The sequence below is a fragment of the Equus caballus genome, chromosome 6, assembly GCF_041296265.1.
Source record: "Equus caballus isolate H_3958 breed thoroughbred chromosome 6, TB-T2T, whole genome shotgun sequence".
Taxonomy (NCBI): Eukaryota; Metazoa; Chordata; class Mammalia; order Perissodactyla; family Equidae; genus Equus; species Equus caballus.
In genome coordinates this window covers 499,982-1,027,500 of record NC_091689.1, presented here as the reverse complement: position 1 = coordinate 1,027,500, position 527,519 = coordinate 499,982, and the positions used below count along the sequence as shown (strand labels likewise).

The 527,519-nt window shown below is 38.8% G+C and overlaps 4 protein-coding genes, 1 long non-coding RNA gene and 1 pseudogene across 60 annotated transcripts; 3 read left to right on the top strand and 3 right to left on the bottom strand.

The window, feature by feature from the left end:
* The first annotated feature begins 54,048 nt into the window (after positions 1 to 54,048).
* LOC138924521 (small ribosomal subunit protein uS5 pseudogene) lies at positions 54,049 to 55,678 on the top strand (annotated as a pseudogene).
* Positions 55,679 to 57,209: 1,531 nt separating this feature from the next.
* Positions 57,210 to 116,194, top strand: LOC100052267 (acyl-CoA dehydrogenase long chain). The gene is made up of 14 exons (XM_070269221.1): positions 57,210 to 57,296; positions 57,352 to 58,247; positions 58,410 to 58,580; positions 61,998 to 62,138; positions 78,605 to 78,677; positions 83,288 to 83,452; positions 84,296 to 84,483; positions 85,723 to 85,836; positions 97,268 to 97,562; positions 98,268 to 98,392; positions 100,233 to 100,310; positions 105,922 to 108,545; positions 109,741 to 109,855; positions 112,874 to 116,194. Exons 1-6 carry the CDS (start codon positions 57,210 to 57,212, stop codon positions 83,420 to 83,422), a joined length of 1,503 nt encoding a protein of 500 aa, XP_070125322.1. The 3' UTR covers positions 83,423 to 83,452; positions 84,296 to 84,483; positions 85,723 to 85,836; positions 97,268 to 97,562; positions 98,268 to 98,392; positions 100,233 to 100,310; positions 105,922 to 108,545; positions 109,741 to 109,855; positions 112,874 to 116,194.
* Positions 116,195 to 120,402: 4,208 nt separating this feature from the next.
* On the top strand, positions 120,403 to 259,615 carry KANSL1L (KAT8 regulatory NSL complex subunit 1 like). Of its 13 annotated transcripts, none has more exons than XM_023642243.2 (15): positions 120,403 to 120,541; positions 136,917 to 138,024; positions 166,922 to 167,063; positions 176,892 to 177,089; positions 181,274 to 181,395; positions 198,473 to 198,638; positions 237,111 to 237,273; positions 240,496 to 240,603; positions 249,245 to 249,373; positions 251,372 to 251,490; positions 252,295 to 252,419; positions 253,895 to 253,949; positions 255,718 to 255,830; positions 256,921 to 257,086; positions 257,933 to 259,615. In XM_023642243.2, exons 2-15 carry the CDS (start codon positions 136,946 to 136,948, stop codon positions 258,161 to 258,163), a joined length of 2,916 nt encoding a protein of 971 aa, XP_023498011.1. In that variant the 5' UTR covers positions 120,403 to 120,541; positions 136,917 to 136,945; the 3' UTR covers positions 258,164 to 259,615. The 13 variants fall into 13 exon arrangements, with proteins under 13 accessions (XP_023498011.1, XP_023498010.1, XP_023498009.1 ...); XM_023642242.2 differs by having other exon boundaries at positions 198,470 to 198,638; XM_023642241.2 differs by having other exon boundaries at positions 198,434 to 198,638.
* LOC111773819 (uncharacterized) lies at positions 240,695 to 247,105 on the bottom strand. Its single transcript, XR_002808438.2, has 2 exons — positions 245,680 to 247,105; positions 240,695 to 242,415 (listed from the first exon to the last, which is right to left on the bottom strand). It is a non-coding gene; the product is annotated as an uncharacterized lncRNA (long non-coding RNA).
* Positions 259,463 to 275,997, bottom strand: RPE (ribulose-5-phosphate-3-epimerase). Of its 9 annotated transcripts, none has more exons than XM_070270441.1 (7): positions 275,666 to 275,997; positions 275,011 to 275,460; positions 268,929 to 269,008; positions 264,223 to 264,362; positions 263,701 to 263,835; positions 263,057 to 263,143; positions 259,463 to 261,435 (listed from the first exon to the last, which is right to left on the bottom strand). In XM_070270441.1, coding segments are annotated over exons 2-7 (567 nt in total). In that variant the 5' UTR covers positions 275,013 to 275,460; positions 275,666 to 275,997; the 3' UTR covers positions 259,463 to 261,312. The 9 variants fall into 9 exon arrangements, with proteins under 9 accessions (XP_070126542.1, XP_023498020.1, XP_023498019.1 ...); XM_023642252.2 differs by having other exon boundaries at positions 275,000 to 275,460; positions 275,666 to 275,877; XM_023642251.2 differs by having other exon boundaries at positions 259,463 to 261,406; positions 275,000 to 275,460; positions 275,666 to 275,877.
* Positions 275,998 to 276,765: 768 nt separating this feature from the next.
* On the bottom strand, positions 276,766 to 494,910 carry UNC80 (unc-80 homolog, NALCN channel complex subunit). 36 transcript variants are annotated; one of them, XM_023642229.2, is made up of 65 exons: positions 494,777 to 494,910; positions 493,733 to 493,781; positions 490,901 to 491,057; positions 489,435 to 489,736; positions 483,786 to 483,909; positions 481,019 to 481,092; positions 477,682 to 477,821; positions 454,902 to 455,163; positions 453,654 to 453,788; positions 451,393 to 451,609; positions 450,567 to 450,743; positions 449,330 to 449,598; positions 447,907 to 448,275; positions 442,805 to 442,951; positions 438,749 to 438,896; positions 436,546 to 436,694; positions 434,199 to 434,365; positions 433,345 to 433,443; positions 429,389 to 429,603; positions 428,066 to 428,172; positions 426,607 to 426,703; positions 408,543 to 408,715; positions 391,645 to 391,857; positions 387,944 to 388,115; positions 384,991 to 385,124; positions 379,129 to 379,294; positions 373,933 to 374,136; positions 371,687 to 371,787; positions 366,544 to 366,744; positions 359,620 to 359,727; positions 358,307 to 358,445; positions 347,653 to 347,834; positions 347,009 to 347,140; positions 344,411 to 344,597; positions 343,655 to 343,786; positions 341,907 to 342,050; positions 338,592 to 338,692; positions 337,503 to 337,589; positions 334,307 to 334,490; positions 332,652 to 332,746; positions 331,136 to 331,225; positions 330,359 to 330,460; positions 328,060 to 328,240; positions 326,691 to 326,959; positions 325,087 to 325,221; positions 323,404 to 323,542; positions 322,673 to 322,769; positions 316,168 to 316,338; positions 312,811 to 312,903; positions 311,436 to 311,471; positions 310,868 to 311,086; positions 306,344 to 306,544; positions 303,959 to 304,082; positions 302,895 to 303,020; positions 301,519 to 301,642; positions 300,577 to 300,783; positions 297,605 to 297,789; positions 296,600 to 296,765; positions 295,043 to 295,222; positions 292,087 to 292,225; positions 289,856 to 289,912; positions 283,355 to 283,436; positions 282,299 to 282,410; positions 281,482 to 281,681; positions 276,766 to 280,672 (listed from the first exon to the last, which is right to left on the bottom strand). In XM_023642229.2, exons 1-65 carry the CDS (start codon positions 494,866 to 494,868, stop codon positions 280,409 to 280,411), a joined length of 10,050 nt encoding a protein of 3,349 aa, XP_023497997.2. In that variant the 5' UTR covers positions 494,869 to 494,910; the 3' UTR covers positions 276,766 to 280,408. The 36 variants fall into 36 exon arrangements, 34 of the variants coding, with proteins under 34 accessions (XP_023497997.2, XP_023497998.2, XP_023498001.2 ...); XM_023642230.2 differs by having other exon boundaries at positions 343,655 to 343,783; XM_023642233.2 differs by having other exon boundaries at positions 387,980 to 388,115.
* Positions 494,911 to 527,519: the final 32,609 nt, after the last annotated feature.

Genomic DNA, 527,519 nt, shown 5'->3' with positions numbered 1-527,519 from the left:
CTACATCTCTCACTTCTTCCCTTAATCATTCTCCCTCTTTCACATTCTCTTCTTGCCATTCCAGTCCCCTGGCTGCTTCTTGGGCACGGTAAGCAAATAAGGACTTTATACCTGCTATTTTCCCTCCAGGACAGCACTTCCACTTGTTACATTCTTGGCTCATTCCTTTAATTCCCCTGAATCTCTGCTCAGATCAGCTCTATCACGGACACTGACCACCTCTCCTACTTTCTTCTGCTTCATTTACCCCTTTAGACCTTATCATCTTCAGATATACCATCACTGTTTATTTCTTGTCTCAGCACCTCTTTCCCACCCACAGAAAGTAAGCTCCATGAGGTCAGGGACTGTGTTCAGCACCCTGGACAGTGACCAGCATAACATAGGGCCTCTGCTTTGGAAAACACTTATTTGTGATACAAAAATATAATATTTATCCAAATTATTTTTAAAGACGAAGAAATATGTTTTATTGTTGTTTTGAGTTAGGATTTGTTTACATAAAGAGTTTTAAAGGATTTTTAAAAGAATTTTTAAGGATTTAAATAGGTTAAGATTTTTATAAATTGTACTTATGGACAGTTAGGGGAATTTATTTGACCGTTATCTTCAACCCACAGAGTTTAAGGAACGATATTCACATCCCAGGGTTTTTTTTAAAAAATTTATCATGAAACAATTTTAAGCTTACAGAAAAGATGCAACAATAGTACAAAGAACTCTCATGTATCCTTCACTATATTCACAACAATTAACATTTTTCCACATTTACTTCATCATTTCCTCTCATGCACGCACACAAGGGAATAAGTATAGACATAATGCTCCTTCATTCCTAAACACTTCTTAATATCAAGCAATTTCAAATGGAAATAATAAACTAGAAATACTGCTAATTGACCGGCATGGAATATTATAAGCCCAAATGCAATTCTTTCTGACTTTAGGAATAATTAAGATTTTAAAAATAATTCACATACTGAGTTCTTAGTTTCTTCATGAGCAATATATACTCTTTACTTTATTCCTCTCATAAGAGAGTATAGAAAAACCTAACAGTATGAAATAACTTGGTGAGCTTGGGCAATAAAAGGACACGTCCTGTAGAAAAAGTAGCTTAAACTGGAACTATTTGTCTTATGTACTAATATTACCACCAGAAAAAATAAATACAGGTTATATGTAATGGAAGCATTGGGGATGATCGCAAGGCTCTAGGGAAAAACCAATGAGTACAACAAATCCTTAAGTGATTCCCAAGGAGAGGAGAATATGTTGAGTAGAGATGAAGGGGGTCAGAAAGAACTGACCTATTTGAGCTGAGCTATTAAGGGTGGCTTGGTTTCCAATGAATAAACAAAGGAGACAAGGGCACATGTTGCAGAACACATGGCAAGAGCAAAGGCCCAGAGGTAAGAAAGTGAAACGTGCTCAAGAGCAGCAAGACCAGTCAGTTTGGAGCAGGAATGTATATGAAAGATAGCAGCACAAGAGAATGCTGGCAAGAGAGGGCGGGCTTGGTTGGGAAGGACCCTGCATATAAGCCATATTTCAGTGAGTTCTGAACCCACTGAAAGTGTTTGAGCAGAGAAGTGAAATGGAAACCACTGAAGGTATTTAAACAGAAAAGTAAAGTGCTCAGAGTGGGGTTCTGAGGATACTTTTAGGACAAAAAGAAATTGAAAAGCAGATGGGAAAATATCACAGTGATCCAGCTGTACTGGAGCCATTGGGAAGGTAAAATATTAAGGACTTGTTCCATGAATGAGAAGAAATTATTATTTTAACGTTTTAGGCCTAGATATCTGAAAAATGGAAGCAATATTATAATAAATCAGGAACCCCCTTAGAGGGTGATCTTCATGAGAAAGGGGGCCACATCATCTCCATTCACCAACGTATGTGTCCCTGGTGGCTGACGTGGTGCCTGGTGTTCATTCAATCAATATTTGATGAAAAAAATGAACAGATTAATCTAGGAGGATAAATTAAAAGAACACTTTAGGAAAAATCAAATTTTTGAGAACACATAGAGATAATGAGCAACGTGTAGGGATAATAACAATTAGAAATAAAGAACTGAACCTTGGGAGATTGTCAAACCTAACTGATCTAACACTTATTGGATGTTTTTAAAAATACTTAGTACCAGGGATTTAAAAAAAAAAAGAAGGGAAAGATACTGTTCCTACCCTCAAGGTACGAAGGGTTTATTAGAACAGAAATCCATATTTTTGATTGTTTTCTAGATGGAAGTGAAAATTTGATGAGATCTTTAAAGAAGGGAATGCATAGAAGACAAAAGGTAGCAGTTCTGGATCAGAATATTTAAGAGCACCTATTTAATGGGTGAGAAGAAAAAGAACCTAAACAGGAGATAGACAAAAGACTTCTCAGAGAGGCTGGGGGAAAACAGAAGGACAGAGGTCAGCAGAAGGGAAAGTATCAATGCATGTGATACTGTTGAAAAATCAGGTTATTGAAAACTAAGTTATTGGTGAGCCAGAAAATGTTAGGAGTAAAAACAGATGCTAGAATGGAAGAGGGTTAAGAAATGTTTAGGAAACTAAAGACATGGGATGTAAATTTGTTGTTGTTCGTGCCATCCAGTCAATTCTGACTCCTAGTCCCTTGTAGATAGCAGAGCAGAACCCCACCCAATCTTTTTGTGCCATCCCCCCCCGCCAGTGCTATATCAGACAATGTTCCACTTGTTATTCATAGAGTTTTCATGGCCAATTTCTTCAAAAGTGCGTGGCCAAATCCTTCTTCCTAGTCTGCCTTAGTCTAGAAGCTTCACTGAAACCTGTCCACCATGGGTGACCCTGCTGGTATTTGAAATATCAGTGGTAAAACTTTCAGCAACACTCAGCCACCACAGTATGACAACCAACAGACAGGTGATGTGGTTCCCTGACCAGGAAATGAACCTGGCATGTGGCCCTGAATCTTAACCACTAGACCACCAGGGCTGGCTGGAATATAAGTTACCCTTTCAAGAAACTTGGTAATGAAAGGAAAGATATAGGGAAAACAGGACAATTAATTTAAGAATCAAAGGAAAGTGATTGCCTTTTAGGATACTCAAAACTGACATTTTTTTCAGCATAGGAGGAATTAGGTACAGAAAAATCGGCAATCATCCTCCTTTGTCACTACTTCCATACTCTTTACCTATTTCTATATTGTCTAAATCACACCACAATATAATTAGGTCTATATTTCTGTTTCCCCTTGACTGGACTCCTTGAGTATATCATTCACCTTTGAAGTCCTAGTACCTGGCACATAGGAGACACTCAAAAGTTTGAGAGCTTGAACTGAAAACTCAAGACAAGAGAGGATAACTGACTGAGTATGTTCCTGAAGGAAGTAGGAGAGTTTAAGATGGAGGAGAAAGCCTTGGGGAAAAGAAAGGGGGCACGTCTACGTTCAAGACAAGGGGAGAGAACTGAATCTGTGACATATAGGCACATTGGGGAGTAGAGAGGTGGGAAGCTGAGGAAATCCCCTCAGATAAACTGGATCCGGTTAAGGAGAATAGATCTGCTGAAAGGTGTGGGAGGGAAAGCTGAGGAGAATGGAATACATTTGCAAGAGAGCTAGAAAAAATGGGACAAAAATTGCCCAGGGCCAAGCGAGAAATGCTGAATTCATAATACTTATCACAGTTGTTCTCAATCCTGGATGAATATTAGAATCACTTGGGAAACATTTTTTTTTAAATAATTTATGTTCTTGCTCACTGAAATTCTGATTTAAGAGATCTGGAATGAGACGCTGGTTTTGGCATTTTTAAAACCCTCAGGTACTGCTAATGTGCAGCCAGAAATAAAAGCCTCTGGCTCAGTAGAACTTTGTGTTTAAACGGAAAGTACTTAGCATTATTGGTACTGTTTGGATTTCAAAGAGAGAAAAAAATGACAGCAGAAGCTAACATCATGTCTATAAAGACAGTGAATGGGGTAATTCTATGTACTGCAGTTCACTGATTGTCATCTCTGCTTTAACTGCTGTGAAAGAAATGATCAGCTATGGTGCTGGTTTTTCTCTACATGCTCACAGACTTCTGTGAAGGCACGTTATCCTTAATGGTATTTCTCTCTCTCTCCCTCTCTCTCTTTCTCTATCTCTTTATCTCTGTCTTCAGTTAGAGGTTGGAGTCCCTCTGCTGATCTGAATGCAGTCTGTTATTTTACACAAATTACAATGCAAAACTTCATACGTTCCTCCTGAGCACCAGATAGTTCAGGTCCAGCAATGGAAAGATCTCAGTTTATTGATATTTTTACTACCATCACTGACCCAGATAAGATCACTTAACACAGTCTTGCTCTATAAAGCTCTAATCGTATCATCACTGTGTGGAAATGAGCCTGTATTTACTTGACAAACTGATTAGAGGAGATTGAATGCACAGAGTTAAGGATAACATATCTATGGCAAAGAAAGGGAAACCCTCTAAATAAAACACCAGGCTCCACTTAGCTCTGACACAAAGGCAGTGGCCAAGGTCCACTATAAGTAGAAATGTGCTAGCTGTTCCTGGACATTTTTATTTCTCTTTTATTTTGTTGTAAATTACATACTTAACAAGAAACAAAAAAAAATATTCTGACACAGTTCAAGGGTTAGTATTCTTTCAAAAGTACAAAGCAAGTTTTCATCTAAATTTAATTGCAAGAATAATAGCTAACATTTCTTAGCTTCCTATTATATGTCAGACACCAAGCTAAATGCGTCAGTTCATCTAATCCTTAGATCACCACAGGATAACAGCTATTGTTACTCCTATGTTACAGAAGAGGAAATTAAGTTTCAGAAAAACCTGCCCATGACCACAGAGCCTATAAATGGTAAAATCAAAATAGAACCCAAATCTTTCAGCAAGCTCAAGTACTTTATCATGTTATATTAGAAAATTAGGGCTGTAAGCAATTATGGAAAATACATCAGAAATTAGGGCTAAAAGCAATTACGTGCAAGTGTCTTGATTATTCTGGGATGTGGCACCTTCTCCAGACAGTCTTCCCTTTTTTATGTTCCCCAAACTTATTGAAATGAGAGCTTGCCTGGCTGAGAAGGAGTTGTGGATATTCTGTTGCACACAACAAGAGAATGCTGATACTGTGTGGAGTTTTGTTATTAGCTTTATTTTATTTTATTTTATGTGGAAAGTATGTGTTTGAGCCCACTTGCATAACAAGCTATTTGCAGAAATTGGGAGACAAAAGCTTGGAGAACTAGTTAACATGAGTATATTGAAGGACAAAGGCTTCCTTAAACTACATAGAGTGCCTCTAGTGTTGAGATTTATGTTACTCTATTGCCATCTTCTGGTTTTATTCTAAAGCGCATTTTCTAATTGTCAATCTGGTTGTGCAGATAGGTGAGAAATATTTTCATAGTGTTATGTATCACAGAATGTAAACTCTGGAGATTGCAACAGACAGCATAACTTTAGACTACACTCTTCATTTTATACATTAGTTTACTTGTTAACTCACTAATTAATTGATAAATATCAATGAATCTAGGACTGAGCTGAATGCCTCAATAGGACAGCCAAGTTGTGGTTCCTTCCATCAGGAAAAACTCAAGCCTTAAGGAAAGTAAAAGACTTATTCAAAGTCACCCACAGGTTCTACAGATATAAGGCAACCAGAATTTATCATAACAAAGTTATAAGTATCCTTTAATTTCATATAAAGCACCTAATTAGCACTCTGTATAGTCATATAAAGCAATGCAAGAAAACAATGTCTAGCCCTTGTCTACACCCTTCCGCTCTTACATGTCACCATTCTTCCCTTCGAAATTAATGCCCAATGTTACTGAAGCATCATAATCAGCTACACACAAGCTAGAGGATGTTGTCCATTATCATCCTTGAAACACTACAGCTATAATGTGATCCAATAAACACGAATGCATCTATAGGACACGACAAATCTGAAATCAGATGGAATTATCTTAAACTTTTAACGCCTTAGAGGTGACATATCTCTACTGTAGAAGAGGAAGCAAATTAGTAACCCACTAACTTAGGCTAGCTCCAATGCCACTTTGTTAGATCTGCATAGGAGATTTATTTTTAATTACTTAGAAAAATTCGAATATTAGAGTATTTCATATAAAAATTCTAATTTTATATTGTGCTTGAAAAATTGAAAGATCTGAGACAGGGAGAGCATTTCTGCATTGTAACAGCGGGCTAGCCCTGAGTAGAAGCTGTCCCCTTTGGATGGGGCATGGATTCCCAGATTGCCTTAGTCCCCACCACATCTCCCCAGATGATCCGTTTTACATGTAAAATTCTTCTCTCTTTAACGTAATATTAAAACATACATGTACATATAATAAACATAATTCTAGTTTATCCATTTTGACTCTAGTATAATATTCTATTGTAGGAGTATTACTGAATTTATTTATACATTCTTACATTATTTATTCTTTACATTATTACATTATTTATACATTATTCTATACTAATGGATATTTAGAATACTTCTCATTTTTCTACTATTATAAACAATTCTGCAATAAACATTCTTACATGTTTTATATATTCTTATATGTCTTATATGTCATATATATTCTTATAGAGGTCTCTTTCTGGATACGTGTGACTTTTCTATAGAGTAGTGGACCTCAAACTTCAGTGTGCGTCACTGCTACAGGGAGGGCTAGTTAAACACTGTTGATGCCCCTCCCCCGGCGTTCTTTCTAATTCAGTAAGTCGAGGGTGGGGATCTAGAATTTGCATTTCTAACAAGTTCTCAGATGACACTGATGCTGCAGGTATAGGGAACACACTTTGAGGGCCACTCCTGTAGGATCTACACTGGGGAGTGGAATCACCGGCTTACCTGCAAGTTAAAGCATCCTCAGCTTGACTGAGTATTGTCCCATTGCACTCTCAAAGACAGGATCATAACTAACCACCCCACTATAAGTTTTCATAAATTCTCTTTGTTCAACATTTGGTGTTGTCATATTTATAATGTTTGCCGATTTGCAGGGCTTGAACTGGTATCACATTACAGTTTTAATCAGTAGTTTTCTGATTGATGGTGAGCTCAATCATCTTTGCCTATATGTATGGTTGTGTGGTTTTCCCTCTCCTATAAATGGCCTATTCACACTCACTGTCTGTGTTTGGGAGAGTCTGTTCGACATTTTCTTTTTTTTAATGTTAAAATCTCTGCTTCATTGATGTACCATCCAAGCCATCCTCCCCACACCAATTCTCAGTTGTTTTTTTTTTTTAAAGATTGGCACCTGAGCTAACATCTGTTGCCAATCTTTTTTCTTCTTCTTCTCCCCAAAGACCCCCAGTACATAGTTGTATATTCTAGTTGTGAGTCCCTCTGGTTGTGCTGTGTGGGACACCACCTCAGCATGGCCTGAGCAGTGCCATGTCCGTGCCCAGGATCCAAACCAGTGCAAGCTTGGGCCACAGAAGTGGAGCATGTGAACTTAACCACTCACCCACAGGGCTGGCCCCTGTTTGACATTTTCTAATTGATTTGTGGAAGTATTTTTTATATTCTGGATAGCAATTCAGTATGTCTTCTAATATATAGAATTTCTTAACTTTAACAAAATCAAATTTTATCAATCCTTTCCTTTAAAGATTTTTAAAAAATTTTAAGAGAATTTTCTTTAGTTGGAGGCCATACAGATATACTCTTTTCTAAATGTTTTGTAGCTTTTCTTTACACGTGAAATTGGTTTTGAGATGTGGTATGAGCTAAGGATTTGTTTTATTTTTCCATATAGATAAGATATTGTCCCTCCATCATTTATTGAACAATTCACCCATTTTTGTGCTGCTTTTTAATGCCATCTCTGTCATTTATTAAGTTTCCATAAACAGGAAAGTACTTTTTTGACTGTCTAGTTTGTTCTGTTAGCTTATTTGTGTATCTCCTCATTAATAATTCACTTTCTTAATATGGCTTTGTAAGCTTCCTCCTCGTCTTGTCCTTCTTCAGAACTGTCTTGGTTCCTCCTGATCTTTTGCTATTTCATATGTATTATAGGATTTTGCTTTTATAGGAATTTTATTAAATTTATAAAATAATTTCGGGAGAAGAAGCATCTACTCTTCTCTACCAGCAGTAGTAGTCTTGGGTACAGACTGGCAATGAAACTCATTAGAAATAATTGACTTTATCCAGTGCCAAGTTTACTCAGCTTGAAGAAAAAATACACAGCAGCCAACATACAGCCTGCATGACAACAACATAGACAAAGTCTGGTGACTCCCATGGCTGGCTTCTAATTTCCAAAAATCACCACCTGGAACACATGTGGTCATGAACGACAAAAGTGAGTGTGCAAAAACAGCTCAGCCCAGTGACGCCATCCACACTGAGGCCTTCGGGTTTTACACCCTCCAGTCGTGAAGTCTCCTCAGGACCTGGTGACAGGCGTCCACTCTTCAGTGAAGCTGCGTCTCTTCAGCGCTGACTGCTGACCAGTCTCAGGATACTTAATGTTCAGTCTCGACGACGAACACCAGATGCTTGGTCCGCCACGTTCACCGTTTCTAAACGTTACTGACAAATAGGAAAGCAATTGAATTTTTCATATTGATCTCATAGAGTAAACTTCATGAGATCTTATTTCTAGTAATTTGTCACAGGATTCTTTTGGATTTTTACATATAGGTGATCTTTATCTGCTAATAACAAATTTTGTACTTCCCATTCAATCTTGACAACTTTTATTTATTTTTTCAATTTTACTGCTCTAATAACTAGAACTTAATTTTAAATAAAAGCGATATTAGGAAATTAAAGGGAATATTTGTGAGGTTTTGACATTTATTGTAATATTTGTTGCAGATTTTATTGGGTTTAAGATGTTCTACTTCTAGTTTATAAACATTTTTATCACGATTGGGCTTGGACTTTATTAAATAGTCCTTTTATTCTTAATTTTTCCCTTAATCTGCTTTGTTTCATTTTGATATAGCTACAGTAGCTGTCTTCTGCTTCACTTTTACTTAATATATTTTATTGATTTTTTACTTCCAAATTCTGTAGGTTCTTATGTTTTCAGCACATCTGTCATAAACAGTTTATGAAGTTTTTTTTTAGAAGTTTCCTGCTGCTGTTATTTTTGTTAATGGTTTTAATCCAACCAAATTCTCTCTGTCTTTCAGCTGGCGAGCTTAAATCATTTATATTCCATAGGATGTCTTTCATTGATTGTATCTTCTTTCTGTCTGTTCAAAATAGTTTTTCTACTCTTTCTCCAAACCGCTTATTGTTCATATATAGAAAAATTATGCATTTCTGTACACTACTTTTTACCCTGATACCACTATTGTATTGTATAGAATAGTTTCTTTAGTTGATTCTGTTGGCTTACTAGTTATACAATAATATTATCTACAATTAGTCTTTCCCTCCTTTTTAACTTTTGTGTATATACGTCTTTTTCTCTTGAGTCCAGTACAACGTTAAATAATAGCGGTGATAATGAGCAACCTTGTCTTATTCTTTTAAATTCCAGCTGTTTTTGTGGGTGCATATTTGAAACCTAAAGCCAAGTGAGGTCAAGCCAATAGTTACGAATCCTTAGGAGAGCAATTTTCCCATACCCAGAGCCAAAATTGAGATACATAAGCTTCCTCATCACCCCCTTGCCTGTGCTTGTGGGCAGACCTTTTTCTTTTCTGTTGAAAAGTAATTGATGTACAACATTATACTAATTTCACATATATAAAGAATGATTTGATATATGCACATAGTGTGAAATGATCACCACAATTAAGTCCAGTTGACACCTATCACCACACATAGTAACACATTCTTTTTCTCGTGATGAGAACTTTTAAGATCTATTCTTGAGATGTCATCATCATGGCAGCGTGAAAAGATCCTTTTGTCTCTCCCCGTAAATCTAAAGAGAGTAAAACATCCATAACTCAACAAAGGCTACATTGCACAACACACCAAGATGCTGGAAAGAGCCACACGTTGTTATATACAAAGGAGGGTGAACTGGAGCACATGGACAAAGTTAAACAGGGGAACAGCAGAGGCAGAACCCAGAATCCTGGACCCCCACAGGGCTGAGCCAGCCACCCCAGCTCCAGAGAACTCAGCCGGCAGCAGCAGAGGCATGCATGCAACTCCAGCCAGCAGCTGTGGTGGCACCTGTGGCCATGGGAAGTGGAGCAGCAGCAGAGGTGGAGCCCCATGATCCTGGACCCCCAGCCTCACTCAGAGCCTGGTAGCAGTGAGGGAGATGTGCACAGGACTCCTACATCCCAACCTCAGTAGTACCTGTGACCACAAAGTAACAGGCAAAAGCTGAGACAGTGCCTCATATACCAGGCTTCCTCCCTCCCCTCCCCCTCTCCCCACCACTGCAGCAGAGCTTCCAACCCAGGTGATCTTGAATGCTGCTAAGGGGTCAGCCGTCGCTGTGTCCCCAGTGGTAAAGCCGGCAACCACAGTGACACAGCAACAACAACACATCAGTGACCCCCAGAAATGCAGACAGTGACAGTGAGAATACCAGGAGATGCCAAATAGAGGTGGTAGAAGGTGGAACACACAGATCCTCAAATATACCCAGAGGCAGCTCAGGTAAAAGGAACCAAAAACTAGCACTATAGTGCCACACACTGAAAACAAAAGAAAGGCTTCTAATCTCCAAGCAGTTGAAAAGTTTGAATCTAAACAAAGCTATATCTAAATAAAAAACCGTGTTTGCTACAGCAAATGCACTGGCAGAGAAACGACTCAGCAAGCACCACAAAAAGCCATGGTACCGTGGCATTACAGAAAGAAAACAAGTCTCCAGAAACAAAACATAAAGTCATGGAAGATTTTGATCTCACTGAAAAAGAATTCAAAATAGCTGTCATGAAGAAACTCAATGACGGACTGGCCCAGTGGTGCAGGAGTTAAGTTTGCATGTTCCACTTCCGCAGCCCAGGATCCACCAGTTTGGATCCCAGGTGTGGACATACACATCATTTGTCAAGCCATGTTGTGGCAGGCATCCCACAAATAAAGTAGAGGAAGATGGGCACAGATGCTAGCTCAGGGCTAATCTTCCTCAAAAAAAAAGAAAAGAAAAGAAACTCAATGAAATACAAGAAATCTGAGAAAGGCAGTTCAACGAGCTCTGGAATAAAGTCAATGAACAGAAGGAATACTTCACCAAAGAGACTGAAACTCTGAAAAGAACCAAACGGAAATTCTGGGACTGAAGAACTTAGTAAATGAGATGAAGAATGCATTAAAAAGCATTGGAAATGAAGCAGATAATGTGGAAGAGAGAATTAGTGAGCTCAAAGATATAAAACTAGAAATGATCCAGGTAGAAGAGAAGAGAGAACTAAGACTTTTTCAAAAATGTAGAGATTCTATGAGAATTATCCAGCTCCATTAAAAAGGGCAACATAAGGGTAACAGGTATCCCTGAAGGAGAAGAGATGGGGAAAGGAGCAGAGAGCTAATTTAAAGAAATAAAAGCTGAGAACTTCCCAAAACTTGGGAAGGAGCCAGATATAAAAATCCATGAAGCTAACAGAACAGCCAATTATCTAAAAGCAAAAAGACATTCTCCAAAACACATGATAATAAAACTGTCAAAAATCAACAAAAAAGAAAGAATATTAAACATAGCCAGGGAGAAAAAGAAAACAACCTACAAGGGAACCCCCATTAGGCTATCAGCAGATTTCTCAGCAGAAACCCTATGGCCAGGAGAGAGTGGAAAGATGTAGTCAAAATATTTAAATATAAAAACTGTCAGCCAAGAATACTCTATCCTGCAAAGTTATCTTTCAGATATGAAGGAGAAATAAAGGCTTTCCAAGACAAGCAAAAGCTGACGGAGTTCACTGCCACTAGACCAGCCTTATAGGAAACGTTGAAAGGAGCTCTCTTACCTGAAACAAAAATGCAAGGGTACACAAAGCTTTGAGAAAGGTGATAAAAAGACAGACAGAATCAGAAAATTGCAAATCTGTATCAGAACAGGATAGTATACACTTAATTATAACATAAACGTTAGAGGGAAAGGAAGCATTGAAAATAACTATAATCACTTCGATTTGGTAACAAACTCACAATACAAAAAGAGATAATTTGTGACAACAAAAACATAGAAGGGGAAGAGGAAAAGGATGGAACCTATATAAGCAAATGAAGATAAGAGGCTGTCAACAGAAAAAGGACTATTTTATCTATGAGATCTTCTATACAAGCCTCATGGTGACTACAAAAAAATTCATAACAGAATCACAAAAAGTAAAAAAAAGAGGAAACTGAGAAACAAATCACAGAAAACCAGCAAACTGAAATGGCAGACACAACCACAAGGAAAAAGAAACAATGGAAATTAGAGCAACCAGAAAACAAAAGATAAAATGGCAGTATTGTCTTCATATATCAATAATCACCCTAAATGTAAACAGATTGCATTCACCAATCAAAAGACACAGAGTGCCTGGGGGCTGGCCCTGTGGCATAGTGGTTAAGTTCATGTGCTCTGCTTTGTTGGCCTAGGGTTGCAGATTCAGATCCTGGGCATGGACCTACACATCATTCATCAAGCCATGCTGTGGTGGTATCCCATATACAAAGTAGAGGAAGATTGGCATGGATGTCAGCTCAGGGACCATCTTCCTCAAGCCAAAAAAAAAAGAGAGACACAGAGTGTCTGGATGGATTCAAGAACAAGACTCAACAATATGCTGCCTTAAGGAGACCCACCTCAGCTCTCAAGACAAATATAGGCTCAAAGTGAAGGGATAGAAGCTGATACTCCAAGCATATGGCAAACAAAAGAAGGCAGGTGTAGCCATACTTATACCAGACATATATAATGAAAAATCCATTCAGAAGACATAACACCTATTAATATATATTCAACTAACATAGTAGCACCACAGTATATAAAGCAATTATTTAGAAATCTAAAGGGAGAAATTGACAGCAACACAATAATAGTAGGGGATCTCAACATCCCACTTACATCAATGGATAGGTCATCCAGACAGAAAATTACAAGGAAATATTGGCCCTAAATGAAACAATTAGACCAGATGAACTTAATAGATACATACAACATTCCATCCAAAAGCAGTAGAATACATATTCTTCTCAAGTGCACATGCAATATTCTCAAAGATAGACCATATGTTGGAAAACAAAACAAGTCTCAATAAAGTTAAGAAGATTGGAATCATATAAAGCATATTTTCTGACCACAATGGTATGAAACTAGAAACCAACTACAAGAAGAAAGCTGGAATTCACAAGTATGTAAACACTAAACAACATGCTACTGAACAACCATTGGATCAATGAAGAAATCAAAGGAGAAATCAAAAAATATGTGGAAACAAATGAAAATGAAAACACAACATACTAAAATATATGGGATGCAGCAAAAATGGTACTAAGAGGGAAGTTTATAGCAATTCAGGCATACCTTAAGAAATGAGAAAAATCTCAAATAAACAACCTAACATTACATCTACAGGAACTAGAAAAATAAGAACAAATGAAGCCCAAAATCAGTAGAAGGAAGGAAATGATAAAAATAAAAGTGGAAATAAATGAAATAGAGACTAAAAAGACAATTGAAAGGATCAATGACACTAAGAGCTAGTTCTTTGAAAGGATAAATAAAATTGACAAACTTTTAGCTAGACTCACTAAGAAAAAAAGAGAGAAGGCACAAATACATATCAGAAACAAGAGGAGAAATTATAATAGATAACACAGAAATATGAAGAATTATAAGAGAATACTATGAAAAGCTATACACCAAAAAATTGAATAACCTAGAAGAAATAGATAAATTCCTAGAATCATAAAGCCTTCCAAAACTGAATAAAGAAGAAATAGAGAATTTGAATCAACCAATCACTAGTAAGGAGATTGAAATAGTAATCAAAAACCTCCCAAAAAACAAAAGTCTGGGACCAGATGGTTTCTCTGGTGAATTCTACCAAACATTCAAAAAATAGTTAATACCTACCCTTCTTGAACTCTTCCAAAAAATTGAAGAGGATGGGATGCTTTCTAACTCATTTTATAAGGCCAACATTACCCAGATGCCAAAACCAGACAAGGATGATGCAAAAGAAGAAAATTACAGACCAATATCGCTAATTAACATAGATGCAAAAATCCTCAACAAAATATTAGCAAATCAAGTACAAGACATTAAAAGGTTTTAACTGGGATCTATTCCAGGGAGGCAAGGATAGTTCAACATCTGTATATCAATCAACATGATACACCATACTAACAAAATTAAGACTAAAAATCATATTATCATCTCAACAGATGCAGAGAAAGAATTTGACAAGATTCAGCATTGATTTATGATAAAAATTCTCAGTAAAACTGGCATGGAAAGAAACTACCTCAACCCAATAAAGGCCATATATGACAAACCCACAGCTAACATTATACTTAACAGTCACAAACTGAAAGCTATCTAAGAACAGGAACAAGACAAGGATGCCCACTCTCACCACTCTTATTTAACAAAGTATTGGAAGTTCTAGCCAGAACAACTATGCAAGAAAAAAAAACAGAAGGTATCAAAATTGGAAAGGAAGATGTAAAAATGTCACTGTTTGTGGATGATGATTTTATATGTAGAAAACCCTAAAGAACCCACAAAAAAACTATTAGAAATAATAAACAAATACAGTAAAGTTGCAGGGTACAAAATCAACATACAAAAATCAGTTGCATTTTTACACACTAACAATGAACTAGTAGAAATAGAAATCAAGAATACAATCCCATTTACAATCATGATAAAAAGAATAAAATACCTAAGAATAAACTCAATCAAGGAGGTGAAAGACCTGTACACTGAAAACTATAGGACATGGCTGAAAGAAATCAAAGATGATGTAAAGAAATGGAAACATATCTTGTGCTCTTGGATTATAAGAATTAACATAGTTAAAATGTCCATATTTCCTAAAGCAATCTACAGATTCAATGTAATCCCTGTAAAAATCCCCATGACACTTTTCACAGAAATAGAACAATGAATCTTAAAATTTTTGTGGAATGACAAAAGACCCCAAATCAAAGCAATCCTGAGAAAAAAGAACAAAGCTGGACGTATCACACTCCCTGGTTTCAAAATACACTACAAGGCTATAGTAATCAAAACAGCATGGTACTGGCACAAAGACACACATACCAATGGAACAGAATTGGGAGCCCAGAAATAAACCCACACATTTATGGACAGCTAATATTCAACAAAGGAGCCAAGAACACACAATGGAGAAAGAAAAGTCTCTTCAATAAAAGGTGTTGGGAAAACTGGACAGCCACATGCCAAAGAATGAAAGCAGACCAATGTCTTATACCATACACAAAAATTAACTCAAAATAGATTAAAAACTTGAATATAAGACCTGAAACCATAAAACTCATAGAAAAAAACATAGGGAGTACACTCTTTGACATCGGTCTTAGCAGTATCTTTTTGGCTATGTCTCCTCAGGCAAGGGAAACAAATTAAAAAATAAAGAAATGGGACTACATCAAACTAAAAAGCTTCTGCATAGTGAAGGAAACCATTAACAAAATGAAAAGGCAACTTACCGGTTTGGAGAAGATATTTGCAAATTGTATATCTGATAAAGGATTACTATCCAAAATATAGAAAGAACTCATACAACTCAACATTAAGAAGAAAAACAGCTCAATTAAAAAATGGACAGATGATCTGAACAGACATTTTTCCAAAGATATACAGATGGCCAACAGGCACATGAAAGGATGTTCAACATCACAAATTATTAGGGAAATGCAAATCAAAACCACAGTGAGATATCATCTCATGCCTGTCAGAATGGCTATTATTAAAAAGACGAGAAATAACAAGTGTTGGAGAGGATATGGAGAAAAGGGAACCCTTGTACACTGCTGGCAGGAATGTAACTTGGTGCAGCCACTGTGGAAAACAGTATTGGAGATTCCTCAAAAAATTAAAAATAGAACTACCATACAATCCAGCTATTCCACTTCTGGGGATTTATCTAAAGAACACGAAAACACTAATTTGAAAAGACATATGCACACCTAGGCTCATTGCAGAACTATTCACAATATTCAAGACTAGGAAACAATCTAAGTGCCCATCAACAGATGATTGGATACAGAAGATGTGGTACATATATTCAATGGACTACTACTCAGCCATAAAAAAGATGAAATTTGTCATTTGTGACAATATGGATGGAACTTGAGGGTATTATGCTCAGTAAAATAAGTCAGATGGAGAAAGATGAGTACACTATGATTTCACTCACATATGGAAAACTAACAAATACATAGATACAGAGAACAGATTGGTTACTAGGGGGAAAGGGTGAGGCGGGAGAGTGAAAAAGGGAAAGGGGCACAAGCATACAGTGACAGATGGAAACTAGACTTCTGGTAGGGAACATGATGTAGTCTATACAAAAGGCAAAATATAATGATGTACACCTGAAATTTATACAGTGTTATAAATCAATGTTACCTCAATAAAAAAAAATAAAGATCTACTTTCTTAGCAATGGTAGACTTTTCTCTTTGCCTTTTCTCTTAGCTTGTAGCCATTTAAGGGTTCCAATTTAATGCAGGATCTCTGTTTGTGCACTTCACCTTTTGGATAATCACTTAAACTCAAGCCCTTAATTGCAGAGATCAGGGAAAACCCCTTCTTGCCACAAAAGACAACTAAATTTCCAATTCTCACTTACTGTACTCTTTCTTTTACTCTTCATTTTTGACAGTTGAGCTTTCTCTGACTTTCTTATAAACTCAACTATGAATATTAATTTAAATTTTAAAAAGGTAATACATTGTTATAGTAATCAAAATTTTAAGTAAGCCATGAAAATTCTCTCTTTTATGCCAGTCTACCATCCGCTCAGTTCCCAACACTACCCACACCCCCCCAAAAAAAAACTCCACAGGTAACAATGGTTGTTTCTTGTATATCTTTCCAAATTTTCTTTATACTTGTGCAATCAAATATAAAATATATTCTAATTATCTCCCTCTTTTTACTCAAAAGGTAGCATGCCATACACATTATCCTCTTCCTTGCTTTTTTTTCATTTAACAATATATCTTGGAGATCAAAAGATATTTATACATAAATTGCTTCCTCATTTTTATACAGCCATGCCATATTTTATTGTTTGACTGATCATAATTTATCTAGTCAATTCCATATATTTGTAATATTTACATTTTCTTCTATTGCAAACCATGTTGCAAAGAATAATTTATGTCTAGATCATTTACCAGGTATGCAAATATAGCTATAGGATAAGTTCCCAAAAATTGTATTACTGGGTCAAAAGGTATAGGTATTTGTGATTTTGATAATTATTACCAAATTGTCTTCCTTAGGGGTTGTAATAATTTGAACTTCCCACTGTGAAATGTGAAACAAAATGGAGTCACTTATGTCTAAGGGGTTTAAAATGGAGCTGGGAAGCCATTAAGGAACTGGGGCTCATGCACGTCCTCAACAGGCAGGACGTAAACTTTTGAAGTGAGTAAAGACAAAAATTCAGAGACCGCAGCATGAGATCTGCAACTCATCACCTTGACAGAATTTTACCTCCCTCTAACTAGCCTTAGCAATCAATTGGTTAGCCAAGATTAGCTTTCTGCCGCCAACTCCAATTAACATTGTTTGTCATACAAACCTCCCTCTTTTGTCTTTAAAAGCCCCTACCTCGTACTCCCTTGCTGGACACTATTTGGGTTGTTATCCAAATCTGTGCTCCCCACATTGTAATTCTTTGATCCCAAAATAAATGTCTCTCTGTCTCTCATTTTGGCTCTTTATATTTAGGTTAACACCACCGACAGTGTATAATCTGCTTAGTGCTACCAATACTTACTTAGCAAAAGTCCATGGTGGAAAATTGGACAGGAATGATTAGCTCTGAGTCTGGGCTCCTACAAATTCCAATGCTCCATGCTAGCTTATGTATAGCCATTAAAAGCTCATCTGGTGTCTCCTTGTCCTAGTAGAGTTCCTCACCCATGGCAGCCTTGCTCCTCTGCCCACCTGTCTTGCAAGGCAATTGCCTCTAGGGGTGAAAATGGGTGCAGGTCTCTCTGATGTGCCACCCAGATCCCCATCAGATTCATCCCTCTCTGAAGTTCAGTTTACTCAGTCTTCTTTGTGTCCACAGCTCTTCAAAAGCTCTAAAAATAAATAGGACTTCTTTCGTCTGTTTGTTTATTCAGGTTTTCTCACTACAGATGAAGCAAGGGTCTTGCCCTTACGTATCCTACTTGAAAGTTTTCTTGTCTTATTTTGGACAAGAAATGAAATACCTCTAGTGCTTCCCAATAACCATGATACTGGGTTGAGGGCTGAGATAGAATATTTTATGATTTTGAGGAAATATCCATCAGTCTCTATTTTATTGAGAATTCTTTTATTCATCAATGTTTGTTGCACTTTGTCAAATACTTTTTAGTATATACGGAGAAAATAAGAAAATTTTTGGAATATATTAAGCACTCTTACGACTTCATATATTAATAAATTTCATCAATGCTTCATGGATACTCAAAGAATATATTCACCATACTACAAAAGTTAATTTTGCTTTGTAAAGTAATCTTAAAATGTTTTTCAATTAGTATATGAGATAAGCCAACTTAAATATGTGAATCAATTTATCTTATTTTTTTCCAAGTCTTTTACTATGTAGAAGTGATTTTTCTATAAAGTTATTCTGTTACTGAGGAAGTTTTATATTTTTGTTTTAGTGACTATTGTCACAATTACACCATAACATAAAGCCCATTAACCCTCTATCAAGTCCCTCCTACAAATGATGACAAAATTAAAGTGTTTTCTCTACCCTGCCCTAACCTCTCCCCTTCACCATTCAATTTTGGTCAATAATATTATCATTCTAATTGTTTTCCTTTGTACTATTGAATATTGTTCTGCAATCAAAACTGCATGCAGAGCAACACCCATTCATGATAAAAACTCTTCACAAACTACAAGTAGAGGGGAATTTTCTAACTCGATAAAGAACATCTACTAAAAACCTACAGCTAACATCATGCTTAATGAGAAGAAACTCAAATTCTTTTTACTAAGATCAAAACCAAGGCAAGTATGTCTCCTCTTATAAGTCCTTTTCAACATTATACTGGCAGTTCTAGCTAATGCAATAAGACAAGAAAAGGAAATAAAAGGTATATAGATTGGGAAGCAAGAAATAAAACTGTCTTTGTTCACAGACACAAAGATCATCTATATACAATACCCCAGAGAATCAATAACAACAAAAAACCCTCCTGGAATTAATAAGCAATTACAGCAAAATTGCAAATATATGAGGTTAATGTACAAAAATCAACTGCAGTGAACACGTGGAATTTGAAATTAAAAACACAGTACCATTTACTGTAGCACCAAAAATTAAAATACTTAGGTATAAACTTAATGAAATATGTACAAGATACATATGAGGAAAACTGCAAAACTCTAGCAAAAGAAATCAAAGAAGAACCAAATAAATGGAGAGAGAATCCATGCTCATGGATAGAAAGACTCAATATTGTCAAGATGTCAGTTTCTCACAATTTATTCTATAGATTCAATGCAATTCTAATCAAGATCCCAGCAAATTATTTTGTAGATATCAACAAACTGATTCTAAAGCCCACAGCGGAGAAGCCAACACAATATTGAAGAAGAACAAAGTTGGAGTTCTGACACTACCCAACTTCAAGACTCTCTGTAAAGCTACAGTAATCAAGACAGTGTGGTATTGCTGAAAGCATAGACAAATATATCAATGGAACAGAACAGAGAGCTCAGAAACAGACTCACATAAGTATAGCTGACCGATCTTTGACAAATGAACAAAGGCAATACAATGGAGAAAAGATAGTTTTTAAAAATGTGGTAGTGGAGGAGAAGGGGTGGAGCAAAATGGCGGGGTGAGCTGACCCTGGATTCTCTCCCCTCCAAAATACAACAAAGGATTGGAAAAACTGAATTTCAGAGAATAAATCTAATGCCAACACATTAGAGACCTACAATACCAAGAAGGCGGAGAACATAAACCTTGCTGACAGCTGCGGAGGTGCTGGAACAGGTAGGAGAGAACGTCGTTCCCTCCCCTAGAGTCTGTGATCGCTGCTGCGCAGTCTGGGAAGGAGCAGGGGAGGGGCCACGCGACTGGGGAATCATCCAGGACTCCTGCCGCTGGTTCAGTGGAAACCTGCTGATGGGGGAAAGCTTCTGTGCATGGGGTCCCCATAAACCCAGGGCCTCGGGAGACCAGAGAACAGAACTGATCTGAATCCAGATCGGCTTGCGAGAATAGCAGCCCCTCCCTCACGGAAAAGTGCACTGGGCGCCGCCATCTTGCCCAAAGGTGGAGAGCTCAGAACACGCGGCTCTCGACCCCCACCTAGTGGCGACAGGCTGTAACTGCAACTGAATTCTACCACCATGAAAAAAATCGCTCCTCTACCATCCAGCAATTTATAAAAGCCCCAGACCAGAAGGAAAACAATAAAAACATAGAATTAAGTCCTGAGGACTTGGAATTAGGTAAACTAAGTGATAATGAGTTCAGAGCAGCTATAATCAAAAAACTCAATGAGGTAGAGAGAAAGATAGAGAAACAAGCCTATGAGTTCTGGAGTTACTTCACAAAAGAGATTGAAATTATAAAGAAGAATCAAACAGAATTACTAGAGATGAAAAACACAGTGGACCAGATAAAACAGAATACAGATTCCCTGAAAGCCCGTGTAGACACCATAGAAGAGCAAATTAACATAATTCAAGATAGACAGGCTGAGTGGCTCCAGACAGAGGAAGAAAGAGAACTAAGAATTTAAAAAAACGAGGAAAATCTCCGAGAGATAGTGGATTCAATGAGGAGTAAGAACTTAAGGATCATAGGAATTCCTGAGAACGTGGAAAAGGAAAAATGGAGCAGAAAGTGTGCTTAACAAAATTATTGAAGAGAACTTCCCAAATCTAGGGAGTGACAGAGAAATGTGTGTAGAGGAAGCTTTCAGATCTCCTAGATTTGTCAATGTAAAAAGACCTACTGCAAGGCACATAGTAGTACAATTGGCAAGAAGGAAAGATAAAGAAAGAATACTCAGGAAAGTAAGAAAAAAGAAGAGAATAACCTACAAAGGAGCCCCTATCAGACTTCCAGCGGATTTCTCTGCAGAAACCTTACAAGCTAGGAGAGAATGGAGTAACATATTCAAAGCTTTAAAAGATAAAAATCTTCAGCCAAGAATACTCTATCCAGCAAGAATTTCCTTCAGATATGAGGGAGAAATTAAATCTTTTCCAGACAAACAAAAGTTAAGGGAATTTGTAACTAAAAGCCCTCCACTACAAGAAATCCTCAAGAAGGCTCTCATAGATGAAAAAAGAAAAAAGGGAGAAAGGGGTCACAATCCACAGACTAGAGAGACCGATGAATAGAACCAGAACAGAATAGCAAATATTCAACTATAGCATTAGGGTAAAGGTAAGGAAACTACCAAAGCAAGAACGATCTTATCACTCTAACTACAAATTCATAACACGAGTTGGAATAAGAAATGAAAATAATTATTTAGGAGGGGAAGAGCAAAGGGTCTAAATCAGTATTGGCCAAGTAAGTAAGAGACCACCAGAAAACAGACTATATTATACATGTGATTCTAAATACAAACTTCAGGGTAGACACTAAAATAAAATACAGAACAGAGTCACAAATCATAAGTAAGGAAAAATCTAAGAAACCCAGCATAAGAAATTGCAGTATTAAATGGGTAGGCTAAAGCACACAGGAAAAGAAACACAGGAAAACAAGATAATGAGTGACAGATTGACAGCATTAAGTCCACATGCATCAATAATCACTCTCAATGTAAACGGATTGAACTCTCCAATAAAAAGACACAGAATGGCAAAATGGATTAAAGAACAAGATCCAACAATTTGTTGCCTCCAAGAAACACACCTCAACCCCAAGGACAAACACAGGCTCAGGGTGAAGGGATGGAGGACAATACTTCAAGCTAATAGCAGGGGGAAAAAAAGGCAGGTGTTGCAATTCTTATATCAGACAAAGTGGATTTCAAAATAAGACAGGTAAAGAGAGACACAGAGGGACAATATATAATGATCAAAGGGACACTTCATTAAGAAGAAATAATGCTTATAAATATCTATGCACCCAACACAGGAGCACCAAGATTCATAAAGCAACTATTAACAGACCTAAAGGAAGATGTTAAAAGCAACACAATAATAGTAGGGGACCTCAACACCCCACTCACATCAATTGACAGATCATCCAGACAGAAAATCAACAAGGAAATAGTGGAGCTAAATGAAAAACTAAAACAATTGGACTTAATGGACATATATACATCACTTCACCCTAAAATAGCTGAATACACATTCTTCTCAAGTGCACATGGAACATTCTCAAGGATAGACCATATGTTGGGAAACAAGGCAAGCCTCTATAAATTTAAAAAAATTGAAATAATAACAAGCATCTTCTCTGATCATAATGCTATAAGGCTAGAAATTAATTACAAGAAAAAAGCTGAGAAAGGCATAAAGATGTGGAGACTAAACAACACACTACTGAACAAGTAATGGATCATTGAAGAAATTAAAGAAGAAAACAAAAAATACCTGGAAACAAATGAAAATGATAGCATGCCATACCAACTCATATGGGATACAGCAAAAGCTGTATTAAGAGGAAAATTCATCGTAATACAGGCACATCTTAACAAACAAGAAAAATCCCAAATAAGCAATCTTAAACTACACCTAACTGAACTAGAGAAAAAAGAACAAATAAAGCACAAAGTCAGCAGAAGGAGAGAAATAATAAAAATCAGAGCAGAAATAAATACTATTGAAATGAAAAAGGCAGTGGAAAGGATCAATGAAACAAAGAGCTGGTTTTTTGAGAAGATAAATAAAATTGACAAACCCCAAGCCAGACTTACAAAGGAAAAAAGGGAGAAAGCTCAAATAAACAAAATCAGAAATGAAAGAGGAGAAATAACAACAGACTCTGCAGAAATACAACGGATTATAAGAGAATACTATGAAAAACTATATGCCAACAGAATGGATAACCTAGAGGAAATGGATAAATTCTTGGACTCCTACAATCTCCCAAAGCTCACTCAAGAAGAGGCAGACAATTTGAACAGACCAATCACAAGGAAAGAGATTGAAACAGCAATCAAAAACATCCCAAAGAATAAAACCCCAGGACCAGATGGCTTCCCTGGAGAATTCTACCAAACTTTCAGAGAGGATTTAATACCTACCCTTTGCAAGCTATTCCAAAAAATTAGGGAACATGAAACACTTCCTAACACATTCTATGAAGCCAACATCACGCTGATACCAAAACCTGACAAGAACACCACGAAAAAAGAGAACTACAGGCCAATATCACTGATGAACATAGATGCAAAAATTCTAAACAAAATTTTGGCAAGCACAATCCAGCAATTCATCAAAAGGATCATACATCATGATCAAGTGGGATTCATACCAGGGACACAGAGATGGTTCAACATCCACAAATCAATCAACGTGATACACCACATCAACAAACTGAGGAATAAAAACCACATGATCATCTCAATAGATGCAGAGAAGGCATTTGACAAGATCCAACAGCCATTTATGATAAAAACTCTGAACAAAATGGGCATAGAAGGAAACTACCTCAACATAATAAAGGCCATATATGACAAACCCATAGCCAACATCATACTCAATGGGCAAAAACTGAACGCCATCCCCCTGAAAACAAGAACGAGACAAGGATGCCCTCTATCACCACTCTTATTCAACATGGTACTGGAGGTCCTGGCCAGAGCAATCAGGCAAGAAAAAGGAATAAAAGGAATCCAAATAGGGAGGGAAGAAGTGAAACTCTCGCTGTTTGCAGACGACATGATCTTATATGTAGAAAACCCCAAAGAATCCATTGGAAAACTGTTAGAAGTAATCAACAACTACAGCAGAGTTGCAGGGTACAAAATCAATTTGCATAAATCAGTAGCATTTCTATACTCTAATAACCAACTAACAGAAAAAGAACTCAAGAACACAATACCACTCACAATTACAACAAAAAGAATACAATACCTTGGGGTAAATTTAACTAAGGAAGTGAAGAACCTAGATAATGAAAATTACAAGGCCTTCCTGAGAGAATTGGATGACGACATAAGGAGATGGAAAGACATTCCATGTACGTGGATTGGAAGAATAAACACAGTTAAAATGTCTGTTCTACCTAAAGCAATCTACAGATTCAATGCCATCCCAGTCAGAATCCCAATGACATTCTTTACAGAATTAGAATAAAGAATCCTAAAATTCATATGGGGCAACAAAAGACCCTGAATTTCTAAAGCAATCCTGAGAAAAAAGAACAAAACGGGAGGCATCACAATCCCTGACTTCAAAACATACTACAAACCTACAGTAATCAAAACAGCATGGTACTGGTACAAAAACAGGTGCACAGATCAATGGAACAGAATTGAAAGCCCAAAAATAAAACCACACATCTATGGACAGCTTATCTTCGACAAAGGAGCTGAGGGCATACAATGGAGAAAAGAAAGTCTTTTCAACAAATGGTGCTGGGAAAACTGGAAAGCCACATGTAAAAGATTGAAAATTGACCATTCTTTTTCACCATTCACCAAAATAAACTCAAAATGGATCAAAGACCTAAAGGTGAGACCTGAAACCATAAGGCTTCTGGAAGAAAACGTAGGCAGTACACTCTTTGACATCAGTATTAAAAGGATCTTTTCGGACACCATGCCTTCTCAGAGAAGGGAAACAATAGAAAGAATAAACAAATAGGACTTGATCAGACTAAAGAGCTTCTTCAAGGCAAATGAAAACAGGATTGAAACAAAAAACAACCCACTAGCTGGGAAAAAATATTTGCAAGTGATAAATCTGACAAAGGCTTAATATCCATAATATATAAAGAACTCTCACAACTCAACAGCAAAAAATCAAACAACCCAATCAAAAAATGGGCAGGAGACATGAACAGACATTTCTCCAAAGAAGATATACGGATGGCCAATAGGCACATGAAAAGATGCTCATCATCGCTGATCATCCGGGAAATGCAAATCAAAACTACACTAAGATATCACCTTACACCCATTAGAATGACAAAAATATTTAAAACTAATAGTAACAAATGTTGGAGAGGTTGTGGAGAAAAAGGAACCCTCATACACTGCTGGTGGGAATGCAAACTGGTGCAGCCACTACGGAAAACAGTATGGAGATTCCTCAAAAAATTAAAAATAGAACTACCATACGATCCAGCCATCCCACTACTGAGTATTTATTCAAAGAGCTTGAAGTCAGCAATCCCAAAAGTCCTATGTACCCCAATGTTCATTGCAGCATTATTTACAATAGCCAAGACATGGAAGCAACATAAGTGCCCATCAACAGACGAATGGATAAAGAAGATGTAGTACATATATACAATGGAATACTACTCAGCTGCAAAACAGAACAAAATCATTCCATTTGCAATAACATGGATGGACCTTGAGGGATTATGTTAAGTGAAATAAGCCAGCGAGAGAAGGATAATCTGTGTACGACTCCACTCATATGAGGAATTTTAAAATGTGGACTAAGAACAGTTTAGTGGATACCAGGGGAAAGGTGGGGTGGGGGGGTGGGCACAAAGGGTGAAGTGGTGCACCTACAACATGAATGACAAACATTAATGTACAACTGAAATTTCACAAGATTGTAACCTATCATTAACTCAATAAAAAAAAGTAGTAGTGGAACAATTGAATATCCACATTCAAAAAAATGAATCTACACAAAGACTTTGTATCCATCTCAAAATTAATTCAAAATGAATCACAGATCTAAATGTAAAATACAAAACTCCTAGAAGATAAGATAGGAGAAAATCTAGGTGACCTTGACTATGGTGATGACTTTTTAGCTACAACACCAAAGTCATAGTCCATGAAAGAAATAATTGATAAGCTAGACATCATTAAAGTTAAAAGTTTCTACTCTGCAAAAGACACTGTCAAGAGAATGAGAAGACAAGCCACAGACTAGGAGAAAATACTTGCAAAAAACATCCGATAAGGAATTGTTGTCTAGAACATAAAAAGAACCCTTAAAACTCAATAATATGAAAACAAACAGGGCCGGCCCTGTGGCCAAGTGGTTAAGTTCTCACGCTCCACTTCGGCGGCCCAGGGTTTCACAGGTTCGGATCCTGGGCGTGGACATGGCACCTCTCTTCAGACCATGCTGAGGCAGCATCCCACATGCCACAACTAAAAGGACCCACAACTAGAAACATACAACTATGTACCAACGGTGCTTTGGGGAGAAAAAGGAAAAGTAAAATCTTTAAAGTATTTAATAAAAAAGAAAAAAAGAAAGAAAACAAACAAACCAATTTAAAAATAGGCCAAAGACCTAAACAGACATCTAACCATAGAAGACATGCAGATGGAAAATAAACATATGAAAAGGTGCTCAGACTTATATATCACCAGGGAATTGCAAATTAAGTCAATAATGGGATATTACTACATACATATTAGAATGACCAAAATCCAAAACACTGACAACACGAAACGCTGGCGAGGGTGGCACAAAAGAAAGTCTCAATCATTGCTAGTGGGAGTGCAAAATGGTACAGCCACTTTAGAATACAGTTTGATGGTGTCCTACAAAACTAAGCGTTATCTCCCCATATGATCCAGTGATCACATTCCTTGGTATTTACCTAAAGGAGTTGAAAACTCTGTCCACACAAAAACCTGCATGTGGCTGTTTATAGCAGGTTTGCTCATAATTTCCAAAACATGTAAGTAACAGAGATGCCCTTCAGTAGGTGAATGGGTCAATAAATTGTGATACATCCAGACATCCAGGAATATCATTCATCACTAAAAAGAAAAGAACTATCAAGTCATGAAAAGACATGAAGGAACCTTAAATGCATATTGCTAAGTGAAAGAAGCTGATTTGAGAAGACTACATACTGTAAGATTCCAACTATATGACATTCTGGAAAAGGCAAAACCACGTACGCAGTAAAAAGACAAATGGTTGCCAGGGGTTAGGAGGTGGGGAGGAATGAATAGGCAGAGCACAGAGGATTTTTAGGATGGTGAAAATACCCTATATGATACTATAATGACGGATATATGTCATTATATGTCTGTCAAAATCCATAGAATGTATAATACCAAGAAGGAACCCTGACGTACTCTACGGACTTTGGGTGATAATTCTGTGAATCTAAAACTGCTCTAAAAAATAAAGCCCATTTTAAAAATGCAAAACAAAAGCTTCACGCAGGCCTTCTGCCAAGAGCCCAGCTGCCAACCAGTTTCTGCAAACAAGAAATATTGCCTTTGCAATTCGGAGTGAATCCTTCACCTTAGCAAATGTATTTTTACTGGAACTTTCTCAAGTCTGCTGCAACTGGGCTCTCTTTCGATCGTCCATGCTTCTTTTCACTTTTTTCCATAAACTTCTGCCTAATTTCAACCCTGCTCACACCATGTCCCAGATTTTTTTTGCAAAAAAGGAGAAAGCTTTTACATTCAAGGATGAGTTCCTTACTTTCCGTATATTTCTGTGGCTTTTGCCCAAGAGCATCCTGCAGTTGGTGGTTGTAAGCAACGGCTATCTCTTTTGCATTTCAGGTTAAACTTCCCTTTTAGAAATATATTTCTGTAATATATTTCTTAGATCCATCACTACTGAGCCCTCTCACCACTCTATGCACTTTTTTTCACTTCTTTTTTTGAGGTTCCTATTAGAATGCAGATGCCTTATGAAGATTTTGTATTTATGTTAAGGTCTGTGAAATATCCCCATCTCCTAATTTATGAGATAAGTTTGTGAATAGCTGTTTTCCTTGTTTCTCTTGCATGATTTTTATGAGGAGAAAGAGAAAGAAGCTGACATGTACCCAGGTACATACCAAAAGTCTCACTATGGATGCAAAGGATGTTTATTATACTTTATCTAGTATTTCTATGTGCCTTATAATGAGTAATGGATGTGAGTAATGAGTAATGAGTAATGGAAAGAGTAATGGATGCTATGCAATGGCCAGATTCCCATTCAGGATGGAGGCACTCATCCCCCAGGTTCTGGGAGTGTTGGGAGCTGACAGCTTTCATTGCCACCTCCAGTAGCAGTTTACATCCAATACCAGGTCAATGCTGCTCTATAAGCACTTGGCACCCTTGTCTCAACTCAGAACAACTCTAAAGAGTTATCCCCACTCCAGATCTCCCTGTGGGATTAGCTAAAGCCTTTGTTGTAACTCTTACCACCCAACGGGGGTTCATCTGCCTACCGCAAGACATGCCAATAGTTGGGAGGCAAGGAGATAGGAGAGAAAGGGTTTTATTATAGCTTGCCATAAAAGGGGAAGATGGCCAACTAATGTGCAAAAGAACCATCTTACAGGACAAAAATTACAGGCCAGTTATATAGGAGGCTGGTCTCCAGGTAGGGGAGGCTTCTGGTCTTAGTTCCTGACAGTATTTTGTTTTACTGCATGTGCATCAGAGACTGGAACAAGGCCCTATACCCTGATCTTGCAGTTGTCATTGATGGTGGCTACCAGCATAGACTCTCTGACCGGGGGGTCATCACATTCCTAAGGAACTCAAAAGAACAAAGTTATCAACTTATAGCAGATAGGAGGGCCCATAAAATCTACAGAGCATGTCTCTGTTAGTTAATCAGAGGTCATTCAAAGTTACAATATGGTTCTCTTCTACAATGTGGCTTCCTTATGTCAACCTTAATTTGAGCCAGTATCATAACTGCATTACAGTTTAACTCCTACCTCTGCCCAATTTTATTTTCTTCACTCCTCACAGGTATTGATCCTAAAAGCACTCCCCCAAAACTTCTGATATGCTAACCTCCATCTCAAAGTCTTTTCTAAGGCATTCAACCTAAGACCATAGGCTCCAGATGTAGACTGAAGAAGCAAATGAAATGAAATTTTGGACCTGCATCATGTTGACTTGAAAAGCCTCAAAATTAGTTTATTTGGGAATAGCCAAAAGAATTGCAAGTCAGGGTGTGCATACTATGGCAAACCACGGGCAAACCCAACAAATAAGGAAGGGGAGCTGCCTTAGAGAGTAAAATGGGGAGCAGAGAGGGGCTGTTCTAAATGAAAGTCCATTGCGGGAAAGTAACAGTTCTAGGCACCAACAGCTTCTCATTGGCTGAGCTGTGGCATTTCTCATCGGCTGGGCTGTTGCTGGGTGGGGAGAGAAATCTTCCTTAAGTAGTAAAGTAGTTTTACTTCCTGTCAAAGATGCAAGTGTTTGTGTCTTCCTGTTTGGTGTAAATGATGATGTATAATAGGGCATAAGAGCTCCCTCTACAGGTCTTCCTGACTCCAATTTAGTTAAGGTTTCTTTTACTAATTTCCACAATCACATGCCTTCCAACTGGCAGTAAGGATCTCATCACTGGAGGCAGGAGAAGCATGAATATCCCCCGGCATGCTGTAACAATGAAATTGTTTACAATGTCATGGATAGTGAAGTAGGATGGATTGTTGATTTAAAGGGAGTGTACTGAAAGGGACAAAATTTAAGCCATTTGAGAAATTCAGAGGAAATGGTAAATATTAAGCCTATAGACTTAGATGGCTTTGGGGTGTATTAGTTTGCTAAGGCTGCTTTAACAAAGTACCGTAAACAACAGAAATTTGCCATCTCAATTCTGGAGGCTAGAAATCCAAAATCAAGGTATCAGCAGGATTGATTCCTTCTGAGGGCTATGAGAGAGAACTTATCCCATGCTTCTGCCTAGCTTCTGGTGGTTTGCTAGTAATTTTTGGTGTCCCTTGGCTTATAGAAGCCGCACCTTGATCTCTGCTTTCACCTTCATGTGGTGTTCTCCCTGTGAGTGTCTCTGTGTCCAAATTCCCCCTTTTTCAAAGGATACCAGTCATAGTGAATTAGGGTCAACTCTAATGACCTCATCTTAACTAATTACATTGATAATGGCCCTACTTCCAAATAAGGTCATATTCTGAGGTACTGAGATTTAGGACTTCATCATATGTATTGGAGTTGGGGGGACACAATTCATCCCATAAAATGGGTGAGGGATACATGCATTAGAGAAGGACAATGCAAGGATGAGGGCAATTATTTCCCAAATAAGTGATAAATGTATAAACCTTTACATATCTTCAGCAACATGTAAAGAGATTTTCATCTATAGCCAGAGAGAGGAAAGACTGAGGATTAGGCCCAAGGCTTAATTACAAGAGTATTAAAGCACCAGAGAAGGTTGAATTCTCAATCCTGGTAAGTCTGATGGTTTCCCTGATTGGAAAGGCCTGGGACCCTGAAGAATGGAATAAGGACGTTTGTTTTGATGAACTCAGCAATCTTGAATCCCAAATCCTCCTGAATTTTCTGGGTCGACAGAAGTGGCTCACTCTTCTCTGTTAAAAACCAGCACTCTCTAATGACTTGGGATGGTGCAGAGGCCTCTGCTTTGAAAGACAATATGTACCTCCCTCAAGATCTATGCCATCCCTGATACAGACCCTGATAACAGTTTCCCTACATTAAACCCAGCACATATGGGGTTAAAACCAAAACACTCATTCCCTGCTTACTCCCTGGCTTCCTGGCTCCAGAATCCACTATCCTCCATGGAAACAGACACAGCCAAGGACAAGCATCTGGATTCATTATCTCCTCCCTGCAAAGACATATGGGCTGGTGGGAAAGCTGCTGACCAGCAAGGTCACGGGCTCCCTCCTCTCTGCAAGTAGTCTCAAGGCCAAACACAGGCTGGTGGGAAAGCTCTGACCAGCAAGGTCATATGCTCCCCCTCCCCTACCTAAAACCCCAAATAAAAATCCTTCCTTTTAGCTTTTTGGGGAGTTTGGGATTTCAGCATTAGCTGCCCTCTCTCCTTGCTCAGTGCTGTGCAATAATAAATTCCTACTTTCTTCCACTATCCCTGGTGTCAGAGATTGTCTTGCTGTGCAGCAGGTGAGTGAATTCACTTCAGGTTTGATATCATCCCCTCCTTTTGGCCACAATAACAATAACTAGGGTTAAGTCACAACATAATCTGGTGGAGGAAGTGCTAAACCTACTAATATAGGAATGGAATTATACCCCAAAGGAGCTGTAAGACCAAGCCAATATGTACTGATAGGGGTCATGAGAATACATATGAGATTGTACTCTGACTGTGAGGGAACAAGAAGAATAGAATATAAAATTGGATAAGGGAGAGTTTATCAATATGGGAGCACTCTCCCATAATACAAGATTTAATACCCTATAAAGGACACTGGGAAATGGAGATAATACGCTGCTAGGATGTTTCAAGGAAGCTTGGAGAAAGCATTTGCCCACATTAAATGAACTAGAAGTTTCAGACTGATGTGGCAGACAGTGAGAAAAGGGATCAAAAAGCTCACAGAAACTGGCAGGCTAAAGTGGACATATTATGTAAGGCTGGAATACTCAACAGATGAGTATGCTGAAAGACATTTTGTTTACCAAAATGATAAACAATGAGTTTGCAGATGCACATCAGCACATTAAGAAGTTCAATGGTGTCTGTCTACTAGAGGCCAGGATTAACAGCAGGAGATGCTGTTACAGAGTTGGGCTCTTTCACAGGAATGGAGATGACAGGATCCTAGAATAACAAAGGCCAGATGGGATTACTTAAGCATGAGAAGAAAGATGGGCACAAATATTGTCATGAACGACCAGGGAGACCTGACCTACATAGAGCTATGGAGAAGGTTAATAGAACATAACATCCCCAGGAGCATGAAAGATGAGCAGCCAGCAAGTATTGCTCAATCTGAAAAATCTAAATCAAGCAAGGATGATCAGGAGCCTGAGGGCAGCTGCCATAAAATAAAGTCATGATAAACCCTTGCTTAATTTTCAGACAGGAGCTAGTTTTCAGATTCAGTACCCATTAACCGAGGAGAAGCTGGGAAAACAACCCTGAAACACCACACCAAAGCATACAGTAATGGTTCCTCCTCTCTTCTCATAAGCAACTATGGCCATTTGCTCAGATAACTGAGGATTATTGGCATTGATGCCAAGCAACCCAAAGCACTATCATGGCCCCCTGATTAGTGGTGTGCTATAGCAGGACCAGAAAATAAATGGAGAGTCCTAGCCCACATCTGGCTCACAGTGGATCTACTAGGTCCATGGACTCACCCAGTGGCTATTCCTTGAATTCATAATAGAAATGCACACACTTGGGATTTTTCAGAACCCCAACATTTGTTCCTTGGCTTGTGATGTGAGCGCTATTGTAGTGAGTGTATTAGTTTCCTAAGACTGCCTTAACAAAGTACCACAAACTGATTGGCTTAAACAACAGAAATTTATTGTCACACAGGGTTGGTTCCTTCTGCTGGATAGGAGGAAAAGATCTGTTCCAGGGCTCTCTCCTTGGCTTGTAGAGGCTGTTTTCTCCCTGCGTCTCTTTGCATGATATTCCTTCTACATGTGTCTGCCATCTTATAAGGACACCAGTCATAGTGGATTAGGGATCTACCATATTCTTAATTAGATCTGCAGTGATCCTATTAACCCTATTTCCAAATAAGGTGACATTCTGAGATACTACGAGTTAAGACTTCAATATATGGATTTTGCAGGAGAAAGGGACACAATTCAACCTACAATAGTGGGGAAAACCAAATAGAAGCCTATGAAACTGCTGCAGCCAAGATAGTAAATAAAAAAAAATACATCCCAGAGCAATGATTTGTGGTACCTTTAAAGAACTATAGGGTGCAAGAGTGGTGGTTCCAGTCACATCTCCATTTATTGCACCAGTCTGGCCCCTACAAGAGTCAGATGGACGCTAGAGAATGACAGTGAACTACCACAAACTTGGCACATAAGTACCACCAATTGCAGTAGCCTCAGATACATAGTATACAGCCAATGATCTAACAAATATATTGTTCTCCATCCCTAACAAGAAAGATGATTATCAACAGTCTTCATTCTCTTGTAACAAAATAGTACACACTTATGGTCTTACCTGAAGGCTACGTTAAATCTCTGCTTCTCTGTCATAAGAGAGTCTCAAGAGACCCAGATGATCTGGATATTCCACACATCACTTCATTCCACCATAAAAATGACATCACATTAGTCAGTCAGATAGGCAAGAAATGGCAAGTACAACACGCGTTCCAGAGGGTGGAAGATAAACTCTCCAAAGAGACAGCGTATTCCATACTTGGGAATACTGTTCTGACCTCCATAGCAGTGACAAAAAAGCTGGCAACTTTGAGAGAGGCTAGAGAAAGAGGCTCCTCAGCAGGCCACATAGGCCATATGACTTAGCAGATCCAATATTATTAGAAGTTTCAGTTGTAGGAAAGATGTCATGTGGAGTTTATGACAAGCCCCAATGGAGAATACACAGAATATCCCTGGAAGAGTGAATCACCAGGGCATTCCCCACAAACTGTATTCATGCAAATTTCTGTCTCAAAGTCTAAGTTTTCAGATGATCTAATCTCTAGAAGATTCTAAGTACCTCCATCTAAAATTATTCCTTAAATTGTTAACACTTAGACAGTATCTTGAAAAGATATACACTTTACTGGAATGAGACCATCGCCCCACCAGTCAGCCCCAGGTTCAAAGTCAGCAATTACGTTACCATACTGATGCCTGTATGACAATGAAAAAGCTGGACTTCTATAGACCTGACTCACTGGCCTCCAGCTCATCAACTCTCTCCTCACCGTCCCTCCCTGCTTGCTCTCCCTTTTTACCTCCCGGTCCTGCATTAAATCACTGGGGAGTTTATAACACAAGGGAATGATTTCCTTCCTATGTGAAGAGAACACTAATCCCAGTAGCTGTTGTTTAACTAATGTCACATGTTATTTAAAAGAGAAGAATGATTCATTGAAGCAGTCTCACCAACTTAGAATCCACATTAGAGAAAAACTTAACAGTTCAGAGTGGAACTGGCAAGAAATGACAGATTTTTCCACAAACTATTTCATGATTATAAATTGACCATATTCCAAGTAGCTAATGAGCCATATCTTCTATTTTCAATATTCAGGTGAAATATTACCCCCACCTCCAGTCTGTTGATGCTGTGGTCTGAGTGTTTGTGTCCCCCCTCCAAATTTGTATGTTGAAATTCTATGCCCAATGTGATGGTATTAGGAGATGGGGATTTGGGAAGGTGCTTAGGTCGTGAAGGTGGAGCCTTCATGAATTGGATTAATGCCTTTATAAAAGAGGCTCCAAAGAGATCTCTTATCACTTCCATCATGATACAATGAGTGAGGATACAATGAGAAGTCTGCAACCTGGAAGAGAGACATCACCTGACCATGCTGGCAACCTGATCTTGGACTTCCAACCTTCAGAACTGTGAGAAATTATTTTATGTTGTTTATAAGCTACTCAGTCAATGGTATTTTGTTAAGCAGCCTGAATGGACTAAGACAGTTAGTGAGCCCTGTCAAGTCTCTCTCCAAAAATATATATTGAGAACATATTCACTTCCCTCTGTCTCCACTACCACATCTATTTCTGGGTGACCATTATCTCTTACCCAGAAAAGCTCAGTAACCTCCTAACTGGGCTCCATAGAACCACACACTGATCCCTTCTCCACAAATGTAAACAATCATTCTACACTCCTGCTTAAACCACCGCCCCGTCCCCAGGACTTCTGTTTGATGCTAAAATGAAATCCCAAATCTGTATCCTGGTCTCCAGTGCCTGGTATGACCTGGCCCCTGATTGCCACCCCTCCCCACATCTCACACCACTCTCCCACTCACTCACTACATTCCAGTCCAAACACAACAACCTTTCAAGTTGTTCTCCCTCCAGGGTTTGCACCTGCTCTTCTCTCTACCTGGAAGGTAGAGATGATCACAAAATGAAAAACCATCTGCTACTCCATTTTGGAGTTTCATATATCTTTGTACATTAACCAAGAAATAGCACATACATTGGGAATCCACTCCTCAAAACTAACAGGGGGTAGGGGCTGGCCCCGTGGCCGAGTGGTTAAGTTCGCACGCTCCGCTGCAGGCGGCCCAGTGTTTCATTGGTTCGAATCCTGGGCGCGGACATGGCACTGCTCATCAAACCACGCTGAGGCAGCGTCCCACATACCACAACTAGAAGAATCCACAATGAAGAATATACAACTATGTACTGGGGGGTGTTGGGGAGAAAAAGGAAATAATAAAATCTTTAAAAAAAAAAAAACTAACAGGGGGTAAGTAAAAAAGAAAAATTAGGGGAAGTAACGGAGAAGTACTGTCTCTCAGAATCCTAGGGAGCATGTATCTAGCATTGGCTGAGCAAAATGAGGAGGAAGACAATACGCCCCTGCCCCTCCAGCCTCCTATGTTCCCCCTTGTGAGAGCCATGGACAGCACAGAATTCCCTCTGGACTAAAGTGCTGGCCAGTACATGACTGTGCTCCCTTACTTACAAATTCAGCCATTTTAGAGCTGTCATATTTAATGTCACTTTCCTGCTAATATAAAGAATTAGACCATTGGTATAATTGCAATGATTCTAGATGAAGCAGGAAAACTGAATTAGGTATGAATGGGTTTCTTCACAAGCATCCACCCTCCCTAGAAATATGTTTCAGGAAATTGAATTACTTAACCCTAATTATTGGATCTTTATAAGTCTGACAGCTTTCAAAAAGGAATTCTCTAGCTTCATATTCAGAAACAAAATCTGCATTATTTACTTTCTACAGCTCTAATTGTTGCTTTACTCTTGACTAAAGTCAAAAGAAAGACCATGCAAGAGGGGAGCATGAAAACAAGATGACACAGTTTTAGCCTTGCCTGCTCATTATCTGAGTTCCAAATGACCATAAATGAAGCAAGTACCACCAGGATTCCTACTGCATTCTAAATTTTTGGTATATATTAGGATTCTCCAGAGAAACAGAATCAATAGAAAGATAGATAGATAGATAGACAGATAGATAGATAGAGATAGAGAGCAAGAGAGAGAGAGATTTATTATGAGGAATTGGCTCATTTGATTATGGAATGTAAGGAAACAATGGAATATAAGGGAAAGTTACTACGCACCCGCAGTTGATACTCAGTGTTCATTCATTCATGTAGTAAATATTCATTGAACTGTCATCATGTGCAGGACAAATGTGGCAGTGAATGAAACAAGACCATGCTGCACTCATCAAAGTTCTGTTAAAAAAAGGGGTTTTTTGAGGAAGATTAGCCCTGAGCCAATATCTGCCACCAATTCTCCTCTTTTCTGCCAAAGACTGGCCCTGAGCTAATATCTATGCCCATCTTCCTTTTGCTTTATATGTGGGATGCCTGCCACAGCATAGCTTGATGAGCAGTGTGTAGGTCTGCGCCCAGGATCCTAACCGGGGAACCCTGGGCCACCGAAGCGGAACGTGCAAACTTAACAACTATGCCACCAGACTGGCCCCAAAAGATATTTTAAAAGTCTAACGGCTAACATTTTTTTTGCCACTGATAAGGGCAAATCCTATGCTAAATATTTTATTCACATGCATTTCTCATTTACTTCTCAAAAATCTAAATTAATTCCCATATTTTAAAAATTACGTATGAAGGAAATGTGGTTGGCTGAATAATGGCTTCCCAGAGACGTCCCCGTCCTAATCCACAGAACCAGTGAGTGTGTTAATTTACATGGTAAACTGGAACCTTGAGGATATGACTCAATTAAGGATGGTGGATTCTGGGTTCCAGGTGGTCCCAATATAATCACAAGGGTCCTTATAAGAAAGAGGAAGGAATATCAGAGTCATTGGTAGATGTGAAGACAGAAGCAGAGGTGAGAGTGATTTGAGAAGGGACCATGAGCCAAGAAATGCAGGCACTTCTAGAGGATGAACAAGGCAGAAACCATCCTCCCCTAGAGGCTCCAGAAGGAGCACAGCCTGATGAGACTCTTGGTGTTAGCCCAGCGAAACTGACTTCAGACTCTGACCTCTGGAGCTTGACATAGTAAATTTGGGTTGTTTTACAGCACTACATTTGTGGCGACTTGTTATACCAGCAATAGGAAACTAGTACAGGAGGACAGAATTCTTAGGAGGTGAGGGCACTAAAACCACTGGTTCTCAATTAGGGCCCTACCTTCCAGTGATTGATTCATCAAATCTGATGTGGGAGCAGGTTATTTTGAAAATGTTCCTCCAGTGACTCTAACATTCACTCACAGATGAATAAAAGCTTTTGGCAGGGAAATGAGAGATGAGAACTCTCTCCTAAAATGTCATGCAAGAGGTAGAACTTCCAGGCCACAATTACATTTCATTGCATCCTAGTGATTATTTATAACTTTAAGTTGTTAAATCCTTCTACCCACCGAAATTAAACACTGTAACTAAATAGGTTGAGGATAAAGTAAAAATCATAAAAAGTACAATTCTGTACTCACAAAAATACGATTTTGTGAACAGGTTTTTACCTCTTCACAGATTTACCTCCTCATAAATTACAGATGGATATACTTTGCCAATATTCTTTAAGATCTTTCAGCATTTTACCTAATTTTACCTAAAGCTGTCACTTAATCTTTTTGTATATCTTTTGTTTGATATTTCACCATAAAAAACAAAGCCCCCATCTGTATAGGTCCTGCTATACTCTACCTCTGTATATCTCAGAGTCCTTAGGAATCTGTTCATCCTACCCTTAATAGCTCACTTACTCAAGCGTACTCTCTCATCCAATGTCATTGTTTGTTTAGCACATACAAGACTCCCCTCTACACATCCTTTGACTTGTGGAGATACACAGACAAATAAGACACAGTCTCCACCATCAAGAAACCATTTCCTCTCTGCTTTATCACCAATTTGTAAACTCCTTTATAACTGTATCTTTTATATCAGATTATAATTTTTTATGTCTATGTCCCAAGACTTGAGCTCTTGTGGGCAGGGAGCAGGTCAGGTTCATCTCTGTATCTGGGGAATTCCATAAATGTGAGCTTACACATGGTCCTGATGGACTGAATCAACCCAAAATGTGAATAAGGTAAACACACAGAGAATTCACCCTACAGATCGAATTTCTTAAATGAGAACATAGAAAATCACATTATATTGGGAGGATTTTACCAGATGGAGATAGCAGATATGGCATATTCAGGGCTTCATGGTCAGCAACCATTTCCTTTTCCTCCTGAGCACAAAGGAAGACAATATGTTCCAGCCTCCTGAATATAGATGGAGCCAAATGAGGCCACATGGGATCACGTGATGAGTTATGGCCCATGAAATGTGGGTCAAAAGAATGTAGGCTACTTCCAGCCCTGGCCCCTAACATCTGTTGGCCTTCAGAGTTTCAGTTCACTTTTTTCCTCTTTCTCAACAACCCCAGGGGCCATAAGTCAAAGATATTGGTGTTATAAAACAGAAAAAGTCTGGACACCTAAATGTCTGCATGTAGTCAGCCTCCTCCCCCAGCACCATTTTCATTAAGAACCATGATATAAGAAAACAATAAACTTTTACAGCATTGAGACCCTGAAACGTTGAGGTTGTTTATTACAGGGGTTATGCCCTGACTAATACAGACGAGGATGGCTTTCCAGGCAGCAGGAGTCACACAAACAAAAGCAGAAAGGCAGGAAAGCACATCCAATGGCTGGAAAATATAAGAAAGAAAGAGTCAGAAATCCATCCTAATGAAAAACTGAGAGCCAGATGCCAGAAAGGCCTAGATTGATGAACAAATGTGAAAGAAAAGGAACAGCAATAACTTTTTAAAAGTGATGAAATCAAAATAGTATTTTAGGAAGTACAGCTTGGAAGCAATGTGATCTAGATGAAAATTTAAGTTCTTTTGATGGGATAAAATCCCAACTCAAGGCAAGCTATGTGACAGCTCATTGGCTGCCATGTCAGTGAGGAGGACTGGAAACAGACCAGGTGCCTACCAGTAGCCCTCTTTTCACCTCCGATTCCCAGGAATGACATCAGCATCATGGTGGAGTGAGCTTTCCTGGTGATCACTCCCCTCCATGATACAACAAAAGAGACATTCATACTTCAACAGAGGACATCCAGACAACACAAAAGAAGTCTGAGAGACACACACAGCCATACCTTGGAGGGTGGAGAGGCTGGAGCCTTCCTGGGAGGAGGTACAACAGGGTAAGAGAAAATTAGCTCCCTCCCCAAAAGACTGAGATCCAGAATTGCATGCACCCTGCGAGACAGAAGGAAGGTGGAAGGGGGTGCCCATTCTTGGGAACATCAAAGATCCCTAAGGTCCCTCACAGCCTAGGAGAAAGTCTCTTACCAAGGTGAAAGCTAACACAGGGGTTACTTCATGAAACCTACACCCCAAGAGAGCAGATAGCAAGTGCAGAACAAGTAAGCCCATGAGAGCACACAGAAGAAAGTGCTCCTCCCTCCCACCAGCCCAGTACCTTGGATCTCGGTGGAATGGAGAAAGCTCAGAATACGCAGCTCTTGACCCCCACCCAGTGGTGATAGGTAGTAATGGCCATAAATAATACCAGGATGCAGAAGAACAGAGCCACGCCATCTAGAAGTATCAAAAATTATATTAAATCTCCAGACCAGAGAGAAAATGACAAGTATCCAGAAATCAGTCCTGAAGACACAGAAATATGCAATCTAAATGACAGAGAATTCAAAATAGCTATCATCAAAAAACTCAACGAGTTAAAATAGAATGTAGAGAAACAATTCAATGAGTTCAGGAGTCACTTCACAACAGAAATGGATACTATAAAGAAGAAACAATCAGAAACATGGAGATGAAAGACACAATGGATGAAATAAAACAAAATACGGCTTCCCTGAATGCTCAAGCAGACATCATAGAGGAGCAAATCAGCATAATTGAGGATAGACATATTGAAATGCTCCAGATAGAGGAGGAGAGAGAACAAAGGCAAAAAGGAAATGAAGAAAGTCTCTGAGAAATATCTGACTTAATTAGGAAATGCAACATAAGAATTATAGGTATTCAAGAGGGAGAAGAGAAGGAGAATGGAGCAGAAAGCTTGTTCAAAGAAATAATAGCTGAGAACTTCCCAAACCTGGGGAAAAAGATGGAAATCCAAGTGAAAGAGGCTATCAGATCTCCTAAATATGTCAATGTAAAAAGACCTACTGCAAGGCATATAGTAGTGAATCTGGCAAAAGTGTATGACAAAGGAAAAATACTAAGGGCAGCAAGGCAGAAGAAAACAACCTACAAAGGAACCCCTATCATGCTTTCAGTGGATTTCTCTGCAGAAACCTTACAGGCTAGGAGATACTGGAATGACATATTCAAAGCTTTGAAGGACAAAAACTTTCAGCCAAGGACAAAACTTTCTACCCAGCGAAAATATCCTTCATATATGATGGAGAATTAAAAACATTCCCAGATAAACAAAAGCTAAGGGAGTTCATCACAACAAGACCCCTGCCTGCTACAAGAAATCCTCGAGAAGGCCCTCATACCTAAAAAAATGGGGGAGGGGGAGAAAGGGGTTATAAATTACAGAGTAAGGAGATAAATAAGTAGGAAAAAATCAGAAAATTGTAGCTATACATCAGAACAGGTTAGCAAATACTCAAGTATAACATTAAAGTTAAAGGGAAGAAAAACACCAAAAACAAACATAATCTTGTCATTTTAATTACCAACTCACAGCGCAAGATGGAATAACATGCGACAAAACAACTTAGGAGAGGAAGAGGAAAGAGACTGAATTAGTTTAGTCTAAGGAAATAAGAGGCCACCAGAAAATGGATTATTTTACCTATGAGATTTTGAATACAAACCTCATGGTAACCACTAAACAAAAATGCAAAACAGAGACACAAATAATAAATAAGGAGAAAACAAAGAAATCCAACATAGAAAACTACACAACTCAATTGGTAGACCAAAACACACGGGACAAGAAACAAAGGAAATGCAGGAGATAGATCATCAAGACAGAAAATCAATAAGGAAACAGTAGAATTAAATGAAAATGAAAAGCTAGACTAGTTGGACTTAATAGACATATATAGAGCACTCCATCCAAAAACAGCAGAATACACATTCCTCTCAAGTGCACATGGAACATTCTCAAGAATAGACCATATGTTGGGAAACAAGGCGAGCCACAATACGTTTAAGAAGATTGAAATAATAACAAGCATCTTTTCAATCACAATGCTATGAAGCTAGAAATTAATTCTAAGAAAAAAACTGAGAAAGGGACAAAGATGCGGAGATCAAATAACAGGCTATTGAACAACCAACGGATCATTGAAGAAATTAAAGGAGAAATCAAAAGATATCTGGAGATAAATGACAATGAAAACATACCATACTAAGTCATATGGGATGCAGCAAAAGAGATACTAAGAGGGAAATTCATCGCAATACAGGTTCACATTAACGAACAAGGAAAATCCCAAATAAGCAATCTCAAACTACACCTGACTGAATTAGAAAAAGAACAAACAAATCCCAAAATCAGCAGAAGGAAAGAAATGACAAAAATAAGAGCAGAAATACATGCAACCGAAACAAAAAAAGCAGTAGAAAGGATCAACAAAACAAAGAGCTGGTTCTTTGAGATAATAAATAAAATTGACAAACCCCTAGCCACAATTACAAAGAAACAAAGAGAAAGCTCAGATAAATAAAATCAGAAATGAAAGAGGAGAAATAACAACGGATACCACAGAAATACAAAGGATTGTAAGAGAATACTACGAAAAGCTATATGCCAACAAAATGGACAATCCAGAAGAAATGGATAAATTCTTAGACTCTTACAACCTCCCAAAGCTGAATCAAGGAGAAATAGACAATCTGAATAAACCAATCACAAGTAAAGAGATCAAAACAGTAATCAAAAGCATCCCCAAAAATAAAAGCCTAGGATGAGATGGCTTCCCTGGAGAATTCTACCAAACTTTCAGAGAGGTTTTAATACCTATCCTTTTCAAGCTATTACAAAAAATTAGGAAAGATGGAACACTTCCCAACACATTCTACAAGACCAACATAACTCTGATACCAAAGCCTGACAAGGACAAAACAAAAAAGAAAAACTACAGGCCAATATTGCTGATGAACATAAATGCAAAAATCCTCAAAATATTGGCAAGCTGAATACAGCAATACATCAAAAAGATCATACATCATTATCAAGTGGGATTTATACCAGGGACACAGGGATGGTTCAACATCCACAAATCAATCAATGTGATACACCACACTAACAAAATGAGGAATAAAAACCAGATGATCATCTCAATAGATGCAGAGAAAGCACTTGACAAGATGCAAGTCATTTATAACAAAAACTCAACAAAATGAGGATAGAAGGAAATTACCTCAACATAATAAAAGCCCATATATGACAAATACACAGCCAACTTCATACTCAATGGGGAAAAACTGAAAGCCATCCCTCTGAGAACAGGAACAAGACAAGGATGGCCATTCTCACCACTCTTACTCAACATAGTACTGCAGGTTTTGGCCAGAACAATTTGGCAAGAGACAGGAATAAAAGGAATCCAAATAGGGAATGAAGAAGTGAAAATCCTAAAAGTCCATCAGGAAACTACTAGAAATAATTAACAATTACAGTAAAGTTGCAGGGTACAAAATCAACTTACAAAAATCAGTTTCATTTCTATACTCTAACAATGAACTTACAGAAAGAGAACTCAAGAATACAATTGCATTTACAATTGCAACAAAAAGAATAAAATATCTAGGAATAATTTGAACCAAGGAGGTGAAGGACTTATACAATGAAAAATAGTAGATGTTGTTGAAAGAAATAGATGATCACATAATGAAACGGAAAGAGATTCCATGCACATGGATCGAAAGAATAAACATAGTTAAAATGTCCATACTACCCAAGGCAATCTACTGATTCTATGCAATCCCAATCAAAATCCCAATGAAATTCTTCATGGAAATAGAACAAAGAATCCTAAAATCCATATGGGGCAACCAAAGACCCCGAATTGCTAAAGCAATCCTGAGAGAAAAGAACAAAACTGGAAGCATCACAATCCCTGACTTCAAAATGTACTATCAAGCCATAGTAATCAAAACAGCATGGTACTGGTACAAAAACATGCACACAGATCAATGGAACAGAAGTGAAACCCCAGAAATAAAATCGAACATCAACAGACAGCCTATCTTCAACAAAGGTGCCAACAACATACAATGGAGAAAAGATAATCTCTTCAATAAATAGGTGTTGGGAAATCTGGACAAGCACTTGCAAAAGAAGGAAAGTAGACCATTATCTCATGCCATACACAAAAATAAACTCAAAATGGATCAAAGATTTGGAGATAAGTCCTGAAACCATAAAACTCCTGGAAGATAATATAGGTAGTACACTCTTTGACATCGAACGTAAAAAGATCTTTTCAAATACCATGTCTTCTCAGACAAGGGAAACAAAAGAAAAAATAAACAAGTGGGGCTTCATCAGACTAGAGTTTCTGCAAGGCAAAAGAAACTAGGATCAAAACAAAAAGACAACTCACCAATTGGGAGAAACTATTTGCAAATCACATATCTGATAAGGGGTTAATCTCCATGATATATAAGGAACTCACACAAGCGAACAACAAAAAAACAAACAGCCTGATCAAAAAATGGGCAGTGGAAATGAACAGACATTCTTCCAAATTATACAGATGGTCAATAACCATATGAAAATATGTCCAACATCACTAATCATCATGGAAATGCAAATCAAAACTACACTAAGATACCACCTTACACCCATTAAAATGGCTATAATCACAAAGACAAAAAGTAACAAATGTTAGGGAGGGTGTGGAGAAAAGGGAACCCTCATACACTGTTGGTGGGAATGCAAACTGGTGCAGCCACTGTGCAAAAGAGTACAGAGATTCCTCATAAAACTAAAAATAGAAATATCATATGACCCAGCTACTAGTAGATACCCACTACTGGGTATCTACCCAAACAACTTGAAATCAACAATCCAAAGTGACATATGCACCCCTATGTTCATTGCAGCACTATTCACAATAGCCAAGACATGGGAACAATCCAAGTGCCCATTGACCAATGACTGGATAAAGAAGATGTGGTGTATATATACAACGGAACACTACTCAGCCATAAAAAAAGACAAAATCATCACATCTGCAACAACATGGATGGACCTGGAGGGTATTACACTAAGTGAAATAAGCCAGCCTGAGGAAGACAAACACCATATGATTTCACTCATATGTGGAATATAAACAAACACATGGACAAAGAAAACAGTTCAGTGGTTACCAGGGGAAGGGGGGTGGAAGATGGGCACAGGGAGTAAAGGGGAACACTTATACGGTGATGGACAAGAAATAACGTACAACTGAAATTTCACAATGATGTAAACTACTATGAACCCAATAAAAAAAAAATCCCAACTCAAGTTAGATTATCGAAAAAAAGAGTTTTCTGACTCACATAAGTAAAAAGCCAGGTGTAATTGGATCCAGGGTTTCATTAGGACTCAGTCTCCCTCCTTATTACTCAGCTTTCCCCTCTGATGGTTTTATTCTCAAGTCGTGATAATCCCCAGCAATTCCAATCTTGCTTTATATTAAGATCAAGTCCAGTAGAAAGAGATTCTCTTTCCCAAATAAAAGTAGAGTTATTTTATTATATAAAAATAACGCTCTGAAATAATTGCTGTTCTCAAGTTCAGGTCACATGCTCTTGGCTGCAGGAGAAGAGCAATCCTATTATATCCATGACTCATTGCTGCAGCAATGCTGTGTAACAAACAGCCACAGAGCTTCAGAGGCCACAGTGATGAGCATTTACTGCTCACATGCCCGGGGTCTGCTGGGATTGGGCCAGGAAGGCCCTGTCCCTCTCACAGCCTTCCATGGCTTAGCAGGAGCACAAAAAAAGAATCAGAAACACGCAAAGCTTCTTGAGGACTTGATTCACTTTTACGTAATTCTATTGGCCAAAGGAAATCAGACAGGTGGGGAAATAAATTCCAACTTTATAGGAAAACTCCAAAAGGTACATGCTAAAGGGTGTGATATGACAAAGATGAAGAACTGAGACCACTGATGCAACAATCTACCACACCCCTCAAAACCCCATGGGCAGAGTGGGAGAGGGATGGTTCTCCAAGGGAGACGTGAGTGCTGTTACTGGAAAAAGTGGTGAATAGATGCCGGTTGGCAAAGTCACAAGATGGCCACTTGTGGCTGATGGAGCAGAAAGCAGAGTGTCTGAAAACAGATGCAGCACTAGTTTCCTCTGGCTGCTGTAACAAATACTACCAACTGGATGGCTTAAAACGAAAGTTTATTCTCTCACAGATTGGAAGGGCAAAAGTGTGAAATCAAGGTGTCAGTAGGGCAGCGCTCCCCGAAAAGCTCTGGGGAGAATCCATACTTTGCTTCCTCCAGTTTCTGGTGGCTCCTCACACTCCTTGGCTTGGGGCTGAAGATCCAGTGTCTGCTTCTGTCTTCACATGGCCTTCTCCTCTGTGTCTCTTCTCCTTTTCTTACACAGACACTTTTTAAAAACTTTATTTTTCAGAGCAATTTAAGGTTTACAGCAAAATTGAGGGGAAGATGCCAAGACTTCCCATAAACTCCCTGCCCCGACATGTGCATAGCCTCCCCCGTTATCAACATCCTGCACCAGAGGACATTTGACAAACCTACCTTGACACGTTATAATCACTGAAAGTCCATCACTTACTTAGCGTTGACTTTTGGTGTTGTATATTCTATGGGTTTGGACAAATGCATAATGGCATGATGGATATCATCATAGTATCATACAGAGTATTTTCACTGCCCTGAAGATCCTCTGTGCTCCTCTCATCCCTCCTCCTCTCCTCCAACCTCCGGCAACCACTAACCTTTTGCTGCCTCCATAGTTTAGCCGTGTCATGCAGTTGGAACCTTATAGTGTCTACCCTTTGCAGATTGGTTCCTCACTTAGCAATATGCATTTAAGGCTCCTCCATGTCTTTTCATGGCTTGATAGGTCTCTTCTTTTTAGCACTAAACAATATTCCATTGTCTGGTTGTACCACAGTTTATTTATTCATTCACCTACTGCAGGACATCTTGATTGCTTCCAAGTTTTGGAAATTATGAATAAAACTGCTATAAACATTCATGTGCAGGTTGTTGTGTGGACATAAGTTTTTAACTCCTTTGGGTAAATACCAAGGAGTGTGATTGTTCGATCACATGGTAAGAGTATCTTTAGTTTTGTAGGAAACTATCAAACTGTCTTCCAAAGTGGCTGTACCATTTTGCATTCTCACCAGCAATAAATGAGAGTCCCTGTTGTTCCACATCCTCATATCATTTGGTGATATCAGTGTTCTGGATTTTGGCCATTTTAGTAGGTTTGTTGTGGTATCTCACTGTTTTTTGTTTTTGTTTTGTTTTGTTTTTGAGGAAGATTACCCCTGAGCTAACATCTGTGCCCATCTTCCTCTATTTTACATGTGGGACATCTGCCACAGCATGGCTTCACAAGCAGCATGTATGCTCACAACCGGGATCTGAACCGGCAAACCCCGGGCCACCGAAGCGGAGTGTGCAAACTTAACCGGTAAGCCACCAGGCAGGGTCCTCACTGTTATTTTAATATAGGCACTTTTCATTGAGTTTAGTGTCCACCTAGTGAATCCAGAATGATGTCTTCTTGAGATCTTTAACTTAATTCCATCTGCAAAGACTGTTTTCCCAAATAAAGTCACATTCTCAGGTACCAGGGTTAGGACTTGGACATATCTTTTTGGAGGCTACAGTTCAACCCATTACAGATGCTATTAGAAAGGGCCAGTAAAGACAGAATACAAACTAATACAGAGTCTTTGATAGTGAGAATGTAAAGAAAGCAATGTCTGAAAAATGTTAGAAGTAGAATCACTTGTATTTGAGACGGGTGAAGCTTGTCCATTTCCCCAAACTTTGAGGCCAGGTCATAATAAAAGCAAGTCTCAGACCAAAATCTACTGCTTGTACAGACGTTTATTAAACATGTATTTGCGAGCAAGAACAAAACGGTTCACACTGCATGATAAAAAAAAAAAAAAAAACCCAGCTCTTTTTCCTATTAAGTGTTCTAATGACCTTTGTATAAAAGTCCACTTGAAGCTGACTCAAAAATATTCCAGAGGCAGATTCTATTAACATTATAGTTGTCATCAGAAATCCAGTAGATGGACACAAGATCGTTTGAGGATAACACTCATGGTGCTAAGTGTGGGAAGCATTTCTGAAATATTCCAGCTAATCGTATAACTTTAACACCCCTAATTATCCCAGTACTATCTGATTAATGATTATGATGATGAATAAGTCATTAATTTTACCAATGAAAATATATTTCTGATATTCACTTTGCTAATTAGCAAGGCATCTGGGTTTGGTATCCACATCTGGTGAGACAGAGAAGGCAGAAGCACTTGAGGAAACTGAGGCACAGAAAAGAGTAAGTGATTGCCCTAAAGTCACGTAGATAGCAAGGGTCCCAGCTCATTAACTCTGCATCCCACAATGATGAGCCTGGTCTCTTCCTCTTAATCTCTCTGGACTACTTATATTGGTAAATACTCTAGACGCAACTTGACTCTACTGCTTTGAGGCTAGAACTAAAAAGAATAGGTTGTAATTGAAGCTGTAGAAGTGATTAAAGAAAATGTGTGACGCAAGAAACCCATCTCAAACTTTTCCACATTTACTGTCATCTGATGAAAAGAATCCTAAGGGTTGTGTGTGGCCAAAAAGGTTAAGGTCCATTCATAACAGTAGTTACTTTGAGTAAAATACTTGTTTGAAATAAATTACAAGCAATTAGTTCCTAGTTTCATAAATCCTAATATGAGATCATGTTTAGTACCCCCAGATAATACTGATTTTAAATAGGGTGCCAATATTTGCCACTATTGTATTTTTAAGGGACTTTACTGGCCAGCAATTTAAATATATTATTTGTGATCAAAGTTCCTCCATGATCAAATTGTGATCAAATTGTTGTCCATAGTGGGAAGAAAGTTCAAGGAACTTTTAAAAGTTAAAAAAGAAAAAACTCGTAGTTTTCCCAAGTGGAACTCATTTATTAAATTCTTGGGATATTTTTAGCATAGCTCTAATTTTGAAATTAGCGCACCAGGAGAAAGGTGATCTCTAAAGCAAGTTTACACAGTTTGGGAACAGATCAAGGTCAGTCTCTCTCTCGCTCCTTGCTCTCTCTCTAACATCTTTCTATCTATACATCTTATTTAATTGAGCGAACCTTCGAATGTAACAACCTTCAAATTTATGGTTTGCTGTGTAGACACAAAGATACTTTGTCAAATATCCCCAAAAGGCAAATACCTTTAAATTGAGAAAATGGGACACCGTTCATCAACTCCTTGACTGTCAATCTAGGAAGATAATATTGTGCTAGAATTTTCATTAGCTTCAAAGCTGACATACTATGGCATAGATATCTGCATTTCATCCAGAAGCAGCTGGGTGAAAATTCACAATGCAAGCGTCATTTAGTGCCTGTCTCCCTCTGGTAATAAAAGAAAACCACTATCACCCTCTGGCTATTCAAAGAAAACCCCAGGGATTTGTCTCTGCAGTTTCCTCTCTTTAGCAAGGCCTAATAGCTGAGGCAATATCCGCCCTCAATCTGCAGATTCCACCCAGGTGTGACTGAGACCACACCTGCCTGCAGACCTCAGACAACCAGCAAGAGTCCAGGAAGCTGGCACAACCTTGCACAGCTGACACTGACATGGTGCCTCTTCTGGCTTCTGCAAGCTTTGGGGCTCTTCCTTCTCCATGGTCACTGGTAATTAAGTCTACTATGGGATGCCAGGATTTACCTCTTGCATCACAGCAGCAAGCTCCCAGTAACTGTTCTTTATCCATCCTTTCTCTGTGCCAGCAGCTGGCACCAAAGTCCTTCGCATTTATTTCGTTCTTTCTTCTACTATAAGAACCAGGACCCAGGAAGGCCTGGGCCTGGATTTTGAGGGAGGGCTGAGCTGTTTTTTTCACATTTTCCCCAAAGCAATGAAGTCTTCCTCATCCACTCAACGTTTCCAAGCCCCAGCCTCAACCCAGGCCCGCTGTTCTGAAAATTCCACTTTGAAAGAGAGGCAGTTGAATGGTAGGAGGCTTTAGCTAGTCAAAATGTGTGATGGTTAAGAAGAAAATGTTTACTAACCATTTAACCAGGTGGTTTACTAATATTTCATTTAGCTTCACAACAATCCTCTGCAGTGTCCCTCTTTCACAGTTGAGAACTCTGACATCTGGGATAAGCACCTTGCCCAGGGTTCTGCAGATGGTATTCGATAGAGTAGATAGAGCCCACTCAGCCTTCCATAGCATCTCTTTATTTAGTATACTCTCCATCTCTCTCTCCCCACCTCCCTCCGTCTGTCTTCCCCTCTCTGCCCTCCCATCTCCTTTTCAAGATCAAGGTTCAGAATAATTAAAACAGTGAATAATTAGCTCATGAACAGACACAGGACTTATCTCCATTGTACTGTTAGCCCCTGATTTATATTTATTTGTTTACTGTCTGCTTCCACACTCAAGCTCCACAGGGCTAAGAAACATGTTTTATTCAATTTTGACTATAGCACCTGGAAGAGTGTCTGGCATGCAGGCAAGTATAAGACTCCCAACAAATATTTGCTGAATGAATGGATGGATGGACAAGCAGATGAATGGAACAGAAAGTCTAGAAATAGATCCAAATATATAAGGGAATGCAAAGATAGGGGTGGCATTTTAAATCAGTAGAAAAGATGGATTATTCAATAAATGGTGCTGGGAAAAAATGGTGAGTCCTGTGGGGGAGAAAATGTATCATTATCAATAAGTTTCATAGAGATTGAAGATTTATATAAAAAAATGAATCTATAAAAATTCTAATATAAACTGTGGGAGAAATTTCCTGTGGGCGCAGATTGGGGCACTCCTATCTGTTTCCACAAAGCACTGCACTTCTTTGCCAGTTAATAAAATGGCATCACGCTCTGTTGTTGGAAGCGTGTGTATGTTTACGTGTATATGTGTGCCTGGCGTAAGGGGGGTGGGGCCCGGCAGAGAAGTAAACACGGAAGGAGAAAAGTTGATGATTTCTTGAACAGGAGAACAGATGCCTCTTTCTCTTAGAGTGAAAGGAAGAATGGGTGGGCATGCAGACAGATTTGAGGGGACATGGGAAGTTGAAGGAGTTCCCGGCAGACAGAGTAAGTGCAGGATGGTTCATTTAAAATAAACAAATAAATGATGCTCTTGAATTACAAGTGTAATTCATGGTCCACATACTTTCAGTCCAGAAGCTGACACTCAACAATATTAAAACTTGTAACTATAGATTAATTTTATGAAATATTTTCCCTTTGATTAAGATGCCGATCACTCAAGAAGTGTACCCTACAGAAACAATCCTCCCAATTTAGGAAGGGGCTGTAGCAGACACATTCTGTCATGATGTTCAGGTTTCAGTGGAAATTATGTCAAACTTACCTACTCAAATAAAGCTTAAAAAATTGTCGAATTGAGGGGCTGGCCCAGTGGCATAGTGGCTAAGTTCACATGCTCTGCTTCGGCAGCCCAGGATTCGTGGGTTTGGATCCTGGGCATGGAGCTACACACCACTCCTCAGGCCATGCTGTGGTGGTGTCCCACATACAAAATAGAGGAATACTGGCACAGATATTAGCTCAAGGACAATCTTCCTCAAGCAAACAAAGGAAGATTGGCAACAGAGGTTAGCTTAGGGCCAATCTTCCTCACCAAAAAGAGATTATCAAATTGAGACCAGGTCCAGTTACTATGGCAAAGGACCTATATTCTGGGAGAAATCTTACCACGAAGGCTTATCTTACCCTGAACAAAAGTCAACTCTGCAGAAGAATAATTCCACGTTACACAAGCAAACTGGCTTAGCAATCATCCTTCTGACACTGTCCAGGACCCATACAACAGCATTGCACATGCTCAAATTCCTGTAGTCAAAGACTGTAACACACTAAAACTTGTACAAAATTTCTCCACTTGATGAGATCACTTTTGCTTTGCAACAGAGAACATATATACTTCTAATGAGCTCTGTGCAAAATAAAAACAAATAACAGAGCAACCCTAGAAGATGGATTTTGTAATTCTTTTGACATTTGAGCGATAATTTCTTGTTTAACAAGGGGTCTGACTAGTATGTTTATTCTGGGCATGGCCCAGAGGGAAGCAGTGTAGACACAGGTCAGGGTTTGAAGCGTGAGTATTAAACACATCCACTCTTTTTTTTTTTTTTTAAAGATTTTATTTTTTTCCTTTTTCTCCCCAAAGCCCCCAGGTACATAGTTGTATATTCTTCGTTGTGGGTCCTTCTAGTTGTGGCACGTGGGACGCTGCCTCAGCGTGGCTTGATGAGCAGTGCCATGTCCGCGCCCAGGATTCGAACCAACGAAACACTGGGCCGCCTGCCGCGGAGCGCGCAAACTCAACCACTCGGCCACGGGGCCAGCCCCTAAACACATCCACTCTTAATCCTGACAAGCGGAATTTCTATAAAAATCCTGTGGGCTAAAGATACTTGAATTGCTTTTTTTTTTTTAAGAAAATGTTCTAAAACATAAAACAGCAACTACTTTTGAAACTATTGTCTTCTGCAGGGGAAAAATATATATATTTCAGATAAATTTTGAAAAACAAATTCCAGACTCATTTTTCGCAATGTATCATCGAGATATTCTTCAAATCAAATATAAAATAATAAAATAATACTTCCTAGTCACTCAGTTTTTATAAATTTATAAACAGGCAGACACCTAGTGACTCCGGTTAGAGGAGCTGGCATTTTCCTCAGTCTAGGAAAGGACCACGTGGACCACGACATGGACTCACAGGTGTCAGAGCAGAAGCACTGAGCAGCCTCATCCTAAAGCCCCTCCCCTCTAAGAGGCATGGCACACACAGACTCCAGCTTTTACACATACAAGATGTGTATCTTTGTGTAATATCAAATAAGCACTAGAAGAGTCAGAGAGGAAGAGCTATATGCGGGGAGGGGCTGTTGTTTCCTTCTCACACTCCAAGGGTTAAGGAATTTTACATTTCAATTGGAGAACTGGGGTAATTTTTTTTTCTTCTTTGAACTTCGAGTTTTTTTAAAAAGTGTTTTTAGGAGTTGCTCTGCCTTTTTTGTACTCCAAAACACAGATACTTCTCAATGATGACAATAATAATTACCATTTACTGAGTGCTTATTATAATCCTGTCATTGTTCTAACCACTTGATCCCCATTATCTGAAAAGTCCTCCCAACACCCATGATATAGGTACTGTCGTTCTTTGTTTACAGGTGAGTAAGTGGAGGTTCAGAGAATTTATGCTGCACCTGCTAAGTCCATGCCCCTACTAGCTGGCCTGCTGCAGTCAGCCTGTGTACAAAGTGCCCGCAGAAGACTCAGGCAAGCCAGGGCATTTCCCCAGCACCAGGCAGACTCCAGCTGAGCCCTTGGTGCACTTCCCCTTGCTTCTGTTTTAATTATGAAATAATCTCTTAACTTCTTGGTTCCACTTTCCTGAACTTTCCTGCTGTCTGACAGGCGGCCCCGTGACACTGCGTATTTGTCATCACAGCTAAATGAAGTTTAAAGCTTCTGAGGAGCTGGACAGCCCCTCTGTGCCGTCACGGTCTGGAATCTCGCATTCTCCTATGAAGAGTGAACACTTTGCTCCCCCAAAGGTGAAGAAAGTTTAAAGACTCACATTCTCAGCAGTTGCTTCTACCAGACCAGAACATGTAGCCAGAATTATTACTCAGTTTTAGAATCTGGACAAATGAAACTTTCGTACCTTAGCTTGTTGTAGTATTAGCTTTAAAAATCCCTCGTGTTGATTACAAACTGATTACAACACTTTCAAAGTGTTGACTAGTAAAGGGGGCTTTGCCATTCTCTCTCTTTTTCCAAAATTGGGAGAACCAGCAACTGAAAGAAATAAACGGAGTACCCCTTGCTCACCCAGGGATCGGGCCACAACACAAGGATTATCTACAGTGTCCGGTGAAGATATTGGTCTAAATATTGACAACTAGAAGGAGCAGCTGCTGCAAATCCTTTCCAAATGAATGACAGCTGACTCAGTCAGAAGGAAGGGTCAGGTTCCGTGGGTTTTGTTTGTTGCTCTGGCGACTTGGGAAGAGCACAGCAGCTCAGAAGAACTAAGGTAAGGAAGACAGTAATGTAACTATGTACTGGGCTCTGACTGCTGCCAGCCTGGATGCTTTACATATCTTGTCTTGCTTTAGCCACAAAACAATCCTGTGAGGTAGATACTATTAATATCTCCATTTCACAAATAAGGAAACAGAGACATGGAGAGATGAAGTCATTCAGAGCAAGATTTCCCACCTTGAGATGTCCAATCTGTCAAATGCTGTCACTCATGTTTTTCCACTGTGCTGTAAAAATAAAGGGGGGAAAGAAGCAAACCAAGTAGGCCCCCCCACAGTGTCAGCTCCCTACGTGGTACTGTTACCTCGCTCCTTCACTTATCACACCCTGTCTTGTATTTCAAATCATCTTGGGCAGTCTAATTTTCATAACTGTATTTCAAGCTCTTTCAAAGGACAGACTTTATCTCGTACAACATTGTGCCCTCAGCTTTAGGAGGAACTCAATAAGTATTTTTTGAGCAAGAGAATAAATGAATAACTGAATGAATTTCACTCTCCCAGGCTTTGGGGACTCTTTATCTCCTACCACTTCAAATTTAAATTTCTTGGTGTGATATTCAATAATAATAGAAGTACTGGCCAACAATCACTGAATAGTTACAATGCAGCAACCCCTGCGCCACATTCTCTACCAGCACCTGCACCTTAATCCGGACAACGACAATAGACAAGTGGTGAGGAGCAGAGTCGGGAGGCAAACTTAGGTAGTCTCACCCCTAAATCTGTGCACTCAGCCCTGTGTCGCGGGTGCCTCCCAGGCGCTACCTCGCTACTGAACCTGAATTTCTACTTCCTCCCAACATACATCCTCCAGTTAGATTGGCTTTCTTGTTGTCCTTCCTTCCTTCCTTTCTATAAGCCTTTCCTAATTTTGTTCCACGCTCACTTAGTGTCCTGATCTTTCTTTCCCTTCTGCTAACTCCTAAAGATCCAGGTTCAAGGTATATGCACTAACTGGAATGTTCCCTGACAACTCTGACCCTAATAGACATTTCAGTTAGTAAAAGCATGGCTTGTAGAACTCTTGGGTGAAAGACGTGACTTATTCCTGCCAGGAAGATATATAGGGAAAGGGTTCATGAAACATTGGGTGATTTGCCTAAATTATCTGGGTAGTTTGTTTACCCTTTCGTTTCATTTTAGCCCAAATCACTCTGTGCTCAGAAGCATATTTGTTCTTATTTCACAAGAGGAAACGTAGTAACTTTACAACAGAGAAACCTGGTTGACACCATCTTAACCAAATAAAGAAATTAAAATTAAGGTGTTTCAAATTAACCTCACCAAGTATGGGACAAAGCAGCATCAGGGACATTCTGATGCAACATACTGAGAGGGACATCACATTACTTATGTACCAATTCTGTCATGAATTACAAAAAAATCTAATTTTTGTCAAATTGATTATAAAAAGCCATTACTAAAAGTCATCATCGCCTGCAAAGGCTTGTGAGTATGTGAGTGGACGAGAAGAAAATCAGCTAACACTTACAGAGTGTTATATGCGGAGGTGCAGCAACAGCGTCCTGGCCCAGGTCATGGCCATGGTCGGGGCAGAGGTCAAGGTCAAGGAGCTTGCTGAGGCAAGGCCAAGGGGAAGAAGTGGCTCCTCATCACTAAGCTGGGCCCCCTGATCAGGACATGAGACAAAGTTCTTGGAGGAGTTCTATCTCTTCTCCCTGTCAAGGAGTCTGAGCCCATTGACCTTTCTCTGGAGGCAGCTCTCAAAGGCGGGGTTTTGAAGAATAGGCCCCTGCAAAAGCTAACCTGCACTGGCCGGTGGACCAAGTTCAAGGCATTTGTCGCCATCAGGGACTACAACAGCTATGTTGGTCTGGGTGTTAAGTGCTTCAAGGAGGCAGCTGTCGCCAGACACAGGGCCATGGTGCTGGCCTACATTTCCATAGATACAGGGTGGCGAGGCCACTGGGGGATCAAGATTGGCAAGCCCCACATCATCTCTTGCAAGGTAACAGGCCTCTGCGTCTCTGTGCTGGTGTGCCTCATTAATACCCCCAGAAGCACTAGCATCATCTGGGCCCCTGGGCTCATGAAGGTGCTGAGGTTGACCAGTATGGACAACTGCTACGCTGAGGCCAGAGGCTGTGCTGCCACCCTAGGCACTTTGTCAAGGTCACATTTGCTGGCATCTCCAAGATCCACAGGTATCTCATCCCACCACCCCTAGAAAGAGACCGTGTGTGCAAAGTCTCCGTGTCAGAAGTTTACTGACCTTCTAGTAAAGACCCACAGCAGAGTCTCTATGCAGAAGATCCAGGTTCTAGCTGTAGCCACCACATAGTGTTTTTATACAAGAAAAATAAACTGAATTAAGACTGAAAAAAAATCAGTTGTGTTAACTATACAGAATCCTAGACCTCATCATTAGACCTTCTGATTCAGCACGTGCTGCTGCTGAAGTGACCTCAGACACACCCACCACAGAGATAGTGTCTTATCATCATCCTCATTTTTCAAAGGCTCAGGGAGACCACGCAGAGAAGGGTCTCTCATTGCCCCATACTAGCAGGTTACTTGATCAGCTAATTATCATCTTGAAAAACCAAGAGTTTGGTCCCATGAAGCTACTAAATACCCTGGCACAGACTCCTACTGGTCCAGGTAGGTCAGACCGTCAGCCAGCAAGTCCAGAATTCTAGCAAGCCCGCATGGAGCCGTATGCTCCCACTGCCAACTAACATTATTCACATGCTTCTGTTTGGAATGAAACTTTTTTAAGCTTCTTTTTTATTTTCAGCATTGTTTTTAGTTCTGTTGCCACCCAAAATTGGGGTTCTCTGCCCAATGCACATAAACAAGCTAATTAATTATGGCACCAGCCTTTGAGGGCAGAAATCAGCTTTTTATTCTGCCAGATTGATCTCCAGGGTGACATGGGGCGTGTGCCCTCAGATCTGTCTCCCCGATTCAGGATTTGGGAGGAAATTTAAGAGGTTAGGGAGAACAGACTGGCACAGGGAAACACTGGCGGGGCAGATTTTGATTGGTGGGCTTCAGGCATTAATGGCGAGGTTCTGAATATTTATGATAGGGTTCTAAGCACGTGGTGGAGAAAGAATTGTAACACCGGATCTTCCTGAATGTGGCATCCCTCACTTCTGATAAGAGTCCGGCTTTCAAGTTGTAGTCCTGCCCTAGTCCTGTGGGAAGGGCATCTTTGGTTCTGAGGTCATTTCAGGTCAAGATTTCTTCTGAAAGACAATCCTTAATCATTTTTGTTGATCAGGGATGGAGGTCTGTTCAAACTGGCTCTAAATGGGCCCAGGATTACAGTTCTTCATTTCTAACACAAAATGTGTCTTTCTCACTTGCATCATTTCAGGCCCTAGATAACTCTCCTCCAGTTATAACGCCGTCACGTCTGCAGAAGTGCGCTCTGTAGACTTACCGTAAAGCTCAAAAAACCTTCAGACATTTCCTTTCACCAAAACACCAAATCCATGAATTTCAATACCTCAGACTTCATCCGGTTGAAATGTGGATTATAAAACAGTACTTGATGAATGAGGAAACAGGAAATGGCCAGACAATTCAAATGAAGTACTATTAGAGAACTGAAGTTTTAAAATATATTTTAATCTTTTTTTTCCAGGAAGTGGACACCAATTTTTGCGAGACAAGAATGATAACGGCACAGTTCTTTGGCAACAGTGTTCGTGTAGTTGTCTGTGTGAAGTCAAGCAGTTCCCGATTGTTCACCTCACTTTCTCGGGGTTTGTGTTCGGGTCCATTGTGAGGCTCCATGGCTCACAGCCGCTTCTCACCGCGGCTCCGGAAAGAGCTGCTTAGACAAGGAAGACGCTGCGGCAGTCACCGCTCTGCTGGGAGAGTCTCCCGGGCGATAGGACGCCCGCGGGCCGTGTCGCCGCCCACTGTGCGGCTAGGCTCCCGGCGCTGTCGGCGGCCGGACGGAAGGCAGGCAGACAGCTCGGCCGCCCGGCGGGTCACCGAGGAGTCGCGGCCGTCCCGCCCCCGTCAAGGCCGCGCGCCTCCTCCGCGGCTGCCTGCGCCCGCGGGCCGGCGGCCCCCTCCCTCCCCACGGCCTCCCGGGGGCGCGGCGCGCGGCGGGCCCCCTCCCTCCCCACGGCCTCCCGGGACGCGGCGCGCGGCGGGCCCCCTCCCTCCCCACGGCCTCCCGGGGGCGCGGCGCGCGGTGGGCCCCCTCCCTCCCCACGGCCTCCCGGGGGCCGGCGGCTCCCTCCCTCCCCACGGCCTCCCGGGGGCGCGGCGCGCGGCGGGCCCCCTCCCTCCCCACGGCCTCCCGGGGCGCGGCGGCTCCCTCCCTCCCCACGGCCTCCCGGAGGCGCGGCGGGTCCCTCCCTCCCCACGGCCTCCCGGGGGCGCGGCGCGCGGCGGGCCTCCTCCCTCCCCACGGCCTCCCGCGGGCCGGCGGCTCCCTCCCTCCCCACGGCCTCCCGGGGGCGCGGCGCGCGGTGGGCCCCCTCCCTCCCACGGCCTCCCGGGGGCGCGGCGGGCCCCCTCCCTCCCCACGGCCTCCCGGGACGCGGCGCGCGGCGGGCTCCCTCCCTCCCCACGGCCTCCCGGGACGCGGCGCGCTGCGGGCCTGCGGCCTCGGGCTGGACGTGGGAGCCGGGACCGCGTGGCAGGGGAGCCACAGCGTCGCCGCCCGCTCCCTGCGGGCCGGGCCGTCTGTGCAGAGCAGGGCGGCGGCGGGTGCGGCGTGGGGAGCGTGGCATCGGTCGGCTGGAGGCGGAGAGCCGGGAGGGGCTACCGCCGCCCGGTGGACTGGAGGGAGCCCCGGCAGTGCCCAGAGAGGACGGTGAGGACAGGAGAGACCCGTCAGGCAGGCACGTTAACTGGCTGTTCATTGACAAACGCTTGTTGAGGCAAATAACCCATAATCAGTCTATAAATCAAAATTGGGGTGAGTTTATTAGGAGCCAGGTCGAAGGACTATAACCCTGGGTCTGTTTTCCCCAAGGAAGGAAGAGCACCAAATAGTGGGGTGTCCAGCGTGGTTGTATACCGTCTTGGAACAAAGAGCTTTCATCTCTCGTGACAAGAATATCTCCTTTACTACTGTCAGGAGAGGTTTAGCTGCCACAGCAAGTCGGTGGTCAGCAGGTCAGTGGTCACAAGGGGAGCACAGCAGGTCAGTAATTAAGCCTTACTTCCCAGAAAGAGATGCTTATCTTTAAAGAAATGCTGATATGGAGGAAGCTACGTCTCTGTCTTTAAGGGCATCATTCTCATCTTTGGGGCATAGTAAATATTTAAAGCAGGTGTACAGTGCATGCTCAACAGGCCACTTCAGGCCCTTTTGGGAAAACAAGGTCAGGCTGAATTAGATTTAAACCAAATGGCTTCCTCACATGCTCCAGTATATCCTATTGCTTTTCCTTTATTTATCAGGAAGAAAATCTACTCTCATACAGAGAATGTTGGAAAAAGGAAGACCTGAGGGTCCCTCTGAATAGGTCAGGGGCTATAGTTTTATTATAATGGTTCTTAAACTTTAGTGTGCGTGTGAATCACTTAAGGATGTTAAAATACAGATTCTGGTTCAGTAGGTCTGGGGTGAGGGCCGAGATTGGGTATTTATAACCAGTCTCCAAGTATTGCTGGAGGTGCTGGTGGAGACTGTCTCCCTTTTATAATGTAAATGAGACTTAAAAATAATAGTAATAATTAAAACCTAGCCTGTTAGATTAGTAGCAGTTTATTGCCTTAGGAAACAGCAGACAATTTATTCAGGACAGATTTCCTGGTCTGTGTAGAGGAAAAGGGCCAATTTATTCAGTATAGGTTCCTTTGGTCTTTAAAGTAAGAAATGGGTGTTCCAGCAAACTTGCTGTCAAGTGTCCCGATTTTCTTCCCTCTGCATGTTCTCTCTTGAACACCTTTGGCTCACCTGAAAGTCTTTCTAGCACTTCTTTCACTTTCCTGTGTCTTGGTGTATTTTACTTAGAAATATTCTGAAAGTTCCCTTAACATGGCATATAAAATTTTAAGATGCAGGCAGACTTGAATGTAACTTCTGCTCTATTATTTACTATTTTGACAAATGCTTTAGTGTCTTAGAGCCCCAGTTTTCTAGTCTCAGCACACTTTTTTCCCTAAGGAAAAGTCGCAAGTATGGAAAAGCTGTATGGACACATGTGTGCATTATAGTTTTATTTCTGTGAGCAAGAAGTTGGAACCAAACACTTCAGTTATGGGATAAAGTAAATTTTAGTCTGTTTGATGTGACATTGCAGTGGTCTGCAAGGCCCCTGCACGTCCTGGTTTCCTGTTACCTCTGACCGCATCTGCTACTCTTCTCATTGCTCAATTCGCTCCATCCACACTTGGCCTCCTTGCTCTCTCTAGAACACGTCAGATACCATCCTGCATACAGCCTTTGCTCTACTGGTATTCCCATCCTAGAATTCCTTTACTCTGGAAATCTGCTTGGTTAACTCTGTCATCTTTAAGCATTTGTTCAAATCTCATTTTTCTAGCTAACCCACCCTGATTGCACCACTTCGTACTGCAGCCTCTGTCCTCGCCTTGTCCCAGACGTGCGCTCTGATGCCTGCTCTCCTGTTCTTCTCCGTAGCGCATATCCCCTTCTAAGTTATTATATAATGTGCTTCTTTATTTATCATTTGGTATTATTCAGTCTCCCCTTCTGGAATGTCAGCCTGAAGATGGAGATCTTTGTTTTGCTCACTGGTGTATCCCAGGTGACCTGAACAGGGCCTGGTACGTAATAGGCACTCAGAAAGTACTTATTGACTCAGTGAATGAAGAAGCCACTAAAGAGGATGATTTGGATGAAGAGTAGCAACCAGGAAAATGTTTCTGAAGACGAACGGCAGTCCCAGTATAAAAACTGTAGTATTAAATGTTCGCAACTAAAGGTTACCACTTCAGAGACATCTCAGATTGTGTTAAATAAAACTCAACTAAAAGTTGCAAATAAAAAATAAACCTAAAGCCAAATGACACAAAATGTATAATAAGTGTATTAGCTCCAGCTGCCGTAACAAAATGCCATGCACTGTGTGGTTTAAACTACAGAGATGTCTTTCTCATCATTCTAGAGGCTGGATAGTCCAAGATCAAGGTGTGGGCCAGTTCAGTTCCTGGTGAGCTTGCATCCTGGCTTGTAGATGGCTGCCTTCTCCCTGTGTCCTCATGTGGCCTTTCTTTGGTGCTTGTGCACAGAGACATCTCTCTCCTTCTTATGAAGCCACCAATCCTCCCAGATTAGGACCCCACCCTTATGATCCCATTTAACTGTGATTACCTCCTCACAACCCTATCTCCAAGTACAATCACACTGGGAGTTAGAGCTTCAATGTATGAATTTGGGGGACACAATTCAGTCCATAGCATCAAGCAAAAATACATAAACTAGAACAAGATAATCCATTTCAGGGGGAAAAAAAGATTGAAACAACCTAGTTGCTAATAAATAAGGCTAAATCTTCTGGACAAAGACTGAAAAAGAAAAAAAGAGAAAAATAGCATGGTCCAACTAAGGAAGAGAGAAACCCAAACAGGATTTCATGCAAAACAGAAAAACATCCATTGGCAATATTTGAATGTATGATAAAAAGGTTTTGGGTGGTTAACAGAGGGAAAGGGGGGAGGGAGGAGGGCAAGAGGAGTGATTAGACACGTGTGTGGTGATGGATTGTAATTAGTCTTTGGGTGGTGAGCATGATATAATCTACACAGAAATCGAAATATATAACGATGTACACCTGAAATTTATATAATATTATAAACCACTGTTACTGCAGTAAAAAAAAGAATTAAAAAAAAAATTTTTTGGATGTGAGCATGAAAATGTGCAAAGTGGTACACAGATTTGCAAAATCTTTTCAAGAGTACCCCAGGGGGAAAAATCTGAAGAGCATTGAACTAAAGGACTGCATAGCAGTCTCAGTTTAAGCTCAGTGTAGGGGCAGGGGAGGGAAGAGTCAGCTTCTGAAGGTCTTGAATAATTCTCTACTAACGCTTGCAGAGATTGGTGGGCATTCTGATTTTGACTGACAGCCAGCTTGGCTCTGTAATATAGCAAGAACATCAACATGGTTTATATCTTACACACCTGCCATTTGCAACTGTGTGATTCTGGATAGAATATTAATTTGGGGGAGTTTGCATTATCTTAAACATTGTACATGACATGAAAACTTATCAGTATTGTTTGATTGTAATATTTGAACTTTGCATAGTTTAATCCACATCAAGTGACAACACTGTTTTTCCTCAACTCAAACATGTGGTTAGTTCTGGCATGATGTCCTCTTTATGGATTTGGAAGTGAAGAGTGAGTTGAATAAGGGTCAACTGCTTCTTAATCTTATCTAGGTGAGGTACATCCTATCAAAAGTGGTGCCCAAATCTGAACAGGTTTGTCAAATTTCAGGCTCTTTCTGCCTGCCTCTAAAGTGTCTCTGGGGAAAAAAAATCAGGGTTTTTCCATGTTGTTCAGTGACATTAGTTTGGATATGAAGAGTAACAATTCACTTAATTTTCTTAACATATATATATTTTTAAGATGTTCTCATTCCAGAGGGAAGGAATGTCCAGAAACTCCTTCTGCTAAAAAATTAACAGATATAGGAATTAGAAGAATCTTCTCTTCAGAGCATGACATTTTCTGGGAAAGTGTAAGGAAGTTTTTTCAAGAAGAATTGATTCCTCGTCACGCAGAGTAAGTGGACATTTTCCTTTAATATACAGTAGGGGTACTGATATCGAACTTGAAGTGAGTTCGCTCACACATTGTGCAGCAAGCCAATCTCTGACAGCGGGTGTAGTGGAAGAAAGTAGGACTTTATTATTGCACAGCACTGAGCCAGGAGAGAGGGCAGCTAACACTGAAATCCCAAAATTCCCCAAAAAGCTAAAAGGAAGGACTTTTATTTGGGGTTTTAGGTAGGGGAGGGGGAGCATATGACCTTGCTGGTCAGAGCTTTCCCACCAGCCTGTGTTTGGCCTTGAGACACTTGCAGAGAGGAAGGAGCCCATGACCTTGCTGGTCAGCAGCTTTCCCACCAGCCCGTATCTCTTTGCAGGGAAGAAACAGTGAATTCAGGTGCTTGTCCTTGGCTGTGTCTGTCTCCATGGAGGTTAGTGGATTCTGAAGCCAGGAAGCCAAGGAGTAAGCAGGGAATGAGTGCTTTGCTTTTAACTCATATATGCTGGGTTTAATGTAGGGAAACTGATATCAGGGTCAGTATCAGTACAATAAGGGCCATTTCCTAGAATGCTGTGTGTTCTGCAGAAAAGTTACTGTGTTTAGTGTTTTATAAACATTCTTACTGCTCTTCAGTATAATACAGTGATATTAGGGGACTCAAGCTTATTGAAAGTTTCAAAGGTTTATAAGTGAATTTTAAAATAGATAATTCAAAAATAAGAAGGAGATCAAAAGGTACAAACTTCCATTTAAAATAAATAAATCCTGGAGATGTAGTGTACAGCATGGTGACTATAGTTAATTCTGTATTGCATATTTGAATGTTGCTGAGAGTAGATTTTTTTTTTTAAAGATTTTATTTTTTTCCTTGTTTCTCCCCAAAGCCCACCAGTACATAGTTGCATATTCTAGTTGTGGGTCCTTCTATTTGTGGCATGTAGGACACCGCCTCAGCATGGCCTGATGAGTAGTGCCATGTCTGCGCCCAGGATCCGAACCAGTGAAACCCTGGGCCCCCGAAATAGAGTGCGTGAACTTAACCACTCCGCCGCCAGGCCGGCCCAAGAGTAGATCTTAAAAGTCCTCATCACAAGAAAAAAAATTTTCTAACTATATATGGGGATGGATGTTAACTAAACTTATTGTGGGGATCATTTCACAATATATACACATATCAAATCATTGTGTTGTACACCTGAAGCTAATATAATATTATATATCAATTATACCTCAATTAAAAAGAAAGAAAATTTGGAAATTTGCAACTCAATCTAAGAAAGGTATTTTTGAAAGCTCTGGTTAAGTGGCCACAAAATATTGGTCAATTTCATATTCTTTGTTTTCTACTTTATGAATGACTTAAAATGCATAAAAGCTCAAAAAGGCCAGCATAATGCAAATCTTGGTAGGCAATTGGCTACCTCAAAGTATTTTTATTACTGGGCGAGATATTGATTGATTAAGTAATTACTGATTACATACTTTACTGATCCAAAAACTGTGATTTCTATTAAAGTAGGATTTTGCTATGTTTCCAAAATTTACTCAGTGCCAGTACTTTACTACAATTAGAATGGTTTTTTAAAATATTACTTAAAAAGAGCTTTCATAAGTTTTTATTAATACTTTCTTGGTAAGAATAACCAAAACTAGCTAAACTCTGATGCCATACATAACTAATCTTAGGTAAAAAGCAACCAGCTTCTTAAAGACAAAAGAAATGTAGTTTACTTCACTCTAGGAGAATTTTTGTTTATTTCTTTACTGATTTTAAATTTTGTTCCAGAAAAATTGTTGATGAAGACTTGAAGTAAAAATAATAGAAGTTGACAAATTTGAGGTTGACAATAAAATAGTTCCAAAGTTACTTTAGGCAATACACAAAACATACCAAAGCAACACAGGAGTCAAGCTTTCTTTTAAAATTTCCTGAGGTCTCTGTATTTACCTTTAATCAGTATCTTCAAATACCCTATATCTTACTAACCATGTCTAATTACCACTTAAAAAGATAAAACAAAAATTCTCAGATTGTTTACCTGTCTCCAGCTAGCCATTTCTTTCCTCATTTTCATTTTTAAAGGAGAAAAGCAGAGGTTGCACAATCCTACTAAAATATCTAGTTTTTTCAGAAGTTCGTTTGATGGAGCCATGCTGTAAGGTGCTTCTGCTCTTCTGTGGTTTCTACTTAAACTGTGATGAGGTTGCCCATTCTTGTCAGCTGTCATATATGCTCGTCCCATTAGTTCAGCAGTTTAAGGAAACATGCAGAGGGCAGTTGCCTTTACAGGACAGTTTGGGCAAATTCCCACGGCTGTGTGGCACAACTAAGACTACCAGCTGAGAGAACCTACACCCATGAATATCACTGGGTGCGATTTGCAGGTCCAGCAAGTAGTCAAGAGCAGGGGCAGGGAAAGAAAGCGGCAACTATGAAGAGGTTAGGAGGAGAACAAGGAGGAGAAATGGTAAAAGAATCATGCAGGTAGAAGGGTATGGCCAAATGTCAACAATAGTTACCTTAAATTAAGGGAGCATTCCTGCACAAAATCATTCATAAATTCAAATTGTCACCATTTAAATAATACAAAAAAATGTTTTTGTAATTTTACAATGTTTGTTATTTGCAGATGGGAGGAAGCTGGAGAGGTGAGTAGGGAGCTTGGGAAAAGCTAGGACACAAGGCCTGCTCAGTGTCACCATGCAGCCCAGTGAATCGCGATAGCACTGGGAGCCTGGTGCTTGGCAGCTGTGGTCTGTGGGGAGCAGTGAGTGTGGGGACATTTGAAGCTGAGTCTTGTTTGTAAGCACACTGCTCACTGTTCTAAAATCATGAAAACGATGTTTTCTAATCTTCATATAAGATTGGAACTTCACTGTAAGACATGAAAGATTATGCCACCCTGTACTCTTGCACATTTTTGAATGTAGGAAGATAGGAAAATCTCTTTTTAAGTTGTTAAAATAGGTGCTGTTGAAAATTAAAGAGATAGCTTCATTTCTAATTGACCTATTTGGTTATTTTTCCTCCTTTAAAAAGAAATTTGAAAGAGAACAGTAGAGTAGAAAAATATTACTGTCAAATATACCAAAAGTTTTATATATGATAGCAAAGAAAGATTTCACTTGATAAGTGGGCAAAAGATTTGAACCAGTTCATCAAAAAAGAATGCAAATAGACTTTTTTTAGATGAAAAAAGTTCATCCCTACTACCTGGTGGTATCATTGTGGGTATCTACAAAAGTGAGTGAAAATGAAAGATCATAATACCCCGTGCTGACAAGGTTGCTGGGAAAATAACGTACTCATATACTATTTGCAGCATTATAAATTAGAACAGTAAATACTTTGAGGATTAAAAATATGGATACATACAAAATGTGAAAATAGGACTGCTCTTTGATCTAGGATGCCACTTTGGGGAATAATCCCCCAAATTTGGAAGTAATCTAAATATCTGGCAGTGGGAGAATGACTAAGTAAATTATGGTACATAAGCAATTTGTAATATTTTGCAGTTATTTAAGAATATTATTGTGACAACTGTGATTAAAAAAATAAGATTTTTCGTGTCGTATAATTTAAAAAGAAAACAGTTAAGTACAACATTTACACCATGACTGCAGCTGTATTGGAATATATCCTTATGGCAAAGGTAATTTGTCAGAATGAAAATAGTTGCTGTGTTGGGATAATACAGTTGTAGGTGATTAATATTTTTAAATGTTCCATCTTTTAATTCACTAAATAAGTGTTCGTTGAGTTCTGTTAGAGTACTCTTATGTTAGAGCCATAAATTAAAAGAGTAGTAAAAACAAAAGGTTTCGGGGAGACAGGCTATTACCACACAATGTGATAAGATCTTTAATATTTTGTTGTTTTTTTAATTGGAAACCAAAGAGACTAAAAACAGAACAAAATAACTATTTTGTGCTTTAAATTTTCTTCTTTTTTTCATATTCGAGTTGGGCAGGCCCAGGTTTTAGTCTTCATTCGGATATTGTCATGCCCTGTATTGCAAACCACGTCTCGGAAGAACAGATGAAGCATGTACCCCTGGTGATGGCAGGGAGATGCACTGGTGCCGTGGCAGTGAGAGAGCCCAGGCTGGAGGGTAACTCAACGTTCAATTGGTTTTGAGGTCTTGGAAGCAATGCTTTAACAGCAAATATTTTCCCAGTACTTGCTTTATACAAAGCTGAGATATTAACACAATGTAACAAAAATAAATGATAGGATATGGGTTGAATTTTGGGCAGATGAATTTCAGATGTGGTGTGACATTCATATGGAAATGTCCAGCAGTCTGTTAAAAATATGGATTTGGAACTCTGGAGACAGACTGTAGGGGCAAGAGGTTTTAAAAGCCATTCATGTATAAGCAAGAACTGAAGCAACGGGAATGAATATGATCATGTATTCAGTCGTTTGACGGTTCTTAGTAAGTGCCTTCAGTGTACCAGGTATACAGTGGCGAACAAAACAGCTGTGGGCCCTGTACTTATTGAAGAGAATGACAAGAAACAAATGAATATGTTCATAATTATAAATTGTCATAGGTACTGTGAAGGAAACTAAGTGCTATGCCAGAGACTAATGGTACATGTGTGTTTGGTGGGGAAAGAAAAAGCAAATTTAGATAGAAGCACTAGGGAAGACCTCTGAAAAGTGGTGATATTTAAGCTGAGATCTGACAGATGAGAAGGAACCAGTTATGGAAGGATGGGGTGAAGAGCTTCCACACGGTGGGACCTGATCCTCGTGCGGTGAAGTGAAAGGATGGAAAGGAGACCGAGGAGGAGACCTGGGTGTCCTGTTTCATTTGGAGCTGCACAGGATGCAGCAACAGAGACAGAAGGATTGAGTTTGAAGGAAATCTCGACAAGTGCTGTCACGAGCCTGAGGGGAAGTGAGTTTGAAAAGGCGATAGGACAGGAGTGAGAAGTTGGTAATGTGAAGGCCACAGAGAGGTTGAGACTTGAGAAAAGGTCACGGCAGGCCACTGGTGATCCTTTGATCCGGACTTCAGTGGAGAGGAGGAGCGGAAGATGCTTCGGAAGGCAGTGAGATGGTATTGAGAACACAGGCTGATCTTCTCCAGAGTTGGGAGGTGAAAGGCAGTGTAGAGGGGGCGGTAGTTTAACAGGCAAGCGCGGTAAGGAAAATGGTTTAGGTAAAGAGAGCAGTGACCTGCAGGCCAGTGGGGCAGAGGCGGTGCGGAGGAAGGACCTGAGGACGTGGCAGAGGCGGTAATTGAAAGTCCAAGACTTGTTTCTGCAAAGATCAGGCCCTAATGATTTAAGTGTTCTTTTTTGACACTGAAGTTTATTTTTAAATGTCTTAATATTCTATAGTGTCACTTGGCAATATGCTTGAATTGTATTTATCTTTCCCAGATATAAATCTGTAATTACAGGCGAATACTGATACTTAATTTTGCAAAAATATCTGCCTTTGTTTATTTCTGTTGCCTAAAAATGTGACCTGAAAGAAGTAGGAATTTAATCTTCTTCCTTTGCTTTTAAGATAACTCTCTTAAGATAACTGGCTGACTGCCCAATATTCTGATCACATCACATTAGCTCTCTGATCAGCGTGTTCCAGTTCCAACCCACTTCATGTTACCTCTCATCTAGAGGCAACAGAATAAATGAGAGATCTTGATTTATCTCCAACTTCCACTACAGAGGCTTGCTTGATTTTAGCTTATTTAAATTCTCTGTCCTCGTCTGTGGTTAGGAACACGTAATTAAGAAGGACGCTGAGGATGAGGATGGAGAAAAGAGGCGGATTGTTTGGAAGTCTGGTGCGAGTAGTGGAAGGATAGCAGATCAGTCTGATGTTTAGAGAGACCAGCCAAGGGGCCGTGTGGGTAAGAGACAGCGAAAGTGGAGAAAGCCGCCGCGAAGGAGAGGATTAGAGTGTTGAGGGGTAAGGTGAGAAGTCTAGAGAAAGCACGTGGGAGGGAGAGAATACAGAAGAGGGGACTGTCAGAGGTGGCACGGCTGCTCGCTGTGTCCTCGCTTTGATCTGGCTTTCACAGAAGGAGGTTGAGTTCGCTGGAAAAGACCCAGGGCTTCACCGCCCCTTGCCTTCCATATACACAGGAGACTCCTTTATGTACACTTATGTACATTTGCACGATCCTGGAACATTTTATATGCTTTCAAGCTGATTGTCTTATTTGGCCCTCCCAATAACCTGTAGGAAATATAGAGATATTGTGATCCCTATGTAAGGAGAAAACAGAAAATGACAAATAAAATATTTTAACCAAGCTCATAGAGCAGATTGATGCTCTGACACCAGCGGTGTGATCATGGGCACAATCTCTGAGCTTCAGTGTCTGTATCAGTGAAATGGAGAAAATGATGCTTACTTAAATGGGATTATTGGGAGAGTCTGAATTCTTGGCAACACTAACTGGTATATTTTAAAGCCATTTTTATTGTTTCATATTTATCATTCAAAAGTTTTTTTTAAAATCAACAAACTGAGCTAGTCCTTACCTTTGTTACCTTTGATATGTCCTTGTATAGAAGAATTATTTTAATAAACCATATACAGATTTTAGTAAACTGATACTTCATACTGATTTATGATGAAAATTATGATGCTAGAATACAACTAAGGTCAGCCCTGTGGCTGAGTGGTTAAGTTCATGTGCTCCACTTTGGTGGCCTGGGGTTTGCCGGTTCAGATCCTGGGTATGGACCTACACACCACTCATCAAGCCGCACTGAGGCAACATCCCACATAGAACAACTAGGACTTACAACTAGGATATGTAACTATGTACTGGGGCTTCAGAAAAAAAAAAAAAAAGAGGGAGATTGGCAACAGATGTTAGCTCAGGGCCAATCTTCCTCACCAAAAAAATTAAAAAGTGTAAAAAAACAACTCAGATACTTTAAAAAAAAAAAAAAAGAATACAACAGCGTGCAGCTTTAATATGTTCCCTGTAAGCATCCATCCTTTTGCTGAAAACCAGGCTACAGAATGACTCACAGATTTTTGTCATTTAACTTATCCTCTCAAATAGGTGGCCTTGTTTCTAATGTCAGGTGTCCCCAAGACTCCCATCCCAGGGTCTGTGACTTGTCAGGAGGAGTCCCAGGATTCGGCATGTGATCGTACTCACAGCTATAATTTATTACAGTGAAAGGGCACAAAACAAAATCAGTGAAAGGAAGAGCCTCATGGACTGAAATCCACAGAAACCCAGGAGCAGCCTCCAAGAGTCTGCGCCTGATGGAGTCGCACAGCACCGCTCACTTCCTTCAGCGAGTCGTGACAACATGTGCAATGCTGTCTCCCAGGGTGGCTTCTTAGGGACTTAGGGCCCGGGGCTTTGTTGGAGGCTGGCACACGGGCGCCTTCTGCCTAGTGTGTACCGTGAGCTGAGGCTGCCGGAAGGAAAGCAGACGTTCAGCATAAGCCATAGTGTCGGCACAAACAGTTTAGGCACAGCGAGCCACTCTCACCCGTTCTGGGAACGGTGAGAACTCTCCTGAAATCCGAATTCACAGACACCAGCCAGGAGCCAAACTCGGAATCAGGCCTTTCCAAGGATAGCAGCTTGAAGCCTGCTGTATTAACTCTTTTCTGCACACTTGACATTTTTAACAATGTAATTCAACTAATGTTTACTGAGTGGCTGTAATGTGCAAAGCACTGTGCTGGGTGCGGGGCACGTAAACGTGATCTTGATATACACCATCTCCTCAAAAGACTCGAGTCTAATAAATGGGGTGGGTGGGAAAGAGGAGATTTTTTTATTAATAACTGAAATTCAAGGTAAATGCTCTAGGAGAGTGTGTTAGTTTCCTATGGCATCTGTAACAAATTACCCCAAACTCGGTGGCTTAAAACAACGGAAATTTATTCTTTCACAGTTCCGAAGCCCAGAAGTCCAAAATCAATACCAATGGGCCCAAACCAAGGGCCAGACCCCCTCCAGAGGCTCAAGGGGAGAATCCATTCCTTGCCTCTCCCGCCTCCTGCTGGCTGCCAGCATCCCTTGCTGTGTGGCCTCATCACTCCAGTCTCTGCCTCCGTGATCACCTTGCTCCAGCTCTTCTTCGGTCTATGTAATCTCCCTCTGCCTCTCTCTCGTAAGGACATCTGTGGTTGTACTTAGGGCCCATCCAGATAATGCGAGATAATCTCCCCATCTCAAGATCGTCAAATTAATTTCATCTGCAAGACCCTTCTTCCGTATAAGGTCACACTGATGGGTTCCGGGGATTAGCACCTGCTGTCTCTGAGGGTCCTTATTCAGCCTGATACAGAGAGCCGTAAACAGACTGCCATGGGGTACAGAATACAAAGACCTACACGGGAAGAAGAATCAGGAAACTCTCACAGCAGTACATGATGGGGACTATTTATACATGATCTAGTCAATGTAGGATATTTAGGGAAATACGAAGCTACCTAAGTGCTCAACAATAGGAGATTGTTTTTAAAAAGCATGATAAATCCATACAAGGAAATTCTATGCTGCTAATAAAAATTATCTTATAGACTGCAGAGGTGGATTCCAAGATGGCGCCGTGAGTAGTCCTCTTTGTCTCTCGCCCTTCGAGTCTACAATTATTTGGACACTTATCGCTTGACAAAGGATATCCAGACAGCATCTCAGGACGTCTGAGACACCCACGCGACTATACATCGGAAGGCGGACGGACTTTCCTCCGGGAGGATGTGGAAATAGGTGAAAACTCTCCGACCCCGACGGGCAGCCTAGTACCCGCAAGTGGCTTTCTTCCAACGGACGCCCCCAGAGGATCCACACACATCTAGGGCAGGAGCGAGAACACAACAGAGGAGCGACGGTGGAAACAGGTGACCAGAACCCTACTTAAACCCCCTGCAATTACTCCTAAACGCAGAGGGAAACTTTGGAGTTGCACACCTGAGCCCGCGGGGAGAGTCTCTCCCCGCCATTGGCGGGGAGACCCAGCCTGGTGCTCGGGGCGCCCGGAGGGTCCCAGAGAGACGCCCGCCCCGGGGGACTAGGGATTGCCGGAGATCTCGGAGAGGACCGGGGCGGGGGAACTTTCAAAGGCGCATCCGGCGACCCGGTGGGGAAGCGCCGGAGCTCCGCCAGGCAGCAGACAAAACTCTCTGTCTGCCAGTAGCAGAGGGGCCACGCTGAGCACTCAGGGCTCCCGGCAGAGGCCCGGAGAGAAGCCCAGAGGGCGGGGCGACCCCCAGCTGCCATTGCCCGCCCCGGGGGACTAGGGATTGCCGGAGATCTCGGAGAGGACCGGGGCGGGGGAACTTTCAAAGGCGCATCCGGCGACCCGGTGGGGAAGCGCCGGAGCTCCGCCAGGCAGCAGACAAAACTCTCTGTCTGCCGGTAGCAGAGGGGCCACGCTGAGCACTCAGGGCTCCCGGCAGAGGCCCGGAGAGAAGCCCAGAGGGCGGGGCGACCCCCAGCTGCCGTTGCCCGCCCCGCGGGACTAGGGATTGCCGGAGATCTCGGAGAGGACCGGGGCGGGGGAACTTTCAAAGGCGGGTCCGGCGACCCGGAGGGGAAGCGCCGGAGCTCCGCCAGGCAGCAGACAAAACTCTCTGTCTGCCATTAGCAGAGGGGCCACGCCCAGCATTCAGGGCTCCCGGCAGAGGCTCGGACAGAAGCCCAGAGGGCGGGGCGTCCCCCAGCTGCTGTTGCCCGCCCCGTGGGACTAGGGATTGCTGGAGATCTCGGAGAGGACCGGGGCGGGGGAACTTTCAAAGGCGGGTCCGGCGACCCGGAGGGGAAGCGCCGGAGCTCCGCCAGGCAGCAGACAAAACTCTCTGTCTGCCGGTAGCAGAGGGGCCACGCTGAGCATTCAGAGCTCCCGGCAGAGGCCCGGAGAGAAGCCCAGAGGACGGGGCGACCCCCAGCTGCTGTTGCCCACCCGGTGAGGCTAGGGATTGCCGGAGATCTCGGAGAGGACTGGGGCTGGAGAGAGTTCCAGAGACCCAGCTTAGTAGCCTAGGGGGAAACCCTACAGGCTCACAGAAGCCTTAGGGAAAGCCTCTGCACAGCACCAGTAGAAGGCACCCAGCCGCCAGCCACAAGGCTGGAAGACCCCAGGGCAAAAGCAGCATAGCTAGGTGTACTAACCACAGACTGTAGAAGATGCCAATAGCTCTCCTGCGACCCATAGAGGACAAGTGAGATTTGGTGGGTGCCGACAGCAACGGAGCGACAAATATAAGTGATCCCACCCCTGGCCGCTGGAAAAGCCCATAACACCGTTGCAGACCCCAAGGAGAGAGCGCATCTAGGTGGGCAACAACAGTAGGCCCCTGCAGCCTGAAGCCCCCCGTGACGGCCCCCACGGCAGAGGAGGGAATCCAAAGGGCCACTGTGGCTACGAAGAGGGGCCCAGGCCCAGTTAGCAACTACGGACAGGGTTCCTGGTTGGTGAAGTATAAACAGCTGCTCCCCCCACCGCAGCAGCTGAAACAAGTGAAAGGAGCAACTAAACTCTATCTCCATGCGGAGGCACAAATCAACAACATCAAGCAATATGAAAAAATACATTAAATCTCCAGAACAGAAAGAAAGTAACAAATACACAGAAAACAATCCCAAAGAAAATGAGATATATAACCTAAATGATGATGACTTCAAAACAGCCATCATTAAAATACTCACTGAGTTAAGAGAGAATTCTGACCGACAACTCAACGAGTTCAGGAGCTATGTCACAAAAGAGTTTGATACGATAAAGAAGAACCAAACAGAAATATTGGAAATGAAGAACACAATAGAGGAGATTAAGAAAAATCTAGATGCTCTGAACAGTAGGGCCGATAATATGGAGGAAAGAATTAGCAATTTGGAAGATGGCAATATAGAATTGTTGCAGGCAGAGGAGGAGAGAGAAGCAAGACTTAAAAGAAATGAAGAAACTCTCCGAGAATTATCAGACACAATTAGGAGATGCAACGTAAGGATTATAGGTATACCAGAGGGAGAAGAGAAGGAGAAAGGGGCAGAAAACCTATTCAAAGAAATAATGGCTGAGAACTTCCCAAATCTGGTGAGGGAGATGGATCTTCAGGTGACAGAAGCCAATAGATCTCCAAACTTTATCAATGCAAGAAGACCAACTCCACGGCATATAGTAGTGAAGCTAGCAAAAGTCAACGACAAGGAGAAAATATTAAGGACAGCCAGGCAAAAGAAACTAACCTACAAAGGAACCCCCATCAGGCTATCAGCAGATTTCTCAGCAGAAACTTTACAGGCTAGAAGAGAGTGGAATGATATATTCAAAAATCTGAAGGACAAAAACCTACAGCCGAGAATTCTCTACCCAGCGAAAATATCCTTCAAATACGATGGAGAAATAAAAACTTTCCCAGATAAACAAAAATTAAGGGAGTTCATTGCCACAAAACCTCCTCTTCAGGAAATACTCAGGAAAACCCTCATTCCTGAAAAATCCAAAAAAGGAAAGGGGCTACAAAACCAAGAGCAGAGGAGATAAGTAGAAGGACAACAACAGAGAGTAGCAGCTCTACATCAGAACAGATTAAACCATGGGACGAGAAACAAAGGAAACTGAAGAAAACCGGAAAACAAGACACAAAATGGTAGTGGTAGGTCCCCACGTCTCAATAATCACTCTAAATGTAAATGGATTGAACTCCCCAATCAAAAGACACAGAGTGGCAGGATGGATCAAAGAACAAGATCCAACAATATGCTGCCTCCAGGAAACACACCTCAGCCCCAAAGACAAACACAGACTCAGAGTGAAGGGATGGAGAACAATACTCCAAGCTAATAATGAACAAAAGAAAGCAGGTGTCGCTATACTAATATCAGACAAGGTAGATTTCAAAGCAAAACAGATAAAGAAAGACAAAGAGGGACAGTATATAATGATAAAAGGGACTCTCCACCAAGAAGACATAACACTTATAAATATATACGCACCCAACACAGGAGCACCAAAATTTGTAAAGCAACTCTTAATAGAACTAAAAGAAGACATCAACAACAATACAATAATAGTAGGGGACCTCAACACACCATTAACACCAATGGACAGAACATCCAGACAGAAAATCAACAAGGAAATAATAGAATTAAATGAAAAATTAGACCAGATGGACTTAATAGATATATATAGAACACTTCATCCAAAAACAGCAGGCTACACATTCTTCTCAAGTGCACATGGAACATTCTCAAGGATTGACCATATTTTGGGAACCAAAGCAAACATCAATAAATACAAGAGAGTTGAAATAATATCAAGCATCTTTTCTGATCATAACGCTATTAAACTAGAAATCAACTACAAGAAAAAAGCAGAGAAAGGTGCAAAAATGTGGAGACTAAACAACACGCTTCTCAACAAACAATGGATCATTGAAGAAATTAAAGAAGAAATCAAATATTATCTGGAGACAAATGAAAATGAGAACACGACATACCAAATCATTTGGGATGCAGCAAAAGCAGTCCTAAGAGGGAAATTCATCGCAATACAGGCTCACCTCACTAAACAAGAAAAAGCTCACGTAAGCAACCTCAAACGACACCTAACAGAACTAGAAAAAGAAGAACAAACAAGGCCCAGAGTCAGTAGAAGGAGGGAAATAATAAAAATAAGAGCAGAAATAAACGATATTGAAACAAAAAAGACAATAGAAAGGATCAATGAAACAAAGAGTTGGTTCTTCGAAAGAATTAACAAAATTGACAAACCCCTAGCCAGACTCACCAAGAAAAGAAGAGAGAAATCGCAAATTAATAAAATCAGGAATGACAGAGGAGAAATCACAACAGATACCAATGAAATACAAGAGATCATAAGAGAATACTATGAAAAACTATATGCCAACAAATTGAACAACCTGGAAGAAATGGACAAATTCCTAGACTCCTACAATCTCCCCAGACTGAATCAGGAAGAAATGGAGAATCTGAATAGACCAATCACAAGTAAGGAAATAGAAACGGTAATCAAAAACCTCCCCAAAAATAAGAGTCCAGGACCAGACGGCTTCTCTGGAGAATTCTACCAAACATTCAAAGAAGACTTAATACCTATTCTCCTCAAACTGTTCCAGAAAATTGAGAAAGATGGAGAACTCCCTAACACATTCTATGAAGCCAACATCACTCTGATCCCCAAACCTGACAAGGACAACACAAAGAAGGAGAACTACAGGCCGATATCACTGATGAACATAGATGCAAAAATCCTCAACAAAATTTTGGCTAACCGATTACAGCAATACATCAAAAAGATTATACACCATGATCAAGTGGGATTTATACCAGGGACACAGGGATGGTTCAACATCCGCAAGTCAATCAACGTGATACACTACATCAACAAAATGAAAACCAAAAACCACATGATCATCTCAATAGATGCAGAGAAAGCATTCGACAAGATCCAACACCCATTTATGATAAAAACCCTCAGTAAAATGGGTATAGAAGGAAAGTACCTCAACATAATAAAGGCCATATATGATAGACCCACAGCCAACATCATACTCAATGGACAAAAGCTGAAAGCCATCCCTCTGAGGACAGGAACAAGACAAGGGTGCGCACTTTCACCACTCCTATTCAACATAGTTCTGGAGGTGCTGGCCAGAGCAATTCGGCAGGAAAAAGAAATAAAAGGAATCCAAATAGGTAACGAAGAAGTAAAACTCTCGTTGTTTGCAGACGACATGATCTTATACATAGAAAACCCCAAAGAATCCACAGAAAAACTATTAGAAATAATCAACAACTACAGCAAAGTAGCAGGGTATAAAATTAACGTGCATAAATCAGTAGCATTTCTATACACTAACAATAAACTAACAGAAAAAGAACTCAAGAACTCTATCCCATTCACAATCGCAACGAAAAGAATAAAATACCTTGGGATAAACTTAACCAAGGAAGTGAAGGATCTATACAATGAAAACTACAAGACTTTCTTGAAAGAAATAGGCGATGACATAAAGAGATGGAAAAACATTCCTTGCACATGGATTGGAAGAATAAACATAGTTAAAATGTCCATACTACCTAAAGCAATATACAGGTTCAATGCTATCCCAATCAGAATCCCAAGAACATTCTTCACAGAAATTGAACAAACAATCCTAAAATTCATATGGGGCAACAAAAGACCGCGAATTGCTAAAGCAATCCTGAGCAAGAAAAACAAAGCCGGCGGAATCACAATCCCCGATTTCAAAACATACTACAAAGCTACAGTGATCAAAACAGCATGGTACTGGTACCAAAACAGGTCCACAGATCAATGGAACAGAATTGAAAGCCCAGAGATAAAACCACACATCTATGGACAGCTAATCTTCGACAAAGGAGCAGAGGGCCTACAATGGAGAAAAGAAAGTCTCTTCAACAAATGGTGCTGGGAAAACTGGACAGCCACATGCAAAAGATTGAAAATTGACCATTCTTTTTCACCACACACCAAAATAAACTCAAAATGGATCAAAGACCTAAAGATTAGGCCTGAGACAATAAGTCTTTTGGAAGAGAATATAGGCAGTACACTCTTTGACATCAGTTTCAAAAGAATCTTTTCGGACACTGTAACTCCTCAGTTGAGGGAAACAATAGAAAGAATAAACAAATGGGACTTCATCAGACTAAAGAGCTTCTTCAAGGCAAGGGAAAACAGGATTGAAACAAAAAAACAGCTCACTAATTGGGAAAAAATATTTACAAGCCACTTATCCGACAAAGGGTTAATCTCCATAATATACAAAGAACTCACACTGCTTAACAACAAAAAAACAAACAACCCGATCAAAAAATGGGCAGAGGACATGAACAGACATTTCTCAAAAGAAGATATGAATATGGCCAATAGACACATGAAAAGATGTTCATCATCGCTAATCATCAGGGAAATGCAAATCAAAACTACACTAAGATATCACCTTACCCCCGTTAGATTGGCAAAAACATCCAAAACCAAGAACGACAAATGTTGGAGAGGTTGTGGAGAAAGAGGAACCCTCATACACTGTTGGTGGGAATGCAAACTGGTACAGCCACTATGGAAAACAGTATGGAGATTTCTCAAAAAGTTAAAAATAGAAATACCCTATGACCCAGCCATCCCATTACTGGGTATCTATCCTAAGAACCTGATATCAGATATCTCAAGAGTCCGTTGCACCCCTATGTTCATCGCAGCATTATTTACAATAGCCAAGACGTGGAACCAGCCTACATGCCCAGAAACTGATGATTGGATAAAGAAGATGTGGTATATATACACAATGGAATACTACTCAGCCATAAAAAAAGACGAAATTGGCCCATTCACAACAATGTGGATGGACCTCGAGGGCATTATGTTAAGCGAAATAAGTCAGTCAGAGAAAGACGAACTCTATATGACTCCACTCATAGGTGGAAATTAGCATATTGATAAGGAGATCTGATCGGTGGTTACCAGGGAAAAGGGGGGGTGGGGGGAGGGTACGGAGGGGGAAGTGGTGTACCCACAACATGACTAACAAAAATGTACAACTGAAATCTCACAAGGTTGTAATCTATCATAACATTAATAAAAAAAAAAAAAAAATTATCTTATAGAAAAACATTAGATATTAAGAGATCAAAATCATACGTATGGTTCCAATTTTATAAAAATACATATAAGTGTGTATCTGTTTCTATAGAAAAATACTAGAAGGGGCTATCCCCATGGCATAGTGGTCAAGTTCAGCATGTTCCACTTTGGCGGCCCAGGTTCACAGGTTCAGATCCTGGATACGGACCTACACCACTTGTCAGCCATGCTGTGGTGGCAACCCACATATAAAGTAGAGGAGGATTGGCATGGATGTTAGCTCAAGGCGAATCTTCCTCAGCAAAAAGGAAAAGAAAGAAAAATACTTTTTTTTAAATGTTCGTTCCAGGAGGTAAAATCATTTTTCTTCTTTATCTGGAATATTGTCTGTACTTTTAATATTTTAATTATGAATATTTGTTTTATATTTAGAAAAATAGTCTATTCTACTTTTAGAGCAGGCTTGATAGAAGAAGTGGCATTTGAGACATAGTCTTTTAAATCTAAACTTTTGAGCAACAGAGATAGGTGAAGGGGACCAAGGTGACTACAGGCAGGCTAGTATATGCTGGCAAATGACCTCAGGGATATACTAGGCCATGAAATGTCATCTGAGTCCAATTAGGGGGTCTTGAATGCTAGTTGGACCTTGTTATGCTCTATAAAATCTGGTTAGTTTATGTAATGTTAATCAATATACATTTGTATAAGCACTTTAGAATATAATACATCAGACATGATTTTTCAGTGCATTTGTGTAAACATTCCTATATTAGTTAAAGATCTACTTTTACAATGGTGTAACCTGCTTGAATTATCACATTATATATGTACTTACATAACAACATTTGCATAATTCAATTTTTACCAATTAATTAACTTTTCATCCTTTTTTTCAGTTACAGTGATTTGCAAGGAGTAAGAACAAATGCCAGAAAGGATGGAAGTGACTGGCTTGTCAATGGAAGCAAGGTGTGTAATGAGGGGCTTCATCGCCCTTCCCTCCAGTCATGCCATGGGTGACAGCGTCTCAAAGACTCCTCGTCACTGATTCTTTCAGATCTAGGGATTCACGCAGGAACTGAGTTTATTTGAGTTCACACAGGAATTGAGTTGTTTTGCTTTGGAGACAGTAAGAATTTTGCAACATTTCTGTTACATGAGATCTGTTCCTCTTCCATGTTGCATGCTCCCTCACTAATACGGAAAATGTTCTTTTAGCTTCCACACAGCCCTTATCAAACCAGAAAAGGGGAAGGGAAGGCTCACATTGTCCAAATATGGGACAAACAATAGTTAATGGTTAATAAATTTGATGTTGATGAGAAACTGGGGAAAAGACTTTCTCATAAGTATCAAGAAGAGTTTCACAAGATCTTAGGTGAAAAGGATAGTTTTGATAGAATTTGAGAGTCCTTCAGTCCTTCTGAGAGTCACATCAATTAGAAGTCCCCTCCAATTAAGGTTACAGACAGGCTTAGGAAGAAGTATATCCCTTATAGTCTAATATCCAGTGATGGCAGAGGGTTTTTTTAACCTAAAACTGTGTCTGGTATACACTCAGTCAACATTTGTTGTTGACTGAGTGTTAAGTGAGGAAAAGATGTTCATTTTCTACACTAAGGAAGTCTTCCCAAACATGTATTTCAAGACCTGCTGAAGGACTAATTTTTGTTTGTTTTCTTTTAAATTTTTAAAAAATTTTCTAATTAGTTTTACATTAATTCCTTTGCATTTACTAAATCATAAGCTTAAATGTTGTGGCACTGTCAAACTGCTATACAATTTTCTAAACACTCTCAATTTCTGTACTTATGCTGTCAAGGACTAATAGCAGTTTGTGTACTGACGTCAGTCTGAGGAACACATTTTGAGCAGCCCAGTTCTAAAGACCATTCTGTAATCTAGTTTGACAGTTACTAGACAGAAAAACAATATCTGTGGTATCAGACTGATCTGGAAAATGTGCACCCTGTCTCACCCTTTGATGTGCTGATATGCATTATGAACCTCTAAAAGTTGGATACAGTATGTCTTATGCCCTAGGAAATTCTCTTTTTATAGACTACCATAAGTCACTGGTGTTTTTCAAATATGCTTTAAGAAATATTAGTCTAAATTATTCATCCAAAGGATTATAATAAACAAGTGCCAGCTCTGATATATAATCAGTAAACTCTGCACACACAGGGCTTATTATGACAGAAGAGTTGGAAATTTGGTCAAAAGTGAAATGGAAAACATATTCTCCTATGATTTTAGCTTTCTAAGCAGGCCCAATCTGCTAAGTTACAGCTGTCAACTTAAAAAGCAAATTCGCCTCATGTTTTAGCCTCAAAATGACTTTATTCAGGAATAGCCAAAAGAATTGCAATTTAGAATGTGCATGCTATGGTGAACCCAGGCAAATCCAGCAAACAAAGAAGGAAGCTGCTTTTATAGAGAAAAGAGGGAGGGAGGGGCTGCGCTAAATGAAAGTCCATTGGGAGAGAGTAGCAGTTGTGGGGGGGGGCAACAGCTGCTCATTAGCTGAGCTGCAGCATTTCTCATTGGCTGGGTTGTGGCATTTCTCATTGCCTGGGCTGCGACCTTTCTCATTGGCTGGGCTGTTGCTGTGAAGGAGTAAAATCTTCCTTCAGTTGTAAGGTAGTTTTACTTCTTGTCAAAGATGCAAGCATCTGTCTCTTCCTGTTTGGTGTAGTTGACAATGTGTGATAGGGTGGGAGAGCTCTGCTACAGGCTTTTCTGACTCTGATTTAGTTAAGGTTTCTTTTATTAATTTCCACACTGTCTTCTATGGGAACAACCCAGGAAAGTACCACTGGCTCTATTTCAAAAACTCTATTAGAAATAACAAAAAATTTAAAGGAGTAAGTAAGTAAATATAGTGCATAGATAAGATGTACCCATTAAAGCATCGACACAAAGTTTTTAATGGTATAGGAAAATAATTATATTAAGTGAAAAGATCATATTAACATGTAAGTGAAAAATCCATATAGAATGTAAATATAGAATAATTTCAACTTTATTTAAAAAGACCACAAAGGAAGTTCACAATGATATTTGTATGATGGACTCATAGAAGATTTTTTTTTCCTTTTTCTTTATAAGAATATGCTATCTATATAACAGCTACAGTGAGCTTATGTTATAGGCATTCAATACCAAAAAAAAAGAAAGATGGCCCTCTGTATGGATAATCCCAGCTCTATTAAAGTTTTGACTGTTATAATTAGGAAAGAAATCAAGAAAGTCCTCTTACAAAGAGAATTACCTTATAACTTTGTTGGAAAAAGAGATTGATTATGGTGGAAATACTCACATTAGGTCAGGCTATTGCAGAAATCATTCAGAATCTATTAACCTTCTTCTATAATCATGTCCAAGAACAACCGTGGGAGAACTCCATTCAGCCTTACCAAATTGAGATCAGAGTGTTAAAGTGAACAATTTTGGCCCCATAGACCGCTCCTTCCTTCCTTTCCATTCTATTGTTTATTACCTATAGTTAATATATGTCTGAGACCGTGGATTTAGAGCATATGAGTACTAATTCCTGGATGCTGTGTGATTGAAAACAAACAAAAAAACCCCACCATTTCAGGAATTCAACACAGCTACACAAATGGTCATTAACATCTTAGAAAGGAAAGAAATTGGGAGACCTGGAGGGTTTTTGAGCAAGGGAGTGGTATAACGTAGTAACACTGTAGAAAAATATTTTTACCATGATGTGTAGAATTTTTTTGAGGAATTTGTTTTCTCATTTATTCAACAAACATCCTTGAGGCCTCCTATTGCCAAACGCTATTCTAATTACTGAGGGTAGATATGTGGCTCGGAAACAGCTGCTGCCCTCAAGGAGCTCCCGGGACAGAGAGATGCTGAGGGTCTTTTATTATCGTGTCACTTAGAACCAAGCCACCACTACTGCCTTCATTTTTTCTCATGTAGACAACTCTAACATCGTTGGCCCATTTCCCATTATTTGTAAGTGTCAGCATTGTGGATTTTAGAGCATAAATCTTCTCATAAAGGGCATGGGTGTTAGGTGATGAGAGTAACCAACACCATTTTGTACCTCCACTATTTCAAAGGGATAGAGACAAAAATAGATCATTTGAATACAATTTGATAAGTACTAAGATGATGGTAAATTCAGGGGCTATGGGAGCACTTAACCCAGCCTGGGGACTTTGGGAAGACTTTTTGGAAGAGGTGCTGTCTGAACTTCATCCAGGATGAGTAGGACTCATCCTAGCAGAGTTGGAAAAGGGCCTCCCAAGTAGAGGAAACAAGATTTCCAAAGACCCATAAGTAAGGACGACCTTGGAATATGGGGGACAGCAAGTAATTCAGTAGAGCTGATGTGAGAAAGGGGAATGAGGGAAAAGTGGGGCAAGAGGTAGCGGGACTGGTAAGCTAGTGCCAGTTTGTGATGAGTTTTATATGCCGTGCTAAGGTTTAGAATTTATCCCAAAGCCTATGAGGAGCTATTCACAGATTTTAAGATGTGAAAGTGGTGTGATCAGATTGCATTTAGAAAGATCTCTCTGACATCACGATGGATAGTAGAGCTGCAGAAAGATCAGTTGTAGGAACTTAAGTAAGAAACGATGAGGGCCCTAAATAAGATATGGCATGGAAGTGAAAGGAAGTGAATAGATTGAAAAAGTGTTGAAATGCTTAGAGAGAACTAGATGTCAAATTGAATACAAAGCAGTATGATAACACGATTTATTGGCGCCGTTCATTGAGATAGGGAAAATAGGTCAATATTCAGGATTAGATGGAAGTAGAGGTGGGAAGGAATATGTTCTGCCCATGAGTTATCAGTTGGAACGCCCTAGAAGCAGGTTGATAATACAGGTCTGGAAGCTAGCAAGAAATTTGACTTAGATAAAGGTTGGGAGTCATCGGCTTATGGATGGCAAGTAAAGCCATGGAAGTGGTTAAGATGACCAAGGAAAGATGCAGAACGAGAAGATAATTATAATATTTGCTCTCAGTATATTTGTTTTCTGAATAAATACTACCTGATAATCTAATATCTCTTATTTAGTTTGTTGTTTTATCCCTCCTTAATCAGTATCTTCCTTATTTAGGCCATTTGGAAAGAAGTAGGCCGACTATCATGAAAATCAAAACTATGCCTTTTCAAACACTGTCAAATCTGAAAGTACAAAGACTTTAATGGTATAATGCCATTTAGAGCACTATAGATTTAGATTCCTTTTTCTCATCTGCAGCTTCTTTCTAAAATACAGTTCATCATTTTTATAGACAATTTTGTTTTAATTTGAGAGAACATAACATCTGTTAATGATTATTATTATTTACAATATTAATAATGGAAAGAAAATGTATAGGCTTCATCTTTGAAGCATTGGGTATTTCCCCTGCTCTGTAATAACCTCGTGTGTGGATAATGAACTCTGAAAATACTTGGATAGAGGACAGAGGGTGGTACGGAGCACGTCTTTTCTGATTTTGCGTTCTTGAATGTACTTTCCCCCAGTCGTGCCTTGCACATGGCCCTGAGTTACCGTGGAGCATCACAGTATATCGGGGTGTTGCAGGTGTTCATCGCTAATGGGTGGCTCAGTGATGTTGTGATCGTAGTGGCGGTCACAGATCGTGAAGCTCGCTCTCCTGCCCATGGCATTAGCCTTTTTCTGGTGGAAAATGGAATGAAAAGATTTATCAAGGGATGAAAGCTACATAAAATGGGACTAAAAGCCCAGGTAAGTCATAATATAAATCATATTCAGGTAGTAATTCAGCTTACTCAATTATTAATGATAAATGATTATTTATAAACAATTGGGTTTACACAATTATGCCTTATATAGAGAACTACATATGGCCCAATCATATGTTCCTATGCTAAATTCCAAAATACGCTTTTCAGAAATAATAACGGAAATTTACTCCAGCATTTATGCAACTGCATCTCTTTCTGGTGGTGAGTAATGGAAGTGAATTTTGAATATCTGCTTTAGAAAAGGCAAAATTAACTGCATGACAATAGGCCCTCTATTTATTAAACTGATTAAAGAAAATTATGAAATAAGAACAGGAAATATTTTTTCTATTATTTTATAATTATTTTTCAATTACCAAAAATCCCCTACATATTTTGCTTAATGTGCATTAGAAATCCTTAGTCCTCAGTACCTAGAGAACTGGACAATATTGGAACTAGAATGACAGAGTATTGAGTGGGAAAGCCACAAGTTGTGGAATCAGATGGGCCTAGCTTTGAATCCCTAGTTTACCACTTCCTCGTTGTGTTCATTAACCACTCCCACATGGTTTCCAGTTTTTGGGGTTTTTTTTTGTTTTTTTCTTAAATGGAAATAATAGTCACCTCATCGGGTTATTGGGAGATTTAAATGAAATAATTGTGTGATCTCTTAGGGTACTGCAGAGTTATTCTGTGAAGATGTACAGTTGCCAGCTAGTGCCCTATGTGAAGAGAATAAAGGCTTCTTTTAAAGATTGGCCCTGAGCTAACATCTGTTGCCAATCATTTTTTTTCCCCTTCTTCTCCCCAAAGACCCCCAGTACATAGTTGTATATTCTAGTTGCAGGTCCTTCTAGTTCTGCTATGTGGGACACCACCTCAGCATGGCTTGATGAGCAGTGCTAGGTCCAGGATCCAACCCGGTGAAACCCTTGGCCGCTGAAGCAGGGCGCATGAACGTAACCACTCAGCCACGGGGCCGGCCCCAGGAATAAAGGCTTCTATTACCTCATGCAAGAGCTTCCACAGGTCAGAAGTATTAAAGATTTTATCTTTTGATTAGATAATGGACTTGGAATTGAATAACATAGAACTATATAAATCCATGCATACAAAACTTGTGATACAGCCAATCATTTGAGTGTAACTTGAAGTCATAAAAAAAATATATGAGTTGTGTAGGCTAGATAAGCAAATAACTGAACTCAGAGGTACCCAGTCAAAGCTTATAAGTGAGTAGGGAAAAATAGATATTTCAGTTCTGTGATTCTTTCTTGGAATGATTTTAGCTTCTTAACTACGTCAGAGATTCTTAGCTCTTTGTAAGGAAGTATCAGCCAAAACATTTGGCAGGTTTTTTAATAATACTTGGGAATCAAAGGGGAAAGCTGTTAAGTTCACACTGAGAAGTTTTGGCCACACAGGGTCAGTCTTCACATCTGTGTTTTTGGAGTGTGGTTGGTGAGTGATCATTGACCTCACAGGTCAACATAAGAGAGTGCATCTGCCCAGTGACTGCCACAGCATGGGCTAAACATGAAACTGGGGACAAGGGCTAGGAACACTGGCATGGAAATAAAATATGAAAATCACCATCAAGATGGAATTAAACTGACTATGGATACCTTTGCACTAATAGGCAGAATTTAAGCTGTGCACTTTACAATGTTGATTTCCAGAGATATGTTAGGAAATGTGATGTGCAGAGATCAATAACTTTGGAATTTCTTTTCTCATAGATGAGTAAAGAGAAGAGAGAATTAAATAAATTACATAGATATCTATATATAGTACAATCATTCATAAAAATAATGGTTTGCTGGGGCTGGCCCCGTGGCCGAGTGGTTAAGTTCGCGCGCTCCGCTGCAGGCGTCCCAGTGTTTCGTTGGTTCGAATCCTGGGCGCGGACATGGCACTGCTCGTCAGACCACGCTGAGGCAGCGTCCCACATACCACAACTAGAAGAACCCACAACGAGAAATATACAACTATGTACTGGGGGGCTTTGGGGAGAAAAAGGAAAAAATAAAATAAAATCTTAAAAAAATAAATAAATAAAAAATAATGGTTTGCTTTAGAAAGTTATTACAGATATGTTAAAATATTCTTATAAACCTCTATGGGAGTCTTTTCTTATAAAGAATTAAGAAATAAACTAATCTTTAGGAGTTTTATAAAGGTTAGTTATAGAATTTATTATTATTGAAATCAGGTGAAAATCACTTTTGTAATTAGAATAATGTTCAAGACCTAATTTTTGGGTTATAGGAAAGGCTATTGATTGCTGAGTTGGGAATTTCAGCCAGTGAATTCATGTTTGAAGAAACGAGGACCTATGTTAAACAAAGAGAAGCCTTTAGGAAAACAGTTGCACATATACAGGTAAGTTTGTCATCATGGTTTAGTATTAGATGATATCACTTTCCTCATCTGAAATGCATCTAGGCTAAACATAAATATGGAGTAATTTTCCTATACGTGGTGTTAGAATCCATCGGAGTGGATGAGGTCACTGAAGGAGAGAAGGTAGAGAGTAAGACAAGAAGCGAGCCTAGGACAGAGTCCTGAGAAAAATTACAAGATTTAAAGGTAGAATAGGAAAGGAAGAGCTTACAAAGACAACTGAGAATGGACAGTTGGAAAAGAGAAAGCAAATCAGGTAAGTGTTGTCAGAGAAGCCAAGAGAAAGAGGATTTCAAGTAGGAGGGAGTGGGCCACATGCTGCTTAGAGGGAAAATAAGATGAAGGTCAAAGAGTGCCCATTGGGCGTAATGATATGGAGGTTTAATTCATAAGAGCCATTGATGGACTGGTTTGCAGGTGGTGCCAGACCAGAGTGAGTAGAGGAGGAAATGGAAGTGAAGAGGTAAAAATACTGATGGCAGGCAACTCTTTCCTGAATTTGGCCCTGAATGGTGGCTGAGAGAAAGGTTGATGACTGGGACCAAGAAGAGAAAAGGGAGGAGCAAGTAGGGAGGAATTTTGGGGGTCAAGCGAGATATTTAGAGATGGTTAATTTTTTATTATTATTATTAGGATGAGAATGCTGGAGTATATTTTAATACCTAGAGAAAGGATTTAGTAAAGTGGGAAAGATCGTAGATATGGAGAGGATGATTAGCTGCGTATGATCTTTGAGAAAGTGTGAAGGTGGGTGGCAAAGCACATGGAAAGATAGGCCTCCCCACTCGTACAGGACAGGAGAGGTGCTGCCTCCATTGTAGCAGGAGGAAAAGAGGAAAGGATGGGCATGGGTTCAGCTCTGTTGGTAGAAAATGGCAAAAGCTCTCTTCTGAAGACTTCCATTTCCTTCAAGAACAATAGGGAAATTCAGTTCTTGAAAGAGAAGTAGGTGAAGAGGGCGTGTACCTGTCCGAGGAGAGTGAGGAAGGTTTGAAATACCCGTTCAGAGTGAGAGACTGAACTAACTAGAGAAACACAATAAGCCTGCTTGCAGTATCCAGGGCTCAGGTGAGGTTACTGACCATGAATTTATAGTGGTCCCTTCTGTTTTTGTGTGCATCAGTCTTACTAGAAGGGTTTAACTGCCAGGTTCAAGCACAGAGAAGGTGGATGATTGTGTTTAATTAGGGTTGGGTTTTACCAGGAAGTTTAATGTATTTGCAGAAGAACTCAATATGTGGTGGCCATAATCACTAGCAACGCCAATCAATTTTAGACCCTCCAGTTTCTTCTTAAATGAAGGAACAGTTTATACACAATGCAGTCATCAAATTGGTGAAACATTTTACCAGCAAAAACCCTGGAGTTGGAAATCTACTTGAACAGTTTGAAGTGCTCCAGGTACTTTCGCCACAAGCGGCTTTACTGTAGACATGTCTGCCGCAAGCATTTTCGCTGCAAACATTTTTGCCACATAACTAATTGGTTTTAAGGCAATTTTGCTGCAAAAGGTAAAATAAGGAAAAATAAAAGAGGGACATTAAAAAGGACATAATGAAAAATTAATCACAAAACCAAAAAGACTTTATTGTCAAGTACAAAATATTTGAATACATTTAAAATGTGTGTAGATTCACGGCACTACTGCACAAATAACTGACTTTATTTTGCAGGTTATACCTAAGCATTTGTCAGCCAAGTCTTTTGTTCTTAGTATTACACTTTTTTTTTTTTTTTTTTGTGCTTGTGATGCATCTATGCATCTTCTCACTTGGCATCCATTGCACTTTTTCTTCTTCACTAAAATTTCTTCCTTCATTAAGAGAGGCATCAGTTTCCAAATACTAGGATGCATATTTGTAACTGAGCTTTGTATGGCACTGTGAAAAGCCTTCTACTCTGTTTTTGTTCTTGGTATACTGTCACAGTGTCCATTGATAGACATTCCAAAGTTCTATGGGAAATGTGAAGCTAAGATTTATATAATGTTGACCTTAAACAAATAGATAGCCAGTTCTTTCTCCAGCACAAATGGGTTCATTTGGGATCAGCAAAGAATTGCAAGTTGGGGTCTGCAACCATGGTGAGCTATGTGCAAGATCCCAGCAGTAAGGAAGGAGAAACTCTTTTATAGAGGGGAAGAGGAAATTTGGAAGGCGGTTGTAAATGAAGAGTCCATTGGAGGAATTGAGAGTTTGACGTTAAGTGGCTTCTGTTTACTAATTTGACGTTTTCCCCCTTTGATCAAGATCTTTCTCTGAAAGCATCGCTGATCAAGAGTCAGGTTTTTCTGGTTTCAGCAGCTTTTTGTCCCTCAATACCAGGAAGGACTTTTCCTCAGTGATGTCTTACAGGGAAAGTGCACAGATTGGAAACCTATTGAGGTCACTGACCTTCAGGTAACAAAGAGGGGTGGAAGGGAAAGCTCTTAGCTTTTTTCTTTTCTAAAGTCCATATGTTATGAAGGTCATAGGCATTGGAGATTATCAGGAGTGTTATGTCATCATCAAAGGTTTGGCGGACAAACTTCCAACATGCCTGCTCTGGACATCCTGGGAAAGCTGTCTCATCAGAGACATGTAGTCTGTTTCAATTCTGGGGAATCTTTACTTTCAGGTCACCAGCTGACATGCAGGTCCAGTCAGGGTTTGGTGCTTTCTTTAGGTGTGTCATGCGAATCCGAGAGTCAATTCCCTGGAGTTTTGTGGCACAAGGTTAGTTAACAGCACCTAACAGGGGCCTTTCCAGTGAGGTTGAAGAGAGTCCTACTGGAGGTGTCTTTTCCAATAGACAGAATCTCCATGTTGCAAGGTGTGGTGCTTAAGGTCTTCATCTCCCTGGACTGCACTGTGAAAGATTGCTTTCTCAGAACATGGTTATTTTTAATAGAAGCAATCAGGCCTTTGCAATACTAGAGTATATCTCATTTTATCAGCTGTGGGTCAAAAGAGGCAGGAGCCAAGTGCCTTGGGTATCCTGTGACTCTCTCAAAGGGTGAGAGTTTATGAGTTCCAGAGGGGGTGGATCTGAGATCTAGAAGGACCAACTGCAATGCTTTTGGCCAAATTTTGCAATTGAAGATCTCTGCAAATTTTGCCAATTGAGTCCCAATATCATTAGTGCATTCAACTAAACGAGAGGACTGAGGGTGGTAAGCAGAGTGAAAGTGTTGTAAAACCAGCCAAAGAGTGCAGACTTGTTGAAGTCCCAGACTGGTAAAATGGGTTCCTTGATCACCGTGAAGCTCGAGTGGAGTTCCCCAGGTGGGATAGTTCTTCCCAAAAGGACTTTCGCCACAGAAGAGGCAGCAGCCTCTCTGCAAGGGAAGGCTTCAGTCCACTGAGAAAGCACGCAAACTAGGACTAGAGCATATTTGTCTCCATGAGACGGGGAAGCTGTATAAAATCTATTTGCCAAACCTCAGGTGGCCCATTAGGCAGTTTAAAAAGTCCAGGGGCAGTACAAACGGGCTTCCCTGGATTGTAGTTTGGTCGAGTGGGAAACATGAGATAGGCACTTTTTGTGGCCTCATTAATATTTCCCCACCAACATTGATTCATGAATGCTGTCGTTTTGCGAGTAGACCAACAGTTTAATGCATGCACAGTGGTTAGGAGTGGGAATTTGAGAATCTTTGGTAGGACTCAGTTGTTATTTGGTCTGAACCAGACCTCTTTTTATCAAACCAATAATTGTTGAATTTCCAATCTTCTCTTTCCTTTTCTGAGGCCAATTATTTGGCTTCTCTAGCCAGTTTTTCTAAGTTATCATTTGGGGAAATATCCTTTTGGACAATGGCAGAGGCTGTTGTTGGTTCCTTTAAGGGCTGCATTTCTTGAAGAAACATCAGCAAGGTGATTTTCTTTGGCTTCCAGGAAGTCAATTTTAGAATACCCCAAGATCTTAACAATAGCTAAAATGGCAGGTAAAAGTATAGCATCCAAGAATTCCTGAACATAGGCACCATTTTTAATTCCTGAACATAGGCTGATCAATAGACAGGTTCTCTGCACATAGTGGGCCTGTTCCTCAGTGCCAGGAAGGACCTTTCTTGGTTGTTGTGTTCCACAGTGGAGCGAAAGTGCTTAGTGGTTGGAAACCATTTAGGCCTCATTTGAGTAATACGGAAGTTCAGGAGGGAGAAGTCTCAGGAATTTCTTATTTAAAGTCTGTGGTTGGCCAAGGTCATAAGCATCAGAAATCATTTTAAATTGTTGAACTAACATCACTTTATTAGGTACATCATCTTTACAAATGTTCGACAGGTGATAAGTACAGAATTTTGCAATAAGTATACAGAGTAAGATTAAAAGCAATACTATAAGCCCAGTTTGCAGGATGGTTCTAAATCAGGAGCGCAGACCTGACGGTAACCAGCTGACCAAATCAAATACAGTGGATTATTTGGTGAAACTTGTAGCCAATGTGCTTGCTCTCTAATCTTATGTAATTGGGTTTCTATTTCCCCAGAGGCATTTATCCATGTGCAACAGGAGGTGTTCACCACGGCGCAGACACCTCCTTGCTCAGCAAGGAGATAATCGAGGGCTATGTGATTATCCAAAACTACCTTGGCCAGTGAGTTAAGCAACCACTGCTGAGCTGAAATTGCTTTGGCTGTGGAGTCAGCCAACTCATCTAATGTCAGGGAGACATTCCTGATCGTTTGTTCATTGGCACTCACTCCGATCTGCGGGAGGAAAGTATTCCCATGGTGGCAAACCCAGAATCATGCACACCTCCTGGAAGTTCTTGGTGAAAGTGGTTATAGAAGTTTAATGGGACAGACCAGCGAGAGGCCTCTGTTTGGTCATGTAGAGAGAGTAGGACAGTCAATACAGCAAAGGCACACTGTCCTTGTGTTCTCCAGCTGTCAATGCAGTGAGTTTCCCAAGCATAAAGCCCATTACAAAACTTCCACATATGAGAGTATAACCAGGGGCTGTACATAAGGCTTCCACATAAGTGAGGGTATCTATGGACCCATTCATTGGTATAGAGGCTTTAACGTATTCTAAATAAGGCTCACACATTATGTTGTTACATCCAGAGATGTTGCCAAAATATATGGGTATAATCAAGAAATTTACAGACTGCCCAAGTTACATTGGGGGTGCCATCAAATTTTTCATACAACTATTCAGAATATCTTCTCTTTCCCTCCCAAGGCTGGATTAAATTGAAACAAGGTACAGGTTTAGGCAGGCTTATCACTCTGGCTATAAAACTGGACTGTGGAACAACTTAGACAATGGCGTTTGAAATCCCAGTGAAATTCTTAAAGGGTCATTCCTGTCTTGGACTGAGTGAGGTTTCTGATGGCAAATCCAGCAATCAGAGAGGGTTTTTTTTTTGCAGAGGATTGGGAAATGTGGACAAGAGCATTGTCCTTCCAAGAAAGAGAGGGAGAAAATAAAGGAAAAAGCAACAGTGAGAAGAGGGTATCCAGGCCTGGTCCAGTCATCTTGGGAAAGCTGTCTGCCTCAGATGCCAGCTGCTTCTCTTCTTAGCCAATTTGATTTGGCATCTTCAGTGTTTGTGCAGGATCAGATGTCAGGCGCAGTCTTCTTTAGCTGTGAGATGTGTACCCAAGGCTCGAGTCCCTGAAGTTTGGCTGCCCTGTACGTAATGAGGAGGACCTGGTATAGTCCCTTCCAAGGATATTTCAAGGGCAGCAAAATATTGGAAATGTTAGTTTGGAATGTTGTAGTCTGACATTTAAGGAAACTAGAAGAATTTAGGATCTAGTCCAGCTTAGAGGTATATAACAAAACCTTAAAGACAATTAATAGGACTAGGAAGGGGCTGTTCTAAACAGAACTAATTTGGGTTTAGCATTTGAATCCTCAGAGGGTCCGATTTTAAAGGGGCAGGTGTTTGCTGGAGAGGTGACTGGCTGTCTATTTGTTTACGGTCAACACTTTGGTGGCTCATATAGGGATCCAAGACAGACTCCCAATGACTCCGAGGCTGGTGAGGGAGTGCCGTCCCCAAGGAAGGAAGGGCACCAAAGAAGTGGGGTGTACAGGGTAGTTATATTCCATCTTCAAACAAAGAGCATACATCACATCTGACAGGAAAGTCCCTTTGACAATTGTCACAAGATGCTTAGCTGGCACAGCAGATTAGTGGTCTGCAGGTTGGTAGTCACAAGGTGAGTGGTCACAAGGTGAGCACAGCAGGTCAGTAATTAATCCTTAGTTTAGGGAGAGATACTTATCCTTAAATGCGTATTTGGGGGAAGTTGCAGCCCTGTCTTTGAGGGCATCAGTCTCGTCTTTGGGACATAGTAAATATTTAAAGCAGATGTACAATGCGCGCTCAACAGGCCACATCAGGCTCTTTTGGAAAAAAACAAGGTCAGGCTGAATTAGATTTAAACCAAATGGCTTCCTCCTATACTCCAGTATATCCTGTTGCTTTTAATTTATTTATCAGTTCAAATGAACAGCCTGATTTAAAGAGTCAGACCAAAGTGCCACCCAACTACTTGCAGACAAAGAGGGCCTTAACCAGAAAGGGATGAAGCCTTAAAACAGATCTCAAATAAAGCATGGAGAGCCTCAGAGGCACAGAAGGCAGAAGCTCAGATCCAGGAGAAACACTGACCCCAACTCCAGGGCTGGTGAGGAAAGCAGCATGCTCAATGGGCTCCTCTGTGAGTACTGCACCTGTTTGCCACCAGCCTCGGAGTTGTTGGGGGTCTTCCCTGGATCCTGATGTGAGCCACCAAAGTGTTGACCTTAAACAAATAGACAGCCGGTTATTTCTCCAGCAAAAACTGGTTTATTCAGGATCAGCAAAGAATTGCAGTTCAGGCAGTTCAAAACCATAGCAAGAACGTGCAAGTGCCCCAGCAGCAAGGGCTGTTGTAAACAGAGGAATTGAGAGCTGATGTGTAGCAGCTTCTCATTGGCTGAGCTGTGACAGTCTCTCATTGGCTGAGCTTCCTGCCGGTCAGGAAGAGGAAGTCTTTCTTCTTGCTCTCGGGCTCTGCTATCATCCCAGGGCAAGAGAGCTCCCCATTTTGGCCTCGTGACTCCAATTTAATGATATTTCTATTTATTAATTTGACTGTAATATAAAAATGGGAGTACTGTGTCAATGGAGAAATGAAACCAAACTGTCAACCGGTTATTTTGTCTTTTACGCACAATTGCCTTATAGCCAATTAGGTATGCAGGGAAAATGTTTGCAGCGAAAATTCTTGTGGCGAAGATGTCTGCAGCAAAGATGCTTACTGCGAACATGTCGGACATGGTGTTAAGTAGAATGACTTGCCTGAGAGGCTTTGTGAAGGGAAAGGGGGAGATGACACACTTCGGTAGCTTTTCAGGAGCAGCGCTATGGAAATTAAGTTCTGGCGTGGTGTAAATCCTGGCACAGCTGCTTCAGTCTGTGTGGTCTGGGCAGGTTGTGTTCTCTCCCAGAAGTACTTTCCTGTTTGTGAGATGTGACTAACATCAGTAGCTACCTCGTAGAGTTACTCTGAGGATTAGATGAGATAATACACAGAAAGTGCTTAGAATATTGCCTGCTTAGTAAAGTAAGTTCTCATTAAAGTTAACATTATTGTTATTTTTCCCTTACGTAATGCCTTCCTTCATTTTGTTCCACCAAGGGGAGTTTTTATCAACTTCTTCCTCTTGCTCCTAATCTGGATTTGCTCCATGTCATTTTTGGGAACTCTTTGCTACCAAATGTTCTTCAAGTTAACTGTTTCCATTCTGAAAAAACTTCTTTATATCCTAACTTTCTTATTGACATATAGATCTAAAAACAGTTCATCTGAATCTGTAAAAATGAGGCACACAATCAAGAAAACATTTTAAAAAACAGTATGACTTGACTTGCCTGGATTGTAATTTCCTTAAGAGCAAGGGTGTCGTACTTTGTGTTCCCTTTCATTTATGCATGACTGATTTACACATGTCACTGACTTCTCAGGGACTGCCCTCTTCCCCCAGGCATTTAGAAATGTTGGGGGGCGGGGTGCACTGTGACAGGGGTGTAACTGGTATTTCGTGTCCTGGAGGCCAGTGTTGGTTAAATGTCCTGTAATTCAGAGAGATCTTTGTATAGCAACTAATTGTGTCACTCAAAATGCCAGTAGTCTCCCATGGAGAAATACTGACATACACAATTTATTCTTTTTTGTTTCACTGAGCAAATATATATTGATTGCCTTCTAAAGGTTGTGTGCTGAAATGTAATTTGATAGGTCTAACTCTGGAAATACACGCTACAGCCTCCTAACAATATGAAAAGAGTGATACCACTGGTATCACTCTGTGACTTTCCCAACTGTACCCAAAGTGGAATTAGTATCATTTGCTTCTCAAATTAACCACCACCACTTTCACATTAAAAACGTGTATTAAAATGCTCATGCCTTTAGCCCTATTCTGGAAACTAAAAAAAGTGAAACAAATAGACATAATTTATATACCCTTGGAAATCTACTCTTCCTGTGTCTGTGGACTTCATATGAACTTACAGTAAAGATGACTGATATTACCCGTATTGCCTGTATAGCTCAGACTGTTAAATGTGATTTCACATTTAACCATGAAAAAAATAGAAAATTGATATAATGTTTTCCTATAGGAGAAAAAAGTTCTTCTCTTCTAAAATATTTATTTATCTAATATGTGTGTATATGTGTATGTATGTATATATGTATTTTGATAGTAAAAACAGAAGTAGTTTTAATCCTTTTCAAAGCAAGCGTCATTTTATAGTTGCCTTCTTTCAAAGTAGTTTACTAAAATTTCACTAGGTGGCAGTAGCATTCTGCTTCCACAGGTATGTGATTGCTATGAGTAGTAGTGTGTTTTCCAGCTAAATGTATGTTCTGAGATTTCTGAGACATTTCTTCTGATCTTCATGTTTTATCTAAATAGGTATCTTTGAAGAACGTGTTCGTGTTCAGTCTCGGTGTGTACTCAGGAGACAGGAGGCCAGTGCGCACCTGCCCGTCTGTTCTAGAGCTGGGGTCATGTGGCTCCCGTTGCTGAACTGAAGTAGACAACCTTTAAATGTCATGTTATACTTGGCCAAATGTCATCTTATGACCATATAACTATTCAATTTCCTTTCTCTTTGTTATCCTTCAATTTTGAATATTTGGGGCCTTTCTGACCATTTGGATGAGTTTCACAAAATATGCTTTTCTTTTAGAATGGAGACCTACATACTTAAGTAGCAAGAGTTACAAGATTTTCATTTCTTTTCATCCATACTCTCCATAGTTGACGTCAAGTCTTATGATTTTCCATGGAATGAACAATAAAATAGTGAAATTCAGATACTAAATAATGATAATGTCTGGCATTTATTGACGCTTTCTGTGTGCCAGGCATTGTCCCAAATGGATTGTCTCACTTTTTTTTTCCACAACAACTCTGTTGAGTAAGTATTATATTCATCTTCATTGTACAGATAAGAACATTGAGGCATAGAGAGGTTAAATAACTTGACCGAGATTACAAAAATATTTTAATTCTGAGACCTACACTCTTAAGCCATACTTTACTTTTCCAACCCAGAAATTTAGATAGACCTTCTTTTCCTCCAATTCACCCACGGACAATGAAGTGAAAATTCAGTGTTCTTTTCTAATGCAAGCTTTAGGTATTTCCTGTGAGGTATACGCTCTTGATTTTAAGGTAACAAAGTTCTAGGAAAGGAACAGGAGAGGTGAAAAATAACACTTCTGTTCCTACATTCCTCCAGAAGACCTTGAGTGTGGGGTTAATTATAAAATTAGGTAGCAAGCCTAAGTTGTTATATTTTACATCTGGGGCATAATATAGTAGAGCACAACTATTGCTGTTGTGTAAATGGAATACTGGGTTTGACAACCTCTCCAAAGCATCTTCCAGTTCCATAATTCTATGATTCTAAGAATTTTGTCATTCAGAACTCTGAAAGAGACAGCATCTGATCCACTTAGTAATTTCAGGGGAGTGTTTTTTTAATGCCAGCTGCAGTATTATCTATTAGTAACTGTTAATAAATATTAAAAAATGCTGCCTCAAGCATGTCGATCATTCACAAAAAGCTCCTTACTAGTAACATGTGGTACAATTATGAGCCACCATTCATTAGAGAGTAATTTCTGAAAGCATGATGCAGTGTCTGCAGTGAAGAGCAAAGACCAGAGCTGTTTAGTAACTCTGAATTCAATGCCAAGAATGTGTAAATATTTCATCTTTTTATCCCCAGATAGTAAATTATGTACTCTTGGAGGCATTAATTCCTTCAAACCTGTGGACTTCACTGAATGCACTGAAGCAAGAATTCTAAATGAGCATCCTGGTCTGAAATTTAACTTCAGCTTCTAGAAGCTCCCAGCATTCCCACAGAAACAGCTCTCACATGAGAGAATTGGGCTTAGAGATCTTGATTGTCTCACACTGTAAATAGCGCATAAATTCTCAAATGTGCCATCATGGGGGGAGGGGGCAAAAGTATCCTGAGACTTGTCAGATTCCCCTTTATTTTCTAAATGAGGCATCATAGGTAGTGTCATTGCACTAAACCAGGAGCAGGTTTAGAGCTCAGTTTCAGGGATTTTCATGGAATATATACTCATCTGTTTTCAGTGTATAGAGGAGTGTTTCTCTACTCTTTTCATGTCTTGTTCCATCTTTAGATTTGCTGTGAGTAAACTTGGATTGAGGGATGAAAGTGAGAAACTTTGTGCTGACTACAGAGTAAAGATTTGGCCTAATTAGATATAAATGAATAGAAAGGAAGATAGAAAAAGTAAGGGAAAGAATGAGGGGGAAAGAAAAGTTTTGATGTAACTGAACATGTTCTGAATTAGAGGCCAGGGTACAGAGGTGGAAAAAGAGTCACACCAGCCTTCCCTCCGCTTGGTTTAGGATCATTTGATGCCAGTGACATTGTTTCTAGAACAGGGAGGGGTAAAACCGAGGCAGAGGCAGCTGGTTGGATTTTTCACGAGCACAGTAGCTATGCTGACACACCTGTGAGGCATCTGCCCCTCAGAGCTCCTGCTGCACCTGGTACACCCTGGGCTTGCCTGGTCCCGGGTCTCATTAGACCCCTTTTCTACGCTTTTCCAGAAATGGAAATCGCCCAAACTGTCCCCACCACAGTGATGTGGAAAAGTTTGGTTTTGTGGTTTGAGCATTGCTGTAACCAGTAGCAGAGGCAGGGCCAGTATCCTCGGAGAATTTGGTCCCTAAAGCCTCCCTCGAAGAACTCAGTCATAGCTTTGGACTTGCCACTGCATGGATGGGGTGCGTTTCACTTCTCCTTTGAGTTTCACTGTGCCGCCTTTTGTCACTAACTTCAATGCCTTTGATTAGCCACGGTGAAGGTCTCCCTCCTAAATTCCACAGCAGAATGATCAAAACTCTGTTTCCATCTGAATTTCCAGAAGGAAGATACAGCCAGCTGACCATAGCTGGGCCTTGAACCTACAGTGCGGTGTATTTTGGGAGGTTACTCAAGATGGAAAACCAGTATTTCAAATACAAGCCAGTTTCCTGAAGGAGGTTCAAGAATTGGTACCAAAGAGACCAGATGTAAACCCAGAATTCAAGGTGTGAGAGCCAAGAGTCAGGAATGCAAGAAAATTTGATTGAAGTGAGAGCAGTCGAGAACAGTTGAAGATGGTCCGGATAGAATGATGTCCAAGAATACTATTGATTGTCTGTGGCCAGCAGGAGGAGGTATGTAGGTGTGTTAACATTAACAGTTCCAGGCCATTCAGTTCAAATTAGAGACTGTGCTAGACAAGCTATGGAGAGCATAAGAGGGAGGCTGGGGAGAGGTGGAGAGGTTGGGGGAACTTTGATCTTTTGAGTGCTCTGATTCTGTTGTTCTTCCGTTGCATTCCACAGACCTAGATTAAATGCTTTGCAATATAAAATAATGTCTAATAAGACAAATAAAATTTTTGATGTTGTCCCTCCAGTTTATTACTTTATTACTTTGCTCCAAGACAAAGAAGCCGAATAGAGAAACGTGTGTACCTAATTTCATTAATAAAGAAAAATTCTTCATGGATTTAGATTCCAGGGGAAAATCAATGTTTTCAGTAGCTGTACCTAAAGGTCTGTACCACAAGATGGTGCTCATCCATTAAAGTCATGCTGTTTTTCAAGAAGTTGCCCCTCAATGGTCTAAATTTTTTAATCTAAAACATGAGATGTTATTTATGTATTTACTTTTCTTTTAGTACAAGTTTTCTTAACAAGGAAATACAGTGGGTTTTAAATTTAAGCTGTTTAGTTAACATGTGCCTCTTTTATGGAGAGAAAACCTCCAGGAATTCCACTTTTGTTTTGCTCTAAAGATCTTTTATTATATAATTTTTGATATGCTAGTGACTCAAAATGTGCTCATTCTCTTCTTTCATTTCCTTTAAACTCGAGATGGTGCAGCATAAGCCAGCGGAGTTAAAAACTCAAATTCGTGTAACCAGAGCTTTTGTGGACAGCTGTCTCCAGCTGCATGAAGCGGGCCGTCTGGACTCAGCCGCTTCCATGGCAAAATACTGGTATGCGGGCGACAGCGATTGCAATGTGGTGTTTGCACAGGCTGTTAGGGAATTCTTCCAACTTTAGACTCAGGCTGGAGGGTCTCAAAGGAAGAAGCCTATGTAAATGAAAACTAGAAGCGAGAACCAACGTATTTAAAAATGCTGAAAGGTCCTATTAAGCGTATTTATAATGTGCTAAAAATTACTCAAGTTGATATTTAACTTTTAGCTTGCCATTGAAAATAAAATATTAAGAGATTGAAGTAGGATGACTGATTAGTTCATTCAAGTAATAGTTTAATTTCAGCTTATCTGAAGAGCAGCAGTTTAGTGAGACCAAAAAAGAACAGTAAAACTTAGAGACCTGAGATCCTGAGATAGAGTCCCAGTTCTTTCACTAAATAACTGTACTCAAATTTAATTCTCTCTGGGCCAAGATTTTGACATCTGTGAAATGAGTGGATTGGATTGGATTTTTATATTGTGGTGTTTTCCAGATCTAAGAAAAATTTCTAAAGAAGTGGCTGTCCCATAAAAATTGCACACACTCTACTAGGTAAAAAGGAAAAATGTCCTATTAACTTTAGAAAGGCTTTCATTTGCATTAAAGATGATTAGCAATGTTATTAAAGATGAGTTAATTGAAAAAAGACCCCTATAAGGCTTTTGTGTATTTTAAGATACAAGAGCATAGTTTAAATCAGATTCGGGAAGTGGGTTTGGTTTCCTCTGTTTTACAAAAAACAAACATTCTTACATCTCATTAACCCAAAAATAACCTAGAAAAAATTCCTGTCATTATTCATTAACTTGCATTCAGTTCAGTCAGAGGTAGAACAGGGAAATATGCAGAAGAGTGCTTTATGTAATGATTCCAAGATAATAAAATTGCGGGGATGAAATTGGTGTGGAATTACTAGGAACTTAGACTTTTGAGGAAAGCATTTTACATTTACCTTTATAGCAAGTTCTTTGACTAGTTGGAAAAAGTGTAAAAATATTTTAGATAAGATATTTTTGGAAGAATAGATATTTGGACAGCTTTTGACCTCATTCTTCTTTGAAAACACTGGGTTTATAGACATGCTGATATTTCACATTGAAGCAGAGGAAGCGACTAGTTATGGCCCAGTAAATATTTCACTAAAATACTTACCAAACACAAAAATTTATAGAATTCCAACTATTGTTGCCCCCAAGTCTTGTCTGTTAATCATTATATTGTTACTGTATTCTTAGGGATATCCTCACCTGTCCTCTGGCTTAAGTTAAAAATGATTTTAAATAGGAAAATGTGTCTATGCTTTCCTTTGCTTTATGTTTTCCACTATTGAAAAATAAGTTGAAAAGAATTTTGAGCTAAATTCTATTTTTATCTTAAGTTGAATACAATCTCTACCAGTTATCATATGGATTTTAAAGATAATTAAGATTGTTGTGATAAGATCAGAAAAGAGTATTTCTCAAGTATTGCATATTAATACACATATACTTCAGGAGTAATAATTCCTAAATCACCTTTAATAAGTTTACTCTATGATGGCATGTACTTTAAGAATAGTCTTCCTTCTTAGGTTTTCCTTTTTTCTTTCAGTTTATTTCTGAAAACCTTAAAAAAACTTTTTCACAGTTACTGAAATTCAGAATTGCAACCTTCAAGTAGGAAGAGACATCTTGGAAGGAGAAAAAGACATATTACAAAGGCAAAAGGAAATAGGTGGCTGTAAAATTATACAGTTAACTTAGATCATATAGAGAATCTAAATAAGTTAGACCAAATTCAAATTTTTACTATATCCTTTTCAGGCCTAAAGTAGCCAAAACTTAATAATCTAAACTTTCTACATTTTGTTTCCAGCCTCAACAAGAACCCAGCCAGAAATATAGTTGATGAGGAAAGTATTCATTGTGTGAAAACTCTCCTGAGATTTATTTCGTATGTAATTTGTATCAATCTTCTCTGGTTGACTAATATGGCTAACTTTAATTGTTTGATAAATGTATGCATGTAAGCACTCATAAATCATGTTTCCTGATTGTGAAGCACCTCATGAAAATCCATTTTAAACGTTTCTTTCCTGCTTTTTTATTTTGGTCGTCTAGAGCATCTGAGTTACAAAACAGACCAGCTTATGACTGTGTTTAGCTCCACGGAGGCGGGGGGTACATGTGGGAGTTCCCAACCGCAAAGTGAATATGGCTGTGGTATGACACTCTCCTGGATGATGGGAAGAGAAAGGAAAATTTCTTTCCTGTACTTTGTACATTGAGAATAGAGGGAAAAGAGGTGCAAAACCTTTGCATTTTCAACTGACTGCAGAGTGTTTTCAGGCAGATGGCAATAGCTTTATGTTATTGGCTCACCACTACGATTTTGTCATTTTAAGGAAAAGTGAAGAGACCAGTAGCCTAAAGCTTGATGCTTGGCTTTATTGAATCGTTGTACAGAAGGACTAATATCACTTTTTTATAGTTTAATAATATTTTATTTTATTGATTAACCATAATTATACAGGTTATTTATAGTTTTTTACTATGACAACAATGCTACAACACTTTTATACATTGATCTTAGATACATGTGTTTTCGATTACAACAGGACAGAGCCCCAAAAGTAGTACTGCTAGTTGAAAAGTATGCATATTTGAAATATTAATACGTTTCTGGATTATTTCCTCCCGTTTGCAGCAACTCAAATGAACAAAGTCTGAGGATGACTTCTCCTCCTAAGCTATGAATGTTATTGCCTTTTAAAGTTTGTGTTAATCTAATGGGTGAAAAATAGGTTATTATTCTTCCTTTAATTTGCATTGACTATTAATTATTTTATTTTATTTTACTGTGGTAAGAACACTTAACATGAGATCTCCCCTCTTCACACGTTTTTAAGTGTGCTGTCCAGCATTGTTCACCAGGCGCGATACTGTATGCAGATCTGTAGAGCTCATTCATCTTCCTAATTGAAACTTTATGCCTATTTATTAGTGAATCCGCATTTCTCCTCCTCTTAGCCACTGGCAACCACCATTTCTGTTTGAGTCTCTGAATTTGTCTATTTTAGAACGTCATATAGGTGGAATCATGTAGTATTTGTCTTTCTGTGACTGACTTATTTCACTTAGCAGCATGTCCTCAGGTTCAGCCAGCTTGTCACAGACTGCAGAATTTCCCTGTTTTAAGGTTGAATAGGATTCCATTGTATGTATATACTACATTTTCTTTATTCCTTCATCTGTCCATGGACATTGAGGTTGTTTCTGCATCTTGGCCACTGTGATTAATACTGCAATGAACATCTGCCTGCTAATATTGCTTGGAGGTCCTGATTGCAATTCTTTTGTATAAATACGTAAAAGTGGGATTTATGGATCATATGGTAGTTCTGCCTTTTTTTAGGGACCTCCACACTGTTTTCCATAGTGGCTGCACCAAGTTAAGTTCCCTCCCACAGTGTCCAAGCGTCTGATTTCGCCACATCCTGACCAACACTTGCCGTTTGTTTTTTTGTTAATAGCCATCCTGACAGATGTGAAGTGACGTCTCATTGTGGTTCTGATTTGCATTTCCCTGATGATTAGTGACAGGGAGCATTTTTTCATATACCTGTTGGGTATTTAGATGTCTTCTTTGGATATAGCACTTGTTTAAAAGGAAAACACAGAAAAATGGCACTACAGAAAATTTAACCTGCATCTGAAAAGGATCTAAGTTGTCATATTTAAATATTTGATTATTTACTTTGCTCTAAAAAACAAAAGTATTAATTTCTTCCAACTAGAGTTATTTCTTTCAAATTAAAAGAAATTAAATACACACTTTATTATATCACATACAAATCTTCCTGTTATTAGTTTAAAGCAGTCCAAGTTTGTCAATAGGCCGCATCCTCTTCTGTATTTCTCCCTCCATCTCTGTAATTTCTCCTTTCCCTCTTCCCATAGTCTTTTGCCTCAATAACTTCCTCATGGCATTTCTCCTCATCACTCTAGAAAATATATTTTTCCTCTTATTTAACAATATTTTCAGTTTATAAAATTTTCCCAAGGAAGTTTTTGCTTTATAGAGGGAAGTCCAATTTAGTTCTGAATCTGAGAATGAGAATGCTGTGGGCTTCTAAAAACTTTCTAATTTTAATCTAAATACAGAGTATCTAAAGGGAAAAATGATCAAACTAGTATTCAAACTGACTTTCAAATTTATCACTTTGGCAATCATAATTGAAAACATTTGATGCACTTATAGTCCTTAATGAGGAAAATAAACATTTTATTAAAGTTACACTTAGAATAGAAGCTCCAGCATAGATATAATTTACTAGTTTTCTGTAGCCATTGGGCAGCTCAGAAAGCTCAAATCACAGGGTGTATATAATTTATAATCTTTTATAAAAACTCAGCAAGAACTAGGGCTTGTTCCTTCCTTAGGAATGTGTGCATGCAGTAGCTAACTGGCTTCTTTTTTTATCCATCCTTGGACTTGGGTTTTGCTCTATCCTTCCAGAACTGCTTCAAATAGGCCTTAATCAGAAGCAGATTTATTGTTTAGCTTTGTATAGTCATGACACCAGGAGTAAACACTGAGTTACGCCAGCACAAATTAAATCATCACGGGAATTTTGCCTGTGCGTTTTCATGTTTTATTCAGAATATTAATTCATCTCATGCACAATATTCGTAATGCTAAGAAGGTTAAATAATAATGGATGTTTCTATTTTCTACTTCACTGTGCTGTTACAATGGCTGCTGGGAATGTAGCCACGTCGTGGCTCATTGTGCGTCTAGTTTAGTTTGGGTTCTAAGGAAGGCATAGCAGGTGGACAGGGCCCAGGATCAGAGTGCAGCATCAGTCTTGGTCTCTTTTCTCAGAGGCAATTCCTTCAGGTCAGTAACAAGCAAAAATTGTAGCTTGATGGCTTCTTTGAAATCCCTGGCTTCAATTTGAAAGACATGTTTCCTTTCAGAAATAATAATCCCCTTCTTGGCCAGCTTATTAGTTCAAAGATCATATGAACTTTTAAACTAGATGGCTCTCTCTCTCCCCGACGACATCGGGAAGGAACTTTTTATAAGATAATGGAAGAGAGCAGTAGATAATATCAAAAAAGCTAATCCAACAAATTAGGCAGTATGTGGATGCAGTGTACAGACTGATTTGATAGAAAAAAATCATGCTAATTGTGTTTCTCATATCCTCAGATTAAGCTGTATTATTTGTGTGTGTGTATGTGTTGCTGACTCTTGGTTTCACAGATAAAAGTGGTACCTTTTTTGCTTTTCTGTTTTGTTTCATTTTATTTGTTTTCGGGGTTTTTTTGTTTGTTTTTAAAGAGCTGGTCTTGAGCATGTGAGTCTGTTTCTGTCTTACTCAGGCTTGGGACCTCTGAGAAGTGGGGCTTGAGTTTGCCACTTTTCAGGCCTTCTCTGCTGTGCTGGGAAGAGCAGCCAGAGATACAGAGCGTCATCCCTGTGGGGCTAAGCACCCTCCTGCTGCCTTGCTCTGTGCACTTTAGTTGACGACTGAATTTGATTAGTAACCTATAAAAGGTCTACTGATCTCTGTCATTGCCTGCTCCACTGGAACGTCCTTAATGTGAAACACATGCCCTGCCCGGTCCAGCCTGAGCCCGCTGAAGCCGAAGCCAGGTGGGCCCAGTAAATGCAAGCGCTGGATTCTGTAGGCAACAGTGGAATCTCTTCAAAAGAAGAATTATATTTGAAAACACAAAGGTCTCTAGGTTTCATGTTTCATCAGAGAGTAGGTGTTGAGACTTTAAAATTCCTTTGTAATACAGTAATTGAAATAAGTAAATAATTACCCAGTTCTTACTGTTTGCATGGTACCATGATGAATATGGAGAATAATAACCAGAATTGGTCATGTTCCTAGAGAGCGGTCACATTTAATGTCTCAATTAAAAATTATTAAAAAAAAGAACAAACAGATTCTATACTTAAAAAATATGCCTTTGCATTTGTCTGCTAGGAAAGTCTGAAGCTCAATAATGCTTCCCACCCACCTGGGCCAATGACAGTCTTGTGCTGTCATAAGAAAGGTCCTTGCCAACGTGCTGGGACACCCACCTTCTCCCTCCAATGGCCAGTACTCTGTTATGTGACCATGAAATAGCAGCCATTAATTAGTAAATGTATTAACTTCTCTGCCTCTCGGTTCCTTTACCTGCAAAACGGTAATATTTATCCTCCCTAACTCCTGAACTGAGAGGATAAAATGAGGTGAGAAAAGGTAAAAACAACTGTACAGTGTCGTGGTTGCTGTCACCGCCACCAAAAGTGAATTCCTAATAACATTTTTTTGTTTTTTTCTAGCAGTGGACTCAGCCACTCAGTATTTTAACTTCCTATATTACTGGAGTGACTATTAACCATTTCCAAAAAATAAGTTACTTGTTAACTTTGTGGGAAGTAATATTTTCTGAAGCGTCAATTTATACCCGTGATGGCGGCAGTGATGGTGGGAATCTTAAAGAAATGTTATAAAATACGTGCTCTCTTTTTCTTTTGTTTTCTGTAAAACCAGTGGATTTAAACTTTTTGGGGAAACATTAAAGATAACAAGAAATTAAGACATTCCATCCATTTCTAAATCCCAAACAACCTCTTTTTTAGAATGCTATTATATGTGCTGAATTTCACAAAATTAAATCAAATGTAACATATTTATAAAAGTTATTTTGAATTTGTACTCTCTTAAGCAAACTAAAACAAAGCTATGCAGGTAATCAATATCTTAATAGAATTTTATAATTATACCAATCTGGGATGAATGCCATACTGAGAAAAAAGTAATTTATGAAGAAATTTTATTGTTTGGATTTTATTAAATGAATACTTTTGTTACCTGATGAGACAAAATTTATAATTTCTAATATCTTTTATTTATTCATTCAGTCATCTTCTGATTTATCCAGAGCTTATGTGGATGCCTGAGTTTGGCCAATCTCTGGTGGCACCAATGAAATAATGGGGGAACTGATTGCAAGAGAGATTGTGGTGACAGGCAGATGTCTGCCCACATCCTGGAATCCTATTACAACTAATCTGGTTTTAAATCTGCTCAAGATAAAATGCAACCTGGAAAGGGAGCAAACACTAAACATGCTCCCTCTGTAGAGGAAGGAGTCAAATACAAAAAAAGATTAACACAATGGGAGGAGAAATCTTTGAATCCAAAGATTCTAAAATTCTCCAAAATAAGGCTTAACTTTTAATTTTGTATATTACTAAAAAGCAAAGATTTCCTGATTCTAAAAGCCTTAGTGTCTTATTTATCCCTAAAATTCTAAAAAAGCATAATTGCTTAAATCTTGCAGATTTATTTATTATTAATTTATTTAATTTATTATATAATTATAAATAATTAATTTATTAATTTAATTAATTTAATTTAGGATTTATTATTAGGCAGAAATTTTATTATACTGTAAAAACATTAATAATACTTAGAGCTCATTGACTTTGAAAGGGAAAGATAAATATAATTTAGAATGTAAAATAACTTCAGCTATCTTTGCTCCCAATTCCTCAGACATAGTGGTTTCTACTACCCACCCTAAGCCTGTGTTGGTGAGCAGTGGAGCCCTGTCTTCAAACAAAAGCCTGTGCAGAGTCCCTGTGAGATGCTGATGAACGAAGAGCCACTCTAGTGGAAGCGGGAAGCCTTCCTACCTCACTACCTGGGAACCAGCATTTGCCTCCCCCAACTAGAGAACGCGGTTGCTTCTCTATCTACTGACACCTGGGCTTTCAAGAGATTTCCATCCCAGTTTAATTTATAGGAGAACACAGAACAATCCATCATCCTTTAGTTTCAAGATATTGGTAGATTATATAGATATCAAAACAGTAACTTTTATTTTGAAGCAGTGTACTTTTTAAAGTTAATTTAACAAATCTTTATGTCTTCTCTAAGCCACGATGTTGAATATGATGGCAAATGAAACTGGCAGGATCTCTGCCTGCTTAATAAGTGAATAAGCAAATAAGTTGTCATAAAGAAGTAAATAAGATAATTTAAAATCATGATAAGTGCAATAAAAGAAATACAGTGATCATTTAGAATAGGAAAGTGGGAGACAACACTTAATTTGAGACTTAAAAGTAATTGTTATCGTGGGGCCAGCCCCATGGCTGAGTGGTTAAATTTGTGCGCTCCGCTGCGGTGGCCCAGGGTTTCGCAGGTTTGGATCCTGGGTGCGGACATAGCACGGTTCATCAGGCCATGTTGAGGTGGCGTCCCACATGCCACAACTAGGAGGACTTGCAACTAGGAGATACAATTATGGACCAGGGGGGATTTGGGGAAAATAAAGAAGAAGAAGAAAAAAGATTGGCAACAGTTGTTAGTTCAGATGCTAATCTTTAAGGAAAAAAAAAGATTGGCAAGAGTTGTTAGCTCAGGTGCCAATCTTTTTTTAAAAAAAGTAATTGTTAACAAAAAAGATAAACCATTAATTTGTAAACTGCTGCATCATTTCAGGACGTGATTTCTTTGTATATACTGGTGAGACAGTGAATAAAGTCATTTTTAAATGGAAACAGATGTATTCTTGTTCAACTTAGAAAACCTAAACATTGCATTTGGTGTTGTTGATATTAAACATTGGTTTTTTTTCTGAGGAAGACCAGCCCTGAGATAACATCTGTTGCCAATCCTCCTCTTTTTCCTTGAGGAAGATTGTTGCTGAGCCAACATCCATGCCCATCTTCCTCTGTTTTATGTGGGATGCTGCCACAGTGTGGCTTGACAAGCAGTGCTAGGTCCGTGTCAGGTGTCTGAGCCTGGGAACCCCGGGCTGCTGAAGCAGAGCATGTGAACTCAACCCACCGGGCCAGCCCCTTAAACATTGTTTTTTAATGTAATCATTGCAACTGGGTAGAGCAGAAGGAAGAGAAAATACTTAGACACTATTCCTTCCTAGAATTAACACACCTTTGATTTGCTCTTGGGTAGAAGTTTGTATGATTGCCAGCTTGAGTTCTTGCTCATATGTGCTAAATACCATGCAAAATGGGTTAAAATAAATTTTTATTCGATTTTACTGTATTTGCCACTTTCATCTTCCTCCTACTACCTGGTAGCAATACAGGACTAGACCACCTGCCCCCAAGATCCTGTCTGTTTTTTCTCAATCTTAAAGGAAACTAGATTTTAGAAGCACATCTGTAGGACAAAAACTAAATTAACATAGCAGGAAAAGCCTACTGTGTAGTGGTGGACAGACCTGGGTTTGAATGGACTCTATCATTTAGGAGCCATTGGACCGCAGGCAAGTAATTTAACATCTCACAATTCTTTCAGGTGCAAATGACAAAAGAAACCCAATTCACACGATCCTAAGCAAAAGTACTAGCTTCAAAGGATTGTGGAGTAGCTCACATAGTCTAAAGAACTGTGGGAACTAGGGTCTCAAGGGCCTGTGTCTGGGGCTTAGAACTGCCAGCACTTACACTGTATCCAGTTATTTTTACTTTTCTTTGCAAATTGACCCAATGGACACTGCAGAGAAATGCCATTGCAGGGCCTGTAAAGATGACCTTGGGCTGCTCCAGGCCTACATCCTTCAGCACGATGTCATTTTAAGGTAGGGAAAGGTGCTCTGTGATTGACAGTCCCGTCAGGAACACGCGGACGGGGGAAGCAGTTCCTGAAGCAGGCAGTGGAATTGTCAAAAGAAAAGGAAGACAAGTCTGCTGGGTAGACATAAATTCTCCTCAGACACTCACAGAGCTGTTAACAGTCCACAGAGCTAGGAACAGATTCCAGGAATCTTTATATAGCAGAAAGTGAAAGGCTTTCTAAGGTAGGATATTTTCTTAGAATGATCTCTGGGATGTTTTCTGTCTCTCCTAAGCTGGGTGTTTTCTTTGTCTTGCCAACTTCAGTGTGGTTTTGCACCCAAGAAGAAGCATGGGTTGTGTCATAGGCTTAAAGCTGAAAGCAGAAAAGGGAATTCAGAAGGTGTTTCTTAGCCTTCCCTTTGGTTTTATTTCTTAAATAGCTGATCTTTGTGTTTTGCCTGTGTGACTTTGTCCCCTAGGGAGGGGATTTATCATCTATATCTCATGCAGTGCCAAGTGCTCAAGAAACGATGAATAATAATAACGCTCAAAAGAACTGACTGGTCCAACACAGCAAGAAAGCCACACTGTGTAAGTAATTAATGAGAATCAAAAAGCCTGAATAACTTTGGTTTTTGGTGAGATTTTTAGAATCATAATTATTGCTGTAAAATTATTTTTGCCCTTTATTTATTTGATGGTGTCATTAAAAATCACAATATGTAAAGGAAGCTGTTTTGATTTGCTATTTAAAATCTAACTGCAAATCTTTCCTCATCTAGTAACTTTAGTAGTTTATTGCTCAAGGTATAAGATTTCCAGGAGACTGGTGTTTTTCATGTGTCAGTATTATTTTGGGCACACACAGCATTTATTTATTTGGAGTCATTAGAAACATTTGACATTGAGATGGAAAACAACTGTAGGCCTGTGATGTCTACTGCTTTATAATAAATGTTGAAAAGAAGTTCTACTCTACTTTTGAAGTCTCATTTTCCATTTTTAAGAAAAAGTTACAGAAAACTTCAAACATACTCAAAAATAGTGAAGATAGTATAATGAACCTCTAGCGTCAACATTTGCCAATGTATCTCCCCCACTTCTTTTTTCTCAGTTATTTTAAAGCAAATGCCAGACAATTTTATTTCACACATACAGATATATTTCAGAATAGGTATCTGATTTATGAAGATGTTTTTACATAACATCAAGGACATTATCATAATTTTAAAACTGTAATGAGTTCCCAATTAACGTTAAATTTGTCTTGGTTGTATCAAGAATGCCTTTTGTAGTTGGTTTGTCCAAATCAGGATGCAAACAAGGTCCATAAGTTGCTTTTTTTTTGTATTATCTTCTAAGTCTCTCTTTTTTTTAATAATAGTCCACTTTCTCTCTTTTTTTCTTTTTCTTTTTAAATTTTATTTTTTTAATTAACATACAGCAAATTTGCCTGGCTTAGGTATACATACATACAGTTAAATTGCCTTTGTTTTGGTTCTTTGAATTTTTGCATGTATATAGATTCATGCAAACACCACCACAATCAGGACACAGAACAGTTCCATTACCCCAAAAACTACCTCGTGCCCTTTATAGTCACATCCTTTCTGCACCTCTAACCCCTGGCAACCACTGATCTGTTCTCTGTTATTACAGTTTTGTCATTTTGAGACTGTCATATAAATGGATCAAATAGTATGTAACATTTTGAGAATGACTTCTTGGCAAAAATGAATTTAAGATTCATTCATGTTGTGTGAATTAATAGCTCCTTCCTTTTTAGCCCTAATTAGGATTCCACTGTATGGACGGACCACAGTTTGTCTGTTGTTCACCTACTTAAGGACATTTTGGTTGCGGAGATTAAATACCCAGAGAGGAGCTGTTGAGTCATAAAGGTGAATGTATGTTTCACTGTCTGGGAACTGCCATGCTGTTTTGCAGAATGCCTGTACCACTTTGCCTTTCCACCAGCAATGTGAGAGTTCCAGTTGCTCTGCATCTTCTCTAGCACTTGTATTTTTTATTTCAACCATTCTAATAGATGGATAGTGGTATCTCCGTGGCTTTAATTTGCATTTCCCTAATGGCTTATGATATTGAACAGCTTTTCATGTGCTTTTTTGACTTCCACATATCTTCTTTGGTGAATTGTCTGTTCAGATCTTTTGCCCATTTTTCAGTTGGGTTGCTTGTTTTCTTGGTATCCAGCTTTGAGAGTTCTTTATGTATTCTGATATTGTCAAACATAAGGCAAAGCCAGGCTGACACAGATTCAGCTAGTAAAGAAAAATGAGCCCTTTTGGACTCCGTTTATTGCTTACATAGAGAGTGAAAAGACGAGTAGCCAAAGGTGCCAGCTCTCTGTGGCCTTTGCACAGGATGACACTGAAACAAAAGAGGCCAGAGGACTGCGGCAAGAATGAGGGGGCACTCTGTTACTGAGGATTCCATTCCATGATGCTGCTGATCAATTTTATAGCTGCAGGTGTGCCCTAAGGGTAGCGAGGCAGAAAGCCTCGTACCCCATCAGAACACTGCAATGATAGGAAACTGTCTCTTGACAGCCCCCTGGGTAGATAGGGAAACGAATGAGAAATGGCCTGGTAGCAGCATCTTGCAAGTCTCCCGTGTTCAGATATTCCAGGGCAGTCTCAGGGCTTTCTGTCAAGATTCAGCTACCTACGTGGCCTCTGTAGAAATGTGCATGGTCGTCAGACTCGGCTGCTCCCCTGTAGATCCAAGTCCTTAGTTGGATATGTGATTTCTAAATATTTTCTCCCTATCTATAGCTAGTTCTTTCATTCTCTTAATAGTGGGCTTTGTAGAGCAAAGTTTTAATTTTGATGAATTCCAATTTATCATTTTTTTCTTTTATGGATCACACATTTCATATCATATCTAAGAACTCTTTCCTCAAACTCAAGTCATAAAGTTATTCTTCTTTTAAGAATTTTATATTTTACATTGTTCATTTAGATCTATATTCCATTTAGTAATTTTTATAAGGTGTGAGATTATGTCAAGGTGCATTTTTTTGCATATAGGTCTAATTCTTCCAATACCACTTGTTGAAGAGTATCTTTTTTTCATTGAATTGCCTTTTCACTTTTGTCAGATCAATTGACCATATTTGTGTGGGTCTATTTCTGGACTCTGTTCTGTTTCATTAATCTATGTATCTTCCCCTTTGCTTAGTTATAGTAGCTTTATAGAAAGTCTTAAAATCAGATAAGGAGATTCCTCTAGCTTTATTCTTTTTTTCCAAAATTGTTTTGGCTTTTCTAATTTTTTCTCCTTTCCATATAAATTTTCGAATCAACTTGTCTGGATCTACAAAAAAAATCCTGCTGGGGTTTTGATTGGAATTGCAGTAAATATATAAATCACCTTGGAGGGAGTTGCTATTTTTATCATGTTGAATCTTCCAATCCATGAATGGGAATGTCTCAATTTATTTAGATCTTTGATTTATTTCTTCAGCGTTTCATAATTTTTAACATAGAGATCCTATATGTTTTGTTATATTTACCATTAAGTATTTCTTTTTTTTTTTTTGGCAGCTACTGTAAATTGTATTGATGTTTAATTCTGGTTTACAATTGTTTATTGCCAATATAATTGATTGTTGTTTGCTGACCTTGTATCCTGTGGTCTACTAAACACACATAAATTCTGAGAGTTTTTTGTAGATTCCTTGGGATTTTCTAAATAGACAATACTGTCATCCATAAACAGGGACAGTTTTATTTCTTGTTAATCTCTATGTCTTTCATTTCTTTCTTTTTTCTTTTTTTCTCTTTCTTTCCTTCTTTTCTTCTTTCTTTCTTCCTGTCTCTCTCTCCCTCCTTTCCTTCCTTTCTTTCTTTCTCTTATTTTACTTACCAGGACTTCCACTACAATATTCAGTAGGAATGGTGAGAATGGACATCCTTGTTTGTTCCTGATCTTAGAATGGAAGATTTGGGCTTTCACATTAAGTATGATTTTTTAAAGTAGATTTTTAGTAGATGCTCTTGATCAGGTTGAAGAGGTTCCATTCTATTCCTAATCTGATGAGAGTTTCTATCATTAATGGATGTTGAATTCTGTCAAATGCTTTTTTTTCTACATCAATTGATATGATCATGTGGTTTTTCTTCTTTGGATTATTAATATAGTGGATTACACTGATTGAATTTTGAGTATTGAACCAATCTTGCATTCCTGGGCTAAACCCCAGTTGGTTATTGAGTATTATAATTTTTGCATATCATTTGGTTCTATTTGATATAGTTTATTGGTAATTTTTGCATCTATCTTCATGAGGAACATTTGACTGTAATTTTCTTTTCTTGCACTGTCTTTGCCTGGTTTTGTTATCATGGTAATGTTGACCTCATAAAATGAGTTAGGGATTATTTCTCCCTTTTTCCTCCATTCCATTGATTTGTTGGAAAAAACCTGGTTATTTATTTTGTAGATTGTCCACCATTATTGATCTGTCTGATTGATCTCTCATGGTGACTTCTAATTTATTTCTCTATTCCCCTGTGTTTCCTGGAGGCTCATTGTTAGAGCTGGAGGCTTGGTTAGCTTCAGGCCCAAAAAACTCAGTAAGTGGTGCTGTGAATATTCTATTGCATCACACCATGAGACACATAATATCTAATTATTTCACTTTATAATATAATATTAGTTATCCACTGAGATTGATCAGTGGATTCAGATGGTATTAGTCTGATACCTCTATAAAATTCCCCATCAATATTTTACATGGTTTTAACATCCATTCATAATTATTTGCAAGATCTATTATTTCATTAGGAGCTGTAAAAAGATGATTTTCTAATTTTTTAACTCCTTTTGCATGTATTAACTTTCATAAAGAAGAACTTCAACTTTTTGGTTAGTCTGTGTGTCTGTGGGTCTTCTAGGAACCAGAAGTGGAGACACAATTAGAAGTGCAAGACGTTTGCTGAGAGGTAACACCAGTGAAAGATGAAAAGGGAAAGAAGTCATATTGGGCAGGGAGAAAAGAGCCTGAGGCCCTGAAGCAGATCTGACAAAGCCTTGCCCAATCCATTCCAATGAGGAGCCCTGGAGGCAAGACTGTCTGTTAGAGGAGTCCTGCATTTGGCAGAAATGGCCAGCCCCAATTTCCTCTGCCCTGCTCAGTCATTGTCCAAGCCTGCTTGGGAAGAGGTTGGCCTCAGCTCAGAAGCTCATGTGAGTCCTGAAGGTGCTAAGAACTGGAGGCTCAGTTAACTGTGCTCCTTACAACAAAGCGGCAAGTTCTTTCTTGAAGAGAGATCTGGGAGTTGGCACCTCTGTGGCTGCCACACCTTGAAAGAGAATGTGTAAATAAAAGGCAGAATAAATTTTTGATTTTTTTTCCTTTTATCAATTTTTAGAGTAATGAGTGGGTGCCCTAAGAACCTCCCATGATAATGATTTTTTTAAGTATCAATAAGAACTCATGGATTTTGGAAATGTTTATGTATTTTAATTAATTGCAGTCATTATTCTTTTTGATGCATAAATTGTTTCATCTTAGGCCAGTAAGAGTCCCTTCAAGTTTGCTCTTGTATTTTTTTCCTTTTCATTATGGAAAATGTGAAACATATACAAAACTACATGAGAGAATAGTATAATACACCACCATGTTTCGTCACCCAGCTTTGACAGTTATCAACTCATGACTAATCTTTAGTCATCTATATCCATATATACCCCCTACTCTCATGGATTATTTTAAAACAAATACCAGACATCAGGTAATCCTGAATCATTTTGACTTGACCCATTATTTATGACAGTGTCCTTGCTCTCTGATACAACAAAAATTTCCTGTCCTAGAGCTGAAATCAGCCATTTTCCCAAAGATCCTAGTTTATTTTAGTGGGGTTTTCCTAGTTTCAAGCTATTACCAAACTTATTTATTTTACTTTGTTTCATAAAATCCCTCTTGAAATTATTTTGATTACTAAAAATTGTACTTTTCTTTAGCCTTTTCCTTAAATCTAAGCTTACCAGAAGTTTAACATATCCCAAGACAAGTTATGTTCCATTTGACAGTAGAAAATTATGTTAGATAGACTGTTTTCTGTTGCAGGAAACAGATAACCCAAATCAAATTTGGCTTAAAAAATGAAGGAAGAGCTCACAAAACTGGAAAGCTCAGAGATAGGGCAGGCTCAAAGCTGGGTGACTCAACAGCTTAGCTTGGTCACTGAGGACTGGCTTCACCCGTTCTTTACATCTCTGTGTCCTGCCGTTTATAGTGTAGGCCTGGTTTAAAACTGGCTCCTCTAATGGTCATGGGATGGGCTTTCCTGTTCATGTCCAGAGTGAGAGAATGCACTTCTGCCCAGAATTTTGGACAAAGGAACTGCAGCTCACTCTCATGGGTCTAGTTTTAGTCATGTTGTCGACCTCTGAACCAATGATTGTGCCAAGGGAAATGGAATACGTTAGTTGGCTTAAGCCAATTCAGGCACACTTTGGGATATGGCCATAGGAGCAGATTCACTCAAAGCACATGAGATGGGTGGAGGGCTGGATACCAGCGTGAAAATCAGGAAAATGTTAGGAAAGGGAGATTGTGGAATAGAAACCAAATAGGCAACTAACAAATATCTACTATAACAACTACAAACTAGATCCTGGTTGTTAGCATCAGTGCCTGAAGATCATCACATCTCAAATGAGACAGTCTCATTTGTTGTCACATTTAAAATTTCAAAATTAAAATCATTTCAACATGACTTTCATAGTAGAGAGTCTTAATATCCACCCATGCACAGGTCTCCTTTCTGGGCACATGAGAAGTTTATATATCCTGGTTCTCTTGTAATTGGGCAGAGCTGTGTGACTAGTCCTTGTCAATGGATTGTGGATGCAAGTGATGTATGTGTCTTAACCTGTGGCAGCAATTGTAGAGGTGCTGTGGAGGTGACATAAGAACAAAGCATGGAATATAGATGCAACATATGGAAGGCAAGTGTTCAGGAAATTTACCTGGACCTGCAACAGATTTTGTGTGAGATAAACTTCCTTTGTGTTAAGTCACTGTGATTGGGGGTTATTTGTTACTGCATCATAACCTGACCCATCATGACTGATACAGCTTTCATATGTTCTTACATGATATATAACTGAGGAAATAGAACTTGTGTAACATTAATATAGAACACCTTTAGTGACCCCCAAGAAATTGCTATGATGTTCACATTTCATATGAAATGAATCAGACTGTTGGAATAGTTTTTCACTGTAGTGATTTCTGGCCAGTATTTCTGGATATGCCCGTTTAGTGTAAAGACCTATGGGATTAGTGTTCCATAAACAACACTTTTATCATTTCATTTCCTTATGCAAAAATCTTTAATAGTTCCACTATTACCTATGGAATACTTTATATTCCTTACTTAAACTTGCATCACAGCCTTTCATATTTTGGCCCTAACCTACCTTTGCAGACTTGTCCACCATTATTCTCTTTAATTGCATCAATATGTTCAGCATTCTTAACACCCTGTGCACAACACAGAGCCTGAAAAGGGAATGTAGTTCAAAAACTCTCTTGTAGCTGTCTTTTTGTTTGACCTTTCCCCCCGCAAACTAGCTTGCTACATTTAGCTGACTCTGGTTTAGACATTTTGTTTTGGAAACTGGTGGAGACCATTGCCTAACCAACATCTATTCTTTCTTTCTTCCTAAACAATAATCCCTATACTATTGGAGGTGACAATATGTTCAACTTTAGCTGTATTTCCTAGTCCCCCCTGCAACTAGATATATCCATATGGTGAAGCTGTAGAATTGTTGAGAGGGACTTTAGGAGAGGCACCGTGAAGGTCCTGTTTGCCTTCTATCCCTTTCTTATCTGCTGCCTTGAAAGTAGTTATGACGGCTGGAGTTCCAGTAGCCGCCTGGGACCATGAGGTTACTTTGAAAATGGAAGCTAGGGCTGAGAATGGCAGAAGAGAATAATAGAAAGGAGCCTGGATCCCTGGTGACCTTGTGAGCTGTTGTATCAGCTCTGGGCTATCTACCTCCAAACTTTTTTTTTTTTTTTTACCATGTTTCATTGAGTCTTAAGATGCACCTTTATTTATATATCATTAAGAAAAAGCCCACTGCCAATGAAACTGATACAATGCTTTCTTATTGCATTAACACTGAGGTTGTTCCAATTTCAGAAATAAATTGTAAAAAAAAGTCTTAGAATCAATAAAATGTTATAAAAGAAATAATTAACCTTTGCGTTTCTTTTTTTATTTTTTGAGGAAGATTTGCCCTGAGCTAACATCTGCTACCAATCCTCCTCTTCTTTTTCTGAGGGAGACTGGCCTGAGCTAACATCCGTGCCCATCTTCCTCTCCTTTTATATGTGGGACGCCTACCATGGCATCGCTTGACAAGTGGTGCATAGGTCTGCACCCAGGATCTGAACCAGTGAACCCTGGGCCGCCGAAGCAGAACGTGTGAACTTAACCACTGCACCACTGGGCCAGCCCCAACCCTTGTGTTTTTAAGCTATCATTACTTTGGGCTTTTGGATACATTTCACACAGACTATCTGTCTCCTGACTGATACAGACTAGTTTTTAATTTTTCTGCCTGTCTACATTTTGGACTTAAAACTCCTTGAGATTTCTGAGTCAGCTTTCATCAGAGAATCCTTGTTTTAAAAATCGACTTTATTGAAGTATAATTCTCATACATTAAATGTACCTGTTTTAGTATATGTTTTGGTGAGTTTTGACAAATGCATGCACCCATTTAACTTCCACCCTGATCAAGATGTAGAGTATTTCTATCATACCTTATATCCATCCCAGTCAATTCCCCCCACTCCAAGCCTAAGCAACTGCTGATCTGCTTTCTGTCATTATAGGTTAAATTTGTCTTTTCTAGAGCTTTATATAAATGGAATCATACAATATTTACTTTTATGTCTGGCTTCTTTCACTCAGTGTTCTGTTTGAGACTCATCTATGTTGTCTTGTGTATCAATAGTTTGTTTTTACTGCTGAGTAGCATTCCGTTACATGGATGTACCACAATTTACCTTTTCACCAGGTGATTCATCTTAGGGTTATCTCCAGCTTAGGGTATTGTAAATAATGGTGCCATGGATACTTGTATGCACAGGGAGCCATTTTTGATTCCCATATAGCCATGGGCCAGTCCTGACCACTCTTGTATCCTGTCCTGGTTCTAAAATCCTATAGCTCTTGCTACCCACCCCTGCCCTTTGTCTCCTTGTCTGTTGATACAGGCTAGTTTGAGATGCATCTGTCCTGAATAGGAGTTATCACCTTTAGCCCTGCTGCTTCTCCTATTCCACTTCTTAAACATGATCATAAAAAGAAAGAATTAAATATACCAGAATATGACAGTGGAGGACAGTTGCCCTGGGCACAGAAATATAGAGGAATACATGGTACAGGCTTCCAAACCAGCTTTCTATTCTGTGAGAGGTAGTAGGGAAAGAACTCTGGCTTTGGAGCTAGGCAGGTCCATCTTCAAATCCCGGGTTGGTCATTTATTAGTGGGAGAATTCAAATATATTATTTAACTTCATTGAGTTTCATTTTTTTCTACCTGGAAAATGAACAGAACACTCACTTTGAAGAATGTGAGAATTAAATGCATGCATTCATTCAACAAGTAATGTGTTGAAAACCTACGTGTGCCAGTTCTTGTTCTAGGCTTTGGGAATAGAGCTGTGAGCAAAACAGCAAAAGTGCCTGACATCATGGAGCTTACATTCTACCTTGAGAGACAAGACAACAAAAATGAAAATATCAAAATCTATGTTATGTTAGAAGATGGTCAGTGCCATGGACAAAAACAGAGCAGGGAAGGAGGATAGAAAAGGCTGTGCTTGTAACCCCTCCTTGGCCGTGAGCTGCTTGAGACAAGGGTATGATCCTTCTCTTGTATTGCTAGCATTTGTCATAATGTCAGCTGAATATTAAGTGATGCACAGGTTTCCTGAATGCAAGGAGGTACTGAATAAAAACCAGTGCCGAGAAGAGAAGTTTATCTCATGAAATCATTGTAATACTGCTTACCTGGACACTTTTACGTGCTTTCAGGCAGGTAATAATTATGTCAGCAAGAATGCTGCCCTTTCCTTCTCCTTGTTCTTGCTGGTTCTGTAAGTCTCCTAGCTACAGTTATATTTTTTATTGGAAATCAGAAAGCTTTTAATGTACCTTCTGAATATTATATCCTTGAGTTAAAAAAATTAACCACATGCATTTTTCAGACTTTTGCTGAATGAGGAGTGTAGAAAACCATTTGACAAATGGTTCAGTATGTCACTTTTTCTATCAAGGAACTTTGGTATTCTACAGTTTTTGGAAAACTGGCATGCACATGCTGCACATATTAAAATCATGCTTTAGAATAATATTGAATATCAAGGGATGATGTGTTTAATAGGTGGTTAAATGGGGTAAACAAAAACGGTATGCAGTGGCATCTCACACATATAAAATACAGTAGGCCTTACAGATGATTGTGCTTTTCCTCTTTGTGCTTTTCTACATTTTTTACGTCAAACTTGTATTATTAGTCATTTCCTACCCCAGAAATTCCTATCATTTTTCAAGTATCATAAACTGGATATAAAGAAACAAAATTTTATTTGTATGGTGGCTTGATAGACTGAAATATTTAAGTTCTGCAAATTTGGCAATTTGCACAACTGACTATAAGATAAAAGAATTAACCTAGAATATTGGAAACAGCCTACCTCCTAGGGTTGTTTGATGAACAAATTAGATAATGTATGCAAAAATGCCTTCTGAATAATTACTTGTGTAATTACAAAGCTTCATACCTGCATCATCCGCTATAAATTCCATGAGAGCGGGAAATTTGTTTACTGCTATATCTCCAGTACTCATCATACAATATGTGTTCAATAAATATTTGGTATGACTATTTTGTTTTGGTAATTGATAATTATTTCAGAGGAGAAAATTGTATCCTCAAGTGATTTGATGGCACTACGATTCCTTCAAATTAAAATCTGAATTCCTGTTATTCAAGATTTACTCAGTCTAGCTGACAATGTCTTTTCCAGCCCCGTAATGTGATACACACAACTTGTACTCAAACTCAGAGACTCTCCTGAACTATTATTGATGCCTTCTTTCTTTCTCTGCCTAAAGTCTTTTAAAATACCCAGCTCAAATAAAAAAACTTCCTTTGCTTTATTCATTTTTGTATTTCTGTCCCCAGGGACTAGGACAGCCCTTTGACTATGGTAAATATCCATTAAATATTTGTTGATTTATTTTCACAACACATTTGCGTACTATTTTTATTCCAGTTAAGGTAAATCAATTTCCCGAAACTCTTCTCTTACCCCATATGAAGGTGTTATTATTGTTTTGAGCAATTTTTAACAAGTATTCTCTCCTACAAATGCAGCTTGTCATAAAAATTATTGCAGTCATGTCACAATGTACTAGAAAGACGAGCAATGAGCCACTTATTCTCCAATTCCAGTAATCTGTGTCATGTCTTAAGCTTTGTTACAACTCCATCTCCTTGGATTTCACCCGCACCCCCACCCCCACCCATGATCTCATCCAATTAATGAGATTGAAATAATAGCAAATGTCTTTCTGAATCTAAAATTCTAGGGCCCTTCTTCCCCTAAATCATTCCATGTGTAAATTACGTGCTTAGGAAAGCCTGTATTTCAGGAGCTATATTTAGTGCTCAGTTTATTTAAAAAAAAAAAAAAAAAACTGAGTGCGTGGCTGGGGCAAGGCCGGGTGTAGTTCAGCGGCGAGCGGAGCGCCGGGCCAGGTGCAAGAGTCTCGGCGACGTCACGTGTCCCCGGCCAACTATCTTCATATAAAACTCCGCTTATTTGCGCTACTGCGGACCGGAGTCAACTCCAAAGCCACTCAAACCAGCTTTGTACAGGTCTTACATAGTTTGAGCTGCCGGCTTCTGATTTTCACCATAAAACGACCCAGCTGCGTCCAAGGCAGATGTCACCCGCCTTCGGGGGTCTTACAGAATTAGGACTCTGGGTCGGAGCGCAGAGCCCAGGCAGCAGCACACTGCACACACCCCGACTCGGCAGCTCCGACGAGGCTCTCGGCGGCAAGCGGGCGCGGGCGACCTTCCGCTCGCTGTTCTCCCGTCCCGGCGGCACAGCAGCAAAGCAGGGCGGGGAGCCGCGGGCCGCGCGCCGGGGCGGGGACGGTGGCGGCGGAGGCCGCCGCTTCCAGAACGCTCCGCCGCCCCGCAGGCCCCGCCCGCCGGGGCTTCCCCGCCGCCGCGCTCATTTGCATGGCGCGGCCCCGCCCCCGCTGCCATTGGCCGGCGCCGCCCGCCCGCCCGCCGCCCCGCCCGGCCCGCTCCGTCCCCCGGGCCGCGGCGCTGCGGGCAGCGAGAGGACTGTTAAACCGCGGCGGCGGCGGCGGCGGGCGCGGGGCTCGCTCTGAGACAGGCGGCGGCGCCGGGCGGGGAGGCAGGTGGGCGGGCAGCTAGCGACCACCTCAGCGGCGCCCACCACGGCCGGGCCGACGGGGCGGCGGCGGAGGGGAGCCAGGGCGCCCCAGCAGGCGAGTGGCCGGCGGCTCCGCGGCGGGCCGGGCGGTGGGCTCCTCTGCGGGACGGCGGCGGCGCGGGGAGGGGAGCGGAGGCCGCCGGCGACCGGCCGCAGCCGCTGGGCCCGGAGCCCTCGGCGCTGTCGGACTCCGGGTCCCGGCACGGGGTCGCGCCGCAGGGCAGGGGTCGGAAGGCAGCCAAATTTAAACGGCTGAAGCGAACAGCCCTGGCCGGGCGGAGGGGCGGGGCGGGCCGCGGCGCGGTCACGTGGGCGGGAGGGGCTGGGCAGGCCTCCCTTTTGTTTTGGCTGGCGCGTGCGCAGAAGGCGGGACACGTGGTCTGAGCCCGCCTGCCTCGGCGGCCGCGCCTCCAGGCGATGGTGGCGGTGCTGGGCGGGGCGGCCCTGAGGAGCGGCCGCCCGTGTGGGCTGTGCCCTTGTCGTCTTGAGTAGTACTTCGCCGCAGGCTCACGCTGACTTGGCTTTTAGGACCGGATGGGTTGGGGGGATCCAGACTCCTTGGGGAAGGCGTCTCCGGGTCCGGGTGGCGGGGCGCGGAGGGCGCGGGCGGCGCTGCTGGTGTTAGCGGCGGCGCACGGGGCTTCCGGCCGCCGGCCTCGAGGCGCCTGGCGGGGCCGGGCGGGAGCCCGGGAGAGCGCCCTCCTGAGAGGCTGGCGGAGAGGGGGCCGCGCCGCGGGGCACGGGACTGCCGGGGAGCACGGCGTCCGCGGCGGGGGGCTCCCATCCGTGAGCTGGGGCGAAGCCACACAATGGGAGAGTCATGGCCAGGCCGGGCGTGCACGTCCTCCGGGCCCGCGGCCGCTGGCTGCTCTGCCTCCCGGCTCCCAGCCGCGTCCTCAGGTGAGTCGCGGAGGCCGCCCCTTCCGCGCAGCTCCAGCCCGCGATCGCCGTGTCTCCCCCAGCCTTTCTGGGCTCATGTTTTACGTGAAACTTTCCTTAATCCAGGCCAGTCCTAGCACACTGATTTTTTACATATACTTTTTGCGTGTGTGTCGCATGTGCCTTTTCAGATAACAGTTGCTTATCTTGTTAAATAACCTTGTTATAAAATAACTTGGAAAATAAAGATGAGTGGAAAAAAAATCCAAATAATTTGTATTTCTTTCTAAATGTTTTCCTATGCATATTTGTCTTTTTCCTAAGATTGGGATCCTGCGGTATTTTCATTTAACTTTACCTCATAAACATTCCCCTGTCATTAAATAGTCTTTGGAAAAATTACTTTTGGATGCCTAACGTTACATCTGGTAACTCTCATCTTTAGAATTTTTCCTGCTGGCAGATGTTTGAGGCGTTTCTGCTGTTTCGCGAGTGTAAGTTTCACTGCAGAGGTGGCCTTATTCCGTCAAGCTTGGAAAGTGCTTTTCCGGCGCTTTCGTGAGAGGAATGACGAGGTCAGAGTCGGGGCGTTTGGCGCACGTGTTTGTGAGCTTGTGACACCGCGAAAGGAGCATCCCTCCTGTTGTGTCTTGGTTCATCTGGCATTGGCGTTAAGACGGAACCCTTGCTTTCACTGGCATTGAGCTCTGTCGTTCGTGTCTGACGGAGCCGTGTTGTTCTGACTCGCGGTGAGCGCGGGGGGAGAAGGCGCCCTGCGTGGCTGCCGCGCTGCGGGCGCCCGGGGTGGCTGGTGCTGTTGCGGTTTTGCCCTCTGGGAGGTCGGGAGGGTGCCCTGCGTTTCTGTGTGACGCCGGGGTCCGTCGTTGGCAGTGTGCTGCTGTTTGACCCCCTGCTTTGAGCGCGGATCCAAGCGCAGTTGTCTGCTGAGAGGTCGACTCTTCCCGCCGTCCAGCTGCCGCGGCCCTTGTCCAAGAGCGCCAGCCAGTTGTGATGCCATTTAGCACGATAACTTGGACTGTTTCCTTTATTCATTCATCCATCTTGAGTGGAATTCACTTACATTATTCTAGTTTCACTTGCAGCCTTTTCTGTGTTTAAAAAGAAAAAAAAGCCTACGGTCTAAAATTCCCTGCTTCATTATTGAGAGTGTTCGTGCTAGCCCGCTTATTGATGCCTGTAACATCTTTGACTGCCTTTAACCTAATACATAAACCTTATATGTCGTATGTAATTTTTTTCATAATTTTCATTTATTCAATTATTTGTCTCTCCATGTCCTTTTACATTTGTTTATACAGTATTAGATAGTAGTTGAAGGAGGCAGAAAGGTTCAGAATTGTGTTTAGGATTGTTTTTGCCAGTTGGGTTTGCCAAGTTATAAACAGCAAGGAATAGAGCTCCTTGCAACAGAAGTCAAAGCTAATAGGGAATTAGCAAGCCGTTTACTGACTTGAAAGCGTATTGTCTCTTCTGCCTCGGTCCTTAAAGTCTTGACTGCATTACAGGACTATAGTGGAACATTGTACGTAGTGATGACCCTGAGTCATCAATAAAAGCTTACATTACTTTCAGTATGTTTGACTTACAAAGGCGGGGAAAGTGTATCGTTTCCAAAAGGTTTTTTTTTTCCTTTTAAATGTTGTCCTGAAAAGAGACTTCGCTGAACTATGCTCCTTATTCCACGTGGGATAAATAAACAACCAGCCAATGTTAGTAAACATGGTAATATTGTACCAGGCGTGTAGATAGTCCATAATGAAAATCTGAAGACAATTCATAATGAAAGTTTTTAATACTTGATAATATTTTTAGGTTTTTAGAAACACTTTTTATTTTTATGTGGATGTGATATTCTCTAAGTATTACAGAATTGGGAGAAAAATCGTTCATTTATGATACTGAGGCTTTGTTAATATTTTTAGTGAACTTTTTGTTCTTTTCCAGTCCCATGAGAAGAATTCTAAAGCATGTTTTGTAAAGTAATTTTTTTAAAATGTTTTCTTTGCAAAATTTTTTCCTCCGTCTTCTCCCTAAAACCCCCCAGTACGTAGTTGTATATTCTAGTTGTGAGCGCCTCTGGTTGTGCCATGTGGGACACCACCTCAGCATGGCCTGATGAGCAGTGCCATGTCGGTGCCCAGGATCCGAACCAGCGAAACTCTGGGCCACCAAAGCAGAGCGCCCGAACTTAACCACTCGGCCACAGGGCTGGCCCCTAAAGTAATTTTTAAAAATTTTCATTTGGTGGTCAATCATTAACCAGTGTTTAATCACATGAAGTTCACTTGGAACCAGAATGTATAGAGTGAGCAAATGTAATAGTGCACTTCTAATTGTAAATTTCTGAATCCAAGTTTGGTGTACTCAGAAAAAAAATGACTTCATTTATATTCGTATGAATCATGCACTTATAACTGAATAGTAATAATTCTGCTTGAAGTATGATCTGTTTGATGTGCTATGTGGCCACCCAAGTGGTGTTATCTTTAATTAAATTCCTTTAGTCTTCAAAGAGAATTCCTTTTTAGGCATAGTTTTCAAAGTGGAAGAAGTTCTTGCTATAAACACTATTGAATACTAAGTACTGAGCTAACTGTACCCTGGTCGTGCCAGTTACTGCAGTTTTCTGCTATAAATTGAGAAGACCCATAGGGCATTAAGAAATCTTGAAAACACAGCAGTGTATTTCGTATTCATACTTTCTGTAATTCCTATATTTTGGGGGAATAAAATCATACCAGAGTAAACTCTTTTTCAATACTTTTATTGTTTAATTGGATTTTTCCTTTGAGTTAGAAATTAGAAATTTTGAGTGCCCTGTTATTTCAGTAATGTTGGAAAGAGCTTTTCATATTTTGCCAAAAGAATTTGTCTTTCTTTCCTACTCTTTCTCTGGCTTATTATAATGGATTGGCTATCTGAAACACATTTGAGTTGTAAGTGTGAAAGTAGTTTAATGTTTGTTCCTACTTCAGGATTCTCCCCTTTCTCAGAAATGCCATTGGTAGTCTTTTCACTTTATTTTAATTTAAGGATGAATCTGCATTCTTTATAATACTTTTATTCCTAGCTTGTGTTACTGTGTTTAAGATAATTCAGATTATCCAGATTCCAGTTGAAAGAGTAAATTTAATGTTCAGGGGTAGATTTGGATAGGATAGTTTTCATGGATTATATATATTCCTGCTAGAATATAAATCATAGTCAAAATCAGAAGTGGTATTTTAGGGGGATGGAAAATCAGATTTGGTTTTTAATTTTTAATGTTCATTCTCAGGAGGAAGGGTGGTTCTTCTTATCTAGATTGTCTAGATTATAGTTTCAACTCTGAAATAGACCAGATTAGCAAACTTTTGATTTTCTTTAGAATGTATGCCAAAAATTGTTATATATGACCTACATATTAATTTGTAAAGACCTGATTACTAAGTGTTGAGATCAATTCAGTAATTATTGACATCATAATTATCTCAATATGTATATGCAGCTTTTGAGGGATGACATGATACTTACTATATCTCATGATGTCCAAGGGATCAGATTGCATTTAATTAATGTTAAGTTCATAAATATGTATGATTTATAAATCTTAAAGATTAAGTCACTAATGGAAACATTTTGGAGACAACAGGACAACACTTTATTTGTAGTAACATCAGAACAGCTAATTTCTTCCTTAATTCACAATGAACATTCCTTGCGTTAAATTGTAGGCCAAAAGTTAGGATTTATGGTATAGACTTAACCTTACAATCCCCCCATTTTTTTTCTGAATTAATTTGATTTTTATATTACAATAATAAAATTTGTTATAACCAAAAAGAAGGAAAAAACTTTTGATTTTCTGTAGTTTTTAAACGTTTATTATTTAAAGGCATAAACTTTGTCTCATCTCACTGAAATTTTCTTTCTCACTATTTTTTATGAGACTTCAAAGAAAAGTGGATATATATTGAGATCTGAACTGTTCACTGTAGGGTTATTTATTTGGTGGATTATCTGTAACAGTTTTACGACATCTGTGTTTGTTTTTTTGCCACCCCAAACATTTCTGGGCTGCTAAAGTGCTATGGAATTATTATTATTTATTTATTTGGAGTTAAACTGGAATGTAATTTGAAAACCCTGTAGTAAAAACTTTAGTAAAAGTGAAAATCATGCCCAGAAGATAGAATTGATTTTTGAATAATCTACAACTGTTGCCTCTTGACAGATATTCAAAATGATCTCGTTTTCTTTGACAGGGTTGTGATATGGTTGGTTTCTTAACTTGCAGTTTTGCTTGTTAAATCTTGTTAGCTTAATATTTTAGTTTCTGTATGTTGTGGCCAAAAGGAGTTTAGTTTTTTTTCAGTTTTATCTGTTCCGGGTTCTTTGAAGTTCTGTATCATTAGACTAAACTCTTTGAAAGAAGGGACCTACTTTGCTTGATTATCTCGAAATAAGTAATCATCAAAGATGATGCTGGTGCCTGGAGTAAGTAAAGTACAGTATTTCAGCAGCTAGAAAGAAATTTCTTAGATTTAGCTAAGATCCAAATACTTTTTTTACACATAATTATGTGCATAATTAGAAACTGAATAATTAGGAACCAAAGTAATTAGAAACTGAATATTCATAAGAAGATCAAGATGCTTCTTAGCTCTTTGAGGATTTTCGTTTTCCGTATTCTTTCTGTATAACCTAAAATATTATGGGTGCCCCAAAATACTAAACAATATGTTTGGGTAAGAACTTTGGGGACTGAAATATTTTAGTTAATGATTGGTTCTTGTTTACTTATGGGGACCATATACTTTACACTTTCTGCTGTCTAGAACAATAGTCTTTAACCACATGTGACTGTTGAGCACTTGAAATGTGGCTAGTCCAAGTTGAGTTTGTGCTAAATGTAAAATAAACACTGGATTTTGAGACTTAGCACACATACAAAAGAACATAAAATATCTCATGAAGATTTTTATATTGATTACAGGTTGAAGTAATAATATTTTGTACATAATGAGTTCGATGAAATTGAAATTTATTTCATATGTTTCTTTTTAGTTTTTAAAATATGTCTGGTAGCAAATTTAAAATTACACATGTAGCTCACGTCCTATTTCTGTTGGACAGCAGTGTTCTCTACTAACATTTCCTAGCCTTAAGACTCTTCCCAATAAAATATCTCATGAACCTCCTTCCTTGAAAGTTTGAAATAATTTTATTATTTTGGATGGTATTTATTGAAGAGGTGTTTATTAAGGGCCTGCTAAGTGCTGAACAGTATTCTAGGCTACAGCAATGAATGAAAACATTGAAATCCTGCCATCGTGCAGCTTTCATTCTAGTGGGAAGAATATGTGATAAATAATTTTTAGTAAAAATTTTTAAGTGAACTAATTGTAAGTATACCATTAATTATTTATAATTTCATGTAATATAATTTTAATACAGTGCTTCATTTATTGAGTGATAATATGCTATTTAATGTACTTTTGGCATTTCTCTTGTTTGGTGTTCTCTGAACTTCCTGCCTCTGTGGTTTAATGTTTGACATTAACTTGGAGAAATTCTCAGTCATTGCTTCAAATGCTTTTTCTGCTCTTTTCTCTCTTTACCTTCTGGTATTCCTATTGTATGTATGTTAGTACCTTTTATAGTTGGCTCACAGTTTTTGGATATTCTGTTCCATTTTTTTCAGTCTTTTTTCTGTTTGTTTTTCACTTTTGGAAGTTTCTATTGACATATCCTCAAACTCAGAGATTCTTTTCTCAGCCATGTTCAGTCGACTAATGAGCCCATCAAAGGTATTCTCATTTTTGTTACAGTGTTACTGATTTCTGCATTCTTTTTTGATTCTTTCTTAGAATTTTTATCTCTCTGCTTACATTATGTGTCTATTCTTATATGTGGTCTGCTTTTTCTGTTAGACCCTTTAGTAAATTAATCATAATTTGTTGTTGAAGTTCTTTTAGGTTCACAGTCTGAGGATTCCGACATTCCTGCCGTATCTGAGTCTGGTTCTGATGCTTGCTCTGTCTCTTGAAACTGTTCTTTGCCTTTTAGTATGCCTTGTAATTTCTTGTTGAAAGAGGGGACATAATTTGCTTGGTAAAAGGAACTCCGGTAAATAGGCCTTTCGTAAGATGTGGGGGTATGGGAAGCATTCTATAGTCTGATGATTAGGTCTGTCTTTTAGAGAGCCTGCCTGTGCCCCTGGACTGTGAACTTCACAAATGCTTCTCAATTTGTCCCCCCTCTTAGGTGGGACAGGATGACTAGAGGGGGCTGTTTTTGGGTGTTTTCCTTCTCCCACATGGAAGGCTAGTACGGGCTGGAGTTGCATATTCCTTTAACTTTTAAGAAAAAGCAAGACTTTTCAACAGATTTCTCAGAAAACCATGTATCATCTCTCATTTCTTTAACCTCATTTTATTTGGCCTCACTAGCTCTTGATGTCTTCTCTGTATACTGTTAAACACTTTGGTATCTCAGTTCCACTCTCTCTGGAATTTTCTTCTACCTCACTGACTGGACTTTTTAAGTCTCCTTTTAGGGCTCTTTTTCTTTCTTTTTTTTTTTTTTTATTAATGTTATGATAGATTACAACCTTGTGAGATTTCAGTTGTACATTTTTGTTAGTCATGTTGTGGGTACACCACTTCTCCCTCTGTGCCCTCCCCCCACCCCCCCTTTTCCCTGGTAACCACCGATCAGATCTCCTTATCAATATACTAATTTCCACCTATGAGTGGAGTCATATAGAGTTTGTCTTTCTCTGACTGGCTTATTTCGCTTAACATAATACCCTCGAGGTCCATCCACGTTGTTGTGAATGGGCCAATTTTGTCTTATTTTATGGCTGAGTAGTATTCCATTGTGTATATATACCACATCTTCTTTATCCAATCATCAGTTTCTGGGCATGTAGGCTGGTTCCACGTCTTGGCTATTGTAAATAATGCTGCGATGAACATAGGGGTGCAGCGGACTCTTGAGATTTCTGATATCAGGTTCTTAGGATAGATACCCAGTAATGGGATGGCTGGGTCATAGGGTATTTCTATTTTTAACTTTTTGAGAACTCTCCATACTGTTTTCCATAGTGGCTGTACCAGTTTGCATTCCCACCAACAGTGTATGAGGGTTCCTTTTTCTCCACAACCTCTCCAACATTTGTCACTCTTGGTTGTGGATGTTTTTGCCAATCTAACGGGTGTAAGGTGATATCTTAGTGTAGTTTTGATTTGCATTTCCGTGATGATTAGCGATGATGAACATCTTTTCATGTGTCTATTGGCCATATTCATATCTTCTTTTGAGAAATGTCTGTTCACGTCCTCTGTAGGGCTCTTTTTCTTTTGTAACTCCTCCTCCTTTGCCCAAATAAATGTGAGTGATCCTCAGGGCTTGATCCTGGGCTCCCTTCTCTTCTTTGCTTATACTCTCTCCCTCAGTAAATTCTTCTAGACCTTTGGCTTTAAATACTATTTATATGCCAGTGACTCCCCCAAATAACATCTCTAACTGTGACTTCTTGCTTAAACTCTAGGCTTGTTTATCCAACTGCCTCCACTTGGTTGGCTGGCTAGTAGGCACTTCAGACACAACGTATGCCAAACAGAACTTTTTATTTTTCTCTTTCAACTTTCTGTCTCCCAGGTCTGCCCCGTTTCAGACAATAACACCACTGACCACTCAGTTGCTCAAGCAAAACAACGTAGGAGTCATACTTGATTGCTTTCTTGACCTTAACCCCACAAAATCTGTCAAAAGTTTTGTCAGCTCTACCTTGAAACATTCCCTAGATTCGCCATTTTTATTTCTACTGCTTCCTCCCTAGTCCAAGCTGCCAGTACCGTCTCTAGTTTAGATTACTTCAGTAGCTTCCTACTTGGTCTCCATCCTTCCGTTCTTGGAAGCTGTTTCCATTCTTTCTCCAATGCAAATCTTTTCTCTACAAAACAGCCAGAGTCATTTTTAAAAAATGTAAATCAGATCATGTTACTCTCTCATCCATTATCTTCACTGGCTTTCCTTTGACTTACATAAAATGTCCATGGTTTGGACCCCAATTCCATCTCTAATCTTGTATCCTGGTACTCTTTCTCTCTGGCTCATTATGTTCTAGACGTATTTGTCATTTTAGTTCCATAAAGACACCAAATTTATTCCTGCCCTAAAGCTTTGTTAGTTGTCCGTTTTCATTGTAATGCTCTTACCCCAAATCTTGGTTAGATTTTTATTATCATTTCAGGTCTCAGAGCAGATGTCGTCAGCACAGAGGCATTCCTTCATCTACAAATCTAAATTAACTCCTGCCCCAATGTAGTCATGCTCTATTACTTTCTTTTGTTTACTTTTTATGAAAACACTCTGTAACCGTTATTTAGTTGATATTTTCTTATTTGTATATTAATTCTATACTACCATTAGCTAGAATGTAAGCTCTGTGAGAAGGGAAACCTTATTTTTCATGTTCACCACCATCTTTCTAGTGTTTAGGATAGTGTCTGTTACATGTTGCTCAATAAGTATGTGTTAACTGAATTGTTGAATGTTTGGTTTTAGATTGAATATATATCAAATGGAGGTTAAAGTCTTGCTTCTTCCAAAAATAGACAAAACTACATTTATGATTCAGTGTTGGCCATTTCTTCATTTTCTGCTTTAAAAGAAGTCAACTGTTTTATTTCCATAAAAATTTTTGAAACATTTTTAGTTTGTTTTGTTTCTAAAAGATGAAATAGGTTTTCAGCTGCCATTCAGAAGCACTTTAAATAACATGTTGCAGTATGGATACTCTTTATACCCAAATGAAAACCAGATGGCTTTACTTGTAGCTAGATAGTCTGTCTTGGTTTTTAAATTGGCTTCTGAAATACTGGAGGAAGCTGTAAGTGCTATAAAATAATTACGATCATGTGGAATACAGTTTATGGAACTAATGGAGGTATCTTGAAGTAAATTTGCAGTTATTATTTTGCTCTCTCAAATCAGTATTCCTTTCCTTATGCATTCTGCCTCTAACTAGTCCATTATGAATGAAAGTGAAATAAAACACGATTGATAATAATTACAATTTAAAACTATATAAAGGTCAAAACCATTATTGAGAGTTAACCTGAATGGTAAATTCTGGGACTTCCAGGAGTATGTACATCTGATTTGTACCAACTCCTGAACATGTGTCTTCTGCATATATGTCAAAGGCTCCCAAATTGTTATGTTTTAAATTATTTTTAAATATTTATTTTATTTAATATTTATTCTATTTTTGAGAAGGTCCAACTTATCAATTTTTTTGAGTCATATTTTTGGTGTCATATCTAAAAGATCTTTGCCTAACCCACTATCACAAAGATTTTTTTTGCTTCGTTTTTTATAGAAATTTTATGGTTTTAAGTTTTACATTTAGGTCTATCATCCATTCTGATCGGTGTGACCATTTTTATGTATGGTATGTGGCACGGGTTAAGGCTCAGTTTTTTGCATATGGATGTCCTGTTGTTCCAGAATCATTTGTTAAGAAAACTAGTCTTTCTACATTGAATTGCCATTACGGCGTTGTGAGAAGTCAATTGACCATGTTTGTGTGAGTCTGTTTTGGAGCTCTCTATTCTTTACATTGATCTATGTGTCCATTCTTTTAGCAGTGCCGCACTTAGTTGACTATCATAAGTTGATAGGTAGTATGGGTCCTTCAGCTTTCTTCTTTTTTTGTTATTGCTATTTTAGTTCTCTTCTCTTTTCGTATAAATTTTTGAATCAGTTGTTGATATCAGCAAAAAATCCTGCCAAGATTTTGATTGGGATTGTGTTGAATCTATAGATCAAGTTTGAGAAGAATTAACATTGTAATAATATTGAATAATCTAACCCTAACACTCTAAAATCGAGTGAACACAGTTTATCAGTCTATTTATTTAGGTCTTTGATCTTTTTCGTTGGGTTTTTTTTTTCAGGATATAGTTCCTGCACATATTTTTTAGATTTATACCTAGGTATTTCATATTTTTGGAGCTATTGGAATTAATACTGTTTTACAAATTTCTACTTCCAATTTTTTGTTTCTGGTATATGGAAATATAAGTGATTGTTGTTTCTTGACCTTCTGTCTGCCGCCTTAGTAATCATATTAGATCTGTGAGCTTTTTTCCTTCTTTTTTTTTTTTGTGAGGAAGATTGTCCCTGACCTAACATCTATGCCAATCCTCCTCTATTTTGTGTATGGGATGCTGCCACAGCATGATTTGATAAGCAGTGTGTAGGTCCATGCCTGGGATCCGAACCTGCAAACCCCGGGCCGCCGAAGTGGAGTGCACTAACTTAACCACTATGCTACCAGGCCGGCTGACCTAGGAGCCTTTTTTATAGATTTCTTGGGATTTTTCTGTGTAGCAAGTCATATCATCTGTGAACAGACACGGTTTTACTTTTTACTTTCCAATCTGTGTAGTTTTTTATTTCTATTTTCGACTGTTGTACTGGCTAGGACCTTCAGTATGATGATGAATAGGAGTGGTAAAAACAGACATCTTACCTCATTTCCAATCCTAGGGCAGAAGCACTCAGTCTTTCATCATTAATTATAAAGCGATCTCTAGGCTTTTGTATATTTGCTCTTTTTTAGGTTAAACAGTTTCCCTCCTTTTCCTAATTTGCTGAGTTTTTTTTTCTAATCACGAATGGTTACTGGAGTTTGTTGAATGCCTCTTCTTCATCTATTGAGATCATATTTTTTCTGTTTTAGTCGTTTGATATGGTGAATTTCAGTAGTTAACTTTTTAAATGTTGAACCAGTCTTGTGTTTATGCAATAAGCCATACTTGGTTGTGATATATTATCCTTTCTATATGTTGCTGTGTTTGTAACATTAATTTTAAAAATAATAATTGAAATAGGCATTGTTACTACTTATTACTACCTAAATCCTGGTACACCTTTAAAAATCATGACTCACTTGGTTATTAATTCAGTCAGCAAATACCTGACAATTATTGTGTACCAGGCATTGTTTTAAGTGCTGGGGATTAGAACATTGAACAGAATAGAGTTCTGCCCTTTACCTGTATTCCTCCCTAGAATGTAATAAAATGTCAGGTAGTGCTTAGTGCTACGAGAAACAATAAAGCAGTGTGAAGGAGTGGAGATCCGTGATGTGAGGGGCCAAAGCTATTTTCAATATGTTGGTCAAGGCAGGCCTCTGTGATGACTGTAGAGCAGAAAAATGAATGAAGTGAGGGAGCCAGCTATCTTATTTGTGGAAAATTGTTCCAGGCTGAGAGAATTGCAAGCACAAAGTCCCTGAAGCAGGGACTTGCTGGTGTGTGTTAAGAATAGCACAGTGGCCTGTGTTTCTGCCGTGTGGTAACCAGTGGAGACAGTTGTAGAAGGCGAAGTAGTCAGGGACCTGATGATGTAGACCTTTCTCGGCCATGGTACAGATGACTTTGGATCTAAGTTTAACGGCACCCACTTATTTATTCACCAGATATTCATTGAACACCTGCTGTATGTCAGATACTTTTTCGTGTTGTTGATATAGTACACAAAATAGTAAAAAATCCCAGCCTTCATAGGTCCTTAGAAGTGTTAGTGACAAGAGTAGTCATTTACATAATATGGAGGAGGTTGTCCGAAGTGGTCGAGTGTAGAGTAATCAGTTAGGAAACGTTGGTGTACACAATGATTACGTATTTAAATAATTTTAAAAGTTGGAATAAATACACTGTTTTATGCTAAAACTATGAATATAATTAAAACTTTTTTTATTTACAGGAGGCATCTATTTTTATGCGTCTCATTTGGTTGCAAAGTGAAGAGACTTTCAGGCTAGGATTTTTTATAATGATACACTTGGGAATAGAGTGCAGAAGAACTTCATGGAAATCCTAGAATAGGAACTGTGCTATGGCTGGGCCTTCCAGAGACTAGAACCCAAAAGTCTTCATATCCAAGTGTATTAGTTATCTATTGCTGTGTAGCAAACTGCCTTCAAATTTAATGACTTAAAGCATTTCTTTCAGAATTTCTGTGGCTCAGGAATCTAGACGTGGCTTAGCTGAGTGCCTGTGACTCGAGGCTTCTCACACAGCAGCAGTCAGGGTATTGGCTGGGTCTGGAGTCATCTGAAGGGTTGGCTGGGGCTGGAGTCATCTGAAGGGTTGGCTGGGGAAGGATGTGCTTCTCAGACCACTTGCATGGCTTTTGGCAGGCTTTTTTGGTTATTCCTGTCTGTTGGCTGGAGACATTAGTGCTTGGCCATGTGGGTCTTCCCAGCTCATAACATGACCCCTGGCATCCCTGAGTGAGAGAGTGAGATAGGGTGACAAGATGGAAGCTTAGTCTCTGTAACCTGGTCTCGGAAGTGACGTCTCGTCACCTCTGCTGCCTTGTTTGCTAGAAGCAAGACACTAAATCCAATCTCCACTCAGGAGGAGAGGGTTACACGAGGGCATGAAACCCAGGAGGTGGGAATTATTAAGATCCTTTTAGAAGCTACCTGTCATACCAAGTAAGCCCTAGAGATCTCACCAGAGTTTGTGTATGTTTATTCTAGTTCTCTACCATAAATGTGCCTTAGCTACTCTCAATCTCTACATTTCTTTTCCTTCTCTTTTTGCTGCCAACTCTAGTTTGTAACTGTCAATCTGTGTAGCTTTTCTCTACCTCTTATTTTTAGTTTTTCCTTATCTTAATTTATCTAGAGCCTAAGATGAATTCTCCTGCTTCCTGATATTTCACCTTCTGCTCCTGTTGCTAGCCACTTTGATTATCTCATTAGCACCCTGTTCACATTTTTGAGAGGGAGAAAGTGGGTAGGGAGGGGACAGAGTTTAGTATTTTGAATATGACCACCTCATCAGCAAGAACTATGATTAAGGCAGTTTCCCTTAGAGAGCAATGGACTTATCTGAATACTACTGTAGATGTTTATAGATTAGAAGATAATAGTCAATCTGTCAATCAAGTGACAGATTGAATCTTGAAAAAAGAATTCTCGGTGCTACTTTGTTTTATAATTATTTTTCTATTTCTCATAAAAGTAGAGTGTAAAATATATATATGTGTAAATCCCAATAATCTGATTATTTTTGTTTTCCTGGTTTTCTTTTTGGATTTAAGATAAATGAAAATCTGGTTTATAGGATTTATTATTTTTGAGACATTGTATAAAACTGTATACATTTTGAGACATACAGAATTTGGGGAGAGGATTATACAGAAATCGCTAGTTGTTTTTGAGACATTATGCAGTAAAGTGTAAAGAAGGCAAAAATTTGTATTTTTATCACATAGAATTAACAGCAGTTAACATTTGTTCATTTTGCATTAAGTCTTTTCCCCCCAATTAATAAACTTGTAGTTAAAACTCAACTCTTAAAGTGCCAGTCTTAGTTTTGTTTCATGGAATTTACCTGATGCAACTACTGTTACAAATTTGGTGGATATTTTTCTGGTTCATTTTTTACTCTTATTAACATGTAAACACAAATACACATTACTGTGTGTATATATGGTATGGTTTTGTGTTTGTATTTGATTTATATGATACCATGCTATGTATATTCTTAAGTGTTTTTTTTCTAACTTTATACTGTTTCTAGGGTGTGTCCATGTTGATATATAGAGATCTATGTCATTCTTTTTTAACTGCTATATAGTGTTCCATCATATTTTAGTATCCATTCTCTTATTGTTAGATATCTAGGTTGCTTTGAAAGAATGTTTTGCTGTTGTAAACACTGCTCTCTTGTGCACCTGTGACAAACACATTTTCCACATTATTGTCAAATTCTTGAATCAATTTATAGTCCAAAGAGATGTGAGAAATCTTATTTATCTACGTTCCCATGATAAATGATATTTTCAGACTTAAAACAGTATTCTTGAATTTGGTGGTTGGAAAACTGGTCTCTTTATTACTCTACATTTCCTTCATTGCTGTGAGACTGAGTATATATGTTTAATGACCATCTGGATGTCCTCATCTGTGAAGTGCTTGACTGCTGTATCCTTTCCCCATTTGTGTGGGTTCTTTATCTATTCTGGAGTACTCATCCTTTGTCTGTTGTACATGTCGCAGATATTGTCTCCTAGCCCATCACGTTTTTTTAACCCTGTGTATGGTTTTTTTTAATTACATAGAAATTTTTGTGCCTTTTTTTCCTTTTGATCATTCTTGTTTGTCTTTGGAAAGAATCAGCTTTTGGTTTTGTGTTTATAAATAGGAACGAAGGATGTAGAGTTACAGCTAGCACCCGAGGACATACAATATGGGAGTGTGGCCATTTAAATAACTACTAACTGTTATGTGTGTTGAAACAAAAATTTGAAGTACAGTGGTTCCAAAATATCTTCAAAAACTTATAATTGTTAATGATATGAAACTTTTTCACTAAGCATTCAGTCTTCATAGTTTTCAATAGTACTGGATTAACTTTTTCTATGAATCAGAATATACTGTTTTGTACTTTTTCTTTTGGTAAAATACGATGAAATTTGTTTAATTGTGACATTAATCTTTAGTAGTCGTCTGTCACAGTCCCCACTGTTTTCCAGGCAAGGGTAGCAGCTTTTCTAAGGATAACTGATGACTATCTGTTTGTGAGAAGGGAAAAAATGATTACAGATGCTTTTTCAGGAGTAAGTTTTGCGCATTGCAGTTAGGCGAGTTTTCACTATCACATTTGTTTTTTTTTTTTTGAGGAAGATTAGCCCTGAGCTAACTGCTGCCAATCCTCCTCTTTTTGCTGAGGAAGATTGTCCCTGAGCTCACATCCGTGCCCATCTCCCTCTAGTTTATATGTGGGATGCCTACCACAGCATGGCTTACCAAGTGGTGCTGTGTCCACACCAGGGATCCGAACTGGCGAACCCCGGGCCGCCGAAGTGGAATGTGCAAACTTAACTGCTGCGCCACTGGGCCGGCCCCCTCACTATCACATTATTTTTAAGGGCTGTGAAATTATGTCCTTTTTGTTTGTAGTTCAGTTCTCTTACGTTATTTAGCATATTTTCGTTATTTAGCATATTTTAGTTATTGTTATTAATACGGTTCAGATTGTGAAGTTTAAATTGAGATGTGGAGATTTTGAGCAACTTGTTATATTTTATACAGATAAATAATTCTTGCTTTTGGCTGAAAGTATGAGATTGAGTCACATTTTTAAGTATTAGTCCCAGATTCCAGGTTGGAATTTTTTTCTTTTGACTCTCACTAAACATTGTCCAAAAAATTGGAATCTTGAGATGTAATTACATCCAAACATATTTGTCTCACATTTATTGTGCTAGGTTGCGTGCAACTAATTGGAGTATGGAGTATTAGGCTCACAGTTAGAGCAAAGAATAGTTTAGTCCTTGTTGAATTCCTTATGAGCTAGGAAAGAGCAGAGATAATGTTAGGAGTTGGGAAATAAAGGAGGAGTTTGGTTCCATTCACCAGAATGGATCAGAAACATTGAAAATGTTGCCCTTGGAAAAAGTATAAGGATAAAACTTTTTTTCTAGACATTTGATCATTTATTTTTACATTATTTTAGGTTTCCAGTAATTATCTGCAGGATTCGCCATGACCCCAGCTCTGAGGGAGGCAGCAACAAAGGGTATCTACTTTTCATCTTTACCAAGTACCATGGAGTCTGACAAGATGCTATGCGTGGAAAGTCCAAGAACTGTAGATGAAAAGCTAAAGGGAGATGCTTTCTCTCAGATGCTGGGATTTCCAACTCCCGAACCTACCCTTAACACTAATTTTGTGAATTTAAAACATTTTGGCTCTCCTCAGTCTTCAAAACACTATCAGACAGTTCTTTTAATGAGTTCTAATTCTACATTAAATAAACACAATGAGAATTATAAACAAAAGAAATTAGGAGAACCCAACTGCAATAAGCTGAAAAACATACTGTGTAATGGCAGCAACATTCAGCTCAGTAAAATCTGTCATTCTCATTCTGAAGAGTTCATCAAAAAGGAACCTCTGTCAGATACCACAAGCCCGTGCATGACAGATGTACAAATTATTTTGGATTCAAATATAACCAAAGACACTAATGTGCAACTGCAAAACTGTAAATGGTACCAAAAGAATGCACTTTTGGGTAAAGTTACTGATGCTGAGATTCAAAAGGGTTTATTACACTGTGCTCAAAAGAAAATGGGGCCTGGCCACTCAAATGTGCCTGCTAGTTCCTCAGCTGCTGAGAAAGAGGAGGAAGTGAATGCTCGTTTACTTCATTGTGTGAGCAAACAGAAAGTCTTACTTAGCCAGGCTCGAAGAACTCAGAAACATCTGCAGATGCTCCTGGCAAAGCATGTTGTTAAGCACTATGGTCAGCAAATGAAATTTTCCATGAAACATCAACTCCCCAAAATGAAGATCTTTCATGAACCTACCACAGTTTTAGAGAACAGTTTACCTAAATGCACTGAAATTAAGCCAGACGTCAATATATTGACTGCAGAGAATAAATTGTGGAATGATACAAAAAATGGCTTTGCACAGTGTACAGCTGCAGAAATCCAAAGATTTGCACTGTCTGCTACAGGGCTGTTGTCTCATGTTGAAGAGGGTCTGGATTCTGATGCAACTGATAGCAGCTCTGATGACGATTTGGATGAATATACCATTAGGAAAAATGTGGCAGTGTAAGTGCAAAATCATTATTAGACCTTTTACTGTTCTGTATATAGCAACAATTTTGTCTTGATTTCAAGATATGTTGAAAGGAAATAGATTTTCTAAAAACTTAATGCTATAATATTTAAGTTACAAGACTTCGGTGAATTTTTAAAACATTCTATATTTTAAACTACTGTGTGTGAATATATACATACTATTTAAAAATAAGTTACTCAACTGTTCTGTCCAGGAATAATGAAAGCTAATTAGCAGCATTTTTTCTGTTCTTGAATGCAATAGGCTATGGACTAGGCTTAAAATTTTGCTTAAGTGATCTAGCCAATATGTATAGCTAAAACTCAGAAAATTTGAAGTCTTCACATAGGGAGCCCTCATTGGCTTCAGGAGTTTGTCAGTTGAGAGTACATATAAATTGACCTGCTAATTTTTTTTGTTATTGAATGCTTGTTATGTGCTGGACCCTAGAGATTCAGTTGTGGGCCAAATATTCACAGCCTTTACCCTCTCGGGAATCTCCTTCAAACAGGGATATCTAGATATTTAAAAAAGCAAAATAAAAACACAAAGAAAAAGAGTTTTACTTATCAAACCTTGTTAACATTCCAGCTCTATCTGATGGAAGTTTCTGAGATGATGGAAATGTTCTATATCTGTGTTATCCACTAGGCACTACCTCGTGTGGCTGTTGAGCACCTGAAATGTGGCCAGTGCAACTGAGGAACTGAGTTTTTCCTTTGTTTTTCTTTTGTGAGGAGGATTGGCCCTGAGCTGACATCTGTGCCAATCTTCCTCTATTTTTTTTTTCTTTTGAGGAAGATTAGCCCTGAGCTAACATCTCCCACCAATCTTCCTCTTTTTGCTGAGGAAGACTGGCCCTGAGCTAACATCCATGCCCATCTTCCTCTCCTTTATATGTGAGACGCTTACCACAGCATGGCTTGATAAGTGGTGTGTAGATCTGCGCCAGGGATCCGAACTGGTGAACCCTGGGCTGCTGAAGTGGAGCACGAGAACTTAACCACTGTGCCATCATGCTGGACCCAATCTTCCTCTGTTTTATGTGGGATGCCGCCACAGTGTGGCCTGACGAGTGGTGCCAGATCTGCACCCAGGATTTGAACTTGTGAACCCTGGGCTGCTGAAGTGGAGTGCACGAATTTAATCACTATGCCACAGTCTGGCCCCTCAATTTTTATTTAATTTGAATTTTATTTAAATAGCCAGATAAAGCATAGTTTTTAATCTAGCTTTCAGGGTCAGGGAATCTGTTAATATCTCTAAATTGATGCAAACTACTCTGTGTGTGTGTGTGTATGTTTGTATATAGTATTTTGGGAGGAGGAAGTCCATCATTTTTATAAAATTCTCAAAGATGAATGAGAATCATTATAGAATTAGAAACAGCACATTAATTTTTACTAATAAATAGAAGATCAGTATTATATTAATTTTTATAGTGAGGATAAAATGTAAAGCAAAGTGAGCATTCCAGTCTTTGGGTGTTCTGTTATCACTATATTTGAAATATATTTGAATGTGGGAGCTAATAGTTATTGAGCACATATTAGTTTTCTGACTGGCATTGTGCTATTTATTTTACATAAGATATATTATTCAATCCTTTCAACAACTATGGGAGGTAATTGTTGTTATATTTATTTTACTTAAGAAGAAACAGGCTCACCTTGGTTAAGTCACTTGCCCGTGGCCAAAAGGCAAGTAAGTGGTAGACTAGGAATCTTGTCCATGTATGAGACTTTAAACCCACGTTCTTTTTGTTGGGCCATGCAACTTTGTCAGCATTATATCACTGATGCTTGTAACCACAAGAATGATTAAGCACGTGTTCTGAAAGTAGTCCAGAAATTTATCCATTTTTATATTTATAATGCTTTTGAAGTAATTCAGTTTAATAAAATATAGTAGATAAATTTAGTAAATGATTTACTTTTTGTTGAGAAGAGCTGACTGGCAAGTTCACCTCTTTTAAGCTAGAAACAGAAATAAGAAAATCTTGTCTTTCTAGATTATTTTGACTTTCATTAATATTCTGTTTCATTGATCTCCTACAGCACTTAATCTGCCATAACATTTACCATTAAATCATATTTTGTCCTATGTGATTTGCTAATTTATCTATTAGTCTTAATAACTCAACACCTAGTAAGGGTGGAAACCACATTTTATACTTTAAAAAGATCTCTTATATATTAAGCATATAATTACTGATGGCTGAAAACATTTTGTTTTAAGATTTGCATTTACTTCTGGAGTTTAGTGAGAAAACAGTAAGTTCAGACATTTCTATAAAACATACACAGACAGGGAAATTCAAACTTTTGGAAAAAATTTTTATACAAAGCATCAAGCAATATACATATCATCTCTTTTCTTGTTAACTCTACCAGTTTATTGAGGAAAATTGAAGTAAAGTAGCCTGGAAAAAAATTTGGGATCAGGCTTGGAAAGTTTATTTCTCATTCTAGCTTTCTTTCTTCCCGTAATCAACTGGAAGGGCTTCAGGGATGCTAGACATGCATTTTAGGAAAATAATGAATCTAGTAAGTTTAATATTCTTTAAGATAAACTTCTAGCCTCTTGCATTATTGACCATTTAATATTATGATGCCTTGGTTATTAAAGCTCATATCTGTATTTCCACAGATCAAATACACTTTGTTCTAAGATTACACTCATCTGATCAATTCAAATCAATATTACTAAATTTATATAATAACTCTCTAAATTCCTTAATTCATTGAATTATTTGATAACTGTCTGGGTTTTTTTGTTTGTTGCTTTGTATTTAGCTATTTGAACTCTATTTGACATTTCTTGATTTTATATACCTCCCCCAAAATTAGATAGTAAATTTTGAATATTTTTACTAATGCTAATAGATTTTTTGTGGGAAAGATTGTTTCGCAACATTTTATTAATTTTGACATTGAATTTGGAACAAATAACAGCATTAATTATTTGTATCTTTTGATGTGAGTACAAAAATGGTTTTTTAAATTGGAATTAGATCTGTTTCAAGTTGTTAAATTCATTTTATAATTTAAAACATCCTGATGAGTTAATTTTTTCTTTTATTTTTACTTTCTTCTCACATCTCTGAAAGCTCATTTTTCAAACATAGATGAATATTTTTAACGAATAAAGTTCAGAATTAAACATAAAATAGATAAAAAGGGTGCATTTTGTGGATCTAAATTTTGAGGTGAGTACTAACGCATTCTTTTCATTCTCTCTCCTGAATATGAATAGACTTCTCAAATTGTAAGATTCAGTGGCAAATACTAAAGCTGACTTCAGCTTAATTTTAAGGAACTTCCGAACGAGTACTACTTTTTCTCTCATTGTATACCCACTACCTAGCATTGTCTACTTTTTTTTTTTTGGTGAGGAAGATTGGCCTTGAGCTAACATCTGTGCCAGTTTTCCCCTATTTTGTATGTGGGACACCTTCACAGCATGGCTTGATGAACTGTGTATAGGTCCACACCTGGGATCCAAACCTGTGAACCCTGGGCTGCTGAAGCAGAGTGTGCGGACTTAACCACTATGCCACTGGGCTGGCCGCACTGCTGTCTACTTTTTAGTGGCTGTTTGGTATTTGTTGGGTGAATGAATGAATCTTTCTCTATTTGTATATGTAGTTGTGAAGATAAGAAAATTGGGGTTGGGAATCTGAAATTTCTCTCTGTATATTTATCTTTTCTTCTTCCATTTTGTAGTTATCTTTATTTGATTTTTCCCCCCTTTCTTCCTTTGTCTCTGGTATCAAACTGGCCACAAAATATATCTTACACATCTTAGAACCAGCATGAATGTGTGTTCAATGAATGAATGAATGAATGAATGAAATATACCAAAATATGGACATTAAAAAGTAATTATTATAATATTTAACATTTGCAACTTTAAAATTGATAAGTAAAATATGTCTTAAAAATCTTAAATTACATTACTATAAATGTCTTCTATTCTTTTTTTTTTTGTTTTTAGTTTACATCCCTGATAAGAAAACAAATTTATTCAATCTTATCAGGAAATTTAGCTGTGAAGGAATGTAATTGTTTTAGGAAATTGGAAAGCACTCACGTTAGCCATTTCTATTACCATTGTTATTTTAAATATATATTTGACTTGCCCCTTTTCCCTTCCCTCCAAAAATGTAGGCAATAGTTTATTGATAATGACATTACTGATATCTTTTAAAAATAACTTTTGCTTGAGAGACTAGTTTGCATTAGAAAATTTTTTTCAAGTCAGTTTCCTTTGGAAAGGAAAATAAGAGGATTTTATATTTTTTGTAAGTTTGAGATATAATCCTTATACTATAATATGAATGGAATTTCACCCCATTGTTCTGTCCTTTGGTGAAGAAACACAGATTCTGAACTGAGTTGTGTTACAGTCATGGCTTGCTCTGTGACCTTGAGCAAAGGTTAAGGTTATTCTGAACTCTGATTCAGATTCTTCTATTTCGGTCTACTTTAAAGAGTTCTAGAGTTAACCTGGTGAAATATTAAATATAAAGTACATATACATAGTAAGGCACTGATTTCACAGCCAATAAAGAGTGTCTTGTCAAGCAATTTGCTGTTGTGCTAGACTGGAGCTTAATATTCTACGGGAAGCTCGGGGAGCCCGTGTAAGATACGTGTCTGAGTTAACCCATTTGAGAGGTGAGGAAGCTGGAGTATTTGTACGTCAAATCCCATCAGTTACTGGGTGAAGGCTGTTCTTGGTTGTGTTAATTCTCTGGCACTTCTGTTCTGCCACTTGGGTGACAAAGCAGACTAAAGCAACAACAACAGAAAGTCCCCCGGTCAAAGAAATGCAGGTACTGGCAGCTGGAAGACAGTTGTGTGTGCTGAACAGGTAAGTGAGGAGTGTGGGCGGGTCCCTGACAGATGCTGCTACGGTTACGTTACCTCTCATCTTGTGGTGAGGCCATAAGGTTCTAGCATTTGTTTTCCTCTGGGAACTGATAATTAGTTACTTTCTTCCAGGATGCATGTGGGAAAACTCAGAGATTTTGGACACAGACATGTTCTTATCCTCCTAATTTGTAAAAAAGAAAAAAACATGGTGTCTTGTCTTATTTGAGGAAAGCTGCCAGTATCTTCCAAATCACCCAGCTGTCTTGGGTGTTGGGAGAAAAATCCCTTCATTCCGCATGTTAGTCCCCATGTATTCAAATTTTCTTTGAGTTTTTGCTTCAGTATGTAAATTGGCAGTCTTGATAGGGAAATTCTTTTAAACAAAATTAGACAGTCACCAAGAAAGAAGGGAGAATTTTTCCTATTTAGTTATAAGCCGTCAGGTGAATCTTTCCAAACTGAAAGACAAAGGAGAACTAAGTAAGTAGTTTCTTGCAGACGCACAGAAATGAATACTCGTAGTTTTCTTCGTGCTTTCCTATTTTGCTGGTAGAGAGAAAAAAGAGTAAAAAACCAGGTGATAAATTTCCCCTTGAGAAATTGGATAGATAGGAGTATGAACTAACTGTGACATTCTGAGAGTAAAGACTAATAATATTTAATTAGTAAATTACAAATAAGAGTACCTTTAATATTTGTATAATGTGAAGTTGACAAACTGTTTTTGCATTCGTTACCTTTTAAATTGTCTAAATAGATGGGAGAAGTTTGATTTTATTTGTTTTATTTTACTTGTATGGGAAACAGAAAAAGTTGAATGAAAAACAATCCTAGGTAAACTGCAATGATATTCAGTGACGATTTGTGACAGAAGGGTAGTGAAGAGTAGAAATTCAAAATGTAATTGTGGAATGGATTAATAGCTACAAAATGGTAAAGAAATATTTCTATTGTGGCATGTGGATATTGTTGAGGACAGTAATACTTCAGTTAAAATGAGCTCATTGTTTCCTATTATTTTAAAATTTATTTTAGAGCAGTTTTAGGTTCACAGCAAAATTGAGCAGAAAGTACAGAGATTTCCCATATATCCCCTATTCCCCCTAGGCACAACCTCCCCAACTATTGACATCCCCTACTGCAGTGGTACTATTTGTTAGAGTCAGTGAACCTGCGTAGATTCACCATTATCACCCAAAATCCATAGTTTACATTAGAGTTCACTCTTGCTGTTGTACATTCTGTGGATTTGGACAGATGTACAATGACATGTATCCACTGCTGTAGCATCATACAGAATAGTTTCGCTGCCCTGCAAAAGCTGTGCTCTGCCTATGCAACCTTCCCTCCCCGCCGACCCTTGTAAACCACTAATATTTTTACTGTCTCCATAAGTTTTTCCTTTTCAAGAAAGTACTATAGTTGGAATCATATGGTATGTAGCCTTTTCAGATTGGCTTCTTTCGCTTAGTAAGAGGCATTTAAGTTTTTTCCTCGTCTGTTCCTGGCTTAATGGCTCATTTCTTTCTAGCACTGAAAAAATATTCCATTGTCTGGATGTACCACAGTTTATCCATTCACCTGTTGAAAGATGTCTCCATGGATTCCAGGTTTTGATAATTAGGAATAAAACTGCTATAAACATCCACATGCAGGTTTTTGTGTGGACGTAAATTTTCAGTTTATTTGGGTAAATACCAAGGAGTGCAATTGCTGGATTGTATGGTAAGAGTATGTTTAGTTTTGTAAGAAACTGCTAAACCATCTTCCAAAGTGACTATATTGTTTTGCATTCCAACCAACAATGAATGAGAATTCCTGTTTGCTCCACAGCCTTGACAGCATTTGATGTCAGTGTTTTGGATTTTGGCTATTTTAATAGGTGTGTAGTGGTATCTTATTGTTATTTTGATTTGCATTTCCCTAGTGACATATAACGTGAACTATGTGATGTGAAAGATATGAACATCTTTTCATGTGCTTACTTGCTATATGTATCTCTTCTTTGATGAGGTATCCATTCAAGTCTTTTGCCTATTTTTTAATTGGTTTGTTCATTTTCTTACTGTTGAGTTTTAAGAGTTTTTTGTATATTTCGGATAACAATCCTTAATCAGATATATCTTTTGCAAATGTTTTCTCTCAGTCTGTGTCTTGTCATCTCATTCTCTTGACAGTAGCTTTTCAGAGCAGAAGTTTTTAACTAATGAAGTCCAGCTTGTCGATTATTTCTTTCATGGATCTTGCCTTTGGTGTGGTATCTAAAGTAGTGTCACCATATGTAAGGTCACCCAGTTTTCTCCTATGTTATTTTCTAGGAGTTATATAGTTTGTGTTGTACATTTAGGTATATGACCCATTTTGACTTAATTCTTGGGAAGAGTGTGGGGTCTACGTCTAGATTCATTTTTTTGCACGTGGATGTCTAGTTTTTCCAACACCATTTATTGAAAAGACTGTCCTTTCTCCATTGTATTGTCTTTGCTTCTCTGCCAAAGGTTAATTGACCATATTTATGTGAGTTTACTTTTGGGCTCCCTATTCTGTTTCATTGATCTATTTGTCTGTTCTTTTGCCAGTACCACACTTTGTTGATTGCTGTAGCTTTATACTAAGTCTTGAATATGAATAATGTCAGACTTCTGACTTTTTTGTTCTCCTTCAGTATTATGTTGGCTATCCTGGGTCTTTTGCCTCTCCATGTAAACTTTAGAATCAATGTGTTGATATCCACAAAGTAACTTGTTGGGATTTTGATTGGGGTTGCTTTGAATTTGTAGATCAAGTTGAGAAAAACTGACATATTGACAATATTGTGTCTTCTTCTTCATGAACATGGAATATCTCTCTATTTTGTTCTTTGATATCTTTCATCAGATTTTTGGAGTTTTTCTCATATAGATCTTTTACGTCTTTTGTAAAATTTATACCTAAGTGTTTTATTTTGGGGGTGCTAATGTAAATGGTAATGTATTTTTAATTCAGATTCCACTTATTTATTGCTGGTGTATAGGAAAGCAGTTGACTTTTGTATATTAACTTTGTATTCTGCAACCTTGCTATAATCGCTTATTAGTTGCAGGCTTTTTTTGTGATTCTTTTGGATTTTTTCCCATAGATAATCGTGTCATCTGTGAACAAAGTTTTATTTCTTCCTTACAAATTTGTATTTCTTTTATTGTCTTATTGCATTAGCTAAGATTTCCATTACAGTGTAGAAAAGGAAGGTGAGGGGATATCTTTCCTTGTTTCTGATTTTAGCAGGAAAGTTTCTAGTTTCTCACCATTAAGTATGATGTAGCTGAAGGTTTTTGGTAGATGATATTTATCAAGTTGGAGAAATTTCCTCTATTCCTCGTTTACTGAGAGTTTTTATCATGAATAGCTGTTGAATTTTGTGAAATGCTTTTTGTGCCTCTATTTATATAATCATATGATTGATCTTTTTTTTCAACTTCTTTTTGACTTTTTTTTAGATTGGCACCTGAGCTAACGTGTTGCCAATCTTCTTTTTTTTTTTTTCTCTTCTTCTCCCCAAAGCCCCCCAGTACATAGTTGTATATTCTAATTGTAGGTCCTTCCAGTTGTGCTATGTGTGATACTGCCTCAGCATGGCTTGATGAGCAGTGCCATGTCTGTGCCCAGGATCCAAACCAGCAAAACTCCAGGCCACCAAAGCAGAGTGTGCGAACTTAACCAGTTGGCCACGGGGCTGGCCCTTGATCTTTTTTTGATTGAGGTCATAATAGTTTATAGCATTGTGAAATTTCAGTTGTACATTCTTATTTGTCAGTCACCATATAAATATGCCCCTTCACCCTTTTGCCCACCCCGCAACCCCCTTCCCCTCTGGTAACCACTAAGCTGTTCTCTTTGTCCATGTGTTAGTTTATCTTTTACACATGAGTGAAATCATATGGTGTTTGTCTTTCTCTGTCTGATTTATTTCACTTAACATAATACCCTCAAGGTCCATCTATGTTGTTGTGAATGGAACGATTTTGTCTTTTTTTATGGCTGAGTAGTAGTCCATTGTATTTATATACCACATCTTCTTTATCCACTCATCATTTGATGGGCAATTGGGTTGCTTCCACTTCTTGGCTATTGTGAATAATGCTGCAATGAACATAGGGCTGCATAAGTCTCATTGAATTGTTGATTTCAAGTTCTTTGGATAATTATCCAGTAGTGAGATAGCTGGTCATAGGGTATTTCTGTTTTAATTTTTTGAGAAATCTCCATACTGTTTCCCATAGTGGCTGCATCAGTTTGCATTCCCACCAGCATGCATGGTGTATGAGGGTTCCCTTTTCTCCACATTCTTTCCAACATTTGTTATTTTTTGTCTTGGTGATCATAGCTGTTCTAATGGGTGTCGGTTGATGGCTTAGTATAGTTTTTTTTGTCTTGGAAGATTGGCCTGGAACTAACATCTGTTGCTGATCTTCCTCTTTTTTTTTTTCCTCCCCAAAGCCCCAGTACATAGTTGTATGTGCTAATTGTAAGTCCTTCTAGTTCTTCTATGTGGGATGCTGCCACAGCATGGCTTGATGGGCAGGTCCATGCTCAGGATCCGAACCAGCAAACCCCGGGCCGCTGAAGTGGAGTGCATGAACTTAATCACTACGCCACTGGGTCAGCCCCCTTAGTGTAGTTTTGATTTACATTTCTCTGATGATTAGTGATGTTCAGCATCTTTTCATGTGCCTGTTGGCCATCTGTATATCTTCTTTGGAAAAATGTCTGTTCATATCCTCTGCCCATTTTTTGATTGGATTGTTTGTTTTTTGTTGTTCTGTTGTGTGAGTTCTTTATATATTATGGAGATTAACTGCTTGTTGGATATATGATTTGCAAATATTTTCTCTCAGTTGGTGGGTTGTGTTTTTGTTTTGTTCCTGGTTTCCTTTGCCCTGCAGAAGCTCTTTAGTCTGATAAAGTACCAGTGTTTATTTTTTCTTTTATTTCCCTTGCCCGAGTAGACATGGTATTTGAAAAGATCCTTCTAAGACTGATGTCAAAGAGTGTACTGCCTATGTTTTCTTCTAGGAGTTTTATGGTTTCACATCTTACCTTCAAGTGTTTCATCCATTTTGAGTTAATTTTTGTATATAGCGAAAAATAATGGTCTTCTTTCATTCTTATGCATGTGGCTGTCCAGTTTTCCCAGCACCATTTGTTGAAGAGACTCTTTTCTCCATTGTATATTCTTAGCTCCATTGTCAAAGATCGGTTGTCCTTAGATGTGTGGTTTTATTTCTGGGCCTTCAACTCTGTTCCATTGATCTATGTGTCCGTTTTTGTACCAGTACTATGCTGTTTTGATTACTGTAGCTTTGTAGTATATCTTGAAGTCAGGGATTGTGATGCTTCCACCTTTGTTCTTTTTTTTTAAGGATTGCTTTAGCTATTCGGGCTCTCTTCTTGCTCTATATGAATTTTATGATTATTTGTTCTATTTCTGTGAAGAATGTCATTGGGATTGCATTGAATCTGTAGAATGCTTTAGGTAGTATGGACATTTTAACTATGTTTATTTTTCCAACCCTTGTGCCTGGAATCTCTTTCAATTTCTTTATGTCATTATCAGTTTCTTTCAATAATGTCTTATAATTTCGATTGTATAGGTCTTTTATCTCCTTGGTTAAATTTATTCCTAGATGTTTTATTCTTTTTGTTGCAGTTGTAAATGGAATTGAATTCTTGAGTTCTATTTCTGTTAGTTTGTTATTAGAGTATAAAAATGCAACTCATTTTTCTAAGTTAATTTTGTACCCTGCCACTTTCCTGTAGTTGTTGATTATTTCCGATAGTTTTCTGATGGATTCATTACAGTTTTCTATATATAAGATCATGTTGTCTGCAAACCGAGAATTTCATGTCTTCATTGCCTATTGGAATCCCTTTTATTTCTCTTTCTTGCCTAATTGCTCTGGCCAAAACCTCCAGTACTATGTGAATAAGAGTGGTGAGAGTGGGCACCCTTGTCTTGTTCCTGTTGTCTGAGGGATGGCTTTTAGTCTCCCTGTTGAGTATGATGTTGGCTGTGGTTTTGTCATATAGGGCCTTTATTATGTAGAGGTACTTTCCTTCTATCCCCATTTTGAGAGGTTTTATCATAAATGGGTGTTCGAGCCTGTCAAATGCTTTCTCTCCCTCTCTATGGAGATGATCATGTGGTTTTTATTCCTCATTTTGTTAATGTGGTGTATCATGTTGATTGATTTGTGGATGTTGAACCATCCTTGTGTCCCTGGTATAAACCCCACTTGATCATGGTCTGTGATCTTTTTAATGTATTACTGTATTTGGCTTGCCAATATTTTGTTGAGAATTTTTGCATCTACTTTCATCAGCGATGTTCACCTGTGATTTTCCTTCTTTGTGTTGTCCTTGTCTGGCTTTGGTATCGTGGTGATGTTGGCCACATAGAATATGTTAGGAAGTGTTCTGCCTTCCTTAATTTTTCAGAATAGTTTGAGAAGAACAGGTATTAAATCTTTGAATGTTTGGTAGAATTCTCCAGGGAAGCCATCTGGTCCTGCACTTTTATTTTTTGGGAGGTTTTTGATTATTGTTTCAATCTCTTTACTTGTGATTGGTCTATTCAGGTTCTCTGTTTCTTCTTAGTTCAATTTTGAGAGGCTGTATGAGTCTAAGAATTTATCCGCTTCTTCTAGGTTGTCCAGTTTCTTGGCATATAGTTTTTCATAGTATTCTCTTATAATCCTTTGTAGCTCTGTGGTATACATTGTAATTTCTCCTGTTTGCTTTCTAATGTTATCTATTTGAGCCTTCTTTCTTTTTTTTCTTAGTGAGTCTGGCTAAGGGTTTGTCAGTTTAGTTTGTCTTCTCAAAGAACCAGCTCTTTGTTTCATTCATCTTTTCTACTGTTTTTTTTTTTCAGTTTCAATTTCGTTTGTTTCTGCTCAGATTTTTAGTATTTCCCTCTTTCTCCTGACTTTGGGCTTTGTATGTTGTTCTTTTTCTATTTCTGTTAGGTGCAGTTTAAGATTGCATATTTGAGGTTTTTCTTTTTTGTTAAGGTGGGCCTGTATTGCTACGAATTTCCCTTATGACACTTTTGCTGCATCCTATGTGAGTTGGTATGGTATATTTTCATTCTTATTTGTCTCCAGATACATTTTGATTTCTCCTTTAATTTCTTCAGTGATCCATTAGTTATTCAGTAGCATGTTGTGTAGTCTCCACATGTTTGTCGCTTTCCCAGCTTTTTCTTGTAGTTGATTTCTAGTTTCAGAGCAATATGGTCAGTAAATGTACTTGATATGATTTCAATCTTCTTGAATTTATTGAGGCCTGCCTTGTTTCCCGACATATGGTCTCTATGACAGTTTTCTTAGTTTTCTCTTTATTTATTATTTGTGTCTCTGTTCTGATTATTTGTTTAGTGGTTACCATGAAGTTTGTATAAAAAATCTCGTAGATGAGATAGTCCATTTTCTGATAGCCTTTTATTTCCTTAGACTAAACCAATTCTATTCATTTCCTCTTCCCCTTCTGGGTTATTATTGTCACAACTTATTCCATCTTGTGTTGTGAGTTTGTGGTTAAAATGACGAGATTATATTTATTTTTGATGTTTTCCTTCCCTTTATCTTTAATGTCATGATTGTTCTCTAACCTCTTCTGATAGAGAGCTGCAATTTTCTGATTTTATCTATGTATTTATCTCGTTGCTCAGGGCTTTGTAAACCCTTTCTTTTTTTTTCAGGTATGTGGGCCTTCTCCAGCATTTCTTTTAGGAGGGGTCTTGTGGTGATGAACTCCCTTAGCTTTTGTTTATCTGGGAAAGTTTTTATTACTCTGTCATAAATGAAGGATATTTTCACTGGATAGAGTAGTCTTGGCTGAAAGTTTTTGGCTTTCAGAGATTTGAGTATTTCATTCCATTCTCTCCTAGCCTGTAAGTCTTCTGAGAAATCTGCTGAAAGCCTAATAGGGGTTCCTTTGTAAGTTATTTTCTTCTGCCTTGCTGCCATTAATATTTTTTCTTTGTCATTGACTTTTGCCAGATTTACTACTACATGCCTTGGAGAAGGTCTTTTTACATTGATATAGTTTTGTGTTCTATTAGCTTCTTTTGCTTGTATTTCCAACTCCTTCCCCACGTTTTGGACATTCTCAATATTATTTCTTTGAACAAGCTTTCTGCTCCATTCTCTTCTTCTCCTTCTGGAATACCTATAATCCTTGTGTTGCATTTCCCAATTTTGTCAGATATTTCTCAGAGAATTTTCTTCATTTATTTTTAATCTTAGTTCTCTCTCCTCCTCCATCTGAAGCGTTTCTATATTTCTCTCCTCCAGACTGCTGACTCCTCCATAATATCAGCTCTGTTGTTCAGGGAGTCCAGATTTTTCATCTCATCCATTGTGTTTTTCACCCCCAACATTTGATTTGTTTTTCTTTGCAGTTTCAATCTCTTGTGAAGATGTTCCTGATTTCATTGAATTGTCTATATGCATTTTCTTGTAACTCATTGAGTTTTTTTATGATAGCTATTTTGAATTCTCTGTCATATATATATTTCTGTGCCTTCAAGATTGATTTCTGGGCACCTGGCATTCATCTTCTGGTATGGAATACTAAAATATTTTTTCATATTGTTTGATCAGTGAATTTGTGCCTCCATATAGTGATAATATTTGGTTGCAGCTTCCACCTGCTACCACTAGTGGGGGTCCAGAGCTGTGTATTCTGAGCCTGCCATGACCCTGGCTCACTTGCTTCTAGCTGCTGCTTTTCTAACGTATGCTCAGGCTCTCTGGCCAACTAGCTGATCTGGAGCACCAGGCTGGGGGAGGGCCTCTTTCTTTCACCTGAGTGATCCCAGGGGTTTCTTGCTCTGAGCTTGCTAGCTGCTCTCCTGGGGTGCTGGCTTGATGAAGACACCCTGGCAGTAGCTTAGCCACCTCTTTGTGGGGCTTTCCCATGGGCTGTGAGGGAACTTGGAGAGCAAAGGTATTGCCACGGAGGGCAGCTCCTGCCCGCTCTCCTCTCAGAGCTATGTGCAGTCTTGCATCTTGGGTTGCTGCCATTCAGGAGGTAGAGGAGATCCCTTTAACTCCTCCACTTCCTCCAGGGGGTCCATCACCTCCATCTTCAGACATGTGGCTGTGTGGATATCTCAGACGTCTTTTGTGCTATGTGAATGTCCTCTGTTGGTATATGAGTGTCCTTTTGTTGTGTCTTAGTGGGGAGAGTCTAAGAGAAGAGCTCAGTCTGCCATGATGCTGACTTTGGTGATGAGATGCCTGGTGATGTGATGGATTACATTAATTGATTTTTGAATGTTGAACAAACCTTTTATATCTAGGATAAATTCCACTTGTTCATAGTCTATAAATTTTTTTTTTTTAAATATTGGCACCTGAGCTAATAACTGTTGCCAGTCTTGTTCTTTTTCTGCATCTTTGCCCCAAAGCCCCCCAGTATGTAGTTGCATATTTTGGTTGTGTATCCTTCTAGTTGTGGCATGTGGGACGCTGCTTCAACATGGTCTGATGAGCGGTGCCATGTCTGCACCCCAGATCTGAGCTGGCGAAACCCTGGGACACTGAAGCGGAGTGTGCGAATTTAACCACTCAGCCATGGGGCCCGCCCCATACATGTTTTTATACATTGTTGAATTTGATTTGCTAATATTTTGTTGAGGATATTTGCATCTATCTTCAAAGAGATAGTGATCTGTAGTTTTCTTTTCTTGTAATGTCTTTGTCTGGTTTTGGTATTAGGGTGATGCTGGCCTAATAGAGTGAGTTAGGAAGTAATCTATCTGCTTCTATCTTCTGAAATAATCTGTAGTCCATTGGTAAAATTTATTCCTTAAATTTTTGGTAGATTTTACCAGTGAACCCGTTTGGCCCTGGTGCTTTCTGTTTTGGAGAGTTATTACTGATTCAATTTCTTTAATAGATAAAGGCCTATTCAGATTGTCTATTTCTTCTTGTGTGAATTTTGGCAGATTGTGCATTTCAAGGAATTAGCCCATTTCATCTAGGTTATCAAATTTGTGGACTTCAGAGTTGTTCCTCATATTCCTTTATTATACTTTCGGTGTCCGTAAGATCTGTGGTGGCATCTCTTCTTTCATTTTTGATATTAGTAGTTTGTGTCATCTGTTTTTTTCTAGTTAGCCTGGCAAGAGTCTTATAAATTTTACTGATCTTTTCAAAGAACCCCCCCCCCCTTTTTTTTCCCTGAAGATTGGCACCTGAGCTAACATAGGTTGTCAACGTTGTTTTTTTTTTCTTTTCCCTTCTTCTCCCCAAAGTCCCCCAGTACGTAGTTGTATATTCCAGTTGTAGGTTCTTCTGCTTGTACTATGTGGGTTGCCACCTCAGCATGGCCTGATGAGTGGTGCTAGGTCTGTGCCTAGGATCCAAACCGGCGAAACCCTGGGCCGCCAAAGCGGAGTGTGAGAACTTAACCACTCAGCTACGGGGCTGGGCCCAAAGAACCGCTTTTTGGTATTCTTGATTTTCTTGATTTTTCCCAAAGGATTTCAAGTTTATTGATGTCTGCTGTAATTTTTCTTTCTTTCTTTTTTTGTACTTACTTTGGATTTAATTTGCTCCTCTTTTTTTAGTTTCCTAAAGTGGAAGCTTACATGATTGATTTTTAAATCTTTCTTATTTTCTAATCTATGCATTTGGTGCTATAAATTCTGTGCTTTTCCCCGTAAGCACTGTTTTTACTGCGTCCCACTCGTTTTCATGACTTGCATTTGCATTTTCATTTAGTTCATAGTATTTTTAAATTCCTTTTGAGATTTCTTCTTTGTCCCCTGTATTACTTAGAAGTGTGTTGTTTAATCTCCAGGTGTTTTGGAATTTTCTGTTTAATTTTTCTGTTACTGACTCTTAATTTAATTCCATTGTGATCTGAGAACAGACATTATATGATTTCTGTTTTCTTAAACTTGTTCAAAGTGTGTTTTATGGCCCAGAATGTGTTCTCTTTTAGTGACTGTTTCATGTTAGCTTGAGAAGAATGTTTAATCTGCTGTAGTTGGATGAAGTAGGCTATAGGTTAATGGTGATTTTGAGTTCAGCTATGTTCTTGCTGATTTTCTGCCTTCTGGATCCATGCATTTCTGATAGAGGGAATGTTAAAGTCTCCAACTTTAATAGTGGATTCATCTATTTCTCCTTGCAGTTCTGTCATTTTTTGGCTTACATCATTTGATGCTCTTTTGTTAGACACATATACGTTAAGGATTGTCATCTTGTTCTAGTGTTGACCCTTTTATTAATATGTAATAGCCCTCTTTATCCGTGATAACTTTAAAAGCTCTGAAGTCTGCTTTGTCTGAAATTAATATGGCTACTTCTGCTTTTTTTTAATTAGTGTTAGCATGGCGTAACTTTCTCCATCCCTTAACTTTTAATCTGTATGTATCTTTATATTTAAAGTGGATTTCTTATAGACAATTTCTTATAGTTGGGTCTTGTTTGTTGATCCACTCGGACAAACACTCTTTTAATTATGTGTTTAAACCATTGATGTTTAAAGTGATTATTAATGTAGTAGATTAATATCTACCGTATTTGTCATTTTCTTCTGTTTGTTGCCCTTGTTCTTTCCTCCTATTTTTGTCTTCTATACTTTTCCTGCCTTTTGTGGTTCTAATTGAACATATTATATGATTTCATTTCTCTCCTTTCTTAGCATGTCAATTATACTTGTTTTAAAAAACTTTTTTTATTGGTTACCCTAGAGTTTGTGGTATACATTTACAGCTAATCCAAGTTTACTTTCAGATAACACTATACTTCTTCCCAGGTACTGCAAGTACCTTACATTACCAAAATAACCATGATTCTTACCTTCTGTGCCTTGTATCACTTCTGTTATTCATTTCACATGTATACATAAGCATATATAGGTATATATAAGCATGTACACACATACATACATAATCAGTTACATTGTTATTATTATTTTGAACAGTTAAATCCGTTATCTGTTAGCTCCATTTAGAATAAGAAAAATAGAAGTTGTTATTTTACCTTCAGTTATTCCCCAGTGTTCTTCCTCTGTTTATGTAGATCTGAGTTTCTGACCTATATAGCTTTCTTTCTTGCTGAAAAACTTCTTTTAAAAATTTGGCGGCTAGAAGAAAGATGTCAATATAATGTGGAATTTGGCTTGGGTTTTTCCAAACCACTTCAAACACATTACTGCTTTCAAATGATCAGGGGTAAGCTTTTTCACAACTAAAGAGAAAGTCTTAGTGGTATAAGAAAAATGCAGGAAATTCTGTAAAAATACTCTCCTATAGTGCAGTGAGTCGCTGGTTAATTGGCTTAAAATATTGCTATATTATGCCCCTACGTTAAAAGATCTGAGGAAGTTGCAGGTTTCATTGAAGAAGCTATGAAGATAATTCCCTTGTGTTAAAAAGAAACTGATTGATGAAGAAGGCTATCTGAATAGTATTTTAAATTTCTATTAAACTGGTTTCCATTAGAAGTGAATGTCTTCAAGGAGCCACATCAAAGGAAGAAGCACGAGCTCCATGATATGAAGCTGTAAAGGGTGGACTGGCTTGTTCTTAATACAAATGCCAGTGGAAATTTAACTGTACTAATATTTTTATGAGGATTGTTACTGTTTTATTAGAACTCAGATTCAAAATTTTCTTAGATTTTGAGCCATCTGGCTCTGTTTTTTTCATAAGTTCAGTTACTTTTTTTTTTTTTTTTTTAGCAGAACAGGGGTTATTCAGGAATGCATATACGATATTGTAGCAGAAACACTTGTCCTCAGTTCTGGGTTAGTGGTAGTCACCTTTTTGAGTAACAACGGTGGCCGAATCATCCTTTGTCTCATTTCTGTTCAGTACCATCATCGTGACTGGAAGGGCCATCACTTGCCCATTTGTGTGCAGTGGAAAAAAGGGCTCCTCCCTCTGAGCAGAGTTAGATTTGGAGTGCACAACTCCTGCTGGATTTTAGCCCTGCTTGGCCTTTCAGTTGGGCCCTTGCGCAGTGTATAGGTTGGAAACACTGCATGGGGGCTTGGCTTTCTGAACAAAAGAGGCACCACGTACAAACACATACACACACGCAATGCTTATTGAACTGCTGAAGTTCATGACTTCAAACTGTTCCTTTAGCAAATATATTTTGATTAGTTTAAAAATTCATTTATTTCCTTTACTTATATGTCCCTAGTTATCACTGTTTGGTGTTATGCAAGGATTTTAAAAACACAGTTAAGACTATACTTAACAGACCATTAAGTTTCAAGATTCTTTCCATACAAGAGAAAGGTGGTAGTGTTGATAGAATACATAAGTCTGCCTTAATGTCTCCGTTTTTCTTTCTCTCTTCCTTTCTTTGGCTGGGGGCAGGGTGCAGGGATAGATGATAGGAGAACAAGACTGCATTTGCCAATCTGATTTGTGAATTCTTTTAAACTAACACTGAAAATTTCAGATTAGGCACTTGACACACTGGGTTCTGCCAGAGTTCTAGGCAGAATTGCACAATATATTAAGATTATTTTTGTTCCCTTTCATTTCTACTGCCTTTGGGAACAGTCTCAGATTGTCCTTGGACATCCTAAACCTCACCCTTTAACTTGCCAGATTTTCCTAGAGTTCACAACTGTTTTTTTATTTCTTTTTTTTTTTTTTTTTGCTTGTTTGTTTCTTCTGTGTGTGTTTATAACTAGGTAGAATATTAACATTAACTTTTATGGCAATAAGGTTTAATCTTCTTAAAGACAGTAAACATTTTAAATAAACACTTGTTAAGCTAAATGACCCTAATGGCATAAAATATTTTTGAGGGAGGGGTGCATTGCTTAGGGTATGTGCTAAGCTGTCATAACAAGAAGACCTCAACATGAATATGTAGAATTTATTTTTCTCTCATTTAATAGTCAGGCATTAGGTATGCTTCACAATGCTTTGCAAGGACATGTTGGCATTGCTGTCCTCTAGGATGCTGCCCTTGCCTGCATTGTTGAAGCAAATTGACCAGTACTTCATCTGATTTCCACACCCAAGATTCAGATGTTGCACACGTTATTTTGGCTGACATCTAATTGTCAAGGACTTAGTTACATACGCACACATAACTGTAAGTAAGGCTGGGAAATATAATCTCTAGCTCAGCTGCCAGCTAAAAGTCAAGGGGTTATATTTTCAAAAAAGAAAGGAGAATGGATATTGAGGGAAGATAAGCAGTCTGTTCGGTTTGCCTCTTTGGCCACCCGGATACACTTGTACTCCCTTCTTGTAGAGAAAACACATCAGTTCCTCAAGATTACAGCTCAAAGTCACGTTCAATGAATGGGCTAAAGTCCTCTCTGTCAGATCCAGATGTGGTTCCTTATGATATGGTGACTATAAACTAATAGACTAGTTTTGTAACCTTCTTGCCTTCTTGTTTCTTGTATGTATATTGGAGTAGAGACAGGAAAGCTACAATAAAATCTCCCACAGAAAATGGAAGAATGGGATATGCATGATAGCTCCTGGTCCTAACAATAATTAATAAAACTTCTTGCTTGGAAGTGGAGTTAAGGTCTTGGTAAGATCCTAATTCTGCTTTCTGAGTGAAGTTCCTTTGTCTTTTGTCTTCCATAGTCTCTGAATGCTCTTTGGGAATTATTCCTTATCCATTATCCTTTGTGTTATATCTGAAGTGGGTGTTGCAGAGTGTGTCTTTATTGGAGGCTGCACTGCATTCTCACCCTGCTTCCTTTTGGTGCAGATTTGGGCTTCCCAGGTAGAGCGTGTTAGGCTTGTGGCCTTTTTTTTGCTGATAGAGTTCCCTCAAAAATGGAGGTTTCCATTCTGTTTGCCTTGAGTCAGTTTAACCTGAAAATATCACTGCCAAAGACCTCATTTGTTCGTAGTTGTTAAACCTACAGTCTAGTTAATTTAGTGGTTATTTTCCCCAGACCATCCAACTCTCCCTCAATTTAATGACTGCTACCTTGAGGGCACCTGAAACAGTAAATTTGGGTAAGAATTAATCTGATTTTTGCTTCTAGACTGGCTCTCATTGTGTGGCTTAGAACTCTTAAGAGAGATTCTTGGAATACATTTCTTTGTTGTCAGCTGTAGAGAAACAGTTGGCTTTTCTAATCCTTCAAGGCCCTGTATTATTGGATTATCCATTAAGTTAGAAGTGGATTGTAGTCCGAGAGCTTCTCTAAGCAGAGTTATGCTCTCTTTTTTCTCTGCTTGTAAACCGACTAATTCTTGCCTAAATTCATTTATATAAGGCTTAAAAGAGGGAACAGCCAACACATTACAACATTATGACTTCTTCCAGTTGCTTCTGCTAGAACTATAGTCTCGGCAGGCACTTGGGCTGTCTTTTAAATGATCATGTTTTACTAGTACAGTATATACAGTATAGTATAGAAAGGATCCCCAACTATAATGTTTCTTTCCTGTCTGCTTGGTATCCTACCCCTAAGTTAATACCACATGTTTTGGATTTCTCTTATGGCCCACCCTATTGGTCATAACAGTTTTTGTAACATTTAGCATAAAGGCTAATTTGTTGTAAGAAAGAGACTTAAAACTATAGTGGCTCAAAGATGATTTAACTGTTTTTCTTACTGAACGGTTGAGAGGTAGATAGGTGATACAGGATAGATAAATATCTCTGCTTCTTTGAAATAGTCCAAGAATGCCCCAAAAAGGAATCCATGAATCACTTTTAAGATTTTTTTTTTTTAAAGATTCTGGCCCAGTAAGCAACTATAGTTTTTTTAAAAGGCAATGAAATTCTGAGTATGAAATCTTAGAAACAAAATAGAAACTGTTTTAGAGAAAGAGAAAGTGAGGGGTAGATTGCTATCATGCATAGGCACGTGAAAGTTCTTTGGTTTTAGTCATAATGGAGTGGAGTTACTACACTTGCTCTTTGGTTGTAAATAACTAGAAAATAGTAACTGGACAAAGTACATGAAACAGTCACTGTTTTCAGAAAATAGACATAAGGTAATAGAAGGCAGAGATTCAGTGATTCCTGAGAAAAGAGAAAAAGATGAGATGAGCCCTATGATTGCGATTGCTCTTGTTTTCTGCCTGGAGTCACTTTCTGTTATCTGGTGCAGGGAGAGGAAAGCCAAGTAGAGCACAGTAGTCTTGCTTGATTGAGACAAAGATTAAAGTGGGGAGGCTGAGATAGCTGGTATTGGTAGATGAGAAGACAGAAGAGGAGGGACCTATGCATGCAAAGAAAGAGCTACAGATCTTCACATGGTCCTCCTGAGGCCTCTTTGAATGCCAAGCTGTGCATGTGCAGGTGACACTCCATAAGGACGAAGAACTATTAGGAAGCTATAATCTGAGTAATGTCCACTGCTAATACAGGGTTGAGAAATGTTTGAATTCTGAATAAGCAAAGTGGAGAGACTTTGTTGAACATCTGGCGCATTCAGTAGAGACCCCAGAAAGGTCACACTTCCAGATTAAGGCTGAGTTAGCCCTAGTAAGTGGCTACTCCATACTTGCTCTAACAGGTCTTAAACGCAAGCTGAAAAGAATGAAGTTGAACAGCGAGTAATTTAATAATCTGTTAAAACAAAATTTATTACTCTTTAAAGGAAGACCATAAAATCCAAAGATTGAACAACATAGTGTTCATAGTGTCTGTAATAAGTACATATGTGTATATACATACACACATATACACATGTGGACATACATATCCAACTACTAGTCATGCAAAGAAGGAAGATAAAAATCATCAATAGAAATAGACACAGAAATGACAGAGATGATGAGATTAGTTGGCAAAGACTTTAAAATATTGTAAATATGCTCAAGTACTTAAAAAGAAAACACAAACTAACGAGAGAAATTGAAAATACAATAAAAACCGCTGAATTTTCAGGGGAAAAGTACAATATCGAAAGTGAAAACTGCTTCTGCTTAACAAGAGACTAGACATGCAGAAGTAGCCAATAAATTTTAACATACAGCAACAGAAACTATCCAAGATGAAGCTCATAGGATAAAAAGACCAAAAAGAAAATGAACTAACATCATTGACCTAGGGACAAAAAGTTCTAACATATATGTAATTGGAGTTCTAGATATAAAAGGCAGGGGAGACAGAAAAAATATTAGGAATTTTCCAAATTTGCTGAAAACCATAAAACCACGGATCCCAGAAGCTGAAAAATCACAAGCAGCGTAAAATGAAAACCATACCAAGGTGTACTGTACTCAAATCATTAAGTTCTAGTGATAGAGAGAAAATCTTAAAAGCAGTAAAGGGGGGGAGACATTTTATGTAGGGGGGCAAAGATACGAAAAAAGTCATTACTCACTTCCCATCAGAAGGTAAGCAAGCCAGAGAACAATGGAATGATAATTTAAAAGCTGAAAGAAAAGAAAAAAATCAATCCAAAATTATTTTAAAAAACAAAGGCAAAAATAACATTTCCAAGTAAACAAAAGCTGAGAAAATTTGCTTTCAGTATACCTGTAATGTACTACAAGAAATCAGAAATGATCTTCAGACTGAAAGTAAATGATACTGACTGAAAAGTCAGATCTATACAAAGGAAAGAAGAAGTGGTAAGAAATGGCTAATATGTAGGTCTGAAATTGTGGACTTTAAACTGTGCGTTTCTGACTAACTCTTGGATCAAAGGAGAAATCACAGGACAGTTTGTCAAGTGTTTTGAATGGAATGAAAGTGAGAAAACCGTGTATAAAGTTTTGCAGGCTGCAGCTGCTAGAATCCTGAAGTGGTGCTTAGGTGAAAACTTATGGTTATAAATGCTTGTATTAGAAAAGAGGAAAGGTGTAAAGTCTGTGGCCTCAGTCTCCCCCTTAAGAAACTACAAAAACGTGAGCAAATTAGGGGCTGGCCTGGTGGTATAATGGTGAAGTTTGTGCGCTCCACTTCGGTGGCCCAGGGTTCACAGGTTAGGATCCTGGGTCTGGACCTACACACCACACATCAAGCCATCCCACATACAAAATAGAGGAAGACTGGCACAGATGTTAGCTCAGGGACAATCTTCTTCAAGCAAAAAGAGGAAGATTGGCAACAGGTGTTAGCTCAGGGCCAATCTTCCTCACCAAAAAAACAAAACAAAACAACTCAAACCAAGAAGAAGGAAAAAATGATAAAGAGTGAAACCAATGAAATATAAAACACAAAGGCAATAGAATCAGTGAAACCAAAAGCTCGTTCTTTGAAAAGATTAAGTTGACAAACTTCTAGCTAGATTGATCAGGAAAAGAATTATTAATAGCAGGAAATAAAAGCATCACAATAAAAGCATTATAATGCTTATAAATGTTATAGGCATTAATAGAATAATCAGGGAATATGATGAGCAATTTCATGCTAATAAGTTCAGCAACTTAGATGAAATAGACTTAGTGCTTGAAAGACACAAATGACCAAAAGTGACACAAGGAGAAATAAAAAACCTGAAAAACTTTATATTAGAGAAATCAAGATAATAATTAAAAACTTTCTCTCATAGGAAACTCCGGGCCCAGATGGCTTCAGTGGTTAATTTTATTGAAACTTAAGAAATAAACAATAGCAACCCTACACTAACTCCTTCAAAACATAGACAGAGGAGGGAACACTTCTTGACTCATTTTATGAGGCCAGCGCTAGGTTGATTGCAAAATCAGACAAAGACATTACAAGAAAATAGCAGATCAATATCTCCTTTGACTGTAGATGCAAGATATCCCTAGTGAAATAGCAAATAGAGTCTAGCAAAATATAAAAAAGCTAACACATTGTGACCAAAGGGGTTTATACCAGGAAGCAATGTTGATTTAACATTCAAAAATCAAAGAAAAAAGGAGAAAGAACATATGATAATTTCCATAGACACCGAAAAAACACTGCACAAGATTCACACCCACTTGTGATAAAAACTTAGAACAAACCCAGGATAGACTTCTTCAATCTGATAAAGGACATTTACAAAAAATATGTAGCTAACGTTACATTTAATGATGCGAGACTGAATGCGTTCTCCATAAGATCAGAAAGAAGGTAAAGATGTCCACTCACAGGCTTATAATTAACATTATACTGGAATTCCTAGCCAGTGCAGTGAGGTAAGAAAAATAGTTAAAGGCATCCAGATTAAAAATAAATAAATAAAACTTTTTATTTGCAGTTGACATGATAATATACATAGAAAATCCTAAGGATTCTATGAGGAAGCTACTAAAATTCCCAAATGAATTTAACAGGGTCATGTCACCCTACAAAAATGAATTGTATTTTTATATACTAGCATCCAGACAATTTATGGATGTTACATACTAGCATCCAAACAATTTATGGATGCTTTATACTAGCACCCACAAACATGAAACACATAGAGATACATTTTAATAACTGTACAAAACATAGATGAGAAAAATTAACAGTATGTAAATAGAGAAATAATACCTTATACATTGATTGGAAGATTCAGTGTTAAAGTGTTAACTTTCCACCCATAGATCTGTAGGTTCAGTGCAATCCTAATAAAAATGCTGCTACTTTTTTGTCTTTTTTTTTTTTTTTTTGGTAGAGATTGACAAACTAATTCTCAAATCTAAAATGGTCAAAACAATATTGAGAAAGAATAAAGTTGGAGAATTTACACTACTGGATTTTAAGAATTACTCTAAACTGCAATAATAGTGTGGTATTGCGTTAAGGTGTTGACATAGTTAGATATCCTATCTATATGTCAACATATATGTATTCTATATATATGTGTCTATGTATAATAAATACAGTATTTCAAATATATATTCAAAAAGATAATCTTATCTATTCAAGGATAGTTTTTTTTTCTATTAAAGGATAATAGAATCTTTAACAAGTGATCAGGTCTAGATATCTTTCAGAAGAAATTGAATCAGGGCTTTTACTTCACACCATACACAGAAATTAACTTGAATAGGATTATAGATCTAAAAACTAAAACACTAAAACTTCTTGAAATTTTAGAAACGTGAATAAATCTTTATGACTTTGTGTTAGGCAAAGATTTCTTAGGACATAAAAAGAAGTATCCATTAAGGAAAAGTTTGATAAATTGGGCTTCATCAAAATTAGACTCTTGCTGCTCCAAAGACACCATTAGGAAAGTGAAAGGCAAGCTGCAGACTGGGAACTGTAAGTATTTCCAATACATACAGTCTGACGTGGGTCTTGTATCAATAAGAAGATAACCCAATTAAATATGAGCAAAAGATTTGAACAGACACTTCATCAGGGAAGTCATAATCCCCTGAGAAGCATAGGAAGCATATGAAAACGTGCTTTACATCAGGGGTTGAAAACTATGGCACATGGACCAAATCTGGCCCATTGCCTGTTTCTGTAAACAAGGTTTTATTGGAACACGGTCACATCCATTCATTTATGACTGTTCTTTAAAGCGATAATGGCAGAGTTGAGTAGTTATTAAAGAGACCATGTGGCCCACAAAGCCTAAAATATTTACTATCTGCCTCTTTACAGAAAAAGTTTGCCAACCCCTCGTCTAAATGAATCAAATTCTAGGGAAGTATAAGCTCTTCCTAGGTTAGCAAACACTAGTGGAGAAGTTTGGACTAATTTAATGTCTTTTTCCTGGGACAAACCTTATTTTTCTTGAGATTGCCATTTTTCACAATTGGATCTTCTTTTTTGATTTTTTTATCATAGTTAATTCGTTGTTATTAGTAAGCTAACAAAATCTTTACATTAAAGGCAAAAAATTTATACAGGTCCCTCTTTAAGTCTTGGTAACTTAAGATGTAATCTTAGAAAGCTCTGCCTCATTCTGTGGAAATACACATCACAGTCATACAGGGATGTGGATCCGTGATGTTGACAAGAAGGTAGTACCACAGAAACTACTGAAAACCACTTGGTTTACACAGCTGGTACCTGCTTCCTTCAGCAAGTTAAGTGGTGACTGCAAACAAGCAAGGGTGGAGATTGAAGGCATTTGCCAGCTTTCTGGAGACTGACTGGTCTCACTGCCCAGGTTCCACTCATAGGTGCCTCTGCCCTGATCTTTACTGGAAGTAGGAGCCCCACTGTGTGATCAGCATGTGGTGGTCTGTGGTCAGTTCAACACACCGCAGATAGGTGCAGGGAGCCAATGTTCTGAGTGGCCTGGCAGTCCACGCTTATACTCTGGGTATGCCTCGTATTCTTACTGGTTTGTTGTTGCCACAGCTATGTTCTGATTGGTTACACTCTAAGTTAGATAAGCCATTGCATCATTGGTTATGTAAGTTGTTTACATAAAGCATGTTTTGTCTTTGGGCTACAACAGGTGTTAATCTTGTTAGAGTGAGACAGCCATATGCTTATCTGTAAGATGTTTACAACTATAATTATTTTTAGGAAAAACATGTTTTCAGGCAAGGGAGCATTTTTGGTGGAAATGCTTATCACTTTTAAGCATAGCAAACAGATTTTATTCACTCCTATTAAAATGTAGGAAAATTAATTTCACATGTCACAAAGCCCCAGCTTTATTTAGTTTACTTAAATTTAATCTGATATTACTATTTTTCTATGTTAGTATAATTTAATGTAGTGTATGGACATAAGTGATTTTTGTAAACTTAATTTTAGTATCAGAATATTTGAACTAGAAGTACAATGACATGAACTCCATAAAATTTATCTTTTTATTATATTTGACCATTGGCTAATCATCAGTTTGATAACCAAGCAAAATTGCAATGTTATAGGGAAATTTTTCAACTGAAATAAAATTTAATGAAAGAATGTTTAAGATTATCTTTGATTTCCCCATACTTACTCCCATGCTGTACTTCTGCAAATCCTATCAACTCTAAAATGAACCTTGAATCAGTCCTTTTATCTTCATCTCTTCTTTATCTCCCACTCCCTTCCCAGTCCAGGCCATTTTCATCTTTTATTCAGTGTTTTTGTCAGAACAGGCTCTTGTTAGAGTAACAAATTAACCTCCTAATCTCAGTAGTTGAACCCAGCAAAGGATTACAATGTGGTTTGGGCTGTGGTCCTCCTTCGTCTTGGAGCTGTCTTATCTGCACTAGTGGTTTGAACGTTGTCAGGTGGACTGGAGATGACTTGGTCACTTTTGTTCACAGCCCATTGGCCAAAACTAGTCACATGGCTCCAACCTAAGTGCAAGAGAGGCTGAGAAAAGTAGGACAGCACGTGACATATTTGGAGGTCACAATTATCTGTACCACATCCGTGTTATTATAGTTGCATTCTAATTGATTCTCTTATTTCCTCTAATGCCCCCACTACAGTGCTTTTTCTACCTAGTAACCAGAGTGCTTGGAAAAAAATACTTTTGTTACCACCTTGTTAATAATTTCCTTTTTGCATAAAATCCAGCACTTTGCTCTGACTTGTGCAAGTGCTGCGTGATATGGCCCTTACCTTGCTCACTAATTTCGTGATTGGCAGTTAGTGTTATTAAATATTACCTATGAATAGTATATTTTGAATAGGCATTCTCTTTTGTCCATAGTTAAGAAAATATGATTTAAAAGTGTCAAATTTACAAAATCGCAATAATGACTATAAACTGAATAAATAATATACAAGAGAAGTCCTAATTTATATGAAGGTTTCCTCAATCACATTGTATACAATTAGACTAGCCTTTGGGGAATGCTGCTGTAATTTAAAATCCTTTTATAATGAAAAAATTCCGTATAGTAAAGTTACAATAATTGTATTCTGTTTCTCTGACAAAAATGATCTCTTAGAATAAATGTTTTCTCTGGCTAAAGTTATATGAAAGGCATTCCATTATGATTAAATGTGTAAAAATTGATAAACTTTATTTTTTAGAGCATTTTAGGTTCGTAGCAAAATTGAACAAAAAATAGAGTTCCCATATACCTCTGTCCCTACACAATATAACCTCCCCCACTGTCCATATACTGTCCCAGAGTAGTGCATTTGTAACCATCTGTGGACCTGCACTGACACGTCATTACCACTCAAAGTCCACAGTTTACATTAAGGTTCACTCTTGGTGGGTTTTATGGGTTTTGACAATAAATGCAGTTTTTAGGCATTTTTCATGAAGTTTGTGTTTTGCTATTAAATAGTTCTTGCCCCTCAGTTATACCTTCTGTTTCTGTCACGTTTTTCCTTGGCAATCTGAAGCCTAATTAATTATCCCAAACACACATGCACGCACACACACACTCTAATTGTTTTCTAGTTGGAGTGGTTGGAATATTTTCTTCAAGTAATTAATTTATAATCTCACAAAATATAGATTAGAGCAGTGCTCTTGCCAAAAGATAGAGGAGATAGGGTTCAACCCTTATTTTCAAACATGCATGAAGGAAATGCTTGATAAAAATTCTTTGTCATCTCTGGGCTGTGAATTCTGGGAATCAGATTTTTAACCTACTGTTTATCTTAATAAACATCTCAAGTCGTATGTATTTGTTACACTTATTTGAAAAGTAGCAGAGCATTCATATTGTTGATCATTTTTAACAATTTCTTTAAATTTATTTTAAGTATTTAATTAGGTAATAGTGATTCCTGTTATAACAACACAAATTACATATAGTAAAATTGAGTACTCTGGTTTGTAACATGGATTTAAATCTAGCACAGTTCAAATGACTTGTCAGATACTTGACATCTGCTTACGTGAAAAGCTTTGTAACAGTTTACATGGTGTTAATATTTTCGTTCTTGTTTCCTTTCCTTTGCTGGCCCACTCCTATTTCAGCCCTTGAGCATTAATAAAGTATTAAGTAGCAAAGGAGATTATCCTACTACTGGATGTTGAATAAAAACAGGTGTTTGTGGGGCAGAAACATAAAGAAATTAAATCTTTTTCGTTTATAAGAAGTTGATATGCCATTCTTCTTTCATGTAATTAGGTGTTTTGTAAAGGACTTTGGGATTGTATGACAGGAGTCAAGGAAGGTACTAAGCAGTCTCTGAAAACTTGATTGCCTTTGTGCTTTGACTAATGGCGTTTGTCTTGTTCACAGTAACTGTAGTACTGAATGGAAGTGGCTTGTAGACAGAGCAAGAGTTGGCAGCCGATGGACGTGGCTTCAAGCCCAGATTTCCGAACTAGAATACAAAATCCAACAGCTAACGGATGTTCACAGGCAGATTCGTGCCTCCAAGGTATTGTCTGTGTTCTTCTATTTTTAAAAAAGTTATTACTGTTTTAGTTTCTACTCAGCTCTCCACACAAAATAGTTGTGACAAGGCTTTATACGAATGTAGTTAATGTTAAGATTTTTGATATATTAATTGCTGTAAGTTGAAGCTATCTTTGTAATGCCTTTGTATTTATCACGATCATTTTATCATACTTTAGCAGTTCAGAACTTCTTTATTGAATTCCAGTTAATAGAAATGATATATATATCTTTATAAACCCCTACTTTCTTGACATTTATTTTAACATATGTGTGGAATTCTGGGTGTACCTTATTGGGATCTCCTTAGAGTTTTTTTGTTTTGCTTCAATAAAAATTATGAACACATATAAAACTGCTAGAAAGCAATACAGTGAATACCTGTGTACCCACCCCCAAATGTATCGAATGTTAAATTTTTCCTAGTTTGGGTTTAGTTTTTAGAATAATAATAAAGCATGTCCTGTACAGCTGAAGTACTTGTATAGTACTTCACATAATGCTGCAGAAGGTGAAGCTGAGCTGCTGTACTTTATAGAAAGGTGCTGGGCTGACCAGCCACGTGGAAAAGAGGAACTAAATAAAATAAGTAAAATGTATAGAGTATATGTAGCATATCTACATTTTTATACTTCCTGTGTGTTATTTAATTGTGTGAATGAAATGGAATTGTATGAATACAATGGAATGTTCATTTCTTCTCCTATTTTTCTATTGATAGACATGTACATTGTTTCAATTTTTCTGTCAGTAAAAACAGGAATGCAGTGACTATCTTTTACGTGTCTTTTTGTGAAACCGTGGAGAGCTTCTCTTGGGTAAATGGCTAAAATTGGAAATGCTGGATTTCAGGCCTGGCTGTCTCCAGTTTTCTTATACTCACTGATGTGATTGCGTGGTCAGTATGGCAGTGCTCCTGTTTCTCCACATCCTTGCCAACATTTTATATTTTCTGACTTTTTCATTTTTCTAGTATAATGGGTGTGAAATACTATTTTATTACTGTTTTAATTTAATTCTTCCTGAATATAGTGAGATTGGGCTTCAGTGTAATTGACCATCAAATTGTTTTTGTCTAAGAATTAACGTATCTCTTTCACTCTTTTTTTGGGGTGGTGGTAGTGGTGTGTGTGTGAATTCTTTTTAAATTTTGGATACTATTCATAGTCAGTTATAAGTAGTACAAACCTCATGTTGTAGCTTGTCTTTTCATTTTTTAGCATAGCTATTTTTGCACAGAGATTTTAACTTCAATGTAATTATATGGATTAATGTTTTCCTTTATGGGTTGTGTTTTTCTCTGTCTTGTTTACGAAATCCTACCTCTGATACTTAGTTCTGTATTTGTTGTGAGGTGATGACCTAACTTTCTCTTCCATGTGGCTAGTCAGCCCAGCACCTTTTTATAAATTATAGTAGTTCATCTTCACTTTCTGCTTTAGGTATTAAATCTTCTTTGAATGTTTGGTAGAATTCTCCAGAGAACCCATCTGGTCCTGGACTCTTATTTTTGGGGAGGTTTTTGATTACTGTTTCTATTTCTTTACTTGTGATTGGTCTATTCAGATTCTCTATTTCTTCCTGATTCAGTTTGGGGAGGTTGTAAGAGTCTAGGAATTTGTCCATTTCTTCTAGGTTGTTCGATTTATTGGCATATAGTTTTTCATAGTATTCTCTTATGATCCCTTGTATTTCTTTGGTATCCGTTGTGATTTCTCCTCTCTCATTTCTAATTTTATTTATTTGAGATTTCTCTCTTTTTTTCTTAGTCTGGCTAAGGGTTTGTCAATTTTGTTAATTTTTTCAAAGAACCAACTCTTTGTTTCATTGATCCTTTCTACTGTCTTTTTTGTTTCAATATTGTTTATTTCTGCTCTAATTTTATTATTTCCCTCCTTCTACTGACTTTGAGCTTTGTTTGTTCTTCTTTTTCTAATTCTGTTAGGTGTCGTTTGAGGTTGCTTATGTGAGATTTTTCTTGTTTAGTGAGGTGAGCCTGTATTGCAATGAATTTCCCTCTTAGGACTGCTTTTGCTGCTTCCCAAATGTGTTGGTATGGCGTGTTTTCATTTTCATTTGTCTCCAGATAATATTTGATTTCTTCTTTAATTTCTTCAATAATCCATTGTTTGTTCAGTAGCATGTTGTTTAGTTCACTTTCTGCTTTAAAATAACTTTAGTCATGTATTGAGTTTCCACATATGGATGAGTCATTACTGGACTTACTAATCTATATATCTAGCTTGATTATATAGCTTTATAATAAGTTTGCTTTTAATACGAAAGTCCCCCATGTTGTTTTTCAAAAATTTTGTGTCTATTTTCTTAGTCTTTTCATCCCACAACAAATTTTTTATTTCATTGATCTACCTTTTCCCTGTTTTCTAATTCGTTATTTTTTCTTCTTTTATTTTTTGTTTCATTTTCATTGGATTTACCATACCATTACTGCTGTTACTGTTTTAGCTTTTTGATCTTATAACTCTTATTTTCAGTTCATACTCAAGTATCACTTTGAGTATATACCATGTATTTAATTCTTTCATTGTTGTTCTGCTCTTAATATTTTTAGGTTTCCAATGTGATTGTCTTTTTAATCCAAGAGTTATTTAATAGTACATCTCTGTATTTCTGAACTCATGAAACTTTTTTTTTTCTAATTTATCATTTAAGTACATTGTAGTCTGTGAACTAATTAGCTTGTGTGGATTTCATTTTTTGTGATCAACTACTAATCAAATTTTGTAAATGCTCAATATATAATAGAAAAGAATGTATAGTCTTTATTTGTTGATTATAGAATTCTCTGTTTATTAAATTAAACTGGTTAGCTTTGTTGTATATACCTGCTATATCTTTATACATCCAGATCTTTCAATTTCTGATACAGATTTGTTAAAATTTTCCCCCATCATTGTGAATTTTTCAGTTTCTTCTAGAAATTGTGTTAGTTTTTGCTTCTTACATTTTGAAGTAATGCTGTTTGGTAGATGTAAATTTTTGATTATTCTAGGTGTTTCTTTCATAAGGTACATATAGCTAGATTTGAAAAATCCACTCTGATTAGCTTTATTTTTTATTTGCCCTTATTCTACTCTCTTTGTATTTGTGTCTTGTTTTTCACCTCTCTTTTGTTGGATTGGTAGAATTTGTTTTATTTCTTTCTTTTTCCTCTGCTGGTTTTGAAGCTATATATTATAGTTTCATCCTTTGTCATTACTCTTAATTTTTAACATACTTCCTTAACTAGAAGTAATTCTAACAATGACTAAAAGTACTCTATATTTTTGTACTTTTTTTTTAACTTAATACATGGATCTTAATACTTTTTAACTACTCATTGAATATATCTACTCCAATCTAGGTTTTTTTCTTTTTACACTCAATAAATTACATTTCTAACAGATTTCATAAAAAAATGGGCTTACTATTCTTCTGTGTTCTACCTATAAAATTAGGTTGTGGGTTAAGCTTCTGTAACAAAGAAACCCCCAAATATAGTGGCTTTATAAAGGTACATAACGTTTCAAAAGTGGGAGGGGTGAGTACAGGCTGGTGGAGCAACTTGGTTGTACAGGGTCATTCAAGGACTCAGGTTCCTTCTATCTTGATGCTCCACTGTCCTCTAGGATGTGCTGACTGCACTGTTGGACAGGGTGTCGTCATCTCCTCACTCCAGCCCTTGGGAAGTGAGAAGAGAAGTGCAGCAGGGTTTGTCTTTGAGGTGACTTGGAAGTTGCACTATGTTGTCTCACACTCCATTGGCCCAGATTCACCCTCACGGCTACAACTAGACAGAGGGGAATGAAGGCTGAGTAATACAGTCTCTCACTGAGAAGGTGTATGCAGAACTAAAACTCCAGTGGGGCTGGGGTCTTGTTGTAAAAAGGAGAGGAAAATGGATACTGGGAAGTGTTTGCACTCTGCTGTATTACCTTTTCTCTCTTGGTTTACTTCCTGCTGAAGTACATTCTTTAGTAGTTTTGACATTAAACTCCAAACATTTGAACTCTCTGTCTTTGTACGTCTCAAAATACGAACTCTCTTTGTCTTTGTATGTCTCAAAATACCTTTATTTTACCCTCACTCTTCAATGATAATTTTATTTGATATAAAATTCTGATTTGATAGTTTTCTTCCCTTAGTCCTGTAAAGACCCTGTGTCATTGTCGTCTTTGATACTGATGAGCAGTCTACTGTCAATGTAATTGTTTTTCCTGTGTAAGTACTCTGTCTTTTCTATCTGGCAACTTTAAATTTTTCTTGTTTATTTGATATTCTAGATACGTTTTTTCTCTTTTTGAGGAAGATTTTCCCTGAGCTAACATTTGTGCCAGTCTTCGTCTATTTTGTATATGGGAGATCACCACAGCATGGCTTGATGAGTGGTGTGTAGGTCTGTGCCTGGGATCTGAACCTGCAAACCCCAGGCTGCAAACCAGAGCATGTGAACTTAATCACTACACCACCCGTCCAGCCCCTGATGTTCTATATGTTTCTACTAACAGGTGTCTAATTATGGATTTGTCTTTATCTTGTTCTCAGAATACACATTTTTAACTGTACAATTCACTGAATTTTGACAAATACATAGTTGTGTAACCATCAGCACCATCTCCTCTCATAGTCCTTGACCTGCTGTTTCCAGGAAAGGAGAAAAGTGCTTGTTTTATAGGAAATTCGATAAAAATTTGCTTACTTTCTCACGCATTGATTTACAACTTCTATCAGGTATTCATGTTGAGATGTCCTGAAAGAGATGGGAATGTGAGATATTAGAGAAGGCAGGTTTATAAGAAGATGTAGGTTGGGAGTTATTTCAGTAGAAATGGCAGGTAAAGCTATGTTGTTATATTGTAGCAATTTTTAAATAAAATCCATTCACCTCTCTTTCCTTCCTTGTTTTTTTGCCTGCCTGCCTTCTCTCCGTCACTCTTTCTCTTCTTTCCTTTCACACATAGTTATTAGGTACCTAATATGTGCTTAGGGCATACAGTAGTGAACAAAACCTACAGCGTTCTTAAATTTTTAGGGTTTACAGTCTAATGGGGATAAAAGTTAAGCAAATGATTACACTGCTAAATACTGTTTTAATTCCAACCAGGGGAAATTTAAAATGAGATTTTTCTAGCTTAACGATATTTGTTTCCAAAAGATTATAAGCTGTTTGCTTGGAACTCAGAGTATATTTCCCATAGAAGCAATAATATAATGAGTTCTCATGCAATCCCATGAAGTCTTATTTAATCTAAATATTGCTAAATATCTATTTGTAACTTTTTTGTGTGTGGGAAACTGTATCCTACATGGTTAAACTGTGGACATAATGGAGATAATATTGTAGGGTTGATGGTGATTGGTCTGAAAAGAAAAAGCTGAGAAGGGGAGGAATCAGAACCCTTGAACCATGTGGTGAGCCCAACCCCACTGGGGTCTGCACATCAATAAAGATTAGTAAGTTTTAGGCTCTGTCTATCATTAGTTTGTATTCTGCTAGGGGAGATAGACCATTTAAATTGTTAATTGCAGTATAATGTAATATGCACAGTGATATATGTTTTTAATAAGATACAGAAGTGGCATAGTGAGAATACTTAACTCTTAGGGTTAGTTATCAGATGAAACATCAGTAAAGAGGGGATGCCTCAGTATGAGTTTGGAGGATAGATAGTAGTTTGCTTGATGAACTGATAAAACTGGGAAAGGGCATTCCTTAAAGGTTTGAAGGCATGAAACAACATGATCTGTTTTAGGAATGTCAAAGTAGTATGGTATTCAAAGGAGCAGAAAGTATGAGTTGTGCAAGGATGGGAGAGGAAGCTAAGGAGTGATGAATGTTGTTTAATGCCTTATGCAATTTGGTGGTGACATCGTAGGAGGTGAATATAGAAGGATAGACATAAACCTTAGGCTTACCTGTTCTGTCTGTTGGATTTGAGGGAACTATGTTCAAGAATAGTTTCCTGATGGAAGTTTCCTATTCAATAACTGTAGTTCTGTTTCTCATTTTGACTCTCTATTCACCTGGGCCTTCAGCTGTAGTGATTTCCTAATCCTTTCAAGATCACCAGCTAATTTCTCCTCTTTGGCATTTTTTTAAAGGATATATTGCAAGCGTTTTTATAGCAAATAGAGTTCTAAGAACAAGTCAAGTTTAAAATAATTTGGAAATTTCCAAGAAAGTGGGTTCCTAGTTAAATTGATGACTAAGTTTTATATTTGAATCTAGACAGTCTGGTCATATTTCTTTGACTTGAGAAAGGATATTTTAAATTATTCTGTGTGTTCTAAGCAGTACCATATAGTTGTTGTTTAAACATTTTAAAAAGTTTGATTATGTGTCTATGTAACACCTATTGGAATAAATTATTTTAGGGAAAGAAATCTAAATTTCCCAGTAATATATGGCCTTACATTTTTCTTGGTTCAGGCTAGATGCGTATCTGGCCCATTGTTCCCTTAAGAATCATACTATGTTTATTTTATGGGAAACGTCATTACAATTATGCTATCAAAATACAATATTTTCTCTATTTTGGTAGTTTCTCCTTACATTTCTTAAGGACTTAATCTAGATGTTTAATTGCTTATTTACGTGCATTTTAGTTGAGCTGTTATTATACTGAATAGGGAATGGAGCTCTTTCTTTGCTCTTATAGCTTCTTGAGTTATTGTAATTAAAAAATTGAGAAGAGTGGTTAATGTTCTCTTGAGTGAGACAGAACGTTTTATTTAACATGTCATGAAAGGAAAACACCCTTTCTTTTCAATTAAATTAGAGAGAAGGGGAAGGGAAAGAGATTGAGAGATGCTCTTTTGTAAATACCCTGTTTGAATCAGTGCTAGTTTGTGCCACTAGTCAGGAGACACACACTGAGGAGATCTGCTATTCCCTCTGCAAAATTTAGGTCTGTAAATTGTCATTTGCCCCTTCTTTGACACACTCTGGGTGGTCTAAATTTTGCTTAAATTTTTAGGGAGGAGAAAAAAGCAGACATTAGCACATTCCATCCCTTCCTTGTTCTTGCAACAGCCTTGTCATCACTTTACAACTTAGATGTTTCGCCTCTTTTCTCCTTCACCTTTCACTAGGACAACAGCTGCTTCTCGTTCTCAGAAAAAGGTAGAATAGTTTTCCTTGCTTGAGAGGCTGGCTATCCTATGTTAAATGGTTTCTCTTTTAGATTTCTTTTGTTATGTAATAGGGTCTTCCACGTTTTTTAAATGATACATTTTCTGTATTTTAACATTTTCATTTAAATTTGTGCTTAAAATTAGCTTTAGTGACCATATATAGTTAGTAGAGCTGTTGCTGAGGTAGTCGTCGATTTTTTCACACCCCGTCTTCTCTCTGGTGACCCTGGAGAGTTGGGGGGCTGTCTGTGGTTGTCATCAGGAACAGTGTCTTCTCTGGAGCAGCCAGTTCACTTTCGTCTTATGCTAGAGTTTTCACTCGTCTCAGTTGTTGGAACTCATCTTTCTAAAAAATTTTCATATTTCTGTTATTTGCCTTATTTTATCTATCATTAGACTATTCTTTTCCTGATTTTTTAAAAAAATCAGCCTTATTGAGGTGTAATTGACAAACAAAATTGTAAGACATTTAAAGTGTACATCACAGTGACCCAACACATGTATATTCTTCTCCTGACGTTTCAGAGCAGAAATGATCTCTGCAGTGTTTCCAGAGGATTGAATCTGTTTCCTTTTCTTTTCTGGTCTCGGCTATGGCAGAGAAAAATCACTGTGAGAGTTTTGTCCAGGGCAACAGTTTAAGGGAAAAAAAATAGATTATGAAGTTGACTATGAATGTCTCCCTGGTTGAATTTTAAAAATACCATTCTTCATTGAATTAACTGCAGTAGGCTCCCTACTTGTAAAAGGTAGTATTCTGAAGGTTTGGAAATTGGGCTTTTGAAATTCAGAATCAGTCTTCCCGTAGAAACAATATTATAAGTAGGGGTTATGAAACCAGGCTAATTCACAGCAGCCTGGCCCATAATGTAAATTGTAATCAAACCAAAGGGAATTATAGTTATACTGATAGGGTGAGAACTTGTATGTATGCAGATACTTGTGAAAACCTAGTGAGAGACTTGTACAAATTTTGAATGGATGTTTCAGATACTTTCAAGAGCTGTATTGATGGTATATATCTATCAGGTCTAATTTAATTTTTAAAATATCAAGTGAAACAAAAACTTCTTTTAAATACATTTCTTCAGATTTCTTGACAGCCATATTTGTGCATTCTAGGAAAATAGTTATTGAGATGGGATTAACAATTGGCTCCCCTTCTCTTTATAAAAGTTAACAGCACTGTTATAAGTGTAGGTTAAAAAAAATAATTATAGAGGCAGATTGGCATTGATGTTAGCTCAGGGCTAATCTTGCTCAGCAAAAAAATTAATAATTTTTATTATTTATTGCTTTTACTAAGCTCAGTGGTAATATATTACTACAAAATAATAAAGTGTATGTTTAGTATCATACCTGAATATGTTCATTCTAAAGTGATATATCCTCTAAATTATAGTATAAACTAAAATTACTCATATATAACATTATAATTTATAGCACTTTCCATTCTATAAATAGCACTTACACATGATATCAGCTGGCCCACAGCAGTCATTTAATTTGTTCCATCTTGAATACTGTACAGTTAGATTGTTTTAATCTATTTTTTGTTACAAGAATATAATATTTCAGCCACATGGGCGTTTACTATGTTTCGAACTAGCCTATAGGAGCTTACTGGCATTCTGCAAAAAAAAAAAAGTGTGTGTGTGTTTATACACACACACATAACATATATTTTATAATAATATATGTTGTTATATTAATATAATAATATATAATATATATAAATAATAATATATATTATTATTTCCAGGAGGAAGTGTTGTAGAAGGGGTAGGAAGGGAAGAATTTTTGTGGTGAGAACTGACTATGAAACCATTCAGATCATATGTGTGCACTCCTTTTCCACCTTTCTCTCTGTCTTCGTTGTCTCTGAGGGACCCTAAGGGTGAGAACAGTTGGAGTGAAGAAGCTGGGGAGATGGGAGCCAGTTGAGGAATGTGTGTGTGTGTGTGTGTGTGTGTGTGTGAATGGTCAGCAGCTAGATCTCTACTCATTCCTCCAATTACTTTCATTTCAGAAAATACCCCATCCAAGTTGGAAACTTGTGTCTTTGTTAGTAACCTCATCTACCCTGTAAACGACAAGGACTTTGGCCTGGAGGGTACTTGTTCTCAGTGGTGCCGTCTTGCCCATGTTGCTGGCTGGAGCAAGCGGGCTGGGGCTCCGCAGAGGGCTCGGAAAGGCATGGATGTAATATTAGATTGTTGTGTGATGTTGTAAGTTTGGTATTTTACTCTGTGAAACCAGAGGTGCTCAAATAAAAAACTCAAATGGAAATGCTCATGACCAAAATATGGGAAGATTATATCAGAAAGTGTTCCAATTTCAGTCTGAAATGTTCATAGTTTGCATTTAAGCCTTTAACTTTATTCTAAATGTGTCATACTTTTAATGCTAATGACTAAAACAAATACAAAGAAAAGTAACTGTAGCTATATAATTTGTAACAGTATTTTATAAGCCTAATCCATCAGACGTACGTGTTATTTTAGCTGCACGTGTTTTAGATCAGCCAATTTTTTATAGAGTTAAACTGTACTTTCAGTGTATATTTTCTGATTTCTGAGGGATAAGAGGAAGCATGGTTTCAAGTGCACTGTAATATTACAGTTGATTTAGCAGTCACTTTGTTTTCATTTCAACTCTTTAATTGCTCTTTGCCTAGGGGATAGTGATCCTAGAAGAATGTCACCTTCCAAAAGACGTTTTGAAAAAACAAATACAATTTGCAGACCAAGCAGCTTCATTAAACACTACAGGGACTCCCCACATTCCCCAAGAGAGTCAAGATCCTTTACCAGAACAAGATTTTGAAATGTCACCAAGTAGCCCTACACTACTTCTTCGCAACATAGAAAAACAGGTAATATGAAGTAAGAGTAAGATGTGAGTGGCATGAAATGACTTTTTATTTTTTCTGGTGAGGAAGATTGGCCCTGAGCTAACATCCATGGCAATTTTCCTCTATTTTGTATGTGGGACACTGCCACAGAATGGCTTGATGAGTGATGTGTAGGTCCGTGCCTGGGATCTGAAACTGCAAACCCCAGGCCTCTGAAGCAGAGTGTGTGAACTTAACCACTACACCACCACGCTGGCCCCATGACTTTTAATCGATTTTATAAACTATTCAAATAAACATGTGTGTCTGCTTTAGATATTGATTATTAAAGTTGCTTATTTGGCATTAAATACAGTTAAAATATTTAGTATATAACTAATGTCTGTTATAATATTGATTTCATTAAGATTATTTTAATATAATTTGTAAAGTATTGGTACACAGCCATAGGCTTAGAACTCATTTATACCAGGGTTGGAAAACCTTTTTTCTAATAAAATTGTTCATCATTGAACTTTTTTCATGGGGAAAAAACAGTGGTACCACTTCATAAATCTGAATGGTTGTTTGATTAATTTATTGATAGAGATTTTTAGTGAAAGATGATACTAGAATATGAATTCTTTCATAAAAGATGACTATGTAATTGGAAAGTTGAATAAGCCCTAAAAAATTACTTTGATTCCAAAGCCTTCCCTGGCATTTAAATCCTATTATAGATAACTCTGGAAGTTTAATTCTTCTGTCCTGTGTCTATCCTTTGAAATCAAACCATTTATTTTGATTTAGACTTTGGTGGCTCTTGAACAAACGTGGCTTTCTAGAAGTTTGTTGACTTGCAACCAGACTGAATCTGCTGGAATATACCCAATTGGGACCACAGCTGCATGATTATATTGTTCCACTGGGTAATATGGATTCATGCAGGCTCACATCTAATTTTGCTGAGTTTTTCTGACATACATTGTGATATAATTTAGTACCACATTACTACTGTCTTATTCCTAATAAGTTGGAATATGATATAACTCCTCTTACCCCATATTTCTTAAATTTACAATTGCCTAGAATTTTCCTTAATTGGAATGCGTAATCCAACTCCTCTGAATATTTTTTAATTCAGAAACTTATTTTGTAATCATCTGATGTAAAATTGGAATGCACTTTCCCAGATGAGTGGTGTTTTGAATGGGCTGGTTATCTTCCCACTTCTCTCTTTTGTTTTCCCCCTTCTCATCTCATAGGATCAATACCCTTTCAGTTTGACCCTAGTTGTTTCACGCTCCAGAATAATGTATTTGCTTCGTCAATCAAATCTTCACTTTCTTTACCTGTAGGTCACTAATCCTTTGGAAAGAGATTTCTCATATTTTTTGTTTCTTCTTGCACCAATTTCTTTGATTAGACCTGAGTTAATACTAGAACTGCCTAATTTGTGGGGCTCGGGGCAAAGTTAAATTACATAGCCCTTTGTTAAAGACAATTTTTAAGAGTTTTAACTCAGTGACAGTGTAGCATTCTGGGCGCAGCCCTGTGCAACTGCCCAGGTTGCTCACCCATGAAGTTGGCCCTGGGTATCGTGTTCGTTTTAGGTCCCACTGCTGACAGGAGTGCCAGAGGCTTTGGTAGGGAAGAGAACCAAGAGTTGTGAGAACAATAGTAATGGCTCTGGATGTAGGGAGAGTGGAGGGAAAGGGTGCAGAAAGGGGCAGCACCCGTCACTTGTAGAGATCATTAATAAATTGCCCGTGAATAGGTCATTTGCTATTGAAACGTATGCTAATAATGTTTTTATAGGCCAATTAAAAAAAAAATAAGTTGCTTTCAAATACTTATTGAAGAAGAAAGTCCAGGAGTGAGTTAAGTAGCAGAGGTGGCAAGCCTGATATCACACATACTATTCTTGAGATTAATCTATTGATGTCTAACTGTTCACTGGCCTTAGTGGAACTTGAATATAGATAAGATAATCCTTTGACCTGATTAAATTAATTTTGTTGGAGGAATGTTTTGCTTACCTAACGAAATTTATTTATGTATCTCAAAAGCAACTAAAGAGTTGCCAGCTAAAATGTAAAGGCACTATTGAGTTGCAGACTATCAGTTTTTAAAAATAACGTTCATTTGTAGTATTAATGCATAGTTGCATTTTAGATAATATAGTTTCTTCATAAATTGAATGATGATTTTATTTTAGAACTTCAGGTAATTTAAAATCAATTTCAGGGGCTGGCCCCGTGGCCGAGTGGTTAAGTTTGCGCGCTGTGCTGCAGGCAGCCCAGTGTTTCGTTGGTTCGAATCCTGGGCATGGACATGGCACTGCTCATCAAACCACGCTGAGGCAGCATCCCACATGCCACAACTAGAAGGACCCACGACGAAGAATATACAACTATGTACCCGGGGGGCTTTGGGGAGAAAAAGGAAAAAAATAAAAATCTTAAAAAAAAAAAAAATCAATTTCACACTGGTGTATTTACATTAGAAAACTTATCAATAGCTAGTAATTGTTTTGATTTTAAAGCTGATAGTTTTATTTTCAGAGTTCAAATTATGCCTCTCCCAGTTTTAATTTTATTCTCATTTTTACTGTGAATTTCATATCCCAGATATGGACTCAAATATATGAGATTTTATTGGGCTGGGGTGGGGTATTTGTTAGGGTAAAGCTAGGGGTTGGTAATGATGCTGTCCTTCTGGGCTAATTATTCACACATACCTGACCAGCGTCCTCCAGTGGCTTAGAAAATTTTACATGGTATTTTTGGAGGTAGAAAAATGAGAAGAGTGTCTCAGTGTTGCAGACTGGAAAATATGACATACTCTATAAATTTATTTGTATGACTAAACTAATGAATACTTGTTAAATGGATAAAGAATCTTTTTATTAGTGATTTTGAAAATGAGCTTTAATCTAAAAATGAGTAATAATTTTTAAAATAAATCATTAGGTACATATTATTTTTCAAAAAGATAAAACATTTCAGTCTTTTTCATGAAAAACTTTTTGAAGAATTCAAATATTGTATTTAGTTCTATCATATTCTTTAGTCTCATTTTTTCTAGTAACATATTAGATTCAAGATAATCATTTCATATACCCTTCTATTTTATAATAGAATTCCCTGCAGTTAATAAACATGGTGAAATAGGTCTATATATTTTTTAAAATATTATCACACTATATTAAGTGAGAAAACCAGGTTTTAGAAAATTGATGTGGCATGACAATGAAAAGGGTTTGTGTGTGTTTGAGTACACACACATGTTATGTATACATTCATACTTAGATATACTCAAAAAATTTAGTCTTTAGGGATGAATATATACCAAGATATGAGCAGTGGTTTTCTCTGTGAAATATGATTATAGGTGATTTTCTTTTCCTTTTCTAAACCTTTCTATGCTTTCCCTTTTTTCTCCAATGAACATGGATTACATGTGTAATGAAAATAGTTGTCATTCTTTTGTAGAACTGTACTTTCCATTGACATAGCCTGTGTTTATTATAGTTATTGTAGCTGATTTTTTGAGAATAATTTCATATTTATTATATATTACAAATACTTAAGTTTGGGCTAAGGGTCAATGAAAATTTTGGGTACCTAAAGAAACTGATATTTTTGAATTAGAAAAAATACTGAGAAACAGTCTAGCACCTGAATTTGAATCCTAAATCCATTTCTTACCCAACTTTATAATCCTTGATCAAGCTGCCTAATCTTTCTTTGCTTCAGTTTCCTCATCTGTAATTGATTTTAATAATAGTAATATCAGTAGCTCTAATATTATCTACTTTGCAGATTAGTTGTAAAGATTAGAAATGGTCTTTGTTTAGTGCCTAGTATAGTGCCTGGCACAGCATAAATTATAGCTATGATTTTGTTATTATTAATTTGGCTGCCTCAAAGAAAATATTATGTAGATGCTATTAGCTGAGTTCAAATGTTTTAAAGACTGAGATGACTAGATTAAAGGAACTGTAACAAGAAAGGATCTGAAAAAGGGGTACTTTAAAATGTCACTTTACTATAAGTGGAAAAATCAGTAGTGGTGTAAATTGTCTTTGTAGATTAAAATATCTACCAAAATATAAACAGTTGCTTGTTTCATGAGAAGTTAAGCATTTAATATGAACTAAAGACCTGAGATGTAACTTACATTTCTTGCTTAGCAGGAGTAAAAGCTTGACTGTTTTCTTGCAGAGTGCACAGTTGACTGAGATCATCAACAGTTTGATTGCACCTCTCAACTTGTCCCCAACTTCATCACCCCTCTCCTCCAAATCCTGTAACCATAAATGTATGGCTAATGGTGTTTCCAGGAGGTAGGTACCCGTGGGATAGTTTTGTTTCCAAATTTGGCTTTGCTTATTTTATTTTTATTTTGTTTTGATTTTTTTTAAGTATTATAGCTGGTTTTTTCTTCTTACTTAAGTGCTATTAGAGTACAATCAGTAGACCATGGATGCATTTTTAGATAACATCAAACTTATATAATTAAGTAACTATAAACCTGAGAATGAGGTAGAAAGCTTTCCAGAAAGTTTTATCATGTTTCTAAAAGGAAAAACAGTGATACCATTTGCTATAGAATTACTGCCTTGTTTAGTATACCTTCCATTCTGTACATTTTATATTCTTTAGCTCCAAACTGCCCTTGCAATGCATTTGAAAAAGAAAGACCTACGTATACTTTGGGCACAGAGGATTGGTGAATATCATCCATAAAATTCAGCTTAAGTTTTACTCAATCATTTTGTGTCTCAGGTTTTATAAGGTAGATTTGTTTTCTGAGTGTAAATAATGTAATAATTCCTACAATCATTAGCAATTTATTATGTTATATCAGCTACTATATATATGTAATGCATCCTCATTCTTTTTTAGAAAAGCATTTGTTTTGTTTACTTTTCTCTTTGAATCTCTTCTTTTAAAGATGCAGTTAGAATTAAAGATACCAATAGAATATCATTTTGTGTGTGCATCCAATTTTTTTCCAATAAAATTGTAGTGTGAGCTTCTTTGCTTTAACTACCATCGAGGACTAAGTGTAATTTAGTATTGAGAAGTATTTATATTAATACTTACATGATTTATTATTAAAAAACTTGTTAACACTGCATGAAAGGAAAATTTATACCATGGTGAAAGTCGTGCTAAGTAGCCAGCACATTCTTAATGAGATTAGTGAATATAAAATGTCTTAAAATAAAAATGCTGTTATTCAATTTTTATTTCTAATTTGTTATTTTGAAAGTCTAATTTTTAATACTTTTACAGTTTTATTTGTCCTGGGTCATTTATCCATTATTTGTTATGGAAACAGTTCTGTTGGCTTTGCTTTACTTTTTGTTGACTTTATATTCATTCCTTGTATCACTGATGATTCACTTTGAAAGTAAAGATTTTCACACGTTGTATAGGACAGCTATGATATCTTCATGTGTGAGAACATACCCTAATTAAGAAAGCCATAATTACAAGTTGAGCCATTAAACACCATCGAATTGGTGTGTGAGCATGTGATTTTGGGTTACACCCATTTTGGTAATGTTTTGTTTACCTAACCAGGGATTACACTAGTACCCATATACTTACGTGTGTGTGTACATGCTTTCATTTTAATACACTTGCTTGTATTTTGGGGCATTCATTCACTAAATATTTATTGCATGACTATCTGCTGTGTGCCATACAGTAAAAGTCCTAGGGATACAAAGATGAAGAAGACAGAGTCTCTGCCTAATAACTCACAGTCTAGTAGGTGAAACATGCAATTATTTAAAATATCATATAATAATGCAGTTGTGTCCAGTTGTTTGAATATTTGCTTTTAATAGCTGTCATAGTTGAAAAAGATGCCTCATAAAGATACATAGATCCAAAGGAAAGGAATGTAATGTTGGCTGTGTTTACTAAATCTTGGTACTTTTTCAGTTCTGTCTACCAATAGTTCAAAGGTTCTTCTTGAAATCAGCTAGTAATTACCATTTTTCCTAATGTCAAGTAGTTATTCCTACAAACTAATTGGCAGGTTTGTTTTTGAAAGTTTGTAGCAGGTTCAAAACCGACTAAAATTCTTTGTTTGATAGATTTAAAAGCAAATAAAAATTTGTTCTCCACCTTTTTGAAGTGTGTTGATATGTAACGTTTTAATTAATTTTATTTTTACTAATTATTTTATTTATTTTTGGCAACAATTAACATTTTTTCAAAATACTTTGTACATAACATGAGTTTCTTTCAAAAAGCATTTATTTTCACATTTGTTGCCAAAACATTATATTTCCTTTGAAGGAAAGATTGTATTTATTCTCTAACATTTTCTAGAAAATGTAATACAGCTACCTTTCATCAAAGAGAACAGCAAATTTAGAATATTAGAGTTTTTGTTTAAAATGTATAGTTTATCTTTAATAACTCTTTTTAAATGTTTTGTTACCGCATAGCCAGCAAACTGCTAGGTGAAACAAAAGATATGGGGGATACTCATGATCTCTTTAAAATTTTTGTAAAAATTGTATTTATGATAATAGATAACATAATATACAAATCTGTTTAACCAGGAACATAGAAACTGGAATATGTTGCAGATAAAAGAGTAGTAAATCTGAAGGACAAGTAGAAAATTTTGAGTGTATGTGCTTGATGTGTCAGATGCCAAAGAGAGGTACTGAGAAATATCTCTTGGTTTTGTCGGTTATAAATTGAGACCTTAGCAAGAGCAGTGTCATGGTGTGATGGAGAGAGAAAGATGAGAGCAGGGTGGTAAGAGAACTGAAGAGGAAGAAGAGAAACTGTCAAGATTATACTTTGAAGGCTGCTGATTGTAAAAGCTATAATAAAATGGATGTACAAGGTCAAGGAAGGTATTTTTGTTTTTAAGATGGGAGAAATACAAGCATCTTTGCTAGAACAAAGGGAAGGGAAAGAGCCAGAAATGAGAAAGGTAGAAATACATATTATAAAGTTATGGAGGGATGTTATGACAGGAGAAGATACACTGGTTCTTTGAGAGTGGCACAAAAGAGATTGAGATGGGTGTAGATGCAGTTGTTTAGAAAGTGACTGTAGCCAAGTTAAGAGTGGGAAAGGATGCTGGAGGAGTTAAGTAAAGGTTTGAATAGACATTGGCAAGTACAATATTGCCCCTTTCCCTTCATTTCCCTCCTCTCTCCTGTTTTTGTAGCATGAGCAGCCCACCCCTGGAGAAGGATGTTATGTGGTTTCTAAGTTGTTTTTTTTAACTCCCTTAACTATATTGTGAAAAGTACTTAATTGATACTTGTAAAACTAGTTAAGAATTTAATTTAAAAGTATTCTCTCATTGAACTTTTTATAAAATAAATGTGTAGTGAAATTTTATAAATTTAACAGATTATTGTACGTTACATTTGAGATTACCATAGATTTTGAAAATTAATTGGAGACACAATTTTATATTATAGTAATATATATAAAGCTTTGATTTAAAGCTATCTGTGTTGGAGCAATGTGAAATTTATCTATTTCTAAGCCTTTTGACCCTGAGAATAAAATGTCAAATGAAGCCTAGTTTTATTTCTCGTGTCTTGTTGTTTTTCAAATATTGTTATTTTTTTCTTCACATCTAATTATACATGAAGAAAACATCTTTCAGACTCAAAGCTTTTCAAGAGTAAGGGTGTAGTCTGTTTAATGTTATTCAAACTTGACACTTAACCACAAAGCACTTTCTGAAGATATCCCCATTAAACATATCAATATTGTTCATCTTATGTATTTAAGTAAATGTGAAGGTAAGAAATTTCATCATTTGAATAAGAATTTTTAAAATTCTGGTAAAATGTACATAACATAAAATTTAGTATTTTAACCATTTTTAAGTCTTCTGGCATTGAATACATTCACATTTTTGTGGAACAGTCCCCATCATCCATCTCCAGAACTTTTTCCATCTTCCTAAACTGAAAGTCCATACCCATTAAACAGTAGCTCCTCATTCTCTCTTCTTCCCAGTCTTTGGTACTGCCATTCTGCTTTCTGTCTCTGTAAATTTGACTACTTAGGTGCCTAATACAAGTGAAATCATACAGTATTTGTCCTTTTATGACTGGCTTCTTTCACTGAGCATAATGTCATCAAGGTTCACCCATATTGTAGTGTGTATCGACATTCGCTTCCTTTATGAGATTGAATAATATTCTGTTGGTGTACAGATCACGTTTGTTTATCCATTGATCCTTGGATGAACATTTGGGTTGTTTCTACCTTTTGGCTGTGAATAACACTGCTATGAACAGGGGTATACAAATATCTGTCCGAGTCCCTGCTTTTGAATATTTTAGTGTTTATTTTGAAAATGAGAAATTAGTGAATGTTGTTAATGATATTTCCAAGTCGAAAGCTAGGAAAAAGCAGGAACCCAGAAAAATAAAGCAAGGCACAGCAATCTACTTTTGTCTGAGGCCAAATTCTGAGAAAATTAAGTTGAGGCTTTGATAGCTTTGTGGGAAAGGAAGAGAAACTTAAAGCCAAATCCAGAAAAATCGAGTGAAGTTTTACTAGCTTGTGGAGTGAGAAACAGATATGCCTCTGGTCGGGAGATGAAAGGACAGCCTCGCCATGTTTAGCTGGGACCGCCCTCCTCCAGGGATGCACCCTCGCAGTGAACATAAAGCTGAGGAAAGACTGCTTTCCCCCTCCCCACCCCGGCGTAGGGTGGGAGATTGGTCTTGGTGCTGAGCAGAGCAGAGGATAAAAGGAAAACAAAGCAAACCCGTCTTTGAGACAGTCTGACCATGGTGGGGATTTTCACGAGGATTGTCAGTCCAGATTTGCATAAATGTGTCGTCCAAGGCATCCCTAGTTTAAAATGCTTCTGGAATGGCTGATACTCCAAGGTAGACAGCAGAGGCCAATGCAGATCCTCTCTGGAGGAAGGCCCCTTCTTTCTCAACCCCGGGAAATCCTCGGGAATGGTTTTTCAAGGGCAGTGATCACCACACAGTCAAATATAATCAAGCATGTGAGGAGACAGAGCAAGAGAGTGAGACTAGGAGAAAATAACAGATAGCAAAAACAGATGATAAAGTTTTCAGATACTAGAATTATCAAACACTGATTATTTAAAGCACAGTGCTTATTCTGATAATAAAAATAAAAGATAGGCTTGAAAACACCTGCAAGGAAGAAACTGTAAAAGTGATGTAGCACATCTGGAAAAGGTCCAAATAGGAAAATACTGAAATTAAGGACTTAAACAAGTGAGTTTGGCAGCAATGTGGACACAAAAGAGTCATTTAAAAAATGTGGAGAGCATATTGAGCAAGTCCACTGTAAGACTTAATTGGAGACCTGGAAGATGAGAGAAAGGATGAAGCGGAAGCAATATTTGAAGAGTATCAGCTAAAAAAAATTACCTGATCTTGTGAAAGACACCAAATTTCTGAAGCTGACGACAGATTCCTGAGGAGGACAAATAAAAAGAAATCTCCCCCTAGAAATATAGAGGAAAATGTGAAAACAAGACAAATGGAACAGTGGGCGTAGGGGAGGAGGAAGACATTACCTTCATTGAAGCCACTGTTTGACTTACAGTTAACTTCTCAACAGTAATTACGGGAGCCAGAGTACAGTGGAATGATATCTTCAGGATGTTGAAAGAACTGTCTACCTAGAAATTCTCTTCTCAGAGAAAACATCTTTCAGGCATGAGTGTGAAACAGATGTTTTCAGACATTAAAATGGAGAGAGCTTGTCACTGGCAGACTCTAATTAAGGATAACCGTAATGAGTGTGCTTCAGGCTGTGGAAGGTGATGATCCTACACTGGTAATTTGAGATGCAAGAAGGAATAAAGAACAAATAAAATGGGAAATAACTCTGTGGGCATCTGTAAACAAACAGGAGTAAAATATGTCTAGTGGGGTTAAAAAAAAGTCCATGGCAACAATAGCATATGGTTCTAGAGAAAGGTAAATGGATTCAAATTGTTCTCAGGTCCTTGAATTGTTCAGGAGGCCCGTAAAAGTGCTGATTTAACTTTCCATCTTTCTTAAGTATGAAGAGGAGGTACACATAGAGGAGGGGGCTTCTTGGGTGCTAATAACGTTCCGTGTCTTGGCCTGCGTGGTGGTTATGGGAGAGTGGAGGAGTAGGAGAGGCATTGCTTCGTATTTACAGGTTAATCGTGAGATAAATGTTTTATGTACTTACCTATAGGTATCTTATATTTCACAATAGAAAGTTAAGAAAAATAGGGCACAAATTATATACTTCAAAAAGGATAAATAGAAAATACTGTGGTTGTCATAGTTTTGAAAAAATATTTAAATGCTGTTTAAATATTTTAAATCCTAATATTTAAATCCTAAAACTGAGCAAAATTTGACTAGTTCCACACTGTTAAAATTATAGCCATAAAATATCAAAATTTTAAGATGGGAATGCCACATTAAGTAGGAATGTGATATTTAATTTGTTTAATTTGTTGAAGGGCAAACAAAGAGAATTGAATCTCATTTCAACATGTTTCTTTAAAATTTAGTGATAGAAACTGATACAGGTATTGATTTTATAATCCTTCCTCTTTTCTTTTATCTGTCAAATCTGTCTTAATCTAGGATGGCTGCTCTGTCTTTTCCAATGAAAGCATTCATACATACTTGTGGAAAGCAGATGAAGAATGGCTAAAGAGAAGGACCAGTAGCTATAGCATATTTTTAGTTGTCCCCACGACCTGAAAAGTACTGGTATATTCAGTTGTGAATTTTGAGGTACATACTCAGCTGAAATGTGTAAATTAATACAAATGTCAGACCTAATAATAGCAGTACAATAATAGGAATTTGCAGAATGTTTGTAGATACAGGCAAAAGTATATTTCAAAGTAAGGAAATTTGATAATTTACTGTGATAAATAATATATATTTGCCTTGTATGTTCTTAAAATTGTCATTATGGTGTCTAAATATTTATATTCTCTCTGATCCAAAAGTTGTATAAAGTCTTAACCAACATTTGACATTGTTCAGTGTCCACTCTAACCAAATTTCTACATCATATTATCTTAGAAGGTCTGTGTTGGGTCTCTTAAAATGTAGTGTGCCACTCAACAGATCATGACTAAGAGTTAAGTGTATGTCGTGCAGTAAACAGACCAGTTGTTGGGAGACAGTATATGATTGTGTGACAAGTAAAGGAGATAGTATATATAAATCTCTTATGACATGGCCTGGCACATAAGATGCTGCCTGCCTCATAATATTAGCCATTGATATTTTATGTAAGGACATAATGTGTATTAAAATTGTAGATATAGTCTGTTATTTCTTTTATACCCTAGGCAGTGTACTAGTCACTGATTTAGAACTATTTCTACTCTTTTAAACAAGTGCTTCCGAGTGGCCCAAGTTACGATAAGGATTTTGAGGGCATATGTAGGGCCTCACAGGCCAGCTATTACTGATGACATTCATTGTGCAGATACATACTAGGAGCCACTGAGGTACCATTTATCTTTCCATCATATCTCTTGGGAAGATGTAAAACTGCCATCCTGCCTTTGTCCACCTAGTTTGTGTGGGACCCTGTAATTAAATCAAGCACTCTAAAATTCAGGATGAACACACTGTTGGGTTTTATTCTCATATTACATAAAACATAGCTCCTCAAAAAACCATCTTGGGACATTTAATCTCTTCCCCTCCCCCCCAAAAAAGTTTTACCTTTTGTTTATTCTTAATCAATTATAGTGTTTTTTATAATTTAGTGGTTTCAGGGTAACTTGTGGTTATGGGACTATATACATTTTTACATACTCTTTTTGTTTTAGACATTTTGTGACCTTGGGCAAATCAGTTAATCTCTTTACATCTCATTTCTTTATCTTTAAATTTACTGGGACACAAATATTTTCTGAAGTAGTTTCTAGTGCTAATATTCTTTAATTAAACATTTATCTTTGAGGAATTCCATTTTCTGAAACAAATGAACAATAAAAGCATAAAGATTTCAATACAGCCTAAAATGTGTATCTTTTTGTGACATCACTGTTCTGCTTGCTTTGAATGTAATAATTTTATGTGAGTTTCAATCAAGAGATTTAGTGAATAGATAGAAATTACTCAACATGTCTTACTAACTTTAAAGCACAATCTAGAAGTTACTACGGAAAGAGATACCCAAGACAGAAGGAGGAATGAAGATTCTACTCAAGTGCCAAAAATTTTCAAATAAACCATTTGGGAAGAATTAAGTAAAATTTAGTACATTCTGCCTTTCTTAGATGATACTGAACTTAATTCCACTTTTCTTTGATGACTCAAGCTCATCACTATGACCAGATCCTCAGGAACTATTGAGATGAATAGGTGTAGATCTGTAAACGAATCCACTTAGTAGTCAACAAATACCGCATGAGGACTTGAGTGGCCAGGCACTGATTTGGGCACTGGGGACACGAGGTTAAACAAAAACAGATGTGGTCTCTGTCCACTAGTTTGGGAAAAATGACGTCAACCAAATAATCACACAACTAAATGTGTAATTTTAAACCCTGATCAAATACTATGAAGAAAACTCATTATTAAGAATATCACTTTGGAGTCAGACAGATCTGAAATCACTCTCAACTCTGCCACTTAGTAGCATTGCGATTTTGGGCAACTTTCTGAATCACAGTTAATGAGAACAGTCTGATTCCAAATTGTTGTGACCATCAAATAAGATTACAAATGTGATATTATTTTGCTATTTTTTCACTTGTTTGTTGTCTCTCTGCCTGCTTGAGCATGTAAGCTCCATGAGAGTAGGAATTTTATTTTGTCTGTCTTCTTAACTGCTATTTCCCTAACAGCTGGATCAGTGAGAGTCACATTTTGGGCACCAATAAATATTTATTGAATGAATGAAATGTCTTTCAAGATTTCTTGCAGGTAATCAGCATTCCATAAAAAATATTTTGCTCTTATTTGTTTTTTCTCCCCCATAGTTTGATTGATATTTTAGTTGCTGCTCTCATGGCTGTCTCCTGTAGTTCTGCTGCCTCTCTTCTGGTTTAACTCTGACTAGAAAATCAGATGACCAGAGTGGTAGAAGTATCTGTACTAGATTAAGAGACGTTTCTCTAGTAGGAGAGAAGGCCTCTCTTAACAGTAACAGGAGTAAGCTTTCGTGCATGGACTTAGTGAGATCTTTTTTGGTTATTTAAAAGGTTTTTGCAATTTCAGCTGTAGTGTGTTTACTTGGAGTTGCCAGATAAATAATCTCATAAGTGAAGTGTTACAGTTCTAATAAAGCATATTTATTCTAGCTTTATATCATATATCACAATTTTTGTATATAATTAGGTTAGAAGAAATTTAAATTTTGAATTTTTAAAGTTTAGCCACCTATTCTGTATATTAATTTTTAGTGGACCACATAAAACTTACTGTTTGATATATATAGATAGATAGATAGATAGATAGATAGATATTTTTTTGCTGAGGAATATCAGCCCTGAACTAACATCTGTGCCAGTCTTCCTCTATTTTTTACATGTCGGTCGTTGCCACAGCATTGGTGATGAGCCGTGTAGGTCCGCACCCAGGATCGGAACCTGCGAACCTGGGCCACCAAAGTGGAGTGGGCCAAACTTAACCAGCAGGCCAAGGGGAGGCCCCTGATATAATTTTTGAAAAGTATTTAAGGTCATTTTTATAATATCCTAATGATCTGTTCTCACAATGTCTGAAATAAATTCACCTGGTTAATTATTTTCCAGGGCACCTGTTTGCCCACTTGTTATTCATTGATTCCCAACCCCCATCTCTTGTTTAATGGCAGTATCTCTCAGAAGTCAGATGTTTTTTAGTTTTATTAATCTTGGCAGCAGGATCTAAGATGAGTCACCAGAAACCGAGCAACTGCAAAGATTGAGTGTTCAAACAAATGAAGCATTACATTTCTTCATCATAGAGAGTTAGTAGCTTTTAGATCTCACACTCTAAAATGAAGATGAAATTTTGTAAATGGATCCTTATTTAGCCCATGGGGTATTATCTCTGAGAAAGTGAATTTCTACCTGAAATAACGTCTAGATTTTTATGATGGTGGCAGTGGTTTATTTTTGCTTTAATGAGTCCTAAGATATGATATGAAATTAAATTCCAATGAATCATCGCCATGCTATTTATTTCGACTAATGGTAATTATCTCATGAAATGCAACCATTCTTTCTAATTGGGTATCATGATTGAAAAACTGCAGTTATATTGGCAAACTAATCACATATAAAGTAATTCTTTAACCCTCATAATATTTGCAGTAGTCACTTCTCAGTTATGAGGAAGGATTGTTTATTAACAGCATATTCCAGGCTGCTAATAAAGCATAATAAAGTGAATTCACATATTTTGAGCTTTAACAGTTCTCCAGATTTTGCTAACTCATTTCAGCTATTTCCTTTCCTGACACATTTTTTTCCTATGGACTTTTTAAAAGCAAATTCTATTGGTAATTTAACTGTAAATATTTTTGTATATTTCTTTGATAAACTCTTTTTTTTAATATACCCAGCATGTTATCATCTGCTTATTATTCTTATAATATTAGCCATAATTTGTTACTATCATGAAATTCTCTATCCATATTCGGATTTCCCCAGTTGTCACAAAATTATCTTTTTATGCTTAATTTGTTGTAATCAGGGTCCAAACAAAGTCCATATTACATTTGGTTATTATGTCTCCAAAGTCTCTTATTCTCAAATAGCCACTTAAAAATGTATTAGAAGTTCTTAATACAAAAAAGAAGACTGTAACTTTTAGATGATGTTTTTTCTTTTTATAAAAATAGTACAAGCTCATTGTAGGAAAACTGGCAAATTCACAAAATACTAAGAAGAAAGTGGAAATCACTTATATTGCTAAGAGTATGTTTACTTCCTATCATTTTTATCATTATTTTCATAGTTGAGATCTATTGAAAGCAGTTTTATTATATCTCACTTCAATAATATTATATCTGTCATTTTATACTTAAAATGTTTTTTCCATTTTAATGGCTGCATTAAGATCTACCTTTTTTTTTAGAAAAGGTATGTATTTTAATTTTTTTAGAGAGACCACTCTAATGTAGAATGCCATTTTACAGTCTCCTTCAACACATTTTCTTGTTGTTAGGGTTGAAGAGACTTGTATTTTTGAGTAAGGGGTATAGTTCCCCTACTTAATACCCCGAGTGGAAGAAATGGCCTGGTCTAAGCATTGTTTTCTGTGTACCAGATAATGCCCGGATCTTGATCCATTGGTCATTTGAGAGAGGTGTTTGCTTTTGCCATTTGGAGGACAGGTAATGCCCCTAGTGGGCCATTGTCGTAAGTTTATATAAGTCCTATTTTGTATAATTTCTTTAAAATTGGTTACTGCCATCCTCTGTCGTTGAGTTACCTGAGTGTGTGATGTGTTTGCTTCTCCAAACACTATCATGGAAAGAGAGGATAGTAAATTCCACGATTGGCAGGACTTTGGGCATGAGCGAAAGTTTGGGAAAGACTGCTGCCTCCATTAGCTGCTGTAGGTCGGATTCGTCAGAGAACTCCAACTCGTGGAAAGGAGACACTTGAAACAGAGATTGCAAGTCATGCAAAAACAATGATTTTAGGTGTATTTTTATGGATACATTAGTTTTCTAGGGCTGTCTTAACAAACTACCGCTAACTGGGTGGCTTAAAATAACAGATGTTTATTCTTTCACCGTTCTGCAGGCTAGAAGTTCAAAATCAAGGTGTCAGGCAGGGCCGTGTTCTCTGAAGTTTCTAGAGAGGGGTCCTTCTTTGCCTTTTCCTAGCTTCTGGTGGCTGCTGGCAGTCATTGGCGTTCTTTGGCTTGTAGACCATCTCTCCAGTCTCTGCCCCTGTCTTCACATGGCATTCTTCCCTGGATGGGTCTCCTCTTTATCTCTGTGTCTCTTATTGTAGGTACATCAGTAATTGGATTAATGGCTCACTCTAATCCAGTATGACCTCATGGTACCTGATTACATCTGCAAAGACTGTATTTCCAAATAAGGTCACATTCTGAGATTCCTGGTGGATATAAATTTTGTGAGGACACATTCAACTCAGTACAGTGGGTGTGGGTATTTGTGTAAATGAGTATATGGGGAACTGAGGGCGCTATCATAATCTCTTTGGGAATGTACATTCTAATTCTCTAATCCATTTTTTTAATACTTTTTTTTTTGGTGAGAAAGACTGGCCCTGAGCTAACATCTGTTGCCAATCTTCCTCTTTTTTTTTGTCTCTCCCCAAAGTCCCGGTACCTAGTTGTATATCCTAGTTGTAGGTTGTTCTAGTTCTTCTATGTGGGATGCCACCACAGCATGACTTGATGAGCAGTGAGTGTGTAGGTCTGCGCCCAGGATTCAAACAGGCGAACCTGGGGCTGCCCAAGCGGAGTGCATGAACTTAACAACTCAGCCACAGGGCCAGCCCCTCCATTGTTGATTTCTGCTTTTTCTTCAGTGTATTTAATGTGAGAATGGGTGAATGTGGGGAAATGTTGAAAACTACTGGCCCAGAACAATCTTTTTAAATACTGCATTGAATACTTACTATCTGCTGTTCCTTGAGAATAATAGATAAAAATAACTTCTTGAATTCTTTTCTATGCTTTTATGCTTCTAGCATTCTAAATTTATAACCAGTCCCAAAAGTTTTCTATTTACTAAAACTATTAGAGCAGAGCATCATAATATTTATTCCAGTCCTTCTAAGAACACACTTTGGCTTATGCAAAAGGTTGTTGAACACTTGAGTAATTTACTGTGAAAAAATCAAGACTATCTTTGACTGGGTTTATGAAAAAAATAGATTGAAATTAGACTATTCTTCCACATCCATCCACCATGACCACCACCACCAAATGACACCAAGGGGTTAGCTAATAGATGTCCCTGTGTACCTATATCTTTAGATTGTTTTATTTACTAATTATGCTATAAGTACATAATGTTTACAGAAATTGATTTTGGTAGTGATTTATAATAAAATATCAGGTAAAAGATTAATTGACTCACTTCCAGGCCTTAGGTTCCTGTAGTAATCAGAGTATAGGAATACATTGTTTAAAAATGCACTTGAAGTTTTCCATTCATACTCTATAAAAGCAAATTGAGTGCCTATTGTTATCCATAAATATCTTAACTGCTAAAATTTTCCAGAATTGTAAGTGAAAACCAATGATTTCAGAAAGTTATTAAATAAGAGAAATTCAAGTGTTAATAAAATGTGAACTCAGGACTTTTTGATATTTTCTTAGATAAAGCTGTCAGTCATTTTGTACTTTTTAGATTAAAACAGATTTTTTAGACTTGATTCATGCCTTCTCTTTTACAAATCAAACCATCTTATAGCTCTCATCTGCTTATTATTATTATAAATTTATGATGGGCATACTTGATTGTAAGATAAAATAAGATACATCATATCTTACTATCAAAAACTAACTTTTGTGATCAAAGAATGATTTAGAATGGAACTCAAGGCAGTGTAAATATATATCTTTCTAAAAGCTGTCTTGTAAGCTTCTGTTTAGGGCTGCTTTTGGCTCTTAGGGTAAAATGTTCAATGTTTACTCATCCCACTAAACTAATTATTTAGGTGTAGTATATGTCATACACGCACTGTACAAAGCACATAGCTGGAATGACAAACCTGACATATATGTGTATATATTTCTCCAAATATTTATAGCATCTGCTGTTTGCAAGGTACAACATCGGGAACTTCTGATACAAGCATAAACAAAACAGTCTCTGCACTAATTACAGCCTAGAAAGGATGACAGACATAAATCAGATTATCATACAAAGAATTGTAAAGTTATCACCATGAAAAATGCTCTGAAAGAAAGGTGAACACTGCTGTCAGAGCTCCTGAGAGGATTTGACTGCATCTTTGGAGAGACTACACAAGGGCTCAAAGACTTCCCTGAGGAACTGACTTTTGAACTGAGAGCCAATGATTATTGGAAATTACGTAGGTGAAGGAGGATGTGAGAAAATTCCAGGAAGCAGAAATAATGTATAATGGGTGTGGTACTGTAGAGTGTGAGTTATTTGAGATGAAAGGAGGCCGTGTAGCTGGAACACAGAACAGGAGCGAGTGTGATGCAACATGAGGCAGGAGAGAGAGCAGGGGCCGGGCCTATTAGAGTCTTTTACATTCAGGATTTGAGTCCTTTTCTCAGAGCAATGGGAAGGATTTGAGAGATTTTAAGCAGTGTGGGGATGGGAAGAAAGGATATGAAAGGATTGGATTTATTTTCCCAAAAGATTGGTATAGATGGGATTGGAGAGGGAAAAGTGTGGTTGAAGGGAGACCCATTACAAGGCTGTTGGAGTAATACTGGCACAAAGTAGCTTGGATTATACAGTGGAAATGGAGCAAGGCCTAGGTTTAAAAACCCATCCTTACTGCTCCCCACAACCCCCAAGTGTTTCATTCATTTTAAAGCCAAATTATGCTATCTCCTTATAACAGAGGATCTAGGCTATCCTTTGGGGGATTTTTGTGGCTCTCTGATCAAAAACTTCCAGTTGGAAATCTAAAGAAGTGTAATGTGTTGCCTTACCTGGTACTATCCCACTTGTAAGCTTGCTATTTCAAGTCCAGTGGTGATTATATATTGATGTTTATTGATAGTTGTCTCGATAATTATATTATGACACTGGCCCATTGCATCCTCAGTTTCTGGGGTTTCCTAAGTGTACCTACAACTCAGTGGGAACACTAAGTCTTACCTCTTACTGAAATGTTCTTTCCCTCCTGGGTTTTCACTCCCTCCTTCTTCTATTATTACTACTTTTTTTGTTTGAATGTCGTGTGATGATGGTGTCTTATGTTGACTTATCAATGATATCTTTGTCTTAAGTTCTTGTTTTACTTAATACTGAGTTACCTAGATATTCTATTATTATCTCCTGAGGCAAAAGCCTTAGGTTATAGAGTCATGTGAGCAGGGTTGTTGTCTTACAAAGAATTTCCTCATAATTTTCCTCTTGTTCTGCTTTTCAAGGAGGTGCATTGATTGACCCTCTCTTTAGTGTAAAACACTATGCAAAATAAGTGAATTTATCAGTGATTTGCAATAACTCTTTACAACAACCTCATCAATTATTTATAAAAGTGGTTCGTGTACAGTGTTAGCTTTGGTGAGAATAATGTGCTTTATACATTGATTAGTAGTGAAATAAAGAGATGTCACGTCTTTCAGTTTCAGTAAATTCCCCCATTTGTTTGAGAAGGATAAATTTTTATCACACTTTGCAAGGATCCTTAATAGAAAGTGTTAGTCAAAAGTCATCTAAGGGTGAATTGTCTGCAATTGGGAACATACTTAAGTAAAGAAAAAAAGAATAAAATTAAATTTCTGTCTTATGATAATGTCAGCCACCTTAGAAATGTGAAAATGTAACATTTGGTGACACAAACGACAAGCTTTCCACTTATCTTTAAACCAGCTTGTGGGCCTCTAACAGTTCAAAAGCTGTGTGCCGTCCTTCCCTAAGAAGATGGTGGCTCACATTCTCGAAGGTTCAGTCTCAGTGAGGAAGGTAACTACAGGCTCACTAACAAGGAAGAGTTGTAAATAGAGGAAGAGTTAGTTGGCTGGCTTCAGGCTCTCAGAAAAAAAGCTCTGCATTCTCCGTAGGCGCTCCGCAAGCAGTGTCTCTTTTAAGGAGCCAGTATAATCTGCCTAAAGGTGTTTCTAACTTGCTGGATGAAGAACCTCTTTTTGTGCTGGATCTACTCCTATCTTCCTAGATCCTAGCTCTCCTGACTTGATCACCTCTAATCCCTACTACCTCCTGAAACCTGTCTTCTTCCTGACCTTGACTCCCTTCTGTGCCAGCCACCTGCCCTTCCTGGTGCCTAACTTGATACTGACCATCGTCGATGCCTTCTGCTCACTCTTAACATGATAGCCCAGTTCCATGGCTGGTCTCTCAAGAGCAGACTGTTACTTAGCACTGATATGCTTAAAAGTCTTCATAGTAAAACATATGCTATGTTATAGAAAGTAACGTCAGGATATGAGATTGAACCTGTTAATTTGAGGGTAGCATTGTATCCTTAAAGCTTTCTCAGATATAAGATCTTTAGAACGTTTATTAACTGGGGCTTAAAAACATTCTTGACTAGAGCTCTCTGAAAACTAAAGTTAGTATTTTAAAAGTGAAATAGTTAACAGCTCTTCTCCCTGCACTGGTCTGGCCAATAGTACAAACCCACTTATGTATTTGTTGAATGTTTGATAGTCACCAAATTCCATATTTAATTATTCGCTTTGGTTTCACCAACATAAGCCATTAAGATACGTTTGTTTCTGGTTTCTTATTGCTGTGTAAAGCACTCTGAATTACTTACTTTATCAACAAGCTAATAGAGTATTTTATAGCAGCCATAAATATGACTCAAAACCAATGATCTTGCTATAGAAAAACCATATCTTATGTTTGCCATTAAACACCGATTCTACTTGAACCAAATAGCACATTTGGACGTTATATGTTGATTAGCAGTATCGCATATAGAAGATTCATTTGTTGATGTTAGAATACTAAACTGACTAGCTTCTGTCTATATAAAGAAGGTTGAAATTGGTACATATACTGCCTGAAAAGCTTAATTATTTTGTATGTCATATACTGGTATGAGTGAAATTAAATTTATGTGGCAATGAGCATTAACTTCCTCCTGATGTTCTGAGGTTTTGAAATATTTATATATAATGTTTAAAAATTAAGATGAAGAATAATTATTAAATTAATATGCTTATTTTCATGTGTAGTTTGTGTGCTCTGTTTCACTATTTTATAATTGTGGCTTCTGTATCATCAGAAGTTTAAAAAATTCCTAAAACATAGATGGATTGCATCTTTGTTTCAAAATTCACTGAAATGGTATGTGGTGCTTATTTAAGAGCAACTAAACAGTTATGAGACTTTAGCCCTTTTTAAACCTATAATCCTATGTAATTTCAGCCATGTGCAAAAAGAATTTGATGTAAATAGTTACAACACTGTGTACTACCTGTGAATTATTGATTTATAATGAACATTTACATTGTACTAATGAACTCAATGGAATCATTTCTAACCTGTGAGATATTTGTTTTGAAGGAGAAAATAGAAATAGAAATTGTTTTCACAACTTGAATATGTAGTTCCCCATTAATATTGGTTCTTTCACCAATTATTACCACAAAATTGGCTAAAATTAATACTCTTCTGTCATAATGGATCAAGGCAATTTACATTTAGTTTTCTTTGTCTTGTTTTTTTGTTTGTTTTGTTTTATTCCCTCCACTCCTCAATTATTTCATGGCATTTCAGTGCTTCAGAGAATTTAGATGAGCTCTCTTCCTCCAGTAGCTGGTTACTGAACCAGAAGCACAGTAAGAAAAGGAGAAAAGACAGGACAAGATTGAAAGCTCCATCCTTGACTGTCATGAGTACAGCAGCTCGAACACGGCCACTTCAGAGTTTCCACAAGCGAAAACTCTACCGATTGAGCTCTGCCTTTTATTGGACTCCACAGGTAAGGTTGCCTTTGGGAAAACATCAGCAAAGATTTTACCGTCAATATATTTCACATAAGAGAGGATATGGATCGTACAGTTATTTAGAATAATGACATCTAGAAGGCTATAAATATATAGTTTATAAATGACCTAATAGGTATTGACATAAGTGGAATTTAATAATTTTTCAACATAGCAGAGTATTCTGAAACTTTTCATATCTCCATTTTTTGTAATCCTTTGTTATTCTTAAACTAATTTGAGGGACAATACATAGCAAGGTGATTTTAAACTTTACTGGTAAGGGTAATAAGGAAAACACAAAGGTACTACCTGTTTGTCTTTTGCTTAGCAAAGAAAAAGGTAAAGAAAATCTGCACAGCTGTCAGCTATTTGGGAGGAAATGACATTGCTCTCCTTTTTAGATTTGGTACTTGTTAATTCTGGTGAGCACTCCTTTTCTTTTTTCTAGGATATAAGCAATTCAATTTTAGATGTCCATCTTTATACTTTTTACAAAGTAAATATACTCCATTAGAAGCATTCATTTAGAAAAGTGTATTTTTTATTTTTTAGCAAAATGTTATGTGTACATCTTTCAGTGCGTCTCTCAACACCCTGTGGTTAAGGGCAAAATAAGTCATCTCTAGTTCTCATTGTATGACATGCTTTTTTTTTCCTATTATGTTTTTAAATAATATGTCAAAGGAAAAAAATTCTCTTTGATCTATCTATACTATCATTTAATATTATTTCTGATGATTACTATGTTAACTATGTTAAACATATTTGCATAAAAGTCAAGATGCTGTTTCATTAGAAACCATTTTTGAGTTCGATTTTGTAGGATCCAGTTATAAATAGGAATGTGGATTCTGACAAATTAGTTTTTATTAATAGATTGATTTTTACCATTTAGTAGTTCAGTTATTATTAGTATGCCCCCCAACTTGAAAATTCTTTTTAATGGTTTTATTTCAGAATTTTAAGAAATTTTACATAATCAAACTAATAATGAAAATAAAAAATATTTTTATTTAAAGTTTTTATATATAAAATCATATTTTATTTAATGATTTTTATTTAAAGTTGCTATAAGCAATAGGTAATATTTTTGAAATTGATTTTATATTTTCATAGTTACAAACAGAATTGTCTATCTAAAATATTTTACATATGAATATACTATAACATTCTGCCTGGAAGTAATCTGCTTGAGTAATTTAGAGGATTTGCTAGATGTTACTAAAATACTGCATATGCCTTGATAATGTAAAGATTGGCCTGGAAAGGTGTAAGCAAATCTAAAACTTTCAGCAAACAAAGGAAGAAACAAGTGTTGGACTGTTGTTACTAGTACACCAAATAATTTGTCATATTCTAGTCACAATGCTGAGCATTTTCAGTATTTTATTTAATCCTCAAATATGTAACTGTGAGGCATTATTAATTCCACCTTTAGTTGCAGAAATTGAGGTTTGGGGAGATTAAGTAACTTGCCCAAGGTCACACAGCTAGTAAGCAATAAGTCTGGTTCCAAAGCCCATGTTCTTACTCATTACATTGATAACAACAAAAATAAACCAAATTTTTTGTGTGCTTGAATTCAGTAAAGGCAATATATTTGGGGATTGAGGAAGGGGCTTTGTGTGGTTAGAGGTATAGTCATGCACCACATAATGATGTTCTGGTCCGTGACAACCCACAAAAATGATGCAGATCCCCTAAGATTAGTACCAGGTAGCTTAGGTGTGCAGTAGGCTATACCATCTAGGTTTGTGTAAGTGCACTCTGTGATGTTCACACAATGAGATCACCTAAGGATGCACTTCTCAGAACGTATTCCCATTGTTAAGCAATGCATGACTGTAGTAAGAAATGCATCATAAAAGATGGGCTTTGAAATATAAACAGAATTTTGAAAAGGTATGGAGGAGATAAAGAATTTTAAGTGAATAATTGGAACAAAGATGAAAAAAATGATGGAGAATAGCAAATGCCCCACTTCCAACTTATCTCTCAAATTGGCAAGATAATAGTTAATTACCTTTCTGAACTTAATAAATCTCATTTCTCTCAGGATGCCTTCCTTTGACATCCCCTCTGTGGGGTATATATTGATATAACACCCTGTGTTATAGTAATTGATTATTTTATAATAATCCATTTATTTTTCTGTCTTCTCATTACATTGTAAGTTTTTAGAGAATAAGGACTATATACAATAGTCCCCCCCCTTATTTTTGCTTTTGCATTCTGAAGTTTCAATTACCCGCGATCGACTGTGGTCTGAAAATATTAAATGGAAAATTCCAGAAATAAACTAAGTTTTAAATTGTGCCTCGTTCTGAGTAGGGTGGTGAAATTTTGTGCCATCCCACTATGTCCCTCCTGTGACATGAACCGTCCCTTTGTCCAGCGTATCCTCGCTGTATACGCTGCCTGTCTGTTAGTCGCTTAGTAGCTGTCTCTGCTATCCGATTGAGAGTCATGGTACCACAGTGCTTGTGTTCAGGTAACCCTTATTTACTTAATGATGGCTGCAAAGGCCTAGAGCAGTGGTGCTGGCAATTTGGATATGCCAAAGAGAAGCTGTAAAGTGCTTCCTTTAAGTGAAAAGGTGAAAGTTCTTGACTTAATAAGGAAAGAAAAAAAATCATATGCTGAGGTCACTAAGATCTATGGTAAATTTTATTAGAGTATACTGTTATAATTGTTCTATTTTATTGTTAGTTATTGTTGTTAATCTATTACTGTGCCTAATTTATAAATTAAACTTTATCATAGATACTTAACAGGCATACCTTGGAGATATTACAGCTTTGGCTCCAGACCACTGCAATAAAGTGAATATTGCAATAAAGCAAGTCACACAATTTTTTTGGTTTCCCAGTACATATAAAAGTTATGTTTACACTATGTGGTAGTCTGTTAAAAGTGCAGTAGCATTATGTCTAAAAACACAATGTATGTACCTTAATTAAAAAGTGCTTTAGGGGCTGGCCCCATGGCCTAGTGGTTGAGTTTGCATGCTTCCATTTTGGTGGCCCAGGTTCATGGGTGGTTCCCGGTAGCAGACCTACACCTCCTGTCAGCAGCCATGCTGTGGCGGCATCCCACGTACAAAATAGAGGAAGACTGGCAGAGATGTTAGCTCAGGGCGAATCTTGCTCAGCAAAAAGAGGAGGATTTTCAACAGATGTTAGCCCAAGGTGAATCTTCCTCAATAACAACAACAAAAGTAGTTTATTGCTAAAAGATTGTAGCCATCATCTGAGCTTTCAGAGAGTTGTGTATAATCTTTTTGCTGGTGGAGGGTCTTGTCAAAAGCGCACTATCTGCAAAGTTCAGTGAAGTGAAGTGCAATAAAACGAGGAATGCCTGTATAGGAAAAACCATATTTATCTATAGAGTTTGGCATTATATCTGTAGTTTCAGCATCCATTGGGGTTCGTGGGACACATCCCCTGTGAATAAAGGGGAACTATATTCCTGAACATATGAGGCTTTCAAGAGTAACTGTGCAATAGTATATGCTCAATGAGTAATTGTTTAATGTGTGAAAGAATTGGTGTGGTAGAACGTAGGAAGATATTTAAAAGGCAATAGAGAGCGAGAACTTGTGAGTGTGTGTTTCCTTGATTTGCCTTGTGAAAGTTCCAGTGGAACTTTCTGTAATGATGGAAATGTCCTATAAATGTCTGTCCTGTCCCATACAGTAGCTATTAAATCCGTGTAACTATTGAGCACATGAAATGCAGCTAGCAGAACTGAGGAATTGAATTTTTAGCTTGTTTTCTTTTATGTTTTTTGGTGAGTAGTATTCCATTGCATATGTATATATACATATCTTCTTTTTTTAATTATTTGATGAGGTCATAGTTTATAACATTGTGAAATTTCATTTTTCAGTCACCACATATATGTGCCCCTTTACCCCCTATGTGCACCCCTCAAACCCTCTTCCCCTCTGGTAACCACTAATCTGTTCTCTTCGTCCATATGTTTGTTTATCTTCCACGTATCAGTGAAATCATATGGTATCTGTTTTTCTCTATCTGGTTTATTTCATTTAACATAATATCTTCAGCGTCTGTCCATGTGGTTGTAAATGGAACGATTTGGTCTTTTTTTATGGCTGTGTTCCATTGTATATATATGCCATATCTTCTTTATCCATTCATCAGTCAGTAGGCACTGGGTTGTTTCCACATCTTGGCTATTGGGAATGATGCTGCAGTGAACATAGGGGTGCATAAGTCTCTTTAGATTGTTGATTTCAAGTTCTTTGGATAGATACCTAGTAGTGGGATACTGGGTCATGTGGTATTTCTATTTTTAACTTTTTTAATGTTTTTTTATTTTTATTGAGTTCAGAGTAGTTTATATCATTGTGAAATTTTAGTTGTACATTATTTCCTGTCTGTCACCACATAACTGCTCTATTTCACCCCTTGCGCCCATCCCCCACCCCCTTCCCCTGGTAACCACTGAACTGTTTTCTTTGTCCATGTGTTTATTTATATTCCACATGTGAGTGAAATCATATGGTGTTTGTCTTTCTCAGTCTGGTTTATTTTGCTTGGCATAATTCTTTCCAGGTCTTTCCGTGTTGTTGCAAATGGGATGATTTTGTCTTTTTTATGGCTGAGTAGTATTCCATTGTATATGTACACCACATCTTCTTTATCCAGTCATCAGCCGATGGGCACTTGGATTTTTTCCATGTCTTGGCTATTGTGAATAGGGGTGCAATGAACATAGGGGGACGTATGTCACTTTGGGCTGTTGATTCCAAGTGGTTTGGGTAGACACCCAGTAGGTGGATAGCTGGGTCATATGATGTTTCTATTTTCAGTTTTTTGGGGAATTTCCATTCTGTTTTGCACAGTGGCTGCCCCAGTTTGCATTCCCATCAGCACGGTAGGAGGATTCCCTTTTCTCCACACCCTCCCTAACATTTGTAACTTTTTGTCTTTGTGATTATAGCCATTTTAATGGGTGAAAGGTGGTATCTTAGTTTAGTTTTGATTTGCATTTCCCTGATGACTAGTGATGTTGAACATATTTTCATGTGTTTATTGGCCATCTGTATATCTTTGTAAAAATGTTCATATCCTCTGCCCATTTTTTGATCGGGCTGTTTGTTCTTTTGTTGTTCAGTTGTGTGAGTCCCTTATATATCATGGAGATTAACCTCTTGTCGGATATATGCTTTGCAAATATTTTCTCCCACTTGGTGGGTTGTCTTTTTGTTTTGATCCTAGTTTCTTTTGCCTTTCAGAAGCTCTTTAGTCTGATGAAGTCCCACTTGTTTATTTTTTCTTTTGTTTTCCCTTCTCTGAGAAGACATGGTATGTGAAAAGATCCTTTTAAGTTCGATGTCAAAGAGTGTACTACCTATATTATCTTCCAGAAGTTTTATGGTTTCAGGACTTATCTTCAAATCTTTGATTCCTTTTGAGTTTGTTTTTGTGTATGGTGTGAGATAATGGTCTACTTTAATTCTTTTGCATGTGGCTGTCCAGTTTTCCCAACACTATTTATTGAAGAGATTATCTTTTCTCCATTGTATGTTCTTGGCACCTTTGTCAAAGATTAGGTGTCCATAGATGTGCGGTTTTATTTCTGGGCTTTCACGTCTGTTCCATTGATCTGTGTCTCTGTTTTTATACCAGTACCATGCCGTTTTGATTACTGTAGCTTTGTAGTACATTTTGAAATCAGGGATTGTGACGCCTCCAGCTTTGTTCTTTTTTCTCAGGATTTCCTTAGCAATTTGGGGTCTTTGGTTGCCCCATATGAATTTTAGGATTCTTTGCTCTATTTCCATGAAGAATGTCATTGGGATTCTGATTGGGAGTGCAATGAATCTGTGGATTGCTTTGGGCAGTATGGACATTTTAACTATGTTTACTCTTCCAATCCATGTGCATGAAATCTCTTTCCATCTCTTTATGTCATTACCTATTTCTTTCAATAATGTCTTCTAGTTTTCATTGTATAACTTCTTCACCTCCTTGGTTAAATTTATTCCTAGATACTTTATTCTTTTTGGTGCGATTGTAAATGGAATTGTCTTCTTGAGTTCTCTCTCTGTAAGATTGTTATTAGAGTATAGATATGCAACTGATTTTTGTATGTTGGTTTGGTACCCAGCAACTTTACTGTAGTTGTTAATTATTTATAATAGTTTTCCGATGGATTCTTTAGGGTTTTCTATATATCAGATCGTGTTGTCTGCAAACAACAAGAGCTTCACTTCTTCACTCCCTGTTTGGATTCCTTTTATTCCTTTCTCTTGCCTAATTGCTCTGGCCAAAACCTCCAGTACTATGTTGAATAAGAGTGGGGAGAGTGGGCATCTGTCTTGTTCCTGTTCTCAGAGGGATGGTTTTCAGTTTTTCCCCCATTGAGTATGATGTTGACTGTGGATTTGTCATATATGGCTTTATTATGTTGAGGGAATTTCCATCTATCCCCATTTTGTTAAGAGTTTTTATCATAAATAGCTGTTGGAGCTTGTCAAATGCATTCTCTGCATCTATTGAGATGATCATCTGGTTTTTATTCCTCATTTTGTTATTGTGGTGTATCACATTGATTTGCGGATGTTGAACCATCCCTGTGTCCCTGGTATAAATCCCACTTGATCATGATGTATCATCTTTTTGATGCATTGCTGTATGCGGGTTGCCAATGTTTTGTTGAGGACTTTTGCATCTATGTTCATCAGCAATATTGGCCTGTAGTTTTCCTTTTTTGTGTTGTCCTTATCAGGCTTTGGTACAAGAGTGATGTTGGCCTCATAAAATGTGTTAGAAAGCATTCCATCTCTCCTAATTTTTTGGGATTCTTGAGAAGGATAGCTCTTAAATCCTCTCTGAAAGTTTGGTAGAATTCTCCAGGGAAGCCGTCTGGTCCTGGGCTTTTATGTTTTAGGAGGCTTTCAATTACTGTTTCAATCTCTTTACTTGTGATTGGTCTATTCAGATTGTCTATTTCTCCTTGATTCAGCTTTGGGAGGTTGTGAGAGTCTAAGAATTTATCCATTTCCTCTAGATTGTCCATTTTGTTGGCATATAGTTTTTCATAGTGTTCTGTTATAATCCTTTGTATTTCTCTGGTATCCGTTTTTATTTCTCCTTTCTCATTTCTAGTTTTATTTATCTGAGCTTTCTCACTTTTTTTCTTTGTAAGTCTGGCTAGGGGTTTGTCAATTGTGTTTATCATCTCAAAGAACCAGCTTTTTGTTTCCTTTATCCTTTCTACTGCCATTTCTGTTTCAATAGCATTTATTTCTGCTCTGATTTTTATTATTTCTCTCCTTCTGCTGACTTTGGGCTTTGTTTGCCTTTTTCTAATTCAGTTATGTGTTTTGAGATTGCTTATTTGTTATTTTTCTTGTTTGTTAATTTGAACCTGTATTGTGATGAATTTCCCTCTTCGTACCACTTTTGCTGCATCCCATATGAGTTGGTATGGTATGTCTTCATTTTCATTTGTCTCCAGGTGTTTTTTGATTTTTCCTTTAATTTCGTCATTGAGCCATTGGTTGTTGAATAGCCTGTTGTTTAGTCTTCACATCTTTGTCCCTTTCTTAGGTTTTTTTCTTTTTAGTTAATTTCTACCTGTTATTATTTCAATCTTTTTAAATTTATTGAGGCTTACCTTGTCTCCCACCATATGGTCTCTCCTTGAGAATGTTCTGTGTGCACTTGAGAAGAATGTGTATTCTGCTGATTTTGGATGGAGTGTTCTATATATGTTTGTTAAGTCCAACTGGTGTAGCTTTTCATTTAATTCCACTGTTTCCTTATTGATTTTCTGTCTGGATGATCTGTCCATTCATGTGAGTGGTGTATTGAGGTCCCCTACTATTATTGTGTTATTAGTAATTCCTCCTTTTAGGTTTGTTAATAGTTGGTTTATGTACTTTGATGCTCCTGTGTTGGGTGCATAGATATTTATAAGTGTTATGTCTTCTTGATGGAGTGTCCCTTTGATCATTATATACTGCCCCTCTTTGTCTCTCTTTGCCTGTCTTATCTTGATGTCTACCTTGTCTTATATAAGTATTGTGACACTTGCTTTCTTTTATTTGCCATTAGCTTGGAGTATCGTCTTCCCTCCCTTCTCTCTGAGCCTGTGTTTGTCACTGGAGCTGACATGTGTTTCCTGGAGGCAGCATACTGTTTGGTCTTGTTCTTTAATCCATCTCGCCACTCTGTGTCTTTTGATTGGAGAATTCAATTCATTTACATTTAAGGTGCTTATCAATATATGAGGGCTTAATGGTGCCATTTTATCACTTGTTTTCCAGTTCTCCTGCATTTTGTTTTTTTCTCATCCTGTGTATTTTGGTCTACCAATTGAGTTATGTAGTTTTTTATGATGCATTTTTTTGTTTTCTCCTTATTTATTATTTGTGTCTCTGTTCTACTTTTTGTTTAGTGGTTACCACAAGGTTTGTATTCAAAATCTCACGGATAAGGTGGTCCATTTTCTGATGGCCTCTTATTTCCTTAGACTAAACTGATTCAGTCTCCTTCCCCTTCCCCTCCTAAGTTGTTTTGTCACATCTTATTCCATCTTGTGTTGTGAGTTTGTGATTAAAATGACGAGATTATTTTTGTTTTTGGTGTTTTCCTTCCCTTTATCCTTAATGCTATTCTTGAGTATTTGCTAATCCTTTCTGATGTATAGCTACAATTTTCTGATTTTTGTCTACCTATTTATCTCCTTACTCCATGCTTTGTAACCACTTTCTCACTTTTTTTTTTTTCAAGTATGGGGGCCTTCTTGAAGATATCTTGTAGGGTGGGTTTTGGGCTCTGAACTCCCTTAGCTTTTGTTTATCTGGGAATGTTTTTATTTCTCCATCATATCTGAAGGCTATTTCCGCTGGATAGAGTATTCTTGCCTGAAAGTTTTTGTTCTTCATAGATTTTGAATATATCATTCCACTCTCTCCTAGCCTATAGGGTTTCTGCTGTGAAATCTGCTGAAAGCCTGATAGGGGTTCCTTTGTAAGTCATTTTCTTCTGCCTTATTGCCCTTGGAATTCTTTCTTTGTCATTCACTTTTGCCAGCTTCACCCCTATATGCCTTGCAGTAGGTCTTTTTACATCAACAAATTTAGGAGATCTGGTAGCCTCTCCCACGTGGATTTCCATCTTCTTCCCCAGGTTTTGGAAGTTCTCTGCTATTATTTCTTTGAATAAGGTTTCTGCTCCATTCTCCTTTTCTTCTCCCTCTGGAATACCTATAATTCTTATGTTGAATTTCCTAAGTGAGTCGGATATTTCTCAGAGACTTTCTTAATTTCTTTCTAGTCTTAGTTCTCTCTCCTCTGTCTGGAGCATTTCAATATGTCTAGCCTCAATTATGCTGATCCACTCCTCTATGATGTCTGCTTGAGCATTCAGGGAATCCATATTTTGTTTTATCTCTTCCATTGTATCTTTTGTCTCCAGTATTTCTGATTCATTCTTCTTTATAGTTTCAATCTCTTTTGTGAAGTAGCTCCTGAACTCGTTGACTTTTTTCTCTACATTCTTTTAACTTAGTTTTTTGATGATAGCTATTTTGAATTCTCTGTCATTTAGATGACATATTTCTGTGTCCTCAGGACTGATTTCTGGGTACTTGTCATTTTCTTTCTGGTCTGGAGACTTAATATAATTTTTGATACTGCTAAAGGACATGGCTCTGTTTTTGCCCATCGTGGTGTTACTTGGTCTCAGTTACTGCCTATCGCTGCTGGATGGGGGTCAAGCATTGCATATTCTGAGCCTTCTTTCTTCAGCCGAGATCCCAGGCACTGGAGCCAGTGCTGGGTGGGTGAGGGGGAGGGACACTTTCTTCTATGTGCTCTTGGGGTTTGCTCTCTTTGCCCTCACTATCTGCTCTCCCGGGATGTTGGCTTGATGAGGTTACCCCTGCATTTGCTTTCACCTCACTGGGGGCTCTCCCCTAGGCTGCAGGGCCCCTCAGGGATCTTTGTGTTCCCACGAACGGGCATCCTCTCCCACTTTCCTTCCCTCCCAGAGGCCACCCATGGTCCCAGATCCCTGGCTTTTGGAGAGGAGTAAAGTTTTCTCTCACCCCATTCCACCTCCTCTGGGAGGGGCTGCAGTCTCTCCAACCTCTGACATGTGGCTGCCTGGGTTTCTCAGACATCTTTTGTGTTGTGTTTGGATGTTCTCTGTTGGAGTATGAATGTCTTTTTCGTTGTATCATAGAGGGGAGAGATTACCAGAAGGGCTCACTCTGCCAGGATCTCTATTTTTAATTTTTGGAGAAAAGTCCATACTGTTTTCCATAGTGGCTGCACCAGTTTTTATTCCCACCAGCAGTGTATGAGGGTTCTCCATATTCTCTTCAACAGTTGTCATTTTGTGTCTTCATAACTATAACCATTGTAGCCTGTGTAAGGTGATATCTCATTGTAACTTTGATTTGTATTTCCCTAATGTTTAGTGATGTTGAACATCTTTTCATGTGCATATGGGCCATCTGTATATCTTTGGAGAAATGTCTGTTCATATCCTTTTCCCATTTTTTGATGGGTTGTTTGCTTTTTTGTTGTTGAGTTGTATGAGTTCTTTATATCTTTTGGCAATTAACCCCTTGTTGGATATATGATTTGCAAATATTTTCTCCCACTTGGAGGGTTAGTCTTTTCATTTTGTTCTTCGTTTCCTTTGCCTTGCAGAAGCTCTTTAGTCTGATGAAGTCCCATTTGGTTATTTTTTCTTTTCTTTGCCTTCCCCAAGTAGACAGAGTTCTCAAAAAGATGTGTCTAAGACCCATGTCAGAGAGTCTACTGCCTGTGTTTTCTTCTAGGAGTTTTATGTTTTCACGTCTTACCTTAACATCTTTAATCCATTTTGAGTCTATTTTTCTGTATGGAGAAAGATAATGGTTTACTTTCATTCTTTTATTTGTGGCTGTCCAGTTTTCCCAGCACCATTTATTGAAGAAACTTTCCTTTCTCCATTGTATGCTCTTGGCTGCTTTGTCAAAGATTAGCTGTCCGTAGATGTGTAGTTTTATTTATGGGCTTTCAGTTCTGTTGCATTGATTGGGTGCCTGTTTTTGTACCAGTACCATTCTGTTTTGATCACTATTGCTTTGTAGTATATCTTGAAGTCAGGGATTGTGATGCCTCCAGCTTGGTTCCTTTTTCTCAGGATTGCTTTAGCTATTTGGGGTCTCTTGTTGCCCCATATGAATTTTAGGATTCTCTGTTCTATTTCTGTGAAGAATATCATTAGGATTCTGATTGGAATTGCATTAAATCTGTAGATTGCTTTAGGTAGTATGGACATTTTAACTATTCTTTCAATCCATGTGCATGGACTGTCATTCCATTTCTTTATATCATCAATGATTTCTTTCAATATTGTCTTAGAGGTCTTTCACCTACTTGGTTAAATTTATTCCTAGATATTTTATTCTTTTTGTTGCAGTTGTAAATGGGATTGTATTCTTGAGTTAACTCTTTCTGTTAGTTCGTTATTTGAGTGTAGAAATGCGACTGATTTTTCTAAGTCGATTTTGTGCCTTTCAACTTTGCTGTAGTTGTTGATTATTTATAATAGTTTTCCAATGGATTCTTTAGGGTTTTCTATATATAAAATCATGTTGTCTGCAAACAATGAGAGCTTCATTTCCAGATTGGATACCTTTTATTTATTTTTCTTGTCTAATTGCTCTGGCCAAAACCTCCACTACTATGTTGAATAAGAGTGGTGAGAGTGGGCATCCTTGTCTTGTTCCTGTTCTCAGAGGGATGGTGTTCAGTTTTTCCCCATTGAGTATGATGTTGTCTGTGGGTTTGTCATATATGGCCTTTATTATGTTGAGGTGTGTTCCTTCTATACCCATTTTATTGAGAGTTTTTATCATAAATCGATGTCGGAGCTTGTCAGATGCTTTCTCTATGTCTATTGAGATGATCATGTGGTTTTTATTCCTCATTTTGTTAATATGGTATCACATTGATTTGTGGATATTGAACCCTCCCTTTGTCCCTGGTGTAAATCCCACTTGATCATGTTGTATGATCCTTTTAATGTACTGCTGTATGTGGGTTACCAATGTTTTGTTGAGGATATTTGCATCTATATTCATCACCGATATTGGCCTGTAGTTTTCCTTCTTTGTGTTGTCCTTGTCTGCTTTAAGATTAGGTTGATGTTGGCCTCGTTGAATGTGTTAGGAAGTGTTCTATCTTCTTCACTTTTTTGGAGTAGTTTGAGAAGGATAGGTATTAAATCTTCCTTTAATGTTTGGTAGAGTTCTCCAGAGAAGATACCTGGTCCTGGAGTTTTGTTTTGGGGGAGGTTTCTGATTACTGTTTCAATCTCTTTCCTTGTGATTGGTCTATTCAGATTCTCTATTTCTTCTTCTTCTTCTTTTTTTTTCTTAAGGAAGATTATCCCTGAGCTAATATCTGCTACCAATCCTCCTCTTTTTGCTGAGGAAGACTGGCCCTGAGCTAACATCCGTGCCCATCTTCCTCTGCTTTATATGTGGGACACCTTCCACAGCATGGCTTCACAAGCAGTGCATAGGTCCGCACCCAGGATCCAAACCAGCAAACCCTGGGCTGCCAAAGCAGAATGTGTGAACTTAACTGCTGCACCACCAGGCTGGCCTTCTATTTCTTCTTGATTCAGTTTTGGGAGGTTGTTTGATTCTAAGAATTTATCCATTTCTTCTAGACTTTTCAATTTCTTGGCATATAGATTTTCATAATATTCTATTTAATCCTTTGTATTTCTGTGGTATCTGTTGTAATTTCTCATCTTTCATTTCTAATTTTGTTTATTTGAGCCTTCTCTCCATTTTTCTTAGTGAGTCTGGCAAAGGGTTTGTCAGTTTTGTTTATCTTCTCAAAGAATTAGACCATAATTTCACTGAACCTTTCTACTGGTTTTTTTCCCCTTCAATTCATTTATTTCTGCTCTAATTTTTATTATTCCCCTCCTTCTGCTGACTTTCAGTTTTGTTTGTTCTTTTTCTAGTTCTGTTAGATGTAGTTTTCTTTACTTACTTGAATTTTTTCTTGTTTTTTAAGGTGGGCCTGTATTGATTTGAATTTCCCTCTTATGATCACTTTTGCTGCATCCTGTATGAGTTGGTATGGTGTATTTTCATTTTCATTTGTCTCTAGATATTTTTTCATTTTACCTTTCATTTCTTCATTTTTCCATTGGTTGTTTAGTCTCCACATATTTGTCACTTTCCCACTTTTTTCTTGTAATTGATTTCTAGTTTCATAGCATTATGATCAGAAAAGATGCTTGATATGATTTCAATCTTAAATTTATTGAAGCTTGCCTTGTTTCCCAACATATTGTCTATCTTCAAGAATGTACCATGTGCACTTGAGAAGAATGTGTATTCTGCTGATTTTAATTTGATCGTTCTATATATATCTATTAAGTCCAGCTGGTCTAGTTTTTAATTTAATTCCACTATTTCCTTGTTGACTTTCTGTCTGTATGATCCATCCACTGATGTAAATGTGGTGTTGAGGTCCCCTACTATTATTGTGTTGCTGTTAAATAGTTGCTTTATGTACTTGTTGCTCCTTTGTTAGGTGCATATATATTTATAAATGTAATGACCTCTTGCTGGAGTGACCCTTTCATCATTATGTCCTGCCTTCTTTGTGTCTCATTGCCTTTTTTATTTTGAAGCCTAGTTTGACTGATGTAAGTATGGCAACAAGTGCTTTCTTTTGTTTGCCATTAGCTTGAAGTATTGTCTCCCATCCCTTCACTCTGAGTGTATGTTTGTTTTTGAGCTAAGATGTGTTTCCTGGAGGCAGCATATCACTGGGTCTTGTTCTTTAATACATCCAGCCACTCTATGTCTTTTGATTGGAGAATTCAATCCATTTACATTTAGAGTGATTAATGATATATGAGGGCTTAATGCTGCGATTTTTATCCCTTGTTTCCTGGTTGATCTTTATTTCCCTTGTTTTTCGTCCTTTGTATTTCTGGCTGCCACTTCAGTTTGGTGTTTCTCTCTGGTGGTTTTCTCTTTAATTTTTTCTCTGCTCTGATCTTTTGTTTAGTGCTTACTTTGAGGTTTGTATAAAAGATCTCACAGATGAGATAGTCCATTTTCTCATAGCCTCCTATTTCCTTACTCTAAGCAGGTTCCATTCCTTTCCTCTTCCCTGTGCAACTTAGTGTTGTCACAACTTATTCCATTTTGTGTGGTGAGTTTGTGATTAAAATGAAGTGATTATAGTTATTTTTGATGCTTTCCTCCCCTTTATTTTTAGTGTTTTAAGTATTTGCTAACCTTTTCTGATGGAGAGTGACAATTTTCTGATTTTGTCTGTCTATTTATCTCCTTGCTCAATGCTTTCTAAACCCTTTACTTTCAGGTAGGTGGGCCTTCCTTATCATTTTTTCTAGAGGGGGTCTTGTGTCGATGAACTCCCTCAGCTTTGTTATCTGAGGAACCTCTTATTTCTCCATCATATCTGAAGGATAGTTTCACTGGATAGAGTATTCTTGGCTGAAAGTTTTTGTCTTTCAGAATTTTGAATATATCATTTCACTCTCTCCTAGCCTGTAAGGTTTCTGCTGAAAGCCTGATAGGGGTTCCTTTGTAGGTTATTTTCTTCTGCCTTGCTGCCCTTAATATTTCTTCTTTGTCATTGACTTTTGCCCGTTTTACTATTATCTGCCTTGGAGAATGTCTTTTACATTGATGTAATTAGGCGTTCTGTTAACTTTACTTACATGTAATTCCAGCTCCTTCCTCAGGTTTGGGAAGTTCTCGGCTATTATTTCTTTGAACAACTTCTCTGTTCCTTTCTTCCACTCTTCTCCCTCTGGAATACCTAAAACCCTTATTTGCATTTCATAATTGAGTCAGATATTTCTCAGAGAATTTGTTCATTTCTTTTTAGTCTTAGTTCTTTCTCCTCTATCTGCTGCATTTCTATATTTCTGGCCTCTAAATTACTAATTCTGTCACCCATAATATCAGCTCCATTTTTTAAGGATTCCAGATTTTTCTTTATCTAGCCCATTGTATTTTTCATCTCCAACATTTCTAATTGGTTTTTATTATAGTTTCAATTTCTTTTGTGAAGGATTCCCTCTGTTCATTACTTTTATTCCTGAGATCATTAAACTGTCTTTCTGAGTTCTCTTGTAACTGGTTGACATTTTTATGATAGCTGTTTTGACTTCTCTATCAATTGTTGTAAATTTCTGTGATTTCAGGATTGATTTCTGGGTAATTGTCATTTTCCTTCTGGTCTGTAGTGTCAGTATACTTCTTCATGCTATTTGATGGGGTGGACTTTTTCCATCCCATAGTGGTAGTATCTGGTCACAGATTCCACCTGCCACCACTGGGTGAGGGGGCAGGAGCTGTGTTTTTTGAGCCTCCTCCAACCCCTGGCAGATGTGCCTGTCCATTGGAAGCTGTGCCAACAGAGCCCATCTTCATTTGTCTGCTGGCCATTGCTGCTTTACACATGTAGGCTTAGGCGCTCTGGTGGCAATTCCCTGTTCTGGCCTACTGACTGAGCTGGTGCCCCAGGTGGGAGTGGGAGAGAGGCACTTTCTTTCAAATGTGCCGTCCTGCATGCCCCTGCTCTGCAGTCACTATCTGCCTGCCTGAGCTGCTCAGCTTGGGGTGGATGCTCCCAATTGCTTAGCTGCCTTGGTGTGGAGCATTCCCACAAGTTGGGAGGCAACTTCAAGAGTGCAAGCTTTCCTGCAGAGGGCTGACTTTTCCTGTTCTCTCAGAGTCAAGCACCAACCACCGCACAAGGTCCCCCGTCCTAGATCACTTCCGCTCAGTGGGAGAGGAGATCGTACCTCCTTCCACTGCCTCCCAGGGCCGTCCAGCACCCCCACTTTCAGATGTATGACTACGTGGATCTCTCACACATCTGTCATGTTGTGTGAATGTCCTCTGCTGGCTTATGAATGCCCTTTTCGTTGCATCTTAGTGGGGAGTGTCTTAGGGAAGAGCTCACTCCTCCATGATGCTGATGTCATTCCTGTTTTATTTTTATTAATTTGGATTTAAATAGCCGCATGTGGATAATGGCTACGAAGTTTGATATGACAAGTGTAGACTCAAACTTACCCTGATAGCAGTGAGAACACCTGGCACTCATTCTTGTTTTCTAGTACCAGTCCCTACTGAAAGGAACCAGGAATTTTCTGAGAAACGGCTTACCTCTGGGACTGGGAAGAGAAGGTATATGAAGAACCTGGAACATATTAAAGTTGCCAGAAATCAAGGAGGTGTTCAAAAAAAGAAAATCTTGGGAGCATGTCAAAAGATCCCAGGAGCTAGTTTGTAGAGGCTCCTACTGGCCAAAACTGGGGCTATTTGAGCATCAAAATAACTAATGACAGTAATGAACCATTGCAAAAGTAGGAAGCCATGAGTTCATACTGATATACTGATGATAGAGAGGTAGATAGATAGATAGGTAGGAATAGATACGGAAAGGGAGGACTTTTCCATATAGTAGAATGCTGATTAATAACAGTAGAGTGAGCAGTGAAATTAGAGAATCATTGCAATATTCATAGTGAAGATTTATTGTGCATGAATCAATGGGTGAAAAATCTGGGGTCAAGATTGTGGAGAAGTTTGGGAAGAGCAGGATATTTGTATGGTCTTAACTATTTGGTAGAGAACAAGTCAGTAACCTTGCCTGAGTCATCAAAACTAACATAGCCTATGAGTAGGATACTATATCCCCATGTAGTATTCTGGCTCGGGATGCATAATCTGAATTGAACCATGAGGAAGCATCAGATAAAACCAAAATCAGAAACATGCTATTAAAAAACAGTGACAACTTTCCTGTATTCTTAAGAAAATGTCAATGTCATGAATTCCAAGAAAGGCTGAGGAACTGTTTTAGAAGAAAAGAGAGACTAGAAAGATATGTGACAACTGAATATGTGATCGAGATCAGAATTCTTTTGGAGTGAAAAAATTATTGGGACAATTGAGAAAACTGGACTACTGATGGTAGATTATATAAAAATATTGTATCGATGTTGAATTTCCTGAATGTGGTAACTGTTGTGCAGTCATGTAAGAAAATATCCTTATTCTAGGAAATACACATTGGAATATTAAGGGGTAAAGTGGCTTAGGCATCTGTTTTATGTAACAAATTAACTCCAGTGCATCTAAAATGGTACTAGCTATGTAGCATCCTTGGCTAATTGAGAAAACAATTGTTTAAATCATTTTCTATAGCACTTACCTCTGTGGTAGAGTACTGGTTGAGAAAAGCTTATATACGGCAGTGGAGAGAGGTAGGAGTCTTTCTCTACAAGCTGGCATCTAGTAGATAGTTGGCTTATCGTCACTCTCATTGCAACAACTACATCTATAAATTACAAAGGCAATTAACTTACTGTTAAAGACATCATTGGGACTTCTGATTTCAGCTTCAACATGTAAGGAGCTTGGAAGTTGTCCCTACTGTCCTTATAACAAGGAAACGGTGAACATTTTCATGGACCCTTCAGAGAACTAAGGTTGCAGGGCAAACTGCAACCCCAGAATATGGAGAGACAGGCAAATCCAGAGTCACAGCCAAGATCTGCTTACCTGGAGCAGAAGCCACAGGAACCATAAACTAACTTGTAGGAACACTTAAGTGGTAATTTTGATGAATTGTTTGAACCTGAGTGTGGACTACCTTGAGAGTAAAAAGCTCCTGGCTACCACAGTCTTAGGAAACTCCCTTCACTTTCATGGACCTTACCTCTAGGCACCCCACTAGGTTCTCACAGCAAAGAGCCAAGAAAGATCCCTGGAGGGTCTGGCATAGAAGGGGAAGAGTAACCTTTATGAAATAAACCTAAGGCATTGTCTTTAACAAGGCTTACTCTTCAAGGGGAAAGACTTTACCATAGCCTTATTGCACCTGGGAGAAGAGGATTTCTCCCAGTCCTGCACCCTGTAGCCTTTCTGACTCACCTAAGCGAGAATGGAGGTATAAAATAAGAAACACTTGTTAAAGTCACAGACTAGGGACACAGATCCACTAAAACACTGAAATTTAATCTTGAGGAGGAGTACTTAAGAACGTCAAGTGTCAACATGGGGGACAAAAACAAGGACACTAGAGGAATTTAAGGTCTCTGGCACCTACAACTATAGCAGACATTAAACACAACCCAGCTCTTAACCAGATTACATAAACACCTCACGATAAAGGCCTTTTTACCTCAGATCCTCTTACCTGATATATCACGTCCAGCTTTCAACAAAAGAATTACAAGGCCTTCTAGGAAAAACACTCTGAAGAGACAAGAAAACCATCAGAACCAGGCTCAAATATGACAAAGATGTTGGAATTCTCTTAATAACTATGATTAATATGTTAATAGATACAGTAGAAAACATTCAAGAACAGATGGGTAATGTAAGCAGAGAGATGACAACTCTTAAGAAGAATCAAAATAAATGCTAGAAGTCAAAAACACTGTAACTGAAATGAACTATAAGTGCCTGTCGTAGACTGGACATGGCTGAGGAAAGAATCAGCAAGCTTAGTTAGGTCAATAGAAACTTCACAAACTGAAATGCAAAGAGAAAAAGGAATGAAAAAAACAGAAAGCACATCCAAGAATTTTGGGGCAATTTCCTGTGGTGTATCAGTTGTATAATTGGAATACTAGGAGGAGAAAAAGAGACAATGGAGCAGAAAAAAACATTTGAAGTAATAATACATGAGAATTTTCAAAGTTAATGATAAGCACCAAACCACACATCCAGGAAACGGAAGCAGTAAAACGTTAAGCAGGATAAATATCAAAAAACAAACACTTAGGGATAACATATTCAAACTTCAAAAGACCAGAGACGGGGAAAATGTCGGAAAAAAGGCAGAGAGAAAAACATCTTAGCTGTAAAAGAACAGGGATCAGAATTCTAGCTGAATCCTTATCAGAAACCATGCAAGCAGAAACAGTGGAATGAAATATTTAAAGTGTTGATAGGAAAAACCAAACAACTGTAGTGGGTCAAATTGTGTCCCCCCCCCCCCCGCCCCCACCAAAGATATATCCATGCCCTAACTCCTGGAACATGTGAATGTGACTGTTAGGGATTGAGTTGTGTCCCCCAGAACTCATATGCTGAAGTTCTAATCCCTGGTAACTCAGAATGTGAGCTTATTTGGAAATACAGTTGTTGCTGATATAATTAGTTAAGATGATGTCATTAGGGTGGGCTCTAATCCAATATGACTGGTGTCCTCACAAGAAGAGAAATTTGGACTCTGATGCATGCACACAGGGTGAATGCCATGTGAAGATGAAGACTGAGATCAAAGTTACTCTTTACAAACCAAGGACTGCCAAAGATTGGGAACAAAAACCAGAAGCTAGGGGAGAGGTATGGAACAGATTCATCTTCCTCACAATCCTCAAAAGAAACCAATCCTGCTGATGCCTTGATCTGGCTTCCAGCCTCCAGAACTGTGAAACAGTCAATTTCTGTTGTTTAAACCACTGAGTTGTGGTCCTTCATTATGGCAGACCTAGCAAACTAGTTCAGTGACCTTCTTTGGAAATAGGGTCTTTGTAGATGTAATTAAGTTAAGAATCTTGAGATAAGATCATTCTGTATGTAGCTTGGGCCCTAAATCCTGTGGCTATTGTCCTTATAAGAGAACGGGGAGAGAGGTTTGAGGCACAGACACACAGAAAAGAATGCTATGTGAAGATGAAGGCAGAGATTGAAGTTATGCTGCCACAAGCCAAGGAGTGCCAGGAGCCACTAGAAGCTGAAAAAGGCAAGGAACAGTTGTCCCCTAGAGCTTCAACGGGAGCACGGCTCTGCCAACACCCTAGTTTTCGACTTCTGGTCTCCAGAACTGTGATAAAATTAATTTCTGTGGTTTTAAGCCATGTAATTTGTGACAACTTGTTATGGCAGCACTAGGAAACTACCACAGAGTTTGGTACCAGGAAGTACCAAAAGGTGCTGCTTTAACAAATACCTAAAATTGTGAAAGTAACTTTGAAATTGGGTAACAGATAGAGGCTGGAAGAATTTTGAGGTGTATGATAAAAAAGCTAAAATTCTGACGAGAGCTTAGAAGGAAATCAGAAGGATGGAAGACAAAGGTGCTGTTATCTTAGAGAATACATATATTGTCAAGAACAGAACGTTTCTAGAAATATGATCATTAAAGGTGCTTCTGGTAAGATTTTAGAGGGAAATGTTGTTAGAAACTGGAAGAAAGGTGATCTGTGTTGTAAAGTGGTAGAAAACTTGGCTGAATAATATTCTGCTGTTGAGTGGAAAATAAAACTTGTAAGCATTGAACTCTTGGATTACTGAGGAGATTACCAATCAAAGTGTGGAATTTGCAATCTGGTTTCTCCTTGCTGTGCATAGTAAAATATGAGAGGAAATAAATAAATCAAGGAAGGAATTGTTAAATAAAAAGGAACCAGAACTGGATAATTTGGGAAAAAATGATATAGCGTGCTCTGGAGAGAATCTAAGGGTGTGGCTGGAGAAAGTTTTGCAGAAGGGATTAGGCATCCATCTTAGCAGGAGCCAGGGATAGAGACGGCCTTATCCAGGAGAGATCTGGGGAGAACCCTCTTGTCTCATGGCATGGATCCTCTTGACATACAGGGGAGACCCACAAGGTTTTTGAGGATGTCATATCAACAAACACTACCAGCTTAGACTGCAAGGGGCAGAGACTGGACGAAATGAAAGAAAGTTGTTGGACCCTCCAAATTTTACAGGCAGGAAATGGACGGATAGAGCTACTCAGCTACAAACATGTACTACCCTTCAAGAAAAAGGAATCATAGACCTAAAGGTGAAAGGAGAACGGTAAAGCTAGAAGAAAACATAAGAGAACACCTTCATGTCTTTGGTCAACTTCTTAAACAGAACACAAACAACATTAATCATAAAAGAAAAAACTGTTCATTTGGGGTTTGCTAAAATTAAGACTTTGTTTACATTAAAGACAGCATTAAGAAAATTAATAAAGTATACAGCAAGGGAGGACATTGGCAACACAAATACCCAACAGAGATTTTCTCTTCTGAGTATATAAGTATATATTACAAATATGTATTTTGTAAAACTCCTAAAAAACCAAGAAGAAAAAAACAACCCAATTAAAAATAGGCATAAACATAGAGTTGTACACTTTAAAATGGTTAAAATAGTAAATTTTATGTGTGTTTCACCGCAGCAAGGACTTCTTTTAAATGAAATAGTGTAAGATTTGAACAGATCTTTTGTAAAAGAAGATAACCAAATGGCCAATAAATGTGTGAAAATGTGTTTAAAATCATTATTCATCGAGGAAATGTAATTAAAACTACAATGAGGTACACTATGTACATCTATCCTTATAACCCAGCAATTCTACTCTTAGGAACTTTCCCAGGAAAAATGAATACAAAATGAATACAAAAAGACTTGTACAAGAATGATCATAACAGCTTTACTCATTAAATCCCCAAACAGAAAACAATCTGAACGTCCATCAGCAGGAGAATTTTGGCATATACATACAGTAATAAAAAGGATGGACTACTGATACAACAAACATAGATATATCACCAGATATTATGTTGGGTGAAAGAAAAGAGTACATACTCTGATAAATAGAAACAAAACTTACTGGTGGTGATAGAAGTTAGAACTATGGGTACTTCAGTGAGAGGGGTGGGGATTGACCAGAAAAGGTGCAACCAAGGTTTCTAGGTTGTTGGAACTTCTTCATATCTTGATTGTGGTGGTGGTGGTGGTTACCAGGTGTATACGTGTGTCAAAATTCATCCTGTTGTACATCATCTTTACCATAGAAGTGGACATGTGTCCCATGTTATGCATCCAAAGGTAGCCCAGTCTTCTTATTTTGGTTGTCTATTGTTACATAATAAGCCATCACAAAATTTAGTGGTTTAAAACAATTTATTATTATCTTTTATGATCCTGTGAATTGCCTGAGCAGTTGGCTTTCCAGTCTTGCCTAAAGTCTTTCATACAGTTGCTATAAGATGGTGGCTGGAACTGGAGTCATCTGGAGGTTTGAATGGACTAGAATACCTGGGCTTCTTTCTCTCTCTTGGTGGTTTCAGGGTCTCTTCTTGCACTCTCTCCATATGGTTTCTTTAGCAGTGTAGTTTTGCATGGTGGCTCAGGCTCTCAAAAATGCAAATATGAAAGCTGCTAGTTCTTCTTAAGACTTAGGCATAGAACTAGTATGATGCTTTCAGTTGAATTTTTTGGTTTAAGTGAATCAGTGTGCGACTTAATGTGGGAGGGATTATTAAGGGCAGGAATACTGGGAGACATCATTCATTGGGAGTCATCAATGGGGACTAACTACCACAGTTCCTCCTCTGGTTCCCACTCACTGATGTTTCTCTCATGTATAAACCATGTAACCCCTTGACCCATAAAAAAATATAAACCCAAGACCCCTAATGTCTCATCCCATTACCTCATTAGGCTCGGGCTTACAGTTGAATTCCATCATCTTAAATCATGTCCAGGTACCTGAACTGTTGTTGTGGCTCTTCAGGTGTGGTTCTTTGGATGTAACTTCTCAAGTATGGTTGCTCTGGATTGAAAGACTTGTGAACTAATGTTACTAGTTATTTGCTCTACACATACCTAACATACAATAGTGAGACAGGCATAATCAGAATAGAACTCTGCTCAGATAGGGGGAAATGGGAGGAATATAGCAACTCTAAAAATACACAATTAGGCACGTGTTGCAGGTTTGTTGATATGAATGTGTTCCCCTGGAAGTGGTTCTTTGTTGCTGTTAGCTGTGCCCTCTGAGCTCTTGGTTGCATTCTCCAAGTCACCTTTTCTTTTCCATAAAAAGAGCCCCTTTTGTGTATGTGTTAGTTTTGTCAGCATGCTTCCTGACTGTAGAAGAATGAAGGCCCAGAGGCCTTTTCATTTTGGACTATTCCTGTCTTAGTCCAAGTTCAAGTCTTTAAAATTGTGTGGGTTTCTTATGTATCACATTAAAATAAACTCTACTGGACAAAAGTAATACCTACAAATCTCTTCAAGACAGACTCTTCTCGATTTTGGACTTTGTGTAAGGCTGTCTTGGGTCAATACCCTTAAGATACTCAGAGGCACTTTTGTCCAGCAGAGAAGATCATTGAAGCATGCCTTTAAGATTCTTAGAAGCCCTGTTGTCTCAAACCTTTCCAGAGTCTTAACAAAGGGTCTCACAGTCTTACCCTTGAAATCTTGACACTAAGCTCACAGTTTTACTGGCAGTTGCTTGGATTTTATCTTTGCACTGTCATTTCTTACTATGTGAATCTTTTGCTATCTGGAGTGGCTGGAAATGAGAAACAGTCTTATTTTTGAACTCAACAATTCTTGGCTCTGTATTTCCTCTAAATTCTGCTTGAAAACTTAACAGCTCCTTTTTAAGCTCATCCTACTCCATCCATACTTTATCATAGGCAATTAAATGAAACCAATTGGCAGTTGGAAAATTTTGCCTAGAAACCTCCTTAGCCAGATCTCTGAGTTCTGTATAAATGTACCCTTTTTATCCTGCATATTTTTACAGGCAACTGTTACACTACTTGTTCTGCCAGAGAAATAAGATGAAAGAAATAGGGGTATAAGGATTGGAATAATTATTTAGAATCATTATTTGCAGAGGTTATGATCCCTTTGCTGGGTAAAATCAGTAAAAACCATAAATTTTAATGCATTTTTACTTGATTTTGCCGTTTCTACAATACTAATCTCTAATAAGAATGTCAATAATAGGTTAACTTATTAGGCATTTATCATGTGCCAGGCACTGTTTTAACTTATAAATACTTTACATGCATTTCTTATTTTATAGTATACCCCATTTTTATTTATTTATTTATTGAGGAAAATTAGCCCTGAGTTAACTACTGCCAGTCCTTCTCTTTTTGCTGAGGAAACCTGGCCCTGAGCTAACATCCATGCCCATCTTCCTCTCCTTTGTACGTGGGACGCCTGCACAGCACGGCGTGCCAAGTGGTGCCATGTCCACACCCGGGATCCAAACCTGAGAAACCCGGGCCGCCGAGAAGCGGAAAGTGCGAGCTTAACTGCTGCGCCACCGGGCCGGCCCCAGTATACCCCATTTTATATGGGGAAACTGAAGCACAAAGTGGAAGGAGGAGATGCACATATTTAGCACTATTTAAATAAATATAAATACGAGTCTGTAGTTTTCTTTCAAATGTTAATACTGTTTTAACACTACCTCTTTCATGAGATTGAGTAAAACTTATGATTTGAACCTTTGTGAATTGTTCCCCACTCCCCCCCCCCACCCTGTTTCTTCCTATGAAATCTCAGCCCATAGCAAGAATTGTTAAAGCTCCCTGTAGTTTCTAAAGCTATTTTGATTTTTTGGCTTTCTTATTCTCCCATCTGAATCACATCTTTTGCTGTCTAAGCCTACTTATTCATTACTACGACACTTAAGTTTTATCTTGGAGAATTTATGCCTTTTTATGCTTGGTATAATATTGCTTGATTTATGTAAAGCATTAGAGATATCTTTAGATTGAGAAAATTTAGATTGGAAAATGCATTGACATGCATAGATAAGATATGTTCTCCAGAATAATGCTCTAGTATAAGTCTTACAATGTAAACGTGGCTAATAGCTTTCTTTAAAGTACAATTTTATTTGTAATTAAGAATTAAAGAAAAAATGTTTATTTGGCCATAATATGCTTCTTCACTCCCTTCTTGTTAAGAGTATCAATCACTGTGCAACGTTAGGCCCTGCCCTGTTGGTGTCTTAGTCTTAGATAATAGGAGCCACCTTGACTACCTCCTAGGACGGGGGGTTCTCCATCCCACAAGACAAGAGGACAGAGACTTCCAGCATCCAGGTTAGAATTCTGAATACAGTTTTCCTTAGAAACAGCTTGTGTATACAAATAGTTTATATAGGATGCTAATCATACCAATATTTCTAGTTTAAGTTAGAGTAGTGATTTTATTTTATTGTAAGATTTTAGTTAGTAAACGTCAGTGTTTGAGCAAGAATAAGCCAAGAAATGCATTCAGTTATAGATCAGAGATTATGTTATATGAAACTGCTAAAAGTATAGATAGTGTGGCTGGGAGTGGGGAAAGGAGGTGGGAAAAGCCCAGAGTTTTCTTTGGTCCTGCTCCCAACCACCTTCCTTCAGATTGAGGGGTGGCAGTGGTGGTGATTGTTTCTTCCCTGTTAATACTTGCAGCCCCTGAGTACAAATTGGAAATCACCATACTATGAAGATCAAGATGTGACCTGGGCAAAATTTTTAAATAAAGGAAATGTTATTTGTAGGACCCTACTTGTCTTTTATCATCCCTTTTCCCTCATGGTGTCTCCCGTTCTCTCTGGTGTCTACTGGTCTATGTAAGCTTCCTGCTTACCCATAGTATTCTTTAAGCTCCCTAACTTCTTTCTTTCTTTTTGTCTTCTTGCCTTTGTGCAAACATAACTAGTTGGTGTTGCCTCTAGGTGACCCTGCTACTCTCTGGTAAACTGTTTACCAATAATACTGTCACTCTGAAGAATGCTATTTGAGAAGTCCTACAGAAGTAGCGAATTAAATATAAAGTAGTCACATCAGGACTATGGCAGGCTGGATGGGAAACTATTTTTAGCAGGAGAATTTTTTCACTGTTCATAAATTTTAGCATGTAATCCAAGAGCCATTTCTTATATATTTATGATAGCAGCTGTCCTAGACCTAACATATTTGCAAGTTGAGGTAAAATTTACAGTTAAGAATAAATATAAACCTTATGAAATAAGGCAGAACTATTCCTATTTTAAACTCTGTGTTCCTTTATATGTCTCCCAAGGCAAATTTGCAAAAGTGGTGGTTCCTGGTATTCAATAGTCAGTCTCATCGTTGTTATTTCATAGATTATTAAATTTTAAGGCTGTGTAGTTTATTAAAATAATCCACTTATAAAAGCTAAGGTAGGGGCTGGCCCAGTGGCACAGCGGTTAAGTTCACACGTTCCGCTTTGGTGGCCTGGGGCTCACTGGTTCAGATCCTGGGTGCAAACCTATGCACCACTTGTCAAGCCATGCTGTGTCAGGCATCCCACTTATAAAGTAGAGGAAGATGAGCATGGATGTTAGCCCAGGGCCAGTCTTCCTCAGCAAAAAAAAAAAAAAAAAAAAAGGAGGCTTATGAGGGCTAATCTTCCTCAAAAACAAAAAAGGAAAAAAAAGTCAAGGTATATATAGTAAAAATTTCATTTTAAGTTTTTCGTTTAATTTTAAAATGCGAAATTATTAGGTTTGTAAACTTTATGTGTGTGCAGGCTCCTTTTGTGAGCAAATAAGAATTTTAAAGAAAAATAAAGATGTGTTCTTAAAGAAATTTAAATTCCTGTTGGAGAAACAAGCCACAAACATGTGCAAATTAAATTTGCAACATAAGAGAGAAATATAGGGAGTCCCAGCTAATATTCTTTTCTACAGTGAGGGCAGGGAGAAGAAAAATCTGAATTGAAATGACAAATAATGACTCAAATAGAAAATAGGCTAATTCCATGGTGTAGTAAGTGTCTGATTAAATGAAGAAGAGGAGGTGACTTAAGGGCTTGAATGCATCCTTATTCTACAGGGGAGCCGACTCCTCCTCCTCCTCCATGCCACGCCCACTCCGGCTCCAGGTATCGGAGCATCGGCCCTAGACAGTGAAAGTATCCTGCTTGAGGATATCCTCACCCTGCTGCAACAATTCTCTACTCCAGGGACTTTTATAGGTTGACTCGGAGAGATAAATTTATAGCATATATAACATTGTTTCTTTGAGAAAATATGCTTTTTGTAAATTGTAGATAAAATTGGCTCTACCGAATTCTAAAGAGCCTAAAAATTCTTTCCTATGGGGAGGCAGCACATTTTAGTGGTTTCACACATGGATTTTGGAAGACACATTGTTTGGGTTGAAAACTTAGGTCTACGTCTTAATAATAGTGTGTAGTATTGTACAAATCACTCATTGCCTTGTTTTCCTCACCCCTGAAAGTAGGGCTTACCTTCATGTGGCTATCTTCAGCTGGAAGGTCAGTTGAGCTGGAAGAAAGTTAGCCTCACCTGCTCGTCCAGCAGGTAGTGCTAGCTGTTGGCCTAGGAGACTTCGTTCTCCTCATGGCCTCTTATTCTGCAATTGCTAGAATGGCTTTTTTACATGGCACTCAGGACACTGCTCTAAGAGGGCAAGGAGGATACTGTAATCCTCTTGAGGCCTACGCCCTGGCTCTTAATAACATCGTTTTCACTGCATTCTATAGGTCAAAGCAAGTCACTTGGCCAGGATAGATTCAAGGGAGTAGAGAAATAGACTCCACCTCTAGAAGGGAGTTGCAGCAAAGGAGCATACACAAACACAAGGATGAGAGGAATATGTGACCAGTAAGCAGTCTTCCACTTGGGGTCTGCTTCGAGGGGGTGGATAACCCCAAATTAAGACATCAGCTGAATCAAGCAATGAAGAAAGGAAAAAAATAGGGCTGCCTTATAGAGTTATATTGATTTTAAATAAGATAACACATGTGAAAGGTGCTTAGCCCAATGCCTGGCGTGTAAATTCTCATCAAATGTGAATGATAATGACGATGATGATGATAATGATTCAATGATTATGACAATACTGGGGAATCAATGCTGGTTGTGGTGTAGGGAAGTAAAATGAATTAGTTTTGAAAGATGGTCTTAGTATTTTTGAACAGGACAAATTGCTCTGGGATGAGATTGGAGAAACAGAGATCAATTGAGAGGCCATTACGGTACTCCAGATGTAAGGTTATAAAGAGTAGAATGAAAGGACAGATATAAAAAAATTTCAAAGAAGAAATGACTAGTCTTTTTCACTGATTGAAGAAAATTAAAGAGAGAAAAGAAGCAGCACAACAAATTATGGTATTGCTGAGTCCACTTCGTAAAATGCCCAAGTCAAGTCGTAATAAGAACACATATCAGGGATTGAGGAGCAGTAGAACATGGCTCTCAACTTAGTGTCATCTGATTCATAATTCTCTGAACGCCATTGCGAAGTGGATGAGTGAAATAATCTTTCAGAACACAAATAATCAAACCTTAACTCATTAGCTTTCAACTTGTGGTCCTCAAGTTTATGTTTTTTCTTTCTAGCCCATTCTCCTTTATATGATGTCTTAATTCTTTCAAGCCACAAAAGAAAGATTGGTAAATATTCCCCATCTCTCTTGCCTACTGTAATTGATTGGTCGTGGCTCTTGGCTGTCTCTGAAGCTCTGTTTGAGAAAGATTTTGACATCTGGCTTGAGGAACGGAGTGCTATGGTTAATTATAAATGTTTGCCAAAAATGAGGGAAAGACTGGTAGTAAACATACTATATTATTTGCCATTCCTGTACTAAGGTGTCATTATATCAACATTAGCATGTTAAAGTAACTAGTTTACTTTCCATATTACTTAGAAGGTAATATAATAAATACATAAATGAATGCAGTGCTTTATTGTCAATAGATGACTTGCATATGAAATTTAGGAGTTGCTTAGCAAATGGGAATAATAGTCTTTAGTTCCGTAAAAATCTTAGGGAGGGGCTGGCCCCATGGCTGAGTGGTTAAATTTGTGCACCCTGCTTCGGTGGCCCTGGATTCGCCAGTTGGACTCTGGGCGCAGACCTACACACCACTCATCTAGCTATACTGTGGTGGCATCCCACATAGAAGAACTGGAACGACCTACAACTAGGATATACAACTAGGTACTGGGGCTTTGGGGAGAAAAAAAAAAAAGAAGATTGGCAACAGATGTTAGCTCAAGGCCAATCTTCCCCTCCAAAAAAAACATAGCTTAAAAAAGAAAAAACCACATATATCTAATAAAACTTTAAAAAAAATATCTTAGGGAAACTAAGCCAGGGCTAGTTTGCATACTGCTTAATAATATTTATCCAAAAACATCTTTGTTAAAATTTTAAATCTTGTGATAGCTTTGTTCATTTTCATATAGATTTTGGCAGAAGAACCTCAAAGTGTAAGTTAGCTGATCTTTTTTAGCCATTTAAAACATTTCTAAGGAATGAAACATTTTATTCATTATTTCATTAAAAGTGGGGTTTTTTGGCCCACAACACCCAGTCTTATTATTCTTACGCTGCTTTATTAGTTATCCTCTTCTTCTTGCCTTTCCTCTAGAAGGGCTGTGTATATGAAGGATGTGGATATGTAACTGGTTCCTCTTGGACCTGCTTTTGCTGTCTCACGTAAATTCTGGCATGTCATGTTTTGATTTTCATTTGTCTCCAGGTATTTTTTTATTTCTCCTTTGATTTCTTCATTGACCCAGTCATTGTTCAGTAGCATTTTGTTTAATCTCCACATTTTTGTGGCTTTTCTGGTTTTCTCCCTGTAGTTGATTTCTAGTTTCATACCTCCGTGGTCAGAAAAGATGCATGGTATTATTTTGATCTTCTTAAATTTATTGAAACTTGTTTTGTGGCCTAATATGTGATCAATCCTGGAGAATGTTCCATGTGCATTTGAAAAGAATATATATTCTGTGGTTTTTGGATGGAATGTTCTATATATATCCACTAAGTCTGTCTGGACAGATGTGTCGTTTAAGGCCAGTGTTTCCTTATTGATCTTCTGTTTGGATGAGCTATCCATTGGTGTAAGTGGAGAGTTAAAGTCCCCTACTATTACTGTGTTACTGTCTATTTCTCCTTTTATGTCTGTTAATAATTGTAAAGCAATAATTTATTGGGGTGAAATTCATGTTACATATGATTAACCATTTTAAAGCAAACAATTCAGTGGCATTTAGTACATTTATAATATTGTGCAACCACCATCTCTATCTCATTCCAAAAAGTTTTCATGAGTCCAAAGTAAAATTCCTTACCTGTTAAGCACTTTCTTCCCATTGCCCCAAATCTGCAGCCCCTAGCAACCACCAGTCTCTCTGCATGGATTTATCTATTCTGTATATTTCTTATAAGTTGAATCATACAGTATGTGACCTTTTGTATCTGACTTTTTTTATTTAGCATAATGTTTTTGAGGTTCATCCAGATTGTGCACATGTCAGTATTTCATTCTTCTTTTATGGCTGAATAATATTCCATTGTATGTATTTACCACAATTTGTTTATCCTTTCATTCATTGATGGACGTTTGGGCTGTTTCCATTTGTTGACTATTGCAAATAGTGCTGTTACATGTGTGTACATGTACTTGTTTGAATATGTATTTTCAATTTGGGGGGATACACCTACTAGTGGAATTGCAGGGTCATGTGGTAATTCTATGTTTAACTTTTTGAGGAACCACCAAATTGTTTTCCACAGTGGCTGAACTATTTTACTTTCCCACCAGCAATGTTTGAGGTTCCCAGATTGTCTACAAAATTTGTTATTCCTCAACACTTTTATTTTCTGGGTTTTTTTTCTTATAGTCATCCTGGTGATTGTGAAGTTGTACCTCACTGTGGTTTTGATTTGCATTTCCCTAATGGCTAATGATGCTGAGCATATCTTCATGTGTTTGTTGGCCATTTGTATATCTTTGGAGAAAGTCTATTCAAGTTGTCCACTTTTTAAATGAGTTGTTTGCCTTTTTGTTGTTGACATGTAAGAGTATACATTTTAGATACTAGACCCTTATCAGATACATGATTTGTTCAGTATTTTCTCCCATTCTGTAAATTCTCTTTTTATTTTCTTGATAATGTCTTTTGATGTACAAAGGTTTTTCATTTTGATGAAGTCCAATTTCTTTTGATTTTGTGCTTTTGGTGTCATATCTAAGACTCCATTGCTTCATCCAAGATAATGAAGATTTACCCCTATGTTTTCTTCTAAAATATTTATGGTTTTAAGCTCTTATATTTAGGTCATTGAACCATTTTAAGTTAATTGTTATATATAGGGTTAGGTAGAAGTCTGCCTTCATTCTGTTGCTTCCTAATTGTGGATATCCAGTGGCAGATAATCATTTGTTGATGAGCGTATTTTTTTGCCCATTGAATGGTCCTGGCACTCCTGTTAAATCAGTTGGCCATAGAGGTATGGATTTAGTTCTGGAGTCTCAATTCTATTCCATTCATCTATATGTCTATCCATATGCCAGGAAACAATATTTTGATTACTGTAGATTTATAGTAAGTTTTGAAATCAAGGTGAGTCTTCCAACTTTGTTCTTCTTTTTCAAGATTTTTTTGGCTATCTAGGATTCCTTGCAATTCCGTATGAATTTGAAGATTGGCTTTTTCATTTTTGCCAAATTGCTGTTGGAATTTTGATAGGGATTGTGTTGAATGTGTAGATCACTATGGGTAGTGTTGTCAGTATTGAGGAATAAGTCTTCCAATCCCTGCACATGGGATGTCTTTTCACTTATTTATGTCCTCTTTAATTTCTTTTAGCAATGTTATATAGTTTTCAGTGTTCAAGTCTTTTATCTCCATGGTTAAATTTATTTCTAGTTATTTTATTCGTTTGGGTGCTATTGGAAATGCAATTATTTTTTTTTCTTTTTCATTTCTTCCTTTTTTGTTTTTTTTGGGGGTGAGGAAGATTTGCCCTGAGCTAACATGTGTGCCAGTCTTCCTCTATTTTTGTATATGGGATACCACCACAGCATGGCTTGATGAGCAGTGTGTAGGTCCATGCCTGGGATCCAAACTCACAAACCCCAGGCCACCAACACAGAGCATGTGAACTTAACCACTGTGCTACTGGGCTGGCCCCTGCAATTGTTTTCTTAATATCCTTTTTGAGTTGTTCTTTGCTGATGTATAGATACACATCTGATTTTTGTTTGTTGATCTTGTACCCTGTAATTTTGCTGAATTCGTTTAATAGCTGTAGTAACCTGATTGTGGGTTCTTTGTGAGAGTAGAGAAAAGCAGCAGATTTGGCTTTGGCTGCTGGCATGTTTATTTATTTAATTATTTTATCTTAAAGAGGCAGTAAAGTATTTCTGATTTTATTTAGAAGCTTCAAAAGATTAAAACAGGCTTCCCATTGTTGTAGCTGGCTTTTTCCAATTGCATATGTAAATATACCAGTTTGGGTGAACTGAAACTGCCCAATGTAAGTATTTCAATTTTTACTAACTTTTATCTTAGTTTTTCAACATTTATACTTTTAATTATAACTTATATTAGAATTCCATTAACAAGTTTTGGTGTTACAATATTGTCTTTGGAAAGCATTCCAAGTTAGACATAACATTTATTCCCAAAGCAAACATCCAGGCAAAGTTGACATAACCTCTTCATATAATATTAGCTTAAACACTTTAATTTTTATAGTCTTATCAACCTGAGTAGCCTAACTGTTGCCCCAGACACTTGCTGGTCAGGTTTCTCACTCTGATTTCTGCCTCTTGATCTTTTAAATTTTTCAAACTGTGGTGAATAGAACAGGTTTGTCTGATGTACTTTAATGTTGGGGGGCCAATAGGGGGATCCTTTTAGCTCATCCAACCTTAGATAGTGTTTTATTAAAACCTTCATTTTAACTTTATTCATGTCTGTTCGATTTATCCCATTTTTCTTTTTAATAACTAGCTAAAGATTTTCATCCTGTTGGGATGAGTCCTGTGACTCTTCCCTTTCTGATTTCTCTTTGTTAACTTAATGTTTTCATTAGCATCTGTAAGACCATGAGAAGAAGCTGAGACCCCAAGTTTGATTAAATTTTTAAGACTAGACATTGTATTTTCCTTTTAATACGTACCAATAAAACAGCTGTTTATCATGAGAGCTCTCTAAAAAGTTTCCCAACTTAAGGATCCATTGTTTGGTCATTTTTTTCTCTGGAGTCTAAAGAATATTGTGGCACGTGGTATTACAAAAGAAAATCATCCCTCTTTAGACATTGCCTTATAGCTATAGGTCAACCAGTCAGCCAGTTTCTCCCAAGGGGCTCTTAGGTAGAATAGATGCAGCACCTCCATGTTAACACTTTTAAAAGGAAAGACAAATAAACAACAAATATCCAACAAGCACACTTTCCGAAAAACCCTCGGCCACAAACAGAAGCCAAAACAAAGACTAAAACCAAAACCAAAGTGGTTCCAGTCCCAGCTTAGTCCGTGTCCTACACTCATGGGCCACCCAAGAAATGAAGACCCACTATGCAGATCTTCCCAAATGAGCAAGGACAAGGGACCTCGGTCTGCACACTTGGGGCCTTACCAAAATCTGGCCAGGGCGTCACGACTTCAAAACAAATGGAGCCCAGGGGGCTGCCAGGTACCCATTATTTTTGGCCAGTCTTGTTGTAAAAGGTTAACTAACATAAAGACAAAAAAAAAAAAACTACCAGCTACTTACAAGAGATGTCTTGCTAAGCCCTGAACCTAGTTTCCTCCACCACCAAAGCAAAAGCGCCGTGGGCCAACGACGTCTGGCTAGCAGCCAGTCGCTTGGGGCTGTCCCTGAGACAAGGGGCTCAGGCAGCTGCAGGACAACTTCCAGGAGAGGCCTTTAGCCAGAGGCCGGTGTGCCACAGGCGAGACGTTCCCCTGGGACATGGTCTCATCTGGGTCACCAAATTGATATCAAACCTGAAGTGAGTTCTCTCACCCGTTGTGTAGCAAGCCAATCTCTGACACCGAGTGTAGTGGAAGAAAGTAGGACTTCATTATTGCACAGCGCTGAGCAAGGAAAAAGGGCAACTAATGCTGAAATCCCAAACTCTCTGAAAAGCTAAAAGGAGGGGTTTTTATTTGGGGTTTTAGGTAGGGGAGGGGAAGCATATGGCCTTGCTGGTCAGGGCTTTCCCACCAGCCTGGGTGTGGCCTTGAGGCTACTTACAGAGAAGAGGGAGCCCATGATGTTGCTGGTCAGCAGCTTTCCCTCCAGCCTGTATCTCTTTGCAGGGAGGAGATAATGAATCCAGGTGCTTGTCCTTGGCTGTGTCTGTCTCCATGGCAGATAGTGGATTCTGGAGCCAGGAAGCCAGGGAGTAAGCAGGGAAAGAGTGCTTTGGTTTTAACTCCACATATGCTGGGTTTAATGTCAGGGAACAGTATCAGGGTCAGTATCAAGTTAAGGATGTACATTGTAATCTCTAGGGAAACCACTAAAAGAAAAGTAAAAGAATGTATAAATATCACTTAACAGAGTGGAAAAATATAACAAAATATTTTATTAATCCTAAAGAAAGCAAGATAGGAATCAATGAAATTAAAAAAACATACATATACAATAACTTTCGATAAACATCATAGAAAATAAATCCAATTGTTGGTTCTTCAAAAAGGTTAATAAAATTGATCAGCCCCTAGCAAGATTCCTCAAGAAGAATCCCAGTTTGGTTTTACATTTAAAAATCTGTTAATGTAATTCACCACATAAATAGATTAAAGAAGAAACGCCATATAATCAATTCAATAGGTTCACAAAAAGCATATGATTAAACTCAACATTAATATATTTAAAAAACACTTTTGGCAAACTAGGAATATATTCTGATAAAGAATATACCAAAAAAAAATCCTACAATCATTCTTAATCCACATCATTCTTAATTCTGAGAAATTAAAAGCATTTCCTTTTTAATCAGAAACAAAACTATCTCATTTGACCATTTCTATTCATTATTGAACTGGTGAGCCCATCTAGTACGGTTGAAACACCCTAAATAATAGTGAATAAAGGTTTTAGGGTTGAATAAAAGAAGCTAAACTGTCATTATTTGTAGATAAAGTGTTTGGATAATGAAAAACTAAAAGAAACTATTAGAATAACGTTTAGCAAAGTTGTGAGACATGTTCAATATATAAAACTCAATTGTAGTTTTAAATTCCTCTTACAATTGAAACAATAAATAGTAAACTACCTAGGAATACATCTAACAAAATAGGTGAAGACTTTTAGAGCAGAAAATTATAAAGTGTTTTTGAAAGAAATTAAAGATAATCTAAATAAATGAAAAGATACGCTATATTCATGAACTGGATGATCTTTAATCATGATAACTATGAAAAATCTCCCAACTGATTTACAGATTCAGTGTATTTTCAAACAAAATCTATAGGTTTTTGGTGAAAATTAAGCTGTTTTTAAAATTTATACGTAAGAGTGAAAGCCAAGAATAGCCAAGACACCCCTGAGGAACGAGGTGGAAAAAGTTGCACTATCACATGTCAAGACATATTCAATGTTGTAGTAATTAAGACGTTGGTTATTAGCATAGACACAAATGGCACAACATCAGAGATCCCTGAAACAGTCCCAGACATGTATGGAATGTGGTATATCACAGGTAGCATTGTAGATCAGTTTGGGGAGAATGAACTAACTGTTCAGTAAAAGGTGTTAGGTCAATTGGTGATTCATACAGGGAAAAAAAATGAGATTGGATCCCTACGTCACATTATATAAAAAAATAGATTTCAAGGAAAGACCTAAATGCAAAAGGCAAATCTTAAAACTCTTAGGAAAAAAAATGGAAGAATATCGTTATGACTTAAGAGGAGGGAAGAATTTCCTCATCAAGATACAAAAAAGTGCAAACTATATAGAAAGGAAACATTTACGTTAAGAACTTCTGTGGATCAAAAGACATCACAAAGAAAGTGAAAAGGGAAACTCAGGGAGCAATATATAGCACCTGCAAGGATTTGTAACTTTCTAGAGTATATAAAGAGAAACTTAAAAATCAACAAGACATGCTAATAGAAAATCGTCAAAACATGTATTTCCCAAAAGAAGGAAACATGAATGGCCAGTTACAGGTATGAAAAGGTGATCAACGTAAATAGTAAACAGAACAATGCAAATTTTAACCAAGGAAATGATAAAATTCATAGCAGTTACTCCTGGAATCGTGAGAGAAAAATATGATTAAGGAATCACATTGTGTTAGTTAAGATATGAGTTTAGCTGCATTTGACAGAAACCTCACAGAGTGACGTAAACAAGATGTCGGTTTATTTCCTCGTCTTGGAGCAGATGGAAGACCCTCTAGATGTGACAACCTCGCTGTCCTCGGCTCTCTAGACCAGGCTCCTCCTGCCTTTCTGTTTGATCTTTTGAGCACTGTCCTCATCCACGTGGTTACTGCACCTCAGCAGCAACGCTGTGTTTCAGGTATCAAGAGGAGCAGAGGAATAAGTGACCTTCTTACGGCCACTTCCTGGAGGTTCCACACATAATTTCTCTTCATGGTCTTCTGGCTAGAATTCAGTAATTTTTAGATGCAAGGAGGCCTGAGAAATGTACCCAGCTGAAAGTCAGGAGTTCTAAAACAGGGAGAAGAGACCACAGATAGTTGGGGGGAAGCAGCAATCGCTGCCACAGGCTCACATGGGCAGGGTAGGAGGAGAAGGCATCGGAGGTATCAGTGTTTCTGTTTCTCAAAGAAGGGTGGTGAGTATAGGTGTTTCTTAAGAATAATTTTATACCTTCCCTATAAAATATATATTCTTTTGTTTATATGAAATGTTTCATTATTTAAGTTAAATCAGTGGATACTTTTCGGTCTTTATTTTGCTTGAATCTCTTGCAACATATCATATTGTTGCTCACACCCTCTAGACATTTGGATTTTTATTGGCAAGAATCTCCTGCTTTTTCTCTTATTTCTCCATCCATTCCTTTTCAGCCTCCTGGGCTTCACTTTCTCTGCAGGGGGAAAAAAGGCCTTTTCCTAGATGTCCCTCACTTGTCTCCATAATTATTTAGGATAGTTTCAAATTGGCTAATGGGTTTCCTGGACTTGGAAAAATTGCAAGAGAAAACTAATTATATGGTAAATATTCAGATTTTATCACCTTTTATTCATAATACTCTAGCCGTATATGGGACAGGGGAGGTTAGCACATTATTTTCTTTGTAATTTCAAATAAATAGTCTTTATACCAAAAGAACAAATAATTCTAGAGTGAGTCAAAAGTACCAGTGCATCTTGTACAGGTAAGAAAGAGCAACTATTCCCATAAATATGTACATATAACATCATTAGAATAAATCTTGGAAATGACTCACATTCTTGTAATCGTGTATTCACATATCATATCTTTTTATAAAAACTCATCAACTTACTTAACCATCCAGAATAATTACCACATTTCCCAGTCATCCTTGCAGCTAAGTATGACTGTCTGACCTAAGTGTTGGCCAATGGCATGTAAACAGAAGTCATTACTTGCTAAATTTTAGTGTATGTTAACAGAGAGTATTTCTTTTTTCTGATAGGAAGAAATAGTCTCAGGCATACATATACATTTGAAATGTTTTATCACATGATTTTTTTTTGAAAGCAAATAAGGTAAAATTCAGTTGGTCAGCATTCCAGTTTCAACTATATGTCAGGGACTGTGTCTGTTCTGGGAATAGAGGATTGTACAAATTACAGTCCAACGTTCAAGGAGCGAACAGTCCAGAGGAACTCTAATTGAAGGCCATGGTAGAGAGAGGTATGCCCTAAGTGCTGTGGAAGCTCAGAGAAAAAGCCAAAGTTAGCCAGGAAACTCAGACTCAGGAAAGTTGACAAGCCTAATGTAAGTTTATAAAATAAAAATGTTTAAAAATAGCATCTGAAGATCTCAGTTATTATAAGCATTTTAGATATCTGTTACATTAAAAAACTAAAATCAGTCCTAATGTTATTGTAGGGGGTAGAAGTGAGAGTGAGGGAAGGAATACAAGTGAACTCTATTAATTTTTGAAATATTTTATCGATTTCATAGATTTTTTCTATAATAATTTTATAACCAGAAAAAAAATTTTTTTAATCCAGCATGCAAACATAATATGATTTTTTTTAAATGTTGCAACCCAGCTTTTTTGATTTAGCAACATGGTTTTCTTGAGATTCCTGGACTCAAATCATAACTTTATCTTAAGAAACTCAATCACTTAACATATTGCATGTTTCGTCATATCTTTTTGATGTTTTCTTTTAAGTTATGTGGAACAGAATCACAGCACTTCACTGTTACTCCAGTGTAGATATTGTCTGGCATTAGAATTTAGGCAGAGACTCCAGATGCGTTCATTAGTTCTAACAGGTTGCAAGAAGGAAAAGATTATACACCGTTCTTAATCTTAACATCGTACCTGTCCATCATCACTTACAGTTCTCGCCATCTCGTGTGTAACCATTTCTTTTGACGCAAAGTTCCTCAAACTCATTTCTCTTTATTGTGATTTTATAAGATGGCAGAAAGACCCATTTTCATAGACATTGCCCTTCACTTTGAAAAACTGAAAAGTGGGTAGTCACATCTCATCATGCTCACAGCCTTCAGGAGCTCCTCTCACTCGCACTATGTTGTTTTGAAGCTCTTTCTCCAAGCCGACTTACTAAGCCAGGACTTCTTTCTGGTGTCATTCAGATACTGTACTTATGTTACTCTCTCTGATTCAGTTTTCAAGCAAAAATGAAGTCTTTAAATGATTTTTTTTCTCTTGTAGACTTTGCCTTCAAAAGAAACGTTTTTAAATACTACGCAAATGCCTTGCCTGCAGTCAGCTTCAACTTGGAGTAGCTGTGGACACAATTCAAAGTCTCAGATATTAAAAGAACATGTGTCAGAGTTAGATTCTTCTTTTCATTCTGTCCTATCGTTACCATCAGGTAAGCTTCCTTATCAAAAATTTCTAAGTAACTCTGGATATTTTCTATGGTGAAATCTAATCCTATAATTATAGGGAATCTAATAAAATTTTATTTTATCAGTTGTTTTGTCACTGGATATTAGAACTAAACAGTTTCCGTAGAATTAATCTAGTCACATGCTGAGTTAATGTTCTATCTTTGCAAGTTGATTCTTTAATTCCTCGGAGACCATTTTGATTTACATTGGGAAATAACTAGCTTTTGATTTTTTTTTTTTCTTAAAAGATTGGCACCGGAGCTAACAACTGTTGCCGATCTTCTTTTTTTCTGCTTTTTCTCCCTAAATCCCCCTAGTACATAGTTGTATATTTTTTAGTTGTGGGTCCTTCTAGTTGTGGCATGTGGGATGCCGCCTCAGCATGGCCTGATGAACGGTGCCATGTCTGCGCCCACGATCTGAACCAGTGAAACCCTGGGCCGCTGAAGCAGAGCGTGCAAACTTAACCACTTGGCCATGGGGCCGGCCCTGATCTTCTTTTGGGTGTTAAATTTTTAGCATTTTAGTGTTAACATGGTTGAGCTTATGGAAATATTTCTCAGTAAGTCAATGTTCCTTTTCTAATGTGTTTTGGCATGGAATGTTCCCTGACATATACTATTCCTCCATTTATAATAAGCATTGAATTTCTCCCAGAGAAAAACATTGTTCATTTTTAGATATATAGTCATGCGACACTTAACAAAGGGGATATGTTCTGCGAAATGTATCCTTAGGTGATTTTGTCGTTGTGTGAACATCATAGAGTGTACTTACAAAAACTTAGATGGTACAGCCTACTACACACCTAGGCTGTATGGTACTAATCTTATGGGACCACTGTCGTATATGCAGTCCGTCATTAACCGAAAACGTCCTTATGCGGTGCATGACTGTAGTCAACTTTTGAACCTCAAGAATATTTATAATCTACAACTGAGTAAATGATGCATATACATCCCCATGTCCCTAAGGTGGCTTTAAGTTTCCAGTTCTTGGTTTCTGTTGGAGCGTTTCCAGTCTTGTCTATATCGGAACTGAAGTGCATGTTTAGGGTAAAAAAGGAAACATTCTTCCACTGTTTATCTCTGGTTCTCCTCTTTATGGGAGGATCTCTCGAATGGACTTTTGTTTCCTTTTCAGCTTTTGGTTCTAATCACCCAGGGACTGCTCCTCTTTGTAAAACACTATTTTTTGTACCTCTTCCCTGCCCTGAATCTTAGTTTGGTTTTACCAGTATTAGAGTGGTTTCTTAGCTATATCATACTTTGAAGTAAGTCTCTGGCAGGAACTATTTGATTCCATCTTTGAGGAAACCTTAATAATAGAAAGAAACAATAATAAATGTAACAGTAATCATGCAGCTAACATTTGGTTTTAGCATACACTGTGCCCTATAAGCACATCCCATTTTCTTGTTTAATTCTTGCAACAACCCCATGAAAGTAGATACTGTTGTCCTCTTTATCTTATATGCGAAACAATGGAAGCTCAGAGATGTTAAATTACTTATCCAAGACCATACTGCTATTAAATGATGGAAGCAGGATTTGACCTGAGGTAGCCATTCTCCAAAGCCACATTCCTAACCGTTACTCTTTACTGCCTTTCCGTTTTCTTATTAGTAAATTTGTTTCTCTGATGACATATCCCTGAGAGCTGGTATAAATATCCTTGATCTTAATCCTATCTCCCCTCTAAGAAGTTAAGATTTGCTTCCCCATCTGCTCTTTAGAGTTATCCATTTCTTGTGTGCTTAATTAATAAAAATCTGAATACCTGCTGTATACTAGGTACTAAGTAGATGCTAGGAGTATAAACACAAATAAATCCCTTGAGGTACTTGCATTCTACTTTTAAAACAGCTATAATCTAAAAGTGTAATGAAATGTTATGTTTTAATAAAAGCCCACAGATCACAGCGTGGGTACTAAGGATGGTGTATGAGTGGAACAAAGACCTTCCCTAGTTACATTATGTTCTCCCACAAGTCACGGAGAACAGTGGTAGAATAGGTGATATTCTCTTTATAAAACTGAGTGATATTTCTTTGGATAAACAAACTTACGTTTTGCCAATTAGAAAATATCATAATCCTGAAATGTTTAAGCAGCATAATTAATTTGTATTCTCATTTTCATTTTGTCACATAGTTTCATATGATCATAGTATAATGCTAGGATTGAAATCCATCCTACCTCTCCCCCTTGGGACAGACTCCATGATGATGCTCATGAACCCATTTATTTATTTTTTTTTGCATATTATTCCACACTTGAGTATGGATCTACCATTAAAGTACATCATTTGAAGGAGATACTTTGTTTAAAATTGAGACCTTTCCTGGGTCTATCATGATTTATGTGTTCATAATTAATTTTCTTAAAATGAAATACCTTCTATCAGTAGCAAAACTTTCAATGTATCAACTGCTTTATAAAATATTTCTTTGTTTCTTAGGAAAACATTTGGGTGTCTCATTAATAAATGCTTTTTAAGTTGATTTTGCTTTTACATTGATTGAAGGAAAAAAACTAATTAATAAATGTGAAGCACATCTACTTTGTTACTTAGCTTCTCTTTTGGTTGTGAGAGTACAGAATGTAAACAGCAAATTGAGCATCGAAGTCTCTATTCAAAGGAAGAGAGCATTTGTCAATAGGTTTTAATCTTTGTAAAGTAGATTCATTTTGTGATTCATAATATTAGTAAAGTAAGGGATTGTGAAACGATATTTTCATAAAAGGTTGCATCTGAATTATAGTGGTTTCTCCTCAAGTAATTAAAACCATGTAATTCTATCATTTGGAACCCTCATTAATTCGAATGCAGTTTGTGGGGGTGTGGTGGAATGGACTTGGAGTCAGCCAGGTTTGGTTGGATGTTTTTCTTAAACTCTTGGGTACATTTGTTTCATCTGTGAATATTTATTAACATTTGTAATTTTGTTCATCTTCTGTACTGTTTTAGTTTATGAAGTTGTTCATCATTAGCTTTTATTTACTACATATGACCAGCAATTTCGAAAACACTGCTACTGATATGCTTGGAAACAGCATTTTGCCACTTCTGATAGTTCTGACTTTTTAAGCTTTTGCTTATTTTTCTAAGTTTATGTGCTATTTATAGAAATTAAGCAATCGTAATATTAGAGTCTGTGGAGAGTGGTGCTCACTGAAAGTACTTTTACTTGATTTTTCCAGATGTGCCTCTTCATTTTCATTTTGAAACACTGTTTAAAAAGACTGAAGTAAAAGGAGATCTTGCAGAAAATAAATTTGTAGGAGACTGTATCATATCTCCATCACCTGGTATGTCATTGACAAATCTTGTACTTATATACCGTTTACATCTTTCATATACTATTTTTGCTTTCTAAGGAAATAAAATTCAACAAAGGAATAAATGTAAATCCTTAATTTTTAATATTCATGTTTTAAAAATCACACCACACACAAATAGAAAAATTTACAGGAGTAATCCTAAAATAAATGTGTGATACTTATTGAATGAAAATTATGAAATGTTATTGATAAATTAATAGAAATTTAAATAAACATGGAGAAACAGCATTCCTGGATGGTAAGATTAATAAAGATATTAATTCTTCCTGTTGGTTTACATATTTAATGCAATGTAGCTTCAAGTTGTAATAGAATTTGGTTAACTTAACAAAACAATTCTTAAGCCCATTGGGATGAATAAAAAGGAGACTGTAAAAGGAATTGCTAGAAAAAATCTTGAGAGAATCTAGCCTAACCACATATGGAAACATGACAAAAATCTCTTGGTGTAGATTCTGTTTTGCTTACATTTAGGAAAATGGATCCATGATGAGGCGGAGACAAAGCTTATTTATTATATAAGGGAAGAATTGTAAATCAATAAGAAAGTGGAGAACTAGTCAATAAACAGTATTGTTAGTATTTGAGGGTAGAGTTTCACACTTATTTCATATCATGTATCAGAATAAATTCTAGTTGGTTCCATGAATTTTACATAAAACACTAAAATTACAAAAAACTTGAAGATTTATAATGAAACATTTATGAGTACTCTGAATGGGAGTGTGGGGACATTGTCTATGCTTGGAAGCAATCAGAAGAAGACAGAAAAACATCAACATATTTTGACTATGTGCAAAGCTAAAATCTTCTCAACATCAAAAAGTCATACATTTCCAGATGAAATAATCATCTACCTCAAAAATTCAAGAATTACCTGCATGCCTGTTAGAACTGGAGTCCTGAAAGGTAGGAGATTTTAAAATACATTTATGAAAATCAGTAGCTTAAATAAATGCCAGTAATAACCAGTTAGAATATGTAAAAGACTAAATTATCCTAGACATACTGATAATGAAAATATGAAATATCTAAGATTAAACTTCAGGGACCTACATGAGGAAAACTTCAAAAGTTTACTGAGGAACATGAGGGTGTGCCTACATGGAGAGAAATACCCTGTTCCTGTCAGAAGATAGCATTGTGACTTAAGATGTCAATTTTCCCCAAATTAATTTATAATGTAATTCTAATCAGAATCTAATCAGAATCACATATTCTTCTTTTGGAACAAAGTTATTCTTAAGTTTATCTCAGAGAGAAAGTTAAATAGCCAATAAAATTTTTAAAAGATCAATAAGATGTCAGATATCATCTGTATCTTTGTATATTTGTATTTATAAATATGTATATTTATAAATATACATAAGTATGTATCTATGTATATTTATAAAGCTGTAACTATTAAAGTGTTGTGGTACTGATGGAAGCCAGAGTAAGGGAACTAATCAAAGCCTAGCGATAGACCCAAGGGCTCATTATATGATAAAGGTGGTATTTCCTATCAGTGTGGAAAGGATGGCCTGATCAGTAAATTGTGCCAACAAACAGTTCTTACGAAGCATTCCTTACACGCCAGCACTGGCCAAAAGGCTTTATATTTGTTAATTACTTTAATCTGCACAACCCTATAAGGTAGGTATTGTTATTATGTTTCTCCTTGACTGACTTCCCCCAATCACAGTTGAGCCAGGATTCAAATCCAACCAGTCTGGCTCAGAGTCCATGCTTTAAACAACCAGGTTTCTTCCGTAATCAGTGGCATTAAATAATGACTTTCTGGAAAAAAATAAAATAAAATGAGATCTCTGCCTCATAGAGCACATTAAAACAAATGTAAGATGGATGAAAATTAAAATACATTCCAAATGATTAAAGAGTGAAATCTTAAAAATATCTTCAAAGAATTAGAAGGAAAACCAGGTGTATTTAATGATAAGGGAAACGATAATAGCTAACATTCACTGAGCGCTTGTGTGCCAGACACTGTGCTAAATATTTACTGTTTTTTCCGATTACATTAAGAAGTTTAAACATTATAATCAATTCTGGCAAGACTATGTAGTGAAAACAGGACCGTCAAAGATTTCAGGTAGCATTAAGAATTGATAGAAGTCTCTTGGGAAGTACTCTGAAACGCATGACAAGGCCTTTAAACTACGTGTTTTTTAAATAAACTCATTGAGGAAAAAACTGCATTTATTTCCTCACAATGAATGTTTACTAAACTGTTGGTTCTCTATTCTGATCCAGCAATCCATTTCCAAGAACCTAGTCTAATCCTAAATATGCAACCGCCTTGATGCACAGATATATTCATCTTAATGTTATTTGTAATCGTGAAAAACTGGGAGCAAGTTGAAGAGCACAATAGGGATGTGGTTGACTGTTTACCACAGTGGAATACATAGCTTTTATTATGTAAGTTCATGTAAAGGTGGGAAATCAGAGAATGTTAAATTATATAAAAACAAAGTTTTCCTTCTACATATGGTATATTTATGACTATGTACAAGTGTTTATTCTTCTGTCGACCAAATGCAACCCTTTTTGGGATCTGATTTGAACAACTCAGCTGTATACACACAAACACAGTTTTTGAACAACCAGAGAAATGTGAACATGGACTGGCTGTTGGGTACTAATGAACTGTTAATTTTGTTAGCTGTAGTAATGGTGTGGTTGCATAAATACACACACACACACTTGACCTGTTTGTTAGAGTCAAGGTGACACATATGGAGATGACAAGATAGGGTGTATGCGATTGGCTGTAAAATACTCAGCAAAAAGCAGTGGGTGGGGAGATGAAACAAGATTGGTCATGAGTTTGAAATTGTTAATGCTGAATGACAGGTGCATGGGAGTTCACTATTCTAGTCTCCATTTGTGTTTGTTGAAATTTTTCCACAGTAAGAAGTTATCCAGTGGTTACTAGAGGGGAAACGGGTGATTAGGCACATGTGTGTGGTGACGAACTGTAATTAGGCTTTGGGTGGTGAACATGATGTAGTCTACACAGAATTAAAACTGTATTACAATGTACACCTGAAATTTATATAATGTTATAAACCAATGTTACCGTATTTGAATAACAACAAAAAAAAAACATTTAAAGAGAGAAAAAAAATGAAAGCACTAAGGACAAGGAAGAATTGCCTATACTTAGGGGAAAAGACTAAATAAGTACAGGAAAATATAGGTTATGTTTTTTCATGATATAATTCTCCCTGAAATTTATCCTGAGACTAAATTTTTTTAAAAAAAGAAAAAAATGTATGCACAAAGATGATTATTTTAAGAATGTCCATAATAGAAATAATATAACAATTAGGTCTAAACAGCTAAGGAACAGTTAAATGGTACTGTCTCTAATCAGAGGAATGTTAGACAAGCATCTTAAAAAATAATGAAGTTATCAGATTAAAAAATTACAATTATACATATATGCAAGTAGAAATTGTAACATTTGGAATATGAATATGAAATGTATGTACGTATGACTGAAAAGGAATATGCAAAAATGAAGTTATATGCTGTGAGATGAGTGAGGTTAGATGATTACATTTCCTCTAATGTTGGTGTTATTTATCTGACTTAAAAAATAGGGCCGGGGCTGGCCCAGTGGCGTAGTGGTTAAGTTTACACGTTCCGATTTGGCAGCCTGGAGTTTGCCAGTTCAGATCCTGGGCACGGACTTAGGCACCCATGCACTGCTTATCAAGCCATGCTGTAGCAGGCATCCTACATATAAAGGAGAGGAAGATGGGCACGGATGTTAGCTCAGGGCCAGTCTTCCTCAGCAAAAAGAGGAGGATTGGTGGCAGATGTTAGCTCTGGGCTAATTTTCCTCAAAAAATAAAAAGGGCAATGTAAATGTGTTAGACACAAAATTAATAGTTATGTATCAACAATGTAATGACATGTTAGTAATAGGAAATTAAGAGTTAGGAATGGAAGACATTTGAGTTGAATGCTGCAGTCATATTAGGCAAATCAGTGACGCATTCTTTTGTATCCCAGTCTCTGCCCTATCTTCTCATTCCATACCATTCCCAACACAGATAATTAAGCATTAATTAGTTTTCATCCTATGTAAATATCTGTCTTAAATAGCTGGTCATTAGTTTTTTATTTTTACTGTTAAAGATTTCTACAGAATTAAGTGAAACTAGAGTCCAGCATCTATTGAGCAAACTCTGCGGGCAGGCAGACTGTTAAGTGCTGAAGAATCAAGGGAGAATCACAGGAAGTCAAAGGAATTAAAATCTTACAGGGGAACAGACACACCAATAACTATTAAATGATGTGATGAGCACAGACACGATACAGGTGTTCTAAAAAGAGGGCGTGGATAATCCTGCCTAAGGGAAGGCAGAGGGAGAATGTTAAGGCTGTTGGGAAAAAGAACAAGACAAGGAACTCCAGGAAGACGATACCAACGGTAACTTTATGTACTTCATTCCAAGTTAGAGGAAGAAGAGGGAAGTGTTCCAAATCAGCTTCTCAAATGACTTGGGGAATAGCCTTAGACTCAGTAAGTGGAATAGGGTCTGACATTCTGCATTTCCAACAAGATCCCAGGTGATTCAAATATTGTTGGCCCTTATTGAATGATAAGGTTTTACAATGGTGTGATGTGTTCAGGTATACGCTTCGCCTGGGATTCATGCAGGGTAAACTGTGAAGGCGAGTAGATGGAGGTTTGTGTGCTCTGCCAGAGCTTGGACTTGATCTGTAGTGTCCGTTAGAGTTGGCAATTACAACAGCACTGCTGACTTCAGGTAAAAAGGAAGTAGGAAAAGGAGAATTGTAGAGGACTGAAGAGTGAATAGATTAATTGCAAATCATGAGAAATACCAGATAAAGCCAACTTAAGGGTCCGTACTCATCAAAATATTCAGTCATGAGAGACAAGGCAGTGGAACTGCTTCGGACACAAGACCACTTTGGAGACCTGACAAGTGAATGCGAGTGAGCAGAGTTTTCTATAAAGAATAGTATAGGAATAATTGGTGAAATTTGAATAAGGTCTACAGTTACCTAATAGTATTAATTTCTGGATTTTGACCATGTGGCTATATAAGAGAATGCACTTGTTTTTGAGATATTGGATGTATTTATTGAAACATATGGAGGTATTCAGAGTAGAGGGGCATCATGTCCGCAACTTCATTTCATCAGAGCTGAAAAAGATAAAGCAAATGTGACAAAATGTTAACATTTGGGCAATCTGAGTAAAGAGAATATAGGAGTTCTTTGCACGATTGCAGGTTTTCTTAAGTCTGAAATTATGTCAAAATAAAGTTGTTTTTTAGCGTGGCCAGGCAAAAGAATAGCACAACCCACATAAGCAAGCCAGAAATCTAGGACTCAGCCTTCACCCACACTTCATATCTAAACCAATTGTCAACACCATCTCATTTCAAATCTGCTGCTCTATCTTTTCTACCCCTTTCACAGTCCAATCTAATGATCCCTCATCTATACTGCTGAAATAGTCTAATCAATTTTTCCCTCCAATCCCTGTGATCTTTTCAAAATGCAAATCTAATTCTCACACCTGATCCCCACCTCCATTCCTTTGAAACATTTGACAGAGACAAGTCTCCAAAGAGGACCCCTAAAACTCTGCCTGCCTAGGCTGGCTGCCTTTTGGTAGTTTTTCACATCTTACTCTCCGCTACCAGCTGCTGTTCAGGTGCCAGATCCACCCTGCTCCCTGCTGCCTTGGGCCATTGGATGTACCATTCTTTCCTTCCCTTTGCCATCAGCTGCTGCTGTTCATTTGTGAAATCGATCACTTTATTTGGGGAAGCCTTTGCTAGGGCTCTCTTGCTAGTTCTCTATTATGTACTCTCATAACTTCTCTCAATAGTACTTCTCTATCACATTAGTTGCAGTTTTTAAGATAGTGCTTGTAAATTACATCAAGGGCAGGGAGTGTGGCTGTTTTTGCTCACCACTGTGACCCCGAGCTGTAACAGTGCCCAGCGTGTAACTGGCTCTCTACAAAGCTGCTGAATGAATGAATGAAAGGGAGAAAGGGAAAGCAGGAGAAATACAAGACCTGGTCAAGGTGGGGTTTTAGGATGGAATCCAGGAGAGGATTTGGGAAAGCAAAAATGGAAGGTCTGGGAGGGTGATTATAGACAGACAGGTAAGCAGAATGTGTGCAGTTAGATTCTGAATTATCATGTATTTCCTACTGTTTCAAGAGTCCATTGTAACCTTGCAAGATACAAAAGAGTAAGAATGATAAATGTAAAGAAAATTTTTGAGTAAAACTCAATAAAAAGTATCACCTATGTGAAGGTTGTTTTCTTCACAAAGTTAGATGTGCTTTAAGGAGAGTGGTGAATAGCTTTTAGAAGGGTAAATTGTCTGGAATTTGCTTCAATACTCCAAAAATGTTTCCATTCAAACAAATGTAGGCACTACTGGAACCACATGTGCCAGGCACATACACATTTTAAAACCTCTCACAATTCTGGTTACCCTTTCTTAGCAATGAGTTGAGAATTACGCCTGCCATCTTATTTTCCTATTTAACATCTTTCTCCGCATTCCTTTTTTGGGGTGGTAAGAAATCTTGGGGGCCATCTTAGAATTCTGCCTAACATTTCCCCTGAGCTCTTTGAAGTCAGTTTTCCTGTATCTAGTTTTGCTTCATGTGAACCTCATTCTCATTCCTTTGCAGTACTTTTTATTCCTTCTCTGGTAACTTTTAGGATAGCTTCATTGTCATGTACTGTATAATTTTTTTTTCATTTGCTTTGTTTGACACTCCCTGAAATCTTACGGTTAACATCATTGATTCTGAAAACGTTTTTGGCTATCATTTCTTTGAATATTGCCTCCCATTCATTCTATCCTCTCCTCTCTTACCCCAATTCAGTTTGTCTTCCTTTTTTTCTTTCATGTTTTCCATCATTCTATTCCTTTGAGTTGTGGATTTCTCTTCCAACCCAATGACTGTCAGTTTCAGCTGTGTCCATTCTATTCAGCTCAGTTAGTGATTATTTTGTTTTTAAATTTAAGCAATACTCCATTTCTGAGATTTCCCTAGGCAATATTAGTTGCTTTAAAAACCTATTAACGTGTATTCTGTGAACCCATTAACTATTTCTTGAGATGGTTCTTGCATTTGTTTGCACCTCATTTGTTTCTTGGTGTCAGCATGTTTTGGAGTCCTGGTTGTGTGCTCGTATTTACAGGAGAGAGTCGCTGTTAAGGCTAACCTGCCACAGCTACTTATGGGACCCTTGTCATGGAAGGGGCCGATTTGCACTCCTATTTTCAGAGGCAGCTGGGGAGGGGCAGGGCAGGTTTCAAAGTGGGGCACATTGCCTTCTCTCTCCACCCATTTCTCTCTTCAAGGCTCTCAGATTTTATCTGTAAATCTCATCAAGAAGCCCGCCTGAGGTATCAACACGTGTAGCCAGCCTGCAGTTGCACCAGACAGCTGTCCTGCTCCCAGTTTCCCTTTCCTCCAGGTCTGCAGCCCCTTTGGTGTTGATCACATCTTTCTGGCAGTACTTTCCCACGGCCTCCTGCGCAGAGTTTGCTCTTCAGTCAAATTCCATATTGGTATTAGTCTTTCAGAGATTCCTCACAAATTCTGCTCTACTTACAAGTTCCTTTTTTCGCTTGCTAATGTGGATGTGTATGGGCAGGTCTGTGCATGTGTCTGTGTATGTAAAAATTTTGTCTAACATTTGTAGGGTGCTTTGCCATCTTGAAATCAAAGCCCAGGTCACTGGTGGTAGGCCATGCTCTTTTTTCCAGTGTTGGTGAGAATCCGGCACTTCAGCCTACATTTCTTTTTTCTATTCCTTTCCACATCTCCAAACCCTTCAAGAAAGAAGCCAGTTTGGTTACTAATGTAGTACTGGAAACTTGGGGTTCACACAGACAACAATAATCATGATGAAACTAACATTTAATGAATTCTTAGCATGTCAGATATCCTTCTAATGTCTGCTACAGAAATCAATTCATTTAATCCTCATAATCCCAGGATAGCTGCTCTTATTCCTATTTTATAGATACGACAACCAAGGCAAAGAGATATTAAGTGACTTAAAGTTTTAAAAAACTCATTGTTTTAAAACAGTGAAAGAATGGTGCTAGTCACTCTCAGAGGTGGATGGAATCGGTCCTGGCTCTCCAGAAGTCCCAGTCTGTTCTGATTCTGTAGAGTCTTACTTGGTCCTGAATTATCTCCAGATTTAAGGGTGAGCAGAAACTAACACACAGATCCAGATCAAATTCAGCCAGGATTTACAGATGTGAACCAATCGTCTCTATAAAAATCTGCAATTAAGACTTTGAGAACAGATCACTTTTCCTTTTCATCCCCTTCAAGTAATGAAGCAAATACAGGAAATTGGGCATTTCCTGAAGATGTTTTTAAGAAATCTTACTCTGGGTATTTTCAGTTTAGGAATATTCCATCTTGATACATCAGTATTTCATTGCATGTAATTTTGATCTAGTATATTAAAATTCTGCAATGTTATATAAGTAAAGACAGATTAACATGTTCATTATCTGTTTGTGTTAAGGAACTAAAACATCACATTTCCTTTCTTTCCATTTGTTTTAGTACATAATACTTCTCTGAATCAATGGAGGAATGGGTATTCTCCTACTTGCAAGCCTCAGATAAGGTCAGAATCTTCTGCACAGCTGTTACAGGGAAGGAAGAAAAGACACTTGAGTGAAACAGCATTAGGTAGGTTAAAATGAGGATATGAGCACTAGAACTAAAAACTGAAAATAAAAAATCCTGATGTCCAAAGAACTCCTGCCCCGTGGGAGTCAATAATCCAGAAGAGTCGCTGCACAGAACATCCACGGTCCTCCGGGCATTAGACAGCATATTCATGTAGTCAATTCAGAATTACGTGTGGACTGGGCTTCCATCCACTGTGTGGCAGTTGAGGATTTCCTTCCTATGTTCCCTGCCTCGAGTTGTCTTCTACCAGCTGTCCTCCTGGACAGGACTTAGTCTCCAAGGTTCTGTTCTTGACTCAAAATATGTCAGTACAAGGTTGCCTTAAAGAAATTTATTACCATTTCTGGTACCTACTGTGGAGGTGTCGATTCACTGAAGCTTCTTCAGAATTTTGAGAAATTAGATGAGATTCAAAGGTAACTCAACCACCTAGTTCAGTTTCCCTTAGGAATTTATAGTTCCAAGATGATCAACAGAAATATCTTCTAGTAATACAAGGTGGGGTTTATTGTAGGAATTTGGGACAGGATAGTTTCCATAATTATTGCAAATAATGATTAAAAAAACTTAATTGGAAATATATTAAATAGCAAATTATCTATATACTCTTTTGGTTCTTGTTCATTGTTCCACTGGATATAACACTATATACATTGGTCAGGTATTCCCCAGATGTAATATGTCAATGTACCAATAAATCAGAAACTAATTTCATCCAAGATGTACTGGACTGGATTTATACGTGATTGATTTAACACATTTATCTCTGCTGTCTCCAGTAATCCCACCATAATAGACCAACTCACTACCCGATAATCACTGTCTCATAAACTAGTGCGGCACAAAATTAACCAACTCCAACCCCTCGTCCAGAGACTTCACTATGCTTTTTAGTGCTTCACTCTTAAGACAACCAGAGTCACCTAGCTTTTGAGGAACTTTCATACACATGTGCTGAAACAGGGAAACTTGTATCTCTTAACAAGATGCACTATGAAATACACATTACCTAAAATGTAAAATGTTTTACTTGAACTGATAGTTCTAACTTAGTGTTTGATGCAAATGCAGGGACAGAAGAACAAGTAAAATGCTATACTACAAAGTAACCAGACAGCTCCCTAAAGTGCAGGACACCTGGTCTAGTCTTATTTAACAAGTCAATGTCATGAAATTGAACTCTTATAAATTATAAGAAACTTAGGAGACAATACCCAATTTCAGCATGTGCACTGATGTGAAGAAACTACGACCCATAGAGGACGTTTTTTAACAACTTGAGAAATGTACATGTGGATTGCGTATTAGATTTTACATTACACAGAAAAATACTACTTTTTAAGATCTGTACTAAAGTAAAATAAACAAGGGAAGTAAATAAATGAATAAATATATACTCACAAACAGGGAACCAAAACAAAACAGAAAAAAGGAAGGTGGAAGAAACTCAGAAAATACCAACAATAGAACTAAACTACTAATTAACATCCTGAGAGAAAAACTTGATCCATGAACTAAGAACAGGATGCTATTTAAAAAAAATAGAGTAACAGAGAATAAGAACTTTTAGAAATTAGTACTTTAATAGAAAACTTTCAAAAATTAATAGAATGATCAGAAGTTAAGGAAATCTCCCAGAAAGTATAACAAAGTCAAAGATGTGCAAAAATGAGGGAATAGATAAGAAAATTAAAGAGGTTAAGTCTTGGAGGGTCAACCTCCAAGTTACAGAAACATGCACAGAGTAAAGGAGAGGTGAGCTTATTAAAAAAGGAATATGCGATGTATTGGACTAAAAACTAATGGAAATAGTTGTGCCAGGACTGTGGATATTTTTTTCCTTAAATTTTGTTTTGTTTTTTGATACATGAATTTTAAAAGTAGTGAAACCAATGAACAGATAAGGAATCAAATGTCACCTAACTAGGAAAATAATTCTAATACCTATCAGTCATGTGTAATGTATGACATTCTCAATGGATCTCTCCATGGCAGGAGAAAGAACTAGGTTTGAAGAATTTGCTTTTCAACCTACAGAACCAGGATCCCACAGCAATTTTACTGCTGTTACTAATGTCAGCGTTATATCAAGAACCCAGAATTCATCATCACAAGTAGGTTTTTTGTATACTGAACTCTAAAATTGCTTATTTATAGACTTTTAAACCAGCTGATTTGAAAAAAATATGGAATATTTTATTAATCTATTACAGCTTTATTTACTAGTACATATTAGCATATTTAGAACTGTCTTATTAGGAAGCAACACATTTGATTAAACTTTTTTACTGGGGAGTTAATTGTTCACTAACCCTTGGTTATGGCTTTTTTTTTTCTGTGTTAAAAACTTAATCATAACCATCCATACTCCTTAATCTGAGGCTAAGTATCATCTTGCTAATAAGATTTCAGCACTTATTGTTCTCATTCTGTTCCGTGTTTTATCTGGTCAGGGAGGAGAAGTCGAAAGGTGGGAGGGTTTACAAAGGCCAGTGTGATGCCCAGGGACCAGGAACACATACATGAAGACTGTAATAATCATCTTTGCTAAATGGCTCACCAAATATTTCAGAGACTCTCCTAATAAAGAGAGTCTGTTAAACGATCATCCCATTGACATCTAGGGTGCTTTATGCTAATCTTTTCTGATAAGAGTTTTGCATGTTAAGGCATTCATTTTTTTTATGCTATTAAAAATAGGCTTGTATGGGTGCACACACAAACGTACACTGCATACCTGCCCAAAAGGATTGTGTTGGTTTATAGAAGACAGGTATGCTTTCCTGTTTTTCTTAACATTTTATAACAATGTATTTATACAACTTGTCACAGGTGCACTGCCATATTCTCTTTCTGTAACTCATGAAAGGAGAGTATCATCACAGCTAACTAGATCCTGCTGTAATCCTATTTTGCAGAATACTGCACGACGGAGATTGCGAAGTGAGAGCTCCTATGACATAGATAATATTGTGATTCCCATGTCATTAGTGGCCCCAGCTAAGTTAGAGAAACTCCAATATAAGGAAATACTTACTCCAAGGTATGTATAATACATCTTTTTATCTTTTTTCTTCCTTCTTTTTCTTGAATAAACTTAAACTTTTAGAGTGAAGTTAAAATTTTAATTACTGAAAAGAAGATGCCCCCTTCCCTATTCCTTCCACTTGTATAACCACGGAGGGAAAATGGTGAAACAAACCTTTCCATTACTCACATTGGAAAAAAGTGCCATTTAGTATCACAACTGTACTTCCCAGTTTCTATTAAGAATTGGGAATTCCTAGGATTTATTTCCTTTAGCACTCTTGGAGTCTTTGTTTCATTCAGTGAGATTAGATATCTATTAGGTATATAGCACAAGATACTTTAGGGATGGAAACAATTACAGTAACCATCCTTGCTCTTTAACATGGAGGTCTGCACAAGGTTGCAAAGAGTTCAAAGAAAGCAACTCCTTTGCATGGAGTATTCATACCATAGGACAGTGACACCTGTGAAAAGAAAAATCAGATTTTGATGTACTGCCGAGTCAGCAATAAGCACATCAAATAGAAAGAGGAGGGGAAAGTCTGGGAGGACGTCCATGGAGGAGGGAGGACGGCGAGGGTATTTCCATAGGGAGACCGCGAGAAAGGCGCAGGGACAAAGGTGCAAGTCTCCGTCAGAGGACGTTTTGTGGAGGACGATAAAGGAAGTTAAAGGTAGAAAAGAAGTTAGAACCAGACTGTGGAGGTCCTTCAATGCCATACACAGATCCGCTGCCTACTGGCAGCAAAGTGAGTCACACTCTTTTAACAATGATGAAAGTTTCTTAATTTTCTTAAGAATATGAATCTATCACCAGGAAGAAGCGATAGAAGAGGCCAGAAAGAGACATGAGCTGAGTGACAACTACAGTAATTCCTGCCTGTCTCGATTCTAGCTAATTTCATAATTACTTTGAGGTATTAGGAGAACCTTTAATACTCTAGGAGGTATCATGAAAATTCCCACAGAGAATCTGTGATATGTTCTACATGAGTAAGGAATAACTTTTGTGGTTATGCTGTTGTATCGAACAGCGTTTGGAACTTACAGTGGTCGGCGGAAGCTGGCTGGCTGAGCTGGTTGTTTAACAGAGTCCTGTGATGCAGTTGTTAACCTCAAGAGGCCATGATGCGAGTCTCCGCACAAAGAAACTGGCACATGCTACAAATCAGGGTGGTTTCTTCTGAGCCAGTTTATCAGCATACTGCTGACTTAATTCTAAATTAATACATTCTTAGGTATAAAATGCAGTGATGCAGGACACTGTTCACTAAATCCCAAAGGAAAGCCTCATTTTTAACTTGTCCTTTACTCATAATACAAATACTTTCTCTCTTTAAAAAAACAAAGTATTAAAGTACAACCATTCGAATTATGGAAGTCCCAAGGAAAGAAAACAATACTGCATTAGCTGTCCTTAGAGAATAAAATTGCTACATTTAGACAGATTAACAAAAGCTATTTGATATTGGTTTGTATCTTCAACAGCTGGAGGATGACTGTTCTTCAGCCTCTGGATGAATATAATTTAGGTGAAGAAGAGGTAAGTTGCTTTCACTTACGGGATCACTACACTTTATCTATCACGAAGCCTGCTTAACTTGATATTTGAAGAACTAAAGGGAAATAGAAGCTCTTTAACGTCCACTGACTTTTTCCTTTCACTTATGAAAAGAAAGTTCTTCATTAAGGATGTTAATTTGATTAGAAAAACGTTTTTGTGAAAATTTGACTACAAAGACAATAATGAATAAAGAAAAGCAAAAATAAAATATACCATTTGCGGGGCCAGCCGCATGGCAGAGTGGTTAAGTTCGCACGCTCTGCTTCGCAGCCCAGGGTTTCGCTGGTTCGGATCCTGGGCACCAACATGGCACCACCCATCAGGCCATGCTGAGGTGGCGTCCCACATGCCACAATTAGAAGGACTCACAACTAAAAATACACAACTATGTACTGGGGGGGCTTTGGGAGAAAAAGGAAAAATAAAAATCTTTAAAAAAAATAGATATCTATATATACCATTTGCTTACATGAGTTGTTAAGATAGTCTACATTCATTCCCAGTATTAGTCATATTTTTCTGTGTGAGGAGACTTAGTCTTAATATTCAAGCCTACAATGCCATATTCAAAATCTTGGAAACAAATTGCTTTTGAATTTGGAAAATTTTGGATTTTAGAAAAGTAATGTGGTATGTACATCATGTAATACACGTAGGGAGCCTAGAGCAGTTCTCATAATATTCATGTTTCTATAAGTGAAATATTTATAGGAAGTGGAACAGCCTCACATCATTTCAGATCAGGCTATGTCACGAAAGAATTATGAAAACTTGTTTTTTCAGATTTTTGGAAGTGCAAGAAAAGGGACCATGGACCTGTATGAGTAAAACTTAGAAGAAGACAACAGTTACAGGGGAAAATACTGTATAACCACACTAATTCCAAAGTGATCATCTGTGGAAGCAGTATTAAATAGAAGACATTTTGTCTCTGTCACAGTCTTTCTATGCCGACTGATTGTGTTTTTCAACTAGCAAAATTTCCTGTTTAATACCTTTTCCTCTTTTTTTTTTGTTAAGGAAGATTCGCTCTAACATCCATTGCCAATCTTCCTTTTTTTTTTCTTTTTTTTTTGCTGAGGAAGATTCACCCTGCGCTAACATCTGTGCCAGTCTTCCTCTATTTTGTATGTGGGTCGCTGCCACAGCATGGCTTGAAAGTGGTGTAAGTTTGTGCCCAGGATCCGAACCTGCAAACCTGGGCAGCCAAAGTGAAGCGTGCTGCACTTAATCACCACACCACAGGGCCAGCCGCATGCTTTTTCCTCTTTAAATGCACTCTTCCCTAGTTCTGAATGATCCTAGCCAGGAAACCGAAATTCTTAAACTACCAGAACCAGTCTGAGAACTCCAGATAAGTCATTTGCTAAATTCTCATTTATCTTGATTAGTTTCACTTTTCTTTGATATTAACATGTTCCTAGAACAGTGTAATCAATAATGGGCAATCAATACAAACTTCTGAACAAATAAAGTATTAAGAATATTTTATGGAAATGCAAAGCACTGTGAACCTATTTGTAACCTAGGTAAGTCTTGAACCATGACACAAAAATTTTTAAAAAGTTTTTAACTCCTTGTTTTTAGGAATTTGAAGCTCATTTCGTAACACTTACTCTCTCGAGCTAGAATGCATTTATTTTAGAGTTTTCTTCCTATTGTTCTCTTGATGAGGAATTGTTTGAAACCTGTTGTAATATTTCAAAATGTTTCTGATAAAAGCAAAACTTTTTATTTCTAATTACAGATAGAAGATCTTTCTGATGAAGTCTTCTCTTTAAGACACAAGAAATATGAAGAGAGAGAGCAAGCCAGATGGTCACTCTGGGAACAGAGCAAGTGGCAGAGAAGAAACAACAGGCAGGTGTCATAAATTTAAAACCCAAAACCACAGAATCAACAAAAATTCTGCATGAATAATGAGAGCGCCCACGAAAAAGGAAGAAAACAGACCAATGTACCACTAGCTATTTGGGCACTAGAAGCAAAACACTACATTTACTGAGCTTACCTTCAAAGTCTATGTGGGCTATTTATGAAAGGAGTTTCTGTGTTTTACACCACTCTATTTCTCACGTTGTCAGCCTCTGGAATAGTAGATTTAATTAAATAATGTGAAAATTCTCCCTAGATAATGTAGGTCATTTCAGTGTGCTGTAATACTGGACGTAACACTAGGGATTAGACTCCGGGTAATCTATTGTAACACAGCCACTTAAACAATGTTCTTCTAAAAAACAGACTCAAGGAAACTGTTCAGTCTAAAAAGCAAACAGTCAAAATAATTTGAACATGACTTTGACAGAAGGGGGTAGAAATCCTAAAAATATAATTAGTAATTATATATTTGAGAAAATCTCTGGTATTTTATTGTTTACGTTTGAGTATTTTTTAATATAGCCAAAAGTCAAAAAGCAAAATCATGTTGAAATCTGGTAGTCACTTTATTGAGGGAGCATCCCTCACTTAATTAGTATTGTTAAAACACATTTCTCTGGTTAAGTCTCAAGATAGCCAGAGTTGTTGTAGATCCTTATTCTAAGAGTTATGAGGTCTCTAACATGAGATTCAATTCTTATTTTTCTCCACATTCCAGACATGTAACTTTCCAGAAGTACAGAGGAAAGTGTGAATGAGTCCTTTGTGGATGACATTAATCAGAGAAAAACTACAAGGGTCAAATAACTGTCCTTTCTTGTCCTTTTTTTTTAAAAAAAATGCAAACCAAAACCACTATTATAATCTGGCAAAAGATTTCATAAAGTACTACTTAAGTCTTTGAGATATGAAGATAACAGCATTAAGATAAGCAGATGAATTTTTAAAAATCTTTTGGGCAGAACTATTTAAAGAAAACCTACCAAGTTAAATTGACTTAATGACACCTTGGGTTGTTCATAAAACCTTAGGACCTCAAGAAGTAACAAATAATTAAATATTTTCTTGCTAGAGCTTACAGTAAAAATGTCGAAGGACAGGACCTGCTTTTGAAAGAATACCCTCCTGACTTTAGTGGTGGCCAGCTCTGTGCTGACAGTCCTGCTGAGCTTCCTTCAGAGAGCCAGGATCTGAGTGCACAGGGCTCACCTTCATTAAGCGAAAGTCAAGAAATCAAGGTAAGTGTAATATACATCATTATTTAAACCCCCTTTTAATTGCCTTTCAGTCTTTTTTAAACTTGTCTGCAGAAACTGCTGGTTGCAAATAAAGGTTCCAACCTGACGTAACAAATTCATTTCGACTCTTAGTCTAGAATGCTGGGTACGAGTCGGAGGACCCGCCTCCCCGCCTCCCCGTGCCAGCACTAACCACAGATCCCTTCTTACCTTTTTATGTAACATGGCAGTACCTGATTTCACCTGCTCACTTACATCTTAGGAAAAAAGGACCCTATCAAAGTTGCATTACAAAACAAATCTGATTAAAGAGAATAGCACCTGGCACACAGTAAATTGTTAGCTGCTGTTTCCCTTCCTCCTCTTACAGAAGATTTTTACCTGTCTCCCCATAATCTCGTTCTAACCTCAAGGGAAGTGTTTTCCACCACTGCATCCATAAAGTTCACGCACTTTTCTTCATAAGTATGTGTTTGAAAAGAACCATGTCGAGAATGCAGACTAGAGAAATAAGCAAACTGTAGAAAGCTCGGAGAAGTCAATAGGCGTCTGTAATAGGCGTTCCCAGAGTGCTCCCAGGCTGAAGATGAGGCCCAGTGCCCTGGGGCAGCGCTTCCCCCTCTTGGAAGAGGCAAAGTGAAGAGATAATCCCAAAGTCCCTAAACAATTCTCACTGTGTTCCATTCTAAGTTGCGAGATATTTAGGTTCAAATGAAAATCTGCCCATTTATGTGCTAAAGAAGAGAACAATAGTTATGACAAAATTGACATTTACAGATCACTTGATACATGAATTTAAACAAAACAAACTAGTTGAAACTTAACTGAAAATGTTTTCTCTTTCAGTCTTTGTGGTGGGAACGACGGGTTTTTCCACTGAAGGATGAAGACACAGAAGCCTTATTATGCCAAGATGAAAAAAACGATCCGACTGAAAAATCAAGCCCAAGTTTCCTCAGTGAAGTCTTCTGTCCCAACGCATCAGAGAATGGCCACCATCCAAAAAGGCAGGCAGACGGAATGGAAGAGTACACACCCTCTGGTCTAGGACTTACGCATGTTAAAAAAAATAGGTGACAGGAGGGAACAGGTTAAGAAAACCCTGTAACTGAATGGAAAACAGGAGAAAAAAATCAGCCCCGTTCTCCATCCCCTAGATCCTCCAGTCACAATTCCAGAGTGAGAGCGTGCACTGCACGTACTAATCTTTCATGCTGTTCACGAAACAGGCAAGGTATGTCTCTGTTTCCTTTCTGAACCGCAGGAGTAACTAGCTTTTCACCTACAGACAAGTGCTAGTCATTTGTGTTTATGATGCAAATCACAAGCACCAGAAAATTAACTGCTGCAATCTGATGTCAAATCACATTACTGAGTAAATAACTTTTAAAAGACTTCACAATCACACATGCATACATACATACATATATACACACATGCCTGTGCATCAAATGACAGCCCTTTTTCCTACACACATGGTAATTCATTAAAATTGCCTCAGAAATACACTAGAATATACAAATATGTGTGTATAGAGCATACATACATACACACACACATATATTGTTTTAAAACCACTGGCAGTGACCACTCCACTTGAAAATGCATATATGAACTACCCTATGAAATATTAAGCTGCAGTAGTAATAAAGCAGCACAGGTTTCCAATGATAATGGACATCTGACAGTCTTGACTGTGGAGAGGGAATTTTTTAACGTTTAACCAGTAGTAGAAGATATTTATGGAAATTTCTATACCAGATAACACAATACTCCTTTATTTGAAATCACTGATATCTCTTGGACTAAACACAATTGTCTATTCACTCCTAACAAAATAAGACAAGCAAAGGAGAGTTAAATATTGGTGTATTTTAAAATTATCCCATCTTCTAAAACCCATTTGGGTTTTATCTACTTTATGTATCTATCTCATGAAGAGAAGACACCAACTTAAAACGGACAACAAACAGGAAACTCCTATCAGGATAAAAAGTATTGTTGTATTTTTAGTTAATGTGGTCATTCCTTACCATAGGTTACTCTATTCAAACAAGCATTTATTCTTACTTGTATCCTAGAGTGGTAATTAAAATTTTTCAAAGGATAATGCTTCAATATTGGATACTGGAGTGTATATTAAGGAAAATTCCTTTTGAAGCTGTTACATCATTTTTTTCTATGTAAAAGTTGATGACGATTTATATGAATCGCTTTTTCTCATGTAAAAAGGTTATCCAAGTTGTAATACCCACATAACTGACAATCCTGGCCATCTGGCCTAGTCTGGGGCATTTGACACAAGTTTTTTTAGGGATCAAAAATTATACTAGTCCCTTTAAAGAGAAAAAAAAATTCAAATTCAATACTGACAAATTTGTTTGTAGTTTTACTGTACATTTATTTTTTAAAAAAAGAAAAGAAAAGCCAGACAAACCCAAGTTGTCCAGGCAAATAAACTCAAATCTTTCTGTCATGTCTGATATTATAATCTTCTATGTAAGCTTTTTAATTAAAGTTATTTCTGTATGCCTCGTGTTGTCTGATTTGATTAAACGCCTCCTGTTGATGGCACAAACCTCTTCTAAGCCAAAATAAAAACACACATTAAGAAACAAATTTTTACCTTGTAACGTAGAAAAAAAACAAGCAAGCTCTATTCTGTTCTTAAGTGTTAATGTTCTTATTTCTCAAAATTCATAGTAGCCTAAAGAATTTTAACGACACCAGTCCTGTTATTTCTTGCCACACCTATTACACAGTAAGAGTGCTGACAAGAACAAAATGGCATACACATTTGTTGTCAAAGTGTAATCTGGGACACAATTATAAACATTTAGTTTATGCATTAACTCTGTACCTTGTCATCTCTTAGCCTACCTTGTCTTTCTTGGATTAATAAAATATATACCCTTGGGATCAAAATCCACAGTTCCAGAATATTCTCAGCCATCTGGTTCAGCGACAGGGTAAAGTTAGACTGGAAATGAGACAATGTTAAGTAGAGAAGCTTCCTTTGCCTAATCCACCTCCCAAGGGCTCCACTTGTACAGAGTACAGACCAGAAACCCATGCCCTCCTGGGTCGTTCCCACGGTGCCAGCCTGCCGCTGAGGGTTCGTTTCTTCATTTTTTAAGTGGGGACAAAAATACCTGTCCTACCATTCATAGGAATGATTTATAGATTTAATGAGATTATATCAAAGTTCTTTATAACCTACAAAACATAACTTATATAATAACAGCTACTTTGTAATGAGCACCCTCAATTCTACCATCCTACAATTCTAGGAACAGCAGTGGAAGCTTTACATATATAACAGTATCTCTTTTAACCTCAAAACAACCATGCATGGTTATTATAATTACATTCAACGTATAAACCAGTTGAGCTGAAAGAGGTCGGTTGATTTGATTTGCTAAGGTCAAATCGTGGGAAAGGAGAAGAGTCAGGGTTCAACTCCACATTACTTCCAAATAGAGGCTTTGCTTTCTGCTCAGAGCGAGCACAGCATTACTTCCTGTCCTTAAGAACAGTGGGTGTAATGAAGAAAAGGGGGGAATCACTGAATGCCCTGGCCCTCCAGCAGAGAGCCACCCTGATAAAATCTACGTATGTATGTTGGAACAGACCACCTGGAAATTCCTGGGCTTCATACATTGTTTTATGTACCAAATACAAGGTGCAGCGTGAAGAATAAAAGTTTTAGAAGCAAGAAGACTATGGTACGCCATCCCAGCCTTAGATTTTTCATAAGTTCCATTCTACTTATATTATCAAGCATATACACAAATCAAAAATGACATGAAACAGAAAACATAAGGACTTCCTTTGCTTTTGGAAAACAGCTGAGAAACAGCAAAATACTCTTTTAGGAAATGCAGAAAAAACATTTTTTCCATAGTAACTAACAAGCCTTCCTTAGGCATGAAGACACGTTTGTTTATAACCTTAATACAGCCATATTTTTACTTTATAAAAATCAAGTCTCCCAGTAAAAATGGTACTTTACCACACTAATCTTTAAATCCCATCACTAAAAATGTAGTTATCCACACCAACTTCTAGCCTCTTTTAACATTCTGCAAATCGATTTTAGTCACTGGAATGCAGCAGTGCTCAGAACAGCAGCACTGCCTCAACTGTGATACGATTTGGCCGTCAAGATGCCTGTTTCCCGGTGAAGGGGCGCCTTCATGAGCGGAAACACTGGCCGCCTTGTGGTTTCATCGGTCCAGACAGCGCTTCTGAGCAGCTTCCGAGCACACGCTTCTCAACAGGCTGATCACAGACCTGGGGTCTTCGCTCCTCATGATGGCACTGCCAGACACAATCATGTTAGCTCCTGCCTGCAAGAAGGAAACACCAGGTCATGCCTCCAGGGCAGATGCAGAAAAGCCTAGAAGCCCCGGGCTCAAGTGTGCACCTGGGCACCTTTAGTCAGCACTGCAAGCGTACGAAAGCCACTTTGTGACGAACAGACTTCAGAATCTATTTCAAGAAAGAACAAAGTGAAAATGCTTAACAAGTGAGAATGTGGAATTATTTTTAAATGTGTCTAAGAATCACTTTTTTGTAACCGCCTTTACATAAACTATACTGCATCTTCGCTAATATTTACATAAGGTTTAAAAACTTTTCATCCTCAACTTTATTAAGGTTTTTCCAATATATACCAATGCCCCCACAGCTACTAAAAAACCACTATCTTTTAATCTTTGAATTATGTGTATGAACTGCTAGTCTGAAAGAACTATTGCTAAAATGTGAAATTATCCATAAAGTATGGCAACATTAAATTTAAGTCATTTCTCATTTTGATGCCAGAAGGAATGGAATGTCTTTATTTATGCTTCATTGCATTCTAACGGTTTGGAGGTGGCTCAAAAAAGACTTTCAAGATGTTTGAAAACGTGGAAGCAAAGAAAGAGAAAAGCAAACAAGATGACTCCAAATTTAGCTCTGAGCTTCCTAGGACTCGAGGAGGGAGACCCAGTCTGTTACGTGCCTCATTGCCAGGACAAAGGGGGACTCCGGGAGAGCCACTGAGGCGGAGGAAAACCTCTCCAAGGAGATAGTGTCACTCCAGGATACAGTGCACATCTCCCACAACATTCCTTACAGAAATGTAAAAAAAGGAAAAAACTTTTATAGGGTTACAACTTACTATCAGTTGTAATGTCTCTCAGTGTAAGCAGGAATAGCACGATGGCCACACACAGTTCAGGAAAAAGCATTCCACAAGGGGTCCAAGGATATACGCTCACCAACCATTTGGCCAGCGTCCCTTCCATAAATACTCACCACAGCCAAACTTTTGATAAGTATCAAGCAGAAAAGTGTGGCATTTATACAAAAACCTGGAAGTGTAGATAAGACCGTGTTGCTTAACAAAAGCAGGCCACATAGACTTTAACTGCCTGAATCGCCACAGGAAGGGGGCGTCCTCTTAGGAAGCTCCAACCGCCTGGAAAACCACTCCTCCCACCTCTCCGCAGGGGCCAGAGGCATCCAGAGCGCAGATCTAGACTTCACCAGACACGGCTCTAGTCAGCTCTCGCAAGAGATGAACTGGTAACCCATACAACTGCGTTCTACAGAATTAACATTTGTTCCCCTTTGTAAGCAATTATGTTTTCTTTCCCTATTTTGGAAAAATGTCTCGCTCCAAGACCCTGGAACTTAATGATCTTCTAAAGGCTGGCATTCAGCATATTCTTTTTCAAAAGAGAACTTTCTTCAGCATTACTGAGATAAACAGGACTTACTATTTAATGATTATGTGATCTGAGAACATTCATTTATTGTTCTTTATTTTCCTAGTTCTACATTTGAACAAAAAGCACTCTTCCAAGAGAAAGGCAATTTAGGAAATACAGGAGAAATCTCTTCGACCCACAAGACAATGTCCTGGGCATTAGATTCGCTAGGACAGTGGTCTAGGTCACAGCAGTTGAGGAGCAGTCTCACCTCTGCACATTTATGGATAGTGTCAGGACCCACTCCACCATCGACCTCTATGTCCAAAGACGGGAACTGGGTCCTCAGCCAGTGAACCTAGACATACACAAGGAAGTAAGTGACTCGTGAAGTGGATATGTGGGGGGGATAAACCAAATAAACAGTAAATCAGAGACCCAGTTTCGGCCACTGACACAGCACTCCAACGCCACGTGCACTAACTTCATGTCGGGGCAATTACGGTCAGGGAAACTCCCTTTTCAATACACTGAAACCAATTAAGTTTTATAAAACTAAGCTCTGTTCTGTTTGGCAAATGGCATCCAATTTGTCATGGCTTTGCAGAGAATATACTTCACGGAAACAAGATAAAGACAAAACTCTTAATATTCAGCGAAAACTCCCAAGAGATCTAAAGGCTACAGAGATATTGTTTTGCAAGAAAATTTCAAGATTAGGGTGTAGTATCTTTTCTGATTTCCACACCGAAATCTCTTAGAGCATTTATCATACGTATTATAATAATCTGTAGGCATCCCCATCTCCCCACCTTCAGAACAGGACATGTCTAAATGTACAAGTGGTTCAAGATATGCTCAGTGAACAAACACACACAATGAAAGCCTCACCCCAGAATCAAATACTTCTTTTACCTTTGGCATCATATCTTCCATGAATTTCTGCCCTCCAAACCCAGGTTCCACTGTCATAACCAGGGCCATATCTATCTGATTAGCCCATGGAGCCAAATACTCAACTGTAGTTCCCGGTTTGATGGCAAGGCCAACCTGTAACAGAGACACATTTGCTATACACATTAACAATTATTTCCATTTTATATTACTGTGACATACCAGGCCCAGCAGAGATATTTATTCGTAGAGAACAGATTACATACATAAATGGAATGCATAAATTGTGCAGACTATAATTATTTTTTAAAAAAAGGCTATCAAATGTCAAAGTTTCTAAAAGGTAGTCATTTTCAGGAAATATTAGTGGAATATATAAATATTGTCTGACAAGCAAGTTATACTTCAATTCTGGCTTCCCAGATGAAGAACAGTCAGTTGCCTAGGTCCGGTCTTCTCTACCTATCATTTCCTGTCTTCCACCAAACCTTCTGAACTCTGAGGGAACAGTATAAAACATTACTGTCTCTGCTGACCTCTCACCTTCATCCCATTCTCCCGAATGTCTTTAATCAAAGCCCCTGGGTTCTCCGTAGCCTCGAGATGAAAGGTATATTGATTGGCTCCTGCTACGGCCATTGGCTTTACCCACTGTTCCGGCCTGGACACCATCATGTGCATGTCTGCAAAGAAGAGACACAGCTCCTGAACACGGCCGTGAGGAGAGCCCCGGCGCAGGCACTGAAGCCAGCCTGCAGTTTCCCTTCTTTCGGATAGAAACTCTTCTGGCATCACAACTGTCAAATAGTGACACTCTGTATAGCCAGCCTCCTTTTATCCTGAAGACAAGGTTTTGGTTAAACTCATTTACCAAAAAACCCATTTTTCCACAAAAACCATATGGTGCTATATATGAAAAGTAAAGACTAGAAATCAGGGAACCTACGTCCAGGGCCAGGAAATGCCACCCTAAAATCTTTAAAAAGTTGTATTATCCATTTGGAATTGCTTCTTCATTTGTAAAATAAGAAAGCTAAATTAAGTGATTTTCTCCACCAATATTTTACTGAGCTCTTACTGCACCATTAACTATCTTAGGCCCAAGGGACAGAGCAAAAACCAGGCAGACAAAAAAATCTCTGCTGTCATGGGGATTACATTCTTAGTAGAGGAGAGAAACCATAAAAAACATGAGTCAGTACAATACACACTCGGTTGGTCGTTAACAAGGCCAGCGTGGCTGGGGGCCCTGGGGAGAGGAGATGAGGTCAGAGAGGCCCGGGGTGAGGAGGCACAGCACAGAGCTCCGCAGGCATCGGATCCGATTCCGAATGCGATGGGAGAACACTGAAGGATTCGGAGCGAAGAAGGGACAAGATCTGACTTAGGAGGCCATGGCAGTAAGTCCCGTGAGAAACGACAATGGCAGCAATTGAGGATGGGGAGAAGTGGTGGCACTGTGGGTATGTTCTGACAGTAGAGTCAACAGGAGTGGCTGTGGATTCGATATGGAGGGTGAAGGACAGTCAGATGGCACAAAGATTTGGGCCCGAGTAACCCGAATGGAACTTTCATTAACTGAAAGGCAGAAAACTGCAGGAGGAGAAACAGACTTAGGGGGAAGGATGTTAACTAGAAGCCTGACACGCATCTTAATTCTAAACCCTGAATCATAGAAATGTTAGGGGAAATGGGGATGGCCTTCCTAAAGACCTTGACTTACAACATAATAGCACTGAATGAGAAGGAAAGGTCAGCTGAAAAGAGGATAAATCAACAATGCTGTGAAGAGGGAAACAGTAAACACTCCTGTGCTGGACAGACGGTAGTGAGAAGAATTTTGAGTTTTTTGTTTGACTAGAGGAAGCACATTTCTGACAAAGCTGAGCTATAAAATGCAATAAGGCTTTGAAAAATGTAGGGAAAAGAAGGTATACCGCTTGACTAAAGAAGCCAAGATTAAAGTTTATATTTCTAAACTACCAAAAGTAATAAAAATAGAACATATTTTAATAGGTAACACATTGTTTTTAAAAGACCGATTCTATTTGGCGTTTCTTATTTCTTTGTATTATAAACAAGGACAACTCAACCTGGTTTCAAACACCTAGTTAGCAGACTGCCATGTCCCTCAAGCCCCAGCACGCAGCCCCTCTCACTGGAGCAGCAGCCTCACGGGAGAATCTCGAGTTCAAGGAGTGAACAAGCCCGTGAATCTGGTCAACGTACTGCGCGAGATCAGCAGTTTTCAAACATTCTATTATTAGGTTCCCTTTACACTCTTAAAAATAACTGAAGACCTCAAAAAATGTCATTGGTGTGGTTTATATTTATTGATATTTAATGTATTAGAAATTCAAACTAAGAAACTTTTGTGTCTATTAATTTATCAAAAAAACAACAATAATAAGCAATAATAAATCTATTACATGTCAATGTAAGAGTGTCATATTTTACATTTTTGCAAATCTCTACAGTGTGGCTTAGCAGAGGACATCTGTATTCTCACATCTCCTCTGCATTCAATCTGTTGTAACATGTCACTTCATATGAAGAAAAGGGAGAAAAGTGTATGGAAAACGGAGGAGTACATTAATATCCTTTTCAGATAAGTGTGGATATCCTTCTATTTCTAACACCAAAACTCAACAAGTGGTCACTCAACAAGTGGTCTTTTTATAAAGGTTAGCTGCAACGCAGAATCTGTAAACCCTACCTGTGAACTTTTCATACTTTGTTACACTAAAACCCATTGGTCTGTCTACACTTTGAATGGTTAAGTACTGGCTCACTGAATTACACAAATCTTCTCAACAGTGACACATTTCATTATATAATATCAAAAAAATCACATTCATTAATATGACTACAGAACTTTTCAGAAAAGCTCTAACTTCTGGAAAACTGTCAAGCTTACAGGAATACACACAAATTTTCCAAAATTCTAACTTTCACTTGCAAGCTCTAACTTTATCAGTGGCAACAAAAACTTATAAGGTATTTTCCTTGAAGTCGCAGGCTAACTTAGTTAATTTTAAAGAAAATGTCAGTAAAACACCCAAGTCTGATAACCATACTTCATCAGTGAGTTCTTCTTTCAAGTGAAAATGGTGTTGGCGAATAAAGCGGCTAGTTCAGTTCGCTCAAACAATGGCTCAAGTGCTTTTCCTTGAGACAACCAGCACCTTCAAGTCCACGGCTGAAGCACTTTATACCTATTTCCCACTTTGTCACACAAAGTACAAAGACATGCCCTCAAGGATCAAGATTTACTATAATTAATAACTTGTACCATTTCATCAAGGACGCTCACTGTGAAAGCACGGCGATGAATAACATAACGACCACTTGTACAGCTCAGTACTTCTGCCCTGACTTGGGCTAAGGCACCAGCGCACTAACCCACCACTGCTTCTGTACTCTCAGTACAAACAGTGGCAAATATCATAATAGAAGGACAGTTTTGACCTCCCGTAGGTCCCCAGACCATACTTGAAGACTGATTTAGATAACAGCAAAAACATACTTTTCCCTATCACTTTATTTCTTAGATGGTTTTCTTCTCAATACTGAGATTGAACAGTTAAAAACTTTAGCAGTTATACATACAACCTGTGATTTAATTCCTAGAATACACTCATGAATCAATTAGCCAACAAACAAAAAATACTTCTTAATATAAAAAACAAAGGTCACAAAACCCAAACGTTAAAGCTTATGGAATCCATTCATCTTTATTTTAGACCTACTTCTTAGAAAGATTGACTAGCAAGCTTATCATTAAACAGTAAACTAAATACAGGAAGCAAAAGCATACTGTGTGTGGTGGTGGCACTAGGGTTGGTAAAAGGAGAGGCAGCACTGACAGTAGGAGACAGAAACAGCAGTGAGAAGTGAAACTAGGAGCACAAAGAGGGAGAGAAAAGGGAAAACAACAAAGCCAGACGTAGACGACTCTGTGGCCATTGTACAATGGGGGTAAACAATGCTATTTATTTCATCCACCTCTGATAGTCATAAGAACAAACTCATCTTGGAAAACTCATTTTCCAAAATGTAGTTAAAAAAAAAAGTTTAGATAATCAGAGGATTATATTCCACTATTTGGAAATTTCAAAACGGTGAACATGTTGGTGGAACATTGTTTCCCTCATGCTACCCAAATCAGGCAATCAAGTACATTCTCTTAGGTGCACTCACAGTAGATGGATCCTATCGAGAGGCTGTGTCCAACAGAACTTTCTAGAGTGACGGCAATGTTCCACGGTGGCACTGTACACTACAGCAAGCACTAGCCATATGTGACTTCTGAGAACCTACAATATGGTTAGTGCCACAGAAAAACTTAATATTTAATTTTATTTAATTTGAACGAATTTAAACTTAAATAGCTCTATGTAGCTGATGGCAACCATATTGAACAGCACAGCTAATGTCTTTCATAAAATTGGTCCACAATATGGCAATAAAAAAGTCTAAGTTTTGCTAAATTCCAACAGTTACATAAAACCATATGTAGAAAAATTCATTAAATTCCTTACATAGAAGAGATTTGGTAAGTGAGGCACTGCTAACAGTGTAAAAGACCAACAACACGTGGACTGAGTCCATGTTCCTCGAGAAGTCATTTCTAGGTCACTGTGTGATCTTAAAAACCTGAATTCACATTAACCCACAACACTGGAGTAGAGGATGCGTAGGCCTCATTAGCAAAAAGCTCCAATTTGCACAAAATAATTAGCTTCACTTCTAGGGCATGGATCAGTTGATTCATAACTTCATTTAACAATTATGCTGAGCCCAATCTTGTGTCTGTGCTGAGCCCTAGGAAAACCACAGTAAACAAAGTGGATGAAATCCCTGCTTTCAAGGCGTTTATAGTCGGAAAAAAGTAATCTCATATTGAAGGAAGTTCTAAGAAGAAAATTCAGAAAGTGATATGATAACTGGATAAAGATTAATTTAGGATAGGGTACTTAGAAAGGCCTCTCTGAGGAAATGACATGATCTGGGGTCAAAAGATGAGGCAGAGCCAGCCACAAGAACAGCTTTCCAGGCAAAGAGATTGGCAAAAGTGCCAGGGCCCTCAGGCAGGAAAGAGCTTAGCTTATTACAGGCAGCCATGATGCTCCAGCACAGAGACGGGGGAAAAAGGGTTCAAGATGAAAATGGAAGTTAAGAAATCAACCATCTACTTTTCCTTTACTTGAGCAACACATCAAGCTTCAGATGGCGTAACACCCACTTACCAAAGAAAGGGTCCTGGCCTAGCTGCTTTCGGAGGCTTTCTACCACAGGGTGACCAAAGGTGATGTTGGGAACAAAATGCCTACAAGACAAACAAAATCTTACTCTGAAAATGTTTTCAAATCAGTTTCTGTATTTTTCTCAATATGTATTCTGATGGGGGTAGATAGGATTACACGTAATTGCAACATTTTTCAATTTAATATTTCACATCATCGGTATTAAACAATACTAACAATATCTGGATAATTTTGGTTTTACAAAGCAGTATCTCCTTGACAGTTCAACAAATCATAATAATGTCACATGACTTGACTCTATAATTCATAATCCCTGACAGGTAGAAACGGAAAGATGACAAAATCAAAACCCCCAAAGTTATATGACTTGCCCATGTCACACACTAGTTAGGAAGTACAGGACTCTGATGTGGGTCTCTCAAATCCTAGTCTGTCACAGGCTGCCTGGGGCTACTTCTCATCCACCACTATCCAAGGGCACTAAATGACCGTTTAAACTTTCTTAGAGATTATCAATAAAGAAACTTGGTGTGTGTACTAATAACCACCACTTACGGAGGGTTTACAACATGCCAGGCATTGTACCTCACTTCATTTCATCTTCACAACAGCCTTAGGAAGGAGATGCTCTCATTATCCTCATTGGAAGAGCACAAGATAAACAACCTCTTTAAATCACCAGTTAATAATTTCTAGGGGCAGGATTCAAATTAAGTCTTCCTGATATCAGACCCAAAGTACTTAACCATTATCCTACTCCACTTAGGCCTTTGTTCTATCACTGGCTCACTTCAATTTCTTTAACAAAACCTCCTACATGCAAGTACCACGCCAGGTGCTTCAGTACTGTATTTTATAAAGAAACAAGCGAGAGCTCCTGCTGACCTCAGAAAAGTTCACAATCTCATTGGGAAGAGACGGCTAGCAACTCACCAGAATCCACGACCCTACGGTTGTCAGCAGGAAGCCAACTTCACCAAAGACCACACTTCGCGAGTCCTTTTACATCCGGGTGGCCCAAGTGACTAGTTCTCACCAAAGGACTATGAGCTTAAGTGGAGTGTCACTGCAGAGCCCAGGAGGCTGTGTGGTCTTCCTCTTCCGCTCACTGTACCCTTCTGCCAGTAAGGGAGCCGTTGGGGAATGGCAGTGCCACAGGATGGAGGAGACCGTGGCCCGAGTTTCTGCATGGAGGCCACTCACACTGAACCGTCACATGAATGAGAAATGAACTTTATAACGTTAAGCCGCTGGAATCTGGGCTTTGTTAAAGTAGTAGGTATTACCCTACACAAGGACTGGAGGGAAAGCTAAACACCAACAAGAAGGCAAAAGGAGGGAAAACAGCTCCAGAGACAAGGAGCACAGCATTTAAAAGAGGGGAAGATCATGAGATTTATAGAACCAACTGAATTTGCAAAGAAGGGAAAAGGAACGAAGCTAAGGCAGATAAAAGCAAGCTATGTTCAAATAACGGGGAAGATGGTGTCAAGCAGTCTGCCTAGTGTGAAAAAGGCGGTAGGCAGACTGTGTCACGTTAAGGGGTATCAAATGCCAGGCTCAGAGTCTGGACTTTATCCTTTGTGAATGTGAAGGGAGGTTTTAAAGCAAGAAGCAAATAAAAAATAAGATGCAAATAATAAAGTCAGAAGAAAGACTGGGCAGTAAATCGGAATAAGGGAGGTTAGAGGTGTTGGTAAATGGCAAGGAACAATAAGAATGGAAAGAAGGACAGGCCAAAGCAACAGGATTTGTTAACTGACCAGACGTGGGGGCTGAAGAGAGAGACTAAACCATGGCTGAGGTCTTAAGCTCAGATGACAGGCAGAGTGAGTGTTAATAAAAAATTAAAACATACATAGGCCAGGCACCCTTCTAAACACTTCCCATGTATTAACTCATTAAAATCTCACAACCACCCTATGAGATGGGTACTATTATTATCTGTATGTTACAGACGAGGAAGAGTCCCAAGCTCACACAACCAGGAAGTGAGGGGCAGACATGAAATGCAGGCCAGGGCTCCAAAGTCCAGGCTCTTAACTCCTAGGCTTGTCTGCCCCTCCACTGATGACTAATCAAAGTCCAAGGGAGGAAGCGAGACTCGAGGGAGAGAGGGCAGGATTCAGGGCCTATCTGAGAGGGACAGGCACAGACACTTCCACTCACCAGCACTTTGGTCCGCAGAGGCTGGGTTTCTAGTATTTTGGAAATCATTCTACCATTTGACTTAGAGCAATGACTGCCAGGGTTATGGATAAACCCTTATTATTTACTTAGAACTTGGAAGAAAGGGTTAGATAAACAGCAGGAAGGCCTAGTGAATACTATACCCCACTAGAAGGGAAACATGAAGATTTTGTTCACTGTTCTTTTAATCTGCTGCATGGTGTTGGAAGTACTTTTGTCGTCTCCACCTTAGGTTTCATTTATCATGAAAATAAACCTAAGAACCACATCTTGAGAAAATGTGAGAATAAAACAAACACACTTTTAATTCATTGGGAAATGGAAGCACATGAAACTACTGACCCAAAATTATATGACTAATTTCGATACTTCAGATCCATTTGTGTTTTTTTTTTTTTACCTGAGGAAGATGAGCCCTGAGCTAACATCTGTGCCAATCTCCCTCTACTTTATATGTGGGTCACTGCCACAGCACGGCTGACCAGTGGTGTAGGTCTGTGCCCAGGATCCGAACCACAAACCTAGCCCGTCGAAGTGGAACCCAGCAAACTTTACCACTATGCCACAGGGCCAGCCCCATGCACTAGGTTCATCAAATACACTGGAAGAACAAAAACGGACCAATATCCTTACAAGAAACCACAGGCTTACAGCTAAACTATAATAAAAAAAGGCTACAAATCCAAGGATGAAGTCAAGAGTGCCCCAAATTTGCCTGACAACAGTAACCATGGAACACCTGCCACAAAAGAGCTTCGCCCCAAGCCTAGAGGCAGCAAAGAGCACCTGGAATGCGAATGTCTAACAAGAGCCAGGGAGCTCTTATCAGACCAGCTCGGAAAATATGAGCTTACTTCACTCTAATGAAGAAAGAGTTCATTAAGGAAGCCTGCTTCATAATTATCTTATGCTTTTTCCTTGAAGGCACTTTTTGGAGTAAAGTCTGCAAAAAATAAAATGCAATTAAAAGAGTATCCTTTGCTGCTATGGAATTTATTGAGATTAAGGTATGATTGTTTATAATACACAATACAATCATTTAATCTACCATCAACGCGAAGCTTTGTTTATAATTGTCATGCAATCTACTTCAGGCAGATGAAACCTTTACTAGGTCTCCCAACAAGGCAGAGATGGTAAAAGGAGGATTCAGGTTGATACAAAATCTACCAAGCTTGTAACCAGAAACACTTCCTGTGAAAGAGGAATCACAAACTCCTATGCCTACAGGGGTTGGCAGATAAGGCGGAAGAGCAAAACAGGGCAGACATGGCCAGGGGACACGTGAAGAACACCCGGCCTGGCTAATGGTGGCTGCCATTTAGCTCTAGCCCACGTGGCCTTAGGGGACTGTGGGCTCAACTGGCAAATCTTTGGATGTTTTTCAAAAGTGAGAAATCTAGTATTAATGTGAAATCTTTCCAATTTTAAATCCTAGTAACTAATTTAGAAATTGCTTATTTGTGCTGTTCCGATACTTAGGACCAACACGTTTCCAGTCACTGCCCTATCATATGTGTTTACATGGCTTCCAATTTTCTTTTCCAGAGAATCCACTTGTCCTTTATTCCAAATATCCAACCACACTAGTGCCCCATCCCCTACAGTGTCCCCAGAACTTGTTCTTGTCTTTCAAAATGAAGTCGTTCAGCTTTAACCAGGAGAGAAAGTGGGGGCTTCAGAGGGAGAGGACGGGAACAGAAAACAAGCAGTGCACCCAAATTCAGTGTAATGGTGGAAATCTTTAAGGGGGGGGCAGGAAAAAGAGAAGCACGGAGGCAGAAGGTAAGCTGGGGCGGATCCCCTTGGCAAAGGGCTCCACGCTCCACTTTCCCACCCTGTCCTAGGAGACCCTGCAGCTCAGCCAGGCTCTGCCTCTTCTGGTGGGACATTTGGGATGGGGCTGAACGTCCCTAAACTGGTCTCCTCCTTTGCAAAAGGGGAATAAAAATAGGTCTTAGCTCAACAAGTTGTGAAGCTTAAAAGGGAAAGGGTTTTAAAATGGTGTTTAGAGAATCTAGTTTTTTCAAACCAAGACATTTCTTGGCAAAGGGGGTGCGGAGTCAATAAAAACCAAATACTTTTATCTTAATAAGCTCAAGGTCTGCCATAGGGCCGGGAGGGGGCAAAAGCGATTCCTTAGAGATCCCTCCATTATGATAAAAGCATTCATTCATTCAACCAATTATAACTAAGCTTGTCAAGGTCCTTCACCTGCAGAGAACAGAGGTAAGCCAAAGAGTCAGACCCTGCTTTCAGGGAGCTTACAGCAGGAGAGACGTGAAATAAGTAACACAAGTAAGTGTATAAATTATTAGTTCTTTGAGAACAACTTAACTATTCTCTGCAAGCCCAGTACCCACAGAAGATATTTAAATTCTGAGACAACACAAGCTGTTGCCTGCTTCCAATCCTGGCTCCACCATTTCCTAGCCACGAGGACACAGCCAGGTGGCCACCTCTGCATGTCCGATTCCTCACTACCAGATGCCGGTGCCAAAAGCAGCACCAACCTCCTATGGTTGTGAGTTCACTCACAAAAAATGTCAGAACAGAAAGAGTTAAGTGCTCCTAAATATTAGCTACTATTGTTATCATTAATATTCTGGATTGGTGAACTGAAACAATTTTCTCTATTCATTCATCTACTCAAACATGGTACAAGACATTTAAAACCAAACTGCTTTCTGTATCAAACAGACCACACACACATACACACACACACACGTAGCCTCTTCTATCCTGAGACCCCTAGGTGTCTTAGAGACAAAATTTTTTTCACTTTGTGTCAAAGACACAAAAATGTAGCCAGCTATCTCTGAGGTACACATTCCATTCAGGAATATTAACTGTGAAATTGCAGGGCTTTCAAGCAAAGGTGTCAAAAATATCTAAGTAGAACTATATATGACAACAAACTAAAAACCAAACTTTTGTACGAGGTAATATTTACTAATCTTCTTACACACTCAGCCTAGAATTCTTAGTACTTTAAGGTCAAGACTTTGCCATTACCAGTTGGGCAGAGTAGTTAACTGAGTGCAATGCAAGGAAAACAAGAGTTAACCAGAGAGAACAAACGAAGACAAAACTCGTATTACAAGAGGAGAGACGGTAAAAAGGACGGGAAATAAGTGATCGCCTTCTGTAAATAACACGAATTTGCAAATTTGCATGAGGGCACCCAAAAACTTGATCTATTTAAAATAAATTTACGTTTCCGCGTCGACCCACGGTAATGGCTGTTAGGACTTCACGGCCAGTTATCAGTGGGCCCAGGGAACCGCCGCGCCCACCAAGATCCAAGCGGCGCAGTCCCCAGGCCGCGATCCGACGGCGTCTCACCGGCTGCTCCAGGTCCGCTTCCTCATTTTACAGCCTCTTCCTGACTCCGAACAGCACTGTCTATGCGCTCTAACGACAGAGCTGAGCGCTTACAGAGACGCCGCCTCCCCTGAGGGCAAGGTGCCTGCAGCGGACGGACCCGAGCATCGAAACTCGCACGACGGCGCAGCAGCCGCAGCCCAGCGAGCACGCGACAGGCGGCCCCCACCGCCCGCCCTCTGCAGCTCTGCAGCTCTGCAGCCCCGCAGCCCCGCAGCCCCGCAGCCCCGGAGCCCCGCAGCCGCGCCGCCCCCGCTTCTCCTGACGGCAGGCGCCCGGGCCGCAGCCGCTTCCGGGCCCCGGCGGGCGGGCGGGGCGCGTGTAGGCCCGCTGCGGAGAGCGCCTCCGGCCGCCCGGCCCCCTCGGAGCCGCCTCCGACCCGGCGCCCGGCGGTGCGGGGACGCCGTGTCCCGAGAGGTGCTCAGCGCAGGGTGCCGGCCGGCTGCGCGGCAGCCCCGCCCCGAGCCCCGCGGAGTTACCCGTCCATTACATCCAGGTGCAGGTAATCGGCCCCGGAGTCCAGCATCCGGAGGCACTCGGCCCCTAAGTTGGCCAGGTCGCTGTTGAGGATGGACGGGCCAATCTTGCAGCCGGACGCCATGGTGCTGGCGCCCAGGAGCAGGTAACCCCGGCAAGACGACGGCGTCGCCGCGATTGGCCGCGCGGCCTTGGCTCCGCCCCTTCCCGTCGAGCCTTCCGAACTCCGCCGGAAGCGGCCGCCCGGCGCAGAGGAAGTCCCGCCTCCCCCTCAGGGGCGGGGCTGCCAGCCTGCGGCTTAGGGGCGCGGCCGCTCTCGAAGGCCCTTCCTCCGGCCCCCGGCCCCAGCGGTGTGTTCTCGCAGCCGGCCTGCGGGTCTCCTGGCGCTCGGGTGGTCGCTTCGCTCTTTGTTTCACCGTCGTTTGCATATGCGCTCCTTTCCTTTCCAGCTCCTGTGCTTGCCCTTAAAAACAAAGCAAAACCCGTGGCTCCTAATTTCTCTCCTCGAGCTCCTCTTAAGAGCTGGGGGAGTAAGATGGAGGGCGGACTGGCCGCTGCCCGCCGGGACCTGGCGGCTCGCGGGCGCCGCAGGCTGCGCGGCGCTGACAGGGCCCGGGCCCAGCCGGCCGCCGCCGCTCTCCTCTGTTTCTGGCCCTCGTCCCTCTTACCTTCTCTTCTGTCTTCCCCCTCAGAAATGCTCTTGACAAATGGTAATACGTTTATTTAGTGTTCAGACACAATGCAAAGGAGGGTGTCCACGCAGATAATCCCTAATCAGTCTATAAATCAAAACTGGAGTGAGTTTCTAACGAGCCAGATCTGAGAGCTAGACCGGGGCCTTTCTTCCCCAAAGAAGGAAGGTTATATACTGTCTTGGAACAAAGGGCATCCGTCACGTGTGACAGCAACGTCCCTTTTACAAGGGTCCTCAGGAGATCTCCCAGCAGGGCAGCACAGCTGTTCACACAACAGGTGGCAGGTCTGGGTCTCGAGCTGGGTGGTCACAGGTCAGCACAGCCATCAGTTCCTAGCCTGGGGAGAGATGCTTATCCTTAAGGAAATGCAATGTGGGGGAAGTTGCAGGTCTATCTTGAGGGTATTGTTCTCATCTTTGGGACACAGCAAATGCTTAAAGCAGATGTACACTGCATGCTCCACGGGCACGTCAGGGCCTTTTGGAAAAACAAGGTCAGGCCAAGTTAGTTTTACACCAAATGGCTTACTCATATACTCCAGTCTATCCTGTTGCTTGCGGTTTATTTAGCAGGGCTATTCCTCTGCCTGATGTACCTAGGGTCATTGGGTCAGGAAAAGAGACGTAGTAAAACCACATGAGGAAACAACATAAATTTAACAAGATTATACCTTAGAAGGTAGGATAGAGTACTTTCTACTGTGGCAGTAACTTGGACGCTATGGTGCTTCTGGCCACATTCGGGGGCCAACCAGAGGAATCTTTAACATTCCCCCTGGGAAATCTACCAGTCATTCCAGCAGGCCATAACCTGGGCAGAGAAGTCACCCTGGGGTACTGACTCCCCATGTGCCCATCCTGCTTCGTGTTGAAATTGGGGGTAGAAAGCATGAGTAGGATGGAGCTCATTTGGGGCTGGAGGGAGGAATAGGAAGTGTCTCACTGAAAGGTGACCTCAGGCCAGACTGGGGGTGCTGAGGAGAGGCATCAAGGAACACCCTAAAACGGACACTCACCTGAATGAGTTAACCTATTCTCTATGTTAAGAAATGAAACTTCATCACGCATCTTAAATAGTTTTAGATTTACTTTATTATATGTGCATATTCAAACACAGAAGTCTTAATATGTTTCATAAATATCTTTCATAAACATTTCAGCATTTATTCATATGCATTTTTTCCATGCTCTTTGGTCATTCGTTATTCAGAACAGACTTCATAGTCATCTGAGAGAAGTTGGCTGTGAAATCAATCTTTTGTTTTACCTATAAAATGGCTAATAAGGATTTTCATCCTGCAGTCACAGTGACTATTGAAAAATATTATGGAGGTACATTGATCTGTAATCCTAAATGATCATAAAATAATATAAGTAAATTTGTCTTAAGCTTTTCCAAATACATTCTGCCCTTAACTTGTTTTTATTCTCCTGAGTGTCAAACCAAACTTTGTTTCTGAAATGCTGCAGTTGAGACCCACTAAAGTCAATGAGGAAGTGAGGCTTTCTACTCACTGCTAAAGACAAGGCCCTGGAGTTGGAAGTGTGAGGTCACAGGCAACAGCATGACACGGTGTGACAGCGGCAAATCCCAGAGACTACTGAAGTATCCTGTGTAACTTGAGGAAGGGTATTTAATTGTGTTTTGGACTGCAATTCTATTCGTGATCCTTTCTTACCTATAGATCCCTATGTACCCCCTATTCTCATCTCGGATGCTCTTGGAGCTGGACAGCAGAGTGGAGAATGTTCTTCACTGACTAGAGGGGATGTAATGAAGAAGAGAGGAGATGTCACCCTGCCTAAGGTACTCCTGGAGGCTTGAAATGGCAAAGCAGCTACTTCCAGCCTGTGCAACGGACCCTAACCAGACCCCAACACCACAGATTTTTTTCCCCAACATTATCACGTCCATTTATGCCTTTTGACATTGTAGTTCTCAGTGCCTTGTCCCAGTGCATTTAGTAACAGTTTCCTTTTTGGAAGAAATCAAATAACTTATCTAATAGAATTATAGAAAGCAGCAAATTCTGAAAAATGAAAGTAAAATGTTTTGCTATAGAAATGCTGTCTCCAGAATCTGAACTGCTTTAATTGAATCCGAGTAATATAAATGTACACCCATTATCATGGATGATACTTGTTTAATCCAAGGTCTCTCAGAAGTTAATTTCTGAAGAAGCAACTTCTTGGATGAATCCAATTTTTAATACATGGGAATAGATGCCTGTTTTAATTTTCCTCTGAAAAAGATAAATATCATTAAGCATCCTAGCTTAAGAAATTATCTAATAATACCAATACTGTATTTATCATATGTAATAATTAGCTTTTTAGTCATATATTCAATAATATTTTGAACATTACAAAAATTGTTAATTATCTTGAACTTTTTTCCAATCTTCCCCGACTGTTTTTTTTTTTTTTTTTAAATAATTAGTCTTCAAACTCCAGGTAGTGGTATTCCTGAGAATACATCTTGTGGCAGTCTTATGCACATACATATAGATACTTTATCGACTACACATAAACATTCAACACATTACATTCAGTACATGTAAGGACACGTCAGATGCACACATCTGCAAAGTCTTAGTAGTCCCAGTATGAAAACATTCCCACTCTCTAAGGCCCTGTTTCTCAGAGTGGAAGGCTTTTTTGCAAGGTACAACATTACTCAGCTTATTGAAAGTTTCCAACAGACTTCCATAACACGAGAGTGAAGGAGTCAGGCGGAAAGGCAGACAGGCAAGCAAAATCATGTTCAAAACAGCCCCATCCTTTTAAAATATATATAAAGGTATTTAGGATTCTTTTTGGGAACTTCACAATATTCTTTGACTCCTTTACTTTAAATATTTGATACAATTATACATAGAGAATTTGAATCAAGAATCAAGAAAGTGGAACAAAGCACACACATGTATAGAGACTCATGTAGCTCATACACTTGTAATTACCAAACATAAGGCCTCTAATGCTAATTGAGCAGCATAATTTTTAATAGGCGAAAGACATCAGCTTAGAAAGATTCATAAAACCACTTATACGTATATTTCTGCACTTAATTAATTCAGCATTAAGTGTAAATTTTCTGGAAATATTGTAAAACATAAAAGAGGCCATTTACCACCTCTATTTTCTGAAGTTTTTGATTTGAAATTTTTAATTTTGTCCTTTAACTTACAGGTATCTTTCATTCTCCTAGTGAATGGGACCAAATCCCCAAATTATATTTGAAAGTGTAAATCACTATATAAACAATGCCTATTTAATAAGCAATTCTAACAGAAAAATAATTTTCCTTTGTGATTTGGGTGGGTTTCATAGGTCTCTCTATATACATATACTTTTCATAGCCAAAGTCGACAAAGTTTAAGCATACAGAATGTGTTTTAACTCATTGCAATGTAATCAGTCTATATTTAACTTCAACTTGAGAAACTAGAAAATACACACACACCCCACCATACCAATTTATGTATGTATATGAATTTTTATATGCTTAGTATTTATGACAGTTTTCTAAAACTTAAAATTCTGAAATTAAATTTTTAACTATATGATGCTTAGTCATTCTATAGGGTCAGCACACTAGATATGACCTTACAGGCCTTCTGAATTTTATATATTTCTTGAAGTCACTGAACTTCAACTTAAAGTAAAATACACAAGCTGACTGTGTCTATGAGGAGATTGCTCACTTTCTATATTTTTTTCTCATATACTTAGATGTCTAAAGGATCATAAGACTATTGTTAATGTTGAGAAAAAGTTATTTTATTGAACCAATTCTAACAACAGTAACCTTTATATCTGAAAATATGTCCTCGAGGGCAGGCACAGGATACTGTTAAGGAAAGCAATCACATTTTCCAATATCTCCTACTCTTGGCATTGATGTAGTCAGGTCTAGAAGTAGGAATACCATCTCTTTCTAGCTATTATGTTTACATTTAGTTTTTATCATAGTATAGGCTGTTTACGTTCTTCTTAATTCAGAATTACATCTGATAATTTCTAGAATATTCTTTCTCTAATGTGATTGGTTAGGAATAGAATGATCTTAGGACGTTAGCATTTTGATTTACAACATGCAATGAAAATGACACTTCAAAAATAAATATTGAAAAGTTCACAGCTCTAAAAATAGTATTTTTTCCTTCCTCTAAATGGCTGTATTGTTGATGAAAACAAAAATGGCTGCAGGCTTATTTAGTTCTCCCAAACTAATATTTTCCTTATTTATTATTTTTATGTAAATTGCTACTTATACAGCCATCTGATTTAATATTTTTGAAACTATAAAAATAAACATTTGCATGAGATGTATAATGTGAGTAACCTCAAAAAATTGCATTTTCTTTTTAGAACATATTATTTGTTAATATTCCTAGGTAAGCAGCTCTGTAATAGTACACATTTTTAACTGCTCAAGGCTTCTTGAATCATAAACAATGTGCAACAAAATGGCTCTTTCCCCTTATTCCTCCCTGGCTTTTATGGTCTTCACACAACCAAATCATCATAGCCATTCATTTTTTCAAGATGTTTATGAAACAACATGTGCATTGGCAGCAAAATCTACTGAGATTTGTGCCACCCATTGGATATAAAGTGCTGTGTTTTCATCTTTTCCGGGCAAAAGAATTCAACTTTTAGCAAAGTGATCCCTTCTACATCTTGTCTACACCTGCAACTCTTACAAAATACAGAATTAAACATGAGACTCATCTAGGTCCACATCAGTCTCCCCCAGCTCAGTGGGAGTAAAGGGGAACTGGCTGGATAGCAGGGGGTTCTCCATGCCATTTTCCTCGTTGATGTGAAGGACAGTGTCTCCGTGCTGTAGGAGGACGGATGTCTCAAGGCCTGTGAAGTCATCAGGGGCTGAGAGTTGAGTAGAGAGGGGGCTGTGTGCCGTGGCACCTTGTCCTTCTGTGTCCTCCTTTTCTCCTTCTTCAGCGGGAAGGGTCTCACTCTATGATCAAAAGGATCATAACATCATGGAAAGCTGGGATGAGTGCCAAGAAAGAGTATCAGAAATGTCATTGTCTAACTGTAGCTGGAGAAAGAATCACAAGGCTAGTCCTAGTTCTAGCCTGTGGTATATCTAAGAGCTTATATAGGCCCTCCCAGCTTTCTGTGCCTCTGTTTCCTAACCTGTAGCATGAGCATAATTTTTTGCCCTGCTTACTTTGTAGACTGTGAGGATAAGATGAGATAATGGTGTTACAATGCTTTTTAACCATTAAAGACAATGCAAATGTATATAGTAATATTGCCCGTTAGCTTTCTTTTAAATAACACATGAGAAGTATGTGGGACCTATGGGAATTCAGTTATACATATCTGAAGCATCAAAACAACCATAAAAATATCAAAACAATGAGGCAAAAAGATCAAAACAAAAGGTTTCTCTCATCTAATAGGACACAGAAGGCTCTATATTTAAAGGCTTCATCTAAATTGGCAACTTTATTATTTTCTTTAATTGAACTGTCTTTCAACTATGTATTATATACTGGTTTTCAGTGGTTATTTTAGGTGTGAAATATTTTCTCTCAGATTTTTCATAACAAAGAATACCAAGACTCCTTAAGTTGATGTATTCCTGGCCATATACTTTGTCTAGATTCTCGTCTTCATGATGATAGGACCATTGTCTGTCTCTCTAACAAAGGTTACAGACCCAGACTTAAATTATATGGGGTAAATTTGCATATCCAAGTGGTTCCCAGACATAGGTAGGCAGGGAGCAAGCCTTGTCTGTTTCTTTAGCACCCTCACCTGCTTGGGAGACAGGCTGTGAAGATCAGCAATGACAATGGCGGGGGAAGATGTGAGGACTGGTTTGTCCATTCCTTCTGGTTTTCTAGGTGGGTCTGGGCTGCAGCCCTGGGGCTGGCCTGTGGCAGGAAGTGCGTCTGCTGGGGCTCCTGCTGGCTCCCGCTGAGCCTCAATGAAGGTCACAGATCGTTTCTGATCCACTGTAGGTCAGAAGTAAAGCAGTAAATAAGGGGAAATACGCTGTCAGTGCTTAATAATTAGCTTTAATTGGTGTCTCCTGGCTTTTCTTAGTAAAGACATTGCTGGTTTATTAATAAACACGAGCATATTTGACTATTTGGTATGTTTTGATTGCACCTTTTTATAACAGTATGTCTTGGGTAGAAAATCATTTTTACATAAATGGCCTAAAAACAAGATTTTCATAGAGCACTAGGTGAACTTGCTCATCACTCGTAACAACTGCCTACTGGACTTAGAAGTTCCTATTATTCATCATTTCTTTGTTTTCAAGAAGACATATAACAAACCCAGATCCTGGCTTGGAAGAAAATGCAAACTTCTATAGTCAAATCTCATAGTATTTGTGGTTTACCCTGGACTCTTCCATTTCCCTAGGTTCATGGGGGTAAGAGTGAAGGTTGGGAAAGGTAAGAAGAAAAAAGGCACTAAAGTTTTCTGGGAAACATCTTCCCTTATCCTAGTGCCTTCTCAAAGGTGTGCTTATCTGCATGAGCTCAGTTTCTATAGGCCTTCCTGGCTGAGATGCGTGGCATTGTGTCAATAGTATAGTCAGAAGGGACACAGAAGGCCTCACCAGATGGCTTCGTTTTAGGTTGAATGCTCCTGCGAGTGGTTGACAGCCGAGCTGCAGGGTGGTTTTTGGGTTCAGTCTGAGTCTTCTGACGTGATAGAAGAGGACGTCTTAGCTAAAGAGAATAGGCAGAAGCTGGCAAGAAAGGTCTAACTGCCTGGGAGGAAACACTGAGCTCAGAGGATTCTGACTCTGGTTTACTCCTTTTCCTGTGGTTTTCTGTGGACTCTTATGGTTGTTCCTGACATTCATAGCTGATAAAACAAACTTCTTTCTGTGTATTTAACCACCAGTGTTTGATTCAGACATCCCCTTTAAGCAGTTCTATCTCCCAGTTATGACTCCTTTATATATCCTAAGAACATTAATTAACATAACTTAAAATAGCCAGTGTGAGAATTTCAGTGAATTTTAGAATACAAAACTAATAATTGCTTATGAATCAGCCTTTCCTTATCTAAAAGTTATAGCTGAACATATGCCAACTCTCAAGAGGAGGTTAATGAAAAAACCTCAGATGCTGGGAAAGTGTCTGGTACCCCAGTCAATGTTGGGAAGCTCCCGTCAAAGCTAGAGTGCATAGGCTTATTTAAATATCTGTTTAGAGAGTAATGTGAAGAAACCCCACTTAAGGAAATTTGAAAAGATGATCTTTGATTTTGGTTTCAACTTGAATCATTAATCTTGAAATGAGGAAAAAAGGACAACTGCATGTATGCCTCTATACAAAAAGAGGGCTTAAATCAACTTTATAACAAATCTTTCTTGGTCAATAAGTTTGACTGGGAAAGAAGGGTTCTGGATGTGGAACAAATATGAGTATAAGCCCACTTTTTTTTACTAAATAGTCAGCTTTGCTGATAAAAAGGTTCAGAGCTAAAATAGAGGCTGAAAACTCTCAGCTTGCCCAAGCACTTACCACATTTTAAAGTTGCTCTGTACTGCTTATTTCAGATGGAGAGAAGGCAAAATATAATCTTAATATACATGGGCTTTAAAAATTGAACAGAGCTTGCATTTCATAAGATGACCCTCCTGCCCTTTCGGGGGTCTGCTTACCTGCCTCAGGCCCCTTTTTCTCCCCAGGGGCTGCTGAACCAGGAGGTTCTGTTGGCCAGGTTCGCTCTGTACACTTGCCACCCTGTCAAGCATCAACAGTGTTAGTGCACCCTGGAGAGAGGACAGGAGACCATCTCTGGTGGGTGTTAGCCAAAATCACTTATATGAAACAGTCACTTCAAAGATACCACTATCTTTGAAGGAAGGTTGGGAAAGAATCCCTGGTATGGAAGTTTTCAAAGGTTTGGGAGGGAGAACGAGGCCTTGTAGCCCCAAACTGCCAAAATTGAGATTCTGTTTTCAATCACAGATGCCATATCTATCATTCAGCAAAACATTGATTCCATCACACCCCTGGTTTGGAAGCCACCAAAAGGTTTAAGATGTCATATTCTAATCTCAATTTTTCTTTTTGATGGGAAGGGGAAAGGTGGTGACAAACAAAGACAAACAACTCTATCACATGGATGGGAACACCTTTTCAAAAATTTCAATTTAAATGAAAATAAGATGGACGAATATCAAACACATCAGACACAGAATCCATTTGGGTGAAGGGGCACATTCAACACATGTTTGCAGCCTGAAGTCTCTGTGACTACTGAGTAAATGAATAGTCACATGGGCAGACAATTAAATGTTTTTTTAAAATGGTTTTAGATTTAAAAGGCTGGCAAAGTAATTAAGCTATCAGTAGAACTCAGAAGCTTAATTAATTAATATCAGGTAGCTGCATTCAAACATATCGTGCAATTTATAAAAGCAAGAACCTGCTCCCCCCAAATTTACTGTGTATGTGTGTATTTTATATGCAAAAACAACTACTGACAGTGGTCACTATTTTAGTGTTGAGTGAAGCTGAAAATAACTGTCATGGGCACATGATCCTTTTTCATTCTGCATGCATGTATAATAGGTATTTATAATGGGAGTGTAGGTGACAAAAAGAAACGCATTGTGCCCCAGAGAACACTGTAATCCTGTGGATGATGCCAATGTGATTATTTGGTTAATGGGTAATTAATTTCTGCTTTGCCTTTGCAAAAGGAGAGTCATCTATGAATAGTTGTGAGAGTAAAATATTCCACAGAGGAATTCAGAGTCAGCAACTGTCCAGGAAAAAGAAAGAAAGACTACCTTCATTCATTTCTGTTTTTTAAAAACTGAGCTATCTAATATCTAGCCTCAGTTGTAGCGAGAGATATTGGTGGCAAGATGGGCAATCAGATGTTTCCCCTGTTGTGTTAACAACCAGTTATTCATCACATGGTTGACACAATCACATCTGTTATTTCTAAAAAGTCTTAGTCATATTTCAGCTAGAAGAAAATCGGTGATTCCCAAATGGAGTTTATCAAAGATTTTATGAAGTAAGGATGTAACTATATCTTAATTACACCATTTGGGATACACAATAGAAAATTCCATAAAGAGTCCCCAAAACAGATGTTGTTTTAAACTTTCTTGTTCTCCTGAATATCAAGTTCATAAGATCAATGTACATTATTTTTATACATATATGACCTTCTACCATAGATGACCTTTCTATGAAAATGGAAAATTACCCCAAAGGAACAATACAATAAATTCTGATAAGCAATCCAGACTATGTTGCTGGCATGTTTGAAGTGACATCTCCTTATTAATTATACATTTTAACATGTGTCTGCAATTGGAAAGAGTATTCAATTACCATATGCACAAAAGTAGAAACAAGTTTCTCCCAAATACCAAGCAAAGCTTTCGTTGAACGGATTCTTCATTGACATCTAAATGTTACCTCAGTTCCCTTGGCCGAAAAGTGAGGTTCATACTTACCACCTACCTCCCATTAAGGTAGAGAAAAGAAGTTAGTTGATGTAAAATGGTTTGAATATGAAAAGTGATGTATATAGCATGCTTCCTTGTTTTACATTTGATATTTGTCATGAGTTTATTGCTTCTAGAACACTAAAAAGAAGTGGCTAATAAAGTGTCCTGAAAATAATTGGGCCGAGAAAATGAAATAGAGGCAGTCCACTTGTCTCATTTTTTTTTCAGTAATCTGAGATTGTGAGAAAAAAATGGTGTAAGAAAAGAAAAGAAATACACATTACTCAGGGAGTGTTAAATGTCAAAACATAATGGTAATTTCATGATGATTATTCCAAGGGAGGATCATAAGCATCAAAATTTTCTCTATGGATAGAGAGGTTTATATCTAAGAAATGGATCGAGGTTATAGCTTTGGTAATTAGCAGTTCTATGTAAATGATACAGCATTTCATCACTGGAATGCACACATCAAAGATGAAATTATTCCGTGTCCTTGGAAATCTATCCCAGCTAATAAATTAAATTCTGCCTATGAATGTGATGCTAACATGTTGATATTTTGGACATCAAAGTCTGGCTTAGCTGTGTGCAGTTAGGACACATTACTAATAAACAGCCAGAGAAGTTAATAATGGGAGTAATTTATGCAGATCACGTTTCTTTTTCTCAAGTCTGTATCAAACTGGAGTTGAATATAGAAGTAGTTTCAATTTAGTTTCTCTCCATGTCATGTAATATTTAGACATCTGTATGATTTGCGATGTGCGACCATACAATGCCTAGTACTAAAACCAACCAGGAGAAGACGAAGGTGTTTGCCTTGAGCACCTCTCCATAGAAAACTGGATTCCTGAAATTTTTAATCTTGAGAATGAGAAATGGCTCATTTCCACTGTTTCACCAAATAACAGGGTAAAATAGTAAGGATAAAAGCAAATAAAACTTTCTAAATTGAAGCTAAAATCATCCTTTGTATTTTTGAGTCACTGAAAAACATCACTATGGCAAACCATATAATAATCCAGATTTTGGAGAAGTAAATGCACTTGGGGCTTGGCAGCACTGGTGTAACTCAACTGTCTACCCAAAAAACCCACCTTATTCAAAATGCAAGGAAGTGATTTATAAACTATGGAAATTCGGCCAATGGTTGGAGAACAATTGTGGCACAGATTAGCTCTTTTCCCCTCTTTCAGCACGATGGCCTGGACTACAGTGTATAAATATGTATGTGTCTATTAATGGAATATATACCTAACGGTATTTCTTAAAATAAAGGATCAGTGAACAAGGGCACATTCAGCAATGCAACAAAAATTCATATCATTCATCTCAAATTACAAAAAAAGTGTATAGATTGAAATATATTTCACAAATAAAAAATTTAAGTGGAAGCACCAGGTGAGACTAACCCATGGAAAATGAATTAATATTTTCATTGCTTTTATCTCCACTTTTAGCTTTTAATTTTAATATGGTTAAAGAAATCTAGAGGCAGAACACAAGACACAAAGCATAGCCATTTACACTGAGTGATTGCCTTGTGATGCGAATGCGTAAAGCCAGCACCAAGGGAGCCATAAAACGTTTGTAGAGAACAGGAAAATAAACAGTAGATAAATCCTACTCTTCCCTTTTCCAATAAAAGACCACTGTTTTAAAATTTACTTAGCATCCACAACATCCAAGAAAATGTATTTTACATGCCAAAGAATTTAGAGATTAGAGGCTGGAATTAGAGTAACAAGGGGGAATAATCTGGATCTTCGATATCCCGTAGGAACTGATGTAGCACTGGCCAAGTACATATCTGTGTACCACAACACACATTTTCTTAGCCATTAATTCTCAGCTACATGAGGAAGCTGCATGAATTTTTTTCTGTGTACTTGCCAAGTTTTCATACTTTGAAGTGTGGGTGATCATGATATGGGTTCTACTAAATAGGTTATTTTCATTTCATCTCACCCAGACTATACAGTCTTGTTCAAACTTGAGCCACATTCTTATTTTTGACTGTGATTCACATTACCCTTACAGAATCAAATAGCACTGTAATTTTTTTTTTTAATTAGAGTTGATTGGCAATTTCTGCCTTTCAAAGCGTTCTAACGTGTCCAAACAAAATCTAATTCTCAAGTATAAACATTCAGGCTTAAGTGCTTGGATAACCTTTTGTATGTGTGATTCTTCTGGAGAGAACATATGGTCCATAGGGTGTGTTTTTGGGGTTGGGCACAGGGAGGGAACGCCTACAGTGAGTTTCTATACCTCTCAGAGCAACACTCCCAGCAGAAGAGAATCTCCCATGGGATATGATTTCAATTTATTAATTTCCAAAAGAAAGAATCTTTGCTCCATAGCATAGTGCTGCTAACAAGCTGATATTTCTTGTGATAAATCTTTAAAAGAAACCAGTTAGCAGGGGTTAAAAAAAATCCTGGAAGAAATTTTCAAAAAGTCTGCACCATTGTTATTGGTTTCCACCAATGCATCAGGTTATCCTAGTTATCCTGGTCTCTTCCTCATTTAGCCCTCAGACCATTTTCCTTAAGAATACTTTGGGTGTATTTTAGGTCCTGAGTGCTCAGATGTGTGCTAAATGTAATTTACATGGTTAATGCTTTACCATTTCTTGAGGATTTTAAGAGTCTGCAGCATAAAAATGTTTCATGCCAAGAATAAGAAAGCCTGGAAACCAAATATAAAAAGTATATATCTTATTTTATAAACCCACCTCTTAGTAAATGCCAAAAGTTCCTCTCCTCCAAAGAGAACTTGGTGACATGATGGAGTTCAAGAGGTAAGATTTGCAGTGTATGGCAAAGGTGGATGTGCTACTGGCTGGTGGAATGCTTCTGCATTAATATAATTATTTAGAATCCAAAGTAAATGCCTCAGCTTCTGGTTTCTCAGTGAGCACCACTGAGTCTGGGTGACTGACACCCAGACCTAAAACACACCAGTTATGGGAACAACAGATCAACAACAGTTGGTCTAAAACAGTTACCAAAGTCCTGACATGATTGATTAACTCAGCTGTAGATAAAATTTATAGCTTTCGCTCTGAATCAGTCTCATGTAGCAAGAACTTTGGGTTTATTCCCATTGACACTGGAACCAAGGAAGATTGGATTGGTTTAGATAAATCCAAATCAGTCATTTGAACCCCGAGCCTCCAAGAGAGGGCCAAATCCTTAGGAGATTTATAAAAGTCCACTCAAACTCCTGCCTTCTCTCACCAACCCCAGCCTGTATTTACTCAGCAAGAGTAGAATTTGGCCTAATCAGCAAAGCCCTGGGACAAAGTCAGCCAACAGAAGTCTGATTTCTACTCTCAGTGGGCCACTGAAATTATCTTCTAGACAGGGTGCTCCTGTCTCGCATGTAATATTAAGCATTAAACAAATGCATTCTTTGAAAGCAGCGGTCACGGTGCTAGACTTGGTTCAGATCTCTTCAAACACTATGAACAACGAAGAGAAACCATGTTGAGGACTGTTTGGCTCTTCCTCATCCCCAAAGCTCTTGATAATGGAATTACGTCTGCACTCTGCAGCACTTCCACATTTACCACCAATAAGAGACTCATCTGTCAAGGCAAGGGCTCGCAAACACAAATGAATGTCATGAATTATGGGTCCAGTAAAAAAAAAAGATACACCTGATGATGGGACTAAATTTCCCATTTTCAACTGCAGAAGAAAATGTGAAATCCAAACGAGATGCAACGAAAACAAAGGACAACCTTTCACAGGAACGGCCTCTCAACATTTCCTCATCTTTGTGAAAGCAATAAACACGGGTAGATAGTGCTCACTATATAAAGCAAACCTGAAAGAGAATGTTTGTCTCGAGATAGAACAAAGGCACTCTCAGGATGAACAAGAAGCATTACTCCTAATGAGGATTAGTTGAGAGGTATGAATCAACAGCACAAGATTAGGAATGTTTGACCTGGTTTACCTGAGTGTTAAAGGTGCAGTCCCCCTTCCCGGTACTTTAAACCAACAGCCAAGAAATTATATTGTTTGCATCATAAGACTTCTCTTACTTACCAAGAAATGTTTGTGTCTGATATTTCATGGCAAGTCATCTTTGTGGGAGTCTTTTTGGGAGTCACCTTTGTGCCGGCACAGACATTCTTTATACAAGTGTTTGAACAAGCTACTATAATACCTGCCACATAGCATGCATTAAAGAGAGGGAATTATATTGACATTGCTACTCTTATAGCATCATTGTTTTCTTACCATCTGTGGTATTAGCTAAAAGACCTGTCTCAATTTAATAAGGTGCTTCCTCATGATGGGGAGTTGTATTAAAAGGCTTCTGCAAAACAATTCTTCAGGAATATCATTGTGGGAGGGAATGATTAGATGGGATAAATTTAACATTTGGCACATCAAACTTTTTAGATGTTCATGGGACAAGCCCCTAAAAGAACTCCATGGATTTTTTTTCTTCTTAGTAAGCTTTTTAGGCCATTTGCCATGGAGCTCTGAAGCTGAAAATGAAGGAGGCTACACCTTTGACTTCCAGGCTCGTGTGTGTTCATGAGTAACAAAGGGAAGGAATGGAAATAGATATCAAGACGGGGCAAGAGGAGACAGAGAGACAGAAGAGACAGGAAACAGCTCGTTTCCCAGCACAGACACCAATAGACAGGTAGCATTGACACTGTACCTAGAGAGGCTGCCCTCGGCGGCCAGGCCCTGGGAGTCATCGAGGACATTAGGTTCACTGCAGGAGGGGTAGGGAGATGAAGCATTTAGGGAAAGAAAATGCAAACAAATAAAAGAAAAAGAAAGAAGGCATGCAATTTTCTGCTTCCAAGAACCAAAAATAAATAGATTTAACAGAACAAGGAAGGAAAAGGAGACAGTCAACCATTTCACCTTGTGCTGGGTTTGTCAAGACATAGGACTCGAGGCAATGGGGGAGGAGGGACTTTGGATGGATACGACTCTCAAAGGAGTGATCTATTTGTTGGTCAAGAGTTAGGACTTAAAATGAGCTCCAAATGGACACATGAGCTCTGAAACACACTGCAGAACGAATCTGTAGAAGATGAAACTACCGTTCCTTTGATAACCATTTGGCTGGACGGTGAGTATTTTTAACCCATCTTATGTACATGATGTTTCATTGACTAGGATCCTGCTTCTTTCTTGTGTGTGGTGACATTATCACATAGAAACCACTTACCATGAACCGCGACAACCAAACTCTTGGAACTGATGCCATTAAGAAAAGCAAAGAAAGAACCCAACTTCCCCCCCTAATTTTTCAATGAAAATGCAAGTAAACAAATGTAAGGAAGCTAACCCTGGAAAATTCACATGGAACTCACATTTACCCCCTACTCCATCCTCTAGTGACTGAATTGTAAATGTCAAAAGAAGACATCTGTCAATTCAGTGAGAAACTAATCAAATAGTTCATTGATTTATTTGGACGCAGCTGATTTGGGGATTTGTGAACAGAAACTGTCATACTTTATCTTTCTTTCCTTCAGTGCCTAGCATTGGGCTAGGCACCCACAAATCATTCAATAAATATTTGTTAAATTGGATGGAATTAACCCATTTAGAAAACTAGAGTGCCGGCCCCCAAAGAATCATTTACCTAATTGTACAAAACAGCATCTGTCTCCAGAAAGAGGCCCCTTCCCTAAGGCCCAGAGACAGTATCGCCTTCACTAGCCTTCTGAAACAGGACTCAAGCCCAAGGGTGTAACTACGATTTTTCTGGATTTCTAGTATATCCATAATAGAATAAATTTTCTCCCTGGCAATGAATTAACTCCTTAATAGATATGTACAAAGGGAATTGATGGCCTGGTTATTTTAGGCAAATAGCAAAAAAAACCCCTATATTTTAAATTCCTACCATTTCTTAATTTAAATAAAACTTTTAAATAAATTGCTAGATAGTTTTCTTTTATTCTTGATAGAAACTTGCACATTGCTAGCAATTAAAAATAAATTGATATTAATTACTTGTATGACAAATTTGGGGGATTTTTGGACATTTTATAGTTTGGCTTTGATTCTGTTAACACATTTTGTTTATAAGACTTTCTTTTCAAAGGCAAATTACCAAATGTATGTAATTTACTTATTAATCACCTTTTATCATTTTTCCCTATTTGAAAGGCCAGTTCTTTGAAAGAATTCAGTTCCTGAAGTGAAAATATCTTTGGCTCTAAAACGGATAATGTTTGGGCTCTTAAGTCAGATAATTTTCTATATCATACTTACATATATATATAAATCGTGGAAGTTTTTTATGTATATTCTTAGAAGGTATAGAGTGCATAAATAAAATATTTTAAAGGGTTTAGTCATGGAATCATAGAACTATAGCTCAAGAAGTTACCTTAAAGGTCATCTTAGCCAATCTCCTCACTTCACAGAGGAGAAAAGTGTGGGCTCTTGTTAAATGACCAGCCAAGGTCACTCAGAGTGGCATAGGTCGTTTTCTGCTCAGTTAAGCATCACTACCTCCAACTAAATACTGATGACAACCAGAAGTCTAAACTTTAGCACATGTATCAAGCTAGTTCTATACACCTGCCAGGTACTCATTATTAGCTTAGCTAATGATATATCTGAAACACAAAAATGTCATTTGACAACCAGAAAGAAGACCATGTAACTATTTCTGGAGAATCTGTAAGAGAAACAATGCTTGGATCAGAAATTAGGATCCCTTCTACTGGCCCGGCTTAGAAAACTCTTTGCAACATGTTGCCTGCAGGACCCTGGTTGAAAAGTTCTTTGTTGAATGGTCTACTTTAAAAATGTTATGATTGTTTGCTTCTCTTTTGGCCTTTTTAGAATAATAGGAGTCAATTTTCAGACTTTCTACGTTTGCCCCCAAATGCAGAGTATAAGATATCTGTGGCTCTTTACCTTTGGCTGGGTAACATGCCCACCTCAGCCTGAGGTGCAGACATGCTGGAGACGTGGCTGGAGAGCCGCCTCCTTCCGATGGCACTCAGGAGGTAAGCTTCTTGTTCACTTACCACACTGGGCATGCTTACAGAGTCATCTGAAAGGGGCAACAGAAGGGAGGGTTATAAAACCATGACATTGATCAGAAAACCCAAACCAATTTGTACTTGGGTTCCCATCTTGGCTTGAAAATAACCTTAGGGCGGTCTCTAAAGCTAAATGATCATTCCTCCCTTTGTACAGACTAAAAAGCAAGACCCCAAAGGTCTCAGTGTTTAGTCTGTACAAAGGGACGAATGATAATTTTTCCCATCCACTTATCTCCCACCCTTGAACAGCCTTCATCAGATAAATGTAAACTTGTCCATTTTTACAAGTAGATTATTTGTGAAAGTCAAGGGCCATCTGCATATTAAAGATTTCAGGAAAGCTGGATTATAAATTTTTAAACATTCCAGGAATAGTTCAATAAGGGACTTTGTTATTGAGTGAATCAAGTACACTTCTTTGACACTCAAAAACTACATTCAGTACATTTAATGATTTTTAGGCTACTGAGGGAAAGAGACTATTTCAGAGAGTTTTAGGAAAAATATTTAAAAACCTATAGTTTAGAAATAAATGCTTATTTTAACCTAAATTTTAAATGTTAAGCATGTAATATTGTCACCTCCATTTAGCAGAAATCAACGTATTCATGTCCATATGAAAGTTAGCTCTAGCACAGTGTTTGTGACAAGGTGATCTCATTCTAAGTGAGCTAATGTTGCCTGTTGCTGAACAGTAACATATTCTGATTAACAGACGGTTTGGTGCACTTATGCTACTATATAAACTGATCTGGCATCATTTAGCTAAAATACCCCAAGTGGTCATATTTCTAATGAAACTTCTTTCCAACCAAAAAGGTGTACAAGAAAAGTGCTAGAAATTTTAATTTGTTAATTAATGACTGACTTTTGATTCTTGTTATAGAATGGGTTTTCCTTTTTAGCTGTATTCGCAGAGAAGAGAATAAGAAAATGTGCCTTAAAAACATGAAAAATATGGTAAGGCAGATTGAGCTATTTCTACAAAGGCTTTTCCCAGATCTCACTGATATTTTTCCCCCTTATCCAAACTCATATATCACTTTACACTTCGTCCCTCAGTATTATTTGGTGATTAATCATGTGCTGCCTTCTTTGTTAAGTGTTCTTTCTTGAAAATTTGTGTTATCTTCTCTACAGGATGATATGTGAGGTCTCAGAGGGCAGAGAGCATATCTTTCTCAGACCTTCTTGTTCCTTGTCTTGTACCTGCTAGGTGTTAATACAGGTTTGATGACTGAATGGGAAAATAGTTTAATTCAAAGCAGTCAACCATCTGGCTTTCACACGCCACCCCATATAAATTAATACAGACCCACATCACAACCACACATTTGTTAGCAGCCCTGTGTTCACTGGGATGGTTGTGATGTCCAAGACAAGAGACTCTAGCAAAAAACTGCGTGTTTGTCTGTGTATGAGTGTCGGCTCTTGGTGAATGATATCTCTGTTTATATCTTCTCTACTTTTCTTCCCTAGCTCCTTCCTACTGGCAAAGTCATCTACTTATCCATAAGGTTACCTGCAAAATCTACTTAGCCCTATAAAAGATAGGTAGTGTCATTTCCTATAATTAAAAAAGAATTGCTGGGAGACACTCCTTCAAGTATTAAAGAAAAATAGATATTACTTTAAGTTCTGAACTATTACCAGGACTTAATGAATATTCAACCTGCTGATCCTCGTCTCTCATTTTGTTTTCTTGGTCAAGATTTTTCAAGATTTCCCTAACTATGATTTTAGGACTATTTCCATGAGCAACGACCAGGGCGATTTGGAAACAAGTCTGTCTGTAGGTCAGCTGCAGGACAATATGATTATTGCTTTGTTATCTGATGACCCTGAAACTAAATCTGGAAATATTACTGATATGTTTTGACAAAGCATTTATTTCCTTCCCTCTCCTAACGTCCAACTGTGGTATTAAAATACTTTCATTCATCTGAGTTAATTAAAATTCTAACCTCAACTCGCATTTCCTCTAATTTAGTTTGTAGTGGGGTTTTTTCTTGCTGTTTGGCATAGAGAAGCTCTGCATGAAGATCTAGATTTTGTTTTCATCCTCCAGGCACTGACAGCACACTTTGCTGTAAGCGTTATAGCAGAGTGTCTTTAAAACATAATGGGAAAATAATCAATGCAATTAAAAAAACATTAAATGTCAGTGGTATTTAATGGAACCTTTCCCCTTTTACTTTTTAAAACCTGTTCCTATTAAGCATACATATGAAGTATGTCTTGACTGGATTTTCCCTCATGTCCTAACACCAAATCTTAATCATATGCGTTAGAAGCTCCCGGGCTGCCTCCATCACTGGGGACAGTCTTGATTGTCTTCCCTCAAGACAGCCTGCTGGTTCATGTTCCAGGCAGTATAGCCAACCACTCTGTTCTGAGTCCTGAGCATATGCACTGCTCGCATTTCCTTGCCCAATGGAGTCATGTAATTGCTGATCAACTTTCTAAGCACGATGGCCAGGAGAAAGGGGAATAAACACTTCCTTTAGTTACTGAAGCACAATTTAAATGAGAATTAGTGGAAAAGGCCAAATAACTAAGCCTAAAGAAAATTTAGGAGTCGCTAAAGAGTTACTTTTTGCCTGAATTCCTTCCAAATGACCAAAGATATCAAGGAATTTATAGAGAAGCAGGCAGTAGAAATCACAAAATCAGTCATAGTTCCATTTTAAATCTTTTATGTAAAAATGACCAGAGGATCAGAAATGAAAAAGGTTGGAAAGGTAGCAATTCTTCCTGAGCCCTCTTTCGCATGGCCAAGCTGTGTCATCCATGCCCCCTCTGCCTGATTCTGTGGGGCCACCTACTTTCCTCATCTTCTTCATCAGTCCGACTCAGGGTGTCCTGCGAAGCCTGCTGGGAGGGCTCACTGTCCTGCTCCCAGACAGTGCCGGTGCCCGTGTTGGAGCGGGACATGGTGGCCAGGCTCAGGCGGTAAGCGGAGGTGGAGGTGCCCACGGTGCTGATGGATGTCTTCCCTTGGTAGGCTGGGGGGTTGAGAGACCAGAGGAAATCCATGGTGAGGGTCTCGAGAGAAAACAAATGTTTGCTTCAAACTCCTCTCTGACTACTTGTATTTTTCAGGAAAGGTCAGTTAAATAGTGTGTCCCAGACAAATGATTGTTAGGACAAAGGAGAAATGGAAGTTAGGCTGTTAAGAAGAAGAATCAGCCACTGATGAACTTATCATTGAATGGTTTCTTTGTGGGAGCATAGCAGCTCTAACAATGTCAAATGCTTTGACATTGTTGCCTCTCGCTGCTCTTCAATTTCATTTTCCAAGGCTGCTAGAATTCAAACGAATGTTGACAAGAATTGTAGCTTCCAACTTGGCAGCTTTTCCTGAGAAATATACCTTACCTGACACAAGCATATAGAAGTAATAAATATGTTATCTGGTGGAAACCTCATGATCAGCATCAGGATACATAATCAAAACTGTGCTGTCATTCTCCTTTTCTGGATTTACAACTTATAAAATACCCCCTTGGTTCTATGTCAGATTATTTTATTGTGAAGCAGAATATTTGAATGGCACTGTGTAGATTTCACCAAGATTGCGCTTGCCAAAATTTTTGTCTTTAATACAATGCAAGCAATGTGAAAATTTTAGAAGGAAGGAAAGCCACACATACAATATTCTACTTATGGATACGACTGCCCTCTAATGGCAGACAATGATTTCCTTTCCTTTCCAGCAGTAATCTGCTGTTGATATAATTGTAAAAAGTAAATGATGTATTCCCAAAGAAAATCTTTTGAATAATGTAAAGTAACCCCTAGCCTGCCAACTCTAGCCCAACCCTCTCTCCCTCCAATTCGTGAAACGTTAAAGGCTGTGTAACCTATCGTAGAGACCTGCCGGAAGTCCCCTCACTGCCGTCACTGTCATGCATGTAAGTTGTGTGTCCTCTGGGGAGCCTCAGTTCCCTCCTGGTTTAAGTGGCCTTTCAGTTATGCACCTTGCAGGTGTTGGTGAGGATTAAATGGAATAGTATCTATGAAATAATCTACCACATAATAGGGATGCTCAGTGAATGTACGTCCCTCTTCTCCTTTCCAAAAAGGAAAGGAAGGTAAGAATTTAAACAGGTTTTCTTTCCTCCAGTAAAATATTCAAGAAAGAACTTAACTACTGAAATGAAGGTTGAAAAAAATGCTTAGAGAAGGAGTAAAATTAGACTCCTACAATACTCCCTTGATTTGTTTTGTGATTGACAATGATCACATGGTCAGATGTACCATGCACTGACATGGCTGACTCACGCATGGGGCCAAAAGAGCGGCGACCTGGACAGAGGCATTCTTTGTAGGCTGTGAGTTTCATCAGTCAAACGAATTCAAAATAGCCCATGCCTCCTCACCTGACCCACTGTGAACGGCCTCTTTCAGGATCTTTAGTTCACTGTTGAACTCAGCAATGAGGGAGCTCTTGCACAGAGGGCGTGGGATGAAGCGCCTCTCCAGCTGGTCAGCAATATGTTGCCGGGCGGAGAGCTCTTCATGATTCTCTGCTGGTTGGGCCAGAAGCTGAAAGGCAGGCGTAGACTGTCAGGCCCTCAACTTTCCCGTCTATAAAATGGGCTGATTGTCTACATTTCATAGTTGGTTGCGAGGATTAAATAAGGTAACGCATACGAAGTTGCTAGAACAGTGCTTTACACAGGAGGTGCTTAATCAACACATTGCCTTGAATCATTGCCCCAGGAAATTGGGGCCTGAAAAGAATAACAGAGTAGATGAATACTGAAGGTCTCAGGGGAAGAACACACTTTAACTATCCCATCTTTTTCATGTTTATTTAAAGTCAGATCTCAGGGGCCGGCCCCATGGCTGAGTGGTTAAGTTCGAGTGCTCTGCTTCAGCGGCCCAGGGTTTCACCGGATCCTGGGCGCGGACATGACACCGCTCCTCAGGCCATGCTGGGGCTGCGTCCCACGTGCCACAACTAGAAGGACCCACAACTAGAATACACAACTGTGTAGTGGGGGGCTTTGGGGAGAAGAAGGAAAAATGAAAAAATAAATAAAAAACATAAAGTCAGATCTCAGTCATGCCACTGAAGAAAGGAAAACATTTTCCAGATCTTTCTATTGGGTCAATCTTTTTTGTGCGTGTGGAGGGGAGGTGAGTGGGAAGAGGGCAAAATTTTATAGACTCTAATAAAGCTCTTACTGGGAAGCTTATTCGAACAGGAAATCCTGTCCTCTGGGATTCATTTTTGAGCTGTTTCTCGTCAAGCCTGGTGTTCACAGGTCCTACTAATCAGCTCTACTGCGTCCCAGGAGCGGGGCTGTCACAATCCTGCCTCAGTCTGGAGGGCAGCACATGCATGGGGCTGTCACTTCCAGAGGGGGCGCACACCGCACCTTGCACTGGATGAAAGGGCGCAGGAGCACGAAGATGGGGATTCGGGTCCGCACGATGAAGTCGAGGAAGTCCCACAGGGCCAGGCCGCCCACCCTCCGCAGGGCCATCTCCTTCACCTGGAGGCTCAGCCAGTACCACTGGCTTCCCAGCTGCCTCTCGAAGCAGACGAGAATCACCTTCAGCGCTTCACACCAGGAAAAAAGAAAAGTGACCCTGCAGATCTGCATCGGAGGAGCCCCGCCCACACCCCCACAGCCCTTTATGCATCATAAAATTTTCGACATTTCTAAACTCTCTCCACATTTCCGAAAACTTACGTGTATTCCCAAGCGAGACTGCTTGGACATCAGGACAAAAATGTGTATGGTAAACATGTTTTGATTCTGATTAGGAGAACAGAAATACCTTTCTTAAGTGCATTTGAGTACTATTTTGGAAAATACAGAGCAAAGCGGTTCACAGACTTGAGACGGAAACGTGTTATAGGTGTGATGTGGGGCTGATGCTTTGCTTTCCTAAAGCTGTCGTAGAGGCTTGGTGGCAATACCACCATATCACTCACAGCCTAAGCTAAAACAGGAGTGTTTAAAAATATTTGCGTTTTTTTCTTTTATGCATAGAAATGATATATTTTTCTCATTAACAGTAAAAATCAAACCATGTGGAAATGTACAAAGTTAAAAAAAAAATCCTTCCCCTTCTCAGCTCCCTTTCCAGCCCCATCCCAAGTGGCTCCCGGAGGTACCAGTAAACGTGTTTTGAGTCTATGCTTCCAGCTGAAACCTCCACCCTCCCGCCCGCCCCCTCACATTGCACATCATGTCTATTACTAACCCCTGTTGGATTTCTCTTACAATATCTCTTTCTTCCCAGATTCTGGCAGGCCTCTCACAATCTAGATTTATTTAGTTTTTTTCAGGAAGCAAATTTCCCAGGGTATCAGGACAAACCAGGACATTGCAAAGATGTCAGAGATGATGGTGGGAGCCGCGTCTGCCACCCCAGGTCTCTCTCCGCACAGGGTCTGCCGGGGGGCAGTCAAGGAACCTGGGCCTTCTTGTCCTTTCTTAAGCTCATCTCAGCAACTAAAAGACACAGCCAGCCAACTCCCTAGAGTCCTCAAGAGTCACACACCTTCATCATCTATTTAGGCATTGCCAGGGGACAGCCATGCCATATAACACAAAGAGAGATGTTTTAAGATTCGTCTTGAGCCATCTCCGTCCTCAGAATCTCACTTTTCCCAGCAATCACTCGTCTCCATTCCTCTCCCTCAACTGAACAAACAAATAAATGAACAAAAAGCAACACTCCTCTTTCCCTACCCTGATCCTGGTGATATTTCTACTGTTGTGTGCCTGTTGGCCTTCTTGGGATTGCTGCCATTCTGCTTTCCACCTTCAGCTCCATCGGCCCAACAGACAAGCAGGATAAAAAAGGCTCAAGAAGAGCAGGGACGCTGGTGCCACATGGCTTGGATATGAAATTTGGCTCTGCCACTTATTCACAGTGTGACTTTAGGTGAGTTACTCAACCTTTCTGGGCCTTAGCCTCTGCACTCCTAAAATGAGAGGAACATTGACTTCTTAGAGTTGTTGTGAGGATTCAATGTGATGATAATGTAAAGTCTAGAAAGCACTGCTTAGTGCATAATAAGTGCTCAAAATAAATGTAAAAAATAATTTAAAATAGAGGTCCAGTAGCCTGGCCAAGTAACCAAAGGATCCGCGTTCATTAAAAAGACAGACAGTAGAGAGAACTAAAAATACTCATCAAGTGTTTTCTCCTTTCCATGTCTTACATGTTAAGCTCTCTTTCTCCATCATCCTCTGTGCAATCCCAAACTTCATGCAGGGCTTTGTCCCAGGGTCCAGATTTTCTTTGAACCCTACCTTCTCATCCCTCTGACAACCAAATCCCACATAGGTAGGTCCTGTGTATATGCATCCTTGTTGCTTCTTTCCTTTTTCATTCTCATTGTCAATCACTTCATTTTCAAATACATCCCTTTATAATGCAGTCCAAACACCTCACACACTCCACACTCAGAGGGCCTGTTTTTACCTGTATGCATTCATCTTATACTCCCCACCAAGATTTGCTTGGATGAATTGAAAAACGTCAGGCAAGATTTCCTCAACTTCCTCCTTTTGAGATTTTCTGCTGCCAGTCCTCTTTATTCTCAGTGCTGTGGCAAGAGTGGTCTTTTCCCCCTGGCTTAGTTCATTCAGGGCCAAGGAGTGGCTTTCCAGGGTTCCATGGGTCAGGACCAAGTTCAGGCAGGAATGGGGGAATGGGAAGGTAGGACTAGAAAGGGGAGGGAACTGGGAAGCCTGAGATAGGAGAACAAGTCGACTGGCCTCACTAGAGTGAAGATCAAGACGGTGATTTAAAGATGATATTGTAAGGGAAGAAAAACAGCTAGTAGGAACGTAATATACTGCAAGGCCACCATGTCCTGCTGCACAGGATGTGGACTGCCCAACTCCAGGGGCTCCATTCACATAGATGATGGACTAATGAGCCCCAGAAGTTGTGCGATGCAGTGTCCTGTACACTAGACTGAGTCAGATCTGATAACAGCTACCAATGATAACCTCATTAGTGATCTCATACTTAATCAGCAAGGAGGACTCTTTACTGCAAGTGCCTTCTTTACACACCCAGACACATTTATAAAACCAACCAAGTAATTTAGGCACCACAGATATGAAAGTACTTTGTGTTTTGGCATTTGTTTACCGAAGGAAACCAGACTCTTTTGCAAGGGTGATGCTTCTTACTTGTTCAAGGGGCTTCTTTAAATACTTTCTGGATAAAAGTCTTTTAAAATACTTTTTGAGTCACAGTGGAACATAAATAACTACATATGTATATACATACACATGTATGCATGTATACATACACATACACATGTGTATAGAGAGAGAAGGGGGAGGGAGCATGGGAGAGGGAGAGAGAAAGCACGCACCCAAGTATGCTGCTTGGCTGGTTGACTCTGCCAGCCCTTCCCTGCGCAGGTCTTTCCCTGCATCCCCAGGGGTGGAGCAGTGGGCGGGAGAGCTCTCCAACATGAAGTTCTTGCTCCTGGATGTGCTGATGATCCGTGGTGGCAGGAGCACGTTTATGACTGTCTGCAGCAGCAGCTGCACCTCAGGCTGCTCTAGCCATGGGCTATCTGAAGGGCAGAGTTTGGAAGAGGAAGTGGAAAGAGAAACAAGTCACAAGGTAGACTTCCCACGTTAAACACAGAAAAATTCAGCCCTCTTTCCAATTCCAATCTAGAATACCCCAGAAATTTGGGTGTTTCCCCACCAAGTCGAGCTTCTCCTATGGACAGAAACAGCACTCCTGGTACTGGGTGTTTCTCTGTAGCGGGCACCCAATGGTGCATGTTCCTAGCCAATCTCCCGCTTACCATTTCCATCTCCTTTCTTTTTCCTGCTCAAATACTCATAATGTACCATCTTTACATTTGAGATAAACTTTTCCTAAAAGAAAAATGCCCCAAGAAGGAAGAGAAATGAAAACATACTGGAATTTAATGACAGTGGCAGGATTTATGCTAAACCTAGTGGCAGTAGGTTATAAAGTCCATTCACCTATCAATTCACATCATATTGTACTTCAGTTAATACCGCTTTCTGAATTGAAGCAATGTTCTCTTGACTTTTGCTGTACTGAAACGATTTTAAAGAGGATGTGTCTTCTAAGAAGTGGAGCAGAGAAGCTCTTGACCCAGGGTAGCTAAAGTGAAAAGAAATAAAAACTCTATTTCCTAAGGTAACCCTATTTAAATCATTCAGATTGACTTCATGATGGCCTTCATGGGAAAAGGAAAAAGAAATAAAAGCCTGACATTTAAGAAAACACAACAACAATGATAAATTTCTTTTAGTTAAATTAATCAGACCTTTGCTTCCAGATCCTACTGTGAGGACAAATGGGATGAGTAGATTTAAAAGCATCCCCTCCCTTCGCTCTTGATTGGTGAATGGGGAGATCACATGGCTTAAAGGAAAATCTTCTTTTAATGCCTGTGCAGCAACAATAGAAAAAAAGATTAATGGAGCCCCACACGCATTCAGTAACTCTGTTTTTACACAGCAGGACGGAGATGGTGACTCCCTGCCGGCTGCTCCTGTAAACTATGAGTTCAGTTGTCATCGTGCAGCATGAGATTCACTCAGTTTTTACCACTGCTTTACCATTTACCATTTGCTTGACATAACCGAAAGCTACATACCTAAAAAACAGTAACCTCTTGAATATTAAATGAAAAATTCTTATACTTATGGTCTGTTACAAAAACTGCATTTTCCCATTCACTTTCTCCGTGTGTCCACCAATAAATATTTCAGAGACAAAGAAAAGGAAAAAACATGAGAACTTGCCACCTGCTCCATTCGGAAGTTATTTCAAAGTCATCTGACCCCTGCAAAAGGCCTTCTCCAAGCCAGGAAACAATAGGTAATATAGAAAGAAATAAATGATCTCCGCACACATGTTATTAAATGTACCACTTTAGGGATGTCATTGTGTCTCTTCTGCATGGTGGCCACAGCTCTAGTTTAATCCTTTGTCTATCATGTACCCATTCTATGAATGATGACCATCAACCTTGGTTGTCAGATAATGGTTGGGGCAGTTATCCATTTACACCAATTGTCTCCTTCCCATTGGTCACAGAGATTTCTGATGATTTCCCACTCTCTAAAATTAGGTGACACACAGAAATAGGCAGGGAAATTGGTATTTTGCACTTTTTTTTATCTTGGGAATGATTATTTTAATTTATTTAAGAAAGAAAATAACTGGGAGAATTAAAAAAAGCACCCATGATATTCAACCCACAATCACTAAGGAAAATTAAGATATTCAAAGTCTAGTAATAACATTGGCAAGAATTTTATATTGCAATTCTTTCTGCAAATAATTTAAAACGAGACTTTGAATACTACTGCTCCATTTAATTAACAATTGTGAGCCGAATATCTGTCAACCATTATTTTCCTAGGGTATCTTCACACATTTTAAATGACCGAGGTGGTTTCTGAGGTTGTGTCAGGACTAAATGACTCTGCTATTTTTGAGATCTCAAGAAGAATTACAGAAGCACAACCTAGGGCCAAGCTCAGGGCTGAAGCTCCAAACCTGTAAGTTTGGAGATGTTTACACTTCTGTCTCACAGATTTTGCCCAGCCTTTGCAGAAGGAAAAAGAGAACACCATGGTCTGGTGCCTCAACCAGCAACTCAATGAGCGTGACAAACAGGTAAGGCAGTCACACCTGTATCTGCAATGCTACAAGCCGGACAACAGCTGTGCTGAAGGGCAGAGGTGGTGAGAGATAAGGGCTGAGATGAAGAAGGGGTAATCCGTCAGCAACACTGGAAGGTCCTACCACTCCCATCACCTGAAATACAAACAGAGCACATGACCAGCCTGGACTATGCAATTCCATGCAACCGCAGATCGGGAGTCTCAGTTCATCATCATCATCATCATCATCATAATTTGAAGGTTGGGATGTCACTTTCAATCTGTTCTTGTTGCCTTTTTTTGAAGGCATGCAATGTCTGGAGTCAGATCAAACATTACACTGAATTCAGCCAAGGTTTTGTAGAATGTTGTTTACAGCGCAGTATGAAAACATGAGAGATGAACTAAAAACTATTCTAATCAGGAGATTGGACATACTTACTTGCGGATTCAAAGGAATGCAGTCAACATTCTTTAATGGAGCAAATACTGACGACGATGATGATGGCAACAGCTCTATTTGCACTAGGCATTCCAGCTACAGATTTATTGCTCGACTAGTTAAGCAGCAGAACCTATTCAATGAGATGCTCTAACATGGTTTCCACATTGTACAAAACCTTGTCAGGACCAGACTCTAGATATTACATAAAAGATAAAAAATTTTTTTCCTTACATAAATCCTAGACTGGCCAACTCATAATGTCATTTTGCACTAAGAAAGAAACAAATCCTCTTTGCATTTTAAACTCCTCCACCCCAGACTACTCAACTTCTAGCCAATTGTGCAGTCTCCACCACCCCACTCTCCAACTGGCAGCCCTCAACTCTCAGCGCAACTTGAAGAGGTGACTTGTCAAAGTAGCGCGTGGGAAGCAGCACACGAAAATCCCATTGGTGTGGGGATGGGCCCTTGTATCTCCCCACGCACCACCTTGAAATGTACCTCACTATTTTCAGTGTCACCTGAGCCATCTGTTTTCATGGTAGATGGGGGCACAAAGTGGTTGACCTGTAAATCTTCAATTCAGAGAAGTCAATAGCAGAGCTAAATTTTGCAAAGTTTCATAAGATTGCCACTTGGCTACTCACCAGATTGACACAGACATTGATCAGTGACCTAAGGTGAGGCAGGAAGGATATGATTGGCTGCCTCTGAAGTGTCAAACAAACCCCTTCAATCAAATTGCTGGCAGGCTCCCACTCAACCTGTCGCCTGGAATACAATATAGGAGCCATTAGCCACTTGGCTCCCTTCTGGAGACAGTCTGAAACAAGTGAATGAGACAGTGATTCTGACGCCATCTAAGACAGGAGGGGTGTCTTGGACAACTGAGTGCTTCACATGGGATCCAGTTTACCCATTTTGTTCCAAAAGTACAGAGCGCACTGGGAAGGAAGGAAGATACTGAAAACGTAGCAAGGCAGTCCTGCCCCACTCTATAATGAGACAACATCTATTGAAGAAAAAACAGAGATGATGAATGGGTGGCATTTTAAGTTCCCTGGTTTTAACTTTGAGAGAGGGTGTAAGACTACCGTTTTAGGAAACCCAACACAGGGGTCATTACTCCCAATAAAACTTCTCTGACCCCAGGCTGCCTTTCTCAAATCTATCAGACTAAAGTTGATCTCATCAGCTTTTATACCAGACTACAACTAATTGGATTTATATGGCTTAACTCCTGCCAAAAAGATCACACTATAAGAAACTAGCCTGCTTAAAAAGTGTTCTTTCTTGGCCTCCTAAGAAATTATATTTTTTGGCTACTTTCTATGGTAGTATAAATGGGGTATACATAACCCAATTAGATGATCACGGGGTTTTCTGTAATGAAAGTCCATCCAATCTGTAATTGTCTCAGTACCAAAAGAGGCATTCCTGTGCCCTCCACATAAACAGGTTGGGCTTTACTGATGTCAACACTATCTCCAAATATTATCCGGGAAACAATTTCTAAGCTTATACTTCCTACCAAAATGAAACATCTGCAATGACAAAATGGAAACATTCCTAAATGAGGATATATTAACATCTCTGATGCCCAAGGAACACACAGTTTCAGTAAATATTTCTCTTGTTGAATTGAGATCACCTGAAGAAATTAAATCCAAGGTAACCCCAAATTCACAGTATGCACCCCAAGAAAATTGCCTACAATTGACCAGTCTATGTATAGATCCAGAAATCTACTTTTAAGAAGCATGATATTCTTTATAATGGGCTCAGTTATACAACAAATGAATCAGCCTATGGAGATGTTTGACATCTTTAGACACAAAGTTATTTAAGAAAAAGAATTTAGTTTGATACACCCTTGTAAGACTTCGAAGACTTTGGTCATTTGCTGCTAGGCACAAACACTCCATTGGGACCACTAAAGACAACAGGAGTGCTTTACAGACAAGCACTTCCATGCCACTGAAAAAAAGAACCTTGAAATAACGTATAAGCGTTCATCATCATGGTATAAAACAATATAGGAATAAACTGTCAATTATTAGAATGCAAATCTTTCAATTTCTTTTTTTATAAATCCAACAACTCCTGATGGCTTCATAAATGAAGAAGAAAACCTGGAAAAGTTCTGACAAATTGAACACTAAGTACTACAAATTCTTGCAGAAGAGTTGCACTAATTTTGGATTTAGTTTAAAAGGAGAGAAAATGCTCTCACTAATTCAAACTTGAAATTTCCAAATTAGTGGGTTTATTGGCATTTGTCAATTGAACCATCTGTTCACTGTGGCTCTAGTTTTCTGAACTGGGCTCAGATCTCCAGGGAGACTGGTTCAGAGGCATCCATCCTAGAAAGGCTGCCCATGGCTATTTCAGGCCCCTGAACGGAGATCAAGTGGTAATAATGTTCATTTAGTACCACCTGAATTAGGCGAAAAGGTGAAAATTAGGTATTTGTTATCAATCCTGGGATCTTTTTAAGCTGCTGCTCGGCTGATTATTGTAAAGCTTGGTGTTTCTCTAAACTGAGACCTAAAATACTATGTTAAATACGGTATTTTTTAAAAATTTTTTCTTTTTTCTCCCTAAAGCCCCCCAGTACATAGTTGCGTATTTTTAGTTGTGGGTCCTTCTAGTTGTGGCTAATATGGTATTTTTTGAACATCAAATTAATTTTCCTTCTCTTCTTGGTGGGTTTATTTATAAGGCATATCCTCCCTTATTTCAAAAGGAATGGAAGCATACACATTGAACTTTCTGTGTGTGTGTCAGATAAGGAACATGATAGCTAAGAAATGAGTAGATTTTTCAAGATAAATATAGTTTTAAAAGAATATGTTATTTCCTCAAAATGTAGACCCTGCTACTTATGCACTCATATACCTGAGTAGCTATGCATATACACCAAAGAAAACTATCAAGCCATTCATTCAACTCCAGATTGACCCACTATTAAAAAATGACAAACCCTAACTTTGAGGCTCACAATACGAACTACTGACTAGGAGGCCCCTCACCTCAAAGTAGGCATCTTATGAATTTTGTTGAACATTCTATCCAATCTCTTTAAAATGAGGATAAGGGCTGGCCTCACTGCCTCGGCTGTCCAGTCGGTGATGGGGAGCATCTCCATGATGTAGCGTCGAAGCCCACGGCTCTCCATTGTCTGGGTGTCGTATGGGGCCAGCTTCAGAAGGGAGTGTGCAATTTCTGCCAACCTGGAATTTTTTGTTTTAAGAATAAGCTTACAATGCCACAATGAGAACGTTCCTACACAGCCTCTTGCTAATAACCCTCCTTCCAACACTCCAACTCGCCGAACTAAGAACATTCTGGCACATTATCTCTAATTTTTAAATAAACTTTTTCACAGACAAATCAGAATAAGGCCCATAAATTTCAATTGGCTCATATCTCATAACTCTTTTTAATTTGCACATGCCTCCTCTTCTCCTCTTTTCTCCTTTTTTTTTTTTTGCAACTCATTTGTTGAGGAAATTAGCTGTTTGTCCTTATTATTTCTCACACTCTGGATTTTGCTGATTGAATCTCCATGGCGCCACTTAATCAAGCCCACTGCTCCCATATTTAATTCAATCAGTAGTTAGATCTAGGGGCTAGCTCAGGTGAGGTTTTGATCTCCTGCAAGTGTACGTCACGGTTGATGTGCACTTTCATCAGGAGGCACATGACTCTTAGTTGTCACTCTGTACGATGTCAGCTGCTGCCAGAGATCATTGCACAAATCCATTAATTCATTAGAAGTAGTACAATGGTAACATTGCACCATTCCTTTTCCCAGGTATTAACTAGAGCATTTTAATCAGAAGAAATTTCCTCTTGATTACTCCAAGAGAGAGAAGATGAGTGCTTGAAAGGATGGGCAGCTTAAGAGCTCCCCGGGGGGTTCTACAGGCACTCTGGTTTAGGAATCACAGACAAGCCATTGCCTCTCTAACACCTGGACTGCTCTACAATCGCCCCATCCTACTAGCACTGTGGATGGAGAACTCACTCCCGCACGAGGCAGCTCACTCCCTCTTTGGAGGTCCACACTGTGAGACACTCTCCTCATGTGAGGTCCCCCAGTTCCCTCAGTTTCTTCTACTAGGCTTAATCTGGAGGCATGAATTCAATCCATCCATAGCCACCCTCCGTTATCAAGAAATAGTTATTGTCTCTTCATCCCTTCTTGTCTTCACACTGTCCTTCTGGAAATTGTGTGTAAGATGTGTGTGTTTTGAAGAAATCATTTTAAACAGCCTGTACATTTCTTTTGTTTGTCTCTTTCTCACAACTGTGCCATGCAGAAAATAACTCTTTACTTTTCAGGTTATTGGTGTGACACATGAGTATATCTAGATGCATATATTTCTCGCCCCTTATTATTTTATAGATAACATTGAGAAATGCTTGAGAAATGATCAATCTATTTTAAGCTTGAAGATAATATTTAGAGCTGAATTTGAGTCATTTTATGAATTGCTACCTGAATTGCTCTAATCCTTGGTCATGTCACAAAATAAATTTGCTTTGAAGATAAAACAAAAATTTCCTTTAATACAGTCTTTGCTATACAGTCACATGAATGATCTCTGGGTAAAAAACATTCCTGTGGTCCTTTCCTGATGAGAACACAAAAGATTTTCCCTTTGAGAGCGAGAGCGAGAGAGAGAGAGAGAGAGAGAGAGAGAGAGAGAGAGAGAGAGAGGGAGAGAGAGAGAAGGAAGGAGAGAGAGGGAGAGTTGGAGAGAGGTAGGGAGGGGAGGAGAGAGAGGGAAAGAGAATTAGCAGATCTTACTATCCTGCTAGTCTGTGGCTTCAGCAAATGAGGGACTAAATTCCCTCAGGGCAGAGACTCGATCTAATCAGGAACAGTTTCCCTGAGAGCCTTGCAGTCAACCACATATTCTGCAAATGCTGGAGTACAGATCGCCTCAACACTGCTTCTTGGCTCTTTGGCTCAGATCAAACACTTCTTACAAGTCTATCTTCTGTCTTTCATATCATCCCTTTCTCTTTTTTTTTTATCAACCCTCTCTCCTTGAGTGATACTATTCATTCTTATGTCTTTAAATACCACCTATATGCCCACAATTTCAAAATTTATATACTTAGCTCTGACCTCCACATATATCCAAATATGTACTTAATTTATAAGAGAAACATTAATTATACCCTTTGATTGGTGTAGGCTCAACACATATGGATCTACCCCTACTCAGCAGCACAGAATATCTCTGTTTGGCTAGAGAACACGGCAGGTCCATTTTATTAAAAGCTTGTTGTGAAAAATTGCATGAATTGAGGGTATTTAGTCTGGCGGTAAAAATTTTGCCTACCCTCCTGTATAAATCCAGGCCATGAAATAACTGTGCTCTTGAATGACATTCTCCTGGCTCCAGATAGGTTGCTTTTGCTGAACTGCATTATGACGTTATGCCAACTTTAGTACTGACAGGCACCCACTTTATTTACCATGGGGAGGTTGCTGAGGACGGTGTTCATCAAATCACTCTTTCCTTTTAACAAGCACCAACCAGGAGACATTTCTTGTTCTTTGTATTTTAAAAAAGTAATGTTTTACCAAACAACTGGTTATTTTTTTATCTTGTTGACACCATGATTTTTATGACTGATCACTCCTCCCTCATTGCTTTGATAACTCAGAGGTTCAAGGTCAAATTCATGTTTCCTGAACAGCACCGAATATGACCAAATCATATAGATTTCCTGAGCTAATGATATGATAAACATAATTATTTCCCTGATAATTTTTCATATTGTCCAGACTTTCTAATTTGTATATTCTATCTCTTTGTATCATACAGTTTTCTACGTTGCCCCAAGCGCTCTGTAAAATGATAAATATATAGACATGCGTGACGTAGCACCAGCAGCCCTCATTATAGTTATCTTCTTAGGTGTGCCTCTTGTGTGGGGACTGTGACCATGTGGAAACTAGGACTTGATTTTACATCCCCAGGGTCTAGCATAGAATTTGCATCACTCTCATTAGCACTATTATCTGTTGAACTCTGGATCAGTGCCACCGGCTGAGCTAAGTCATTGAGCTAGAGCTCATTTAACCTTTAACAGGGTTCGGCCTCTAGAGGGAGCTCCTGGCCTCTCTGCCTCCTGCTCTCCCCTCCCTCCAAAGCCTAGGGTCTGCAGATATAGATGGTCGGGGAATAGGACAGTTACTAATCCAGGATCACGATCTCGCCTCCTCATCCATCTTGGAGGAATCTCTTCCCCTTTCTCCCACAAAATGGCTGTCAGTAGTAGTGATTCTCTGATTCTGGGGAATGCGATGCTGCTCTCTCCACTCAGTTACTTAGGTAGGCTAGACATGATCATGGGAAGAGCGGGGAGAGGGACTGAATGGAGTTCTGGGCTGCTGTTGCACGAGGATCTTAACACTCCAGACTTTCCTCCCCTCCCCAGTGCAGGAGCTGGAATTCTGAGTGTGAAATAAACCCCTCCCATCACGCACAGTGGGGTGCGCGAACAGGGCGGCGCTGGAGTCCTGGGTATGCGCCCGCGGCTCAGAGAATGCGAAGTCAGGCTGCAGGGGAAGGAGCCTGTGTTCGCCGTACATCTCTGGCCTTGCATTTTCCCTCACTGAGCGCTTTCTAAATTTTTCAAAGGCTCATTTTAAGGGAAAAAAGAAATCAATAATCAGGAAATTGGCATTTTGCCAAATTGAAATGTTATTTCTGAGTGACTGGAACCTCAGTCTACTGTCGGCTTTCTAGATACACTAAACTTCCCAAGTGAATGTTTTGCCACCCATGGAATCTTCCTTTCAAGGAATTTTTATGACCCTTTACAAACTGTTACAAATCTGGCTGGAAGGTCCTCTGGAATCACGTTCCTTTTAAGAATCTGAAAATACAGACCCGGCCTTTAGGATCTGAGTAAAAGTGAGACTGCATCTCCATAGGAAGAAGGAACTACGAGCGCACAGGGACGCAGCTCTGGGCCCTCCCGGGCAAACCAGGAGCAAAAAATTTACAGCGATGACTGGCCTCGTCGAGCTTAGAATTTTTACCACGACGCTTTTCTGAAACGCTGGAAGGTGATCGTGCACAGTTGGTGTAAAGGGGTCTCGGATCCAAGCAAAGTGTGGCTCAGCGCCGGACCCGAGGGCAGTCGTGCATTTTCATGTAAAATAACAGAGAGGAAACATCGGGCTCTTGTGAAAAATTAGAATTGGGCCAGTAAATAGCGCGCGGAAGAATGGCTGCTTTTCTAAGAATTCAGGTGATGAAGCTTCCCTTTCCCCCTCATTATTGAGCAGCAAATACAAGGACTGTACTTTTCTGTCTTTGAGAACATTTTCCCGTCCACCCTGAGATCCTTTTTGATGGATTTAACATACATTTTCCCAGAAGGCCCTGTCTGATATGCATCCAAGTCATAGGAAACAAATCACTCTGGATATCCCAAGATTTTATCCTGGGCACCACGCCCCGCCCAAAACCCGGACACACCGCCTGAGCTGCGTCCACACGTGGGCAGAGAAGCGAGGACAGTACCTCATGTGGGACTTCACGTCCAGCAGCTCCAGGGCAGTGACCCGGGGCTCCCCCGCCAGGTTCTGCAAGATCTTCAGCCTCGGCCCGCAGTGCTTGTAGAATTCGGTGCAAATATTCAGCAGGGACTCCCGTGGTCTCCTGAACTCCTCCCGGGCAATTCGTTCATCCAGCTCCTCTCTGGGAAGGCCTTGCCCTTCCTCCAGTAAGTGAAGGTTTTCCCTGGGGAATTATACAGGTTCACTGGGGGTCTGGAAAGGTGTGTGTGTGGAAACTGTGAGAGGAGGGTAGCACACTGAAAAAAATGATTCTTTATATTATCTATAAGCTAATGACTCAGTAAGGTGGGGCCTAGAAGAACCTCATCTGAAGAATAAAGAAAGTTTATCATTCTAGGAGAGACGGTCACCTCAAATTGTAGAGGCTTTACATTAGTCACTTCCTCAGGGTCCACCCAGAAATAGTATGCCAGGTGTTATGAAATGAAATCTAAAGGAACCATAACCCAGCTCAAAAGGCAATCTTCACAAGATGTCAGAATTAGTATGAAATTAGGGATGTCTTCCTGTACCTGATAAAGTGCAGTTTGGCGCCTTGCTCCTGGTACCTGTGAGTCAGAAAAACAGTGCGTAACTATCAGAGCCAAGCAGGGCCCTGTGCTGGGGCTTCTGAAGGACCGTTTCTTACGAAAAGCTCCTGAAGCTACACATTTTGAAATGCTCACAAATACACAATACTAACCCTAAAATATACAATCTTTATCTTACATTTCACTACCACATACGCTGCAATTATGGCTGCTATGAAAGCTGTTCCATTGCCATATAATTAGTAGAAAGACAGACAGTATAAAAACACACACCAACATATGAAACGCAGCCAAATGAGGGGAAGCTTTGAGAACTTTAAAAGTGAAGTGAATCTAAGTTATACTTTGAACACCACCTGCTCTGTTTTAGAGGCTCCGAGGCAGAAATGTGGCGGGCTCCCTTTCAGTTCTGCAGACTTACTGCTTTCTGATGGACTGATTTCCACTAGTTCTTGAATCTACCCCCTAATATCACTTCAACTTTAATCATTTTTCCTTAATATAAGAAATTGTGGCCTAAGTTAACCATCACATCAGGTAATTTATCGTTGGGTTTGGAATTTGTTTTTTTTTTTTAAATATAAATATATATCATAAGCAGGGAATTAACTTTACATAAATAGTGATACACACTTAAAAATGTGCTTCAGAGAGAGAAGAACGTTATTTAGCTTCTCCTTAAGATCTCCCTGTAATTACTCCATACTATGGAAAGAGAACTTTCTCTCAAACAGATTTGGGGTTTGCCCTATCTTAAATCCTCCTTAGAAGAAGGAGCTGATTCCACTGGTGTGTGTGTGTTGGATATTTCGAGGTTAACACAGACAGAAGGAAGCAGGTAAAGGATTAACTGGGATAGCCATCGTCTGAGTTACACCAAAGTGGAGAAGGAGATTAAGTTAATGACCGTGAAAGCATCATTTAAGGACCTAAGTCAAAGTCTGGATGAAATGTCTGGGGAAAATCTGTCCAGATGAGAGTGCTGACGCTGCATAACTGCCCTGGGAATGAGAAACCACCTCCTGATTAACTGTTGTTTCCTTTGCCTTTTTCTTGGAGGCAAATGAAACAACACTGGAATAGTTCAAAGACCACCCAGGAGGCAGAGAACATCTTGTACATTCATGCAAACAAACTGACACAGATGCCAATTTATGACAGTGGCGAGGATTTCTCTTTGACAATTTCCAAAGAAGCCTTGGTATTTTCTTGTAACTCTAAACTCTCACCCCTTCTTTTCTTTTCCTTGGAGATTTCCACACTCAATATTGACTATTTTCAGGATTCCTGTCATTCCCAACAGCTGAGATTCACGTCGCATGAAACTGAGAGGCCACAGAAGACACCAGTGAATTACCTGGTGTTCACCCCAGACGACACGGTGTGATTGGCGGCGGTGGTCCCTTTATGACCCTGGTCACACCTGCTCATCTGTGGGGCTGTCATGGGCCTGCAACAAGGACAGTAACCATCACAACAAAACAACAGCAGAAGTGGAAACATTTAAGAAATCCTCAAGATACTGAAGCTTACGTAAATTTTAAATTAGTTTTAGAGTCTTAAAAAGACAGACTGTCTAGCTTTGGTCTTTTCTGTCACACTCTTTTGCTGTTTCTGTCCCAAGAGGTACTTTAAAGGGAACTTTGATTCCAAGGGTCTAGAAACTAACCATGATTTAAATTCTTCCACTTCTTGGTTCTGAGTAATAAACTATGACTCCTCAAACCAGACATTAATGAAATTACACTTCTAAGTCTATACTGATTAAGTGAGAATTAAGAGCTCTTTTTTCAATTCTACAGGTACCAGGAATTCAACCATTCTAGACAGTAAGTAAAAGATAAGGGTGTACATACTATTTTGGCACATACACCATCATCAACCACCCTATTTTTCTGAGAAACTATCAAAGAATGAAAGAATCTTTGTAGTCAAAATTAGGCCTAAGACTACCCAGGAAAGGGAGAAAAGTAGTGTCTATTATGGCAGTAATTTGGATGCTTAAGAGTAGATTCAAATCATCTCGTTTCATAGCTGCAGGGTTCCCTCGAGATATGATGTTGACTTTGCCTGTGTAGCAGCATCTGGGACAGGGAAGGGCGGATATAACCTTTCAAAGCAGTTGCTTGTGCGAACTCCAGAAGGCTTGCTTTTGCGGTGTGCATTTTCTGTACGCCGGGTGTGGCTGGAAAGTGAGTAAGCTTCTAACAACCACACCAGACCTTCTCTTCCTGTGCTCCTGTTGTGGTGGCGGAATTTAGAGAAGGCTGTGAGACCTCCACCACCTGGGGCCACTCTAGTGATTATGTGACATCATACGGCAAAAGGGAGATTATCTGGGTAGGCCTAACTTCATCACACCAGCCCATAAAAGGCAGAGTTTTCTCTCTCTAAGGACAGAGAGATTGGAACCATGAGGCCTCAAGGTGCCGTTGCTGGCTGGAAAGAGAGAGGGGCCATGTGGCAAGGAATACAGGTGACTTCTGAAAGCGGAGAGTGGCCCCTGGCTGACAAGCTGCACGGTGCTGGATTCTGCCAAAAACCTGAAGGAGCTTGGATGTGGATTTTCCCCCAGAACCTTTAGAGAAGAGCCCAGACTGACTAACATCTTGATTTTGGCCTTGTGAGACCCTGGGCAGAGACATCAGCTGAGCCTGCCCAGACTTCTGGCCCACAGAAATAGGAGATAATAAATGTGTTTTGTTTTAAGCCTCTAAATTTGTGGTACTGTATTACACAATAGAAAACTAATACTGATACACTTGTAATGGACTTATTTATGTGTCACTAGCTATGAAACGATGAAATTTTTTTCATGAGTAAAGAAATTAGGTGCATGGAAGTGCAATGGAATTCTTCTTACCTTTGTAAAAACAGTAAAGCCAATTTTATTGTGAATAATTACAACCTACCAGTGAGGCTAGTTTTCCACTCCACCCAAAGAATATTAAAGCCACCGGAATATTTAAAGCCACAGAATTTTAAACGACAGAGCTCCGTCCATAACTCTTTGTGAAATTTGGGTAAGTCAATTTTGGATGAGTTCGTTGACTCATCCATATAAAAGAGAATAGAAAGGAGGAAGGCACTAATATTGTGTAATATGAGGAGGAATAACTCAAGTCACACTTGGGGAAAATTGGCTGCCCTTCTCTCTAGTAGCAGGAAGGGGCTGGTGATGTGACTAGATGGCTGCAGAAGGAAGAGGGTCTGTCTGATATTTCGCTGAGGATGTTCTTTCTCCTCCAACGGGCATGAAACCATCAGCAAAGCAGTGGGACTATATCCCACTACAAGAGGCAATTTGTCAGGCTCCCCGTCCCACTGCTTCCCATTTCCTCAGTTGAGGTGCATTGCAGCCTCTCAGCAGTGACGGTCTATCTAAGGCTTTTGAGCTACATTACGCTTGTAGCCCATGATTAGAAACTAAGCACATATTGACTTAATGAGTGAAAATCTCACTCCCTCTCTCACTTGCTGTTGCATGCTGAAAAAGCCCTCCTGGACTGAGGGATTTCAGCTAGCCCCCTCATCAACAGAGCAAGCAGAGGCTGGGGACGCTGGGGCCTTTTGGTGGGGTAAATCATAGACAAAAGTTTAAGCTAAGGATGTAGCCAAATGGGATGGAGGAACAAAGACACCAACCCAGGAAGAAGGCTTCCTCGCCTCCGCCCTGGGGAAGAATATCTCCTTCCAGCTAATTTTAGGTGAGAATGCAGAAAGCAAGCCAGTCATGTGCATAGTTTCCTGCATCCGCCTTCCCCTCGCCTCCAACTCCCCAGCCCCCATCCTTCTCTGGCATGCGGCAGCTCAGTTCCTCCTGATTCTGCACCCGAGAATCTTTCGATAAGACTACCTTCTTGGAACTTTGTTTAGGCCTGAGCTCTGGTGTCAATTCACCTTTCCATTCTCAAACTTCTCAGCCCTCTCTCAGCACTACTGAGTCCTGTCCCACAGGAAATCTGTCAATTCTAGCATTAGACTAACATTCTGTGGTTTATGTCTGTTACGTAGTTTCTGACATTACAGTAAAAAGAGAACTCTTTACAAACAGTAAAATGATAAAAGAATGTTTACTTGGAATTGCAGACATTTCATGTTTCATAAAATAATATGAGCTAATAAAAATGAGGGTCACATTTTCATTTCACTAAATTAACCCTTTTCCGTAAGATGTGTTTACCCACTGGGTTAAAACTGCCACAGAAGTTCAGCAAGCTACACGCAAATGTGTGTTTAGCAATTATTATTATTATTCCGAGTACTTAGCACTATTTATCCAAACTTGGTAAGGTTTGCAGTTTTAAGACATAAAGGGCTGAGTTAGGGGCCGGCCCGGTGGTGCAGCGCTTAAGTGCACACGTTCTGCTTTGGAGGCCCGGGGTTCGCTGGTTCGGATCCCGGGTGTGCACATGGCACCACTTGGCAAGCCATGCTGTGGTAGGCGTCCCACGTATAAAGTAGAGGAAGGTGGGCGCAGATGTGATCTCAGGGCCAGTCTTCCTCAGCAAAAAGAGGAGGATTGGCAGCAGTTAGCTCAGGGCAAATCTTCCTCAAATAAAAAAAAGCAACAACAACAAAAAGGGCTGAGTTAGGGCGGGTATCTGTAAATAAAGACTGAGTTTTGGAGATCTTTAGCCACCACATTTTTCCTTCATCTTTTTGGTGGATACACACAGTTTAAGGCTGCGGGTGTTTCTGCCGGTGGGATTACCTGGTGAGGACCTCGACACTATACAGCAGGGCCTGCAGGGATGTCGCGAGAGCAGCGGTGGCCGCGATCTCCTCTCGGGCAGCCGGCACTGTCTCCACTTGTGACGTCTGCCTCTTTAGCTTTTGTAGGTAACATGGCACTAAAGCTTCCAAAACCATCAGCATCTGAAGACTTTAACCAACAGAAGGAAAATCAAGTCACGTTCTACATTCTGCTTTTGCTAGTTTTGTCATATTTAGGAGCCTGGAGAAATGAAAAGCCTCTAGAGAGATGAGGAATTCTGAGCCCACTTCCCACCTCACCCAAGTCAAGAGTAATTAAATCTGTTGGAAATATTGACCAACATTAACTAATTAATTAATTGAGCACTCAGTAAAAGGTGATGCCTCTAGGAAGCATCTGATCTGTCAGGGGAATTAGCATATGTCCAGTTGGTTGAAGGAATAATAGAATGATAATAGGTGGAACTATGTGTTCTATCTAGAGAAACAAGCCTCACAGTTACAACAAAGCTTCCATTCAGGAATTTGCTGGGAGTGATTCTCCAGATGAAACAAATTTGAGACAAGCTAAAACCCTTCCCCAGAAAACTGGCTTCTTAAAGCTTAAACAATTTTACAGCAAGAGTCTGCGGTAACAGCCATTGTGATGCAGGCCTGAAAATGCCTGCTTACTGGAGTGAATAATAAAAAATCTCAACCGTATTTTGCTAATAAGAGACACATGTTAAATATAAGCATATGGAAATGTTGAAGTCAAAGAGTGAGCAAATACCAAAAGAATGCTGGTGTAACTCTCCTGACGTCAGACAGATAAACTTCAAGGGAAAAAGCATTTCTATAGATAAAAGATGGAAATTTCATGATTATAAAAGACAGTTGGTGTACTTGTACTACCAGCTATCAGACTTATTATAAAGCTATAATAATTAGGTAGTATAATATTGGTGCAAGGATAGACAAATAGACATGTGGAACAGAATAATGAGTCTGAAAGAAATCCACAGACACTTGATTTATAACAAAGACAACACTGCAATGCAATGGGGAAAGGCTAGTCTGTTCCATAAATGGTGCTGGGTCTATTGTCTATTAGATATCTGTATGGGAAAAACACACCTGGACCCTTACTTTGCACCATACCAAAAATGAATTCCAGATGGAATGTTAATCTAAACATGAAGGTAAAAACAATCAGGCACCTAACAGATAATTTAAGGGGATATATTCATAACCTTGTGTTAGCTAAGATTTCTTAAGAGGACATAGAGAGCACTAAACAGTAAAGAAAAGAGTGACACATTGGGCTACATTAAAATGAAGACAACCTTAGGTGAATAAAATAATGTCACAGAATAAGAGATGTTATTTGAAATATATATAACCAGGGGCATGCTGAAGTGGGTACCTAACAGGTCAAGAAAGCCTACTATATGCATCTCTTTCCAGCTTGGTGTTCAGTGATGTCCTTCTGTCATCTTGTATTCAGTAATTGCTACATATTGGCAAATTGGCAATGCTATGTATCAGAGACTCCCCCCAGAGAGCTGGTTGTTAAATGTTTACCAATACACACTTCCATATAAGCTAAAAAGTACTTATATCAGACTCTTTAAACAAATTCTACACATCAAATAAAAAAATACTGATAATCTCATTTAAAAATGGGTAGAATACTTCAATAGACACTTTGCAAAAGTAGATATCCAAATTCCAATAAACATTTGAAAGGCTTCCAAACCTTTTAGTTAGCAAGAGGGAAATAAAAATTAAAACCACAATAAGACATCACCATAAACAAACAAAATAGTTAGAATTAAAAAGACTGACAATACAAAGTGCTGATGAGGCCATGGAGTACTGGAACACTTATACATGGCTGGCGGGAGTGAAAATGGATGCAATGGCTTTGGAAAACTTTTTGGTAGTATCTACTAAAGCAAAACATGCGCACACTTCCTGACCTGGCATAGCATTTCCCCCTACTGAGACGCAAACACTTGTGCACACAAAGACGGACACAAAAATGTTCACTGCAGCATTATTTGTAATAGCTTCAAACTGGACACTACACAAATGTCGGTCAACAAGAGAAGAAATACAAAAATTGGGGCATAGTCTACAATGGAATATTATGGATGAATGAAGAAGAAAAAACTACTGTTACGCACAATTATATGGTGAATCTTGTGAAATAATATTGAATAACAAGTCAGACATTAAAAAGTAACAACTACATTATTTCATTTATAAATAGAGTTCGGAAAGCTGAGTTGTGATGTTGCAAATCAGTATAGTAATTCCTCTACGTAATTTTTCTATTTGAGTGGTAGTTACATAGATGTGTTTACTTTATGAACATTCATGAAACTATAAAGTCATGATTTAAAAAACTCTTTTTGTATGAATGTTATGCTTCAATAAAATACATTATTTAAAAAGAATTTGGGGACCGGCCCTGTGGCTGAGTCATTAGGTTCATGCACTCAGCTTTCGCAGCCCAGGGTTTCACTGGTTCGGATCCTGGGCGAGGACACGGCACTGCTCATCAGGCCACGCTGAGGCGGCATCCCACATGCCACAACTAGAGGGACCCACAACTGAAAATACACAACTATGTACCAGGGGGCTTTGGGAGGAAAAATAAAATCTTAAAATAAAAAAAGAATTTGAACACAACAGAAACTTGGTGTTACAAATGTTGAAGTCATGTAAGAACTGAACTTATTCCCTTGAGAAATATCCCAGGGAACAGCTGCTTAAGAGATCCTGACTCCACCCAGGAATTAAGAACACCTCTGGCTTAAACAGGGCAGAATAGAGTATTAAGAAGGATAGTTTTTTACAATTTTAATTTATCTTAATAATACTGGCCTTTCACTTACAATGACAAGACAATTTGACTGTGAACTCTAATTTCTCTTGATTTCAACGTGTTTGGATTTTAACTTGGAAGATTTCGCATCTCACAAGGAATTTGATAATGAGAGGATTTTTTAGCCAAATTTCGGAGTTTTCTAAGTCATTGGCGTTTTAATATTAGAGAATCTTTATGCACTGTTTTACTGTTATCAGTTAATCTCACCGCAGAGTCTCTGATACGCCCTATTAACAACGTAGCTGGACACACTGGAATGGAAAATAGAATAACGAGTATTTTCACACTTCGGAACAGAGCAGATTTGGAGTTAACCTAATGCATGGTTTTGATCCACGCGCAAGCCTTTTTTGGAGCTGTGATATCGTAGGAGGAGCCCATAATGATAGGCTGCAGATTTGCCCTCCTGAGGGCACAGCCACGCTCCTGGTTGACCACAGGCATGATGTTTAATCCCTCTTGTTTAAGACAATAAAAGCTGGGAATGTCAGGGGAGAACATTTCTTACTCAATCCTCAGGTTTCCTTCCGATAGAAAGAGTTCAATTAATATGAATCCTGGTCCCACTTTGCCCTTTTACTCATTTTGCTCTGGGGGAGAGGGAAAGACTTCCCTGAGGGACAAACTGATAAAGATATACTGGGAAAAATTGGCTCAGCTCTTTCCCTTCTTCCTGGAAGAGCTTGCCAACAGAGTAGGACTTCTCTCTTCCAAATTGTGAGTTTTCAGGGCAGTCCTGTTTCAAGCTTGATCGTCTTACTTAGTCTTTGTCAGTATAAAGGTGATATTTCAATCTCCCTTTTGCCTTCTCGTTGTCTTCCTTCTTTTGTTTAGAACATGGGCAAGAAAGAGGGGATTCTTCACTGCGTCCTCTCAGAGACTTCAACTCTTAAGACTGATGCTATTTCAGGAGTTTCTGAGAATCAATGTGGTCCTCAAGATAATTGTAACATTCAGCCCAGGGAAGGAGAGCAGCGATTGACACCAGAGGTTGTGGCAAGAATAAACCATGTGCATTTTCTTCCGGTGGTTCCTTGTGCGGTGGTAGAAACATGGTGGTAGAAGGCACGATGGGGTGAGGCGACTTGACGCTCAGCACCTCAAGACAATTGAGCAATGTTTCACAAGAAACAACTACAGAAATAAATTGCTCTGGGACCAGAGGCAGTAGAGATGATTGGTGGTGGAGGATTGGGAAATGTAAGGTGGAGACGGGGGAGAGGTCACCCCGCATGTGAGCGGGATGTTCTGACCCTACCATTTGCTCTCTATTTCCCAGTGGTGTGGGGAGATAGCACAGTCACACATCGCTTAAGGACGGGGACACATTCTGAGAGATGCGTTGTTAGGTGATTTGTTGTTGTGCGAACATGATAGAGTGTACTTACACAAACCTAGATGGTATAGCCTACACACCTACTTTATATTAATCTTATGAGACCACTTGCGTATATGCAATGTTGTTGACCAAAGTGTTGTTATGCAGTGCAGGACTGTATATAACATGCAAACTGATAGAAGACTATTAAATAACAGTATTACGATATAAGATTAATCCTGAATAATAAAGCAGTCTGGGACTATCTGACAGGTCAGTTGCTTATAATTGTTTCAAAGATTACTTAAAAAAATACAAATTCCCAGTATTTTATCCAATTTATAATCACTAATATGAAAGAATTTCCAGCATAAAATAAAACTGACAATGGTTAAAACACCGCTCAGTAAAATTTGTTACTGATGAATAAATGGAGATGACAGGGAACTGCCTCTTAAGGGCAGTGTTGAAATTTGACTTGGGGAAACCCGCAGGGATAGTGATCAGTGCCTGAAACACAAAAGCTCAAATGACAGAAGCTCTAACTGGCAAACTGACATAAATCAAAATAAAATAAGTCATCTCCATAAACCTAATCAATGAATTAAAATCTTTATTATAAATTGTAGTTGGAAAGAGAAGCTCAGTGAAAATAACTTTGACAAAATGAAAAGGGAAAAGTCGAAAGTGGCTTATTTGCTATATAAAATGACCAATCAAGGAATTAAACTGGCATAAGGAAATTACTTTTAGAAAAGAATCCCTTAATGAAAATTTATCACTATAGGCATGATTAGGATTAAGATGTTTGTATTTATAAAGTCAGAGTCAAAATATCTTTGGAGTCAAAATATCCACTGGGTTAAAATACTATGGCTGCAACAGTCGAGTCAACATTCTTATACACTAGTTGAAAACCAAAAGTAGATTTAAGGAAGAATATGAGAGTATAAGAAATTGATGATAAGGAGACTGGGTTCAGGCAGTGAGAATTAAGAATCTGAAGTAAGGTGTGAATCTGTAAGCCCCAAGAAATCTTTTTTTTTTTTTTTTTTTTTTTAGCAGATTCCTGTTTCTTTTCTTTCTTTTGTTTTTTTTAAAAATTTTTTTAAAGATTTTATTTTTTCCTTTTTCTCCCCAAAGCCCCCCCAGTACATAGTTATATATTCTTCGTTGTGGGTCCTTCTAGTTGTGGCATGTGGGACGCTGCCTCAGTGTGGTTTGATGAGCAGTGCCATGTCCGCGCCCAGGATTCAAACCAACGAATCACTGGGCTGCCTGCAGCAGAGCGCGCGAACTTAACCACTCGGCCACGGGGCCAGCCCCTCTTTTGTTTTTTTTTTAAAGATTGGCACCTGAGCTAAAAACTGTTGCCAATGGGTTTTTTTTCTTCTTCTTCTTCTCCCCAAAGCCCCCCAGTACATAGTTGTATATTTCAGTTGTGAGTGCCTCTGGCTGTGCCATGTGGGACGCCACCTCAGCATGGCCTGACGAGCGGTGCCATGTCCGCGCCCAGGATCCGAAGTGGCGAAACCCTGGGCCACCAAAGCAGAGCACGTGGACTTAACCACTCAGCCATGGGGCCGGCCCCCCCAAGCAATCTTTATGTCCCAAATAGGTTACTGTATTTTCCTTTCAGATCTGTTTTATTTTTCTACCCAGTGTTCCATAAGTCACCTGATCGATAGACGTTACAAGAAAGATAAAAGGATTATTAGGTTGGAACTAGACTGGTATGAATGGACAGGTGCTGGTTCTCCGGCCCCCTTTACCAGGAGGTCACTGGCCATCCTCCCTTCCACTTCAAACCTGAGTCAGAGCCACAGCTCACCCAAGGACATGAGATCATCAGCTGCTCTGAGGAGGCAGGAGCAGTGGAGGTGACTCTGGTTCAGGCCAGAGCCGGCATCTTGGAATTGGGACAAGACTCAGACGAGAGTTATGCTCTTGTTCTTTGTGTGACGGGAGTTCTTAGTGCTCCTTGAAAGGAGTTTTCTTAAACCGTCTTGAACGTCTGTTCTGAAATTGTATTTGCTATTAATTTGTATTACATGTGAGGACAATATTTTCTAAATAAGACTAACCATCTTAGCTGCTGTACAAATTCCAAATTAGGAGATTTCCAATGAGCAAAGATTTACTCTATTTTCCGGAACCTCTGCTACGACGTTTCCTAAATTTAGTTTTTGAAAACTTACTTGCCAGAATGTTACAGGCTGATATTAGCAAACACAACCTTTGTACTCATTCAGGTTTTTTTCCTTTGCTATATTTACTTATCACAAGGCACAGAAAAAGGGCTGCAGTTACCTTCTGAATGATTCAGGAGCGTATGCCACCACAGTAACACAAAGCTTAATGGCCTCACTTATAGAGAACGTCAGGTCTTCATTTCCATAGCAGAAATCTAAAGAGACAGAAGGTTAGAGCACATAATCAGAGTGGATTCTGCCAGGAGTAAAGGAGAACTTATCACTCCTAACTTCTCTTTCCACTTATATTTTATAGCCATTTTTCTGTTAGACTTTATTCCTAAACTGTAAACACTATTAATTTCCTCATCCACGGGGACTGATAATTCTGTTGTGAATAATCAGATGAAAAATAAAAGCACTTTTTTTGGTGGTTTTTAAAAATCTCACCTACTAGAAGACAATGAAAGGCATTTGGATGTCTAAAGTAAGACGTGAGACTTTATCTTTGAATTACCACTAGTTCCACACATCCCATGATAATAAAAGACCATTTGGGAGGGTTATCCACTTAGAATTACCGAGGATAATGCAATTTTCTGAAAACTGCAATGCTAGAGCAGTGGTCTACCAGACATCATTTTAATACAATTTTCAGGGCAGAGAATCCCTTACTCTAAGATTTACAAGAAATTTAAGAAAAAGAGGAGATAGGAAAATGTGGTCAGCCAATTTACACCACTGTTTCATTTATTTTTGCTCTTTTGATTTAGTAAAAATATCCCATATAGTTATTTTTTTAAATGATTACACAGAGAAAAAGAATGTCAAGGCAAAATCTGCTTTTACCTAAGGACTTAAGAGGCTTCTCGGCTTTGACCAGCTCTAAGATGTCTAATATGTCAGCGGTCTCTCCCTCCAGGGACTGCAGTAAGTCAAACAGGCACTGAGCTGACACGCCTTTGCTGGGGCCATTGTAGGCAGCGTCCTGCATAAAGAAAGGCAATTTTAATTTATTGATTCCCACCTCAGTACTAATATTGTTTGATCAGGAATTCAAGTTTCATAGAGACTACCACCAATAACAATTACAGTATCTATCCAATATTCAGCTTACATAATTTTGCATCCAATACACCTGACTTTTACGGTGTCTATTAAATGCTAATCTGGTACAAAAGAGAAATTTGTGGAAACTTATAAAAATACAGCAACACATGAACTGCCAGAAAAGTTCATGCCAATAGCTCCTCCGGTCTATGATGATAGGACTCAACATTCCTCAAAGAAATTTCCACAATGATTTGGTTGAATACTTGAAATACGTTTGGGGGAACAGATGCTTATTTTCACAACTCTGGGAATTTTACAGGTCCTATTTGCTAATGTATCTTCAATAATGGAGATACTTGCCATCTCAAATCTATTTAAAATGCCTTTGGTTCATTTATTAAAACAACAAATCCTTATTAAATTCCTACTATGTGCCAGCCACTGTTCTGTGCACTGAGGTTCTAGAAAAAACAAAGAATAAACAAAAAACACACAAACAAAACAAAAACAACTAAAAACAAACAATCAAACAAAAAACAAATCCAAGGTCTTGCTTTCACAGAGCTTAAATTCTATTGCAGGGTGTGGTAGATACATATCAGTGAAACAAACACATGTATGATGTGTGATATGGTAGTGAAAGCTCTGAAAAAAATCACAAAGCAGGCCAAGTGGTAGAGAGCAACAGAAAGGAATGAGAATTAGGAACTTTGCCTTTTATCATTTCCTATTTTCCATTACTGATTAATTAGGTATACAAAATTGGAGAATTTGGCTATTTACATCTGAGGGGCTGAGATGAGAGTTTAAGGGAAACATTGAAGAGAAATGATTTTCTTGTTGAAGGAGAAATGATTTATGGTATCCATTTCCCATTGGTTGTGGAAAGAGAGCAGAGAGACTGATTACACAACGGACAATGGCCAGACCATATGTAAAAACAGAACTCAGATTCACAGGCCATGGTCACTTGCCAGGAAACCAGCCGATTGTCTACGGCAATGAGCCCAGGAAGCTGGCCTGCTCTAAGTCAGGGTTGGGGGAAGTCAGACCAGTGCCAGTGGAAACCAAATAGTTTCTGTAATAATTGGCCCCCAAATGGCCAGGACTTGATTAATAATTGACAGCTTCCCTAATCTTTGTCCCTATTGTCAGTTTAGCAGCAAGTAGAGAAAGCCAACTATGCACTCTCAACCATGCGCTCTCAACCAGTTTGCATAGGATGCCCTGCTTCTAGCTGGCTGGCTCATAGCTCCCCATACCAGCAGCCTCCAGTCACAGCACAGCCTCCAGTCTCGGCACACCTGAAGACTTCCTTTTTCTCCACTGTAAAGTTTCCTCACTCCTCTGTCTGCCTTTGAGTCTTTGCCAAAGCACAAGTGACGGGGGCTGACTCCCTTGCTATAGCAAGCTCTGTATAAATAGGCTTTGCGTTTCTCATTCGGTTGATCTTCATCTATTTCTACAGAGTTTACTCACGGGAAACTCCAGGAGAGGGGCCACACTAGCAAAAAGCTGGAGCACAAAAGGCTTCCGGTGGAGAATATAGAACTGGTGACAGGCAAATTCGATGGCTTGACGCAACTGGGGATTGCTTTCATAGTCAGAGTACACCTGTGGGAAAATGCCGCACGTTCAGAAAATGCCTTGACAGCACATCAAAGTTGTGTTTGCTTTTAAAATTCATTGCCATGGAAAACATGGAGAGGAATGGCTCATTTCATAAATGGAGAGGGAGGAGTGTAAAATGGTATAAGTTTTCTTGGGAAAATTTGGTAATATACATAAAAAACCTGAAAATCTGTATATACTTTTTCCCAGGGAATTTGTGACTAGGAATTTATCTCAAGGAAAGAATTGGGCAAGCATACAAAGATGTATATATAAGACTACCTGCTGTAAGGCTTCTTATAATGGTGGAAAATTGGAAACAACTTAAATTATTCATAAGTTGTGGTTGGTTAAGTGAATTATGGTACATGAATACAATGCAATACTGTGCAGGTATTTAAAAAGCTGCTTTAGAGCAAAATGTAGCTACGTGAAAAACTGCCCATGACATTCTCAGTGTTGCATGAAAAGAGCAGGTTACAAACTTGAATATATGATATAATCCAATTTTTGTTAAGAAAAAATAAGGGGTGTGTGTAGGATAGAGCACTGGGATTGTCAAGTGCAAACAATGGTTATCCAGGAGGGCTGACTGTAGGTCGTCTTTATTTTCTTTCAACTGCTTTTTTTATCTTCTGAATTTTATACTGAGCATTTACTGTTTTTGGTAATCATTTAAAAGGTTATGAAAAGTAGAAAACATTCCAACTATTTCAAAATAGAGCAGAAAGCCCTGGTGCTATTAAAAGTAAATTTCCTGCCCCGGGTAGGTCAAACCAACTCCATTTTGTACAAAAATGTATTGCTTTCATAATTTTTATTAAAACTTCCTTCAAAGCAAAGAACTAAGATAAGCCCCCAGGCCCTGTTTGAACTTTATTCAGGACCCCTAAACATAGTTAGATACATGCATGCTAGATGTAAGTAGGTAGAAACTGTTCCTGCTGTATTCATCTCCTCCATTCCCATCATATTAAATGTCACAGCAACACAAATCTCAATTCAGAGAGGGGTCAGAGAATCCCTCGGGAGAAACATCAGCTGAACGCTTGCCATACATCTGAATAAAAAGAGCAATGGTCCTCAAACTTCTCAGGGCATCAGAACCACCTGGAGGTCTTGTTGAAACAGGTTACTGACCGCAGAGCTTCTGATTCAGTAGATCTGGGATAGGGCTTAAGAATGAGAATTTCCAACAAACTCCCAGGTGATGCTGATGCTGCTGATCCAGAGACCACACTTTGAGAACCACTGCCCTACAATCAATGGAAATCAATATCCTAAGTTTGGGAGATTCAGGATAGAACGGAATATTGTGGCCTCTTGGAAATTTCTAGGAGGATTTCATTTGGTGCTTTCTGCTGTTACAAAAGAAGTGAACTCCATCAGGAAAAAGTTTCAGTATAGGTCTTGTTGACCGACTAGACGAGCAGGACTCAGGTTAGTTTTCCGGTTAGGAGAGGTCCCAGCACCTGCAGCATGGTGGGCAGAATCCACTGGTAGCCGCTGAGAGAGAAGAGGTGGTTGAAGTGCACAGCGCTGTTGATGACAGTGGCCGCGTACTGCCTGAGCAGGGCACTGTCTTCTGGGTGGAGGATCAGAGCCCCGTTAAAAACATTGAGGAAGAGCATGATTTCATCTCCCCAGGGAAACTCGCTCGGCATGCCCAGGAACATCTCCTCCAGCAGCTGGATCCACAAGCTTTTCTGGAGAGTGTCGAGGCCAAACAGCTCCTTCCCAGCTGTGAGAACATGAAACAGCAGAGACAGAATTAGCCCCACGTGGGAGCGCGATCAAACCCAAGGCAGTGCTGTTTTCCATTTGTTCCAGCTCCAGGATGGGAAGAGCTACTGCTGAAATGCTTCCCAGCGCAATTTTTCTGGCTTGGTATAGCACTTCCTAGTTCTCAAAGGACTTTCGTCATCACCTCTTTGAGTCAACTCTGTGGGCAAGACAGGGCAGGAATTTGCAGCATGTTGCTGCTGGATAAGCTGTGACTTTGAGAAAAAATAAGTTATTTCAGAAAGAAAATGGCAGGGCTGGGACAAGTTCTTGGTCGTTGAACTCCTGATCAGACTAGAGCTCTTTCTACTATTGCTCTGAGCTTCTGGATGAGGATGTTCAGGCATGGGGATGCGAATTTAAGTAAACTGTCCCAAATTAATACTGAGTCACAGAGCGAGGTCTCAGAGTGGGTCTCTTCCTGTTGCTCTTTGTGTCTATTTCTCTCTCAATTCAGGTATAATTTAGAGAGAGTACAATGCACAGATCTTAAATACAGAGTTCAATGAGTTTCGATAAAAATACACACTCGTGCAAGCAACACTCCAATCAGTATATAAACCATGTTCATCACCTCAGAGAGGTCCCTCAAGCCCCTTTCTGGGAAATCCATTCCCCCAGCCCAGAGGCAGCCACTGCTCTGATTTCTGTCACTGTAGATTAGTTTTGCCTCCTCTTGAACTTCATATAAACACCTGTCCTTCACTTAGACAAGAACTCCCCTAACCACACCATACTACTGCCTTCAACTGCTTATGATTAGCTTACAGCAGTGGTCTCAGAGTTTGGTCCCTGGAAGAGCAGCATCAACATCACCTGGGAACTTGTTAGGAATGCAGGCTCCTGGGCCCCGCTCCAGAGCTGCTGAACCAGAAACTTGGGGCAGGGGTGGGACCAGCAGTCTGTGGTTTACCAAGGCCTCCAGGTGATTCTGATGCACACTCAGGGCTGAGAACCACTGGCTTAGAGAGCTGTCCGCTAATGAAGATGCTCTCCAGTTGAGGACAGAACAAGGTGTGAGAAGAAGCCGAGGGAGAGGAAATGCTTCTTTCTTGATACCTTGAGGATCACTGAAGAGCGAAAACTCAGCATCAATAGCACTCCGGGGGAACGAGGGCAGTCGGAGGAGGTCCTCCTGCAGCATGGAGACGTGGGACTGTTTGTGGGCTGTGGGGATCTTCTGGGTAAGGGAGATGAGAAACAAAACCCGCCCTACTTCCTCCAGTTTCCGAGTGAACACCTAGCAGCAAACAAAGCAGGAGAGAGGAAAAGTCAAATTAGCAACTCCGAAATCACCAAGAGGGAAGAAATGGAAGTAGTATCTTTAATGGAAAACTTGGCTGATAAAGAATTGGGAGGGAAGCAAAATGAGGGAGAAGTGTTTATTTCTTTACCACATAGAGAGAGCTAACAATACTTGATTGACTCTCACTTCCTTTTGCATCTGTAGCTCGGCAGAAGGAAGTATTTCTCATGGAGTGTGCAGGCTGGACGAGCACAAGGCAAGCATTGTCAAGAGCAGTTCAATATCAAATAGAGCCCATTTGTGTGGATGTCATAATATGGAAGACCTTCTCCAACAGGAGCCAGTCAGTCTGTTCCAATGACTCCTACCATCTCCACCGATGCCTTAAGCTGTTTCCTGTCAGTTCTGGGCTTGCCTCTTAAAAATAGACTGCAGTGTGATCCAGGAGAAGCCTGTCTTGGGACAAAAGCTGATGGGACCTAGGTCAGTGCCCCTTTAACCTGGAGTTTCAATGGCCTGGACATGAGGCTCTTGGTCCCTTCTCTCAGTTCCTTTTCTGTTGACGGTCAGTGGGAGGGGATGTGATTAGGAAGTTCAAAAGCAGTGAGCAGCTCTCGAGGAAGCTTCGGAGCTAGAACCACAAGCCTGCATATGTTCCTCCTTGAGGAACTCAGAAGGAAGTCTTAAGATTGCAACTTGGAGTGTACATAGAGCAAGAGTCCCATTTTATGCTATTTTTAAAAAACATGTTCGTAAACATAATTGAAAAAACATACTAATGAAGTGCTATTATTAATTATGGTTTTAATTATTTTGCTGCCAAAATAAGGGGCTGGGATCATTTGGGAGGAATCTTTTTAGAAACGATTTATATTTAAGATCTTACAGTTTTGCCCCCAACCTCACACTTCATGACACATTCACTATTTTCTTTCTTTTAACTGCAATTGAGGTAGTTAACTATATGCTAACTATATTTTCAATTACCTAGTGGTCTAATCATATGCCATTCTCATTCATCTCATGAACGTATTTTTGAATAATTTGACGTCAAACTAGCATCCTTGATGTGCGCAGAAGAATTGAAATGATAAAGTAGCCTGAAATTCTTGTTTAGACATTTTTAAAAAAATTAATGAATGTAACACATAGACCATATTAAAGTTGTATCATTATTAGAATTATGTATTATAGCTACATTTTGCATGTAAAATGTGAATTTCCTAAAGCTCAAAGTCTGATTTGCAATCAGGCACGTGAACATTATTCTGCTCTTCAGTTTTAAATCTAAGTATAACTGCATGATTGTCTCCTCCTGTTATTTATTTAGTTTTTAAAGATTGGCACCAGAGCTAACATCTGATGCCAATCTTCTTTTCTTTTTCCTTTTTCTTCTTCTTCCCCAAAGCCCCCCAATACATAGTTGTATCTTCTAGTTGTAGGTCCTTCTGGTTGTGCTATGTGGGATGCCGCCACAGCATGGCTTGATGAGCAGTGCCATGTCTGCAGCCAGGATCTGAACCGATGAAACCCTGGGCCTCCGAAGCAGAGAGCACAAACTTAACCACTTGGCCACAGGGCCAGCCTCTCTCCTCCTGTTTTGAGAGAAGTTCATAACATGCCCAAGGTCAGACCACGGGTCAGTGGCAGAGCTGGAACTGACCTCCTTAGTTCAATGCTTTTGTCAGGTGTACCACCTTGATCCCTTTATTTATTTTTTCCAGCCAGTGTAAATCTCTGTGTCGATGTTCTAATAGCTACATAATGTGTACTTCCAATCATGTTTTACAAAAATGGGAAATGAAAATCCATCCTTAGAAACTAGTAGGTAAATAAATTAGAAGATTTCTATTGTTTAAATCCAATGATTCATAATAGCATTACTCCAAGTGAGTGTTCATTAATACCTTTACATTATGATCCAACTTATGAAACTTAATTAACACACTATTTGGGGGAGCTATCTGTCGACCCAGGGCCCATCCATCCACTCTCTCTAGAGAAGATCATAACAGAATTACAGAATCTCAAGGTTGGCGACAGATACACTTACGGATCATCTATCCCAAGGACATGACAAAACCATAGCACAAAACTGAGGTGGTCAGGCACCTGTTTCTGAATGAGCTCCTGTCCTTTCTCAGGATGCATGTGTACCAGGTTGAGCTGTGGAGACACTGACCTCCGGAAAGGATAAATGTCCCGAACATAGGTCTGTGGTGGGATTACACAAAGACAAATAGGATTCAAAGGGTTTACACTTTTACTCTTATTTCCTCCTGCTCAAAGGTCAGACAACCAAAAGTCATATATTTTCTAACGGTTTTATCACTCTTTGCTCTCCAGTTCTATAAAATCCCAGGGAAGATACCCCCTCCTCAGGATAGCTTCAAACCACCCAGGCTGAGTACCCGTCCCACACACCAGGGCACTGTGTCAGGAGCAAAGGAACCAACAGCAGTTTGCTGAAGGGCATTCTGGAGAAGAAGGTTCTGTAAAGTGGTGTCAGTGAGCTTCTTGAGTACCACTTGCCCATTAGATGTGGTCACCATGGTCATACTCGACATGATAGAAAGGGAAACCAGAACAGTAAAATTCCAAGTAGACACATGCAGTTATCAGACAGGCAACTTAGTCTTTCATCTAGATGTAATAATAATGAGTAACTAGTTGCTTTACTTGGCTTATCGCCTTTAAATAGTACAATGACCCCATAGTAGGTGCCACTATCACCACCAGCCACACAGACAGACAGCGAGGTGGTGTGACCTAAGCGGCCATACTCATAGCCTCGAAACAGCGAGGTCTCCCTGAGGGGAGTGCCCTCAGGAAAGGCACGCCGAGCTCCAGACACAGCTCAGCACGAGTGTCACCGTTGCAGAGGCTCACCTTGTTGTAGTGGATAAGGTTCCATCGTTTATCCATGAGAAAATAGTGTGTCGACTGGGATTCTGGGATATTAAAAAACTCCAGACATTCCTAGAACAATACAACAAATTTTAATAAATGTTTAACCTATTGTGTGCCAGGTAGTAAGCTGAAAGATACAAATATCACAGAAGCAAGGTAACTTCTTACAAGAATTTTATATATATATATCTTATACACTTATTATATTATATATGTGTGTGTATATATATACATACATGAATACACATTGGATTTGCATACACAGTTATCCAAAGAATGATGCCCTAAAGACTGGTAAAATACTACGAACCTTCTGCTCTCGTGCTGCTGAAAGACACACCATTACAGTTCAGACTGAGGGGTGAACTGCGGGGCACAGTGGCATCTACTGGCTTCAGTATCGGGAGGAAGCACGTCCAGCAACAACATTAAGGGGATACAAGCTACAATGCACTGAGCACTTATTATATCCTGGATTCCATGTTCAGTGCTTCCCAGGAGATGACTCGTGTCATCCGCACTAGCATCCCAGGATTGCTCAAGAAACTGGATGAGAGAGGCCCTGTCGTCTGGTTCAGGCCACACTGCTGGTGATGGGGCAGGGTTTGAACGCACTCTGTCTGCCCTCATGCTACCCTCTCATTCAACGTGAGAAGGAAAGTGGAGTGGTTGTTGACGTTTGCTTCATTAGGCCTCGGAAATTCTCTGGAGATGTCAGGGTGAGGCCAAAGGAGGCTTGACAATCCTTTCTACCGAAATAAAATACACAAGTTTGGCAAAGCTCAATTTTTCAGAGGTCTTTCTAGTTATGTCTGGGCCCAGAGCTGTGTCCAGGAAGTGAGATTACCCCACTTTGGACTGCAGATAATTGGGGAATCACTGTGCTAGTTTATTTATTACTTTACCTTAAAGACCTTACAGGCATGTGTAGCTGTGGATTGAATTTCTTTTAAGGGGAATAATTGCCATAACCGTAAAAAATACTTTCTTGACTCACCAGGTTTATTCTAAGGTCTATATTTTCTCCTTCTCCGATAATTTCTGTCAGTGGCAAGTCAAGACTGCATATCATTAACTGGATGCCACAGAAAGGGTCTCTGGCATGGACGGACAGCTGATAGCCAGAATCTGCCGCAGCGCTCTCAGTGTGCCAACCAGGGCACCACAGAACTACCACGCATGATGCCAGGAAGTGCCTGAGCAGCAAGCTGCAGCCTCCCAAGAGGAGCTGTGAATACACGCCGGAGCGTCCAGCTGCTGCTGTAGCCGAGAGAGAGCCTGCAGGTTCTGCCTACTTCGCTGCAAGGCAATGCAATTCAGCAAACGTGGGACAATCAGGAAAGGAAATAGAGGGGCAGATTCTAGAAGAAGTAAATGAAGGCACATACTCATTTGAAGATACAAAAATGGAACTGAATTCTAAACTGGGTCATCAGTGAGGTGGCCATAGATGTTGTCCGTAAAAAAGTCATTTCTGTCAAAAGTCATCCCCTACCTTTAACAGGGCTTCAAACTGAGTGTCTTCATGGACTGGTAGCTGGGTTGGGATATCACACTCATTCTGTCCATGAACCACCAAGGTTTTGGTACCTATGGGAGGTAAAAATCAAAATAAAAGTTTGTATTTAAAGAACAAAATATTAAAATATTGTCAGAAGTTTATTTTTTCATTATGATGATCATTATTACTATTATTGAATGCTTAATGTAAGCTGTGTATCATACTAACTGCACTCCTGTATTTACAGTTAAATATATATGTTAAATACATTTACTTATTATTAAATAATGATAGCTACCATTTATGGAGTTCTCAGTACTTTTCCATGTGTTTTGTGTGCCTAATCATATTTAAATCTCACAGCAACCTTATGATATAGGTATTATTACTCTCATCTTACACATAAGGAAACAGAGAGAACTTATTCTTATAAGAACTTGTAACTTAGTCAAAGACACATTTACTTAGTGGAAGAGTCAGAATTCAAACCATAAGCATTGCAACAAGTAAGATATTCCTTTATTTTAAATGAGATGGTCAGGCAATAATGGTTGAGAGAATATAAACAGAGATATCAGTCAACCCACAATAACTACCTCGAATGTAGCTTAAACGTCCATTTTCTGTGTTCTGTCTGGCTGGGGAGATGGTATTTATTCTACTTCAGACATTAATTATAAATCTTTGTGAACATTATGACATACCTTGATGTTTAATGAGTTGTTTTTAAGTAAATGCATGACAGTACGAGTTTCTTTGCTATAATAAAAACTGACCCCTGTGTTGAATAATCTATGAAACATATAAATACACAACTACCATTTATTGAAAACTTACCATGGGTCAGGTAGGACAGCAACTATGTCACACACCTAAACTCCTTTATTCCTTATGATTGTGAAGTCGGATTATATCCCCACTTTACACACGAGTAAAGAAAGCTTGAAAAATTAAGCACTTTTTCACAGCTAATCTTAATTATACTGACACTAAATAGCAGTGCTATTTTCACACAGGCCTCTTTGCTGCTGGAACCTGTGTTCCTATGTGTGTATAATTTTGTCTTTCTCCTTATTTCAATACACATATCATCTCACATTTTCTCAGTGACTGCACAAGGGTAAAGGTTTGCCAAAATTTTTATCTTAAAGAAAGACAAGCTCTCCAAAGGGAAAAGGAACTGCATCTAGAGTTACATCACCCTCACGTTCTTTTGTAGTTCTTCTTCTTGCTTTTCCCTTTTCCAATTTTTCATAAAGCCATCTCTCATTGAGTTTACAAAGGACTGGGGTCCGTGCCATGCAAACAATATTATTCTCCTTGCAGTGCCAAAACTTCATTCAAAAAGGCTTTCAGTTCAGCTGGTTCTCTGTGGTAGACTTAAATAAATCTCCAACCTTGGCAACCCTTCAAGGACTGAGTCATGGGATCTCAGTTCTGGTGTCTCCCTTTTCATGCAGCCATTGCTGACTTCTAAAGGGCCTATTGTACTTCTTCAGATTGCATTAAACAAAAATTCTTTGAAACACTCAACACCAGGGTCAGAACTCTGAAAATTTTCTCATGAATGAAAGAGATGCTTGGTCTTTAAAAGGGTTATTTATACTCTTGAAAAAAGAGTTACGCCATCGAAAGCAGTCGTGGGTTACCTGGCATGGAAGCGGTCACCAGGAGCTTCACCTCACACTGCTCCTTCTTCATGGTCTGCTTCAGATCCTTGAAGAAGAGACCCTCTACATAACCCACCACCTCCCACAGGAAAGTCAGCGTGGCTGAGATGGCATCCATGCCCCACTCGCAGGGGGTCCGCACGAAGTACATGATCAAGCCCACCTGAAAGTCAGAACAGGAAGAGTTCACATAATCCTGAGCTCCCACTTCCATGGCTTTTCTTTTCTCAATTAAATATTCTTTTGTGCTTTCATGTTCTCTGTTCAAATGCTTCTTTAATACCTTCAGTGACAGTAAGCAGGAGAGGGTGTAACTGGAAAACTGAACAGAGGAGGTTCCGAACATTTTTATGTATCACTAAAATGGTTACTTTTAGTTACGTTTACTCTTAAGAGCAAAGTATAAGATTGTTTTTCCAGCCTGTAAGTCACTTGATAGCTATGGTGCTCAGGCCACCCCAAAATTAATCTCTATGTGACGTATTCCCCAACACTCTTTGCAGCTTGGATTACATCTAACAGTCCAGATCTAAAAACACTCTGCTTGGCTAAATCAGTGAACGTAAACATTTTTGTTTGCATCCTCTAAAATAATTTTGAAAAACTGTGTGCCCTTTTGTAAAATTTTAGGTCGACATTTCAAATGTCTGATAAGTTTATTTTTTGTTAATAGGAGTAGAATATGTTAAGCATTCTATATGTCAAAATAAGAAGTGTACTGGCTGTAACTGGAATGTGCATTTCATCAAATTTGATGAAATAACACTTCATTCAACAATGCAAAACAAAATCAGAAAGAAACAATGTAAAAGCGCCCCCCCCGCCCCAAAATGTGGCTTTTATCCATTATTTCTTGAAAAACTTGTTAATCCTAGAAAACTTTCCAGCTAGGCTGAAAGAATCAGTATTACTAACCTAATCTGCTTTGGTGGTTCTGAAAGCTGAACACCCTAATGAGGGCCAAGCCTCACCCCTAGTAGAGATCTACAGAAGACAGGACAAGTGCCTGATCAACCAGAAATGAGGCTTCCTTAAAACCAATATGGTACCTAAGATTTTGTCTCTGTCTTACATGCCGGTCCACGCAGCCTGGTGAAACCTGGGGTGGTAAGTTGAGGATTTGGAGATTTATTCCTTTAAAACTATCTGGGCACTAAACCCCTTTAAAACTCTTCACAAATCCCCAGAGGAGGCTGAAGATCACTGAGTCAAATTAAGCAATGGACTTAAAAATTCCTAACAAAGTCTGGAAGACATGGGCCAGTGTTCCCAACATCCCTACCATCCACATCTATAGTAGTTGTTAGAAAAAGAGATGCAGAACAAGAATCATGAATGACTCTGCTCTTCACTGCTTCACCATTCTGAGCACAGGATCCTTTCTTTAGTCCACCCAAAGCATCTATGTGCTTGGGATTCGGGGGAAGTTTAGAGTTTAGGCGGAAATGCAAAAACAAGGATTTATATTCATGCAAAACAAGACTATACAGCAAGGCCAGAGTGTTGCCAGCCCTTTTTTCTATTAGCTTATCAATTATCTAGGTGGGAGGACTTATGTCTACCATTAAGGCTTACTTGGAGTTGACAAGAGAGTATGGCAGATGGGTAATGAAATGTCTATCTTCTTGTCCCAGGGCTAAAGGACAGAGGAGAGCACTGGTCTAGGTAAGCATTTCCCCTATCCAGTGACTTGGGGAATGGGCAGGCACACTGAAGGGGCTCTTCCCTCCAGTCTGTTTGGATCTCTGACAGGAGTTCACCTCAGAGCCTTTTAATATCAACCTGGATGCAACGTAAGTTTGGCAGGGCACATACTTATGGAGGGAGGCCCTGATATTTGGCTTTGCTAATCGACCTTTGGTTTGTGTATGGTGTAGACAGGACCAAAAAGTAGCAGAAAGCTTGGCAGGAGAGCTTTCTGGATAGAATTCTCACAGGCTGGTGTCACTGAGTAGGATGCTCTAGCCAGGGGATTTCCTAAGCCGGAGCCTTATGGGACTCATGACCATAACTCAGAGGGGTCTGCAGCACCAGCAGGAGCTGGGGTGAGGGTGAGCCTCCCAGAAAGCACTGCTGGGAGCAGACAGGCCCTGTGTTACAGCAGCCACAGGCTTCCGCTTCCACTAGCCCAGCATCTAGCAACCAGCCATCTAAAGGGCATCGTCTCACAAAGGGAGGATCCAGAGCAAACACCAAACAAGGGATAGAACATCGAACCAAGGCCTTTTTTTGTCCCCAACTCCATATAGCATTTAGAGATGAAAGCAGTGCAAGGGGGGAGAATCTCTGGAGACTGAGTATTTATAGCCAAGAGAGATTGGACACTACCCAAAGGTACTATTTATAAGTTTTTATCAGTCTGAACTCAAAACTGGATTGGACACTCATTTATAGTTTTTCCCTTGTCAACCAGCAGGTGGGGCCTCAGGAGGAAAACCAAGTCATAGACAAGAGAAAGGAATTACAAATTTTCTCTGCACTTAGTTGTTGTAGTGTCAGTGAAAGTTATCATTCTGCTCCAGGTGTACATGGATAACTCTTCTGTCCCCCCACCTGCTAGAAGACTGACAAGACAAAGGAGAAGTTCTTCCAGCTAGATGTTCACTTGGCCATCTGTCTGCCTGGATTAAGGTGCAATTTCAAAGGATGGACATCAGGCCAACAGTCCTACAACTACAGATTCATTCAGGGTATAAGGAGGAGAATATGAAAAAAAAAGTAAATTATGGAGGGTTCGGGAAGAAACTGTCAGGATGGTTTGAAGCATAGATAGTCGCTATGGAGAAATACACTCACAAATACTTTCCATCTAGGGCAACATTTTCCTCTGTGTGTGTTTTAAACAGCAAGATACGAAAAGATGAAAAAATGAGTAAAAACGTCATAGAAGTTTTCTCAACAGAAAACCAAAATTCAGAACCAACAGAACGAAGTTGTACAATGCCCAAGGAAGACAGAGAGGAAGTGGGCATTTGCTGAGTGCCCACCAAATGACAAGGACCGAGCCAGTATAGGCTTCTCCATCCAAGCAGTGGTGAAGTTAGCTAACCATGACTCATCTTCAGTCACAGAATTAATGGAAATTTATTGAAAAAACTTCCTAAGACCTTTTTCTCATGTTGCTGCTTCCTACATGGAAATGAACACTGATAACTCACCAGAGGCTGAAACTCACCAAGTAGTTGAATAGGATGTGAGATGTCTGAGCAGGAAAGTCTCCAATATTCAGGAGAAGTTTGCGCAGCATGTACATTAACTCATCCTGAAAGAAGAGAGCAGATTTTCTATGTCTCATTCAGCCGCCATACTGTAGGAAATAGAATTAACTTCCTGACATGAGGAGAGGGTTTGTCTCACTTTTGCTACATGATGATTTCCATTATGTTCAGCATTTTAATAGAGTATATGTGACACCTGTTAAATAGTATTTAAGGCAAATTTAACACCTTCTCCTAGGAACTAACACATGAAACCACTGAGCAGTAGTCAGCTTTTTTTAAAATAAAAATTTGGACTGTTTCCATGGGTCACAGGCAAATCACAGGAAACCCGTATATTTAGTCAACTATATTTGCTATGGCTGCCAGGTGTGATGGAAATACAAGAAGGACCTATGCTGAGAAACCATTAAACAAACCAGGTTTATTGAACTTTATAGTTCTGCTTTCTAGCTTTTGAGTCAAAGAGACTAAACTAGGCCAAGGGAGGATAAGTAGAAATATATGCAATTAACCTTACCTTTCAGAAACTAAATTTAACCTTCCAGTGAACAGGACCATAACATAGAAATGAACAAATAATTTTTAATCATCAATGTATTTTGTCATTGCTCTGAAAATACGATTGGGCATAATCTTCTTACAGGGTGGTCCGACAAATTAGATTTTTTGATAAAGAGTTTCAACATATTCCAATAATCCTACCTGTATCCATCACAGACTACTAAGCAATCAGAATTCAATAAACATACCCAATACTAAGAACATTATTCTGAATTTCATCTTTGTTTAAAAGACTGATAATATTTCAGTATCTTAGGGTCATCACCAGCAGTGTGCCACACACATGGAGACATCAGTTAATGGAGAAATTCAAAACAAAACAGTACAGTTTAATATCGCTCATCATCATCATTACCTAAAATATAGCCATGTGTCAGAGGATACTGATGTTGCATGCACAGCACTATAGAGTCCATTCCCTGCTTTTAACACTGTTCACACAAGTAGCTATACAGCTACACTATAAAGAAAGTGGAATTTACCTGTCTATTGCTGATGGTTAGTTTTTCCAGAAAATGTCGAAGAACTGTTGATGGATCCTCAATTAGACAATTCCATAAGACTTGCTGGGCCACAGCACTCACTTTAGAAGAGAAAGGAAATTGAACATTTGTCTAAAATGGAGATAAACCTATTAGATAAAGTCTTCAAACAATTTACTAAGCTTTAATTAGTCTCTCTTTTTGGGCTTAACAAGGTTCTGTGAACTCTTTTTCTATCGAAAGGTAGATATTTGTTTTCTTTGTAGTTGTTTCTGAACATTTTCACCTATAAAGAAAAAGTAACAAAAATATATAGAATGGTCTTTAGGTATTAATGTTACTTTTGCAAAGAATACATCTATGCCATACAGCAGCAAAGCATTCAGCCTTAAAAAAAGGCAATCCTCCCATCTGCGACAACATGGATGGACTTTGAGAGCAATATGCTAAGTGAAATAAGTCAGACTGAGAAAGACGAATACTGTATGATCTCATTTATATATGGACTCTAAAAAAATGAACTCAGAGATAAAGAGAATAGATTGGCAGTTGCCAGAGGTGGGGAGTGTGGGAAGTGAGTGAAGGGGGTCAAGAGGCAGAAACTTCCAGTTATAAGATAAATAAACCCTGGGGATGTGATATACATCACGGTGACTGTAGTTAACAATACTGTATTGTAGTTTTGAAAGTTGCTAAGAGAGTAGATGTTAAACGTTCTCATCATAAGAAAAAAAAATTTTAACTGTGTGGTGATGGATATTAACTAAACTCATTGCAGTAATCATTTTGCAAAAATATACAATATTTCAAATCAGCGTGTTGTACACCTAAAACTAACACAATGTTGTATGTCAGTTATACCTCAATTTAAAAAAAGAATACATTTGTGAATCTTTGTTTTGGAAATCCCCTAATATTAGCAGGGGTGAGTATTTATTAAAGTCATGTTTCATTGTTTGCTGTATGGAGAAATTCCAAAAGTAATTATTTGATTTTTAGATAATATGTTTTGGTTTAGAATGCATATGAACTAGAGATGATCTTTTCCTGTTCACGTGAATGATTTAAATAGTATCTCCTTCAGAAGATAAAGTAGTTGAGCCAGTAATAATTATGCTCCCACTTCTAATGAGGATGTCCTAGAAATAAACAATTATTCCTCATGTGAAAGAAAGTGCTGCTTCTTTTGGGAAGGTGGTAGGGCTAAGATTACCTGGAAGTGCCCAGGCTGAGTGAGCAGGTGGTGGAAGGGAGTGCTGGGGAAGCATGGGCTGACCTTTGTCTGCATGGTTTGATTAGTTTCATATTCATATCAGGGTATCTGATTCTTCAAACCAGAATTTAGCATGAATTTATCATTAAGCCTACAAATTATATTGCCTATAAACGATACCAACATTTTGCTTCAGAAACTACCTACCTAATTAAAATTAAGAGCTATATAAAGAAATAGTAACAGGAGATATGTAGATAAAAGCTTTAGCTTTCATGTGTATTTATAAATAATTAAAATAGGTGTGGGTTTTTCTTGGGTTGAAACTTGTTGCAAAACTATCTTTGTAATATAGTTTTTATTCTAATTGCTGGAGTAAGGCAGTTTAATGCTTAAAACATGAAAAACACAGAGAAAGACAAAGAAAAAAATAAGACTGGTAGGTCTAGCACTCATAGAAACAATAGTAAACATTTTGAGTATGTCTTTTCATAGACGTGAAATATATATTTACATGTATTTTTAAATAATATTATATAGAACATTCTTTGGTACTCAGTTTTTCACTTAGCAATATACTGAACCCTTTTTATGCTAATATACTTGTAGAATATTATTTCTAACGTGCACAGAATGATGTCATATGGAGGGACCATGATCAACTAATTGCCTGTTGTTGGATACTTAAGCTCTTTTAGAATATTTGTTATTTTAAATAATTTATAATGTACAGAATCTTTTTTTTTTTTTTTTTTAAAGATTTTATTATTTCCTTTTTCTCCCCAAAGCCCCCCGGTACATAGTTGTATATTCTTCGTTGTGGGTTCTTCTAGTTGTGGTATGTGGGACGCTGCCTCAGCGTGGTCTGACGAGCAGTGCCCTGTCCGCGCCCAGGATTCGAACCAACGAAACACTGGGCCGCCTGCAGCGGAGCGCGCGAACTTAACCACTGGGCCACGGGGCCAGCCCCTGTACAGAATCTTATATAAACCTTTATATAGCCCTCATTATTGCCTTAGGAAATTGCTAGAAGTCAAAATCTGTGTCAAAGAGTTTTCACACTTTTAAGGTTTTGACGCATATCATGAAACTATTCCAGAACACTTGCATCAAAGTTTATACTCCCCTTAGCAAGGCGTGAGGATGATCTTTTCCCTGAAGCTTTACCAACTATGGGTATTTTCTTTCCTTCTTTCTTTCTTTTTGATTTAAAATGTTTATATTGCTATTAGAGATTTGTTTTCTTCCTAATTATTTTTTAATTTATTTTTTATTGAGGTAACCTTGGTTTATAACATTGTATAAATTTCACGTGAATCATTATATTTCAATTTCTGTGTAGACTACATCATGTTCACCACCCAAAGACTAATTACTACCCATCGCCATACACACGTGCCCTATCACCCTTTTGCCTCCTCCCCTTTCCTCTGATAACCACCAACTATGAGTATTCTCATTTAAAATAATCTTTACAATTTCACAGTTGAAATGTAAGATTTCTTTGTTATATTAAACATCAGTGTTGTTTACAGATATAATTGGCCACTGGATTGTGTGCTTATATCCTTGCCCATTTTTCTATTGGGGTTTTAAAAAATCATTATTGAGTTATACGAGTTTTTTTTAAATAACATTAACCATAGCAACCTGTTATCTATTGCAAACGTAAGTTATCTTTACCTCTAGTTCATCATTTCACTTTATGAAATGTAATCACCTTATGAAAGGTAATCAAGTGGCAAAGATGGGGTTGTGGTGTCAAGCTAATAGCTAAGATTTCTAAGGTGGCCAAAATTACTGTTTGATTTTCATGTGACCAAATACGTGTTATTCTGTTCTCTGGTCACAAACAATGCTCCTGGACCCAACTATTTATTTTAAATGCAATTTCTTTGTCATAAAAGTGATGAAGGAAGAGGTGGAGAAAGTGAAAGTGTTAGTACAGTGTACTACAAATCTACAGCTATAATATGTGCATAAAACAACTCTATGTGTGGCCCTTAATTAACGTCCTCTAGAGCACCCTACTGGCCTCCATTGGATGAACAGCTTAAGTATTTCATTAGAGTTACTGACAGTTTCACTAGTAAAAACTGTACCTGCTACTCCATCTTCTCGCACCTCACCATCTTCCATGAGATGGACAATGGGGAGCACTGCTGCACAGATGCATGCTGGGAACACTGCCTGTGGGGGCTGAGGCACATGGTGGTTTGGAGTGTGTTCAGTGGTGTGGTCCTCATCTGGAGAGGGAGACATAATCAGGTGCTTTTCTCCGTATTGTGATTCTAACACAACGAGACTTCTCAGTTCAAGGCTTACCTATTTAACATTCTTTTGTATACAGATATCTAGTTGTCCCAGCACCATTTGTTGAAAAAACTATTCTTTCCCCATTGAATTTTCTTGGCACCCTTTTCAAACATGAAATCAACATAAATGTAATGGTTTACTTCTGGTTGTTCAATTCTGTTCCATAGATATGTATGTCAACACAGCTACCACACTATCTTGATTACCACAGCTTTGTACTAAGTTTTGAAATTGGGGAAATATGAGTCTTCCAACTGTATTAATCATTTCCAAGATTATTTTGGATGTTCAAGGAAGCAGAGAAATTGGAACCCTCATACTTTTTGGTAGGAATGTAAAATAATGCAGCCACTTTATTTATTTATTTATTTTGAGTTTTATTTTTATGTTTTTTTTGCTGAGGAAGATTAGCCCTGAGCTAACAACTGCTGCCAATCTCCTCATTTCTTTTTCTTGAGGAAGATTGACCCCAAGCTAACATCTGTGCCAATCTCCCTCTACTTTCTATGTAGGTCACTGCCACAGCGTGGCTGACAAGTGGTGTAGGTCTGCGCCTGGGATCCAAACCTGCGAACCCAGGCCACTGAAGCGGAATGTGCTAAACTTAACCAGTATGCCACAGGGCTGGCTCTGATACAGCCACTTTTGAAAACAGCTCAGCGGTTTTCCACAAAACTTGTACATAACTGTTCATAGCAACATAATTTATAATAGCCAAAAAGTGGAAACAACCCAGATGTCCACTAATCGATGAACTAATAAGCAAAATGTGGTATATCCATATAATGGAACATTCTCTGGTAATAAAAAAGAATGAAGAACTGATACAAGTGACAGCATGGATGAACCTTAAAAATATTATGCTGAGTGAATGAATCCAGTGAGAAAAGGCCATATAGAGATGATTCCATTTATAGGAAATGCACAGAATTGGCAAATCCATAGAAATAGAAAGGAGCTTATTCCCTGCCAGCGGCTGGGGGAAGCGGTGGATGAGGAAGGACTGAGGAGGGACTGCTAATGGGTACAGGGTCTCTTTTTGGGATGATGAAAATATTCGGAAATTAGATAGTGGTGATGGTTGCACATTCTATGAATATACCCATAACCACTACACTGTATACTTCAAAAGGGTGAATTTTATGGTGTATGAATTACATCTCAATAAAAGTGTTATAAAAAATATAGATGTGCTTTGGGCCCCACCCCCATAAGTTATGATTAATTAGCTCTGGTCAGGGTTGAAAATTGTTAACTGTCTAGGTAACATTCAACGAGAACCCCCAGCAATACCATTACATGTAACATAATTAAAACAGAAGCAACTTATCAAGGACAATTGCTGTGTTAAGTCAACAATACATGTTTTTTAGAATACCACTCAATTTAATATGTTTTTAGAACTTCAAGTCATGAAACAAGTTATTTAATGAAGACAGCGTAATGAAGTGAGGTAATAATATTAATTGAAATATATTTCAAAACACAGGAGTCATGAGGAGTAAAGAACACAGTTACAAGAAGACACACACACCTTCGGCACTGACGGCTGAACGCACCGACCAGACCGACCCTCGGCGGAAGGAGTAATTCCTGTGGGAAGTGCTGGAGGTACAGGATGGACTCACGGACAGTCGACGGGATGCCAGATTGGCGACTTCTTCTACTGGCAAAGAAAATGGGGAACGTGAACTTTGGTTTTATAACAGAAAAGTTACATCATCACAAGCATCGTTGTACTTACATCACAAGTGTGTACTGCTCTCAGAGCATAAGGCTTAAGTAACTTAGAGTGTACTTAGGAAAGGAACAACAAACTTCACAGAAAGAAAGACAGAAAATTTCTCCCAAAGATTCCACAAAAGCAAGGCAAGGAATCACTAAATTTGGAATGGTTCACAAATCATTTTCTGATACCAACCAACAAATTGTCTGCACTTGCGAAGCTTGAAAGTATCTAATGGATTAACCCCATTTGTAACGGTGAAAGATTGACTGTATTTAGTTTAATACACACTCTGGATTCAGCTGTTCCCTGAGTCACAGTCCCTGGTCCATTATCATATTGGTTTATTCAAGGGGGCTAACATTCTCCTCTGTAAATAAGCCAACTCTAAACATTTAGAAAATAACAACTTTCCTCTTTCTTTGGATGGTGTCAGGAGGTGAGAGAGAGATAGGGGGAGCATATCATCTCATGTCACACAAAATCGTCCATGTTTATTTCAAAGCAAGTCCTTTCCCTTTCCTGTGACTCAGCCCCCCGAGAAGTCCTGTGTGTAGAGGGCACCTTCTTCTTCCGGCTCTGAGTTGGGCGTGCAGGTGGGCTCGTAGCAAGCCTCCTGGGTGATGGGGATGGCGGTGATGAGGCTAGCTTCTCGACCTAGACGTTTCTTCTCCTCTTCCTGTTGCAAGTTCTTTAAGATGTGTTCTGCCCTTTGATGGGAGCGGGACACAGCCCGGGCTGAAAAGGATTTCTATGGAGACAAGAAGGCAAGTTCATTTAATAGCAACTCTTCTGTGAAGTCATGGGCATAAAGAGTGTTCCAATGAATTACACAAACACAGTAGTTTGTCCTCAAGAAATGGTAGGGCACCCACAATCTAGATTCATGGAGATTTATTTGTTTATTTTTCAACCAAGTTTCCAGGTTGTGTACAACTAAGCTATTCTTTTTCACTCAATCAGAATAATTCTTCAAGAATGTCTGTAATTTCTGGAAAAAATCCTATTTCAACTTTAGGATTTGGGGTGATATCAATGATCCACTCTTTAAACACTAAAATCAAACAAAAGTTTTAATACTCTATTTCTTTCCAAAATTTTTGAATTGGTTTTAAATGAAGGTCATTTATTTCATAAGGTTAATAAAAGAGAAAGTCAGAACCACAGAAAGGTGGAGGAGAGAGATCTCTCTCTCAAATAAACCAATTAGTTATGTGAGTCACTTTTTGCATCTCAAGTATCTGCCATACCATAAGTACTTAATCTTTGCAGATAAATATAGTGGTATATTATAAATACTTAATAATATTTGCAGAAACAATGTTACTGAATGGACGTTATTAGAGTTGATAGTGTTACTAAGTTGAATGCAAAATTTGACTCTGTTTACCAGTAGAAAAGGCATAATGTTTAAGGATCGATAAAGGAGTGGAGATTCATTCTGCAAAATGGCTACTCTGTTTGTGCCTTAATTATGATGCTTACGCTGAGACAAGTTCCAAGAGCTTTGGGGACAAAGTCAATAGTCTCAGAGCAGGGAAGTGATTGCTGGAGTTCCTCACTATCAATGCGAAGTAATGTTTACGCACAATAGCAATTCCACATCTCTGTTGGCCAGTGTTCACATGGAGTTTTAGCAACAGACAAGGGGTGTTGATCATTCTTCTAAAGGGCTGCATTCAAAGAAGCTCCCTTTATGCAGGATCTTAACGTAAGACTAATGGTTGCCTACAACAAACGACACAATAGCAATTCAGGGCATTTGATGGGCCACATGGCAATTTATTTTCAGAGCCAAGGGTTAAGATGGTTTATTATAGTAAGCAAGGTAAGAGTTGTGGAATCAAAGAGAACTGAATATAGAATCAGGAGACTTGGTTTGAAATTCACTGTGAACTTGAGATAGGGAGTGTGCTTGGCACAAATGAATCTATTGTCTGTCTGGGAAAAAACTCAAAGATCCTTATGCCAGTGGCTCAGGTGCTGGAATTACCACACATGTTGGGGAGGAAGCAGGTGTGCTTTTCTCTTTGGCATGAAAATCATCAGAAACAAAGATACTGCATGTAGAAGAATTAAATTACAATATTCTGATGGGTAAAGAGTTCCAACACACAGTTCTCCAAGGAAAATGCCAAATGCCTAGGAAATGTATGTGTGATATGCAAAAACGTTCAACCTAACTTCATATTTTCAACTAACTTTTAGAGAAGCGCGAATAAAAAACAATAACTTTGTTTTTTGTCATTCAAAGTGACATTAAAAAAACTAACGTTAGTTAATTCAAATAAAGAAGATACTTCTATGTTCTGTTTTGTAAGGGTAAAACAGTATAATCTTCCTGGGGATAATTGGTGAGATGTATCAAAAATCTTTAATATTTATACACCAATTGCCCTAAATCCCATGGGCATTTCTGCAAGGAAATAATCATGGATTTGTCCAAAGAGATGTATTCTTTTTCTGTTTTTGCTTTATTTTTCAAATTTTCCACATCATTCTTGTAATTTAGAAAAATACTATTCAATAGGTAAGAAAGCCATATTTTGACGATTCATTTTTTCAAAAGGCACGCATTCTCAGTTCTTATCCATAAGTACACTGTGTTCTAAACTCGCCTGTTTATGATCATATCACACACAGCAGAGGTATGTTTGAGTAAATAAGCCCAAGGTCTCGCAGTGATGTTTGTGATGACGACACTGACTATCAGCAAAAGGAAGAACAAACCAAGTTCCAAACAAGGAAACAAGAGCTGCCAACTCAGCTCTTTTCTTGTTCGTTCAGGGTCAACATCATTAACTTTTGGGTAGCTTATGTATTATAGGTTAAATTAATACGTTTGTTTTATAATAAATAGAGGCAAAAGGCTACCTTTGGCCAAGAAGTCAATTCCTAATGATTTTAACACTTTAGAAGGTGGCTGCTGCTTTGATTATAAAACAAAACTGTGCTGGCTTGGACAGCTGCAAATGCTCAGGACCAGATGTTAGTTCCTTCTATTCTAGCCACAAAACAAAGACCTTTTGTGACTGATTTTCTGTGTTGTTATTACATTCTCATGACAAGAACAACCAAATTGGCTCACACATTCATTGTTCTTCTCTCTTCCATGTACACCGTGGGGCCTGAAGATATGGAAAAGAAAGAGTCTTTACTCACAGACTGGTCTTCATTAATGGGGTCCTGGACACTCCCGCTGCACTGAGGGACCCACGGGGGGTCAAACATTGGGACAGATGGCATGCCCAGCACTGGCGAGGGCAGGGTGAAGTTTATACTAGGAGGTGGGATCTGTTAGTTGAAAGAAGAATGGAGTGAGTAGGATGGAAAATAAGCTAGACTGAGTCTGAAGCATAATTATGACAGAATCTTATAGAGCACAGGATGTTACAGAGCACAGGAAGAACCTCTCTGGGTCTCAGCTCACTCATAATAAAATGAAGGGCTTTAACTAAATGATCTCTCTTTGTGTTAATCACCCCATCCTCCAAAAACCATCCATCTGTGTATACCTAGCAAAATGTCCGGAGGATTATACCCCAAACTTTTACGTGCTTACCTCTGGGGATGCCAGTGAGATTTTGAGGCTTATAGAGTCTTTATTTTCATGCTCTACATTCTTCTATATTTCAATTTTTTTAGCAACAAGAATTCATTCATATATGAGTTAGGTTTATTTATATAGTGAGAGAGAAAAACTAAGCATCTCTTGGGCCATACACTGTGGATCTGAGGTTCATTAATTTACACAAGCCTTGGGTTGGGTTTGCTAATCTAATTCCCATGTGAAAAGGATCCCTCACCTTAAAAATCTGCTGTGCTCCCTCCTCCATCCGGGGCCAGACCTGATAGCGAAACCTCCAGAGCGTGTGGAACTTGAGGACGGCGTTCAGCCTCTGCACGGTCTCTGGGTGGTGGAACTCGGACATCAGCATGTCGGACACGGCCTCGGGGACTTTCACCGCACATAGCAGGAACATGGCAGCTAGAGACAGTCGACAGTCCATCAGCAACACATCTTTCAATTTTGTTTAACTCCTGGGGATGGGAGAAGGGGGAACTCCTCATATCTCCTGAAAATGACTCCTGAGCTAAATGGAGCCAGGCCACTGACACCGGCAAAAGCAAACTTTGTTTTCCAGCCACTGGAAACCAAACATCATCCTTTGTGCCACCCACAGCCTCCCGATATCTGGTGTGACGGCAGGGACAGCGTGACATTTCAGTAGAATAACTCATTCTACTGTGAGCTACTGCAAAGCTTCCCATGGCTCACAGTAAAAAGTAAATGCCAGAGGAAGCAAACGACAAAAGGACATTACATACCGAATTATCCTTTTTAGGAAATGGCTAGAGGCATCTCATAGTAACTCTGGGACAGTACCATAAAAATGTCCATTGAAAACTGCCTCAGAGGCCAGCCTAGTGGCATATTGGTTAAGTTTGCATCCTCTGCTTGAGAAGCCCCGGGTTTGCAGATTCAGATCCCAGGTGCAGATCTACACACTGCTCATCAAGCCATGCTGTGGAGTCGTCCCATGTGCAAAATAGAAGACTGGCACAGATGTTAGTGCAGCGATAATGTTCCTCAAGCAAAAAGAGGAAGATTGGCAACAGATGTTAGCTCAGGGCCAATCTTCCTCACCAAAAAAACCCACAAAAAACCAAAAAACCTGCCTCAGTTACATTAGTTATATTAAAATTAAAATTCACAATGTAGACTCTATTAGAAACTTTTACCCTTCTGAGAGAGAGAAGAGATTGAGGAGGCAAAAGAGATTTCATGAATCATAATCTGTTGTTGTTTTTTTAATTTTGGGAAAAGTCAAATATCAATAAGAGAAAGGTCAGGTGCCATGATAAGTTACAAAGTTAATGAATAATGAGGCAAAAAATATACACTCTGTAGCGTAGATGGAGGAGCCAGTGTCAATCACAAAACATAACTTAAAATCTCTCTTGTACTTTTCCCCAGAGCCTCAAAACACGCTCAGATGATTGTGCTGGAACAACTCGGGCTGAGGCCCAGCTTGGAAACTTCTCTGCTATGTGATCGTGGGCAAGCCTCTTCACTGCTCTTAGCCTCTCTTTCTTCACTGGTGAAACGACGGTGATGATGATGATGATGATGATGATGATGATGATGATGATGATACCTGACTCCAAATTTGTTCTTAGATTAAATTAACATATGAGAAAGTGCTTTGTGACATGAAAAGTACCACATAATTCTGAAGTGCTCTTTACTTTTTAGAGGCAATGTGGTGCGAGGGAAGGGCTCCTGGCTCTGCTAATTCTGAGCTGTGTACACTTGTATAAGTCCCGTCAACCCTCTGAGTTGCAGTTCACTCGTCTATAACATGGATGTTATGAGGATCAAAAAGATAGCGTGTGAGATATGGTTTTATAACAAATGTTAGCTATTGTGTGATCATTAGTTTTTGATAATCCTTTTCTTTATCCTATTAGCTTCTTACATCTCCACTCTTTCTCCTTTCTTTACTTTTCCTTAAAGTGTACTCTCCTGTGTCTCAATTTGTTGGGGTTTTTTTTAAGACTTTTTTTTTTGCTTTTTCTCTCCAAAGCCCCCCAGTACATAGTTGTGTATTTTTAGTTGTGGGTCCTTCTAGTTGTGCTCTGTGGGATGCCACCGCAACATGGCCTCATGAGCAGTGCCATGTCCGCGCCCAGGATCCGAACCGGCGAAACCCTGGGCTGCCAAAGTGGAGCGAGCTATCTTAACCACTTGGCCATGGGGTGGCCCCCGTGTCTCAATTTTTCAACACAATGGTCACTCCTTAAATCATTGCAGTTTGAGTTCTACCTCCATCTCTTTACTGAAACAGTTTTCTTCTAATGCTCATTAATCAGCAGGTCCATTGGCATTTGTACAGCACTGTTTCCTTTAAGTTTTTAACATATTCCTAACAATCTCCTTTAAGAGCTATTCTCCTTTGCTTCCACGGTTTGAGATTATCTAAATTCTTTTACTTTTCTAATCATTTTTCTGGGTCTTTTGCTGGCCAGGCTCCTCTTCCTGTCCTCTGAAGGTAGAGAAGGCCCACGGCCTAGTGCTCATTTCTTTGCCCTTTCTTCTTTACTGATTCTCTCCCAGAGATCCCATCCACTCTCAGTGCTTCAGACGCCACATACATCAAGTTCTTCCCAAGTGTCTCTAGCTTTGGCCTTTCTCATTAGCTTTAGTGTCATATCACCAACTCCATGTCTCTTCATCATCCCAAAATCGCTGTTTCTAAAACCAAAGTACTTCACTCATTGCTGCCACATTAAACTCGGTAATAATTCACACTCTATGTACAACATTACTCTTTGGCTCAGTGCCCACGAGTAGTTTTCCACAGTTCAGTACAATGTCCACACTCCTAAGCCTGTCATTCAAGGTCTGTTACAATCTGAGTCCCACTCACGTGTCTAATATTATGGACTGGTGACCCCTCTACAAAACCCCCTCTACTCCCAGTTCTTTCTCAGGAATTTCCAAATAAGCCCAGTGCATTTCCACACCTCATGTGGCTTTGCACACACCATTTCCTCTTCCTTCGAACTTTTCTACTGCCCAGGCCACCCGTTCATGCATTCCATGCAAGTGTCCACGGCTGTCCCATATTTGAGGAGCATGTCCTGCCCTGAACTCCTGCAGCTCTCTCTGAGAAACATGCAGCAGGGAGGCAAAAATCTGAGCTTTAATCTGAACAAAGACATTTTCCAAAGACGCTTGTCGCAGTATAACACAAAAGAGCAAAAGCCTGGCATCAACCCGAATTTCCATTAATAGGTCCAGGTTAAATAAATTATGTTATGTCCATTCATTCAATGGAATATTTGGCAGCCATTAAAAACACTGAAGTAAATCTATAAGCTGATGTTAAAAAATAGTCTCCTGGAGTGTCCTAACCACTTTGGTTTGGCACTGCCTGATTCAACTTGATTTTTGTTCAAATAAACTCTTCAAATTTGTAATATGCCTAAGTTTTTTTTTTAACACTTGATGTCAGAAGAGGGAACTGAAGGAGAGCCCAACAGCCCCCAGGAGCAATGAGCAACCACACACAGGTACCTGTTAAGCTCCTCGAGTTTGCTGTTTTCTTGCTGGCTCTAAAACTCATGGGTAGGTCTTTCTTGGACTCCAGATCCTAGCTCCATGGCTTTTAAAGCTTTCAGACGTCATTTGAGTATTTCTTTTTCAGTACTAGGTCCAGAAACTGGCCAGAGTCAGACTGGATAAAACTTAAAAACCAGACTCGGCTCAGGAATGGACTGGTAGAAACCAGACTGGGTCCAGGATCGGACTGAGTTCAACTTCAACTGGACAGGGTCCAGTGTGAAGCCGCAGGAAAATAAAATTTTGTTTTAAGGCTGAACAAATAGGTTAACCTCATCAAAGATAAACGTGAATTACAGTGGCTACGATGGAGAACTTTTAATCATCTTAGATAAGTTTATCCATTTATGAGGTAGCCTAGAGAAAAAAGGGCCTCGGTCAGACATTCACTATACAAGGTAGAGGGAAAATTATTTTTCTTCTCTACAGTTACTGCTGGCCAGGATGAGAACTGCTGGGACACCCCACTTGCCACAGGGTCTGCAGGCAACATCCTGGGAAAACTGGCAGAAGTTGGCAAAAGGTAAGAATTCTTACAAAAGTCAGCTCTCTCAGAGCTCCGTGGTGCCTGGTTGAGAGAAGAGGGTAAAATTTCACATTGTCGTTTCTTTTACAAATTGGCAGGAAAAAACATTGGTTATAGAACCTTTCTCTCCCAGGGACAGCTATGGTCTTCTTGTTTGTCTCATTTTGTGTCCTGAAAACTTGGCTTGGCAACCACCAGGTTGGCGGCCCCGAAAAGATGGTCAGATAGAAATATGGGTTGCAACCTATTTGTGGCTAGGAGCCTACTGTTGCCAGCTCTCAGGAAAATTTTCTAGAAATACTCTTTCTTTTGGCTATCTTTGGGAGTGGCTCTGGATCTTGGGAAAGTAGTATGTTTTGCATCCTCTTTGAGGACCCTTGCTGTGTCCATGGGGTTGTTCGATACTACCAGGAATAGTTACCGTTTGTCCCAGCTGAAACCAGATAGGATATTCAAAGTGACTTTTTTTTTTTTTTTTTAAGTAGCTCTATGGTCAGAAGTTGGCCCCATTGAAGCTGATATTCAGAGCCTTATAGAAACATTTTTTTAAGGCCTTCTCCCCTAAGCTAAAATGAAGACACATACCCAGAGGGAAAGAAAAATATTCAGACGGCCATTGTGGAAGGATTTACTAAAACATTGCAAAGAAACACAGGTCTAAATATAGAACATAAGACTCTTTCCATCTTAGTGGAAGATTTTCTCCCTGATATAAAGAAGCAAATAAAGGCTAATGTAGTTGGATGGCTGGGTCAGCATCTTGACACTCAGGTTGCAACCCAATTCTTTGAGGAATTAAAAAACAACTGTACTTGTCTAACAAAAAGAGCATTTACAAGAACAGAAGTGTGGCTCTAGAAATAACTCAAACAGCACTTATCCTTCTTACCAACCCCTAAACCTCCCCCATTCATCTCACAAGGCTTGCAAATATTATAAAAGATCTGGATTAAGAAACAAAAGCCCTTCTTGGAGAAACTTACAGCCTCTCTCTGTGCCTTTGTGATATTAATGTTCTATCTGGTCTTCTCTAGAAACCCAGAGCCACTTCTTGAAATCCAAACTTGAGGGAGGTATTCTTATTAGAAAAAAGGAAAGAAAGCCATTTGGGAAATTAGGTGAATGAAAAATCTTAAAAGTCTTTTCTACAAATATTAGTAAAGCTTTAGCCATCTGAGCAGGTAATCTTAACTTATTCTCTCTGACAGAAAAATAATTTAGATCCAACTGCTCTTTCATAAACTAGTCAGTTTTGCATTACTGTACTGTCTCATGGCTAAAATTTTAAAACAAAAGCTGTAAGATCTCCACATCTGTATTATGTCTATGTTTATGTATATATGTTATAGATGTGTAATATTTTTCTACCTCCAGATAGCATTGCCAAAATTAATTGTAAAGAGCTCTATTTAATTTGCTTAGAGACAAATAAGCATTTGTATAAATCAAGTACACCCTCAGAAATATAGAAACTAACCCACATGTTTTCCATGTTCATGTGATCTAGGATAATCTTTGGTAAATAAAAGCTAGATTAAGTTAGCTGTTTTAATTAAAACAGGCATGTTTTTAGAGTTATCAGCACTAAATATAACACTTTTATTCTACCTAGGTTTACTAAAAGTGAAATAAACTCATTATCTCTGTTATAGAATTTGTCAGCAAGAAATATAACTTAAGATAATGTTCAGCTGTTTAATGTCTCATGAAATTTTCATGAGTAATCTAAGCATAATTGTTAAGGAGAAATAAATTAAATAGACGTAAGTAAGATAAAAGTTTATAAATGAATCTTTCAACAATAATTATGCTTTATGGTATGTCTACTTAAAAATAGCTTCCAAAACCTTTTTGGTAACTTAAAACCATAAAGTTATACTGAGATAAGTTAAATGATGGATATTCATTGAGAACCTGGATTATATCCAAATAAGAGAAAGTACTGAAGCATTAATTACTAAACATAGGTTTATCCACTTTTGGCTTCCTTTTACGGAAGAACTAGAGATATTCAAGTCTAGCAGTGCACAAGTTTGTGCCACATTGTAAAAGTTACTATGAGGAAGAATATACTTCTAGAAATTGTGAAATATATTTATAAATTTGCAAATCCACAGAATGCTGGTGTAACAGTCCACAATTGCTTACTTCTTAGTTTTCACCAGGAATAAAGGATTCTAATTGTTAATAATTCTAATCAACATACATAATTAAAAATACTTAGAAATAACGAGGGTGAAAGATAGGTCAGGAATGTAGAATGGCTGGTTGTTCCAAAAGGAGGAAGAGAAAAAAACAGGACAAGACCTGAGTGGACTTTTAAAAAGTTGTAGAACGTTTGTGGAAAAGGAATCTCAGAAAAGGAATTTTACATATGGTCAAGCTAGCTAAAATTGGAATGGATTTATTCAAATTTTTAAAGAATGAGTTTTAATATTAAAAGTACACTAGTGAAAAATTACACTTTTGTTTTCTGTTTGTTAAAAGGACAAAATTTTCTTGGACTATTGGTCTGCTCTTGATAAAAGACTGTGAAAGGTGCTTTTTAATCTTTCGGGTAATCTACTTGGGAAGTAAAGATTTTGTGTCTTACTGTGCTTCACGCTGTCTTTATCAGGTCTTTGATTACTTAAGAAAACCCAATCTTCTCAATATTAAAAGAGCTAAGTTTTGTTCACAACTATGTAACCTTCAGTATTTGCCTTTAAAATCTACTGTCACTTTAATTAAACAGATAATTATTATTTCATAATGACCTGAGATCTTATTTAGTAACATGTTCAAGCCTTTTGACATTTTGACAACTTCCCAAAATCAAATTCTAAGCACAGTCTTTTTGACCTCAAGTAACTTTGAGATCTCCCAGAGGACCTCTAGAAAATCTCAAAGAATTTGTTTCTCACCTTGTAAAAGAGAAATGTTAAACTATTTAGGTTTATTTAGTATGTTAAATTATGTGAGAAGCATTGTTAAATAAGAAGCGGTGATAAAACTTCGTAAGCTATATGAGTATGGATATTTGGTACTATTATAGGTATTCGAGAAATCGAGGTTCCTGGGCCTGTCAGGAAGTGACCTTCCTTCCTTACCTCGTAAGGCTGCAGGGAACCCTGTTTAAAGTTTCTAGAAATTTGTCTATACTCTTATTGTCCAATTATTATCCTAAATTATTGCATGCCACAGAAATAATTATATTTCCTTATAAAATGAACTATCAGCGGATCTTTAACTATGGCTATTTTTTAAGTCTCTTTGTCATTTACAGGCAATTCTTGTTTTACTTTGATGCTCACGCAAATGCGCTTCATCTTCATAGAGATTCAGGGAAAGAACTCTGACAAGTACTCTAGAATACAGATTTCAGATAACTTTAAGATCATAAAATTGAACTGGGTAAGAATTTCCAGAACTAATGGAAAAATAAGATTCAAGCAGCACAAGTATTAATAATATGAGATTGAGTGGACCCTGAAGATGATTATAATTTTTTTTACAACCTTTTCCTATTTTGCTGTTTCCATAATGTTTTATTTTTCCAGATTTAAGGAAACATTTTCCTCTTAAGCTATCTATGATTTACAGTAATTTTATAAAGTATATCTCTGTAAACAGAATTAAAACATTTACTTTTTCTCTCTATCTGTTCTCTCCAGAATTCGGAAAATTATTGAGTATTCTTATTTTCATGGCAATATATTATTTGCATAAGTTCAGTAAGAAACTGTTCTCCTTATAACAGGACACAATTGGAAACATTGGCTATATTACCAATGCTTTGATTAGAATGTCATATTCAATAATATACATAAAATCAGATATAACCAGACAGTTTTAATGGACTAACGTTGACTTTATGGAGCCAATAAAGTTCCTTACAAAAACCGGCCTGGTATCTTGCTTGCAGGGTTCCCAGCAGCCTTACCAGGTAAGTAAGGAAGGGAACTTCATGGCAGACCCAAGAACCTCAAGATATCTTGAGAACCTCAAGAAGAGAGAGGAATTCACTCAAATCTATGGCAAAGTCTGATGATGAGTTCTTGGCCTGGCTTCTTAGTCTAGAGAGGCTTTTGTTCCCATTAATTTTTTTTATTGTGGCCATAATAGCTTATAACATAGTGAGATTTCAGTTGTACATTATTGTTTGTCATACATTATATAAATATGTCTCTTCACTCCTTGTGCCCACCCTCCACCTTCCTTCCCCTGGTAACCACTAACTTATTCTCTTTGTCTGTAAGTTTGTTTATGTTCCACACATAAGTGAAATCATATGGTGTTTGTCTTTCTCTATCTGGCTTATTTCGCTTAACATGATGCCCTCAAAGTTCATCCATGTCATTGCTAATGGGACGATTTTGTCTTTTTTTATAGCTGAGTAGTATTCCGTGTGTGTGTGTGTGTGTGTATATATATATATATATATATACATATATATATATATATACCACATCTTATTTCTCCAATCATCCATCAATGAGCACTTGGGTTGCTTCTACATCTTGGCTATTGTGAATAATGCTGCAATGAACATAGGGGTGCATAAGTCTCTTTGAGTTGTTGATTTCCAGTCCTTTGGGTAAATGACCAGTAGTGGGATAGCTGGGTCATATGGTATTTCTACTTTTAATTTTTTGAGAAATCTCCATACTGTTTTCCACAGTGGCTGCACCAGTTTGCATTCACACCGGCAGAGGATGAGGGTTCCCTTTTCTCCACAAACTCTCCAGCATTTGTTGGTTTTTGTCTTGGTGATTACAGCCATTCTAACGCGTGTAAGATGGTATCTAAGTGTAGTTTTGATTTGCATTTCCCTGACGATTAGTGATGTTGAGCATATTTTCATTTGCCTACTGGCCATCTGTATGTCTTCTTTGGAAAAATGTGTGTTCATATCTTCTGCCCACTTTTTGATTGAGTTATTTGTTTTTTTGTAATTCATTTCTGTGAGCTCTGTATATATTATGGAGATTAATCTCTTATTGGATATATGATTTGCAAATATTTTCTCTCAGTTCACAGGTTCTTTTTTCATTTTGATCCTGGTTTCCTTTGCCTTTAGAAGCTCTTTAGTCTGATGAAGTCCCACTTGTTTATTTTTCTCTTGTTTCCCTCATCTGAGTAGACATGGTATTCGAAAAGATACTTTTACATCTGATGTCAAGTACGAGTGTACTGCCTATATTCTCTTCCAGAAGTTTTATGGTTTCAGGTCTTATCTTCAAGTCTTTGGTCCATTTTGAGTCTTTTTTTGCGCATGGGGAAAGATATTGGTCTACTTTCATTCTTTTACATGTGGCTGTTCAGTTTTACCAGCACCATTTATTTAAGAGGCTTTCCTTACTCCAGTGTATGTTCTCGGCTCCCTTGTCAAAGATTAGCTGTCCATAGATGTGTGGTTTTATTTCTGGGCTTTCAATTCTGTTCCATCAATCTGTGTGTCTTTTCTTGAAACAGTGCCATGATGTTTTGTTTACTATAGCTTTGTAATATATTTTGAAGTCAGGGATTGCAATGCCTACAGTTTTGTTCTTGTTTTTCAGTCTTGCTTTGGCTATTCGGGGTCTTTGTTGCCCCAGATGAATTTTAAGATTCTTTGTTCTATTTCTGTGAAGACTGTCATTAGGATTCTTATTGGGATTGCATTGAATCTGTAGAGTGCTTTAGGTAGTACGGACATTTTAACTGTTTATTCTTCCAATCCATGTGCATGGAATGTCTTTCATTTCCTTTATGTTATTAGCAATCTCTTTCAGTAATGTCTTATCGTTTTCTTTGTATAGGTCTTTCACCTCCTTGGTAAAATTTATTCCTAGATATTTTATTCTTTTTGTTGCAATTGTAAATGGAATTGTATTCTTGAGTTCTTGTTCTGTTAGTTTGCTATTTGAGTGTAGAAATGCTACTGATTTTTGTAAGTTGACTTTGTACCCTGCAACTTTGCTGTAGTTGTTCATTATTTCTAATACTTTCCTGATGGATTCTTTAGGGTTTTCTATATATAAAATTCGAACTGACTTTGCCCAAATAAACTCTTAAAATTAAAAAACAAAAAATGTCTCCTAGATATAAATAAAAAATGCAAAGTGTCAAAGGTCTTTACGGTATGTCTTATTTGTTTGAAAAAGGAAAGAGGTAATCTACACATACATTCTCATGTGGGGATATGTCGTAGTGTACCCAGAAGGGATCCTGAGAAACTCAAAAACTGTCACCTCTTGGGAAGGGGACTGGGAGTCACCAGAAAGAGGGTGATACTTTTAACTCCACACACTTTTGTATTATTTGAGTGGTTACCGTAGGTGTTTTGCAATTAAAATAACTACATAAAACCAAAGGAATATGTACAACAAATGGAAAAAAGGTGAAGAACACACATTTTGCACCTACCATTTACTAGCTATGTGGCTTTGGACATGTCACTTAAATTTCAACAAACTAGGATGTACAGCATTATTTGCATAAGATTTAATAAAATTAATGATGATGGTTCATGGCAAATCTAGGAAATAGCAACAAGAATTTTATCTTTTGTAAAATACAGTGAAAAGGTAGATTCTGGAGAAAATTATTGTTATAATTTGGTAACACCCTGCGAAAGACATACTGCTCTTTGCAAACAAGATAGTGAAATGAAAAGAGAGCACACAGGACCCAGGCCTGTCCCCCTCTAGCACACAGCTCTGTCTAGAGTTCCAGCAATTGCTATCAGTCTGACCTGGGAATGAAAATGGAATGGATGCACCTTTCTCTTGCTTAAACATGGGGATGAGTGTCAGCAGGACCAGGGTTCCGGGTGGTCTTTCTTTACCTGCTGCCCCTGCCATGTGCTCATCCATACTGAGCAGGAGCTCCCAGGCAGCTGGCTGGATGTCCCCATACATCTCCTCCGTCAGAATTGGTGCTGCCTTGATTAGCAGAGATAAAGGAGCAGGCGACAGGCTCATCACCTGGGGAAGGATGGAAATCACATCTTAAAATCTTTGAAGACACTGATTGCTGCACTCCTCCTGACACTTGAGTGTCGTTTCCCCTCTCTGCTTTCCTTAAGTGACCTTAAAATACTTTCTAAAATGGGAGCGTACTCACTGGTATGGTGTATAATAAGCTTTATACCTCATTAGCTGATGCATAATTAGAAAAAAATCACACAAATTTTATGAGGCTTTCACCACAAAAACTGCTCTGCAACCACCTGAGGAAAAAAACCATAGAATAAGTACAGCTCTATGAGAAAAGAAAGACTCCAGCCAATAATGTTTGTACTGAAAGTCGTGACCGAATTCCCAAGCATTCTGTTCTCCTTCCTATTAGGAGCTGACTTCCCTGGAAACTGAGCAGCCTGTGATTTATAAAGGAGTTCCATTTAGAAAGTTAGCTTTCTACACCAGTGAACTTAGATGGCATTTTCCCTTTGAAACATTATACGTTGTGGTTATTGCCCCAGACTGGCTCACAAAGTCCTATTTAATCCATTATTTCAGATAATTTAGGTGATAAATGTAGGCTCTGGACAAGTCGGCCTTTAACCATCATTTTAAACACTTCACAGGAAAACACGAAAAGCTTTTCTTTTTTTTCTGGGGAAATGGATTATGATTTAGAGCTTAGGTTGTAATAACAATACAACAATGTGTCAAGCGCTGGACAAGTCGGTAAGTGTACTATCTCTTTATTTCCATGCAATAGTCTTTTGAGGTGCGTCTAGTGTTAAAATCCCCATCTCAGAGATGAGGCAAGTAAGACCAAGAGGAGTTAAGTAACTTGCCCAAGGTCCCAGAGCTGGGGCAGCAGATGTGAGATTCAAACCCAGAACGTCCTATTCTGAGAATGGTGAGCGCCCGACCACACACTGGTAGAAAATCAGCTCCATTGGAGGGGGGCGAGTGGGAAGGGTCATGGTTCTGGCTTAACTCCCCAAGCCTTGCCTCTTTGGAAGCTGGCAGTCTAGCAAGAAGGGATTCTTTCCCTTGAACACTGGGTGGCACTCTTACCCACCAATTAAAGTGGGCTTTACACCAACACTGCCAACTGGCATTGTATGTCTCAAACAGAAGTAAACGGATATCCGGAGCCCCCTCCCTATCATGGCTCCAGGAATGGTTCTGACCCAGTTGTCAGTACCTGCAGTCTGATGTATTTCAACATCCCAGAGTCCTTTTTCCCTTCCAGGTTGGCGTCTGAAACCCTCTTCTTCAGAGAAGGCGTCCTCAAGCATGACTTGTCTGAGCACTGAAAAGAAGATGAGATATGTGATGGAGAGGATGGTGCTCTCTCAAAAGCCAACAGTGCTGCTTTCCCCCCAGTTCTCCAAACAACCATCTTCTTCTAACGGGAGCGATGATTTAAGGCCTTTTCAAGGGCTCAGACTCTCTGAAAGTGATAAAAGCTGTTACTTTGTAACAAAAAGGAAGCTTAGAGATATTTAGCAACAAACTCCTCTTTTACCACTGAGGAAACTTGAGATCAGAGAGGTGGAGTAACTTGACTGAATTGCAAAGCTGTTTATCAGCAGAATAAGAAAAGGACACAGATCTCTTGACTTCCGTTCAGGGCTGATTATATTCCACCCAGCTGTTAAGAACACAAATCTTTTAAAAATATTAATTCAGCTAAAATCCATTTTATCTAATAGTCCCTTTACAGGGTTGGATGTTACAAGTTGACCATTTGGTTATGGAAAAAAGAATATTTAATAAAGGAATGTTAGGAAGTTGAAGATAAAAGACTCATCAAGGAAATATGTGTTCATAGCATCCGTCATCCAGGCTGAGTTGTATAGGTAAGATGGTTTCTTTAAAAAAAAAAAAACGCATAAAAAGAAAAACAAAAAAACATACTCATCTGTTGGAGGCAGCAGCTCTTCCTTCCAAGTGTCCCCTCAGCCAGGGTCCAGGACAGCCTAACTCCCGAACATAAGCACAGAGGAGACGTATTCTCCCCTGCCTCCCTAAACGCCCGGGAATGGGGTGGACAAAGCAGCTGGGAGAAGGGCCGCTCCTCAGGGTGACAGGCCCTTGTTTATGTATCCTGAGTCCTGATTCCTCCTCTTTCTGCACTGCAGGCTGTGCAAGGAGGGACTCCATCCCTTTGCACAGAATAAGTGCTCATCTGTGTCTCGAGAGCCATGTCAATGAAATGCTTTCTCCTTCAATGCCAAAGGAAAAAGACTGAACTCCTTAAGAATTTTTGAACAGAGTTTCACAGTATTACAGATGGAGATATCTGAAAGAAAAGGCAAATCTAAAAGCACAAGCACCTACCAAGAGCGTCTTTCAAAACTCTGACAAAGACCCAAGACAATGCATCTGTTATGTGACTAGTGGGGAATGAGCCTTTTAAAGGATCTACTTGGAAGCAATGAATCAGAGCTCTTGCTGTGTTTTCTAAAGACAAAAACATGGAGGTACGCACTTAGGAACCCATCACTTGGCCAGAGAAATCCCGCATTGCTTTTTTTTTTTTTTCTGTGAATGTAAAGCAATATACAACATAAGTAACATGCCTATTTTATATAATTTGAAAACTATTCTAAAATCATATATGGCAGTCATTTTCTATACAATTGTAGGGATGTGCCTGACTTCCTTTTAAAATGTCAAGTTATTTAGAAAATGGTATCTCTCTTTTACCCTTTCTATTTATAAAACAACACATGCAAATTGAAGAATATCTGGAAAATACAGAAAAACTGGGAATAAAACAAAAATTCCTATAATCCTCAACCCAGTGATGGTCATTATTTGGTTCTTTTCAGCCTTTTTTTTCCCATATACATCATAGCAAAACCGTGAGGATGTTATGTATGTGACACACAATTTTAAACAATCCATTTCACTATGACCTTATAATGAATATTTCCCCAGCTCATTACAATTATTTTAAAATATGACTTTTGAATTTTATAAATATTTTACCCATTCTCCTTTGGCTGGACATTTTGTCTTTTTCAGAGTTACTTTTGAACAATACTTCTTAATTAAATTATAGGTTTATTAACCAGGCAGATACAGGAAAATACTCAGCTTAGAAGGAACAGGATGGATATTTATATTTGCCTCTGAAACTCTGGGAGATGTCGGGTTCTGGTTAATTCTGTCTACTGGGGACAGAAGGTGTAAGTCACGCTTCTCAGATATCAACTATTTAATATCCTGGCGTGCTTCTTAAGGAAACCTCATGATAATTAGGATGCTTATTTTAGTGGAAAAGAAGGGAATTGGAAGGGCTTTCACACTAGGTGATGGGCTAGTCAATCTTCTTGAGTGACGTGTTCAGGCTGGAAAGATAGATACTAAATACGGGTACACGTGTGATGGGCACTTGTGTACACTATGTGAAAGTCCTAAAGTCCGTCTACTGGTATGATCTTAACTCATACTAACAAGGCTATCGGTGGCTGCTTTTTGCTTTGGTAACTTGATATAAAACTTGGCTAGAAGAGAGCTAGGAACTGGATGGGGTAGGAGGCTAGTTCTGAAGGCATCTATTGGTTATTAAGGGTTTTTGCAAGAGTAAGGAATTTCACTGGACTAGGAGATGCACATAGTCGTTGGAATTACACATCAGGCTGGGACCTGTAAGGAAACCCAGGACCAAAGAACAGAACGTTTCACTAACAGAGGACATCATTTATTGTTGAGGCAGTCTACCACAGGGAGCTGTGATGGAGGGGAGGCAGCTACACAGCCCCAAGAGCTGTCAAGGATACTGGGACATGCTTGCTATGGCATGGTACAGAACTTGGACTACCGTCATTTTCTTCTCTGTATGCATAGAAGAATACTGAATACTGACTTTGACTTCTCTCCTCATCCTGACCACTACTAATTAAATTTGTAATGCAAACCCAATCATTTGACTGGCTAGGGATTTATCATTTGTGGTGTTTGGATCAAAAAGAAGAGAAGTGGGCCCACCAAATTCCCATCCTGGGAAAAATCAAGACCTAGGGCCTGATCTGGCCTTACAGCAGTGTTGCCCAGAGCTTTAGAAAAACGTCGGTCCTGCAACAAATCCACTGGCCTCTTGCCATTTGCATTGGCTTCATGAAATTCACCAACTCCATGCCCTTTCTTTGCTGGGCACATATCATCTTCTACCCTCTTCTCCTTTCTGGCTGAAAGGAAAAAAGTTATTTTATCTACTTCTTTTTTTATCAGCAAGCACTAATTGGACAGTTACTCAGTTTGGAACAGAGCATTGGACAAGGTAGAGGTATATAGGAAAAATCAAATAATTCTTTGGTGAAGGTGATTATATAAATAATGATGACTTATAAAAACCCCTCAAGTTTGGAAACGCTCTAAAATAGACTAACAGAATGTACAGTGAGTCTGCGAGCTTTGAGGTGCAGATTAGCAGGTTGATCAGAGTTAGATGGGTTACAAAACGTACTGGCTGCCATAAATACATTCTGCCATGAAAACCAATTAAACAGGAAATAGGAATGAAATAGCGATTGCTCATAAGCCTCAATTTTCGTCAGAATCACTGCTTTTACTCTTGATTTATTGCCTGCTCTGTTTTTGTTTTGGCTCTGGAAATGTGAGCATTGCTCATTTATGTGACAGATTCAGAGCAGGCAAATGGAAACATTGTGAGAGAAAAAAAGAGCTTAAGCAAGAGGCTGGCATTTTGGAAAGAAGGTGTTTATCACGGAAGATTCAGTACATCTTTTCAGCTCTCCACCTGCATGGTTCGTTGAAATGTGTTAAGGTTAGAGGACGTGTATTCTTGCTTTACCTTCTCTCTCCCTTTCAGAAATGTGAGCAGCGCAGAAGGTTGGCAAGCCCTTTCTACGGCTTCAGGCTAGTGTCCTGCTTTGGCCGGAGGTGAAAGGCACTCACAAAACACCCTAGAACTACACAGCCCACTCAGCCACTCAATATTTACTGTCCTTCTACTGTCAGTGAGGTACTCTGCTAGTTATCACACAGATACAAAATGTTAAGACTGTTTCCATTTCAAGAAGTTGATAATTAATTGGCAGAGGAGAAACAGGCATTTAAATAGGCTCATTCTGCAGGCAGAGTGATCTTAAAACCTCTCAGTGCTTGTCACTACTCATAGGATAAAGTCTAAAACGCTGCCACGACCTGGGAGACCCTACGTGATCTCATCTCTATCTGCCCGTGCAGCCTTTTCATGCACCACGGTCCTCTGTGCTCCAGCCATGGTCCTTCGTCCTCACCTCTTCTCTCTGGTTGGAAAACTCCATATCCAATTAACAGGCATGCATCCTTCAGTCCAAGCTCATCTGTCACTTTACTGAAGAGGCTGTCTTACTCCCCCCAGCAAGTCAAAACCTCATCCATCAGCTTTCTCAACATGGTGCACTTAACACTGTTAAAATTTTACATCAATTTGGGGGTTTATTTGATTACATACTGTCTTTCCAACTAGACCGTGCGCATCATATGAGAGCAGGGACCATATCTCTTTTGTCCAGCATTATACCCAGCACATGGTATGAATGCAGCATGGTCCACAGGTTCTTTAAAACTTTGATGAATGGGTAAATGGATGGATAGATGAATTAATGAGTGAAGAATGAGAAAAGCACAAGTAAAGCAGTACTGCAATTTTGAGGAAGGAGGGAGGGAAAACGACATTAATCATCCACCTGCAGTATGCCCTGTGGTGACAACGAGGGAGATCAGAACAGGCCTCAGGGAGGAGGTGGCACTTGCGTTGGACCTTGACGGATGTCTGGCTTTGGTCATGTATGGATTACGGGTGAGTGCACAGGTGGAGCAAAGGTGAGAAATCTCAGTGTGTACGCAAAACAATAGGCATTAATTAGGTGCATTTTTGCAACTTCCAACATAAATGGTTTTTTCCTAAAGCTAAGGTAGTTTTTATAGGAAGGAGAACTTACCTAAATGAAAATAGGTTTTATTTATTTTTTTTATATATTTTTTGTTTTTGTTTCTTTTTTTTTTGGAGGAAGATTAGCCCTCAGCTAACTACTGCCGGTCCTCCTCTTTTTGCTGAGGAAGCCTGGCTCTGAGCTAACATCCATGCCCATCTTCCTCTAGTTTATACGTGGGATGCCTACCACAGCATGGCTGCCAAGCAGTGCCATGTCCGCACCCGGGATCCGAACCAGTGGACCCCGGGCCGCCGAGAAGCGGAACGTGCGAACTTAACCGCTGCGCCACCGGGCCGGCCCAAAATAGGTTTTATTTTTAATGTAGTGTCACTTACATTTGAGATATATATGTGTATAGACATGTATATGTGCCCACACAAACCATGCATACCCACACATACACATGCCTGTATTTTTCCTTTCACGTCATCATTTAGCAGTTCATGCAGCTTATTTATTACCCACATGGATCTATTCCCCACCTGATTTTCCCTCAGAACTTCTGTAGTTTGAATACAACGAGCAGCAATAAAGTCTAGTTTAAGAAGCCCTGACTTTGATATTCCATTTTTCTAAACTAAAGTCTGGTTGAATACGTTATAGATGTGAAGGTAGACAATCCCATCTTTCTGAGCCTCGATTTTTCATCTGTAAAATGTGGAGAACAGTATCTCCTGCAGAAGGTTTGTAAGACTCAAAAAGCACTTTGTCAATGATATAACCCGCCTTATACCCTCACACATGTGCTTCGAAAAAAATACTAAAACATCACATCCCAGGAGACAAATTAGCACACTTACAACATGCACGAGATACATTTTTTTTCCTTTAGGATGTCTTATATTATCCAAAATTTCTTCAATGAACCTGTATTACTTTCATAATAAAAATTTTGCAATTAAAAAAAAAATCCCTTTGCAAATCCTAAAGCATTACAAATTGCTACACAACTCAACTGTGCATTTTTTGCTATTGCTCATATTTTCTAGTTGTTTAATTCGTATTTTATTGCCATCCCTCCACCCAAACGTAACTTGCAAACTCTTTAGTAAAAAGATTCCTTTGTTATTTTTTATTTCTCCCAGAAATTGTGCCAACAGCAGGCGCACCATGAATGTGCATTGAAATGAATAGTATTATATAAAAAACTCTTTGCAGAACCACTTGTGAGAAGCGGCTGAAGGGGCAGCCAGCAGCACTTAGGCAGTCTTGGCCATCATGTCTGTTCAGGGGCAGGTGGGTATCTCAGGGCTTCCAGGGCAGGAGCACGACAGCCCTGGCTCCTGCCTTCATCTTCCACTAGCTCAGCTGCTCAGCATAGTTGTCAGGAAAGTGCAGCCGAAGGCTTAGAAGATGCAATAGTTTCTTGGAGGAGTGTCCTTTAGTCTAATTGGAACTAGATTACTCTATTACTTATCTCTGAACAGTCAGGCCATTTATTACTTGTTTCTTAATACATAACTGTATCAGTTTTCTATTACTGCTGTAACAAATTATCACAACCTTCCTGGTGTAAAGCAGCACAAATTTATTATTTTACAGTTCTGGAGGTCAGAAGTCTAAAACTGATTGGCAGCGCTCCTGGAGACTCTAGAGAATCATCCATTTCCTTGGATTTTCCAGCTTCCAGAGGCTGCCAGCATTCCTTGGCTCATAGCCTTGTACCTCTCTGACCTCTGCTTCTGTTGTCATATCTTCTCTGCCTCTGACTCTCCTCTCTCTTTTCTCACTTATAAGAACCCTAATGATTACATCGGGCTCACCTAGATAATCCAGGATAATCCCCCCATTATAAGGTTCTTAACTTATTCACATGGGCAAAATCCCTTTGGCCACATGAGGCAATCTATTCACAGGTTCCAGGGACTAGAATGTGGACATCTTGGGGGAGGAGAGCATTATTCCGCCTACCACGGTAACCTACCCATCACTACCACCTCCACAAATTCATTATTTGTTCACAGACATAAGACAAAACCTGAGAAAAGATTCCATGTTTGCTCACGGACATGAAGACAAAGCATTTGTCTTTCCTGCACGTATCTTCTGTCTTTGCTCAAAACAACACAGATCCATAGCCTGGTTTATTCAACTGCAGGGGCCTGAAATTTGTATTTCCAGAGAAAAGACTGTTAGGACACCATTAGTACATTGTCAGGTGGGCATTTTCTCACCTCCTTCTGTTTCTTGCCCCGGAGAGCCACGTTGCCGATGTTGCTGCTCTCCCGGAGGGCATCCACAGTGTCGCCGTAGAGAAGCTTGATGGCCCTGACCAGCCGGGCGCAGGAGCGGCTGTGGTACAGGTAGCAGTGTGGGTGGCAGTAGTCAACATGCGTGCAGATGAAGCTCTGCTGATTGCACAGCAAGATCATGACCTGGAACAGAGACATCACAGAGACTCAACTAGGCAACCAAAGGACAGAAAAATCATGGACATTTATGTCCGGTGGAAGATGGAAAGTCAGAATGTCAACTTTCCTTGCTGGGTCTTGAAACCACAGTGATTCAGTAACTCCCACAAAAGAACAGAGTTACAAGCCTTCATGTACTTGGCTTCTTTGGCTCCCTCCATTTACACTTGATAGAAAGATCTTTTTGAAAGAATAAAGGTTAAGTGATCTTCAAAAACTTAAAGCAATTGTTGGGGAGCGTATGACTTCCAAATATTTTCAAATCAAGATTCTGAACTTAAAACACTATTTTTTCAGCTCTTATGTTGTGGAAAGAGCCAGAGAGAAGAGCAGAAACTGGTAAGTTCTGTCCCAAAGGATTTGGCTGGTCTTGGCAGCTGTGGGATGTCTTCAACTGCAGCCCACATACATAGACCTTCAGGATGTTTCTACATCTTCCACCCTGGCCTATAACCTTCAACTGGGCCTTGAACCCCACTGTAGAGCCCATTTCCTCTCCTTACAAACTAATTTTTTCTCTGGCTTTTGAGCCATTTTAGTTCTTCATTTGTAGCTTGATCTGGCTCAAATCCTCACATCTTCTAGACTTCTCAGGAATGATTCCAGAAAAGAACTCAGTTGATTTAAAGGATATGGTTATTTTAAGGTAAGGAATGAAGGCCCTTGAGTTTGTAACTTCCTAAGTTGCCTTCCTAAAAAGGGAGTAGCATTCCTAGAGCCACAAAGTTAGTCAAACACATATAGGGTAACCTTCCGAATGGTCCATCCTTCATGAAACTAGTTCCCACCCCAACCCCTAATCTTTTGAGAGACTGTATGCCATACTGGATGGAGAACATAAGTAAGTCTACATGGCAGGGTCAAGTAAACCTGCCAGGCAGGGCTGCCACACATTTCCTTAGGAATGAGAGGCCTGGCTTACTCTGAGACGAAGATAAAGAACAATACAATCAATTCCATACCGCTGTCAAACTCAGCTAACAATACCTCATACTCTTCAAGGTTTTCTAAAAAGTGTAAGTGTCGTCTGAGCAGTAAATCTCTCTCAAGATTTCCTGAATATCTTTGATATTCCTGTTTATACTGGTAAACAGGGCACATGTTTCCCTTGTTATTCTCAAATCTGGCTGCTCAAGAGAAACACCAAGAAAGCTTAACAAAAAACAAACAAGCAAACATAAAATGAGCATTTTACTGGACTTTTGTTCAGGAGATTCTGATTTAGTATGTCTAGGATGGACGTGGAAGTAACTTAGAAATCTATAATTTTAAAATCCTACCTGGGGCTGTCCCTTTGGTAGACTTAGTTCTAAGATGGTCCCCAATGATCCCACCTCCTGGTATTTACGCCTTTGTGAAACGTCCTCCTGTTGAGTAAGGGGTGGCCTAGTGACTTACTTCTAACCAACAGAATGAAGGTGATGGCATGACGCTTCCATGATTGGGTTCTATAAGATAGTGACATCTCCCTTTTAGCAAAGTCTCTCCTTTCCTGGCTTTGATGAAGCAAGCTGCCATGTTGGAAAGGCCCGCATGGCAAGGAGATGAGAGTGGCCTCTGGCCAGCATCCCTTGAGGAACTGAAATTCTGCCAACAACCACATGAGCTTGGAAGCAAATCCTTTTCCGGTCAAGCAAAAGCCTGCAGATAAGACCCGAGCCCTGGACGATACTTTGATCATAGTCTTGTGAGAATCCCTGAAGCAGAGGATCCAGTCAAGCTGTGCCAAGATTCCTGACTCACAAAAACTGTAAGATAATTAATGTGCGTTGTTTTTAACACACATATATATAGTCATGTGTTTTTCTAAATATATATATATATTTGAGTGCATGGGATAGCATTTAACAGTGAGGCAGTCAGGACCTGAAGGGCGTGATATGGAGAGAAAGGGCGTTCACTGAGGTGAGTAAAACGTGAGCACAGGCCCATTTCCCCTTGAGGCATTGCTACTTCTTAAGCATACGTAGCCAGGAGCCAGGCAGAGCTTTAGGGAAGCTCATGGGGCTGGAAGATAAAAATTAGAGTTCAAAATTACCAAACGAGCGAAGAACTGAGTGGCCAAGATACTGTAGATTAAGAGAATGTACAGGGAGATTCAGAGAAGTGAGACCGACACTGGGAGAGACTGTCTCCCCTTCTAGGAATTTGCTGATTAAGTAGCCAGGAAGCCAAGCAGAAACCAGTTTATAAGCAGAGTGGAGGTTTTGGCAATTTCACTGTGATGGCGAAACAAAATTGGAGTTTCTGACCTGTCAAGAACGAGGGACCCTAGGACATACCCCAGAGTCTCCCTGGGAACCTCGGAGGGCTCCATACTAGGAAGTATGTGGGTAGGAGGGGGGTCTAGAAAGAGTGCAAGTCAAGTCAGCTTAGTCCCTGATTCAACTGACATGATCTGCTTTGCTGTCTGCCAGAGGACAGGGTATCGTCTCTGGAGAGAGAACATCATCTGGAGTCTCTATAATTTTTAAAAATTAGTAAACTTTGTTTTAGAGCAGTTTTAGGTTCACAGCAAAATTGAACAGAAATTAGAGAGTTCCCATATACTCCTTGCCCCCACACACGCATAGCCTTCCCTATTATCCGTGAGAGTGGTACATTTGTTACAGTCAATGAACCTACACTGACACATCATTATCACTCAGAGTCCATAGTCTACATGAGGGTTCACTCTTGGTGTTGTAAGTTCTGTGGGTTTCAATAGACGTATAATGAAATGAACGTCTACCATTGTGCCGCTAAAATTTTTCATCCACCATGTTTGTAGTCAATGAAATTACCAGGCATGTTAAGGAGAAAAACCAAGAGAAGTAAAAACAATAGACTCATATATTGGAATTACTAGCCTTGGACTCTAAAATATCTGTGATCAATTATGATCACAACGGAAATTTTAAAATATTTTATCTGAGTGATAATGAACGTTTGATGTGTCAAACCTTGTGTGATACCGCTAAAGCTGTCCCTAGAGAACAGTTATAGGTTTAAATGAATATGTTAGTAACGTGGCTGAAAATCAATGATTTGTGTATCCATATCTTTCTAGATAGGAAAGAAAGCAAATTAGGCTCAAAGAAGGTCAAAGGAAGAAATAAAGATAATAGCAGAAATTAATGAAACAAAAATCAAAGATTCCAAAAAAAGACAAAACCAAAAGCAGGTTCTTTGACTAATAAAATTGACAAACGTCTAGCAAGACTGATCAAAAACCAAGAGAGAAAAGACATAACCTACAATACCAGAAATGATAAAGGTACATCACTATAGATCTTACAGAATTTAAAATGATCTTAAGAGAATATTATAAACATCTTTTTGCTAATAAATGTGAATATTTGGATTAAATTGAAAAATTCCTAGGGAAAAAATCAATTTACCCAAACTGCTCCCAAAAGAAAAAGAAAATCTCAATGGTCTTAATTGCACTGCATAAGTTAAATCTGTAATTAAAAACCTTCCTACAAGGAAATTTTTATGTCTAGAACATTTCACCTGTGATTTCCTCTAAATATTTAAAGAAGAAATATCACTGGTCTTACACAAACACTTCCAGAGTGCTTGTGTGTAGAACACTACACAGAAAAGTAAACAGCACTATTGAGGGAAATTTAAGAGGTCCTAAATAAGTGGAGGGATATAAATTAATGGAAATGGAAAGATCATTTTATACATTGGAAGACTCAATATAATAAAGATTTCAATTCATCAATTTTAAATGATCTTTATATTCAATGTAAGGCTTTTTTGGAAGCTTTTTTTGATGGAAATTGAGAAGGTAATTCTAAATGAAAATGAATCTAGCCAAGAGTCGACCAGGCCATCCTGAAAAAGAACAAAGTTGGGAGACTTACACTTACGTGAGCAAAAGAAACCTGATGCGACAGAGTACACAGTATATGATGCTAATTATACACATTTCAAAAACAGACAAAACTAATCTATGGTGTTGGAAGTATGGCGGTTCCTGTTAGGGGAGGGCAGTGACGATAAGGGGCCTGGATACGGTTTCTAAGGTATTAATGTTCTTCCTGACTTGGTGATGGTTACACAGATGTGTTCACTTTGTGAAAATTTATTGAGCTTTTGCGTGTTTTTCAACATGTAAGTTGGACTTCGCTAAAAAGTTTTCTTTAAAAGCAGCCGCCTCAGGGATTCTCAAAATCAGCCAGCTTTGGGAACCACTTCCATAGTGAGAGCACAGCGCTGTAAACTTTCAGGGGCATCACGCCCAGTCAGCCATTATCTGACTCTACCAACAAGTCAGAGGGAAATCAGAAGAGATGGTGACAATTCGTATCTAAGATCAGTAACATAGCTGGCAGGACCCTGCCAATTGTGGATCTGATGTCATGTTTCCGTATCCTTCACCTTCTGTCTTCATGCCCAGCTCAAACCTTGAACTCTAACTATGCCTGCAGTTTCCCTGGGATCCCCTCCTGCCTGTGCCCTCTGGATGGCCCTTTGGGGTATGACCTTCATCATCTTAGAATCTCCATGTCCTGGTTTAGAATTTGATCTAATGCAGGCCCAGGACTGACACCATGATCTTGCTCTCAGCGTTTGTGCTAACCTGTATAAAATTGACCACAATGCCTTGCCTGTGTCACTCAGGCCATCTCCACCACTAACCTGGTTATGGTCATGATTTTCCCTGACGTACGTAGACCCACAAGTCAGCCATAACAAAGGACCCTTGGTCTTAGTTAAGTTTAAAATGAATACAATCCACCAGCATATTGATCCTAGTGGGCGTTCAGACAACCAGCTGAAATATAAACCTGTGGTTTTTCTTGGAGGCTAACTTGGATTGATGGTTTTAGTATAATCTTTTGTCCTCCCTCCACAGATCTTCCTCAGTGCCAAAAGAAATTGACCTCAGGCTCTTTCTGAGATTCCTACTTACGTGAAGCCATGACATGTTCCTGTGGTAGTTTTCCTCCGTGCTGGCAGTACTCATTCCCTCCGGCTCAATGCTGGGTTCACTTGCACTCCAAGGACTCCCTTCTTCAAAAGAAAAATACCAAGAAAGGTGTATTGTTCCGTCTCCCTGGAGAGCATCTTGGTGTGGTACAGCTGTCCATGCTTTTGAATCCCAGGGCAGACTACCACAGCCCAGTGGGTTGCAGGGCATGGCATTGACTTCAGTGGAGGAATATTAATTGGACTGTTCCCCTCACCGCCAGTTGAACTGGCAATGACAAAGACATTTATGATCTCTGTTATGGTGGCTTCCATTCTGAGACATGGGAGCAGAGAAAAAACAGAGTCAAGTCCTTGAATTGCAGAGATGAGCAAGTTATTGGTGGAGTGCGCCCCAATCCATTCCAGACTGCCCAGACCTTGCAGGTGTAGCTAAGCAGGGACACCAACCAACCTGCAGTGTCCACACAGCATGCTGCTGCCTCCCACTGCTGCTGTGACTATGGCTAGGGCTATTGCTGTTAACACCACCTGGCTTTGCTATCAGAGCAATTTCTAAGATGGGCCGGGGCCTCGGAAAAACTAAGGGAATTTGGATGTAATTGCGTCCAATCGTGGACAACCCTTTTGTCCAAAAGGGGTTTGGGATGAAGGAGACATCTCTCAGGAATTCACTACTTTGTATACTAGACAACATAGCTTTGTCCTCAAATCTAAAAGCTTTTTTGAGTTTTCTCCATAACAAAGCCATGCCTCTCGCCTGGATAGTTTAATTCAACTGGCTGGGTTAAATTGATCAATTCAAATAATTAATTGAAATAACTTTTTCCCCAAACTAACTTATAATATTGTTACAGCTTCAGACATATAACAAAAGTAGTCACAGGGTTCTTTCTATTGTCTCCTTAAAAAATAAGCTGAACCTTAGGTAATGCATAAATTAGCTATTTTCAAGGGCGAGGGTGGGTGGGTGTAGAAATGTTTCCTATTTTAAACTCTCTGATTAGATCTACTCAGATTGATAATTCATCCACATTTCCTGACTGACTTCTGAAACAATTTACCTAAAAAGGAGAGCTTTCTTTTCTTTTTTTTTTTTTTTTTGAGGAAGATTAGCCCTGAGCAAACATTGGCTGCCAATCCTCCTCTTTTTGCTGAAGAAGACTGGCCCTGAGCTAACATCCATGCCCATCTTCCTCCACTTTATATGTGGGACTCCTACCACAGCACGGCTTGCCAAGCGGTGCCATGTCCACACCGGGGATCCAAACCAGTGAACCCCGGGCTGCCAAAGCGGAATGTGTGAACTTAACCACTGCGCCACCAGGCCAGCCCCAAGGAGAGCTTTTTATATTGCTTCTCATACAGGGACAGAATGGCAAAGAAAATGTACTTTGACTTTTACTTAATAGTTGAAGTCAGGCAGCGGTAAGTCCTATCTGCATGCCTGCTTAATCTTTTTCTCGTCTACTGTGATGATCAGCCCATTTTGGGTTTCAGAGTCTCTGGATCCTACACTGACGGTCTACAACTCTAATGCTTCCCTTATATACAGAGCTCATTTTCAGGTATTAACATACTTTACAATCATCCCTGAATTTATCTTTAGAGCTTCTCCTCAGAGTAGGCAAGGATTAAATAGAATTTTTCCCATTGGATAACTAGAGAAAACAAATCTCTGAGACATAAAGTGACTGGTGGAAGGTCACTGATTGTCAGGTCTAGATAATCTGTTCTTGCTGATATTTTGGTTGTTTTTACTGTAAAATAGAGACTTTAAAATTTAGAGAACCTTTAGCTACTTGTCCCCAAGGGAAATTCTACATTTTGCTTTAAAGGTCCTCAACAGAAGAATGGATGCACAAACATCTGCATTTCAAAACCCTGTCCTTGTTGTTAAAGTATCTTCTTTACCAAAGGCATCCTCTGGATCCTCGCTGTTCAAGCTGGGGTCCCCGCACCAGCAGCATCAGCTTTGCCAGGAAGTTTGTTAAAAGCACAGAATGTCAGGCTCACGCCTCAGACATGCTGAATTGGAGTCTGCATTTTAACAAGACTCCCAGGTGGCCCATGTGCACGCTAAGGTTTGAGCAGCCCTGCCCTAGAGAGTAACCGACGGCTCTGCTCTCCATCCATCAATGTGTAAGAAAATGGACTTCAGCTGTTTCAGGATTTGGGCCCTGTCTTCCTACCCCCCGTGTCCCTGCACACCCCACTCCTCTATGTTACCTAGATCAGTGACAGTGTCCCTGCTCTGGGACAGCTGCAGCTCCTCAGCCTCAGACTCTGAGTCCTGCCGTGATAACTTGCTGCTCTTTAAGCTGCCGACCCGGCGAATGCTGGACAAGGAACCCCCCTTCTTCACCTGGAAACTGCGGGTTCCTTTAATCTGGAGCAGGCGGGGGCCTCCTATCCTGATCTTCCTGCTGGGAACTGTATTAAAAGAATAAAATAGGGCTTTTCCCCCTTAGTTTTCCCCAGCCAGTGTTAGAGCCAAGCTCTCCCCAACCTGTCCCTGAACAGCCTCCTCTCTCGGCTCAGGTGAGCAGCGTGTCTGGACAAGGCGCATCTCCCAAGCCGCTAGTCAGGCGGCTCAGTTAGGCAGGCAGGAGGCTGGGTCCACCAGGAAGGGCTGGTGCAGCTTCTTTCTCGGACATAAAGCTCATTGGTGCTGGGAACAACCTGCTCTTTCTGGCCCAGGGTTCACAAGCATGAGTGTGCCCTCGCAGCAGCATCATCTAGGACTGTCAGTGCACTTACATCACATCATTGCTGGATTCAACAGAACCACACAACATTTGTCCTTGTTTTGAAGTGGGACTTACAGAATTCTGTGACTTATGTAAACCCCTTCATTTTGGAATACCTCATTAAGAAATAAAACAAGAGGTGCTTCTCTCTCCAACAGTCAGCAGCGGGTTCCGCTCAGCTCCTCAGCAAAGGCACTAAAGGGTCTGTTCTCATTGGGCTGCTGAGAGTGAGTGTGAAATGGTTCCATTTTCAGTGCACCTAGTGATTTCATAGCATCCTCCTTTCAGTCAAAAGGCTGGGTGAGATGTGAGTCCAAATGTTGCAACACCCTGAGTCAACCTTACAGTCTATATGTACCAAGAAGAACATGCATTATTCATCTTTAGTGTTCTGGAAGAAACAGTCATCAGTGAGGAAAATGAAAGGGTAAAACAAACACATTTACACTTGAAACCTACTTTTTTTTATCAAAAGCATCCTTATTTCCCATAGTCATATATATATACCTCCTTTCTTTTCTTTTGAAGATTTGGTGTTGTTACCCATTGATTTTGTACAGGCGGGATAAAGAAATTTTTCAGAGCTTAAAGTCATTATCAGGAAGGGGCCATTTTTGTAAAGTTTTCTTCTTAAGATGGAAACAAGATTCTAACTAATTATTTAAGGCATAGCTATTAATATTTTTAAAAGTCCCAATCACAAAGATTGCATTTTAGTCTCAGGTTTGTCACTCACAGGAGAGTTAGTGTGTGACTGTGATAGAATTTGTACAGCTCTATAAAATGGTAATTAAATGCATAGTTTTAATGCCATATAAAGGACCCTAGAAGGATTCCCGTTGAATGTGAAATATTTCATCTCTGATTTACTTGTGTGATTGAGAAAGACTAAAGTTACCACCACTCAGCTGGCGAAGGCTGCGTGGATTTCCCTGGACACATCTGGATAGAAATTCTTGTAGCACAGTTGGATAAATCCCACAAAGACTATAGACCATAAGGCTCTATTTTAATTATAGCACAAAACTCATCCGTTGTATGTTTCAATATGATTTTTAGGCTTAATTGAGACTTTATGATCTACTTGAAAATGCATTTGAAACAGAATATAATTATCTTTTCTAGTGACTATGAATACTATTTCATGTCAAAGTAGATTGGAAAATAGAGAAAAAGAATAGAGAGATAATTTTTTGATTTTTACAGAGGCATATTCTAGCATTCTTTTCCTGGTTTCATGATACCTTTCAACCTACAAATGCAGCAAAATAACCCCAAATTAACGTGATCTGAAAGAAATTGAATTTTGAGACACTGTTCCGCCACCAAAGATAATTGGAGACATCTTATAGCACTGAAAAATTAATCTTCAGAATTATGGCGTTGGTTGTTTACAAAGGACATAGCTGTTAGAATTCAGATTTGGTCTTGTGCATGAAAAACGTCAGCTGAGATTGTACAGCACTGAATTTTAGACTTTATCTCCATGACAATGAAAACTAGTATGAAAGTGAAACAAATTTATCTAAATTGGATAAAACATCTCTTTTTCCCTTTTTTCTCACCCCACGTTGTATCCATCAGCAAGTCCTTTTGGCTCCACAACTCAAAATTTCATAGGTTTTTGAAAGCCCCATCACTTATTCCCTAGACAAATGCAGCTCCCTACCCACTCCCTCTTACCCCCACGCCCCCAGTTTGACTCATCTTTCAAATAAATAAATTGTAAATACACATATTATACCACTTTTCTGGTCAAAGCCTGTCCACAAATCTCGAACACAAGTAAAATAGAATTAAATTTCAGCCATATCTACAGACCCTATTTATTTGCCCTTTGGCTTCCTTTCTGGCCCCATCTTCTACCATTTTCCCCCCAACTGTTCTACTGTGACCATGTTGGCCTTTTTGTCTGCCATCAAATGCTCTGAGTCCATTCCCGCATCAGAGCCTTGTTCTCAGGGTTGTCTCTGTTGGGAAGACTCCTCCTTCAGCCCTTTGCTTGACTGGCTCCTTCACATCCTACAGGTCTCTGCTCAACATCACTTATAGGATCCTTCTGACTACACCCCTCCCAGTCCAGGTCACTACTAATCCTCTGACCCTAATTTGTTTTTCTTCATACTACTTATCTCTACTTGACAGCCTAGTATTTAATGTTGTTCACTATCGTGTTATTAACTATTAGCTAATATAAACTAAATGTATGTCGGGAATTTTTCCTGTTCATTGCTGTATTCTGGGAGCCTGTAATGGTGCCTGGCATACAGTGGGTGTTCAACAGATGATTGTTGAATGATCAGACACATCTTGTATTTTGGAATACCAGTCTTGATATGTATTTGGAATATAGGTAAAATGATCTGACGGACCCTGCTTGGAGATTTTAGGCAGACATCTTCAGTTCTAAGGATTATTTCATGTTAGTTTTCCTTAGTAGCATCTGAATTGTGCTCAGGTTGCTTATTTCAAGAACTCACATTTTTAGCTTTTATAAAAACAGATGGTATGAAATTTTAAATAAAATTTTAACTTAATAATCTAAGTTAGCAGGTCCCTATGTCCCCATTTTCATATTGGCTTTAGCAGCTGGTATCTGCTTGTCAAAAGGATTAAGAACTATTTAGGAATCTTCGGGAAAGTTTTGCCAACTAGCAAAGGACATTTTATTTATAATTTCAGTTTTCTGCTCCTCATTTATCAAACAACTTTCATATATTGAACACAGCCATTGTATGAGAAAAAAATCACTAAGAATTTGTGTTTGGATTTTAAAAATGATTTACATAAATAATAATCATGATATTAAAGTGTTCTTAAAAGTTAATCTGGTGTTTTATTTTTTTGAATGGTGTGGAATTTAGTCCACTGAAGTTCAATGATGTTAGTATTAGGAATTTTTACTTCAGCTACTTTAAGCGATAATTAACATAACAACTTTGAGAGGGCAAAAAAAATTCCTGTGGGATATATTTAAAAGATGGAAGTTCCTCATCATATGCAGTTATCCTTGTCTGAGGTACTAATATTTGAAAAAATATTAATTTGATACTTCTTCATACTCAGAAATTGCTAAGTCTTGGCTGATAAATACTTAGTTCACCATAAATTCAATACTATATAATGATTATTTACATTTTTCAAATGTCACGACAACAGTCTGATCTTGAAATATTAAAAAATGTTTCCAGTGTACATCAATTCCTTATAATATTTTAAATATTTTATATTTTCTCTATCTAGAGCTATTCTTTTCGAGAATCCTTCACTTCTTAACTTATCCAAAGTTTGTGGAGTCATTGTCTACAGGACGCTAGAAAATACCTAAATGCATAAAATCATCTTTGATTTTCTTTACAAATGTGCCGATGTTCCTTTAATTGAAATTCACTAGGAAAACACTGACGGGCAATGGAATTTAAGAACTAGCAAAATCAGATAGAGAAGTTAAGAGCTTAAAGGAGGCTTTAGAGCCCAACTTAAAATTTTGCAATCTTTACTTTAGCTCATATTTAGGATTTTCTGCATGGGTTCTAATCTATGTGCTCTTGAAACAAAAAATAATAATAATGACAACAATTATTTATTGTGTACCTGTTATGTACCAGGTATTGAGTTTATGCTTTACTTGCGCTGTCTCATTTAAAGCTCTCAACACCAAATGAGGTAGATGTTTTTAACCTAATTTTACAGAGAAGAAAACTGTGGCTTAGAAGCTAACTAACTTGGAAGGTCACACAGCTAGTTACCACATTTCAGCATTTTCAGATGCACATTTTTTCACATTTTAACGTATCTGAAATTGAGATTTGTCTTACAATTGACAGCATCTCAAGATTACTAGTGCCAGATAGCAATTGTGAGACATTTGTTACTGCTTTAGAGCACCAGCGAGAAAATTTGAAGAATAGGTGTCAGTATCTTTGAACTCCAAGGAGCCAAATGGCAGTCGAGTGTGGGAGTGGGTGACGTCGAGTTTGGGAGTGGGTGATGTGGTAGGGCAGATGTGTCTGGCAACATTGCTGAAACAGGAATTAAAGGTAGGCTAGCTTCCTATAATTGCAGGTTGGCTTAAGTAACTAGCACCAATAGCTTAACTACTTTTGTAGATTCGTTTAAGAAATGATGTATTACTAACATTCTAATGACACAAAGGACATTACCATACAGAAAAACATGGACACTGACGATTTTGAGTTGAACAGTGATTAAGAAATTTGACCTCTGAGTTGAAGACAGTGTAGAAAAACTTTAATTGGTTTATTTTATTTGTACTTTCCTTTTTTTTCGCTGCACGAGTGATATATAGTGGTAATAAAAATCTACATTTAATTAAGTCTGAAAGTCCTCTTTCAATAAGAATGAAACACAAACTATGTGATAAGAAAGTATGGTGTAAGAGCTGAATTAGGAGGATTTTTCCTTTCTTTAGATAAAATAATGGTTCATCTTACAACTGATGGCATCTTACATTCAACGGGATGCGGAGAGTTACTGAGCTGGAATTAGAAGCCTGGCCTCTGACTGCAGAGTCCACTCCTACCTCATTGAGGGAACACAGTACTGTTTGGAGCTAACAATTTCGGGCTTCTTTTGGTGTACAATTCTGCAGTTTAGACCCCACACCAAATATCCTATGAGAAAACTTGAAACATGAAATAATGCTTTTCCATACCTTTCTTCTCCTCAACACCTGCATCTGATTTCAGGGTGTGGCTACTACTGTGGAGGGAATCTTTTGAGTCTTCGTTTTCATCCAGGACTCCAGCAAAGCTGATCTTCCTTTCATATCTGTGTCGGTCCATATCCGGATCCAAATGATGTCTGCAGCTCTCCGAGTCCTGAAAGGCCAGCGAGGAGCACATGAATGCTGGCCTGTTCCCACCTCTGCATCCGTCTGTGGTCACCTGCCTCCATTCTGAATGGCACACAACTGCATTTAAACAGCCGAATTCCTCTTTATCGAATGCCAATTTTAGATCTCGGCCATAAAAAGTTTTCTTGAATTAAAAAAATCTCCCCTAACTCGTAGCTTTTCCCATTTCTTCACATGCTTCCCCTTCCAAAAGCACAGACCATGTTCCAAATCCAGAACTAGCTTCCTCACCTTCTGACTCTGTCCGCAGTTTTAACTGCGTCTTTGGCATTTGTCTGTTTATTAAGTAATCATGCACTGAGGGCATGGAGTACGAATGTGTTAGGTACTGGGGGATAAATAAGAAATTGTTCTCATCCTAAAGGAGCTCAGAATCTCATGACAGACACTGAAAACGTAAACAAATGATAACGTCCAAGACCGAGAGACAGAGTAGGAGCTTAGGTCAGACTTGGAGGCTGTGGTCAGCAGAGTAATGGAACCCAAAGATGTCGAGGCCCTAATCCTTGCATTGCAACAGGAACTTTGTACATGTGATTAAGGTTAAGGACCTTGAGATGGGAGATTATCCTGGATTAGCCAGACAGGCCCAAACTAATCACACAAATCCTTAGTAGTAGTGAACTTTTTCAGGCTGTGGATGGAAGAAGGATAAAAGCGATGCTGAGTTACTGGCTTTGAAAATGGAGGAAGAGTCCATGAGCCAAGGAACGTGGACAGCCTCTAAAGATGGAAAAGGGCAAGGAAACAGTCTTTGAGCCTCAGAAAGGAATGCAGCCTTGGCCACACCTTGACTTTAGCCCAGGAGACTTGTGTTGGACTTCTGATCTCCAAAACTATAAAATGATACGTTTGTGCTGCTTTAAACAACTAAATCTGTGGGAGTCTGTCACAGCAGAAATAGCAAACGCATACAGACGTGATGCTGGAGTCTGGAGGGTTCAGTAAAGGTGGCACAGCAGGTGAGTGGGGAGGCCGTTCAGGCCTGGGAAGCCTCAGGTGTGAGGCCAGAGGCTCCAAATAGGATCGCGCACTGGGGAACTTCTCACTCCCTTCCAGGAGGGCCTCAGTATAAGAGGGTTCCACTACTATCTGCTCATGAACAGAATGAGCTCGTACCCTCAAGTAAGCCTGGGGCAGTGTACGTACTTAGTAGGAGTTTGACCTGGGAGGCCCCAAATTGAAAATCTGACCTGTTCTGTGAATGGAGACTTGCTCATGCTGAAGATCATAGTTAATGATTAACCTATAAAACACTTTTGGAGGACCTGATAAGTGAAAAATATAGAAAACGCGAAGTTTATTTTTATAGCTCATTTTTCTAATTATGACATAATAAGCCCTGACATTCAAATATATATGGAAGACAAAACGTATTTTAAAAAGCCAAGTTTGCACCAAGATTAAAATCTTCTGCTTTTAATTGTTATTAATAAAATTTTAGACTCTACATGATGTTTCTTCTTTTCCCTTTGGATTAAGAACTGAGGTTACACTTTGGTACTCAGAAAATTATATCACATCTAGAAAAATAAAGAAACTACAGGAATCTACTGTGTGAAGGAATCCACTGAACATTGTCATAAATATTCTAGGACTATAAATATGCTTCCCTGAAATTAATCCCTTTTAGGAAAAAAATAACCTAATCCACTTTTCATTTTGGTAGCCAAATTTAATTAAATTTCTTAGTTGGGACAAAAAGTAACAATATAACAATTCTGATTCTCAGAAGTAGTTAGTTATCTCTTCTAATTTCTTCTTTTATCTACTTGTCAAATCCTACCTATCTTCCAAAGCTACCTTAAAATGCGACTTCTATAAAAACAATGATAAACAAACACATAGCAACGGAGATTGGATTGGTGGTTACCATGGGGAAAGGAGGGGAGGGCAAAAGGGGTGATGAGGCTCACATGTGAGGGGATGGGCTATAATTAGTTTTTGGGTGGTGAACATGATGTAATCTATACAGAATTCGAAATACATTATGATGTACATCTGAAAACTATATAATGTTATAATCCAATGTTACTGCAATTAAAATAAATAAATAAATAAATGAAACCAAAAAAAACAACAAATGTGACTTCTTCCAGGAAGGTTCTTCAGATTTTTTTTCAGCCTTTTCTTTGGCCAACCACAGCCCTCCGCTCCCTTCTCAGGGCCTCTCTTATATTTTGCTTTAGGAAATAGTTTTTACCGTGTTGGTTCTCCTGTTACAACATATTCAATTCTGTATCACCCCACCCCCACTCTTGTTCACAGTCTTCTCTCCATAAATCTCATCAGTTTAGTCCTGATAACGGGAATTGTGTTATGCTACTGATTTTATAACTTTAGGAACATTTTCAATCCAGCAGCATACTCTTTATAACCTGATGTGTTAAATCCCGGATACAGTTGGTAAAGCTTCTAGACAATCTTGCATTAACCATCTAATAGGATATTTTCCCTAAGGAATGAACGTAAACATACAGACACTTCCTCACTGCCTTTTTCTGTATTATTATGACTCAGTTATGCATTGAGTGGGAATTATTTGTTTTAATTCCATGTTGCTTGGTCATTGGTTATTGGTTTCACTAATTCGATTGGGAAACATTTGAATAGACCAGCAATTTAACAAACCAAATTCTCTATTTAAAAAATGTTTCTTTATTGTCCCCAAGTTTGAAAGTTAATATTTAAAGAAAAATTTGATTATTATGCTCTTTTAGATTATAAATCTTGTATAAATCCTTCTTTATCTTTTTTTAAGACATTATTTATTAGTATGGTTTACAAAAAGAGTGAATAAAATGCTACCAGAAGTTCTTTTTTGGAAAAAAAAGGACAGTAATTAAGTTGTATCTAGAGATCTATCTGGGAAAAGATTGCTAAGTTGGTAAAAATATTTTTTATTAACTTTTAAAACCTTTTGACATCATTTTTCCATTTTTTTGGCCTCCATTCCCACCAATCCTGGGACTGATGAGAATATTCTCCCGGAATTTTCTGATCCTATCTAAGAAATAACTGTGGTTAAACACATTTTTATTTTAATTATTGTACTTTAGGTTCTTTTGCTTTCTCTTCCACATTTTGGCTATAACTAGGACCTTTTCAAACAAATATTTCCCATGGAAATCTCATCCATTCTGAAAATAGCCTGATGGCATTTCTATCAGAAAGACTCTTTTCTTGGTAGAAAGTTTATGGTCTTGATCCTCTCCCATCCTCAAGCCTCTGATTCTAGAATATTTATAGCTTCTAATGTGATTATTTTACTACCTTATACTTTCATTATTCCGGACATTAGGGTAGCTGTTTATTTTTATTGCTATTAAAATGCTACTAATAAAACATTTCAAAGATCTATAAATACTCTTGCAGCAAGTGTTTTGTTAAAACGTTAGAATATCTCATTTTGATGATATTTATGCTTAGCCTGTTAGATTTACTGTTTAGTACAATTTCTTAAAAAACAATTTCAAGCATTTACAGCTTCTGTATTGGTAAAATAGTTTTATGATAACCATTGTTTTTCTATAGTAGGTTAGAATGTGACTTGAGGGGTTTTTTGTTGTTGTTGTTGTCTTTTTACCATCAACTATAGTTAGATCAGACGTGATAAAAAGCTTCTTTCTCGTTTATTTTATAAAGGTCACCTAACAACACAATACATAAACCTATGCTTGACAATGAAAATCCTAGGGGGATGAAAAAGAGATTTCTGAGACCTTGTTACAGGTGACAGCAGTGGACACTCCCCTCCTACTGACTGAATGACTGCAGGCTTTGTTTTAGCTTAACTTTTTGGCATTTCCTACTAGCCTGCCAGTTGATTATACAGCAATTTTTTAAAGATTTGGCCAATTTTTAAAAAAATAAAATTTGTTACAATAATAAGGGGCATTAAACTATAACTTTATAGAGTTGAAAGGGAGAACAAAAATAACTCAGTCAAACTTTAAGATTCTTAATTTTTTAAATCACATTGGATTAAAATGGTGACCAGTAAAAACCTGAAAAGTTAAAAGTAGATGCACTTCTATGCTTTTACAAGACTTCAGGGTCATTAGAATGCTGATGGCATAACACTGATAAAGGCCTACAGACCAGACGCTTTATCACATTTGACTTGAAACAAACACAGGTGTTGAGCAGTGGCCTTGATTTGATTTTAGAGTAGTCACCTTATAACAGTGAAGGTGACAATTCAGAAGATTAAAGCCCCAGGTTAAAATCAAATAAGGGCAGTAGGAGGAACTTCTTTTTCCAATATTCAAATGATGAAGTTTCACAGAACAAATATTGGTATGTTTCTCTTGAAAACATGTGTTTTATCCAAAAATGCTTCCAACTTGAAAATATCCATTTTATGTTTTAGAGTGTGAGGAAATGCACTTTTCAGACATTGGGAAGCCAGATATAGAGGCAATGCTCAGGGACACTAGAGCACTGGTTCTTCTGTGTCCACCGCTCCCTGCCCCCACTGCCAACTAGTCCATCTCAGGGATTGGGACATGGCCTTACTCATGCTGAGTTTGGTTAAAAAAGCAGAAGAGGGGCTGGCCCCATGGCTGAGTGGTTAAGTTTGCATGCTTTGCTTCAGCAGCCTGGGGTTTGCTGGTTCGGATCCTGGGCACAGACCTACACACCATTCATCAAGCCGTGCTGTGACAGCATCCCACATAGAAGAACTAGAATGACTTACAACTAGGATATACAACTATGTATTGAGGCTTTGGGGAGAGAAAAAAAGGAAGATTGGCAACAGATGTTAGCTCAGGGCCAATCTTCCTCGCACACACACACACACACAAACACACAAAAGCAGAAGAGTTGATGGATTGTAAAATTTGCTTAAATGGAAGCACATAGACTGTTAGTATAACAATTTTTCTGGTAGAGTAGTGTAAATCTTGTGTAAAGGAAAAAAAATAATTTGTCTGGTTCTTCAGCTTTAGCTGAATGAGGCCTATGGTTAGAGAACCCCTGGAAACTTGGCGCCCATAAGAACTAAGGGTGGAGGTGTGCCTGTCCCACATGCTCTGAGAAGACTCTTGGCTCTTGCACAGTATTTGTATCCTCTGTTAGACAAATCAGGCCTCAATGGTACAGGACTGGGTGTGTATGTGTGTGTGTACCTATGTGTGTCTCTGTACGTGTATGGACATTTTTCTGCCAATCCACATTCCATAAGAAGTACTACAGGAATAAAAATATATGTTTGGGGATATTTACCTGCTCAACGCTTAAATAAGTCTTTTTGCCCATAAATTAAACAAGAAAACTCATTGGAAGGACATTTCCATATGGATTTATGAGCAGTTAGCATGAAAAAAATTGTGTCAGTGATTTCTGGAAAAGGCTGGCCACAAAACTCCTCATAATTTGAAATGTAAAGGAACCTAAAGGTTCTTGGACACTCCTAGCATAACTGACATGACAAATCAAACATTTTACTCAGTGATTTCAAGGTCAACTTTAGAGTTTTTTTGTTTTCAACAGAAAAAAGAAATTTCCTTTTTATATATGAAAATTCCTTGGTTGATGTTTTTAAATTATATGATACATTTGGCCATTGGACATTTGAGGAAATCATGAATACTCGAAACCTAGCCATGCGTCTGGCCGCTCCAAGGAGCTGATTGTTAACACGTGTGATTTACTTACCACAAGAGGCTCAGTGCGAGGTCTGGGCAGGCAAGAAAAGGTCTCCCGCAGGAAGGTGGTAACCTCCAGGAGAAGCTGGCATGCTGCCATCTTCAAGGCAAAGGGGCAGCCACATTTAGAGGGGTTCACAGTACCTACGGAGGGAAAGAGCGCTTTCATAAACAAACCAACCAGTAAAAAGACAGAGTTTGATGGACATAGCTACACATGTGTAAAGTCAAACTGTACATGAGAATGTTACCCATACACGTCCAAAATGAAATTGCATATGAGAATGTTACCTATACATGTTCAATTTACCTATTCCCTTTAGCATAATCTATGCATTCCCACACACCTCTCTCTCCCTCCATTTTGCAATTCTATAATGAATGCCTCAGTATTAAAATATCAGTCAATAAGAACTAAATTATTCTCCTGGGGGCATCACAGAATAACAAAATACAGCTTCGCTACCCTAGAAAGTCTTTTAATGAAAACAGAAGCAGAAAGCAGTGTTGCAAGATTTTCACATTGCTCTTCAATTACATTTAGATTATATACAGGGTCATGAACTAGGCTGGGACAACAAAAATCCTGTCAGCTCATTTTATGACCGATGTCTATCCTGATGTTCTGAGGGCAGTGAAGTTGTTTCAGCTCTAGTCCAGACGTATTTCTGCAGCGTGGACAAGATATGCTTGATCACCTCTATCTTACAGTTTATACAAATTAGCCTATCATATTAAGGCATAGCTACGCTAGAAGTATGCAAATATTCTCCTTTGCTCTGAAGAATGTCAATCTTCGAATGAGTAAAACACCACATCCATCATAGACCAAGAAATGGATTTTGCTCTAAAGGCAGATAGTAGCCAAGGTGACAACACAGAGACTTTCTAAATTCTCAGGATTAGTTCTCAGATACATGTCGTCACTAGTCATGCAGAAATATACTGATTATATATCAGTGTTCCGAAAAGAAGCCAAAGCAATGTAGAGATCTACCTCTCACAAAAGAAAGAAAATATTCTTCTATTTTGAATGAATCAATTCATCAAACAATCACAATATCATGACATATCAATATTCCCAAAAATATCTCTAAAACGTTTCCTGTATATTAGGCTTTCTGAACTAAACAGAATATATACAACACGGTTTATATAGATAGTAGGTGGAAATTATGTTCTTTCTGAAGCTGTCTGGCTATCACTTCCTCATAAAAACCTTTATTTTTTCTCCAGAGGTAATATGTGACTGGAGACATTGCCTCTTACTAAGAATGGAAGCGACAAACTCCTCCAAATCCCCAGACTGATACTTGCTTGCAGCACACTTATCTTTAGTGCAAGATGTGCTATGTATTGACTTGAAAGTGGAAATAAACCAGACATTCCAATCTTATAATCAGTGGAGGCTACATGATTCTAGAATTTGCCTGGATGCGCAACAGTTTTCAAAAAATAATTGAACACTAGATATTCCGTATAACCTTCTGGATCTGTCCTTTCACTCCTGAGGTTATCATCCAGATTCTTCTTATCAGTCATGTAGACAACAAACTTGGTCTACTCAGGTTCTTTCATAACTATCATCTGAAATATTCTGTTACAATGAACAAGGTTCTACACGATCTCATCAAAAAGCTAGCATACCAGACATAATATATTGGTGAATGACACTTATATGGTCTCATGGAGCTTAGACTTCATTTTGGCCTATGAGGATGCATCAATATAATGTTGTTTTAGCTCCTGTCTGTTCTGACAGACCCCTAGGAAATCCAGGACAGTCTTAGTATATCTACTGGCAGGGCTTCACTAGGTTTTGTGATTGCTGGATAATCCTCAAGTCATCATATGGATCAGACTTAATTCCATGAGACAGTCTAGGATAGTCTAGTCTCTCGTGAACTTGAGGGAATCTTGGGGCCAACTTTCACAGTAGGCTGAAAGACTGATGTCAGAATTTGGTGTTTAGTCAATAGCTAAATCAAGAAAATTTCTCTTATTTGATAAGGACTGAGAAAGGGCAAAACAATGAAAAAAATTGCAAAAACCAAAATCCTTGGCATGAAATTGGAAAGGAAGACAATAAATTTTCTTTGATTACTATTTAGTTCTGTCCAATATTAACACCCTAGCCATCCTTTTACATTTCATGACTACAAAGGCAAAGTATATTTGGCATCACTTAACTAAGGACAATCCTTAACATAAAATCAGGGAGTTTGAGTTTCAAATCACTAGGGAAAGTCAAGAGGGAGAGCCCTTACTGTCTTCATCAGATAATGTTACTAATTCCATAACCATATTGGAATTCTCTACTCCATAAAAGGCAGTGGTACACATACACACAAGCTTGTATGGTATAGAACACGTATATGCACAAAATGGTGTTGGAGAGGGATGTACAGAAATCTCTCTGTCTCTACTCTTTTATGGTGGGACTTACTTCTAATTTTAATAAGTAAGTACGGTACAGCAGACATTCACCGTTCTAAGAGTCTGAATCTTTTAATATTTCAAATTCATGCTAAATACTATAATTATTCTGATTAAATATTTCAATATTTTAGTGATTTTTGGAAGCATTTCATATTCAGTTCTTTTTGGTCTAACTTTTTTTTCTCCAAGAGCAATAACAAAACACAAAACCTGACCAAACCTCTTCTGGGACAGTCATTTTCCACAACTATATTTTCTCAGAGAGGCCTAATGTTAATCTTTGTATAATAGTAAGGGTCAGAGACTACAAAGCAATGGAAGTTCCGTATTGCCTGAAACTCTTTGCCTCTGTCTATAATCTCCTCTTTCTGGTTTTTGCCCTCTCTTTGTGTGGCTTTATGCACATGCTTTGCATCCATGCACAGGGAATAGGGGAAAAGGCGCAGTGGGGAGACATGAGAAGGTGGTAAGAATATGAAAAAGGAAAGAGAAATATTAAGTGCTCCTAAAGCAGAGGTTCTTACAAGCGGGGGTTCTTGTAGTAAAGGGAGTCTCCTTACTGTCATCTAAAAAGTCTTCCTCCTCATCCTCCTTTCTCAGTCTCCTCTTGGTCTCCTCATCATAAATGAGACCCAGCAGGTTGGCTGGGCTTTCACTCTCCCCGTGGCACAGCTCATTCAATCGGACGCCAATCGCCTATCATAGGGAGACAAAGAAAAAAAATAGCATAAAGTACAGTCATGAAGCAATTAACAACGTTTCGGTCAAAGACGGACTGCATATATGATGGTGGTCCCATACAATTAGTACCATATAGCTGAGCTGTGTAATAAGCTATACTATGTAGGTTTGTGTAAGTACTCTATGATGTTTGTACAACCACAAAATTGCCTAACGACACATTTCCCAGAACATATTCTCACCATTAAGTGATGTATGTCAGCCTGTAAAATAGGTTCTCATATTAACAGAGGACATAAGCAACTAATTAATGGGAATTATTTCCAGCATGAGCCTCCTCTGTATGCCACAGTGCTGTCACCACCACATTTCCCAATGTGGAAACCCAGACATGAAGGGCATTGACCTATCTCCAAGGTCATTTAGTCTAAAGACTTGTAGAAACTGGAATGATACCTTTGTGTTCGTATAAAAATTTTTCTGAAAATATTTCCATTTACTCAAAGGTCCTTTATTTTATAGGTGTAAGAGTATGCAGTTGTTTTTAATGGAGGATTTTGTTGCAGTAAAAGAAATCACAGCTCCTCAGAGTGCTTCTGATTATGCTATTTTATGAGAATGTCATTGTCATGCCAATGAGTTTGGAGGTTGGCATGAATTCCGGTCCTGCAATTTTATTTATATCTGCCATTATGTATACAATTCACGGCTTTTTTGTAGACTTTGTTCCCTCTTTCATGATAACCTATGAATTAGTAAGAAATACTAACAACTCTTTTCATAGAGTACCCAACATTAACACTAGAAATATGACTTTTAATAACTCAGAATGTGGACAATATTGGCTTTTACAAGATATTCACAGAACCTATACTTGCTACCTGTTCTTCTGAATCATCACGCACTATTGTCTGATTCACCAAAATGAATTTTCCACAAGAAGAGACAAAATACACTGCCTCTATTTAATTCCTTTAATATTCCCATTACATAAAGTATGCAACAAAAGAAGAGACACACTCTTAGGAAGGAGAGTCAAAAAGCTAACATGAGCACTGAACTTGGGGTTTGACAGTTTTGTTGCTCTATGCATTAGTAAGAACAAAATTCTACCTAATTTCCTTTCTTCCTGTATCATCCCTTTCAAATGTTTAGTACCGTTACTAAATTCGGAGCATGCAAGAAATTAGACTCACTGCTAGAAACTGACAAAGATATGTCCTGAACTCTTTAATTAAAAACACAAGTTATTTGAATGTCTTGGCTAGCTGGAAACAAAGAGATCTCCCTAAACTCTGGAATTAAATGAGGAGTAACCAAGACCACATCAATGAAAAAGATGTAATGTAAAAAGATATTGCAGGATCCTAAAATTTTAGTTGCTAACCTGAGAAGTTTTACGCAAACAAAACAAAACATAAAAACGAAAACCACAATCTCAACAAAAAGCTGTGTCCTGATGCTATTATTTTGGAGATCTTCTCTAAAGAAGGAGACAGGCAGTTACAAGTGTGGAGTGGAGCCAACAAACCTAATACTGAGAATCAAAGGGGAAAGCTCTGCATCGATCCTTCCAGGAGGTTGAAACTAAGCAATTTAAATTAAATTGGCAATTTTAATGAAATCTTAAAGAGTTGTTCAAAATATAACCTTGTCTGGGATAATATTAAATGTCTAAATAATAATTTAGAGCTCCTTGTCTCTTCCAAGGCTAGAAGAATGGCTTGGACATATGTTTATTCCTCTCTTCATTCATCAAATATTTATTGCGAGGTAATTTGCTAGTTATTAAATAAAAAATAAAGCGGAATAAATTGTTATAGTATGCCAGTATCTTTGTTTAATGTACCCTAGTGCATTATACCTTCATACAAAAGGTTTGGCAAGTAGGAAGGTTAGAAAAGTTGAAAGACTTGCTCAAGGTTGATCAGCCAGCTGTGGACTGGATTCAAACACTGGGTGTTTGACTCCGTATCTTTTGCTCTTTCCTTCAATGAGCTTACAGTCTACTGGGGAGATAATAGCATACCAAAACAACACATTAAGTGGTGAAAGAGACTGAAAGCACTTTATTAGTTCAGAAGACGGATAGATTAGACTCAGTTCAGAGAATCAACGAAAGCCTCATTGCTGTAGACTTTGAAGAATTGGTATTTTGGCTGATGGGGAAGGGAAAGAGTAGATATTCCAGATGGAGACTTCAGGCAAATGCACCAATGCCTTCAGAGACTGATAAGTAAGCCGCTTGGTTGAAGCAAAATTTTGTGAGAGGACATAACGTGCAGGAAGGCTGGAAAGGTAGACTGGCACTAGATCCTACAGTTCTTGAATCTGAACTTCATTTTGCATTCTGAAGAAGGATGAAAGGTCATTCTTGAGTGGAGGGGGAACCTGATCCCTTGTTTGAGGGACTATATTAGCTGCCTAGGAATGCAAGACAAATCATGTATCCTGCTTTCAAAAATTAATGTCATAACTTACTATTATTGAACACCTCTTAGGTGCAAAGGATTGAGATAAATATTCTTTAGATACACTAGCTCATTTGACGTCATCATCCATAATCCTGGCATGATTTGAACAAAGGTTCTGGAGAGAGAAGTGATGTCAGGTTAAGCAGTTTGGGTTTCATCCCAAGGGAAAAGGAGGGCCACTGAAGCATTATAAGTAGGTGAGAAACACAATCTGATTTGCATTTTAGCCTAATCACTCTGATTTGCATTTTAGCCTAATCACTCTGACAGCTGTTTGGAGAATGAATGGAAGGGGGCAAGTCTGGAGGTTGGGAGCTGAGTATAAATGTTCTGTTTTTAGATGGGCTATGCCATCGGGAGATCATTTTACTGGCAGTGTGTAGGACGGGTCAGATGAGGGAGACTATGGGGAGGACACCAAATGGGAAATTACTTTAGTCATTCAGATAAGAAATAATGAAGATCTGACCCAAAGGGGCATCAGCAACAAGGAAGAGGTGGAATCAATAAGGGAAGGAGGTTTGATATACGTTCAAAGGCTGTCATCTTAGATGATGGTGGTACCATTAATAAGAATAGAAAGTTCAGGAGGGGCTGAAAATGGGGGTGTGTTTATATGGAAAGAAGTGTTTTATTTTGGTCAGATTGAGTTTCAGGCTATTAAGTGAATGCCTCCCAAGGGCTGTTGGCAATGCTGGCCTGGGATCTGAAAAGTGGTACGATGGAGAAGTCTATGCCACTGGCATACAGATAACAGTTGAACACATGGAATAAATGTAACCCTGGGGAAAATTATATGGCAAGAAATTATAAGAGATCCTGGGAATGTCTACAGTTATAGGCAGGAAGAGGCAGAGGACCAGGGAAGGAGACAAGAGATAATAATGTCTAACTTCATAAATTTATTGGGAGGATGAAATGAACTAAGTTTATTTTCCCTTAAAATGTTTTGTTCAGTGCCTCGTGCATAGCAGATATTCAATAAACTCTCTCTCAAGCAAAGGTAAACACAAAACTTCTTCACTTCACTCAAGCGCCCCAATTTTTATAGAAGAAAATCAAAAGCTCACGTCTCCCCATTGGTAGAAGAGCTTGGCAGCATTCCACTGCAGCTTCTGGTTCCGCTTGTTGCCCACGATGGGAGACCGTCCCCTGGACAGGCCTTTCTTGGTGATATTCACATGATGCCCTTTCATCCACTCTGGCCAGTTGCCACGGTTGCAGCGGTGAACAAAACGGGCACATTCCAGGAAGAGCGCTGCTCTGGCTACCACAGGCGCTTCCTGAGTAGGGTCGTTAAGGAAAGAAGGGTATGGGATTAATGCACAATAAATTGACCTTAAAGGGAATTACTATGTACTCTTAGATTAATTTAATCTCCATGTTTTGATCTAGCTTAGCTGTATTTCTCAAGCTAGTGTTAGCATGGCTAACATAGTCATGGGAAATCTGGAAAATGAATCCACTTAGGCAAATTTGGATATTGAAGAATTAGACATTTTAAGTAGGTTTCTGTGCTTAGTCTTCTCCTATTGAAGAATCTCAAGTAATTTCATGACTCTATCTTTGCATATTTAAGAGGCAGCTTCATTTAAGCGTGAGAGTAAAATTACTTTTGATAAGAAGTTTTTAAATGTGAAGCTTTTTTAAATTTAAAATTTTGACACGAAGCAAACAAATATTCAATTTCTAGAACCAGTCTTATGCTAACCAAGGGTGTCAACAGCGATTTTGTTCCAACAATAATCTGCTGTCTATGACCATCCACACGCTCCAAGGGAGTACAACTGCTCCCGCATTTGGCCAGTAAGAAAAGGAAGTGCTGGCTAGATTCCGTTGAGTTAGTCTTTTTTTCCCTCACTTTGTCATGCATAACAGACCGGATTCTGCTTAAATAGGTAGGATGTCAATTGAAAATGTTTGACAAAGAGGAAATTATTTAATAAGTAAATAAAAATCAGAACATTTCTTCAAGAAAATAAAAATATGGCTCCATCTTGTCATGTCAAGATATACTCAAAAAAATAAAAGAAGAAACAACTTATAGTTGATACCCAGTAACTGGGAAGGATCAGATATCTACTGAACTCTTTATAAGCTAAAAAAAAAACAAGAGAAGGAGTGTGAAGTTTCTCATAGAATGTCAACAGGCCACAAAAAATACATACATCAACAATTACTGTATATTTTGACTTGTGCTAGTTTTAAAAAAATATATCACAATATTAGCCATCACTTCAGAGTCACCATAGGTTGCTTAGCAACCACAGGTTTTCAAATTGAAATCCTTTTCGTCATTTCAAGCAATGGTATTCTCAACAATGCACTGATCCACAGTGTCAAAATAGGGGCTAATATACAGGGAGCATTGATTAGGTGCCAACAAATTTTTATGAACTGTAATTCTTAATTAGCATAACAAACCTCTGATCTAGAAATAATATCCTCATTTCAATGATTTTTAAAATGAGGTATAATTTTTCCACTATCATACACCTGGGAAGGGGGAGACATGGAGTTGAATCTCAGGTCTCTGTGATGCCCCGATCTATGCTAGCTCCCATTTGGTATCTAAATTGTCTTAATTTATACTCACATGAATTGTGGTAAAAGATGATGTCTAGAATGCATATAGAAAGTCACTGTTCAAAAATGGGACATTAATGTCATGTAATATTATTTTCTAAAACACATAATATGATCACATCATTTTCCCACTTAAAATCTATTATAGGCTCCATCCACCTCAATCATAAAATGAATAAAGATACCCAACCTTTGTTATTTGGTTCATCTCCCTTTCTATCTTCATCTCAAGCACTCTAGGGTCCAATTATGACAAATGGTTACAGTCCAAATATGACATCTCATACCTTTCCATATGTTTCCATGGCTTGCAGGGCATTTAAGTCCCTTTTCCATCTGGCAAATTGCCACTTTTATTTTTTGTTTGTTTGAGGAAGATTAGCCCTGAGCTAACATCTGCTGCCAATCCTCTTTTTGCTGAGGAAGACTGGCCCTGAGCTAACATCCGTGCCCATCTTCTTCTACTTTATATGTGGGACGCCTACCACAGCATGGCTTGCTTAGCGGTGCCATCTCCGCACCCGGGATCTGAACCAGCGAACCCCAGGCCGCTGAAGCGGAATGTGCGAACTTAACCACTGTGCCACCGGGCCAGCCCCAAATTGGCACTTTTAAGACTCAGTTTAGTTACATTCTCTAAGAAGCCTTCCTTAAGCCCTTCCCACTCCAGGCAGAGTTGGTTACTTCATACTTCTGAGTACCACAGTATCTCAAGCACACTGGATGATTCAAGTAAGTTAGCCTGTTAAACATTTTCTCATTGTCTACGTCTTAAATGAAGCCATCACGAATTCCAATAAGAGGGGCTGGCCCCATGGCACAGTGGTTAAGTTTGGCATGTTCTGCTTCTGCGGCCTGAGTTTGTAGGTTTCAATACCAGGCATGGACCTACGCCGCTCGTCAACCATGCTCTGGCGGCAACTCACAAATAAAGTGGAGGAAGATTGGCACTGATGTCAGCTCAGGGCTAATCTTCCCCAGCAAAAAAAAACACACAAAAAGAAAATAATTCCAATAAGAAATATATTTATGTAGGGACATAATTTTACAAAGAATGCGTTGTATTGCCATGACATATAATGTTAACCTATGCGAAAAGACTGAATACAAGATGAACACTAATGATGAGAATCTATCATCAACTACATTGGTGTCAAGACTTGGTAGCAGGTCACAGGGATAGAAAGACTTGAGATTGCAAAGGGTCAAATGACTTTCTGCATCAAACCTATCAAAATTGTGGCACCATAACACAGACTAAATATCTACACTCTTTTCTTGTATTAAATATTTATTTTACTAAACATTCCAGATATGCAAATCTGTGTCTGGAAAAGGCTGGAATATCTGTCTCTAAAAACAAATGCCAGTCTGGAGGGCAAGGCGAGTGATGCAAATTTATTCTTAGCCTGTCACGTTTTGACACATTCCCAATATAAAGCAATGGGATTCACTGCTCAATGACAGGAAGACAGAAACAGTGCTGCTGGAATAGCATTGTGTTATGAACCCTGGCTCTTTCAGGACTAACAAGGACAAAACATAAGCTAACTCAAAGGTATGAGGTAGAGGATCTTTTTATTGCCCTTAACTATTAGATGGTACTGAGAGGATTAACAGTAGATGAATGAAGAACCCAAATTGTGCTATGTGAGGCTTCCTATGTAGATTGGCTTGTCTTCTTTAGAAGAAATGATTTTATTTGCTTAGGGAGCTCAAGGAACTTTTAATGAAAAGCAATTTCAATTCTCTTCTTTCAAAAGCCTCTTATGATAAAACTCAGATATTATCAGTTACTGGCCCCAGGAAATCCTAAGCTAAGTTTGGAAATGGAATTGAGATCAACCTGAAAATAACTCCCAGCAAGTAAACAGAACAACATTAAAGGGAAAGTTGTTATTATATAATGAGTTTGATCTATGTAAATTGTGAAACCCAGCAACTTTTGGAAATGTCACTGTCTGCATTAAAGGATGATAACACAGAATAACTCAAATATTGTCTTTTTCTTATAATTTTTAAAACCTGGTGGGTGAAGGCAGGCTGGGGAGTCCTATAGTCAAGATGGCACTAAATAATACCAATTTCTAGGGTGTTGTTTTGTGCATATTACTGTACAGACAACTGAGGGAGTTGTTGAGGCATAAAGCTAAGGACTCTACTGTGCATCCTAGTACAAGATACTTAGCAACAAGTACTGACTTCACAGTATATGTGAAAGAGCATTCAAGGCATTCTAGTGTGGGTGTGGCTGTTAGGAATTTTTTTCATTATCAATTTCTTTCAAAGTGTAGCGTAGAAGGTATTGATTTTAGAAGCAGGATTATGGAATACCTTGGACAAAGGATTCTTCCTGGACATAAAGGAAAGTTAATTTTTCCTCTTTTGATGGAGCTTACCTCTTATGGCTCAGTGCAATCTGAAGAAGCAGTAAAAAATGGAGGCATGACAGAAAGGATAGGGATGGATTCACATGACAGAGAAAAACAGCACAAATGGAGAAAAACGAATCAGAAGAATGCTGCATAGCTGAAAAGAAGCAGAGTATCAGAGGAATAGTCAAGTGACTATCTAAACAAGATTTGACACCGTTGGCATACCATAGAGAATTTTGCTTGTGGCCCTGAAAGAAAAGTAGGCACATTTAAATTTCCTCTTTCTTATTAACAGGCTGCCAGATTACCTTTTGATGTTCCATAACGCCACAGAATGGTTTCTGTGCCACTACACCATGCCTTCATAGTTCCCAGACAAGCAAGAATCAATCTTAACTGGGAAGACAAAATCTTAGGTTGAACCACACAGAATTTCTAAGTTTAAAGGTCAAAAATAGTTGAATACTAACAATTTCACATGGTTTGATCTTATGTTAGGCGTTCTTTGCAATGGCTACAGTTATCTAGTTAACATTACAAAATGTCATGAGAAGGTCATTACGCAGCAATGTTAGATTTCTCTAACATCCCAAACTAGGAAACTTCAAGCTTCAGGCTGCTTTTCCTTGACTTCCTTTGTCACTTTTTCCTGCATTTTATAAGATCGTTACGTATATTGAATGTTTCCTTTATGAAAGTGAAGCAGAGAATTGGATACTAATTCAAATAGCTGTGCTTTATTTTACCTCAGGACCTACAAAATATTGCTACCAGATACGATGGTTAATTGAAGGTTATAATTGCAATACAGTTCTTTCCCTTAAGGACCGTATCTAAACTTATGGGAGAAGAAGCCCTGACTGATCCTGAAAACTTGTTAGATAACAACATGGGACAGGAACTAATGGTTTTAAAGACTGAGTATTTTATGTTGACCCCTGGGGAATTACATAATATTTTTACTGCCTTACAATAAAATAGAAAGCTCTTCCTGGTGTTATTTAAAACCTATGGAATAAGCAGTTATCGTGGGTTTGAGTGTGCACTGGAAGCTGGTCTGCTAGAGGGCATGGGCTTGTGAGTCAGTCTTTATCGCCTGTCTTGACTTCTCTGTCTGACTGAGATTACACAGTAACTGACACAGCACCTCTGCCCCCGCCCGTCTCTACAGTAGCTGTGGGCAATGAAATGACTCAGTTGCCAGGCCAGAGGCAGGCATTATTGTTCAGTACAGGATCTGGATGGTTAGTCATGTTAACACTTACTCAGATCCTGCTAATATTTTGGATAAGTATTTTAAAAATCAAATGCGGAGTTCGGTTTCTGACAATATGATGGATTAGGTGTGAAGACAAAGTTCTTTTGGTTTAGACACCTGAAAATGCTGAATAAAATATCCAAACATTTCTTCATTTTGTTTTTGCTTTTGTTTCTAACATGAGATAATAGACCATTGGAGAGTAGAAATTACAAGAAAGGGCAATTAGGGGGGGAGGGGGAAGGGTGTGAGCTAGTGCGGGGATGCTTGCCCCTGGGGTTGCTACTGAGTACAGAGAGACCAGAGCACGGGCTTTCAATAGGCCACAAGCCCAAGCAGAGCGGGATGTCAGGTCATACACTCCTGTAGAAAGCCAAGATCCCAAGTGGAAGCCACCCTCGATGGATGAATGAGAAAAGATCTGCCCCATGGAGGTCGGCTCACCTCACTAGACTTGGCTCTGGGTAGAGCAGGAAAAAAAAAAAGGCAAAAAGTCTTTTATGAGAACTCCTAATCAACATCCTGCATTCTCACTAAGTTGGGACCAGAATGGGCACTATTTCCATGTTCCTCACCCCCCGAAAAGTTTCAAAAAGATGTTAGGTTGGTGATGTTTCCAAGTGCCTGGCAAAAGAAATGGAAATCCTCTCTGGAGGAATACTTTAAACCAGCCCTTCCTGAACCTTCAAACTTGAGTGTACATAAGAGTTACTTGGGAATATGGATAAATTAGATTCCTTGGTCTCACCCCAGAGATTCCAATGCAGTAATCTGTTTCAGGGCCTGAAAATGTGCATTTCTAACCTGCTCACAGGTAATGTTGATGTTGCTGGTCTGTTGGATAACGCCACTTTTAACACACGTCTTTATCCCACAGATAAAGTTCCAAGGAGTTAAGCTCACATTAAAAATACATAAGAAAATAATCCACCAGGGGCAAGAGTCAGCAGAAGTAACAAAGAGCAGAATCAAATACACAAAGACTGCAGTTATTGGAATCATAGTGTATCAAATACATTTAAATATTCATGTGGGTATTGAAAGTATGGTGAAGGAATTAGATTCTCAAAGTTGAACAGGCAGTTTTAAAACAAGAATCAAATAGAACTCTTACAAATAAAAATGTAGTATGTAGTACTTGAAATTTAAAATTCAACGAATAGACTAAAACACAGATTAGATCAGGTTTTTCCAACTTCAACACCATTGACCATCTTTCTTTGTGGGGGCCACACTATGTATCATGGGAGGTTTATCAGCATCTTTGGTATCTACCCACTAGATGGCAGTAGCAATCCCTGAGTTGTGGCAACCAAAAATTCCTCCAGACACTGCCAAATGTCCCCTGGTGGGAAAATTTCCCTTCCTTAAGAACCACAAGATTAAACACAGTTGAAAAGAGAAAACAGGAAATGGAAGAAATTCTCAGAAAATTACCCAGGATGTAGCACAGAAAGAGACAAAGAAATTAAAAATATGAAAGAGAGGTTGTCAAAGACAGAGGATAAAGGGAGAATATCTATCATACTTGTTTTCAATTTCTAGAAGTAAAGAATAGAGAAATGTGAAGAACACAATCTTTGAAGAGATAACAGTTGAAAATTTTCCAGAATAGATGTAATAGGCCAATTACATGATTCAGGGGCTTAATGAACCCCAAATAAGAAAAATAAGCTAGAAACACAAATAGAATATAATAGTTTCCAAACTAGTAAAGGGAAATAAAATATTTTAGTGAAAGTGAAAAATATCAACAATAAAGAGAAGGTATTAAAAGCAACTAAATGAGGGGGGACAGATTACCTATAAAGAAGTGTCAATTACAGCAGAAGAGAATGAGATGATATCTTTGAAGTACAGAAAGAAAATGTTAGTCTATAATCATAATTTCAGCAAAAGTTTCTTTCAAGATTGAGACCAAAATACATTTCCAAGTAAACTGTAGCTGAGAGAGCTACTGCCAATCAATCATCACTAACTTCTGAAAGGTTTCCTTCAGAAGAGGGATATAGGTCTTAGAAGGAACATCAGAGATGCAAGGAGAAATGGTGAGCAAAGAATATGCTAAGCTTCTGAGTAAATTTAAAAATCATTTTCCCAAAAATCAATAAAAATAATGTCTACTTTGTCAATGTTAAAGCAAAAACAGGAAAGAACTAAATCTTGATGGGGTTAAAACCCTCTGCAGTCTTTTATTGTTTGAGAGAAGAGTAAAGATACCCATTAACTTTAGGTTTCATTTAGTTAAATATATATGCAGTTTTTAAAAGCACAAATAGAATGTAATAATTTCCAAACTAGTAAAGGGAAATTTAAAAAAAAAACAAACCAAAGCAAGAGAAATAAAACAAAATCCAACACAATTTAAAAGAAGGCATGAAATGGAAATGAAAACACATACACAACGAACAACAACAAAAATGTAATAGGCAAACGAAGGCAGAAGTGAATTTATTCAGTAATCACAACCTGTGCAAATGTAACAAATTTTTTAGGAAAAAAGATTATTAAAATGGTATAAAAATTCAAATATAAGATTTTTATAAGAGACATACCTAAAACATAAAGATGTAGAAAACTTGAAAGTAAAAGATTGGCAGAAAGACATACTAGGACCATACTAACCAAATAAAATTGTTTCAGCCATATTAGTATCACAGAAAAATATACATTAAGGTGAAAAGCATTACTAGAAATAAACTGAGTCACTAGACAAAGTGATAAAAGGTTCACAGCACCAGAAACATGGTACTCTTCTAAACTGTCTGCTTCTAAATAAACAAAACAAAAAAAAACTGTTGGAACTACAAGTATAAATGGACAAATCTGCCATCACAGTGGAGATTTTAACACAATCAATTTAGTAATTTACAGATCAAGCAGTGAGGGGAAGAAGATAAGGATGTATAAGATTAGAATATAAAACACCGTACCCAACAAATAGAGAATACACATGGTTTTCAACCACACATGGGACATTTATGAAAACTGATAATGATCTAGTTCGTAAAGCAAATGTAAATTAATTCCAAAGAATCAGTATCTGAAAAGTCAATAACAAACGGATTCCTAACAAAACCCTGGAATTTATAAATTGAAACACACACCTACATAATCTAAATAATCCATAGGTCAAAAAAGAAATCACTAAAGAAATTAAAAAGTACTTAAAAATAAGTCATAACAAAAATACTACTTATCAAAATTTATGGCATGTAGCTAAAGTAGTACTTAGAGGGAAATTAATAGCTAAATGCTCAGGGTTTTTTTTTTTTTTTTGAGGAAGATTAGTCCTGAGCTAATGTTCACCACCAATCCTCCTCTTTTTGCTGAGGAAGAGTAGCCCTGAGCTAACACCTGTGCCCATCTTCCTCTATTTTATATATAGGACGCCCGCCACAGCATGGCTGGATAATCTGTGTGTAGGTCTGCACCTGGGATCCAAACTGGAAAAACCCAGGCCACCAAAGCAGAGTGTGCAAACTCAACTGCTACACCACTGGGCTGGCCCCTAAATGTTCAGTTTTGAAAAGAAAAAATAAAATTAAGAGCTAAGCAATCAACTAATAAGCTAAGGAATAACACAACGAAAAAGTGAAAAGAAGGAAATAACAAAAATAAGAGCAGGAATTAATGAATTAGAGAATATTACAGACACAATAGAGAAAATTAAGAAGGTCATTAAAAACTACTAATGAAATTAACAAATATTTGGCAAGCCTAATATCAAAAAAGAAAGGAAATATTTTGAGGAATAAAAATAGATAAAATACCTAAAGCTGCTGCAAAGATTAAGAACTAATAAGAAAATGTTACAATTTTATGCCAACAAATATGAAAATGTAGGTGAAATTGGTAAATTACTGAAAAAATTAAAATTACTTAACTGACTCAGAAAGAAATAGAACCTTTGAATAATCAATTCAGATCTGAATTTCAACCATCTCTAAATTTATCTGTGGACTCAATAGAATTCCAAGAATAAATCAAAGGATTTTCATGGAACCTGACAAGCTAATTACAAAAGTCACATGGAAGAGCCAAGAGCCAAGAATAGTCTAGGTGATGAATAAAGTCCCAGCCATTAAGACAGAATAGAATCACTCAGGGTCCACATGGAATGGAATAGAAAAGCTCAGAATCTCAGCAATGCATGTATGGAAGCCTGACACACGATGACGACAGCACCGAACATCAGAGAGTAAAGGATGAGCCAGTCAATGTATTATGCTAGAATAATTATGCTTCCACGTCAACAAAAGGAAAACAAAGAAAACGAATTCCTATCCTTACCATTCACATAGTAAATTCTAGTTAAAGACAAGTGTGAAATGTAAACTTTAAAACTTTCAGAGGAAAATCTAAGAATATATTTATTATCTTGGGATTTCTTTAAAAAGACATAAAAAATGCTAGCCATAAAGGAAAACTTTGATGAATTAAATTACGTTAAATTAAAATATTCTCTTCATTAAAATACAGCATAAGGAATGAAGAAAAAACAAGCCACACACTGGGAGACGATGCAATGCAAAGAACAGAAAATGGATTATTATTGACACTATCTATACTGTCTTTATAAATTACCAATAAAAAGATAAATAATCCTCCAATAAAAGAATAAACAAAAGACATTAATGGGATCTTTCACCGAAGTGAAACATGACTGGTAAATAAATCTAGAAAATAAACTTAAGGTTGAAATAGAGTAAAGTGTTGTTACTCTAATGCATCAGATGGGTAAAAATCAAAATCTTGTACATACGAGTTTTGGCAAGAAGACAGAGCAATCAGAGCTTTTAATACACTGTTAGTGCCTATGTGTAATCATTGCAACTGCTTTGAAACATGCTTTGGCATCATAGAGTAAAACTGACTCAATAATTCCATCCTTATGTGTATTTAGATAACTATTGTGAATCAAGGCCCATATGCAGTAATATTCATGGAAGCATTATTGAAAATAGCCAAAATTTTGAAAAAATAAAAATGTCCATCTAACACAGAATAGATACGTAAACTGTGGTATATTCAAACCAATACGATTCATGAGTGAAAATTAATGTCATAATGCTGAAAGCATCAAGAAGGAGGAACTCAAATTTAACACTGAACAGAAAGAGGACAACATGCTTTAACGTAAATGAACCTCAAATCTAGGCCAAAGAAAGTAAAACAAAACAATATATTCCCTAGGGACACAAACTCATGTGGTAAAATAAAGCAAGCACAAGAAAGAGTAAAACAAAATTCAAGAGAGCAGTGTGTTCTGGGAGGTGGGGGTGTGTGGTTAGAGAAGAGAATGCAGGGGATTTTAAAGAAAGCAGAAATGTCCTATTGCGTCAGATATGTGGTGGATATGTGGTATTTAAATTTTTTTCTTTAAACTCTACATATTTATGATACACATTCTTTTTATGTTACATTTCATAGTTATAATCTTTTAAAAAATTCAATGATATAAGAGTACTACTAGAATTAAGTGAATAATTTGATGATTTAGTTTGGGTTATTACTGAATTATTTAAACTTTTCTTATGATTCAAAAGAGAACACAGTATTATTTTGCTTTGACAATTCTTCTTATGCATATGTTCTTATCTCCTTGAAAGAAGCTGGTCTGCACTGATGACCAGGCAGTCTATTGACGGTAAGCCCAAATGTGGGTTAAATTTGATGCAGGGACTCTGAACGTGTGACTATACCTATGGTGACCAAATGTCTCAATTTCCCCAGGATAGTTCCGGTTATGGCTGTTTAACTGGTATAATTATCAATAGCACCTCCTTTCACTCCCAAAAGTGTCCCAGTTTGGACAAAAATTATATAATCACTCCTCCTAAAGCTATCTATTTATAAGGCTATATAATTAACCGGAATTAGGTTTTCTCCATGCACAGATTAGGGAGAATTCTATGATCCCACTGCTTTTCTTATATTCATGGAATTGCTCCTAAAGCAAACTGACCTTATTATGAGTGTCACTCATGCAAATAAATTACCAATCAATTAGAAAGCACTGTCTGTACATGTTATAAATTCAACTGGATAAAAAAGGATAGACTATTTTACGTGGAATATATAGAAAACAGATGTGCCTTTTGGTTAAGCTGTTTAATTTTTCTATCTATTTTTGTGCTTGTCGATTATATAAACTTAGAAGTGAAAAGAGTCCTTTCTAAAACATGTCTTTTTAAAAATGCCTTCCAGTTACATCTATTAAATTTATATTAAAGAGAAAGAGTGCTAGGAAGAGCTGCGTTGGACTTAAAATTGAACCAATTATTCCTAAGTTTAGTAGTCACAGCGATAACGACAAGAGGATTGTTCACAACAAACAAAAACCTTTAGATGGGCAAGACTTTGAACACTGACATTCCTAGTATTTCTTCCACTTGATACTTTTTAATTCTGAAGAAAACTGCCAAAAAATACCACATTTAAATTCTATAACTAAGGCAATAAAACAACGAACACTGTTTTGAAATAAAAATTATGTTATAATGCAAAAATTGTCTTAAAGCTGCACTTAACAAATAAGTTCAGGGGGCTGGCCCCGTGGCCGACTGGTTAAGTTCGTGCGCTCCGCTGCAGGCAGCCCAGTGTTTCATTGGTTCGAATCCTGGGCGAGGACATGACACTGCTCATCAAACCACGCTGAGGCGGTGTCCCACATGCCACAACTAGAAGGACCCACAATGAAGAATATACAACTATGTACCGGGGGGCTTTGGGGAGAAGGAGGAGAAAATAAAATCTTTAAAAAAAAAAATAAGTTCAAAGTCCAACAAAAACAGACAATATAAAAGCTACATGGGAGACCGTGTTGAACTGGAATGTGTGGTGAACAGAACATATTCATCTTTCCCTTCCTCTTCCAAATCCCATCTGACGAAACGGCGGAATCTACAACTATGTCTGTATCTGTATCCGTATCTACACCGACATCTGCACTGCATCCGCACATCTATCTGTCATTTAGCTATCATCTATCTGTCATCAATCTATCCATCTATGTCATTTATATCTACACCTACGTCTCAATACTAGATAGAAATATAAACATTCCTACCTATATTTACATACATATTTGTATATACATTCATATATTTATATGACTAAAAGCACAATGCATTGGAAAACATATTTTAAAAGTGATGCATTTCTGAAAGACAGGAAGCAGATAAGATCAGACATTAAGTAAAGCCAAAGACCGAGGAAGCAAAAGCTGAAAACGCATTTAGCAGAAGACATTTGTGAAAGTCAGAGCAATCCTGAGGAACTCCTAACCCCGATCAACAGGTACAAACAATTGCAGTTGTCACACCTGTACAAATAACTAATCACAGAATGCCACTTTGATTCAAGCACATGGGACGTGCAGCTACATTTCCCTTCCCCTCAGTCCACTGTTCAGAATTCACCAGTAACTTCAGTTCCTTCACTTTTCCATACCTGAGAAACTGAATTTAAGTGTGCCCTTATTTGGGGACGATTTCTTGGCTTGATCCTTTCCTCTCATACAAATAAATAAAATAATGAATGTGAAGGTGCTTAATAAACTATCAAGTGTAACAAAAATGTTACTACTGTTATCCTGTACCACCGCCTCTGCCACCATCACCACTACCAGCACACCACCACCACTACCACTATCATCACCTATCCCTTTTATTCAACCAACCAGCTCTACCCGGATTCTCTCTTTGTCTGACAATGGAAACCGCTGGGCTCCTATAATCCTTAACTGAATCTGACCTCTGGAATTCTGACCTCTGACCTCTACACACTCCTTGGCTTTGACCTAGAATCAAAGACTCTCAGATAAGAAGAGAACTTGTACTAACCACCCACTTCTTAAGCCCACTGTACACTGGCCCCCACTGAATCCAGTCTAGAGACAAAGAGCTCATTGCTTCCCAATGCAGCTACTTCACCACTGGACATCTACAATGATCAGAAAACGCCCCTTTGAGGCTCAACACACTGATTATAAGCATCAAGCTGCCTTTATTTTATTTCTTACCACAAGATTATAAGATTTAGAGGTAAAACAGGGCCAGAGTATGTTCCACAGGAAAGGAAGAAAGCAGAATTTAGTGGTTTGGCAACTATTTGGACATAGCCTTATTTTGGGGAAGTAAAATAAATTTTAAGTTTTCTATGGGGTTTGGCCCAACTTAATGGTAGGAGTCAAACTACAGCCAGGAATAGAGTGTACTTGTACCTCAAAACCCCTGTATCACATCTCCTTTGAGACTGTAAGCATTATAGCAGTTGGAAATCAGACGGGGCCAGAGCCACTTGATGAGAGGGAATGAAATCTCAACACCCAAGAGACTTGATTATCAAAGCATTCATCAACATTGCTCTTACAATACTCTCCAGTCAGAAACCAGTGTTAACTTGTTCCATTGGGATTTCTCAAGCTTCAAATGTGTTGCATTCTTTGTGACAAGCCTCCTATTTCTCCCGTGCCTATGTATATTATATAAATCCTAAAAGCTTTCCAGGTAGGAGGCAATATTCCTTCTGTTTTTATATCATCAATAAATGTTAATAAAATCATTCCAATTACTTGACTAAAGAGTCTCATTTTGCCAGTGATAATGCTTTAGTTGAGATTGAGTTCTTAACGTTTTTCATTTCATGAATGGGTTTTTGGTCCATGAACCTTCTGATATTATATGCTAAATTTTGTGTGTAAGTGCACTTCTCTTGGGAGAACTTCCATAGCTTTCATCTAATCCTAAAAGAGTCTATGTCCCCAAAATGTTAAGAACCACTGGCTTAGAGGGTGAATGTGCTGTATGATCCTTTAGATTAAAAAATCTCATATATTTTCCTGTTATCAATTCATCATGTATTCATGTGATAAGGAAAGATTCAAATGCTTTTGGACCATTAAAAATCATTCACAATCTTCTTTATTATGGAAACCATATGCATTTAAGTATATTTTCAATGTATCAAGAGATACTCATTCTGATTGATTTAATTTTATTTTATTTTATTATTATTTTTTTTTTACTGAGAAAGCATACGGTATTGCTAAGAGTCTTGAAGGGAATCAGAAAATTCTGCTCTGAGCCCAGTTTGAGCACTGACCGGCTTATATGACCTTGAGTAAAGTCACTTCAGCTCTTGGGGCCTCTGTTCTCTCATGTGGAAGAGAAGTGAATGAAAAGAGCTGCTCCATAAAGTTCATTGCATGATACATATTCATGTGGAGATTTCCGCTCAGGATGTCTGAAAGTGTGAGGGCTAGACCTTCCCAGTGAGTGAAAGACAATCTGTCATCTCTGTCATCAGGTGCCTATTTCACTGATAGTTGTCCAAATGCTATTATCCCATCATTTTCTGATTTCTTGGCCAGCTCTGCCTAGCTCTCTCTCTCAATTCTTCTACGAGTTGAAATAACATGGTTTGGTATTATCATTTTCCTTAATCTCATTAGGCAGTTGTTTGAGAAATTTGATGCCTCACTTGTCTAAAAATTTTCCAAAGTAGCTATGACTTTAGGACTGAGATAAAGATGGACACGGCAACACCTTTGGACATTACAGCTTAAACCATGTGTAAAATGCTAATGCGCAATTGTCACTGTGAGTTTAATGACCGTTCCACTAGCTTCTGTCATCTTTACTTTCCTAATCGCATTTAAACTATCAGGTAAAAAATAAAGAATTTATTAATTTTGCATGCTTAAAAGTAAGTTCCTATAGTGATCTCACACAATTTTTTAAGAGAAAGTCAACATGGTGGAGTACAAAATATAGGATCTGTGAAGACAGACCCAGGTTCTAATCTGCCTCTATCCTTTGCTGGCTTTGTAGCCCTGCCCTGTGAGTTGGTCTTTCTGAGCTTCAATTTTTTGCTTTAGAAACCTAGTAGGCACGCAATAAATGTTAGTCATTAGTTTACTAACTTTAGACTGTTGTACACTAGGAAGTCTGGAAAATAGATCACTCTGCAAATATAATCTTCATAAGAAAAGGTGCAAAACAGGCGAAGCTCTCCGCTGAGTGTGGTTGCGTTACCATCAACAGTAGCACCATGCCTGGCACATAGGAAGCTCTCCATAGACACTGGTTGAGTTAATTAATTACTTATTGTATGATGAGCATCTTGTAAGCCACAGTGACTCCAGGCTTTTAAATTCCACCCCCTTGCCATTTGATGTATTTGATACTTAGAGAACTGCCCCTCCTCCATGACTGTATCCAGTTCAAAATTACTTATACTCAGAGAGGAGCCAATGAGCGCTCCATTCACCATGACCACACCTTCACTGTCATCCTGTTATTCCAAGACTTCCTTCTGTTCCCTAAAAAATCCTCAGCATCCGCTACTACCAACACCATGTAGTCATGTCTGATTTTATACCCTGTCAACAGTTTCTAATCATTGCAAATCTGAGAGTTACAAAATAGGAATTTGTGGATATTTTAACGAGCATTTCTTAAGCTCCTTGCCTTGTCAAGTTCTCTTGCTGTAGACAGGCATCTCGTTGTTCTTTGATTGCTTAATTGCCACCAGGCTCTGCTCTCCTGGAGACCTGTGACTCTACATTTTACAGTCACTGTAGCATACATCAATACACATTGAACATTTTGGAATTAAAAAATATATCTTTGCAAAGGCCAACATCCGCGAATGGGAAATGGACTGAAAAATCTTACATAATGACAAGTCATCATTTTGAGTGATTCCAGTGGTATTTGCATTTCAGGCTTGCTGCTTATGAAACATCCTGAGAGCAAAAGCTGCAAATGTCACAGAAAAATGTCATGAATTACATTATCAGGTTTGGATGATTTTCCATGTTTTCTATAAAATATGAGTGACCAGTGGTCATTATTCATGTGTTATAAAGCCTAGAAAAGGGATCGTTTATAGACAGGTTTGAAGTTTTTTGTTGTAACCAAAGTCCATTTTAGTTTTTCTTTTTTAAAAGTGAAAATAAAACACTTTTATTTCTTGATATATACTTGGTATTTTGTACCCAGTGTTTATACAGTATATGAAGAGTTTATTAGACCAGAAGTAAATAAAGGAAATTGAGACGCTGAGTTCAAAACTCACATCTGGGCCTAGTTTACCAGACAAAAATACTTTCTAAACAAGATCCACTTTATACTCCCTAATCCCTTTCAGGTGTGTAACATCATAGGTGGGTCCAAGCGCTTCTGCACAATTAACTTCAATTGATGCTTCATTCATATTTTTCCTCCAATTGGCAGACAATTAAGCCAAGACTCAGAGCTTAAAGGACTAACACATGACAGACATAAGGCTAATAATAATATGATCATAATAACAGCCTACTTTATTGAGCAGTTACTATATTTCAGGCATGAGATGAGGCCTTTACATCTAATATCTCATTTAATCCTCACACCAGCCCTAAGAGTAGGTACAATATTATTATGACTCTTACTCTCATTTTACAGAGGTTTAGCTAGTAAATGCCGAGTGATTTTAACGCAGGCAGTCTGATTTCAGAGCCCTCACAGATTTTTAATCATGATGCTAAACATTCTACTTCCCAGATCATATTTATTACGATTTTTGTCCTTTTTATTTTCTTTCACCACCTATCTTCCTCCTTTTGCCACTAACGCTCAGAAAACAGAACAAAACAAAACACAGCCTCACGGTTAGGGTTAGGATTAGGGATCCATCCTTCCCTCCATTAGCAGGATTCACTGGAATCGGGAACAGGGCGGGCAGTCTCCTGACAACTTACAAGATCCAAGGCAGCTGCCAGGATGGACGCATCCGGAATTGTGCCCGGTTCACAGCAGTTTAACAGGAACTGAAATCGCTTCATGCCTTGTCGGATTGCTCCCAGATTCACGACGTTTTTGCTTTTTCCGCTATCTTGGTTGGGAGACAGATGGTCGTCAAAACTGTGGCAACCTGTGGTGGATGAATGAAGGAAAGAGTGTAGTGGACCACAGATTTAACAAGAGCTTCAAAGTTGTAATAACGTGTTTTCTGTAGCGTTGGCCTGAAAACTTCCCTCTGACTCCCCCTCCCTCCTCTCCATCCAAAAGCTTATTTGGACACACCCTGACCTTTCGGAATCTAGTGACAAACGGCATATGTAAATACAGGTTTTTACATAAATATGTAAACATATAAATTTAAATATTTGTTTATTTAAATTTAAATATTTGAATATATAAATATCATTTTGCTACCAGGTCTCCTTTCTAAATGATGAGAGCTTTAGGTTTATTTATTTAATTATTTATTTATTTGTCATTTCTTACTCATTAATTTGTCTTCTGATTTTGCTCTCTTGCCATAAAGACTATTTTATTTTTCTGCAAATTTTAAAAATTAATTAATTAATTTTTTATTGTGGTAACATTGGTTTATCACATTTTTAATTGCAGTAATATTGGATTATAACATTCTGTAACTTTCAGATGTACATTGTAATATATTTCGAATTCTGTGTAGATTACATCATGTTCAACACCCAAGGACTAATTACAATACATTACCACACATGTGCCAAATCACCCCTTTCACCCTAGCCCCTGACCCCTTCCCCTCTGGTAACCACCAATCGAATCTCTGTTACTATGTGTTTGTTTGTGGTTGTTTTTATCGTCTACTTATGAGTGAGATCATACAGTATTTGACTTTCTCCCTCTGACTTATTTAGCTTAGCCTAATACCCTCAAGGTCCATCCATGTTGTCACAAATGGCTGGATTTCACCATTTCTTACGGCTGAGTAGTAGTCCATCGTGTATAAATACCACATCTTCTTTATCTATTCATCCCTTGATGGGCACCTAGGTTGCTTCCAAGTCTTGGCTACTGTGAACAAGGCTGCAATGAACATAGGGGTGCATGTATCTTTATGCATTAGTGTTTTCAAGTTCTTTGGATAAATACCCAGCAGTGGAATAGCTGGATCATATGGTAGATCTATTCTTAATTTTCTGAGGAAACTCCATACTGCTTTTCATAGTGACTGCACCAGTTTACACTCCCACCAGCAGTGTATGAGGGCTCCCTTCTCTCCACAACCTCTCCAACACTTGTTGTTTCCTGTCTTGTTAATTATAGCCATTCTGACTGGAGTGAGGTGATATTTCATTGTAGTTTTGATTTTCATTTCCCTGATAGCTAATGATGTTGAGCATCTTTTCATATGCCTGTTGGCCATCCATATATCTTCTTTGGAGAAATCTCTCAAGATTTTTTGCCCACTTTTTAATTGGGTTGTTGGTTTTTTTGTTGTTGAGATGCATGAGTTTTTTCCATATTTTGGATATTAAACCCTTATCCCATATATGGTTTGCCAATATCTTCACCCAATTGTTAGGTTGTCTTTTCATTTTGTTGATGGTTTCCTTTGCAGTGCAGAAGATTTTTAGTTTGATGTAGTCCCATTTGTTTATTTCTTCTTTTGTTTCCATTGCCCAGTCAGGCATGTTACTTGAAAATATGCTGCTAAGATGGATGCCAAAGAGCATGCTGCCTATGTTTTCCTCTAAAATTTTCATGGTTTCAGGTCTTAATTCAAGTCTTTAATTCATTTGGAGTTTATTTTTGTGCATGGTGCAAGATAATGGTCTACTTTCATTCTTTTACATGTGGCTGTCCAGTTTTCCCAGCATCATTTATTGAAGAGACTCTCCTTTCTCCATCGTATGCTCTTGGCTCCCTTGTTGAAAATTACTGTCCATATATGTGTGGATTTCTTTCTGAGCTCTTGGTTCTATTCCATTGATCTGTGTGTCTGTTTTTCTGCCAGTACTGTGCTGTTCTGGTTACTATAGCTTTGTAGTATATTTTGAAATCAGGCAGTATGATATCTCCAGCTTTATTCTTTTTCCTCAAGATTCCTTTGGCTATTCAGGGTCTTTTGTTGTTCCACATAAATTTTTGGATTCTTTGTTCTATTTTTGTGAAAAATGTTGTTGGAACTTTGATTGGCATTGCATTGAATCTATAGATTGGTTTAGGAAGTTTGGACATTTTAACTATGTTAATTCTTCCAGTCCAAGAGCACAGAATCTCTTTCCATTCCTTTGTGTCTTCTTCAATTTCTTTCAATAATGTTTTATAGTTTTCAGTGTGTGGATCTTTCACGTCTTTTGTTAAGCTTTTTTTCCTAGGTATTTCATTATTTTTGTTGCAAATGTAAAAGGGATTGTATTCTTAATTTCTCTTTCTGCTACTTCGTCATTAGTGTATAGAAATGCAAATTGATTTTTGTATGTTCATTTTGTATGCTGCAAATTTACCACATTCATTTATTATTTCTAAAAGTTTTTTAGTGGATTCTTTAGGGTTTTCTATATATAAAATCATGTCATCTGTAAATAGTGACAGTTGCACTTCTTCCTTTCCAATTTGGATCCCTTTTATTTCTTTATCTTGCCTGATTGCTCTGGTTAGGACTTCCAATACTATGTTAAATAAGAGTGGTGAAAGAGGGCATCCTTGCCTGGTTCCTGTTCGTGGAAGGATAGATTTCAGTTTTTCTCCATGGAGAATGATATTAGCTGTGGGTTTCTCATATATGGCCTTTACTATGTTGAGATACTTTCCTTCTATACCCATTTTATTCAGAGTTTTTATCATAAATGGATTCTGTGTCTTGTAAAATGCTTTCTCTGCATCTATTGAGATGATCATGTGATCTTTATTCTTCATTTTGTTAATGTGGTTTGTTAACCACATTGATTGATTTGTGGATGTTGAACCATCCCTGCATCCCTGGAATAAATCCCACTTGATCATGGTGTATGATCCTTTTAGTGTATTGTTGTATTCAATTTGCTAGTATTTTGTTGAGGATTTCTTCATCAATGTTCATCAGTGATATTGGCCTGTAATTTTCTTTTTTTGTGTTGTCCATGTCTGGTTTTAGTATCAGGGTAATGTTGGCTTTCTAGAATGAGTTAGGAAGCTTACCCTCCTCTTCAATTTTTTAGAAGAGTTTGAGAGGGATAGGTATTATGTCTTCTTTGAACATTTGGTAGAATTCAACAGGGAAGCCATCTGGTACTGGAATTCTATGTTTTGGGAGGTTTTTGATTACACTTTTGATCTCCTTACTGGTAACTGGTCTACTGAAATTCGCTATTTCTTCTTGATTCAGTTTTGGAAGGTTGTATGATTCTAAGGATTTATCCATTTCATCTAGATTTTCTAATTTCTTGGTGTATACCTTTTCATAGTAGAACACTATGCACCCAGCATAGCAGCACCTAAATAAATAAAGCAATTATTAATAGATATAAAAGGAGATATTATAACCTTTTGTATTTCTGAAGTATCTGTTGTAATTTCTCCTCTTTAACTTCTGATTTTATTTATTTGAGCCTTCTCTCTTTTTTTCTTGGTGAGTCTAGCTAAAGGTTTGTCAATTTTGTTTATCTTTTCAAAGAACCAGCTCTTGGTTTCATTGACTTTTTGTACTGTTTTTTAATTCTCTATTTCATTTATTTCTGCTCTGATTTTTATTATTTCCTTTCTTCTACTGATTTTGGGCTTTGTTTATTCTTCTTTTTCCAGTTCCTTTAGGTACACTGTTATTTTCTTTGTTTATTGAGGTCAGCCTGGATTGCTGTAAATTTCCCTCTCAGAAACACTTTTGCTGTATTCTATAAATTTTGGCATGTCGTATTTTCATTTTGAATTGTCTCCAGGTACTTTTTGATTTCTCCTTTGATTACTTCACTGACTCAATCGTTGTTCAGTACCATTTTGTTTAATCTCCACATTTTTGTGGCTTTTCTAATTTTCTTCCTGTAGTTGATTTGTAATATCTTACCTTTGTGGTCAGAAAAGACGCTTGGTATTATTTCAATCTTCTTAAATTTATTGAGAGTTGTTTTGTGTCCTAATATGTGATCAATCTTGGAAGTGTTCCATGTGCATTTGAAAAGAATGTGTATTCTGTGGTTTTTGGAAGAAATGTTCTATATATATCCATTGAGTCCATCTGGTCTAATGTGTCATTTAAGACCAATGTTTCCTTATTGATCTTCCATTTGGATGATCTATCCATTGGTGCAAATGGAGTGTTAAAGTCCCCTACTATTATTGTATTACTGTCTATTTCTCCTTTTATGTCTGTTAATAATTGCTTTATTTATTCACGTGCTCCTATGTTGGGTGCATAGACACTTATGTGTTATATCCTCTTGTTGTCCTTCTTTGTCTCTTGTTACAGCTCTTGTTTTAAAGTCTATTTTCTCTATGTATTGTTACCCCAGCTTTCTTTTCATTGCCATTTGCATGGAATATCTTTTTCCATCCCTTTATTTTTATTTTGTGAGTGTCTTTAGGTCTGAAGGATGTCTCTTATATGCAGCATAAAATGGGTCTTGTTTTTTTATCCAATCAGCCACCCTATGCCTTTTGATTGGAGCATTTAGTCCATTGACGTTTAAAGTAGCTATTGATAAGTATGCATTTATTGCCACTTTGTCACTTTTTTCTGGGTGTTTTAGTATTTCTTCTCTCTTCCTTTCTTTGTGTTTTGTCCTCTTCCCTTGTAGTTTGATGACTTTCTTTAGTACTATTTTTGGCTTCCTTTCTCTTAGCTTTTTGTATTTATTACAGGTTTCTGATTTGTGATTACCATGAGGTTCCTATATAATATTTATGTATATAGCAATCTATATTAAGTTGATGGTGTCCTTAGCTTGACTTCTTTCTAAAAGCTTTACTCTTTTACTACCCTCCTCTCATATTTTATGTTTTTAATATGATATCTAACCTCTTTGTGTGTGTATCTGTTACCCTCTTATCATGGAAACAGGTAATTTTAGTACTTTTGTCTTTTGACCTTCACATTATCTTCATAAGTTTTTGGCCTGTTACCTTTACTGTATTTTTGCCTTTATCAGTGATTTTATTGCTTTTTTGGTGATAATTTTCTTATTCCTATTTGTGGTCTTCTCTTTCCCACTTAAATAAGTCCCTTAAGCGTTTCTTGTATGGCTGGTTTCTTGGTGATAAACTCCTTTAATTTTTGCTTGTCTGGGAACTTCTTTATCTCTCCTTCCATTCTGAATGAAAACCTTGCCAGGTAGAGTATTCCTGGCTGTAGGTTTTTTCTTTTCAGAACTCTAAATATATTGTGCCACTCCTTTCTAGCTGGTAAGGTTTCTGCTGAGATTTCAGCTGATAGCCTTAAGGGGTTTCCTTGTATGTAACTTGTTGCGTTTTCTTGTAGCTTTTAGGAATCTCTCTATGTCTTTAATTCTGGAATTTTAATTATAATATGTCTTAGTGTGGACCTTTTAGGGTTTATCTTGTTTGGTGCTCTCTGTGTTTCCTGTACCTGGATGTCTGTTTCCCTCCTTAGGTTAGTAAAGTTTTCAGCGATTATTTCTTCAAATAGATTCTCTGACCCTTTGTCTCTCTCTTCTTCTGGGACACCTATAATACTAATGCTAGTGTGCTCGATGTTGTCCCAGAGGTCCCTTAGACTGTTCTTGTTCTTTTTAATTCTTTTTTCTTTTATCTATTCAGCTAGGGTGATTTCCTCTAGTCTTTCATCCAGCTCGCTGATTTATTTTTCTGTATCATCTGTTCTGCTATTGAGTCCCTCTAGTGTATTCTTCATTTCCAGTATTATATTCTTCATTTCTGATTGGTGTTTTAAATATTTTACAATTCTTTGTTGAAGTTCTCACTGGGTTCATCCATTCTTCTCCCAAGATCAGTGAGCATCCTTATGATTTTTTCTTTGAATTTTTTGTCAGGTAGATTGTTTGTTTTTGCTTTGTTTAGTTCTTTTACTGGCATTTCGTCCTGTTCCCTTACTTAGAATATATTCCTTTGCCTCCTCATTTTGCCACTTTTTTTGTGCTTATATCTATGTATTAGGTAGGGCATATTTAAAATGATTCTTCCTGTAATTGACAACTTCCTTCTCGTTTCTATAGAAGAGGCAATCACTGTGCAATTTCAGATGTTACAATAAATTTATATCTAGGAAAGCATCTTGATTTGTCAGTTACAATGCAAAGAATCACTGACTATTAGAGTTGTAAAGGACCTTGTAGGTGGGTCATTTAATTCCAAGGTTTCCAAACCTGGCTGTGTATCAGAATTATCTGGGAAGTTCCTGAATCTCATCCAGACCTTCAGAATCAGAATCTCTAGAGGTGGAGTGTAAAAATGTGTGCTTTGTAAAGCCTCCCAGATAATAATGATGCAGTCATCCTGACCCTGCACCATGGTCAGAGTTTGGGGAACCACTGAACCTTCTTCCCTTATTTTTCAATAGTTAAGCTGCCTATGAATGAGAATTAGTCCAGAGCTTATTAAAACGCACAATATCAGGTTCTATCAATAGAGATTTTGATTCCATAGGTCTGGGTGTTATATATATTTTTAATAAATACTCCACGTGATTTTGATACAGAAAGTCTAAGAATCACACATTAGGGAAGAACAACACAAAGCACTGTTTATCATCTTTTTAAATCCCCAGGCACATATTTTTAAAAAAATTAAATATCTCATGATTTCTCCATAGCTCCTAGCATATATATTTTTAGTTTTTCTTTTATAAGGTTATAATATTGAATATAGCTTTTAAAACAAGGCTCAAGCCCTTTCTCAGGATTCTGAAATGTACCTCTGACACCTAAGCATATACTCCCAGGATGAGAATCACCGACTGAGAGCTTGGCTTAATTTGTGCTGACACCCTCATTTGCAATATTACCAACACCTGCTCCTCACTAAGCAGTCATATATTTGATTTCCAGAAATGGCTTTCTCACTTATTCTGTCAAGAATACTCTGACCCCTTCTACCCACTGCCCCACTTTCCCACCTGTTGCCTCAGCACAAAGGTGGCTCTTGTAGCTGTTGCTCTCAAGTGAGGTATCCTACACACAAGTGTGTCACTACTGGTGGTTTCAGGCTACACAGTGAATACTTTTCTCCTAATCATAAACACAAATGTTTGCAAATTTGCTTTTGAAAATCAAATCCAGAGTTACAATTATCCCTTTAACAACTTGCATTCATGGTAGTTAAAGGGGGTGTTTACAGTTATGGGCCCAGGTATACCATGAAAGTGTTTCACATACAGGGATGTCAGCCTTCATATCCACTAGTGGAAAAAGGTGGGCACCCACCTTTTTATTGAACACATACTTTGGAAGCAGTTCTTGCTTAGGGAATAGATTCCTTTGAACCACAAGACAAAAATTATGGCACAGCATAAAAATAATGACCAATTTTTGGCCTACAACTTTCAAAATGGCTCAGAATCATACTGAAGTATGTAGATGTGAAATGATGATGCCTGGGATTTGTTTGAAAACACATTAAAAATATTAAAGATAAATGAAGGAAATATGGAAAAGTTTTGATCAATATTGAAAGCAGGCAATGGATATTTCAGATCCACTGGACCATTCTCTTTACATTTTGTCTATGTTTGAAAATTTTCAGAAGTAGAGAAAATGGCTCAGAATATAATTAAAATATCATCATCAAAATTTCCCACATTTAATTTCTTACGGGTAGACTTCCTTTTCAGATGCAAATATTCCATATTCAAAATTTCATATTCAAACTTTCCATATTTTTTTCAGTTACTGTAGCATATTTTGTATCAAGTGCAAAATGAAGCAGCACAAGAACAATCTGATGGCGAAAAAACTTCAAAACACAGTCTTATATGGCACAAAGAAGGCACAGTTAAAACCTACACATAAAGGACAAATATTTCCTGGACAACCTTGTTTCCAGATAGTTGCCTTTCAAAATGCTACTCTACTTACTGACTAGGCATTACCAAAGCTACCAGTACAGGTAACTTCCTGTTATTATTCCTATCTATGTTACTTTATCAATCATTTATATATATAGTCTTTTAATAGTTACAGACATCACAGGAAATCTCATCCTTAAAAAAATTGTAACCCTAACAGTTCTTGAACTTAAAGTTTGAATTTAAGATAGGCCCCAAATAATAATATTTTTCTTGTTAGTGAATCCAATTGTTTTTATTATTTGTTACTATAATTAAGATTTAAAATACATTGATTTATAAATGCCTCAAATTTGTAATAAAACTAATACATAAGACAGGATGGATGGTCAAAAAACTTATTCCTATTTAACCAATTTATTAAGAACAGTTGCCATCATTTTACTAAAGAAAGCATTGTGTTCCACATCTTTTTCAATATTTTTTGACAGGATAATTAATTCTAAAAGAAATGTACTAAATATTACTAAAGGAAATGCTATTTAGATCAAAAGAACTTCAGAAACAATGCAGTTAAGGAGTGTAAGGAAAATAATAAGAAATGATCAGAAAAATGTCAACAAGAACTTATATTCTTTGCTTCACAGAATGATGTACATTTATTACAGGTAAGATCAGCAGAATCCTATGAGCCCAGGACTTAAGGTCATCCTGTAAATGAAAGCTATTTCCAATGAAAAATTTCCATTGTATCCATATCACATTAATAGATGACAATATACTGGCTACCTTTTGTGGGCACTTAATATGTACCAAGAACTGTATAAAATATTTTATAATTTATTTTGTTTCTTTTTTGTAACAGCCATATAAGATAAATCTTTAAAGATGATAAACAAAAGAGTGAGAGAATGAAAGAGAACAGAGCAGAGAGATAAAGGGAGAAAGGGACAGGTTAAGTAGCCCAGTCTAAGTTCAAGCAATAGAAAGTTGTAAAGTCAAGGTTCAAATGCAGACTTACTGACCACAAGCCTGTACTCTTAACCACTGTGATACACTATATCTCTAGAATATTCAAGTGTATATGTTGAAGGAGGTCAGAATTTTATATCCTGCTGAAGGTAGTGATTATGCCAGGAAAACTTATTGTAAGACAAAAATCAACACTGTACCTGTTACAAACTGTAAATTGTACCCTGCTGGAATTCCATATTGTAATACTAACAAGAATGTTAAAAAGTAATTTGGTGGAGTGACATCAGCATCATGGCAGAGTGAGCTCTTCCTTTAGACTTGACCCCTGAGACACAACAAACAGCACATTCATATACCAACAGAAGACATTTACACAACACAAAACACATATGAAAGACCCATGCCGCCATACATCTGAAGGTGGAGGTGCTGGACACCCCCGGAGGAAGTGGAAGGAGGTAAGTGGATCTCCTCTCCTTCTCCCACTGGTGGTACCCAGGTTGTGGGACTGCACATGGCTCTGAGAAGAGACAGCGAAGGGGTGGCCCTCTGCAGGAACACTTTTGCTCTGCAAGTTCCCTCATAGCCCATGGGAAAGCCCCACACAGAGGTGGCTAAGCTATTGCTGGGGTGTCTTCATCAAGCCAGCACCCCGGGAGAGCAGCTAGCAAGGGCAGAGTGAGAAGGCCCACAGGATTGCACAAGTGAAAGAAAGTGCCCCTCCCCCTGCCCCAAGCACTAGCTTGGTCAGTGGGCCAGAGCAAGGGACCCCCACCAGAGGGCCTGCACATACGTTAGTAAAGCAGCAGCTGTGAGCAGGCAATTGCAGACGGGACCTGTCAACAGAGATTCAAGAGGATGGGCACAAATGCCAGGGATCATGGTGGGCTCAGAATACACAGCTCCAGACCTCCCCCGGTCGCAGTAGGTGGAATTTGTGATCAGATACTATCACCATGTGAAGGCACAAATCCACCCGATTGAGTAGTATGAAGAAATATATTAATACTCCAGACTATAAGGAAAATGACAAGCACCCAGAAATCAATCCTGAAGGCACAGAAATTTACAATCTAAATGGCAGAGAATTCAAAATAGCTATAAAAATATTCAATGAGTTAGAAGAAAATTCAGAGAGACAGTTCAATGAAATCAGGAATAAAATTAATGAACAGAGGGAATTCTTCACAAAAGAGATTGAAACTATAAAGAAAAACCCATCAGAAATGTTGGAGATGAAAAACACAATGAATCAGATAAAGAAAAATCTGGAGTCCTTGAATAACAGAGCAGATATGATGGAGGACAGAATTAGCAATCTGGAGGACAGCAATAGAAATGCTTCACATGGAGGAGGAGAGAGAGCTAAGACTAAAAAGAAATGAAAAAATTCTCTCAGAAATATCCAACTCAATTAGGAAATTCAACACAAGGATTATAGGTATTCCAGAGGGAAAAGAGAAGGAGAAAGGAACAGAGAGCTTGTTCAAAGAAATAATAGCTAAGAACTTTCCAAACCTGGGGAAGGAGCTGGAATTACAAGTGAAAGAAGCCAATAGATCTCCTAATTACATCAATGTTGAAAGACCTTCTTCAAGTCATATAGTAGTAAAATTGGCAAAAGTGAATGACAAAGAAAAAATATTAAGGGCAGCAAAGCAGAAGAAAATAACTTACAAAGGAACCCCTATCAGGCTTTTACAGGATTTCTCAGCAGAAACCTTACAGGCTAGGAAAGAGCAGAATGATATATTCAAAATTCTGAAAGACAAAAACTTTCAGCCAAGAATACTCTATCCAGTGAAAGTACCCTTCAGATATGATGGAGAAATAAAAACCTTCCTAGATAAACAAAGCTGAGGGAGTTCATTGCCATAAGATCCCTCCAACAAGAAATGATCAAGAGGCCTTCATAAGCAAAAAAAGAAAAAAATAAAGGCTTTACAAAGCCTTCAGCAAGGAGATAGACAAAATCAGAAATTTGCAGCTCTCTCTCAGAAAGAGGTTAGCAAACACTTAATTATAACATTAAGGATAAAGGGAAGGAAAACATCAAAAATAACTATAATCTCATCATTTTAACCACAAACTCATAACACAAAATGGAATAAGTTGTGACGACAGTAACTTAGATGGGGAAGAGAAAAGAGATGGAACCTGCTTAGATAAGGAAATAGAGGCAATGAGAAAATGAACTATCTCATCTATAAGATTTTTTATACAAACCTCACGGTAACAGAAAGTTAAGCAGGGAAATAGTGGAATTAAATGAAAAAGTAGATCAGATGGACTTAATAGATATATGCAACACTCCATCTAACAACAGCAGAGTACACATTCTCCTCAAGTGCACACAGAACATTCTTAAGGATAGACCACATGTTGGGAAACAAGACAAGCCTCAGCAAATTTAAGAAGATTGAAATCATATCAAGCATCTTTTCCAACGATACTGCTATAAACTAGAAATCAACTACAAGAAAAAAGCCGGGAAAGGTACAAATATGAGGAGACTGAACAACCAATGGATCATTGAAGAAATTAAAGGAGAAATCAAAAAACATCTGGAGAAAATGAAAATGAAAATACACCATACCAACTCATATGGGATGCAGCAAAAGTGGTCCTAAAAAGGAAATTTACAGCAATATAGGCCCACCTTAACACACAAGAAAAAGCTCAAATATGCAATCTTAAACTACATCTACCAGAATTAGAAAAAGGACAAACAAAGCCCAAAGTCAGCAGAAGGAGGAAAATAATAAAAATTAGAGCAGAAATAAATGAAACTGATATAAACAAACAAAAACAGTAGAAAGGATCAATGAAACTAAGAGCTGGTTCTTTGCTAAGATTAAAAAAAATTGACAAACCCTTAGCCAGACTTACTAAGAAAAACAGAAAGAAGACTCAAACAAATAAAATTAGAAATGAAAGAGGAGAAATTATAACGGATACCACAGAAATACAAAGGATTAAAGGAGAATACTATGAAAAACTATATGCCAACAAATTGGACAATCTAGAAGAAATGGATAAGTTCTCAGACTCATACAACCTTCCAACACAAATCAAGAAGAAATAGAGAATCTGAATAGACCAATCACAAGGAAAGAAAATGAAACAGCAATCAGAAACCTCCCAAAAAACAAAAGTCCAGGACCAGATGGCTTCTCTGGAGAATTCTACCAAACATTCAAAGAAGATTTATTACCTATCCTTCTCAAACTATTCCAAAAAGTTGAAGAAGATGGAACACTTGCTAACATATTTATGAGGCCAAATCACCCTGATCCCAAACCCAGACAAACACAACACAAAAGAAGAAAAGTACAGGGCAATATTTCTGATGAACATAGATGCAAAAATCCTCAACAAAATATTTGCAAACCAAATACAGCACTACATTAAAAGGATCATACACCATTAGGAAAGATGGAACGCTTCCTAACACATTTTACAAGGCCAACATCACTCTGATACCAAAGCCTGACAAGGACAACATAAAAAAAGAAAACTACAGGCCAATATCGCTGATGAACACAGATGCAAAAATCCTCAACAAAATATTGGTAACTCGAATACGGCAATACATCCAAAAGATCATACATCATGATCAAGAGGGATTTATACCAGGGACACAGTGATGGTTCAACATCTGCAAATCAATCTGATACACCACGTTATCAAAAAATGAGGAATAAAAACCACATGATCATCTCAATAGACACAGAGAAAGCATTTGACAAGATTCAACATCCATTTATGATAAAGATTCTTAATAAAACGGATGTAGAGGGGAAGCACCTCAACATAATAAAGGCCATATATGACACACCCACAGCCAACATCATACTCAACAGGGAAAAACTGAAGGTTATCCCTCTGAGAACAGGAACAAGACAAGGGTGTCCACTCTCACCATTCTTATTCAACATGGTACTGGAGGTTTTGGCCACAGCAATTAGGCAAGAGAAAGGAATAAGAGGAATCCAAATAGGCAACGAAGAAGTGAAACTCTCACTGTTTGCAGATGACTTGATTCTATATATAGAAAACCCTAAAGAATCCATCAGAAAACTATTAGAAATAATCAACAACTACAGCAAAGTTGCAGGGCACAAAATCAACTTACAAAAATCAGTAGCATTTCTACACTTGAATAATGAACTAACAGAAAGAGAATTCAGGAATACAATCCCATTTACAATTGCAACAAAAAGAATAAAATATCTAGGAATAAATTTAACCAAGGAGATGAAAGACCTATACAAAGAAAACGATAAGACCTTATTGAAAGAAATCAATGATGACATAAAGAAAGGGAAAGATATTCCATGCACATGAATTGGAAGAATAAACATAGTCAAAATGTCCATACTACCTAAAGCAATGTACAGATTCAACGCAATCCCAATCAGAATCCCAATGATATTCTTCACAGAAATAGAACAGAGAATCCTAAGATTTACATGGGGCAACAAAAGACCTTGAATAGCTAAAGCAATCCTGAGAAAAAATAAAAAAGCTGGAGGCATCACAATCCCTGAAGTCAAAATATACTACAAAGCTATAGTAATCAAAACAGCATGGTACTGGTACAAAAACAGACAATGGAACCAGAAGTGAAAACCCAGAAATAAAACCACATATCTACGGACAGCTAATCTTTGACAAAAGATCCAAGAACATACAATGGAGAAAGGAGTCTCTTCAACAAATGGTGCTGGGAAAACTGGATCACCACATGGAAAAGGATGAAAGTAGACCATTATCTTTTGGCATACACAAAAATTAACTCAAAATGGATCAAAGGTTTGAAGGTAAGATGTGAAACCACAAAACACCTAGAAGAAAATATAGGCAGTACACTCTTTGACATCAGTCTTAAAAGGATCTTTTTGAACACCATGTCTACTCAGGCAAGGGAAACAAGAGAAAAAACAAATTAGTGGGACTTCATCCGACTAAAAACCTTCTGCAAGGCAAAGGAATCAAAATGAAAAGACAACTCACTACCTGGGAGAAAATATTGGCAAATCATATCTCCAACAAGAGATTAATCTCCAAAATATATAAAGAACTCACACAACTGAACTACAAAAACAAAAAACAAAAAACAACCCGATCAAAAAATAGGCAGAAGATCTGAACAGACATTTTTTTCAAAGAATATATACAGATGGCCAATAAGCACATGAAAACATGTTCAACATAACCACTCATCAGGGAAATGGAAGTCAATACTACACTGAGATATCACCTTACACCCATTAGAACGTCTATAATCACCAGGAGAAAAAATAACAAACGTTGGAGAAGATGTGAAGAAAAGGGAACCCTCATATGCTGCTGGTGGGAATGCAAACTGGTGCAGCCACTATGGAAAACAGTATGGAGATCTTTTTAAAAATTAAAAATAGAAATACCATATGACCCAGCTATCCCCCTACTGGGTATTTACCCAAAGAACTTGAAATCAATAATTCGAAGAGACTTATGCACCCCTATGTTCACTGCAGCATTATTCACAATAGCCAAGATATAGAATCAACCCAAGTGCCCATCAACTGATAACTGGATAAAGAAGATTTGGTGTATATATACACTGGAATACTACTCAGCCATAAAAAAAGACAAAATCGTCTCATCGCAACAACATGGATGGACCTTGAGAGTATTATGTTAAGTGAAATAAGCCAGACAGAGAAAGACAAACACCATATAATTTTACTCATATGTGGAAGATAAACAAACACACGGACAAAGAGACAGATTAGTGGTTACCAGAGGGGAAGGGGATTGGGGGATGGGCATAAGGAGTAGAGGGGCACATATATATGGGGACTGACAAATAATAATGTTCAACTGAAATTTCACAATGTTGTAAACTATTATGACCTAAATTTTAAAAAGTAATTTGGCTATAAAATGTACCTCTTCTTGATGAATCTTTTATGTAAATTCATTAGGATGTAAGAATGCCCCTTGGCTTCCCTGGCCATAACTAATTTTTTAGTCTCCATACATTTTAGTTGAATTTATTTACTATTTGTTTTTCTGCATTAAATTTATTGAGGTATAATTTACATAGAATTTATTTTTTATAAGCTGTTAAATCTAAAAGGGGAATTTCAAAATCTAGTATCTCCTTAAGCAGCATTTCCCATAGAGCTTATGGCAGAGCTGAACACATAGAAGATATTCAGCAAATTTTGTTATCAGTTGAAAAAAAAAACATTGCTTTAATTAATGAAATATCTTCCCTCAAATAAAGACAACATGATTTCTAAAATGAAATATTCTTAGTGAATATGAAAGCATGGAAGAAAAAGGTAGCTGATCTCTGAATGTGATTTTCATTCCGTTAAATATTCACCAGATGTATTTTTCATTTGTTGAGTAATTTTTTAGATTTTAAAGAAATTCTATTGGCTACTGCACATTATCTTAATGAAATTCAGGTAAGACATTTAAATTGAGGGTAAGAATGTTTGACATTTTTCTTTAACAACTTTAAAGAAAGAAACAGAGAAAATATGTAATTAAAATAATTTAAATGAGAAAGAAAAGGCAACACATCTATAATGAATGCATAGGGATCATTTTTACACATAGATTGCAAAGTAAAAAAGAAAGAAAGAAAAGCTGAAAGATAAAAGATGTTCACATGGCTAAGGATGGTAGTTGTTGTTAATACAATGTACTAAGATTAGCAGATAATGTTTTGGCTCTTTAGAATAGCTGGGGATACCTGTCTTCTGCAAGAGATTCCAAAGGAATTATCTCATAGAATACCTTTAATATTTTTAACAAGCCAGAGAACATCAGCCAAGCATGAGGGATGTATAAGTCATATTCTCCTGCCAGTCAAAAGCACATAAAAGATTCCAGCTATCAGTCCCAGAGTTTATGCTTCCATCTTCCAGACACACAGGAAGAGACTGTCTGCATTTCAGGTATTGCTGACACCAACTCATCCTAGACGCAGGCTCTATGAATATTCTCCATTAGATCTTTTCTATTTGTGAATGGAATTTAAAGACTATGTGAAAAAATGGCTGAAATCTGTAAGAATAGTGGTGAGAAAAACACGAAATCCAGAATGAGGTTAAGTTTATGAGAAATGCTAATGATAACATGTTTGGAACAAGAGTAAGAGTAAAACCACTGGCTGATCACTGGAAGAAGGGAGTGTAAGAGTCAAAGGAGGGTATACAACTCAATAATTCTTCCATCCTTCCACTAGGGAGGAAGAATCACAAGGGGGAAAGCAGAGAAAAGCTTCATGAAGCAGGCACCAAATGTAAGAGATCCTACTTCTGAGCCTGGGCCTCAGTTCCGTCAAATGACACTCCGCTGCAGATAGAACCTGGAGATGTGATCGCAGGACCAGTCAGAGGACACTCAGCTAACACAGCACACACCTGGAGAACAGACTTTAGCTGCACACTTCATTCTCAAAAGTGCACCAAACACCTCTTTATAATACAGATAGCTCTGAACAATAAATGGATCTTCTCCAAAATGTCTTGAGGAGTGGAAACAGTGCAAGAGGACTGAACATCACAAAGATCTTGATTGTGAGGAAGATTCTTGAACCACAGACTAATAAGTTTGATGAGTGCCCTAGCCAATTTCTGTAAGAGATAATTAGATAGATAGGAACATTAAAAAAAAAACAACCCAGAAGTAATCACAGGAACCACTGTAGTTTCATGAAGAACACATTATGTTGAACTAAGCTACCTTCCTCCTTTTGATAAAGTTATAAAGATATCAGTGAGATTATTTTTGGTAAACTCTGATGATGTTTTTGTAATGAGGTGGGAAAGCATTTCCTGATCACTTATAAATTAAGTATGTGGTTGGCTGAAAAACTGCACCCACAAATTGTTAACTAATAAAAGTCAACTAGAAGTGTTCTACAAGTTACATCTTTATATTTGTCCTGTTCAGTAATAATATCAACAACTTGGATGAAAAGAAAGAAATATGTATATCTCTGCAGATGGATCTTTATAGCACAATTGTAGAGAAAAGATTCAGAATTCAACTTGGTTTGGGTTATGTCTCTTAATTTCCTTCCTGGGCAAGTGACTTAACCACCCCCCAAGTTAATGAAACAATAAATTTTATTTCTTTTGAAACAAAGAATTGATAATGGCTACATCAAAGTATAGCATGATATGCATTCATGTGGAGGAGATCTGGCAGAAGTTAATCCAAAATTCAATACGAACCAAATATGTGATGTGAAAATAGATAATGCAATAATAAATTATGCTCATACACTTGCTCCTCCCTGGAGCTTAACAGTTATGCTATCTAATACACTAACTAAAGTCAAATACGTTACACTGCATTCCATCCGAAGGTCCACGTTTTGTAAGGCACATCTAACTAGAATATATAGTAATACAGAATTAGGACAGTGATAAATCGAGAGACTCTTCCATGTAAGGAAAACAAAAGGAATCAACGCTGTTTAACCAGCAGAAATGAGATCAAAAGAGAGAACATGAAATGGATAATAAGTGAAACGAGAATTAAGTGTGTGTGAGTGAGCGAATGTGTGTGTGTGTGGTTACAGATGCCATAACTAGGATCAGTGAATCAAGCTTATGGATAAGCATATTTTCAGAATGTAAGGAAAGACTTTCTAATCATTAAAACTGTCTAGTTCTGGAACAGGTTGCTTTGTCAAGTAATAAACTCCTCTTCAGTGGACGTGTTCAGAGGGTGTCTGGCCACCTGTCAATGATATAACATGCACAATTCCTCAGTAGATAGGTGGGTGGACAAAAGAGTAGCTGAAGGTTCTTTAAAGCTCTTATATGTTGATAAAGAACAGAACAGCAGAAGCAGAGGCTGTGTCTTGTTCTTCTTTGCATACCCAGTGCCCACTAGGGAATGAGGAGCACAGTGGGGCTTCCATAAACGTCTGTTGAACCAAACTGATAACAAATGGAGAAGCTATAGATAGCAGTACAACATACATTTGAGAAAGATGCGGATAAGAAATCAACGAAAGTAGAAAATGGACCATTTTATCTAATCAAATTTTTTGTTCTGTGTGATGAAAGTTGGATGTAATTCTTAAGCTACATGACATTTACCAAGACGCTTGAAGAAATTCTCCTCTTCATCTCTTCCGTTTTCCATTCCACTCCCTGGCCCACCTTCAGAAAGCTTCACGGCACTGGTGAATTTGACCTGAGGAAAAAAAGAAAGTAGTCAACTAAATTCAAAGGCAATTCTTTGTGTTTATACTAACGCTTGCCTTGAGAGTAAGTTGTTTAGAATATGAAGGTTACCTCAGTTCTGACTTCCACATCTACTTAGTCCATCAGTATAGTTTATTCCCATGTGCAAAAAAAGACATCACGTATAACTATAATTTGAAGGAGGATCCCGGTCATAGATTTAAAGCGAAATAATCAGGCACTATGAAAATAATTTAGTGAACAATTGAAATATTCTCAGAGTTTAAACCTGACAAAGTCCAAACTCAAATTCATAAGCAATAAGCCATATTCATCCTTGACAAACACCACCGCAACTGAGAATAAGACCAAAGTGAAAGAGAGCCAAATCGATTTCAAATCTCTATGAAAGTACAAGTATAATAAATGAATTTATAATGTGTACTATAATTAAAGTGCAATAACATTTTTTTTCCCTAAGATTTAAAATGTGTTCTTGACCTTGGCCTTAGGCCAACAGTACTCAAAACGTTCAGGAAAGCAGGAAAGCCTCACCGACACTCAAATGCTTGGCCAATTTTTTAGCAAAAAGAATTTGAAGGGGGAATTATAAATATATGTTCTAAATGTCTTATACTATTGCTATATTCTTTTAATAACTTCAAAATACTACTTTTAAAACATATAGAAGAAAATGGGTTCTAGTGAGATTCAAAGAAGAAAGAACGTAAGCAAATAATTTATATATAAAGAAATGTAACTCATCATATTCTGAAAATCATAGTGGCTAGACCATGAGTCATCGGCAGGGAAGGCTCTTGTAGAAAACTGATTTCACTGGGAATCATTACCTTCTGCAGACAGTATTCTCTACAATGCTTAACAGTGTTATGAAGAAGCACTTAATGGGAAAAGTCACCCTGAGTTTCTCTGTCTTTTTTCAATACGGAGAATAGTTCAGATGGTGGCAAAGCAGAGGAAAGAGGATGGATGATGTGTGCATGTGTTTCGATATGTAAAAGGAATCAGAGAATTACTGGACTCAGAGAATTACAGGAGCCTCAGATGTCAAAAATTTCATGTGCTAAAAGTTTCATGTGTTAAAAACAGCTGGGAAATAACACCTATATACATCTCTATACTGCGTTATAATTTTATATAAATTTCATTGTCACACTTTTCCTGTCTATGATAACGTGCTACTTAGACAGCTTGGTTTCCATTTCTCATTTAAGTTTCCAAAATTTGTTCAACTTGAAGAGAATTTCTTCAGGTCTTCCTCATTTCCCTCCAGGTGTTTAGCATTTCTCAGCCCTGACATTTTTCTATCAGCAACTCCAGCATTCTCTTACATAAGTAATCTCCTGTTTACCTTGGAGCTTTGCCTGATGAAAGACAGGCGGTCCACAGAGCTGATGTCCAAGAGGTCCTCCACGCCATCTGCCAGGCCCGAGAGGGAGGACCGTTTCAGCCAGTTTCCTATTTAATAATTTTTTAGAAATTAGACCATTATAGCATTTGTTCCCAAATGGCTTAAACAGAAATGTCTCCATGTGCCCAAGAAGCAACGAAAGTTACATGGCTTGATGTAATTAGAAGTCGAAACAAATTGTTTTCAATGTACATGCTTTGAATCCAAATATTCAGCATTGGACTATAAGATTACATGACCAAGAAAGACCAGGCCTGAAAAGAAAAAGAAAAAGAAAAAAAAAAAGAAAAAGACCAGGATGAAAAGAACAGGGCCTCTGTGGTGTATAAACCGTCACCCACCCAGCTGTCCCTGACAACTTTCAGCCCTCCATTCAGTCCTGTTGAGTTCACCTGCTAAGTATCTCTCAGATCTGTCCACTTCTCTCTGTCTACATGGTCACCACCCAGGCCAAGCTACCATCACTTATACCTGGACTATTAGGCAGCTTCCTATCTGGTGTTCCTTATCCGCTCCTGCTCCCTCCAATATGTTTTCGACGTAACAGTCTTTTAGAAAAAGTTTACCTGCTTATGTTCTTCCTCTGTTTAGCATCCCACCTGGCCATGTAAGGCTGTAGGATGATGACGAACCTGACCAGCAAGCCTATATGCTCTACCACAGACATGCAGCCACTCTTCTCCTTGTCTCGGTTCTTCCATTTCCGCCCCCTCCTAATACCGTTGCGCATTTTATTGCTACCACCTGGAATGCACTCCTTCCTCCTTCCTCTTTCCTCTTTCCCTCTTCCCCTAAGTAGCCTGCAGATCTTAGCGTCACTTCTTCCAGGAAACCTTCCCTGATTCCTGCCTCCTCCCTCCATTTGGGTCAGATCTGTTGGTGCATGCTTTCATAGTACTATGTATATTTCCTTCATAAAACTCATAGTCTGAAACTATAGTTAGTTGTATGATTATCTGCTTCAGTGACTGTCACCCCTACTAGACTGCAAGTTCAGCAAAGTCGAGCACCATGTAATTTTGCTCACCATTTAATCCCTGATGCCTAGCATAGTGTTTGTACACTGTAGAAGCACATAGCAAGGGTTTGAGAAATAGCTCCTGAAAATAACGAAGAAAAGAAGGAAGGAATGGAGTCAGCCTCCGCCTTTGACTTGAAGGCTTTCCCTTTCTCTACCCTACTATGCATTGCTCTGTTTTGATCATGAGTTGATTTGAGAACATGGCAGGGAGTAAGATAATCCATACATAAACACAGACATACTTTTACCTATGGGGAGTTTAAGCTTCTTTCGGAGAGAAATTCTGCGGGACCGTGAGCGGGCGCGCCGGTCAGAGGTGGTCCCGGAGTGGGCAGTGGTGCATTCTGAAGTGTCCTGCTCAGACTGGCTGCTGGTGTCACTTGCTGCGCTCTGGGATTTGAACATCTTGCGCCAGAAATCTTTCCGCCCCAGGTTACCTCCTTGCATTTGTTCATCACTGAAAGCAAGCAGAGGGTGCAGTTAAACATCCGACAACACGTGTGAAATTCTCTTAAATTTCTTTCAACCTCCTACCAATGACATTTAGGCAAATCACGATGATCTTTAGGCAGGATGATCTTTGACGGGCTGGAATTTAGGAAGAGTAAGAGTGGGAGTGGGAGGAAGAAGACCAAGGTTGACTCTACGAGCTCTTCTTGAAAATAGTCATGTCTCAGCTGTCAAACTGAGGTGATCATTTTTTTCCAACCTTAATAAAAAGACTAAATATTATTGCAGATATCATCTGCAGGTGAGTCATAAAAGCAGAAGCACTTATGGTGTCGGTAAATATTTAACTTTTTTTGAAGTTCCCTGAGGCGTATGCGGTAGCATTATCCTACTCCCCACCTCCACTCCAGTATAGTATAACTCTTGGCATTAAAGAAACTCACAAAAAATTCTGGAACGAATGAACAAATAAAATGCAATCATCACACCCAGAGGATGCATCATCCCATAATTGTTCACCAAGTTATTTTCACAGTGCCTGAGTTCTTTAGCTTTCTTAAGTCAAAGAAACTTAAGTAAGGTTTAAAAGTAAAAAATATTAGCCCAACTCAATAAGACAAATGGGAACATCTCCAAAGGGATTTTTGTCTGGGGGATTCCATGAGAGGAAAAAGACAAGTGGCGAACAGTATGTAGAGTTAATCTCACTAGGAGTAAAAAAAACGCCAGTTGAAATCAGATCACTATTTTCACTCATTAAGTAGGCAAGGATTAAGAGGGAGGCAGAAAGAAAGCGATGGTTACTATCATACTGTCAGTGACAAGAGAGAGTGATTCAACCTTTCCAGAAATTTGATAATATGTTATACAAGCTCTATACCTACACCCATGACAGAGAAATTCAATTTCCAGGAAGTCATCCCAAGGAAATTATGGGACAACACACTAGGATATAGACACAAGAAGGTCAAATGCTCACTGAAGATTATGGGTCAACGCTAAAAAATTGGAAGCAACCTAAATGTTCAACTGCAGGGAAACAGCTGAATAAATCATGGAATTTTCACATGATGGCATACTCTGTAGTCATTAAAATCCCATATTAGAAGATTATTGATATGGGACATTGCTGATATATTGCAAAGTTAAAAGGTGGTGATCAAATGGATTAAACAGGCTAACACCAATTTAATAAAAAAAAATACACATATGAGCATGAGTCTGAGCGTGTGTGCGTACACACGCTCAAAAATGTACCCAACACAATACACCAAAAGTTTACAGTGCTTAACTCCAGTGGATGGTATTTTGATTTTAAAACTATTTTTCTTTATGCTTTCCTGTGTTTTCCACATTTGTCAAGTTGAGCAACATATTTTAGTAATTTGGAAAGAAAAGATTATAGAAGATACTCTAGTAACATATGATGAAATTTGTTTATGGGATTTTAGGTAATGATTTGGTTACAAGCTTTGGGGTTGAATCTAGAATCTACCCCAAATTTGACAGTACTGCGTAAAGCAGTCATTTTCTGGAGATATTTTTATGGGGATCCAGATTTTATCTCTCAAAATCTCATCAGAGTACTAAATGCACTTTATTTTTATTTTAAAACAGGTCACTCTCTTTATCAAATACACTGTGAATTTAAACCAGTGATTTAGAATTTGACTTCTCCTTTATTTTATCAAATAATCACAGTGCGTGAAGCGTTTCTAACCTTTGGGGAATGTGCAGCACAATGATGAGTATATGACTACATGGTCTGAGTGGGTAAACATCCAGGAAGCCTATAATTTACCAACTTTTTGGATAAAATGCTGCATTAGCTTTGTCCAATGGGTGTGTATTAATAATAAGTTTCAGAAAAACAAGCATATAAAACAGCTTTTAATATTTCTCAGTTAATGTGACTTCTCTTTAAGGAGGAAGGAGTAAGAAGGGGAGGGAATGGGAGGAGAGAGAAAGAGAAGATAAAGGAGGAGCCAAGATCATCCATCCGCCTGTCTCCAGGGCTAACAGAGGACATGTGGCATGTTCAGATCCTGGGCACAGTCGGATCAGGGAAAAGTTCCATGTTTGACATTCTGTGACATCCCTCCAAGTTGAAATATTTATGTAGAGGCATATTAAAACATGTATCTTCATTCAAGGGGAAAGAATAGACACACGGTAAAAGCCGAGAAATCAGGTGGCATTTACGGAACACAGAAGAAAGAATATTTTGCAATCTAGAAAACTAAATCAGCTATCAAGAGAAACGGTTTTATTTTTTAAATCCATGTTACCTATTAGGCCATTCTCATTGATCAGATTAGCTTGATATGCACTAGTGCTATTTTGAAAAAAAAAAAAAACAGTCCTCTCTCCCTTTTGGGACAGACTCTGTGGGGACTTCTAACTAGTCTGTGGCTATTCAGCTAGGCTATTAGACTAGCCACAAGACAAGTCTAATTATTTTTTCCTTAGAACTCAAGTTTGGATTTTTACCATGTCCTTAAAGTTTTCTTTAAAGGAAAAGCTAAACCTTAATTTTGAGAAAGGAAGTTAAAGAAAACAAAGGTTTAATGGTAATCTGACAATTCTCTCTCTTCATCAACTGACTGAGTCATTGATTCATGAAACCCATATTAAGTGCCTCCTATGGACTGAGCCCTATCTGGGAATTGGGGCCATCATGCTAAGCAAAATTGACTGCAGGGTTCCTGAACCCATGGAATTGATTTTCCTTCTTACTTTTCGCTGCCCATTTGGGGGAAGTCTCGAAGATTCTGAGGGCTACAAGAACTGTGAGGGCTTTTTGTTCTGTGAAGGCTTTGTTTGCTCATCGTGGATTACCAAGGTCCTATTTGATGACGGTGACGTTCCTTCTAGAATGCCCTGCAGAATTTCTGGAAGGATAATCATTGAATACTAACTGAGGGTTTGGGGAAGAAAAATGGTGTACTTACAATGATGTTCGCATTTTAAATATTGACCACTTGTGGGTAAATAGTTCTCAAAAGAAGAATGAATACGGATGAGCCTCGCACAGAACTTGGCTGCATATTTAGTGTCTACAGGAATCCTCACATTTCCCGGGGGAACTAATTTCAAGATCCCTTTGATTTTGCCCTTATGAAAAGTGGAGATTTCTGGATATCAGAGGACATTGGAATGGACCTCAGGAGAAGACCAAGGTGAAATGGAGTGGAATCCGTGTTTCAGCTAAAGCTGGGCACTACAGAAGTTTCTCTTACTTATTTCTGGAAAAACCCATTGACAGTCATTCATACATTTAAATTAAAAAGTTATAAGTGATTTCAAGTAAGAAAGTGGGTGACATCCCCACCTCACCTGATGCATATGCTGTTTTTTAAGATTTACATGCAGGAGTGTGCATGAAAGGCAGAGTGGGGAAGAGACTGGAGATGGAAAATGCAGTCAGGGAGGCATCCTGGAGGCACGAGGCTGGGTATTTGTGGTTTGGGCCTGTAGAGAGAGGGACTGGAGAGAGATACAGGTGGCAGGGGCAGATGGTGGGGAGAAACCTAAGCCATCCCCCTTCCTGTGCAGAGGGGCTTCTCATTCCCACTTCCAGGGTAATTTTAGGGTAATTTTAGACTAGTGGCTTTGGGAATGAAAAATAACGGGCAGAAGCAAGGAAAGTTTCAAAGGAAACAAAAAACAAATGGCAGCTTGGAATACAGTTTCTTCCAGTGAATAGTACTCAGCCCACTGACCTGGAGACAAAACCAATGCTACTTACTGCTCTGGAGTCTGCGAGGGACGACCCGACATGAAGCTGCGACACTCCTCAGGCGCGGAGGACACCTGGCCTTTCTCCACAATGCTTCCTGCCTCTGACCTATGCAAATATGCATTCCACCAATCACAACAGAGCAGGACACCACCCCCTCCATACTTCACAAAGCAAAACACTCTCTTATAGGCAGTCTATACGGCTTGCAAACCCTATCTCACCACAAGTCTATGTTGCACGGTGTTCATATCCTATCATTTGACTCATGATCTAGCTGTTGTATGTCCTGAGAATACCGCCACCATTGCAATCAGAGTCACGAACTGCAAGCAGGATTTTAAGTGTACGAGTTTCCTTTAATCTTTTGTAAGTGGCATTTCTTATGGAATAGGCACACAAGAAATTTATGTTTACTAGAAGGGAAAATACAGGGTACAGCTCAGCATTCATTTTTGCCAAATCTAAAATATTACTTACTGAACAGTAAGTGTGGTATGGTAGAATATGGTGTCAATAGTTGCTTTTCCTTTCCGGATAAAAATGTAAATTATCTATAGAAGACACTAAAACCTACATAACATTTTACCATATAATTAAGAGCTATGAAGTGAAGGTCAAGTGTGTGAAAGTTTGGGATCAACTGAGCTCTGGTTTGTACAGAGGCAGGATTTACTTGATAAAAACTCATTCCTTTTCTAAGCTGCAGCCGGGCCACCACCAGTGACACCAGCTGTACAGGACAGTTCCACTACCCCCCACTGTAGTTACACACCGCATCAGGAACCACAGGGATAGTGCATAGAAAATTATATTCTACTGACATAAGGTAAATGCTAGTATTCAGAGCTCAAGATTGCTACCTTTTACTGCCTGCAGGCTTAGATTCAGGTTCATTCTCCTCCACTTTTTTCCCTGGTGCCAACTTCTCGGCACTGTCGAGCAGAGCACTGAGGGCCACTCTCCTGAAGACATTCCCATGAGCCTCTTTGATAAACTGGACCAGCTGACGGATGTCACAATACAGCCCCTGTTTGGAAGCAAGAACGAAAGTGTGAGGAAAGAAAGATAGTAGTGTGATTAAATAGTTTTCACAGGAAGAGAGGGAAAATATAATTTCTTAGGCTTCGATCAGCATGGGAATCATAAAAAGAAGACAATTTACTATGAGGAAATCGATGGTATACTGCCACTCCATTGTTCCTACAGAACCCTGCCTGCCATCCTGAGTATAACAAAGGATGGTCACCGTGGGTCATGTTCAGAAAGTTGGCTGTATCATTAGAAAGACTTCGTTACATTTTTAACCACTGGATTCCCAAGCTTTCATTTTCTCTCTTAATCGTGACTTTGAAGAGATGTCTGCAAAAAAGGGCAATCAGAATTTTGTTTAGACTAGAGATTTCAATCCCTGTTAAGTTTCTCCAAATTTTCTGCATCATTGTGACAAAATATGCTAAGTCCTCTAAATACTTCTCGAGCCTGATATTCAAGGATGATACATTTTGCAGGACAGATATAACAAATAATATGCATATTGCAGCCCATTTGTACATCAACTTGACTATGAACTTAAGACAATGCAGGACTATTAAAACCAATATATTGGTGATTCAACATTTAAAAATATACACAGGACTTTTTTGAGGGAATATTAAGCTTTGCACTCAGCATTTCCCCCATCTGCTCCCTCTCTAGGAAAGTGGTTACTGTTTTCTTCGCCTTAGGAAAAGATTCACGGCAAAGCAGAACACAGAGCCTAAAAAACACTTACCTTGATAGCTTTGGGTTTCAAAACCTAGGATCACTGTGACAATTATGCGGATGATCTTTAGAAAAGCAGAAGGAAGGGCCACTGAGGAAAACATGGAAAGAGTGTCCCTTGGGTCCTGTGGTCAGCAAGGCCCTGTGCCCTCACTCTGCTCTTTGGTGGCACTTCCAAGGAAGGCAAGGCCTCGAAGAGCAAGGGTTGCAAACTAACTTAGGAGTTTAGCACTTAGGAGTGCCCAGTGCTAAGCACACAGCACAGAACACTGTGCAAAATAGTATGGGTGGACTGATGATCAAAACCCATGGAGCCTCTGCAGGTCCCAAGTCCTATCTGAGACTTGGGCATCTCTGCACCCCCATGTGAAGTGGGGAAACACAAAAATGACTAAGGTTCAGCTTCCAGTCCTTCTGGTACAATGGGAGTTCAAAGTCAAACTTCAGATGATTTAAAGAAAATAAGAAATACAGTATTTCTTCTACACATGAGTTTGTAGGCTAACATTTATAAGAGCTCACACATATTATAACCAACTTGTCAAATTACTTCTTTCCATGACCAAATTGAATGCATGGATGGCACCCATGTTACTCTTAAGCTCCAAGAACCTTGCTGGGCTGGCTGCAACAACGAGCAAAATTAAATTTCCTTTGGCTTGGGGTTTTATTCTGTTTATCTGAAGTTAAGCGAATAGTTTCCATGGTTTAGAATAGCTTAAAATCATTTCCTTGATTGAGGTAGATGAGCAGATAGTGTCCATATGTGTAAATGGGCTGATTTCTGTATAGGAGTCATAACATCTAAGAGATTAGTAAGATAGAGAAATCCTCCTTTACCCGCCAGAGAGACCTGAATCCATGTGGGGACAAATCTGATTCAGATTTGTCAGGCTTAATCTACATTTTAATATCTCAAACCACAATCTCCTTGGTAGCAATTAAGCACTAACCTTTTATAGCCTGGCTTTCTCTACCTGTGGTTTCGGTGGTTTAATTAACACAGTCTTTTATGAAGAGCAGCTAAAAGATTACAGTGTTCGATAAAAGAAAACAAAACCAATTTCAGTGGCATATCTGCATTAACTTTTAAAGTAAGCATGGTTTCAAAAAATGCTTGGTATAACATTCTTTAATATTTCATGAGCCAACATGCTGTGCTCTAATACCTTCCTTCTGAAGGGCTCAAAGTACCAACCACCACCCTTCTGAGATGGAAGAGGAAGACAAGTCAATCTGCAGGGAGGATAACAAGTAGCAAGGAGGAGAAATAATGTGTTGCTGAGCTTCCACTGTGAGTTACTGGTGACAATGGGAAAATAGATATTTTAACTTGCAAGTGCAGACTTTTAGACTTCAACTTGTCTTTCTCATGACCACGACATGGGAACTGGTTTCCGAGCAGAGACTGAGAACTCCTGTGGGAGGAAGAGGTGAGCTTCTCACCAGATTCTCGGGGCTGTGCAATTCATGTGTGGTTGAAGCGCAGCGTGTGATGAGGGATTTAAACATGGCACTGACGACAATGCCTTCCACATTTTGGGCTGTGGATTTGTTGTCCACCGTGGTGAAGTTATTTCCAAACCCAGCCTTGTCTGGAATGCAAAGGCACCAATTAAAGGCAACATTTCCATTAGGCTACACAGTTTAAGGAAGTAATGAAGTACTTGGCACCCAGGAATTAGTGAAGGGCTATACAAAATACAGAAACAGAGGATTCAAGATGGCCCTGGTTTAATAATCTCTATGCGGACTTGGAGACAAGCCACTCCGAGTCTCCTTCGGAGTCTTGACTGTGGCATGTTTCGTTGCTTTGTGGAATGTTTCAATCGACAAATCTTAGCCAAAAAAAAAAAAGGGAGAGAATCAACTGTTGACCCTAAGAAAGACTTTTAGATCTAGAGTAGTTTTCAAATAGGTGATCACTTTAAAAAAATGATCTACTAAATGGTCCCTCACTGGAGAAAGAATTTATTTGACTTAACCTTTTTGGTGGTGAGGATGCTGGCTTCTCAGTGGAAATCGTTGGGTCGGTCAGAAGTGGAGTGAGGTGGGGCTGACCAGCTGAGCTGGGCAGGGGGAGGGAAGAGATGGGAATTCACGTCCACCCTGGAAACCAAAGGGAGACCGAGTCCTGCCAAGAGCTGCACAGGATGTCCAGCAGCTTCTTGCTTCCAGAGACGCTTCGGGCATACAGAAGGAAAACCTACGACCTCTCTCAGAGCCACCTCCTTCTAACTCACTCACCATGAAATGCCAGTGACCTGAGGCCATCACTCTTGGTGGCATTTTACACTAGTTTCTCACAGATCCATGGACCTTTTGTAGGGGACACATTAGGTAATCTGTGGCCTTGCCAGAGGATTCCTCATGGCTGGTGAGCCACCTTGGACTGTGGGGGCAGGGGACGTGCAGCTCCAAAACTGGTCAGATGGGGCCCTGTGTGTCTGGCCCTTTCCACTCCCCAAGAATCCCAGCAGGAATCCATCACCTTAAAAAACACACCTTCTTACCAGCCTCTCACTGTCTGTGTTAACTGGCAGGGGCTTATCTCTAGATTTTACATTACAGAAAGAAATGTTTCAGTCTATGCTTATAGTTTCCATCTCAAATAGCTTAAAAAAGAGAAAAAAAATAGTTTGTAATCAAGAACTTCTCTTGCAGTATCTCAGTTACAATTCTCACTTCATCGTTAGTTTATAATGTGCTTAGTTTAAAACAACTTTGATAACACACGTTATTTCAGGGGTTATATGGAGGAACAATATTTTATTTTAATGTGAATAAATAATAAAGCCTGGGATACAAACAGGAAAACTCCTTCTAAATCCATCAACTATATCTTCATTATAAATTAATCAACTACTATCACACATATGCAAACAGTAAAAGCCTAGGCTAAGAAGCTATTTCTTCCAGGCTCTAATTAAAACGCATATTTTACTCAACTCGGGCTTCACGCATCACTTTCATTTCATTACTGCATTTACATTCAAGTGGTATTGAAGGTGTTTGGTTTATTCTGGATGCATTTGGAGTTCGCTGGTCGCCCCCTATGACACAGGTCTCTATACTGGAGTTCTCTTGAAGCAACGTAGCTATAAAATCGTTTGTGGTCTATCTATCAATTCATTTACCTGTTTAAAAAACCCATCAGTATATATGTGTGTATGTGTATATCAAAATTGTGTTACTGCTACATTTACATATTTTTTTCTTTCCTGTTTTATTTTGTGAAACAAATCTCCCAGCACTGTGCCTGGCACATAATAGGAACTCATGTCATATTTGTTGAACTAAGGAATATACTCCCTTGCTCCTTGACCTCTGCCTCCTGTGTCCTACAACAGAAGGTCATATGAGGGAGAGAGGAGTTCCATGTGTGGTAGTGTAAGGATTGGGGGCTAACGGTGAGGATGCCACAGCTTTCCCAAATTCCCATTTGCTGAGGTAAGCTGTCCTCAGAAAGCTCCAAAGTGTGTCATGAAAGATGATGTGCAAGCTTCTCTTGCTTATAGTCTATTATACACACACACACAGAGGTATCTTTTCCTCTAAATTCTATCCCCACAAATTTAGTGCGCCCCTGAATCTCTGCCTGCCTCACCTCACCATGATTTCTCCTGGAACCTGGCGCAGCTTTACTTACTGTCAGTGACGGGCTCCATACAAAAGCCTAGCAAAGCATGCAAGAAGTCCACTACATTATTCAGAGAGTCCTTGTTCACATAGTCTCTCATGGTCTGTCGAAACTGCATCTTATCTAGCTTGTAGAGCTTAGTGAGGCAGTTCTGGGCCTGCAATGAAGGAAGAAAAGTGAAAAAGTCACAGGTACCAGCTTAAGCTGGGAGACCATGAGTCTGAGATAGAAGCCTTCAGAAGGCAAAGGCTTCCATCCATCCTGCCAGCTGGTGTTGGCCAACCTTGCTAGCCCCTCTTGTCTGAGTAAGAAGTGGGCACACAAGCTGAGCAGTACGAGGGAGCTGACTCTGAGAAGGGCTGCTTTAGGAAAAACCCAAAGCTAAGGTCTAATGCTGATGCCAGAAGTTCAGTATTTTCACCAAGATCAAGACTTTAAGATCTCAACGAAAAAAGCTCAAAGTGTAAAGTTTAAGTAGGTGATAAGATTGGTAATCCAGGTTTAGAAAACCTCAAAGGGTTTGTGCAGTGCGGGGGAGCATGCCATGCTCATGCACCGCTACTCTGAACTGAAGCAGATTTAATGGAGGAGGCGAGAGGGTTCTAGGAAGTGGGGATCCAGAGTCTTCTTGTATAGCTAGGAGAGAAAGATCCTTGAAACATAGAAGAGGCATAAAATAAAGACAAGTCTAGTTTGTTTATTTATGTGTCTGCATTTGAATATGCAAGTTTGGTATTTAAATAGAAGTTGGCCTTATGGACATGAGAAACAAGTGATCATTGGTTAGACCCTGCTACTCAAAATTATATTTGTTACAATCCAGCAAATAATTTTGCCATCTGGCAAAGGAAAAGGGGATAATCTCCACCATCAGAACAATTAGTCTAGTCACTGGCTGCAGAAGGCCACAGACAGAATGCCCTGACACTACCTGGGATCACTGGGGGCCTCCTAGCCCTCTCCTACCATTGAGCAAAAATTCACATCTGTGCAGTGCTTTCCTGTTTAAAACATGTTTCTTGCTTGTAAGTGCATAACAACATTTGACTTTCACACCTCTCTGTGATTTGATGAGTACCCCTATATCAGAGTGGTGGAAATTGAGGCTCAAAAAAGTCAAGTACTTTGTCCAAGTTGATATAGCAAGTTCCACGGGAGAGCTAAAATTAGAAGTCAGGGTCTTGCCTCCTCATAGTGGTTATTTCTCCTATGATATAGTAGTCTCATGAATAGTTCAGAGGAAAATGTATTTAGATATTACCCATTTCCAAAAAGGACGTAAGATGACTGATAATAGAGAGTAGTTGATATCTTAAGACAAATTCTGCATAAAAGAGATACAAGAAAGTCCATAACAATGGAATGAAATGGAGAAAGAACAGGAGAGGACTCTGGGTTGAAGGGAAAGGGCTAAGGACCAAGAAAGAAGGGGTGGCTGGGTGAGGACCACCTTAATCATGACAGAGAATTTTGGGCAACCTGGTATAAGCATGGAGGTCAGCTTAGGGAAGGCAATTCCTGAGAACTGAGACCTAATGAGGTGGGCCAGAAGAAAATTTAAGTTACATAACTTTGACAAATCAAGGCCCAGAGAAAGATTCTTGGAAATTTTGAGAGGAAAAAGAAAGATTCTAAAAGGCTGAAACTTGGAATTAGCAATAGGCTTCTTGGTATGACCTTTTTATAATCTTCCATCTGTATCACAAAGTCAAGTGGATTGATTTTTTCTTTTCATTCTTCCTTTACTAGGTCCTAGAAGATTGGGAAATGAGGTGTTTTTATTCCAGAGAGGTTCCTAGTTGCTAAATCTTAAGCAAGCTCATTTTTTTTTCTTACAAAATAAATGCTGCTTGCTGTAAAATGAAGTTGGCAAAGCACTTAGAGAAAATGTGTCCTGCATGAAGTATTTAATTATCATTCCATAAAGAATTTGTGAAGATCTTCATTGCAGTATTTACAAAGCACTTTAAAATTCTGGGTTGGAAAGCCCTGAAGTACAAATTCCCTTATCTTCTCTATAAAATATACCCAAAAAGGCAGAGTTTCAAATCTACTCTTTAGAGGCTATTAGAGTGTCTGAATGAGTTCAACGGGAGGTATAAGTGAGAAACAGAATATCAAACATTAAGTATTTTGATTCTGAATGAATATTCTAAACTTCTCCAAGAAATATAAAACTGTTTAAGAGCGAATTCTCTTTCAATAATTTGGAACTACCAGCTAAAGATTAAATTAATCTAGGAAACACATACTGGAATTGCTAGGCACTTTGACGAATATCATCACAATAATCTTCTGTTTCTTAAAAAAAAGAAGACATATAGAAGAATAGAAGACCTGACCTGATCTGGTAGAGGTAAGAAGTATTCTTAATATCTTAAAAGTTAACTTCTGAAAGTCCAATGCTAGAGAAGTCTGGAAATGTCTAGTTTCTTGAGTTAGACATTCCCAGGAGAAATTTCTCAAATTTAAATCTCTTGGACAATGTGTTTACTAAATATGGACAAGCAAATATAATCCTTTTAATGAATATTAGACTGGGCTACAAGATACTGGAGGAGTTGCCATGTAGGTCAAGAAAGCTCAGAAGGAAGGCAGAAAACTGTCAGGACATCCTGATGGGAAATGTTCAGAACTCTTAGAGAGGAAAGTGCAGTGAACTAAGCAGTAACAACGGCCTGCCAAGTGGCTTCTGATCCGACTAGCCCTACTTTCTCCAAGTTTATAAAGATAGGTTCTGGTGTCAGAGCCAGTTTATACCTCCAGTTAAAGCATGGCACTTTTTATTATATTTTACTGTTTAATTTCACAGAATTGGTCTTCAGTATGAGGAATGCTGTGGTTTTAGCCTGAAAGGCATTTGTTCATATTGTGATAGAATAAAAATCAAAGATCAAAAATCACATAAACATATGCAAAGATTGGGGCAATGTCAGCTTGCTATTGCCTTATTAATTATTATTTTGATTTTTTAAATTTTTGGCCTCAAAATCCAGATCTTGGTCCGAGTTTTCAAGTTTCAAAATGTAGAATTGAATTACTATGAATATAACCCCCCCATATACATATAATAAACCATTATAATACAACATAATAAAATATAAAAGAAAGAGAGAAGGATAGATAGGTGGATGGATAGGTAGATGATGATTCAGAAACCCAGCATGCTAATACTGTGTGAACATTTCAAGACAAAACCTAATACCACAGAAAAATGCGCTGGCATTAGATTTTGACATGATCCTAAAACTCTGCTAAGATACGCCAAAGCGTTTCCTGGACTCAAATTTGCATCAAACCCTTATTTTTAAGACAGTATTTTCTTATGATTTCAATTCAATCGTGCACATGAGACAACTGTCCCAGCTTGGACTTGTGGAGGTGGGTTATTGCTCAAATCTGAAAGGAAAAGCAGCAATCAGTAGAAGCAAACGAAAATGAGCTGGAATAGGACCAGGTTCCATTATGGAATTATGTTTTGCAAGCTCAAATGCAGAGTTTCAAGTTTCACACAGTTCAAAGGGACACGATCTCAAATATTTAGAAGTCAAGGTTCATTCTCAAAGCAGCCAGTAAATGACTGGCTACTTTTCCAGTCCTGTTTTGTCCCAATAAGGGCCATTTTCCATATCTAAATAAGAAGAACAAACTAAGCTCTAAACTTTGACCCCTTTCTCTAACATAAAATATGCTTCTACGGTACCCTGGTGGGTGATTAAAAAGTCATTTGTCACAGACCATTGGAAGCTTGCTAAATGTATTCATCTTTGCAAAGTCTTTCAAACTATAATTCACACATTCCAATTTTACACCCTTTCACCAACTGAGAGTTGGCCTGCCCTAGGGCAGGAGGCAGTAGTGTTTTCCCAATTAAACTTTCCTAAGCTGAGGTTTTAGATGTCTTGAGATATCTTGTGGGAATCCTCCCACCCCAAGACTGAATTAATTACCCCTATTAAGTACAATATTTTGCAGGGAACACTGACCCTCATTGTCAAAGGACTCATTCCTAAATTGGAGGGAGGGAAGAGGGAGAGGAAATGGAATCTACTTTAATTCTCTTACATTCTCCCGGAATACCTGGTGTCTCAGACGATCTCCAGAGAGCCCTCGGTGTCCTTCTCCGCAACCATAGGCACATCCCAAAGACTTCACTATTTTGATGAGCATGGTGAGAGCAAGCCTATGGTTGCTTACAGGTGTACTTTCATCCTAGTACCCACGAACGAGAAAGGAAGAGAAGTTTGTTGACTTAGTCACTAAGGTTCTTTTGCTACTAAGATTCTATTTTAATATTAAACCAAATTTACACGTTTTACAATGACTACCTACAATTTGGGAAATAGAATTGTCAAGGGCTCAATAAGCAAACTAACTTCCCTAAAGTCTAGAATGTGATTTAAAAGAAAGAAAAAAGTCTATGCATTTTGAACACTCTGTAGTGCTAAAGGATAGGAATGCAGACCTCTTTCTTAGAAGACATTCTTTCACACCCTTGTTGGACTATCAGAACAAATGCCTAGAGACAGACAGTGGGGACTATCAGTGATGAAGGCAAACAGACCTTACCGGAAGTTACCTCATCAGCAGGCTTCGGATAACACCATCAGGCAAGGATTAATACTAAATTTCTGAAACTGATCAAAGTCTGGAACTTTGAAATTTCATGGCAATTTCTGACATTTTCAAAGAATTTTTCTACTTTTCACTGTATTGTAACACCCAAGCACAAGCAAAGTGAGAATATAAAGACATTTGTAAACATTCCGTTTGATTTTTCCTTTGAGGTAGAATAGGAAGCCCTCCCCAGTGCGTTATGAGAACTGTTATCATCCCCTTTTGCCCCATTTAATCCTTGTTAGTGGAGAGCACTGCTTCCAGAAAAATGAACTTCCTTGAATTATTTCCAGAGAAGCATAAGGAAGCCATTGCCAAGGAATGATGCAGATCCCAATGTGGGAGTGCCATTACTTCAAACTTCCTCAGTCCTTCTAGCTGGATTCCGCTATTAGCACATACACCGTGGACCTGAGATTCCAGCTCCTGTTCCTTAACTGCATATGATGTTACATAAGTTAATGAATATCTCTGTGTTTTAGTTTCTTCATCTGTGTATTGAAGATCCTAATAGCTTCCCTTCTTACTTCATTGGTTTACTATACAGAACAAATGAAATAATGGATAAGAATTGCTCTATAAATTGTGAAGGGCTTTTCCAGAGTCATATGATCAGGTCAACACATAAACCTTGGGGCCACACACATAGAAAGATGTGTGAGTAGGGTGTGAAAGGGATGTGAGTTATCCAGACATCATCATGTGCCATATGCGGTAGGGTAGACTCTCTCCTCCCCTAGAATTATGAAGTTGGTCCTCCTTTGCTAATCTATAGGCTCATGAAGCGCACATGGTGCTGAACCTCAGCGATTCTCCCTTCAGGACTGAAGCATTCACTCTCTGAGCTGCTGGGAGTATTGATGGCCAACAGCTCTCAGCTGAGGTCCTCTCCAGGCATTCCCCTTACCCACGGTTCTGCTCTCTTCCCGGAAGCAGTCTGCCTCCAATGGCAGATCAGAGGCATAAAGCATGGAGGGGATAAACGTGGGCTCCCTTACTTCACCTCAGGATTACTGTGAAGAGCCATCCAGCTCCAGAGCTCCCTGTGTGACAGGCTAAGGCCTCTGTTGCAACTGTGTGGTGGTTCAGCTTCTCCCTCTGCCCCATCCTGCTGCTTCTACAGCTCACACATGTTGATCCTGAAAGGACATCCCAGTGAACCTCCTGCACACATACCTCCATGGCTGAGTCTGTTCCTGGGAACGCTACAGCTCAGATGGTTGCAAACAGAAGACTCAAACTTATCTATATTTATTTATTTATGTATATTTGCGTTAATCTATACCAATTCAGAGATGTTTTAGTTGGATTAAAATGTTAGCTCCATGACCTTGGGCAAGCTACTTAACCACTCTGTGCCCTACAAAATTGAAATCATACTACTACTTATCTCATAGAGTTGACAATAAAATGAATCAAAACATGTAAGGCACATGATAATCACAAAACCAATGTTAATTATGATTTCTAGGTGTGGGCACTGCTATCCTTTGCAGCAACTTTGTGCAAGTGAGAAGAGGCACTCCTTGGCGGGGAAGAATCAGAAAAAGGCGAACCTTCTTAGGAGATGCAGCCCGTGGGTGAACAACTCGGTGGGCAGAGCTTGTACCGGATTCCAGTCCCTCCCGGCCACACAGCCTGGGGCGTTGTGTGGTGCACAGACTGCACAGCCAGCGGCAGTAATGCCTCAGAAAAGGTCACCCTGGGTAAGTGCTGATTTGGAAGATTGGTTTACATACATTTTTAAATTACTATGTGTTCCTTTAAAAAAATTTCTAGCTCCAGAAGCTCTTTGTAAATATCTATTCAGGTTTGTGTTTCTTTAGAGCTTCAGATGTCCTTGGGATTTCCGTTCCTCTCACAGGAGGTATTCAGAAAAACGTATCAAGCCGCCAGCAGAAATCAGGACAGATATTAAATAACATTTCAAGCTCTCAGTCCTAGTTAGTGGCAAATATAGAACTAGAAATTACATCTTCCTGCCTGAATTAATCAATTCCCCATGCTTCTGGTGTTACTAGGTTGCAAAATGAGATAAACTCTCTGATTCCACTGAAAATAACCGATGGGTTTGGGGCAGAACAGACCCATGTGAATCACAAATATAACACATAGGTTTTATTTTATAAATTCTTTGTACTACAAAGAATATTATTCTGTAGAACTAACTACAAAGCATCTTGATGGCTGTTTTGGAGACCATGTAATCTGACTTTTTAAAAAATCTCATACTGGGGCCGGCCGGGTGGTGCAGCGGTTAAGTGTGCACATTCCGCTTTGGATCCCAGGTGCAGACATGGCACCACTTGGCAAGCCATGCTGCGGCAGGCATTCCACGTATAAAGTAGAGGAAGATGGGCGGGGATGTCAGCTCAGGGCCAGTCTCCCTCAGCAAAAAGAGGATTGGCAACAGACGTTAGCTCAGGGCTAATCTTCCTCAAAAAACCCCCACAAAAACTCATACTAATCAAAAGTGATAACTTTGGTCAAATAACATTTATATTATCAAGTATTTAGTACAATACCTAGATTTTAAATAGGCAAGACACTGTAAGAAATTAAATGAAAATACTACCTTTAAATTTTAGAACTAAAATTTTAGAACTAAAAACAAAATACTAATTATGAACCTCAGAGATCCTTGGGATACATAACAAGACCCTCATCAATTTAGTTTGAATATCTAAGCTTTACTGATAAAAGCTTATCAAAATTTCACAACTCTCTTTTATTTTTTCTTTATATTTTCCCTTGAATATTATGATGGGCATAGTATCATCTATTATCTCTTTGAGTGGCCAGCCTAGATTGATATGTAAAGATTGGAAATTTAGTGAGAATCTCACCATTTGCTGTGTTTATAAATTTGGTCCTTATAATTTGTATTTGTTTGCTAATTCCTACATAACAGTTGACTGCACGATCCCTTAGATCTTAGAATCCAAGAGGAAATCCCGTGTGATCTGTACCATCATTTAGATAATTTTCATCTAAGGTGAGATCTGACTCTCCTTGGATTGTCTTCAGTGATGGATGGGGAGGTAAGAAGCTGGGAATCTTAAGCACCAGAAGGTTCTATTAGAACAAAAAAATAACATATACATGATTATGGCAGGAGAAGAAAATCCTAAAGAGAAGGTTCAGGAACCCAACAATATTGGGGCAGGAATATTTGGATCAGAGTCCATGAATACTGGGAAGATATATGTAGATAAAGAAATGAAGAAACATGATAAATGCACACTAGATATACATCAAGAGGGACCGGAAAGAAATGTATGAAATGTAAGAAAAAAATGAACAACTTATAGTTTAGATACTATGTAGCTGGCAGAACTCAGCACAGTGAAACCTTACAGTTGTCAACACCTGACCTGATGTGTAGATTGTCACTTGTTAGACATTCAAATCTTTTGTTGATTTCAATTTCCTAACAGCATTTTCCAACTAAAACCCCAAATTCAAATCAGTATAAGTTATGTGAAGTTAAACTGTGATAATTCTTATTTAAAACCCAAATTAAAGGAGAAAACTAATTACTGTTGTTAAGTGCAGAGATCATAAACCAGGTGATGCTCAGGAAAAGGGAATTAAATTCAGGAACGTCAATAATAAGAAAGCTAAAGATATGGGGATGTGACACATTGAGACATGACAGGACCAAAGCTGGTCTTCCAAACCAACACCAATAAACCAACCAACTAACCAAACAAAATTCTTCCTTAACTGTGATTGAAGCTGGCTACCAAAAAATGTGTTTCTTAGATCAAAAGAAATAACTTTATCTTGAGGAAAAATTATATTATCTGTTATGGACAGAATGTTTGTGTCTCTCCCAAATTCATATGCTGAAGCCCTGGCTCCAACGTGAGCTTACTGGAGACGTGGCCTTTGGAAGATAATTAGGATTAGATGAGGTTGTGAGGCTGGAGGCCTGGTCCAATGGGATTAGTGCCCTTCTAAGAAGGGACACCAGAGAGCTTGCTCTCTCTCTCTCTGCACAGAGTAAAAAGAGGCCATGTGAGCACACAGCAAGATGGCAGCCACCTACAAGCCACAAGAAGAGGCTTCAAAATGAAACCTACCTTTCTGGCACCTTAATGTTGGACTTCTCAGCCTCTTGAACTGTGAGAAATAAATTTCTATTGTTTAAGACACCTAGTCTATGGTATTTGTTGTGGTAGCCTGAGAAGACTAAAATGCTGTTCAATTAGGTCAGACCCTGAAAGTCTTGAGAAAGAGGATATCCTTTGTGGCAGACTGAGAATTATGGCAATATAGTATATATAAGATGTTCTCTCGCAGAAATAACATGACCTGGAAATTAGCTCTAATAGTGCTTGGATGGCAATGGTTTTTGAATTTAGAATACAGTTTCATCTGTTTCTCCAAATGCCTGCTGAGAAGCTAACAAAGAGATTTCTAGACTCACCACTTTCTTGCTCTAGCAACCAGCTGCTGTTCTGAGTCAATAATTTGCTGACAAGCAAGCCCTGGAAAGAACTTAGGAGCAACATTTCATGAGGATGCAGAAGGTGGTTCAGTCATACCTTCTCTTGGTTCTTATCGTTCTTCTCATAAGGGCCACCTCCACCTCCTCCACCTCCTCCTCCATCACCTCCTCCACCTCCTCCATCTCCACCTCCTCCTTCTTCTCCTCCACCATCGCCAGCTCCACCAACTGAAGGGCCCCCAAATCCACAGGAGGAACTTCCAGATACTCCTTTGAATTGGAAAGTTCCCTCACTTGGTCTTTTTTCCACAGTCTCATTTTCTTTCTTTTCAGTCTTCTTTCTGTTCTTTTCTACACAGGGCACCACCCCAAGTTGAAGCAAGCACTCAACAATGTTGAGCGCCACATCACAGATGCGAGAACTGATGTCATGGTTAAGGACAAGATAAACAGCCTTCAGGACCACCTGCAGGAAGACAAGGATAAACAGAGGGTGATTAAGTTACTGGCACTGCCTCTTCCTAAATAGCTTTGGTTATTCTGTTTAATCTATTCCCTTTAGGCTGTTCTACGCACTTAAGCATAAATAAATGAGGTAATTTTCAGATGTTCCTAAACTGCATCAGGACCTTGTGTACATGCTTAATATAGAGTACAAGTCATCTAAAGAATTAAAAATGTACATGTGTGTTATCTCATTTAAGTATTCTAAAACTTGCCGTAATAGACAGTTAATGGGGATACTGAAGCATAGTGAATTAACGGGAAAGTAATTATTTGCCCAAATGGAAACTTGTGCAACTGACTTTTTAAACTGAAGTGTTTTAATCCTCTGCCACCAATATTGGATATAGAACAATGCCTTTCTTATGCACATAAAAGAGAAATTTTTGTGCATTCACAATTGTATCATTATTTACACTGCAATTTTAAATGCAAAATATTTGCATGTTTAAATTATGTCTTTTTATTGATTTTAATATTTTAAATTATTTGCTGAGCCAGCTTCCCTAATGTGAAATAAAAAATTTTGTGAAATATAACTGTAATATATAACAACGCTTACATATGTTAATAAGTATAATCAACACAGGCACTCTTGAGAATGCAAATTTAAATCTTTTAATGGACTTTAATCATTTTTTGCTGCTACACAGGAGGTTTGCAGTCATGTTGCTTATACAACAAAAAGAAATAAACTGAGAACCTTTCACTTTCACTCTAGAAAAAAGGGCCTTAGCAAACACACATTTACCTATATTTATATATGTGTACTCAGGATTCATTAATGTTTTTGGATTATAGAAATATTTTGAAATCAGATCAAATGTAATGTAATGCTTGAAAAAAATGTATCTGAGATGGTTAACACACTTGTAAAATTTTTCATATGGGTAGTTTTCCACTGTAAGGGTCAACATTTATGAGAAACCATATGCCCATTTTACCCAGCATTGTAAAAACTGGACCAAAGAATCAGTATCTTTCAAGCTTCATTAAGAGAAACTCTTGCTCCTTACAGAAAGATCAAGCATGCCGTTCTTGTGGACAAAGTTACTGGTCCCATCAGTATGTTCTGTGTCCTCCAAGTAGCTGTAGTTTATGCAGGAGTCTGTGAGGCTCCGAGGCAGGTTTGCACAGGCCAGGGGTTCATGTGGCATCTCAGGGATAGGCACCTGGTTGCAGAGCTTCCTCATATGCTCACTGAAGAAGTCTGCGTAGCCTACGTTGAACGACGCCAGCGTGGTGTTGAAGGTCGCGACTGTGATAGTGGAGATCTGGGATCGCACTAATGAAAGGAAAGCAACGACTTAGTTTTCCCATCTTCACCTGCGACATCGTGTTGGACAGTTATACGATCATGACCACAATCACAGCTGTAGCTTTTGCAGATATTTGACATTCTCAAAGCTATTCTCAACTCCCATGGAACTGTGGCAGGCCATGTAATATCTGATAAATAATGAATGTTATGGAAAATGTGAATTCCAACTGGCTTCCTTAAGACCCAGGCTAGAATTGAACTTTTGTCTAATAGGTAGATTTTACACACTGTTGAATGACAGACCCTATGATATAGTTAAACTAGCTTAGTTGAAGCATTTTCCCACAAGTTTGTGGCAGGTAAAATATTTTATTTTATCTAGCATATTTAAGCAATAATAAACAAGAAGAATTTTTTTCTCATTTGCTTGAGAGTAATAGAACATAAATTTGCAGTGGTAACTAATAGATGTCATCAAATACTTGAAAATAGTCCAGGGGAAGGAGAGATTAAACTGATGCTCACAGGTTAGGAGCACAGATTAAGAACTCATCTTGGATCCCACCCACAGACACGTTTGCTCCACATGAAGCACACAAGGTGCTTATCTGAAATACCAGCTGTATGAAAAAGGAATCAGTGGCCTTAGAAGGCAATGACCTTCCTCTGCCAAAGGTGGACAAGCCTTCAGAGGGACATCACAGAGGGGGACAAAGTCCCGAACCTGGTTGCCCTCCATGACTCTCCTAGCCCTGTGGGTCCACGACCTCTTGAAAACAAACATGAATCACTTGCCCTTGCTTTCCCTCTGAAAGATATGGCGCTCACCGTGTGCTGTCAAATAGCTCTTGCTATGAAGGAAATTCTAAGAATGGTTCACAAGTAAATTACCAAGCAATGCAATACATGAAGGCAAGTTTTCAAAAAGCACAAAGAACCAGATTACAATGAAAATGGAACATGGAGTAAAAACAGGAAACAGGAAAAGGAACCTGAACTCCCGCCTGCAGGTGCCGCCTCCGACCCACCTTCCTTGAGAGTATTTTCTCCGTGACTGTTGGAGTGATCTGGCAGGTCACTCACCAGGGTGTGATGAGAATGGGAGTGCCTGGCGCTCAGGCTCTCCATCTCCGTGGCTGCGTCCGAACTGCCCCGCCGGGTAAATTTCCCTGAGGTGAACAAGGGCACCACAAAACGGTTGGAAAACCTGAAATATTCTCTGCTGAGATCCTGTCTTTCCAAAGGACAGCAGTGAGCGTGAAGGGATGTTACCAAGTGCGTGAGGCACAGCCAAGCAGCAGGAATTGAACTTGCCTTGGGAATACTCAGGGTCAAGAGGATTGAGGAAGCTGGCTGTGGTGAGGTCAGCCCCAACGTAAGCCAAACGTCAGAAACTATCTGTTGCACCCCCGCTAGCTATCAGCTCCTCATTCTAAGCTGGCCTTCTTAATATGCCGTCCAGAAAGAAAAAAGAAAGCTTTCTTTTTCTTTTCTTTACATCTTCCTTCTTTAACACCCAAGTCAAATAAAAGTCTATCTTTGGCTTCACAATGAAAGTTAATGCGCAGCTAGAGTATCTAAGAAATAGGGCCTTTACCTGTCTAATTATACAGGATTCTTGCATAATTAATTCAATTATCTGCATTTCTTTGAATATGAAGTCAAAGCATTATTTTCATACTGGGAGGCTTGCATTTGGGCCCAAATTTCTTGACTAAACTGTTTAAGAAAGATCCAGATTTGCCCAGGAGCCCTAGATCCAGATTTCTAAACAGGTCACTCAAGCTCTGCCCTACTTTGGAAGGTCATTGTGCTCACCTAAAATGGTGGTTTGCCAGCCTCCTTTCTCAATGCCTCGCCTGTCTTCTCCAAGCCCAGAGAAACTTCCGAAGGAGAACGCGCTCCGGGTGGGCGACACATCCAGATGATCCTCGTGAAGCAGGAATGGCACCCCCATTCTCCGCGGCCTCCTCTTCCCCGTGTGGTGGAACGGGATGGAGCCTTTCCTCTCTCTGTCTTCTTTGCGGCTCTTGAACTATAAGGATGAGAGTGAGGGGTTAGGCACAGGGCCAAGGAGAGGTTACAGTTTGCTTCCCAAAGGCCACCAAGGTCTGCAGTAAAATGCAGAAAATGTTCCAGGAAGAAGAGACACAGAAAGTCACTGAATATCATCCAGGAAAGATGGGATAAATTTCCAAAATGTATTAAAAGTAGGAAAGAAATGAAGAAAAGGTAACATATTCCCTGGTCTCTCTGGTGAGTTGGCTTAAAGCAGTGGTTCTCAAAGTATGGTCCCTGGACCAGCAGCGTCAGCATCACCTGGGAACCTATCAGAAACACAGAGCGCAGACCTGCTGGGTCAGACTCTCACAAGGTAAGGCCCAGCAATTTGTGGAGTTTAATAAGCCCTGCAGGTGATGCTGATGCATTCTAAATTTGAGAACCACTGGACCAGAGTATAGGATCCCTGAGTCACTGCGTGGACCAGCTAATATTTTGTGTTTCATTTTTCAGGATCAAGATCAACTGTTTCAGCCAGACAACTTCGAATGTGTGCCACTGTTCATAAGGAGAGTCAAAGAAGACACAGAGCATGCATCGGTACAAACCCATTATTCCTACCAGTCAAACAAGTTCAGGATCCAGTATAAATAAGAGTTTAGAATTGCTTGGGAGGCTTTTAAATTATACCAATGTCTGGGCCTAACCTTCAGTAATTCTGACTTAACTGGTCTGGAGTCAGGCCTGGGCAGTGACTGGGCACTGAATTTTTAAAAACTCGCCAGAGATTCTCACCTGCAGTCAGTACTGAAAACCTCTTTTTTCTCCCGAATGACTGATGTTTTAGGAAAACTACAGCTATTGCCTATTATTTCACTATTAATGAAGGCAGACATGACTGCTTGCTTAGCAACACTCTGAGCTCATAGATAAGTTAATAATCTGTTCTGTGTTCTTCATCGACATAAACTAATCATTTTGAAAAAGAGAAAACAAAGCTACCACACACATATTATTCTACACATATTACTTTCTATGTGGTTAGCTCCATATAATTATAAAAAAGAGGTGTGGAGTGGTGGATTCATAAGAGCATGAACTATTTAGCTAGAAGACCTAGTTTTGAGTTTGGACTCAACCTTTCACAAACTACCTAAATTTGTAAAGCTCAGTGTCTTTCTTTCCTTCTTTTTTTTGAGAGTAATAATTAACATTTATTGAGAGTACTTACTAAGTGCCAGGTACAATAATGACTGTACACACATTATCTCACTTAATCCTCATAACTTTGAGGTAAGTTGATTATGTACCCAATTTACAGATGAAGAAACTGAGACATAGTATCATTTGGCCAGTATCACACAAGTGAAAGTGGCAGAGCTGGAAATTGAACCTGATCAGCTGACTCCCAAGGGTACGCTCTTAGTCCTTTGTGCCAAAGACTCCACCTTTAATCTCCCATCTTTAGAGTTCTAGCTCCTTGTAGATGCTCGATAAATGTGTGTTGAATGGAAACCTGCACTGCGACTTACAAGGAGAAGTCGTGATGGGAGAAAATCTAGTGACCTGTTAAAATAATTTACTACTTTATTAACACAGCTTGGTTTCTTTGCTGTCTTTAAAACAGAAATGACTTCAGAATAAATATTCCATGATGATCCTGTCACTCTAAGAAGTGCAGTAAGGCTCAGTCTCTTAAGGGCAAAACGTTCAGAATAAGGATTTCATTGGACTAAATGAGAATCATTTAAATAAAGTGCTTGATAAAACGAGTTGAACCATCTAAACGCAAGTTACCATCACTGCTACAACTACCTCCATCACCACACCACAGAAAGCACACTCCACACAGAATCAGGACTGAGCTTTGTAACATCCCCACGTAACGTTTAGCACGTGACGCACACAGAGGGACTCGCACAAGGTCATGCTGCAAGCTAGCATTCTAACTTGGAGCTCCTTCTGTTTCCTGACGTTCCTTTCCCATCTACCCCACACTGCAGCATAAGCAGAAGCACCTCATGATTTTTTTTTTTTTAATTACCAAAACATCACAGAGCATAAGTTGTTCTACTTACCTTCTTAAAAATGTTCATGCCAAGGTCTGAAGAGAGATCGGGCACTGCAGACCTACGTAGATTGGTCAATGAAACCTTGGAAAAGGCCTCAGGGCTGAGAGACTTGTCCTCTTCATTACATTTCATGGTGAGATCCTTAATAGACAGGAAAGGTGGACTTAACGATCAAGGACTTGGGGCTTTCTATCCAAATACTTTCCTTATTGAGGTGTCAGATTTTCAGTAGAGATATGCCTACTGTTGTGATATCTGTGATACTGTTTAACTCGTGTGTCCAGAGTTTTAGGTTCTGAATCCTGCTACTGCGGAGACATACTCCATCTTAATTGGAACTTCTGTTCAGAGTTTTCAACAGTGAGACCATGAAGCTCCAGATTCAGGCAAGCTGAGAAAATAGGAGGGGATAGGTATGTTTTTTTCTTTTTTTATTAAAAAAAGAAATGTTTTTCCATTTAATGATGCACCAAAGGAGATACTCACTTTGGGCAGAATCACCCACTACTAAAACGGAGTATATTTCCTTTTTTCTCTAATATTGCTCATGTTTATTTTTAGAATATGCAGATGTTTTTCAGACACAGCCAATTCACGTTTAAGTGAACCCAAACAACTGGAACACACCACAAATCCCGTGTTCTACATATTGAACACGTGGTAGTGATGAGAGAGAGGGAGGAACAAGTGTTCGAGCTGATATTACGACATTCATTTATCAAAAAGAGATTTTCAAGAGAATGTCATCACATCAGTACACATTCAGTTTATTCTTCCAAACAACTGGAATAAATATCAAGACTACATATCAGAAAGCAATATTCCAATGATGACATTGAGGTACTGGAAAATTTTGAACTATGCAAAACAAGTTCACGTTCAGTAAAATGTTAGTGTCATGCATTTTATGATATTGGTAATTGACAGATTATATGTGAGCATTCTCTATTAACTAGCACTTCGATTAGCCAAAAGCCCCAATTTTCCATTATTCTGGATCAACAGAAGCTTATTCTAGATTAGTGTGCACAAAAGGCAGTTAGATAGCACTTCTTGGAATGGTAAGTTACATGCTAAAGAGCAGCGAAATGGTCTAGCAGTACAAGATGGAAGAGAAAGGATGACAGCATCAGAGTAACCCACCAACCAACCAGTCAGCACTGGAATAAACGAGAGCTGGATGCACAGAAGAAAAAGAGACTCTGTTACAGCCGAAGTTGTTATTCAGATGCCAACGGACCGAGTCCCCCTTACTTGGGTTTTGTGGGTGTTCACTAGTGAGGGAGCCGCCGCCACCATGGAGCTGCTCCTCGGTCTGGGCAGCAGAGGAATGTCTGGCTCTGGGGGCTTTTCTGGCTTCTCTTCCAACATGTGTCGCAGCCTTTGTAGATAGTACATCAGAGACCACTGAGTGCCCTCCTCAGACCAGTGGGGCTGGAGCAGACAGCGAAGAACAGCTACGTCGAAGTAGGTGGCATAGCGGGACCTTTGACACGGAGGTATCACGAGAGAGGCCCTGTTCCCAACGGCAGAAAGAAGATGATTATATTGGCAATCAAAATGGTTGGCACAACATAGCTTATAGCTCTGCCTGTCTCATTTCTTCATCTATTCATTCACTTACCTCTTGTCTGGTTTACTCTCATATCCTCCTAACTGGTCTCACCCATTCCACTTTTGCTAGACACCACCTGGAAGTAGGGGCACTGGAGAGTTTTGAAGGATAGGTAGGAATAAGCCAGGCAAACATGAGGATAGGGCAGGTGGGTACACTGGCATTTCAGTCAGAGACAATAATGCCTACAAAGGTATGGAGTTTTAAAAAAATCATGAGTTTTGGGTGGGTATGGAATTTGCGTGGTGGAAAATGATGAGCATCGAAAGAAATAGATGAGGTGCAGATCTGATGTTTCTTTTATACTAAACTATCAGCTTTGACTTTTACCTCGATAGAAATGGGAATGATATTTGTGTACTTCATTAGGCTATTTTAATTTCACTTGTGATAATGTTAGGTAAAAGAATCAAGGAAACTCCAAAGTGCTAAACAAGCAAAAGTTACACTATGAGGAAAATGAAATCATTTTGCACATTCTAAAGTTATATGTCCAGGTAAGATAGCAAAGATAATTTTTAAAAATCTCAAGATTCTGGAATTCTATTGTTCAGGGTAAACACATGATATATTCATTACTTAGTGTTCCATTTAATTGTACTACCAAATAGTTTTAAGCAATTAGCATAATACATCATCTTAGATATCTTAGGGGATATGACAGTAAGTAAATTTAACTTCCTTATCTTCAGAAACATATGGTCCAGTGAAAATTATAGACAATAAACAACAAATTATTAACTTAAAACTTCTTGGATCCAAGATGGAATCCTAATCTAAAATCTAAACTTAACCCCTAAGCACAATTTCTTCCTGAGTTAGAGGGTGCAAAAGAGAAATTTTTGTACCCTGTTATCAACTAGCAAATGGTGTTCCCACGCATGAAGAGCTTCAGCCAAAAATGTAGCCACTGAGAGCGAGAAGGAGTGATTCTCCTGAACTTCCCACATCTATATTTTTTGAATTGAAGGTTATGACTCATTATTGTTCAAGAAATTAATTCAAAAGGATATGACTCCTATTAAAATGTTAACCAAGAAAACTATCAGAATGCAGCAAATGGAGAAGGATTTGTATGGGTGGTGAAACTTGTTTCACTTCACATATTTGTCGTGAGTCATGAGTTAAATATATTTCTGACTGTGGGCTGCAGTAAAAAGTTCAAATATACAAACCCAGACCAGGGCTGGTGCCCTGTGAGTCACTTCATAGCTTTTCTCCTCCCCAATCCAACCACATGTTGCCTGTTACTCGTTCTGTCTCATTAGCAGCATTGACTGCTATGTCGAGGGGCGAGTGCCCACGTACACAGTGGTTTTGAACACTATCTTGTAGTCTAAAATTCTTGAATATTTTAACTGACAAGTAGTGAACTGACTAAAAGTTAAAATTCAGTCATATAAGGTACTACATGAGTAATGATTTAACTGAATTGGCAGTGAAAAGAAGCTCCCACAGATGTTATGCTAGGGTTTATCCCTTTTCCAGGGAGCTAGAATACTCTTTGGACAACAACTACATGGTAGCTTTCAATCCATCAGAAAGACCCATAGATTCTCCTTCCAACCACTCCATCAGCTCCACAGACATCAACATCTCTCATTAGGCTTATTGTAGTTAACTCTTACTAGTCTCATTGCTTCTACTCTCGTTCCTCCACTCCTCTGCTCAAACCTTTCCAATAGGTTGTTTTTAGTCACTCTTAGAATAAAATGCAAGCTCCTTTCAGTGGCCAACATGGCCTGCGTAATCTGGCTGTGTCTGCCACTCCGATCTCATTCTTTAACACGCTTGTCCTGCTGTGCCGGTTATTTACATATTGCTTCTCAGCTCCAAATTTATCATTTTTGTTTCCTTGATCTGTGAGAACGGATCTGCATCCTTTAAATATTTTTCCATTGACATCTGGCACAATGTTAAGCTTTGTCATTAGAGGCAATGGGAAGGTATTGTAGGAAGAAAGAATTTTGCTTCCTGGTTCTGGTGAACTTGCTCGGCACATTCCTGCAGTGTGCACAGCTTCCCCAGTGCCAGCCTCCTGTAGTGTTTGTGGCTTGTCCAGTGCTTGCCTCCTGCAGTGCACATGGCTTCTCCAGTGTGCAGCTTCTGCAGCAAGGGCGTTTCTCTAGCACCAGGCTCCTGCAGCACGCACAGCTTTTCCTGTGCCCCCCTCCTACAGTGCAGTGGCCAGCAGCACCCAGCAGCTGGTGGCTTCCCCTGGCACACTCCATATCAGGAGGTTTTGTAGCAGAGTGCCTCTACTAAGACACCTCTCCATGAACGGCTCCTCCTAGCACCCTAGACTGTGGGTTTCTGACAATTTCCAGAGGGCAGATTTCCAGCAAGTTCTGGTGCAGCACTATAGCAACTTCTCTGCCATCCACTGAGGCATGACTTTACCCTTTCCAACAAGGTCAGAATATCAATCCTGGGGAGAGAGGAGTCTTTTGGGTGTTTTGTTTGAGCCCTAAAGTTTGTGACTCTCCATTATATCTGCTATTCCTATATTCTTTAGAGTTCTCTTTACTTCTTGCTAGCCAGTTTCTCATCACTCCAATACTCCAGTCCTGTGCCCCTTAATAACCCCCTATATTAAACTTGCCCCACTCAAATTACTGTGTGGTTTCTCTCTGCTGATTGGAGCCATCCTGAGACATCTGGCAGCTGTGCTCCAGCCACACTGGCTCTCTTACCACTTTGCATACATCCAGTTTGTGCCTGCTTCAGAGCTTTTCTCTAAGGGGAAATTTCTACCTTCATGGCCTGGGCTTTCTCTGGGCTCCACTCCAATGCCATACCCTGAAGGAGGTCTTCCTTAACCACCATGTAGAGTGGCCTCCCTTGCCCACTATCCATCTCTTCATCACGTTCTGATTTTCTTCATAGCACAACTTGAAATGGTATTTCTTTACTTGCTTATTGTCTGTCTCTATTTATTTGATAAATTAATAAATTTCAGAAACTGATCAACACAAAGATGTAGAAATCAAAGTCTTCTGTACATACAGGCAATAAACATTTTGAAAATGTAAAGAAAAAAGAGCCTATTCAAAATAATAACAACTAGATAAAATGCCATGGGTTGGGGACTGAAATGATGAGGAATAAAATTGACAAGATAACATTATTATGCTCAAATTTAAATAACATTTGACCCAACAAGCTGAAGATACACATCTATTACAAAAAGTAATGGAAAGAATTTAACATTTAACAATTTAACATCAATTGGTATCAGTAATAGGTAGGGCATAGCTGATTCTCAGCACAGATTTGATCATTGTCCTATATCATGGTTTGAAAACACTTGAAAACAATAACCCCTATCAGGGTACACTAGGAATGAGTGCACAGGCACTAAACAAGTTAGCCTAGACCATCAACCCCACACTAAAACAAAGTGGTAATACAGGAAGTTGGTGGCACTTGGGGACCACCATAATACCATAGAACATTTTTTTAAAAAAAATCTTTTTTTTTTTTAAAGATTTTATTTTTTCCTTTTTCTCCCCAAAGCCCCCCGGTACATAGTTGTGTATTCTTCGTTGTGGGTTCCTCTAGTTGTGGCATGTGGGACGCTGCCTCAGCGTGGTCTGACGAGCAGTGCCATGTCCGCGCCCAGGATTCGAACCGACGAAACACTGGGCCGCCTGCAGCGGAGCGCGCGAACTTAACCACTCGGCCACGGGGCCAGCCCCTAAAAAAATCTTAATAAACAGAAAGATAAACTATACTCATTAGGATAAATACTCAATGTTACAAAGATTTCCATTCTCCTTCAAATAACCCATACGGTTAATGTAATTCTCTTTTGTGTTCTGCACCAAATTTTCACGTATGCGGAGGGGTTTCGCACACTACCGACAATTCTCTGGACAACAACAGCTCTCCTACAATTCAACTCAATTCTGACTCCTGTCTACCCAGAGATAGCGTCAGAGTCCACGGGCCAAGGGTTCAGTCCCACAAGACTGCCCCTGCCCCCGCTTCAGATGCCAGTGCACATCCAGGTTGTTACCTGTACTTCTGACCAACTGGCTATAAATCCGAAGTTCCCATGGCTCCCTCCTAGGATTCGATTAATTTGCTAGAGCAGCTCAGGAAACCCATTCACTCACTAGACAACAGTTTATTATAAAAGGATACAACTCAGGAACAGCCAGATAGAAGAGATGCATAGATCAAGGTACGGGGAAAGGGCAGAGAGCTTCCATGCTCGCTCCAGGCTTACCACTCTCCACATGTTCTCCAACCTAGAAGCTCTATGAGCCTCACCCTTTTGGGTTTTTATGGAAAGCGCATTACACAGGCATGATTGGTTAAATCATTGGTCATTGGTGATTGATTCAACTTCCAGCCCTTCTCCCCTCCCCAGTGGTAAGAGGAGTGGGACCGAAAGTTCTAACCCTCTAATCACATGGTTGGTTCTCCTGGCAACCAGTCCCTGTTCTTAGATGCCAGACAAAAATCCCCTCATTAACATGATAGAAGACACCTTAGCTGCTCTCATCACTTAGGAAATTCCAAAGATTTACTCTGCGCCAGAAATGGACAAAGAACAAATACAAACTTCCTATAATAAATCACATGACAAATTCCAACCAAAATTCCAAAGGGATGTATCTTTTATACGTCGATAAGACTGTTCTGAAACTTAACTGGATGGATGAATAAAAATTTGAAAGTAATCAAGAAAGGTTTAAAGGAAGTGTAAAGAGTGTAAATTGACAGATATTATTCTATGTTTTATAACAATAATATTTAGCAATGTAGTACTAATTAAGGAATAGACAAGAGTTCGGTAGTATAAAATATGGAGCTACAGGGGCCAGCCCAGTAGCACAGTAGTTAAATTTGTGTGCTCCGCTTCAGCGGCCCAGGGTTCACCAGTTTGGATCCCGTGTATGGACATACACACTATTTATCAAGCCATGCTGTGGTAGGCGTCCCACATATAAAGTAGAGGAAGATGGGCATGGATGTTAGCTCAGGGCTAATCTTCCTCAAAAAAACAAAAATATATGGAGCTATAAAAGATTAAAGTATTTATAAGAATTTAATATATAAAAAAGATCATCCATCACTTTAGTGCAAAGGATAGATTAGTCAATAAGTAATATTGGCATAATTGACTTACTCCTCAGAAAAATTTAATTTAGCCTATCTTAAATTAGCATATCTTATTCACCAAATAAAATCAAGAGAGATTAAGATTTAAATGCCAAATTTTAAAACCCCAGTAGTACTAGAAAACCATTTTGGCTATTTTTTATAATCATGGAGTGGAGAAGGACTTTATAAGAATGTAACGGCCCCAAATTTAAAACAACACAAATGCCCATCAACGGGTGAATGGATAAACAAACTGTGGTACATTGTGCAATGGACTACGACTGAGCAATAAGAAGGAGGGATCTATTGATATATTCAATAATTATGCTGGGTGAAAGAAGACAGACAAAAAAGAGTATGTTTCCATTTATAGAAAATTCTAGAAAATTGCAAACTGATCTATAGTGACAGAAAGCAGATCAGCACTTGCCTGTGGATGGGGAAAAATGGGGCGGAGGAGGTGCAAAATTACAAAGGCGCACAAGAAATCTGCTGGGGGGATGGGCATGTTCTTTACCTTGACTGTGGTGCTGGTTTCATGGGTGCGTCCAACAGTATATAACAAGGCAAAGAGTGAGCGGGGCTGAAGCTTCAGGATTTTATTTAATTCTGACTTTCAGGAGGCAAGTACCTATGTCACACTTTCAATGGTAACCATATAATAGAAACAGACAGTTTCCTTCCAGTAGAAGGGAGATAGGGAGTGAAAACTCAGTTAATCAATTAACAGGCAATGAAGAAGAGAAAAAAAAAAAAAAACATAAAGACAAAACAGATCAATGGAACTCAATTGAAAGCCCAGAAATAAAAGCACACATCTATAGACAGCTAATCTTCGGCAAAGGAGCTGAGGGCCTACAATGGAGAAAAAGAAGTCTCTTCAACAAAAGGTGCAGGGAAAACTGGACAGCCACAAGTAAAAGAATGAAAAATGACCATTCTTTTTCACCATTCACAAAAATAAACTCAAAATGGATCAAAGACCTAAAGGTAAGACCTGAAACCATAAGGCTTCTAGAAGAAAATATAGGCAGTACACTCTTTGACATCAGTATTAAAAGAATCTTTTCAGAAACCATGTCTTCTCAGACAAGGGAAACAATAGAAAGAGTAAACAAGTGGGACTTCATCAGACTAAAGAGCTTCTTCAAGGCAAGGGAAAACAGGATTGAAACAAAAAAACAACCCACTAACTGGGAAAAAATATTTACAAGTCATATATCTGACAAAAGATTAATCTTCATAATATATAAAGAACTCACACAACTCAACAACAAAAAATCAAACAACCCGATCAAAAGATGGGCAGAGGATATGAACAGACATTTCTCCAAAGAAGATATACGGATGGCCAATAGGCACATAAATGCTTATGTCAGGATAAACGAAACACTGAATAATAATGAGATAAGAATCTACTTTCAACAGGTTAAAAAAAGTAAATAAAAACCCAAATAGTAGGGGAAAAAAGGAACATAAAATAGGAGTATATATTAATAAAATATTAAACAATGGTAGAAAGGATTAACAAAACCAAACATTATTCCTTTGACAAAACCAATAAAAATTAATCAAGAAATGCAGTAAAAGGTATGACCAAAATACTACCATTGAAAAAACAGACATAACTAGATACAGTGATGATTTCAGAAAAAGGGAGAAAACTATGGACAAGTTGCCTGAGAGTTTCAATACCTACATATTTATTCAATCAAACTGATTCAAGAAGAAATGAAAACCTAAACAGAGCCTCAAACTTTAAAAAATGGATTGCGGCAAATCAAATTCATATTAAAAATACACCAAGCCTAGAAGGTTTACAGCCAAATTCCATTAAACATTAGGGAACCAGACATCTCCAGTTTTACGCAAAGTGTTCCAAAGACAGAAAAAGAGGGAACATTCTTTTCATGAGGCCAGGATAACCTTGCTGCTGAAACCAGAAAAGAATAGCATAGAAAAGAAAAATCATGAGCCACTCTCATTTATGAGCATTGGTATAAAAATAATAACTTAAATATTAATGAAGTACATCCAGCAATGTACAAATTGGGTTTTTCCCAGGAATTTAAGGAATGGTTTATTATTAGAAAATCTATTAAAGTAATTCACCACCTAAAAAGATGACAGGAGAACATACCCATGTGATTTTCTCAATAGATGCAGAAAAACCTTTTATAAAATTTACTATTAATTTCTTAAAGTCAATAACAAAAATTAGAAAAGAGCTATAATAAGACAACAGGATAGTGGTACAGAGGCAGGCAGAGTGATGCAACAGAATGGAGAGCCCCAAATCCTACCTTCACATATGTGCAAATCTGATATTTAACAGAAAGAAAGTTACAAATCTGCAGGAAAAAAATAATTGTTTAAGAAGTGGTGAGTAAAAAATTAATTTATGTGTAAAAAAAAAATCCCTATTTCATTCCTCTATATTAAAAAAAAAAGCCAACTTTAGAAGGACTGAAGCCATGGGAAAAGAAAAACAGAAGAAACAGAAAAAAATATTTATGACCTGGATTGAAAGGATTTGTAAGGAAGATAACATCCAAACTACTTTTAAAAAGTATTGATAAATTTAACTATATTCAAATCTAAAAATTCCATAAAAAAGCCATAAAGCGAAAAGTCTACAAAGTGGAAAAGATAATTGCTATGTATTTAGCCTACAAAGGATTATTACTCTCATGAATAAAGAATGCTTATAAATCAGTAAGAAAAAGACGAACAGCTCTAATGTGCCAAGAGTATGAAGGAAATTTCACCAAAAAGAAAATCGACAGAGAGACTAACCATAGAGAGATGTACCACTGCATTAATAATCAGGGAAATGTACATTTAAACAACGTGGGCTCTCACTTCACAACTGCCGGATCTGGGAGAATATAGGAGCCTGAGGACAGCAAGTATAGCTGAGGATGTGATTAAGCGGAAACACTCAGACACCGCTGGTAAACTCTTTCAGCTAACAATTTGGTGATATCTAGCAAATTTTAAAGTGCCTTTGCCCTGTGATCTAGAAATTCCATTCCCAAGGGAAATTCTAATCTTAGAGAAATTCTTGCCCATGTACACAAGGAGACATGTACAAAGATGTTTATTGTGGCAGTTTTGTTGTAGTAAAAAAACTAGAGAACAGGGGCTGGCCCCGTGGCCGAGTGGTTAAGTTCACGTGCTCCGCTGCAGGCGGCCCGGTGTTTCGTTGGTTTGAATCCTGGGCGCGGACATGGCACTGCTCATCAAACCACGCTGAGGCAGCGTCCCACATGCCACAACTAAAAGAACCCACAACGAAGAATATACAACTATGTACCAGGGGGCTTTGGGGAGAAAAAGGAAAAAATAAAATCTTAAAAAAAAAACAAAAAACAAAAAACAAAACTAGAGAACATTCTGAAAGTCAGCCAAAGGAGAATGAGCAAATAACTGCTGGTTCACTCATTCATCTAACAAATACTAATCATGTGTTCTAAGTTGGACCAGGCTGGATGCTTGTAATGTCCTGTCTGCATGTAGATTACTGTAGTGTATTCACTTGTGAAAAGACAGAAAGCTGAACACTCAGGGGGGTGTGCTTTACTCTGCGCCTCTTTAGAGAACAGTAGCTGACTAAGACCTTGCACTTTATCAACATGGGCCAAATATCTACTTTGTATATACATAAAGTATCCATATATACACTATGTATAATCCATTTTATATAGAATCATACATATGTATTATATACATGTATATTTTTATATATTGTACATACATTATATATAATATAAATATATAATTTAAATATTTATGTGTTATATATATATATATCTTATATATGTATATATAGTTTTCACAAATTGGGCTCATTATCTCCTGGATGACGTGCTATGCCTGTTCTTTCAAAGTATTTCAGTATCTAACCTTTCATTGTGTAATCATTTTAATAAAAAGGCTGAGTCTCAGAATTGTAGAGTTGCTGAGTTTTCTTAGCAACTAGACAGCTAGATTCAAAATGAAGGTTGCCATCCTGGGCAGGATATTTTGCATTACCCTTCAACCCTGCTCCCTGACCTCACCCACTCTCCACCCTCATCTACCTCCCTGTCCTGGAAGATTGATCAGTATTTCCTCTACCAAGGCCTTCCCTGCCTCTGGCTCCTGACTGAATTTGGCAAAAGGAGGTTCCCACCGGAGACTGGAAGGCAGAAGGACAATGATTTATTCCCAGAGATTTGCCTAGGGCTGCCACTGTGACCTAGGGCTGATTGATGGTCACAGATCTTGATAGCCACTCTCTCCACAGTTCACAACTGCTCCCTCCCTTGCCACTTCAGGCCTAGAACTGACAGCTTCCTGCTGACACCATCCCTGGAGTATGGTGGCAGCTCTTGTGGTGCCCCTACATCCTGTCCAAACCTTTCTAAGTAAGCCCTGTTTTAACCTCTTCTCAAATTACCTAGTATGCCATTTATTTCCTCCTGGGACCCTGACTGCCTAAATCCCCAAGCCCCATTTGAGGGAAAGCAACAACCTTGATTCTCATTCTACTATTTCTTAAGAGACTTCCCTCCCTACTACCCGACTCCATTTCTCTTTCTTAAAAAAGCATGGACTAACTCACACCTCTCGCCTATCATTTATACCTAGAACAACAGGATTTTTTTTTCAGTGTTGTACTCTTGGATTTATAAAGAAAAGATAAAGTATGAGGTTGTCTGGCTACCAGCTGGGTAATTTTAGGTCCTCAAGCATTTGCGACAATCATTTAACCTATCATAAGAGCCTGTGAAAACTATTGTTTTCTTGATTAGGCTGCTGTGATCAAGGCAGACATTAGTAGTTCAACGGAATTATTTCCCCCTTCCCACATTGGACTAGCTATCTTTACCCTTTACTTTCTGCTCCACACCTCAATGTCCCCAAATATTTCTAGTTAGGAAATCAGATTAGAGAGTTCCGGAAATTATTTCAAATCCCCAGGGCAGTGTTCCACATAAAGAGATGCCAATGGATTAATTCCATGAGAATTCCAAGGGGAGTGGGGAGGAGAGAAGTTGTCAAAAATGCAGACTCCCAGGTCCTACTCAAGACTTAGTAAACCAGAATTGCTGGGGATAGAACCCAGGAATCTTTATTTTAAACAACATCTCCAGGTGATTCTTAAACACTCTTGATAAGACTGGAGGACAATGGCCCTAGAGAAATGTGTAAGGCACAAGTTTCGCACTTTTAAGCCAACATCCAAAATAATTCCTATATGAAAACACTAACTAGAATGATATGTTGACAGTTTTGTCCCTGAGGGTGCCAGGTGACTCAGTTTATGTCTTTCTCTACACACAAAATTTATTTGACTGAAAGTAATTACTAACTGTGCAGTTGAGCCCCCAGTCATTAACCACCGTCCTGAAGAGCGCGTCAGTTCAGCCGATGATGGACTGCACAACAGCAAGACCCCACCAACATAAGGCTGTGATCAGGGACTAAAATCCAGTCTGTAACTTAGATAGCCAAAATTTGTTAAGTAAATTCACATTTCAATTGCTTAACATTTAAAGAGACTTCACTTGAAACAACAATGAAGTCAACACGGCCTTCCGTAGCAAATATTTATAGCCTGAAGTAACTTCATTTTAGATGTTATTTGAACACTAGTCTATTTGACTTAAAGTGTGAGCTGTACTGGAGTGAGCAGTCAATAAAAAACAGGAATGATGAATAAATTTTTAAATTTCATTTAGGACAGCATTATCAGACAATCAACTTGTCACTAAGTAAGCAATAAAAATCATTTTAATTAACTAATCAACTATCTATCTAATTAACATGTGACAGAAAAACTTGCATAACTAGATAAAGATGATATGGGGGCAGCTCATTGTATGATATGACAGAAAAGTTCTTTCCATTCTAATAGTCTATGATTCCACAAGTTGTTTTGTAGAAAAAAATGAAAAATGAAAATTTTGTGAAAGTATAAATACAACTTTTATTCTAAATATTGTATGTAAAAATAATGAAGAGAAGTACATATACAAAAAAATTAATGATGTTTCTATCTACCTGATGAGTTCATGGATGATTTTTACTTTTTAAAAAATATTTTATACCTTTTAAAATTGTTCTATAATTAGCACATACTTCTTTTATATGCACTTGTTTTTTGCATTATGACAAAAAAAGACTTGAAAAAGGTAAGAATTGCTTTAATTTATTTTCCAAGCAACTATGACCTTAGGAAACCAAGTTATTATTAATTAGGTTTGGGAGATGCTAGTGGAGAACACCCAAGGCAGAAAGGCACCCGCGACATAACGTCTGTGGAGGCAGAGAACTGTGGAAATCACTCGTGACCCTCTACAGTACTTAATGAAGCAGAAGGTAAGTCTATGCATAGGCAATTAAAGATGAAATCTCACACTAATTTTAAAAAGCTAATCACCCGTTCGTAGACTGCAGAGTTCAGGGAAGAGTGATGTTCGGCTGAGTGAGGGTCAGGGCAAAAGAGATGATGAATTGGATCTGTTTGATATAAGCAGACAGCTTTTGTTTCTAGGACATTTGCATTGCTTTGTTATTAAAGTTCTCTTCATTTCTGATTAATACACGAACTCCTCCAACAAAGACACATCAACATTAGCATTTTCCGAAAGGTCTACTTTGAGCATCATTTCCATGGCAACCAGCCACTGCAGCTAGGCAGAAAGAAGACCAAATTCATTCTTCTAAAGTGCCACTGATTCATGTATAATTCACACGTGTGGGTGTATGTGTGCTGTGGGTGACTGTGTGTATATACGTGTCAGGAAATGCATATATATGTATATATGTAGATGTTTGAGTGTGGCACTATCAGAGAATGGAAAAGACAATGCCCTTCCACAAAGAGGAAACCTTGAACATTATAGTTGGCTTTGCCTTTACAGGCAAATCAGATTGGAGCCATTAACACTGAATTTTGAGTGAGAAAAGAAATGTCATTTGCAATTTATATTTGCAAATTTCCAATGTTACTATGGTTGATAAAAATTACATAAGAAATAGAAGCTCCTGGATATTTTATGACCTCAAGATTTCACTCTAATATTGTTTTTAATAATTTCTTAAAGTCCGGCCAAAGCCTAGTCCTTGGGGTAAGAAATTACTTACACTTAAATTAAACTTTTTGACATTTGTGTAGAACATAATTAGTGAAGGAGGAATATGAGGATTTCAATAATTGAGATGAAGTATACAGATACAGTTGCAACAATTATCGTATATAAAATGATGGTGACATCATCATCATTATTGTTGAGGCTAGCCTCCAAAATAGGCCCCAATGACCCCTGTCTCTTGGAATTCACACCCTCATAGGGTCCCCTCTCACTCTGCACCAAGGTTGGTTGGTGCTATCCATAGAATATAGCAGAAGTGATGGAACGTCACATCGGAGATTGTTATAGAAGACACTGAAGCATAGATCTTGCTCCCTCTCTTTCTACGATAATTTGTTTTGAGAGAAGCCAGCTGCCATGCCACGAGCAGCCCTAAAGGAGAGGCCCAAATGGCGAAGAACTGAGGCTTCCAGTTAACAGCTATCTGAGTGAGCTTGTAAGCAGTCTCAAGCGTAATCAAACCTTCAGATGCCTGCATCCCTAGCCGCCATCTTGAGAGACCTGAGCCACAAGTACCTAGCTAAGCTGTTTCAGGATTCAAGATCCTCAGAAACTGTCAGGTAATAAATGTCTTTTGTTTTAAGCTGCTAGGAAATTTGAGTAATTTCTTATACAGCAATTGATAGCTAACAGATTTTTGTACGAGATAAAACCCTAAATTTTGGGAATGGCTTTGGAGCCACGCAATAGGCAGAGACTCTAAAGACTTTGAAGAGTGTGTTAAAAAATAAAAGAATAAATTGCCTTGCACAAATTGCTAATAGAAACCCTGCATTTTGAGGCTGCTGGTGAGGACTTAAAGGGAAGTAAGGAGCATGATATTGAAAACTAGAGGAAAGAGGATTCTTGTTTTGTAGTGGCAGAAAATTGCCGGCTGTGATGTAGAAAGTTAAAGAAATGTGCCTAACAAACTAGGTGATCGAACTAAAGAGATTTCCAAAGGAAGTGCTGAAGGTGCCTTCGGATTTCTTCATGCTGCTTATAGTAAACTGAGAGAGAAGACATATGAACTAAATGAAGAAATGTTAAAGACTAATGAGCTGAGACTTGATGATTTTGAAAATTCTCAGCCTCTCCAGATGGGAAATAATGCTAAAATTAAGAAATGGCTTCTGAGCAAACATCAAATCTAGGGCACTTCCAGAAAAATTATGGTCTAAATATGAAGTCAAGGGTGGAGCTGTAAAATCATTTTGTTACCACTTCAGAATGATATAAGGTCATGCCTCAGAATATTAGTTCACCAGACAAAAGGCCCTTTAGGGATTTTGACAGTGTGATTCACATATTTAAAACAAAATAGGACCTCTAAGAAACTTAAGGGTGTTCTTCTTCAACAGAAGCCCAAGATAAAGAAGGGATTATCGCAAAGAGATTTGTAAGTGTAGCTTCTGTCTATTTTAGTGGGCCCCAACAAGATTAAAAGTGGACCCACAAAGTTTCTAAAGAATTATATCAACAGAAACACTGTCAGAGACAGTATAAAATGAAAAGAGGCTGTTGTACACCCCCCCAAATTTTACTGGCAAGAAGCAAGCTGAGAAAACTACTCAGCTGTAAATACCTATCTTTCTTGAAAAAGGGAAGTTGGCTTAGAGGGTGGAATCAATAGCCCAGAGAGTGGAGCCAAGTGCCATAAAAAAGAATAGGACTGAGTTCTAATCAAGAAGCTTCCAACATTTGCCTTGCTTGATCTCAGAACTGCTATGGACCAGCGCCTCCCATTTTCTCCCTTTGAATAGGAATGACCACAGCAGTTATCCTATGCCCATTCCACCATTATATGTTGGGCATGTTGGGCTTAGCTAATTTGTCTCTTTAGTTCACAGGTGAACAGACTGAGAAAAACTGTACTTAAGGAACTCTACTTAAATTGTACACGAGGTGCCTCATTTGTACCTAGATCTAATTTTTTTTTTTTTTTTTAGTGAGGAAGATTTGTTCTGCGCTAACATCTATTGCCAATCTTCCTCATTTTCTGCTTGAGGCAGACTAGTCCTGAGCTAACATCCATGCCAATCTTCCTCTATTTTGTATGTGGGTCAAAACCACAGCATGGCTTGACCAGTGGTGTAGGTCCACACCTGAGATCCAAACCTGGGCCACTGAAGTGGAACATTCTAGACTTAACCACTAGGCCATGGGGCTGGTCCCACCTAGATCTGATTTTGATGTTGATATCTGGACTTTGACCTGATTCTGTAATTGGATGAGATTTGGGGTGACCTTGTTGAAAGTAAGTGTATTTTGCATGTGGGAGGGATGGAAATCATTAAGGGCCAGAGGGCTGACTGTGGTAGCCAGTTTCTAAGATCTCTCCAATGACCCTTGCCTCCTTGTACTCATGCCTTTGCATTCTTTCTTCCTAAAACATATCTGAGTTGGTCCATATGACCAATAAAATACAGCAGAAGTGGTGGCATGTCACTTCTGAAACTAGGTTATAAAAGACACCTTTCTCTCTGTCTCTCTCCCTCATCATTCATTTTGCAGCAAGTCAGCTACCATATGGTGAGCAGCCCTATGGAGAGGCTCATGTGGTAAGAAACTGAGGCATTTGGCCAACAGCTACCTGAGTGATCTTAGAAGCAAATCCTCCAGCCGAGTAATGCCTTCAGATGACTGTAGTCCTAGATAACATTTTAACTGCAACCTCATAAGAAACCCTGGGCTAGAAAAGACCCAGCCAAACTGCTCCTGGATGCATAACCTTCAGAAACTGAGATAATAGATGTATTTACTGCTTTAAGCCACTAATTTCAGAGTAATTTGTTTTGCAGCAATAAGTACCTGATACACGAGTATAATCCAACTAGTCTATTGGTAAATCTATTAAAAATGGATAGGCAAAAGAAAATTACATCTCTGATCTTATATTGGATAATAATTTCTCATTTAGTAGGAAAAAAGACAAATTAGACACCTTGATGGAGATTATGTGTTTCTTTTTCATATATGAATTGTTATATATTTTATATGTATATAATTTTTTAAAATCTGAAATGAGAACTGCTTAGTGAAGGAAATAGGCTTTGTCTGCAATGACTTTGAATTGTGTGGTATCTTAGGATCTTAGGAAAGAGGTATTGAGTTCAAGAGACTGGTAAATTTCATGGGTATGGAGTTCAAAAGAGTTGTCTAGATTGGATATAAAGGTCTGAGAGTCATCAGCATATAGCTAGTGATTGAACTATGGCAGTGAATAAGATCACTCAGAGGGAAAATGTGGGAGAAGAGGGAAAAACCAACAGTAAGAGGAGGGCCATGAAAGAGAAGCCAAAGAAAATTCTGGAAAGGGTCTGTTAGAGAGGTAAGAAAACAAACAAACAGTAAGCATAATGTAGAAAAGTCAAGGGAGGAATGTCAGGAAGGGTAGAGTGGTCAGCAGGGTTAAAATGCTGCAAGATCCAATTAGATAAGTACTAAATAAGGGTTGAGTTTCATATTTGTCAGAGGTCGTGGGAAGATGATGCTAGGCATCTAGGAATCTTTGTGTGCCTGAAAATGACTCATTCTGGCAAATAACCACAACATTTCCTCCTTTAATGAGAGATCAAAGAGAAAAGAGGCTCCTATTAAAACATGATTGAGGAGCCAGCCCTGACGGCCTAGTGGTTAAAGTTCAGTGTGCTACACTTCGGTGGCCCAGGTTTGGTTCCTGGTCACAAAACCACATGGTTCATCTGTCAGTCACCATGCTGTGGCAGTGGCTCACATAGAAGACCTGGAAGGACTTACAATGAGAATATCCAACTATGTACTGGGGCTTTGGGGAGGAAAAAAAAAAAAGGAAGATTGGCAACAGATGTTAGCTCAGGGCCAATCTTCCTCCCCAAAAACATAATTGAGGAGAAGTATAGGAACCCAACTGTGCTCCCCCTAAAGATCCCTTCTTGTGGGAGAGCAGTGAAGAGTATAGACCATGGAACTGGATAGACTGGGCTCAAATCTAGCTCTTCCACTTCCTAGCTGTGTGTCCTTGATAAGTCATTTAATCTCTCTATGCTCCAGCTCCTCATTTTTAAAAGAATCATGTCTTCTTTGCATGGCTGTTCTGAAGATCAAACTCATTTGCTTATTTAGAACCCTTCACCAACAGCCATGTGCCAGGCACTAGAGCTAGAGCAGTGAGTAAAAGAGACCGGGTCCCTCTGCTGGTAGATTTTATAGTCTAGGGAAGGAGATAGCTGTTAGACAAATAATCACACAAGTATTTAAATTACAATTGTCTTTTGTCCCATAAGAGAAAATAGGGAGTTCTGTGACAGTCTTTAACATGGGCCAATGCCTCTCTGGGGATAAGGAAAAGATATTTAAACTGAGTCTTAAAGGATGAGGAGTTGGTTAAGTGAAGACAAATGGAAGAACAATCCAGCAGAGACTAACATCCTCCAAGTCTCACAGGTAAGGGGAAGCTTAGTGCATGGGAAGATCTCAAAAAAGGTTGGAGTTTACAAAATGGATCAAAGACCTAAAGATTAGACCCGAAACAATAAGTTTTCTAGGAGAGAATATAGGCAGTACACTCTTTGACATCAGTTTCAAAAGAATCTTTTCGGACACCATAACTCCTCAGACGAGGGAAACAATAGAAAGAATAAACAAATGGGACTTCATCAGACTAAAGAGCTTCTTCAAGGCAAGGGAAAACAGGATTGAAACAAAAAAACAACCCACTAGTTGGGAAAAAATATTTACAAGTTATATATCTGACAAAGGGTTAATCTGCATAATATATAAAGAACTCACACAGCTCAACAAGAAAAAATCAAACAACCCGATGAAAAAATGGGCAGAGGATATGAACAGACATTTCTCCAAAGAAGATATACGGATGGCCAATAGGCACATGAAAAGATGCTCATCGTCACTAATCATCAGGGAAATGCAAATCAAAACTACACTAAGATATCACCTTACACCTGTTAGAATGGAAAAAATATCCAAAAAAAAAGTGATAAATGTTGGAGAGGCTGTGGAGAAAAAGAAACCCTCATATACTGTTGGTGGGAATGCAAGCTGGTGCAGCCACTATGGAAAACAGTATGGAGATTTCTCAAAAAATTAAAAATAGAACTACCATATGACCCAGCCATCCCACTACTGGGTATCTATCCAAAGAACTTGAAATCAGCAATTCCAAAAGTCCCATGCGCCCCTATGTTCATTGCAGCATTATTTACAATAGCCAAGACGTGGAAGAAACATAAGTGCCCCTCAACTGATGATTGGATAAAGAAGATATGGTATATATATACAATGGAATACTACTCAACCACAAAAAAGGATAAAACTGTCCCATTCACAACAACATGGATGGACCTTGAGGGTATTATGTTAAGTGAAATAAGCCAGATAAAGAATGATGAACTCTGTATGACTCCACTCATAGGTGGAAGTTAAACATAGAGACAAAGAGAACTGATTGGTGCTTACCAGGGGAAAGCGGCGTGGGGAGGGCACAAAGGGTGAAGTGGTGCACCTACAACATGAGTAACAATAATGTACAACTGAAATTTCACAAGGTTGTTAACTATCATAATCTTAATAAAAAGTTAAAAAAAAAAAAAAAGGGTTGGAGTTTAGTGACAGGGGTGTGAGTGCACATTGTCAGACTAGACAGCAGCCAGATCATGCGGAGCCTTCAGGAGTATGTCAAGGATTTTGAATTTTAACTTGATAGCAATGAACAGCCATTACAAGAGTTCAAGCCTAGGAGCAGTATCAATAATTTTTTTCCGTGACTTTCTATGTTCTATATTGGATGGTGGCAAGAGTAAATAAGAGGAGATTAATAAGCAGGCTATTGCAATACTCCAAGCAGGAGATGATGAGTGGCTTGGATGATGGTGATGGCCTTAGATATAGGTGGAGGTAGACAGATTTAGAATATTTTCATATATGCTTTTTCTCAGACTTCCTTGTCTCATAGGTTTAATCACCATTCATTCAGTTGCTCAAGCCAAAAACTTCAGTTATGCCTCATTTCTTTCTTTTGCTCACTCCCACACGTCAGCTCCACCCCAAAGCGTATCCCAATTCCTGTCTCATATCAGCCTTTCCACCCTTACTACCACCACCCTAACCAAGCCATGTCCTCTCTCACCTGGACCACGGCAGGAGTCTGCTAACAAGTCTCTGCGTCTTTGGCCTTTCAGCTCTATTTTCCACAAACCATTTGGAATGGTCTTTAAAAAATGCAATTCAGTTAATGGCACCCCACTGCTCAAACAACTCCAAGGGCTTTTTCTCACCCCTGGAACAAAATCCAAACTTCTTACCCTGTCCTCTGGCTCCTGTGTGACCTGACCCCTCACAACTTCTTTCACCTGATCCCTACAACTTGTCCCTGCTCACCACGGCACCCTGGTCACACTGGCCATCTTGCTGTTTCCAAACACTGAGCTTGTTACCAATTTGGAGGGTTAGAGTTCTTGTTCCCTCTGCCTAGATTGCTCCTTCCAGATCTTCATGAGGCTGCTTCCTTCATATCACTCAGGTCTCCGTGAAAGAAAGCCTGCCTCCCAACACTTTGCTTTTGCCTTCATAGTCTTAGAGTAACCTAGAGTAACCTAAACATACTTTTATTTATTTATTCATTCACTCTTTTTTTTAATCTATCTATATTTTTAGAAAATGAGCCCTTTGAGGACAACAGCTTTGATATTGTCATAACCCTGGTGTCTAGCATACACTTAAAAGGTGTATAAATGAATGAATAAATGAAAATTTAGATAATATTATGAACGTAAAGATGCTAGTTCTGTTTTTGGCACAAAGAAGATGTCAATCAAAGGTAGTTCTTATTCTTACTCTCTTTAGTCTGTGTCCTAAGTAACTACCTTTCCCCAAATTTGACTTAATGATGCCCTTGATAACTTTGTTAGTGAGTTATTGTCATAAAATAAAACGATGTCATAAAACAAAATTCCCTTGGGGGGAAGGTCATCCTGATAGTTACTTTGAGTAAGTGGAAGCTAATATGGGAAGAGTCTGTCCATCTTCAAAAAGACTGTGGTGGGCGCATTTAGGGGAGTCACCCCTGATTCCCATCTGACGGTGGTCACACCCTTTCTAATCCTCTTCTCTTGAGTGTGGGCAGGACTTGTGACTTTCTTCTAATCAATAGAATATGGCAAAGGTGATGGGAGGCCACTCCAATAGTTAGGTTATTTAATGAGAAAGGTGCTGAGAGGCCACTCATGTGATTGCTATATAAAGACACTGTATTAGCAGATGGGAATTAGAGAGCATTTCCCTCCCTTGCTGGTTGTGAAGAAGTTAGCCGCCATGTTGTGAGGCAGCCTGTGGGGAGTGCTGCCTGGCAGCGAACCGTGGAGGCCTCTAGGAACGAGAGCAGCCCCCAGGCGAGGGCCAGCAGGAAAACAGGGACCTCAGTTCTGACACACAGAAGTTATAAAGTGACAAGTGTGTGTTGTCTTAGACAAGTAAGTTTGCTATAATTTGTAACACAGCAGCAGAAAACTAACACAAGAACCACAGACAGAAACTACAGGAAAGCAAAGTTTGGTCAAATATAAGAAGGCCATTCCACTGAATAGAGCTATTTAAAAGTGAAATGCACTTTATCTGAGAATACTACATTCTTCACTGCTGAAAGTGTCTCTGTGGTTAAAACATTGTTAGTGCATCAGACTGGATCGGTCCTCAACACAGCATTCGTCCCACATTTAAAATGATATGATTTTAAGCACTCATCATCACCATCGACCTGGTACGGTAAGTCATGTGGATAAACACAAACGATCTCTGCCTATATGACTAAAGCGCTGTCAGAAATTCACATGCTCTCATGCCGGCCCCGGTGGCCTAGTGGTTAAGTTCGGCATGCTCTGCTTCGGTGGCCCAGGTTCAGTTCCTAGGCATAGAACTACACCACTGGCCAGTGGCCAGCCAGTAGCAGCGGCCCACGTAAAAAATAGAGGAAGGTTTGCAACAGAGTTAGCTCAGGGCAAATCTTCCTCAAGCGAAAAAAAGGAGGATTGGCGATGGACGCTAGCTCAGGAAGAATCTTCCTCAGGAAAAGAAAAATTCATAATCTCAACCAGCAAAAGATTATTCAGCTGGGCCACTTGCTTTTAAAGTCCAAAATGAAGACATAAAGATAAGCTCTTTATGTATTATTTTCTAAAAGAATAACATAGTAGTATTTTAATTAGAAAACAATTATATTCATATGGCTCCATGCTTTCAAGAAATCCAAGAAATCTTTTTCTTTGTTTTTTGGTGAAGAAGATTGGCCCCTGAGCGAACATTCATTGCCAATCTTTCTGTTTTTGCTGAGGAAGATTATCCCTGAGCTAACATCTGTGCCCATCTTCCTCTATTTTTGCATGTGGGACACCTGCCACAGCGTGGCTTGATGAGCAGTTTGTGCCCAGGATCCGAACCCATGAACCCTGGGCTGCAGAAATGGAGTGCGTGAACTTAACCACTACATCGCCAGGCCAGCCCCATCCAAGAAATCTTTAAAATAGACCACACCCATGTAGCCTGGTTCTGGTGCCAGAGGAGGTAGATAATTTAAAAATTACTAAATCAAAAGACAAGCTAACACTGAGAGAAATATCTGTGGATCTTTTTTTTTCTTTTATAAACAATTTATCTAGAAAATATAAAGAACTCTTACAATTTATAAGAAGACAAACAGACCAGTTAAAACTTGAGCAAAAGGTCTGAATGGACATTTCATCAAAGAAGATATTCAAATAGCTAATAAGCACTTGAAAATATACTTAATGACATTAGTCATTAGGGAAATGTAAATTAAAACCACAATCAGATCCCACTTCACACTCACCAGAGTGACTGCCAAGGATATGGAGAAACAATGGACTCTCATACATTTCTGGTGGGAATGGGAAATGGGACAGCCTTTTTGGAAAATCATTTGGCAGTTTCTTAAAAAATTAAACAAATTTACCGTCCAACCCAGCAATTCTGGTCCTCGGTATTTGCCCAACACAACTGAAGACGTACGTCCACACAAAAACTTGTACGTGAATATTTACAGCAGCATTATTCATAATAGGTAAAAAGTTGAATCAACTCAAACATCCATCAACTGGAGAATGGACAAATAAAATATGATATATCCATGCAATAGAATACTATTTAGCAATAAAAGCAATGAATTAATTTACACGCTACGATGTGGATGAACCTCTAAAAGAGTATGCTACATAAAAGAAGCCAGATGTGAAAGACCGCACACTATATGATTCCGTTTATCTGGAATGCCCAAAAACACAGAGACAGAAAGTATGTTAAGTGAACATCTGGGACAGGTTGTGGAGTGGGAGTGACCAAAAAGGGGCACGAGGGATTTTTTGGGTGATAGAAATGCTCTCAAATTGGACTATGGTAATAGTTGCACGATTCTGTAAATTTGCTAAAAAATCATTAAATTATACGCTTAAAATGAGTGAATTTTATGGTATATAAATTATACCTCAATAAAACTATTTTTAAAATATCAGCTTTTAAAATACTATCCACTAGACAGCAACCTCATTTGAAAGTAGGGATAGACAAATGGTCTCAGGGACTCGTGCCCCCTAGGTCGAATTTCTAGTTGGGTACAAAGGCAAACCTGATGAATCTAGGCCTCCACCGTTTCAGCAGGGAGCAGGAAGTGGACCAATATCTGTCCACAGGGAAGGCATTTGTAAGCCATTTCACCATGTCAAGCTAACAGGGACAGTGTTGAAATGTTTCAAAAAACAGACTTTTCAATTCCCTTTGAGAATTTTAGAAGTATCCATTTTAATACAAGGATCTACCGGCAGAAAATATTCTTGTACATTAAAGCAGATCCTTTCACATCCTTGCAAAATTATCCTTCAATAGCATAATTTGAGTTTCTGCGTTTAAATATTTAAAATGTTACCTAATTCAGACTCCTCATGGCTGAATCATCAATTCAGACATGTCTGCCTACCTCCACCTGAATTTGTTTGAATGCGAGTCATTCATAGAACATTTCTGGAATTATTAATCTAATTATACCCTGACCAAGAACATAATACGCATATCACGCACGTACACATTTTAAGGAACAGAGGCTGTAGAAGTAGCTAAAAATGCAGATTTAAGTTTTGGTGACTGGGGATACACTTTTGTCCCTAACACCACAATCACGTACCTGGAATGTGATGGTCCTCTTTCCTGGGAAGTTTGAGAGGACAGACTTCCATCAAAGGAGTTTCCTCGGTGGCAGCCTGAAATGGAGGCCTTGGGTGAGATGGAAGCTGACTGGAATGTTTCACAGACCACCTGGAGTCCCTTTTGGAAGTGAAGATAGCACATTAGTTTTTTTTCTTCAAGTATAGCCTTTAGAGTTAGCTATCATATGACACATTGTTTTTTAAATTTGAGTAACTTTTTTGCACCATAGCTAAATATGATGTCATAGACCAAGGGATTTTTGCCTTCATCTAAGAGGGAATGGGGACAGACTTCGAGAGAGCACCTACATCATTCCACCCATTAGGCTAAGTGTTTTCACATACTTTATTTCATTTGCTCTTGATTCTTTTCTTTTTCACCTCATATCAAGTATCTATAGGAAAAGAGTTCCATCCAACAATTCATCAAAGGTAACATCAGTACCAAGGTGGATGGAACAGAGACACAAGGCTGAAAACAAACACAGGCTAGTGAGAGCTAACTAAAGCGCATCCGGATCATGAGGATGGAAGTGCAAGATTCAGGTTCCATCACACGTCAGAGGAGGGGTGTAATACATTTTTCCAATTGGATATGATGATCTTTATTCTGATCTCTAAGTACCAATTCAGCCATTCTCTTACAGAGCAGCTTTTATTTACCTTTGGCTGATACATGTAATGCCCAAGTAATGTGAGACATTTTTCCATAGGTATTACAGATAAAATTCTTCCTAAAGTTACAAAGGGCCTAAAAAACCTATCATAGTATTTTAGCTCTTACGATTTCTATTTTCATACGTAAAATAAGAAAGCTTTGTTCAAACGTGATGCAGAGAGACAAATACAGCTAGAAATTTCATGAAGTCAGTCTTCTGAACTTGATCAAAGAATCCCCTAGCAGGAGCACACTACGTGTGCCTCACGTTAGGTGATTTGGAAGGTAAAAAAAAAGTACGATATGAACCCAAACCTTGAATGCAAAAGCTTAGAGTTAATTTTAAGACAAATGCATATAGGTTAGGGCAGCATGTCCAATAGCAATATAACACAAGCCACAAATGCCAGCCACATAGATGATTTTAAAAATAGTAAAACGAAATAGGTGAAATTAATTTTAATCATATATTCTGTGTAACCCCAAATTATTATTTCAACATGTACACAATATAAAAATTACTAATAAGATGTTTACATTCTTTTTTTCATACTAAGTTTTCCAAATCCAGCATACATTTTATACTTATGACACATCTCAATTCAGACTAGCCCTATTTCAAGTGTTCAACAGCCCCAAGGGCCCAGTGGCTACCCTATTGGACAGTTCAGGTTTAGAGTAATTAGACAAGAGTTTACAGGGAGTCGAGACCTTAATTGGTCCTTGAAAGAACGGTAGAATTTAGACAGGCAACTGGGAGGAAAGAAAGCATTCAGTTAGAGGAAACAGTTGGAGCAAGGACTTGGAGGCTGAACCACAGGCTCTGTGCACTGGAAGCAGTGCTTCCCTGACTGAGGGTAACGAGGGTCACTTCAGAAGGATGCTCCAGGCAGCAGGAAGCATGTAGAACAAGGGAGAGGAGTTTGGTCTCGAGGTGGTGGCCAACAGGATCCACTACAGGTTCCTAAGGAGGAAGGGATCCGATGAAAGGACGGCACCTTGCATATAAGAAGCCTCTGTGGAACCAGCTAATAAATAAACGACACATTGCAAAGATGGGCGAGGCATTATTGAGCGGTATTTATGTAAAGCAGGAGAGCCTGGAGGTCGAAAATCCAATGAGGTGGTTCAAGCTGCAGTCTAGTTTAGATCTAGAACCTGGATTTAGAGGGTGGAAGCAGGCACAGCGAGTAAGGGCACGTCTGAGCACACGACAAAAAGAAAACAATATGACTCAGCAAGAGATCAAACGGGATTGAGGAGAGCAAGGTCTCATTGTATCTAAGCTGCCATCAGTTGTAAGACACACCATTAATTTATGTTCAATTAGGAGAAAACCCTGTTCATTAAACTGGATCTCTTCTTTTTAGTGAGGACTTTTTATTTTATACTTATTAAAGGGGCTGTCTTAGACTTATTAAGGCATAGCTTTTGATTATATATCCATCCTGTATATATGTTAAAAGGAAAATATAAGTGAAATAAATCTGTGTAGGTGTTCCTAAAATTTCTTCACATTTAGAAATTTCAACTCAGAGCTGTTGATGGATGTTTTTCCACAGAATAACTTCCTCTGTGTCAAGAATGTTATTTCTTAAAAGAGCACTCCGCTATTTGCTCTGACATATTCTTCTAAGCCACTGACCCTGATTCTTCAAATTTAGATGCTGGAAATGAGCAAATTCATGTTGCACAAGAACAACAAGCATATCAAGACTGCTACCAAGCAGGGAGATTGTAAGAGGCCAAAGATCGCCAAACACACTCGATTTCAAAGACGTTAAAAGTGAAAAAAATTACATCTTAGAATGGATGAAGTATAGCATATAAATCACAGTGTCTGTACTTAGCAATTGCTCACTAAATAGATATAATAGGACTCCAAAATTTCCAGTTTGGAGGGCATGAAGAATGATGATACTCCTGACAATAATACATCAGTTGGAAAGAGGATCCAATTTTGACGGAAGGCAGCATAGTTTATTTTGCACGGGTTGAACTGGAAGTGTAGGCAGGTCATCTAAACATGTGCGAAGTTAATGGCAGGATACATTTCCATGGGGCTTTGAACTACTCTGGCCCTCATTTCTTTCTTTTCCAAACCGAATACTGCATGAGAAATTTGCATTGAATTATATTCTGTTTTATTGTGCATCTTCTGTTTTATGTGGATTAGTCTTGATTTCTCATTAAGCTTTTAGATTCCTTAATGGCTAGGACTATATCTTATGCCTCCTTTCTACTCCCTCCTCCCACCTGCTGTAGCACTATCGTGCCTGTATTACATACTAGGGAATTCAATACTTGACAGAAAGAAGATGATAGTGTAGTTAAGGTGGGACAAATAATGATAACTAACATTTATTGAGTGTTGCATGCCATTGAGATAAAGCACTCCTCGTTACACACTAGTCATTGAGATAAAGCACTAATCATCCACCGTCCTGTTTCAGCACCCCCACACTTCTGGGAAGTACATAAAATTATTTTCCATACTTGACAGATAGAAAACCTGAGGCTGTTTAAGGTTTCACATGCAGGGAGGAGAAGCCTGCTTTGAAGCCAAGTATCTCATTCTAGAACTCATGTCTTACCCTTCACACTACACCACATCCGAAGGCTGACTGCTTCCTTTCTCCTCATGATAAGAAACTTACCTCCCGGTGGCTTGTGTCCTGATTTGGCGATTCACAGGTCTGACTTTGACTGTTGATTGGAGAACTTCTCTTGGCTGCAAAGATGGAAGAAAGTCCCTTACAAATTTTATAAGATTATGGTAAGTTCATTTTATTTCATAAGTTCATTTCATTTTCAAATAAAAATCTCATTTTAATAGATCATTGTTGGTGCTGGCCCGGTGGTGCAGCGGTTAAGTTCACACGTTCCACTTCAGTGGCCCAGGGTTTGCCAGTTTGGATCCCGGGTGCAGACCTATGCACTGCTTGTCAAGCCATGCTGTGGCAGGGGTCCCACATGCAAAGTAGAGGAAGATGGGTACAGCTGTTAGCTAGGGCCAGTCTTCCTCAGCAAAAAGAGGAGGATTGGTGGCAGATGTTAGCTCAGGGCTATCTTCCTCAAAAAAAAAGATTATTACCTTGGAAGAAGACATTTAATAATGTATGTTCTAAGAGAAATCAAACAACCAATTCAAAAATCTTAGAATTTCTAGGTTGTCAATGGAGATCTCTTCATCTATTCAGTCCGACTCAATAGGCTAAAGTGCTAAAAAGTTGGCAATAGTAAAAATAATAATTGTTAATTATTATCTACATAGTACACAGGAGTTGCCAAATCCTGTTGTAAGTATATTGCATATAGCAACTCAGTTAACACTTCCAATAACTGTATAAAAACATACGGTATATTATTAGACCCATTTTACAGATGAAGACACTCAGGCATAGGAAGTTTAACTTGCCCAAGGTCACTTGACCATATGTGAAGGTTCCAGCCCAGGCTATCTGGCTCCATCCAGGGTCTGTGCTTTAATGAACACATTAAGCTGCCCTTGAGGTAAGATTCAAAATCAGTTACATCTTTACCGGAGCATCAAGAACAGTGGGAAACTAAGATGTCGACACCCCATTTGAATTGTGAGTAAACTGGTGCTGAAGGGAAAGTGGGTACCAACCTCACAAAACCAGAGACCAATGGAGTGTCACCCACATGCCACTGCTTTTCCTTCTGGCCATGCCGTCTAAGCTGAGTTTCGTTTCCCCTCAGATGCTGGGCATCCTTTCAAGTACACAGAGATCAGGCAGAGGGGAAAGGAACCCACCATGAGCATCATCCAGAGGCCAAGGGAGGGTGAAGTGAATAGCCCCTGTTCTACGGGAGGACATAATCTCTTAACAGTTTTTATACACGCGTAAAATGATAGTTTATGTGTTAGAGAGACAGACCTAGATTTGAGGTGACTTCCTCATTTATATAGGAAGGTGATAGGACTTAAAAAAATTAAATTTATTTAATCAACATAAAGATATGGCTTCTTCAGTAATAGTTTTGTTTTACCATAGTATATTTTATTTTCTTCTGTCTTATTTCTATTGTTTTCAGCTTTTTAACCACATATATCTGTCTCCACTCTCAGATTGTTTGAATCCAATGAAATTAACCTCATTCCATCCATGGAATCTGAAGAACACTTCTGGCTATGATGTCTTTACTCATTTAGTTCCTTAATATTTGAACTGTGTGACAGACTGTTACTCTTGAATCTATAATTTATTTCAATCATTAATGTATTTTATACATGTAAGTTGTGGGATTAGTCCATACTTACTATATGAAAAAGTTCATCTTCCTTTTGAGCGACTATAGTAAGCATGATATGTCTCTAAGCATCTTATCGCATATATGAATAATAGGGCACTCCTAATTTACAAAATTCCTTAACATAATAGGTACCTTGCAAGGTTGTGTTAAATTATAGGAGGAAAAAAGTATGTAAAAATGTGTTTATAGTTTCCTTCCCTTTACAAAGCCCTTTTACATGCATAATCCTCCATTGCCTGCAGGGAAAACTTAGGGAGTAAGCAAACTATATATATACGTGTGTATACATACACATACATAAATATATTTTTGCCTCTGTAGATTTCTCACATCATTTATCTCTTTTTTAATTTTGTTATTGATGCCAAAAAATTGGTTTAGGAAGAGAAGGATGGATTTATTAAGTGCTTACTATGAAATGGGCACTGACGTGCACTTTGTGTGCACACACTATGAACATGCATTGTATGCACACTGTGAAGCCCTATAAGGTAGCATTATTATTTCCATTTTAAAGAAATGAAATGGGAACACTCAGAGAGGTTAGGTTGCACACATAGTGAGAGACACATCTGGAGTGAAGCAAGAGCTGCCCAGGCACTTTTCAAGCCGTCATCTTGTGCTTTTTCTATAGTTTGACAATGGGACTACTTCATTAGACAATTCCTGCAGTAAAACGCTTTGACAGCAACAAAACACTAAGGCGAGACTGTTAAGGAGCTGCTACTCCATCTGCCATAACGATGATGATATAATAAGAATAACAACAACCACAATAGCTACCATTTATTCACCTACTAGGTGCCTGGCATTCTTCTAAACAATTTTACAGAAATTCACTCATTTATTCCTCATAACAACTCTGTAAGTACTCATAATGTTATATTTTAACTCCTATTTTACAGATGAGGAAACTGAGGCACAGAAAGTTTAAATGACTTATCCAAAGTCACACAGCACGCAGCATGTGCCCTTGGTTTGGAGTTTCTCATCATGTGAATGAGCCCTGCACCTGGCACACCTAGAGAGCTCCCTGGAGGAATTTTCTTCCTCTTGGCTTCTTAAGGGAAAACCGTCCCATCCCCCTCACTCCTGTGTGTGGGGGAGTCTGCTAAGACCAGCCCAGGGGGCCTCTGAGACACAAACCTGTAACAATGTTCCTGATGGGCTTCACCAGTGCTGTGAAGCCAGAGACTTCGGGCTGTCTGTGCTCCCACATGGGCTGCCATATAACAAGTCCACTGGCCAGTCGGAACGTGAGGTCAGATTCCTGGGGGAAGAGAAGATCTATATCCGATGACTGGCTTCTAAGAACTGGGGGAAGGGATCAGTCAACACAAGGATTAACATCATTCACAAGATCATTTTCAAAAAGGGGTGATCTAGACCTTCTTTCATCACACAAAGGAGTGTTTCCAGGGTAAACCAAGAGCCCTAAATTATCACCACAATTACTACGGAAATCACGGTGTCTGCTTTAGTAGGCAAAATTAATAATTAATTAAAATGCAGCTTGGGCAAGGCATGAAACACACAAATTATTGTTTTGTGTTAGCAGTGATCACGGCCTACTCATTTCAAGAGTCTTGGCAGATCTCTTGTGCTTATCGTTACCATTCCTCTTAATAATTTAATTGTCCTTCTTTCTCTCTCATAAGGCAATATCCTCAGATGCTGGCCATTTTGACTTTCTGTTCTCCAGTCCATCTCTTGTTCTTGTATTTCATGGAGTCAGGAACATATATTTTGACCCTTCATAGTGTATTATTTTGTAATGTTGCCTTCTCCACAATCTTTAATTTCTCTGGGGCAGGAATATGTCGGGCATCCTCCCTCCCCCATAGGTCCTGGCATCATCACAATTCTCAAAAAAGCATTAGAAATTGGTACAACTCATACTCATTCAATTTATGTATAATTTAAGTTCTCTTCCAAGGGGTACATTTTCTGCTTCATCATTACAACATTTTGAGTGGCTGATATGTTTAAAATGCAATGTCATATTGTCTAAGTGCAAATATATGACATCCTGAGATTACATTTTAAGCAACTTAGCTTGTCACAACAATGTAGAAATGGAAGCAGAGAACATGATCACAGATTAAGGAACACAGTGAGATGCAGGAATTCCCTAGGGCAGTGATTTGCAGCCTTGGTTTGCATATTATAATCACCTGGGGAGCTTTTAAAACTTTTAAAAGCTTTTAAAAGGCCCAGGTCCCACTTCCTCCTCTACCCAGACCAATTAAATTAGAATCGCTGTGAGGTTTTCTTAAGTTCCCCCTCATGACTCTCACCCGTAGCCATGGTTAAAAACCACTTAGGAACAAATTGGAAAAAAAGAAAAAGAAAAAGTGATTCTGTAAACGGTGAATCAATGTAGCTCAGTGTCAAAGGAAGCTTCAACTGGAAAAGCTGATGAAATCCCTGAACAAATCTGCACGCTGGTACAGAGAGGACTGTTCTGCGGGCTATAGACTGGGCTCCTGGCACTACAGCAGGGCCCGCAATGGGAAAGCCTTTAGGATTCCCTATGGAAGTATTAGGAAAGCACATACAGCAAATTCATTCAGCGTTCATTCTACAAATATTTATAGACCACCTACAATGTACCTAGCCAGTCCTGGTGGTCAAGTGGTTAAGATTCAGCACTCTCATCATCCCAGTCCAGGTTCCTTTCCTGGTCAGGGAGCCACACCACCCATCTGTCGGGTGTCATACTATGGCAGCTGTGTGTCGCTGTGATGCCAAAAGCTATGCCACCGGGATTTCCAATACCAGTAGGGTCACCCATGGTGGACAGGTTTCAGTGGAGCTTCCAGACTACATAGACTAGGAAGGAGGACCTGGCCACCCACTTCCAAAAAATTGACCATGAAAACCCTATGAATAGCAGCAGAGCATTGTCTGATAGAGCGCCAGACAGTGAGAGGATGGCACAAAAAGACCGGCGGGGTTCCGCTCTGCTGGATACAGGGTGGCTAGGACTTGGAATCGACTCATCAGCACTAACAACAGCTATGTACCTGGTACTATTCTAGGTTCTGGGATCGAAGTGAACAAAGCATACAAAAATCCCTGCTCTCCTAGTGCAAAAGAGACAAAGTAAAGCAGGTAAAGGGAGGCATTGAACGAGGTGCTGAAGTTTTAGACAGGATAGCCAGGAAAGGCCTCATCGTGAAGGTGACTTCTGAGTAAGGGTCTGAATGAAATGAAGGAGCTGCCATGTAGATATTTCCAGAAAAAGCATTCCGTGAAAAGGGATCAGGAAGTGCAAAGGTCCTAAGTAGGCTCATGTGTGGAGTAAAAGCCAAGAGACTGATGCCTGGAGTCAAGTGAACCACAGAAGAGTAGGAAAAAATAAGGTTGGAGAAGCTATGGCGTCCCAAATAATACAGGGCCTGATAGGTCATAGTAAGGACTTCAGCAATTACTGAGTAAGAAGGGAAGCTGCGGGAGGGTTCTGAGTAGCAGAGTAACATCATTGGATGTATGTTTTGATAGGATCACTCAGCTAATAAGAATAGTTTAAGAAAGGCCAGGGGTGGAAAGAGGCACAATTTAGGGAGCTATTATTCTCATCTAGGTGAAAGATGATTAGACCATGGTGTTAGCAGAGGGCAAAATGAGAAGCGGTATATTCTGGATACATTTTGAAGATACTGTTTACAGAATTTGCTAATTGACTGGAAGTGGAGTGTCAAAGAAAGAAGTGGCAAAGATTTTTGGCTTTGCCATTGGTAAAGATGAGCAAAATGAAGGAGGGACAGGTTTGGGGACATCCAGAGCCACGTTTCAAAAATGCTAAGTTTGAGATGCCTGTTAAGTATCCAGCTAGACATACTGAGTAAACAGCTAGTCAGACAGGTCTGGAGTTAAGGGGAGAGTAAGCCACTCCCCTTGAAACGGTCATGGGCAAGTCTGCATACTACTATGTATGCTGTGAGAGCTACATATTTTTTATTCCCTATAGCATCTAGAACAATACTTCCCTGAGAGCAACAATAAAACGATAAAACAATAGTGCTAGTAAAAATATCTAACAATAATTGTTACATCACGGTATTATGTATGAATCACTGTACAGTATTTTCTGTGTGTCGTCTTACTCCCTTATTGACACTCCAATTCCAGGCCATAAGTAAAACTTGGGGGTCTTGAGCCAGTTTTCCTCAACTATCTATGTCATCTCCCCTGCAAGAAGACCTCGTTCCCTTCTTATTAATAATACATAATACTAATAGCAATAAAATGCCAACATTAAAAGCAACTAACATTTGTTACTGCCTCCTTATGTGTCAGCTTGAGCACTATACTTCATTTAATCCTCACAACAGCCCATAAATTTTTTTTTTTTGAGGAAGATTAGCCCTGAGACAGCTACTGCCAATCCTCCTCTTTTTGCTGAGGAAGACTGGCCCTGAGCTAATATCCGTGCCCATCTTCCTCTACTTTATATGTGGGATGCCTACCACAGCATGGCTTGCCAAGCGGTGCCATGTCCGCACCTGGGATCTGAACCGGTGAACCCCAGGCCACCGGGAAGCAGAATGTGCGAACCTAACCGCTGCGCCACTGGGCAGGCCCCATAAAATTATTTTTATGTTCAATTTACACTTGAGAAAACTGAGACTTAAAGTAAAAGCCTTAGACTATGCTCCATGCCATAGAGTCAGGAGCAGCAAGTACTGGATTCAAAGCACGCCTGTTTCCAAAACTTGGACGCTCAGCACATCTTCAAATAAAATTACAGCCATTCTGGCCACTCCTATTCTTCCACACTTTCTAATCCAGAGGATATTTCTCCATAAACAGACATCTTTATGAGCTACCTTTTTTTTAAGGAGCTTTCTCTCCTGCCCTCTTCATTTTAAGGACCATGTACCTACATGTAACGGCTACTTTTGGCACCTGGATCAACTTCTGATAATCATTTGGGTTTACTCCGAGAATCAGTCATTAAACATTTATCAAATGCCTCATATATGCCAGATGCTCTTCCAGACACTGGAGATGCAGCATGACCTGAACAGGCAGCATCCTCGTGCTCAAGAACCTCTGTTCTAAGGGGAGCAATGGGCAACAAGCATGTCGACAGACACATAACATAATTTCAGGTACTGAGGAGTGCCGAGAAGGAAAAATAAGTACAATCGTGTACCAGTAGCACTGAAGCAGCCAGGGAAATTCCTTCTGAGGTGGTGACACTTGAGTTGTGAATAAACTGAGGAGAAGGACGTGGTCATGTGAAAGTCCAGGAGTAGAGGGTGGGGTAATGTTTCAAATAGAAGGAAAAACCAGTGCAAGGACTTGAAAGCAAGAATAAACTTGTTGAGTTTGCAGGGGAGCCTCTGCTGAGCCTGGAGGATCGTGAACAACAGCGAGGCTGGTGAGACAGAGGGAGATGAGGCCCAGAGGATGGGCAGGAACCAGTCCTGCGGGTCCCTCGGCCAGGGGATGGTGTCCGTGAAAGTGATGCTTTCTATTAAGTGTAACGTTTATGAAAGACTTTTTTAAATGGAAAGTCAAAGCTTTTAAAGTAGCAACTTAATTTGATTTAACAACATTTAAAATTCTTACTATGTTTGATGAGCAATGTGGCCAACGCATGTGAAGCGTTCTGGGAATTTATGGATAATTTCAATTCTATTCCTACTAGCAATGGGACAGAGTCAAGTGAAAGTGAATTTTAACTAAAATTAGAATGGGTGAAAAGACTCACTAGTCCACACCCTTGTTAGTGATTGCTAATGGTCTCACAACGACCTTCACATACATACATATATGAATATATATATATATTGCTAACTTGAAACATCCATTCATCAGGACCCTAACACTTTATTAAAGAACAGTTAGGCATATTAATTCCTTCTTATGTCTTATCAGAGCACTTAGATGGAATACTGTAATTTATTCATCCACAGAAGTGACAAACAGTTCTTGATTTCTTTCCTTGTGTTGGAACTATACTATATCTTCACATATAGCCACAATTTTATGCAATGGAGGATCCAACAGGTTAAGTAATATCACCAAGATCACACAGCTAGAAGATGGTGGCACAGGAACTTCAAATTAGACTGTCTCTTTCAGATCCAAGGGGTACACAGATATAATTGTATTTTAACACAATTGGTTTCCATGTGATCCTCTGTTTTGTATTTTAAGCATTTAAAAATAATATGAAAAGCAATTCTCAGGTTGTACCAAACTGTCAAAAAGTCCACAGCACATAAAAATAAAAAATGTATGCTCTATACTCTGCATTATAATAAAGGTCGCTACAAAATGCTAGAGAAATCAAAGGAGACAGTGACTAAGTCTACATGGGGAAGGTCAGAGGAGAAGCTTCATGGAAATGATGACACTGAAGTTGAAGTCTGAAGAACCATGAGAGGAACAGAGGATGGCAAGGAGGGCAGAGCAAACAGCAAGGGAATGGTTCCTATAGTTCCCAGAGCTGGATCATGAGGGGGCCAATAGGGTTTGGCAGTTGATAACAGAGGATCTTAGGCCCCAGATCATGCTTATCTTTATATGCCATGTTTAATATGTTGGGCATTATCTTGGGCAGGTGGAGGACCACTGAAGTTTTCAAGTAGGTAAATGGTACATGGAGATTTGTGTCTTTGAAATAATGTTCAGTAGTATAATATAGAAATAAAGATCTCCATATTGTGGCTTGTATAAGATCATACAAAGACATGGACAACCAAATAGAGAAAGACCATTTGAAGCCTACCCTCACCTCACCTGTATCCCACCGCAGCCTGACACTAGCTTTCTGCTTACCTTGATCCTGTGGACCAGAGGAGCAAAGAGAAACACAAAGAGCTCCACGGTAGCCATGGAGTTCTGGAAGATCTTCCTCCGGTTGTTCTCTTCTTCATCGTGGGAGCTGCTCTGGCAAGGCTGCCCTGGAGAACTCTGGTTTTCAACCTGGTGGATGAAAGCGCTACTGCTGCCACCCCAGCTGGAGCCTCGGTCTGTGCCCCCAAATCGCTCGCTATTGCAGTCCTGGGGGGCCTCCAGGAGCATCCAGTGCAGGGTGTGAAGGAGCTTCGTCTCAGCAACACCCAATTTATCCTGGTGGCCTGCATGGGACAACCACACAGACAGGTTAGGACAAACTCTGTGAGCAGAACAATGGATGTCAACCTTGGGTCTGGGAAGAACATTCCTGCTTCGCTCTGTGGTTCAATTTCCTGGGAGACACTAGCATTTCTCTGTACCTCTTATAACCACTGCTGGAAGGGCTCATTATTATTCAGAGCTTTCTAACCAGCTGCAATCTCTGCAGAATGCTGTGCTGTCACAGGAGGAGAAACCACATGCATTACATCTCTTCTGTCAGATACTCATATATATTTCCAAATAGGAATCATAATGGTTTTTTTTCTTTTAAAGGTTGGCACCTGAGCTAACAACTGTTGCCAATCTTCTTTTTTTTTTTCTTTTTCTTCTTTTCCCCAAAGCCCCCTCATACATAGTTGCATATTCTAGTTGTAGGTCCTTCTGGTTGTGCTATGTGGGACACTGCCTCAGCATGGCTTGATGAGCGGTGCCATGTCTGCAGCCAGGATGCAAACCAGCGAAACCCTGGGTGGCCGAAGGGCAGCATGTGAACTTAACCACTCGGCCACAGGGCCGGCCCCAGCATAGTAGTTAAGGGTATAAGCTCTGAAGATAACAACTACTCTATTTTAGGCAGTGTGACCAAGAAAGGGCCCTCTACAAAGGTAACATTTGAGCAGAGACCCAAATGAGGGGAAGGAACTGGATAGAGACGAGCATGTACACCACCATGGGGTAGATGCCTAGGACTTAGTACCATGTGAGAAAGGAAATCTGCAAAGTAATCTGAAAAAGAAAAATAACCTTTATGCATATGCACACACATACGCACAATACTACAAAGTTAAAGTGGTTGCTCTAGGATTTGGGAGGGCAAAAGGGACAATTCTGATTGGAATCCATCTTAGATGGGTGATAGTCTTTAGCTTCCCTATAATATTTTAGTGTTTCAAAGGAGAATATATTCACATGTAACTTGTAAAATTGAAAATAAGAGAGCCAGTTCCCTCATTGGTAAAATGGAGATCATAGTCGTAGCAACGTGAAGAGGATTTCGTGCGTATTAAACGACATAATGTGTTTACAGCACCTGGGAAAATAGTAAGTACCCAATAAATGTGGTTGTTATGACTGAATATAAAGGACAATGGTATGCCATAGAGGAGCAACACAGGAACACCAACCTAGCTTGTTTCTGTTTGAAAGCAGAGTCGCAGTGCAGTGGAGGACATGGGGCAAAGCAGCCTGCACCAGCTCCCATCTGGAAATGCTCTGGATGGCTTCCGAGAGGGCTGGAGAGAGGCCGTGCAGCTTGTTTTCTACCAACACTCGTTCAAAGGACTGTTGATACAAAATAAAAAGGCATGTAAAATAAGGAATCAGAGACTCTGATTGGTGAGAAAATGGACATCAAGTTACTACAAGATGCATATCTCTGGACCCAGTTCTTCAGAGGGCACTCGCGTGGCTCTTCATTGTGTATGTTGACATGCAATGGGTCAGCGATAATTTCCTACTGTTTACACATTTTCAGATTTTTGATCTAAAGTATATGGCTTGAATTATGAAATGATTTTTCTTTCCACCAAAATAAGCTTCCTCTAAAAAAGAGTACAAGACATTTAACTCATTAAATTTTGGGATGTAGTATTTTATAAAATGCTGCTGAGACAACCAACGTGACAGGCAGGCCAAAGTGAAACATCTTTTGTGAAAGCATCTTGAGGGACAGAATCTATGTCAACCTTCCACAGTTGTTTAGTAAGACACAATTCTTTCAAAAAATCTGATTTGGGGTTATTCCATGTCCTTAGCAATGACCTGGCACAAGACGTTCCTTACCTAATGCTTGTAACCATAAAGATACTTAATGTATCTGTTGAGTAAAGAAAGAAGGGGAGAAAGAGAAGAACGGAGGGAAATAAGCCCCCTTTAGTTTTTTGCTTTGCTGTTTATTAAATTGTCTATCCTGGCCCTGGACACTTCTAGAGAAAGAAGCCTCCCAGAGCAAGTTTGACCTACATAGTTCTTTTTTATTCTTGAAGGGGAAGGAGTATATAGTATATAAGGTGTTGGGGAAAGTGTAGCTACCAAATATTAGAATTAAAAGTTTAATAAAAATTTGACTTGTATGAACAGAATCTGTTTGCTACTTGATGCCCCAAATGGGCAACAAAATTGTGTAAGTACACTCTAGAGGGACAATAACACAAGTCCCATGTGTTCAAGTTGTATTATTGGAATTATTAGGATACCTGAGAAAAAGACATGGTTTAACATAGAGATTCTCCAACGAAGACTCTTTACTTTGTGACTTAAAAGAGAAAAATAAGAAATTCACCTTCATAATAAAAGGCACGCTGAGGTTTGGTTAAGGAGTGTAATCAGAAATACCATCTTTTGTGTTTTTTAAAGGAAACTAAATAAAAGCAGACCCAAATTCTTTTAAATTCTCCAGCCTTCAGGTATCTAAGTATTCATTAAGTGAAGGGTGAGTGTGTTAGACATTCAAAGGTTACAAAGAATTTGTACAGTCTTGATGAATACATTTTAGAAGATGCGTTACATATTTTATAATCTCAGGCAGCTCTAGCTACTTAGTATGACTGTCTTCTTAAATGTTACTAATATAATTTTTTAAACCCTGGAAATTGTTTTCTATATTTATATCTCTATATCTATCATCTATCTAGCTATTTATCTATCTATGAATGTGACTTAGTTATTTGATATTGTGTGACTACATTAAAATGTCAGACATATCTTTGCCAAGAACAGAGAAAAGTCAGGATTATTTTAAGCTAGCAAAATTGTAAGCACGATTTAAGCAAGGCTCAGAGATTTCAAGTGGCAAATTACTCTAACTTGAGCTAAGCGCAACAACAAATTCCATTAAAAGGTCCTTAATTACAAAGTTATATTTAAAAAATATCTCTGTGACAACTTTAAAGGGCAGGAGATACAACAAAAGAAATTCCTATTTGAGTGTGTATTTGTGTGTGTGTGTGTGTGTCTAATTCTCCTGTTGGCTTCCATCACAGTTTGTGGCCCTGACATATCTCAGAGCCCTTACTAGAAGGACATGCTGCAGTCATTTGCAAATATTCATGATAATATCCAAATGGGTAGGTTTCCACTTTTAGGTTATAATATATGCAAGTGAAGACCTTTATGTGAGCTCCAAATTTTAATGAAGTCTGAAAAATCTATCTCAATTTTGCTTCACAATTTCACGTCTTTTGTTCTCGGTTTGTAAAATGGAAATTTATAGGGATACAGGATTCCTTTAGAACCTCAGGACAAGCGCACCGTATTTAGCCTAAATGTTAATAGCATTATTTTAGTAATTATGTTGTATCATCCATCTTCAGACTTCCACAACAAATACAGGACATTAAAGTTCAGAATTGCATATTACTTTGTTTGAGTAGTTCATGGACACCTATCCTATGAACTTCCATTACATAACAGTCCAGATTTTGTTGATTAAGGATTTGACTTATTAAGCTTGCCTTGCAAGGCTCCACTACCTGGTTCTCTAGTCTCTCTATCCTGTCTTTTACTGCTCCTCCTCTCCCCACTCTGGGTGAAGGATCTTTAGATTTGCTGTTCCCTCTGCTCTTCCCTCACCTATTCCTCCATGTTTTCTTCCAAGTCTTCATCCAAGGGTTACGTTAGCAAGCAAACCTTATTCAACCACCACTTCTAAGATGAAACTCCCACCCTAGTGCTCCTAATTTCCTTTCTTGCTTAATTTTTCTCCATAGCACTTATGACCATCTGGTTACTGTGTGTTTTACTTACTTGTGTGTGGCCTGTCCTCCCCCCACTAGAATGCACAATCTATATTTGATTATTGCTCTATCCCGTCATCTAACACTGAGCCTGGCACACAGTAGGTGCACAATGATATTTGCCAATTAATGCATACAGTCAGTATGATTTAACGTCTTTCTTTGGGTTGAAATTGCCACACAGAATATGAAAATAATCATTAAAGGGTGAATGTCACATACCACACAAGAGGCTTCGTATTGCTTCCCCAGTTTAGGCCTCAAAAATGCACTGAAAAATTAATAGAGATATTTGTTATAAATATAAGTAAAATTATTATTAGAGCATCTTTATGACATTTTTCACGAATAAGACATGGTGCTATGAAACTCAAACTTCATGCTGTCCTACAGCTTGTTAATGAGCAGCTGTTGAACAGCTGAAGACATTTGTTTTTACATGTGTATTACATATATGAAAGAGGTATGGATCTCTAGGTATTTTGTATCCACTCATTCTGAAGACTTTTACCTTATTAGGTTCTAAATCGCCAATGGTTAGAAGTGGTGCATTACTCCTGTGTACAGTCATATTAAAAACTGAAAAGATGAACACAGGTTGTAGGTCATGATTTCTAGAATCTAATTTCTTATCTGATAAATCTCTAAAATAGGAAGAAGGAGAAGGAGAAGAAGAAGAAAAGGAAAAAGGAGGAAGAGGAGGAGGAGGAGAATGGAAACCTTGTTTCCTCTTTATTGGAATAGATTTCAAGACTTTCCAGGAAAAAGAAAAATTCCTTATCAAAAGTCATTCTCCCCCTGGGCTTTAACGAGGAAGATTACACTGGCTGAATCCGAGCAAAAATGGTTAACAAGTGGGCAAAGCAGATATACGCCAAAAAGGAGCTGGAAAAACAACAGGTCACTGGGCTGGAATTACAGCAGGAGATGGAGGGGGAATTGGACGCAGGAGCACAACCAGTCATAATTATCTTCCCTAGTTCCCCGCCCCCACTTCCTAGCCTCTCTGCCCTCCCACCCCCTAAATAATGTATATATTTATTCGACAACTGCCTAGCTGCTTGTGGTCAAACTTCACTGAAATATTTTTTAAATGCGTATTTTCAAGCGAGTGCAGAGGGCTTGCTTTCCAGCCCCCGAGAGGGAGCTGCAGGCTGTGGCGCGGCCTCAGTAGCAGTGCCAGCGGCGACGGAGGAGTCGGCCCGGGCGGCCCCAGGAGCGCCCCCAGCCCCGGGTAGCACGCGGCGCGCCCTCTGCGCCCCTCACCTGGTTTGCCGCCACAGGAAGGTCTGGATGGGCAAGGGGATGCCGCGGCCGCTGTCCTGCTCCTGGCCCTCGGAGCTCTTCCTCTTCACCATGATGGTGGCTCCTGGGAGTCCTACTGCAGGACCCAGCGCTGGCTCCTCGCTAGCCGCCACCGCCGCCTCCTCCTCCTCCCGCTGCTCTCCCCAACACTCATCCCCTCCTTCCCCGAGGCAGAGCTGGCTCTCTCCGCCCTGATCCCCCGTTCCTCTTCCCTCCCCCCACCCCTCCCCGCGCGTGGAACATGGCTGCGGGAGGAGGGGAGGGCTGGAGGAGCCGCGGAGCGAGGAGGGGGGCGCTCGGAGGAGCCGTCCGCCTCGCCGCCCCCGCGCCCGCTCCTTGCTTTCAGCACCTCCCACTGTGGACAGCGGCCCGCGCCGGCCAGCCCGGCGGCAGACGAGAGCAGTGGGCAGGCTGAGCGGCAGCGGGACCGCCAAAAGGGTCCACGCTGCGCATCGCACGCTGGTCCCCTGCGCCGCCTCTTCAGTGCCCAGGATTCGGCCTCCTCTCCTCGAAGCTGCACCCCGGGACTGTCCCCTGTCCTGCTTCCCAACCTCAGCGTCCGAAGAATTGTCACGATCTGGGGAGGAGGAGCTTTGGGGAACCGCAGAGCAGTCGCTAACCCTGGCATCGTTCGCACCTCTAGGAAGGAGGTCAGGAGTCTACCCTCAAGGTTGAGCAGAAGGAGCAGATGAAAATTATTAGAAGTGTAAACCAGAGAAGGGAGCAAGCTTGGCGAGACAGAGAAAGCTTGAAAGTTCTCTGATGTGAGAATTTATTTTAAAATGGTAACCACCAGAAATTAACCTTGCTTGTTTTGCCAAAGCAGGACTGTCTCCAAACTAACCAGTTGTGAGTTAATTACAACTTGAAAAGGAACATTTGAATCATGCTGTTAGGAAATGTGGTTTATCATAGTCCATCAGTGCAGTTGGGTGATCCTGTTCATCCCTTCGGTATCTGCCATTTCCTTCAGTTGTCATAGTCAAATGCCTATCTACTCTATAGGTGGATTACTGTTAAATGTTTAACCATAAAACAAGTAGGGGTGGGGTGAAGTAAAGCAGTCTGAGTAGAAAACCATTGCTGTGGATCCAGCTACCTGCAAACAAACAAACATAGTCAGGCACATTTTTGAACAAAGATATTGGTGTAACCCATGAAATGGAGAATCAGACCACAGTGCCTGATATCAACAGATAGAAACATTTCCTGTGTAATTAACTGCATATACATCTACTCCATATAGAGAGAACTATATGGTATAAATTGGTATTTTCAGTCACGGAAATAAAGTCTTCATTTAATTTCTTGAAGTCGTCTTTTAATATGAATCTTGTAACAAGGAAAGATAGATTCCAAATATAGTTTATTCAATGCATATTTATTGAGTCCATTTTATATGCCAAGCACTAATCTATATAGGTTCCATCTCATAAGGAATTCACAGGATTGAAGTGAAGACAGACCTGTAAAGAAAAGGGAGACATGATACGGATTCACTTATGAACAAATGGACAAGGCAGAAAATATGGGCAGGAATCAGTGGAGAAAGTCCTTGTATGGTGGGCTAGGAAGTTTGGATAGGAAGAGTTTATGCAGGGAAGCAAAAACTTCATTTCCATTTAAGGGTGATTGATGTGACAAAATGTAGAGGTCGTTTGAATTAGGCAAGAGCTGTGGATGGTAACCCCACCAGGTTACCCATCCAGATCTAGAAATGAGAGAAATATTCCATGAGACCCTGAACCAAGGCCATGACAGCTCAGCTAGAGATAGGGAGATGAGCTTTAATGACACTGCAGAGGTGAAATTAATAGGACTTGATAACCATGGGGGTATAGGAAAGTAAAAATAGATAGCACAGTGGTTAAGAGCTTAGGTCTTAAGCCAGACAATTTTGACTCTAGCCCTAGCTCATACTAGATATAATACCCTGAGAAAGGTTCTTTGCCAAGTTTTCCAGACAATAGTACCTTCTCTATAGAGATGTAGTGAGGATTAAATGTTAATACTTGTAAAGAATTTAAGGGAGTCCCTGGTCTATATTCAGCCCTCCACAAATGTCAACCAGAGCTCTAAGTTTTCTGTTTTGAGCAACCGAGTAAATGATGATCTCATTTATAGAGAGAAAAAGTTGACAGGGAGAATCGTGTTCTTATTTTATGCGTTTGTATGGGAGCACTAATGAGTTTTCCTTGAGTCTCTTTTGGAAATTCCAATGGATATCATGAACAGGCAGCTAGAAATATGGGTATGGAATTCAGAAGAATCAACTAGGTGGGATAAATCGATTAACACGGTGTAAAAAGTAGCTGTAAACATGGAAGTAGATAAACTAATCCAGGAGAATATATGGAAAGAGAAAAAGAAACAGCCCAACTGGAAGTAGAGGGGACATCAGCTTTAGTCTATTGCTGCAAAGGATGTTGTTAAGAGGTGACAGCAGAAGATAAGATAGTAGGGTAGGTAGACTGCTAAGACAGCCGCCCAAGATTCCCTCTCCCTGGTGTACATATATACCTTCTCCAAGTTATTCAATCAAATACAAATTTAGGTGCTGCTGTGAAACTATTTAGATGAACCTTCTTGATATTTTTAAAAAATTATTCTTAATAACTCTTTATTGTTAGAGAAGTTTTGGGTTTACAGACAAATTAAACAAAAAGTATAGAAAGTTCTCATATACTCTCTCTCTTCCAGCCCACAGTTTCCTGTATTATTAACAATTTGAATTGATGTGGTCCTTTTGTTATTGTTGGTGAGCCAATGTTGATACATCATTATTAACTAAATGTATGGATTACATTAGAGTTCATGCTTTGGGTTGTGCAGCTTTATTGGTTTTGCCAAATAATGTCATGGATCCATCATTATGATCATACAGAATAGTCTCATGCACTAAAACTCCTCTGTGCTTTACCTATTCATCCCTCCCTAGCCCCGGAAACTTTTCTTTTCACTGTCTCTAGTTTTACCTTTTCCAGAATGTGATATAGCTGAAATCATATAGTACCTAACCTTTTCAGATTGGCTTCTTTCACTTAGCAAAATACATTTAAATTTCATCCATGTCTTTCTTTCTTTCTTTTTTTTTTTTTTTTGAGGAAGATTAGCCCTGAACTAACATCCACCACCAATCCTCCTCTTTTTGCTGAAGATTGGCCCTGAGCTAACATCTGTGCCCATCTTCCTCTATTTTACATGTGGGACGCCTGCCACTGCATGGTTTGATAAGTGGTGCATAGGTCCACACCAGGGATCTGAATCAGTGAACCCCAGGCTGCCAAAGCAGAGCACACGAACTTAACTGCTGCACCCCAGGCGGGCCCCTAACCATGTCTTTTTGTGGCTTGATAGCTCATTTCTTTTCTTTGCTGAGTAATATTCCATTGTATAGATGTACCACAGTTTGTTTATCCATTCATCCATTAAAGGACATCTCAGTGGCTTCCAACTTTTGATAATTTTGAATAAAAAATCTGCAAACATTTCATGTGTAGCTTCTTGTGTGGATGTAAGTTTTCAACTCATTTGGTTAAATATCTAAGAGTACAATTTTAAGACCATGAATTGGCTTTGTAAGAAACTGCCAAATTGTCTTCCAAAGTGGCTGTACCATAGAATATTTTTAAAATAAGAGGGTTGGACATATTTATAGGCCAGGATTAAAGACTCACTGAAGAAGGAAATATTGAGGATATTTGAAGGAGAGGGCAATTAATTAACAAGATTCTGGAGGAGACAATATCTGGTGCACAGCTGTATTGATCATTCTGGGATGAGGAATAATTTCAAAGATGGGAGATTAGAAAGGAAGAATGATAGAGGCTAAGTTAGCAAGATGAGATGAGAATGTACAAGAGTTCAAGCTCGATGGCTATGTGAGCTGTGAAGTAATCAGTAAGGTCATTTTTCAAGATTGATATTTGATGGAGGATGAGTAGAGAATCTATCAGAAAAATATTAATAGTAGATAACATATACTGAATAGTTGTTATATGTCAAGGTCTATTTTAAGTACATCAATCAATTGATCCAAAAAAAACCCTCTGCTATCAACTTTTAAAGAAGAGAAAACAGAAACACAGATGGTTACATAGCCTGCCTGAGGTTATACAGTAAGTGATAAAAGAAACTGTAAAGTCTGGCTTCAAATTTCTGCTCCAACTTTCTAATAAAATAGTGAGTATTGTGTTGTGTGAGGTTTGGAAGAAGTACTATGAGTCATGTAAATGGGAGCTGCTCAAGGACGTATGAAAGAATTGTTCTGTTGATGGTAAAAGATGAAGAAGAGCAAGTGTCCTTTCCACTCCCAAATGCCCTTAAGGCAATGAGTCATCTGGGGGTGGAAGAAATCTATAATAAGCACTGTCAAGATAAGTTCTCAAAATAACATTTTAGTGAAGAATCAAGATTACCGCGATAGTTTACTTCTCATATATCTATTGAAAACCTCCAAATATGTTTTGGCTTTTGGGAAGAAACCTGCCATCCCCAAATGCTTTCATCTGCACTGCCTTCTTTTCATTTCTTTTTCAATTCAGGTGAATACTGTTAGAGGAAAGTTAAGAACTGAGTTAGTCTGGTAAATTGTACTTTCACAGTTAATGAACCAGCTCCATCATAATCACTGCATTCTATAATCATCCAATGTGTAAGACATTGGATTAGATGTGGCGCTTTCCCAAAGATGGCGCTCAGTGATGGAGTGGCCTTGAGCCAGAAGCGGAAACTGGCTACTAGGCCTTAGGAAGCCTGTGAAAGGAAATTGAAGAAGATCCAGACAGATGTAGCTAAATGTTTGTCAGCCTTGAAAGTTACCCTCTTTCAAGTGGAAGGGCAAATTTTTCTAGTGGCCAGATGCTGAGTTGCCAGACAAGTATATAAATAAATATTCTTGGCATAGAAGCTAAGCAGGGGAGAACTATGGGTGGGTTTTGGAAAAGACTGCTTCAGTAAGTAGAATCCAGAGTGCTGTGTAAGTACATCAGAGCTAGTAGTAATATAAACACTCATAGTAATTATTAAAAACAGTTTTTGTCGGAGAAGATCCAAGATGGCGCCGTGAGTAGTCCTCTTTGTCTCTCCCCCTTCGAGTCTACAATTATTTGGACACTTATCACTTGACAAAGGATAGCCAGACAGCATCTCAGGACGTCTGAGATACCCACGCGACTATACATCGGAAGGCGGATGGACTTTCCTCCGGGAGGATGTGGAAATAGGTGAAAAATCTCCGACCCCGACCGAACAGCCTAGTACCCGCAAGCGGCTTTCTTCCAACGGACGCCCCCAGAGGATCTACACACATCTAGGGCAGGAGCGAGCACACAACAGAGGAGCGACGGTGGAAACAGGTAACCAGAACCCTACCTAAACCCCCCGCAATTACTCCTAAATGCAGAGGGAAACTTTGGAGTTGCACACCTGAGCCCGCGGGGAGAGTCTCTCCCCGCCATTGGTGGGGAGACCCCGCCTGGTGTTCGCGGCTCCCGGAGGGTCCCAGAGAGAGTCGCTGAGGGTACGGAGGTCTCCCAGCTGCCGTTGCCTGCCCCGTGGGACTAGGGATTGCCGGAGATCTCGGAGAGGACTGGGGCTGGGGGAAGTTTCAAAGGCTGGCTCTGCGACCCGGAGGGGAAGCACCGGAGTTCCGCCCGGGTAGCAGACAAAACTCTCTGTCTCCCATTAGCAGAGGGGCCACGCCCAGCATTCACGGCTCCGGGAGAGGCCTTAGGGAAAGCCTCTGCACAGCACCAGTAGAAGGCACCCAGCCGGCAGCCACAAGGCTGGAAGACCCCAGGGCAAAAGCAGCATAGCTAGGTGAACTAACCACAGACGGTAGAAGATGCCAATAGCTCTCCTGCGACCCATAGAGGACAAGTGAGATTTTGTGGGTGCCGATAGCAACGGAGCGACAAATATAAGTGATCCCACCCCTGGCTGCTGGAAAAGCCCATAACACCGTTGCAGACCCCAAGGAGGGAGCACATCTAGATGGGCTGCAACAGTAGGCACCAGCAGCCTGAAGCCCCCCTGTGACAGCCCCCACGGCAGAGGAGGGAATCCAAAGGGCCACTGTGGCTACGAGGAGGGGCCCAGGCCCAGTTAGCTACTGCGGACAGGGTTCCTGGTTGGTGCAGTATAAACAGCTGCTCCCCCACCGAAGCAGCTGAAACAAGTGAAAGGAGCAACTAAACTCTATCTCCATGCGGAGGCACAAATCAACAACATCAAGCAATATGAAAAAATACATTAAATCTCCAGAACAGAAAGAAAGTAACAAATACACAGAAAGCAATCCCAAAGAAAATGAGATATATAACCTAAATGATGATGACTTCAAAACAGCCATCATTAAAATACTCACTGAGTTAAGAGAGAATTCTGACCGACAACTCAACGAGTTCAGGAGCTATGTCACAAAAGAGTTTGATACGATAAAGAAGAACCAAACAGAAATATTGGAAATGAAGAATACAATAGAGGAGATTAAGAAAAATCTAGATGCTCTGAACAGTAGAGCCGATAATATGGAGGAAAGAATTAGCAATTTGGAAGATGGCAATATAGAATTGCTGCAGGCAGAGGAGGAGAGAGAAGCAAGACTAAGAAGAAATGAAGAAACTCTCCGAGAATTATCAGACACAATTAGGAGATGCAACGTAAGGATTATAGGTATACCAGAGGGAGAAGAGAAGGAGAAAGGGGCAGAAACCCTACTCAAAGAAATAATGGCTGAGAACTTCCCAAATCTGGTGAGAGAGATGGATCTTCAGGTGACAGAAGCCAACAGATCTCCAAACTTTATCAATGCAAGAAGACCAACTCCACGGCATATAGTAGTGAAGCTAGCAAAAGTCAACGACAAGGAGAAAATACTAAGGACAGCCAGGCAAAAGAAACTAACCTACAAAGGAACCCCCATCAGGCTATCAGCAGATTTCTCAGCAGAAACTTTACAGGCTAGAAGAGAGTGGAATGATATATTCAAAAATCTGAAGGACAAAAATCTACAGCCGAGAATTCTCTACCCAGCGAAAATATCCTTCAAATACGATGGAGAAATAAAAACTTTCTCAGATAAACAAAAATTAAGGGAGTTCATTGCCACAAAACCTCCTCTACAGGAAATCCTCAGGAAAACCCTCATTCCTGAAAAATCCAAAAAAGGAAAGGGGCTACAAAACCAAGAGCAGAGGAGATAAGTAGAAGCACAACAACAGAGAGTAGCAGCTCTACATCAGAACAGATTAAACCATGGGACGAGAAAAAAAGGAAATTGAAGAAAACCGGAAAACAAGACACAAAATGGTAGTGGTAGGCCCCCACATCTCAATAATCACTCTAAATGTAAATGGATTGAACTCCCCAATCAAAAGACACAGAGTGGCAGGATGGATCAAAGAACAAGATCCAACAATATGCTGCCTCCAGGAAACACACCTCAGCCCCAAAGACAAACACAGACTCAGAGTGAAGGGATGGAGAACAATACTCCAAGCTAATAATGAACAAAAGAAAGCAGGTGTCGCTATACTAATATCAGACAAGGTAGATTTCAAAGCAAAACAGATAAAGAAAGATAAAGAGGGACAGTATATAATGATAAAAGGGACTCTCCACCAAGAAGACATAACACTTATAAATATATACGCACCCAACACAGGAGCACCAAAATTTGTAAAGCAACTCTTAATAGAACTAAAAGAAGACATCAACAACAATACAATAATAGTAGGGGACCTCAACACACCATTAACACCAATGGACAGAACATACAGACAGAAAATCAACAAGGAAATAATAGAATTAAATGAAAAATTAGACCAGATGGACTTAATAGATATATATAGAACACTTCATCCAAAAACAGCAGGTTACACATTCTTCTCAAGTGCACGTGGAACATTCTCAAGGACTGACCATATTTTGGGAACCAAAGCAAACATCAATAAATACAAGAGAGTCGAAATAATATCAAGCATCTTTTCTGATCATAATGCTATGAAACTAGAAATCAACTACAAGAAAAAAGCAGAGAAAGGTGCAAAAATGTGGAGACTAAACAACACGCTTCTCAACAAACAATGGATCATTGAAGAAATTAAAGAAGAAATCAAATTTTATCTGGAGACTAATGAAAATGAGAACACGACATACCAAATCATTTGGGATGCAGCAAAAGCAGTCCTAAGAGGGAAATTCATTGCAATACAGGCTCACCTCACTAAACAAGAAAAAGCTCACATAAGCAACCTCAAACAACACCTAACAGAACTAGAAAAAGAAGAACAAACAAAGCCCAGAGTCAGTAGAAGGAGGGAAATAATAAAAATAAGAGCAGAAATAAACGATATTGAAACAAAAAAGACAATAGAAAGGATCAATGAAACAAAGAGTTGGTTCTTCGAAAGAATTAACAAAATTGACAAACCCCTAGCCAGACCCACCAAGAAAAGAAGAGAGAAATTGCAAATTAATAAAATTAGGAATGACAGAGGAGAAATCACAACAGATACCAATGAAATACAAGAGATCATAAGAGAATACTATGAAAAACTATATGCCAACAAATTGAACAACCTGGAAGAAATGGACAAATTCCTAGACTCCTACAATCTCCCCAAACTGAATCAGGAAGAAATGGAGAATCTGAATAGGCCAATCACAAGTAAGGAAATAGAAACGGTAATCAAAAACCTCCCCAAAAATAAGAGTCCAGGACCAGACGGCTTCTCTGGAGAATTCTACCAAACATTCAAAGAAGACTTAATACCTATTCTCCTCAAACTGTTTCAGAAAATTGAGAAAGATGGAGAAATCCCTAACACATTCTATGAAGCCAACATCACTCTGATCCCCAAACCTGACAAGGACAACACAAAGAAGGAGAACTACAGGCCGATATCACTGATGAACATAGATGCAAAAATCCTCAACAAAATTTTGGCAAACCGAATACAGCAATACATCAAAAAGATTATACACCATGATCAAGTGGGATTTATACCAGGGACACAGGGATGGCTCAACATCCGCAAGTCAATCAATGTAATACACTACATCAACAAAATGAAAAACAAAAACCACATAATCATCTCAATAGATGCAGAAAAAGCATTCGACAAGATCCAACACCCATTTATGATAAAAACCCTCAGTAAAATGGGTATAGAAGGAAAGTACCTCAACATAATAAAGGCCATATATGATAGACCCACAGCCAACATCATACTCAATGGACAAAAACTGAAACCCATCCCTCTGAGGACAGGAACAAGACAAGGGTGCCCACTTTCACCACTCCTATTCAACATAGTACTGGAGGTGCTGGCCAGAGCAATTCGGCAGGAAAAAGAAATAAAAGGAATCCAAATAGGTAACGAAGAAGTAAAACTCTCGCTGTTTGCAGACGACATGATCTTATATATAGAAAACCCCAAAGAATCCATAGAAAAACTATTAGAAATAATCAACAACTACAGCAAAGTAGCAGGGTATAAAATTAACATGCATAAATCAGTAGCATTTCTATACACTAACAATGAACTAACAGAAAAAGAACTCAAGAACTCAATCCCATTCACAATCACAACGAAAAGAATAAAATACCTTGGAATAAACTTAACCAAGGAAGTGAAGGATCTATACAATGAAAACTACAAGACTTTCTTGAAAGAAATTGATGATGACATAAAGAGATGGAAAGACATTCCATGCACATGGATTGGAAGAATAAACATAGTTAAAATGTCCATACTACCTAAAGCAATCTACAGATTCAATGCTATCCCAATCAGAATCCCAAGAACATTCTTCACAGAAATTGAACAAACAATCCTAAAATTCATATGGGGCAACAAAAGACCGCGAATTGCTAAAGCAATCCTGAGCAAAAACAAAGCCGGCGGAATCACAATCCCCGATTTCAAAACATACTACAAAGCTACAGTGATCAAAACAGCATGGTACTGGTACAAAAACAGGTCCACAGATCAATGGAACAGAATTGAAAGCCCAGAGATAAAACCACACATCTATGGACAGCTAATCTTCGACAAAGGAGCAGAGGGCCTACAATGGAGAAAAGAAAGTCTCTTCAACAAATGGTGCTGGGAAAACTGGACAGCCACATGCAAAAGATCGAAAATTGACCATTCTTTTTCACCACACACCAAAATAAACTCAAAATGGATCAAAGACCTAAAGATTAGGCCTGAGACAATAAGTCTTTTGGAAGAGAATATAGGCAGTACACTCTTTGACATCAGTTTCAAAAGAATCTTTTCGGACACTGTAACTCCTCAGTTGAGGGAAACAATAGAAAGAATAAACAAATGGGACTTCATCAGACTAAAGAGCTTCTTCAAGGCAAGGGAAAACAGGATTGAAACAAAAAAACAGCTCACTAATTGGGAAAAAATATTTACAAGCCACTTATCTGACAAAGGGTTAATCTCCATAATATACAAAGAACTCACACTGATTAGCAACAAAAAAACAAACAACCCGATGAAAAAATGGGCAGAGTACATGAACAGACATTTCTCAAAAGAAGATATGAATATGGCCAATAGACACATGAAAAGATGTTCATCATCGCTAATCATCAGGGAAATGCAAATCAAAACTACACTAAGATATCACCTTACACCCGTTAGATTGGCAAAAACATCCAAAACCAAGAGTGACAAATGTTGGAGAGGATGTGGAGAAAAAGGAACCCTCATACACTGTTGGTGGGAATGCAAACTGGTACAGCCACTATGGAAAACAGTATGGAGATTTCTCAAAAAGTTAAAAATAGAAATACCCTATGACCCAGCCATCCCATTACTGGGTATCTATCCTAAGAAGCTGATATCAGAAATCTCAAGAGTCCGTTGCACCCCTATGTTCATCGCAGCATTATTTACTATAGCCAAGACGTGGAACCAGCCTACATGCCCAGAAACTGATGATTGGATAAAGAAGATGTGGTATATATACACAATGGAATACTACTCAGCCATAAAAAAAGACAAAATTGGCCCATTCACAACAACGTGGATGGACCTCGAGGGTATTATGTTAAGCGAAATAAGCCAGTCAGAGAAAGACGAACTCTATATGACTCCACTCATAGGTGGAAGTTAGTATATTGATAAGGAGATCTGATCGGTGGTTACCAGGGAAAAGGGGGGGTTGGGGGAGGGCACAGAGGGGGAAGTGGTGTACCCACAACATGACTAACAAAAATGTACAACTGAAATCTCACAAGGTTGTAATCTATCATAACATTAATAAAAAAAAAAAAAACAGTTTTTGTCAAGAGCCCACCATTACTCTGACAATCCATAGAATTTGAAGGTGAAGCATGATTGTTGTTGTCATGTGTCTATCAGTTAAAAGTGTGTGATGATTACATTGATGTTATAGTTTGGAGTTTGAGGGAAAGGCAACACTTACTTTGAGGTCACTCCTACAATGCAAGAGTGGATATCTCCATGTGTCTTGAGTATCCATAGCCCAAATGGCTGATCTCTCCAAGGAGGGAAGTGCCAGTGTTCTCTCAGTGGGCAGAACAAAGCTCCAAAGCCCACAGTCCATACTCTTGTAAACTGCTTACTCTGGTTTGCAAGGTGCTTCATAATCTGACTTCATCTCATACAACTCTTCCCACTCTACTTTGCTCTAGATACACTGGCCCCTCAAAGACCTTGTACTACTGGTTTTTCTTCCTCCATATTTTTATAGGGCTAGAACCTTTTCACCATTCAGATCACACCCAAAATGCAACCTCCTCATATGAGACTATTTATTAACTTGTCTAAAATAATCCTCCCTATATTGTTTCAGTAATATTCTATTATATTTCCTTGTTTTTCAATTAAAAAAATTCATCATTCTGTAAATATCATATTTATTTGTTCTAAAGTTGTCTGTTCAACCTAGAGAATAGCAAGAGAGTCTATAAGATATCCAGGAATAAATAAAAATATTTAATACCTTTGTGGAAAATAAAACAATAAATTGTTTAAAGGCATAAAGACTTGCAAAAATACCATGTTCCTAGGTAGGAAAATTCATTTTTATAAAGATACTTTGTTATCCTTTAATCCAGTATTATTTCAGGGTTTTTCATAAAACCTTTAAAAAGCTGTTCCTAAAATTCATACAAAAGAGCAAGGAGTCAAGAATAACCAAGATAGATTTGAAAAAGAACATGGTTGAAGAATCACAAGACTATACAGTAATTAAGACAATATGATTGATAACATAGGGGTAGAAAAATTGACTAGTAAAGCAGAATAAAAAGTCCAAAAAATGAAATGTGAGGAAATCATATGTGACAGAGTGGAATGTGTTGCCTCTTTGAGAATAAAGGAAATTGAGACTCCCACCTGAAACTCTACCAAAAAATACATTCAAGATGAGTTAAAGACCCAAATGTAAAAAGCAAAATTTTTGATTTTTAAAAAATAAATGGATGTTTTTGATCTCTTGGTTTCTTATAAATGCTTTGAATATTTCTTGTAAAAGACTCAAAAAATTAAAGATATTTAAGAAAATACAGATAACTCAAAAATATTAAATATTCTTTGCAATGAAAGACTCATGAAAATGAAAATATACATCCTAGAAAAGATATTTGCAATTCCTTTTTTTTTTTTTTTTTTTTTGAGGAAGATTGGCCCCGAGCTAACATCTGAGCCCATCTTCCTCCACTTTCTATGTGGGAGGGCTGTCACTGCAAGGCTTGCTAAGTGGTGCATAGGTCCACACCCGGGATCCCAACGGGTGAACCCTGGGCCGCCAAAGCAAACATGCAAACTTAAGTGCTGCCCGACTGGGCCAGCCCTATTTGCAATTCATTTAATCAACAAACAATTTGGATCCAGAATAATTAAAATATATTACAAAATCAATAAGTAATGACAAAAAAATTGAGAAATGAGAATATGCTCAAATCTCATCAATAATCTGAGAAGTGCAAATACAGTTTTTCGTTTTTTTTAAAAATTTTATTTTTTTCCTTTTTCTCCCCAAAGCCCCCCAGTACATAGTTATATATTCTTCGTTGTGGGTCCTTCTAGTTGTGGCATGTGGGACGCTGCCTCAGCATGGTTTGATGAACAGTGCCATGCCCGCGCCCAGGATTCGAACCAACGAAACACTGGGCCGCCTGCAGTGGAGCATGGGAACTTAACCACTGGGCCACGGGGCCGGCCCCAAATACAGTTTATTTTATTTATTTATTTATTTATTTATTTATTCTTTCCTTTTTCTCCCCAAAGCCCCAGGTACATAGCTGTGTATTTTAGTTGTGGGTCCTTCCAGTTGTGGCATGTGGGACACCGCCTCAGCATGGCCTGATGAGCGGTGCCATGTCCACGCCCAGGATCCAAATCGGCGAAACCCTGGGCCGCTGAAGCTGAGTGTACAAACAACCACTCAGCCACGGAGTCAGCCCCACAAATACTGTTTAATTCCTCTCTAAATTCATAAACTTAAAAAAATTTAAAAGTCTGATAAATTCTAGCTAATGCAACAAGATGAGAAAAGGAAATAAAAGGTATACATATTGAGAAGGAAGGAATAAAATTTTGTTAACAGATAACATGATCACCTATTGAGAAAATTCAAAAGAATTGACAAAAAAAATCTCCTGAAACTAATAAATGATTATAGCAAGGCTGCAGGATGCTAGGGTAATATACAAAAGTCAATCACTTTCCTTTATACCAGAAATCTGCAAGTGGATTTGGAAATTAAAAACACAATACCAATTATTTTAGCACCCCCCAAAATGGAAAACTAAGATATAAATCTAAAAAAGTGTGTACAAGATCTATATGGAGAAAACCACAAAACCCTGATGAATAAAATCAAAGAAGAACTAACTAAATAAAGAGATACTCCATGTTCATGGATAGGAGACTCACTATTATCAAGATGTCAGCTCTTCCCAACTTGATCTAGAGATTCAATGCAATATCAGTCAAAGTCCCAGCAAGTTAATTTATAAATTCTGAAAAACTTATTATAAAATTTATACGGAGAAGCGAAAGACCCAGAATAGCCAACACAATGTTGAAGAAGAACAAAGTTAGAGGACTGACACTATCCAACATTAAGACTTACTATAAAGCTACAGTAATCAAGACGGTGTGGTATTGGTGAAAGAATGGACAAATAAATCAGTGGAACAGAATAGAAATCCTAGAAACAGACCCACATAAATGTAGTCACTGATCTTTGATAAAGGAGCAGGGGCAATACTAGTTGCACAGATAGTCTGTTCAACAAATGGTGCTGGAACAACTAGACATGCACATGCAAAAAAAAAAAAATGAATCTAGACACCGAATTTACACTCTTCACAAAAAATTAACTCAAAATGAATCATAGACCTAAATGTAAAATGCAAAAGTATAAAACTCCTAGAAGATAACACAGGGGACAATCTTGGGTATCGTGATGACTTTTTAGATAAAACACCAAAGGCACAATCCATGAAAGAAATCATTGATAAGCTGTATTTCATTAAAATTAAAAACTTCTGCTCTACGAAAGACAATGTCAAGCAAATGAGAAGATAAACCACAGACTGGAAGAAAATATTTGCAAAAGACACAGATGATAAAGGACTGTTATCCAAAACATATAAAGAACTTCTAAAATTCAACAATAAGAAAACAAATAACCCAATTAAAAAATGAGTCAGAGGTCTTAACAGATATCTCTCCAAAGAAGACAGATGGATGGCAAATAAAAGTATTAAAAGATGCTTCATGTCATATGTTATCATGGAATGCAAATTCAAACAAAAGTGAGATACCGCTACATACCTATTAGAATGACCCAGATCTGGAACACTGACAACACCAAATACCGGTGAGTTTGTGGAGCAAGAGGAACTCTCATACATTGCTGATGGGAGTGTAAAATAGTACAGCCACTTTGGAAGACAGTTTATCGGTTTCTTGTAAAACAAAACATACTCATCCCATAAGATTTAGCAATTGTATTTGTTAGTATTTACCCAAATAAACTGAAAATTTATGTCCACACAAAAATCTCCATGTGGATATTTATAGCAGCAGTTCATAATTTCCAAAACCTGGAAGCAACTGAGATCTCTCAATAGATGAGTGGATAAATAAACATTAATACATCCTGAAAATAAAATATTATTCAGCACTAAAAAGAAATGAGCTCTTGAGCCATGGAAAGACATGGTGGAACTTAAATGCATACTAGGAAGAGAAAAAAGCCATCTGAAACTATACTGTATGATTCCAACTGTCAGACCTTCTGGAAAAGGCAAAACTATGGAGACAATTAAAGGATCAGTGGCTGCCAGGGGTTGGGGCAGGGGAAGAGATGACTAGGTGGGGCACAGAGGATTTTTAAGGCAGTGAAAATACTCTGTATGATACTATAATGGTGAATACATGTCATTATTTGTCCAAATCCATAGAAAGTACAGCACCAAGAGTGAACCCGAAAGTAAACTATGGATTTTGAGTCATTTCAATGAATCAATGCAGGTTGATGAGTGGTAACAAATGCACCACTCGGACGGAGATGTCAATGATGAGGGATGCTGTGCATGTGTGGGGGCAGGGATATATGAGAAATCTCTATCTTCCTCTCAATTTTGCTGTAAACCCAAAACTGCCTAAAAGATAAAGTCTTTAAAAAAAAGTCTGACATACCAAGTTTTGTCAAGAATCTGTAGGACTGCTAAGGAAGCCTTAATTTATAAAATCATTTTGGAGATTAATTTGGCAATATCTAGTAAAATTGAAATATGTGCACACTTCTATTCAACAATTCTCTAAGGAAACCCTGGAGGATTTATCAAATATGTGCACAAAAAGATAAGAGCAATAACTACTGCTCACACCAATATTTTACCAGTGAATGCTAAGCATCTGTGCATATCCCTATAAAGGAGGATGAATATATTATCTACGATATATTCACACAATAGAATAATATATAGCATTTAACATGTATGATTTCTAGCTTCATCTATCAACAAAAGAAAATTTCAAAAATATAGTGCTGAGTAAAGAAAACTTGCAGAATGATCTTATGATATAATACTATTTATTTTAAAAGTTTAAAATATGGACAATGCATATTTTACGTAGTGAACAATGCATATTTTATAGGCATAACAATTTAATGAAAATGTGTCTGGCTATTATCTTTGTCTGAGCTTCCCAGAAAGCAGGCCTTGAAACAAGAGTTTATGTGTTACTTCTTATAAGGGAGTACAATCAAAGGGAGTAGGAGTGAACTAAAAATAGATGAGGTAGGGAAGGAGGCAAAGCTAATAGGATGGTGCATTACCAAGCTGAGTACTACTTTGTATCAAAAGGAATTGATTGCTTGATCTAGAAATTGTCCTCAGAATAACTGCTTCTCAGGAGAGTGTATCTACAGAAGGAAGGGAGAAAAGTTCATCTGGAGGTTTGGTTTGCTCTGTGGAGTGTTAGTTCCTCCACACACCCTGGAAACATACGTGTGGTCTCAGAAAGGGTCCTGCAGCATCTCTTGCCTCAGCATCAACGATTCCTGGGTCACCAGTAGTGAATATGGCAGGGGCATTAGGCAAGGTGAAGTGGGCAAGGGTCCACATGGTATTGGTCTCTGCAGAAGTGGCTGGAGCTGGAAGAGGTGGTCACTGGCTCCTTAAACAGGTAAGGCCAAAAGGATTTGAAATGGCACACAGCAAGTTCAGATATGATAACAACCATTTCAAGATCCTTAAGAGCAAAGACACTGGGACCTTACTACTAGGGTTCAAATACCAGTATTGTTGCTCACAAGCCATGGAACGTTGAAAATGACAACGTCTTTGGGGGTCAGTATCTTCATCTGAAAAATGAGAATAATTAGAGTAGCTATTTTGTATGGTTGTTGTGAGGAGTAAATGAGTCAATATATTTTCTGGTCACAAGTGTTGCATAACAAATGACCAGTCCAAATCTTAGTGGCGTAAACAACCATTTCATTGTGCTCATGATAGAGTCAGGACCCGGGAAAGTCTCAGCAGGGTAGTTCGCACTTAGAGTCTCTCGTGCAGTTACAGTTAGTGGTGGTTTGGGATTGTAGTCATCTGAAGACTGAAATGGTCTGTAAGCCCAAGATGGCTCACTCACACGGCTGGCAGTTGATGCTGCCTGACAGCTGGGAGCTCAGCTCAGGCTGTCCACTGGAGCATACGGCTTCTCCTGAGGGCCAGTCTCAGGGTGGTTGAACTTGTTACAGCTCACTTAACCCAGAGAGAGCATCCCGAGAGAACCAGGTGGAAGCCGCACAGCCTTTTCTGACCTACCTTCAAAAGCTATGCAGCACACTTCTGCTACAATCTGTTAGTTATAAGTAAGTCACTAAGGTTTCTCCAAAATCAAGAAGAAGCAACATAGGTCCTGCCTCTCAATGGCAGGAGTGTCAAAGAACTTGCAGACAGATTTTAAAATAACCACAATATAGATAAAGCACTTGGAAGAATGCCTGTTCCACTCTGTCATTAGCGTTACTCTTTTGACACGATTACATCACCTTTTAGCCTTTGAAATGAACTCTTCTGTAGCTTAGTCTTCCCTTCTATTTTATCTTGATGCTGCAATCCACGATCCTTCTTCCTGGAGTGACAGTCAGGAAGATGGACAAACAGCGCTCTGGTAATTCTCAGAGCCGATGTTACATAAACCTTATAGCTATCTGGAGAAGATGGCTAGAGCATTTACATTTAATTTTTTCTTTTCCACTTGGCATCTTGTTAGGGCTTATTAGTCAACACATCCCTGAAGCACAGGGTGAAGTGACACAGAATTGCTCACAGATGCCTGCGGAGGATGGGGGTGGATGCTGGCTCCTGACATCGTTGTAGGAGTCACTCATTCGAAATCATAAGACACAAATGGTCAGTCCCTTATTAGGTTTTAATTTTAATTTCAATGGCTTCACCAAAGGAATTCATGCCCACCTTCTAATTCCTATTAATTGAGTGACAGTTCTGTTTCAGGGTACAAAACCCTTTTTCTTCTTTAGATTTAAGAAGACGAAAAGAAATAAATATATTGCACTTCAGGTAGACTTCAATATCTTAAAGCCTATTTTTGTTTACCTGCCTCTTATATTATAAAAAATCACATTTTTTCTGTTTGAAGAGTGTGAAAGCTTCACGATGCTGGAAGCTGTATTTGCTGAGTCACTGAGAACTCATTTCCATTGAACATTAGTATGACTTGAAATATTTTTAATCCTCAGCCTTCATTATTACACACACTGTTTATCATATTATGATCATGAAGATGTGCAAGTGTCCACTTTATATTATACTGTAATGAAGGAAGCTTTATTTTATTAAGGTGGAAATTCTGAACAGCTCCTTAGAAAACTATCCTTCAATTTAATTTTCCCTCTGACATGTAGGAAAAAAAATATTTTTTAGAAACTTCCTTTATACCACCACTTGTTAAAAGAATGGTGAGATTCATGTTTTCCTAGAGTTTAAACCATTTCTGCACAGGGGCCAATTAAGAAAAAGAAAATTGTTTATTTTAGAACGTATATCCTATTAAAATGTGGAAATGCAATATCCGCACTTAAGTATTCTGTTGACATTTTCTTATTAATGCAGTCTTTGTGGATAACTAGCTGAAATTTCAGAAATAGCTTAATTAGCATGCCCTGCCATGTGCAATAATGAGCATTGGCGTGAGAGGAGACCTTGCGATGCTGGGCTCCTTAGGAAATAGAGAGAAACAGTCTTTCTGCAGCCCTTCTTCACTGCTGCCATGTGGCTTCTGCTCCTCAATGCTTCTGTTCCTTAGTGCATGTGCTCTCTCCCAGTGTGGAAGCGTCTGTCCATGACTCAGTCGTGTGGCAACAGAAGAAACCGCAAACCCTGAGCTGCCCCAGCAGAGAGAGCTTTTTCTTCCACAGTGAACACAACAGTTATTTCTTGCACCCCAACTGCAGCTGGGCGTCTGCTTCCAGAAACCCCAACAGTGCAACATCGGGCAGCACTTCCTCCCCAGAGGAGAATGTGCTCTGCAGAAGCATTTGCAACTTAATTCGAAATATCATCAAACTCTGACAGCTCATAGCTTTCTCTTTTAAAAAGGCAAGCAATAACCCTTGATAGAATACTTTAAGTTTTCTTTATTTTCAGTGTAATTATTCCTGTTGATGGAATCGAGATCATGCAAGCTTTCCCAGGTCCCTCTGTGAAACGTCCATTTCACACTGTACTTCTCAGTCACAGACATATTAAGACATGTTTTCTCCTGTTTCTTGATTCAAAGTGTTGTGCACCTGGATCAATAGGCTTTTATCTGATTAAGAAATGAACTACACATTTATTAACTCGGGTGCTCAGTGGAGTCCAGAAGAGGTCAGTAGGTTTCTCAAAACAAATGGTTCTCAATCCTGGTGATGAGAATCTTACCAGAGAAATTTAGAAAATGTTAATATCTGGGTTCCACCTCTGATCAATTAAGTCAGAATCTTTGGGGAGAGGGAAGCTTCTGAATATTTTTACAAAGCTTTTCAGGTGACTGTAGGTGCCAACGGAATGAAGAACCACTGTCCTCTGAATCTGACTGAAGTCAAAATATTCGTCCAGTAGAAGAAGCAGGTAAGTAGCTCAGGCCAAAGGGGAAGCTGAAGACATTGAAGGCACAAGATGACAATGACTAACTTCTATAGTTTTAATATAGAAAAGGGAACTATCAAAAAGATTGAAAAACAGAAAAAAACAACTCCAACTGCCGAACAAATAGGATTAGCCAAGAAAGTAGTTTTATCACCAGGAAAAGCACAAACAAATGCCATAAAAGGAAATATAGTCTACTCCTTTTTACCTTCAAGCCTCTAACATTTGGTCGTGGAACAGTCTTCATCCAAAACAAATGTCAAGGTTAGTAATAATTAATGCTCTTCACCTCTCATGAGAAAGAATTCAAAACCGTTTGCCTACTTGAATCATATTTTTAAATGTGCCCAATATTACATCAATAGGTAGCTTCTAACGTTGTTTTGACTGTTACATGCTAGTTTCCTTTTATATTATTTTCATGATCATAGGTGTGATTATACTTAATTATTTTTACATTCCTCCCCCAGATCCCATGGATCTATATAAGTCTTTATATATTGAAGGAAGGAAATTAAAATGCCCCATGGACCAACCATCATGTTTTACTGGGGGCTTATGTGGTTGGAAGAAACAGACCTATTCAGACGTTTAAACACAGGGGAATATTATAAGGAAGGAAAGCTCACAGACACAGAAGTTGTGCTTAAGCCTTGCTGAGATGGAACTAAGTGGGGACAAGGGTGCAACAAGGATCACAGCAGCTTCAGGCTAGAGCTCCCATGTTAGTGACGTGGCTGCACTCTGCGGGTCTGCTCCTCTCTGTCACTTTGCTGCTTTGACTCACAGGGTCCTTAGTGGTTCTGTAAACTGAGATGGAGTTGGGAGGAGAAAAGACATGCTCTAAACTGCGACTATGACAGCAGGGACTATGACGGAAGCAGACTCAGTGTGAATCTCCGTAAAAGTCAGGCAATACACGTGTGTTGGGGGGCCCATAGTAGGTGTATTAAATTAAGACGATGCAGATTATGACCTGCTGAATGAGGAGGCACAAGACACCCATGCGGGTGGGCAGGCAGCTCCCTCAGCCCCCAAGCTCCCAATATACTAATGCAACACCTCATGTGTGAATTTTCCAGAACACTGAAGAATATTGCTTTTTACCTAACAGCTTGTATAAATTAAGGGCATCCTATGGATGACTCAAGCTTCATTATATGTGAGGAAAAGCTAAGGTTCGGAGAGACTAAATTACTTAAGTCCACACTGATAGTAAATTATACTGCAGGATTTGAAGTCATTTTGGATTGTAGAAGGGTGCAGCTCCTTACATAAGACGGAAGGGCACCAGTTTCTTCACCAGTTGATCCTTCCATCTATCTCCTCCCTTACCTTTGTTAGATGAAAATCAGGAAGCATGAGCCACATGAAATCACATTACGTCTATCCAAATTGGGGTCATCAAACTACAACCTAGGCCAAATCAGGTCCTCTTTCTGCCTGGGCTAATAATGTTTTTTATGTTTTTAAAGGAAAAAAGAAATCCAAAGAAAAATAAAACTATGAGATGTGAAAATTATATGAAATTCAAATTTCAGTGTCCATGAACAAGTTTTATCGGAACAGAGCCACCGTCATTTCTTTCCATGTGGTTTGTGGCTGCTGTCACATTACCAACCAGAGTTGAGCAGACAGAGAAGGTATGGCTTGCGAAACCTAAAATATTTGCTATCTGGCTCTTTACAGAACAAATTTACAAATCCTCGATCTAAATTATTGATTGCTTTTAATGTGTTTTCTTGAAGTTAATAAGAAAATAACGTCTCATCAATTGTTATCAAAAGCATTTAAATTGCAAAACTAAATATATGCATAACAAATTGGCAAAGATAAAAGAAATTTGAAGCGGGGAAGTATCCCTTTATTGCCGGAATAAAAAGTCTCATCGACTTTCTGAAGGCAATTCTGCTAGATGTTTAAAAATCCCTTATAAATCTGGATACTCTTTGATTCAACAATTCTATTTCTAGAAATTTTTGCTAAGGAAATAATTAGACTTCTATGCAGAGATGTGGGCAAGAAGAATCATTTATAATAGTGAAAATTTGCAAATAGATCAAGTGTTCAGACACATAGAATTAGTTAGGCAAGTTACAGTATGTTTGCTAAATGGAATGCAATAAAGTCGTTATAAAGGATAACACAAATCTACATTTATTGAATTGAAAAGTGCTCCTAAAAGATGTTTAAAGGACAACAGCAAGGAAAACAAGAATCTGTATAGTTTGTTCTTTTGGTAAAATTGTATGTTGTGATATTTCATTAAACATGATTTTTAAAAATCTGAAAAGTGGAACAGCAGAAAATCCAGCATTTACTGAGTATCAAGTACTCTATCACAAAACTCGACACATTATTTCATTAAAAATCCCCGACAGGGACGAGCCAAGTGGTTAAGTCCGCAGGCTCCCGGGGTTTTGCCAGTTCGGATCCTGAGCGTGGACATGGCACCGCTCATCAAGCCATGCTGAGCCGGTGTCCCACATGGCACAAACAGAAGGACCCACAGCTAAAATATGCAAGTACGTACTGGGAGGCTTTGGGGAGAAGAAGAAGAAAAAAGAAGAAGATTGGCAACAGTTGTTAGCTCAGGCGCCAATCTTAAAAAAAACAAACCAACAATCCTGAGCTATTCACTCATTTTAACTTAATCACATTTTGAACGTACCTAGAACTGTCTCCATTTTACAAGTCTTGAAACTATGGTACAGAAAAATTAAATTGCCGGAAGTTACATGACCAGTAAACAGTAAGGCCAGATAAGCTCATGTTCTTCATATTCTACGGGACAGTTTCCTTTCAAGATTGGGTTGAATGTTTGATTTTAGTACAAATCAAACAGTGCATTTTATTTATTCTTTTCATATAAGTAGTTGGTGCCCTTCCTGGGATGCAGCATAGTTTAGGAGGAAAACGATGGGTTTTCTAGTCAGAGAGATCCATGTAACTCACTGCTCAATTAGCCCTTTGAGGCCCTATTTACTCAAAAGGAAATGAACATAGTGATATTTGTCTCATAGAGTTATTGCGAAGATTAAAAGAAGCAATGTGTCAAAGCGTCTAAGACATATTTGAAAATAACTTTCAATAAACTTTGACTCCTTAAAAATGTAATAAGCAAGGAGAACCATAATTTACCCTTATGAGTCTGCATATGGATCGCTGAAAATACCAAGCAGGGACTATGTAATTTAATTCTGCTTCTTAAGACTGCTTGTCATCAGTTTATAGCTACTAATTTATATTAGAGATCATTAGTTTGTCTTTTTCAAGGAAATGATGCTAGGGGAAAAGACTGACATCTCACACAGAGCAATCATTCTTTAAGCCCTTGCTGTAAAATTTATATAGTCCCTCCATCACAGACAAGCACCTTTTACATCTAAAGGTATTACCCAGCCTGCCTAAGAATGCCATTTGTCTGCTGAAGAAAACATATTAGCTTGCAAGAAAAATATTCAATTTTTCAAAAGAATAATTTGGGAAATTTCCTTTCTGATAGTGTTAGGACTGCAGGCTAACAAGTTAGAAAGATACCACCAATTGAAGAATGGTTGCTATGAGTTCCTCTTGTAGGTGTCATGGCTGGGGTACCAGAAATAGCCAAGCTGGTCATTGGTTCAAACACAAGAAAACAGATGTGGTCAAGTGTCTTGCATAAAGAATAACGGCAGCCTGTGATTGAAAACACCTTTGAAACAACAAATGTGTTTCATCTTGTTCCATGATTTGTGCTCTGCCACATTTGGTAATTTTAACCTCTGTTTTTTCTAGCATATGTTTTTAAAAATTTGTATATATATATATATTTTTTTTAACTGAGGTAACATAATGAGGTAACATTATATAAATTTCAGGTGAATATCATTGTATTTTGACTTCTGTATAGACTACGTCATGTTCACCAACAATAGTCTAGTTTCCATCTGTCACCTCACAAATATGCCCCTTAACTCCCTCCACCCTCCTCTCACCCCCCTTCCCCTCTGGGAACCACAAATTGTTCTCTGTGTCTCTGTGTTTATTGTTGTTTTTCATCTTCTACATATGAGTGAAATCATGCAGTTTTTGGCTTTCTCTATCTGATACTTCTTTATCCATTCCTCTGCTGCTGGCCACTTAAGCTGTTTCCAAGTCTTAGCTATTGTAAATAGTGCTACAATAAACATAGGGGTGCATGTATCTTTTTGATATAGTGTTTTTGTGTTCTTTGGATAAATAACTAGAAGTGGAACAGCTGAATCATATGGTAGTTCTACTTTTAATTTTTTGAGGAATCTCCATACCATTTTCCATAGTGGCTGCACCCATTTACATTCCCACCAGCAGTGTAAGAGGCTTCCCTTTTCTCCACATCCTCTCCAACATTTGTCATTTTTTGTCTTCTTAATAGTAGCCTTGCTGACAGGCAGGAGGTGATATCTCGCTGTGGTTTTCATTTGCATTTCCCTAATGATTAGTAATGTCGAAATCTTTTCATGTGCCTGTTGGCCATCTGTGTATCTTCTTTGGAAAAATATCTGTTAATGTCCTCTGCCCATTTTTTAATAAGGTTGTTTGCTTTTTTGCTGTTGAGTTGTACATGTTTTTTACATATTTTGGATATTAGCTCCTCATCAGATACGTGATTTGCAAATATCTTCTCCCAATAAGTAGCTTGTCTTTTCATTTTGTTGATGGTTTCCATTACTGTGCAGAAGTTTTTCTTTTTTTAAACAAGCCAAACTGACTTCTTTCAATATTTACTTCTTTCACTGATAACACAGCTAAGATCTTCCTCTCAAACGTATGAAATTGAGTCTATGAAACTTAGAAATCGCCTCTAGAGAAGATGGGTGAGAAATTTTGCTATAAAAAGGGAATGACACTGGATGTGGATTTGAGGTTCAGAAAAAAGTATTCTGCTTGCTGGCCCTATATTCAATCCATGTTCTACGAACACGGAAGCCACTCCTTTATGCAGTAATATTGAATATGATTTTTTCAATTGATAAAAAATTTCCCTGCAAAGCAGAGAACAATGCCCCATCGTCTTTTGGGTTTTTCTTGCTTTGCAGTAAGTTGTGTTGCTGCAAATGTGCTTCTCTAATCAAGCGCCACTGTGCTCGCATCAGGGGAATTCTGGAATCAGGAACAAAAGCACAGGCGACATAACTGGGAAGCACTACAAGCCCTAACTAAGAGATAGCCTGCACACTTAGGCCCCCCTTCATTCTGCGGTCATCAGAAACATTTCCCATTTACCAAGAAATTGAAAACTAACAATTTTAGAATGGGCATGTCATAAAATGTAGAATGTTAAGAGTGTGCTCACATGTACATATGTGCAAAACCAGGAATCAGATTGCAATAGAAGATAATTAAAAGGTGATTATGTAAAAATGATCACATGATTATGTAATGCGTTTGTTTATCTAAAAAAAGAATCGCAATAAACTATGTAACCCAAATTAATATACTGTAGTTTTCCAGATTGGCCCTGAAGGCAGAAGGTTTTAAATTTATCAATTCATCATCCATCACTCTCATATAAATGAGAAAACTCAATAATTTTTATCTGAGAATCACAAATCACTCTGCAAATCTAATTGGCTAAAACAGAAGGACATAGGCAAGAATTACTATCTTCATTTTTGTGGCTGGAAGGGTAGTTAAAAGATTTAATCTGAGACCAATAAAAGAATCAGTAGTGAAACAGACATTATTCACTTTCTTTCAACCCCTGACATTCTGCTGAGCTGCTTCGCATATTTATCAAAGCCTGTTTAATCTTTTGAAAAATTAGCAGCCTTGTGACAGCAAGAGAGCACATGCTGGTGCTTGTGAACGAATGGAAATAGAAACTGGCTTTCAAAAATAGCCATTGGAGTGATCAGGTGTAGAGCGATGCCTTTTTACCATTGATAGTATTGACAAACATTGTGTACCCTGGATGAAAGGTGTTTCAAGAGGAAAACTTATATTTGAAGCTCCCCAAGCTATGAGTGGGGAATTCATTTTATTTTATTTATTCTTTTTTTGAGGAAAATTAGCCCTGAGCTAACTACTCCCAGTCCTCCTCTTTGTTTGCCGAGGAAGACTGGCCCTCAGCTGATATCCGTGACCAACTTCCTCCACTTTATACGTGGGACGTCTACCACAGCATGGCGTGCCAAGCGGTGCCATGTCTGCACCCGGGATCCGGGCCGGCAAACCCCAGGCCGTCAGGAGGCGGAATGTGCAAACTTAACCGCTGCACCACCCGGCCGGCCCTGGGGAATTCCTTTTAGATTACCCTTTCAGAGCCGGAGAAGATATTTCTTTGCCCATGGCTCAGTTATGTAATTTAGGTCATACATAAGTGAAATGAAGTACAGCCGAAGCTTCCTGTTTTATCTTCAGCATCCACTATTGGTCTGCAAAGTCACTGGATGTCTATTCTAAAATTCAACAGCGTCTCATTTCTCACATTTGGCAGATTCTCTGCAGATTTTAACACTGTGCAACATCCAGTCCTGTGGCTTCTCTGACATTTTCTCTTAGTACCATCCCTCAAATGGTTGGTCCTTGGTCTTTACGATTACCTCCTTTTTCTTCCTGCTTCCTCCTTAAATAAAGGAATTACACTGCTTCATTATGGACTTTTAAAGTCTTCTCCCTTTTGTGAGCCCAGTTTGCATGCACTCATCCATTCTCCAGGACTAATGTTGTCATTTACATGTTAGGAATTTTTCAAAGCTCTGTTTCAGATTATGAGCCTTGGCAAATGAGGAAAAGAGAATAAATGTCAAGTATTATAGTAACAGCAAAATTAATAACTTTGTGCTGCCCCTTGCTGACCTGATTTTAAGAATGTTATTCCTAGATAATTTGAGGTTTCATCCCTAAACAAAATAAATGAAGCCACGATAGCTGGGGTCTAATAAGTAGATGTCAAGAACAAATTGAAAAATTTGAAAAAGGGCCCGTCCGATGGCGCAGCAGTTAAGTGCGCACGTTCTGCTTCAGTGGCCCAGGGTTCGCCGGTTTGGATCCCGGGTGCAAGACAGGGCATCATTTAGCAAGCCATGCTGTGGTAGGCGTCCCACGTATAAAGTAGAGGAAGATGGGCACGGATGTTAGCTCAGGGCCAGTCTTCCTCAGCAAAAAGAGGAGGATTGGCAGCAGTTAGCTCAGGGCTAATCTTCCTCAAAAAGAAAAATAGAAAAAAAAAAAGACTCTTTCCCCTCTTAAGATGAAACAGTCTTAGGGGCAATGGACCATTTAAGAATCAGCACTGACGATGACATAGGAAAAGTCGAATATAAAACAACTGCACCAATGTAAGGAGGGCCCACTGCAGCCTACATCCCATTGACTCAGATGATGTTTGCAACTCAGCTCCTCTACCTTTCTCTAAAACAAGTAACATTTGAAGTGATCCAGAAGAGGCAAGACACAGACCTGGGGTAGTCACAACATTGCATTCTTTGTCAACCAGATCAAGCCTAAGGGATAATGCTTGAACTTAGAGAGAACCATGCCCTGGGATAAATGGTGAGAGCATTGCTCATTATTTATCAATGTGGTTGGGTTAAAGATGGTTGAGGCAAGCCACTCCTCTTCCTCTTATTTATTCCCTATGGCTTGCGACCATCTAGAATCTGGGGTGAGACTCCTATGTCCATCTTTGGCCATGATTCCATTTCTAAGATCCAGATGTGAATTGTCAACTTGCTAAGATTTCCTCATTGATATTCCACTGAGACTTCATCTTCTCCACTTTTATACTTTATCTTCGTTAATAGCATTATCATCTACTTGGTTATCCAAGTTATAACCCTTAAGTTTATTTCTCTTTCTCCACTAAGCAACTCACATCCTATGGTCTCCAAGTTCTATCCCTTTTCTTTCAAAAGTGTCTTAAGCATCTTCCTTCCTCTCTATCTTTGCTCCCACTCTTCTGGCTCAGGCTTTAGACGCCTCTCCCTGGTTTCCCCAGCTGTAGTCTCTTCTCTCCAGTCCAATCTCCACATTGCTGCCAAAATTACTCTTCTAAAGTTCAGATCTGATTGTGTCATCTCTCCTCCTCAAAAACCTTTAATGAATGCTCTAGCTTACCCAATAGAATCCAAACCACTGAATATAAACGAAGAGCCAAAAATCGGTCTCCAAGCTCTTTTTTTTCCTGATCTCCTTTGCTCTGACCCACCTATGCTCTGATAGACCAGATGATTTCACATTCTCAGAATGTGTCCTTCACTCACGCCTTTATGCCTTTGCTTTAGACATCCCCTTCTATCCCCTTGTCCTTCCTGGACTCCTTTTTCCCCCAAGGTCTTTGTGTGAACTTGAGTTTCCACCACTTAGCACTGTTTGTCCTGGGCTCTGTTGTGTTGTGTATGATCTGTCTTCCTCACTTGACTTTGAATAACTTGAGGGCACTGGACCAGATGAGGATGTAGGACTCAATTAGTGTTGTGGTGTTTATTCATTTTCTGTTTAAAAAGATACAGACATCAGGAGACTACTCCAGCCAGAAGTGGAGAAAAGAAAAGGCAACGAACGGGATGTAGGATGGGAGTGAGACATAGACCGAGAATCTGTGGCAGGGCTAGCCTGGTTGACACCAGGACACAAAATGAGAGTGAAAATCGCCCTTCCTGTGAGCAGACTCACAAAGGAATGATCTCTGGGACTTTGTTTCTGTCAGGTTAGCAACAAGAAAAGGGGACACTGAGAGGGTTTGGTGAGAGGAGTCTGACGAGGGGATTTCCCTGGACAGAGATGCTATGCTGTCTGTGAGTCAACTTCCCCTTTCAGGGAGGTGTGGTAAGGTGTCACCTTCTAACCCTAAGCTTAATAAAAAGAGGGTTCAAATGCTTGGAGAGCATTGAAATGTGTTCCTTGATGTTAGGAGACACTAGATTTTCACAGGCTGGAGAAATCTGGAGGCCAGAGGAGGGCTGAGGCTCTGGTTGTGGGGCCCTAGGAATGCTGCTCAGTTGGCATCTACCTCTGCTTCTAGAGTTAGGAAGGTAATACAGGAGTGCCAGGTGAGGGCCGTGCTGGAGAGGGAGCTGGAGAAAGTCATATTATGTCCCGCCCAGTAATGCTGTGTGGATGGGAGAGAAGCCTCAGCAGAAAGATGTGTACCACTGGGTGCCCACTGAGAAAGAGAAAAAGTCTGCTTAAATCACCTGCCAGTCACAAGAATGCCCAGTCTCCAATCAAGTAAGGCATCTCCTGTTTCCTTATTTCTGCTTACTTCTGCAGTTTTATCCCTAGGAGGGAGCAAAAACAGCCTCTGTCAGGAAGAAGAGAAAGTGAGCCCATAGAGAAGAAAGCAGGGCTGTACCCTACTCCCAGTGCAGTCTCGCTGCCCGAGGCAAATCTATGCTGGGGCAGAGCATAGATCTTACACCATCAGCTTCAGATTTTTGACTGTTCCATGGGCTGGATATTTTAATTTCTGAATTGAGACTCTTTCTATAATTGAGATTCTTTTTATAACCAGAAGAATGTTATTATCTGAGAGTGACTAAAATGTCACCAGTCTGCCCAAGTATTCAGCTTGAGGTAGATGTCTTCCCCTGCCCAATGTTGAAAAGGAACTGTGAGAGGCAAAAATAAATTCGTGTTTTGATCACAATTCATATGAGTCATGCTTGTTCAACACACTGGTTACACAGGAAAAGACAAAATATTGGTACTTTGGGGTCCACATAATGAGTGCTTTCTGATTTTTCTGCAGTTGAAGCAGAAGATGGCCGAGAACTCCCCTTGTTATCTATTTGTGTCTTAGTTTTCTGATGCTAATGATAATCACCATACTTTTTACTTACTAATTTTCAAAATCAAATAAGACTATCTGAAGTGTGCATTCCACATTGAAACTTGATCAAGTATTCTCATATTTTATGGTATGAATTGTAGATCCTTGTTTTCATAAGGAAAGCCTAAGTGACATGCCATGCTGGTAATAAAAGAGAGAAATTTAACTCAGTTATTGGTGTCATAATACAGAAAGAAAACTAGCCTTTCAGGAAGCTGCATGGTGCTGGAAGCAAGGGTGATGTTAAAAGATTTAGCAACTGGTACACTACCATAATTTAACTCATATATTAGGAAAAAATGCTTTTATTCTCTAAATAATATGAATCACGTAATTGCTTGTCACGTGACGTTTTGTAGTACGAGTAGTTCATCCAATTTTCCTAACCATTTCCAAATAAACTGCTGATTTTTAGAAATTGCTGGTTGATCTTTGCTTGACAAAGCTATCACTTGCTAAATCATGCCTTTGTATGAGCCATGACTTGACATAGAGAATGACATAAAATTGTTCCAATGACTTTCCATTTAATTGATTGTCATTGGATGACTTATATTTAAAAAAAGAGAGAGAATTTCTCTTTATATAAATGATGTTGTTTATGATCCATCGTCTCCTTCCATCATTTGCTGAATTAACAGTAAATGCATGAACATTTTTCTAGTCCTTTTAATTCTGTGATTTTTATATAATATATACTTGGTATCTTTATTATTGACTGTCATGAAAATTATTAGAATATTTAATTAGATCAAACTTAATCCATCAGACCAGATGAGACATCTGTTGTTGGGCTTCTTGGGTTCAAATTATGGCTCTGCCACTGTTTTAAACAACCTCTCTATGCTCTCAGTTTTCTTTGTAAAATGGGGACACTGATTATAGTACTCATAAGAGTCAACATATATTTATAAGGATGCCTGGCACAGACAATCACTAAATATGTGTAAAATTAATGTTGTTAATGCCCACATCAGTGGGGCTTTTGGTGGTTTTTTGATGGAGATGAATTTCAACAGGGACCATAGGAAGGCTTTACCTCACGCACCGTTAGGCCCACATTATCCCATGGGCCTATCTATTACTCACAATTCCTTCTGTTGTTGGCCTCAGGAGCCCCCATTACCTCCTCAGTGCCTGTTGCCTGTCTCTCATACTCTGGTAAGTCCTGTGGTAACTGCAGTTTTTCTAAGTAACCACATGATGGAAGTCCTGGGGGAAATGAAGACTGCTAGCAGGTGACCATAGTGAAGGTATGATTACATGAACACCAGGTACTTGCCTACCAGGATGCCAAAAAGGGTGCTGTCTCCTCTGTGGGGTCCCAGTCTTCTTCTGACTTGGGGGAGGGGAGCAATGCAGGGACAAGGGTAGGCAAGTGAGAGCTGTGGTGGGCTGGCTGGCAGGCCAACAGGCTGCTAGGTGCCAGCACAGACTATCTGGGCTTCCTGTAACAGCTGGTAATGCACAGGCCAGTTCTCCAGAGGCCCTGAGGGCATCACAGCCACTGGTGCTGCCTGGAAGGCAGGAATCCGTGGGGGACTGGAGCAGGAGCTTGGAGGCTCTCTGCTGTACCAGGTGCTAACCTGACAGGTGCTGGAGGAGGTCTGTGGATCCCCGGGCAATAAGCCTGGGTGACCAAAGGCAGGCACTGGTAAGGAGGAGGCTTGGGCAGAAAGTCTTTCAATATTTTACCAACTTATTCAGTTGAATAATGTGTATGTTGGCTGAGGATCAGCCTCAGCCTGATTTTAAGAACATGCACTCTCTTGACTAGGTTAGAATATCCTTCACTATGCCTTTCTTCTACTTCCAAAAGTAATGGGCAAGTATCCTATAAGTTCAGGCCTACTGAGTAGATGGTAGTTTTTGTCATTTCTCACTTGACAATGAGATTTTTATTTTTCACAGGGTAGGGAAACAAGAAAAACTCCACCGTATTTTGCTTTTTTCTCTGCTTTAACGATAAATATAGGTGGGAGCAGAATCTTAAATATGTTTATTATGGACATGAAAGTTACCACTTGCTACTGTCAAATAAATGTACTAATTGAAGACTTTTGTTTTCTTCTTCCTTGAGACAGGGTAAAACTCTAGTAACTATTACTCTCCCAGTCTCCCACTCTCACTGAGGATTCACATCTGAACTGTCCAGCCCGAACTTTTCCCTTCCCATCTCTAGGATTTGGGGCTTGTTCTTGTGGGTTTCTGTTCCACAGAATGAGGAAGAAATTGGGAGGGAGGGAAAGACAAATGGGCCTAGGTCAGAAGTTACACACTCGAAATCTGCAGAATCTAACGTCTACAGTAAAGGGTGAAAGTGAATGAAATGGGCAGGGAGTAATGACAGGCATAGCAAACCCATCGCATCATCACGGACCGGCCAATTGTTAACCACGAATGAATGCAGGCCCCTTTTAACCTTTCAAAGACCCAAATCTCAATATTGTGTGTCTGTGTGCGTGTGTGAACTTTCTTGAGTTTGAAAACATTGTGCAGGCCAAACAAAGCACATTTGGAGACAATAGGACTGTTACCTCAACCAAGCCTGGGGCCAGAGATTTTAATGGAATTTGGAGGAGTAGAAGTGGGAACAGCTGTGGTGTATTTGTGACAGAAATGCAGGAAAGAAAAAAAGGGGGCTTTAGGACTGTGTCTATGATGTTTCTTCAACACACTCAAGAAAAGATAGTGTTTTGAAACAATTTTAGGTTGCTGGTCTGTGTACTTTTGGCAGGGACAACATTCTAGCCCCAAATTATCTGGGATGCAGTTCTGTAAGTGTCATATCATAAAAAAGAAGAGGAACATTTTTTTTCCCTATAAGCTACATAGAGGGTCACTGTCATCCTACATTATATCTGAGTTACTGGTCTCTTCTCAAGGCAAGTAAATTCTTCTTCGCCTTAATTAATAAAAAAGGAAATCAAGACTTTTATTTTGACTCATGCTACCAGAAAAACAAATGTCTTAATTCCTTGTGGTTTAAAGACTTCCTTGAAGGACAACACAGACGCTAATTTAAAAAAATTATTAAAGAAAAACTCTAGGGCTGGCCCTGTGGCCGAGGGGTTAAATCCACGTGCTCTGCTTCAGGGGCCCAGGGTTTCTCTGGTTCGGATCCTGGGCGTGGACATGGCACCTCTTGTCAGGCCACGTTGAGGCAGCATCCCACATGCCACAACTAGGACTCACAACTAGAAAAATATATACAACTATGTACCAGGGGGATTTGGGGAGAAAAAGCA

Excerpts from the sequence above, each read along its gene's own strand:
- LOC100052267 (XM_070269221.1), top strand. The coding sequence starts at position 57,210 with ATGGCTCACAGCCGCTTCTCACCGCGGCTCCGGAAAGAGCTGCTTAGA. Across the intron at positions 57,297-57,351 it reads GTCACCGCTCTGCTGGGAGA|GCTCCCGGCGCTGTCGGCGG; the intron begins GTCTCCCGGGCG and ends CTGTGCGGCTAG. Across the intron at positions 78,678-83,287 it reads GGCTTGTCAATGGAAGCAAG|GTGTTCATCGCTAATGGGTG; the intron begins GTGTGTAATGAG and ends GGGGTGTTGCAG.
- KANSL1L (XM_023642241.2), top strand. The coding sequence starts at position 136,946 with ATGACCCCAGCTCTGAGGGAGGCAGCAACAAAGGGTATCTACTTTTCA. Across the intron at positions 177,090-181,273 it reads TTCGCAACATAGAAAAACAG|AGTGCACAGTTGACTGAGAT; the intron begins GTAATATGAAGT and ends GTTTTCTTGCAG. Across the intron at positions 237,274-240,495 it reads TGTCCTATCGTTACCATCAG|ATGTGCCTCTTCATTTTCAT; the intron begins GTAAGCTTCCTT and ends TGATTTTTCCAG.
- RPE (XM_023642249.2), bottom strand. The coding sequence starts at position 275,121 with ATGGCGTCCGGCTGCAAGATTGGCCCGTCCATCCTCAACAGCGACCTG. Across the intron at positions 263,836-264,222 it reads TTCGGGAGAATGGGATGAAG|GTTGGCCTTGCCATCAAACC; the intron begins GTGAGAGGTCAG and ends TCTCTGTTACAG. Across the intron at positions 261,407-263,056 it reads CTATCCATAAATGTGCAGAG|TGCCATCATGAGGAGCGAAG; the intron begins GTGAGACTGCTC and ends TGTGTCTGGCAG.
- UNC80 (XM_023642229.2), bottom strand. The coding sequence starts at position 494,868 with ATGGTGAAGAGGAAGAGCTCCGAGGGCCAGGAGCAGGACAGCGGCCGC. Across the intron at positions 450,744-451,392 it reads CTGGCAAACCACCATTTTAG|GGAAATTTACCCGGCGGGGC; the intron begins GTGAGCACAATG and ends TGTTCACCTCAG. Across the intron at positions 342,051-343,654 it reads TTCAGCCGTCAGTGCCGAAG|ATGAGGACCACACCACTGAA; the intron begins GTGTGTGTGTCT and ends CTCCCTCTCCAG.